At 42.3% G+C, this 552336-nt stretch overlaps 3 protein-coding genes and 1 non-coding gene across 5 annotated transcripts; 2 read left to right on the plus strand and 2 right to left on the minus strand.

The window, feature by feature from the left end:
* Positions 1-21562: 21562 nt before the first annotated feature.
* On the plus strand, positions 21563-345901 carry LOC121282394 (cadherin EGF LAG seven-pass G-type receptor 2-like). The gene is made up of 35 exons (XM_041196114.1): positions 21563-25208; positions 118927-119565; positions 173664-173886; positions 202097-202212; positions 208236-208324; positions 240610-240767; positions 242598-242761; positions 243279-243404; positions 264726-264892; positions 277664-277849; positions 281253-281366; positions 282591-282765; positions 285435-285576; positions 286390-286510; positions 292807-292990; positions 294098-294199; positions 296801-296895; positions 298442-298651; positions 300319-300502; positions 302671-302814; positions 309686-309866; positions 310019-310186; positions 315854-315980; positions 318297-318497; positions 321261-321435; positions 324636-324748; positions 325383-325462; positions 328350-328476; positions 331351-331473; positions 334243-334373; positions 336128-336228; positions 339027-339197; positions 340301-340537; positions 342423-342672; positions 344332-345901. Exons 1-35 carry the CDS (start codon positions 21569-21571, stop codon positions 344354-344356), a joined length of 9189 nt encoding a protein of 3062 aa, XP_041052048.1. The 5' UTR covers positions 21563-21568; the 3' UTR covers positions 344357-345901.
* Positions 345902-350300: 4399 nt separating this feature from the next.
* LOC121282395 (G2 and S phase-expressed protein 1-like) lies at positions 350301-371393 on the minus strand. The gene is made up of 9 exons (XM_041196115.1): positions 371230-371393; positions 367819-368066; positions 364793-364858; positions 359541-359598; positions 358333-358933; positions 357832-357991; positions 357155-357496; positions 356732-356825; positions 350301-352735 (listed from the first exon to the last, which is right to left on the minus strand). Exons 1-9 carry the CDS (start codon positions 371391-371393, stop codon positions 352732-352734), a joined length of 1737 nt encoding a protein of 578 aa, XP_041052049.1. The 3' UTR covers positions 350301-352731.
* Positions 371394-372557: 1164 nt separating this feature from the next.
* ppil1 (peptidylprolyl isomerase (cyclophilin)-like 1) lies at positions 372558-382581 on the plus strand. Of its 2 annotated transcripts, none has more exons than XM_041194896.1 (4): positions 372558-372731; positions 373713-373867; positions 375888-375956; positions 379570-382581. In XM_041194896.1, the coding sequence occupies exons 1-4, from the start codon at positions 372676-372678 to the stop codon at positions 379794-379796; spliced, it is 507 nt and encodes a 168-aa protein (XP_041050830.1). In that variant the 5' UTR covers positions 372558-372675; the 3' UTR covers positions 379797-382581. The 2 variants fall into 2 exon arrangements, with proteins under 2 accessions (XP_041050830.1, XP_041050831.1); XM_041194897.1 differs by lacking the exon at positions 372558-372731 and adding an exon at positions 373233-373312.
* Positions 382582-530791: 148210 nt separating this feature from the next.
* Positions 530792-530943, minus strand: LOC121282695. Its single transcript, XR_005944113.1, has one exon. It is a non-coding gene; the product is annotated as a U12 minor spliceosomal RNA (small nuclear RNA).
* Positions 530944-552336: the final 21393 nt, after the last annotated feature.

Below are 552336 nucleotides of genomic sequence, written 5' to 3' on the forward strand. Positions count from 1 at the left end.
TCCTGAAAAATACAGCTTTCTGGGCCTCAATAAAGACAAGATTGAATTCATTAGATTTTTTTTTATTCCTTCATGGGATGTGAGCATGACCAGCATTTGGTGTCATCCCTAATTGCTGTTGAGAAGGTGCTGGTGAGCCTCCTTCTTGAACCACTGCAGTTCATCTGGCATAGGCACACCTACAGTGCTGTTAGGAAGGGAGTGGAGGTTTTTGATCCATTGACAGTGAAAGAATGATGATATCGTTCCAAGCCAGGATGGAGCATGGCCTGGAGAGGAACTTGCAGGTGGTGCTGTTGAAGGAACCTTGATGAGTTGCTGCAGTGTTTCTTATCTTGTATAGTATAAAGTGCTGCCACTGTTTATTTAAGTTGGTGAATGAGATGCTGATCAATGTGCTGGTTTATCCTGGATGGTATAAAGCTTCTTGAGTGTTGTTGGAACCACACTAACCCACTTAAGTGGAGAGTATTCCATCATATTCTTAACTAGTGTCTTATACATGGCGGATAGGCTTTGGGGAGTCAGGAGGTGAGTTACTTGCTCCAGTCTCCACAGCCGCTGATCTGCTCTTGTGGCCACAGTATTTATATAGCTGGAGCATTTCAGTTTCTTGTCAATGGTAAGCCCCCCCAGAATGTTGATGGTGGGGTACATGGTGATGGTAATGCTATTGAATGTAAGGTGGAGATGGTTCTTGTTGAAGATGGTCATAGCCTGGCACTTGTATGGCACAAATATTACTTGTCATTTATCAGCCCAAAGCCTAAACACTGCCCAGGTATTGCTGCATTTGGACACAGACTGTTTCGGCACCTGAGGCTGCAAATGGCACTGAACACTGCAATCATAAGCAAGCATCCCCACTTCTGAGCTTAAATTGGAGAGAATGTCATTGATGAAGCAGCTGAAGATGATTGAGCCTCGGGCATTACCCTCAGGAACTCATGCAATGATGTCCTGGAACCAAAATAAATGGCCTCCAACAACCATAACCACCATCTTTTGTGCTAGGTATGACTCCAGTCAGAGAAATCACTCTCACCTCAACTCAACTTCATAACCTGCTCATTCTAATCTGGCTTATTCTCACTCTCCAGGCTGACTGGTGAGGGATGGCCTGGACTAATGGACCAATTACCTTTAACAGAAAATTGGGAAGGAAACATAAGTTATAGTTTTTAGGGGTCTATCAAACTAAAGGCAAGGGTTAAGGATTTTATTTCATCTTTTGTAAACCTATTGAATGAGCTTGCTCTGATGTGGCTAAGAAGATTTGTTTGGGGTTTCATTAATATTTTTTAAAAGTAAGACTCTCTTCAAAGGAAATTATCTTGTGAGATCAGTTGAGTATTGATCTCTTCACCCTACTCATTCAACTCCATGTTGCAACTAAACATTTGTGCTTGTTACAAGTTTCTAATTTTTTAAAATTCAGGTAATGTATAAACTCACTGTCTCCCAAAATTCACCCCTCACAACTATAACCTGCAACTCATGAACAATGCCATGACATCTGCTCATACTCTGCAACAGGTTACTGAGGAGAAGTATATAATCTATATTGGAAATAACTAAGCAATAAACCTTTGGTATAGAGGTGTGAAATCTAAATTGGCACACGTAATAATGTACACAAATTTAATCGAGCAAAATTGTACTTTCAGTTAACACTTGTCACAACCTAAGCATGCTATCATAATCTCAAACTAGTTCCTGTTTCTAAAATATAACAAGACAAAACTCACCAGCTGTTATGGCAGGTGAAGGTAAATTTCAACTTCAGCAGGGGTGTAAAATGGGCCATAGCAAATTGGATGACCTTTACGCACCCCACCTAATTTTCCTTTCAAGTCAATGGAAAGGCAGACCAGGCTGGGAATACAAGTGTACATTTTCCACCCCTGTCAAAGTTGAATTTCACTCCCATCGTATTTATAATTCCAATCACAAAATTCAAAACAAAATCATTGTAACTGATTAATCAATGTACAGTAAATAACAGAATTTGGGAACATGTTCAAGGTGAAAATACATTTGCAAATTTCAAATGATTATAAATTGCTAAAGCTTTAAACTTGCAGTTTTTGAAGCCACTTAAACCAAAGGTGTTGATATTATTAAGGCTGACAGTGCGAGGTAGATGAATTAGCGCACACAGTTGGAATAACAAGATTGCTGAAGCATGTTAATGATGGTGTCACTACTCGTAGTAATTCTGTTTCCTTGAACTGACGGTTCAACCTTTTCTCCAGTGATGTGGTCAGTCATCGTTTGGACAAAAATAATGCAACCATCACTTCCTACAAAGGCACAAGCACTGAACCAGAAAGACCTACATCCTAAAATAGGTTAAAATGATCCACAAGCTTCAGCAGCAAGGGCTAAACAACCCTTATAACATTCCTATCTTCTGTTGGTACTCTTCACTAACTGTAGCTTTTATTTAATATAAAGGTATGTAATTGATGTAATTCAATGTGTGTTCTCTATAAGTGAAGATATACTGGAACTAAAATTTTAAAAATATGTTTCTTTAAAATTGAAAATAGAGCAATTAACAGTTATTTTAAAGGATAATAGTGGTGAGGCTCTTTTGATAGTGGAACAAAAACCCAGCATCAAGGTTGTAAACTAGAAGATGCTCTGTTGTATTTGCTTTGATTACCGATTTTCATTGAAACTAATTTCTGAAAAATCACTTGCTTTGGCAGATTCCATATGAAGCATTTTAACACAAATATATAATTTGATTTAATGGAGGGTACTATTGGATGGTTTGTAAAGCCAGGATTTTCAGCCCCTGATATGTAGCAATTTGTGAAAGTGAGGTTTAGCTGCATTGGAGGGTAGACTTAGGGGCATCCTTGGGTTTTGACAGCATTCAGGTCGTATGGACTTGACAACATTAGGTTGACAGTAGGAGGAGCTGTAAGTAATCGTCACACAACTGGTAATTCAGAATCACAGAATTTTAACAGCACAAAAGGAGGCCATTCGGCCCATTGTGTCTGCACCGGCTCTCCAAATGAGCATTACGACCTAGTGCCATTGCCTTGCCTTTTCCCCATACCCCTGCACATTGTTTCTATTCAAATAATCATCTAATGCCCTCTTGAATGCCTCGATTGATCCTGCTTCCACCACACTTCCAGGCAGTGCATTCCAAACCCGAACCACTCGCTGTGTGAAAAAGTTGTTCCTCATGTCACATTTGCTTCTTTTCCAATCACTTTAAATCCATGCCCTCTCGTTCTTGAACATTTTGCTTACAAGTGGGAAAAGCTTCTCCCTATCTACTCTGATCTGTAACTTTCCATGAGATCTCTGCAAATGTTAAATTTGATATTTTGCAGTTGGTTTTGATAATGAATACCTCTGCCTCACACATCTTGGTAATACTAATACTCTTTTGAGCAGCCATTAAAACAAATGAATTCATTAACTAATGATCAGCCCCTTAAAGGGCACTATAACTAAAAAATAAACTCTTCAACAGAAACTTAACAAATTAAATGAAAATGTCATTTCCAGGGCTAATGATCTTGCAGTGCCTACTGACCACGAAAGACCTCAGGTGTACCGGCGGTCAACTGCATGCTCCCTCTCCAAGGACACCCAGGTGCAAATGTAGCTGCGGAAGAGGGGCAGACAGTTGGCACTAATATTTATATGTTCTATCAATGCAACACAGGTAATGAGTAGAGGCTCTCTATTTGCTCTCAAAACTCGTTTTGTGTTTTTTTAAAATAATTCAAATTAAGATGATGAAAGACACTATTTGTACTTGAATTTAATGCATTTTTTGAAATTTCTAGAGAATAATTCAAGTACCAACTAAAACTACAATGGACATGTTATCAATAGTCTGGTTCTCTATCCTATCTAGGAAGATAGTTTATAACATGTTGTTAAACACATGGATTTTTTTTGGATAGAATGGTGAAGAATCTGAAATGTTGCATGGCAACTGACTACAGATGATTCTAATTTGAAATATATTCAAAGTTTTTATTAAAACAATGAGAAATCCTGTAAGAAAATTACTTAGAAACTGCAACAAAAGGATTTGTTGATGGCAGCTGAAAAATACTATGAAACTAATACTGTGTGAAATACGAGCCGATTGGGTACAAGAGGCTTCTGTAGAGGGTAGGGGAGCAATTTGGCAGGAGAATCAGTTTAGCTATCTCTTTGCAGCTGATAATAAAACAGGATGACAGCCAGTAATTGATCACCTAAAAGACTGGAAATATTCAGCATGTCTGCCAGCATCTGAGGAGAAACAAACAAGAGTTAACAACCCATGTCTGTGATCTTTCATCAGAAATTTATTTCAGATTTGCAGCACCTGCAGTATTTTGCTTTTGTATCCCTGAAAGGCTGTCTCATTTGAGAACATTGGGTAGAGACATAAAAAGGAGTTAGGCACATATCAAAAACAGAATTACCTGGAAAAACTCAGCAGGTCTGGCAGCATCGGCAGAGAAGAAAAGAGTTGACGTTTTGAGTCCTCATGACCCTTCCACAGAACTGAGTGAATATAAGGAGAGGGGTGAAATATAAGCTGGTTTAAGGTGGGGGGGGGGAGGTGGTGGGAGGGGAGAGAAGTTGGGGGGGTGGTGTGGTTGTAGGGACAAGCAAGCAGTGATAGGAGCAGATAATCAAAAGATTTCACAGACAAAAGAACAAAAGAACACAGAGGTGTTGAAGGTAGTGATATTGTCTAAACGAATGTGCTAATTAAGAATGGATGGTAGGGCACTCAAGGTACAGCTCTAGTGGGGGTAGGGTGGAAAGACTAGCGGGGCATAAAAGATTTAAAAATAATGGAAATAAGTGGGAAAAGAGAAATCTATATAAATTATTGGAAAAAACAAAAGGAAGGGGGAAGAAACAGAAAGGGGTTGGGGATGGAGGAGGGAGTTCAAGATCTAAAGTTGTTGAATTCAATATTCAGTCCGGAAGGCTGTAAAGTGCCTAACTGGAAGATGAGGTGCTATTCCTCCAGTTTGCGTTGGGCTTCACTGGAACAATGCAGCAAGCCAAGGACAGACATGTGGGCAAGAGAGCAGGGTGGAGAGTTAAAATGGCAAGCGACAGGGAGGTTTGGGTCATTCTTGCGGACAGACCGCAGGTGTTCTGCAAAGCAGTCGCCCAGTTTACGTTTGGTCTCTCCAATGTAGAGGAGACCTCATTGGGAGCAACGAATGCAGTAGACTAAGTTGGGGGAAATGCAAGTGAAATGCTGCTTCACTTGAAAGGAGTGTTTGGGCCCTTGGACGGTGAGAAGAGAGGAAGTGAAGGGGCAGGTGTTGCACCTTTTGCTTGGGCATGGGGAGGTGCCATAGGTGGGGGTTGAGGAGTAGGGGGTGATGGAGGAATGGACCAGGGTGTCCCAGAGGGAACGATCCCTACGGAATGCCACTGGGGGTTGAAGGGAAAATGTGTTTGGTGGTGGCATTGTGCTGGAGTTGGCGGAAATGGCGGAGGATGATCCTTTGAATGCGGAGGCTGGTGGGGTGATAAGTGAGGACAAAGGGGACCCTATCATGTTTCTGGGAGGGAGGAGAAGGCGTGAGGGCGGATGCGCGGGAGATGAGCCAGACACGGCTGAGGGCCCTGTCAAATACCGTGGGTGGAAAACCTTGGTTAAGGAAGAAGGAGGACGTGTCAGAGGAACTGTTTTTGAAGGTAGCATTATCAGAACAGATGCAACGGAGGCAAAGGAACTGAGAGAATGGGATGGCACGTATATATGTTAAACAGCGTGAACTGATATGACATCTGCATAGTACAAATTATTTAGCAGCAACATTGGAGTACAAATTATTCTACAGACTCTTCCTGGCTGTCCCAAGAACTGAATCTACCCACAAAATCTCATGGCTTAGTAAAACATCTATATTTCACTGCTTTCACGTCTCTGTGCTATTTGATAAGCTAGAGTAGATGGCATGGGAATTTTGCATGATAACTACCAATGTTGCAGAAAGAATATTCTATGACATAGGATAGGCTTTCCTGTCAATTTCTGTCCCCATGTGGATTTGCTTTCCTGCAAAAGAAATGATCATATCTCTAAGAACGGAAATGCTAACTCTCCTCCATAGAGGGCAGCCAAGTTCGAAGAATTAAATTCAATTTCAAACCAGTGGAAATTTAATCCTGCACACAACTAGGTATGATCCGATAGCCAGATAGAGGAATGCACATTTTTCTTTATTTGTTTCTATGATGGTAAATGTTAATTAAAAGCAAGTTTCATTTTCCAGCTGCAGTGCACCCCAGTTCTCCCAAATAACTTTGTGCCAGTTTGTCCTGCACTCTCCTTTATCAATCCATCCGATAATGAGCCAGTCACAATAGAGACGTTTCAGGAGATGGGAATTGTGTTCTTAGAAGATGAGAACATGTTTGTGTGTCATATTGCACAGACTATAATGCCTCATTTGTTTTTCCCAGGGAGGTGCCTCGATGGCTGATACTATACAGTTTGCTTTATCGAATTGAGACCGTGTTTCCGAAAATGATCCATCCACACAGGTAAACTTTGTAGATGACAATAGCACCTTGATAACATTTTACTTCAAGGAAATGAAAGGAAAAAGTCACTGTAAATGCTTGGAATTAACACACAAACTGTTGGTAGTACACTGCAGCATCAACAGCATGTGCAAAAGAAAAAAAAATACCTGAAAAAACTCAGCAGGTCTGACAGCATCTGCGGAGAGGGATACAGTTGATGTTTCGAGTCCATATACTGTATCCCTCTCTGCAGATGCTGTCAGACCTGCTGGGTTTTTCCAGGTATTTTTGATTTTGTTCTAGATTTCCAGCACCTGCAGTATTTTGCTTTTATCTTAATGTGTAAAAGAAAAGCTGGATTACCAGTTGAGCTTTAGGCCCTTTGTTAGAACAAACTTATCAGCATTCTCAGTGGTGTATGCATGTTTTAAGAATGGTGTACAATTGACAACTACAAAATACTGGAAAAGACATTGGGCAGCATATGTAGAGAGAAAACATAAGAACATAAGAAATGGGAGCTAGAATAGCAGGGATGTAGTGCTAAATTTTGAGGTGCGGGAGGTCTCACAAAATGTATTGGCTATATCATTTCTAAATCGAATATTACTTTGTTTTCCTACATATTAATCAAATGTCAGTAAAACTATGTTTTTGAAGTGAAAAATGTTAGTGCCGATAGGTATTTGATTTCAAACCATGTGGTATTTTGAATCATTAGTCTTTAGCATAGCTAGAATTTTATTATGCAACAGATTAATTATTTAATTCAAGCCTATTAAAAATGTGAATTACAGAAAGCTTTACATATTTATGACTGGGGGATGGTATATAGAGGGACCACTGATTTTCTTGATTTATATTAGTAACCTAGGCCTGGGTGTACAGGGCACATTTCAAAATTTGAAGATGCAAGACTTGGAAGTATTGTGAACTGTGAGGAGGATTGTGATAGACTTCAAGAGGATATAGACAGGCTGTTGAAATGGGCAGAAATGGGCAGATGAAATTTAATGTAGAGAAGTGTGAAATGACACATTTAGGTCAGGAGAATGAGGAGAGGTGACATAAAATAAAGGGTACAATTCTAAAAGAAGCGCAGGAGCAGAGGGATCTGGGCATATATGTGCATAAATCATTGAACATGGCAGGGCAGATCGAGAAAGCAGTAAGTAAATTATGAGCATAGAGTACAAAAGCAACTGAGTATGAACCTTCATAAAACACCCCAACAGAAAGATGTGAAGGTTTTAGAAGGGGTGCAGAGAAGATTTATGAGAATGGTTCTGAGGATGAGGAACTTCAGTTGTGTGGGTAGATTGACAAAGCTGGGGCTGTTCTCCTTGGGGAAGAGTAAGTTGAGAGGAGATTTGTTAGACATGTTCAAAATCATGGAGGGTGGGGGGGTGCAGTCTGGATAGAGTAAATGGAGGTAACTGTTCCCATTGGCAGAAGGTCAAAAACCCTAAGATGATGAACAAAAAAACCAGAGGCAACATGAGAAAAAACCTTTTTATGCAACAAGTGGTTTGGATCTGAAATGCCCTGCCTAAGTATGTAGTGGAGACAGATTCAATTGCAGTTTTCAATAGGGAACTGGGTAATTATCTGAAGAGATAAGATTTTACCGGGCTTCAGGGAAAAGGTGGATGAGTGGGTTTAGCTGAGTTGCTGTTGCAAAGAACTAACACAGAGACAATGTACTGAATGGTCCTTTGCTGTGACCATTCTATGATTATTGCTGGAAAAAGAGACATGTCGAAGCTTTTCATCTTGAACTCATCTGGACACTTCGCAAGGATGCCAATATATACTGTATACCATATCAAACAGCATGTCTCAGCCACTGTTCACAACGGGCAAGGCACAGACTGTACCCAACCAGCCCGTGCTTGCAAAACTGAAAATACAGTGTCCAATGTTAGGTGTGATTCAACGATTGGACAACATTTGCTAAATAATCCTCAGTGTGCTAATAATTACACTGAAAACCAATTTAAGATTGTCAGTTGGGCTTTCAGTGTGGCACATTTTTGTGTACTGGAAGCTACATATATTAATACACAAGGCCCTGTTCTTTGCAGACGGAAAGAACATGTACACACATTGTGCCTGTTTAAACTAAACAAAATAAGTAACAGCCATTTCCTGATTCATTTCTCAGGGCAATGCCTTGACCAATCAGGTATTCTTGCTAAGTGTCCTGATGAGTGCAAGACGAAAAGCTTTGACATGTCTTTTTTCAGCAATGCTCAAGTTCTGTACTACCAAATATTCTAGAATAGATGCATTCAACGAAGTTGATAAACAGATGAGGAAGAAAGAAACTGAAGGTTACCCTGATAGTGTGATCAAAAGGGTGGGAGGAAGCTTGTGTGAAACATAAACACCAACATAGATGAGGTGGCCCAAATGGCCTGTTTCTGTGCTGTAAATTCCATGTAAAGCTGCCAGCAAGGAATACAAACACTATACTGCATTTCACATCCTCAGGCCATTACAGCCAAGGTTCAGTCAGCAAACACAGCAGAGTGTTTGGGAATATTGATGCTGCTTTAGATCCCAGGAACCTTGAGGTTCAAAGACCCTAAAATGCTTGTTTATGAGAAAGCTGTGTGCAGTGAGTTATAAGGTCTGTATTTTTTTTACAGTCAGGAGGGTTACAACTATTGCTGCTGCGCATTGACTCAGAGACATTCAGCAGCAGCAGTGTGAGGCCCGGGGCCCTGGGCCTGGCCTTCCCTCTTCCGTCTCTTCCCCTCCCCAAGCTCAAGATTCACAGTCACACTGCAAGCTCCAGGTATTCTGGCCAACTCTTACTATCTGACCTGAATTCAAACTCCAGGAACTCATGGCCATACATGCCCTTGTGTCCCACATAATACCGCGGGTATAATTCACTTGACATAGTCCCCGGCCAGCCACCTCTGTATCACAGGTCATGCAGCCCCACGTGGTTGCGAAAGGATTTCCCTCCAGCTCTGATTGTTGCCATCAATGAGCCAAATCCCCCTGCATGTGTTACTCATGGAAACCAGTAGCTTCAATATTGGAAGCAGTGAGGATTAAAATCAACATCAATACAGATTGAAAATCCAATCATACAATTAAAGGAATGGATTACACTGAGAATCCCCCCAACCTCCTCCTCCACCCAACCCCCTCCAACCTCCTCCCCACCCCTTCCCCCAACCTCCCCAACACCTCCAAACCCCACTCCAACCTCCCAACCACCCGTCTCACCACTCATACCCTCCCAATCTTCGATGTAAAATTTGTCAATGTGAAATCCCCAATCTATTTCCTGCATTTAAAACACCAGTGACTTTACTCTAAAGAACTTAATTGGCTGTTGAGTACCTTGGGACATCCAGAGATAGTAAACGGTGCTAATGAAAACCCACTTTTTTATATAGAGAGAGGCAACCTCTGGTATGGCCATAAAAACAAGGGAGGGAGAGGCTTGCTGCAGACCAGCCTCAGCTGGACTCAGTCACAGTCGTGAAATGTTTGAAAACACGGAGATCAGTTCGATCTAACACAACAGGCCAGTTTTAACATTTCTTACCATGGGTGACGGAGAAGAAACTCTGAAAGGAGAAAGGGATGAGTTTACAAAATGGTGACAGAAAGAGTGAGTGAGGAAGAGTCTGCCCCAGAAAAGCAGCCTTTAAACAGAAGGTGCCAGAACGGCACTCTGATATGCTCTGGCAGCATTACACCCTTAAGGAAAAGGCCATTTGGCCTTTCCAGTCTTCTTGCCATTCAATAAGGGTAGGGCTGAACTTTGACTTCAACTCCACCATCCTGCATTATCCCCATATCCCTTAATGTAGTAGAAGGATCTGGTACCTAAACGGTTAACATAAGACTGAGTACAGTACTGCCCATACGGTGATGTAAGAAGGTACATGACCTAGAGCGAGATCCCATCTAGAGACGATGAGCAATGTCTAAGGACCTAGTATGGAGTCCTCTCCATACCTACTGTAAATATGTCCATAGTTCAGTATTGTTAATAAAGACTTCCTTGTAACTTATACAATACTGCTTCATAGTGTTCACGCAGAATCCTTCAAGCGTGGCAACAACAGAATATATCATGGTAACATCAAACCCTTCACTTAATTTCCTTAATACCCATAAGTCTATTAACTCCTACCTTGAATACGCTCATTGACTGAGCATCTACAGCTCTCTGGGGTACAGCATTCCACAGATTTGCCAAAGCAAGGTAGGTTAATGTTTTAGGTCAATGATGGTGACATCTGTGTCTGCAGATCCACTGAGTGTTTCCAGTTTCTAATGCTAGTTCAGGTTTCCAGCATCAGTGTAGGAAATGGTAGTTTTAAGAATCCTAGAATCAGCATGCATAGGATAGTGAACACCCGGCAGAAAGCTGGTTCCTCTTTTCCTCTCAGTCTTTGGGAAAAAAATGCTTGTTAGCAGCCAGGAACAGGGATAAATATCTGAATACATGCAGTATACAAAATAAGGTAAATGAGCTTGTGGCATAGATTGAAATTGGCAGGTATGATGTGGTGGGTATCACAGAGACATGGCTGCAAGGGGATCAGGACTGGGGCTAAATTAAAGAAATGGCGGAGGAACTGAATAGGTACTTTGTGTCAGTCTTTACGGTGGAAAACACGAGTAACATCCCCAAAGTTCAAGAGAGTCGGGAGGCAGAGGTGAGTAACGTGGCCATTACCAAGGAGAAGGTGCTAGGAAAACTGAAAGGTCTGAAAGTGGATAAATCACCTGGACCAGATGGATTACACCCCAGAGTTCTGAAGGAGATAGCTAAAGAGATAATGGAGGCGTTAGTGTTGATCTTTCAGGAATCACTGGAGTCAGGGAGGGTCCCAGAGGACTGGAAAATTGCTAATGTAACCCCCCCTGTTTAAGAAGGGAGTGAGGCAAAAGACGGGAAATTACAGGCTGATTAGCCTGACCTCGGTCGTTGGTAAGATTTTAGAGTCCATTATTAAGGATGAGATTTCAGAATACTTGCAAGTCAGCATGGTTTCATCAAGGGGAGGTCATGCCTGACAAATCTGTTAGAATTCTTTGAGGAGGTAACGAGTAGGTTAGACAAAGGAGAGCCAATGGATGTTATCTACATGGACTTCCAGAAGGCCTTTGACAAGGTGCCGAACAGGAGGTTGCTCAGTAAGATCAGAGCCCGTGGTGTTAGAGGCAAGGTACTAGCATGGATAGAAGATTGGCTGTCTGGCAGGAGGCAGAGAGTGGGGATAAGGGGGTCCTTCTCAGGATGGCGGCCGGTGACTAGTGGAATTCTGCAGGGGTCAGTGTTGGAGCCACAAGTTTTCACTTTATACATTAATGATCTATATGGAGGAACTGAGGGCATTCTGGCTAAGTTTGCAGATGATACAAAGATAGGTGGAGGGAAAGGTAGTATTGAGGAGGCGGGGAGGCTGCAGAAGGATTTGGACAGGTTAGGAGAATGGGCAAAGAAGTGGCAGATGGAATACAATGTGGGGAAGTGTGAGGTACTTTGGTAGGAAGAATAGAGGCATGGACTATTTTCTAAATGGGGAGAGAATTCAGAAATCTGGAGTGCAAAGGGACTTGGGAGTCCTAGTCCAGGATTCTCTTAAGGTTAACTTGCAGGTTGAGTCAGTAGTTAGGAAGGCAAATGCAATGTTGGCATTTATTTCAACAGGACTAGAATATAAAAGCAGGGATGTGCTGCTGAGGCTTTATAAGGCTCTGGTCAGACCACATTTAGAATATTGTGAGCAATTTTGGGCCCCGTATCTCAGGAAGGATGTGCTGGCCCTGGAGAGGATCCAGAGGAGGTTCATGAGAACGATCCCAGGAATGAAAGGCTTAACATATAAGGAACGTTTGAGGACTCTGGGTCTATAATCGATGGAGTTTAGAAGGATGAGGTGGGATCTGATTGGAACTTACAGAATACTGAAAGGCCTGGAAAGAGTGGACATGGGGAAGCTGTTTCCATTAGCAGGAGAGACTAAGACCCGAGGGCACAGCCTCAGAGTAAAGGGAATACCTTTTAGAACAGAGATGAGGAGTAACTTCTCAGGTCCAACCCTAATATTGTCATCAAACCTGCTGACAAGGGTGGTGCTGTTGTTGTCTGGCGCACTGACCTCCACCTCGCAGAGGCTGAGCTTCAACTCGCAGACACTTCCTCCTACCTCTCCCTGGACCATACCCCACCACTGAACATCAAGCCATTGTTTCCAGGACTGTCACTGACCTCAACTCCTCTGGAGATCTTCCTTCCACAGCTTCCAACCTGATAGTCGCCCAACCTCGGACGGCCCGCTTCTACCTCCTACCCAAAATCCACAAACAGGACTGTCCCGGCAGACCGATCGTGTCGGCCTGTTCCTGCCTCACGGAACTCATTTCTCGCTATCTTGACTCCCTTCTTTCTCCCCTTGCCCAGTACCTTCCCACCTACATCCGTGATTCCTCTGACACCTTACGTCACATCAACAATTTCCAGTTCCCTGGCCCCAACCGCTTCCTCTTCACCATGGACGTCCAATCCCTCTACACCTCCATCCTCCACCAGGATGGTCTGAGGGCTCTCTGCTTCTTCCTCAAACAGAGGCCCGAACAATCCCCATCCATCACTACTCTCCTCTGTCTGGCTGAACTTGTTCTCACACTGAACAATTTCTCCTTCAACTCCTCTCACTTCCTCCAAATAAAAGGTGTGGCTATGGGTACCCGCATGGGCCCCAGCTATGCCTGTCTCTTTATGGGGTATGTGGAACATTCCTTGTTCCAGTCCTACTCTGGCCCCCTCCCACAACTCTTTCTCCGGTACATCGATGATTACTTCGCTGCTGCTTCATGCTCTCATCGGAACCTGGAAAAATTTATTAATTTTGCTTCCAATCTCCACCCCTCCATCATGTTCACATGGTCCATCTCTGACACTTCCCTTCCCTTCCATGACCTCTCTGTCTCAATTTCTGGTGATAGACTGTCCACCAATATCCATTACAAGCCTACCAACTCCCACAGCTACCTCGACTACAGCTCCTCACACCCCGCTTCATGTAAGGACTCCATCCCATTCTCTCAGTTCCTTTGCCTCCGTCACATCTGTTCTGATAATGCTACTTTCAAAAACAGTTCCTCTGACATGTCCTCCTTCTTCCTTAACAGAGGTTTTCCACCCACGGTGGTTGACAGCGCCCTCAACCATGTCTGGCCCATCTCCCGCACATCCACTTTCACGCCTTCTCCTCCCTCCCAGAAACATGATAGGGTCCCACTTGTCCTCACTTAATACCCCACCAGCCTTCGCATTTAAAGGATCATCCTCTGCCATTTTTGCCAACTCCAGCATGGTGCCACCACCAAACACATCTTTCCTTCACCTCCCCCCCCTGCGGCATTCCGTAGGGATCATTCCCTCCATGACACCCTAGTCTACTCCTCCATCACCCCCTACTCCTCCTCCCACGGCACTTCCCCATGCAAATGCAGAAGATGTAACACCTGCCCCTTCACTTCCTCTCTCCTCACCGTCCAAGGGCCCAAACACTCCTTTCAAGTGAAGCAGCATTTCACTTGCATTTCCCTCAACTTAGTCTACTGCATTCGTTGCTCCCAATGCGGTTTCCTCTACATTGGAGAGACCAAATGCAGACTGGGTGACCGCTTTGCAGAACACCTTCAGTTTGTCCGCAAGCGTGACCCAGACCTCCCTGTCGTTTGCCATTTCAACACTCCTCCCTGCTCTCTTGCCCACATGTGTGTGAAGCTCAACGCAAACTGGAGGAATAGCACCTCATCTTCCAACTAGGCACTTTACAGCCTTCTGGACTGAATATTGAGTTCAACAATTTTAGAACTTGAACTCCCTCCTCCATCCCCACCCCCTTCCCGTTTCTTCCCCCTCCATTTTGTTTTTTCCAATAATTTATATAGATTTTTCTTTTCCCACCTATTTCCATTATTTTTAAATGTATTTCCACCATTGTTTATTTCTACCTTTTCGTATTCCCCCACCCCCACTAGAGCTATCTATACCTTATCTGTTCTGTCTTATACTCTTAATTAGCACATTCCTTTAGACAATATCACCACCTTCAACACCTCTTTGTTCTTTTGTCTGTAACAGCTTTTGGTTATATCCTCCTATCACTGACTGCTTGTCCCAACCACCACCCCCACACACAGCCTCCCCCACCATCCGCCCCCCCCCCCCCCCCCCCCCCCCCCCCCCCCCGCCCCAGCCCCCTTAAACCAGCTTATATTTCACCCCTTTCCTAATTTTACTTAGTTTTGTTGAAGGGTCACGAGGACTCAAAACATCAACTGTGCTCTCCTCCGTTGATGCTGCCAGACCTGCTGAGTTTTTCCAGGTATTCCTGTTTCTGTTTGTGATGAGGAGAAACTTCTTTAGTGGAGTGGTGAATCTATGGAATTCGTTGCCACAGAAGGCTGTGGAGGCCAAGTCATTGAGTGTATTTAAGATGGAGATAGATAGGTTCTTGATTGGTAAGGGGATCAAAGGTTACAGGGAGAAGGCAGGAGAATGGGGTTGAGAAACGTATCAGCCATGATTGAATGGTGGAGCAGACTCGATGGGCCGAATGGCCTAATTTCTGCTCCTAGGTCTTATGGTCTAAACAAAGATAATAGCTGAGAAAAATGGTGCTCCCAGGGCTTTCATGTCAAGTTCTCCTGGGAATTAAGGCCTCCATATAGACATTCCTGAGTTGATATAAGTGTCTGGGAGGATTTAACCACTGGCACCCAGCAAGAGATTGGAGGAGAGACAATCATTGTTTTCCTTTTAAGATACTTTAAGTAGTTACTTGGCTGCATAACTGAATACAGTGGTCAATGGCTTTTTTTCAGGATCTCTCTCTCTCTGAACGAGTCCTGTCTGTATCTCTGAAGATGTCTAAAAAGCAGTTTGAATTTTCTGCTAAGAATTTTCTGCTATATCTTTAGCAGGGAGCCAAGATGGCCACCGTATCATGCGACATCACATCAGTGTCACAAATAAGGGATTTTGGTGATTTAATTAACAGTCTGAAGTCTTCTCTCACCTGTGTTTTTTTAGGTGGCCAAAGCCTTTAGATTGACAAGGAAAATTTGCATTTTTATGATGAAAACCACAGGGAGTCAATATCAGAAAAGATATCTTTGTCCTTTTTGAGAGGGAAGATGATTTAATCCACAAAACTATCTGGTAGCTCTGAGGATCCATCTTAAGTTTCAGACTGGTTTACTTTTTAAAAATGTGGCCTTTAAAAAAATGTCTTTCAAGATTTATTATGCAATCATGCATATGTATCATGACACTTGGCTTAATGGTACTGCTTTTGTTTCTGAGTCTGAAGATTTTAGGTTCAAGTTCTACATAGCCTAGGATGACATTTCAGCATAGAACTGAGGGAAGGCTGCAGTGTCAAACATGCTATTTTTTGAATGAGACATCAAACTAAGGCTCCATTTGGCCTCTTAGGAGAGTGTAAGAGACCACTATTTGAAGAGGAACAGAAGAATTCTTTTGGTGTTCTGGCCATCATTTATCTTTTAATTTATCACCAATAGTGATTATCTGGTATATTGTGCCACCTTGCTCTGTGCAGATCAGTAGGTGTGTTTCTCTGGATTACAAAATGTATTTCATTGGTTAAAAGTGCTTTTAGACAACCAATGATTGTAACTTACATCAATGAAAGATCTTTCCTTCTCTACTCTCATTTAGGTTTCTTATAAATTGAAATTAATTGAGTTCTACATCCTGGCTGGAGAGCTCTGAAGATAGGACACTTACTGAAGAATATGTTTCAACTACTGTCATTTATTTGCACTGGAGTGGTTACAGGCTTGAAAAATTGAAGAACATGAATTATTCAGGAATGTGTATTGCATTTTGTAAGAGTTTGCTCACTGAACCTGATAAATATAGACTTGTATATCCTGTCTGCAGAATTACTAAATGTTGGTTCAGCAGTAGAATTGTGCATTACATATATATTCAATTTTTTCCCTTCTTTTACTCACTGCTTTTGGACAACAGGTAGTTGTAGCCCTAATGGTCTTTATTAATGAATGAGCATGAATAGCAAATTAGTTTTAAGAGCCAAGCTTGACCTTGCCCCTATTTGAATTGCGCACACAGATAACTGGCTGATAACTATGGCTGATTTCTCCCTCCTTTGCTCTGGACTAGTGAATTGTAATGCCATCCAAATACAGCACTGCAATTGAATTGGACTTTCCACTCCATATGGGTCATATCACAGCATCTTTACAGTGCAGAAAGAGGCCATTCAGCCCATCATGTTGGCACTGGCTCACCAAATGAGCATTTCACCTTGTGCCATTCTCTTGCCTTCTCCTTTAACCCTGCACATTATTTGAAAATAAACAAACGTCTAATTCCCTCTTGAATGCCTCAATTGAACCTGTCTCCCCCACATTCTCAGGCAGTGCATTATAAACCCTAACCGCTCCGCTGTGTGAAAAAGTTTTCTTCTCAAATTGCTTTTGCCTCCTTTACCAATTACCTTAAAACCGTGTCCTCTGGCTCACAATCCTTCCACTAATGGGAACATAGCTACTCAGTCCAGGTCCCTCATGATTTTGAAAACCTCTACCAAATTTCCTCCCAGCCGCCTTTTCTCAAGGAAATCTGCATGCGTCTTTACCAATTCTTCTGAGGACCCTAAAAGAAATATTCAAACTCCTTTCAATTTATTTTACGATTAGCAAACTTTCCCCCCTCCCATATTTCTTCCCTTCTCTCTTGAAGATTCTGATTCTAGCTAGAGCAGGATCTCATGAGTTCCAAAAATTCTCTGGTCATCCGTTCTCAGCTGATGTCGAAGGGTCATGAGGACTCGAAACGTCAACTCTTTTCTTCTCCGCCGATGCTGCCAGACCTGCTGAGTTTTTCCAGGTAATTCTGTTTTTGTTTTGTCACTTTACAGAGTTTGAATCTGATTGATGTCCCTCATGCTGTTTCAGCGTACAGCATGAAGTGCTCGACGTAACATGTATTCCCAGTGAATGGAAAAAGTTGTAGCTCAATTGGCTAAGAAGTAGAGTATTGAATGTTAAAAAAATGCTAAATAACCGAACTTGCTGTTTATGCTCATTCATTCATGCAACCAGGTGGTGTCGCTATGTTTATCTAACGTGACCAGCCAATTTGTGAATTCATGAGCAAGGCACTTGGCAAACTGTCGAAGTAATGCAATTTGTACTGGATATATCACTGTAACAACAATAAGTACAAATCGGGAACACTGTAAATCTCGATTTGAGAGCGAATGCATGAATCTCTACACCCTCTGTTAATCGTGATTTTTGGCTGTTTAAGCCATTATTGTAGATGAACGCCAGAGCGACATTATTTGAGCGTGCAATTAGGCTCTTGTTCCCAGTTCCAATCAAACAGTGGTGCCGGGCAGCCAAATAAAGTCTCGGGGACGGGACAGGTCTGTTTATACGCTTGGTTCCGGGGCATCTGTATTGAAAGGGCCCGCCGGATGATCAAGGAGTACATAGAAGGATGTGCAGACTTAAAGATCCCTTAAGTCGGTTTTCCGACAGATTTTCCTTCCACTGGGTCGAGGAGGGGCAGCGATGTGATTTGCTATTTTTGCACGGAAGCAAAAATCACGAGCCAGTGTAACGTCACCTTAAAACAGGGGCTAAAACTGCGTAGGGGTCATTGTCAATTCATTAAGTCTGGACTTAATGATACCCCAGAACCCCAGGAAAACAGACTGTTGATCTCAGTTCCAAGAGGAGTGGGAAACAGCATATTGCTAGTGCGCTTCTGTCTTGTACAGCATTGAGATAAATCCAAGCTGTATTCTTGGTAATAAGACGTGACAATTTAAGTGACCGTGTGGGACTGCATGTTTTCATATTTCGAGTTTTCTGTGTAGATTGATCACACAACGGTAATTGAAAACTGAAGAACTCCCATTGTGCGTGTAAGACTTATAATGATGGTAACATTTGGCTGTATTTAACATTTACCCCGTCAACAGCATCACATAACTCGCCTGCATTATATATTCAACAGCTTGAACGTGTTCCTTGGCATTTTAGTATTAACATGTAAGGCTATTCCTAATTGATTCCCGAGGTATTGTAATCAAAATATTGAGCCAAACAGATAATACACGGAATACAGTTCTGTCCATTTACACGCTTGGGCAATTGATTGCTAGCGAATTTGACCACCTTGCCACCCAGACCTTAAATGAAATCATCTGCTGTATTTGTGCCACCAATATCACATCCTTAGCTGCTGCGAAATCGACTGGAATCGCTTTTTTTTTTTAAATTGAAATCGGATTGAAGGGGTGGTTGTGAATAAGCAATATCTGTCTCACAAACTCCCATATGTCAGGAATGTTGGGCAACACGCAGATAAATGAAAGCCAAGTAGGAAGTACAGTAACCTGCGCGGATCATCGTGCCGTTCAATCTATCGGTGATATTCATATACATTGCGTAGTTTAGTCTGAGAGAACTCCACTTTCAATCTTCAACTGCGAAAATCAACGGACAGTCAGCTTAGTGTGCGAGGAGCTTCTTCTGCTGTCGGTCTTGCAAATAAACGCACGGGTGAACAATTCCAAACTGTTCTGGAATAGACACAGGAGCCATGTAGATACACAAACTATACACTACAAGAAGAATAAAGCTGGTTCCGTATAATAAACAGAACAAATGGGTATTTGAAAGAAACTGCCCTCCTTTACGGTTAACTGCTCCCATATTCAGCTAGTTCAGAGCTAGTTTGTGATGTGAAAGTGGCGCCTGTTTAAACGGACAGAAACTCAGATTGGGAACATGACACGCGATTAACAGCCAGGTGGGCCACTAGTCAATTCGGGTACTGGACACAGTTTGAAGTGAACGCAAGCATTGGCATACACTGCACAGCTAGTTAAGTGGATGACTGAAGATTTAATAAGATATATTGCACGGGTTTTTTTGTAGTTGGGTAATCGAACAATAACATACTAAAACACATTTTAATGTGATAGATTTCAAGTTAGGAGGGCTCCTTGAGATCTGGCGCGAACATTTTGTTATTCTTTCACGGGATGTGGGCATCGCTGGCTAGACCAGCATTTATTGCCCATCCCTAGTTGCCCTTGAGAAGGTGGTGGTGAGCTGCCTTCTTGAACCGCTGCAGTCTCTGTGGTGTCGGTGCACCCACAGTGCTGTTAGGGAGGGAGTGACAGGATTTTGACCCAGTGACGGTGAAGGAACACCGATATATTTCCAAGTCAGGATGGTATATATATTATGAGCACTGCAAAGCATGAGGAGTTTCTGCTGCTAGGGCTTGGGTTGCAATATAAAACGTGGCAATATTTAAATACATCGAAACTGTTTGGGGGACGGGGTGTTGGCGCGTTGTATGATTTTCTAGGTTGTGAGGGGCAGCGGATAAAGAGCTGTGCCACAGGATTACTTCACGAAATCTGGAGCTGAGACCCACCCATATCTCAACTCCAGTTTCATTCATTACTCTTACCAAAATAGTCTTGCTCGTAACTCTAACCAGCTTAGACTGAGACTCCCACAAGGAGCTGGTCACTCATTGTGTCCACTGCTGGACAAATGCAAGGGGACAGGATCCACCAGTGACCTCTTGTCACACGCTGCTTGGTTGTTTTACAACTACCTGTTTCGCCAGCTTTATCTCAGGTCTCCTCATTTTCTTTTCCTTGGTTTCTAACCACATGTTTCCGGCAGATGGTGCTGGCCTTTTGCAGGTGCCGACTTGTACAACAGGAGCCCCGTCTCTGTAAATCGTTACCCTCCTATCTGTAGGAAGCACAAGCGAGGACCGGTCACAAAACGCGGCCAATCTGTCACTGCGGATTTGAAACAAAGGAGGTCACACCTTCGGCTCCCGGTCTCACAATGGCATCAGTTCACAACAACTAGTCAGAGCTACAGGGCGAAATAAATCTTGGACCGCAGTTCGGCAGCTTGTTGTGTCTACTGGTTTTTGTCCAGCGAAAATCGTATTCCAGTACACCGTTTAAAATGTCTCAAACATTCCGACTTAATAATAAGTACAAAGAGAAAAGAGCTGAGCGTCAATTTAGCTCACAGATTCCACCAGCTCGTGATGTTTTCCACTTTGTCACACTGTTGAATTGGACACAAGAGATTCGTATCGAATTCACTGTTTTTAACAATTAGAAATTGCCGAGAAAGTTCACAATACCTAAACAAATAATATTTTCCTTTTTTTAAAAAAAAAACAACTCTTCCCAAGGGCAATACAATCCAACAGATTACAAAATAAACCGTTTTAAATTCACTCCGACTGAGCCAGCATTCTGGGAAGCATCGGATTTAATATTAACACCGCGCTGGGGAAGAGGGGCACATCTGTTTAGCTGATCCGTTCCTCTGTCCGGACTCTATTGTCGAGGAATCAAAGTGTGTTACCCTCCTTTTGCATAGCTGTAAAAATGCATTTAAAAAGTTTTCGGAACAACCTGTTCATGAGCGAACCCAGCCCCAGTTTCCAACTCTACACATCGATCTCCGTTGTTTGAATGGAGGTGACGTGCTGCAGTTAGTGTTGGCGAGCAACATAACCCAAGACTCGGGACGAAGACTTACAATAAACCGCGCCAACTTCCTGTAAAAATGCATTATATTTGCATTCTCCTGCCGGGGCCCTCCTAGCGGGTCCTAACCAGACCAGAGTACAACATTTAGGAAGGGCATTGCCCTTTTAAGCCCTTGTTCTGTCCTCTCTTCCCCCGGCTTGAATTCGCCTTGTGTGAGCAGGTTTATGCTAATTGAAACCCCCGGCAGGGCGCAGACGGAGCCATTTTGTGCTATCGTTTCACACAAACGGGGCCGAGGGAGTGTAGCTGTTGGGGATGGGGATGAGTTCCGTGTGACAATGTGCCGGCCCACAGAGTTTCCAGAAGGGCAGAATGGGCAAACGCGGCGGCTAAAATAAGGCGAGAGAGGACGAGGAGGGAAGTTTGATGGAGCAGCGGCGGAGATGGGGCAGCATTACACTGAGCCAAGAATGGAAGTGACTGTACTGAACTGGACTCTGGTGACCTGCTTACTGTTTAACACCCCTTTGTTAGAGTGCCTCAGTGTCCACCTCTCTGAACATTCAAAGCCAGGGACTTTAGTGCTGGATCTGGCTGCAGATGAGACCTGTGCGATCCAGTGGATCTCTGCGCCGTGGTTCATCAGGAGATATTTGGACATTGACTGGGTTGCGGGGACAGTCCGGATCTCCCAGCGCCTGCACTGCAGACACTTGCCCAACAACCCATTCAGCATTCACCTGAGCAGACAGTGCCCCGGAGCCGGCCAGCTCGGACCCCATCCCAGCTCCATCCAGCGCCTGGATGTCCACGTTCACGGCCACAACTGCTTCACCAAGTACCGGCGGAAGGCAGGGCGCAGCGGCAGCAGCGGCGGCGGCGGCGGCGGGGGGGATTTGGAGGTTGTGAGCGGCGTGCGGGGCGTCCGGGAGCCCACTTCGGTCTGCATCCCGGCCCGGGAACCGCTGCTCGCCGTTGGCCAGCTCCTGGGCGCTTCCCGGCGGAGCTGCGAGCCGCGGGGCTGTCAGGTGCTGGCCACAAGCCGCTTCGCCCTCTCCCGGGACGGGCAGCTGTTTAGCCCGGACAGGGTGTGCCTGGAGCAGCCCGCTTACATCCCGGTGCAGCTCCGGTGTCGCGGCTGCTCACCTTTCGAAGCCCGAGGCGGAAGGGGACAAGGCGACACCTTGGATGATTTCAGGATTAATTTACAATTGGCCCTGGGCTCTTTAAGGGAAAGTGGTTTCAAAGAGTTATCACCGGGTGGCGAGGGAGCCGGGAATAAAAGGCGGAAGAAGAGAAACGTGAACACTGGTCCTCAGTTCCAACCCCCCATTTACCAAGTGTCAGTGCCAGAGAACAAGCCGCCGGGGACCAGGGTGATCTCGGTTAAGGCAGTGGACCCCGATGAGGGGGAGGCGGGCAGGGTGGAGTACTCCATGGACGCTCTGTTCGACAGCAGGTCCAACAGCCTGTTTGTCATCGAGCCAGACACCGGGGTTGTGAGCACCGCCGAGAGCCTGGACCGGGAGACCAAGGACACCCATGTGTTCAGGGTGACCGCCCTCGATCACGGTCTCCCCAGGCGCTCCGCCATGGCCACCCTCACAGTCACTGTCAGTGACACCAACGACCACGACCCGCTGTTCGAGCAGCAGGAGTACAAGGAGAGTGTGAGGGAGAACTTGGAGATTGGCTACGAGGTCCTGACCGTGAGGGCAACCGATGGGGATGCCCCGCCTAATGCCAACATCTTGTACCAGATTCTCAACAATGAAGGGGAGAACGCGGTTTTCGAGATTGACCATAGGTCTGGAGTGTTGAGGACCAGAGGGCCAGTAGACAGGGAGACTGTGGAGTCCTATCAGTTATTTGTGGAGGCTAACGATCAAGGGAGAAATCCTGGTCCGCGTAGCTCCACTGCTACTGTGCACATAACGGTGGAGGATGACAACGATAATACCCCTCAGTTTAGTGAGAAACGGTACGTAATCCAAATTCTGGAAGACATTACCCCCAATACGCAGGTTCTGCAGGTCACAGCTTCTGATAGAGACAAGGGCAACAATGCCTTGGTTCATTACAGCATCATGAGTGGCAATACCCGTGGGCAGTTCTACATAGATGCCCAAAGTGGGAGCATTGACGTTGTGAGCCATTTGGACTACGAGATGAACAAAGAGTACACACTAAGAATCAGGGCACAGGATGGTGGAAGACCCCCATTGTCAAACATCACTGGGTTAGTGACAGTACAAGTGGTTGATGTGAATGACAATGCACCCATATTTGTCAGCACTCCTTTTCAGTCAACAGTCCTGGAGAATGTGCCAATAGGCTATTCAATTATTCATGTACAGGCAATAGACGCTGATTCAGGGAACAATTCCCGTTTGGAATACAGGTTAATAAATACACCTGCAGATTTCCCCTTCTCCATCAACAACAACACTGGCTGGATTGTGGTTGGTTCAGAATTAGATAGGGAGGCGACAGATTTTTACAATTTTGCTGTTGAAGCAAGGGATCAGGGATCACCTCCAATGTCATCCTCTGCTAGCGTCAGCATCACTGTACTAGATGTGAATGATAATAATCCTGAATTTAGCCAGAAATTATATCAGATAAGACTGAATGAAGATGCAGCTGTTGGCTCCAGTGTGGTAACTGTATCTGCAATAGACAGGGATGTCAACAGTGTCGTTACATATCAGATTTCCAGTGGTAATACGCGAAACCGCTTTTCAATAACTAGCCAAAGTGGAGGTGGTCTGATAACCTTGGCCTTGCCATTGGATTACAAACTGGAGAGACAGTACATCTTAACTGTAACAGCCAGTGATGGGACACGATTTGACACTGTTCAGGTGTTAATTAATGTTACAGATGCAAATACACACAGACCAGTATTTCAGAGTTCCCATTATACAGTTAATATCAATGAAGACAAACCTGTTGGTACAACAGTAGTGATCATAAGTGCAACTGATGAAGACACTGGTGAAAATGCTAGAATTACTTATTTCATGGAAGATAGCATACCTCAGTTTAAAATTGAACCAGACTCGGGTGCGGTTACGACACTAATGGAGCTTGACTATGAAGACCAAGTATCGTACACTTTGGCAATTACTGCAAAAGACAATGGAATTCCTCAAAAGTCTGACACCACATATCTTGAAATTCTAGTGAACGACGTAAACGACAATGCACCTCAATTCCTAAGAGACCATTATCAAGGGTCAGTTTATGAAGATGTCCCTACGTTTACAAGTGTACTTCAGATATCCGCCACTGACCGTGATTCAGGATTGAATGGTAGAGTGTTTTACACTTTCCAAGGCGGGGATGATGGAGATGGGGACTTCATCATTGAGACCACATCTGGTATAGTTAGAACCTTGCGCAGGCTCGATAGAGAGAATGTTCAGATGTACATCCTGAAGGCTTTTGCAGTGGATAAAGGTATTCCTGCAATGAGGACTCCAATAGATGTCCAAGTTGCAGTATTGGATGTTAATGACAACCCTCCAGTTTTTGAAAAGGATGAATTTGATATCTTTGTGGATGAAAACAGTCCAATAGGATTAGTGGTGGCCCGTATCACTGCCACAGACCCAGATGAAGGTACAAATGCACAAATCATGTATCAAATTGTGGAGGGGAATATTCCTGAAGTTTTTCAGCTGGATATTTTTTCTGGAGAGTTGACAGCTCTGATGGATTTGGATTACGAAGCTAAATCTGAATATGTCATTGTAGTTCAAGCTACATCAGCACCTCTTGTCAGCAGAGCAACAGTTCATATCCGTCTATTGGATAAAAACGACAATTTCCCAGTGCTGAAAAATTTTAAGATCATTTTCAACAATTATGTCACAAATAAATCTAGCAGTTTTCCTACTGGGGTAATTGGCAGAATTCCAGCTCACGACCCAGATATCTCTGATACTCTTCATTACAGCTTTGACCATGGAAATGAATTAAATCTAGTCATTCTCAATCAAACCACAGGGGAATTAAGTTTGAGTCATGCTCTGGACAACAACAGGCCACTTGAAGCGACCATGAGAGTTTCTGTGTCAGGTAAGGTGACTCGTAGTTTTTCTTTGCTTAACCTGGGTCAGGACTGTAATACAAATGTTTGCAAACTCCCATTACAAACAGCGAGTGAAAGAGTGTCAGAAAACAAACATTTTGATCCTGTGTTTGATACCTTCTTGCATTCCTATTGTTTTCAATCGGATTAAAAACAAGTAAAACCTGCATTGTGGCGAAAGTGCTCCAAATTTCAAAATGCAATTTCAATGTGTTAAAAAAATTGCATGTTTCTAAAACACCATGCCAAATCAGAGAGCTGAACAACCTTGTTTTCAAAGTTTCTCTTTTTGTTGAGGCTATTTTGGGAACCATGCAGAATACAGAATATGGTTTACATGGTACCCTCATCTTAAATCATTGTTCGACACACAACAGGTTTTTCCAACAGGTTTTATTTCTTTTAACGTGGTTTGGCTTACATTTTGCATTCTGCCGACAGCAGTCATTGTCTGGAAGTCTGTACAATTCCATTTTTTGTTGTTGTTATCGATGTGATTTGTTAAGTAATTGAAATCTGAGTCGTTCTGATCAGAACTGAAGTCTAGTTTTAACTTTGTAGTTATGGTGAGAAAGGCGAGAAAGGAATACTATATAACAGATATGTTTTTACACTATTTGTTCCATACTGTGCAGTAATCCTCGATTTAAATGAAACCAAACATTGGAGTGGAGCTGGATTTGATGCTGCTTGGATAAAATGATCCCATTGCTGTTGATGCAAATTAGTGGAAACTTGTTTGTAGGGATCAAAAGATTAAAAAGACTACTTTGGACAAGATCTTAGGGAGATCATTAAAATAGACTTTACTGATTGTATTTGGTGGACCAAGAGAAGAACAATATTGTGATAAAGTACAGGATGTAAATTTTTGAACTGTTGAATATTATTAAAATAATACATTGCAGTTTAGACATTAGAACATAGATTCACTAATATCTCGATATATTTGTGATTTTAACTAACAGTACATATAATATGTAATGAATACAATTTGTCATATTTTAGCACTTTACCCTTATCATTCATTCACCAAAAATACTGCAACTTTATTTATTTCTGTCTAATAATACTCTCTTGTTACTCATGCTTCTGCCTCTTGCATGTGGAGTGCTGTCAGTTGGATCTTGGTGAAAGTATTTGTGTCTATGTGTGAACTTTTCTTCGTAATACCACCTGAGCTTTACTTTTTAAAAAAATCATACAACTGTAGGATTTGTTCTTCTAAACTGGGGTTGTTATGGAGATTATCTTTTGGAGTGTGTGATGCTCTGGTGAATTACATCATTACAGGTCAATCACTGGTAGTACTGTGAGGTGATGAACTCTGAATATCACGCAAGATGTGTACTGGTGAAATTGTAAACTATATTGGTAGTTACACATATTAAGTGAGCTGAGTGACAAGATTGTACAGACACTGTCATGCCAAAGACATACTTTCAGATTACTTTTAGATGGACAATTATCAATTGTTATTTCAAATGGTTTTGTTTTTCTTAAAAAATGAAACTATCTCAAGCATGAGACTGATGCTTGCTTTTGGTAGAGAAACTTAAAATGATAAATTTAAAATCCATTCATTAATTTATCTCTCATACTCAGAAGCTTATGTGCTTCTGTTGGAATTCTATTGTTCTCTGATAACTAATGGATTATTACACACATTAAAGCCTTTCCTCTGAAATGGAGGGTAATTATATAAATGCGACATTTTTTGTTATAAGAAGATATTGTGTTGCACTTTCTCCTGATCAAAACAAGTAATTGTGAATTCTGTAGATGTAACCTGTATATCCAAATTATTGCAAAGAGTGAAAAAGGAAAGCACAATTTGACATTATAATACACAATATCTCAATTCACTGCTGCATTTCTGTAAGTTCAATGCTGTGTAGATAATCCCCTTGAAGTTTGTAGTTGAAGTCTGTGATGATTGCGTTCTGATGGGTTTGTGTTTCCAAGCAGGGATCTTGAATGTCTAGCAATCATTGATGATCATTCACTAAGGTATTATAACCAGTTGTTTCATCCTGTATTGGCACTTAGTGTCACTGAACACACAATAGAAATAATGCACTGTGACTTCATCCTTAATGATTGACAGTCCCACTTATTTACATGATTAAACAGATGGTGAGCATCCAATAAAACTTTGCATATGCTGCAATTAATTTCATTCTGTTTTGAGGCTACAATACTTGATTTTTTCCCCCTCAAAAATCTGAGCAAACGCAGCTTCAAAAAATAAAATAACGCCACAATTCTGAATTTCTCCATTCAGATTATTGTAATGAATGTTTCCACTGCCTTCGCTGACAGAAGGTCTTTGTCCTCCAGTGTTTTTTAAGCTTGTTAACAGAGGCAACAGGAGTAACACTTCTAAAGTCTTTACATTTGTAGATAAGCCAACATGGAACACATTTCTTGAGAAGGGAATATTTGATACCAATTTAATGCACTGCATGGAAAATTGTCCCAAAAAACATTCTTGCTGCTGTATTCTTTGATGATTAGCAGATTATGTTTATAAGTAGAGCTGTCTATGATCCACTGCTAATTATGATAAGCAGATTTATATAATAAACATTTCTAGGTCAGAAAAGAATCTCGGCAGTGAGCAATACCAGCCATGTATATTGCTAGACTCTTATCAGATACCAGTTGACCATCCACAAGTGAGAATATATCTGAGCATTTAGTAACATAGAGTGGAATCATCCCAGATTTGCACGAAGTGTGGTAGAGGGCGGGGACGTTTTAGCTGCTGGCCGCAATGGCGGTTTTTCATGTTATATCATCCCAAACCTGCTGCATGACTTATGTGTTCCCAGGAAACACGCTGTTTCCATGGGGGGTGGGCTCTCATTCACCTGCCACGCCATCACCTCGCTGCTTCAGCACACCAAGCACCATGTTTAAAGTCCAGCCACGCGCACATCTCAGTGCTTCCAGCCCACAACTGCTGCAGGGATGATGCCCACAAAAGACAAAAAGACTGCAGGCCCCAGGTTTAGCCACGCGTCATTGGAACACCTTTTGGATCCCGTGGAGGCCCACCGCAATGTTCTCTACTCCCCTGCTCTGGCCGCAGGGTGGGCAGTGGCGTGACCAACGAGGTTTGGGATGCAGTGGCAGCAGTGGTCAGCGCCAATGCCCTTCAAAAGAGGGCTACCACCCGGTGCCCCAAGAAGATGAATGATCTCTGTTTCGCTAGGGTAAGTCACTCTTCTCTCACACTCACAAACCCATCACACATTCACAGGGATCTCACTCACTGCCAGCTCAAGGGACATCATCATTCATTCTCTCACACACACCTCATTGTCCTCATCCCATTAATGGGTCCACTCACCACCCACACATGCCAGGCATACTTATAATCTGGCCTGGCAGCCATCCTGCTTACACTCTCTCCATCTCTATTCACGTAGGACGGGCTGGCACAAAACAAGAGGGAGAGGCTGCAGACTGGTGGAGGATTGCCAGAAATCACAGTCCCCACGGAGTTTGAAAATGGAGCCATCCAGTTGGCTGGCGATGACCAGGACCGTTCCTGTACTGACAGTGAGGTCAGCGCTACTCTACCAAGTGAGGGTCCTGCAATGCAACATCCATCAGACAACCATGCTGTGAGTGATGTGTCCTCTTTCACAGGCCACGGCCATGCACTAATTATCTCCTTTTGCTTCCGCAGGCACATCTGGGAAACAGTCAACAGAGTCCATGACCCAGGGACTCCGTTCAAGTCCCAAAGAAACCTCTGCAGAGGAATCTGAAGGCACCCTCCTTGAAGTCTCATCACAGTGCTCACCCACACCCTTCACCAGCACCTGCCATAATGCAGAGACACACACCTCGGTGGGACCTAGCTTTGGAATAGCCTCGGGATCACAATCAGGTGAGCACATCGCACTGTCTGATCCACCTCAGGCAGCGCAAGTGACTTCCCAGGTGTCTGGCACTCAGACGACAGCTGGACACTAGAAATTCACTGAGCCTGGGTCAGATGATGAGCCTCTGGACTTGGTCATGTCACAGTTGCTGGAGCTGCAAAGGCAAGCTCAGGGACATCAGGAAGGGATGTCCGCTGCACTCCTCAGATTGCAAGGCACGATGGAGGAGTCTGTCCGCCTTCAGGCTGAGGTGTTAGTGCCAGTATGCCAACGCACCGTGGTCAGCACTGGTAGGGTGGCGGCCGTCATGGAGACCTTGGTCCACGACGTCGTTCCTGCACTGCTGTGCAGTCTGAACTCCCATCACTGGTGCCATAGTTGGCCTCCAACATTGTGTATGCGAGAGGGGCGCGGGGCAGCTCAGACTCACTCCAACTACCCCCTCTCCTCGAGGAGTCAGCCTGGGGCCCTTGGGCACCCAAAGGGAGGAGGATCAGCAGTTGTGACCCCCGGGGCTATCCTTCCAGGTGACTCTAGTGTGTCCAGCCCATCCAAATCCCCTCTTCCTGTGACACCAACAGCTCCAGCTCCACAGACTGAGGACCCTGAAAGCAGACCGGGACCCAGTAGGTCTTGGCCCTCCAGAGGCTGCCCGCCAAGGTAATCACAGACAGGACGTAGAGTCAGCAGGCTATATCCACTGTTGACGTTCAGGGAGCACTAAGACATAGTGGCAAGGTTAGGAAAGTTAAGAAGATGTAAGTCTTTTGAGTCGAAGCAATTAAACTAAATTAACAAAATCAGGGAAAAAGTAAAAGCAGCCCCTTATAGGGAAACTGCAAAAACAAAAGACAAAATGCAAAGGAAACTTACCAACATCAAATCGACGGTGCTGGTGGACACCGCATGCTCTCTCTAGGGACACATAACCGTGGAAGAAGGGCAGACATTCAGGTTGGACGATCCCCTCGATCGCCCGCTGCCTGGACCTGTTCATAGCCAACTTGGCCAGGCCCAGGAGCAGGCTCATGAGGAGATCCTTCTCCCTCCAGGACCCCCTCCTCACCGGGTGCCTATAGATCAGGAGCATGGGACTGAAGTGCAAACAAAACAACAGTGAAAGGTTTTTCAAGAAACTAAAAAGGTGAAGAAGATGTAGTTGTACAGTCTTTGCACTGGTGTTAATCACTTGTACATACTGTTCACTATTGTCAATAAACTCCCAAGAATGTCTCCATGCATATGTCTCCTTGTTCTAATGAACAATGTTTGTGTCTCTCAGATGTGAAACTTTTCTGCACAAGTTAAAGGTAGGTGTCTCAGTCCAGGGCCCCTTCCCTGTACTTTGTGCAGCCTTCAGACTAAAGTGATGGTCCAGCCTCACATTCCCTGGACACATTACTGATGCCTGCACCTCGATGGTGCACGTCATTGCTGCCAGAATGTAGTGGGCAGGTGCCACAAAGTTCTGTCATTCTTTCTGTCTGTGTGCTCTCAGCACCTTTAAGGTGAGTTTGGCCCCCATCTCTTCAGCCAGCGTCTGTGACAGTGGTGCTGTGCTCCTGAAGAGGTCAGGTGTTGAAAGCAGACAAAGAATCAGATGCTTTTAAAGTTTCATGGCTGCATCTCTACATGACCCTGAATACAGAGTGCAAGCGAGCTGCCGTCAGACAGACAGGAGTCAGATATTCTCAGAAGCTATGTGATGATCCATGGAGTGTCCTCACTGCATGTCATCATCATCCTCCTGCAATCGAGCCACTATTAGTGCCTCCACTGTGTCTCAATGACAGGAGCGTTACCACAGAGGTTATGCACGCTGCCATAAGCCAGGCTGGAGTCAAGCATTCACAGATGCAGTGAGGATTTATGGGGTTCCCGCACTTCATGTCGTCATCATCCTCCATAAATCTAGCAGCTATGAGGTCCTCCTGAACGCACCTGCCTCGCCTGGCCCATGCAAAGGCCTTATCCCTGCCATCGCTGCCGTTGAGGACCTCCTCATCCTCGTCCCTGTCCGCGTCCTCCTCATCTGAGGAGACCTCCAGCTCCTCCATCTCCTCTTCAGCTAGCTCGTCTCCTCGTTGCAGCACCAGGTTGTAAGGGGCACAGCAGACGATGATGATGTGTGACACCCTCTGTGGACTATATTGCAGGGCTCCACCAGACCAGTGCAAAACTGGAACCTCAGCATCCCAGTGGCCTGCTCTACCAAGTTGCGAGTTGCAGCATGAACTTCTTTGTACCTTTGCTCTGCTGCAGTGCATTTGATTGCACCCTGCACTAGTGGGAAACCTGAGATCTGGGCAAATCCAATAGCTCTTGAACCCTGGCTCTCCTGGTCCCAGGTGAAATGCACAAAGTTGTGTGCCCTTGTGAAGATGGCATCCTGACCTCATGGATGCATTTGTGAGTGGAGGCTTGTGATATCCCACAGAAGTCACCTGTGGAGCCCTGAAAGGAGCCACTGGCATAGAAATTGAGCAAAACTGTCACTTTCATGGCCACTGGCAGTGGATACCCTCCATGTCCCCGTGGCACCAAATCCTGCAGCAGTTGGCAGATGTGACCGACCAGTTCCCTACACATGTGCAGTCTTTGGTGACACTGGCTTTCAGTCATCTGCAGGAATGAAAGGTGGCGTCTATGGACCTTGGGATTCGTTAAGCACTGTCCAGCGACGGCTGTGGCTCTTCGGCGGTGTGTGCGGGAGCTCCAGCTGCCTCTTCTTCCTGAGGATGCTGCTCCTCCCTCTGTACAGCCAGGTGACTCAGTCACTCTCTCCTTCATCGTCTTTACTCCCTGTACGCCACTAGGCATATGGCTAAGTCACCAGGCTCCATAATCCTGATGTACTTCTCCTGCAGGAAGAAAGAGAGAAACAGTGGGTTAGCATGGGTGTACTAAGAACCTGTCTGGTTCAGTCTGAAGGCCTCTTAATGCATCCTGGAGAGTGCTGCCACCACTTAGATGGCCAGAGATTAGTGCATTGCATGGCTTCCCGAAACCCCAACTTCCTCTGCCTCTCTCCACCTGACCAATTGGTGGCAGCTTTGCTGATTGTACTGTGCTCTCAGCTCAGGCTTAGGCATTCTCCTAACCTGCACTGCGAGGCTGCACTGTTAGCTTGAGCCATTGGGGAGACTGGCCCAAACCGGGATGTTGACATTGCAAGAGGCTGTGAGCACCTCCATAGCCAGCTTTAGCAGGGAGATTGTACAATATGCGCAGTTGTCCAACTGTTCTGCAGTCCACTAAAACACTCATCACTTTACAGTCTGTGCCCAAGGGGTGAAAAGCTCTGGAGCATTTAGTGGCACCTTGATGCCTCTGTGTTGCTTGAGTGGGCAGATAAGCTACAAGCCCGACACCAATCATATCAATGGCTGTGCCTGAACTGTCTGAGTTGCAGAGGAATGGTCACTTTATACAGGGTGTCCCTAAAGCGTGGCCAGTTTCCTCATCCACCCTACCCCAACCCTGAATGCTTGTGTGCTACATTCAACCGCAGGGCTGCCCTTGCTTCCCCCCACCCCTCCAAGTCACCTCAACTGCAGGGCTGCCCTTCTCACCCCCACCCCTCAGTGTGCCTCAACCGCAGGGCTGTCCATGCGCCCCCTGCCTATCACCTCAACTACAGGGCTGCCCCTGCTCTCCGTTCCTGCCACCTCAACTGCAGGGTTGCCCTTGCCCCCTTCCCACCCCAAGTCACCTCAACTGCAGGGTTGCCCTTGCCCCCTTCCCACCCCAAATCACCTCAACCGCAGGGTTGTCCTTGCCCCCTTCCCACTCCAGGTCACCTCAACCGCAGGGCTGCCCTTGCCCCCTTCCGACCCCAAGTCACCTCAATGGCAGGGCTGCCCTTGCAACCCCCCAACGCGCCTTAATTGCAGGGCTGCCCTTGCAACCCCCCAACGCGCCTTAACTGCAGGGCTGCCCTTGCAACCCCCCAACGTGCCTTAACTGCAGGGCTGCCCTTTCAACCCCCCAACGCGCCTTAACTGCAGGGCTGCCCTTGCACCCCCCCATCCCACAAGTCACCTCAGCCGCAGGGCTGCCCTTACCCCCCACCCCACCCCCAACATGCCTCAAGCTTGAGGTACAAAAGGAAACCCTGGTGAGTGCTGCCCAACGTTACTGTGCACTCACCTCCGAATTCCCCTCAAAATACAGCCCGCCAAGCGCATGCCTTTTATATGTTTTGTGAAATGCGTCAGTATGCTTTCCTGCTGATGTGGGCGGAGAATCCAGCGGGGTGGTGGGAGGAGAGATTCCAGCAGGCAGGCATGATAATAATATGCAGATGTATTAAAATGAGGTTCCCGACGTCCAATGGCGGGAAATGCGGCGTGGCTGACTGAGCGGACGATTGCAAATTGGTTCCATGCCATCGTGAAGCCGATCGCGCCATATTGTCTGCTCATGCCACCGAACATGCCCGACACTGGCGGGCATGGAAAATGCTGGCTGTAGTTTTTTTTAAAAAAGAGTGAAGAATTGGTTCCTTGTCAGAACTTTTAATTGCAAAAATAGATCTTATGGATAAATGTGATATACATTACAATTGAATCTTAGCAGTCATACAGCCAGATCATGTCATTGATTTGTTATGCAATGCAGTCAACAAGAAGATATTTATCTATATCTTAAAACTGTGATGTCACTGCTTGCTTCTTTTCAACTTTTATCATTATAAAGTCCTATGTCCACAATTATAAGGGATGGTGTAGGTGTAAGCTTGTCACACTGTAATTGTCCCTTCCTGCCAGTTTGGGTGATGTATCCTGACCCAGTTCAGCCTTGCTCCCCCTAACCTCTTTTTACCTGTACTTAGTTTTGATTCCTTAGTATGTATCAGTTGTCTTCTGTCCAAAACTGCATCATGCAGATGTGAAGGATATCCAGGCATATATGGCTTTTCCCACTGGATTTAACATCTAGGTTTAACATTATCTATCAGACAAATGGGTCAGTGTCAATGTATAATTATCAGAAAAAAGCACAATTACATTGTAGTTGATTATTTCAATGGACTTTCATTGCAAAGTCAGTAGAGTACAACATAATTATTTCTACATGAAAAATCCTTCTGAATAATTCAATTCTAAGTTCATAGTAATATACAAACAGCTTTTCATTTAAGCAACAACATAAAGTACCAAATATCCCAATTCCAATCAGTGGAAAACATGGGGAGCTAGGCTTCGTAAGGAAGTTGGTGCCTGACTTAATTCACTTACTATTTTCTGTGTATCGCAAAATAGCCTGCAAAAGGTCCATTGGGACCTAGCTAAATATTTTAACCAAATGTATAGTGTGCAATTTTATTTTAAACTAGAAATACTCCAGGTAAAACATACCTTCTGGTTTTATCAAGAGAGGATTCTTAGAAATATAGGGAACTACTAGAAGTGCAGGAAAAAATTTATGTTTTATTTCCAGGCACAAAACATATCCTTTTTGGAAATGTTTTATACAATTAGGACTGAAATGAATTATTGAACTAATATTTCACAGCAAAAATATAATTTGAAAAATTTTGCTGAAGAATGGCTTGAAGAATAGAACCAGAAAGCTTAATGACTTAAACTTGGGTTTCCCCTCCCAAATGCTTGTTGTTGCTTTCTGTCACATTATTGGGTGGAACACTTTTTGTAATGATGGAGCACATCTTTTTATGGAGAAGAAAACTGCTGCCTGGGTCAGTGACACCTTAGTACCCTGGCTGTTGGCATTGACAAAGGCATCAGGAATCTGAAGGACAAATAAGGAGAGCAACAAATGAAAATGGAAGAAAGTTGAAACAACGTATGCATGACATGTTAAACAATCTTTGGCTCCACAGTGTATAAATGATAACTGTTGTTGTGTCATATTTCTCCACCGTTTTTCAAGAAGGAGTTTGAACTTTAAATTAATGGGTGATTTATTTCTATTCAGAGTATTTTGTAACTCTTTATCTATTACGCTTAACTACTTTTCTCCAAAGTTTTTGATCTGAGCATGATAGTTTATTTTGGTCTAAAGGCACACTTATTACTTAATGTTAAGTGGTGGGTGGGGGAGGAGGGGCGGGGGGGGGGCAGCAGAATGTCCATGTAGGCCCTTTTTTAATTTTGACTAACAATACTGTTGAATTTCAAGTGTGCCTTAACACTATTTTAGATTATAATGCATATTACTTGTTGATTCTCTATTGTAATTTAATAGTTTTGATTTTCTGATGCAAGTATTGTTAAGAAATAGTCCCATAATTAGCTGCGAACCTGGGAGATAACAGCTTTATCCAAACTGTGTCTGGTTTTGGCAGCAGCTGTGTGAAGGTCCTTTCGATTGAAAAACAGTTTGCCTCTTACCTCAAGCACCTGCTGGGGGTATCATTGGCACAAAGGGACGCTTGTCTGCTGTCGCTCTTTTTTCATAGGGTAGGCATGCTGATTACAGAGTTGGCAGATGAGTCACTGTAGACAGATCAATGATGCCTTATTTCAGTGCGATTGGCAGTAATTGTCAGTTTTCTCTTTGTGCAAGAGTATGAATGCCATTTTGTAGTCCTCTATTCTGCTGATTACAGCTAACAAGATGAACTCACTTTATCAAGTTGATGATGAAGGTTGAAGTCAGAAGCTGAGTAATGAGCAACTTTCAGTGTCTGCATTCATGTGCAGAAACAGGGAAGTTAGGGAACAGACTTATCAGTTTGTCAAATCCAGATGCATTTTTGTGTTTAGATTAACAAAGCATGTTCCTCATTTTTCAGCTGTTAAATTTCATTTTCAGTGTTCTGTTTGTTTTTCCATTTATCTTATCCTGTTAGGATAAATGGAAGCACAATGGAGAACTGGCCCTGGTGTATTTAACGTGCAAGTGAGCGTATTGGTGGTAAAGGAAACTAAATCTTTTCACACCATTCCTAGTATAATATTGTTCAGAACACCAATATAGGATTACATTACATAGGATATATGGCACAGAAACTGGCTATTTGGCTAACCATTCCATGTCGGTGTTTATACTCCACGTCAGCCTCCCCCCATCTTTCCTTCAGTAAACTACCATCGTGACCATTCATTTCCTTCTCTCTCAAGTGTTTGTCTAGCTTCCCCTTAAATGTCACTTCAAACAATCCGTGTTACTGAGTTCCACATTCTCACCAATCTTTGTTGGAAAAAATTTCAATATGTAGACTAAAGCTAGATCCTGTTCAGTTTCTGAGTTGGTCACAGAAAAGCAAGAATAGGAGGGCGGGTTGCTAACATGGCCTCACAGTTAGTTTCAAGACATTTTTACATTGTTGTGTTTATTTATGGAGAAAGTAACCATTGGTTTCTAATTTTACTTTTCCAACTGTTATCATACAATTGACCTGGTAGATCCAGTGGTAGCTCACGAGAAATGGGATCTCTGCTCCTGCCAGGAATTAAATTTGGCATTTTTATTTGCAAGCACAACCACAGCCATTTGCAATTAGCTTGTTTATAGAGCAGAGACACTTTGAGTGGAAGCCCAGGAACTCAGCATTACAGTTAATGATTGTTTATTTGAGAGTCATTTGTTTAAAATATTTTACTGTTCTAATCCCTTCCCTCAACAAAAATTTGTATTAATGAAGCACCTTTAACATTGTAAAACGTCCAAGAGTGCTTTACAGAAGTTATTACCTAACAAAATTTAGGACCAAACCACATAAGGACATATTAGGACAGGTGACCAGAAGACAGGCTAAAAAGGTACGTTTCAAGGATTTTGGTAAAGGAGGAGAAAGAAACAGAGAGGTTTAGAGAGGAAGTTCCAGAGCTGGGGTTTAGACAACTGAAGACACAGCCAGGAATGATGGAGTGAAGAATATCAGGGTTGTACAGGAGGCCAGAATGGAAGGAGCATAGTAATTCCTGAGGATTGTAGGGGCAGAGGAGTTTATAAAGATCGGGAGAGGTGAGGCCATGGAAACAATTAAAAGCAAGGATGAGAATTTTAAAAATTGAAACTTGATGGACAGGGAGCCACTATAGTTCAGCAAACATAATGTTGTATGGGACTTGGTGTGCGTTATCATACGGGCAGCAGAGTTTTTGATCAGCTCAGGCTTACAAAGATTCAAAGTTAGCACCCAACCAGAAGACCATTGGAATAGTCGAGTCTGGGGGGTAACATCACATGCTATCCTAGTCAGGAAAGTTTCTTGATTTCCTTTAAAACCCCTTTGGTTCCTGTAAGGTGCATGACAGCAGTGACTTTCCTTTGGAATTTTTTCTCTTTACTTATATAGAGAAGTGCTTGGCAGACCCATGGCAGAAAGGCTGATATCAGGAACCTCTGCAAGTGGAGGATGGTAACTTTAAATTGTTGTCCCACTCATTGTTTTACAGATGTCATTTGTCAACTAATACCAATGTGGAGCAAACATATTTTTACTTTATGATAGCAAACTGCAGTGGTGCTGTAACCTGGTATGTTATAGAGAGGTAGAATGTCAATTCTAGCCTGGCATTTTATCCAGTATTAAACTATAAATCTTGGTCACCTTGTGGAAGATAATATAGATTGAAGTTAGGTGTTCCTCCATAGGAATGGAAGGAAATCGGATGTAGTGACCTATTCTGTTCTCACAGTCAATTTCAGATAGTCATTTGCTGAGGTATGGGAGCAGATCACTTAGCTCATTGAGGATTTTGATGTTTTAAGGAGGTTTGAGAAGACATGAATAAAGAAAAGCAAGCAAATGCCCCCTGTTTTCATTGAGTTCAGAAAATGCAAATCATTTCACTGTGAAAATTAAGATCAAGGGAACTAAAGCTAGTTGGGCTTTATAAGAAATATAAGAAGTTGTAGTGCCTAAGCTTTCAAAGCTAGAGTCATAATTTTGAATGGTGAGGAAAGAACAGTTTTGGATGGGGTTGACATAAGAGTGAGCTACAATATAGTTTTGAAGCTGAAATTTCAGACCTGAATGGGGGTGGATAAATTTTCAAAGCTCCAAGGGAAACCCAGATGTATTTCTGGTGCTTGTCAGTAATTGCTTTGTTGTACCAAACTTTGCAATGCAAATGCATCTTAAAAAAAATGATAATTATTAGCATAATGTTGAAGTTAACACAAAATAAAAATAAAAACAGCTGAATTAATAAATATGGCGTTGCCCCAATGGTTTATTTTTTCCCAGCAAAGAGATTTTTCACCAATTACAGAAATCAGATTTAAAAATTATATTTAGTACTTAAAAAGGGCTTGTATTTCATGGTCTCAGGATATCCCAAAGTGCCTTTCAGACAATGAAGTACTTTTAAAGTGTAGTCACTTGTGATATAGGAAGCATTCTTGAGATGTGAAGTGGTGGCAAAGACACAACTTTATTAAATTTATTAATCAAGCATTCGAGTAGTTTTTATTTACAGTATTTAGTTAATAACCAAACTTAAACTCTTAATGCATTTTAATGTAAGTGTGTAAATGGGTAAAATGTTAATAGCGTTTAAAACGTAAAGGCAAATCTATGTTTCGATCATGTTAACTGAAAAAGCACAGGAGAATTGCTCAGTGGGATATAAGCTGCTTTATGTTAATGAGGTCTTGTTCTGGAGATAGGCCAATGTAAATTGTGCAGTTTATCAGACAAGCTTGGCAATAGGCCTGCACAGTACTGGAGATTAGAGAAAGACCCAGGACAATGCCAGCTGTGCCCAGTATGATATGATAAATATGTTCTGTCACTTGGGTCTGGCAGTGTTATAACTAATGGCCCTGGTGACCTTAAAATGTCACCAGGAGACTAATCTGCTTTGACTATTTTTGCTTTTAAATTTTATGCTGGAATGTCTAACTATGGTGATCCTAGGTTCAGTCCCTGCTCTTTGATAAGCCAGCTGATGTCCAGTAGATTGGAATACTGCTCCTATAATTAATTGACTTCTATGCTACTGAGCTAGAGTGAAGCAACATTAGTTGGGTATCTTATTTCTGATCACTCTCCAGTGACTCCTGTTGTGTGAATGTTGGGTTAGGACACCTTAGCTGTAATTCTCACTATGGTTGAATACCTTGGCAGCATTTGTTCTCCAGGTTCATGGGTGCAGAATGGTCATTTTACATGGATAGAGTCAAGAGGAGGGCTTTCCTCCTCACTGCTGCTTGTTTTCTCTGACCCTGAATGTATTTGTAAAAGATTGGGGAAGAAAAAGAGAGAAAATACAAAAATAAAAATGAAGAGGTGGTGGAGGAGCAAAGGAAGTGGTAGGAAAATGCACAAATACTTGGCATTAATAAGTGGGATTTCAAGCTAAGCTGCTGCAGAAGACAGTCCTGCCAGACAAATTTAACACTATGAGGCCACCACTTTAATTTTTTTTAGTATGAGCCATGTATGGGCATAGGACATAAGAGCAAGAGTAGGCCATTCAGCCCTTCAAGGCTGCTCTTGCTCTGGCTGATCTGGTAGTGGTCTCAACTCCACTTTCCTGTCTGCCCCCCCATAACCTTTGACTCTCTTGTCTATCATAAGAACATAAGACATAGGAGCAGCGGTAGGCCATTTAGCCCTTTGAGCCAGCTCCGCCATTCAATGAGATCATGGCTGACCTACTACAACACCATTTCCCTGCACTATCCCCATATCCCTTGATGTTTTTGATATGCAGAAATCTATTCATCTCAGTCTTGAACGACTGAGTCTCCACAGTCATCTGGGGCAGAGAATCCAAAGATTCACCACCCTCTGAGTGAAGAGATTCCTCCTCATCTCAATTCTAAATGGCCTGCCCCTTATTCTGAGACTGTGTCCCCTGGTTCCAGATACACCACCCTGCCCCCCTCTCCCACCTTGCCAGGGGTAACATCCTTCCTGCATCTACCCCGTCACGCCCTATAAGAATTTTGTATGTTTGAATGAGATCACCTTTCATTCTTCTAAACTCCAGAGAATAAAGGACAGGTCCAATTAATATTTCCTCATAGGGCAGTCACTCCATCCCAGAAATTAGTTTGGTGAACCTTTGAATGTCTGTCAAAAATCTGTACCATGTAAATGGTACAAACTTTAAACATTGGACTGGAAATTTTTCTGGTCTTCTGTCTGTCTCCCTATATATCTTCAGTCCAAGACAGAAGTAACACGAGGGAAATAGGGGAACAGAGATCATGTCTCATCTAAGTAGATGAGACATCAGGTAATATAAACATGGTCAATGTGACTTCATGGATTAGTATTAGTTGCCTATGTGGGTCAGAGAAGAAATTTCTAGATTTGTTTTCTCTAATTAGGTTTGTATTTGTTTCTTTTGCCTCTCTTAGGGTATTATATGGATGCTGGTGGATAGAGATTGTTTAATCATGATTTTTTAGGTTCGAAGGACCTAAATAGCCTTTTATGCCAATCAGTTTCATATGTTGATATGTTTCTTTAGTTAGAGTTACCTTAATGCCATGAAAGGGAAAGAACCTCCTTTCACTTCATACAAGGCAAATGACATAGGATGAGGCCAGAGGTGTAGCGTTCCTGCTCCTAAACCTGCAAACTAACCTGATATTACAGCAAGGGTTGTTATACTCAGTGAAGTAAGGTGTACCAGCCCCACAAGGGTTTATGTGGGTCCCATCAGTGTGCTCCATGCCAGACAAATGGCCCAAACCCCAAAGGAATTAAAAAAAATAAAATGCAAACTTTTTTTTTGCCAGATTGCCCCTCTTATTCAGGAGACTACACTCCATTGTCTGTAAAGTGCTTTGAGACTTTTGGTGATCATAAAAGGCACTATATAAATGCAAGCCTTTCTTTTTTTTCTTAGTTGATTGGAAAACAGCCAGAGTTGGGGGATGAGGGTTCTGGGCAACCGTCAAATAAACTTGGGATTTCATGGAAATGAGGCATATGGGCCTGAGAAATGCCATAAAATAGCACTTCAACCTGTCCTGTGCTAATAAGATACCATCCCGCTGACCCTGCAAACTCAGTTGGGCCAGTGCTTGAGAACACAATCAATGTTGCTACTGGAATCTGAGCGATCTTGGTAGTTTCTGAAACAATTCAATACTTTTGGCCCTCAGAATAATATCATACTTCTGAAAAATAACAGAAAATAAATTACTCAGCATGGCTGTATAATGGGTACAAATTGTTGTGTTAGATATGTATTTATTTTCCTGCTTTATCTCCGAATACAGAGTACTGTGAAGATAGTGTGCGATAAAATGCAAAGCTTTTTTTTAAACCCAATCAAATCCTACTTGTAGTTTATATTAATTAAGTATTTGGAAGGGATTAGTTCCAGCTGTGATGTACTGTGCTGATGGATAGAAGTGTTTGTTGGGTGCACAATCGTCAGTGAGTTCCCTCGTTTGGTACCTACCATATGTTTTGACATTAATTGGATTAGCTGTCTTTGAACAGAAGACTGATATAGCTCTTGCCTTTCCTGCCTTTGCCTTGGGACTGGAATTTCTATTGTGTTGAAACTCTGTTTATGCTACTGGTTCATTAAGGAACCTTTTCTTCCATCTCTCCTGAAGGAAGACATTGCTTCATGTTGATGTAGGATTTAATGGATACCTGATGTCACCAGCTATCATAACCATGTGGGTATTCTTGATGTGTGGGCCCAGCGGTGGCACCTTTGGGGCCTGATCCTGTGCACATCTGCACAGTTCAGCAAGAGACACTGGATAGGGATTAGAAAGATGTTTTCCCCCTTTCACCCTTTACAAGAGAGTTGAAGACAGTTGACGTCCTGGTTGAAATCAGCTACTTCAGCAGAGCTCGGGGATGTTTCCCAGAATTCAGATTGCTTTGACTCCATTTCTGATCTGAAAATTAATTGTGTTTGCTTCAGGCTTATTAATTCCTCCAAAAATTGCTGTGCACATGACATGGATATCTTTTTTTCTGCAAATACATCGCTTGTTCAGCATTCTTTCAAAAATGGCTGAACTGTCATTGCAGTGATCCAGTCAGTAACATGTCTGTCTAATGGTGGACAGAGATCAGGGCTTGGATGCTTTGAGCATTGGAAACCAACCCATTGTTATCGGGGCAAGCACTGGAAAAGGCATCATTTTTTACAGTCAGTTTTAGAATAAAATATCCAGCCACTTAAATTGATAAGAAATATTGGCAGTGGGAGGTGTACAAATGGCTGTTTGTTCCTCCTGCATTGCCCTTGTATAATATGAATTTCAGATTAAATCTTTTGATGACGAAGATATTGACCACTTGCACAGAAATATTGATTTGTACTATTTCCTAATGAGTTTATTGATTTTTGGTTGTTATCAGGCAGCTAACATTTAGCCATGAGTTGTGAAGGAATGGAGTGGAAGAATATCCTGTCTGATTTTCTGATAAAATCTGTTGTCCATTCATGTTGTTTTACTGTATTTTTCCTCTTACATGCATCATGATACTTTTATTCTTCCATTCCATTCCTTCACAACTCATGGCTAAATGTTAGCTGCCTGATAACAACCAAAAATCAATAAACTCATTAGGAAATAGTACCAATCAATATTTCTGTGCAAGTGGTCAATGTCTTCGTCGTCAAAAGATTTAATCTGAAATTCATATTATACAAGGGCAATGCAGGAGGAACAAACAGCCATTTGTACACCTCCCACTGCCAATATTTCTTATCAATTTAAATGGCTGGATATTTTATTCTAAAACTGACTGTAAAAAATGATGCCTTTTCCAATGCTTTAGTAAAAATCTAAGAATTGTCCACTTACTCCTGTGGCTTTCTTCCTGTTCACCTCTTCTTTCCTAAAGATGGAGACTTAATGCTGTGTTGTCATTTTTTTGAGTGTGAATATAAGCTTCGAGTATGTTATGGTCTTTCTTCATCTGTGTATCTAGACAATGAATGTCGGTGAACTATGCATTCATGGGGCAACACAGCTATCCTGCTCTCATGCAGCACCCAGTTGTGGCAATGACCAAGAAAGCTTAAATGTATTCCTTTATATTTCTCAAATTAACTAATCTCAGCCAAGGCATTAAAGGCATCACAATTAATCTTCATGTCTCTGGGCTACGGAAGGGAAAAATAACCCAAGGCCCCCCCCCACTCCAGTTGTTCTGCTTTTTAACAATTTGCTGATATGAAAGGAAAATGGATTTTGTGTGAAATTGGACAGTGTTTCTGTGAGTATTTGCAATTTGTTAAAGAAACAGTATACACAAACAACATGGCACCTAGCTGTAAAAAATCACACTTGTTACTGTAGCTTTCCTCTGTGTGATATTAAAATGCCTTGATGAGTAGATTTCCAACTCATGTGTTAATTACTTCTTCTGTGAAACTCAAACCTGACTCAGTTGGTAAGTGACATGCTGGCCAAGAATGTACCAGGTGGCTAGTCTTTGTTGAGCTAGCTGATCTCAGCCATGATGCTGCAATTGAAACTCGCTGCCCAGTTTTACACATGGCTACTTAGGTGAGGTACCAAAGGGATGTTAGCACCTGCAGTTTTATATTCCAACAAGTTTCAGCACGTGTAAGACGGGAAAGGGCAATCTGCCAAGGTCTGATATGGTTTGTGCCTTTCTCACTCAAAAAGCAATGCTCCTTAATGGATATAGTTAAAAGCAGTAACAGCACTGAAAACCTACCGATTAAAAGCGCATCATTTGAAGCAGTGCTGTCAGTTGGCTGGACAGACTACAAATATATGTTCCTGCTCACTTGAAGCTGATGTCAAAACTCTGGTGACTCATGGTACCTCAACTTACCCATTAGACTCCCCCAAGAGCTGAAAAAGCTGATAACATGCAGCAGGTAGTGGTGAGAATAGATGGCTGACTTTCTGAGCTCATACCATTTCTCAGACCAAGTTTCGAGTATGAGCTTACAATATCTACCCTTATATGTTGACCAGCTTTCAATAGAATCATAGAATGATATAGAACAGAAGGCAATCATTGGGCCCAGTGTGCCTGTACTGGCTCTTGTTGTGTGATACAGCTCTTTTTCTGGTATTTGGTTCAGGTTTGCAACAATTACTGTGTTTTGCTTCTATGTAGAATCACAATAGTGTTTGTATTTCCTTTGCTTTGGAGAAAGGAAGATCCAACTATGATATAAATTGTAATTTAATAAACCTCTTTCCCTGAGGGATGAAGGTACACATGATTCATTAATGATTATGATATGACACTTTTTTTTAATGGGCAGACCATTTAAAACCACAGCCATCTGGACAATTTTTTTACTAACAATGCCTTTGCAGTGTTAGTGTACTGTCTGTTAATCTGTTGTTAACATGGCATCAGAAAAGGAAATTATGTAATATTTAGCAATTAAGGTAATCAATCCAATAGCAATTACTGATTAGCTCTTTTACAGTTTTGGAAAACCTTTATGGCACCGTAACAACTATGTAGCACAGACTTGTAATCACTCTGCTGTTATATCTTTGTAAAAATATGGGTACATGGGAGATGAAATTCCTGTCTTTGTGAATTTCAATGCTAAAAGGTAGTTGAGATCGTTAAAATAGTGAGGAGTTTGATTCGCCTTTGGGTTTTTTTGTGAATGTTAAAGGAGACAAGAATTTCACTCCTATGTTTGCTGTTACCTCCCTTTTAAAATGAAAGGTTTTGTTTTCAGTAGATAACAACAACATTTTTAACATAGAAAAATGTCCTAAAGCACTTCACCAATGTGTAAAAATGGACACTGAGCCAAAGAAGACAGTCTTAGGAGGGGTGGTCAAAAGCTTGGTGAAACATTTTTAGGCCTTAAAAGAGGAGAGAGAATTGGGGAGGTGGAGAAATCTAGGGAGCATACAGACTGAATGCAGCCTCTAATGGAGGGGCGAGAGGAAGGAGAGTGAACATTAGGACAGACTAAGAGGAATTTGCAGCTCTCGGGGTTGATGGTTGGACTGGAAGAGGTTACAGGGATAGTTTAGGGTGAGACCATGAAATTATTTGAACCCAAAGAAGAGAACATTAACTAGAGGCATTGATAGTCTGAGAGGCAATGTAATTCAGCAAGGTGAAGGGTGATGCATGAGCAGTAAGGTGTAGAATTGGCCATGGGCTGTGGCGATTTGAGTAGGAGTTTGTGGAGAATGGGATGGTTTGAGGTAAGTGTGTGGGCAGGTCATGCTGTGACGGTGGAAGTAGATAGTCTGTGTGATGGAGAGGATAGAGGATTGGAGGCAGACTGAGTCTTAATACAACCCCCAGATTTTGAATAGTCTGGTTCAGCTTGAAACAGTGGCCGGGGAGGGGTACAGTCTTTGGCAGGGGATAGAGCAGGTGCCAAAGAAGCTTGGCTTCAGTTTTCTCCAAGTTTAATGAGAGGAAATTGCAGCTCATCCAATATAAGCTACCTGACAATACACGCAGCAAAGAGAAGGGGGGAGGTGGTGGCAAGGAACATCTAGGTATGGAGGTTGACCTCATTAATGATTTTGGATGTTGTCACCAAGAAGCTGCATTTAGATTGGGGGCGGGGTTTGCAAGGTTAGATCATCATGTGACTCCAAAGGTAGTGTATGGGGAGTGGAAATGAAGCCATTGCTGGAGATAATCTAGCCATAATTTGATTGATGAGACTGGAACCAAACAAAGGCAATCCCACTACGCTGAACATGAATGGAGAGGATGGTGTGATTGATCTTGTTCAAATCTGGGGAGAGATCAAAGAGGACTTGGTGGGATAGTACCCCACGTAGTCAAAGAGAATATTACTTTTGAAAGCTTTTCTATAAGCACTTTTGCACAATATCCTTCTCCTGAAGTGCCTCTTGCTATGTAGAAATTTACAGCAGGGGATGTAGGTTTCTGGCTATGATTTCACACTGGAGCCACATTCCCAAATCAAGAAATCCAATTAGATCTGTGTCGGACTGTCTCCTACTTAAGTATATTTGCTATGGCAGCTTTTCAGAGTGACATTTGAGAGCATTGGGTTTATCCAACCTCTTAGCTGTTGCTATTTAGCAGAAAATGTATTTTTAAAATTACCCTTTTCCATAACATTTTCCTTGATTCTTTTTCTTAACCATAAAATGAGGGTGGAAATGAAGCCATTAAATTAATTACAAATTGTGTACAATTTGGTTTGAACCTCCATGTAAACAGTCAGGAAGTTTCCCTTGAGCTCAGTAATGCGAAAGAGAAATAAATATTCCTCCCCTTTCTAAATTATATGCAAATTCATACCATTATACAAAGAATGGACTAAAATCAGTTTTAAAAACAGGATGGGACTAATGGGCGCATGACAGTACTAACCGTAAAGTGTAATACTGCATATTTTCATTGCTAGAATTTGTAAAAAATATTCAAAGGATTAAGTTTTAAGGGATGCAAATGGGAACTTGTATGCGAGCAGGCATCTAGACACTGAAAAGATGCGATGAAAATAACAAAGACAGGAGTTTCAACATTTATGTAATACTTTTAGAAAGGATTGATCTTAATTTGTAGTAGGAATAAAAATTAGGTGCAGTATTCATATGAAGCTGTGGATTTTTTTCCCCCATTCAGATGGGGTGAAAGGTGAGTAGTGATGGTAACGTCAGTGTCTCTGTCCAGAAATTTCATTTTGTTCCACTGCTTTTGCACCACAGCTTAACACTGAATAATTACCACACCATGGCTTTTGTCCTGCATATTTGAATGATAAAAGGCTGGCGGAGTTGGGTCAGCGGGAGAGAGAAGATGCTTGTCCAGAGATCAGGGCTGGAAACAAAGTGAGCCAGTGTGGTTTTCAGCTGGGCGGTTGTTAATTGTGGTTTGACCGAATGTTGAATTTTAGAATGAAGGGAATCCATTTACACTCCTCTCCAGTGTCTGGATGAATATTGGTTTTGGCAGAACTTGAGTATGAATCTGTGTTCCTAACAGCTTCGGAAAGCCATCCCATTTAAAGTGGTTTTATATTTCATGAGTGCTGCTGACAGCAGACATGCTACTGGGTGCAATTCTTGGTGTAAATGAGCCAATCTATCTGGAACTTGTGTCCTTCCAAAAAAATGTGAGTCTATTCATGCTTTAACACAGAAATCAAGGGGGCATCTGTGCTGCTGATTCTAGCAATGCAGCATACTGCAACCCGACTATAATTCTGCCACATTCGCTGGGACTGACATCCAGCAAGACCCTTTTTACTGGATGCTGTTCAACTCAGCTGAGCTTCGAAACCTACGTTGTCTCCGTTACCAGGACTACCTATTTCTACCTACCCAACAACACCTGCCTCTCCCCGCTACCTTAACCCAACTTCTGCTGATACTAGTGACTATTTCACCTTCAGACTCTATTTACTCCAATGCTGTTCCGCCTGGACTCCTATACTTTACCCCCCATATCCAAAATTCTGATGGCCCTATCCTATTCCCTTTTAAATGCTATTCATTCATCTGTCATCACTGTTCTTATTGGCCTACATTGGTCCCCCAGTGCCACAAGTTTAAGATGCTTAGCTTGTGATTAAATCTCTCCATATTTCCATCTTGCCTATCTCTATCACCTCTTCTACATTTCAACACTCAAACCCCGTCACCAAACTCTAGGGCTAATTTTAGCGTTCATGCTATAAAACAGGTGGTACTGGATGGATTGCCAATTATGCTGCTCTGCCCAATTTTCCTTTCCATTACTTCAATTGCAAGGGAAATTGGTGAGGTATGAAATTGATGGCCCAGCCAGTATCACCTGTTTTACACTATCCTCAAAATCTAAAACTACTCCCTTTGTTTCTCTGACTTCAGATTGTGCATTCATCCCTCCCATCATATGGCTTTCAGCCAGAAAGGCCTATGCTCTGGAATCCTCTCCCTAAGTCTTCTCTTTAATACTCCCTCAAAACCTACTTCTTTGACCCAAGCTTTTGGTGCCCCTCCTAATCTCAGAATCACAGAATTGTTACAGTGCAGCCCATCGTGCATTTTAACTTAGTGCCAATCTTCTGCCTTTTCCCTGTAACCATGCACATTGTTTTTATTTAAATAATCCTCCAATGCCCCCTTGATTGCCTCAATCGAACCTGCCTTCCCCACACTTCCAGGCAGTGTATTCCAAACCCTCACTACTTGCTGTGTAAAAAATTTCTTTCTCATTTCGCATTTGCTTCTTTTGCAAAACAATTTAAAACTGTGCCCTCTGGTTCTTGATCCGTTTACGAGTGGGAACATTTTCTCCCTATCTACTTTTGCCCTGGCATCCATTTTTCTTCACATCTCTGTAAAGCACCTTGCAATGTTGTTCCACATTAAAGTTGCAGGATAAATTATTACTTGCACAGCAGGTTGCAACCCAATGTAAGACCCAGGCTTCGGGAACTGTGTCACTCAATGCACTGACACCAATATAAAGGAAAGTTAATAATTTGGCTTAAGGTCAAATTTCATAATGTAAATATGGGGAAATGGTCTCCAGAATTTCTACTTACTTAACCAGCTTCATTGCATAGTAGGGCTAAGCAACGCTTGAGTTTGATACCTTATGTGAAAGGGTCTAAGGTGGTATATGAAGGTTTTTTTTGCAAGAGACACCTTCCTTTGGAAAGAAGACTTACCTTTAAAATAGTGCCTTTCATGACTTGAAGACACCCAAAGTGTTTTTGTCAGCCAATGAAATATTTTTGAAGTTTAGTCCCTGTTGTAATATAGGAACCATGGCAGCCGAATTGGTCACAATGTTCCATAAATAGCAAAAGAATGATGACCCAGATATTAAAGATTTAGTGACAATGGTTGAGGGATAAATATGGGGACATCTTGTAAAACTGTTAAAATAAACTAATAATCTGGGGCAGTGGTTGGCACCTCCTTGTCCAAAAGCTATTCGTCTTCCTTGTGAGTTGCAAATTAGAACAGTCAGCAGCTTCTCTACACTGCAGACCTGTGGGAGCAGCCTGTCACCAAAAATATGGCCTAGTATTATGAGGTTAATTATCTTCTGGACTTTTATATTTGCTTATCAGCTTTTTAAAAAAAATGCCCAAAATACTTGCTTAGGCACATCTCAAATTGATGTGTCCAGCATCTGTTCTGTTTATCTGGTAACACACAGCCTTCTCCTCTGTTCTACAGAAGTTTTGTACTCAGAACTAAACTGGGAAGATCAGGATGGCTTGGTGCTGGTGGTGGGGGTGCTGGAGGGACAGGGTGGGGGTTAAGAATCTTTTATCCGTTTCCTCTTTCACTCTCTTGTAGGAAAACAATTAGTAGCTCTTGGTAAGTTTGTGGTTACTAATTTTCATTGTCGGTTTCACAGAGAGATAACAGTATGAATCGTGCATCTGTGTTAAATTAGTTTTCAGGGTTTCAAACATAGAGCTTGCAATTAGGAATTTTTAAAAATTTGTTCATGGGATGTGGGCAGTCCTGGTAAGGTCAGCGTTTATTGGCCATCCCTAATTGCCCTTGACAATGTAATGCTGAGCCACCTCCTTGAACTGCTGCAATCTGTGTAGTGAAGGCACTCCCACATATTTACATATTTACATATTCCCCATATTTACATTATGAAATTTGACCTTAATGCTGTTGGGTAGGAAGTTCCAGGATTTTGGCCCAGTGACAATGAAGGAATGGTGATATATTTCCAAGTTAGGATAGTATATGACTTGGAGGCGTTGGTGTTCCCATGTGCCTGCTGCCCTTGTCCTACTATGCAGTAGAGGTTGCGGGTTTGGAAGGTTGAAATCATGGCCCTCAGTTTAAATTAGCAATCCATTGACTGGCTGAACAGTGTATCAAATGTGCCACAGACTGTGTTGTGTGGAAGTAGGACACCCCAAGCACATAGATTCTGATCTTAGGCATTTTGGAGAGAGATCCTGCTTTGTCAGGTGTTTACACTACACAACCTAGCCGTTTGCTACACAACATTGTTGTGGCTTGAGACTGGATCAGTTGGCCAGCTTCTCAGCTCAGATATATTACTTGGGGATATTTATAACATACTTAAATTAATGATGGCAGATTTTGGCAGTAACGGAATTGCAAAGTGAGACTCCTGCAGACAGGCAGAGGAATAAAATAAACTGTTTTCAAGCTGTATTTTACTTCAGGCACCTTCCCTAGGCCTTTAGAAATAGTATGGGCACCAGTTTGATGGTCGGTTTTTCCATTTTAAAAAATCTCTGTCCATGACTATAGTTCCTACAGCATTGAGAGTATAAGCTGGTGTGGAAAAGCTACTTTGTGAATATCTAACAGCTACTATGATCTAGTGGTAAAGGCCACGTGTAGTATAGTATAAAGACGAATAGATTAGTAGGTCCAAAGTTTTGCGCTCAATCTGAGGCAAATATTAGGTCTTAGCTCGGGCAGCAGCTGAGGCTCTATGATGGATTTCAGTGCCCCTGAGCTATAGAAAGGAAAAAAATGGCCAGAATTCTTGTCCTACATCATTATGTGTGACTTCTACTGAAAAGTGCAAGTGTACAGACATTCATAAGAGTGGTGTTTGGCTTTGTGCTAAAACCTTTCTATATAAAATAGCCTGATAAAACTCCTTGTCTCAGCTAACAAATGGACAACTATTTGGGTAAAATACTTCAGCAAAAGCATTGCGGAATGGGATGGGGGATAGGGGGGAGAGTTTAGGGGTGGGGACAAAAGTAAAATTGACACAATTGTTCTGATCTGGAATGTCCCAACGTAAAAGTAGTGAAAGCAGATTCAGTAACAACTTTCAAAAGTGAATTGGATGTACATTTTTTAAAAAAAAGGTAAGATTCGCAGAGTAGGGGATTGGACTAATTGGATAGCTCTTTTTAAAATGAGCACAGGCACAATGGTTTCCTTCTGTGGGGTATGATTCTATGATCCCCATAAAAAAGGAGCTAGGTAGAATACCATAAATATCTACCAGTGGCTTTTATTTGTTAGCTGGGCATTCATTAATTGGTTTCCAAATTTGTTATCAATCGTCTCTTGTGGCATTCACAAAAAAGAGAAATAAAAGTTGTGTTTTTAAGACTTGAGTTTGTTTTACTGATCCTTGCTGTGACAGCTAATTTTCTCAGTACAGTAGCTGGAGGAGGCAACAATACGTAGTGGTGATGGTCTTGGTCACCCAACAGAGAGGAATAAAGCGATTCTTCCCCAGAGGAGGCCTTTTATTGAGGGAAGCTTTCTGAATCTAATTTGTGCAATTGTCAGTTTTGCTGCTCTGTCATGACACCTCAAAGCAATTATTCAAAGTCTGTGAGTGAATAGGTCATTGATATGCAGCAGCTTTTGAAATCAAAATGTGAAAGAATCACATGTGAAAGAATGAGGGTCCGTGGCCCGGGATTCACCCGCTCTGCTTTTCTTTGTTCTTGAAAGGTCTTAAGACGTTTACATTTGTGTGGGTCAGGCTTGATTTGTCCAAAAAATGGGCAAGCATCTGCTTTGAAAAGCAAATATGAATTGTAATTTATAAACTGTTTTCAATCGTTTAAGCATTGCATCAAAATGTTGAAGGGAGAAAATCCATTTTGTAGTAACAAAACTGAAATTGAAGTTTAAACAGGAGATCTCAGGCACTTTGAATCTGTGTTCTGGCCATAGGATCTTTTATAATATAAAATCTGTACAGTGGGAATACCTTATAACCCTTCAAGTACTTTGTCTCATTGGTCTTTTCTGATATTTAGGCTTTGTTTTAAATAAATCAACTTTTAGCAGTTTTGTGGCATTCCTGAAAGGTGCTTTTAAACTGCATTTGTTATAATAGTACTTTCCATGAGATAGCTCCTGTTATTTCCACTACTAAGGCTGGTCCTTATCTCAGAGGAAACTTGTAGACCCACTAAAAATACTTGTGGAAATTTTGCTGGATCCATAACCTGTCATCTTGTCACGTGACCCAAACACAGTCAGTGTCATCAGGTGGTTGGAGAGCATACCTGTCTGATTTCACTTACATTTCATTATAGTTCATGGGCAAAAAAAAAGGAGCAAAGTTCCTTTCCAGGCCTATCAATGGCCCTAGTGCATCCAGCAAGTTTACTTTCAGTTTGGTGCTAGCTGCGTGAGCCTTGTGTCTCAGGTGCCAGTTACAATAATATCACGCTAAACCCAAAGTAAATGCAGCTTATGCTGCCAGACGGCAATGGCAGACTGGAACACAGAAGAATGAATTTAAAACTCTTTTTATTTGATAAAAATGCAGCCAAGAGTGGTTCCTTGCCATCCCCCACTGGTTGTATCAGCAAATATAAATGCGCTGACTTACTCCAGTGGCAGCAGAGACCCATTTCTTTGTCTGTTTAAGGCCCCTCTGGATTTATTGGCTCTGCATCTGCCTGATATCTGATGGAGAGCAGCGCCAGGTGGGGATGTGAATGGGAGAGTTGTGTTACAAAGCTGATATAGTGCTGTTCTCCTGAAATCAGTACTGCAAAGTGTTGTTTCCTTTTAGTTGACTAGATGGAATGAAATTTGCTCTTATTAAGGCCAGCAGTAGAATCCTTTTTTTTACGTTGTCAGCAGCAACTACTCCCTATGAGGCATAGTATGGATTAGCTGCCAGCTAGAGGTTTACAAGTTTACACATAATCCTCTATCATTACTACAACCCTCCCCTAACTCTGGATAACTGATTCTTAATTTACAAAATCACTTCACAGGTGAAAATAACTTATACTTTATTGTAGCATATTGTCACACCCCTTGCACAGGATATGTCAAAGCACCTTGCAGACAATGAATTTGGTTTGAAGTCCAGCCCTTATTGTTGTGGAGGGAAACACAGCAACCAATTTGCAAACAGCAAGGTCCCATAGACAGCTAACCAGCTATATGATCAGTTAATTTGTTTTTGGCATCTTCATTGAAGGAAGATTGTTGCTGTTCTTAAGATAGTGCTCTGGGACCTTTTACAGCCACCTAAACAATGTTTTGCTTTAAGACTTATCTGAAGGGTAGCACTTCTTGACAGATCAACATTCTTTTGGAAATGTCCATTAGACATTGGGCCAGAAGCTATTGTAAAGGTAATGGTGAAGCTAGTTGTTCAGGTATGATACATTTTAATTAATGCTATACAACTCTTACAAGTGTGGATTCCCACACCCTCAGCATTTAATTTGGAGATTCTTCTGAAAAAATTACATTAACTTTTTAAGAACGTTTTCTTTCTGCCTCTTTTATCTCTCTTAATCTAATCCTTGTCACTCTTTTTTATTTCAATTTTTGTGCCCAATTTTGCATTGAACTCGTTATTCTAACTTGCAATTTTTGGTTCAGACTCTGCACATTAACAATGAACAATTCTTTAATCTGATTGGTTAAGGAGATACACAGTCACTTGCCTTGTTTACACATGGCTGTCCTGTAGAGGTCACGGTGCAGTTTTGATGGCTCAATTGCAGAAACTTGCCAAGCAAGAGCTCATGGAAATTAAATGAACAGTGGGTGTTGTTCATTTGCTGGTTACAGTAAATTTTAGCTCACTATGTTAGAGTCCTTGTCTGGAGTTTGAACTCGCCTTTCTGACTCAGGTGCGAATGCTGCCAAGTGAGTCGAGTAGCAATTTCTGGTACTCATGGCCATGAGAAACTGGGTTCAGACCATCCAATTTCACTTTGTTTTAAATGTCTCTAGCCTGTTTGGGGAGGCTATTTGTAGCCATTCCTCGTAGGGAAGATGATAGCATTGTGAACCTGCACCTTTCTGCAGATTCTCATGAAGTTTTTAGTTAAATAGTAATTGAATTTTTATGTGTATTCATCACTCTATCATGTCACCCCATCTTTTTATAAAAGCCAAACACTAAACCCCAGTGACGATGCCAAGTACCTGGAGAATACTCTTCCTTCGTTCTGTAACATTACTGAAATTCTAATCATGATGAGTGTGTTAACATTTCTCTGAACCTTAATACTGTTGAAGAATCGCATTGGAATGCTCTTATTGTTATAGTTTAGAGTTGTGGAATGAAATCACAAAATGTTGTTTCAGTCAATTTTTATTAATAAAAGTCTAAACTAAAGATTGCTCAAATCCCTGTGGGATTCATATACCCTAATCTGCTGTGGTTGTTCTCGTGACATCTGCCCATCTTCTCTACTGACTACTAATCTAGGGAACCCCCTTCCTCAACCTTGTTGCCTCTCTTTCCTGTAAATGATGTTCCTCATAGCCTACCCCTACATCTGCTCTAATATGTGACTTGGTGTCAAATTTTGGAACGTTTGGCCATGGGACGTTTTAGTACATTACATTAACGACATTTAAAATGCTACATAAATGCAAGCTGTTGTTATTTAATCATCTTTATACAATGAGATTTGTCCTGGTCATGGACTTTTACAGTGTTCCTATAAATTACTTAAAAGAAGCAAAATTAGTTTGAATTTTAGAGTATGCTTGTCAGCTGATTGCATTCTCTCTAGAATTTCAGTGATGCATTATTTGAAATAAGGACTGGTTTATCTCCCTGTAGCAGGGAATGTAGAATTTGAAAACAAAAACACCCCAAATAATTATATTCATCCTGCTCAGTGTAGCAATACAGTCTTCCCACCGCTGATTCAATTCCATTAGACACAAGTTATTCAATAAAATAAAGATTTGTATTTATATGGTGCTGGTACTTCATGTAGAATTAACTATTTTCAAATGCAAGCGATGTTGTGCAAGCAAATATGCAGCCGGTTTTGGAACAGCAAAAGCTACAAGACGAGAAGAAATGCAATAAGCTATTTATTAATTTGTTTTTGGTGGTGTTAGTTGAGAGGAAGATGTCGGCCAGCATATAGGAGAACGCTTTTCTTTAAATAGTGCCACAGGATCTTTAACGTGCCCCTTATAGGGCAGAGGGGCTTTGTTTCCATGTCTCTTGCAGAGCACAGCACCTCCAACAGCACAATGTGCCATCAGTAGTACTGGAGTGTAGCCAAGATTACATGTTCAAGCTTTGGAATGGAGCTTGAATCCATGTGTGACTGTCCTCAGAATTTCAATTTATTAAATTTCCTGGTTGATTTTAGTTTTAAATGTTCCTTGCAGTTTGGTTGCTTGTAGGCCATTATATTCTTTACATCCCAAATCTATGTGGGAAGTTGACCTTTCACCTTTGCTGTGATCCAATTATCTTTGTTATGGATATATTGAACTGCACAATTGATGATGTTTTACTTGGCATTCTGTGAATGCTCTCTCTTCCCTTTAGTTTTCTTTTACAAACACAAGCACAGGCTGTTTAAATGATCCGGCTCACTATTAACTGTCTTCACTTCAGTATTTGAATTTGGTCGTAGGTTTCTGTGCGCTATTTGCAGTTAAATACATGTAACTTCAGTGTAGATCTGCCTGACGTGTCTGAGTGTTGTAACTTTAGACAGTTCCCACATAATACACCAGTTGGTGAACTCATTTTATATGCATTCAAGCTCTGTATTCAGAAGGAAACACAAAGGCATGTGCTTGTTGTAAGGTTGAACCAGCAGAACCAGAATATAAAGGCATTGGAGTGTTCAGCTGCTGACCTTTTTCCCCCTTCTTCCATTTTCCTCCAATTTTCTCCACTCCACAACTCTTCTCTTAAAGACATTGATACTTTGTGGGACTATGGTGCTTTGGGCCAGACATAAGTCCACACATTTATTTTGTTGTTAGATTTCAAGATTCTGGATATTTTTTCAACAGTCAATTTTGCTCTACTGGTACACCAGAATTTGTTACCAAATCTTTCCCTGTTTCGTAACTTCCAGAAAGGGATCTCTTCACTTTGCAACAACAGTAGTTCTTATGCACACAACATAAGCAAACGTAAAACCTCTTTATTTTCATTTATAAATTATAGCTGCTTGCCAAAAAACTGACCAAGGATTGGATCGGATCTCATCTTAAGCATTAGTCTGAGTGACCTTTCCAGTTCCCTGCCGTCAGTTCCCTGATCATGATAAATATTCAAGCAAAAGCATTTGAAACAAATCAACAGAAATAGACAAAGGATGTTAAAGCTGACTTTTGTTCTTTCTCGTAATATTCATTTTAATAGTGATCCTGATGTGAAGCTTTTTTTATATAATGTTTTTCTCAATTGATTTATTGAAGGGCGACATGCTTCCACACTCTGTTTTTTTTTAAGGTGACATAGTACATGAAAGCAGCGGATATAAAACTTCCGACAGCCTTTTTGAATGATGTATGTAAAAAGGAGGCGTGCAATTGTGAAATGATTTGCTCGTGGATCCAGTGGTGGGCACAGTTTTTGTGTCGCACCAATTTCTCGGTTTTGAATCAAAGGTTGATCTCCTCTGTGCACTTGTTGCTGAGTAGGGGAGTCAAGGTGGCTTGAGCTGATGGACCGGAAACCATGGCTGGAAACCAGGAAAGCACCTTCAAACCAAGAATGCATCTTCATCACTGTGAAGAGTCCAGAGGGGCATTGTAAAGAAAGTCATGCGTTTTGAATGGGTGGGTTTTGAACGGGAGGGTTTTGAATGGCTTGCAGTGACATTTCTTTGGGTCTGAAAAAGTATTACATTGAACTAGAAGATGAGCCTTAATACCTCAAGTTAATCAAACATATAAGCTTGTGGAATGGAATGTCATTGTTGTTGTTGTTGTGGTTATTATTGGTGTTGTCTTGGTCTGGGAGGATCTGCATGTGCTGAAGACTGGCAGGGTCATGTCTGATGAGACCAAGGCTGAAAGCTCCCAGCCTGGCATCACTCAGGGTGATTTCTGTATTCAGGTTGCCATGACTGTGCGCTAAGCATGTATGAGGCTCCTCTTTAAAGGTGGAGAAATAGGGCTTTTTATTTATTTCACAACCTTCTCCAAAAGCTAATTTTAACCTTTCATTTTGTGATTCTGTCAAAGTGCTTCAGAGTGTTAATTGTGGGAAGGGTCGAATTATCCAGGGAGGAATTTTGCTGTTATTTTGTACACCCTGCTTAGCCTTTACTGCTTGATCTCCTGTGATGCTGTTCACTGACAGATCACTAACAACCCTCAATGCTGGCCCCACCATCTGCATGGATCTCTCTCCAGTCCCTGGCAATCACCCCCAAACCACCAAACCTCACTTGCCTTGAACCTTCCCTCCCTCCCATGATCTCTATCCTGAGGAAACCTACCATGCTGTGGGTTGCAGTCTTTGGCCTCTTAATGAAGGTCTCGCAGGGTGTGGTGGGGGGAGGCCATGGATCAGTCCTTGAAAGTTTTAAGGAAGTTGTGTGCCTCCTTTTCTGAGACTGTGGTTGTGGGTTGGGTGGGGGTGTGGTGGGTGAGGGAGAGGGAGACAGTGAGGGGTGGGTGAGACTGAGTGTTGAGGGGGGAAGAGATGGTGCGGGGAAAGGGGAGAGAGTCTTTTATTTTTAACTCACGTCAGTTGAATTTCTCTGTTTTGGGAATCTGGCAGGTAAAAGGAGGTGAGAAAGGTTGGATATACAAGGTTAGTGCCTTGACTGCATTGCTTATGTACCTGGAGGAGCTGGAGTGTTTGATTCCAAGAAGCTGATATCCCCAGGGATCCATTTGACTTGACAATTCAATGATCTCTGAAAACTCCCCCCACCACCAGTCACTCCCACTATCTCTCACCCAAACCTCAGTGAGCTCTGATACCACCCACAATCTGTCCTATCCCAACCTCTGCAATCTCCGATCCCCTACATCTCACCCTTGTGCCCACCAATTCATAACCAGCCCTGACTCCATTCTAACACCCCTCATGAACACCTTCTCGCACTCCTATTGCCTCACTCTCTTGCTTTCACTCATGCGCAGTTTCTCTCTCTCTTTCACTCACACACACTCTCTCTCTCACACTCTCTCTCACACTCTCTCTCTCTCACTCACTCTCTCTCTCTCTCTCTCTCTCTCTCTTTCACTGCCCCCCCCTCCCCCAGCATAGCTCTCTCTCTTCCCTCCTCCCCATCCCCCCCCCGGTGTCTCTCTCTCCCCATCCCCAGATGTCTCTCTCTTTTCCTCCCCACCCAACCTCTCCCTCTCTTTCCCCCCTCCCTCCCCAACCTCCCCAGCTCTCCCCCACCAACTTCCCCAGCGCTTCCCCCCACCCTCAACCGCTCCCTCTTTCACTCTCTTGCTCTCTATCTCCCTCTGTCCCACTGCAGTGTCTGTCTGCCCCCCGCCATCTCTCTTTCATCCCCACCCTTGCATCTCTATCTCTCTCTAAAGAAAATCAAAAAGAAATGCTTGTATTTAAATAGTGCTTTTCACAGCCCTGAGATGTTCTAAAACATTTTACAGCCAGTGAAGTATTTTTGAAATGTCGTCACTGTTGGAATGTAGGAAATGCGGCAGGGAATTTATGTACAGAAATCCCTCACAGACAGGAATATTATAATGACCAGATAATTTGCTTTTTGTGATGTTGATTGAGGGATAAATACTGGCCAGTATACCGGGAATAACTTGCTGCTCTTTCTCAAAATCGTGCCACAGGTTCTTTTTATACCATCTGAGAGTGTAGACAACTCCGCACTCCCTCAGTACTACACTGGATTGTCAACTGAGATTTTTGTGCTCATATCCTGGAGTGGGACTTGAACCCATAGCTTTCTGGCTCCAAGATGGGAGTGCTACCAAGTGAGCCACAGTTGACATGGCAGGGAATAGCAAGTAGCAGTGAATTATAAGTAGAATTTCTATTTTTCATACTCCAGGCTGCCCCAGTTTTTATTGTGGGATTGATGCCTCTTTGCCTAAGACTCAGAATAATTTAGTAGGATTGATGAGTTAGGCTAGGAAAACAGATGAGATTGAGGATGGCTGAGTGTGGCAGGCCATATAGTACTGGGGACTCCTGCCAGGAGGGAACTAGTTGGCAGCGTGCAACACTGTCTACTGCTTTCAAGTAGGAGCAAGTCGCACATCCAGGAACGAAAATGTGAGACCAAGAGTGAGTGGGAAAGCTTGTTACAAATCAGAAATGCAGGAAAATGTCTTTCCGGACTGGTTTGCTGATAACATCATGCCATTGGCAGGGGCAGAATCAGTAGGAGCTGTATAATTGCATGGTTTGTGTTACACAAACAACAAAAAATGTGTAGGAGGGAGACCGGACCTTTGATCCTCTGATTCAGATTGACTGCTTTTCTATGGAATTCTATGACTAATTTTTTGAAAGGTGTGTGGAGGATCCAATTCCATGATTCTTTGAGACTGCACTTGGTGTATTGTATACAGTTTTGGCCTCCTTATCTAAGGAAGGATATAGTTGCCATAGAAGGAATGCAACAAAGGCTCACCATATTGATTCCTGGGGTGCTGGGATAGTCCTCTGAGGAGAGATTGAGGAGGCTGGGCGTATATTCTCTAGAGTTATATATTCTCTGAGACGTGATCTCATTGAAACATATAAAATTCTTACAGGGCTTGACAGGATAGATGCAGGAAGGATGTTTCCCTTGGCTGGGGGCATCTGGAACCTGGGGACATATTCTCGGATATGAGGTAGGCAATTTAGGACTGTGATGTGAAATTTCTTCACTTGGAGGCTGGTGAATCTTTAGAATTCTGGAGCCATGAGGGCTGTGGAGGCTCAGCCACCGAGTATATTCAAGACAGAGATTGATTGGATTTCTAGTTATTAAAGATATCAAGGGATATGGGAATAGTGTAGGAAAATGCCATTGGGGCAGAAGATCAGCCATGATCTAGACAAATGTCAGAGCAGGCTCAAGGGGCCAAATGGCCTTCTGCACCTTTTCCTTATGTTCCCATCCATTTGATGTGGAAATAAGGAAGCTGCCTGAATAATTAGTCAGAATGTATTTTTAAACAGACCTTTATTCATTCCTTTCAGCCCCCATATTTTCTTCCAATCCTTTTTTCAGAGTGTTGACACTCCAGGGGTGCCAAAAGCCCCTACTTAAGTGACCATTCCTGGCGTGTGAATCAGAAGCTATTTGACTGTGGGTAAGATGGAACTGGAACATGATCATATCCTTGTCCAGATTCTATATGACAATACTTTCTAGTAGGGATCACCAAGTAGTGATTAAGAGTGAGAGCCATGGCTAATTTATTTTGTTGTCCCTTGACAGTTCAGGAATTGGCATCTTCAGATCAGCTGACTTGGCCCAAACAAGGAACCAAAGCTCTGATTCAAAGGTCATAACATAAGAAATCGGAGCAGGAGACTGCCGTATGGTCCTTTAATTCTACCCCTCCATTCAAGAAAATCAAGGCTGATCTTCAGCCTCAACTCCACTTTCCTGGTGAATCGTTGTATCCCTTGATTCCATTACAGTCCAAAAAATCTATCTATCTCAGTCTTGAGTATATGCAAAAACTGAGCATCCACAATGCTGTGGGTAGAGAATTCCAAAGGTTCACAACCTTCTGAGTGAAGAAATGATCATCCCCTTAACCTAAGACAATGTCCCCAGTTCTAGACTCTCCAGCTAGGGGGAAACAGCTTCTCTGCGTCTACCCTGTCAAACCCTCTCATAATATTCCTTCAGAACAAGATCAGTAGCACATTGGCAGGGCTCTTAGCCATTGGGGGAACTGAAGAGAATTTTTTAAATGAGAAATTTTGATAGATCATGTTGGCAGTTATGACCAATGACACTGAAAAATTAATATTATTTCCACATATGTTTCTGGATGTTCTGTACAAAATACTGAATTTCTGGAGATAAAGATATTTCTCAAATATGAAACTTTGTTGTTCATTACATTGCATCAGGCTCTAAAGTTTATATTTGACCATCTTCCTTAAGAGATGAGGCCACGTGTTTAAGACAATCTAATTTGTTTATAATTTTTCCTTATGACGGCTTCATGGCTGCCAGGTGCCTCAGGTTCTCTTACGGTTCTTCATGTTCAAGCTCGGACAGTGAATGTTGGCAGGCTATTTGACTTTGGGTAGGGCAGGAAGGGTGATCGGGTTGTGAGGTGAATCACACAGCTAGTCAAATCTGCTCTGAGTGCTGTTTAGGCATGTACACTTCGAGCACGACTTTCTCAATTCCAACCAGGAAAGGCAACACCAGTTGATTCATTTTTTCCTCGCCCAACTTTGGGGTGTTGAACCAATTGTAGTGCCCATTACTACCATCCTAGTAGCGATAACCTAACAGCATGGACAATGTAAACTCCTTGGCCATCTGAACTAAATCTGAGCATGTCAGATTAGCTGACCATTGTGAAATAGGAGGTGTAAGTCTTTAGTTTAGAGGTAGGGGCCTGGATTTTCATCCTCAAGGTGGGGCGGGGGAGTCAGGAAAATTCCTGGCTCAGCCCACCTGCCTTGGGGAAAGAGTGCCCACAAAGGGAGATCTTCATTGCTTGGCGGTGGGGGTGGGGGGGAGTGTGTGCAGGCTAGAGTCAGGCCAACTGAACCAGAAAAAAGCTTTGAGGTAGCCACAGGGGCTGCGGGGTGCAGAAGCAACTTGTTTAAAAATCCCGCCTTGGTGCTGTGGGACTTTGTTCCAGTTGAAATAAAAACAGGCCTTCGAGCCCTCACCCTTCACACCCACCACATCCCAGACACTTCCTATGCCCCATCCACACCGTCTTATGCCTATCCCCCATGGCACTTCCATGCCCATTCACCCATTCTACACTACACTATATAGAATCAATGAACCCTACAGTGACAATAAGATGTGTAAAAAAGCTTTTAAAAAGCAGTTATTCATTGATAACTTTCACTTTCTTAAAAACCTTCCTACTATAGAGTGATAAAATTGTTAATCATTAAGACCCTTTAAAGTTTCAATATCAGAAACTGCAAGCACTTGAAAACTCTTTACCTTGTGTAAATGAAAATTGTGAAATTGACAGCATAGATCAGAGAGCCAGAGCTGTCAAGCAAGCAGTGTTTTCTCTGGGGCTAAGGTGTTTTAATACTGTAATGGATGTTTGGGCTTTCAGCCAAAGGGTGATCTAATTGAAGTGTTAAAACTGTCAAAAGGATTCAGTAGAGCAGATAGAGAGAAATTTCTTTCCCTGGGGATTCAAGAACAAGGGGACATTGGTTTAACTTTAATTTCAAGATATCCAGGAGTGAAATTGGGAAAGAATTTTTCACACAAAAAGGTAGTAGAGAAAGATGCTGGGACAATTGGAGCTTTCAAGACTGAGATAGGTCGGATTTTGCTCTGTAAGAGTATCCAGCAATATGGAGCTGAGGTACAAATTTTCTAATTGAAAGGGAGAGCTGGTTTTGAGGCCTGAATGGCTTATTGCTGTTTCATTTGCTCCCCTGTTCTGATGTCAGAGTAGGTGGACTGGTTAATTCATCATCGACCATAAACTGATCCAACCAAAACAAGTTGCCAATAATGGATATTGAAAAATGTAAAATTGATTTTTTTTCTTTTAACATGATAGAAATTTCATAATTTAATACTTGCAGCAGAAATTAATAAATTAACTCACTGGGCTAAATTTGTATCTTCACCACCTGAGTAGTAATCTGGTGGAGCGGAATTCCTGCCCATTGTAGAACCTATTTAATTTTTCTAAAGGGTGATTCATTATTTCCTGAACAGATATGTTAGCAGCTTTACCTATGTCTAAACTTGTTAGTGCAGGCTCCTTTGCTTCTATCACACCCAAGGGATGATTTTTCGACTTGCACTTGTAGCAGAGAGGCTTGCCTTCCAGGCACATATATTGGAAATTTTGGCACGCGTTGCATGTATTTTTCTAATTGGCCAGAAAACCTTGCACAGGACATGCCCAAACTTCCATTGTGTTCCTCTATTAGCTATGTATCCCTGTCAGAAGTGTAAAGTCAGAAAATTCCCACTAGGACTAGCTTCAATTCTCCACAACTTAACCGCATGTTCAGTAAATCTTGAGAGAGCCTTGATAATTCTTTACCATCCAAGTTGTGTGGTCAGCGTTTGAAGTTAATTCAAGTGTTCTGTGGAAATGAAAGAAAGAATTCAGTGGAATGCAACACTGAACTGTGATAGTCATTGTAGAAAGCAGTGATATAGAATTAGCATCATAAGTTGGTGGTGAGGCATCAAACATAATCAGTTGTGGGTTTAGGACGGATGGACGGGTTCCTGATGCTGCCAGCCCAATCAGAGGCCCAACAGTTCTAAAAGCTCAGCAGCCCAAATAGGAGGGATGAGCGCCGCTGAAGCAGGTTGTGAGGGCACCTCAAAATGGAGGCATCCTCGGAGGCATAAATTTAAAGTAAAAACTCAGAGGGATCAAGCAGCTGGCCCCTCAGAATGCAAGGCATTGTTTGGGTTGCTGGTGGCTTCTTCGTATCGTGGAGGCGTGATGTTGGCCAATCATGGCTGGTCAGCTTGGGGGAGCTGCTCTTGCTCCTCTGCTGACAAGCAGTACTGGAAAAGAACATACCTACTGCATCCTGCAGTTCACACCTCCCTCCAGTTGCCATGTTTCCAAAACCATGGAAAACCCATCCCGCAGTCATTGAATTGAAAAGGCTACTGAAATCTGAGAGCCACAACCTTGTTAACATATTTAAATGACTTGTTTGCCTCTTGAAAGCCAGTTATGTGCTCCCTACTCCTAGTCGATCATGGTTGAATCAGTAGTAGAATCATTTTTGGTGGGTTGGGGTCAAAGTTCAGATTTTATGGAATTTAACGCATACTCCTGCTCATCCTGAGGAATTGAAGATCCCCCCACCCCCCCCATTGGGTATCAGTTTTTTTTCCTAGTTGCTTGGTAATACAGAACTTGATTATTGCTGAAAAAAAGAGTCCAAGGTTTTTGTTGACCACTCATCAGGACAGATTTGCAAGAATACCAAACCTCAAAGAGAACAACAATTTATACTGCAAGAGAAGAGGGTGCTAATTGGTTGGCAAGTGGACTCTGATTGGTAGAGGTGTTGCCAGGGAACAGTAACAGTAACTGCCAACCTTTTGTTTAAATTACAACCAGGCAAGTCTGGTTGGTCAAGGCATTGCCACAGGGAATGAACTAGGGAATGGCTGTCCCCCAAACTTTTGTTTAGTCGAAAAGGCGCAATGTGTGGACATGTTCTTTCTGTCTGCAAAGGACAGGGCCCTGTGTGTGAATATATTTAACTTCTTGCACACGTAACTGTGAGCCCGACTGATCATCTTAACTTGGTTGTTAGTGTGATTCTTAGCACAATTGAGATTGTTTAGTAAGTTTTTTTCCAATCACGGAATTACATCTAATATGGACCCTATGTTCTGAGTTTTGCAAGAACGGTCAGTACTTTTCCTGTTGTGAACAGCTGAAGGGACGTACTGTTTGATATGACCCACCAGTTGTTGGGACGTATGGCACTGCAATTCATATACCATATTATTCATTTGTGTGGTAGGCTGAATATCTTTTTGGCTTGACAGCAGCACCCTGTAAGTGGAGAATACTACATAGTAGCATAGTAGCAGCATGAAATGGCTAGCTTCACCTGTTGATCAAATTTTTGAGACACCTTACCCTTCCAGTGTAATCTGAGATGGACTGGGCACTTTTCTGGACCAAAAATGGTGGCCTGAGGCCCATTTATGTGTTTGTGAGATATGCAGTGAGCAATTATCTGATCGGGATAGCCATTATCCCGCAGGAGAGCTTTGATGCATCAAACGTGCAAGCTGGCCAAATGGCTTGGGCCCTATTTATGAGGTTTGCTGAGAAGTACCTGTTAATACTAAATGTATGCACACTCTCTGCCCTCACACTGATGTAAAAGCATTTGATGATAACATGGCACTCAAGCCTGCCAAAAGCCATTTACATTATTATTTCGATTATACTTGGAAATGTACCCTTCTTTAAACTTAAGCTCAAAAGGCCATAAGGCACTTTTGGATTGACTGAATGCTGCAATCACATTAACTATTTAATTATATTCATGTTCTTAACCTGAACTAACCTGTGTACATAGCGTTTCATTTCTAATGTCTAGCACTGATAACTCACACTTCCACTCAAATGCCTTTTTTTTAATAAGGGCACAATAATTTATTCCAACTATCTGCTGAATTTGGTATTATTCTTTGTGCTGAGGGGCATCTATCAGTGTGTAGGATGGTCCATGATGATAAAGTAGCTCAATCAATAATGTATACCACAGTAATCTTAGTGTAGCTACAAAAGGTACAGTGTGTGACATGCACTGAAAACTCACAATTACTTTCATGCCACTCATATATCTACATAATGGTCCCCTGAGGAAAAGGGAAGATTTTATTTTGTATGACTGATGCTGCTGATACATAGTCTATAATGGTTGCTGACAGATCTGCTTAACTTGCAAAGTGTATGTATTTCTTTACCCTCAAGCGAGTGCAAAGTGCACTTTCTCTAAAACTCACATATTGAAAGTTCTAACAAGGGAATATGGAAATAAGCTGGACTGGCTGTGTAGCATTGGTGGTGTAGAAAGCTGTAGATAAAGCTTCATGCTTTTCCATGCAGCGAGTGCTCTCTTTTCACCTAGGCTGTCAGAGAGAACTGCTGAGTGGAGGTTTAAGAGCATCTCACAAATAGAGGTATGTGTGAGAAAATCAAATCTCTCTTGTGACTTGTGCACATCTCCTCTCCTGTATGGTTACAGACATAGGACTGATGTGTACTAAGGGAGGGAAGAATAACTTAAAAAGCAAACTGGGCAATAATTATTAAATTGAAAAAAAATAGAATTTTTTTTGAATTTATATATTCAAGAAAAGTGAATGATGGGCCTACTCCTCCTATTTCTTTTCATCTTATGTTTCCATTCCTGATCATCGCGTCCTCTACTGTCCCTGCTGGAAAGAGCATGTATTGGATTTTAATGGAAGTGATGACTTAATGTTTCGCAATATTGTGATTTCTCTGTTCTGTTATATTAGCCCCACATTTTTGCATTGCATGTATGCTGTGACCTTTGGTAGAAAGGTACTATTAATGGCCTGCCATTGGCACATAACCCAAAAGGAGTACCATTTCTTCAACATTGCTCTAAGTGCAATTTCTTTTGCTCCTGAAGAGCTCCAGAAAGTCCTTTTCACTTCATTTACATGCTATCTGTAGAATTTCCCAATGATCATGAGCTTTTTCTTAACTTAGCAGCAGTAGTTACAATCATTAATCCGTCAATGTAAACATTATCACACACTTTACCAACTTTGAATACCTAAATTTCAGTCTGCAGTCACAGGAAGAGAATAAAAACAAAATGAAATCAGATGCATATATATTATTAAAATAGCAGTACTGTGGATTAATTCCTGTTAGTCCTGATTATTACCCCTTCTGCAAAAGTTGCAGACTCATGCCGGGACGGAGTTCCATGGGCACAAATGGCTCATTGGCACATTCAACCAAATGGCCACATGACATGTGCGAGCTAACACAGCGAACTTCAGATGGTTTTTCGGTAATGCAGAACTTCACAACTGAACCTGATTGAGTTCTCAGTGAACCTCCAATGGATTTACTCGATGGTGATCAACAAGCATGAAACCTGTGTCAACTGGTACTTTCTTACTGCATTTCCAGCTGAGATTAGCCATATTGGCTGAGATGAGGCAATAAACCCAGGCTCTGTTTAATCTGTGTGGCTCAGCAACACTTAGAGAATATTTCCATTGCTTGCTGTTAATAGTAAAATTGTAAATGTGGCATCTAGAAAATACCCTTACTATCTTTGCTTTAAATAGTGAACAGTGGAAATCTTCCCCTTCCTGGATGCATCGACAGAGGCTTGTCGTTGATAATAATGTTCAAAATGCCTGATCTGACTATTCCCATGGAATTGTTACCAGCTGCCAATTTTTTTCCTTTTCCAATTTTTTTTTGTGCCTTCCTTCTCTGCCAAAGTCCCTGTAGAATTCTAGCAGCTAATCACTGGCAGTATTGGGATGCTGAGCTGTGTAGTGTGTAGGAACTCCCAGACCCTCATCAACAAGTTCCTGGTTAGCTTTCTCTTTGAAAGTGAGGTGGAGGTGGGGTGGAGGGGGTGGGGAGGTTCTTGGAGATTTTGCTCCCTTCCCAAGTGCTGAGTGAAAGCTAGGATGACTCTGTGGAATGCTTTGTTTAGTGAGTGTTGTCATGACGATCCAGGGCCTTGCTGCAAAAATGTTGCCCAGAGAGCTTACTTGTGACCGGGCTTTGTTCTAGCTGCATTGATCGGCTGGTTTGCATATGCAGTGCTGTGGCTTTCATCTCAAATTGGTTTTTCGTTTTGTTTCACGCATTCACGAAAAAAAAGTTTGTGCTATTTGTGCGAAATATAAGTGGAGGCTAATTTACGATGATGTAAATATGATGAATGCTTATGAAGTGTTGGAAAATTGATTTTTATTGCAAGGGCTGTCTCAGCTTTGTGAAAAAAAAGAAGGAATAAGTTGACGAGACACTAAGAAGCAAGGTTACTGTTGGCCAAGTTTCAGAATTAGCCAAATTGTGCTTCGTGCTTAGTCAGAGACCATGAAGCTTTCTAGAGAAATTGAGCAGCAACAGTGTTATGCAGTTTAACCTTTCAAGGAATTTAAACGAGATATCCTGCTTTACAGCTTCTGTGAATTCAGCTGAAGTGCTGCATCAGCATGATTAAAGAAGAAAAGCGTATTATTTTCCATTATTATTATGGACCATGGAAAAGCTCGTAATTCATTGTTTTTCTTACTTTTTCCTTTTCCAGTTATTCTTTGTTGTCCGTTTTCCCCAGGTTGAGACTACAGTTTGTGACCCGCCCCCAGATCTGTGAACACTAGGATGAAAATTGGACTCATCCTTGAGCAAGTGGACAATTTGCTCCCTTACAGTGTCATCCAGGTGGTGGAATTAAAAGGTTTCCCCATGTTCTTTGTTTTGTTTTCCTGAATAGTGGGATTTAAACTTGATGTATCACCTGTAATCCAAATGCAAATCTTCAAGGCTACATTTACACCGCCACCTTAGCACTGGTGTGGTGATTTACAAAGGTCACCTGATCATTGAGTGAAGTACAAACTTCAGATCAGACCCTGACTCTAGATCCACACTACCATTTCTTAAAGTGAAACTGCTGCAAATGAACAATAAATAGCATGTGTCAAATACCTGACTGTCATTATCTGAACAGGCCATAGCATCTCTAAGCCAACCTGCATAGTTCATTTAGATTTGAAAATTACAAATGTAACTTCAATTTAAGAAAGGTGAAAGAGAGAGAAAAACCAGGAAATAATATACCTGTTCATAAAACATCCCTTGTGGGGAGGTTACAGGAATCTGTAATTTAGGAAGGGATGACTGAGCACTTCAGGACATTTGAGCTGAAGAGTGTCATCGTGGATTTGTAAAAGGTAAGTCATGCCCAATGAACCCAACTGAATTTTTTGAAGGAGTATCTAAAATAATAGGCAGGGGAATGTCTATGGATGTAGTTCGTATGGACTTCCAGAAGGCATTCGATAAGGTTCCACAGAAGAGATTGAGAGCTAAAATTAAAGGTCGAGCAATTGAAGGCAAAATATCGACCTGGGACAGATTGTGGGACTCACTGAGGCCCAAATGGAGGTGGACATGGGCTGGAAATACCATTGCCAGCCGGTGTGCTTCTTTACTGAACCCATTGCCCGCGCTGGCCATTTTAGAGGAAGTGGCTTTGGGGCCACAAAGCAGGCAGCCAGTTAGATTCATTAAGAGCTGGGCTTCCAGCTCCCTGATATGTCGGGGGACAGTTTAACTGCCTGGAGTCAGACACCAGGCCAGCACTCCAGGCTGGTCTGCAGTTCCTTCCTGCCTGCTAGGGTGTGGGTGTAGCCAAGGGCCACCCTGTGGAGAGAGCCCTATCCACCCCCACCTCCTTACCAACAGTGGTGGCTGCTTGTTTTTCCTACATTTTATTTGAACTTTTAAAAACATTCGTGAGAAGGCACCATCGTGTTGAAATGTCCTTCCAGTTGGTTATGCTTTACTGCAACCTGCTGCTCTCGAGCTAGAAGGCTTTTAGTTGGCCCTCTAGCTTTTGAGAACCCACCCTTAATTGGACAGGGAATCTGTCTCCATGCTAATTAAGGGGGTGTCCGGTCAAAATCCCAAAGAGCGACTGTGTTTTTCCAGGGCGGGGGGTGGTGGGGCGCAGGTTTAGAATCTGGAAACAGTCCGGACTCCCATTCCCAAACCTGGAATTGAACATTCAGTGCCTGGTTATGAGATTGGCTATACAACAGAAGTCAGGGAATAGAGTAATGGGTGTTGAATTGGAACTAAGTAGCTAGTGGTGTCCTCTAAGGATCTTTGCTAAGTCTCAACTGTTCACTATATTCATTAATGACTTAAGTAACACATTAGAGGACCATGTATCGAACTTTGCTGTTGTACAAGGATTGGCAATGTAGAATGTACCATAGAGGAGAGCAAAACATTATGAAGAGACATTGGTAGTGGAATGAGTGGGCAAAACTGTGACAGATGGATTTCTTTGTTTGGACCGAAAGATGATGGATCGGAGTATTTTTTAAGTGGTGTAAAGCTGAGAGTAGTCCAAAGAGATTTAAGGGTCCGTATAAACAGATCAATGTAGTGGTCAGGCTGATTGACTGATGTTGCACATACCGTGCTGGTAGTTCAGAGATTCCAAAGGCATTAAAATCACTGTTGCAGTTGCCTTCACAGCCATTGGTAGAGCTGTCCTTGTGGTTGATATTATCTGGAGATCAACTTGTACATGCGACATAACTCAGCTATTTCCATATGTTTGCATAAATTTTGTGAGCTTAATGAAGGTTTCATATAGCTCAAGCAAGAATATTTTTGCACAGCCTTTAGGCTGTGCTGGAACATCCTACTAATTTGACAGCCATCAGGCTAAATGGATTCCTTCCTCCTGCTTACATATTTCATGCCAAGAAGCCAGCTGGAAAATTGTTCATTGTGTTTTCCCCCTCTCACTCATCAGCACATTTATTTTAAAAATCTTGATTCTTACCAATCATGTTTGTGCCTGCTTCTGTCTAAAGTTCCCTGTATTCACGCTTCCAATAAAGCCACTAGATGCTAGCGCACTTACTAAGTTTAAGTCTGACATTGATAGATTATTGTCTGCCAAAGCATTAAGAGATATGGAGCCAAGGTGGGGGATGGAGTTAGGGTATTGATCAGTCATGATCTCATTGAGTGGAAGAACAGGCTTGAGGGGTTGACTGACCTTCACCTGTTTCTATTTTCCTCTGTCAGCTATCCAAGGTTATCTAAACTGGATTAACACTGATAAACCTGTACCAGAATTGATGCAGTGAGTTTTGGAAACCATTTTGAATGTGTCTTGGTATAGTAGCCGTTTGGTACAGTGGATGTAAATATTAACCTTGGTCAGCTCCATAAAGATGTTAAAGCTCATGCCACATTGACCAGATATGAGTGAATTCAGTTCTGCTGCTTTTCTTAAGGCTAATGGCCATTTTCAGCGCACAGGTCATCATCCCCATCGTCAGGCAAAGCTGATAACAGTTGTCAACTGTTACAGTGAGAATCCCTATATGGTGAAACACAGCTAACTGAGCTTCCATTCTTTACCAGTTTAGTAGTTTGATTCTTATTTCTGTATTCCTGGCAATTGAACTGCTTCAAATTTCAATATTAGCTTTTTTTTAAAATTCATTTTGTGGGATGTGGGCATCACTGGCTAGGCCAGCATTGCCCATCCCTAATTACCCTTGAGAAGGTGGTGGTGAGCTGCCGCCTTGAACCGCTGCAGTTCATGTGGTGTAGGTACATCCACAATGCTGTTAGGAAGGGAGTGCCAGGATTTTGACCCAGCGACAGTGAAGGAATGGCGATATATTTCCAATTCAGGATGGTGAGTGACTTGGAGGGGAACATCCGGTGGTGGTGTTCCCATCTAACTGATGCCCTTGTCCTTCTAGATGGTATTGGTCATGGGTTTTGAAGGTGATGTCAAAGGAGCCTTGGTGAATTTCTGCAGTGTATCTTGTAGATGGTACACACTGCTGCCACTGTGCGCTGGTGGTGGAGTAAATGAATGTTTGTGGATGTGAAGCCAATCAAGCGGGTTGCTTTGTCCTGGATGGTGTTAAGCTTCTTGAGTGTTGCTGGAGCTGCACTCATTCAGGCAAGTGGAGAGTATTCCATCACATTCCTGACTTTTGCCTTGTAGATGGTGGACAGGCTTTGGGGAACCAGCAAGTGAGTTACCTGTCGCAGGATTCCTAGCCTCTGACCTGCCCTTGTAGCCACAGTATTTATATGGCTAGTCCAGTTCAGTTTCTCGTCCATGCTAACCACCAGGATGTTGATAGTGGGGGATTCAGCTATGCTAATGCTATTGAATGTCAAGGGGCAATGGTTAGATTCTCTCTTGTTGGAGATGGTCATTGCCTGGCACTTGTGTGGCACGAATGTTACTTGCCACATGTCAGCCCAAGCCTGGATATTGTCCAGGTCTTGCTGCATTTGGACATGGACTGCTTCAGTATCTGAGGAGTCGCCACTGGTGTTGAACATTGTGCAGTCATCAGCGAACATCCCCACTTCTGATGAAGCAGCTGAAGATGGTTGGACTAAGGACACTACCCTGAGGAACTCCTGCAGTGATGTCCTGGAACTGAGATGATTCGCCTCCAACAACCACAACCATCTTCCTTTGTGCTAGGTATGACTCCAACCAGCAGAGAGATTTCCCCTGATTCCAGTTTTGCTAGGGCTTCTTGATGTCTCACACAGTCAAATGTTGCCTTAATGTCAAGAGCAAGCACTCTCACCTCACCTCTGGTGTTCAGCTCTTTTGTCCATGCTTGAACTAAGGTTGTAACAAGGTCAGGAGCTGAGTGGCCCTGTTGGAAATCAAACTGAGCATCATTGAGCAGGTTATTGCTAAGCAAGTGCTGCTTGGTAGCACTGTTGATGACTCCTTCCATCACTTTACTGATGATCGAGAGTAGGCTGATGGGATGGTAATTGGCCAGTTTGGATTTGTCCTGCTTTTTGTGTACAGGAAAAACCTGAGAATTTTTCCACATTGTTGGGTAAGTGCCAGTATTAAACTGTACTCGAGCAGCTTGGCTAGGGGCACAGCAAGTTCTGGAGCACAAGTCTTCAGTACTTTTGCCAGAATATTGTCAGGGCCCATAACCTCGTGGAGTGAATCGAATTAGCTGAAGGCTGGCATCCGTGATGCTGCCACCATAAGGATGGAAGAACATTTATTTTTAAAAACTAGCGCTGCCCAATCTTGAAGAGCAACAGCAAGTCCATTATGGAGGAATGCACTATATTTATTGTGATTGGGAAAGGAATGCCAAGGCTATTGGCCACGAGGGCACAGGCTCAGGAAGGATCATGATGAGCAGCTGAAATGAGTTGCCTGAAAGAGTGGCTGATGTCAGGAACTTGACTCTTTAAAGATCCTTGGGTGGGGAATTTGGCAGAGTTTAAATTCTGGAAAAATGAGATCAAATGGCTGAAGGGCCTTCATCAGCTAGACTAATGTTCTGCTGAGAATAGTCTGGAACGAGAAAATACTATTTGACCCATCGAAGCTCAATCTTCTGTATTCTGACTCCTCCTGTGGTGCTCAGTGAGCCATGAAGTTCCACCTAATAATGCACAAAATGTACTTTCCCCTAATTTCTGTTTGTTTCCTGCCCCAACTTTCTTGGCATATTTTGAAGTAATATGCTGCATTCAACTTATCTATACATTTAACATTTTAAATATTTTGATTAATTACCCCACTAATTTCCTTCTTTCTAGCCTGTACAGCTTAAACTTCTCTAATTTTTTCCTGTTGCTCATTTGATATACACTTGAAATCAGTCATTCTTTCCCCTTATTCTGGATTCTGTTGAATGCAAATGTGGGGCGGAATTTTGCCGTTGGTGAGCAGGGGGCGGGGCCCGTTCACTGACGCATAAAATGACGTGGGATGATGTCGGGTAGAACCCCCAATGTCATCCCGCTCCATTTAAAGTTTCAAGAAGGTGGGGGCGCAGCGAAATCAGCTGCGGGCCCGCCGACCTGTCAATGGCCAATTGAGGCCATTGACAGGATCATTTAACCAATTGAAAGTCCAGCCCGTCCAACCTTAAGGTTGGCGGAGCAGGCAGGAGCTCAGGTGGCAAATAGAGAAAACATGAAACCTCATCCAGCGGCGGAATGAGGTTTCATGCAGGGTTTTAAACATTTTAATAAAGTTATTCTGTAAATTATGAACATGTCCCAACTCATGTGATGAGGGGGACATGTAAGGGATTTGTTTTCTTCTATTTTTAATATTTTTCAAAGTCCAGGCGATCTCCCTGAGGCTGCACTTAGCCTCAGGGAGATGTTCGTTCTTCATGCACATGTGCGATAGAGCACACTCTCGCTTTTAGGGAATCCCCCCGCCTGCACAGGAAGTGCATAGTGCTTCCCGCCGGACATCACGCTGGGTGGGCTTTAATTGGCCCGCCCACGTTAAATGGCTGTGCAGCTCACTTAGTTGGCAGGAATCGGCTCTGCGCCTGCCGGTGATTGGGTCAGGCCCGCCCGCCTGACAGGCAGAAAATTCTGCCTGTGATATATGTTTGTGTGACATGGTAGTCAAAACTGAATGCACATGTTCCAAGCAGTGCGTTTTAAAGTCTTATTTCCTCTGCAGTTATATTTCATTGTTCTAGCTTAATATCCCAGCTATCTATTGGGTAGAATTTTCTGCCTATCAGGTGGCTGGTGTGGGTGCAGGTGGGCGTGGACCCGAATGGCGCCCCCCGATTGAGTTCACGGCGCCATTTTACGTAGGCGGGCCAGTTAAGACTCGCCCAGCGTGACGCACACCTGGGAGCGCAGTGTGCTCCCTGTGCGGTCGGGGTGGGCGTTGCCTGAGTCAGGAGTGCGCTCTTTCGCGTACGCATTAGTTTTAAGTCCAAAAAGCGTAATAAAGTGGCGATAAAATTTTTATGACATGTCCCCTCATGTGAAACTGTCACATGAGCTGGGACATGTGCATCAATTATAATAAAAATTTTTCTGAAAATTTTAAATCATTCATGAAACCTCAAACCGTCCGTGGATGAGGTTCCATGAAAAATGCAAAGGCCGCCTGGGATCTTCGCCTGCCCGTCAACCTTAACAATGGACGGGCAACTCAGCTGATTGCCTTAATTGGTTTCTAACAGGCCTTTGACAGTTTGGCGGGTGCGCAGCCGAGTCGGCTGTGTGCCCGCCGAACTGAAAATCTAAATGATGCGCGGTGATGTCGGGACGCACGCCCGGTGTCACCCCGCGTCATTTTATGCCTTGGCGATCGGGCCATGCCCCTGCTCACTGAGCCAAAGATTCTGCCCATTGTCTTTTATAATAATTCTTGAATCAAGCAAGGCTTTGTTATTGGTATCTCTTGGTTTAAACTATTTGGGTGTTACGACAGCCTATAAATGTATTCATATTATGCATTCAGAGTTACTTGGCTAAATTTTGTATGAGAGTCTAAACCATTTAAATGAATGTTCATAATGTCTACATTCAATATTATGTTCTCTCCAATTTTTCCCTCCCCTCCTCTCAGCTTCTGAAGCTTCATGTCTCATAAATCACTTCCATGTACACCCACTCAGTTAGCTCTATATTTCATAGATAATTACATTTCAGTGGAGTTATTTTTCTAATAGGTAAATGTAATATCTCATTACCAATGTTTTTTGTTAGCTGCGTGTGCACAGCCATGCAGCAACCCAGAAGATAATGTGCAGGCTGCTCACAAGCCTTGTAGGATACTGGTCAATTTTAGCTCTTGTGTTAACAGGTGGGTTTTGAATGGATTAAAATCAGGCCCAGTACTATGTGTGCATGGCTGTGCAAAAATGTTTACAATTACCATGCATGGAAATGAGCAGGTCACAATGAATAACAACAAAAAATTACAGGGCATGTTGCTCATTGCTGATTGTTCAGCGTAAACTGTGTAGATTTGATAAACATACAACCAATATTGTTTTTTTTAAAAGGAATATCTTTTCCTCTAGCTTAGATGAAGATTATTTTACTAGATGCATTCTAAGTGAATGACAGTTTAGGAAATATATTTTCAAAATTTTATAGACCAAGGTGGACCCCAGCATGTTAACTGAGGAGACGTATTGCTATCTTGCAAACAGGAATTCAAGTTCAACCTGTCAGGTGTCCTGACTTGAAAGACCTGCTCAGGTAACTTATCCAACATTTGTGCATTTTAACCACTGCCATTCATGTAATCGGGCACCTGCATCTTTCTGTCTATTGTATATTGACCTTGGCACTGAGAGACAGAGGCTCAGATTTTTGACATGGTGGAGCAGTGAAAATAGTGGAAATGTCTGAAAATTGGAAGTCCTGCAATGAATCCAAGCACAGCACTTCCCAATTTTGTAGAGGGTGGTGTTGGAGGCAGGGTGCATTTTGCACATACGTGGTTTACAGAAGCAGCTGGCCATTTAAATCATCTGCTGCTTCCAAGTGGGATTTTGGTAGGGCCAAGAGTGTGAAGCCCGGTGTGTGATAATTAGACCAAGTAAGAAGAGGTCGGAACTTCGTTTGGAAAGCGAGGGTACTCCCTTTGGAGAGGTAAGGTACCCCTTTGGATATGGTTGCAGGTCACCTTTTGGGAGATGTCAGGTTCCCTTTTGAGAGATGGCAGGCTCCTTTTTGAGAGAAGTCAGGTGCCCTTTGGGGTAGGTCAGATGACCTTTGGAAGTGTTAACAGACATAAATATGTGCAAAAAGTGCACTAAATTATTACTGTCAAGCCCATTACAACTGTCAACAGACCTGTCAAAATCAACTGTCAAAACTGTCCAAGCTGTCAAGCTATTTAAAAGTTCAACCTTTTAAATCTTTGAAAAATGTGTCTGGAATGCTTGAAAAGAAAGATTGCTTGCTATTTCACTCTGAAATAAGTTTGAGGGTTTACATTACTGTGTTTAGTGCTAATTTCACAACCATCCATATTACTGTAGGGTGCCTGGTATTTCACAATTTGATTGATAGCTGCAAGTGCTTATAGACGCTTTGATGTGGGACTATGAATTTCAATACTTGTTATAAGGGATTGTACACTTGAATGGAATGTTTGAAATTGAATGTTTGTTGTTATAAGGCTTTATTTAGTTAAAGAAATTTAAATGGGTTTTTTTGAATGAGAATTTTTTTTCAGTTTTACCTCATCTCTGCATGGGTCCTGAGGTCAGCCCACGGTGGATACAAGGTGAGTTGGAATGTAGGCGTGAGGACAAAGAATGATGGGTGCAGGGGCATGAGTTGGCGTGGAGGGTATATGGGTGATGGGGATAGGTGTAAGGGGTAGGCTGACATAGGGGCTATAAAGGGCAATGGGGGTGTGTACAGGGCCATATGTTGGCATAGGGGCTATAAAGGGCAATGGTGGGTATAGGGTATGAAGTACCATAGGTTGGCATGGATGGGGCATGGGAAGTATGTGAGGAGGTGTGAGGGCTGGAGGGATGTTTTATGTTTTAATCTTTATTTTTGGGCACAGTGCTGGAGTCCTGAGGCAGGTCTTTCACCCAGCTTGCCTCTACAGTTGGCATCCTCCTCACTTCTTCCCAAGTCACCTGTCCCGACCCCTACTCTAGCCTGCCACCGCCCCCCTCAGAACAAAAATCTGACATCCGGGTAGTCGTTTATCAAGGTTGAGCCAGGAATTCTCCTGACTCTGTGCACTCAAATTGGGAGTGAAAACCTGTGCCAAAGTTAAACTTCAGTACAAATTGTTCTTCACAATGGTTATCCATTCAAACAAGAAAGGAATAGTTGAAACATTCAGCAGGTCTGACAGCATCTGTGGAAAGACAGAGTTAATGTTTTGAGTCTGTTTGACTCTTCTTCAGAGCTAAAGGGCCAGAGGTGGTGGCTGGGGGTGGGAGCAGGGAATGTGGTCCCAATTACTGTCCTAAGGAAATTTTCAATGGGTCTGTTTGTTCCCAAAGATAATTTTCAGTTTTTTCCAGTGAGCCTGAACAGTCAGGTGCACATCAGTGAACAGCAGTCGCTTCACCTCAGAGCCTAAATAAGTTTCTCTGCAGTTGTCCTTGAAACAATTCTGTGCGGTCAACTATCGCTGGCACAAGTGCTGGTCCTTACCTTGTCATGCAAGGCTGCTGCCTACCTTTCTCCACTTGCATGGCATTCCCAGAAGCTGCCTGCTCTAGTCTGCAAGACAGTGGCAGTCCCCAACATGGCTGCCACCTGTCTTTGCTGCTGGCTCCAAGCCAGGACCTTCTGCCTCCTGGAGGCACTTGGCGCCTCTAATTGGGTGCTGAGCTTGCCCCCTGGCCCATGAGTCCATTTGCATTTAAAAATCACATCGCGAGAGTGTGTAGCTCAGGCTCGGTGCCAGGTGTCGGGTTCCTGACCCCGCATTGAAAATCCAGCCCTTAATTTCTGAGGGGTCCAGCTGGAGGTTTTGAAAATATGAGCTATTAATCAGCACTTTAGACAGGCTGATTCCAGAAGAAATATTAAATCAAAGTTGAGTGTGGCCTGGACTATGGATTCTAGGGCTTTGTTGAGCTCTCTGTGGATAAGTCCAAGCCATTGCTAGACAACGTCACTTTGCAACAAATAAGTCAGATGTAGTGGCAAGCAAATTTTTATTAAAATAAAAGCGCACAGAGGAGGAAGCACATTCAGGCAAGGTGAATAGTGCTTGGCCTACCAACCAATTTGAAAATGTAGAACTGAGTTTGCGCAGCAGGAATCATTAAATAAAAGCTAAAATACTTTCTATCTGGAAGCACTCAAATGTGTAATTGTATAACTTGCGAAAAGTAGAAGTCATTATCAATCATTAATGATTGGCGAAAAGGTGCATCTTCAGCCATATGAGCTAGGCTTCTACTTTGTAAAGTGGTTTATTGCATAGAATTTACAGAAACATGTCATTCAGCCCAACTAGTGCATGCCGATGTTTATGCTGCTCTCAAGCCTCTTTCCACCTTTCTTTATCCAGATCTATCATTGTAACCCTCTATCCCCTTCGCCGTCATATGCTTGTCTAGCTTCCTCATAAATGCAGATATACTTTTTGCTTCAACCACAACCTGTGATAGCGAGTTCCTCATTTGCACCGCTCTTTGGGCAAAGAAGTTTCTTCTGAATTCCCTCTTGGATTTCTTGGTGACCATCAAAATGATGGCCTCTAGTTGTGCTCATTCTCACAGTGGAAACAGTGGCTGGAATTTTATGAACTCTTTGGGGATGGGCTGGGAGATAGGAAGACTGGGAAAATGGTGTGGGAAGGTGGTGGGGAAGGTGCTTGAAGTATTCCTGCTGCCATGACATTTTGTCAGATTGGCTGCCTGCTGAGATCCCACTTGAGCTAATTAAGTGGCCAAATTAAGGGCCACTTCCCACCTCTGCAGGAACCTTTCCTGTGCCTGGGGATTCGCCGTCACATGGGAGATCACCCCGTGAAATTTAGCAGCCTTCCAACAGGCTCTGGGGGAGGGCCTCCTTTTTAGGCCCTCTATGGTCCATGAAGGCCCCCCCCCCGGTGGCAATATGTGCCACTGCATCATTGGTGCCACTGGTATTTAATGCCCACCAAATTCACCTACCCCATAACTTGGGCCTGCCTACCTGGCTCTGGAATACCTCAATCCCACTTACTCCTTCTTGAGGGCACTGCTGAAGCTGTTGTGTGTCGGCTGTCTGATTGGGCCAACAGCTCTTGGGGGCAGTCCACTTCCTTTATTTGGGCAGTGACTCTGGTGATGACAGTGTAATTGACCGCCGCTGGGAATATGCCTCCCTGTGTCTAGCCATTGCCTAGCACAAAGGAAGATGGTTGTGGTTGTTGGAGGTCGACCATCTCAGTTCCAGGACATCACTGCAGGAGTTGCTCAGGTTAGGGTCCTAGGCCCGACCATCATCAGCTGCTTCATCAATGCCCTTCCCCCCCATCATAAGGTCAGAATTGGGGATGTTCGCAGATGATTGCACAATGTTTGGCACCATTCGTGACTCCTCAGATAATGAAGCAATCCATGTCCAAATGTAGCAAGGCCTGGACAATATCCAGGCTTGGGCTGACAAGTGGCAAGTAATATTCATGCCACAGAAGTACAAGGCAATGATCATCTCCAACAAGAGTGAATCTAACCATTATTGCCCCATAACATTCAATGGCATTACCATCACTGAATCCTCCACTATCAACATCCTTGGGGGTTATCGTTGACCAGAAACAGAACTGGACTAGCCACAAGAGCAGGTCAGAGGCTAGGAACCTGTGGCAAGTAGCTCACCTCCTGACTCCCCAAAGCCTGTCCACCATCTACAGGGCACAAGTCAAGAGTGTGAGGGAATACTAGTCACTTGCCTGATGAGTGCAGCTCCAACAACACTCCAAGCTTGACACCATCCAGGACAAAGCAAACCGCTTGATTGGAGCCCCATCCACAAACATTCACTTGCTCCACCACTGACGTACAGTGGCAGCAGTGTGTGTCTTCTACAATATGTACTGTAGGAACTCACCAAGGCTCCTTAGACAGCACCTTCCAGACACACGACTGCTACCATCTAGAAGGACAAGGGCAGCAGACACATGGGAACACCACTACCTGGAAGTTCCCCTCCAAGTCACTCACCATCCTGACTTGGAAATATACCACCGTTTCTTCAATGTTGCTGGGTCAAAATCCTGGAACTCCCTCCCTAACAGCACTGTGGGTGTACCTATACCACATGGACTGCAGGGATTCAAGAAGGCAGCTCACCACCACCTTCTCAAGGGCAGTTAGGGATCGGCATAAATGCTGGCCTAGCCAATGATGTCCACATCCCATGAATCAATAAAAAAAAACCAGGAGTGGAGTGGCAATGTGTCACTGCACAGATTTTACAGCCAAAGTCTAGTTGGTTTGCTATTTTTCATGGCCTTTGTAACTTGTGGTGCAATTTTCAGTGACTGGTTTATTTGTGCTTTGTTCCACTTACCTTCCTTGACTTGCACCTTGCAAATGTTATTCCCTATTCTTCCTACCAAAACCGACAATCTCATGTTTATCTGTGTTGAACTTCATTTGCCAATTATTTAGCATTAAGTTAAGTGTCATTAAGCAGAATTGCAGTGCCAAAGTGACAAACCTTTTAACTAATTTCCACAGTCAATGGCTTGTGTGAAGTGTTGTAGAATATTATTGAGGCTTTAGCTATTGAATATTTCTGTAATTACTTTGATGACCTGAGCTTTTAACTTGAAAGTGGAATTGAAAATATCTCTTCAACAACAGTGGCATTAACAACTCTTTCTCGAGTGCAGAACACCCTCTCCAGATGATAAGACAGAATGCATGAAATATTGGAACTACAAGATCAAATGTGCTATCATATCTAGATTGACTGAAAAACAAACCCATAAAGGCTCATCAGGGAAGGAACTACAAAAGCAAAATACTCATTGCAAATGTATTCATTTCATCCAATTTATCTTGTCTGGATCATTTTTCAGCATCCAAATGAATCATTGTAGTTCCTTAAAAGTTCTCCATTTAAAAAAAAATTAGGTTAGCACCTGCAACCTATCAGATGCCATTTGCTTCTTAAGTTCAAAAATCTAGGTGAAAAAATGAATTACTCCTGAATGAGACACTGTGCGATCAAAGGTGTTTGACAACTGATTTTTCAATGTTAACACAATTTAAGTTGAAACCCATCTTGGCTCTAGAATGTAATTGTATCATTCATAAGTGGTAGCTTTGAAAGCAAAATAACTATGTTCTAGCTGTTGGCAGCCCACGGCAAATGAGACAGTGGGGGTGACATTCAACTTTAGTGGAGGTGCAAGACAGGTGATAGAGAATCCTCCCCTCCGTTATACACCTGTCATTGCCATACTTGACCATCCAAGGCGTAAAGCATTGTCTCACGAGACAGAAGGCTGCCAAAGAATGAACTTGATTGTAGGGAAACTTTAATGGCAAGTGTAACTAAATTACCATCTATTTTGTGCCCTTCTGATGTTGGATTTCACCCACCCCGCACCTCTAACTCGCACATGGTACTTAGATTCCACAGATTATAAATGACCCACATTATCCTGGCTCTGCATAAACATCTCGATAACATCTTGTCAAATCCTTTCATCATTCTTCCCGAATGTCATCTTTTTCCCCTGATAGAAACAATTTGAGCTTTGTGAACTTCTCCCCTAACCACCTTGCCTAATCCCTCTTACCCTTCTTTGAACTTTTCCTCATGTTGCTAGGTTTTGCCAAGGCCACATGAGGTTCATTGATCCCTGCATATTATCCAAGCCTCTGTTTCCCTTTAAGTAAGCAGCAGTGCAGAATTCCTTATATCTACAAAAACTTGGCACAGATCTACGTACAAAACAATTTCTGAAGTCTAATTAGATCATTTCCTGACCAATTAAAGGCTTTTGAAATTCCATTCATTCTGAAGTTAAAAAAGCTAATGTCCACTTCAGCTCCCTCTTTTTCTGGCAGTCCAAGAAGTGATGAGGACATTTGCCACAGAGTGCAGCCCGTGGCAAAAACCTGTGCGTGGAGTCTTTTAACATGGGGAGGCTATTATGCTGTAGTTACCACATGGTTATGGCTGACCAGGAGATTCTCTCACTCCTACCACCTGCTATAGGCCTATTGGAAAGATTAGCAGTTTGAAAATGAACCTGTTTGACTATATCATGAACATAGCTTCATGGCCATCAAGTCCTGGAGTGGGAGTTGAACCAGGAACTTCTAGGCTCAGAGGCAGGGGCACTACCCACTGCACCACAAGACCTCCACATCCCTCCTCTAAAGGGAGTAAAACAATTGGATATTTCTGGTTATTTAGTTGCAGAGTGCACCAAACAGCAGACCTTCCACATCTGAATATATACTATATTATTCATATTGATCACCTATGCTCCACAGCTGTGAACTGAAGATTAAAGATTGTTAATTGATCAATGTGGAGAAAAATCTTGTCTGTCCAGCAAAAACTTAGTCAGTTGGCAAAGATTTTTCTTTGTTTTAGATTTCATTCAACTAGTTGCTTAATTGTAACCATTCACTAGAAATGTAATCCTTTCACAAACTCCTGCTAGTTGAAGATAGTACTCTGGGTACACCCTTACAAATTGGTTTGAAGTCAGGTCCACGTCTGTGTGTATGTATATCTTAATGCAGGTACATGTCATTCCAATGGCATCCTTTTCAGATGTATGTCCAATCTTAGAGAGGTAATGATAAGGTTAGTGACCAAGTGAACTACAGTGTTTTCAGTTCATGGGAAAGCCAAATCTTGTAAAGTACCCTTTCAATGGGAACATAGGAAACGAAGAACAGATTTAGGCTATCCATACTCTCAAGTCTGTTCTGCCATTCAAGTAGATCATGGATGATCTGGACCAAAAAGTCCATCTTGATTTCATTGCTAAATGATTTTGTTCCTGTAGTTTACAGTACAGATGGTGTCCCCCAACTATCTTTCTTGGTCCCCTATAATTTCTCAATTAAATGCTGCAACATCATCCAAAAACACAATGTTAGATTCTACATGTACACTGACAACACCCAGCTCTACCTAACCACCAGCTCTTTCAATCCCGCCACTGATTCTAATTTATCATACCGCTTGTCTGATGTCTAATAATATACAAGGAGAAATTGCCTCCAATTAAATATTAGGAAGACCTGAAACAATGTTCTTTGGCCTCTACCACAAATTCCATTCCCTAGGCAGTGACCGCACACCTGCTCAACAACAGAATGACCTACACTCACTTATGTAACATCACCGGTCTCCACCCCGGGTCAGTTTATTTGCTGCTGAACCCTTCACTTATGCCTTTGTTACCTCTGGACTCCAATAATCACCTGACTAACTGCCCATTTTGCACTTACTATAAGCTGGAGCTCATTCAAAAGTCTGCTACCTCACAATAAGTCCCATTCGCCCATCAAACATCTGCTCGTTAACTTACATTGGTTCCTGGTTTGGCAACATCTCCGTCTTAAAATTTTCTTCCTTGTTTTCAAATACTGCCATGGTCTAGCCCCTCACTATCTCTGTAATCCCCCCCCCCCCCAAATCCGTAACCCAGCAAAATCTCTATGCTTCCCTAACTCTGGCCTTTCGCGCATCCCCAATTTTAATTGCTCAACTATTGATGCAATGACTTCAGATGTAAAGGCCCTGAGCACTGGAATTCCTTCCCTGACCCTCTCTTCCTTTCTTCCTTTCTTTCCTCTTTTACGATGCTCCTTATAACCCATCTCTTTGATGAAGCTTTTGGTCACTTGTCCTATTTCCTTAGGTGGCTCAGTGTCAAATTTTGTTACTATTTTACTATGTTAAAGATTCAAGTTGTTGTTGCTGTTGTAGAATATCCTCCGGCTTGGTGTTCAGAGAATGCCATATTTACATAACCTTAGTGGCATTTGCCTTAGTTCTTATAATGGAAACTTGACACTTAACAGTCTTCATGTTTGATAGAGAAATTCTAGTCCATAACTTTTAAATGAGCATCATCCTTTATATCAGAATAAGATTATTAGGTTTTATTAGATACATGTCCCAGCAGATTGGAAGTGATGTTCCCTTAATAAGACAATTATGTCGTGTTTTCTTCAGTGAAAGTTTGGAGGGCAGATAAAGCATAGTGGCATCCAGTAGTCTATATTCTGCATGGACCTTTTCGTTGCTGCAATTGAAAACTGATTAAGCCTGGAACTTGCTGTTGGCGATATTAATAGATGAATGCTGTATATGTTCATGACATTCCAGTGCTGAGCATTTTAACATGGGCTCACATCTCAATGAAGAAATGGACAGAGGAGACATTTGTCTACCAATGTCAATAACAGTAGTTTGTATCTCTTATTCTCTTGCTTATGTTTTTAAAAACCCTTCTCCATACTGAATTTTAGAAAGTTTCTGCTCATGCTGGTATTATTTTGTGTTTAAAACCTGTAAAAATGATTGGTTGCAAATTGTCTCATGTTAATTATTAGTTGAAGATGTAAAATGTTACAGAATCCTCAAACTGAAAAGAAACTGTAAGGCTTTTCAAGTCGATTGAATTTATTTTTGTTGTGTTACCCGGTCTGGATTTATATGTATGCTGCTTTCTTTAGTTTGTTCAATGCTCTTTTACCAATGCCTAATCTTCTAAAGGTGATGGATCCTGCTAGGAGACAGTTGCACTCATTTTGGCAGCATTAGACAGTTGGATGTTTTTCCACTAGCTAAGATGGTGATTGTTGGTAGATGTTTCAATTTTGAAAATGAGCCCAATCTTGTTCTCGGCTGATAGCCATCCAAGAACATTTTTATAAGGATTCACTGATAATGGTCCGATAATTGGAGGAAAGCAGAATAGGAACCCTGGCTGAATGTCATAAGAACACATTAAGTGTTTATCCACTGAAAACACCAATTAATTTTTAAGCTTAAATAGGCTCCAACTGTAGCAGTGAAGAGGCCTATACAGAATACAGATAATCACTGTCTTTGCCCTCTGATAGTCCAGTGAAACAAATGGCACGATTGTTTTATGAGATTAGTATTGCTTACAGTCTACTGGACAGGCATTTAAGAATAACTAATAACCTTATTCTGATACACATTATGATGCTCATTCAAAATTCATAGCATATGATTTCTTTTCAAACCAAGTTATTAAAATGTCTTCTTGTAATAAAAACAGACGCAACTATAACTAAAACTTGTACAAGCTGTTGTCCTAGCTGAGATCAGCTAACGTAGTCTGGGGTTGCAAAAGCAAAATGCTGCAGACACTGGAAATCTGAAATGAAAAAAAACAGTAAACATTGGAAATACTCAGCAGCTCTGGCATCATCTGTGGAGAGAAAAACAGAGTTAACATTTCAGGTTTGTGACCTTTCTGATGAAAGTCACAAACCTGAAATGTTAACTCTGTTTTTCCCTCCACAGATGATGCCAGAGCTGCTGTGTATTTCCAGTATTTTTGTTTTTGCTATAGCCTGGGGTTGAACTCGGGACCTTCTATGGTTTGGTAGTGCTTTCAGCCACAAAGCCGCTGGAGGACTCGGGTATGCTGCTTTCACTTTGAGTTCAAACTAAGTGTAAATGGATGATACACAATGAACCTCGTTAAGAATTCCTTGAGCCTCAAGTGGCAGCAGATTTGCATTCATACACTACAGCATTGTGTTTAGCTTTGAAATTGAATTCTACCTCTGCATGTTTCTGCCACATAAACAGGAGAAATTTGATGAGATTACGTTACTCAACGTGAATCTTTTTGATGTCAAATTTCTGTGTAATGTGGACTTGAATATCGACAGCTGTTTGCCTGCTAACAATTTTGCCTTCACTACATTTGCTCCAAATTTCGAAAACCAGTCAATTTAACAAGGCCCAGGGACCTGCCCTGTGACTGTTTTGAGTGCACTTATTCCTTTGTGAAAGGTAGTGAGTTAGTGAAGGGAAGATTGACCAGGACACTTACATTGTGCAGTAATAGCATAGTTAGACAATCTCACACTTCCAGCAGAGAGTAGTGTTCATACTGAGCAAATGGCAGGTACATTACCCATAATGTATTCACTTTACTTGGTGGAAAATCATGGAATGTGTGACTGTGATGTACTGCTTTGAAGTAGAGAATTTGCCCCTTCATGAACAGGGGAGTTTCTATCTTTTTGTGTTTCTGAGAAGTTCTAATATTGAGATGAATATGTTTTACATTTTGTTATTTCAATCATGCTCCTTACTGGGATTGTAGTTCCAATCTGATAGTGCTGCATTGCCTCCCAGGAATGACCTGATTGTTATTTTCTTCCCCGAAAGCCAAGGGTGCTTCAGTCGATTTTAGCAATCCCATCCATTTCTCTATTTACCATAAACTTGCTTTACACCAATCAGAAATTGGCACCTTTTGCTATATTGGAATCTCCTCTGGTTGCAAAGATCCTATTTGAAATGATTTGGGACAGTCTTAAACCAATTTCTTGAAGTATGGAGACGCAGAGGCAAAAGGGGAGCAGGTGTGGGAAATTGGAAAAAATGTCAGCCTGCATGGTGCAGTAGATACTGTTCTTCCAAAGGGGTGGGGGCAGTGTTCAGTTGAAGGAGTTTTACTCTGCTTGATACAAACACGAGTTGCCTGAAGTAGGAAGAGACACATTTGCTGACATAAACATTCATAATCTTGGTGAGCCTGCAAAAATAAAAATGAGTTTGGATATATAAATTTCCTGTGTGGCCTACATGTAATGCGAATCAACTAAACAGCAGACAAGAAGTATGACTTTGGGTGTGGACTAAGTTGGTTGAGGGTTCCCCTGATTTCATTGTATGGAGCTGTATAAATGTAACCTCCACTTGAGTAAAATTAATTAATCTCAACAGGAATGATACTGGGAATATACAGTTGGTTAGACAGGGCAGGAATCAGTAGTTTTTGATGCAGCATTGTGTGATACGGAGCCACACAACCCAGCAAGGCCCCAGGCTTGATTTTTCTATTGTATGTAGTCATCTGATCTAAATCAAGATAATCGCACCATTAATTATTTTGGGATTTATAAGTTAACGGCCATTCCCAGTTGAGAAAGTAGGTACACCAGACTAGGGAGGAACATGTCCGATCCTTATGATGATCAGTAGCTTGATGAGTAAATGCTGTGCACACAGATCAGGAAAGGCTTTGGTTTGATCTGTATTGAATTAGATTATTTCAGCTGGTGCAATGATAGAAGTGATAACGTTATGTTAACACTCCCAGGCTAAGAGCATAATTAACTATGGTGCCACTCCTGCTTGCTGTCAAATGACCTTTGTTGGAAGTACATGTGTAGATGTATTGTGAGGACAGGATTGACATGGCTGTCATGGCCATCACAAGCTGTTGAATAGCATCCTGACACTCACTAACCTGCATATGAAGAACAGCCACTAGGGAAAGGTAGTTGAAGCTCCGGAACCACAGCACAGAGTGTACCGCTGGCTGAGAAAAACGTTTCAGCATGTACATTCATGAGTAATGAAACATTGTCAGGCTGCCAGCTGGTTCATCAGTTTAAAATAAACAATTTTTTCCCCTGAAAAATATACAGGTCTCTAATTTTCACAAAGACCCAAGGATTTCTTTTTATACCATGGTATGAGTGACGCTTTCCTTTTTTAATCACATTGTATATGGTTGCTGGCCTTTCATGATCATGTTTTTGTATTGGTTCCAGCAAATCACATGGTTGTAGCCACTCCAGGAACAATGAACTGGGTGAGCAAAGGTCACCATCCAAGGTAGTGGCTTTAAATCTTCTAGCTGTAAATGATAGAGGATGATTAATGGCTTAATAGATTGCACTCCAAGTTGGTTCTTTACAAAAGTTTGACCCAGTGTGCCCGTGACCAGTTAAAATGAATAGACAATGATTGTATTTTGTTGTTTAACCCTTAGCCTATTGAATAAACAGAAACTTCAGAATATTTGTACTGCATATGCAGGGATAGACCTCACAAATATTCAACTTGGCAACAGGACTGTGACAATCCAATTCTCCGACTAGACAATTTAGATTTAAAGAGAAACCAAATATTCAGAACCAAGGATAAGTTTTGTTTATTTGATATCCAAGAGAAGGGTCACTGACAGGTTAAACTATTACAGAGGACATGGATTTAGAAGTTAATCAATGATCTGATATTAAGTCAGCAATACTAACCTTGGTATTTCATGCAGCTAAGAAGCCAAGTGGGAGAATGTTATTTTTGTTTTGTTATTGAAGGATTTGACATTCGCTTTTACCTTGTTACTGCCACCTCCCTCTTGCTTTGTTATGTAAAATCATAGAATATAGTACAATCTGGACAGGATATTGTTCAGTGGATGCTAGGATTCCTGATCATTGCAAAGTGCCTTTGGAGATTAAGGTTGTGAAAGGTGCTATATAAATGCAAGTTCTTTTTTGCAGTATGCCTTAAGGTAGTCCAATTGAAATTCTTTGGGGATATCATGACCATTCGAAAAGATCTTTCTCCAGTTTGTGTTAGGGCTGAAGCCAGTAGACAGTTCTATAACACACAAGTGAATTCCAAATCTGGTTGAGCAGCATAGAGTCATCTATGGAATGTAATTTATTGCTGGATTAATCAGATTAGGGGAACTGAATTAGAAGAATCATGACAAATGAGGATTAGATTGCTTCAAGACACTTCACTTTAAGCCATAGTTACACTATGTGCACTCAGTTATTACAAAATCTAAGATGTTTTTTAACTCACTCAGTCTCTTTGCGGTATGAATCTATTTTACCTTTAGATCGTCAGACTGCATTTTTAATTTTGACTTGCCTAAGTTTCTTGTGCAGTACTTCGAGATTTCAAAAATATGTTTAACCTGTCATAGTGACCCACAGAGTCCTGATTGAATAAAGACACAGTGTTGTTCTGTGTTTCTGCCTTTATCACTGATGTTTGATTCAAAGTATTAATGGTGGTGAGTGTGGGAATTCACTGTATGTTATGTATAATATTTATTAGCCTGTTAAATTTGAATATACTTTACTTGGGTGAGGAAACATTGATAGTTATTAGTGCTATATTTGACATTTGGAACTGGCTGATATTTGATAACTATAAATTGTGGCTTGCAAGCCTGAAATCCCCAGCACCATACCATTAATATGATATGTGTTGCTGAGGTGATTTGGATTGTGGGTGAAGGCCCTATTCTCACAAAGTTTTGACCCTTCTGAGACTGTTAATTAGAAGTGGCCATCATAACATGCACAAGACAGGAAGAGTAGAAATGGTTTCTACCCACAGAAATTTGATTTAATTTTTATGACAATTGGAAATACATTACCTGCTTTTTTGGTCATTGTATGGGGGAATACTGCTATAAGTCAGTGAAGCAAATTGAAAGAAGCTGTTGCGTAAAAAGTGATAATTTCAAGAAAACTAAGACTACTGTTAAAGTTTGGAATTATTGTACTATAGCCAATTTAGCTGTCTCTGTGAATATAGGATGTGTTACAATGCTATACCATGCTGTGGTTATTAGAGTAAAACACTGGGGGGAAGCATTCCATAAATGTAGAAATAGAGTAAAGCCATAAAACTCTTAGGATAGGCATTTTTGTTGCTTAGGTTTGAGAATTTGGATGGTCCATGCGAAAATATGAATTTGGAGCAGGAGTAGGCCATTCGGCCCCTCGAGCCTACTCCGCCATTTAGTCAGATCATGGCTGATCTGATTGTGGCTTCATCTCCATATTCCGTCTACCCCCCGATAACCTTTGACTCCCCTGTTAGTCAAGAATCTATCTACCTCTGTCTTAAAACTATTCAAAAGCCCTGCCTCCACGGCTGTCCTTGGGAAGAGAGTTCCAAAGATTCATGATCCTCTGAGGGAAATAAATTCTTCCTATCTCTGTCTTATATAGGAGACCCCTTATTTTTAAACTTCCTGGTTCTAGTCTCTCCCACAAGGGGAAACATCCGTTCAGCATCCACCCTGTTAAATTCCATCAGGATCTTATATGTTTGAATAAGATCACCTCTGAATCTTCTAAACTCCAATGGATAAAGGCCCAGAATATCCAACTTTTCCTCATAAGATTACCACCCCCATCCCAGGAATCAGTCAAGTGAACCTTCTCTAAACTACTTCTAATTAATTTATATCATTTCTTAAATAAAGAGACATACACAGATACACATTACTCTAGATGTGGTCTCACAAATGCCCTGTACAACTGTAGCAAAACATCCCTACTTTTATATTTCACTCTCCTTGCAATAAATAACAACATTCCATTAGCCATCCTAATCACTTACTGTACCTGCATATGAACTTCTCTTGCTTCATGTACCAGGACCCCCAGACCCCTCTGTACTTCAGAGTTCTGCACCCACTCTCAATTTAAATAATATACTGTTTTTCTATTCTTCCTGCCAAAGTGGACAAGTGCACATTTTGCCACATTATACTCCAAATTTTTGCCCACTTACTTAACTTAGCTATGTCCCTCTGCAGACTCCTTACGTCCTCTTCACAACTTACTTTCCTACCTATCTTTGTGTTATCAGCAAATTTAGCAACCATACATTTGGTCCCTTTATCTAAGTCATTCATATAAATTGTAAATAGTTGAGGCCCTGGCATTGATCCCTGTGGCATTTCACTTGCCACATTTTGCCAATCCAAAAAGTACCTATTTATCCCTATTCTACTTCCTGTTAGCTAACCAATCCTCTATCCATGCTAATATGTTATCCCCTGCACCATGACCTCTTATTTTGCCTAGTAACCTTTGATGTGGCACTTTGTCAAATGCCTTCTGGAAATCTAAGTAAAGCACATCCACAGGTTCCCCTTCATCGATGTTGCTTGGTACTTCCTCAAAGAACTCATTTAAAGCAGAACCCCTTTCACAAAACCAAGTTGATTCTTCTTGATTGCATTAAGATTTTCTAAGTGCCCCATTATAACCTCCTTAATAATAGATTCCAGCAATTTCCCTATGACAGATGTGAAGCTAACTGGCTTGTAGTTTCTTGTTTTCTGACCTGTTCCTTTCTTGAAGAAAGGAGTAACATTTGCTATTTTCCAATCTGTTGAAACTTTTCCAGAATCTAAGGAACTATGGAAAATTAAAACCACTGCATCTACTATCTCAGCAGCCACGCCTTTTAAGACTTATCCATCAGTCTCTGGGGATTTGGTTAGCTTTTAGTTCTAATAATTTTCTCAATGCCCTTTCCCTGATGATTGCAATTGTTTGAAATTCCTCCTCCTCCCTTCCCCCCGCCACCCCTCTTCACCACCTAATTCACAAATGTTATTTTTATTCTCTACTGCGAAGACAGGCACAAAATATCTGTTCAATTCATCTGCCATTTCCTTATTTTCCATTATTAATTCCCCAGACTCATTCTCGAGAGGACCAACACTCATTCAACTTACTCTTTTCCTTCATAAGCACCTGTTACTATCTGTTTTTATATTTCTAGCTAGCTTCCTCTCTTGCTTTAATTTCTCCTTATTAATCTTTTAGCCATTCTTTGCTGATCTTTATATTTTGTCCAATCTTCTGATCTGGCACACTCTTTTTGTGGAATTATATACTTTCTCGTTCAATTTGCTACTGTCCTTAAATTCTTTAGTTAGCCATGAATGGTGTGTCCTTCCCTTAGAGTCCTTCTTTCTCACCAGAATGTATCTTTTCTGAGTATTCTGAAATATCTCAAATGTCTGCCAGTGCATCTCTACTGACCTATCCTGTAACTGATTTCGTAGTTCACTTTCACCAGCTCTGTCTTTATACTCTCTTAATTGCACTTATTTAAGCTCAAGACACTAGTCTTAGATCCACTCCTCTCTCCTTCAAACTGAATTTGAAATTCAATCATATTATGATCACTGCTACCTAGGGGCACCTTCACTATGAGGTTATTAATTAATCCTGTCTCATTGCACATTACCAGATCTAGCATAGCCTGCTCTCTGGTTGGTGCTAAAATGTGCTGCTCTAAGAAACTTTTCCTTAGAGTGTTCAATGAAAATACTCTATGAACTCATCATCCAGGCTACTATGTGCAGATTAAAATCACCCATGATTATCACTTGTACCTTTCTCATAAGCCTCCATTATTTCTTCCTGTATACCCCATCCAAATATTATGTTGTTCCCCGCTTGGGAAATGCATGAAGGGAAATGAATGAATAGAATAGAACAGATGCTTCTATTCAACCTCAAAAAGTGAGGTTAAATAACCAACAGGGAAATAACATGATAGCTTGACTTCCACAAATTGGGAAAGCAATATTTGAAATGTCCACAGAGGCCTTACCACTCAACCCCATCTGACAAGAGATAGAGTTCACTTGGAGCATTAGGTCATGGTGCCTTGGTTATATAGGCCCAACAAGCTGCTGTGTGAGCTGATATATCATATGGATGTTAGTCTGCTAGAAAAAAATGATGCACAGATTTACCAGGTTTTACCTTTGATACAAGGGGTAAATGTTCACTATCACTTCTGGGTAGTGTTCTGGAGAAATGATTCATTTGCCTGTGTATAAACAGCCTGATTTCAATCCCACTCTTGGAATTTCTTTTAACTGTAACTCCTTTTTTTGCGAAATTGGGCATTTCTATAACTTGTTTCCATCAACTTATGTTGTCCGTGCGATAAGATGCTCGGAATCTTACAGCCCTGTCCTGGTGGGGACAGGGCTGTAAAATGCGATGAGCCATTCTAAACTCCATTGACGTCGGCGGGAAGGTAAAATCCAGCTGGCATAAAATTCTGCCTGATGTATTTGACTGGGGTTTCAAAAGGTTAATTGGACACACAACCTTTTCTTTCAATCCAAATACTTTAAAATACAAAACTTAAAGTACTTTCTGGTCATCTTACCATGAGGCATTACAAAACGTGAAAGATACTCAATTCAGCAGAGAGGCTACATGTTCAGCATGTCTGCTTTAAACAGGATTGTGATGAGCTCCATTTCACTTAGTGCTGGACGAAATCAGATAAGTAATTAATTCTCAAAATTACAGGGAATTACAAAGGAAAGTAATTAATTTTCAGCCTGCAGAGCATGTAAAATGCCATCTACATATCCTGTGTAATCTTCTGTGCCTCTAATTGGCTTGTAAACATACTCCAGTGCATTTTATTTTGCACTGTCATCTGTACATGAATAAATATTATATTTATGAAATTGATATGGGAGTGCAGTGGGAGGAGCAGTCATTGTAATGTTAAGTGTCCTATTTGTATGCTGATGCCAGGATTGCCATTGTGGGGACACAATCAAGAGACAGAAAAGATGAGACCAAGAAATACCAAAGTTAGGTGTTGCTGTTCATTGGGATTGGCTGAACGTGTTTCATAACCAACTCCATTTAATTAACCATACTGTTGAAGCACTTCAGATAACTACAAAAGAAATGAAACTTGTGTAAACGACAGCTAAATCTTTAGCACTTACGGTTGATATATATTACCCTGTCATTAGCCCCTGCTGAAATTAGCCTTAAATCCCTGACCCCTTTAATCACTTAATCCTGTCTCGCCTGTTTTTAAAATTACTGCAAAACAACCCTCTTCACTACACAATCTTTAAAAGTCCTGCATTTTATCAGTCTGCTTCTAATTTTCACCAGCCTCTTTTTAAGACTGTGTTTTTAAATGGGGTGAAACTATTGTAAGGGGAGTTTTACACAATAGTTAATTGTGGTTTATTGGAATGGGAATAGGGAGGAAGGCTTCATTTTTTTGGTCACTTGTTAGCTTGGTTAATTTTGTCTTTCAATGAGTTTTCCTTACAACTTCCACATTTTGCTTCTTCTGTGGTAACAACTCTCATGTGAGGTACTGTTCCCCATGACTTTGCCCAAGTGTTAATTTTTAGTGTGTGTTCCTGGGTAATGAATGTAGTAGATGGTTTAATTAGTGTCCTATGATGAATCTATTCCTGCCATCTTTCATCAGGGATCACATACGGACTCGAAACGTTAACTGTGTTCCTCTCCGCAGATGCTGTCAAACCTGCTGAGTTTTTCCAGGTATTTTTGTTTTTGTTTTGGATTTCCAGCATCCGCAGTTTTTTGCTTTTATCACAGGATGAGGATCTTGACTATGATTCAGGACAATATTAACTCTTTCCACCCAACCCCCATCTCCCACCCTGGAGATACTGAGGCCGATAGCAGCAGCCATCTATATATCTATAACTATATTTCATCTGCTCTTTTTATTTCGCCATTTAACATTATATCCCATTCAATGTTTAACTTGCTGATGTATGTATCCCTACTCTAGCCGGGATCTTCCAGTCCTGCTGAAAGTCAGTGGACTTTTGGCTGGCCCACCATCGCGGGGCCGAAAACTCCCGGCCCATGTGTTCAAATTCATTTTCAGCTTCAGACACTCAGCAGGTCGAACGTATTTGAATCTGAAATATCATGTCTTTAACCAAGGTTTGTCTGAAGGACTAAAATCATAGTACTTTCAAACATAGTATTCTTGAGTAAAGAAATCGATATTTAAGCTGTTGATATGTTTGCACAGCTCATGCCGGATTTTATTCTTTGGGATTTCAAAGAAAGGAATTTTCATTAAAGTCATGTGTTAATTTAGTTTTCATTAAAGTGGGTCTGAGCTAACTCCATACCTTTATAACACTTGATGGCTTTTCGGTTGATTATTGAAGCCTAGTATTCAAAAAGTCAACTACTTGAATCTGTGCATTAATGTTTACTGCTGCAAGTGCTGCTCCCTTCTTTTTGTTTGAGCTAATCAAGTAAAGACAGGAGAGAATAGAACAAATCACCAAGGGCGAGGGGAGGAAAGTCAATGTGTGCTGTTCTAAGTTCTGAGTATTTGTGAGTTAATGGCATATGTTTTTGACTGTGTCTCTGAGAAGTACTGTGGGATGTTTTTTCTATCCTGAAGATACTATTTAACTTGCTGTTTTTTATCAAATGCTGATGGAGGGTTCCTGGTAGTCAATGACATCTTAAAGGTAAAGGTCACAATATTTGAAGATCCAATAGTATTACAGACCCATGATTGTCTTCTACTGCTGGAGCAAACAATTTTAGAGTGGTGCCACCAAGGGCACTGGGCCAGAGCAGCCTGCTTTACAATGTGTAAATGTCCAAACATAAATGTTGCACTGCATTAGCTTAGCATCTGTTCCCATGCCCATGACTCTAATTTTTTTAATTTAGAGGAATTGTTCATCGTATCATTTCCCTTTCTTCTCCTGTAGGCCTGTTTGAGGCCATTTTGGAAAATGCATGAGCAGAAGACGAAGCCCCCACTTTCCAAATTTCCATGAATAAACCTACAGCACAACGGAGGCAGAAGATATCATAAATGCACAGAGAGAGTTTCTCATGACCTCTCATAACTAATATATGATGGAAAAGCGCTTTAAACTTAACAGTGAATCTGAATGCATACCTTAAGGATTTAAAACAATTGAAAACTTAATTACAAGCTTACTCCTATTATTTTAAATCAATTATCCATTTTGAAATGTTAATAGTGTTTGTCAAAAATGTTTCATGGCATTATTTAATGTTATAGCGCAGAGGGATGCCATTTCATCCATTATGTCAATGCCAGTTCTTTGAAAGAGTTGTCCATTTAGTTCCTTCCCTTAGATAAAAACAAAAAAAACTGCGGATGCTGGAAATCCAAAACAAAAACAGAATTACCTGGAAAAACTCAGCAGGTCTGGCAGCATCGGCGGAGAAGAAAAGAGTTGACGTTTCGAGTCCTCATGACCCTTCGACAGAACTTGCGTTCGAGTCGAACGCAAGTTCTGTCGAAGGGTCATGAGGACTCGAAACGTCAACTCTTTTCTTCTCCGCCGATGCTGCCAGACCTGCTGAGTTTTTCCAGGTAATTCTGTTTTTGTTTTAGTTCCTTCCCTTGCCCTTTCACCATAGCCCCGCATGTTTTTTTCCATTCAAGTATTTATCCAATTCCCTTTTGAAAGTTATTACTTGCTTCCACCACCCTATACCGCAGTGCATTCCAGATAAGTCACTGTGTTAAATAACACTCCTCATCTCACTTCTGGTTCTTTTGTCAATTACCTTTTTACCTGTGTCCTCTGGTTATCGACCTTTCTGCCACTGGAAAGAATTTCTCCTCATATACTCAGTTAAAATTCTTCATGATCTTGTACACCTCTCTTAACATTCCCCTTAAACTTCTCTGCTCTAAGGGAAAGACTTCAGCTTCTCTAATTTCTCCATGGGCAGGATTTCCGAGTCATCGGGCGGCCGGGCCTGGGTGCGCCGCCCACGATGGGCCTCTGACTGCAATTTCACGCTGGCTGGACAGTCAACAGCCAGTCAACGTGAAAGGCTCGCTGAAACGCTCAGCGCTGCCGGGGTGGGGGACGGGAGGAAGGCGAGCGCTGAAGTCAGCACAGAGAGCTGCCTCAGGGAGCTGAAGAATTTTGAAATCAAAATAAAGATTTTGAAAATCTGGAAAAAAATGTCCCCACATAAGACTCAGTCACATGAATGTGAACAGAATAAAAATTATGTCAAAACATTTTTTTAAAATTAATGTCAGAAAACTCATCCCACCCGTGGATCAGGTGTCCTCAAAAATGTAAAGGCCATCTGGCCAATTAGCTCGCCTGCCAACCGTAAGGCAGTGAAAAATCTCCCTCAATTAATACTTTAATGGCCTTCGTGGGCCTCTTAATTGTCGGCGGGTGCTGCCGACTCTCACATGTGCCCGCCGACTGAAATATCGTGTGAGTGCGCAATGATGCTCACCCAACGTCATTGTATGCTATTTGACGCCCAGTCGGGCTGGGCACATGCCCGCCAGCGGGAAGTAAAATTCTGCCCATGTAACTGAAGCCCTGCATCTTCGGTACTGTTCTAGTAAATCTCTGCACTCTCTTCAATATCCTTCCTAAGGTGTGGTTCCCAGGACTGAACACACCCCCCTAGCTGAGGCTGAACCAGTGATCTATGAAGGTTTAGCGTAACTTCCTTACTTTTATACTCTATGCCTCTGTTTATAAAGCCACAAATCCCCTATGCATTATTGAAATGCTTTCTCAACCTACCCTGCCACCTACAAAGACATGTACATATACACTCTCAGATCTTTCTGTTCCAGCCCTCCTTTAAAGTTGTACCATTTAGTTTACATTGACTTGCCTTATTGAAACCATATGAAAGTTAACAGTGCCGAAAGAGGCCATTCAGCCCGTCATGCCTGCGCCAGCCATAAAAAGCGGTGAAAAGAAACTAGCTGTTCATTTTTAATCCCACTTTCCACCACCTGGTCCGTAGCCTTGCAGGTTACAACACTTGAGGTGCAGATCCAGGTATGTTTTAAATAAGTTGCGTGTTTTGGCCTCAACCACCAATTTAGGCAGTGAATTCCAGACACCCACCCCCCTCTGGGTGAAAAAGTTTTTCTTCATGTGCCCTCTAATCCTTATTTCAATCACCTTAAAACTATGCCCCCTGATAACTGGCCCCTCAGCTAGGAGCAACAGGTCTTTCCTGTCTACCCTCTCTATGCCCCTCATAGTTTTATACACCTCAATTAGGTTACCCCTCAGCCTCCTCTAGCCTAAGGAAAACAACCCTGTCCTATCTAATCTTTCCTCATAGCTGCAGTTTTCTAGCCCTGGCAACATTCTTGTAAATCTCCCCTGTATTTCCCCAGAGCCATTATGCCCACCCTGTAATGTGGTGACAAGAACTGTACACAAAATTCCAGTTATGGTCTAACCAGAGTTTTCTACAGTTCCATCATTACATCCCTGCTTTTGTATTCGACACCTTGTCCAATAAAATAAAGCATTCCACGTGCTTTCTTCACCACCTTATCTACCTGTCCTGCCACCTTCAGGGACCTGTGAACATGCAGTCCAAGGTCTCTCACTTGCTCAATCCCTCTCAATAACCTCCCATTTATTGAATATTCCCTTGCTTTGTTTGCCCTCCCCAAATGCATTACTTCATGCTTTTATTCTTCCTATCAAAATGTGTCACTGCATACTTCACTGCATTAAAGTGCGTTAGCCATGTCTTTTCCCGTTTCAGCAGTCTGTCTATATCCCCTGAATTCTGTTACTATCCTCCTCACTGTTAGCAACATTTCCAGTTTAATGTCATCTGTAAATTTTGGAATCATGCTTTGCATGTGCACGTTCATAATATAGCAATAACTGGTGGCCACCATTGTATACTTCCCTCCAGTGTGAAAAACAACTATTCATCATGAATTTCTATCTTCTGTCTCTTAGCTAATTTTGTATCTGTGTTGCTCCTCCTTCTTTGATCCCAGGGATTTTAATTTTGCTAACAAGTCTATTATGTGGTATTTTATCAAATGTCTTTTTGAAACCATACTGGTGCGTAGCTTATAGCTTTAACCTGATTCTGTGCCTTCTGGCATTATCAGCTGCTTTGTGCTGTTTGCCAATGATACAGTGCCAGGGATGTTACACATCTGCTGGGGCCAAGGATGTCACTCATCTGACATGTCTTCTAAGGAGAAAAGGGGGTGAAGTAAGGTGAAGTAAGCTGTTGGACTATTTTGAAGGCTTGTAATGTTCTTATTCTGCCAAAGGACAGGAGCTGGTATAGAATGGTTCTTGTCTTTTTTATAATTTCGTCTACGGTGCTGAGATAAACTTGTTTTGCTAACTTTCAGATTTATGTTTCTGTTCCTTTAACCTGTTGAGAACCACAAAATCAAGCTGAGACATATCTCAATGAGCAAAGTGTAAAATTTCTCCATAAAATTCAGCCTGCCATCCACTTCTGTGATTTGCAAATTTTTGTATTTGGAGTGTAAAAATTGTGTTGGAGTGTTTTTGGTTCTTAATACATTTTACTGGTTACCGTTAGGTTCTACACATTTTGCGAGTTTGCCTTGTATCGGAAAATTGATTTTAAGATTTTCATCCTCAACTTGAAATCCCTCCACGTTCTCCAACCGACACTCTCACCCCCAGCCTCCACAATCTTTTCCAGTTTTACGTATTAGTAGGCAACTCCCAGGCTCCTAACAATGGCCTGCCTCTTGATTTATGGTCCAACAGCACCAAATACTCTTGCCTCACCCTGGGGACCTTCTTCCTCAACATCCTGATTATTTCACTTTGATTCCCGCCCTCAAAATCTTCAAGATCCTCCTCTTTGACTCTACTTTTGCCTCTTTCTGACTTACATCTCTTTTCTTCTCACCTGCTAATACCCAGTGAGTTTTATGTATGGTATGGTGTGCATGGTATTGAGCTATGAATAGTGCATCTTGCAAGTAATGGCCTATGGATGGCCAGAGTTCCTGCTCCTGATTGTTGTTGTTCAGTGATCCTTGCTGGAAACTGTGCATGTGAACATCACCCAAATACATGACTGGGCTGAGAGGAGGATTCAGACATGGTGCCTGCTCCTGATCCTTATCCAATAAGAATAATCTCTTGCTAGAAAGTTTGTATTTGTGTAGACCAGCCTAATCAGGCTCAGTTGAAATATTCCCCTTCATCAAATAGTCTATCACTCTCTATCTAGGTTCTATATATAAGAAATGGTCGCTTGGGGTGAGGTGCAAGAGGATGATTGATGCATGTGGAAATGTTGAGCCAGCACCTTAAGGAAGGTAGGGAAGAAAACTGGAAGAAAGAAATTGATTACACTTTATATATGTGAATTATTCTACAATTTACCATGTCTACATATAAAGGTCCCCATGAACTGAGTTACACCTGCAGCCTCTCCTGCTTATGTCACTCCTAAGGTCACTTCTGTAACATGCTCTTGATTATATTTCTCTACATGGAAGCATTTTCATCTGTTTTTTGTCCTCCTGTAGCTCCTGTGCACTACGTACTGCACTGCCGGCCTACCTTGTACCACATACCTGTGTTAAATTGATCCATTGAATAAGGAATGTGACTTACGAAATGCGCACAAATATTTTTTAGCAGAACCATGATTGTGGCCAAAAAAAACTGTGCTCATGAAACTGCACTTGAATAGCAGGACAACTAAAGGGAGCTGGCCTTTGTTCATTCAGTTGTACGTTTTCTCCTTCTCTGACATTTATTCCTTCTCTGACTGTCAAGCATGCTGCTTTTCTGTTTTTGACTGCATAAAGAAAACGAACTACCTTTTTTCAAGCTCTTGACTAGGCTGTATTTTATGCTGTCTTTCAAATGCAAATGATGTCGCTGGGAGATCATTTGTTCCCATGTTCAGTCCCTCTGAAGGCTGTAAAACAATACAAGCTACGCTGTGATAATTCATTCGGGACTACGCTTTGATCAGAGTTTATTCCTACATTTTATGAAGACCATTAGTTGTATATATTATTATTATAAGCTTCTTGTTTATAGTTCTAAAGATTCAGTGATACTGATCAATAAAAACGGGATAAAAAGGACGGAGGAACTTAAAACAATCATGATCACTAGAGAAAAAAGTACCAGGAAAACTAATGGGACAAATGCTGATAAGCCCCCTGGGTTGAGAATTCGGCAGGAGGGACACCAATCTGTTTCATGCCGACGTGAAATCATAGCAGGATCATTCTATGTGTATCTGTCATGGCAGATCGCGAATCCCGCTAGAGGCTGGCGTGAACCTGTATCAATTTCTCGCTGGCAACGCAAGACATTAAGACCAATTGTAATACTGTGCATGCCACCCTGACTGAGATTAGTTCATTAAAATCTTCCAATTTTTGAGACCGTTTTTAACTGATTTGCATGTACCCAGACATTCTTGATCATTTTGGTCCAAATCTTCCGAGGAGTGGCAATGCGTTAATCCGCTCTTACCTATCTCCGCTATGCTGGAGTTCTGCATTTTTTGGCCGGGACTTTCCAATCTGGCTTCTCCAGAAATGCAGAGTGTTAGTCCCTCAAAGAGCTTCATCATAGCACTAGGGCATCGGGGGAAGTCAGGCCACACCCCCTTTTTACAGCACTAGCTGCTATATTCTGTAAATAGAGTTTAAATGTCCCAAAACATTTACGGAGTGAAGATAAGTGGGTGCGGGGTAGGGTGGGTAAGGTAAGGGTGTAGGTTAGCATGTGGGTAGGGTGGAAGGTTAGCAGGTGGGTAGGGTGATAGGTGGGTGAAGTGGTGGGATTGCAGTTAAGGTAGTAGTTGGGTAGGGTGGCAGGTGGGTAGGGTGACAGGGTAGGAGGTGGGCAGGATGGCAGGTGGATGAGGTGGCAGGTGGGTAAAATGGTAGGTGGGTAGGGTGACAGGGTGGAAGCTACGTAGAGTGATAGTTGGGTAGGGTGGCAAATGGATAAGATGGCAGATGGGTAGGGTGGTATGGGTGAGGTGAAACATTGGTGATTGGGTAGGTGCATCGGGGAAGTGGGATAGTGGGGGCAGTCAGGTGGTGGGGTTAATCAGGTTGGGTCGGCAGGGGGGTTAGTTGGGGGACCATGGGGGCAGTTGTGGTGGGGTTGGGTCTAAGGATGTCAGGGAGTCTGCGGGTAATCGAGGTTCAGTGGGGTAGTCAGGCGTTGAGGACGAGTCAGTTCAGGTTCGGGGCTGGTCAGCTCGGTTTGAGAATGTCGGGGGATCGGGGAAAAGTCAGATGGTGGGGTCAGGTTCGGTCGGGGAGGAGTCAGGGATAAGTGGGGTGTTAGGGGGTGGTTGAGGGAGTCAGGGGGTTGGTGGGAATTCAGTTTCTGTGAGCTAGTCAGGTCAGGTCAGGGGTATAATTGGGGGTTTGAGGGGGAGAGTTGGGGGTGTCAGTGTGTGAGATTTGGGTGGAGGGGGTGGTCAGTTCTGTAGCTACCCAGGAGTTAGGCTATGATTTTTCTGTTTAATGTTCCCTGGGCAATTATTTAGGTAAGTAAGTTGGAACCGTCCAAAGTGTCAGGCTCTAGCACAGAGTTGGAGACTTTCTCGGAGGGTCCCAGGGAGCAGGGGAATTGCCCAATGAAGTTCATACTTCCTAAGAAATTCTCACAGAGTCAGTGCAATGGGACTTCCGAGGGGTTCCAAGACATATCTTGGGTGGCACATTTGGTCTCCGATTATCAGGAGACCGGAAGATCTGAGCCCATATTTTGCTTCCCTTTCCATTCATGTGAATCAAAGCCTGATTTTGTTAGCAGTGAGTGACAAAACTAAGTTTGAAATCCTTTTGAATGTTCTTGTAGCTCTTTCAAAACGTGAGCACTTAGCTGTAATGATACTAACTTTTCCAATTCTAGTTGATGTAAAGTTAACATTACTGATTAAATCTACAGAATCTTAATAAATTTGTTCCCCAGTTCTCTGGCTTTTGTTTTCCATGAACAAGTGATAACTAAGTGTGTCTGTTCCACATTGTGCTCCTCCTGAAACAGCTGCTATCCTCTAACTAAAATAAAGAATGTATTTAGTTTCACCCTAGGGCAAGATCTTATCCCTAAATGAATTAGGAAGTACAAACTGTATGGTGAAACCATGATTCAATGATTAATATGAGCCAGCTTTTTTTTGTTACTATGTACTCAACATTAATTCTTTCATGATGAGATTGTACCTTCCTTCTGAGTTCAGAATGGGCCTGAAATCGGCCAAATGCAGCCAAAATCTGAGGCAGAATGCAGCATATTGGGGTTATTTTACACTTTTGAATTGGTGCTTGTTTAACCCAATGCACCTCAGCACTTGAATTCATGCTGGTATTGTTTCACATGGATAACCCTATGTTACAACCGCAGCTGATTTTATTTGCTGAGCCAAATCTTACTGATCATAACTTGTTTTCAAAATACAATAAAAGGGAAACTACTGATCCTGAAGCATAGAATCTCAGTAACACTTTGGGATTTTTATAATTAAAAGATTTATTAACAAGAAGAAAAAAAACTTAAACACACAAGATTAAAATTACACAGTTGAAACAGTCTTACAAAACATTCCCCAAAAAACCCACTTGGTCAGAACACACAAGTAAACTACTTGGCAACAGCTCCATTTATAGATTTTTTAATCATAAAAATCCAGTAATATTACCCAAGGCAAAAACTGCTGCTACTTTAATAAAGTATACCACTTGACTTCTCACTCACTTCCACTCTGCTGAGGAATTCCAAAGAAAGTTCAGAAACAAACTGCTTTCTGAAAACAAAACTTCTTGGGCTTGAAACTGGGTGGCTGTTTTAAATTCACAATTTTTCTCAGCATGGAGTTGGTCTCAGGACATCTCCCTCACACAGCCACCACAACTCAACTAAACATCTTTCCTTAAACATCTTGTTTTCTCTTTTAAACCAGACTCAATTGTCCCCAGCATCAGCATCTCCTTGAACTCAACTTTTCCAAAATATCATGTCTTCCTATTACCTCCACTTTTGGGTCAAATAAAACTTAATAACCTCCCCTTGTTTGCTTATGAAACTGTTGAAATTGTAAAAGTCCCTTAAACTCCCTTTGAAATTTAACATCTGAAAAGTCAAGTCCTTGCCTATCACCAGATGCAAATTTTAAAACCCAACTTATTTACTTGTACATTCAACTTCACTATAGCCTCTCATTACAAATGCATGCATCTATCACCTTTAGCTTTCATCTCTCAGTTCCCACAGACAAGCTGTTTCTATGAATTTTCCCTCACTTTCATTAATTATGGACACACACACATGCACACACACACACACAGCCGTTTTCACAAAATACCACCATATTCCCAAAAATATTAAAATAATAACATCTATCTTCACACCTATAATATGACAAATCCTCCTAAAATGCCCAGTGTACTCTTTTAATTTACCAACATAAGGTTTGCTCTTGGAGTGACAAAAGAAAGAATGACAACTTCAGGGCTCCTCTGGTTCCTCAGCTAGTAAAAGTTCTATGTAACTGAATCATTCAGATCAGAAGGTTCTTGTTTTGATTCCCATTCTTACTGAATTATTTGCGGTCAGCTGTGTGACCGTCATGGTGCCAAAATTGAACTTGCTGCTCTAAAACTAAGAATGAGGAAATTTGTCATTGCTGACTGCTTCTCTGCTGTTAATGCTCTCCTACCCATATCTACTCCATCATCAAGACAGCCTATTTCCACATACCTACCATTGCTATTCTCCGCCCCAGCTTCAGCTCACTTTCTTCAGACACCGTTATCCATGCCTTTGTCACTCCAGACTTGACCATCCCAACGCTTTCCTGGCCTTCCACTTTCTCACTTCTGAGCTCATCCGAAATTCTGCTGCCCTTGTCTTAACTCCCATCAAGCCCTGTTCACCCACTATTCATGTGCACACTAACCAACATTGATTGGTGGACGGGCAACACCTTGATTCAAAAATTCTATTTCTTGAGCTCAAATTTCCCCTTGGCTTTGCCCCTCCCTATCTCTGTAGCCTCATTCTGCCCCACAATCCTCTTAGATGTTAGTGTTCCTCTGATTCTGGTTTCTTGTGCATCCCTGATTTCCTTTGCCCCATCAGTTGGTTGCCATGCCTTCAGTTGCCTGGGCTTTAAGCGCAAGAATTCCCTCTCAAAATCTTTCTGCCCCTCCAGCTCTGTCTCCCCCTTTAAGATTCTCTCACCTGCCCTAATATTTTTTTATGTGGCCAGATGTCAAATTTTACCTCATTATGCTCCTGTAAAGTGCATTGGGATGCCTTGCTATGTTAAAAGCACTATATAAATGCACATTTTTGTTGTTGGAAGCAAATCCCTGTGGAGGTCAGGTGAGGATGTGTGACGTAATCCCTTTGCATAGTTGTGTAACTTGCCATGCCCCTTGAGATTACACATGAAGATTGAGCATTTGGGCAAATTACCAGATAGAGATTGCTGGCCATTGGACCATATACTAAATATTGTAAGCCAATATCTTCAGTGAAATAGAGAAAACACAGATTTCAATTATGAAACTTCCCCTCTGAGAGCATCAATTGTAACTGTGGCAGATGTCCTTGATTATACAAATTTCACATACTAAGATCAAATTACAAAACTAGAACTATTTGTGGCATAACTGTAACTTTAATTGATTTACAAAATAAATATGAAATTGATGCATATAGGCAAGAATCCTTTTGTGTTTGTGCTAGAGTGAAGGAAGCAATATAATAACGGGCTTCACCAACCTTAATCACATGTTAGGAGCAAATTTCCCAGTGGATACACTTTCATTCTGAAGTTGGGTTTTTGCTCGAATAGTAAATGATTGTAATATTTTCTACAAACCTCACCTTTGATCTTCCACTTTCCAGATTTGACGACCGTCATCCTAAAACGCTCAAGGCTTTCTGGACCTGTCAGTCACAGGGCCAAACCAGCGGTGCAATTTTGCTGCATCCTGTCCTGAATCCTGGAGCTGTCAAAAGTCAAATTGTATTTTCAAATGCCATGGTATAGGAACTGATCCCCTTAATGTATAATTACACTGGCTCAGATTTTGCTGTCAAGATAACATTGAAGCTAATGGCGCTCATTGTGATTTTTGTGCAAATGGTGTAGCTACTTCAGGACAACAGGCAGATGCATGGTTAAACTCAAAAACGCAAGCATTGTTGTTTGAATTCTGCTGCCCCACTATTGGCTTTGCGAAAACGCCATCTTGCTGACTGTCCCACCATTGAAATGTATTGAGTTTATGTTGTGAAGCTGCACCGTAGCGACAAATTAAATTCACCACAGAAAGTTACGTCATATCATTTCAAGCCTTAATGCCCTCTTTGTAACATGATTATAACCAAATCAATCCCTCTGGCACTGAAAATTAAATATTACAAGTGTGGAGTCCCATTCTTTCAGGTTTAATTGTTGGAAATTCTAAAAATGTAAAATTAATTTTCATTTCTCTTTTTTCCTCTTAATCCATTTATCCCCCCTTTTCTTTATGCTCTTTCTGTACCCAATTTGATATTGAACTTTCCCACTCCAACTGACATTTCTCAAACCTTGCATTCTTTGGAAGGGATTTTATGGAGGTGATGGGGGCCTTGGTTGCTAGCTAGAGAGGCAATGAGACATCCATGCTGCCTCTTTTGGGGAAGGCCTGCTGAAATATGAGCCAATCAGGCAATTAACAAGCCTTCCATGGGATCAAGGGCCCTGAGAGCTGCTGACTAATCAGAGGCTTGCAGCTTTTTTGCTCAGCAGCAGCACAAGTGAGGTGGTGGCTGCTGCTAGAACAACATCCACTGGAGGCCCAGGATCGCGGAGCAATCTAGGCCAGAGGTAAATGATGGTGGGAGGGGTTTCGCAGGCTGGGAGTTGTGGGTGAAGCGGGTATATGGGGTTCAGCAGCAAGAGCAAGGGGTGGCTTTCACCAGGCTCCCCCTTCCCAATACCGGGTACCTCGATCTGGCATCTAGTGCCTTTGAATGGGAACCCACGCACCCAGTCAATCCCAGGAGATCATGAGCAATCAGCACAGGTATGTTGTCGTACTCCCCACATGGTGAGCCCTGTGCCAGCATCTGGGTTAATACCAACTGTCATGGGTTGTGGCCTTAAGGGGGGGATGATGGCATGGTGGTAATGTCACCGAGCTAGTAATCCAGTGGCCTAGGCTAAAGCTGTAGAGACAGGGGTTCAAATCCCACCATGACACCTGGTGGAATTTGATTTCAACTAATAAACCTGTAATTATAAAGCTAATTGTCACAAAAATCTATCAGGTTCACTAATGTCCTTTAGGGAAGGAAATCTGTTATCCTTACCTGGTCTGGCCTACATGTGATTCCCGACCAACAGCAACGTGGTTGACTCTTAACTGCCCCTCTGAAATGGCCTTGCAAGCCACTCAGTTCAAGGGCAATTAGGGATGGGCAACAAATGCTGCACTTGCCAGCAATGCCCACATCCCATATAAGAATGAAAAAAAACCTAAAGACCTCAATTGGCGGAGGGGTAGGAAGGCCAGCCATGGGCCTTCCTGCCACGCATTTAATTGGGGTGGATGCAGGAAGGTGGCACGTTCCCCACTTGCCAACCCCCCAACTGATTAAATGTCCCCCGCCATCAAACTCGTCATGGGGGTGGGGTGGGGGGGGGGGCATAAAATCTTGCACTTTATTTCACATTCCTTCGGTCTGCTTGGTTATGGAGGCACATGGGCTGCTCTTTCAGGTCCAAATACTCTTTTTCCCTTATGACCTTACCAGCTCAGACTTTCAACGAGATGCCATTTGAAAGATCAAAAAAACTAAATGGGCAGGTTTAACTAGTGGCAGACACCATCAGATACCTGCTACAACAAAATTTGATCCATTGCTCGGGATTACTTGTGCTACAAATGTTATTTAGCTGTGAAGTTTGAACTTCCACTGCCCTGACTAAGAATGTAGCAAAATTGGGTTCTACGGTTAAAAATTAATTCATATTTAAAAGGACTTTTATGTAAAAATGTACTTAATTAAAAATAATTTGTGTTTTGTCTGTGCAATTTGTGACATTTGGTTTTAAAAGGATTCTCCTTTTGGGAGCTCATAGGCACTAAAAGTAGATTAAAATCCACTTGGCCTGTTTGAGTAAGTAAAATCATTGTATTACTTAATTGAACTATCAAGTAATTCAGTGGTGCCTAAAGAAGAGAATGTGAAGAAGATTAAATTGTATTGTAAAACGGAGCATTTTTACACTCAGTTCTTTAGTAAGAAAGTGAAGTTAAGACGGTGTGAAATTGTGAAATGATGCTTTCTCACAACTCCAGCATTATCTGCAAAGCAAAAGAGCACTAAGGTAGCAAATATTGTTTATTTCCTGAAGGCTCCGTCCAGAAATGTGGACGGAAAAGTTAGGTGTGTATTGATAAATTAAAATAGTAGCGTGCATTTATATCTTTGTGCTGATGGTTTGGTGACGAAGGTGTTGGTGGAGACGAACACTAGTTAGGATGTTTAGGGAAGAGGGGAGAGGGAAAGCCAAAAGGCATAGTTTGAAAAAGTCAATTTTAAGATGGGGATAATGTCTGTTTGTGTGACTCCCTCACCTTGCAAGTATTTGGGTGATGAGAGCCACAGTGACAAATTGGGAGTTTGTTTAAGATCAGTCAGTTGCAACTCTTCGTGCAAGCGTGCCTGTTGACACTTACCATGTTCTGTAATCTTCCTTTGCCTTGTTTCTGTCCTGCACTTTGGAGGTCTGCTTTGATTTTTTTGGGATGTTTGTTGATCCTTACTTGAAAAAACATGTTATTCTAGTGTTTACTGACATTTTTCTCTCAGCAACAGTAATTAGCAACTCCATCCTGTATTTAACAAATTCAGCTTGAGGGCTGTGTTCCTTCAGTTAAGAGATGTTCTTATAGTATCAATTCAATTATTTTATTTCTCCCTTAACTCCCAAGCATTTGTCTTCAGTAAAATTGAAAATCAATCATTAAATGCTAGAAATCTGTAATAAAAAAACAGTACAGCTATTACATTGACATGTTGATCCATCAGCAACATTTGACATTAGGTTAATATTTTATATTGATATCCATCATGAGAACTCTTCTTCAACATAAGCTTTATCAATAAAACAACGTACTTGGATCTTCATGGCCAGATAATTGTCATACACCTCAAGTGATCAATTAAGAATTAGGCTATGATAAATAAACTAACACATCTTTGTTGAGTATTTAATAACTTGTACTACTATTTTCGGATGATTCCAGAATAATTTGGGAAATATACAGAATGGATAAATTAACAAAAGCATCCCTTTTTGAAACAAACGTGTAAATCTGAATCTGTTTTGAATTATACTTGTATTTTAAGTCCTCTGAATTCCGCTTTGCTGTGGATGTAGAATTTCGCATTGATGGGAATCATAAATAACCATTAGTAATATAGGACATAATTAAATGAAATAACTATGACAAGATGGCATAATACACATTGAACTTTAACACACTGTGCTGAAAAGTGGTAGGTTTCAGGGCTGCACCCCCCCCCCCCCCCACCATTAGGGAAAATAGGAGCAGGAATAGGCCATTCAGCCCATTGAGCATGCCCCACCATTCAATACAATCATGGCTGATCATCCACTTCAATGCCTTTTTCCCACATTATCCCATATCCTTTTATGTAATTGGTATTTAGAAAGCTGTCAATCTCTACTTTAAACATACTTATGACTGAGCTTTCACAGCCCTCTGGGGTATAGAATTCCAAAGATTCACATCCCTTCTGAGTTAAAAAAAAAATTCCCACATCTTGATCCTAATTGGTTTCCCCCATATTTTTAAATTGTGTCCCCTGGTTCTAGGTTCCCCAGCCAGGGGAAACATCTTACCTGCATCTACCCAGTCTATCACTTTAAGTATTTTGCAGGTTTCAATGACATCACCTCTCATTTTTCAAAAATCTAGAGAATACAGGCCCGGTTTCCCCAATCTCTCTCCATAGGACAGCCCTGCCGTCCCAGGAACAAGTCTGAGGAACTTTCATTGCAGTCTCCCTATGGCAATAATATCCTTCCTAAGGTAAGGGGACCAAAACTTCTGCACAACACACATTCATTCCCATCTAGCCTGGGGTCATCTGCAAACTTGGAAATATTAAATTGGGCTCCACATTCAAATCATTGATATATATTGTGAACAGCTGGAACCCAAGTACTGATCCTTGCAGTACCCTATTAGTCACAGCTTGCCAATACGAGAATAACCCATTTATTCCTACTCTGTTTTCTGCCTGTTAGCCAATCCTTAATCCATGCCAGTATATTACCTCCTATCCCACGTGCTTTAATTTTGCTAACCAACCTCCTATGGGAGACTTTATCAAAAGCTTTCTGAAAATCCAAGTATACCACGTCCACTGACTCCCCTTTATCAACTCTGTTCATAACATCCTCAAAAAAACTCCAACAGGTTCATCAAACTTGATTTCCCATTCATGCTCTATGTTGACTATGCCCAATCAGATCATTATTACCCAAGTGTCCATTTATCACATCCTGACTCTAGCGTTTTCCCTGCTACTGATGTAAGGCTAACAGGTTTGTAGTTCCCCGTTTTTCTCTCTGCCTCCCTTAAATAGTGCAATGACATTTCCTACTTTCCAATCTGCCGGAACCATTCCAGTATCTATAGAATTTTGGAAGATGATCACCAATGCATACACTATCTCCATATATCTCATCCTCTTTCAACACTCTGGGATGCAGAATATCAGGCCTTGGGGACTTATCAACCTTCATTTCCATTAATTTCTCCAATACAACGTTCTTGCTAATAATTTCCTTCAATTCCTCATTCTCCTTAGTCCCTTTGATATCTGGGAATTCTGTGAAATTTCTTGTATCTTCCTTGAAGACCGACACAAAGTAATCATTTAGCTTTTCTGCCATTTCTCTGTTCCCCATTATCAATTCTCCTGACTGCCTGTAATGGACCCAAATTTGTCTTAGCCAAACTTTTCCTTTTTATTTACCTATAGAAGCTTTCACAGTCCATTTTTGTTTTTGCTAGTTTACATTCATATTCTATTCTCTCTTTCTTTATCAGTTTCTTGGTCCTCCTTTGCTGTATTCTAAAATCTTCCCAATCCTCAGGTTTACTATTATTTCTGACAAATCTATAGGCCTTTTCTTTTAATCTTATACAATCCTTAACTTCCTTTCTTAGCCATGGTTGACTGACTTTCTTTGGGTTTTTGTGCCTTGAGGGAATGTATGGTTGATGTAAACTATATAATATGTACTATCATACCTTTTAATGTATTTTCCCAATACACCTCAGCCAATTTGCTCCTCATACCTTCATAATTTTCATTGTTCAAATTTAAAAAAAAAATCACAGTATGTGGGCTTCGCTGGCTGGGCCAGCATTTATTGCCCATCCCTCTTTTCCCATGAGAAGGTGGTGGTGAGCTGCCTTCTCGAACAGCTGCAGTCCATGTTGTGTAGGTACGCCCACTGTGCTGTTAGGGAGGGAATTCCAGGATTTTGACCCAGTGACAGTGAAGGAACGGCGATATATTTCCAAGTCAGGATGGTGAGTGACTGGGAGGGGAACTTCCAGGTGGTGGTGTTCCCATCTATCTTCAGCACTTGCCTTTCTAAATGGTAGTGGTCATGGGTTTGGAAGGTACTGTCTAAGGAGCCTTGGTGAATTCCTGCAGTGCATCTTGTAGATGGTACACACCGCTGCCACTGTGCGCCAGTGGTGGAGGGATTGAATGTTTGTGGATTTCATGCCAGTCAAGCCGCCTGCTTTGTCCTGAATGATGTCAAGCTTCTTGAGTGTTGTGGGAACTGCACTCGTCCAGGCAAGTGGAGAGTATTCCATCACACTCCTGACTTGTGCCTTGTAGATGGTGGACAGGCTTTGGGGAGTAAGGAGGTGAGTTATTCATCACAGAATTCCTAGCCTTTGACCTGCTCTTGGAGCCACAGTACTTATACGGCTAGTCCAGTTTAGTTTCTGGTCAATAGTAACCCCCAGGACGTTGATAGTGAGGGATTCAATGATGGTAATGCCATTGAACATCAAGGGGCAATAGTTAGATTCTCTCTTGTTGGAGATGGTCATTGCCTGACACTTGTGTGGCGCGAATGTTACTTGCCACTTGTCAGCCCAAGCCTGGATATTGTCCAGATCTTGCTGCATTTGGACATGGACTGCTTCAGTATCTGAGGAGTTGCAAATGGTGCTGAACATTGTGCAATCATCAGCAAAGATCCCCATTTTTGACCTTTTGATGGAAGAAAGGTCATTGATGAAGCAGCTGAAGTTGGTTGGGCCGAGGACATTACTCTGAGGAGCTTCTGCAGTGATGCCCTGGAGCTGAGATGACTGACCTCCAATAGCCACAACCGTTTTCCTTTGTGCTGGTATGACTCCAACCAGTGGAGAGTTTTCCCCCGATTCCCATTGACTCCAGTTTTGCTACGGCTCCTTGATGCCCCACTTGGTCAAATGTGACCTTGATGTCAAGGGCGGTCACTCTCACCTCAACTCGGGAGTTCAGCTCTTTTGTCCATGTTTGAACCAGGGATGTAATGAGGTCAGGAGCTGAGTGGTCTTGGTGAACCCAAATCAGGCATCAGTGTGCAGGTTATTGCTAAGCAAGTGCCATTTGATAGCACTGTTGATGACCCCTTCCATTACTTTACTGATGATGGAGAGTAGACTGATGGGGCGTTAATTGGCAGGGTTGGATTTGTCCTGCTTTTTGTGTACAGGACATACCTGGGCAATTTTCCACATAGCCGGGTAGATGCCAGTGTTGTAATGCCTTGGCTTCAGATTGAGCTACCTCACTTTCAAACATAATGTAAAATTCCATTATATTATGGTCACTCATCCCTAAAGGTTCTTTTACAACATGATTATTAATTAGCTCTTCTTTGTCACATAATATTAGATCTAAAATAGCCTGTTCTCTATTTGGTTCCTCAACATACTGCTCTAGAAAACCACCCCTTACAATCCAGAAATTCATCCTCCACAGCATTAGTGCTCACTAGGTTCACCTAGACTATATGCAAATTGAAGTCACCCATGATTACTCCATTATCCTTACTACGTGCTTCTCTAATCTCCTGATTTAATACCATGACCCATATTACCACTACTGCTTGGTGGCCTATAAACAACTACCAGTGTTTGCTGCCCCTTGCCAATTCTTTGCTCCACCCAAACAGATTCCACATTTTGTTCTTCTGATCTGAGATCCTTGCTTACTAATATACTGATCTCATCCCTTATTATCAGTGCAATGCCGCCTCCTTTTCCTTTCTGCCTGTTCTTCCTAAATGTCAAATACTCTTGAATATTCAGTCCCCAGTCTTGGTCAGCCTGCAGCCATGTTTCCAGACTAGCAATTAGATCATTCTCATAATGGAAATTATTTCTCTATAACTGCAATGTTAATAAATCAAGGAATAAGCACAGGAAAATGAATTGATTACAATTCTGGGTACACACCCTCTGAATTGTTTTATCATTTTCAACACCTTGATCAAATTGTCTCTCATTCTTCTATACTTAAGCGAATAAAAGCAATGTTCATGCAAGCTGCCCTTATAATTTAACTCTCCAGGACCCAATCATTCTGCTGAGTCTGCACTGTGCCCGCTCAAGACCAATATGTCCTTCCAGATGTTTGGTGCACAGAATTGAATGCACACTTCCTGATGGGGTCTGGCCAACACTCCATATAGCTGAAAAATAACTTCCTCCTCTTTATAATCCAGACCCCTTGAAATAAAAGCCCATGTTCTGCTAGATTTGTGATTGTTTGTTTCACTTGCCTACTAATTTTAAGTGATTGTGTGCTTGGACTCCCAAATCTCATGGCTTCTCTAGTGTACTTAGATTTTCAGCATGTTAAATAGTCTAATTTATCCCTCTTCGAGCCACACTGAACTCCATCTGCCATAGCTTCAACCAGTCACACATTCTCACAGGCCAGTAGAGGCTACTGGGTAGCAACCAATAAGATTCCGAGCTACTTCCTTCCTCATATGGTTATTCCCCATTGACCATTTTGTCATGGCCATGGATCCTATTCTCATATTACTTATGAACATATTGAACTTTTAAGTAAAACGTGTTTTTTTTTAAAAAGGACATACAAGCAAAAGCTGGCTGAGACTGTAAGGTAACCACTTGCTGGAACTTTCCTATGTAGATTACTTGACCAAGTAATTAAGAGAGAAATGAAGGCCCCACCTAAAAGGTGTGACATGCCTACTTCAGACAGAGGCACTTCAAAGGAAAGGATACAATGCAAACTGAACTGCAATCTTCTAGGGTTGTGGAGATAATGGAAAATGATTACCACCTCAGCCGAAACCAGCACCTGTTGAATTATATTCCAGACTGTGAACATGAACTGAGTTGAAAAGAAAACAGATCTGGGTGAAATACATGCTTGTTTTTTCCTTCCAGGAATACATAAGGAAAGGGGTTTAAAATGCCAACTACAACCCTAATTGTGTGTGCTAGTCTGGTGTTCTGTTCTGATGTGTGTGTGCTTTGAAGGTCACAGCTGAAGAACACCAACTGGGCATCCCTGCGCTTGCAGGTTTGAAAAAATGTTGTCTCTCTTGACTGCTGGAAGCAAGTCACAAGTCAACAAAGCCACAGTTGAAAAGGAAACGATACAACTCTTTTCAGCTAGCCTGCAGAACCAAGAATCTCCAAACCAACTGCTCAACTGCCAAAGTCAATCGGAATCACCCAAACTTAACAAGCGCAACATTTCACCATCTACTCTTCATGGACAAGCCAAAGGATTGATTTGTATATCTTTTTAACTTTTAGTTTTGGACTCAATTTCTCATTTCTAATCTGTGTATTTGTAATCTGTGTGTATGTGTGTTGCATTTTTATTATTTTTTCTCGCATTTAGTAGCTAATAAACTCACTCTTTCTTTGACTCAAGCCTGGTTAAATTAGCTCCTTTTAAAACATAAATACATTTGGACTGGGCAAAGGTATCCAAAGGGGAAGGGATCCTTTTTAAATTAACCTCGTTGCTACCAACCGAGGGTATTGAATAAAGAAAGGGAGCCAGTTCATCCCGTCTCACCCAGGAGCATAACAATTTGGGATACTTCGCCCAGGACAATAACAAATTGGGGAAACCTTGTCCGGGGACAGGTCATAACAATTTGTAGTGCCCACGTCAGTCCCCAGGGATTAAATTCGACTTTTGTTTTTTACTCGAGAAATTGCACAAATGCAGTTGACATGATTCACATTTTCAAATTATAGCAATTACGCTATTTCGGTTGTCAAACAATTGTCTAACACTACTGCCTGTTGGTTTTGTTTTCTTTAATTGAGCTTCTGTTTCTGTATAATAAGATGTGAAAGCAAAGCATGGTTTAATTACTCTTCACACAGTGTATCAAAATCCAAGAGTTTACTAGCAGTTTCTGAAAACTTTTCTGAAACTACCCACTCGTAACAATGCCGACCAAAATAGTTGTCTTGTCTGCCCTCTCGGGTTGACGTTAAAGATCTCATGACATTATGAAGAACAAGGGAGTTCTCCATTTATTTGATTGCTGTTTTTGGGACCTTGCTGTGTGCAAATTGGTTGCCACTTTTTTTATATTCGTTCATGGGATGCGGGCATCAATGTCTAGGCTAACATTTATTACCCATCCCTAATTGCCCATTTTTTAAAGAGTCATATGTAGACCAGACCAGATAAGGACAGCAGATTTCCTTCCCTAAAGGACATTAGGGAACCAGAAGTTTTTATGACAATCATCAATGGTTTCATAGTCATCATCGGACTTTTAATTCCAGATGTTTTAATTGAATTCAAATTCCACCACATTCTGTGGTAGGATTTGAACCGGGACCCCCAGAGCCTTACCCTGGGTCTCTGGATTACCAGTCCAGTGACAATACCACTATGCCACCCTAGTCTCCACATTACAATAATAACTATACTTCCAAAGTAATTAATTGACTGTAAAACCCTTTAGGATGACCTGAGATCAAAAAAGGTGCAATGTAAATGTAAGTTCTTTCTTTTATGGCTTTTGTTTGTGAATGGCATTTATGTTAGGCCTTCTAGCTTCACTTGTGTATCATATGCCTGGAAACATCTCAACTGTAATCACTAATGTGAGAGACATCTAGCTATTCCATACACAATTTACCATCCACTAGCCCACCTACAAAATTGCCAAATTCATTTCAGACGTATGCTGGAAGGAATGAGAGAAGGTTAGTGTGACACTTTATAGACATGTCCTTGGTCCAAGAATATTCTCTCATTGAGAAAGGAGTTAAGGCGATCATAGAACTTTTGGTTGAACGCAAGTCAACTTCACCTTGAAGCTGGGGCTTCTTGAGGAAATCCCATTGGACTGCAGTGTAGGAAGCCTGGTTGATCTCTGCAAATCATTCAGTCCAGTCTTTTGGCATCAGGCTTCTTTCTACCTCAGCTTGGTGATTATCATGGTGGGGATGTTGCTCTTTCTTTGCACTGCAGAGCGATGTCCTAATTTGTTTAGATGTAGTTTTCCTTTGGTAGAAGCACATATTGTCTGTTTTGTGCTTCTTTTGCACAGGCTTTCCATTCATTTTGTTCCTCCAGTTACAGTGAAGATCTACCCTGAATCCCTCCCCCACCTCAAAAAGTTCCATTTTTTTCCTCCTGGTTTCAGTTGCCTCTCCTTTTTCTTGTGATGATGGGATTCTGCTCTCCTCATTTTGTTTGGTGGTTGTTCTATTTTTCTTTCCGATCTTTCTTTTTGTCTCCTGTATCTTTTCCTTTACTTGCTGTGCTCTGCAATACTCTTTATTTCTCCAGCGTTCTTCAGGGATTCCAGGGATATCTTGATCGACCTTTTAAATGTTTACAACATGGCTGCAATTCTTAAAAGTTTTGATAACTTCCCTGCTTGGATTTGTGAGGTTGTTTACCTTTTGTGCGTGCTTATGTTTTGTTGTGATTGTATTCCTGGAAAACTTTAATAAATAAATTGTTTTTGAAAACCTTTTCCAATGATCATTTCCTCTTTTCAGCTGGAGTCAAGTCTCCATTTTCTTTCATGGACTTGTCATTTTACTGTGAGGTTATTGGACTTTCAGTTTTCAAAACACCGTGTTCTGTTCTCCCCAGAAAAAATCCTTTAGGGGAATGCTGATGACGCATTCATTATGTGCTTCTGCTGCCAGGCAGAATTTGTCACAATACACAATTTGCAATCGAAACTAAGAATCCCAGCAGAGATGGTCCTTTACCAGGACTGATTCCTGCCCTTGACATATCTTTGAGGAATTGGATGACAATCTGCTGACAGCCTGCTGACATCCATAATTATTTGCTGACTCTTCAATAGTAAAGTAGGTGTAACCAGAGAGTTGAGTTCCAGAGAGTCGCCAGTGATGTTGAACTGGGAATTTGCAGAGCTGGCACAGCGAGTGGCAGATTTATTTCTTGTTTTTAAGGTTTTCTTCACTGTTAATGTTTTCAAAGTCTCTGGAAGTGATATTTCACCTCCGAGCAAATAAAATTCGAATATGTCCTCATTTTTCACATACTCTGATACATTCTGAAGCTAGTTAATTGCCAAGCCTAGTAAGGTTTATAAAACTGACTTTTATCTTGAAGATGAAAAAAGATAAAGAGTTTGAATACAATACACAAGGACCAGGCTAAACTTGCAACAGCGTTAGCAATCCTTGTTGTGTAAGGCATTGAGTATTTCAACTGTGCCAGAGCAACATTGGAAATTTTTTTTTATATGACAGTGTTGTTAACCACAATTACGGCATTTATTTCCATATTAGTACACTTTCCAAATATTTGATTGGAAGGATTGCTTGACAGAAAATTTCATTAATGTACTCTCAGTTTTGTTTTGAAAATGATTATATCCTGATGTTGGATGCCACTTCATGTTTGTGATCCTGGTTAACCAGAATATCTATTAGTGAATTTGCATAGATCTCACGATAGGAGAGTTTTGCCTCATTGGACAATCACATGAGGCTAATATGGTGCTTAGTAGAGAACAAAGCCAGGAATTTGTGGTCAGCAAGAAGTGATGGCACTAGTCATTGACTTCAAAGTAAAGCTGTCCACAAAGATCGAGCGATCTCAGTGGTATGGACTTCCCTTTTCCTGAAGTCAGTTTGTATCTGGCACCAAATCAAGGGATCTCCAGGCATCCAGGGACAGTGATGTCATTAAGCAGGGTAAGCAACCAGTCATGTTGAAGGATTCTCACAGACAGCAAACCAAGGAGTAAAACCACAAAATCCCTTCACTTTTAATTTTAGTTTTTAGAGATGTTGAAATAATTGATCAGGATATACACATGCGATCGAGGTAGAAGCTAAATCTTCATAAATAAACTTTAAAAAAGAGATATGCTGCAAAGTTTTTTGTCTTGCACTCATCAGGACAAATGCCAAATTTTAAGGGGAGCAATTTATACTGTGTGAGAAAAGGGTGTTGATTGGCTGGCAAGTCAGCTCTGGTTGAGATGTTGCCATGGAGAATGCACGAGAGAGCTATTGTCCACTATACTTCTGTTTAATTCAAAAAAGGCACAATATCTAGACAAATGCAACTGCAATCAATCAGCACACTTTTCTCATGCAGCATAAATTGCTCCCCTTGAAATTTGGCATTCTTGCATCTGTCTTGATAAGCGCAAGATTTGAAAGCCTTGACAGTTTGCTTTTTTTTGCAGCAGTACTCAAATTTTGGACTGCAAAGGTGACTAAACTTTAAAAAAAATTATATTAAAAATGAGTGGCATTTCTTACAATGGAGACATTTGCTTTCAGCAAATATAAAATTACTCTTTCAGGGCCAGCGAGGTTGTGTAACTGTAATTCTGAACTTAGTATGTCATTAAAAACTAGTGGCACCTCAATCAGCAAGATGCAACTTTTTTCCAAAGTTTTTACAGTGAAACGAAAAGCATAAGAGTGGAACGGTCAGACAGGTTTCTTTCCCACAGGTCAAGGCTTTGAGCTCAGTTATATTGCAGCCCAATTGAAATCAGGTAGCTCAGCACAAACCAGGGATCTATTGCAAGACCTCTGCTTTGTGGATACGGATACCATGCTGATCAAGTGCATTTATCAACCATCATAAAACTAAGCAGCTGATGCTCAAATGAATTAATATTATTTTAGAATTTACATTCTAAAATGTTCATTCAGTTCTGCTTTCTTAGGATACAGTGTAAAATAAAGCATCCTCTGTTGGTCAGAGAGTAATAGAGAAGCTTTCATAACTTCCTTATGCCAATTAATTTTTGAGTTATGTGCCATTTCACACTTCTGTCTGAATAATAGGTAAATCACATGCAATACCTATATCTATGGCAAGACAATGTTAAGAGATTCATTGTAATTAAGATTTTTCTTATTTTTGTGACTTGAGAATCAAATGCTGAGGTATGTCCAAAAATATGTTGGTACTTCTATGACTATGAAAAAAGTAGCAGAAGAAGAATAGATTGCAGACCAATATGTGGATCTAAATTGGAATTGGTCTGTACTAAATAAAGTGTACAGGTGAATGTAAAAGTAATGTTATTGCACATGAAAACAATGATTACTTAATCATTTTGTTTTCTAAATCCTGGCCTTTCGTGAAAATGTCCGGGGTATTATTCAGGGGTTCATTTCAGGGGCAAAACTATTTCTAATCATTTTTTATGAAGTTGAGATAATTGACACAAAATAGTATGTTTTGGCAATCTATATTGGTATTTAGGCCATAGACTTCAACAAAATTAAATATCTAAGTAAGTTGTAAGTTAGCTTGAGATGGTTATGAATATTTAATACATCCTACCCAGTTCTTGTCGTCTTCACTTTCAAAGGATGGCTAAAAGCACTTATTTCAATTGAATTTATGCTTCCTTTAAAAAGGGGGGCTAAGAGGAATTTGATATAAAAGGGCTAAGTGTTTATACAATGGTGTAATATAGACATTTATGAGCTATATTGTTCAGAGGATTATAAGGGCTTGTATATTATAGCAGGTGCCCTATCTAATATGGCTTTTTGTCCTTTTTTTCAGATGGCATTCACAGTGTTACAGCCCAGTGTACGCTGCAGGTCACTATTGTCACTGATGAAATGTTGAGCAACAGCATTACCTTACGTCTGGAGAACATGTCCCAAGAGAAGTTTCTCTCTCCGCTCCTATCTTTGTTTGTTGAAGGAGTGGCCACCGTATTATCGGCAATGAAAGAGGACATTGTGATATTCAACATACAAAATGACACAGACGTAAGGGCCACTATCCTTAATGTCAGTCTGTCTGTCTTGTTACCTGGTGGAGCCCAAAATCAATTTTTCTCTTCTGAGGACTTACAGGAGCAGATTTACCTCAACCGCACTCTTCTGACAGCCATCTCCACACAAAGGGTGCTCCCATTTGATGACAACATTTGCCTCCGGGAACCTTGTGAGAATTACATGAAGTGTGTGTCTGTGTTGAAGTTTGATAGCTCCGCCCCGTTCATCACCTCGGATACAATTTTGTTTCGTCCCATCCATCCGATAAATGGTTTGAGGTGTAGGTGCCCAGCAGGGTTTACTGGAGACTACTGTGAAACAGAAATTGACCTCTGTTACTCAAACCCCTGTGGAAACAATGGGATTTGTCGAAGTAGAGAAGGAGGATATACCTGTGAGTGCAATGAAGACTACACAGGTAAGCTTGGATCAGCCAGGTTACTGGAACATGTGAAAACAAATTCTGTTTGAATGGAAATCAGTTTGCTTCATGTGAAATCTTCACAACTTTTAAAAAATTTATTCTCGGCATGTGAGCATCAATGACAGGAGGTCTTGAGGTGCAGTGGTAGCGCCCCTACCTCTGAGCCAGAAGCTCTGGGTTCAAGTCCTGTTTCAGGACTTGATGGCAGGGAAGGTTCGTTTATAACATGACCATCAGGCCGATTATCCTTCCAAGTCCTTCCAATAGCCTAGATGGCAGGCAGTAAGAGAACGAGAGTTTCTTGGTCAGCCATATTGCAGGAGACACTGACAACCCAATGCAGTACTTTGCCAAGCATAATCATAGACCAATCCAATGGAAGTCCATGGTCAACAACACCCTTTTAGGTACCTGAAGGATGAGGAGGTTAGCATCAATGGTAAGGCCAGCATTTATTGCCCTTTCCTAATTGTCCTTGAGAAGGTGGTGATGAGCCTCCTTGTTGGAACTGCTGTCATCTGTGTAGTTCAGGTGCTTCCACAGTTCTGTTAGGTTAGGAGTTCCAGGATTTTGACCCAGTGACGGTGAAGCATCGATGATATATTTCCAAGACAGGATGGTGTGTGACTTGGAGGGAAACTTGCAGGCAATGGAGTCCACATTTGCATGCCCCTGTCCTTCTAGGTGGTTTTGGTAGGTGAAGAAGCTGCTGAAGAAGCCTTGGTAAATGGTGACAATGTTTGAAATGTAGGTCCCTTTAAGAATAAACCAGGACAAGCTTCAGAGTGAATTGAGAGCAGGTTACTCTCATTGAAGCCTGTACTTAAGAATTGGGATTTTCCCCCAGAAGTTAGTTAGCTTCTGGAAAGGGAGAGGATCCAGAAGGGTGGAGTGGAAATTGGTATTTGTTCTGAATTATAGTTTAACAATAAAACTGTCGTGATTCACAAAATATCGTCTGCTGCCTGATTCGGTAAATAGATATCCACCTATTAAACAAATTGTTGCATTGTATCTTGCAGCTGTGTTGTGCCAGTAGTGGAAGTTATGATGCCTTTGCTATAACGTAACAAATTCACTGATGGAGTTAGTTGTCATTTACCTGCCAGTATTTATTTCTGTTCAGTACAATTTTAACTATAACATTTTAGGTCACATCATGTTTAATCTAAAGTCGTTAAGTACCCACTTTGCTGATATCTGTCCAATGCGATAATAACATGCGAATGCAATAGCTGAGTAAAAAAGAAATACAGAAAATGATAGGTCACAGACCTGAAACATTGGCCAGAATTTTTCCGTCGGCGATTTGGGGGCGGGGCCCGGTTGCCAAGGGGAAAATGACGCGGGATGACGTCAGGAGGAAGGGTCTTTAACAATCTTAGTTAGCCTGTCAATGGCCTTAATTGGCCATTGACAGGTTGGCAGGTGGACAGCTGATTTCGCTGTGTGCCCGCCTTCCTGAAAACTTAAATTCCTGTCGGGCAGGTCGCTGGGTGGGCCTTAATTGGCCTGCCCACTCAAAATGGCGGCGGGCCCCGTTTCGGCAGTGAAGTTCGGCTGCCCGCCCACCAAGGGCAAAATTCTGCCCATTAACTCTGTTTCTTTCCCAGATGCTGCCAGACCTGCTGAGTATCTCCAGCACTTTTTGTTTTTATTTCATATTTCCAGCATCTGCAGTATTTTGCTTTTAAAACTGAATGAGAACTTACTAGCTTAAAATCAAGTCTTTACTCTTAATAGTTAACACTAAAGTATTTGTTTGCATGACAACCTCTTTTTTTAAAAAAAAAATCATTATGTTGGCTCATTACCCATTAGCTGCCATTGGATATCTTGAGCATAATTAGAAGAGGTTCTTGCAGCACAATATTTAATTTGCTAAGGCAGTTCTACGTTTTTCCTTTTACCAATACTTATTCTAAAAACAAAAAAAAACTAAAGAGGTTTGATAGGAGAAATTTTTTTTTCCCTAACACTACTTTACTCTTCTCACTAGGTTAACACAGATTATTCTTGAAGTACAAAAACTGTAAGAGAATCAAAGGATATGGGATAGATCAGTAAAGAGGAGTTGATGCAGCCGATCAGCCATGGTTTTATTGAGTTTTGGAACAGGCTTGGGGGCTGTATGGCCTACTGCTGTTCCGATATCTTCTGTTTCTTAAAGCTATTAGTATGCTCTGTACAGATGAAAGAGGTTTTTAAATCATCTTTTACAATAAATTTGCCAAACGTATAATTCCATCGCAAACAATCAGCCAAATAGACTTCAGGAAAATATTAAAGAAGTCTGGCTTGTGTTTGTGCTTTCCTGTCTTTCCTATTAATATTCCTCCCCTTATCTCATCCCAAAGATAATGATTCCTTACTGGGTTACTGGTCTGCAGATACTGGTTGCCATCCAATACCTCATCTGAGTGGTCATTCTTCATCGGGAACTTAGAGAGTAGGTTTTGATAGACTATTTCAATTTTGGGGACATTGTGGCCTCACGTAACACCTATAGCTTCCAGCAAAGGTCTTTGATCAGGAATGAAGCCCTTCCTGACCTAATTTTGTTCCTCTCCCTGGCTCTGAAGCCAGTTGCAGAACCCCTACTGCCACCTAGGCTCAGGCAAGTTAACTCCACACACAACTTAGGAATTTTCTGGTCTGTAATGCTCAGCCTCAAACAACCGAAGCCTTATGAAAACTCATACGCATTACATTCAGTGCAAGTGGATCAACTTAAGCTCTGTAATGCAAAGCAACTCAACCTCCGAATCAGCACAGAAGAGGGTGTCCAATGAGGAAGCCAGCATTTGTGATTAAACATTCAAAACTTTCCCCCTTATAAATGTTAAATATTGGTGGTATATTGTCTTATTACAAGGATTGTTTCATCTTTTGGCCATGATTGGTGGGACAACCGTAAGATTCCTACGAATGTGGTGATCCAGCTTTATTTAGTCTTCAATCCATTGTTCAAAACTGCAATAATAGAATGCAAATTGAGGCAACAGGGATACCATGTGAGGAGACAGAGAATTCTCTCTGCAGTTTTTCAGAGTAATTTTCCTCCACCGTTTTTCTTCCATTTACATGTCTGGTTGTTACAAGTGATGAACCTGCAGTCTGATTCAACGATATTGGACCCAGGGCCCATAAAATTAAAATAACTTGTGTATTGGATACACTGATCTTGCAAATACACCTGACATGCATTTCTCCTATTTTTAGGAGTGCGGACTAAAGAACACTTGGGTGGGGTGAGGTGAGGCTAATTGCAAACTTACAAACTGGTTTATTTTGTATGTAAAATGAATGAACAGAAGAAAGTTTTCACAGCAGGACTTGACTCTTTTCTATTGCTCCTCGTTGCATCCAAGTTACGATAACGTTGTTCTTTAAGATGGGCCCACCTTGTATTGCAAGGCAGAATGGCTGAACTAACTTATGAAAGTGAGACACTTTGACATCTCTGGAATGTGCAAAAGATCCCTCCATTGTCTCAAAACTGACGCAAATAACCATTTTAATCAATTTCTCATCCAAGAGCCAAACATATTTCTTAGCCAAACTGGCTTTCAGTGACTCCAGGCTTATCGCTAATTGGTTAGAAATGTCTGGTGGAACTTTGAGAAACTACCCTTTGAAACCTGAACATGATTTTATGTGAGAAACATTGTATATTTTAAACATAAAACACATCCGGGCTGAATAGATAAAATCTTGAAGCATTAGAGTGCTGATTGATACTCGGATATATTACAGTTTTTATGTTAAAAATTCCACTCAATTTCTTGCTGGAAAGTTACCCGAGGCAAACCGCCATTTACTAAACAAACCTGACAAATATAATGGAATGGGTAGCTGTCAATTCAGCTAATTTTTAAGAGAAACTCCAGTTTACTGATCACTGTTTATAATTCAGAAGATTGGATTGTATGGCCAGCAGTGCAGTCATGGCACTTACCATGGACAGCTTCCAAGGTTATGATGTCATCTTGTTTGATTTCAGGTTTTGATTTTAAATTTAATTTTTAATTTAACCTAACTTAAATTTAAAACTTAATAATTTGCAATAATGGCCTCAAAAAGTTTCTTGTCATGTTTAAAGTTATGTGAACTCTGTAAGCTGCAAGCAGAAGCTTGTTTTAATTCTCTGAGTATGTCAGTGAGAAAATTGAGAAACTTGATATTTAGGTATTTTAGCTTGCTTAACATGTGACAATACATATAATTCAACATTCCATTGTGCAGGACAAGAAACCTAAAACAAAATGAAAAATACTACAGATTCTGAAAGCCTGAAATAAAAATCAAAAATGTTGGAAATACATGCAAGTCAGGCAGCATCTGCAGTTGGAGCAAAATAGGGGTAAAAGCAGAATGAAGGGTCATAAACCAGAAATGTTAACATGGTCTTCCTCCCTCCCATCTGCTGACTGAGCTGGCTGAGTGTTTACAAGAATTAAAAATATATATTAATATTTTTAATTTGCATATATCATCCATATAATAAGATACAAGCTTAGTTATTTCCATGCAGCATTGTTTTAATGAGTAGGTAACCTACTTAAGTTTAGAATAGGTTACTGTCAAAGCTAAAACTACACTAAGCATAAATTTGAGGCCACAGTAAATTTATTTCTATGGCAAATCTAACCACCTTTTACTTATGATGTGTCCACTCAGTCCTTCAGCAGTTATCAATATTCTTGGTCTCACGGGCATAATTTTAACCTTGGGGGATGGTGTCAACTCACCTAAATTTCCTTTCCAATGAAGTCAATGGAAGTAATTAGTTACAGTGAATGATATAACATAGAAGATGGACATTCGGTCCATTGCATCTGCTGTGCTGGCTCTTAGAATGAGGCCTTCAATTAGCCCAGGTCATCAACAAATATCAAAAAGATCAATGGTCCCAACACCACCATCACCACCACTGCACCTCCCAGGCACACCCTTCCTCCCCTTCCCTAGCCAGTGGTGGCGTTGAACACTTCCTCAAATCTGCAAAACAATCATTTTCTGATTTTTGTCTCTTAGCAATTTTATACGCAGACTGTCAGCGCCCCTTTAGTTCCAAAGGCTACAATTTTGCTAACAAGCCTATTTCCACAACATCAAACACAGTGCCCTCATCAACCTTCTCCATTACTTCATCAAAAGAACTCAGTGAAGTTAGTCAAACACAATTAGCAAATTGGTGCTGGCTTTCATTTATTAACCCCTATTTTTCCAGTAGCAATTTTGCCACCTGTAGCTCCCAGCGTTCTTCCTTTTAACCATTCCTGGCTTTCTTTACTTTTTTAATGCTACCATGGTAAGTGCTCCTCTGAAATTTCCTCTTCCTGATCCTCCTAATTCGACCTTCCTGTTTTTGCTCCTGACAAGTCCACTGCATTGAGACAAACATTCACTGTAACTCATCCTTTGCCAGACTTTCAAATCCCAATCACTGTAGGATTCCTTTATTTTTCTTCCTCCATCCCAACTCTTAAAACATAAGTTTGGCATCATGTAATTACTGTTTCCTACATACCTCATCTTGTGTTATTTTTCTCAACTTGGCAGCGTTCTAACTAAAACACTCACCATGACCTTTCATGTTGGTTTCTTAAGTTTAAAAAGAAGCCAGCTGTGTTTGGTTGTGAGCAGTGTTACAATGTTTGTGTGATGTTGCACTCTATTTTAACCCAGCTCATTTATGAAGACTTAGCACAGTATCCAAGAAGTCAGTAACAGCAGCAAGCCTATACGTAATAATTCTCTAATATGATAGCAAATAGTGGCATGCTTCCAGAACAAGACCTGAGGATACAAACTCTTAAACACCTGCGGATAATTTGTCTCTAACTTCTAAAAATTTAGAAATAAACGAGGGATTGGTACAGTGTATAGTGGGGCAGCGTATAATAATTGTCAAGGGAGAGTGAAGTCCTGTAAGTGAAGGAAGAATAGAAATATATGTGTGTTAATATAGAATATATAAAGGTGTCAGCTTTGGAATATTGTTATCAAATAATTATTTTTACCTTTTACAACTTGTGCTGCATGCTGGTTCTTGTGATCAAATTACACGAACAAGACTTGGAACCATGATCAGATTACAACTCTCAGCACAGAAGCATAGAAACATAGAAAATAGGAGCAGGAGTAGGTCATTTGGCTCTTTGAACCTGCTTCGCCATTCGTTATAATTATGGCTGATCATCCAGCTAAGTAGCCTGCTTCCGCTTTCTCCCCATATCCATTGATCCCTTTCGCCCCAAGAGCTATATCTAACTCCTTCTTGAAAACATACAATGTTATGTCCTCAACTACTTTCTGTGGTAGTGAATTTCACAGGCTCACTATTCTCTGGGTGAAGGAATTTCTCCTCATCTCAGTCCTAAATTAGTCTACCCCGTATCCTCAGACTGTGACCCCCTGGTCCTGGACTCCCCCACCATCGGGAACATCCTTCCTGCAACTACCCAGTGTAGTCCTGTTAGAATTTTATAGGTTTCAATGAGACCCCCCCCTCATTCTTCTGAACTCCAGTGAATATAATCCTAACCAACTCAATCTCTCCTCATATGTCTGTCCCACAATCCCACAAATCAGTCTGGTAAACCTTCGCTGCACTCCATCTATAGCAAGAACATCCTTCCTCAGATAAGGAGACCAGAACTGCACATAATATTCCAGGTGTGGTCTCACCAAGGCCTTGTATAATTGCAGCAAGACATCCCTACTCCTGTACTCGAATCCTCTGGCTATGTAGGCCAACATTCCCTTTGCCTTCTTTACCACCTGCTGCACCTGCATACTTACCTACAGCGACTGGTGTACAAGGACACCCAGGTCTCATTGCACATTCCCCTCTCTCAATTTATAGCCATTCAGATAATAATCTGCCTTCCTGCTTTTGCTACCGAAGTGGATAACCTCACATTTATCACATTGTACTGCATCTGCCATGCATTTGCCCATTCACTCAGCTTGTCCAAATCATACTGAACCATCTCTGCATCCTCCTCACAGCTCACCCTTTCACCCAGCTTTGTGTCATCTGCAAATTTGGAGATATTACATTTAATTCCCTCAACTAAATCATTAATATATATTGCAAATGGCTGGGATCCCAGCACCGATCCCTGTGGTACCCTATCAGTCACTGCCTGCCATTTGGAAAAAGACCCGTTTATTCCTACTCTTTGTTTCCTGTCTGCCAACCAGTTTTCTATCCATCTCAATACACTACCCCCAATCCCATGCGCTTTAATTTTACACACTAATCTCTTATGTGGGACTTTGTCGAAAGCCTTCTGAAAGTCCAAATAAACCACATCCACTGGCTCCCCCTCATCAACTCGACAAGCTACATCCTCAAAAAATTCCAGTAGATTTGTCAAGCACGATTTCCCTTTCATAAACCCATGCTGACTCTGTCCGATTTTGGCATTGTTTTTCAAGTGCTCAGCTATTAAATATTTTATAATGGACTCTAGAATTTTCCCCACTACTGGTGTCAGGCTGACTGGTCTATAATTCCCTGTTTTCTCTCTAGTCCCTTTTTAAATAATGGGGTTACGTTAGATACCCTCCAATCTATAGGAACTGTTCCAGAATCTATAGAATCTCGGAAGATGACCACCAATGCATCCACTGTTTCTAGGGCCACTTTCTTAAGTACTCTGGAATGTAGATTATTATCATGCATTGCTGATCTTCCAACCAGCTGAAGAAGAAGATAAGGTCAGTTTAATAATTTCTTGTTTCCATGGTAAGAGACGTCAGACTCCAGTTAACAGCAGTGTTTATGTTTTTTCAAGAATAGGTGATGTTGAAAGACTTTGGGCATAGTTCAGAAGGTCTTATGAAGATATTTGTAGGCTTGGGTAGTTCAACAGTAAGTATTTATTAATTACAAGAAAGTATATACATAGGTATAGTAAAGGTCCAAACTCTGAGCTGTCTCTATGCTTGCTACTACACGTGGCTCTGTCTAACACTACACCCACCTTTCGGTGTGGGTCATGTGTTCTCTTACATCGGTATCTAGGGGGTACTGTACTCAGTCCCATGTTAACCCTGTATGTGCCAGACCGTTATACTGCAGATGATGAGGCAAATTGTTTACATTTTAAACTTTATACATCTAAATAGTTCTAATATAGGTATTAGACACTTTTTAAAAAAATCAAATTTCATGATTGCCCCAATAACATACTAGTTTTGCGTTTGAACCATCCGCACATAGCAATGCCACTTTTATGCCCACAATTTTAGTGGACTTGTTTACAGAATGTGCACTGAAATACAGAATCACTTCCTCCCCTATTTTCTCATTGCTCCATTCTGCTGATTGCACTCACTCATCGCAGCATTGTAAAGACCTATAGCACAGAAGGAGGCCATTCAGCCCATTGTATCTGTACTGGCTTTTTGAAAGACCATTGAGTTTATTTCCACACCCCTGGTTTTTGTCCGTTACTCCCTCAGTTCCTCGACGTTAAGTACCTGTCCAGCTCATGCTGATATGTGGTTCCAGTTACGCTAGCTGTTCACTGGTATGTAACTGAAATAAGAAATTCTTTGTGTATAGCCATCGATAGTGATTGCCAGCATCGTATTCAATGGTGGGGGGAGGGGGCGATCACCAAGGGACTTGACCCTTCCTGTCACCTGACATCGACACATGTGCATTTCTAATATAGCGATCAGGAATTAGAAACCTCCTTTACATTTCCCCCTTCCTGATTCAGGATCAGTGAGATCATTTGTTGTGTGCCTATCCCGATCAGTTGAGATTTGATATCATAGCATAAAATCAGGGATTTATTTGGTCTGTGTATTCAACCGTGCACCCTACTGGGACTCTAAACAAAGAAAATTATATTACTGCTAAGCGTATAGGATCCCTAATAGAAGTCTGACTTTCTGGGGGCCAGGCACCTCAGAGTTGACTCATGGATCATTCTGAAGTCTTGTCTCTTCTGTCTTCGATGGTTCCACTTAGGATATGATGAAACGGGACAGGGAAAGTCATCATTCCGAGTAATAAAGGAGACCTGATTGATTCCCTGAAGCTGACAATGGTGATTTCTTTTAAAAAAGACTCCATAGATAAAGATAAGGGATCTTCTGGTGCAATGGGTAGCATTCCTGCCTCTGAGATTTCAGGTCAACCATGTGATGGAAAGAAATTGGATGGGACTTGGGAGGCAGGACAGCAGAAGCCACTCCTGCTTCTGTGAACCTCTCAAAATTAGGTATAGCACTTGCCTTATCCCCTTGTTCCTACAGACCAGGTCTCACTGAGTGGTCTGGCTGCCGACTCACCTGACACTTAAGATTCCATCGGGGTCCTAATGACATCATTAATGAGGCTGCTGCCTGCGTCAGGCAGGCGTCTTGGCCGCCCATACAAAATGGGTCCACACTGGCAGCAGGTGGAGCGCAGGAATTGAGCAAAAATGGGGCAGTAAGTTTTTGGAAATTATTTTAACTGTGTAGCCACAGCAGGGTGGATTTTAAATCACCCCCACTCTCATTGCGAGTGCAGAATTTTGGTGTTTTTATGCATAAAATGGTTAGCAATTTCTCTTCAAAATAAATCTAGTGAGCATACACTTCTAGGTAGGATACGGGAAAGAATGCAATGGGCAGCTTTAGCCTAATATGATAATGTAGCGTTTCTCTTCATAGACCTTATCTTTTTTGTTTCCCCTGGTGCCATTGTTTTGTGATAATTGTGACATTAATGAATGATGGCTCCAGGAAAAGATAATCTGTCTGGCAGTAGCTATTAATCATTGTCAGAATAAGGAGTTATTGAGTGGTATAGTGCTTGAAACCAATGAGGCGATTGTGGATTTGAGGCTGGTGACTGCCTACTACTCACACATGTTTACTACAGTCTTGATGGATCTACTATCTGAAGTAACATAGTCTTCAGTGTTGATGATAGAATACTGTACCCTCCTGTAATATTATGCTACCTGTGATACGAAGTGTGAGGGGGGAGGGAATAGAAATCCTTTCTTGGCTTTATTGAAATCAGAAATGTCACAATCATGTGGTATTTGCCATACAGCAAAACAAGACAAACAGTTCAAAAATTGTTACGTAGGTAACAGTGGGAGAAATGCTAAATTGTATTTTCAGGAGATTTTCTTGTTCTGTTACACCAAGGACAGAGTTGTTTCTGCCGGGAGCTCATAATGGGAGATTTTACACACGCCCCCATTCCCCTAGCCTGTGGGAAGAATTTTCCCCCGTTGGGGGGTAAGTGCAAGAGTGGGCGTGGGTGGGTGCGCCTCTGATTGGCGCCCCCGATTGGGCGCACGCTGCCATTTTACGTGGGCCGGCCAATTAAGGCCCGCCTAACGTGGCATCTACCAGGAACCGCTATGCACTCCCTGTGCGGTGAGGGGATGGGGGTGGATTTCCCTGAGCCGAGAGTGCGCTTTTCCACGCGTGCGCACAAAATAGAGCACTCATCTCCCTGAGGCTAAGTGCTGCCTCAGGGCGATCGGCGCCTAATTTAAAAATGGTGAAGGGGCAAAAATAAATTTCCCTGACATGTCCCTCATGTGACACTATCACATGAGTTGGGACATGTCTATCACTTTAAAGCATACATTTATTAAAATTTAAAAAACCCTCACGAAACCCCATCCCACCCATGGATGAGGTTTCATGCTTTTTCTGAAGCCCGCCAGGGCTCCCGGCCTGCCCTCCAACCTTAAGCTTGGACGAGCAGGTCCATTAATTATCTCAATTACTTTTTAAATGGCATTAATAGACCGTTGACAGGTCGGGGGGCACACAGCTGATTCAGCTGCGCCCCCACCAACTTGAAAATTGAAATGACGCGGGGTGACGTCAGGAAATACTCCCGACATCATCCCACATCATTTTATGTGTCGGCGAATGGGCCCTGCCCCCCACTCGCCAATCTAAAGGTCCTGGCCTTTGATCTTCCATCCATTCGGACAAAAATCATGAGTCAGGTATGCTTAATTTCTTGATGTGTTGATTCGGTGACAAGGAATGTTAACTTACTTCAGGGAAGGTTACTTTAGTCTCCTCGCTTTCTCTCAATTGCAGGCACTACCTTGCATTGGGTTTTGATTCCATGGCTACCTGCCTTCTAAGACATTGCCTATACAGTGATTCTTATGTCCAGCAATGAATCCTGGCAGACATTTTGGCCCCAGAGGCGTTATAGCCAAGCAAGATCTCGGTCTTGCCTAATGTATGCATTGATTCATTTACACTGAACTATGGAAAGAGACCATTCTGTCCAAACAGTTCTTGTTAGTGCTGATGCACTACACAAGCAAATAGTTCTAGGTGCATTCACCCAACTTGTTTCTATACACTTCAAACCCTTTCCCTTCATCTACTTATACAATATAATCTGGAATCCTGGATAAGGCCCCAATTTTAACTCTGGGGGGGAGTGACTTCACCCAATCATGGGTCTCAGTAACCTGCTGCCAGTTCGCTTCCTGCTTGAACAGGAAGGGGTTGTTGCCATGTGGAAAACTGGGAAACGCACAGGTGCACGCTTACATGCAGGTAGGCGTGGGGAAGGGGTCTTGTGTGATAAAAGTGGGGAATGGGGGACATATTGCTCAGGGGCATCCTAAACTTCTCTTGTAGGACTCAGAACATTCCTGTTCTTGCTGGCCTCACAAGGAAAGATTAAAAAATACCTGCCTTATCTTCTGACCCCAGATCATCCTCTTTACCTAATGGGAAAGTAGCGGTGGCCTCTTCTTTCTGAAGAATAATAAAATGGCAATCAATGACATCATTGGTTCCCTATGTGCATATATCAAGAAGGACCATTGTTTCTGCTAAGCTACGCAGCCAGGGGCTGTATAGCAGCCTGCAGGGCACCGCACAGGTCTTGTTCCATGTTAAATACTGTGTGGCCTTGCAACAAAACTTAAAAAGTACCGCACATTGATAAAACTGGCTACATACAGCAACAAAATTTTACATTGGTGAGGACCCCACCAGCTTTGGACAGGTGGCACAGCCACCATTTCAGAAGCTTGTGCCAAAATCATGGATAATAGGATCTTATTTGTTGGAGAGAGAGTAAATAATATGAATGATTTTTAATGTCCAGCCACCCAGCTTCCAATGTGTAGATACGGTTTAAATCACCTTCACGGTTCTGCTTTATCCAAACTCTTGCAGCTCACTGGATAGCACTCAGGATTGGATACTTTGAACTTTGCCCCAGGTCACTAAGGTTAACTAAGGCAATTGATTTCCTACTTTTGCTAAGGTCAAATGATTAGTTAACTCAGCACAGACCAGGCATCAAACCTAATATCTTCTGGCATGTATTGGTTAATTTTACACTAGACAGTGCCTTTCTGAATTAGATTAATGAGAAAGCATGGAAGACCACTTTAAATAAAAATATGTTGACACTTTATTTTTTGATGTGAATGCATTTGTTTCCTAAGAAGGCACAAGAATTTTTATGGAAAGAAAAGACAGTTAGCCCCAACCCGTTCATCTTTTTTGATGTTTATTAACCCTGCCAGCTCACATGCTCTTCATACCCTGACATATCTTCCTCTCTGGAAAAACAGCAAGTTATTTGTTGAAGCCATTTACAATGCTTGGTTCAAGTGGCTTTCCTTGCTTATTTATCCCTCAACTTTATTAGTCAGAGTGGGGAAAAAAGTTCCACCTGACTTCACTACTTATTCTTTATTTTGTAATTCTTAAACTCTTTTTGCCAGTATTTAAATTGTCACTAAACTGGATAGTTTGTCTAGATCTGCTTCCATACTAATTCCTTTCGTTTGCTTGAAAACGACAAATAGATCGCTTAGAAAATGCTCCGAGTGAACCAGCCCAACTTGGTGAACCATTTCTAAAAATCTAAATTCCGGAAATCCAGAGCCAGCTATTGGCATTGTCCTATCAATTTATTTTGTCCAAAAATAGACTTTATTTGTAAAATTCGTAAATGTACGTTCCAAAATATTTCAAATTGAATATTACAGAAAGTGCAATAGAATTCAACTTTTCTCCATATAGCATGTTCCACTCTGAGATGTCTCAATACAATTGCAATACTCTTGATATTTACAATATACATTCCATGCCAGGAATTGGGAGGTTCGACATTTTCAATCCCTCATCTACTATAGCTGAAAGGCCTCAGGCGGTAACCCTTCCCCGTTGTGTCTCTGCACTGCCCCAAGCTTTAGTGTGCCTCTCAGCACATAGTCCTGGACCTTGGAATGTGCCAGTCTGCAACACTCAGTCGTGCACAACTCTTTGCCCTGGAAGACGAGCAAGTTTGCAGCAGACCAAAGAACGGCTTTCACCGAGTTGATGGTCCTCCAGCTGCTGTTGTTGTTTATCTCGCTATATGCACCTGGAAACAGCCGCAAAGCACCAAGTCCTGCGTCGGAATGAACCTCAAAAAAAATCCAAGCACCTCTCTCCAGACATTATTTGCAAAGGAACATTCCAGAAGGAGAAGGACGATGGTGTGTCTCAAGAAAATTGTAAAGATTTTTTTTTGTTATTGTTGAATAAATTGGTGTGAAATATTTTAACTTCCCTTCTCCTCGATCTGTGTATCTGTCACAGTTACCATTATTGCCTCTTGTCATCATTCTGTTTCCTGTATCAGAGATTAGGATAGACAGGGCTATAGAATTCCCTGCAGTTGGAAATGATGTTCAATTATAGACTGATAGTCTGTGGAGTGCAACTTATCTGCTTCTTTATTCTACCACCCCCCCCCCCCCCACACAATTCTCCACTTTTGAGGTGGATAATTCTGCCACAGTTAAGTGCTTTTGTTTTGTTGCTTGGCTAGAAACTATTCGCACTTAACTGAGAGCTACAGGAGTTCAATGACTATTTCAGCTTGAATTCACACTTGACAGCCTAATCTTTGGGAATCCAGTACTCTGCTTCCAAATGTTGCTGTGAAGGTTTAATTTTTAAAAGGTTTTCAATCCAGCTACTGTACTGTGAAGAAATATTAAGGTTGTTGAAATGTGACCTTGGGTTTAGTGCAGGTCATGCTTGCTGACAATAGTTGTTCATCTGTGGGAACGCTGGTTTCCCCAAACAAAGACATTTTTTGCTATGAAATCTGTACATTTTGCACTGGCTGGCATGCTGACCTCGTTAAACATTGCTAGCTGCGACTGCCAAAATCATCAGGTTGGAAAATAATGCAAAGCCCTGGGAAAGTCTTGAGGAAAACCGTAGGAACTTCACAAGTGTAGTTGGTTGCTTTAACAAAGGATACTTCTTTTTCTGCAACATTTGTTCCAGTGAAGCTAATTGAAGGAGGCTCACGTAAGCAAATCAAATATCTAATCCATTAGACAAGTGATGGACAGTTTATCAACCAACCACTGTGGAACTGAAACATTTAATCACTATTGGAGATATATTATTCTCAATGTTTACAGTATGTACAACACACTTTTATACTGTGATGTATACCATTAGTGTTGTTTTTCCTATGTGCGATCTGCAATAATGTTTACTATTAAGATTTTAAAAATCTAGTGATTGTTTTCAGTATTAATTTCCTTTTTTTGATATTTTTATCATTTTCTCTTCCTTCCTGAAGATTTCGACTAGGTTATAGTGCCACATATGCCAATCGCACATTAATACCTTGCCCAAGTTACAGAGCAGTCTTGATGGTGAGTGTTGGCAGGTCATTCCACTGTTGGGGAATTCTGTCCTTAGCCAATGCCCACACTTCCAACCAGGCTTGCTGGATGAAAAGGCCATTATCATTTTTCCCAATGGGATCAGTGAACTCATCACTGACTGGAGATTGAACCTGGCTCAGCTACTAAATAAGCTCAAAGGGAATAGGGAGTATCTGAATGTGTTTACCTTCTTGACCTGTTTGTCATCACAATGATGAGACATAAACACAAACTTCCATTGTGTTCTGTCACTTTCGCATGTTGGTAATACATTGTGATGAGAGTGATACTTGGCTCTCCCAAAACCAATTGATGAATATTCCTATCCTATTACAATGCTTGACATTCAGCCATTTATTATTTCAACCAGTGGGGAGATTGTGTGCATTTTAGTGATCTGACTCGTTCAGTGCAAAATGACAGTTTTACAAAACAGGATGCTGCAGGAACTGAGCTTATCAGTAAAGTGTCTCTGAAAAAATGACACTCCCCCTTTAAACTTAGCTTTCTGAAATTTTGCTTGTGATGGATTGATGTTTGTGCAGGTTTTGCATCTCTGAAGTGTTCCAATTTGACACCTCATTTAAATTATAATCTAAATTAATTAGAAAATAAATAATTGTTAAGCAGTCTGGCATCCCCAGATTAACTGCTGTTGCACATTAAAACATAAACAGATGGCATAGCTTCAAGCCATCTTGTTTGCTTCTCAATGTGACAGTTCACACAAAGTGTATCATCTGTGGTATATGAATCAGTCTTTTACCTTGGTCAAGTAGGTGAGTTTTGGCATTTTGAGCTCTGGCAAATTCACCCAAAAGTTTGCATATTAAGAAGTCTTGAGGTGCTGTGAGTTGAAGGGACACATGCATTGGATGGACATGACTACAAACTGCAGGTTACTGTGTGTGTCAGTAACTCACTGTAAATTGCACAGCTATTACTGTAAACGTGAATTTAACAAGGTGATCAGTTGTGCATTACATCTTGAATTGTGTACTCTAACGAAGTAAGGGCATCCTGTAGGTGCAGCTGTAAGTTTGTTCGAAGTTTTGGCACGGGCAAACAGTAAATGTGGGACAGGTGGATAAGCAGCATGGTAACCTGAAATTTTACGTGTCTTCCTGCTGCACAGAATGACTTTGCCAGATCCCTAGAAGTCCATCATTTTTCCCCAGATATGTTCCACGTGTCCTGAAGGTACTGGAGATGATGTTGAGCCAGGTTGGATTCTACTAGCAAGCATCACGTTACAGGGCACAGCAATTCTCCAGGAAGGAGCCTGGGGTGCCAAACAGATTCAGATTACAGCATTGCCACCCACCCATCCATCAAATCAGTTTTGTTCGTTGATGTTGGCTTTTTCCTTTGTTTCACATTGCCAATCACTTCTTCCATCCCTCATACAGCCTTTAGAATGGCTACTAACAATTTGTCATCATTTCTGAGCCTTTAAAGATTTTTTGAATTCCCAGACGTAGCCACTTCATTCCAAGTTGTGTTCTCTTTGATTTATAAGTGTAGTTTTTTAAGGGTTGTAAGCTCCCCATCCTAGCCACACCCTGTCATGCTCCCTTAGCAATGCACCGGTGGTGCAGGAAGCTATTAATTTAAACGATATGCATAAGCTGGACATGTGACATTCAGTGAGCCCAGCTCTGTCTGTCAGCATGTTCTGTGACCAACATGTGGCTGGTGACATTTGTCAATCCAATGCTGTCATTGCAAGGGACTCGATGGAACAATGTCTGATGTTTTGTTGAACTATGGACAAGTGTGAAGCAGCTTTCTTTAGAAAAAAGTCTCTCTGCACTTCTACTCTCCCCTTCTTGTAAAGGTGATGATTTATGTTTAGTTCCACAGACATTATTGTCCTGTGTTCTATCATCGAAAGGCCATTCCTATTGTGTGCAAGACTATAATTGTTGATGGTCTAACTGAGTATTGTAGGGTGGTATCCCATCTTTTTATTGAGATATATATTTATTATAGAGTATATAATGTCTTCCAACAGTGCTACGTAAATGCAATTTAAAAAGTTTTTTTTTGTACTTACCTTCCCAGCATAGGTTTTAAACCCAACCGCCTTGTGCCAACTGTTGACCTGGGCTTACAAGCCCACCGACTCCCACAGCTACCTCAACTACGGCTCTTCACACACTGCTTCCTGTAAAGACTCCATCCCATTCTCTCAGTTCCTTCGCCTCCATCGCATCTGTTCTGGTGATGCCACCTTCCAAAACTACACTTCTGACATGTCTTCCTTCTTCCTTAACTGAGCGTTCCCTCCTCACTGTAATTGACAGGCCCCTCAACCATGTCTGACCCATCTCCCGCACCTCTACCCTTACCCCTTCCCCTCCCTCTCAGAACCATGATAGGGTCCCCCTTGTCCTCACCATTTTCCACATTCAGAGGATAACTCTCCGCCATTTCCTTCAACTCCAGCATGATGTCACCACCAAGCATATCTTCCCCCCACCTTCCCAGTCAGCATTCTGTAGGGACTATCCTCTTTGTGACACTCTAGTCTACTCCTCCATTGCCCAGCACCTCATCCCTTCCTATGACACCTTCCCATGCAATCGCAGAAGGTGCAACACCTGCCTTTTTACCTTCTTCTTCCTCACCGTCCAAGGGCCCAAACACTCCTTTCATCACTCGCTTCATTTGCACCTCCTTCAATTTAGTCTACTGCATTCACTGTTCCCAATGCGGTCTCCTCTACATTGTGGAGACCAAACTCAGATTGGGAGACTGCTTTACAGAACACTTTCACTCAGTCCGCCGGCATGACCCTGACCTCCCTGTCGCTTGCCATTTCAACACACCATCCTGCTCTCATGACCACATGTCGATCCTTAGCCTGCTGCAATGTTCCAGTGAAGCCCAATGCAAATTGGAGGAACAGCACCTCCTCTTCCGATTAGGTACTTTACAGGCTTCCAGCCTTGACGTTGAATTTAACAACTTCAGACAATGAACTCTCTCTTGTATCATTATCCCCTTTTTAATCATGTAACAAAATGTTTATTATTTTTTAATCATTTTCATTTTTTTATCCTTTTTCCCCCAACCACCTCTCCCCACCCCACCCAGCACCCCTGCGGGCCATCTGTCACTTGTTTCTATGTTGTTCTTTCACAGAGTGCTGACCATTGTTCTGTTATTAACACGGTCTGCTACCTTACCTTTATGCCACTATAAGCACCTTCTTTAGTCTTCACCACTACCATTGACATCCCTTGTGTCTGTGACATCTTTGTCAATTTCTCATTAGCCCTCATCTATCACCTTCCATCTTGCTCTACCCGCTCTACGCACCACTACCACCCCCCCCCCCCCCCCCGCCCCCGAGTATAAAATCCATTACATTTCTATTTCTCTTTAGCTCTGAAGAAGAGTCATATGGACTTGAAACATTAACTCTGTTTCTCACTCTACAGATGCTGCCAGACCTGCTGAGTTTTTCTAGCATTTTCTGTTTTTATTTCAGCATCGACTAAGTTGGGACCATAATTCAGTTCGAAACTGGGCAATGTACTGACCAATCTACCCTTGTAAATAGTTTCTTACTTTTTTGCTAAAAGTATTGCTGGCTTGCAAGTAAGGAATTGTTGGCATTTACATCTTCTTAAACATGTTGTGCCTTGATCACTCAATCCCAGCAACTCATGCAAAATGTGTTACCTTTGAAAAGCTGAAACCATATAAATACCACAAACACATCAGGTGGGATCTGTCCCTGCAATAGACATGTAAAAGATACCATCGTTTGAAGAGGAGTCGGGGCCTAAGGCAAGCAAGATCTTCAAAGGGTTCAAAAAGATACAGTAAGTGAGAAGTGTGGTGTGGACTGGGAATCATTGAAGCACACCGGCAGATTGGTGACAGGTTTTAGTGAGACTCGCAATCTGAGGAAAATAACCTATCCTTGGGTTGTGGAGCTAATAGACAGGTTCCCTTTTTGGGTTTGTCATGTACAGGATTACTTTTCCAGGCACTGATCCAGAAGGCAGAAGGGAAAATTGCAAATGGAAATTAAGTTACCTCCCTTTCATTTATGTTAAAAAGTGTCGTGTTTGGACAGTTATTGCCTTAAAATTGACTGTTCACTGTTCATTCTGGATGTATTTAAGGCATAATCCACATTTAGTCCTTTAAAAACTGTTTGGGTGCCAGGCTTTGGTGAAGCGCTTGTGTGCTGGCACTGGGCGTTGAGTCTGGAACTGATAAATGTTTTTATGTGTACATATTGCCCCCATACAACAAGCACCTTCACTATTAAAGTATAATGCCATCAAGAAAACTAACTCTCATAGTCTGCTATGTATTTTAGGATATTGGAATTGCAGCTACTTTTAATGTGTTTCAAAGTGATCCACAGATCAAGTAATTTGTTTTATTCAAAAATGTGTAAGTGTGGTCACTGTTGTAATGCAGAAAACACAGCAGCAATTTGCTAACTTCCATAAACAGCAACGTGATAATGACCAGATAATCTGCCTTTGTGATGTTGGCTGAGGAAAAAATGCGCTTGAGTTTTATTTTGGATTAAAATAATTCAGGTTCCATTTATGACCTTACCAACATAATAGTGACTGCACTTCAAAAAGTGGTGCAATAAATGTGAAGTAGATGCTGAGACACTCTATAAATGCATATACTTGAGTTATTTAATTATTATTTATTTTAAAATGAAACAAACTGAACGCTTCACTGAAAACAGTAATTTTTAAACTTTGCATTGAAGCTTGGAAAGAATCCCTTAATGAAATGTTTTAAAATTAACCGTTGCACCTTCAGTGCCATTCAGAATATGTTTCTCCAAATGAAATGTTAAAAAAAAACAAGAATGTTAATAAAAACAAAAATACCTGGAAAACTCAGCAGGTCTGGCAGCATCTATGGAGAGGAGCACAGTTAACGTTTTGAGTCCAAATGACCCTTCAACAGAACTAACTAAAAATAGAGGAGAGGTGAAATATAAGCTGGTTTAGGGGGAGGGTGGTGTGGTGTTGGGGTTGGGACAAGAAGAGCTGGATAGAGGGCCAGTGATAGGTGGAGATAACCAAAAGATGTCACAGACAAAAGGACAAAGAGGTGTTGAAGGTGGTGATATTAGAATGCTAATATCTCATTTCTCACCTAGGTGATTGAGATCTATAATTTCCTCCTTGTTCTACGCATTCATTTTAGTCTTGGGTGCAGTATACATTCTGTAGCTGCTGACATGTGTCCTGTTTTGGAAACTTGAATTAAATACACACAGTAGGATGATTCCATTCTGCATCTTGTGAAATAGAGACATCGAGTCGCATTTTTGCAGAGTTGGGCCTACTCCGGAGACCTTTTTAAAAAATGGCAGGTGGGATCCGGATGCAGAAGTACTTTCCCCACTTCTGACAGATTCCATTTTTTTTGGCAGGGCAAAGCGAATAGGTGTGAATCATACAGATGGGAAACCTAAATTTGACAGGGCATTCGTAATTAGTGCTGAGTTCAAACAGATCTCATTTTTGCTGTTCTAAGGGCCTTAATCCGCAGGGCGGAAATTTATACAAATTTATGGAGTAGATATAAATGCTCTTGAAGGGTGGCTAAGGTTTGTTAGGTGTCATAATTGAAATTATTTAAATCCTCAGCCCTATATGAATGAAAAAACTGAAGCTGTCAGTTTGAGTTTAAAAACAACAGCTGTTGGACTTTTAATTGACAGGCCATCTGGTGTAGATTATTGTTCCTGCAGTTTCAATATAATTCATTGTTGACATTTATTAAGGGCTAATATTACAGCTGAGGTCATTATGAAAATTTGGCTGAGTTCCAAAATCTACAAAAGCAATTATCTCAGCAGAGGGTGCTGAGTTCGTATTTTGATCAACAGTTTAAAGAGGCTATTAAAGGATTAGCTGTCTTAGATGTGGTTACTGAGTGGAAGTTTATTTTTATGACAGATTAAATACTTGGCAGGATTTAAAATCTCTGAATAGGTTTTATGAATGAGAGTGTTCTTCTATATCAAGTGTGTATGAATGAGAGCTCTATTAGATTGTTAGAAGCTTACTTTTTTCATCTCCATATGCTCCTGAGTCTGCCAATAGTGGATACTGTGTGTGTGACCATGAAAGTGACGTGGGGATATGAGATGGCATGGAGGAGTCATGAGGAGTGGGTGGGGCAGGTGAGAGGGGGATGAAGGTTGGAGGGCCTAATAGTTTCAAAAACAACTAGAACAAAGTTCCAGAAAACCGGGGCTGGGCTTTTAACCAGCCTGTCTCAGCTCTCTCCTGCCCCCGTGGCCACCTACTGTCTGCTTCTGAGGTCAGCGGACCGGACTCTATTTCGCACCCCTTCTCCCTGGAGCAAACGTTGGGTGTAAGGGGGCCCTTTAAACTGAAGTTGGTCTGCCGAGTCGGGAAATTTCCCAATTGAGCTATCCACCTTGGTAGGGAAAATTTGGCCCAACATTTGTATTCTATGTAAATACAGAGTTAGAAACTTAATATCTTGGGAGAAATGCCAGTGCTTGTTTAATGATGGCTGAACGTTTGTTTGGGATAACATTTCTGTACTTTTAATTCACCTGATTTGTTTTTGCTTGTCTTTTGTTTGGCTCATTCCTGATTTCTAAGCATAAAACACTATTTATAATATGAAAGGCCTTCCAACTCCACTTCGATGTTCAAATTAAAGATTAAAAGATTGATATATAATTAATACTTTTATTTAAATCATAGTAATAGGGCAGAGCAAATGTGGATATAGGAACAAGGATTAAACACATTCTCCAGCCACTGTCATTTTGTTTGAGGCCTGAGTGGTGAAACTATCTTTAATATCAGCTTGACTTCTGACAGTGTACCCTCCCTTTCAGCACCATTGTTAGCCATTGGATCATTATCTTAATTATCTACTTCCATTACACAGTAATTGCTACCTTTGGCAGGAAGGTAGGCTATACACATTATCTAACAGGTATCATCTGGATGAGTTAGCCTTGCATACTTAGGCTCTTATAAAGTGCTGACAACACTGGCGTCTGGAGACCTGGGAAATAATGAAAATCGAGTCTGCAATTTTACATAGGGTTAAACTTGAATAAACAAACGCCTTTTCTTATGACATACTTGAAATGATTTGAGAAATAAAAGCTGTAGTACAGTATTTTTTATTTGAACTTCATCTAGCCATTTCTTAGCTGTAAACATCACAGATAAAAAAGCAATATCAGAAGAGTGGAGTTATGCATTCATTTGTTATTGCTTTCGGTCTGTTTGTTTATTTCACTCACCTTTGCTCCTGTCTCAGTTTATCTGCTGCTGAAACCCTCATCCATGATTTTGTTACCCACATACTTGACTATTCCAAGGCACTTCATGCTGCCTTTCAGCATGCCCACAATCTGCCTTTCATAAACCTGAAGTCACCCAACCCTCTGCCCATGCCTTAACTTGCACCAGCTCCTGTTTATCCATCACCCCTGTGCTTGTTGACCCACATTAGTTTGCAGTTAAGCAACACCTCAATGTTAAAATTCTCATCCTTGTTTTCAAATCTCTTCATGACCTCACCATTCCCAATTTCTGTAATCTCCTCTAGTTTCACAGTTCTTCAGGATATCTGCACTCCTCTAATTCTGGCCTCTTGAGCATCCCTGATTTAAATCACTTTGCCATTAATGATTGTACCTTTGGTTTCCTAGGCCCAAAATTCCAGAATACCCTTCCTTCACCCGTCTACCTCTCTTTCCTCCTTTAACACATGAACTAACCTCATTGACCGCACATTTGGCCATCTGACCTAACATTTTCTGTTGTGGTTTGTTGCTGTATTTTATCTTATAATGTTCTGGTGAATGTTTTATGATGTTAAAGATGCTGCATAAATATAATTTTTTTTACATACTCTCCATCCTAGGTTTTCCAATGTCAATTCCACAGCTGCTACTCTTTAAATCATCTGTGTTCCATATGAATTCTTGTGTTTTAATTTAGTTTCAAAATAAAATCAGCCCAAAACTATCATTGCATAGCGTACATTGTAAAACTTTCTGATAATCAGCCATTGAATATCAATCGATAATTCTGCAGTAATTGTGTCACAATCTTGCAATGTGCATGGCAGTGCATAATCAACTACATGAAGGTTGGATATTGATGTGTACAATGATAGCTGAAAAAAGATAATAAAACTAACCCTTGAGATTCAAACTTAATAAACCACCCCATGCATTTTGAGCTGTATTAATACAAAATACTAAAAAATAATTAAAACAATTTCCAGGCTGTAATCTCATCTCAGGATTCAGATAACTGACTAATTTTACCCAGTTTTTTTTGCCTCCCTCTCTTAGGTCATTGCATTATTTACTAGATAAAAATAAAATACTGCGGATGCTGGAAATCTGGAACAAAAACAGAAAATACTGCAAAAACTCAGCAGGCCTAACAGGATCTGTGGAGAGAAAAAAAAAGTTAACATTTTGAGTCCGTATGACTCTTTTCCAGAGCTAGAGAGAAGTGAAGATGGGACCTTTATTTTTCTTTAGCTCTGAAGAAGAGTCGTTAGGACTTGAAACATTAACTCTATTTTTCTTTTCTCCCCACAGATGCTGTTAGACCTGCTGAGTTTTTGCAGCATTTTCTGTTTTTGTTCCAGATTTCCAGCATCCGCAGTATTTTGCTTTTTTCTTAGTGTTCACTAAATTAGTCCCTGAGGTGAGGAGAGGCTGAATAAATTTGGTCTATATTCTCTGGAGTTTAGAAGGATGAGAGGTGATCTCATTGAAACATACAAGATTCTGAAGGGGCTTTATAGTGGAGAAACCAAAATGTTGTTTCCCTTACTGGAGAATCTAGAACATGGGAGCACAGTCTCAGGATAAAGGACCAATCTTTTAGGACTTGAGATGAGGAGAAATTTCTTCTCTCAAATTGTGCATCTTTGGAACTCTCTACCCCAAGAGGGTTGTGGATAATCATTGAATATATTTATGGCTGAGACAGACAGATTTTTGGTCTCTCAGGGAATCAGAGGAGTGGGCAGGAAAGTGGAGCTGAAGCTGTAGATCAGCCATGATCATATTGAATGATGGAGCAGGCTTGACGAGCCATATGGTCTCTCCTGCTTCTATTATGTTATTTACTCCATGTACACTACCACATTACCCTCATCAACTCTATTACCTAATCAGAAAACTCAATCAAATTAGTTAAACACGATTTACTCTTAACAAATACATGCTGGCTTTATTTAATAAAGCCACCTTTGTCCAATTTTGTCCCGGATTATTGTTTCCAAAAGCTTACCACCACCGAAGTTAAACTGACTGTCCTTGCTGGGTTTATCCTTACTCTCTTTTTGAGCAAGGGTGTAACCTTTCATGATTGGAGTACAAGCAGCTGTTTTTAAAATCCAGTATCTCAGTTTATGGAGCCAGTTTAGCAGGTGTAAAGTGGTTTTGTTTTCACTCAATGCTAAACCTATGTGTGGAAATCTGGGGGGGGGGGGCGTCAGGAAATATACTGACTTTGCGATAAAGCGGGTTGAGATTGCTTACTCCTGGCAATCTCTCCTTTTCACCCCAGTGAGGCCTTACCCTGGATTAAGGTTGCATTTGCACAATAATGGCAGCTCTTTACACCAATATTAAACACTGTGTGATTATACAATCAAGCATTGTGATGACTTCAGTCTTTGACAGACATTGGCTTGACCCCAGCAAAGAGATCAGAAACCTAGATTACTCTTTATAGGACAATGTGGTAACACTCAGTATGAAATTTAGGGTGGGCTGTAAAAGAGAGGCAATAAGCAGATTACTCACTTTGTAGATATAATTCAATTTTAACCCTCTAATTTTGTCTCCTTTCTTCTCTGAACTCATTCTATGGCACAATTTCTTTGGAATCAGATGTCCTTGACTCAAGATCTTTGTGTGGGCACAACCAATTAGTGTGAGCATGCTAATAGTTCATGACTGATATCACAGCTACACTGGTCCCCAGGTACACACTTTCCAGCACTGGATTGCAATTTGAAACCAAGATTGTGGCTGAGTTTTTATTCCTCACTTTCTAGCCCAGCAGCACTGAATGCAATTTTGGCGTCGCAGCTACTGAAACAAGTAGGTCAACATGGACACCGGAATAGACCCTGGGAACATCTGATTTACATGCTTCTATACTGCACCAGGCATAAGAAGGCAGGGGGAGGAAGAGAGGCTGGGGAGTTCTTTCTTAATCTGATTGATTGCTAATTCTGAAGCCTGGAATAAAGCATTACCACATTACTGCTCCTTATATTATGAATAACGGAGATTGAGTGGTGATAAGGCAGTAATCTGATTAAAAGATTGAAATGACATCATATACTGTTCATAACTGTTTTCTAAATTAGATTAATGCCTGGAAAAATCTCTTTTTTTAATTTAAATGTAATTCGGCTTCTTTCCCTGACCTTTCCTCTCAAAATAATGTTAAATGGAGGTTTTAACTACCTGTGTTGGTGGACATTAAAGATCATATAGTATTTTCCGTGGTTGATCTTAAAAACGAATTAACTAGTCATTAATCTCCTTGCCATTTGTGGGAGTTTGCTGATAAATAGAATAATTCACTAAAGGCAGTGGTGGATCTCCAGTATTGTGGTCAAGAAGTATTTTGTTCATATGTGTATAACCAAACTCTATATTCTCATGAATACCAGTAATTGGGGCTAGAAGTCTAAGCAGTTTCTTCCATCCCTAACCTATGAACACTGAGGTCAATTGTTCTGCCTCACCTTGACTCTGATTTCTAACTCAGTGCAGATCAGAGATTAAACCCAGTTATTTCCAAGTCTGCTTGGGTCAGTATTACAGCAGGCAGTGGTACAACCCATTGGACTAAGGGTAGTGGTGGTGGGGTTTTTTAACCATTACAAATTTTCATTTGGTAATACAGAACTTGAATATTGCTGAGAAAAGAGACATGTCTAAGCTTTTCATTTTGCACTCATCAGGACACTTTCAAAAATACCAATATAAGAGGGAAAACAGCAATTTATACTGTAAGTGAAGAGAGTGCTGATTGGTTGGCAAGTGGCGTTGCCATGGAGAATGCACCACTGATGGTGACTGACAGTTAACTGCTCGGCATTGTTCGAAATTTAAACCAAACGGCTCGACCCTGATTAGTCCAGGCATTGCCCTGAGGAAGGAGTCAGTGAATGGCTGTCACTTATTTTGTTTAGCTGAAACAGGTGCAATGTGTGTACATGTTCATTCTGTCTGCAAAGAACAGGGCCCTGTGTATTAATATATGTTGCTTCCAGTACATGCAAATGCGCCACATTGCGAACCCTACTGACAATCTTAAATTGATTATTTAGCAAATGTCCGATCGCAGAATCACATCTAATGTTGGACACACTGTTTTGAGTTTTGCAAGCACAGGCTGTTTGGGTACGGCCTGGACCCTGCCTGTTGTGAACAGACTTCGGGACACGTGGTCCACGTACTGAGCATCACAATGTCACTGAAATTCATATACCACATTACTAATTTATGTGATATGCAGAAAGTCTTTTTGGCTTGATAGCAGCATTATGTTAGTGGTGAATACCACTTTTGTTGCTACTGCATAGTAGCAGCGTGAAACAGTTAGCTTCAGCTGTTGCTCAAATTTTTGTGCTAGTTTGCCCTTCTAGGGTAATCTGAGGCAGACTGGGCACTTTTCAGGGCTGAAAGTGATGGCCTTAGGCCCGTTCATGAGTTTGTGTGATATGCAATGCAAAATGCGTAGGGATTCTTACAGTTCCACGTGCTATTAGATTGGTCTTATTGGCAACCTTATAAATAGGGCCCAAGCCATTTGCTCCCCATGCAAGCTTGATGCTGAAATAGGGCACATCAAAGGCTTCCTGCAAGATAATGGCTACTCTGATCAGATCATTTTGCGCTGTATATGCAGAAAGCAACGGAAAAGCTTATTTTGCAACGAAACAGCTAAACGATTTGCCAAGGGACCCTATATTAAATGCAGCTCTGAGTAACTTGATGTAGACAATATGATTATGAGACTAGCCTTCAGTTTGTTTTATGATCCCTTCATCTTCTTGTTGCCAAACAGCCTGAGTCAGCAGAGGGACTGGAAATGAATTCTTCCATTTCATTGTGCTGTCTCTGCCTTAATTGTAGGGAAGGCTAATTCCTATTGAGGGCAAGAGGTGAAAAGTGATGATATTGAATTATGGTCATTACTATTCTAACAAGATTTACTCTTATTTTTAAAAAAGGAGTGCTTTCAATATGAGTCAGATAGATCTTAAAGTATTTTCTTCAAAGTACAGCCTCCTTGTCTAAGTGTGAAATGAATCATGGTTGTGAACTCCAATTGTGCCCTTTGTGACATGTTTTCCATTTCTTCGATGAAGAAGGTATCGCTGGGACCTGGTTCCCATAGTAACAGGTGCTGGTTGCTGAATGATGTGGCCAATGAGAGACTCACAGTAGTAATGCTGCTTTTAAAAATACACCCAAGGGAGGTCTAAGCTGAAGCTTGAATTTTATTAAAGGATTTCTATTCGACAGATGTTGGTCATTTAACATTGTGAATTTCCAGTTTAGAGACTGCCTTGAATTGGGACACCTCAATGCTATTGTATTCCAGGATGACCTTAACCCTGAACTCTTTGAAATGAAAGACAATTACACCCTGCAAATTAAAAAAAAGATTTTTTTAAGTCATTAAATAAAATATTACATATTCAACAAAACTGGTGGAGGTACAGGGAAGACTTTAGAAGAAATCTGACAATAGTTTCTGGTTGCGCATGGTCATTCTTAATTGCTGGGTGTGAAAAGGGGCAAATAACTGAGGAGCAAAGAAAGAAAGAACTTCATATAACACCTTTCATATCCTCAGGATGTGCCGAAATTTGTTGTAATATAGGAAAATGCAACAATCAATGTGCACAAAACAAGGTGCAACAAACAACAGTGAGATAAATGACTAGATAAACTATTTCTAGACATGGTTCAGGGATAACTGTTAGCCAGGACATCCTAGGAACTCCCCTTCTCTTCGAATAATGCCTATTATTTGCGTCCAAGTGCAAGGGCAGATGGAACCTTAGTTTAATGGCTCTGTAACTCCTATATTATAGACCCGATCTACAAGGATATCCTTAGGAGTCATACTAGATAAAGCATGTTATACATATGCAAAGTCTGTTTTATACAAGGCAGATTTTTACACCCCTGTTGTGGTGGGGGCAGGCCCATAAAATGCTGTGAGCCGTTCAAAGATCCATTGACCTGGGCAGGACCAGAAAATCCCACCAGCAGGAGGGGCTGTATAATTCCTCCCATTGTTTTTCTATTAGTGAACGTTCTATAAATAATGCACATTTTTATTTGAGCTCATATTAGATTTCCATAGCCTTGGCCATTCGTATCTCTGTACTTCCTCCATCGCTTGAACCTTTATTAACTCTCACTAGCTCGGTCTCTGTTTTCTTATGCAGCCCTTTCCCTTTGCTTCACCGTTCCTCATAATACTTCTTTCTTTGGTTTACATCTTACTATTTTCTTTATGCAACTGTGGAGCACCTTAGGACATTACCTACATTAAATACATAAATGCAAATTGTTACTGAAATGGTAATCAGTGAATCCTATCTTACATTTATCTTAACACCCAATTATGTAATATATTGGCCGGGATTTTCTGTGCCTGCTGGTGTTGGGTGTGCTCAGTGGTGTGAGCGGACAATATGGTACAGTTGGTTTCATGACAGCGTGAAACCAGTTTGCGATTGTCTGCCCAGCCGCCAGGCTGCGTTTCCCGCAGTCGGACGTCAGGAACCTCATTGTAATACATCTGCTTGTTATTATTAAGCCAGCCCGCTGGAATCACAACCCCCCCCCCCATGTCGGTGTGAAAACATGCCAACGTGTTTCACAACAGCACAAAAGTGACGTGCACCTGGCGGGCTGCACTTCGCTTGGGACTTCAAGGTTTGTTTGCCTACCTTGCTTCGGTCAACACACGCAGTCATCAGCACCAGGCTTCACAGGCAGCACCACGTCACTTTTAGGGGGGTAAATGGCATGTCTCTACCTACCTATGTGGGTGGCTTTTTAATGGCTGCAGGGCGAAGGCTTGCTTGGCAATGGGGGAGAAGTGTTCTCAGGCAAGGGAGGAGGCTGCAGGACGAGGGCTGTACTGGGGAATGAGGGTAACCCAGGGTATGTGTGGGCACATGTTGACCTGTGCAAGTGGCCTCAAGATGGTGAGGGCTGAGGAAGCAGAGTCCAGAGGAGACAAGCCCAGATGGATACGTGAGGGTATGTGTGTGAGAATGGGTGGTGATGTCCCCTGATCCGGCAGTGAATGAGATGCTGGTGAATGTGTGATGGGCTTGCGTGTGTGAGCTTAGAGTGGTGAAATGGTTGCCATACTCTAGCTGCATGGACAAGATCATTCATCCTCTATTTGCATTGGATGACCAACCTCTTCTGTGCAACATTGGCAATGATCACCATTGCCATTGCTTCTCAAGCCTGGTTGGTCATGCTGCTGCCCATCCTATGGCCAGAGAGGGGGTAGAAGACATCACGGCAGGCCTCCATGGTGCCCAAAAGGCATTCCAAACCTGGGGCTGCAGTCTTTTTGCCTTTCATAGACATCTTCCCTGAAGCAGACCTGGGCTGGAAGCACTGAGATGTGTGCACGTGCCTGGATTTTAAATGTGGGCGCCTGGCATGATGAAGTGATGGGGTGATGGTGTGGCGGGTGAATGAGAGACCACCCGCCATCGAAATGGTGTGTTTGCCAGGAATGCATAACTAATGTGACACGTTTGGGATAATACGATGTGAAAACCCGCTATTGCGGCCTGGGGGTAAAACGTTTTATCCGCCTGCTACCGTGCTTAGTGCAAATCTGGGACAATTCCACCCATTGACCAGGATTTTCCCCTCGGCGATTTGGGGGCGGGGCCCGCTCGCCGAGGGGAAAATGACGTGGGATGACGTCGGGAGGAATCCCTGATGTCATCCTGGGCCATTTAAATCTTAAGGAAGGCGGGCAGACAGCAAAATCAGCTGTCCTCCCGCCGACCTGTCAATGGCCAATTAAGGCCATTGCCAGGCTCATTAAGGTAGTTAAACACCCTGGCCGGCCAACCTTAAGGCTGGCGGGCGGGCCAGGAGCCCCAGCGGCCTGTAGATTATTAATGAAACTTCATCCACTGGCGGGATGAAGTTTCATTACTGTTTTGTAAAAATGTAATAACTTTTATGAGTTTGTTATCAACATGTCCCATCTCGTGTGACATTGTCACATGAGGGGGACATGTTAATAATTTTAAAATGTCTCTATTTTTTGACTTACCTTTCACGATACTCCTTGCGACAGGACTTTGCGAAAGAGCACGCTTTGACAGCTGGGGACCCCCCCCCCCCCCCCCCCCCCCCCCCCCCCCCCCCCCACCCCCCACTGCACAGGAAGAGTGTAGCGCTTCCTGTCCAGCAGGCCGCTGGGCGGGCCTTAATTGGCCCGCCGACTCAAAATGGCGGCGGGCCCTGTTTCGGCGGCGGGGTTCAGCTGCCTGCCCACCCGCCCACCCACCAAGTGCAAAATTCTGCCCATTGTTTCTCTATGCAGCTAGCACTAATGGTATCTGAGTTATTCAAGAAAATATTTTCGATAATTACTTTACCCTTGCAAACCATATGTCAATATGCAAATTATGTGCAGTTAGATTTATTCTGGAATATAATTTGTCTTTTAACATAATGATCATCAAAGTTTCAATAAGATGAGACACATTTGAATTTTTGGAAAGCCTGATGTATAATTAATACTAATTAAAGATGGATCCATAATGTTGAGCTTCTTTCAAAAGCCATTTATAATAAAGTTCTGATTAGCTTCTGAGATTTTTTTCTGAATTCATTACATCAATGCAATGTTGGGGCAGAAAGGTTACTGAGTCTGGGACTGTAGAGGAGCCTAATTAATACACAAGAGTGATAGTTTGTTGGTTGTATCTCTGGAAATATTAATTCAGTTTCTCATACGTTCATACTCTGTACTCCAACAAGCCAGCACCCTTGTTATTAACATTCATTGCTTCAACAAAAATATTCAAAATTGGACAGGAAAAAATGTTCATTAAAATGCTTTAACTATTTCTAAACTAAAGCTGATGTAAAAATGTTAGTTTGCTATTTACAGAATACACAGTGCAACCATGCTCACTCATTTAGAATTTCAATATGTTGTAACCTGTGGTCAATGTGCATGTCCTTGAGCTGTATGCTGCATTACAGAAGGCATATTAGTTTATCTGCATATGGAAAACATTACCCTAGCTGTGTCTGTTGTACTACTTATAACTGTCTGCTCTGCTGAAGGTGTTGACTCTTGCTCAGTTGTGGTTTTACGTGTATTTCACGCACATGATTGTTCTTATTGTGTGAGAATGTATCGTGAGTGTTGCCAGACTGTTTGCCTATGAAAACATTGCAGCTGCACCCAATGTTGTTCCCACCTGATATCCACAATTTGCGTGATCCAGTTCAGTCAACGGATAATAAGAAAGAATGGAAGCCATGGCTGATTTTCGTCATGCTAGGACAGAACTGTTCAGTTCTCCCAAGATACAGTATATTAAGATATTTGTGTTGGGACTGACAGAGCAACAATATGGATTTACACCAATGATTCCTCTGTACATTAAGTTTGCGGCCTGAACTATGCTTTTGTGTGGAGATACTGAATAGATTCCAGCAATTTTCCCACATTTTCCCTTGGCCACTCTTGCATACTTTTGCTGGCCACTCTCATTTGTTACAGTGTCCCTGGGCTAAAAACGGGAAAAATCTGATTACTGTTTAATGATCCCTTACTGGAAAGTGTACATTTGCGGACATCGGGTGAGGACAACTTCGGGCTCAGTTGTGGTCGCTCCTGGATGTGGAGAGCTGTCAGCATGATGCAGAATCTTCAATAAGGGAGAAGGCAATTGGAGGTAGTGGTGATCTACAGGACCCGTAACCATTTTTAGTTATGAAGCTCTGCTATAATTATGCAAGGCTGTACACTTCCTACAGCAAACCTATTCATAATGCCCTGTTCGATAGCCAGAGTCCTGCTGCAAAAGTTTCCTTTAATAGTTCTCAGCTAATAAAAGAACCAAGAACAATGATAGTTCTTCGGATGTTGCAGTAAGGGGCTACCATCATACTGTACATGGTGCAAAAGTGTTGATTAGAGTAATTTAGCCTTGTCAAAACACAATGTCAAAAGGCTATTGTTTCCATGTTTATTATCTGCCAATGTTGATGCAAGCCAGGGCAAGTGAGGCTCAGAAGAAAGGAAACTGAAATCCTATTTGAGAGCTAGACCTTTCTAAAATATTGACAGAGAAGTATAGAGCATTTTGTAAGACCACTGTTTTGTGCAAACACCCCACAACTCAACAGCTGCTCTGTAGCAAAAACTGATGATTTTTGATTGCTTTAAACTTGTGCATTTAAAAACAGAGGGGACACAGTCAGACAGTGACAGGTGGAAAATAAATCACCAGACCTACTGTACCGGTCTTGATTTTGGACTTTAGCTTATATTGGGCAGAGCAATCATCATTTCCACAGCATGTTTGCAAGAGGCCTGAAAAAAATGTAATGCTCAAGCCACATTTAAATTGAATTTGCCAGCTGCCTGTGCAGTTTGAGTACCAATTGGCAGGTCCCCATTCTGGGTTGGAATCCAGTAGTCCAGCTACAGAACATGAGTCTGTAGCACCATATTTAAAGGGAGGGCAAGATTAATTGGAGGAGAAAGGAAAAGAATCATGAAAAGGTAAAGGATTGTCAGCAAGGAACAGGGACAGTAATTATGCTTCCCATGATGCCCAAAAGGTGCCATTTAGACTGCTTTTTCATCTTGCCAGATCTGTGTCCAGTGAGCTTTCTAAGGAGCATCAGTGCTATCCATTTCCTGCTCTGTAGAATGGGTGGGTCCAGCACTTAGTGGGTTCTCCACTGTCCTCTGCCAAAATGCCATTAGGATCCTAATTATGTCATAGGACCCATATTTACATGGAATAATGAGACCTGCCGAGTAACAGCAGGACTGCTGTCCGCCTAACCTGAGGCACATTTGAGAGCTGCAATAAGCAGGCCTCGGGTGAGGAGTCAACACCAAGTCAGTCAATCCTTGCAATCATCATCTTACTACCACTTAATTCCCACTAAAAATGGGGCAATAGAGAGACCAAAATCAGGGCCTTGTGTCTTGGGAGAAATGAGGATTGGATGGACCACCAGCTGTTAGTTGAGAGGGACCATTAGGGCATAGGTTTTCACTTGGGAAAATTCAGAGTAAGATGGATCATGGACCAGAATGGAGTATTTCTTGGTACATCCCTTGATTCTCATGCTGACCATTGTGAATTGAGCTGTTCAGGGCAAGGAATACAATGTATCAGCTTATATATTTCCAAGGTTCTTTCAAGCTTAAGTCTGTCTGATGAGGAGGAATACTTCTGTAACTATTGCTGGAAAAGTATGGTTGATTTTTGTGCCTCTAGAGTGCTAATTGTATAATGCCTGCCACCTTATACTACAAAGTTTCTAGCATTGTCTCAAGCAATAATCGATATTTTTGATTTTCATACACTGATAAACCCTGCATAGATATTCCATTTCACTGGTCTCCCACCTGGCTGCTTAGCTCAGTTGGCTGGTTGGCTAGCATGTGCTTCAGAATAATGCCAACAACATGGGTTAGATTCCTATTCTGGCTGAGGTAGACTTGGGACCTGCCTTTTCACCCTGCCCCTGAGAGTGGAAAGCAATGACAAACCACTACTGACAAAAACTGCCAAGAAAATGGCTCAGAATGAAGCATCATCAGACAATGAGCCAAGGACCTGCCTTTGGGTAAAGCAAAGACATGACATGAGACTCCACCCACCCATGACTTAGATGCCAAAGAAAATATGTAACTGAAACATATAGACTGGGATATTCCCTTCCTTGTTTTTAAGTCACAATTGCATTTTTGACAAGCTTTTACAACCCAAGCTGCACATTACCGAATGAGTACTTCCTGATTTATTGCATTTTCTCTCAAACTTCTTCAACGTTGGCAATCAATGTCTAAGACCATTGACCTTGCCCCTTTATCTTAGTTCTTCAAAAATAAATGCAAAAGTTGCACATTTTGAGAGTTTGTTTATGGCTCCTGTTTTCCTTCATCTTTTATATAAAAAAAATGGAATCATAATTTACAAAAATCTGTAAGGGCAATATTGAAAGTTGTCAATAAGTAAATCTCAGTTCCTTGATACGAAGTGGGAGGTGTAATGCCATTAACCCCTTGTGAATTCTCTTTATATAATCTACAGAATGGAATTTCCATTTTACCACTGAACCTGGACAACTTCAGAAGCAGTGCTATATTATACACTTCGATGCAGCAAACAGGCACAATTGATCATTTATACAGTATCATGAATAGTATTGATAAACTTAAGGGAAAACTACACAAGAGTACGAGGAGATAGGGAACATAGAGTTAGGAAAGATGGGAAGAGGCTTGTGGAGCATAAGCAACATGGACTGGTTGGGCTAAATGGCATGTGTCTGTGCTGCATATTTTAAGTAATTCTATTTGAAAAGCTGCAGGAATGAAGCAATGTTAACAATTGTGATGTGGATTTGCAGCATACTGTTGTGCTTCATCTAGGCGTTTTCTTTTGGTGTTCACTATCTGTTCATGTTTCTTCTCTTGTCCCTCTTCAGATTTTTTTTTAAAAAGTGTATTGCAAATTTGAGACACAGAAAAGGCAGTCAGGCAGAATACGTATCATCAGAGTGCAGTGCAGGATAGGATGTGAGCCATCATCTTGGGAATGTAGCATGGCATAATCTTGGAAGAAATGCAACACGGGGGATGGACTTGAGCTGTTGAGCAAGGACAACCTGATACTTGAGAAAAATAATCTTCCAACATAAGTTGTTTCTTGGGGCAAGCAGAGTGAGGTCATGCATGAGCCAGACGGCATTATTTCCCTAAATCCTGGGGAGATGCATTCAAACTGGTGCCAGCAGCCTTCCTGTACTTTGTTCAAGTAGCTGTTCTTCTCTTTGAAGGCAGGTTAGATAAAGTGCAGTAAAAGATGCTGGAGGCATCAGAACCAAACCTAATCTTGTCCTCACCCGGCCTCCACACTTTGCTGCAGGCATCACTGAATATCAATAGGGAATGTGTCTCCTGACTTTTTGTTCCCTCTACCTCCATATCTCATGGATACAGAGGCCATTTATGGTATTTTTACCCACCGAACTAAAATCAGCTAATTCAACATGTACCGATATGAAAGGATTGAAGGTGGATTTGAATTAGCATGTGGCTGTTTTCAACGACTCAATTTTCACTTTCTTTTTTTAAAGTTGTTCTTCGACATGTAAAGGCAAAATACTGCGGATGCTAGAAATCTGAAGCAAAAAGAGAAAATGCTGGAAAAAACTCAGCAGGTCTAACAGCACCTGTGGAGAGAAAGACAGAGTTAATGTTTTGAGTCCGTATAACTCTTCTTCAGAGCTCTTCAGTGTCATACGGACTTGAAACGTTAACTCTACATAGATGCTGTTAGACTTGCTGAGTTTTTATTTTGGAAAATATACTTTATTCATAAAATATTTGGAAGAACATTACAAAACAATCGCCATCACAAAAAGTGCAATTAGATTCAACTTATACACATGGATCACGAGGTGCTTCAATACAATCAGTGAATATGACAGTCATTTCAATATGGTCATTACAGACAGTCAGACAACTCCAATACCATTGCACTAGCAACATTCATCATATTGCACTCTGAGGTGCTTCAATACAATTATAGTACAATTAGTATTCAATGCATACATTCAATGGGAGCCGTACAGCCTGAGGGATCTATACAGTTCCCAGCCTCTTGGTGCACTGTGGCAGAAAGGTCTTAGACAGCGACCTTTCCCCGTTGTGCCTTTGCAGCGGCTGCCCCAAGCTTTAGTACGTCCCTCAGCACGTAGTCCTGGACCTTGGAATGTGTCGGTCTGCAACACTTGGTCGGGGACAACTCTTTGCACTGGAAGACAACAAGTTTCAGCAGACCAAAGAGCGTCTTTCACTGAATTGATGATCCTCCAGCTGCAGTTGATGTTTGTCTCAGGTGTGTGTCCCTGGGAACAGCCTGTAGAGTACAGAGTCCTGTGTCACAGAGCTGCTCGGGATGAACGTTGACAGAAACCACTGCATCTCTCTCCAGACTTTCTTTGCAAAGGCATAATCCACAAGGAGGTGAACAATGATCTTGAGCCCACCACAGCTACCTCGAGGGCAACGTGCAGAGGGAGTAAAGATCTGACAGGGAGGGCCTTTCTCACCGCCAGCCAAGCTACATCTTGGTGCTTGTTGGAAAGTCCTGGCAATGAGGCATTCTGCCAAATGACTTTGACAGTCTGCTCGGGGAACCATCCCACAGGGTCCACCCTCTCTTCCTGCAGGGCCTCTAAGATGTTACGTGCTAACCACTGTCTGATGGACTTGTGGTCAAAGGTGTTTGTCTACATAAATTTTTCTACGAGGGACAGGTGCTCCAATTGCTTGGAGCATTCCATGGCAGCGTGGCCAGACCCATTCTTTGCAACACGGGGGACAGGTAGAACCTCAGCACATAGTGACTCTTGGTGTTTGCGTACCGAAGGTCTATGCGCAGCTGCACACAAAGGTGGCCATCAGGATGAGGGCGATGTTGGGAACATTTTTTCCCCCTTTATCTAGAGGCTTGTACATCGCGTCCCTGCGGACACAATCCATTTTCGAACTCCAGGTAAAGCGAAAGGTAGCTCGGGTGATCGCTATTGCACAGGAGTGTGGAATGGGCCAGGCCTGCGCCATGTACAGCAACAGCGAGAGCATCTCACACCTGATGTCCAGGTTCTTACCTGCAATGGAGAGGGAGCGTCGGTCCCACATGTCCAGTTTTCTTTCCACCATAGCCACTCGCTCCTTCCAGTTTCCAGCGCATACACTGGTCCCTCTGAACCATATTCCCAGCACCTTCAGGCCATCAGCCCTGACGGTGAAGGGGTCAGAGGATCAGTCAGCCCAGTGCCCAAAGAACATGGTCTCGCTCTTCCCATGATTTACCTCGGCTCCCGAGGCCAGTTCGAACTGGTTGCAGATGTGGATCAGTCTGCGCACCGACAGCGATCCGAGCAGAACTCGGCAACATCATCCATGTACAGGGAGGCTTTGACCTGAGTGGTCTCCTCTACATTGGAGAGACCAAACGCAAACTGGGCGACCGCTTTGCAGAACACCTGCGGTCTGTCCACAAGAATGACCCAAACCTCCCTGTCGCTTGCCATTTTAACACTCCACCCTGCTCTCTTGCCCACATGTCTGTCCTTGGCTTGCTGCATTGTTCCAGTGAAGCCCAACGCAAACTGGAGGAACAACACCTCATCTTCCGACTAGGCACTTTACAGCCTTCCGGACTGAATATTGAATTCAACAACTTTAGGTATTGAGCTCCCTCCTCCATCCCCACCCCCTTCCTGTTTCTTCCCCCTTCCTTTTGTTTTTTCCAATAAATTATATAGATTTTTCTTTTCCCATCTATTTCCATTATTTTTAAATATTTTTAAATCTTTTATGCTCCCCCCACCCCCACTAGAGCTGTACCTTGAGTGCCCTACCATCCATTCTTAATTAGCACATTCGTTTAGATAATATCACCAACTTTAACACCTATGTGTTCTTTTGTTCTGTTGTCTGTGACATCTTTTGATGATCTGCTTCTATTATTGCTTGCTTGTCCCTACAACCACACCACCCCTCCACTTTTCACACACGCGCGCGCACACGCACACACACACACACACACACACACACACACACACACACACACACACACACACACACACACACACACACACACACACACACACACACACACACACACACACACACCCCTTAAACCAGCTTATATTTCACCCCTTTCTTGGATTCACTCAGTTCGGTCGAAGGGTCATGAGGACTTGAAACGTCAACTCTTTTCTTCTCCGCCGATGCTGCCAGACCTGCTGAGTTTTTCCAGGTAATTCTGTTTTTGTTCTGGATTTCCAGCATCCGCAGTTTTTTTGTTTTTATATTTGTTGTTATTATTTTGACCTGAGTGCCTCCACTGTCTGGGATCGTCACTCCTCTTATGCTCGTTCCTTCTGGATGGACTCAGCAAAGGGTTTTATGCAACACACAAACAGGAAAGGGGAGAGAGGGCAGCCCTGCCTGACTCCAGATTTAATTGGAAAGCTTTCTGATTCCCTCCCATTGATTGAGACTGCACTACTGATGTTTGTGTAGAGCAGTTGGAACCAGATGCGGATTCCCTCCCCAAACCCCATTTTGAAGAGTACATCCACCATCTAGGTGTGCGATATTCCGTCAAAGGCTGATGGGGCAGGTGCCCACACCCCTGTCCTGCACATAGGCAATCGTATCCCTGAGTAGACCTGCTGAATTTTCCCAGCATTTTCTGTTTTTGCTATCTATGCCTTAGAATTTCATTCTCCAAACTTATTCACTTCTCCACCAGTCTCTCCTAATTTAAGATGCTATTTAAAGCCTTTGACCATGCCCTAGGATCATGTGCCCTACTTCCTCTTGTTTGGCCTGGTGTCAATTTTGTCTGATTATGTTCCTCTGAAGCTCCTTGGGCCATTTTACTATGTTAAAGGTGCACTATAAGTGAAAGTTGTTAATATTGTTAGCCGCTTTCTACTGAGCATTTGCATTTGATTTGAAATTGTTTAAAAAAATCCTTGCTTTCACCAAAGACCGGTTATTAATTGTAGGTGCGCAATAAGCACACAATCTACAACAACAATAACAAAAACGTGCATTTATAGAGCACTTTTAATGTAAAGAAGGGCCCCAAGGAGTGCCACATTTGGAAATGGGCAGGAAAACTGATGCTTAGCTAAGGAGAGAAGGGGGAGGGGAGAGCCAAGGGCTTGGTGAAAGGGTACGTTTAAGAGGCCTTTTAAAAGAGGTGAGGAAAGCAAAGTGTTCAGGAAGGGAGTTCAAGAGTGGACCCAATGCAGTAGATGCTTCTGCCATCGGTGAGTTGAAGGGAGAAGAGATGCACAAAAGGGTGAGAGCCAGAGAACTGAAAGATGCTGGGGTGTGTAACATAAGACTGGAGGAGGTTGGAGAGATAGGGTGGAAGAATTTGAATATGAAGTTGAGAATTTTATATTAAATCTGTTGGGAATCAGGAAACTAATGATGAAGCGAGTGAGGTTTGGGTAGAATGGACAAGCGGAACTTCGTGTGCAATATATGGGCAAATGCGCACTTTGACTCATAGATGTTTACATCACAGAAGGAGGCCATTCAGCCCATCATGTTCACTGGTCAACTAAGATCTGATTGCACTAATCCAATTTTCCAGCGAATGGCCCATAGCCCTGGAGGCTATGGCATTGCAAGTAAATATCTAAATACTTCTTAAATTTATGAGAGTTTCTGACTCAACCACGTTTTCAGGCACTGAGTTCCAGGCTCCCACCACCCTCTGGGTGAAAAAATTTGTCCTCCACTCTCCTCCTAACATTCTACCTCTTAACTTAAATCTATGCCCCCTGGTTATTGACCCCTCTATTAATGGAAAAAGTGCCTCCCTGTCCACCCTATCTACACCCCTCATAATCTTATACACCTCAATCAGGCCTCCTCTCACCCTTTGCTGCACCAAAGAAAACAACCCCAGCCTATCCAATCTTTCCTCATAGCTCAGACCCTCCAGCCCAGGCAGCATCCTGGTAAATCTCCTCTGCACCCGGTCCTGTGCAACCACATCCTTTCTATAATGTGATGACCAGAACTGCACCCAGTACTCCAGTAGTGGCCTACCAAGTGTTTTATACAGTTCCAGCATAGCCTGCCTGCTCTTGTATTCTATGCCTCGGCTAATAAAAAACACAAATTCTTCCAGAATGTTAAACGATGGGCTGAATGGCCTCCTCTGCACCATACCTTTTCTATGGTTCTGTGTTATTAGTCCTTGAAGATGAACCATTTTCCATGATTAAGGCATTTATGACAACAGAAACCAGTTGAGTTATTTAAGCACAATGTCAATTGACTTAGTATTGTACATCCTATTAGAGTTTTAAAATATGTGTTATTGTGACAAGTTTGTAACATATAACATTCATGCCACATAAGTGCCAGGCAATGACCATCTCCAACACAAGAGAATCGAACCATCACCCCTTGATGTTCAATGGCATTGCCACTGCTGAACCCCCACTATCAACATCCTGGGGGGGTTACCATTGACCAAAAACTGAACTGGACCAGCCTTACAAACACTGGCTACAAGAGCAGGTCAAAGGCTGGGGATCATGTAGCAAGTAACTCACCTCTTAACTACTCTAAGCCTGTCCACCATCTACATGGCGCAAGTTAGGAGTGTGATGGAATACTCCCCACTTGCCTGGATGAGTGCAGCTCCAACAACACTCAAGAAGCTTGACACCATCCAGGACAAAGCAGCCCACTTTATCGGCACCCCATTCACCACCTTCAACGTACACTCCCTCCACCACCGATGCACACAAGTGTGGCAGCGGTGTGTACTATCTACAAGATACACTGCAGGAACTAACCAAGGTTCCTTTGACAGCACCTTTCAGACCCATGACCTCTACCACTTGAGGTAGGAAGGACAAGGGCAGCAGATGCACGGGAACACCCACTACCTGCAAATTCCCCTCCAGGCCACACACTATCTGACTTAGAACTGTTTTGCTGTTCATTCACTGTGACTGGGTCAAAATCCTGGAGCTTCCTCCTTAACAGCACTGTAAGTGTACCCACACTACATGGATTGCAGAGGTTCAAGAAGCCAGCTCACTAACATCTTCTCAAGAGCAATTAGGAATGGGCAATAAATGCTGGGCCAGCCAGCAAAGCCCAGGTCCTGTGAAAGAATAACAAAAAATCCGAGTACGTAATTGTTAAAGTACATGTTAAAACTTAAAATAACAGCAATGATTTATTGGCTTTGTGCTGATGTGTGATGTTTTTGGACAAATCTGATGGAATAATTTAACCATTACTGTTTACATCACTAATGACTCACAAGCTGTAGGCTTATTGTGTGACTGTTGAGATTAGGACAGACTGCTTGAATGGACTTAATTGTACAGTAGCAGTTGATTAACTCTAGTCATTAAAGGAATGTTTTTTACACCCATTGTTAAGCTTTGATGGTGGCCAGAAGCAGCCATCATAAACACCAGAAACCATTATTACTCAGGCTTTAGTAACCTGTGATGCCTTACAGCTACACTTTGGAAAGCTGGCATTAGTTTCATTAGATGTGTACAGGAGCCTTTCATATACCACACATATTACAGACGACAGGAAAAAAGGGAATCCAGTTTAAACTGTAGTTGAAACTTCATTTTAAAGAAATAAGCATAAATATGCTCACTGAACAAAGAAATTGCATGGCGAGAACACAGCATGCTGACAGGATTGATAAGAATATATAATTAAAGCCCTTAGGCAAGAACAAGTTAGTTTGAATTTATAATTACAATGAAATTAGAAAAAGTAAATGAGAAATTCATTCAGGACATGGCCAGAATTTAGGGAATGCTCACCAGGGAATATTTGAAATAAATGATTTTGGTTTGTGGACAGTCATGATTGGAGTAATTCTTAGCACACTGTTTGCAACGGGCAGGGTACAGACCATACCCAACCAGCCTGTGCTTGCAAGACACAAAACACAGTGTCCAACATTAGATGTGATTCAGTGATTGGACAACATTTGCCAAATAATCCTTAGTGTGCTAAGAATTACACTGACAGCCAATTTAAGATTGTTAGTCAGGCTCACAATTTGCGTGTACTGGAAGCTACACATATAAATACACAGGATCCTGTTCGTTCCAGACAGAAAGAACATATACATACTTGGCTCCTGTTTCAGCTAAATAAAATAAGCAACAGCCTTTCACTGGCTCATTCCTCAGGGCAATGCCTTGACCAATCAGGGTCAAGCTGCCTGGTTTAAATTTCAGTGCTTGGCAGTTAACTCAGTCACCTTCAGTGCTGCATTCTCCATGCCAACCAATCAGCACTCTCTTCGCATACAGTATAAATTGTTATTTTCCCCTTATATTAGTATTCTTGCGAAGTATCCTGATGAGTGCAAGATGAAAAGCTTAGACATGTCTCTTTTCTTAGGCATTTAAAAAAATTCATTCAGGGGATGTGGGCTTCGCTGGCTGGGCCAGCATTTATTGCCCATCCCTAGTTGCCCTTCAGAAGGTGGTGGTGAGCTGCCTTCTTGAACTGTTGCAGGTTATGTGGCTAGGTACACCCACAGTGATGTTAGGAAGGGAGTTCCAGGATTTTGATCCAGCAACAGCGAAGGAACGGTGATATATTTCCAAGTCAGGATGGTGAGTGACTTTGAAGGGAACTTCCAGATAGTGGTGTTCCCATCTATCTGCTGCCCTTGTCCTTCTAGATGGTTATGGGTTTGGAAGGTGCAATCTAAGGAGCCTTGGTGAATTCCTGCAGTGCATCTTGTAGATGGTACACACTGCTGATACTATGCGTGGAGGGAGTGAATGTTTGTGGATATGGTACCAATCAAGCAGGCTGTTTTGTCCTGGATGGTGTCAAGCTTCTTGAGTGTTGTGGGAGCTGCACTCATCCAGGCAAGTGGAGAGCATTCCATCAGACCCCTGACTTGTACCTTGTAGATAGTGGACAGGCTTTGGGGAGTCAGGTGGTGAGTTACTCATCACAGGACTCCTAGCCTCTGATCTGCTCTTATAGTCACAGTATTTATGTGGCTAGTCCAGTTCAGTTTCTGGTCAATGGTAACCCCCAGGATGTTGATAGTGGGGGATTCAGTGATGGTAATGCCATTGAACATCAAGAGGTGATGGTTGGATTCTCTCTTATTGGAAATGATCATTGCCTGACACTTGTGAGGTGTGAATGTTACTTGGCACTTGTCAGCCCAAACCTGGATATTGTCCAAGTCTTGCTGTGTTTGGACATGGACTGCTTCAGTATCTGAGGAGTCACGACTGGCGCTGAACATTGTGCAATCATCAATGAACAGCCCCCCATCTGACCTTATGACGGAAGGAAGGTCATTGATGAAGCAGCTGAAGATGGCTGGGCCGAGGACACGACCCTGAGGAACTCCTGCTGTGAAGTCCTGGATTTGAGATAACTGACCTCCAACAACCACAACCATCTTCCGTTGTGCTAGATATGACTCCAACCAGTGGAGAGTTTTCCCCTGATCCCCATCTACTCCAGTTTTACTAGGGCTCCTTGATGCCACACTTGGTCAAATGCAGCCTTCATGTCAAGGGCAGTGACTCTCACCTCACCTCGGGAAGTTCAGATCTTTTGTCCATGTTTGAACCGGGGCTCTAATGAGGCCAGAAGCTGAGTGGTCCTGGTGGAACCCCAAACTGGGCAACAGTGAGCAGGTTATTGCTAAGCAAGTGCCGCTTGATAACATTGTTGATAACCCCTTTCCATTACTGATGATGGAGAGTCGACTGATGGGGCAGTAAATGGCAGGGTCAGATTTGTCCAGCTTTTTGTGTACAGGGCATACCTGAGCAATTGTCCACATAGCCAGGTAGATGCCAGTATTGTAGCTGTACTGGAACAGCCTGGCTAGGGACATGGCAAGTTCTGGAGCACAAGTCTTCAGTGCCATTGCCAGAATATTGTCAGGACCATAGCCTTTGCACTATCCAGTGCCTTCAGCTGTTCCTTGATATCACATGGAGTGAATCGAATTGGCTGAAGACTGGCACCTATGATGCTGGGGACCTCCGGAGGAGGCCAAGGTGGATCATCCGCTCGGCAGTTCTGGCTGAAGATTGAGCAAATGCTTCAGCCTTATCTTTTTAACTGATGTGCTGGGCTCCCCCATCATTGAGGATGGGGATATTTGTACAGTCTCCTCCTCCAGTGAGTTGTTTAATTGTCCATCACCATTCTCAACTGTATGTGGCAGGACTGCAGATCTTAGACCTGATCCTTTGGTTGTGGAATTGCTTAGCTCTCTCTATTACTTGCTGCTTATGCTGTTTAGCATGCAAGTAGTCCTCTTCACCAGGCTGACACCTCATTTTTAGATATGCCTGTTGCTGCTCCTGGCATGCCCTCCTTCACTCTTCATTGAATCAGAATTGACCCACTGGCTTGGTGGTAATGGTAGAGTGGGGGATATGCCGGGCCATGAACTTACAGGTTGTGTTCAAGTACAATTCTGCTGCTGCTGATGGCCCACAGCGTCTCATGGATGCCCAGTCTTGAGTTGCTAGATGTGTTTGAAATCTATTCCATTTAGCATGGTGGTAGTACCACACAAGATGATGGAGGGTATCTTCAATGTGAAGGGGGGGACTTAGTCTCCATGACGACTGTGCGGTGGTCACTCTTACTGATACTGTCATGGACAGATGCATCTGCAGCAGGCCGATTGGTGAGGAAGAGGTCAAGTATGTTTTTCCCTCTTGTTGGTTCCTTCACCACCCGCTGCAGACCTAGTCTAGCAGCTATATTCTTTAGGACTCGGCCAGTTCAGTCAGTAGTGGTGCTACTGAGCCATCACGTTGAAGTCCCCCACCTAGAGTATGTCCTGTGCCCTTGCCACCTCAGTGCTTCCTCCAAGTGATGTTCAACATGGAGAAACACTGATTCATCAGCTGAGGGCGGGAGGTACGTAGTAATCAGCAGGAGGTTTCCTTGCCCATGTTTGGTCTGATGACACGAGGCTTCAGGGGGTCCGGAGTCGATGTTGTGGACTCCCAGGGCAACTCCTTCCCAACTGTACGCCACTGTGCTGCCACTTCTGCTGGGTCTGTCCTGCTGGTGGGACAGGGTATACCCAGGGATAGTGATGATGGTGTCTGGGACATTATCTGTAAGATATGATTCCGTTAGGATGTCAGTGTCAGGCTGTTGCTTGACTAGTCTGTGAGACAACTCTCCCAATTTTGGCACCAGCCTCAGATGTTAGTAAGCAGGACTTTGCAGGGTCGACAGGGCTGAGTTTGCCGTTTCTGGTGCCCAGGCCGATGCTGTGTGGTCCGCCTTGTTTCATTCCTTTTTGGGTCTTCGTAGCGTTAGATACAACTGAGTAGCTTGCTAGGCTATTTCAGAGGACATTTAAGAGTTAATCACATTGCTGTTGGCCAGACCAGGTAAGGACGGCAGATTTTCTTCCCTAAAGGGCATGGGTTTTTACAGCAATCGACAATGGTTTCATCATTAGAATTTTAATTCAGGTTGTTCTTGATTTCAAATTCCACCATCTGCCATGGCGGGATTCAAACCTGGGTCCCCAGAGCATTACCCTGGGTCTCTGGATTACTCCTCCAACGACAATACCACGAAGCCATCGCCTCCCCTCACCTCCCCTCAAGCTGTTAGGTTGTTTGGTTTTTTTAAAAAGAAAGAAAAACTTGCATTAATATAGTGCCTTTAATGTTCTCAGGACGTCGCAAAGTGCTTTACTACCAATGAAGTACTTTTGAACTTCAGACACTGCTGTAATATAGGAAACGTGACAGCCAAGTTGCACACAGCAAGCTCCCACCAACAGCAACATGAAAATGACCAGCTAATCTGTTTTATGATCATGTTGATCGAGGGATAAAATATTGGCCAAGACATGAAGTATAACTGTCCTGCTCTTCTTCAAAATAGTGCCAGAGGCCTCAGTTTAAAGCTTCATCTGATGGACTGCACCTTCCACACATTCAATACTGCATTGAAGGGTCAGCTTTGATTTTAGTGCTCATCTCTCCGGATTGGGACATGAGCCTAAAACATTCTGATGAGGCGAGGGTTCTACCAACTGAGACACAGCTGATGCTAAAGATTAAGTTAGTTTTATTTTAAATTAAATCTTTATGTACGTCTATGCACAGTGATCTTATAAGAATACTTTTTGAGAAAAATTGGCGTCATCATTGAACACCTACAGTACTTTTGTTTTGCACTTAGTGATAACATATCTGTTATGTTCCTTCTGTCGGGTTGCTTTGCTGAGCGAACATGGTTGCACGCCTATCTACTGGTGAGTGAGTTGGTAAACAATATACTGCAGACACAGGGACCAAGGATGAAGCACGTGCTGTTTATTAACACAAGTAACAGAGCATTAACTCGTGTGCTTCTCAGACCAGACCCTATTGTAAACTACTGATTAATATTATAGCCTGCGCTACACAGCAACTGGGTAATGCAATCACGTGGTCAATCTGCACACATTCTTTTAAAGGCATATTGCATCTCAGATTACCACAATATCCTTTGTGCCAGAACTAGAACATATTCTTCCTGTTAGGTCCTCAAACGATAAGCTGTCAAAATAAAATTTGTCCATTATCATTTGTGAAAAAACTCATATAAAATGAAAAGTCTCCTGATGGCCCAGTGGGTAAAGACACAAAACACAGGGCAACAACCAATGTAACAGTTTGCTACACATGAATTGGGTTTGGTGGTGATGCACTCCACAGTTGAATATCCAGTCGCCACTAAAATGTTAACGCTCACAAGTGAAGGAAGTCCACTTGGACAAGGTCGTGAGTATCCACAGATACACTTAGAGCAAGGCTCCTGCCAATTCATCACCTTTGGGCTGGAGGGGGGTAAAAGATTATCAATTTGAAAAAAATAAAATGGCATTTTATTTCTGCAGATTTCAAAAATGTTAATGTTTATGTGATTTCTGTATACTGTTTCCTGTACAACTGTTACAAGGTGTGCTTTTGAGAAATTTATACTTAAGGTGTACAACCTTTTGGTAGTGCAACCTGTACCACCACCATTCCAGACATGAAATATTGAATGTTAGGTGTATGACCCATTTTCAGACCTCCCTGTCAATCTATTATCATCCTTCAATAGACTCAGGAACTTGCCATGTCTGTCTGTGTAAATATGAAACCTGACCTGGATCTAGGCCCTTGGAAGGACTCCTACTGCAGTAGATACAACAGAGGGAGACTGTCTGTGAAATATTGCACCTGAGACCTTTGTTGCTCTATGTTCTTTGATGTGATTTATTCAACAGTTACGAGTTCCTTCCTCTGTGGCTTGGAAGTTATGGGAGGGGTGGAGAATTATGGGGTGCGGAATAGCTTTGATGATAAATACTAAAGCTTGTTTGAATTATTGTTCAGTTGCTAGTAATGTGCATATTGAAAAAGGGCTTGAACCAGGGGTTTTGAGTTTTTAAACAGCTATGCTTACTTTGGTTAGTCACGCCTGCTGCCAGACAATACAGAAGCTCCTGGTGATTTATTGGAATATTTTCTGTCCACAATTGCAATGTCACTTGAACCTAGAATTATACAGGAATATAAGGAATTGTTTGGACATTTGCCCAGATTTCTCTTACATTATACCCGAGGAGTGCTTTCATGTACAAGTCAGCTTGTGGGAATTGCTTCTGGTATCCCAGAGAATGTCCTAAGGGACCAACTCTAATTTCCCAAATGTATAAAACAAATGAAGCCCAGTCTTGAACTTAAATGTTATTTATCAAGAGTGTGCCAGTTGCTTAAATCAAAGGAATTAGAAGCACTCTTTAGTTCTCCTACCATGTAAATGCAATTATTACCTCAGCTAAGTATTTTTAATCATCATTTTAGTAATCAGTAACCCATTCTATGTTTTGTTAGAAAGGAGTTCATTAAGCATATAACGTCTACTCCTTTTAATTTGAAGTAGCTTAAATCAAATTATCTATTAATTCATCTTGAAATTGTTCAAAAATAGAAGCGTGCCATGCTGTTTTATTAAAATTGCTTCACGTTGACTCTCAATTTTTTTAATCAAGGAAATGTAACCCAGTGTTTTTTACTTGGTTAGTTTAGTTTAAAAGTACCACATCAAAACATCCTCATCACTAGCAAGACATCTAAATTATATACCCCGGCTTGTGTCATAGGGTTATTAGCCATGCAGCTTGGAGGAAAATTCCTCATTGAAGAGCTCCCTTAGAAGGTTCTCAGAAATAAAACGTTCATGTAAGCAAGTCTCTATTGGAATTGTACTGGTCCTAATTCATTTTCTGTGCCACGAAATCTATTCTCCAATGAATTTCACTTTCTGCCAATTTTACCCTCTCCGCCGTTGGGCCTGATGTTTGTATTGAGTTATAGTGCAGAACGGCCGATAACGTTTTGGTGGAGCATTTACATTCCGCCACATTTTCTTTTCCTTCCCAAGACGTAGTCCTCTTCACACACGCATCCCACCCCCCAACCATTTATTCCTTGTTGCAGTAAAATTCTCCAGGGAGTGCTCTTGCCACCATCCCATCCAGTTGACGTCCATGTGTAAGGCCCAGCTAGCTATTTAGCTGTAATAGGCCTCATAATCAAATCCAAACCAATCTTTACTCAATATTCAAATATTAGTAGCTCTGGGATGGAGCTGTGGGGCACATGATGGAGTCTCTGCATTGTAACCAGAAGAGGCAACCCTCGTAATGTTCCCCTGTTTACCCAGGTTAGTCTAATGTACTGCAACCCTAGTTAGAATCAACTATTGCAGCACAGAATACTGGGTTACATTTAGGCCTTCCAGCTCATTTCATTTCAGCTATTTACTGTGTAATCAAAATGGATGATGGAAGAGCTAGTAAACATATCGAATCATTACTAATAATGGCTTTAATTATTAGTGTTGCTTCACACTGAGAATCTTGTGGAAAATAAAGCTGCCATCACGCCGTCCGAAGTGTTTGCTAAGATTCAAATTATCTGTCCGAAGAAAGATAACTATTTGTTATTGGCCAAGATTGACATGGGGCAAGTGCCAATATACTACCCCTGTGAATTCTAAAAGACATATATCCACAGACGTGGAAGGCCATGGCAAAACCTACTGCTGTGAAGCTTTCAGTGTACCACGGTTCACTAATTCCATGTGCAGGATCTGTAGTCCTGGAGTGCAAGTACATTCAATCCTCCTGGGTGTTACAGATGTTCCACATTGTGGAAACTAAAGGCCCAGCGATTGCAGGTCATCTGGCATGTCATGACCTCACACTAGTCACAATCAGTGGAATCAGTCAGATATCATAAGATACACCAACCTCAGACACTACTCCTGTCACCTCAGTTCATGACCAAACTTTGAAATATCCAGAATGTTTAGACAAAATTGGCAGTTTCAAGGGAGCTGAAACATTACAGTTGCAGGAAGGTGCAAGTCCATCAGTTGATCCACCATGTAAGTGCAGCATCCACTTATAAGACAAATTGAAGATCAAATTAGATAAAAATGGAGAAAGATGGAATCGTTAGAAGAGTACAAGAGCACACAGATTGGTGCAGTCCAATCACGTGTAATAAAGAATGATGAATCATTGATTGTATGCCTCAATCCATGATGTTTAAATGCAACTTTGAAAAGTTGTCCTTACAAAATACCCAAAATCAGAGATTTGCATATGCAAAATTCTTTTCGAAGTTAATGACAAGTATGGTTAGTAGTCAGGATACCTGTTATGGTCGTTTGGTATTACAGAACTTGAGTATTGTTGAAAAAAAAAGACATCTTGTCAAAGCTTTTCATCTTGCACTCATCAGAATAGATTTGCAAGAATACCAATTATAAAGAGAACAACAATTTATACTGTATGAGAAGAGAGTGCTGATTGGTTGGCAAGTGAATTCTGGCTCGTAGAGGCTGTGCCATGAAGGACTAACAGGATGCTGCTGTCACGCCAGAAAAACATTCTGCTTATTGCACAAATGAGTAATGTGGTCCATAAACGTGCTGGTATCTTGTCAGGTATGTAGGCTGTATATCTCAGCGATAGTGGATCATATCAAACAGCACGTTTCTTTGGTTATTTGCAACAAAGTATCGACTGTACCCAACCAGCCCGTACTTGCAAAACGCAAAACATGGAATAACAGCTAATGTTGGATACTGTGATTAGGCGGCACTTGCTTAACAATCCTAATAGTACAAGAATTACACTGACAACCAATTTAAGGTCATCAGCCGACGTTTTTGTTGAAGCTTTTCATCTTGCACTCATCAGGACAATTCACAAGAAAATTCCAATGTCAGGAGAAACAATATATTTTACTGTATGAGAAGAGTGTGCTGATAAGTTGGCAAGTGGACTGTGGTTGTTAGAGGCATTGCCATGGAGAATGCACCGTTGATGTTAGCTGACAGTTACCTGCCAAGCATTGTTTGAAATTTAAACCAGGCAGCTTGACTCTGACCGATCAAGGCATTACCCTGAGGAGTGAGTCAACTAATGGCTGTCACTTATTTTGTTTAGCTGAAACAGGCATAGTATGTGTGCATGTTCTTTCTGTCTGCAAACAACTGGGCCTTGTGTATTAATATATGTGGCTTCCAGTACACATAAATGCACTACACTATGAGCCCAACTGGCGATCTTAAATTGGTTGTCAGCGTAATTCTTAGCACACTGAGGATTATTTACCAAATGTTGTCCAATTGCGGAATCACATCTAATGTTGGGCACTGTGTTTTGAGTTTTATAGCACGGGCTGGTTGTGTATGGTCTGTACCTTGCCCATTGCAAAATGTGGAAAGGACATGCTGTTTGATACAATCCGCCAATCTTTGGGACATTCAGCCTACATAACTAGCATCACACTAGCACTGAAATTCATATACAACATTACTCATTTGTGTGATAGGCAGAACGTCTTTTTGGCTTGACCGCAGCATCTCTTTAGTGACGAATACCACTTGTGTTGCTACTGTATAGCTTCACCTGTTGCTCAAATTTTTGAGATACTTTGCCCTTCCAGGGTAATCTGAGCTAGACTGGGCACTTCTCAGGGCCGAAAATGATGGCCTTGGGCCCGTCCATGAGTTTGTGCAATATATGGTGTGAAATGATCTGATCAGGGTAGCCATTATCCCACAGAATATGTTTGATACATCCTACTTCAGCATCAAGCTTGTATGGTGAGCAGATGGCTTGGGACCTATTTACGAGGTTGCTGATAAGGCAAATCTTATAGCATGTGGAACTGTAAAAGTCTCGATGCGTTTGTTGAACAGTGAATGTAGACTTACAGTAGACTGGCTGATTTCTCAACTAGTATGTCAAGGAAAAGGAAGTTCATTTGACTGCTCCATTTCAAAGGTGAATTTGAATGCAGGATGGAGCCCATTAAGACATGCAAGGAAATTATTACATGCAGCTGCAGACTTAAATATAGCAAACGTATCATCCACATATTGGAAATATGCAAGGGGTAGGAGGTTAGGTGTCATTCCATCAAAGACGTGTTTCTCGTGGAACCCAACAAAGATGTTTGCGAGAGCTGGGACTAGAGGGGATCCCATAGCAACACCATCTATTTGGGCATACTTTAAAACTGAACTCAATTGTATGAGTTGCTGAGTTCATAAGCTCGATGAATACTGATTCACGCAACGGTGACGGGTTTAGATCACCACATTATAGTGCTGCAGCGCAAATATCTATGGCTTCCTTAAGCGGAAAATTGGTGAATAGGTGAACAATGTCAAATGAGCACATGGACACAGCATTACTATCGATATGCAAGCATGGTATGGTCCTCACAAATGTGAAGGAATCCGTCACCATGTATTTGGAAAACTTGCTGAAAACTGGTTGTAACAATTCACCCAACCATTTGGCCAGTTCATGCTGTGCGGAACCGGTCATAGATGAAATAGGGCATAAAGGGACATCACTTTTGTGCACCCTGGGCAGCCCATACGTATGCGGATGCAGCGAGCCGTGAGGATGAACCCTGTCATATACATCTCGTGGCAGCTCATTGCTCTTACAAAAGTCCAGCAAACGTCTGTGTTTTTTAGTTTATTTTCGAGCAAGGCTGTCCAGTCATGTTGAGCAGCAGATCCAATAGATATGAATTTTGACCTGTCATTCAGAATGGTGTTTTGCTGATATAGTCATTCCTGTTAAGGATGACTGTTCCCGTACCTTTGTCAGGCTTACTGATGTGTATGCCTGGGTTAGCCTTAAGGCCTGGCAATGCAGTAGGATTTTCGCGTTGCGTGAGAAAATCAGAGTGGTCATTCAGAATCCTGCAATATGCGTGTGCCAGATCAGCACTCTCTTCTCATACAGTATAAATATGTTGCTTACCCGGCATTGGTATTACTTGTGAATTGTCCTGATGAGTGCAAGGTGAAAAGCTTCAATGAAAAATGTCTTTTTTCTCAGCGATACTCAAGTTCTGTACTACCAAACAACTATTTGAGATTATCAGTTGGGCTCACAGTATGACTCACTAATGCGGGATGAACCTATATATATTAACACACAGGACCCTGTCCTTTGCAGACAGAAGGAGCATATCCACACAGTGTGCCTTTTTTCAACTAAACAAAAGCTTGGGGGAACAGCCATTCCCTGGCTCATTCCCCATGGCAATGCCTTGACCAATCGGAGTTGCCCTGTCTGCTTTGAATTTAACCAAACACTTGTTCCCTGGTGCATTCTCCATGGCAATGCCTCTACCAGTCAGAGTCCACTTACCAACCAATCAGCACTCTTTTCTCATGCAGTGTACATTGTTGTTCCCTTTGAAATTTGGTACTCATGCAAATCTGTCCCGCTGAGTGCAAGATGAAAAGATTCAACACCATCACCTGGAAAAACTCAGCAGATCTGGCAGCATCGGCGGAGAAGAAAAGAGTTGATGTTTTGAGTCCTCATGACCCTTCAACAGAACTAGGTGAATCCCAGGAAGGGTTGAAATATAAGTTGGTTTAAGGTGGTGGGGTGGGGTGGTGTGGGGAGGGGGGGGGGGGTGCGGGTTGGGTGGGGGGGAGAGAAGTGGACGGGGGTGGTGTGGTTGTAGGCAAAAGCAGTGATAGAAGCAGATCGTCAAAAGATGTCACAGACGGCAGAACAAAAGAACACTTGGGGTCGAAGTTGGTGATATTATCTAAACAAATGTGCTAATTAAGAATGGATGGTAGGGCACTCAAAGTATAGCTCTAGTGGGGGTGGGGGAAGCATAAAAGATTTAAAAATATTTTTAAATAATGGAAATAGGAGGCAAAAAGAAAAAAAAATCTATATAATTTATTGGAAAAAAACAAAAGGAAGAGGGAAGAAACAGAAGGGGGTTGGGGATGGAGGAGGGAGGTCAAGACCTAAAGTTGTTGAATTCAATATTCAGTCTGGAAGGCTGTAAAGTGCCTAGTCGGAAGATGAGGTGTTGTTCCTCCAGTTTGCGTTGGGCTTCACTGGAACAATGCAGCAAGCCAAGGACAGACATGTGGGCAAGAGAGCAGGGTGGAGTGTTGAAATGGCAAGCGACGGGGAGGTTTGGGTCATTCTTGCGGACAGACCGCAGGTGTTCTGCAAAGCGGTCGCCCAGTTTACGTTTGGTCTCTCCAATGTAGAGGAGACCGCATTGGGAGCAACGAATGCAGTAGACTAAGTTGGGGGAAATGCAAGTGAAATGTTGCTTCACTTGAAAGGAGTGTTTGGGCCCTTGGACGGTGAGGAGAGAGGAAGTGAAGGGGCAGGTGGCACATCTTTTGCGTGGGCATGGGGTGGTGCCATAGGAGGGAGTTGGGGAGTAGGGGGTGATGGAGGAGTGGACCAGGGTGTCCTGGAGGACTTCTCTCCCCCCACCCAACCACCACCACCACCACCACCCTTCCTGGGATTCACCTAGTTCTGTAGAAGGGTCATGAGGACTCGAAACGTCAACTCTTTTCTTCTCCGCCGATGCTGCCAGACCTGCTGAGTTTTTCCAGGTAATTCTGATTTTGTTTTGGATTTCCAGCATCCGCAGTTTTTTGTTTTTAGCTTCAACACCATGTCTCTTTTTTCAGCCTTACTCACGTTTCTATATTCTGGTTTGGAAAGGGTACTGTCAAAAGGATGTTAAAAGCTCAGGAAGATTTATAAGTTTTATAACAGTTATGCTGCTTTAACATCAAGCATTTCTTACCCACGTTGGATAATACTAGCAATGAGCTGTTAATTACTATTACTCTGCAATTTAAGTATTTAAAACCAGTACAGGCAGCTGGGGAAAACAGAGTTAAACATTTCAGGTCTGTGACCTGTCATGAAAGCTTTTATCTATGCTTTTCTCTCCATGGATGCTGCCAGACCTGCATTTCCAGAATATTTCCAGCATTTTTTTGTTTTGATTTCAGATTTCCAGCACTTGCCATATTTTGCTTTTGTTTAAAACCAGGTCTCTGTGCTGAACACTAATGTAATATCTCTGTTCCTCAGGTAACCACTGTGAAGTGAATTCCAGATCAGGCCGATGTTCTCCTGGAATTTGTCGGAATGGTGGAACATGTGTTAACCTGCTGGTCGGAGGTTTCAAGTGCGACTGCCTTCCAGGAGAATATGAGAAGCCATATTGCGAGATGACCACTCGGAGCTTCCCTCCACAGTCATTCATAACCTTCAAAGGTTTGCGGCAACGCTTTCACTTCAGCATCTCACTCACGTAAGTAAAGTCTTGCTAGTTACTGTGTCTTGCTTCACCCAATGACTATTCCCTGGTAGCTCAATTGGTGCGTGCATGGTTGAATGTGAAAGTTTGCCATACTGACCAGAATGGTCATAGAGTCAAACCCAATTGTATGTTGAATTGGGTGATGTCAGTTTGGCCATCAGAATTAGTCTGGGCACCACAGATTGAGGACAGTAGGCAAACTCCTAATCACCATCCAGTTCAACAACAGTCTAGTAAATAATAGTTAGCAATACCAATCTGTAGCTTGTCAGATTTATAATAATGTAGCCTAAGGCCCAATATTGCATGTGTCTCAGGCCTATTCATTCAGGCACAGGGATGGCTCTCTATGCACCAATATTTTGGATAGGCCTTTTATGTCTAGGTCAAGATTGGTGACTTGGGCAACTATTGGTTGCATGTTAGCTTCAACCTGTTGTCAGGAGAGGAGAGGACAAAGTAGTGCAAGTTATAAACACTATCAATGGCATTAGCTGAAAAGGAAGTAGATTCTGCAGGAGAATACTCTTGCGTTCATTAAAGAGCAGCAATTGCATGAATGTAAGACAAATATTTAACTCATAGCTGAAATGGGAATTTACAGACAGGCATAACATACTTATCTAGCCTCCAAACAGCACTTCTTAATTTATTTGTTTTTAAACAAGGATAGTTACAAGGATTTCTAGAACTGCTAATGTTATTTTCCAAGAAATTGGCTAATTGGTTTTGGCCTGTTCGATAGTTGATAATCTGTAACACATTTGATTTTTATCTTACCCATTTTGAAATCTCTGACTCCATGTGGGACATTGTAGAATTTATGTGAGTGTTGATAACAATTCCATATCCCAGGAAAGTGATGAGTCACTGCAGTGGTAATAAGATAACTAATGAGTATCTCAGAGGTACCACACAAGGCAGAATCAGCAATTTTTACTCATTAGAAATGACAGTCATTTTTTTTGGTTTAATAATACGATCGAATTTGATAAATACCACTTGTGAAAATAAGCAGCGTTTAAGTGGGTTTGCGATCTGCATTATTCCTGCTGTTCATAAGTCCAAACCCTCCAAACCTACGACCTCTATCACTTAGAAGAACAAGGGCATCAAATGCATGGGGACATCACAACCTCCACGTTCTCCCCCAAGTCACACACCATCTTGACTTGGAACTATGTTGCCGTTCGTTCCTTCATTGTCACTGGGGCAAAATCCTGGACCTCCCTCCCGAACAGCACTGTGGGTGTACCTACACCATATGGACTGCAGTGGTTCAAGGACGCAGCTCACCACCACCTTCTCGAGGGTGATTAGGGATAGCAATTAGGGATGGGGAATAAATGCTGGCCTAGCCAGCAATGCCCCACGAAAAATTGTCACACTTAGTGGATCCTCATCATTGACAGGTCTATGAGATCTGAAGGAGGAGGTATCGAGAAAGAAAAATACCAGGTGAGTTGAATATTAAACACATTTCATTTTGTCTCAAGTATTTCGCAGTGTTTCATATTCTAGTCAACAATGAAAGCTCATATTGAGAACCCATCTTGTTTTGTAATGGAAAAAATGAAACATATGATACAGTGAGCCACTTGGTAGTATAGAACTTGAATATTGTTGAAAAGAGAGACATGTGCCAAAGTTTTTCATGTTGCACTCATCAGGGCAAACGCAAAAATGCCAAAGTACAAACGATCATAGCAATACATACTACAGGAGGAAAGGGTGCTGATTGGTTGGCAAGTCGACTCTGATTGGCTGAGGCATTGCCATGGAGAAAGCAATGGGGAACAATAGGTACCCTATGCTCCCGGGTGATTCAAAAAATGCACAATACTTGAACATGTTCCTTGCATTCGTCCTGATGAATGTAAGAGGAAAAGCTTCAACAACGTCTCTTTTTTTTAAGCGTACATTCTACAAGTCTAGATTTTTTTAAAAATTCATTCATGGGATGTGGACATCGCTGGCTAGGTCAGCATTCATTGTCCATCCCTAATTGCCCTTGTTCATAGGGCATTTAAAAGTCAACCACATTGCTAGACCAGACCAGATGGTATATGTAAGGACATTAGTGAACCAGATAGATTTTCACAAAAATTGACAATGGTTCCTTGGTCATCATTAGACTTTTCATTCCAAATTTTTATCGAATTCCAATTCCACCATCTGCTGTGGCAGGATTTGAACCCAGAGCATTACCGTTGGATTACTAGTCCACTGACAATACCATTATGTCATTGCCTCCTCATAAGAAAGAATTACCTTGTTGCTCAGTTGGATGTTGTATTTTTTTTTGAAAGGGTTCTCTTAAGGTATGGTCTTTTGTCAGGACTGTCAATGATCTTTTCTCACATGAGAATGTTCAGTTACCATTTCTGAGGTGCCAATTCACTCTCGAAATATAAATCTGGCTAAAAATGACAAAATGTCACATGGACCGCAGGAGAAAGTCAATAAAATTATTATATTCTTTTCTCCAGTTCCTCATTCTCTTTTCCCTGTTTTTCTTTGCTCTCTGTTTTCCTTTTCAATGTTTAATTTTTCTGTATTATTCTTGCTGTTTTTACAGTCCACTTAGCTGTTGGATTCGTAAAGTTATTTCACTACCTGAAGAACAGGGGGAAAACAAGAGAGCAATGCATTCAAAGGCAATAGAGAAGGCCTTTTAGTGAAGCTTTAAACATATAGCTTAAATCGGTTGCTATTGCTTTGGATGTTGGAGCAGTTGTGACTCCAAAGTGACCTCTTTATTTGCTGTGAGAAGAAACAAGGAAAAAAAATCAGAAAATACAAGCGCAGCGCATAGACATGAGAGATTGCAACTTTTAAGTTGAAGGTAACAATTTTCCGTGAGGACCTTGTTGACCATAGAAGGATTGATAGATGTATTATGGAATGGAATCGGAATCGTTATTGTGATTAGATTGGGGGAGGGCTAATTTCGGTGGGGTGAGAACAATCCTGTCCCTAGTAAATTGGAATCAAAGATTAAAACAGAGATAAAAAACAAACTCAAGTTCTGTCAAAGGGTCATGAGGACTCGAAACGTCAACTCTTTTCTTCTCCGCCGATGCTGCCAGACCTGCTGAGTTTTTCCAGGTAATTCTGTTTTTGTTTTGGAATCAAAGATTGGCAGGCCAAATGGTAACAAAGCAATAGGCTGTCTTTACAGAGGAAATAATTCAGGTACGGTCAAAATACACTCCCATGGAGGGAAAAGGTAGGGCAAGCAAAGTCAGAGATCCCTGGATGTAAGAGAGATAAGGAGGAAGATGAAGCTGATAAAAGGAGCACTTGACAGATGTCAGGTTGATAATACAAGGGAGAACCAGGGCGTAAGGATAAACCCAGTCAGCACAAGCCAATGACTTTAACCTTAAGATGTGGAAAAGCTTTTAGAAAATCCGGGACAAGTGCAGATTAATTAGGGAAAGCCAGCACTGTGTTTAACTAATTTTCTTGCATTTTTTGATTAGGTAATAGAGGTGTTTGATCAGTGTAATACACTTGGTGTGGTGAACATAGACTTCCAAAAAGCTTTTGATCAAGTGCCACATAATAGACTTGCCAGCATTGTTGAAGCTGATGAAATAAAAGGGAAAGTGGCAACATGGATATGAAGGTGGCTGAGTGACTGAGAGCAGAGAGTAGTGTGAATTTCTGTTTTTCAGACTGGAGGAAAGTATACAGTGGGGTTCAGCAGGGGTTGGTGCTATGATTATTGCTTTTCTTGATGCAAGTTAATGACTGAGACATGAGTGTGCATGGCATTTGAAGATGACAAAAACTTGGAAGCGTTATAAACTGTGGAGAAGATAGTGATCAAGGACAAACTGGTGGCATGGGTGGACATGAGGTAGATGAAACAGCGACCTGTAGACATGTAGAGGCTGCCAGCTTAATGGTGACCTTTCTGCAGCATTTTTGACGGGGCGCTATTAGAGCTGGAGGCTCCATCCTATAAAGAGGGACCACTGGCAGTAAAAGCCGCACCTGCAGCTAATGCTGCCAATCGGAGGGGCCTGTCTGCTTGATTCCTCTAAAAACGTTATTAATTGTCACCCCTCTGAAGGTATCTCTATTTTGAGACACCCTTATGTTTTCCTACCTGCTTTGGCAGCATCCAGCTCTCTCGCTGGGGCTGCTGAGTTTCTATAACTGTGGTTAGAAGCCTGTGATTGGGCCAGCAGCACTGGGATCCTGCCTGCAGTCCTTAGTTGGATGGTGAGCTTGGAGGTGGTCAATTAGGAGATCGCCTCTGGGGAAAATATCTCCTCTAGCCTGGTTCCCAGCAAGTGTGGGCTCGGGACCCCGAAGCCAGGGTCTCAAAGCCCATGGCAAAATCTTGCCCCTCGTCCATTTTTGGTTGCCACACTTTAAGAACAATGTGAAGGTTTTACAGATGGTGCAGGAAAATTACGAAAATCATTCCAGGGATGAGGCACTTCAGTTTTGTGGATGGAGAAGCTGGGATTGTTTTCCTTAGAGTAGGGAAGATTAAGAAGAGATTTGATAAAATGCTCCCCATCTAAATGAGGATTGCAGACAGGCTTCTGATGCTGCTGGCCCTATTACAGGGCTCTAACCACTGCTAGAACGTCAGCAGCCCCGCCGAAAAGCAGGTAGGAAAACGTGAGTGTGCCTCAAAATAGAGACCCTCTCAGAGGGGTCTAGATGGAGTAAAAAAAGAGAAACTGTTTCCACTGGTAGAAGGCTTGAGAACAAGAGGCCACTCATTTAAGGTGATTGACAAAAGAATCAATGGCGACATGATGGAAAACCTAATTACATAGTGATTGGTTGGGATCTGGACTACATTGCTTGAGTGTGTGGTGGAGGCAGATACTGTGTGGGGTGGGGGTGGGGTTTGGCATGGTCTTTCAAAAGGGAATTGGATAAGCACCTGAAAAGAAAAAGATGTGCAGCGGGAGGATAAGGGCAGGTCAGTGGGACTAGTTGAGTTGCTCTTGCACAGACATTACAAGCCAAATGGCCCCCTCCTGCGCTGTTACTGTTATGATTCTAGTGTTTGAAGGTGTTTTGTTTGGTGGCGGGTTTTTGGAGCTGTGGTGTTTTGGTGTTATGGTGTTTGTTTGTTGCTAGTATTGTAAGCCTGAAGGCCCTAACAGCCGCTTTTGTAATGATTTTATTATGCTTTGTGTCATTGATGTTTGTGTGCAATTTACCTGCTGGGTGGTTTGAGTGCCTTGTAATTATTCTGAACTTTGAATTGCTACACAGCATTGTTTGTAAACTGTCTGAATTTGAGTTTGCAAACTCTTCTTGCTTGTGCTCCACATTGTTGGAGATTACTCAAATCAAATCCTCATCTTTGGGGTGTAATCTCCTTCATTTTAGAAGTCTGTCAGGATAATGCCAACATGGGAGAATAAAATCTGAAGTAATATGTAATTAAATTGGTTTTATTTCCTCTGCCTTTCATTTTGAGTTCTGCAATTGTTTTCTCTTATAGTGGGTAATATTATACAGTGTTGATTAGCTGGTGCTACAGTACAAGTGGTATGAAGAGTGCTGCAGCCTATCTTTAGGTTGCTGACTCTGGCCGAACATATTCTGGGAGATGTCAGTGGGCGTGACGAGTGGGTTCTATGGGTGACATCTCCGGGGAGCATGCAAGAGAAATTGTTTCTTGGTGAATTTAAGGTCTAATGCAACCATGAATCATTTTCCTCCTCATTGATATTTTTAATTCATTATTTTTTAATTGTGAATTTAAAGATTAAAAAGTTAGGATGCTTCCTGGTAGATGTTTGCTCTGCCTATTGTATTTTTTTCCCAAATGCAAGACCGTGTTGTGTCCTCCTGCGACAGGCTGGTGGGTTTTTCGCAGGAGACAGATCCCTGTGCCATTTGGTCAGCAGTAACTCCTCAGCCCACTCTTTGATCTTCCTAGTGCAAATCAAAGATCATCAACAGAGGACTTCTCCTCTGCCAGACTACTTGGAACCTGCAGGGTCACTTGGAACAATGCACACTTACCTGGCCTTTTGCCTGGAAAAATGAAACAAATCAGTTGCCAGCGGTTTCCTGACAACAATAGACTCCAGGTTTGAGATGGACTTGTGGCCTTAGTAGGAGCAGGGGATATCAACTGCTGCAGACTGCTGAACTCTATCGCCGATCATGGGCTCTAGGCTAGATACCCCACAGCGGGAGGAGCACATTGTTTGCCCCGTGAAGTGTCTCTATAGGAACCTGGTTCCACTGGGATCTCACTTCTGATTGGGTGGCACTATGCTGGATGTGATGTCACTGCATGGCAATATCTCATGATGATGGGAGTTGTAATTTCATGCCCTTTTTGGTGGTTCCTGATGTTGAATTATGTGACTAATTTGCTTGCAATGTTGTTTTAACATCTCCCGGAATGCTTTCTTTGGCCACAGGGAGATTGATGCCGATTCTTTTAGACTCCTGGCCATTCTGGGAGGGTTGGCAACCTTAGCCTATTTAGGACTGAAGTATGGTAGGTGGACAATTGTAAACGCTACAGTCATTGTTTAAACACACTCAGCGGAATCTTCTGCTCTCTCTGGTGGCGAGCTTGGAGGCAGGAAAGGCATTTAATTAGGCAGCATGGTGGCATACCGGAACCCTGCCACCTTTCCACCTCCACCAGAATTAATTTCTGGGTGGGAAGGCCCACCGTCGACCTTCCCGCCCCTCCAGCCAAGGTCCTTAGGTGGCCAATTAATGACCACTTAAAGGCCTTATCCCACCGCCTCTGGTATTAACCCAGCTGCAGACGGGCCTGTTGCCATACAGTATACGCAGCATCTAAAATCATGTGGCCAGCTTGTATCCTCTTGTGTGGGGGGGGGCGCGGCGCGGCAGGCGGGGTGGTGGCAGGAGGGTGGTCCCTCGATCAAAGGCACTCAGTGTCTGATTGAAGAACTGGACATCAGCAAGTGGGCTGTGCTGAGAGTCACTCCCATTACCTTACTGCCGACCCCCCTACACCCATCGCTCTGCAAAACCCCCCACCTTACTTACCTGCAGCCTGGGTCGCTCTGCGATTCTGGGGCTCCAATGCCTGTCCTCCTGGCAGCATCCTCAGCCACCCCTGTGTCGTTGCTGAGCACAAGAGCAGCCAGCTCTGATTGGCTGGCAGCTCTCGGAAGGTGAGACTTCCACCCCCGGGCCTTGATTCCAGGGGCAGGCCTGCCGCTGGCTTTGCCACTGCCTGACTGGCACGTGGTTTGGCGGGCCTTCCTGAAAAGAGGCTAGTGTGGGTCTCTCGCTGGCTCTCTAGCCAGCAGCATAACCCCCAACACCAACAGGATTCTGCCCATTATCTCATGATCTGCTGAGTAATTTAGGGAGTGACAAACAGTGCTAGGCTTCCAAATACATCCTACAGGTAGGTCATTAATATTCAGTTCTCACGTAGCATATAAAACACAGGCTGAATGTAAAATATACAGAGGACAAATTAAAGAAGTAAGAGGGGTAAAGAGACAGTATGGGAATAAATTGATGGCTAATATAAATTGAATCCAAAGGTTTTGCATAAGCGTATTAACAGTAAAAGGGATATCAGAGGTGTGGGGAGGCTGATTCTACACAAAATGGAGATCTGTTGGTCAGGGCAGAGGTACTAAATGAGTAATGTGCATCAGTGTTTACCAAGGAAAATGATTTTGCCAAAGCTATGGTAAACGAGGAGGTTGCTGGGATACTGGATGAGATAAAGATAGATTAAGAAGAGGACTTAGAAAGGCTGGTAGTACCTAAAGTGGACAAATTGTCTCATCCTGATGGAATTGCATCTGAAGATACCGAGGAAAGTAATGGTGGAAATTGAGGGGGACACTGTCCATAATCTTCCAATCTCCCTTAGATAGAAGGGTGCCAATTGAACTGGAGAGTTGTAAATATTACAGCCTTGGTCAAAAATGGAGCGAAGAATAAATCTGACAAATACAGGTCAGTCAGTTTAACATTGATGGTGAGAAAGCTTTTAGAAGCAATAACTTGGAAGAAAATTAATAGCCACTTGGACATTCATAGACTAATAAAGAAGAGCCAGCACAGATTTGTTAAGAGAAAATCATGTTTGGCTAACTTGATTTGAGTTTTTTTTGTAATAACATAAAGGATGGATGAGGACAAAGCAGTTGATGTGTATATGGACTTTCAAAAGGTATTTGATAAAGTACTACATATTAGATTTGTTAGCAAAATTGAAGCCCATTGGATAAAAGGACAATAACAGCATAGATACAAAATTGGCTTAACATACAGAGTTCTAGTAAATGGCTGTTTTCTGATCTGGAGGGAGATATATAGTGGCATTCCCCTGCTGCCTTTGGTATATGTTAATATCTTGGACTTGGGGACACAGGGCACAATTCAAAATTTTTAGATCGCATAAAACCAGGAAATGTAGTAACCACTGAGGAGGATAATAGTGGGCTTGAAGGGAGCATAGAAAGGCAAAGGGGTGCCCTGAAATATGTGAGACAATATATTCTGGTTGGAAGAATGAGAAGGGACAATGCTAAATGGTACAAGTTTAAAGCCGGTGCAAGAACAGTGAGACCTGGGGGTTGTTCATGCGCAAATCTTTGCAAGTGACAGGACAGGTTAATAATGCAATTAATAAACCATATGGGTACCCGGGCTTTATGAGTGAAGGCATAAACAAAAGCCGGGAAGCTATCCTAAACATATAAAAAAAACACTAGTTTGGCCCCATCTAGAATAATGTGTCCAATTCTGGCCACCACAATTTAGGAAGAATGTAATGACTTTGTAGACGGTACAGAAGAGATTTGATAAAATAGTTCCAGGGCTGAGGGATTATGTGGATAGACTGGAGAATCTGGGGTTACTCTTCTTAGAGCAGAGAAGCCTAAGATGAGGTTTGATAGAGGTAATTAATATCGTAAATGATTCAGGTAGAGTAAATAGAGAGAAATTGTTTCCAATAGTTGAAGCATAATTGACAAGAGGCATCATGAGGATTTCTTATTTACAGTGAGTGGTTAGGATTTGGAATGGACTGCCTACTAGGATGGTGGACACAGATTCAATAGCAGTCTTCAAAAGGAAATTGGATAAATATCCAATAATTGGAGAAAATATTGAAAGGCTTTGAAGAAAGAGCGGGGAATGGGACTAACTGAATTGCTCTTCAAAAGAGCAGGCACATACTTGATGGGAAAAATGGCCTCCTTCTGTGCTTTACTATTCTATGATTCCATATATAATGGGCAAAATCTTCCAGCCTCTGGATCATTGAAGACTGCATGTGTGACTGATGATGTGCGTCGGGGCCCTGTGGGGTGCCTTGACATGCAGCCTTCTGTGGGAATTGCCTGGTAAGTTTAAACTTCCAATAGGCAATTTTCCTGCACCTTGGGACTCTTTGCGAATGCCTCTGACTCTGAGCTAGATGTAGAGACTTGGGGCAGTTCTGCAGTCTGTACCTCAATAGTTATCCAGGAAATGTTTGACAGATTAAAACCTAGTCTAACACGTGGGTAACCACACAATTGACCCCCAACCCCCTGACCCTCTGGTAACACACACACACACACCCCCGCCTCAACCAACTGACTACCTGGCTATCTCCTGGCCACCCAACTACCATTCCCCATCCCAGTAGGCAGTCCATTCCAAATCCTAACCACTCACTGTAAATAAAATAAAAATCCTCATGCTGCCTCTTGTTCTTTTGTCAATTATGCTTCAACAATTGGAAACAATTTCTCTTTGTTAACTCTACCTGAATCATTTATGATATTAATTACCTCTATCAAAGCTCATCTCAGGTTTCTCTGCTTGAAGAAGCGCAACCCCAGATTCTCAGTCTATCCACATAATTCCTCAGCCCTGGAACTATTTTATCAAATCTCTTCTCAGGTCTCCCAGCTGACCTGACTATCCCCTAACCCCACTGACTTCCCCGATCCAACCCAACTACTCCTGTGACCCATCCGTACTATTCCTGACCTGACTACACCATGACCCAACCCAATTCGACTATATTCCTGACTGACTAACCCCTGCCCTCCTCGTCTACCCTACCTACCTCACCCATGTGTCACCTCACCCACTTAACTTACCCATCCACTCACCCATCCATTCACCCACCCACTAACGTTCATTAAAAGACAGGACTTTTAAACACTTACTTGAATACGGCAGCAAGTGCTATAAAAAGTGGTGTGTCCTATCTTCCCCCAACTCTACTCTGCTCCTGTGGAGTTCCCCAAGGGATGCTGAGCTACTCATTCCTTTGGAAGTCGAGCTAGGAAGGTCCTGATACAAATCAGCGTCGAGTTGGGGGAGTTTACAAGCGAAGCGGCAAACTGACAATCATTGCCGCTGCTTGGAAGACCTGGGCCATTATGATACTGTTTGGCATGTGATGCATGTCACTTTTACATGGCAAACTAAACTAAAATATATATGTATTGTAAAATCACAATGTATGCAAATTAAATTAAAGACAATATATACCAAATTGATCATGAAGATGGCACATTTAGTATAAGGGTATTTCCATTTTTTTTCCCAGAAATAAATAGCACCTTTTTAATAAGTGGCAATGTTGCCAATTACTCCAATTGACACCTTGTTCTGCTTATGCTAGTTTTAATGAATTGTTGAGGAGTAGAAGGGCTGGTGTCACAAGAAACATGATTGATGCCTTGTGTTCTGAGCAAAGGCTCTGTAATTTGTGATGGGAAACATGTTTGAAGCGTAGTTTTGTGGGTTGAGTATAACTATAACTCTCAGATATTTAATTCTAAGAGATTAACATTAATTGCTGCAAGGCTGTTTTGAAAGTATCCCTTAAGGGTACTCCATTATTGGAACAGCATAATGGATTTTATGTGAACTCTTGCATAGTCTATTCATCATTCAATAGAAAATGGTACTATCTGCATATACACAAGAGCTTTAATAAAAAAAAGGGCTTTATTTGTACATTTTGTGTATTAAGAATATTTACATTGATGCCATTCAGTCGTTTCTTTTGCCTTGCTGGACAATGTACATATATATAGCAATGTCTGGAAGGCTAAATAAAATTTATAGACTTGTTAAAGCTGAGCATATTGGGGATGGCTCCAGTATACTGATAATCAAGAGTTCCCTGAACCTTGATGTATCCAGATAACTAAATCTTAAATAAAGACAGAAAATACTGGAAACACAAAGCAGGTCTAGCAGTGTCTGTGGAGAGAGAAACTGAGTTAATGTTTCAGGTCATGACCTTTCATCAGAATATACCATATTGTTCACCAGGCTGAGGAGTCCACTATAGTTGTAAGGAGTAAGAGAGAATTTGCAATATATTAAAAGGTAGAGGTTAGGTTACACCAACTCTGTAGGTTGTATGAGATAGGAAGACAGAGGGAAATGAGGATAAATTGAAGTCACAAAACAAAGCATTTTTTCAGGGTTCTTGTAAAAATTCGACAACAGCCAAATTCTAGAGTTTATGGATGAAAAAGGTATGGTTCAATATGTACACTTTTAGTAAATGAGCACACTCATCAACTGTTAATATTGGGTCTGAAAAGCTGACTGCTGAACATCAGTAATGAAACACTGCTATTATTTACCATGCTATTTACTTAAGTGTGCCTCGTGCAATTATTCATTGTGGTGCTTCAAATCTGGAGCTAACAGGGAGCTTTACAGATCCTGCTGAACCATTATTCAAATTTTGAAAATAAAACACACTTGAATTGCTGTTCATTTCGAGGACCACATTTTCTGACTTTTCTGAGTTGTTGGTATTTTGTAGTCTAGTCGCACACTCAGCCATGATTTTTTTTAGACTTTATCAAGTCGTAGGTGAAAGGACAGTGTGCTAATTCTGTGCACCATCCAAGTCCCTCAGCTATTTATTTTTTCCCTAAAAGTAAATGTGGATGAAGTGTCATAGAAACAGGAGTAGATTATTTAGCCCCTTAAGCTTGCCACACCACTAGTTTAGATCATGGCTAATCTGTACCTCAATTCCATTTACCTACCTTACTCCATATTCCAAATACCTTACCTAATAAAAATCTATAAATCATAGTCTTGAAAATTTCTATCGGCACAGCATCCAAAGTCTTCTGAGATAGATAGAAAAAGTGTTTCCTTATTTCCTTCCTAAATGGCCTAACTCTAAAGTTATTTTCGCCTGTTTTGGATTCCCTGTCAGAGTTTCTCGCTATCTTTTCTATAGAACTCCTTTTATAATTTTACAGACCTCACTTTGATTAACACTCAACCATCTAAACTTGAGTAAATTCAGGTCAATGTCATGTAACCTGTCCTCATAATTTACCCTTCTAAGCCCTGGTTTCATTATGGTAAGCCTGTGTGGCACTCCTTCCAAGACCAATATATCCTTACTGAGTTTTGAGCCCAAAACTGAATGCAATAATCCAGATGCAGTCTAAGACTCTGTACAACTGAAGCATCACTTCCTTATTTTTATATTCCAACTCCCTTGTGATAAATGCCAATGATTCTTTTAGCTTTATTTGATTACTTTTTGGAGCTATGCACCAGGTTGTAGTGATTTGTGTACATGGACAGCTAAATTCCTTGCTCCTCCACAGCTTCTAATCTCTCACATCGCCTCAATGTAAGTAGTTGCTTTCTTTCTGGGTTGCTATTACAGTAAAGTCCAACAGGGTAGAAAATTCTGTTGGTGATAATGTCACAACAATGCTTAATATGCTGATCATAAATTTATTTTACCGCTGTTTTATTAGAGCAGTTAACCCATTCAAAATGCATCTATCAAAATAGCAAAAAGAGCAACTGATATGAGGATGTTGAATGCTTGTTTGTCACATTATTATTTCTGTGTGTTTCATTGGTGTAATTTACTGCCATGTATTTATAAAACATAAAAAAAGTCTGAATCATCAATCAGAATTCATGTCACTTACAATGCCCAAGAGCAGAATTGTATTTTCAAAAGTACTACAGATGCTCGAAATTTGAAGGAAAAACACAAAGTGCTGAAAATACTCAGCAGGTCAGGCAGTATATGTGGAGAGACAAAACGAGTTAACATTTCAGATCATTGGCCTTTCATCAGAATCAGTAGAAATGTATTAAATGGATGTAATCATTATTTTGTGATAGAATCATCATTTCACACTTTTGAATGAAATGGGTTTGCTTCAGTTCTGTTACTCAACATTGCATTTAACAAAAACAGCACCAATTCAAACAACACAAATTAACTTTTGACCGGAATTTTAAGGCCCTGTCATGGCAGGGACAGGGCCATAAAATGCAGCAAGCAATTCTAAACTCCATTGACTTCGGCAGGACCGTAAAATCCCCACCATGACAGGGCCGTAAAATTCCAGCCAAAATTTAATTTGCATTGGACAATTGGCGGATATTCCAACAGGATCATGGTGGTGGCAGTTTAAGGGACTGCTTAGGTGTCTCCAGGCTTCAAATTAGAGTATGGCAAACCATGAGGAATAATGAGGAGATTGCAAGAAAACACGAACATGTTAGCGGTGTATGCAGACAAGTGGTATATACAGTTCAATTCAGATGTATTGTGGTAGTTTTAAGAAAAAAGAATTGGATGGGAGAAATGTCACAGTGAAAAGAAGTAAACCTTGATTGATAAGAGTACAGAAACAGAAAGATATAGGGATGCAGATACATTGATCTTTAAAGCTAGAAGTAGAGATAGAAAATGTCATAAAAAGACAGTTGGGATACCAGATATATCTTAAAGTCAGTGTTAGGGCAGAAGGGTGGCCAGGACTGATAATTTAGGAATCAACTGATGAATTACTTATTTAAACTTAAAACCAGAGGCAACCCTGTCATTGCTACACTTTGATTGAGAGAAGCAGTGTATTGAAGGACAACTGCTATGTAACAAATGATGAGGGCACCAAATAAGTCATTCATCTGCTTTTCATTTTACCCCATGATTATAGTCAAGCCCAAGAGGGATATAGGAAACAGTAACAAGTGTTAGTTGAAAATATGGCCAGGGTAAATCTGATCTCCACCAACAGTGGGATTAATACAATACAAGAATAACCGAAATGTAGCATTTATCAGCAACAAGTGAGTCAACAGCAGTTCATTTTGCCCTGAAAGAGAGGCACAAGGGGACCAGGGAGTAAATGGGGTGATTTCACACATCCATTAGGGGCAGGGTAGGGGGCTGCATTCACAAGGAGCATGCATTAGAAAATCAAGACTATAGTGTTGTGGCCTTAATTCTAATAGCTTCTCCCTAGGAGTATGAGATCACAGAGTCATTGGAACATAATTGATGTTTACCTGGGCCATAACTCAACAGGAGACATAAAAATAGATGTGACATTATTCAGTATGAGTTTTTATTTGCTTTTCTCTAGTTGCATAATAATATTGACACCATGCTCTTATTTCTTCTGATAGTCCTATCTCCACCTCCTTCAGTTTAGACAAGGCAGGCGCTGCAATAAATTCTTCCTTCAACCCTTCATTTCACTTGTACTTTACTTATGCAGTGGCACAGATTCAGAGATTAACAACAAAGCTGCAGGTCTGATCAGTTCCTCACAATGTAAACACTTGATTCGACAGAGGAGAGGAAGAACTCTTCTGGGAAGGATTATCAGCTCTCAACACCAGGCAAACACTGTTGCTGACTAGCTGTCAGGTGGTGTGACTGGAGCTTTTTGTTGTCAGTAGATATCCCAGGTGAACATCAAACAGAATTATTATAAATAAATGTGTCTTTCCTGCACATCCATGACTAAAATTTTACTTACTTCCTTGTTTTGTTGTTTGGAATCTAGCCAGTGACTTTAACTTATATTTGTAGTTACAAATTGCTGAATCAAACACAAAATGGCATTATCCAAAGAAAATGAAAAGGCAAGCCTGACAGAAATAATTTTAGTTATATTTGTGGTATAAGGATCTGGCACATATAGGGTTAATGTGGGACTGAGTACAGTACCGCCCACACTGTGATGTAAGAGGGCACATGATTCACACCCCCGTTCAGTTTTGTGTTGGACAGATCTGTGTGGACCAGCAAGCATGGAGACAGCTCCTAGCTTGTTACCTTTACTGTATATTTGTAGATATTCCAAGGATCAATAAAGACTTAGTTAACCTACACGTGACTATGAAGACTTCTTCAGACCTACTGAACTGTAACCTAGGACAGAATTTCCCCCGCGTTGGGGGGGAAGTTCAGGAGCGGGCATATGCAGGTGTGCCTCCATTTTATGTGGGCAGGCCAATTAAGGCCCGCTCAGCGTGACATCCTCTAGGAAGCTCTATACGCTCCCTGTGCAGGTGGGAGGGGGAATCCCTAAGCCAAGAGTGAGTTCTTTCGTGCATGTGCGCGAAAGAGTGCACTCATCTCCCTAAGGCTAAGTGCTGCCTCAGGGAGATCAGTACCAAATTCAAAAATGTTAAATATAAAAAAATAAAATTTCCCTCACATGTCCCTCACAGACACTGTCACATGAGTTGGGACATGTCCATCACTTTTAATTAAACTTTTATAAAATTTTTAAAAACTTACATGAAACCTCATCCCACCCCTGGACCTTGAGGTTGGACGGGCAAGTCCTTTAACAAGTTCAATTACTTTTTAAATGGCCTCAATTGGCTGTTGACAGGTCAGTGGGCGCACAGCTGCACCCCTGCCGACCTGAAAATTGAAATGACGCGGGGTGACATCGGGAGTTCCGCCCTACGTCATCCTGCGTCATTTTATGCGTCGGCGAGCAGGCCCCTGCACCCCCCCCCCCACCCCCCACTCTCAATATCTTGCCCCTACGCCCCACAACAATATTTACCAGTAAATTCTCTCATTTTTTCAATGCATAACTGTGGTGAAGTACAATGCGTCAAGTGGATTGTGAGGGGAAAGAATTGGGAGAATGTAGTCTGACCCAGGGCAGAGTCTACCCTTCCAAGCCTGATGTTGCAATGCAAATTTGCACCATGTATACTCAAAATTCTTGCACGGGGTAATGATTCAGTTTTTCCAATTTACATCAAAATTAGCTGATCTTGAAGCAATGTCACTTATTAATTTGTGCATCCTTGTGAGGACATTTAGAAACATAGAAACTAGGAGCAGGAGTAGGCCATTTGGCCCTTTGAGCCTGCCCCGCCATTCACTATGATCATGGCTGATCATCTAACCCAATAGCCTGCTCCCACTTTCTCCCCATACCTTTTGATCTTTTTCACCCCAAGAGTTGTATCCAATTCCTTCTTGAAAACACATAATGTTTTGGTCTCAACTACTTTCTGTGGTAACGAAGTCCACAGGCAATTTCCAAGATGTTTTTTAAAAATGTAGAAAATAAGGAAAAAAATAATTAGTTCTCGTCTGTGTGTATTATTGCTGTTCATATTATGGCCTTAGGCCATTTGGAGTCCCCCCCGCCTCTTCCTTTGTGGTCCTCACTTAACTAACAGCTCTGGGTGCCATTCATAGCCTGCCCTGTTGTGAGGTGTTTGCGGAGCTGGGATTTAGCACCATCCTCTCTTCTTCTCTTGCCCAGCACCAAAAGAAACACGACTTTCAGGGGTAACAGCGATTTGCTTTTACATCTTTCAATTTAGCGTAGCATATTTACTTCTCATATCGTGGTCTCCTCTAAATCGGAGAGATCAACTGCAGGTTGATTGTGTGATTATTTTGGAGAACCCCTCCATTCGGTTAGCAAGTGTGACCCTGAGCTTGTGGTCACTTACCATATTATTTCTCTGTTCCACTCCCACTCTGACTTCTTTGTCCTCAGCCTAATGCACTGTTCCAATGAAGCTCAGTGGAAGCTCCGGGGACAGCGTCTTGCCTTTCAATTTGGCATTTAACAGCCTTCGGGACTCAACACTAAGTTGAACAATTTCAGATTGCAATTAGTGCCCCCATTGTTTTCGGATAGCAGGTACTGGCAATGGTTCTGCTGTTGGCATTTATTGCTCCATAGGACTCATCTTTTGTTTCTATTATTGCCCCATTACCACTCTGCCTTGCACCATCATCCCCTCTTGTCATTCAATCACTCCTGTCTTCCGCTCTACCAGAGGCTTCCCTTTTATTCTTCCTCCCCTCCTCTTTTCCCTGCCCCTATCCTTGCTTAAAACCTGTTACATCACTGAATTTTCCCAGTTCTGATGAAATGTCATCAATCTGAAACCTTAATTGGTTTCTCTCTCCACAATGCTGCCAGATCTGCGGACTATTTCCAGCATGCTATTCCTTGTTTCACAGAGTCAGCATCCATTGTATTTTGCTTTTGTAGGGACAGTTATCCCAATTTTCATACAGCAAGTAATATGGCACCGTTAAAATGGAATGATTCGTCCTAAAAAAGGCTTTTCCATGCTCTTCCTATGGAAAAATGTCATTTTTCAATAACACACTGGCATAATCAAAATCAAGATCTCACTGAGTGAATAATCACAAGCCTGCTGCAGTATGTGACCTCGAGCAAGACATTGATTAGAATTATGGCCTTTGACAAAAAGTTAGAGAGTAATACTAGTTTATGTTGTACTCTGTTCTAATGATTTATCTTCATTAAAGCTGTATTGGGCCCTAATATAATATACTGCCTCTCTTAATATTACTTGCCCTTTTAATGTTTTTTCCTGCAGATCACTGTACCCACTGTGCTGTAGGAATAGAACATTAGTAGCTTGACTGTGACAGCAGCCTGGTGACATGCAAGAGTATCATAATCATTTGAAAAACAGATGCGTGGAAGAATTACAGGAGATTGATTTTTATTATAGATGTGGCAGTTTTAATAAAAAAAATGGCAGGGAGAAAGTCACAAATGAATTCAGATGAGAACTAGAGGAAAAGTATGGGAGGATAGTTACAGTTTTTGATAAGGGAATGTTAAGGGAGTGATGACTGCTGACAGCATTTGAGAGAGGCCAAGGCTTGTAGCAGCATCTGGGGATTTGAAGATTCCTCTCCTGTTTTTACACTTTTTTTTCCCATTTTAATATGATTCATCACTTGAGTATGGCTGATTTGACTAAGCAATCTTTACTGCATGAAAGGATACACCCCAGGCTCAAGATGTGAGTAAAGACAAATGTCAAAAATGTATAGAGTTCCAACATTTACACAATTAAAGGCTCATTTATTCCACCACCTGCTCATCCCTGCCTTCTCTTGAAGGTACTTGTTCCTACTGGCAAATAGTCCATGGGCAATGATAACCCTCTGTCACCTGATTGATGTGGTAATTCTTAAAATATGCGTTCTTGACATGTTAGTGTCACCAAGCTAATCAGATTAGAGATGCATTGCAGTTTAGACCAAGCTGCCCCCATCTAATGTCCATATACATTCCAACATGGATCATTGGAGAATCAGGTGTGAGAACTTCAGCTGATATTCTTTTCTGGTGAAACATAGGAACATAGGAGGAGGAGTAGACCATTCAGCCCTTCGAGCTGCTCCACCATTCAACTAGATCATGGTTGATCATCTACCTCAAAGCCATTTTCCCATGCTATCCCCATACTGAGACTACACGATTCTTTCTTCTCTCCTGAATAAAATCAGCTCGTTGAGCATAGACAGTCACATGACTTGTAATCGTGATCAAATGTGTAATCTGGGTAATTAAATATTCATTTAACAGGAATGAACTGAAGTTGATATAAGTCGAAAATAGTTTGTGTCTTTTCCATTTCTGTGGGCAAGAAAATATTTACCTAACTGACTGCAGGGAACCCTCCTATAGCAACCATTTTCAATAGAGTGTAATGTGTCTTATTAATTTCAACCAATATCAGTCTTGATGACATAAATGATTCAATCAGTTAATGGGCAGTGTTACCAAGGGACCTTTATACACTTCAGTCAATCAATTAATTCAATCAGTTCAATTTTTATTGTACATTCGAAAATTCATTGCGAGTACTTCTCTTGTTCACTAAAAATCTCACACAACTGAAAGACAATTACTTCATAAAAATTTGAAGAAAGTGAAAAAAAACGATGAGCAATGTAAATCTCCGTATTGCCATGGTGCAGTGCCAACTTGCAAATTATCTTTGACATGGAAGTGGAGGTGGTCATTGGACAGTACAAGAACTTTCTATCTGGCAACAAGCAGAGGCTGACGAGGTAACAGACTTCAGAGGAATGAGGTCAAGGTCTTCAGGGTCAGGTATTTTGTCTAGATAATAGCCGTCTTTCAGGAGCTGACAGTTGAAATGTTTTTTTTAAAGTGCTTGCGATGACTTAACTGTAGTAGATGCTATCTTGAGTATTGATTAAAAAAGTACATTTTGTCGAAGCTTTTCATCTTTCACTCATCAAAACAATTTCAAAAATACCAATGTTGGGGAAGCAACAGCTTTATACCGTAAGAGAGGAGAGTGCTGATTGGTTGGCAAGTGGCCTCTGATTGGTAGAGACATGCCATGGAGAATGCACCAGCTAATGGTGATGGATGGTTAACCACCAAGTATTGTTTGAAATTTAAACCAGGCAGCATGACTCTGATTGGTCAGGCATTGCCCTGAGGAATGAACCAGTGAATGGTTGTCATTACTTTGTTCAGCTGAAACTGGAGCAAAGTGGATATATGCTCTCTCTGTCTGCAAAGGACAGGGCCCCTATGCATTAATATATGTAGCCTCCTCTGTTTGCGACAGGCAAGGTACAGACCAGACCCAACCAGCCAGTACTTGCAAAATGCAAAACATGGTGCCCAACATTAGATGTGATTCTGCAATTGGATAACATTTGCTCAATAATCCTCAGTGTGCTAAAATTATGCTGACAACCAATTTAAGATTGTCAATTAGGCTCACAGTGTGGCACTCTTGTGTATACTGGAAGCTACATATATTAATACACAGAGCCCTGTTCTTTGCAGACAGAAGGAACATGTACATACATTGTGCCTGTTTCATCTGAACAAAATAAGTGACAACCATTCACTGGTTCATTCTTCAGGGCAATGCTTTGACCAATCAGAGTCAATAAATTTCAAACAATGCTTGGCAGTTAACTGTCAGTTACTATTTACTAGTGCATTCTCCATGGCAATGCCTCTACCAATCAGGGTCCACTTGCTAACTAATCAGCACTTTCTTCCCATACAGTATAAATATGTTATTTCCTCTGACATTGGTATTCTCGCAGTAGTCCTGATGAGTGCAAGATGAAAAGCTTCAACAAATTGTCTCTTTTTAGCAATACTCAAGTTCTGTACTACCAAATGAGTGGAGGCTATCTTGTTGGTGTTCCCCATGAAGATTAATTTCCTGATCTGAGACTCCCTGACCAGCCTCCCATCTGGGTTGGACAGCAGAGGGAAGGTGTCGGCGCTGAGCCTGGGTCCTCCACCTCTGCCCAGGGATGGGGCCTTCAGGCAGCCATGGAGCCACTGCTTCTCACAAGTGGTGGGTGCCTGCTTCCTCTCTTTGAGGCCCAGCCGCTCCTCCAATGGCCCAGCTGCTCCTCAGCCCCATGGCAGTGGGGTGAACTCTCCAAGCTGCCTGGGCTTGAGTCTCTGCTCATCTCCATCAGCTGTTGCAGCCTGGCCTGACCTGCCAAGAGGTGGGGCTATAGGGGACGGGGTGGTCTTCCACTAGAATCGTTATCAAGTGACACCCACCACATAGCACTTACTGCAATCATGCAACTTGTCCCTGAGGCCTAGAAACTTAAATTAATTTAGCCAAATCTTGAACTTGACCAATTTTAAAAATATAGTTAAAAGGCAAAGCTTCAAATTGGATAAACAAAAAAAAAGAGGAAAAAATAATAACTGATGTGGCCATATTCAAGAAAATGAACTGTGTTGAGGAGAGCCATAAAGGCAGAACTGGGATTTGAAATCAAAAAGCTTCAAAGAAGAAATTATGCATTTTAACGAGTTTATGTGGAATTATGTTGAAAACTTTGGATCATTGGTATCAGGAACTTCAATCCCCCTGCAGTTTCCTCCAGCCCTACAACTCTCCAAGATCTCTGTGCTCTTCCAATTCTGCCCTATTTTGTGTCCTCAATTTTCATCATTCCACCATTGCTGGCAGGGCCTTCAGATGCCTGGGCCCTAAGCTTTAGAATTTTCTCTCTAAACCTCTCTGTCTTTCTACTTCTCTCTCTCCTACCCTTTAGTACATTCCTTAAAACCTTCCTCTTTGACCAAGCTTTTGGTTACCTGCCCTAATACCCCTTTATATGGCTTGGTATCAAATTCTGTTTGGTAACACTCCTATGAAAAGTCTTGGAGCATTTTGCTAGGTTAAATGTGCCTTTATAAATGTACGTTCTTGTTGCAAATTTAGAACTCATCATTACTGTTTCATGTCAATTACCTTGATACAAAGGTTTAAATATGCCATTAAGTTCTGGTTCTTTATCAAATTTCATGACTACTCATTATTTAACTGATAGGCGTCTTTGAAGTAATTTCACTCATATATGGGATTTAATTCATCAAAAGCTTTGCAGAGCAGAAAACCTGATCAATTACACAAAGCATGGAAGATGGCACTGAAATCCAATATAATTTAATGCTGTCACAGGGCAATTGGCTTAAATCAAAAGCTGGCATTTGTCCATATAACAAATCTCTAAAGTGCCCAGCTAATGCCAGCAAACTTAAGCTCATATGATTCATGCTTTACTTGAAGATTAATTCAACGTGTAATTTCCTCTCTGCAATTAAAGATATTGGTAGGATTTTCAGGTCGGCGGGCGGACCTGAGAGCGGCCTGGAAAGGGTCGGCCACCCGCGATCGGCCCCCGACCACGATTTCAGACTGGCTGGCCGATTAACGGCCAGCCGACGTGAAAGGCGTGCTGAGTAGCTCGGCGCTGACAGAGTGGGTGTGGGAAGAGCCAGAGTGCAAAAGTCTGCTTTGTGCACGGGGGGAGTACGCGCTGATAGCTCCCTGGAGACAGAGAACTGCCTATGGGAGCTGAACAACTTTAAAATCAAAAAGAAAGAGTTTTAAAATCTGAAAAAAAAAGTCTGATTTGGGACTCACTCATAATAACATGAACAGGAGAAAAATTCTGCCCAAAAATTTATATTTTTTAAAATTTAATTGTGGAAGACCTGAGGCTGCCTGGCCGATTTGCTTGCCCGCTAACCATAATAAGGTTGTACAGGCAGCGAAAAATAGCTCTTAATTAATGGATTAATTGCCTTACTAGGCCTCTTAATTGTCAGCGGGCACACTGCTAACTCTTGCGCGTGCCGCTGACCAAAATATCGCACGAGCGCGCAATGACGTTGGGTTGCTTGCCCAAGGTCACTGCACGCTACTTAATGCCCAATCAGTTGGGCACGCATCTGCCCGTGGGGCGTAAAGTCCTGCCCATTCAATTTAATTAATTAATTTTGATATTTTTTAGTTTTAACTTTGTATTAGATTTTTAAGAGTTTAGATTTAGTTTCCTATCTTGTAAAGCCATTTTACCTATTAACCTGGTTAATTGACACAGCTGTGCGCATGCTGGGAGCACTGGATATCAGCGGAAGAATGAGATGACCCTACCTGGCTATTAATCCATTTTATTGAGTTTTGTTGCTGCTGCGTTCTACTCTTTTCCAACCCCCACCCCCCGCTCCCCTTTTCAGGGCTGAGTAGCCTTTACCTCCTGTCTAGAGTGCAGGATGAGACCATACACTTGGGCGAACCTCTGCAATCAGCCTCAGATTGTATTGTATTTCCCTGGATTGCTTTGTAGGAGATTGCATACCGCTCTTGCAGATAGATATGTGACATGTTGTTATTTAACCATAAGATTGTCATGGAGGGAGAGGCATCCATTAAACTGGAAGGATGCAGCTTCTTACAGCTAGTAATGAGAGTTGTACTGGTGATTCTGTCATGTGGGGTCCTCAGTCGCAAACACAGCTGCAATATTATATTTTAATCTACTGAACGACTAACTTGTTACCAGTCAATCTAACTCATCTGAGATGTTGATAGTTTTCTTATGGTGGCTGTGATGTATATTTTGATGTGTGTTCACAAAATACAGCCTCTTGAGGGTCCTGAATTTTAGATACACCAGCATTGATGGCAGTACCTTCAGTCGCCTAGGCGCTAAACTCCGGGAATTCCCTCTCTAAACATCTCCGAATCTCTCTCTTCCTACCTTTAAGACGGTCCTTAAGATCTACCTCAAACAAAAACAAAAATACCTGGAAAAACTCATCAGGAGAGGAATACATCTGCTTAAAATCTACCTCTTTGATCAAGCTATTGGCCATCTCCCTGATTATGTGGTCAGGTGTCTGAATTTGCTTTTAATGTCCTAGTGAAATACCTTAAGGATATTCTGTTATGTTAAAGGTTCTATATAAATAAATAAAACTTTTTGTTATTACTTCCAACATTTTTAGCTGCTGCATTTTTTCTCAGTTCATCAGGGAAAGGGCAGGAATGGTGACTTTTAGAAACTACTTTTAATTTCATGCCCCCTTTTCTTTGCTTGAAGGAGGTCAGCAGCTAGCTACTCCCAAGCTTCTGGCAGTGTCAGTATGAAAATGCTCCAAACTGATGCAGTGACTACTCTGTCTTAATCTCCTTCATAACTTTGTAACTTTTTTTTCCCTAGAAACATCAAAGGAGTTTATTTTTAACACAGGTAATTATCTTTGTCCATATTTGGTTACAAATACCGAGTAAAGTTTCTTGATGAATGGCAATGCCCTTTTAACCAGTTGCCTGCATTTTGGATGTGAAAGCCTGCCAGTAAATCAAAGTAGGTGGCTATGGAAAATCAGAAGTGAAGACCCAACATGTTGCGTTAGTCATAAGAGAACGTACAAACAAGGATTGTGTGCATATTAATGCACACTAATTCTTAGTTAAGTGACATTTTGCTTAAATAATAGCACAAATAATAACTAAAACACTGCTTGTGATATATGTGGATGAAAACTCCGCCAATGTATCTTGTGCAAGTCACAGAATGCTGCCCTTCACTTAATAGTTTAAGAGTGACATTGTTTTAATATTAACTGATCTCAGCCAGGGTCGTGGTCGGAGTGGAATAATTCACCTCTCAACCTCTGGGTTATGGGGAGGGAAGTCAGCCCAGGGGACCCTCTTCTGATCGCAGGCTGTGATGTGGGCTGGAGATGCAAGTTTGTGAATGAGTACAGGTTTTGTCGTGATGCCTTCTGGGGTGGAATCACCTACCTGCGTGCACTAATGGTGGCAAAGTGGGGAAAGAAATTTATCCCAGCAAAGGAGCGGAGAGTGGAGAGAAGAGAAGTGGGCAATAAAGGCCAGGATTTTCTGGTCCTGCCTATTGTGGACAGGATCGAAAATTTGGCGGACCGGCAAAAAGTCCATTGACATTCAGCGGGAATTTGGGCAGGGCTGGAAAATCCTGGCCCAAGTTTCTTATCTAGCAGTTAACACATTAGGTTGACTCTTTTGAGTGATTACTCTGGGTATGGACCTTTACTTGATGGGAGCTAATAGGCTGAATTTTACGTTCCGCGGGTGGGCGTAAAATTGTGCGAGAAGATGTCGGGTAAGCTCCTGACGTCATTGCGCACTTGCGCGATATTTCACTCGGTGGGCTCGCCCAAAAGTTGGAAGGGCACCTGCCAACAATCAAGAGGGCAATTAAGCCCATTAACGGCACAATTGTCTCCAATTTTTCGTGGCCCACCCAACCTTATGGTTGGCGGACAGGCACATTGGCGAGGCGGCCTTTGCATTTTTCAACAAACTCTCGCCCAAGGGCGGGGTGAAACTTCCGTTATGAAATAAAATAAAAAATAAATATCTGTGGGCAGCCTTTTTATCAGCTGTGTTTTCAGGTGATTGATTGTGTTGCGTGGACACTTTCTTGCAGCTTTTTAAACCTTTATTTTAGCGTTTTCAGGTCTGCAGCTCCCTTCCGGGAGCTTTCTCGCCGCGCTCACCCCACGCCCATGGAAACGTCATCACCCGCCCTCTTCACGACCTCACCCCAGCAGCGCTGAGCTTTTCAGTGTGTGTTTCACGCTGCCTGGCTGTTAATTGGCTCACGGTCGGGCCTGTTTCCCAAACCACTCCCGGGCCTGGGGATCGCATGCGCCTGCCCGCCCAAGGTAAAATTCAGACCTATACAGTAATCGCCATGATTTTCCGCCCATAAAGGAACAAAAAAGTAATGGGGATTATGTCTGTGATTTCTTGATAGGTGCATTTGGACAATCAGCCGTTTTGATTCACGTGTTGTTTTGGCCGTGCTAAATAAGCCCTGAATGAATCCGTTACAAGGTCTTGCATGTGACTTTGTTGCAACGTAGCCTGGATTCTACCTGAGCTTGGCACAGTTTGTTTTAAGGCAGATTTATTTGCTTTTACATGTGATCCAGGCTCCAAATGGTGCCAGACTTTGGAGTGAGATTGAAGTTTAGTGGCTTGTAGCTGGCTTTGATGGGCTGCAGTAGTGCGGTTACCTGGGCTTTAGAATAGTCCAAAACTGCCAAATTGAGGCTAATTTTTATGGCCTCATTTTAAAATGTTCACAAATACTGTATCCTGTAAAACTGACACAGATTAAGTTCATGGCAGAATTTGGAATGGAGCAAACATATTTTGTGATGGTCAAGAGGTGGCGTTAGAGAATAGAACACCTACAATCTCCCCAGTTTTGGACGTCTGCATCATTAAGTTCTGCAGGGGTTTTCCCAATCGCCCAGTGTAACTTCAGTGGGGAATCAATAGAAACCCCCAAAGATAAGACATAAATGGAAGTTCTGTTGTCTCTTTAGTGTTTCCATTAATCTCATACCAGAGTTACAACAATTAGGAGAATCTCAGTTTCTTTTCTTCAACCTGAAATGTTAACTCTGTTTCTCTCCACAGAAGCTACTCCTATTTCCAGCATTTCTTGTTTTTATTTCAGATTTCCAGCATCTGCAGCATTTTACTTTTGTAAGAGTGTGAAGGAACACTGGAATCTCAAGCCATCCTTCTTGACCTCAACAATGCTGGTTCAGATGCCCCATTTGAAATTTAACCTATATCTATCAGCCCTACTGTCCTGTGAATTTAACCCCTTGAGAACTAGTAATGTGATCTGAAATCCTGAAACCTATATCTGTGCTAAGTTTGCTGGCTTCGGCCAAGGCAGTTCACAATCACAGAATTGTTACAGCACTCAAGGAGGCTTAACCCTGCGCCACCTTCCTTTTCAGATAATAATCCAATTCCCTCTTCAATGCCTCAGTTGAAGCTGCCTCCACCACAGTCTCAGGCAGTGCATTCCAGATTTTAACCAGTCACTGCATGAAACCCGCTGCTCAACCTTCTCTTGTTGGACTACTGCAATTGCCTCAGAAACACACACATCTCTCTCTCTCTCTCTCTCTCATATGGTTCGATGATACAAGAAACACGCATGGTTGTGTTGGCTTCCATCATTTAACATACGCTAATGTTCTAGGTTCAGAGATGAATAATTAGCACTTTGCTATCAACATTCATGCCAAAAGAGATTCATCACCTTCTGAATTAGCAAGTGGGAGCAGATTGGAGGGAGGTGGGTGAAGTAACTACTTCAGCTTCTACAAATGATGAAAAGTATTGCTGTGGCTAAAATAAGGCACTTCAAGATTTAACCAGAACAAAGTCAGGAAATAGTGAACCTCTTATCAGCAGCAAAGGTTTGGAAAATCTTTCAGAGTTTTGGAAATGACAAAAACACAAATTAAGCTCCAATTATGTGCTGTCACTCATACGTGGGGCAGGGGGAGATGGTATCTGCACTGCTGGTGGATATTTTAGAAAGTAGCTATCACTAAAAATGGGAAGAGATCTGTGCCTCACGCATTTAGTAAGGTTGATTCACTCAATATTTGAGCCTAAAATATTTGTACAATGTTTAAAATGTACGCCAACTTTCTTAATAAATGAAATTTAAAAATTCTCACTTTTCTGTGTCTTTAACTGAGATGCATTTTATAAGAATTCTGAAGTATAAGAAGCTGTCTTTCCCGTATTACTCATGCTCAAGACAATTAACCATGAATTTTCCAATTCAAACCACGAAATCTCTGATTCATTTCATGGTAGCATTCATACAATGATAGGGTTCCCCTTGTCCTCATTTTCCACCCCAGCATCCTATGTATTTAATGAATCATCTTCACCTCCAGCGTGGCTCCACCACCCAACACAAATTCCCTTCCCTACCCCTTTCAGCCTTCCGAAGGGATCCTTCCCTCCATCGCATCCTTGTCCACTCCTCAGTCACACCCAGCATTCTCTACCTTACCCATAGCATCTTTCTGCATAAGCTCAGTAGATGCAACACCTGTCCTTTTACACCCTCTCTCCCCACAGGGCCCAAATACTCCTTCCAGGTGAACCAGCAATTTTTGTGTACTTCTTTCAAACTAGAATACCGTACCGGCTGCTCACAATGTGGTCTGCTGTACCCTGGAAAAACCAAACACAGATTGAGTAACTGCTTTGTGGAACACCTCCATTCTGTCCGCAGTTGTTACCAGGTTGTCTGTCATTTTAATTCTCCACCTTCCTCTCATCCTGGCCTTTCTGTTCTTGGTCTCCTGCAAGGTTCCACTGAAGCTCAACGTAAGCTTGAGGAACAGCACATCATTTTTCAATTAGGCACTTTACAGCCTTCTGCATTGAGTTCAATTATGTCAGACCATGCCTCCTGCTCCCATTTTGTTTCCTTTTATCTTTACAGGTTTCGGTGTAAACTCATTTTTCTCTTGTTTTCACTTTTGAATGGAAACGCCTGACTAAATAGAGCGTTATTAAAAAGAACCTGCTGGATTTGCCATCTACAGCCATGTTAGATTATACCATGGCGTATATGTTTGTTCAACTGCCCATTCATTTAATGGAAGGCCAATTCCTCTTTAATATCATATACTTTTTATAACTTTTTTTACATTATTTCACAGAAATGAATAAACAAAGTAACTCCTTATAAAAATTGGCTCACCCTGAATTAATAATTAAAGGTTCCACTTAATCATCAGGGGATGCACCATCTACATCACGACAGTGGTAGGCAGTGTAATAAAGGTTACACCAAACAGAGCCTATTTGGATACAGTATACAGTGCAGTAAAATTCTAAGCCAAACTCAATGAATGAGAAATCTAACATTGTGATACCTGGAGGAGCATTCTGCTTTGTACTTTCTTTGGAATAAAATGTCTTTGTTTTGCAGGTTTGCTACCAAGGAGAAGAACGGCTTGCTGTTGTATAATGGACGTTTTAATGAAAAGCATGACTTCATTGCCTTGGAGATTATTAATGAACAGATTCAGTTAACATTCTCTGCAGGTAATATATTGTTAAAAGTCTTGGCTTGTCTCAGGACTGGTGGCTTTGTGATTTGATTGAACAGCTGTTGAAGAGTTTTTCCTTATAGAAAAGATCACAAAGGTTTCTTTCAAATGATGCATAATTCTAATTGTAAATCTGTGCCTTCGCTTGCTACTTAATGGGTGAGACAATGCCTTTTATTGATGGATTTTTAGCCTTGACCACTTTCCCCAATGTTCATTGATATTACTTCCCTCTTTAATAACACATATTTTGCACCAGATTTTCCAATCTATACCCCTCTGCCTACAAAATGTTGTCTACATCTAAGGTATCATCCTTGTTAAGGAACTTCTATGGTTTTATATGCAGACTTCTCCTTGGCCATGACTAATGTGGATTCTTGGTTGATCCAGCATAAGAAGGTGCAAGAAGGGAAAAACCAACCAATTTATCTTATTTATTTGTGAGCAGAGAGGGCTGAATGAAACTTGTCCTGTAAGAGAGCCCTTAACTTGATTCAGTTGAGACTCACTTGACGTTCTAACGCCCTGGTATAAATATTTAACTTGTATATTAACTGGCATCCATGTATATTACAGAATTGTTGTTAGCTGCAATTTATGCTGTTTCTATCTCTGCTGAGCCTGCCATTTTATACTGAGCAAATTCAATAGCAGTGTAAAGCGGAGCATTTGTAAGATTTATGCCCTGCAGTCAGATACATGCCATGAGCAGAACTGCACATTTTGTGAATCCGATGCTTATGCAAAATGTGCCAAATCACAATTCTAAACCTGGCTGAAAGTGTACTTGATGGCAGTGTAAGATGTATACAGTTCAACAGTGCTGAAAATGGGCGCAGTTGGTAAAAATATATGAGCAATTAATTCATTTGCACGACATTATTCTGTCAGCATTCCTAATGCAAGCATTAACCCATTTGTTTTGTTCAGATGAGCATGTTGGGAGTTTGTCTACTAATACTGCCATTAGTAAGCTCTAGGTTTATAGGATAGAGGCTGTACAGTGCATGAACCCTGTATGAATCCATCCCGTGTTTTACATCCTGCTGTGAGATTACAGACTCTTGTAGCAGTTTATCCTATTTGAATTGCTGTTCCTCTTGGCTGATCATGGAATGGCAGTGCCAGTGACTATGGCGAAATCTGTGGTTTAGACAATCGTGCATTCCTGCTGAAAGAAAATACACTGCGCAATCAGCACTGATAGAGAAAGTTTTTAAAAAGAGAAAAAAATTGGAGAAATAAAACCTAACTACATAAATCTAGTGCATATTGAGGCATTTTCTTTGAAACTCTATGTATCTGAGTCTAGTCAATGTTCTGGACATAATAAGTAACCTGCTGATGATCCTGATATTCCAGTGCCCAGTGTAATGCACCCTGGTCATATAGACTTTAGAAAGAAACAAACATTCTATGGCATTTATGGGATAACATAAGCGTCAAGTGGGAAAAATATATTCACATTTATTATAAATGACTGAAAACGTAGGGCGGAGTTTTCCCAGAATTGCACGGCCAGACAGGAGTCAGCCATTCTCAGAGGCTATGTGAAGATCTAAGGAGTGTCCTCAGTTGCAGAGGCATGTCATCATCAATCTCCTGCAATCGAGTGACTATTAGGGCCTCCACTGCATCTCCATAACAGGAACATTCTCACAGAAGGTATTGGCCAGACTGGAGTCAAATGTTCACAACTGTGATGTGAGAATCTACGGGGACACCTCACTGCATGTCGTCATCATCCTCCACAAATCTGGCAGCTGTAAGAGCCTCCCGAGCGCATCTGCTCACCTAACCAGTGTGAGAGCCTAATCCCCATCATCGTCACCACCGAGGACCTCCTCATCCTCATCCCCATCAGCATCATCCTCATCGACAGAGATGTGCAGTTCCTCCATCTCCTCCTCAGCCAGCTCCTCCCCCCATTGCAGCGCCAGGTTGTAAAGGGTGCAGCAGACGATGACAATGTGTGACACCCTCTGTGACTGTATTACAGGGCTGCACCAGACCAGTCCAGGCACCGGAACCTCATCTTCAGCACCCCGATGGTCTGCTCCACCAAGTTGCAAGCTGCTGCATGAGCCTCATTATAGGGTCGCTCTGCTGCAGTCTGAGGATACCACATGAGCGTCATCAGGCAAGGCCTCTGTGGGTAGCCCTTGTCCCCAATGAGCCAACCCTGTAGCCTCTGTGGACCCTGGAAGACTGCAGGGATCTGCGAGTGACTCAGGATGTAGGAGTCGTGCACGCTCCCTGGAAACTGTGCACACACCCGCAGGATGCATTTCTGGTGGTCGCATACCAGCTGCACATTCAGTGAGTGGAAGCCCTTGCAGTTGATGAAGTCCACTGAGTGTAGCGATGGAGACCTGAGCGCCACATGAATGCAGTCAATCGCACCCTGCACCTGTGGGAATCCCGAGATCAGGGTGAATCCAATGGCCTTTGCATCCTGACTGTCCCGGTCCTGGACGAAATGCACAAAGTTGGGTGCTATGGAGAAGATGGCATCCATGACCTCATGGATGCATTTGTGGGTGGTGGATTGTGAAATCCCACAGAGGAGCCCTGAAAGGAGCCACTGGCATAGAAATTGAGTACCATGGTCACTTTCACAGCCATTGGCAGTGGCTGCCTTCCATGTTCCCTTGGTGCCAAATCCTGCAGTAATTGGCTGATGTGAACCACCAGATCCCTAGACATGCGCAGTTGTCGGTGACACTGGTTCTCAGTCATCAGCAGGAATGGCAGGCAGCGTCTATAGACCCTGGGTGTCATTAGGCACCGACCAGCCATGGCTCACTGTCACTCCTGGGCAGCGTGTGTGGGAGCCCCTGCTGCCCCTTCTTCCTGAGGTTGCTGCTCCTGCCTTTGCGTGGCCAGGAGCCTCAGCTGCTCTCTCCTCTGTCTTCTACAGTCTTTGTAGGCCACCAGACATACAGCTAGGTCACCAGGCTCCATGGTCCTCCTGCAGCATGAAAGAGAGACAGATGCGGATATCATGGCTGTACTTAGCACCTTTCCTGGCCCTGTGTGACTGCCCCTTAATGCTTCCTGGAGAGTGCTGGTTACCCCTCGGATAGCCAGAGATGAGCACACTGAATGGCTGCCCTGTCAACCTGCGACATGGGGGACACTAGTCCAAACCAGGAAGCTGAGATTGCAAGGGGCTGTGATCGCCTCCAGCAGTGACTGCTACATGGCCAGCATTGGTGAGGAGATTGTACAACGTGTGCAGTCCAATTGCTCCACGGTCCGATAAAGTGGTGTCAGACTTGAAGTCTGTGCTGGGGTGTCAGGGAGGCTGGGTGGAGGTAAGGTATGGAGTGCTTGGTGGCCCTCTGGTGCCTCCACCATGCTTGCATGTGTGGGCAGACTCGGACCCTGACCTCAATTATGTCGCTGCGCCTGATGTATCTCAGTTGCAGAGGCATGGTCACTTTATACAGGTGTCCCTAAAGCTTGGCCATTTCCATATGCTTACCCTGCCCCCCACCTCGATTGCCTGTGCGCAGGATGCAGCGCCAAGGCACACTTGACGCCCCCCCCCCCCCCCCCCCCCCCTCCACCCCCCAACCCCCGCAGCAGTCACCCCCAATGCTGGCCAGCACTAGCCCCCAGACACCATTTCCCCCCCCCCATCTCAGCAGTGGCCCCTGGGGCCAGGCATCAGTTGTCCTGGCGCCCATGTGGCCTGTAAACAGGTGAGTTGTGGAGAACGCTGCTGTTCTCGCACCTCAGTTCCCCCAAATTGAAGGCTGCCAAGTGTATGCTGTGCTGTTGTGAAAGTCAGCGTGCTTTCCCACCGATGTGGACGGATGCTACAGCAGGGGTTCCAAGAGCCTGGCAGGATGGCCTTTTAATTATAAGCTAATGTATTACGATTAACTCCCTGCCGACTGATGGCGGGAAACGAGGCCTGATGTTGGCAAGCAGAGCAGACGATCGCAACCTGCCTTCATGCCATCGTGAAACAGGCCGTGCCATATGTTCTGCACACGCCACCTATCACACCCACCGCCAGCGGGCTCAGAAAATTCCGCCCATAATATTCTTGCTCTCTACTGATTTTGATTGAGCAGCAAAGTATGTTGGTGATATACATCAGTCAGGTTGAACTAGCTGTGACTCTTCTGCTCTAGTTTGATTACAATGAGTGAATTTATACAACTGAATCCGTCAGAAAGATATACTAAAAGCAGAAAAGGCTGGAAACGTTCTGTAGGTCAGCAAGCATCTGTGGAGAGAGAAATAGAGTTAATGTCCTGATTTTCACCCTCAAGGTAGGTAATGGTGGTTGAGAGAATTCGCAGCTTGGCCTGTCTGCCTTGGGAGAAAGTGCCTGCAAAGGCGGGATTTTCATTGTGGGGAGACGGGATTTGGGGGAGCAGGTGCAGGCTGGACTCGGGCCAAAGTTCAAGAGGCAAATAGATTTCTGGGCTCTTGGCTGAGCCTTATTATGTGTTCTTGGCTGCGAGCCCAGACACCCATTAGAGCACTAAAACACTTGAGCCCCAGAGAAAACTTTGCTTGATTGACACCTCTGACTCTCTAATCTTTGCTGTCAATTTCACAATGTTTACTTATACTGGATCTGGATGATTGCCACTTTTATTGGGCTGTAGTAAAATGGAATTTATTTTGAATGACTTTTTTTACATAACCCGACTGTCACTATTGGATTCATTGTTCTATATTGTGTATAGTGGGTAAATGGGCATGCAAGTGCTTGACATACAGCACGAGGAGCCACTGCATTTGTTTGGCGTGGCATACTTAGTATGGGGGAATGCAGGGATATAAAGGATGTGTTAGGTCATACCTTGTTATGGGGGACTTGAGGGGCCATGGCAGGTGGGTGGAGGGCCTTACTTTGGCATGAGGGGCTACAGGGATTGTTTGGGGGGCATACATTGGCATGGCAGGGCATGAGGAGGACCTTTTAAAAGGTCCCCTCATGCACACAATGGTTCATGACATCTCTGAGGTGCTGTGAACCATGACTCTTTGAAAAGCTGGCCAGATTCCATGAAAATTGCGGAGGGCTAGAACTATCCCTGCAATGGTGCTGGCCAGGTCAGGAGTGTAGGGTGTGGGCTTGTGACCCGAATCAGCTTGCACTCTTAAAAGGCCCAATTGAAAATTGGAAACCCCAGGATAGGGGTCAGGAATCCCAGAATCGTGCCCCTGCTAACATTGTTCCCAAGTCATCCCGACTCAGTGAGAATTCAGGCCAGCATCTCAGATTGATGACCTTCCATCAGAACTCATTAATTCTGTTGCTGTCCCCACAGATGCGGCCTGACCTGCTGAGTATTTTCCAGCATTTTGCTTCAGATTTCCAGCATCTGCAGTACTTTGCTTTTGTTTGCCCATGCCCATGCTTTAGTGACTAACAGTGTCTCCTAGCATTTTACTCACCTTCAGAGCAGAAGGTCAGATGCTCAATCTTCAGTTGGTTAGCTAATCTCTGTTAAAGCAACAATAGGTATTACAGTTGACTTCAGGCTCCTCTCTATCTACTAGAAAGCAAACACAGGGTAATGTTGTTGGATTAATAAACTGGAGAAACAAATAAGATCTTGAAAACACATATTGGAAGCCTCCGTTGTGACTTAGCATGCCTGGGCTGGATGAAAGCAAATAAATTGGACAGGGATTTTACTCCATGGTATCTGCCCAATGTACATATGCGTGGATGCTGACTGAGGGTTGAATGAGGCTCAGCTCTAATCAATATTGTGATTAAATGGGCTGCTAATAGTCACACCTATGGAACCAAAAACCTGTAAGAAAAACAGAAGAAGTGATTTGAGGGGAAAAAAATCAGGGGGAGTTTTTACCACATAAAATATCAAAGCAGAAATTCTAAAGATAACTAATGCAACAAGTGAGATCAGCTATGATCTCACTGAGTGGCACAACAGGTTCGAGAGACTGAATGAATGGTCTATTCTTTTTCACATGACCATGAAGCAGCTCATTAAATTTATCACTCTTGTTTCAAAACAGGCGAGTCAACAACTATGGTAACCCCCTTCATCCCGGGAGGTGTGAGTGATGGACAGTGGCACACCGTCCAGTTGCAGTATTACAACAAGGTAAGGAAACAATTGTTCAGCTACAGAACATTAAGATTGCAGTGTCTGTGATTCATTACATTCTGGAGTAAGGTTCAGTAAAACAATTTCAGCGCAGATTTGCAACATCATTATAAGTTGTTCTTATCCATTGCATTGTGAGTCAAAGTATTACCCAGTCTTTCACTGCTTCATAACCTTGTACTACAGGGAAAACACTGTTGGGCTTAAGCTACTTTTATATTTGCTTTAGTGGGACACAGAAGCCATCAGCTCCTGATGCGTAAGGTCCTCAGAAGGACACTCAACAGATAAACTAGGGCAGCCAGGAAAACTCAATAAAAACAGTCACTGGGCTTAGCAAATCTGGCAAATTTACTTTGTAGCTGGACTGCCTATTTGAGGTCTGCACATGTTAAGCATTGGTAACCCAGAATTATTTCAACCTCATCTGTAACTATTTTGTTATAGTCATTCTAAAATTTCCTTGGTATGAATATTCCTCTTGATTGATGGGTGGAGGTGCTTTTTCATCTGCTGATGATTTGCTTCTGTCATGAGTATTAGTGTATCCTACCAACTGTGGTTGTAATTCCTTCAGTGATATTATATTTCTTTGTATTAGTGTTGTATTGAAGATACTTGGTGAAGTATTATGCTTTATAAGTTTTCCCTTGTTGTATTCATAATTGGAATTAATTTTAAATATTTTTTCACATTCTATTATGAGTCAAAATGTGATATTTCTCTTCACTTCTGTTATGTTGAGTATATTTGGCAGGGCTGCACTATTGATTTCCTGTGGTGTGTGTGGCCTGGTATTTGATTAGCAGTTACTTGCTTCTCTTTTGATACTGCGTGCTTTATTAAATACTTCATGAGAGAAGTATATATCTATTTATTGTTTTTCTTTTCTCAAATTGTCTCTTTTGTCCTGAATATCAAGAGTTGAAAGCTCTCATGCACAGTGAGTATTGGCTACTGAACTGAATTGGTTGGGTGTAACTTCTGGTATGATTTTCCACTGAATGAACTGCATTATTAACTGATTTCAAAGATCTGCAGGAGACCATCACCAGAGTTCTCCTTTCCTTGATAATTGCATTCTTTGGTTTCAGAATATGGCTTTATTGGTTATGGTTCAAGAGACTGCATATATCACTGTGGATTTTCACATCCCTTTAAATTACTTCCTAAATGATAATGAATCAAGCCTTCGAGTACGCATTTCATGTGGCTCCTTATTGCTGGCGGTTTTGATTCTTTATGGCCCAGAATTTGCAGTCACAGTGATGGTGAGACTGTCAGTATGGGCTGTCATTACCCTGTGAAGCTGCTGGTGTACATACTTGCACAGTTAAACGAGGAAATTCAGGAGTTGCTGTCAGTAATATCCTCGGGCAGGATTTTATGCATTGGTTAGCGGGGGCGGGGCCCATTCGCCGACTCATAAAATGACGCACGCTGACGTTGGGGGGGAACTTCTGACGTCACCGCGTCCCATTTAAATTTTCAGGGAGGTGGGGACGCAGCAAAATCAGCTGCACACCTGCCGACCTGTCAATGGCCAATTGAGGCCATTGACAGAGTCAATTAAGTAATTAAAGGACCTGCCCATCCATCCTTAAGGTTGGCGGGCAGGCCAGGATCCCCAGCGGGAATTAGAAAAAACATGAAACCTCACCCATGAGCAGGATGAGGTTTCAGGTAGGTTTTAAAAAATTTCAATAAAGGTTTTGTAAAAATTATGGACATGTCCCAACTTATGTGACATTGTCACATGAGGGAACATGTTAGGGAAATTTTATTTTTCTGTTTTTAGGTTTTTAACAATTTGAGCCGATCTCCCTGAGGCAGCACTTAGCCTCAGGGAGATGAGTGTGCTCTTCCGTATGCATGCGTGAAAGAGCGCGCTCTCAATTTTGGGATTTCCCCCCAGCCCACACAGGGAGTGCACAGCACTTCTGTGCAGATGTCACGCTGGGTGGGCTTTAACTGGACCACCGACGTAAAATGGCGTCATGCCTCCGATTGGGGGCGCCGATCGATAGCGTGCCTGTGCGCGTGTGCCCTTCAACATCCCTCCCAACGGGGGGAAAATCCAGGCCCTGGTCCTGTACAAGCTGTGCTGTTGAAGTCCTTGCAAATAGAAATTAATTAGAAATCACTGAAATTATGTGAACTTCCACTTTTAATCTTATTATTCCCGTCATGACCCTTTGTTGTGGGATATTTCAGTCACCACATGGAGTACAGAGAGAGTAGAGTTAGGCTGGTTTATTCAACATATGTTGAAGACACTGTCTGAGAGCCAATGATCCACAGATAAAAGTGATAACAGACAATTTCTCTGGTAAAAGGCACACGTATCCGTGCTTGTTATCACATACTTAGTTACATATAACAATCTTTCATCCTGTGCTTTTTATCACTTACTGATCATTATCTTACATATAATTTCTGTGCTTGTCATCACCTATTTATCAGCCAAGTTATAGAACCACCTGCTACATCGATGTCCAACACACTGTTTTCCTCTAAACCAGTAAATTACATCAGCAGCTTTTTGTCCCCCTAGGTTTCAGTAAGTCGGTTCCACCTTGCTTGCCATCCTGGCTTCTCCAGAAATACTTTAACCATTACCTGGCTGCCTACCTTGGGTATTTCCAGGAATCTCTTGTCAGCAGCCACCTTATTCAGATCTTCTATGCCTTGTTGTTCCCTTATGTCCTGCCTAAGGGTTCGCAGCTGTTGACAAACTAACTTCAAGTCTCTCCTAACCCTATATTTAGTGGGTCCTATAGCGTCATTATCTGTCAGTGTTCCCTCAGGTACCACGCAGCTTTCCCCATCATAAGCTCGTGTGAAGTGATACCCTTTAACCGGTTGGATGTCGCTCTGATTCGCATCAGTATGGTGGGTAGTATGTCTATCTATCCCTTTCCACTCCCAGCTATTGCTTTGCTTATGGCTATCTTAAGGGTCCAGTTCATTCGCTCACACCATCCGCAAGATTTAGGGATGGTAGGGTATGTGAAATTTCTGATTGACTCCAACAGCCGGCACGCCCCTTTCATGGCCTTGCCGATAAAATGCGTTCCCTGACTGCTATCTATTTGTAAGGGTACTCCCCATCTTGGCATTACTTCCTCTGCTAGGATCCTCAAGACAGTATTGGCAGTGCAGTCCCTTGACACGAATGCCTCTACCCATTGTGTGAGTTGGTCCATTGCAACTAAACACAATAGGTTTTTCCTCAACTGCTTGGTCAGGGTTCCATAAAATCAGTTTGGTTAATTTCCCATGGACCCTTGGGATGCTCCTGATATCCCATCTTTACCTTGATGAATTTCCCTGGATTATGTTGCATACATGTTAAGCATTTTTGGTAATACTTTGTGACGTCCCAACCCAGTCCCCGCTGCCACCAGTCTTGTCGCAGTAACTCGGTGGAAATGTTTCTACCCTGGTGGGCTGTCCTATGGTAGAGTTCTAGTAAACCCTCGAAATACTCGAGTGCCACTGCCCATCCTTCTTTCCAATATATCCTGTTGGGTCCCTTTGTTGCCCCTTTACCTTCCCACATTTTCTTCTCTCCTTTTTTGGTGGTCTCACAGATGTACGCTGGATTGGTTTCCTCCTCCCCCTCCTGTCGGGCTGCGCTTTTAGGCATTTCTGCATCGGCTGCTTGCCTAGCTGTCTGGTCTGCCCACGTGTTTCCCTGCTGTACCTGGGGCGGTGATTTTCTAGTGGGCTTTAACTCCTACTACCACTACCTCGGGTAGCCCTGCTGCCTCTGCGAGCTTCCTAACTATCTCTGCGAGCTTCCTAACTATCTCCACGTGTTGTATGTGGCCTCCCCCTGAGGTAATAAACTCACGCCTGTTCCAGACGATTATGTAATCGTGCACTACTCCAAATTCATTTATCTGTGTAAATGCTTATCCGCTTTCCTTTCCCTAACCTTTAGTGCTTCTGTTAACTCTACAACCCTTCTGTGACCTGAGCTGAGTCCGTGGGTCTCAGGGCTCCTCGAGCTATTGTGTTGCCCAGGGAGCTAACCACTAACCCCGATCCAAGCCTCACCACCTACATGTTTCCGTGCACCATCTACAAGGCACTCCTCATCAGGGTCACTCATGGTTGTGTCTTTTACTCAGCTAATCTCCTCTTCCTGTAAATGATCCTCACAGTTGTGGGGTTCACCTTCTCCCAGCATGCCATAGATGGGGTTAACTTTGGTGTCCCTTACTATCTGCACTGATTTGTCTTTCGGCATTAATACTGCTTCCCAGGTGGCTCAGCAGCTGTCGGATATTGCCTGTGTTTAGCAGCTCGACCAAAGTATATCTAGTGTGTAGTACAATCAACCCGGTCATCACCACGGGCTCACATACTTTGACTGCCCAGGCAACACAGTCAAGGGCAACCATGTAGCTTTCCAGACCTGCGGCCACTGCCAACTGCTTGGTGGCATAGTATGCGATTGCACTCTTCCGATCACCATGGTCATGCATTATCACCACACGAAATACTGCCCATCATGATCACAGTATAGGTAGAATGGCTTCATGTCTGGAAGTCCCAGTGCGGGTGCCTGAATGAGGGCTGCTTTCATTTTTCGGTATGCCTGATCCTTGTCAGGTCTCAAACTGTTGGCTCTAGATCCTGGAAAGGTCCCAAGATGGCTGCATATTCACGTATGAAATTTCTACAGTGGTTAAAGACCTGGACCTTTCTGTCATTTTGTGCGGCATGGCAAGGCTGCGTGCCTGTCTTCTGATAGGGCCCTATGTCCCTGACTGATGGTATAACCAAAGTACTATATCTCCGTCTTGGATATCTGGGCTTTTTTTGGGCTCCGCGGCGCCTTCCCTCACTACTGGAAGCAATTAGCACGTCGTCTACATACTGTAGTATGCGGCTGTTGTATTGTGTTAGGTCCATCATCTCCAAAGTGTTGTTCATTACCCGGTGAAGAGTTCCTGGGCTGTTGTGGAACCCCTGCAGTAATTGTGTGCAGGTGTACTGTCTATTATCTACTGTAAATGCAAGCTTATCCTGTACTTCCTCAGTGAGGGGAATTGCCCAAAAACCATTTGATATGTCGAATACTGTGAATATCCTGTGTTCTGGTCTCAATCCGCTGAAAACCATTGTGGGACTAGCAACAATTGAGTGTTGGCGTGGGATAACTTTATTCAATGGTAAGGCAGTACATTATCTTGGGCTTCAGGACAGGTCATATGGATGAGTTTATGGTTGAGGTAGTTTCCGCCACATTTAACTAATTCTTGTATCATATCCTTGACTACCTCTAAGGCAGCCGATTTGTTAGGATATTGCCTGTGTAACTTATGGACATGGCCATTTATCGCCACAAGTTTTATGTTCACCCTACCGCAGTCATGTTTGTGGGTCGCCCAAGCTCCAGGTATCTGGGTGCTTATGAGTCCACATATCCCCTCCTATGTCCAGCTCCTTTCTAATATTTTCCCATTACTGATACTAATCAGGCGCACCACACTTGCATGCTGACCATGCCTGTAATCTTGGCAGCCCACTGCGGTGGCCAGAATGCCTGCTTGTGCCCTGGATCCACCAAGGCTGCTATTTCCCCAAGTATATCCATTCCCAATATGGTTCCCTCTGGATTAGGACAGACCCAAAAGTAAACCGGCATTGCTAAGTGTCGTATTTGTAATATCTGCATTTCACTGCATAGCGTGCGTAAAATTCGTCCCCCCATGCCTGCTATATGTATTGTGTGTTGGGTAGTGGGTAATGACTGATCTGTATTGGATGCTGAAGCCCCTGTATCCATCAATGTTCTACACCACCAGCCCACTAACAATGTGAGTATCCTAGGGTCCTTAGATCTCTCCTTTAACATCTTTAAGAACACCCTATCACCCGTAGTGTGGTTGGGTATTCCTGAGAATCCTTCATAGGTAATGAATGCATATTCCATTAGGGTCTCTCCTGTCTTTTGTGTGATTCCTGTGATAGCCCCTAATTACCCTGGCCAGCCCCTCAAACTTGTGTGACAACATTCTTAAATCCGGTATATCTTTGGGCTGCATTTTGGTCTCGGTGATCCGCCCATGTCCCATCTCTCATGCCTTGTGGCAAATTAACCCAGGCCGTTTATGGGCATTTAACCCCAAACAGTATGCGGATATCTCTACAGTGCATACTATGAACTTCAATCATCTCCTCAATATTTTTTCAGAACTCGGCATTACTTTGGTTTGGTTTAAGGTTTCCCAGGTCTTTTAGCAAATTGTGCTTTTCCCCAGATGTAAAGGGTTTATATACTTCCGTTACTCTCTGGCCACCATTCTTTGATCAACAGACAATGGACTAGCGGTTTGACTTCAGACCTGGCAAGGATGGATATAAGGTTGGGGCACTTGGAGTTTTTGTTCTTACACTGTCATAACTGGGTGGGTCGTCCTCACAGTCATCTGATCAGTCGTCTCTATGTCCGTATTCTAGGACTTCTTTGTTCAAACCTCCCCAGCTTACATGGTTCGCCTGTCCAAATAACATCTTCTGCGGACATGTCTGCAGTTTAGTTCCTTGGGCTTGTGACGTTTCCTTCTCTTTCTCAAATCATTTCCTGTTTGCGTCTGCTGCATTACAAGCATCCATATAACTTTGGCACATTATTACTCTAGCTTTCTCCTCTTTACCTTTCTTTTGTTGGGACCACCACTCATGGTGCTTATCTGGGGCCCACTTGGGGTTCCAACCATTCTTTTCGTCTTATCCTCAGTTTTCTTATGTTTGTCTATAAAATACTTGATAGGTCCCCACTGTGAGTCATTCTCAGGCATGACTGATGTTATCTTACAAGGACTACACTCCTCGATAGAAAACGGTCTCCCCTGTTTCCCCTTTGCACTTCTGGGACTGGACCCCTGGCAAAATTCTGGGACTATACCCCTGACAAAATTCTGGGACTATACTCCCTCTCTGGCTGGTTTAAAGCTTAGGTGCACCCTTCACCAGTAACTCTTTTCTCACTGGTACTCCCAGTTCAGACATCCTGGGTCGGTCTTACTCCCGCCTTGGTTACAGAAAAGATAGTATTTCTACTTACCCAGTCTATAGCCGTGGGAGCGCTGCCTGTCGTCAGTATCCTGCTGACTACGCCAGTTGTTTTGGGACATTTCAGTCACCACAGAGTCTGGAGGGGGTAGAGTTAGGCTGATTTATTCGACATATGCTGGGGACATTGACCTGAGAGTCATTGATCCACAGATACAAGTGATCACAGGCAACTTATCGAGTAAAAGACATATATATCTGTGCTTCTTATCACTCATTAATTTACATATAACAATCTTTCATCCTGTGCTTGTTATCACATATTTATCATTATTCATTAAGTCATAGAACTGCCTGACACATCAGTGTCCAACACTTTATTTTCCTCTAAACCAGTAAACGTCAGCACATATTGTTTTCAGTAGATCGCGTTTTAATCCTTTCCTTCCTCCACCAACCCTTTAAGAAGTTACATCATGTTGACTGAGGTATGACCATGTTTTTAACTACATGTTAAGTCATAATTACTGCTGAACAATCTGTCCGACCTTGAGAAGTTAATTTTGTGCTTGTGGAATGTCACATCTCTCCATTCCTTGATAAGACCTTTCATCGATTTTAAAAATAATAAAATGATTTGTTTTAAAATTTTATGATATTTTAGTTTCAACCTTAATCTCACGCATATGTCTCACTCTTTATTTTGCTTTCTGCAAAATCGTAAAAAGTGAATGGTAAAATCTGCTTGTCATTGTTTGGTTTACCATTTGTGAGAATTCTTCAGAGTGATTGGCTGCTTAGCCAGCTTGATGACATTGCTGTTGCTGGAAACCAGGGACCCTGTATAGCTGGCGCCAAAATGAAATTAGCATCAAGAAAGGTGAAATCCACACTACACAGATTGCTAGATCTTTGTGTGCAGCTTTCTTCGAGGTCAGCAGTGAGTTATTCGTCGCTGACAATGAAAACTGGGCCTATGAGTAAAGGGAATGGAGAGAGGAGTATTAGTTTGTGTTGTTTGATTGTTATTTACTATTTTCAGGAGCTTGCTCTTTTCACTGATATTTGTAAAAAAAAGAATGGTGCCTGTATAAAGAGGCTTTCACCCACATTAACTCATTAACATCAGCAACCAAAGAAAATAAACTCCAACATGTCTGTAAAATAGCCATTGTTTCTCCTCCTTTTATATGAGCTGTGTACCTTGGGCATGCTTTCCTAATTTGCTGAAGGAAATCTTGCTGCTGGTCTTTCTGATTATTATATGTGTGCCTTGAGCAGACCAAGCCATCAGCGGACAGATAGTGCCTGTCAGCTAGAAATTTCCTTCACAGCCTGCAGCAGGAATACAATAACACAACGGGGGTCCAATTTAAAAAGTTCCTTAAGGATTTTGCATTTTGAATTTTGCTGAAATCAGTGAAGCTCTGAAACATCTGAAGTAATTGAGAAATGAACGTGGGAGGCTGCAAAATTTTGTGCTCATACATATGAGCGTGTGTAGTTCTGATACATGTATACATGTTCATGCACATGCAAATACTCTCACATATACAAATATACACATACATATACATATGCACATTCATACCCCAACACATACATAGACTCAATTATTTACATTTTTTTTACCGAATTTGTTCCTGTTTTTTAATTATGTGATCAATTTTCATAATAATTTTCATCATTTAACAGTGGCAGTTTTGCCAGAAGACTTTCCTGTTATTGTGTCTGGGCCTAGCATATTGGAAACTGGGCAGGGAGGATGCTACAGGTTCTGTGAGGAGCATACTGCATAACTCTCACCACAGGATTTGCCTCCAGGCACTGTGTCCATCCAAATGTAAAAAGAGGGAAATATGCCCCTTGATAGTGTCTGGGTAATGAATACTGATATTTCAAAGAAAAATATGGAACAATTTTCAGAAATTGGAAACATTCTGTCTTCATTGATAGAATGCAGTCAGACCCCTCAAGAGGATTACAGGCTACACAATTGCATGCTTCACTGCGCCTGATATCGAAAGCTTATCTAAGCGGGAACTATTTGACTTTGAACATCTTTCCATTTGGCATATGATTTCTGGGAGACTGTACAGCAGAAAGCAGCACCACAAACAAGGAAAAGTATTCATTTGGAAACGCTCTGAATCCCAATGAAAGTGATGCGGAGTGACGCCTTGTCTGCCTAATAAAGCCATGTGTGGGAGTAGGCTAGCTCGCAGAAGTTGAAGTTTGATAAAAACGGACATCTGACAATGTTTATAATATTAGTTGACAGCTGTGAGTGCAGCATTGGCACAGCTAATGGCATTCTTCATTCAATGCATGATTGTTAACAGTGCTATCCTCTCAGACTTGCTATAATTAAGCCTGCTTGAACTACAAGACCTTCTTAATTATGTGCTGGCTGTAAAAATATGTTGTTTTTCCAATTGACAGGAAAGTTGTTTAGAAGTAACTCATAATATTCCATTCTGACAATGCCCACGTAGAATTTGATTGAGTGAATACTGCAGGTAATATTCTTAATAATTCAATTCATAAGCTGATCCCAATTAATTTAAATCTTTTGTATTAAAATTGCCTCTAAAAGGGTTTATATTTTTTTGCACTGGTGACTGCTTCATATTATCAGGAATGGCTCTGTCATTTGATTTCCTGTGAGCTTTTTGACATAATTGATGTCACCCTGCAACACTTTTGCATGTCATGAGATTGCCAAGTGTTTAGTCCCTGTATCCCCCGTCCTTTTAAAAAAGTAACTCCCAGGATGTGGCTGTCAATGGCAAGTCCAACATTTATTGCCCGTCACGAGTTGCCCTTAGAAATTGGTAGCAATATTCTGTCTGATTTTTTTTTGGAATGTGGGATGATTTGGTTAAGTGTGCAGCCATGCATGTGTGAAAATTTAAAGGGGCCAACTTGTTTGAGGCCTACGTGAGGACTTTTGGGTTGCCGTGTTGCCATGCAGCTTAGAGGAAACATTGGTTAGTGGTGAGAGGCCTTCTTGACCTGCTGCAGCCTTTGTTTGCACTGGTTTTGATCCAACTTAGTGACTTGTTAGGCTACCTCAGAGGGAAGCTAAGAATCAACCATGTTTGTGTGGCACAGAATGGATAAGGGAAGCAAGTCACCTTCCTCCATTCGCGACTCCTCAGATATTGAAGCAGCCCATGTCCAATGCAGAAAGACCTAGACAATATCCAGGCTTGGGCTGACAAGTGGCAAATAACATTTGCACCAACTAAGTGCCAGGCAATGACCATCTCCAACAAGAGAGAACCTATCCATCGACACTTGGCATTCAATGGCATTACCATCCCCAAATCCCCTGTTATCAACATCCTGGAGGATACATTGACCAGAAACTGAACTGGACTAACTATATAAATACTGTGGCTACAAGAGCAAGTCAGGGGCTCAGAATCCTGTGGCAAGTAACTCACCTCCTGACTCCCCAAAGCCTATCCACCATCTACAAGGCACAGGTCAGGAGTGTGATGGAATATTCTCCCCTTGCCTGGATGAGTGCAGCTCCAACAACACTCAAGAAGCTTGAAACCACCCAGGACAAAGCAGCCCACTTGATTGGCACCCCATCTACAAACATTCACTCGCTCCATCACTGACGCACAGTGGGAGCAGTGTATATCATCGACAAGATGCGCTGCAGGAACTCACCAAGGCTCCTTAGACAGCATACTCTAAACCCACAACCGCCACCACCTAGAAGGATAAGGGCAGCAGACACATGGGAACATCACCGCCTGGAAGTTCCCTTCCAAGCCACTCACCATCCTGACATGGAAATATATCGCCGTTCCTTCACTGTCGCTGGGTCAAAATCCTGGAACTCCCTCCCGAACAGCACTGTGGGCGTACCTATGCCAAATGGGACTGCAGTGGTTCAAGAGGGGAGCTCACCACCACCTACTCAAGGGCAGTTAAGGATGGGCAATAAATGCTAGCATAGCCAATGACACCCATATCCCATGAATGAATTTAAAAAAGGGCATTGTTGAACCAGTTGGCTTTTTTAGCCTATAATCCAACAGCTTCGTTAACTTTTACAGATACCAGCTTATTTTTTTCCAGATTTTTTAAAAACTACATTCAAATTTTCAAACTGCCAGGGGGCATTTGAACTTGTATTCTCTGAATTATTAGTCCAGGTTTTTGAACTACTCATCCAATAACATAATCTCTACACGACATGCAAGTTTAAAGCTCACCCATTGCAGCAAAAATGAGGCCTGGAGTATTTTAACTCTTGGATCTCAATTAAATGCCAATAGCTGACTTTCCATCTGTTTGGGGCAGGGGGAAGTCACATCACTTCTGCCTTTCCTGGCCTCACAGGAAAGAAATTTAAAAATGTGAACTTCCCTTTGAAACCAGTCTTCCTCCCCACCTACTCAAGTGCTATCAGTCTGTTGGGAAGCTCACTTCCATTTCTTGCTCAGGCCTACTCATGAAAATTGCAGGCGAATCTAGTCGCATCATCAGAACTCAACATGCTTGGCTAAAGAAAGGACCCCGCTGGCTTTAATTGGGTGCCCTTGCTGCCTGAGTTGAAAATCTTTCCACATCAACCTCTGGCAGCTCTAGGGTGCTTCAGTGGCCTGAGTGATTTTAACTGACCACACACCTGGCTCCCATTTAATGGATAGCATTAAAATAACATCCTAAGCTATACTTTATCGACCTGCTACCATCTCATCTTCCATCTCTGTAAAAGAAATCTTGAGTGTAATCAAAATATTCCAATCTTATCTGCAGTAACTTGAAACTAAAAAAAAAAATAATGGATGGGAAGTCATGGTGAATGCAAGCCTAAGTCTGATGATGTGAAACTCATTGTTTAATATACAAAGTCCTAAAATTAATCCACATTAAAACGGGAACAAGGTACAATTACTTCACTTATGAATCTCACGTTACTGTTCAGTTTTTGAGTCTAATGAGACCATCATATTTTGATCGACAAGGGAGTCAAGAGTTTTGAGAAACAGGTAGGAAAGTGAAGTTAAGGCCACAATCAAATCAACCATGATCTTATTGAATGGCAGAGCATACTCGAGGAGCTAAATGGCCAACTCCTCCTATTTCTTATAATCTTATGATTTTCACATGCTCTCACCTCTGTCTGCTTTAACATAAGACTTGCATCATCCCATTAATCTCGCTTTATCATATTACAGTGCCCAGAAATAATTATTGCAATAGGATCTGTAAGAAATGATTCCATCCAATACCTTAAAGGTTAAACTTCAATAAACAATCAAAAACCTTTTGTAACTTATGTCATATTTTGATTATAGCTTTATTTGGAACGAAGTTTGTTCCTTATGACATTCCATGAGCACAAAATTCCAGGCTAACACTCCAGTGCAGTACTGCGGGATTACTACACAGTTGGAGGTGCCATCTTTCAGCCTAAATGGGTGGATGCAAAAGCTCCCCTGTTCCTATGTTCTTCACATGTCGCAATTTTGTAGAAGAGCAGGGGATATCTTCCCACTGTCCAAGCCAATATTTATTCCTCAATCAGCATCACAAAAATAGACGGGCAGATTTTCACTCCCGAAACAGGTAGCTTGAGTTGGGAAGTTTTCCGGCTCAGCGGAACCACCTCAGGAGAAAGTGTCCTGACTAGAGTGATTTTTTGCCCTGAGGGTGCGGATGTGGAATGGAGATTTGTCCACTGCCCTCGGACAAAGATCTGGGATGGCAACAGAGGCTGTTGAGTGCTGAGGCAGGCTAAAAGGTCAGCCTCCATTCTCTGGGCCTTCACCCTGGCTGTTTTGTTAAATACTAGGCCCCCTCGCCCTTACCCCTCATGCTGCTTCACCTCCCCCACCCGCTCTCCTTGCCCCCCCATGCCAGCTCATGGGCCCCACCCACCACCCTTTGCGCTTACATTCTCCTTGCAAGCCCACCCAGTATTCACAATAGGCAGACCTCTGGAGCCATGCTGAGATGAAATAAAATAAAGTTCTGAATATCTGTTGCTGAGTTCACATTTTTAAAAAAGTAGTCCCATTCATGAAAGCCCATTCAATACATTTAAGTTTCTGTAAGTACTTAATCCCTTATAAAACAAACATTTGTATTCATAAGCTCACATCAAAGACAGCTAATCTTTTAATAACTTCTTTGGGCTGTCATAAAAATTGTGAACTTACAAACCTGGCACCCATTGTGATAATGATAGGTTGTGAAAAGCAGTCAAGCATTAATAATGCTATAATGATAGCATTTAGGATTATGTCAACAAACAGCAATTTAAACAGCTAGAACAGATTTTTTTTAGTTCTTTCAGAGACAGGCAATCAGTTTTTTCTTATTTTTTCATAGGGCTAGTCATTTAAATACCTAGGAATTTTGACAGTTCTACATAGCTTAACTGCGCTTCAGGAGCACTTATAGTTCCAACATAAAGTTGTGGGATACCCACTGCAGGTTGAGGCCATTCTTGGAGTGAAGATTGGGTCTGCTTGTCCTGTGCACTGAGTTCAAATGACCATGCTGATTTATAATTCACACCTGTGCACTTCAAGCTCCGTCCACTTTCCCCTCGCAGTGAAAATGGGATCTACTGGGAATGGGGGCAAGACTTCTGAATCTGGGTCTTGTCTGCCATTTTGAAAGGTCCACGGAGTCCTCATGAATCAACGAAAATCCAATCCAGATTATCATTACCACATTGCTGCTTGTGGGAGCTTGCTGAGCCTAAGTTGGCTCCCATGTTGCCTGCACTACAACAGCACAATTCAGAAGTACTTCATTGGCTGTAAAGTGCTTTGAGACATCCAGTGGTCATGAAACGTGCACTATAAATGCAAATCTTCTTTTCTTTACTTGCCTATCAGTGCACACTGCATCTTCTTTCACCGTTTCTAAAACTGAGGTGTCCTAAATATGTGTCCAAAGATATGGCCTAGGTGATTACATCTTTAATGAAAATATCTCTGTTACAGTCATGTCACAGATATTGTGTTATGACAGGATTTATAAAATCAGTTCTCTTCACCTGCTGACTTTTGTAACTTGTATTTTATCAGAAACTGTTGCTCTTTTTTGGAGCAGTCTAGTTAGTTTTGAAGTTAGTAAATGAGCTGTTGGTGCCGAGCTTTCCCTTTTTCATTTCCTGGGCATGCATGGTTATGCGAATTTGGACCCTTTTGCATGCTGCTGAAGGATTGTATTCCTTTTTTGCTATTATGCTGGGACACATGGTGGAGGATTTCATGTTTACAGGCCTGGAACAGGAACTTCTTTGCAATATCATAGAAAATTATTGTCTTCAGCAGTCCCTATGCATTTGCATTTGCTCAAGAGTATGAACTTGGAATTTTGAAAGTGAGCTGATCACACATACTAGCTGTTTAACATCTTTCGTTCTTTGAATTTAAATGAAATGGTTCCCAGAAATCCCAGTGCAAGCCATCACAAGTTTGAACCCTGACCATGACTGGTAGTCAAATATATCTGCTCCTTCTGCTGGTCGTGTTTCACTAGTTCTCGAGAGGGAGGCTGAACTTAGAACAGAATACTCCTGACCTAAGGGTGAAACCTACTCGGTGCAGTTTTGTCCCCTGTAGTACACCTGTTTTCCACGTGACATCAGAAACCCACAATGTACTTTTCTGGAGGAGAAGGGTGGGACCAGGACACTGCTTAAAAGGGCTCAATAAGAGACAGAAGTGGAGAAAATAGGAACAAGTGGCCTCGTATCTTTTTCATACTATAGCATCTTTTTAAAAAAGGATGATTAATTAGAGTGTTGTGGGTTTTTATTGCTGAGGTGGGCTGTCTGACTTTGTGGGTCACATAGGAGCATAACATAGAGCCATGGGGACCAGGTATAAGATATATTTTACCAATTCTGTGCTGCCAAAACTTGGCTTGCCTGCAAGACATAATGGAAATTTGAGCACTAATATGCTTGATTTTCAGACATTTGCTGTGTGGAAGATTGTGTGCAGCGATGTCTGAATTTCTCATAGGAGCTGAGAAGCTAGAAACACAAAGTTGAAAAATGATCCCTGCACATTCCCAATAATTTGCATGTACTCAAGTTTCTGATACTAGAATGCCTTGGAGTTTGGATATAGTTTATCTATTTATGAGGCAACAGGGATCAAGAACAGGTCATTACAAAATTCACAAACTCAAGGCAGGACAGCTGAACGGCTAGGCATTACAAATACAAAGGGAACTGTGTTGCCTGGTATCACTGGCCACATGTGGAATTGCACACAATCTTGACAGTCATGGCTTCTTTAAATCACTAACTGCACCTTGAACAATTCTCACTCCCTGCATTTCCTAATCCATACCTCTTGGCCCCAGCTCACCTCAAATTCTTGATTAGCATCTTGATTTTACCACCGTCACTCTAACCTCTGGACTTAAAACCCACAGTGTTCTGGATTCCATCTTCCTTCACCTTATCCTCCTTATTGACATCTCTCTAGGCAGCAGATACTGGCACACAATATGGTAACACGCATACAGTGTGCATAGGCTGCTTTCTCCTTAAATGAATAATCCTTTCAGTTTAGAGTTGGATCAAGAGTAAAAGATCACTTAAAAATAATTTGTATTCAGCTGAGGTGTGTGCGTGTACATGTGTCCTTTTGAGAATTATCTTAATATCTTGAGAGCTGAGTGTAAACTTGGGCTGATATTTTCCTTTTTCAATTTCAGTTTTTTAATGTTCACGAATGCTAGAGTTCTCCTGAGTAAAAAAAAAGGTTAATACAGGGAGAAGGGTAACCCACAAGCACACACAACAAAATACAGTTTATATTTGAAAACCACGAAGGACACTAGTAGCTACTCAATATGTATAGACTTAAAAATGATGAACTTGGCAGTTAAAGACCTTCTTAAAATTCTCTCCAAAGAAACTCATTTTAATTTAATATAAAAGCAAAATACTGCGGATACTGGAAACCTGAAACAAAAACAGAGAACGCTGGAAAAACTCAGCAGACCGGGCAGCATCTGTGGAGAGAGAAACAGAGTTAACGTTTCAGAGCTCTGAAGAAGGGTCATATGGGCTTGAAACCTTAACTCTGCTTCTCTCATTTTAATTCATTGTTTTCCAAAAGGGAGTGGCATTTTGCATTGATGAAGACAAGCAGGCCAATAATGAGCACTGGCACTGTGGCAGCAACAATGCTGCAGTTTGGGTTTTGTATTCACTTGTGGCCCAATTAATTTAACTCTTGCTGCTGATGTATGTAACACCCAAAGAGTGTTAACCACACGCTATACTACAAGGTCACCACCTTTACATAATATTGCAGTGCCCTTGGCACACAGTGCTTGAAGCAAAGCAACACATTTTGTGGCTCCAGCAGCTCCTTGTGTTGAAGCTGCGTTGTTAAATGAGGGGTGAAAATGGCTGCAGCAAGAACTTGGCTACAAACTGCACCACTCCAGGATAAAGCTGTGGTATTCCTGGTGCAGGATGTGCTGGAGTGAAGGATTGTCTTTTCTGGGACAGAGGGGACAGCTTCCCCTGTAGATTAACATGAAAGCTGCCTGGGTGGATTTAACTGAAAGAATGAGTGTTCTCTCAACCGTGACCAGACTCCCAGGCCAGATAACATCTCAGGACATTAAGTGTGATTATACTTATGGTCATTTCTACAATGTTCATAGAATTTTACAATATAAAAAGAGACCATCTTGCTCAATCTGGTTGTGCGGGTGCTCTCAAGAGGAGGCGGCTATGCGCCCGTCGAACTGTCAAAGACCTGTTAAGGCCATATTATAAAACAAATTGAAGTAATTATCAACGCTGCCCGTCCAAGCTTAAGGTTGGCGGGCAGACGAAGAGCCCAAGCGGCCTTCGCATTTTTCAGGAAACCTCATCCACGGAGGGATGAGGTTTCCTGAAAGTTTTATTAAATAAATAATTTTTTTTTTTCACAGTTCATAAACATGTCCCAGCTCATGTGACACTGTCACATGAGGGGACATGTCTAAATAATTTGAATCTTTCTTTATTTAAAACTTTCCATATGAACTTAATCTCCCTGAGGCAGCTCCGTGCCTCAGGAAGATTTCTGTGCTCTTTGGCACGCATGTGGAAAGAGCGCAGGCCCCAACTCTCCCTCCTCCCCCCATCTGCACACGTAGCTCTGAGCGCTACCGGCTGTGCGTTGCGCTGGGCGGGCCTTAATTGGCCTGCCCACATAAAACAATCCCTCCTCACCTCCCCTCTGGTTCTTGCCAATAATCTTAAATCTGTCCACCCTTGGAAATAGATCCTCCCATCTGCTCTATCAAAACGCCTCATAATTTTGATCACTACTATTAAATCTCTCTGAACTTCCCCTGTTAGCTTCCCTAGCCTCCACACATAACTGATGTTCCTCATCCAAAGTACCATTCTAACAAATCTTCTTTGCACCTTCAGCAAAGCCTTAATAGCCACCCTAAATCAAGGTGTGCAGAATTGGACAAAATACTCCAGCTGTGATGTAACCAGTGATAAAGGTTGTCTCGCAGTACATCTTAATGGCCTACACTCTGTAGTCTGTGCCACTTACCTCAAAGAAAGCTACCCACAAAGAGTTTGTGATCTCTGTTGGATGGATTTACCTTTCCCAGTGCTAATTTTACTCTGACACCAGGAGGGTCTCCAACACCCAGCAACAGTGACTTCATCAAACAGGCTAAGCAGCCAATCACATTGAAGAATTTTCACAAACAGCAAACCAGGAAGTAAAATGTACTGATTCCCTTCACTTTTAATCATTTTGCAGAGAGCAAAATAAAGATTGGAATATATGCATGGGACTAATTTATGAACTGAAATACTATAAACAAGCTTAAAAAAAAATTAAAAGTTTGAATTTTTTTATAATAGAGAAACCTGACAATTCACAAATATAAAATTAGCTTTTCAGGGCCAGAGAGGTTGTTCAACAATAGTTATAGACTTATGCTGCTAAAAATCCTCAGTCAACAAGGTGTAACTTTTTCAAGAGTCTTTGCAGTGAGACTAATTACGTAAAAATGGAAGCTCACATCAAATCAAGTTATTTCAAAAGATTTCCATCTACCTGGTTTTCACAAGCTCTTATATAAAAACAAAACACTGCGGATGCTGGATATATGAAATAAAAACAGAAAGTACTGAAAAAAAACTCAGCCGGTCTGGTAGCATCTGTGGAGGGAGGAACAGAGTTAACATTTTGAGTCCAATACGACTCTTCTTCAGAACAGATCCTTCTTACTGTAGGCGAGAGCAGGGAATTGCTGACAGCAGCTTCTGGATCTCAACATTTAACTGCGCAAATGCCAAAAGTTGTTGTCAGTTTCAGATCTAATGATGGTCAACGCTAATACTTTCACTGTTACTGCAGCCACAGAATCTGGACCATTAGCCTGTCACTGTAAACTTGCAGGAGTATGATACATTCAGAAGGCACAACAGCTTGGTAGTTAATGGGGTGGGGGGGCGGCGAAGCATCACAACTGAGTCCCACAACCACTTTCCAATAGGAATCATCCTGTGACATCATGCATGCAAAAGTGCATGTTGCCACAGCAACCCAGACTCCCTGTAACACCACCAGCACTGCATACTTTTCCATGCATCAATGTCATAAGGTGTCTTTGAAGACAGATTATTATGGTGACAGGCAAAATAGAAAATATATGGAAACAAACTCTGTCACGGTGGGGTTAGCAACACTGTTATGACATAATTACAAAATGCAAAATCATTGAATAGAAAAGACAAAGTTTGCAGGAACAGAAAAATGGAAGGTAAGAATGATTGTACTGGAGATGCAAAAATAGAATTGTAAGAAAATAAAGTGAGGGGTCAAGAAAAAAAATGACTAGTAAGTAAGATAGTAAAACAGGTAGAAATTAAAGAGAAAGTATAGAAGAACATAAACAGGTATGGAGGGAGAGGCAGGAATGGAATAAGGCAAAATAAACTGATTAAGAGAAAGGCGCATTTTAAATGTATATAATTACTGTTTTCTTTGTAAAGAGGCAAAGTGCAAAATCTTTTGACATTGAGCTTTCTCATGCAGACTACTAACCAAAATACTATAGACAGCATTTGATTAAGTGTTATGCACTTATCTGAATTCATGTCTTCTACATGACACAGTAGACAAAGTTAAATGTGGGTTTATAATAAGTGCTCTGTGATTGCTCACATAAACAATGATAAAAGGTGCAATCTTTATCACCTGAAGGGAATTTTTGAACCGGGGGTTGGCAGGGGAAGGTGGCATGGAAAACATGAAGGTATTCCTCTTCAAGTTTTCCAGCATTATTATGTCATTTAAACTTTGAAAGACCCTTATGAAGCAATTTTTAAAAGACACTTCGTTTTAATCTAAGATTAGAATCAAAGTCCTGTCATTATTTTTTGTTGGCTGACAGGTAAAGAGCTGTCTCTGTCTGAATTACAGTCCAAGACATGATATGATGTTTGATTAAGCTTGTACTGGCCTGCCTGCAATGCATCATTTTCATTACAGAAAGTGTGCTCATAAGATTAGAGACAAGTTATTTTCAATGTGCTGAAAGGCTTTGAATTTAACAGCCAAAAATTGCAAATTGACAAGCAACTTTTCAAGACAGTCAGTCGAAAGACAGAGCGCTGGGGGGAATAGATTGCTTACGTCTTATTAACTCTTGATGTAGGGGATCAAAGAAGAAGGTTTTTATCCTAAATACCCGTAGCTTATTTATTCAAAAACAAAATTTGTATTTTGCCAGCTGAAAATCTGGAGCTTGCATCTCTGAAGATTCAATGGATAGAATTATGTTTTGTGATTCTGACCTGTACAAACAGGGAAGATCTCAGCTTTAGAAGCATTGAAAAACTCGCAGCTAGAAAAGACCATAACCAGGTTTTTCAGCTTCTATACTTCCCAGCCCATGAGTTTCTGCCCATTTAAAATGAACGGGTAGATAATTGCTGACCAGCAAAAGCAGAACTGGAAAATCCCAGCCCGCAAGTCCAGATATTTTTGAACGATTCATTTGCTTTGGTGGCTGTTGGAATCATAGAACATCCAATGATTCAGCTGGCAAATGTCAAAGGTGGAACTGATCTAGACCAAGAAACTCCCAGGTTCATTTCATGGACAGTATTAATTGATTGCAGCCAGGGTGTTGAGATGGATGCTGCAATTTACCTCTGTCTGACCGACGAGAAAAATGTCAGCCGGGGTTTATTGCACCTGATTGCTAGCCAATGATTCCTACAGGAAAGTGGTTGTGGGACTCAGCTTTGATGTCCCCTCACACTCAAACAGCTTGTTGACGTTGGCTGCCTAGATTTATACAGGAAGAACGATCACTTGGATGAGGCACATTAAGGATGACTGGCATGAGGAAATAATACCTCTGCATCTGTCGGTGTATCAGGCAGGGGAGGACCTACAGGACAAACAGGAGACTGGCCGGGATTTTCCGGCCCCATCGGGGACGGGACCCTCCGCGGGTGAGGTGGTGCCCTGGCCAGACGTCCATTGACTTGCAGCGGGACTCGAAGATCGCGGTGGCGGGTGGGTGCAGAAAATCCTGCCCACTGTTTAAGTACTGACACAGCAGCTCCTGGCATGAAAGTTGCACGGTTGATTTAAGAATGAACAATGTTAGTGGTGCCATTCCAGTCACAATCTTGCAGAGGGCTGACGAGCTAGTCACATTACTCTCATTTCAGAGGGTGGGAGTCAGTTTAGAATCAGCCCGCCTTCCTGGAGTCTGAATGGCCTGAACCATGATGAGTCCAAGTGGAAAAAGATAGATATATTCTGCAGCCTGTCAAATAGCATCAGGGTGTTATCTGACTAGTGCCATGAAACTATAACTCAGAGTCAATTAGTTTCCATCAGGCTGGAAGGTGAAATATTAAAAAAGGCGGTTCAGTACAACATTGAGGCTTCCAACTATGAAGATTTGAGTTTTTTTTTTGTTTTGGCCTTTACATGACCCCCATATTAGTGATGAGGGTTATCGCACAACAAGTGATCACATAAGGAGCAGTCACTGGAGGAGTTCTTACTAAACATTTTTATCCATTTTGCACAAGGGCTTTATTAAATTATATCAAAAATTACATCTCAAAATCCTGCACCGTAATGTAGCAGTTTTGAAAATGTTAACAGCCTTTGATTTTCCCCAATATTTCACCAAGGGATCTGCTGCACTGTGTGCTCCAGTGCAACATCACCCAACCTGACAGCATAGAGTTAGCAATCCCCCCAAGATTTGGATAGTACCTTAGCCATTTATTTACAGCTTTTTAGAAAGCAGTCATAAATAATACTTTAAAAACTCGTATGTTGGCCCGCATTTAAAGCACCATTTTTGAAGGCTTTCAATGTTAACCAAGGGAACATTGTGGAGATTGAATCTTATTCTTTTAAGACTGAAAATCTTGATAGCTCAAAATACATTGCTAGTATGTGATCAGAGAAAGTGATGGAAAACATGTTGTGGAGAAAGTTAAAGAATTCCATCACAATCAGTAGATTTAGTAAGGCAGAGTTGGCAAACATTAAGTGTTCCAATAAAAGGGCCTGAACGTATGCCAACAATGATGAGACAAAAAGGTGAAAATCACGTGAATTGATGAAGCCATGGCAACACAGTGGAGTCCAGTATCTCATCCTTGCACAGCTGGATAGGTCGCAGCTGGCTGCCAATCTCCTTTATTTCCCCCCCTTCCTTTTCTTGCCCACAGTTCCTCCGAATAAGTAACAATTGTCCCCTACACATTTCTCTCATGTGACAGAAGCTCATTACCCAGTGCTGATGCCACAATAACGCACTGTCATTGCTATTCTGTGCACAATTGATGCATGAAAGAAGGTTTTCACTCCGTTGCTCTGAGGACTAAATGAAAACAGCAGTCATTTACAATGACAACAGATGGGGCATCCCCCCAAGGCCTCTGTCAACTTGACAAGAACTGTCAACAGGCCCGGGTATCCCACAATTCCAATGATCAGATTAATTAAATCTGTGAAACATTAATATCCTGGTTTAATCCTGAAAGACCCTTTATGGCTTGTAGAATGACTTTCAGAATCAATCCTGATCTTCTAAAACTTGATCTGATATAAAAGTTATGTTTTTTTTTTAAATAAAGATATCTATATGTACAGCTGCTAGAAAATTTCTTGTCAATTGATGTTTAGTACTGATCTGATTGAAAAGATCGGTATCTTTTCTGGGATACTGAGTAAATGGCCTCTTTACATGGAATAATCTTTATTTCAACGATAGCAGTCTCCCCGACGATTGATTAAAATTTAACATGTGAAACTTGTATCAAATTATTTGTGTGGTGAAGGATTTGCTGGAATGACCTTCACTATGAGGTTTTCAGCATCATTGGCCTAGCTTTCATTGCTATCTGCTACAATAAGCAATTTTATAATCAATTAACTTAAAAGCATTACATGCTTGATTTCTTTAAAAATTGTATTTACTTACTGAAACTTTAATGCTTTATTATCCCTCTGAAGTCTGGACTAAAAGTCTTCCTGCCACCATGTCAATTTGCCAACGGCAGGAAGGTTGGCAGATTGACTGCCCCTGCCCCGCTGGGAGTCCAATTGAGCGACTGAAATCTGACATCCTCCTGGTAGTCTCCAGGGGGATGGGATCCTCATTTATGGGCACTCTGTGGCTCATGGAGGACCAACCCCGTGACAATGGCCACCTTTGCGCCAGCCTACTTGCCCTCCCTGCACCACTTGACGGGGCCTTCCTGCCCGGCCTCAGATTCTGCCAAGCCATTGAGGCACCCACTTCCTCCAGCTGCAGCCTCAGTAATAGCCACTGTTGGCTGTCACAGTGCTGAGCAGCCAGCTCTCTGATTGAGGGCAGGCCACCCTTAATTGGATGGTGGCCCTGGCGCCGGCCACTTAATTGGTTTACACTGGCAGTGTGCCTCCTGGGGTCCTGCTGCCTGCTGAAGCGGGGTCACCTCCCACCTTTGGCTCCGATGGGCAAGAATCCTGCAGCTTCCATAAAATCCAGCCACATGTACTTACCTACCGTTTAAAGTTAATTTTATTTGCTCCTTTTGTTTCTCCTACTAGTCATTGCTAGATTTGAATTTCATGGTGGCCCCAAATCATCACAATTTTCATGCATAGATGGGCTAGGATGGAGATGGTGTGTGTTAGTCTATTCGCCTGTGGAAGCCCTAGAATTGTTCATGCACATCTCCTCACCAGACACCTGACAACAGGACACACTGTTGAAGTCATAGAAGGAATTAGCTGTGATTAGTTCCCGAAACTGGCAGTACCAACGAGATTAATAGAGACCTACATGAAGCTACCAGCTACTGAACCATTCGGAATTACTTGGTATCAGTTTGACATTCCTGGAAGTTTTGGTTCACAAGTATTTTGTACTATTTTAGTTCAGTATTTACATTTCATAGCTTCGTTTATAATACAAATGTTGTGAAGGCTGACAATTGCCAACTAGACCAAGGTTTTAACGTATGAGCACATATTTTGCATGCTCCTAAGCAGTATGTTGTGTAATGCGATATTAAACTTTAACCATAATGTCGTACTTGTGGATACAATGATCAAGGAAACTGCATTAGTCAGTAAATCTGATTCAGACAAATCCAAGCTGACATTTACTCAGTGAACTCAAACCACCTGATTTGAAATGGTCACATTTCTGAGTGAAACTCAACGGCGTAAATTGAAAATTGCCTTATCTCCTAATAGTTGGTCTGTATGGAGTCAAAAATGCCTCAGAAATGTAGAATTCAAGACCTTAATTTGGGCTGGAATTTTCTAGCCCCTCACATCTGCAGGATCTTCTGGTGCCAATGTGAACGGAGATTTCAATGACTTGCCGGCCCTGCTGTGGTGGGTGGAGACTGGAGGGTTGGGGGGTGGTGGGAGGTGTGATGGTGGGAGGTGTGGTGGATGGAGACTGGAGGGTGGGGGGGATGCCAGGTGGAGGCTGGAGGGGGAGTGGATGGGCTGCAAAATTCCAGCCTTGATTTCACTCCACTTGTCATGTCTGTGTAGCACATAAATTCCCTTGTGACGAAAGCTCTTGCATTGCTCTTTTGGAAACATTCAAAAGGGAACTGGACAAGTTCCTGGAGGAAATGGAAATCACTGTTCATAAAAGGTAGATGGATGCTGGGTGATCTAATTTGAGAACATGGCCCATCTCCTGAAAATTACCAGAATAAAAAAACAGTAAAAACTGGGGAAAAAAGAGTACTGGTCTGAACTGTTTTTTACCTTCTGGGTGTTCTTGGTCACCTTTAGGGTTCAGAAAGGATCTTGATAGATGTCATTTTTCTCTGAATCAGTCTAGCATTTAAAAAATATTTTTATTTGCCCTTTGAGGAGGTTACATGGCTCCTGATGGTTAAGTTGCACTGAGGATCTAATTGCAGCACAGCTGACTGGGAGCGACTCAATGGACAGGAGAGTTTTTTCTGTCCATCCTTTTTGTATGTTGGAAGTAGTTCATGAGCAGAAATGAATACCGTAGCACACTGACTGCCATGAAAGACTCAATTCCATATTTTTCCTGAGCAATTTTACTTCCTTCCCACATGTGAATGAATGCTTCAGTTTCTTGCTGTGGCACAGTTCTGCAGACACCAATTACCTCTGATATCTTTCCCGTTTGCTTGTTCATGAGTGCGTTTTGACAGTGAATATTGGAAGTCTATTTGACCGCAAATAGGTATCACAGCTGAGCCCAATTCTGTCCTCGTCAGATGCTTATACATGATAGCAGAGGCTGCTAGATAGCAATCATGAGTTGCAATCGTTTTTCCTCATTGTAACCCAGGTTACAAAGTGCCCCTAATGCTGCCTCATATGAGACCAGTTTATTTGAGATTGGACTGGGCAACATAGCTATTCATTAAATGAACTAATGTAGCCAATGGAGAAATGTAGTACTTGAGCTTGAAACACTGGAAAGCACAGTGGATGTTTGAAAATAAGATCTTTAATTTTCTCAGTTTTTGGAGAGAGTGTGAGTGCGTGTGTGTGTGACTAAGGAAGTATTAGTGCATTTAAAATCTCTCCCTTCCCCCTTAGACTTAATTTCTTTGGGTGTTTTCAGTGCAGATAATAAAATGAAAACTTTCTCGGATTATCATTTCCATTCAACTGGTCTTTGTTAAGACTGAAAAACATTTGGTTTTGTTGGTTGCCGTTGGAGGCTGCTAGAGCTGGTGAAAGGATGATCTGATAGTTGAAGAATGCTTTTGTCTGTAGGGGGCCTGGGTAGTGTTGCATGGGGCTGCTAGAGGAAAAAGAAGGACTGGGACAAACAAAGGAGTCTAGAAATGTCTAGGCCTGCAGACTTGGAACTGCTTAAATCCTTCCAGGCTCACGTTGGTAACCCTTGTTCGCTGAAGCTCAGCAGCATGTTTCTTGTTATTGTTAGATGTTTAAAGAGGCACTCTTCGTGATTAAATCTTTGGCAAACGTTTTTATGTTTGTTTACAAGCAAATCATAGACTGCTGTAAATTACATCATCTGCACGTGAATTATTATAGCAGGTCTTCTGCCCCTTCTCTTTCTCTAAAGGAATAAAGGACTTATCAAACACCTTCTTTCATGACGGTAATCATCCTTTAAAAAGCTACACCTGTAAAACTGAAATCCTGCCACCCTTCAAAAAACCTTCCCCATCCCCCATTATGTAATAATGCAACATGGTCATAAACTGGATGTGGTTTCAAAATGTTCTTCAAGGTGTCTTTAGATTGCCCAGTTATTGCCTTAACACAGTAATACTTCTGTGCATCACTTTCTTTGTACATTTAAGCTGAAAGCCTGGCGTTCTGGGGTCCGCTGTGAAATACGGATTTCCAGATGCTATATTAGTGGAAATGTCTCCCTGCATTTGTTTCACTGAACCTAGCTGATGAAACCCAATGGGACATTGGAAGTGCAGCCAAAGTAAGGAAATCCAGTCAGCTGAACTCCCATATTATAAAGGCATTGTTAAGCAACAGCACGGTGTTGGGGCTGAAGCACAGTGTGTGATTGAGTAGGGGTTTGTCTCCGTGATTATGCACGTGTTAAGCTCCTTGACTGTGCTGCAGAGTAAGGTAGAGGTATTTCAGGGTTCTTCTTTCCTATGGGGAGGAAAACTATGTTAGATAAGTCACCTCAAACTTCTATTGTCTATCTCCTGGTGTGTGGCATTGAAAGAGCACTGGAGTTGAGGTCAGAGAACTGCAATACATGTAAGCGAAAGAATGAATTGTGCAAATCTGATAAGACTTATATTCCCAGTTAACCGAATGTACTGTGCATTGTTATACTTAACAAATTGCTTAGATCCAAAAAGATAAAAATATAGAGAGTTATTGGTCCAGTGTTACACATGGCTGATCACACTGTAAGAAAGTAAGAAAGCATTAGACTTATAATCCAGAGTCTTTAGGCAAAACAGCATTTATAAAGTAAACATTTCAGGATGCCAAATCTCCACCAAAAATGAAAGGACTGGGTATCCTTTCAGCTTGAGTTATTCGTTCTTTGAAAAGAGACAGACATTAGTTTCACCACAGTAACAAAAGAGATGCACACATTAATTTTATCAACGTCCCCACAGGTAATTTCTTTGTTGACATAATTCATATAGTTATATTTTGTATTTTTAGGTGGATTTATTGCATCGTTTGGCCAACTTATTTTTATAAAGGCATTAACCTTTGAAGAAATAACCCGTAGTTCTGTACATGTATCAATTTATAAACATTTTGGGAAAGCTAAGAAGATCATTGGGTAGATGCTGTGCAGACATTGCAAGCCGCAAAGTGAATTCTGTGTAACAAGTGCTAACTGACATTTTATAGTAATTTAAGGCACAGCACTGAACCTGTACTAATAGTCTCAGCTGTACTGGAAAACACTGTTGACTTCTGTCATTTTCACGGTATTTAACCAATTTAATCTGCACTGGACTAGAAATGGGATACACATTTACAAATTCTATTAATGGTGTGTATCCGGATAGTCTTCTGCAACATAAAAAGCATATTTTTTGTTACCTGCTCTGTGGATTATTTAGAAAAAAAATGTGCAAAGGAATAACCAAGGTTATATCAAACCCTTTGCTTAATGTGTATGAAAAGGGGTTACAATACCTTGAAGTAATGCATAGGTGGATAGTTCAATGTTGCCATGTGCACTTACCTAACATGTTGTAGTAAATTAAACAATATTAATAGCAAAATAATGATTTAGGCCTGAATTTGCAGTCCCCTACCAGCAGGTTTGCAGGTGGATGAGAGGGCCTTCCCAGCGCCCTTTACTTGGGCCAGCAAGGCCGAGGACTGCCCGCATGCCCTAGCCCAAATTGAGGCCCTCTAAGTGCCCAATTATTTCTCCACCAGCCCTCAATTTTGAGACTGGTAGAAGGAGTTCTGGGTCAGGGTGGAAGCCCTGCAGATCGCACTGCTTGAGCCTCGGGCAGGAAAGGGGCAGGCGCCTCCCTCAAGGGTCCCCTTTCTACTTTGAGCGACACCTACCCAATATCTGCCCCTCCCCAGTAGGTGCCCATTTCCCGCTCACCCCCAGCGTCTACATCAAGCCCCACTCTCCACGGACCTTACCAATCAGAATCTTTACAGTGGGGAAGGAGGCCATTCAGCCCATCAGGTCTGCACTAGCTCTCTAAAAGAGCATTCTACCCAGTCCAACTTTCCTGCCTTATCCTTGTAACCTTGCACATTCTTCTTTTCAGGTAGCAATCCAATTCTCCTTTGAATACCATGATTGAATCTGCATCCACCAGCCTTCCAGGAAACTCATTCCAAACTCCAACCACCCTCTGGATGAAAAAAATTTTTCCTCACATCTCTATTACTCCTTTTGCCAATTACTTTGAATCTGTGCACTCTAGTTCTTGATGCTTCCTTGAGCGGGAGCAGTTTCTCACTATTTACTCTGTCCATACCCCTCAGGATCTTGAACACGTCTATCAAGTCTCCTGTTAGCCTTTTCTCCAAGGAAAACAGTCCAAACCTCTCAAACCTATCCTCATACCTATAGTTCTTTATCCCTGGAATCATTCTTGTGAACCTCCTCTGTATTCTCTCCAATGCCTTTACATCTTTGCTCAAGTATGGTGCCCAGAACTGGACACAGTACTTCAGATGAGGCCTAAATAATGTCTTTCACAAATTCAACATGACCTCTTTACTCTTGTACTCAATGCCCCTGTTAATAAAGCCTAAGATACTAGATGCTTCATTAACTGCTCTCTCAACATGCTCTGTCATCTTCAGTGACTTATGTAAATATACACCAAGATCCCTCTGTTCCTGCACCTCCTTTAGAGTTTCTTCCTTTATTTTATACTGTCTCTCCATATCCTTCCTGCCAAAATAAATCACCTCACACTTCTCTGCATTGAACTTCATCTGCCACTTGCCTGCCCAATCTACCAACATGTCTAAGGCCTTTTGAATTTCACGACTATCCTCTGCAGTTGACAATGTTTCCAATCTTTGTATCATCTGCAAATTTTGAAATCATGCCCAGAACACCACAGTCTAGGTCATTAATACACATCAGAAAGAGCCAGGGTCCCAACATTGACCCCCTGGGAACTCCACTACAAACCTTCCTCCAATCTCGAAAACAACTATTTATCCCTCTATTTCCTATCTCTCAGCCAATTTCTTATCCAAGTGTTTACTTTCCTTTTTATTCCATGAGCTAGAATTTTGCTCACAAGTCTATTGCATGGCACTGTATTAAATGCCTTTTGAGAACCCATATACATCACATCAACAGCATTGTCATTATCAGCCTTCTCTATTACCTCTTCAAAAAACTCCAACGAGTTAATTAAACATGATTTTCCTTTAATTAACACTCCTTTGAGCGTTAAATGGCTGCGGGGTTGATCAGCGGGAACGTGTTCCCTATCGACTCTTTGGGTGGCAGGGTGAGAAATGCTGCCATCCAAAAAATCCTACCCCAAATAACACAGTGCATTGACGTTTTGGTCCATTGTGATAAAAGGTGGTATGACATAGGTTTGTACGAATGATTTCCCATGTGATGAGTTGCTAATACCTGGGTATCGAGAAAAGGAAAAAATTGAGCAAAAGCTGAATTATGCCACTGTTGTTTATATCCTAGGAATCAGCTGTAGAGTACGGTTAGCAAGAGTTTTAAATGGGCAGCCCATCTTCCCAATGGTCTGTCATACATGGTCAAGCTTAGGTGAGCAGGAAAACAAAACTAAAAAAATACATGTCATACAAGATAAAATTCATTTCATTACATTCAATATATATGTTGGGAAAGGTAGCATGATATTTTAGGCATGAATTAGTTGATGGATGATAAAATCGCTAAATTTATAAGTTTCTGTTGTTAGAGTGCTTGGGATGGCCTGAAGCAGAATTCAAAGTCTAAAGTGGTTTTTATACTTATTTTATGAAATTCCAATTTGAAGTAAATTCCACAAATGTCACATATCTGTTAGTGTAACAAAGTTTGAGCTCTGTGGTTGTTTGGATAAATAAGCATTGTTTCCTACTCAAGTTTAAAATCCTTATGTTTATTTTCAAATCATGGCCTTGTCCCTCCTTGTTTCTATAACCTTCTCCAGCCCTATAACCATCCAAGATCTCTGCGGTACTTCAATTCTGACATCTTGCACAATGTTGATTTTCATCACTATTTTCATGGCAGTTGTGCCTCTAGCTGCCTCGCGACTAAGTTCTGGAATTCCTGCCCTTAACTTCTTCATCTCTTTACTACTTTCTCCTTTTAAGATGCTCCTTAAAACCTACCTTCTTCGATCAGATTTTTGGTTACCTGTTCTAATATCTCATTATGTACCTCAGTGTCAACATTTGTTTGAAAACACTTCTGTGAAATACTTTGATAACATTTGACTACTTTAAAGGTGCCAAATTAATATCAGGTGTTGTTGTTGATGTATACCAATTACTTGCACTCACTTTTTCTCTTATAGCTGTGAGGTTTACATCAACCCACTGTGGAGTAGGAACTGACGTCTTCCACTACCCTAGCCAAGTGCAGCACAGAGCACAGCCAGGCCCCATTCACACAAACACAATAAATGATACAAATGTTGGCTTCCTGTCTCATGAAATGAGCCAAATGAACTGCACAGAGATATGCAGAAAGCAAAGGAAATGTTGAGAGAATACAGTATGAAATAGAAAGATTGAGAGAAGAGAGACAGAAAATAGAAGTTTCAATATTTCCACTAGCTCCAGTCCCCAGCACCTGTTAAAAGGTTTATTCAAAACAGGCAGTACAATTATAATGGTTACAGTGATACCATTATAAGAGATTCACTTTTAATCATATGGAGTTAGGGCAGAGCTCCCACTTCAGCATTATCTCTTAGCCCTTGTCTGATGAAAGTCATTACTGGAAGACTGCAGGACCAGCAGGAAGGGATGGAACTCTTGAGGCCAGGAATGAGGCCTAGAGCTATGAAGACAGGCACGGCAGGTTCTTGGCTAAGGAAATGAATGGGAAACTGTCATGGCAATTGTCTGCAACAAAATTACTTTGTTTTTATGGCTGAACAAATCAGAAAAGAAAAGATGGAAATAATAATAGTCGGTTGGCAGTACAGAACTTGAACATTACTGAAAAGAGAGACATGTTGCCAAATGTTTTCATCTTCACTCATCAGGACAAATGCAAGAATGCCAAATTTCAAATGATCACAACAGTGTATACTACAGGAGAAAAGGGTGCTGATTGGTTGGCAAGCTGACGCTGACTGGTCAAGGCATTGCCATGGAGAAAGCAATGGGATCTATAGGCTCCCAAGCTCCTCGGTAATTCGAAAAAGGCACAAGGCTTTAACATATTCCTTTTGTTTGCAGAGAACAGGTCCTTTAAATTTAAGATAATCAGTCGAACTCAAAACGTGGCTCCTTCATGCTTGCTAGAAGCAACATACATTCATACACAGCACCCGTTGTCTGCAAACAAAAGGAATATGTTCGAGCCTTGCACCTTTTTTGAATTACCAAGGAGCTTGGGGAGCCTATAGTTCCCTGTTACTTTCTCCATGGCAACTCCTCAACTAGCAAGAACTTGCCAACCATAAAGCACCCTTTTCTCCTATAGTGTAAATTGTTGTGACCATTTGAAATTTGGCATTCCTGCATTTGTCCTGATGAGTGCAAGACTAAAAGCTTCAACAATGAGTCCTGCTTTTCGGCAATATTCTATAACTATTTTGCTGGCTCTGGATTGATCCCTGATTCTGGGACCAGACTCATCAAAGAGACACTAGATTCTTCCACACATTTCTGAAATAATCCTTTCCTATATTCTACAACACAAAGCCTTTCATATACGTTTCTCCTGTTTGTTTTTTTTTATAACTTCCTCCTTATTACATTAGCAGGATTATTTCGTGTTCGCTTGCATAAATGATATCCCTTACATATTGTTCCACACATCTTTGAATCTTCTGTTGCAAGTTAAATCTGTTGGGACAAGTTAAGATGTATGTTAAAACCCAAAAACTCTTTGATTTTTTGACAATTAGCTGGTTTTCTGTACTGAGATGGTTTTCTCTTGTGGTGTTACAAGTCCATTAACTCAGCTGAGATCACCAAACACGTTTCACTTGAGAGTTTAAGTGTCTGTTTCATTGGATAGTTACGAGCCAGATTCAGAGTCCTGTCTTAGAAAGTGAAGCTGGTGTCTTAGACCGATGTTTAAGAACAGGATTATTCTTTTAATTTTCATTAATTAATTGCATGCAATTGGTGCACTACATTATGGGAAGACATTTCAGTCATAGCAAAAGTTGAATGTGACATGGCACCCTTCTCCTTGTTTCTGGGATCTATCCAAGCATACTTTGTAAAGCAGAGTTTTATTTGGCTAACTTATTTTTAAATTATGTTGAAGTAACCATTAAATATTAAGAGCTCCATCAATTTTGTGCACTAAAATACTAAATTACAGGACATGTTTCTGCATTTCTCTTCTCTACGGGCCAGATTTTGCTGATGCGCAGCTTCTTGGAGGCAATGGACATAAATTTTTACAAAACTAATGGCAGTGGAGTGCCAAATGGCCAGCAACTTGTAGCAATTCGCAATTCACATAATATCTCATCCTTGTCATACATTTCTCACCAACTTGCACCTTAATCATGACATGCAAAATCTACTACAAAGTATATTTGTTTTTTCTCTCTACAGCCAGTTATTGGGAAGTCAGGTGTTCCTCAAGGACCTTCTGAGCAAAAGGTTGCTGTGGTTACTGTTGATGACTGTGATACTTCTGTTGCATTGCGCTTTGGCAGCTTCATTGGGAATTATTCCTGTTCAGCTCAAGGTACTCAGTCTGGATCAAAAAAGTAAGTTTTTTTTTAAATAAAAGAAATTAACTCATGAGAATTATTCCTTTAGTATTATAGATGACTAGTTTTTTTTTAAGCTACTTTTTCTACCCCAATGGCTCAGTGAGTGCAGTGAACTGTAGAGAAAGTTCCCACCTTAGTCAAAAGCAACAGCTACATGCACTTCTATAGCACCTTACCTAGGAAAATATCCTAAAAGACTTCACAGAGGTGTAAGAAAAACAGACACAGATCCAAAGCAGGGAGATTTAAGAGGGGTGACCAAAAGCTTGATTTAAGAAATGTGCTTTGAAGTGTCTGAAAGGAGGGAAGGGAGCTGGAGAAGAAGGAGGATTAAGCAAGTGGGCTTTAGGTAACTAAAATCATAGCTTCTAATGGTGAGACAAAGAAATGGGGTTCACAGGAGGCCAGAGGCACAGAAACTTGCAGAGAATAAACACATTGCTCGCTGTAGCTCTAAGCTTGACTGACTGGAAGGTCCAAAGATTGAATTAGCACTGAGGAAAAACATAAAGAGAAAAGAAACATAAAGCCTGATATTTACAACTTGTGTTGTTTTGATGCTAGTGATAACCACCATCAGCATTAATATAAAATATATTGGTAAATCCAAGCTCAAGTCTTCATAGTCAAGCAATTACTAGTGTGCTCCAGACTATCCTTAAGCAATGCTATGGAATTTCCACCATTGTACAATGTGAAACTTGTCGACTGTATGGTTATGTGTATTTTGACATCTACCAGATGAAATCATCAGTAAATATGACTAACTGCCAGTTGTTTTCTTTAATTCTATCTTTGCCACAAAGTAAGGGGGGGGGGGTGCCAAAAATATATCATCCTGCCACACTTCTTCAGACTCATTGCATCATTTTTAATTTCATTCCACTCAATACTGCACTTGGATCACAATTAAATTGGAGTTATTTCTAATCCCAGCATGTTCTACTAAATTAACCACCCGCATGTATCTCAGGTACTTGGAGTATGTGTTTGTTTTGGCTATGTTCACTTGGAGGCCACATCAAGTGTATTTTTTTCTGTTAATGTGACTGGAGTAAAGAAATCAACGCAAAGGAGAATGATTACATGAATCCTGCAAATATTTTATTGCTTTTTTTTTTGTCCCGTTCCCTTCTGCCCTTTCCAAAGATTGGGGGGGGGGTGGGCACTGCCAGTTAAGTTACTGCATCAGTTTGTGTTGGCTGTGCCTGTCAGGAAGCAATTTGATTGGAGTGAATTACAGCCAAATCCACTCAGTGATAGCCACACATTCACACTTTCCAACAGGGGTCACTGAACATCAGCTCTAATTATCCATTGCAATTTTTATTCGCTAAAACTGCATGTATGTCAAGTGTGCATAATGTTTCCTTTGTTAATTGCATTTCATCTCTTTCATGCATAAAATCAGACAACGTTGCTTTATTTTTATTCATGCAGCCTGAATGTTAATGTAAGACCAAATTTGGGGACTCAACACCCAAATTCCGTTATGTCCATTAATCAAGGTTCTACTATAATGTTATGTTTATGGTATGTGATGCCAATTTACATTTGACATTTGCTTCTAATGTAGAATGTGCTCATGTTAAATGAAGACATAAGGGGCCTGTAATGCAAACAATCAGGTTTTCTTTCTGCATTTTGGGACAAAACAATTTCATTAGCACTAATTATTCCTTCAGTCAAAAGTTTGTCTCGCTTTGTTATGTATGGCTTTGCCCACATGTGATAATCTATGAGTTATAACATTCAGCCTATGCATGAATGACCTTGTATCAAGAGAAATAAAGGCTGCTGCTTTCCTCTTGTCTTGTTTCTCAGGTCCCTGGATTTGACAGGTCCTTTGCTTCTTGGTGGAGTTCCAAACCTGCCTGAGGACTTTCCTCTTCAGAACCATGAATTTATGGGATGCATGAAAAACTTGTTTATAGATAACCAGCAAATTGATATGGCTGATTTCATAGCAAATAATGGCACAGTATCAGGTAAGTTAGAGAAACCAATAATGTGTAACACGTTGGTGTTCTCAATGCACTGACCCTTGTACTGATTCTGCCATGAGGGATAAAGCCGCAATCGGAGAAGAAAAGATAAGGGGCGGCATCTCTCTCTGGTCAAGCTAAGAATAATATTGGCAGAGCCCAGGACCAGTGTTCCATCCTTGCTTCCATATAACAAGGAGAAGGTAAAAGATGGGGAAAAATATATTGAAAGACAAAAATAATAATGCCTTGTAATAAAGTAAAATGGAAATGTATATGTTACAGCACACAAACACTAAGACAATTCCAATTATTTTAGTGGTTTACTTTTAAAAATATAAATCGTCCTGAGGAAGGAGAAATTATCTTCCTTCATTTCTGGAATGAAAAGGATTACCATTTGCCCTGCCCTTGAAGAACTAACTTAATTCTCAGTTCTGAAATTAAGGAGTGGCTGACACTGTATTTTACAATACATGTGTCTGTAATATGGGATGTACATCATTTTTTTCTTCTGTAGGGTGCTCTGCAAAGTGGAATTTCTGTGATTCAAATACATGCAAGAATGGAGGGACTTGTGTGAACAGATGGGAGACCTTCAGTTGTGAGTGTCCCTTGGGCTTTGGAGGCAAGAACTGTGAGCAAGGTATGGACAAACATGCATAACCCAGCCAGCATATTTATCAAAATTCTCATTTCAGTTAAAAAAAAATTACCTGAACTTTTTTATTTGTTGGCAGTAGTCCCATTTAGCAGCCTTTCTCTGAGTGTAGGGTTTGATCTTGCTTCCTGCTGAACAGATTCTGACTTCTCTCTTGACATTCAAGTCAAAATATATCACCATACTCTCAACATTATCTAATATGGGTTCTTTTGGGCAGGAATAAGAGGATGGGAGGAGAACTGAATCATTCAGTTGAGGTATAAAAACAGGCAGAGATAGTGAAAGCTAGATTGCGAGAAAATGCAGGAAATTTGTTTCTGGTAGTTTTCAAAAGGAAATTGTTAAAAGGAATTAAATGACCAACATGAAAGAGCTACAAACTTTTGCGACTTTCATTATATAGGCCTGGATTTTCACCATGACTGAGAGCCTCTCCGCCGTGGCTAAAATGGCAAAAGTGCCTGAAAATCCTAAATCCCACCCCCAACCATGGCACTTTCTATTTTCGTGGGAAGGGGGTTGTTTGCGTTTCACGCACACGTGGTTCATGGAGGCAGCTGGCCATTTATATCATCAGCTGCCTCCACTGAAATCATATATTTGTATCCCAGGAGTGTGAAACTTGAAGCATGTGGAGTAAACCTGATAAGAGCAGGTCTGAACTTTGTGCATTTGTTTGGATACCCCTTTGGAAAGGTAAGGTACCCCTGTGGAATTAGCTTTAAACTTGTCTTCACTGCCCCAGAATTAGCACAAAATCAATTCCAACTGTCTTCGCTTAACCCAAGGGAGTAGGAGGGTGGGGCTGCTGGTCTCACAGAACAATATTTTTTTGCCTGTATTAGGGTCTGGTACATGCAGGGTTAATGTGAAACTGAGTTCAGTACTGCCCACACAGTGATGTAAGATGGCACATGACAGAGCAGGAACCTCCTACTCCCTTGGGTTAAGGGAAGACATTGGAATTGATTTTGTGCTAATTCCGGGGCAGTGAAGACAAGTTTAAAGCTAATTCTACAGGGGTACCTTACCTCTCCAAAGGGGTATCGAAACAGAAATGTGCAAGGACCTAGGATGGAGACGCCATACCTCTACTTTCTACTGTATATCTGTAGATAGTTATGAGTTGTTAATAAAGACTTGCTGTTAATATACTCAAGACTACAAAGCCTACTTCATGGTATCCAAAGCAGGACTCTTCACTGGTGGTGACCCCTGCACCCAGGTGCAAGGAAGAACTTTGTGCTAGAGAAGGGCACATTGCACTTTATGCAAAGAAACATAGAAGATGGGCATTACCCTCACACATAGAGGCCATAGAGACTAGTCACTGTGAGCAACTGGTGGCCAGAGTGAGGGCCGAAGGTCAGGAAGGAGAGGCTGCTGTCTGCACACCATAAAGAAGGAGAAGGAGAGGGAAGACAAGCAGGTATTACCTTGAAGGAAGGGCGTACGGAACTAAGACATCTTACCTCAATATGATGGAGAATCACTGCCGAAGGCAACTGAGGTTAAGCCATGAGGTGGTGACAGACGTATGTCAGATGGTCCAACGTCAACTGGAACCACAATCTGTTGTCTCCCATGCCCTGCCTGTGGCTCTGAAGTTAATTATTGCTCTCAACTTCTGTGCCTCAGGCTCTTTCCAGGGTTCATCAGAAGACCTGTCTGGTATAACCCAGTCAGCAGCACACAGCTGCATTAAGGCAGTAACTAGTACTTGTATGGGGTTCACATTAATTTCCTTACACTTTTAGTGTCTTAGATGCAGAGAGCCAGGATCTTTGCCCAATTAACAGGCTTCCCTCAGGTGCAGGGTATTATTGATTGCATCATATTGCATAAAGGCCCGAACTCAGCATGTGGACATCTTTGTCAATCACAAGTCCTTCCACTGAATCCATGTCCAGGTGGTTTGTGACCACAACAAGGTCTTGCTTCATGTATGCACAGTGTTGCCTGGCAGCTGCCATGACTCCTTCATACCAAGGAGTTCATAATTCCCTCAGCTATTTCAGCCGCCAATGCAGATCCGTGGTTGTCTTCTAAGGGACAAGGGCTATCCTTATAGCCTTAAGAACTTGGCTGATGACGCCCTTTAGGAACCCTCAAGCTGAGGCAGAGCGCAGCTACAACAGCAGCCATGTCGCCTGCAGGAGTACCATTGAGTAGGCCATTGGTATTTTAAAGATGTGCTTCAGGTGCCCTGAGCTCTCAGGTGGAGTTCTGCAAATATGCCCCAGCAAGGCTATCCAGAATAGTAGTGGTGCGCTGCATACTGCACAACATTGTGCAGTAAAGGGACCAAGAAATTTATGACTGCGAGGCCATGGGCAGAACTCCAACTTCTGAGGAGGAGAAAAATGATGATGAGTTGGAAGCCCATGTACATTCCAAAACAGAAAAGGATAAGGAGGCCACCAATAGCAGAGCAGCTAAGAGGCACAGTTATGTAGCCATGACAGGACTGGACAGGAGGGGATCCTTGTGCAAAATAGATTATCATTCAATCCTCTAATATTAATATTGCCATCAGCCAGTCCCTGGTGATATACTCACACCTAAAGAACCTTGTAAATTGACTCCACAATTACTCAATGGACTGCGCATCCCCCACAAGGGAGTGGGATGACAAGTTCAGGAAATCAGGATGTGGAACTGGTTTGGGTAGAGATGAGAAATGGTAAAGGCAAGAAGTCACTTGTGGAAGTTGTGCACAGACCCCCTAACAGTAACCATATGGTGGGGTGGAGCATAAGGGAAGAAATAAATAGAGCTTGTCAGAAAGGCATGGCGATAATCATGGGAGATTTTAGTTTACATATAGGGAAGAATTTTCCCCCCGCCAGGGGATAAGTGCAGGAGTGGGTGCAGGTGGGTGTGCCTCCAATCGGCACCCCAATATGGGCATGCCGCCATTTTACATGGGCGGGCCAATTAAGGCCCGCACAGCATGACATCCACCGGGAAACACTATGCACTCCCTGTGCGGGTTGTGGGGGGAGGGGGGTGATCCCTCAGCCACGAGTGTGCTCTTTCGCACATGCACACGAAAGAGTGCACTCACCTGCCTGAGGCTAAGTGCTGCCTCAGGGAGATTGATGCCAAATTTAAGAATGGTGAAGGTACAAAAATAAAATCTCCCTGACATGTCCCCTCATGTGACACTGTCGCATGAGTTGGGACATGTCTGTCACTTTAAAGCATACATTTATTAAAATTTTAAAAACCTCATCCCGCCCATGGATGAGGTTGGACGGGCAGGTCCATTAATTATCTCAATTACTTTTTAAATGGCCTCAATAGGACGTTGACAGGTCAGTGGGTGCACAGCTCATTCAGCTGCGCCCCCGCCGACCTGAAAATTGAAATGATGCGGGGTGACATCCGGAGTTCCGCCCCTGCTTGCCGACCTAAAGATCCTGGCCTTAGACTGGAAAAGTCAGATGGACAAAGATAGCCTAGATGTTTTTTACCTTGAATGTTTTTGGGATAAACAGCATGTTCTGGTGCCAACCAGAGAACAGGCTATATTAGACCCAGTATTATGCAATGAGATGGGAGTAATTAATGATCTCATAGTGAAGGCGCCCCTAAGTAGCAGGGACCATAATGTGATTGAATTTTACATTCAGTTTGAGGGAGAGAGGAGTGGGTCTGAGACTATATTTTAAAACTTAAATAAAGGCAATTATGAGGGCATGAAAGTTGAGCTGGCTAAAGTGAATTGGCAAGTTAGGTTAAGGGATAGGTCAATAGAGATGCAATGGCTAATATCTAAGGGGATATTTCAGAATGCACAGAATAGATACATTCCAATGAGTAAGAATAAGTCCAAGGGACGGTCACACCATCGTGGTTAATTAGAACAGTTAAATATAGTGTCAAAGTTAAAGAAAAAGCATATAATTGTGCAAAGCCAGGTGGCATGGTAGATGGTTGGACAGAATATAAGGAACAGCAAAGGATGACTAAAAAACTAATAAGGAGGGAAAAATTAGAGTACAAGAGAAAGCTAGCCAGAAATATAAAAACCGATGGTAAGAGTAGCAGAGGTGGATAGATTTTTGGTAAGAAGGGGGTGGTAGGTCACCGGGGATAGGTGGAATGCAGATTTAAAGTTACTATCAGATCAGCCATGAACTTATTAAATAGTGGAGCGGGCTCGAGGGGCTGAATGGCCTACTCTTGTTCCATGTTCATATGTATGTTCGAATTAACATAAATGAGTTTGACTCAGTCATTTGACTGCAACCATTCATATGACCGCAACCCTCACCATCATAACAATGGGCCTTATCATATTGCAAACACACATGGTAATAAACACACATAGTAACCTGGCCCACTCACATGAACACCAGTGCCTGTAAATGAGGAGCCCATGCTGCCAACTTGTCCATAATCAAACCAGTCCCACATTGCTGAGAGTTACATGATTTAAAACTTACAATCTTATAAGCATTTATTGGGTTTTATGTTGTAATATACATGCAGATAAGGCATCTTGTGCATGATGAGGCTACAACTGTCCAACAACAATTCTTCAAAATAACTTACGTACAATCCATTCTAGCCATCTGAAGTCCACACCACATGCAATATTTCTGGCTTCCATACACCTCTGCTTACTGCATGAAGTACATCCCGGGACATCTAGAATGCAAATGCAGCCGAAGTAGTGGGTACAGCAGATGACCAATATCACCTGGACGATACTTGGCCTACTGAGCTGTGAAGCCTACACCTAGGCCAATGTGTAACACTGCAGTGCGGATGAAGGCCTTGCACCCAGCACTCATGCTTGAGATGCACCTGCTGCCCATCATCTCCTTGTGGAATCTGATCATTGAGCCTCCCTTAAAGTCAAGCTTGGATGGGCAATGAAAGATACCAGGAGCTTCTCAGCATTTGAGCTTTTGACTCCTGGATTCTTATATAATGCAGCAGAGAAGGAAGAAGCCCTCCAAAGTATCACAAATCAGGTGGCAACCTTGCTCCTGTTGATGGCACATCAAGATGGACCTCAGCATGCTGTCCTCATTATTACTAGTAAGAACCACCTTCATAATTTTACCATTCTTTTTGAGCTCTCTTGTGTACAAACACACCAAGTCATGTACAAATGTAAGTAAATATATTTGAGAAGTGCTCAAATGTAATATATACATGTGAAACATGTAACCACAGTGAACCCATTAGTGCTCTTGGCGAGACAACACCCTTTGCTTTCGCAAACACCTGCGAAGTGCCTCCCATGTTGCCTCGGGAGGGGGTGGATGCAGGCTACTCACTTCTTGGCCTATACGGCAATGAGGAGCATGGTGGCCTGCCTCAATGTGTGGGCACCCATTCAGACTGCGGGCTCAGCATCTCTGCATGGGCAGCTATGGTCACTGGCGCTTTGATCAGATGAGGGCTCTGGTGAAGGGACTGCAGAGGTGGAGGAAGATGAGGTTGCAGAGAAGCTTTGGGTATCTTCATCCTCCTCAGTGTCCTGCACAGCCTGGGTTGGCCTTCAGATGGGATGGATGGGGCTGGCTGCTGGTGTGCAGCAGTTGTCCATTCCATCAACCGCTGGACCAACAGTGCGACTGTCCTGTTAAGGGTACGCAGCTCCTTCTCAAGGGTACGTGGATGTCAGTGCTCATACTCTGAGCAGACTGATCCAGGCCAATGAAAGAGGCTTGCACCCTTTCCCAGCTGTAACACTGTGCTTGCATCCAAGTGCTGCTGCCTGTATCTCTACGTGAGATTGGCCAATCCCTCATGGTCGGAACTCATGCAGCTGAGCCCTCGGGACAATATGGAGCTCATGACAGCGATGGACTGCTCCATTCTCAGTCCAAGAGCTCCCCCTGCATCAGGGAACTCCACCAGATGTCCATACATCTGCTCCTGATTGGGGAAATACTCAAAGCCTCAAAAGTTGACTCTCGAGGCGCCATGCTGCTGCTCGCTGGAGCATCATCGTGACTTTCCTCCCTCCTCCGAAGGGAACTGGATGTCTCTGACTTCAACACCCCCTCCTGCACTCTGGTGCTGTGCCCTTCATCCTGTGCCACCGGCTCTACACGTGCCACACACCCTTCCGATGTGCTAGAATCAGAGTTGGCAGTTTGTCGGCCAGAATGATGTGACCTTGGATTTCTCTTCCACCTCTTTATGCCGATGGATGATCTGGCCTGGGACGGGGAGTGGGTGGTGAACTAGCAGAGCTGGGACCTGTATGAAACAAAAGAGGAGTTATTTAGGTATGGCCCTTCTCATAATGAAAGCTTGCTTTGATGCTTTTAAGCATGCTCATGCTACCCATATGATGCAACCCCATCCTTGCACTCCCTCTCTTGCCAGCATCCCACTGTGCTCAGTGAAGTCACAGCATGACCTCCACCACTACCACCATGTGCCAAGGTGGTGGGAGGGAGGGTGTTGGTGGACTGGACTTCTAATCTAGTCCACCGCAACCCTGGACCGAAAATCAGAAACTCGGCCAGCCATCTATAAAGGTTGGGTTTGCGGAATCAAGTATTCTCCCAACTCTGTGCACCTGACTTGCGGGCAAAAGTCCAGGCTGTAATGTGGTGTTAAAATAGTGCGTACAGCTTTTCAAAGCATTTATTAAGGTGCTGCTTTGTTAATAAAATTAAGCTATGAAAAGAAATGTGGCAGTATGAGAGCAAATTGGTTTAAGGACAAAAAAAATCAAAGAAAACTGGCTGATGGATATTTCTTGGACTGGAGAGATACAAAGTGTGGCCTCACAGTGGTCAGTATATCTTTACTGAGGTTCAGTGCCCTGGCTGAACTCAGTGCTCCATTATTTATTTAAAGGCTAACATTTCGTTAGGTGACGTTGGCCTGGTGGGCTCCTTGTGTTTTGTAAAATTCTGCGATTCTACCTAAGGGTTTCACTATATTTTTGTTGTTATAAAATGGAAGATATTTATTTCCTAAGGATTGTTTATTTTGGGTAGACCTAGTTGACTACTCTCTGTAGATACTGTTCGTTTGTTTATGAAAATGAAAATTAAAGTTCAATGTTGTGCGAATCACAAGTAATATATTTGAATTTCTCCTAACCCTCAGACTACCAGCTGCAACTGAACCAGTGCAGTTCTCGTTTAAGCAGCAGAGCAAGGGTTAACACACACAAAATTAAAAGTATTGTAATCCATAGCGTAACAACAGGTTTCCAAGAGTTCTAAAAGTTCACAAATTGTATTCACGTGCATGCACACACACCAGTTGGGCGCAGAGTGAATGGTGCTAAGCAGTTCTCTAAAACCCTGTCGAAGGATCCAGTTACAATGCACCTGCCTCTTGCATGATGGAGTCTGTCTTACTTTAAAAACAACCCTTCAAAGAAAGCAAAATAAAACCTTGTTTTATCAGGAGAGAATGTTCAGAATGAGTCTCTGGATTGTTTTAGCACATACCTTTTACTTCAGATGGTAAGCAAGGCATACTATTACTGATAAAGACCTCAGTTTTGCCACTACTGACTCCATCAGCTTTTGCACCCTTGTAAATGACATCATTGTCATATTTCTCCTTTTCTGTAAACTTGCATAATACTTTGACAACATTTTATATGGATGTTTTCAATACTGAGCAGTCTACCAAATGGTCCAGAATTCTTTGAAAATAGAAGTAATGACAGTTTTGAAATAATAGACTGGCTAAATGCATCAAATTTGTGAGTGTAAATACAATGCATTTTAATTACAATATTTAACTCTTGGGCATTTCAATCTCAGGATGTTATTTGTCTTTTGCTGAGTTAGCTGATCTCAGTTGCAGCAGTAATGGGGCACAGTAATTGGCCTCAGTGCCCCCGGTTAAGAAACTGTTCCAGATAGCTACCTATCCACTAGTCCTTTTCGGAGAGTGTAACACGAGCTGGCAACAAGTGATGAGATTGGGCTTGATTGTGACGCTTCTCATGATTGAATAACCTGCAAATTCTCACTGTGTATGCATAAAGGACTGGGTGTGAACCAGCTTCTTTCAAAGTGAAGGAGAGAAAATTAAAGCAATAAGTCCTTCATGGACAATAATGAGTACCTAGGAATGATTCCAAAGCAGCATTCCACTTGAGTTCAAATAACATCATAACCCAGGAAACAAAAACTTGATCACTTTTATAACTAACATCAAACTTCTGCCTTTAACTACTCCAGAATCTATTATCTAGAATGTAAATTTTCAGCTTCTATTGCTGTAGATGGTGTGATCTTGATCACTGACGTATGACAATGTGAAAGATGAATGTGATGTCTATTCACTAGTAAACTACTAGGATGCTATCCAGCATAGAGGGTTTCTTACTAAAGGAGGTTCTGGGCAAAGCACAACATGGCCTATAAATTACACAGTGTAGCGCCTGTTTTTCAAGCACTATCTGGCATACCAGGTCCCCAATGTGGAAGGTAGGAAACGTACACATATTTGTGGCCAGAAGTGCTGAAATTAAAAAAGGGCAAAATAAGGGGGTCCAGGACTGACACCTGGAAGAGGGGCTAGGCTCTGCCTAAGCAACTAAAGGATCTAACACCTGTTTGAGAACTTAACCACAAAATTGGTTTGCCCTCAGGCTGGCTGTGTTCAGTAAAGCCAAATCTTGGAACATAGGACACAGGAACATAAGTTTTAGGAGCAGAAGCAGGCCTTTCGGCCCTTTGAGCCTGCTCTGCCCTTTGATAAGATCATGGCTGATCTGGTTATGGTCTCCGCATTTCTGTCTGCCTCCCATAACCCTTGACTCCCTTGTCTATCAAAAATCTAACTAACTCAATCTTGAATAAATTGAATGACCCAGCCTCCACTGCTTGCTGGGGAAGGGAATTCCGTAGATTAATGACCCCCGGAGAGAGAAAGATTTCTCTTCATCGCTGGCCTAAAAGGGAGACCTCTTATTCTTAAATTGTGTCCCCTCGTCTCCCCCTTAAAAGGAAACATCCTCCTGGTATCCACTCTATTGAGTCCCCTCAGGATCTTATATGTTTCAATATGATCACCTCTCATTCTTCTAAACTCCAGTGAGTTTTGGCCCAACCTGTTCAACCTTTCTTTATAAGATAAGCCCCTCATCCCAAGAATGAGTCAAATGAACATTTTCATAACTACTTCTAATGTAATTATATCCTTTTTCAAATAAGGAGACTAAAACTGTGCACAGTACTCCAGATGTGCTCTCACCAAGACCCTGGACAGGCCTTGTACATCTATTACTTACAAGATATGTTTTTGAAAAAATTCTCACTTCAATGTAGAGGTGGGAGGAGCAGGAGTGCTCCTAACCCCACATTTAAAGAACACAGACAACCAGTGTCCCCTCGCCCCTCTGGCATCTGATCCCCACTGATGTCCAATCCCCCTTAGCTTTTGATCACTTCACTCTTGGGCTCCCATTGCCCTTCCCCAGCCACAGAGTGTAAGTCTGAGGCCATCGTGCGGAAGCTTTATTGTGCTCTGATCATGCTGGACCTGAATTACTGTAACAAAAACAGAAAATGCTGGAAAAACTCAGCAGGCCTAGCAGCATCTGTGGAGAGAGAAACAGAGTTAACGTTTCGAGTCTGTATGATCCTTCTTCAGACCTGGATTATTGTGTTCAGTTTTGATTGTTGAGACACAATGGAAACATCCAAGCTCTGAAGGAGTGCAGAAAGGCCATGAGGTATCCAATGTCAGGATACTGAGTTATGAAGAAAGCTTAGTTAAATTGTTCAGCTTTGAAAGGAAACAGAAGCAAGGAGAGCATCTGGAGATGCATAAAATACCAAGGGAGATAGAAAAGTTAGTCCTGAACAATATTTCAAGTTAAATTACAGTTGCAGAATAAAGAATTAAACTGTGACAAAAGACAAGCTGAAGAGAATTTGGGTTGTACACATTTTTTTGTTTCAGTGAGAAAGCCTTGATTTTGGATCAGAGGCAGTAGGAATACATTCATGCTAAAGTGCCATGAAAAAAATCTGTGGCCACTTAGAATTTGGTCACTCTCATCTGTGGCAGCCATTAACATAATGTACTGTGTATGACTAATTTGAACAGCCGCTAACATGTAGCAGAGAAATATAGAAAGTCTGCCTTGTGTAGCAGAAAAATCAGGAAGGAAAGATGGGGTGGGGAAGAGCACAAGGGAAATGAAGGCTGGAGGGGCACAGCAAGAATTCAGCAATGCCATGTATTGGATTATTTGGGCTCAGCTCCATCTCTGATTAATAGAATAATTTATTTCTCCTTATGGTCACTAAGGAGGCAAAAATTAAGTTCAAGCGTTCTTAAGCCATGTTTCCCTGAAGTATTCACAATGTCTGCAAGACACGAAATTCTTTTGCAAACGAGCAGTACATCTTGAAGCCAAGATGTTGCTGAGTGAAAATATCAAACTGCTATCAGATAATTTTCTGAGATTAATGATGAAGCACTTTTAGTTGTCCAGTGGAGGGTTGGCTAATAGGCTAATGGAGGAAGTATTTGATATTTGATAAACCTGATTTTGGAGTGCTTCCTGCTGACAAAGTGCTAGGAACAATGACGTTTTTAATTTCTCCGGTACTGTCATTTTGATGGTTGCTATGCAGCCATAGCAAGTTGGTGATAGCATCAGCCCAATTCAGGAGTTGTTCTCGTGCACACACAGCTTCAATTGTATGCTAAGTGCATTCAGTACAAGGTCAGGTTTCCCCATTAAGGCCCTGATCTTTCCTATTAATAAGGTATGAGAACCCCACATCAGCATCTAAAAACATTAAAAAGAAGCAAACGGAGAAAGAAAGAACCTGCATTCATATAATGCCTTTTAAGACATCCCAAAGGTTTTGACAGCAAATGAATTACAGCTAATGAGAGCAAAGAAAAAAATCCATCTTTATTGAGACTACAAGCTTCATGCTTGTAGTCATTCAGTACCTCACCCAAGTTGACCACCCATCAAGGTTAAGCCTTGATGGTGAGTATGAGCAACTTATTTTACTTTGGGAAATAGCACAGCTAAGTTTAATCCTCTCATTAACTGATGTCCATGTACTTATACTTTCAGCTAACTTTTTTCCTGCCCCTGCTCCTCAAGTCCTGGGGGCGGTGAGGCTAAATTTAGCCCCCCACAGCCACCCAAACTGATGCAAATCAAACCTCCTTGTTATCTGGGTGGTTCCAAACTACACCACGTGGTGTATTTATCCACTGGGAAATATGGTTATTCTTAACACCAGAGAGCTGGGAAGTGCAGCATTAATTATCAGGAAGTGTGTTTTTTATCCAGAACACGATGATAAAACTCCAGAATCATTCAGCTGTCAATAAATACTGGCTCAGATGAAGCTCTATTAATTAAGCTGTTGAGCTCACCAAATTCACTTTTGCAAGAATTGGGGAAAGGAAAAGTTTTCTGATATTTAATGTTTCCTTTTCAGCAGCTGCTTCCATCCCATTCTAATTTTACAAAGCTGTTTGGTTTGATTCCACAAGCTGACCTATTGTATACTCAGGTCAAATGATTTGCCATTAATTGTAAGACAATAGCAGGCACTATGGAGATTCCCTGGAGGCGGCCACAAGTATAAGGAGTTAATGATTTACATCTGTGTTTGGGTTTTGTGTGTTGATATTGAGAAGTTTAGCTGTCCAGTTTCCTCTGCTGCAGCTGTTTGCTTTGAGATGTGGTGCTGCTGGTCGAGAGAGTAACACATCATTCTGAACAGCTTATACAGGGCCCGCAGTAGGAATCACATTCATTCTTTAGACAAGAGGACAGCCAGGTTAAAATATGTACTTACGGCCATTTATTCTGTGGGAAAAATCAAAGCAGTTGAAGATTGGATGCTGATTGTCAAGCTAATCTGAAGTGAGCAGTAAATGAGAAAAAAAAAATTCTGTATTGAACGTGGGTGTTGAAAAATCGTATTAACTAATCACTGTAAATGTGATACCTGTGGTCACCCTTTGAAACCTATAATGTGAAGAATTGGCTCAGGGAGAAGATAAGGCTCCCTCAATGATTTGGAAGGCTAATTTAATGGGTAATTGAGCCAAACAAACTAAAGAGAGCCCAGCTTGGATCCCAGTCTGCACTGAGTTAGCTAACGTCTGCTGGGGAAAGAGGGGGAGCTGCATTAGAGGTTCAGTGATGTGCTCACTTAATGTCTGGAATTGTCAATGGAATTAAAAGTGTGCGTGATTATTGACAAACTAATCTGAAATGTTTGTGTGAAATAACATTAATAGGGGAAAGGTTGCACTTAATAACTGTACTAAGTATTGATGAAGATTCCAGGGGCTAGATTTTATGGCCCCCTGCAGCCATGTTTTTGGCAGTGGGGGGCACGTATAACATATTGGTTGGCTAGCCTGCCACCTTACCACCCAACCCCAATCTGCTCCCCATAATTGGGGAGTTGGGGCTGCTGGGGGAGGATTGGGTAAGGCTTCCATGAGCTTGCCCGCTCTAACGTCTATTGCAGATCCTACATGGCCAATTATTGCTCACTTAAGGCCCTCAATTTGCCTCCGCTGCCATAATATGCTGGGCAGTGGCAGGCAGATGAGTGTGAGCGAGAGTCTTTTTAACAAAGCTGGTGAAAAGTCGGGAAAGAAGGAGAGGCACATCATTGAGGGGGTGCCGTGTGCACATTGAGGGCAACCCCCAACCCTTCTCCCAATATGTTACTCCCCCGCTCCCCCCCTTTTTGCGCCCCCCAACTTGGCTTTCAAAATCTACCTGCCCCACTCTCCTCACACTTCTCAATCCCTCCAAACCCCAAAAGCCTGGGACTTATCTGGATCTTGTGTTGATACTCCGTCTCCATTGGCCTCCTTGCAGTCCCAGCAGTGCCCACAACAGAGTTGTGGTTTTACCTAGATTGCTCGTGTTGCTGGCCAATCAGATTGGCCAACAGTTCTCGAGGGCGGAACTTCCTCCCACTGAAGGGCAGAAGTGCCACTCGAGCTCATTAAGGCTGCCTGGAGTGTGCTATTGCTTATTTAAAGTTGGTCGGTTTAGAAGCAACTTTTCTCCTTAGACCGGGGGTGGTGGGGGTAGCAGTATACCCTCTCATAAAATTCAGCCTCAGATCATTATTATTCAGGGTTTTCTGTTTAGCATTGTCACCTGACTGATTTTTGACTTTTTATTGTTATCTAATTTTGTTGTATCTTATCTAGTTTTTACCTCTTACTTGTCTAAGCTATTAGGCATATGAAATAAGAGCTGAAGTAGGTCATTCAGCCCCTTGAGCCTGCTCCGCCATTCAATAAGATCATGGCTGATGGGAACATGGAATTTGAAACACAAACAGAACAAGCCCAGTCTATCTCACCTTTCCTCATAAGATAACCCACTAATTTCAGGCAGCAATCTAGTAAACCATCTCTGAACCGCTTCCAATGCATTTACATCCTTCCTTAAATAAGGAGGCTAAAACTGCACACGGTATTCGAGATGTGGTCTCACTAATGCCCTGTATAACTGAAGCATAACATCTTTGCTTTATGTTCAGTTCTTCTCATAGTAGAGGATAGCATTCCATTAGCTTTCTTAATTATTTGCTGTACCTGCATACTAACTATTTGTGACTCATGCACTAGGACACCTAAATCCCTCAGCACCTTGAATTCTGCAGCTGCTCTAGTGACACACTGCTTTTTATTCTTCCTGCCAAAGTGAACAACTTCACATTTTCCCACATTACACTCCATCCACCAGATTTTTACCCTGTCACTCAACCTATCTATATACATCTGCAAACTCCTTATATCCTCTTCACAACGTACTTTCCTACCTATCTTTGTGTCATCTGCAAATTTAGCTCCCATGCCTTCATTCCCTTCATCTAAGTCATTGATATAAATTGTAAAAAGTTGTGGCCCCAGCACAGACCCCTGCGGGTCCCCACTAGTCACATCCTGCCAATCCGCCAAAGACCCATTTATGCATACTCTGTTTTCTGCCAGTCAGCCAATCTTCTATCCAGGCTAATATGTTACCCCTACACCATGAGCTTTTATTTTCCACAATAACCTTTGATGTGGCATCTTACCAAATGCTTTCTGGAAATCCAAATACAGTGCATCTCCAGGCTCCCCTTTATCCACAGCACATGCTACTCCTTCAAAGAATTCTAATAAATTGGTTAAACATGATTTCCCTTTCACAAAACCACGCTGACTCTTCCCGATTACCTTGAATTTCACTAAGTGCCAGCTATGACCTCCTTAGTGATCAATTCTAACACCTTCCCCACAATAGATGTCAAGCTAACAGGCCTATAGTTTGCTATTTTCTGCATCCCCCTCTTCTTGAATAAAGGGGTTATATTTGCTACTTTCCAGTCTGATGGAACCTTTCCAGAATCTAGGGAATTTTGAAAAATTAGCATCAATGCATCTGCTAACTCATTAGCCACCTCTTTTAAGACCCTAGGATGAAATCCATCAAGACCCGAAGACTTGTCAGCCCGCAGCCCCTGCTATTCTGTGACTCTCATTTCCCATATCATTATTATTATTATTATTCTCTCCTGCCTTGAATCTGCCCCTTGATTTGCTACATCTACCTAAGCTTGACACCTCACCCCCCACTTTGTTTAGTTTAAAACCCCTTCTGCTTCCCTAGTTACCTGATTCACAAGAATACTTGTCCCAGCACGCTGAACTGTCCCAGTGGTACAGCTCCCACTTTCCCCAGTACTGGTGCCAGTGCCCCACGAACAGGAACTCACTACTCCCACACCAGTCTTTGAGCCAAGCATTCAGCTCCCTAATCTTATTTGTCCAATGCCAATTTGCTTGTGGCTCAGGTAATAATCCAGGGATGATTACCTTTGAGGTTCTGCCTCTTAATTTGGTACCAAGTTCCTCATACTGACTATTCAGAATCTCTTTCCTTGTCCTACCTATGTCTTTGGTACCTACATGGACCACTATGACTGGATCCTTCCCACTGCAAGTTCCTGTCCAGCCCTGAGCAAATGTCCCGAACCCTGGCACCGGGCAGTTAACACAGCCTTCTGGACTCTCACTATTTGCTGCAGAGAACAGTGTTAATCCCCCTCGCTATACTGTCCCCTACTACCACTAAATTCCTGTTTGCTTCCCCTGACTCGAACGGCTTCCTGTACCATGGCTAGCCTGCTCATCCACCTTGCAGTCATTGCTTTCGTCCACACAGGTTGTGAGCACTTCAAACCTGTTTGACAATTGTCTGAGGCTCCTCCACTATTGTCTGCTTGGTCCCTTTATCTGCCTCACTCAAGGTTACATCCTCCTGTCCCTCATTGCTGACCAAAGTAGATGACCCTATTCTAAGACCATCTGCTAAACAAAGTGTCTGGCTTTTCTCTCCCCCCACCTTATGTTGCGCAGTGTCTGCAGTTCGGCTTTCAGATCAATAATCCTGATCTGGAATTTCTCTTCCTGCATACACTTTCTGCAGACGTGTTTGCCATGGATCACTTTGGTGTCCAAAAGTTCCCACACTCCACAGCTGCAACATAATCCCTGTCCTGCCATTGCTACTTATGTTATTTAGTTAACTTAATTTAATTACTCACTTAATTAACTTAGAATAATTCCTTTGTATACTGGACCTCTTCCCCCCCCTCCCGTGCATTGAATTCCCAATGAACCTAATTCGCTATTCACTCGGTCTCCATATCACTCTGGCGTCGTCACCTGTCTCCTTGTGCGCCCCTTACTGAATAGTCAGCCCTTCCCCGACTCTTCTTGGAATTGATGTCTTGAATGTACAAGTCATTTTGTTCAGAGTTATAATTTTTTTTTAGAATAGTTCATGCTCTATGGATCAATGTGATTAATTTTAACCTTGCCCACTCACCAGAAACAAAGCGGATGGGCAATTAAGCCAAATAAGTTAGTTACCCATTCAGAACTGATCAAAGGACAAGAATTACTTCCTACCCGGCTGAAACTCACCCCGTTGTTGAGCCAACTTAGACAGTAATTGGCAATGCCCAGGGAGATGAACAGTCCTTGACCAGACAGGAAGAATGTAAATGAGTTTGTAAAGAAAGCATTTTTAAAAATAATTAACAGAAATCTTATTGTTTAAAATATTAAACAAGACTCATGTATAAATTAAAATAAATTGCAATCAGGGGTCCATTTTAAAAAAAATCTTTGTTGTCTTGTATACCACAAGATCAGTATGCAAATTTACTTTGGTTTAAGAGAAAATTAATTTGCACACTCTGGATGATGAGGCCATAGATAGCCATGAAGGCTAGGGTTAAACTGAGCCAGCATAAATCCCTTTGAATACGAACATATGGAACTTTCTGAATGGATCATGCATTGGGGAATGGCTCACAACAAAACCAGTATAACAGAGCATTAGACAGAAACAGATTTATTTGAACCATATGGTGACAGATGCTACAGTGTGAAAGATTGATTAAATCTGCATAGTTTGCACATATTCTGGGAAAGTTCAGCAACACTGTCTTCTATTTTACTGAAGTAATTTATAAAACAGATACATAAGTCTGGGCATGAGACAGGTACAGAGATGCATCTCCCAGCCCAACAAGGAAATTTTCAGCCATTCCTGCCCTCCTGCCCTGAACTCATAGGATGCTTCCTCCCCCTACAGTTGGAAATTGTCCAGGCTGACCCTGCCAAGGCTTGAACCAGTCCCCGGGTTCAACAAGGGGACCAAGACAAGATTAATCTTTAAGAATCTTCCTCTTTAGGATTCCAAGCTGCTTGCTAAACCCAGACCCCAGTGGTAGGGTTCACATGCTCCCTTGTTTGAGGTTACTATGCCTCTTAGCATCAGCCTGGACTGAAACTCTCTGTTTAGGGAATTTTCTCTCTTTTCATGTCATTTGCAGTGTAAGGGAAAATGGAAATTCTGTACCTTACAAAGCAACAAGGTGACAGTCAGAAAGAATGGAGATGCAATTTAACAGGTTCTCCCATTTTCTTAGTGGTTTTATCAGTTTCTCAACTAAGGTATAGTAGAACTCCCATGAAATTTTGAGGTTTATATCTATCCAAAACAGAAAATTTGATTTTATTTTTTAAAGTATGCATAACAATGTTAACAACATTCAGCAGCACATATGATGAATTCCAATGTTCATTAAGTGCCATATAAAGCAATATATTTACAATTCTATACTTTTGACTACCCATTTTTTAATAATCACGTGCAAAAGTACTTAGATTCGATTTGTTTCTCTTAGTGGTCGCAGCATTTTGAGCTTTAAAACTGTAAGTTGGAGATAGATTGAGAATAGTTTTTTGATAAAATTTGTGTAGAACAATGAAGTTATGCTCCAAGTGACACTATGAATAAGAATTCTGGCTGTTGTCCATTTTCTCCACCTGTGATGACACTGGAATGGAAATTTAAGTTGGCTGTGAGGAAAAATTTGACATAAAATATTGGTTTCCAGACAGCCTCCAACCATCAGTCTTAAACCCTGGACTCTGGAATCAAATGAGTATTGAAAGACGCCAACAAGCATTTGCAATACTTGGCTCCCCAATTCACAAATAAAATGAGCATCATGACTTGTACATATAGGAATTATTAGATGAAAAAAGACCAAGGTGCATCTGTTTTGCCTTCCTCCATCTTGGTAGTCATATGATACAACTGTAATTAAGTTGTTGACTAATGCTAGTAATTAATCTCCTATTAATTAATCTACAGTGTACCCAGACATGAGGCAAGGAAAGCCCCCAGTCAAGGAAAACTTTGTGAGCCATAGGTCAAAGCTATCTGTCCCTAGCAAGCATGCTGCACTTACTTTATGCAATGTCACAATATTTTCTGTCACTGTATTATCTTCAGTAAGGCTTCTTTCAGTGGACTTCCTGTTGCAGTAAACTTATAATAGCCTTACTGAGTGCATAGAGTATAGCCAAGTATGCTAAGTACTCATTCTATGTTGCTGCATCTTCAATAAATCTAACATTAAGTCAAACATCAATTTGGCAAATTGAAATGCTAGTGTGACACAATTAGACTACTCTACCAATTCCCCAGTGATGGTGCTGAAATGTAAGCTAACTTAATATATGTTTATTACAGTGACAAAGGGCAGTCTTTCTTAATATATAAATGCAAAGTGACATTCATTGGGCAATCTAATTTAAGGATTGCCCTCACGTGAAAGCCCAAAGCCCCATCAATGTTTTATCTGGCACATGCTTTAATTTTGCATTGGAGGGTTTCTTGTAATAGGGTCAAAGGTGAATGAGTGAATTATTTTCGTTTCAGCTTCAGGGCCAAGAGTTATATTTGTAAACTCAAAGATAAAATGATGCAGTTCACTACACAAGCATTCCCAGGGGCAGAAATTTTTTACTTGGCGGGTGGGAGCACGCCTGACCCGCTCGAGCGTGAAATGACGCAGGTTGACGTCGGCCGAGTGTGCCAACGTCAGTGCACAATAGCTCGGTCGGCAGGCGCGTGCCGGAGTCTGCAGCATGCCCACCGACAATTAAAAGGCCTGTTAAGGCCATTAAATAATTAATTAATTTAAATTTTTTTGCTGCCCGTCCAACCTAACTATTGGCAGGCGAGAAGGCCAAGCGGCCTTTGCATTTCTTTGGAAACCTCACCCACAGGCGGGATAAGTTTTCTAAAAGCAAATAATAATAAAATAAAAGTTTTAAAATTTAATTAATGACATGTTCCTGCTCATGTGACAGGGTCACTTGAGGGGACGTGTTTTATTACATTTTTATTTTCTTTTTTAAAAACGCTTCATCTCCCTGAGGCAGCTCACTCCTGCGCATGTGTGAAGCTTGTGCTCGGCCACCTCGCCCTCCTCTCCCCCCCCGCCCCCCCCCCCCCAGGCAGCACTGAGCGCTGCCGCTCCCGTTTCACTCTGAGTGGGCCTTCATTGGTCCACCAGAGTGAAATGTGGTCCAGTCCCAATCACAGGCGGCAGTCGGCTTCCCAACCACATCCCGCCGAGCCCGCCCACCAAGGGAAAAATCCTGCCCCAGGATCTCAGCACCTCAGACCCAACTTCTACCATATTGTTAGACAGAAGAAGCACACGCTGTCCTGTAAAAACTGTAAGGGATTATATAGAAAAAACACTTCACCACCTATGATTGAGTTTCTTTCCTGGCTTCTCTTTCTCCTGCACTCCTTTCTGTACAACACACTAATAAAACTAACTAAAACGCTGCAGGAAAACATAAGCCTGTGTACATACACAATTGCCTGGAGCAATATCAGGAAATGGAAACTTGGGATGTGCACAGAGGGAATGCTGTTCTGTTGTACTTTGTCGCCTTATTTAAAAAAGATGAGTGCATCAAAGTAAGTGAAGCAAATTCGAGTATAAACAAATGAATTCAATTCATTTTGCACCTGGAAGACAGCACAAAAAAAAAGTGAAGTGATGCATTTTGGAAGGAAGAATGAGAGGAGGCAATAAAAACTTTTAAAGTGGGTAAAGAAACAGAAATCTTTGAAGGTGGCAGGTCAGGTTGAGGAGGAGGACATTGTTTACGTGGTGAGATATTATGATCAGGTGTGTATGACCTGAAAGGATTGTGGAGCCAGATTCAATAGTAACTTTTCGAAGGAAATTGGATAAATACTTGAAGGAGTAAAAATTGCAGGGCTATGGGGAAACAGCAGGGGAGTGGGTCTAATTGGATAACATTTTCACAGCACCAAAGTGGCAAGATGGTTAGAATGGTCTCCTTTCTGTGCTGTAAGATTCTATACCTTCTGAAACTTGCACACATCTTTCTTTCTCTGATTGTCTTTTTTTTAGTTTTTAACAATTTGTATACCGACCAAGGAGAGAAAAGGCAGAGCTGCGTCTTGGAATGTCTTCTTATGTTCCACTCAGGCTCAATATTAGGCTACGTAAGGATCAGGCTGGATGTACAGTGATCTTCCTCTGCTGGAGCTCAGTCAATGAAGCATCTCAATCCCAATTTTAGAATGCCTCTCAAAATCATTAAAATACCATATTCATTCCCTACAGTAGGTAACCTTAAAGTTTCATTTGGTGCTGAAACTTGAGCAGTTTTGCATTGCAAAATATTCATTTGCAGCCAAGTGTTTTCAGACTTCCCAAGCTCATTTCACTAAGATTAGACACTTACATGCCTTTGGCTTTGGTTATCATTTTGTAAGCAGTAAATGAACCAAGCAGACCCCTGCTGCACAAAAAGATACAGTTCTCTACTCTAATTGCTCCATTTTTGATATTAGGCAATACAGATTGAGAATGATTCAGCTTTCAGTGCATGCCTCTGCTTGAATTATGTCCCAGCCAAGTGAAGCAAAAGTCAGCCAGGGTTTCTTTTCCTGCTAGTCATCCAGCAGCCTCCCCTGGAATTGCTTTTGTATGGACATCAGGAGAGTATAATTATTGGCTGCAGTACCCTCCCTGTAGAATTGCCTGACAATGATACTCTTGCCACATGAAAAATAGTCAGTGGGATGAGGTTCATCAAGAAGGCAACACTTTCAGAAGAATGGGAAGAGAGGCCCTTGTCTGAAAAAAAAAAGGAGGCGGAATGTATTTCTTTACTTCTAGGTCACTTGACATAATTCAGGTATGCTTTCTGACAGAGATGTGAGAGTTCAAACTGGACTTAATGTTCTCCATGAGTGCCAACAGTGTTGTGGTTCAAGAAGGATGGATTGCAGGGTTGTCAGTTTTGGCCATTTCCCCCTATGATAGAATATGTCTTTCACCAGGGGCTTTCTATGCATGAAATAAACTCATTGCGCCTAATTTCTAACTGATTTATCGCTTCTGTTCTTTTATTTATTCAACCTTCGTACGCAGTATCATGAATCTTGGGCCTTCACCTTGGTTTGTTAATTCAAACAAAATAAGTAGTAGACAACTGTCATAGATGAGCTCAGCAGCCACACACCAGTTTGAGATAACAGACTTGTGTTAAGCTAAAATAAAAACAAAAAAATGCTGGAAATACTCAGCATGTCTGATAGTATCTGTGGAAAGAGCAACAAAGTTAACAACACTTAAGGTCAATGACTTATCGTCAGACTGTTAAGCCAAAGTGGATGTAGGCAAGTTAATATGCATTGACTGTCAGGCCTCTTACATTTTCCCCAATTTCAAAGTATATCTTCTGAAAGGTTGGAAGAATTTGCAGCACATGTTGCTCTATGAAGAAGCTCTTATAATTTGTGGATGGTTTATTTAGGTTGCTAGTTATTAATAGTACTGTGGATTGAAATGTAACTTTACAGTTTGTTTAATATTTCATGTAAACTTCCCAGAAGATTATAGCAGTGAACTGATTTTTTTTTTTTTGGCCCAGTAATGGCCAGTCCCCAGCGGTTCCTGGGCAACAGCCTTGTTTCATGGAGTAATCTTGACAGCACAATCACTTTGCCCTGGTACATTGGGCTGATGTTCCGTACACGGCAGGCAACTGGCATCTTTATCCAGGCAGACGCCGCTCAATTCTCAACAGTCAGCGTTCAGGTTGGTAATTTCTGACATTGCTACCTATTTTTAAAAATTTAACAGATTATTTGTGTGGAGATGTATATATTTTTCCTGTGTTAACCTGGAAGAAACCTCAAAGACTAGGGACTTAGGTGGGACAATACTTCAGACCTTTTGAAAATGCCTCGAGTTATTTTTTAATGATTAAGTCAGCAATCAGGAGGAATGCTAGCGTGTTAAAAATGAAAACAATGATAAAAGAGTGCAAATGTTTCAAGAAAATATTTGTACAGTGGACAGTCCATATTGTATTTGTCTGTCTAACTCTTAGACTGCAGCAGGCCAAAGGAAATTGCTTTTGCAAATTTTCAAATCATACTGTAGTACTGAAACAAGCATTAATATTGCATAATGTCAGGAGCAGTTTCATTAATATAATATTAACCATAGAGTAAGCATTAACACAACACAATTTTAATTCAAAGTAAGCCCCTTTCCATTACTGAACTATATAATCCGTGCTGACAATCCAGTGCCGCACTGAGGGAATTTTGAACTGTCTAAAAGTGGTGTTCTTCAGATCAAGGATTAGATCAAAGTCCTTTCTGCCCTCTTAGGTGGTTCCAAAAGAGCCCATTTTACTATTTGAAGGAGAATTGGGGATTTTAAACCCTCCTACCACAGTCCAACCTCTTGGCCAATATCTAGCCCTCTGTCATCAGCAGAAAAATAGTTTAAGTAGTCATTCATCTCATTGCTGTTTGAGGGACCTTTCTAGGTGCAAAGTGCTGCTGCATTCCCTACATTACAACAGACACTGCACTTGGGAAAAAAAATTAATTAGCTGGGAAGTGGTTTGGAATGTCATGGGGCTATGAAAGATATATAAATGCAAGTTGTTTCATTCTTATAAATAACATCGACATTCATTATGTACTCTAGAAGGATCAAGCCTGTTACTGACAGTTATGGAACGCAACAAAATTCCATTGTAGTAAATAATATGTTACCACATGGAGAAATGACTATTATAATGATTCAAATATTGTACAGATGTGAAGCTGAATTATTTTATTGTGCTGTTTATAAAATCATGCTAAGTTAATGTGCAAGATTTTATTCAAAAATGTTTGTGTAAAATTGAATTTGGTAAATGTAGTTGCTAGCATGTGAGCTTATTACACTTTGGTACATTTGAATGTAGTCATTACTAGAACAAAAAGTTGACAGATGTGTATTCCAGGTTGTAGGGAAGAGGAAGTTTGTGCATTGTACTGAGGACTAAATCATTAGACTGAGGATGTATGTGTAAACCTCAAAACTCCACTTATCATTTACAGAATTGGATAGTTTAAAAATTATTTGTTTCAAATATGTACTGAATATATACTTTGTGATATGCTGCGACAAAGAAATTAGACTAAAAGTGCAACAGGACACGGGACTGTTATAAGTGAAATAGCAGGAATACCAAACATTTGATCATTTTTAATTGTAAGGGCAAAATAACACGAAGTAGGTAAAAGTGCTGTTCGGAATATGCTTCTTCCAAATTTTTATTTTTGACTTTATTTTGCATACTTTCTGCCATTTTGAACCTTACCATCATTCTGGCTTTTAAAATCAAAAGCAGTTCCTTCTAGACAAATTAGAAATACTTTTATCCTCCTTATCAAGTCATTGTAGGAACTTTGCTGCAACTTTATAGGGTATGTTTCCTTTCATTGGGAATCTATCCCCAGATAACTTGTGATCTGAAACCTCTTATAATGCATAGCCACAACAATCACAGTCTCAAGCATATCCACTGGTCAAAATTTTGTATCACATTTGTTCTTATAGACAGCCAGGCATATTGTTTTAACGGCTTTGATACATTTGTTTTAAAGTAGCTTCAGGAAAGATAAGGATTAGTTTGGGTAAAGGGGCACACACAAAAAATTAACCTATCCTTCCATCATTTAGATGCTGATTAATCTGCTGTACACTAAAATACTTTTAATAGTTAAAAACACCAGAAGCTAGAAAATACTGTAATGACAATTAATGCATGTTTATCAGATTCATTTGGAGTTCATCTATTATTTTAATGGAGATATTATAAGCCGTCTAAAATAAGCAGGTTAATCCCTAAATAAATAATTGACATGAAGAATGTCATAAGAATACATAGTTTATCTCTTTTTTATTGCCAACAGTCATTTCTGGCCATTATTGCAGCTTTATGCCAGACAACAGTTTTATTTTCTTACGCTGGAAGCATTTTTTTGAAAGAGGCAAGAAAATATGGTTGATGGGAAAAAGCACAGGGAGCTGCATTTTGTGCTCTCAGGTGGATGTGATTGTCTCTGATTGAGGTTTGCAGTCACTTACACGTTTGGCGATTATTATTGCCACTCCTCACACGGATGTCCGTCATTTTAATAGGGACAGTGGGGCCTCTGTCTCCACTTACTGCACAGAGATAGCCACCATACTGTGAAAGCTCTCTAAACTAGAGAACATCACCCAGGTGCCATACTCATCCACAAGGAGGCCAAGAGTCTACATCATGCATCAGTGCAGCAAAACCCCAATCTTTTTTCAAATTAAGTGTAACACCTTGCACTCCAGCCCCTCTCACTTTATTTCTAAACACTGGCATTTAAAAAATGCAGGAATATTCCAATATAAAACAAGTAAACGTATCCATTCCTAGGAACATCCTGCATGCCTTACAAGAAACGCTGAGCCAGTCTTGAGGGAAATTTACCTTCACAATAGTTTGCCAGCTGAGACACGGGTTGAATGCTGGAGGTTTGTTTTAGCTTTTGAAGATGTGGAAAATGGAAGGTAGTGAGTTGGCTGCCTATTAAACACCCTACCCAAAGTAAACGAAAAGGAAAATCAGGCAGGGGATATAACTGATAGCCAATCCATTCCTGCCTATTTACTGCTACCACAAAAATCACAGAATCACAGTGCAGAAGAGGCCCTGCGGCCCATCGAGTCTGCACCGACACGTGAGAAACACCTGACCCACCTACCTAATCCCATTTACCAGCACCTGGCCCATAGCCTTGAATGTTACGATGCGCCAAGTGCTCCTCCAGGTACTTTTTAAAGAATGTGAGGCAACCCGCCTCCACCATCCTTCCAGGCAGCGCATTCCAGACCATCACCACCCTCTGGGTAAAAAAGTTTTTCCTCACATCCCCCCTAAACCTCCTGCCCCTCATCTTGAACTTATGTCCCCTCATGACTGACCCTTCAAGTAAGGAGAACAGCTGCTCCCTATCCACCCTGTCCATGCCCCTCATAATCTTGAACAAATAATTGAATTGGCCAATCTGTACCCACCTGTTGTGGATAAAATCTGAATAAAACCAGCTGTAAGTATGAATCTCAGAAACGTTCAGCTCATCTTAAAACTACAACTGATTTAATGTAAATTCGCTCTTAAAACTGCTCTGATTAGTTAACACTGACAGCCGTTAATTCCAATGAAGAAATTGACATGTGGGTTGAAAATGTCAGTTCAAATGACAGACAACAGCACATATAACTTTGTGGGGGAAGAGCAGGCTACTGATGAATTTGCTGCACTTATTTAAATTACGTTGTTAGTTGGAAACTGAAGAATATGATATATAAATTCTCAGGATATGTTCAACATTTGAATTTCCCCTGTTGCTCATCCAAATCGGATATGATATGATGACAGCTAAGTGCTGTTTTAGCAGAAGAGCTCACTAAAAAGATTAGGAACATGAAATGAAAAATGAACTGTTCTTTTAATGGAGCCACCTGTCTGGAGACCATTTGATGATGATGTATTGGCAATTTTACTGCTTAAATGTGTAGGCTGATATCAGTTTTATTCATCATATAAAAAATATACTTTTTCTAAATGAGAAGTGCCAGGATTGCCACTTTGGAACCATGCCAATTTGGGGAGTTATAGCTGCCAATTCTGCCCTGACTCAGCCTGAGGAACCTAACACAGTTTTCCTGATGTGTGTGAGAAACACTGATGGAAGCAGTAGGCCATTCAGTTCAAATCTTCATAGAAGTTAACGACCTGAGCAAATTAAGCTTGTGCCACATTCCACATACTTGGTGTCAGCTGTTGGTAGCACTCTCATCTCTGAGTCAAAAGGTTGTAGGTTCAAGCCCCACTCAAAATCTGAGAAGAAAATCTGGTTTATGCTGCAGTGTGGTAATCAGGGAGTGCTATATATGGACATGCTGTCTATGACACTATTTCAAAGAAGAGCAGGGAAGTTACTCCCAGTGTCCTGGTCAACATTTATCCCTCAATCAATATCATAAAATGGATTTTCTGAACTTTATCCATTTTTGTTGGTGAGACCTTGCTATGTGTTTACTGGCTGCTTTATTTTCTACATTGCAACAGTGACTACGCTTCAAAAAGCATAAAACACTTTTGCTGACTGCAAAGAGATTTGGAATCATTAAAGGCACCATATGAGTGCCCGTCTTTCTTTTACTTCAAAATAAATCCATTTAAACAATTTGAAACAGACATTCGGAACGAGGAATAGGCTTAAGTTTTAAATAATAAAAACATACATGGAACATGACAGTTCTATCACTGCAAAAATGCAAGGCTTCTTATAGATACGTGGGATAAATAATATGATGGCAGCCAACTGACCACGAGAAGCCCAGCCCAGCACAGAGGCCTCAGATACTCAACATGCCTGAATGTGGTAAAAGACTTTGATTTGAAATAGGGCAATTGCCTCATAATTAGGTTTGATTATCAGAAGGTACTGTAGAATCATTGTGAGGTTGCCTTTAAATTTATATGAAGAATGGAAAAGCACTGGGACCAAATGAAATAACCAAAGAGATTATTGAAGGAACAGGAAAGCTAGGAATTGAAAAACTGACTTTTTTCACCAACAAGATCGACAACACTGGTATTATCTGTTAAGATCTAACTAGTTCTGTTTTTATCGCTTTGCCAAAGGAACCTGGTGCAGTAAAATGCAAAATGCCTCAACCAATCAGCCTAATGAGTCCTGCACTCATCCTCAGAATCCTAATGGCCAGCGATAGAGAGAAAATTAAATCAGAGATTTCAGACACTCACTGTGGCTTTGTAGCAGATAAAGGAACAAAAAAATGCAATCTATCTTTTAAAAACAAATTAAGTACATCTGCCCTTGTCCTTCTTGTAATGGATACACCTTCTCCACCTCCAATTCCACATCCTTGGTGCCGCACATTGTCCCACACAAAGTTCTGGCACAAAATAGGATTCTAGCTGCCCTCTACTGGTCAGTGATGCCATGATGCATCCCTGGTTCTTGGAGCACATAGTGAATGTTGCAGCTGTACATGAACTTGGGTTATCATGCTGTTTGATGTGCAGGCATGGAGAGCTTAAGACTCATGTTACACATGACCCTTAACTGCCTGAAAGAGGAGACTTTTTAATGTCTTGTTTGACTTAAATCTTGCTCTTAAACACTAGGGAGTAGGCTATGAGGAATAAATAGAATACGAACCATCTCTGATTTGTAATGACACTTGTCTGACATCCAATATTGGATGAGCAGAAATTTTCTCCAGTTAAGTATTGGGAAGACCAGAGCGAAGGGGGACAAAATTGGACAGCCTCTAAAAATGGATGCAAAAATCGCAGTGTGTGATTTTGACGTGTACATGCAGTGTGATGCAGGCAGCATGGCAACATTGAGCTGCCTGCTCATTAATGATTGCTGCATGCAGCCAGCCCTAGCTGTCCTGTTCATTGGCTGCATGCATCAGCAAGGTGGCCCAATAGCATTACTTGTGAGTGTTACTTGAAGTTAGCCTGGACCTCTTAAAGAGAGAGTGCATTGTGGCTGCTGGAGGTGCTGAGATCCTTTGGAATAATGCTGAGCAACTATAGCTGACCATGGGAGAGCATGTGGTACTGTGTTAAAAGCCTTGGTGGAGGTGGAAAGGATGGGAGACCCTGCAACTAGAATGGGTTGGGGTGGGGGCAAGAGGGCCCTCCAGACACACGATGAAAAGGGGACAGATAGTCATAGAAGTAAATGACAGGCGTTTAGCCCCGAGGTCTTGGATTCTGTGCATTAATAATTTTAATGACCTCAAACAAGTGGTCAAGGTCAATGAATGAATCTTCAAGTGTCACATCCAACACCACTCGCCTCAGCCACTGGTTAACTCACCACACTCTGATCACTTCCCTATCAACAATCTCTACCAATCAGAACTCACACCTAACATTCATTTGCTTCACTTCACCATCAGGTACTTAGCAATGTTGCAAGCCTAACACCCACATCTCCTGAACACACTGCCATCTATTCAATCATGACATTAACCCAAATTGGATCACATTCACTGACACACTTCTCTATCTCTCTCTGCTACAGCCATTGGGTTAGCATTTCATAGGAGCACCAGAACAGGCAAAGGCACATGGAAGACAGGCTATAAGGAAATATGTAAGGGTGATTAGTTTTTTGTGCAACGTAGCGTGACTTCATTGATAAATTTGGTTTGTAATGTGTATTTTTGTTGGTTCTTATCTGTGTGATCAAGAGAATGGTGTGATGGTCCGTAACAGAGGGAAGATCAGTTGTGAGCTGTTGGCAGAATTGGGGTTCCAGTTATTAGTATCGCAGTCAGATTAGTTCTTCATGTGCAGTCAAGGCAGAAAGTGGCTGCCTAGTGATGTGACCTCCCTTACTCTTGCTCCTCTTCTTTGTTCTCCTTTTCCTCCTCCTTATGATGCTGCTCCTCAGCTTTTCATCTGACAGGTAGTGGCAAGGGCTGTTCCCTCACTATGGCAAAGTTGTGCGGCATGCAGCAGACCACCACAGATCTCAGGACACTCTCAGCTGAATACTGCAGGGCTCCTCCAAAGCCATCCAGGTAGCGGAACTGTTGCTTCAGGGCATCACTGGCCTGTTCTTTAAAATTTCTTGTCGCTGTTCTCCTTCATCTGGTTTATAATGGGAAACATTTGGATCTACAGCATCTACGAGCCAGATTATATTGGTTCTCATCATATGCATGCTGAGTATGCGTGTGTGCATTCCAAATCAGAGGGCAGAATTTTGCCCTTGGCGGGGATGCTTGGCAGGGGCGGTCGGGAAGCTGACCACTGCACCGCGATGTCACACTAGAGGGCCAATTAAGGCCCACGCAGCGTGAAACATGAGCAGCAGCACTGAGCACTACCGATGGGATGGGGGTGGGGTGGAGGGAGCTAGCCGGCCCAGCGCGAACTTTGCTTATGCACGCAAGTAAGCACTGCATAATCTCCCTGAGGCACGGAGCTGCCTCAGGGAGATGAAGAGATATTGTTACAAAAAAATTAAAATGTAATTAAACCTGTCTCTCATGTGACTGTCACATGAGCAGGGACATGCTATTAATGAAAAATTAAAGTTTTTATTTTATTTTCATTTGCTTTTGAAAACCTCATCTTGCCCGTGGAGCCAAAAAAATGCAAAGGCTGCTTGGCCTTTATGCCTGCCCGCCAAACATTAAGTTGGACGGGCAGCGAAAAATTTACTTTGATTGATCACTTAATGGCCTTAATGCCGTGCTCGTCGGCCGAACTGACACACGACTGCGCATTGACATCGGCATGCTCGGACGTCATCGCACATCATTTCGCACACGAGCGGGTCAGGCGCGTGCCCGCCCATCGATCGAAAATTTCTGCCCAGTGTGATGAGCCATGTGGTCAGCAGATAGCTCTTTTCATCCAGTAACCACCATCTAGATTGGAGTGATGCCTGAAATACAGTTGAAACACTGACTGCCACAGAGTGAACACTTCATGACTGTTACCAGGATACTGGACATTGGTCTGCATGATGGCAGCAGTGGACAGATTTCAATGATGACCTCCTTAGTGAATGACAAATGTCTAGAGAATACAGGCCCAAGCTCCTCAATCTCTCCTCCTAGGACAATCCCGCTATCTCAGGAATCAGTCTGGTGAATCTCCATTGCATTCATTGCACTATGGCAAGTATATCCTTCCTTGGGTAAGGAGACCAAAGCTGTACCTCAGATGCATCCTTACCAGGGCTGTATACAATTGCAGTAAGACATCTTTACTCCTGTACTCAAATCCTCTTACAATAAAGGCCAACATACCACATGCCTTCCAATTGCTTGCTGCATCTGCATGTTAGCTTTCAGTGACTAATGAACAAGGACACCCAGACCCCTTTGGACATCAACATTTCCCAATCTCTCACCATTAAATAAATACTCTGCATTTTTATATTCCTACCAAAATGGATAACTTCACATTTTTCCACATTATATTCCAGCTGCCTTGTTCTTGCCCACTCACCTCTCCTCTCTAAATCCTCTTGAAGCCCCCTTGCATCCTCCTCACAACTCAAATTCCCGCCTAGTTTTGTGTCATCAGCAAATATAGATTATGATTAGCTGGGGCCCAAGCACTGATCCTTGTGGTACCCCACTAGTCACAGTCTGCCAGCCTGAGAATAACCCATTATTTGTTTTCTGTCTGTTAACCAATTCTCAATCTATGCCAGTATATTATCCACAATCCCAGGTGTGCTAATTTTGTTTGCTAACCTTTTGTGTGGGACCTTATCGAAAGCTTTCTGAAAATCCAAATACACCATATTCACTGGTTCTGCCTTACCTATTCTGTTAACTACAACCTTGAAAACTCCTTTCATAAACCCATGTTGATTCTGCCCAATCCTACTATTATTTTCCAAGTTTCCAGTTATCACATCCTCTATAATAGATTCCAGCATTTTCCCTGCTATTGATATCAGGCTAACAGGTCTGTAGTTCCCTGTTTTCTCTTTCCAGGCTTTCTTAAGTAGTGGGGTTACATTTGCTACCTTCCAAATTCGTGGGAACCCATTCCAGAATTTATGGAGTTTTGGAAAATGATCACCGATGCATCCACTACCTTTACACTCACCTCTTTCAACACTCTGTGATGTAGATCATCAGATTCAAAGGATTTATCAACTTATAGTCCCATTAGTTTCTCTAGTACTCCATTTTTTACTAATTCTATTTTCTTTCACTCCCCCATTCTCTCCAGCCCCTTAGTTCCTCCGTGAAGGTAGATCCAAAATATTTGATCAGTTACTCTGCCATTTCCCTATTCCCCATTATAAATTCTCCTGTCTCTGCCTGTAACGGGTCCACATTAGTCTTTGCTAATCTCCACTTTACATACTTATAGAAGTTTTTACAGTCTGTCTTTATGTTTCTCGCTAGTTTACTTTCATATTCTGTTTTCCCTTTCTTTATCAGTTTCTTGGTCCTCCTTTGCTAAATTCTGAAATGCTCCCAATCCTCAGGCTTACTACATTTTTGGTAACTTTATAAGCCTCTTTCTATGATACAATACAATCTTTAATTTTGCTTGTGTCCACTTTTCCTGTTGGTTTTTATGCCCCAAAGAAGATATATTTGTTTTTAACTACGTATTAATTCTTTAAATGCTTGTCACTGCCTATCTACCATCATACCTTTTAATGTAGTTTCCCAATCTACCACAGCCAACTTGCCCCACATAGCTTCATAGTTTCCTTTCTTTAGATTTAAGATCACTTTCAGATTTACTGTAAAATTTATCTTATTATGGTCACTCTTCCCTAGAGGCTCTTTTACAACAAGTTCGTTAATAAGTGCTCTTTCATTGCATAATACTGTATCTAAAATAGCCCATTCCCCAGTTAGTTCCTCAACATACTGTCTCATATACCAGAAATTTATCCCCTACAGCATTAGTGCTAATTAGGTTTGCCCAGTCTATGTGTTGATTGAAGTACCCCAAGATTAATGAATTACCCTTGTTGTATGTACCTTTAATTTCCTGATTTTTACTGGGCCCTACATTGCTAATACTGTTTGGTGACCTATGAACAACTCCCACCAATGCTTGCTACCCTTTGCTGTTTCTTAGCTCTACCCAAACTGATTCTACATCTTGATCTTCCAATCCAAGGCCCTCTCTCACTAATGTATTGATCTAATCCTTTATTAACCTCCTTATCCTTTTTGCTTTTCCTTCCTAAATATTGAATACCCTTGAATTTCAGTTCCCAGTCTTAGTCACCTTGCAGCTACATCTTCGTAATGGCAATTAGATCATAATCATTCACTTCTATTAGTGCCATTAATTTGACCACCTTGTTAGACATGCTGCATGCATTCAGAGAGAGTGCCTTCAGTTTTTCCTTTTAAACATTTTTTCGATTTTTGACCCTATTGATGCCTGCTTTTGTTCCACTGCCTTCTAATTTTGCTTATTACTTTTCTTCCTGCCATCACCAGCTTTGCTTGTCTCCTATATGAATTCGCTGTCAGGTTCCCATCCCCTTGCCAAGCTAGTTTAAACCCTCCCCAACAGTACTAGCAAATATCCCTATGAGAATATTGGTCTCAGTCCTTTTAAGGTTTAACCCATCCTCCTTGTACAAGTCCCACCTACCCCAGAGCTGGTTCCAATGCCTCAGAAATCTAAAGCCCTTTCTCCAGGCATGCATTCATTTGCACTATCTCCTTATTTCTGTACTCACTAGCATGTGGCACTGGGAGTAACCTTGAGATTACAGCCTTTGAAGTCTTACTATTTAATCTCGTTCCTAGCTCTCTCAAATCTGCTTTCAGGAACTCATTTCTTTTTCTACCTATGTCTATGGTATCAATGTGGATCACAACCTCTGGCTGTTCACCCTCTCCCCATAAAAATGTCCTGCAGCTGCTCAGTGCCTTGATCCTAGTACCAAGGAGGCAACATATCATTTTGCAGTCATGTCTATGGCTGCAGAAATACCTGTCTATCCTCCTAACTATTGAATCCCCTATCACTATTGCGCTTCCACTTGTCTTCCTCCCCTCCTGTGCAGCTGAGCCAGCCATGGTGCCATGGTCTTGACTTTGGTTGCACTCCCCTGAGAAACCATCGGTCACACCAGTGTTCAAAATGGAAAACCAGTTACTCAGCAAAATGAACTCAGGGAACTCCTGCACTTTCTGCCTGGTCCTCTTGAACTGTCTGGTGGTCACCCATTCCCTCTCTGCCTGTACTCTCTTAACCTGCAGTTTAACCACCTCCCTGAACAGGCTATCCACTTAGTTCTCAACCTCACAATGCGCCACAGTGACTCCAGCTGTTGCTCGAGTTCCAAAACCCTGGAGCTCAAGTTTCTGCAGCTGGTGACACTTCCTGCACGTGAGGCCACTTAGCCATGGGGAGCCTCCACGATTTCTCGCGTTACAGGGATGTGCATTCCACATGGCCGAGCTGCCCTGCCCTGCCATGCCTTAACTTACAGACTATTTATTGTAAACTGGAGACTAAAAGTAGAATATCTCACTAGCTACTCACCAATCAACTCCTTCCCCTGTGCCAACATCACTTTTTAATTCCTGACAAGACGTTTTGAACTCTGCCTGCTCTCCACCCCTGCAGGTGTTTTTTATGCTCTGCCCAGCTCTCACTCCTTCCTGCCATTCTCCAAGATAAGATAAATAGGAAATACTCACCAGTCAATTGCCCACTTGTTTCCCTGTAATGTCACACCTTGATTTTTTTTTTTCTTTTAGAACACAGGTTCTGACTGGCTCCTGGTTACAGGACAGTGCCGCTGCTCTCACTGTTTCCCAAAGTGCAAGTTTTGCTCTCTCTGCCTTATTTTAAGCTCCACTGTTTCGCTCTTTCTCTATTGAAATAACTATGCCAAGCACCAAAAACATCTACAATTATAGGAACTGCCAGAAGAAATAAACCAGCAACCAACCTGCAAGTTGATGATGATTCCTTAACATTACACTGGTGGTGGGCAGGGGTGCTGTTTGTGCAGGGGCTCTTCATACTGCTTAACATATGTTGAGCTGTTCAAGATTAAGGGCAGGCATCGGCCAGAGTGTGAAGATCCAAAATGGCAACACTGGCATCAGATCAGTAGCCAGATGGTATCTGGCGAGCTTTATACCAGAAGTGTCCAGGCTGCTGCAAATGCCATTTTGGGAACGTAAGCTTACTTGTCGCATCCAATAAATGAGTGTCATTGAGACTAATTTCACCCCCATCTTTTCCTGCCTCTACTACAAACTCTAATCCCAATCCACTGACTCAATCTCTTAACCTGGCCATTGTCTGATGCTGAACCAGACCATTCACAGCCTTGCTGTCATATTTAACTCTCAGCTGAGTTTCCCACCCTATATCCTTTCTGCTTCCAGGAATTCCCACATTCACTTCCATAATATTGTCCATCTCTACTTCTGCTACTTCAGCCACTGTTGAAACCCTCATCCATTCCTTTGTTACCTCTAGGCTCTCCTAGCCACATTCCCAACTTGCACCCTCCATAAACTTGAGCTCATCCAAAACCATATCTTAAATTGCACCAAGTCCCATTCATCCATCACCTCTGTACTTGCTAACTTACATTGGCTCCCAGTTTGGCAAAGCCTCAATTTAAAATAATTTTATCCTTGTTTTTAAATCCCTCCATGGCCTCACCCCTCTAATTCTGTCCTCTGGCGCTGGCTAGGCCTTAAGTTCTGAAATTTCCTCCTTAAATCCTTCTGCCTCTCTATCTTTATTTTCCTCCTTTATGACACTCCTTAGAACCTGCTTCTTGCTTGTCCTAATATTTTCTTACATGACTTGGTGTTGAATGATTTTTGATAAGTTGGCAGTGCACTGCCTTGGGATGTTTTACTTTGTTAAAGGCACTATATAAAGACAAGGTTGTTGTTTAGTGCTTTTTTTTGGTTTCAATATGTTTAACAGTGATATCACCATCTTTGCAGCTCAGTGAGGGAAATGTGGTGCTAAGTGTGTATCGCTCGAGCAGTCGGGTCACCGTACTGACAATGGACCAAATAAAAGTGAATGATGGTGATTGGCACCACTTGCAACTAGAACTTAAAAGTTCCAAAGATGGGATGGAAACAAAATACACAGCTCTCGTGTCTATAGACTATGGACATCACCAGGTAATGACTATCACTACGAAAAGATGTTTTACACTTTTAATTTACTATTTTTAGACAGAAGAAAGGAAAATTTGAATTGGTTTATGATAAAAGTTGTCTGTAAATATTTTTCTTTGAAACCTGTATATTGAGGAGCCTGCTCATGACTGTGAGTAAATGTAATGAGGAATTTTGCTACTGTTTTTGTCTTTCAATTGTTGAGGAAGTATGTGTGTGCAAAACAGACCCTGAGTAAGAAGATGACCTTCACTCAGATAGCTTCCACGATGAATGATCAAATGACACTTGAGTGTCCAGGCTCACCCATGAAGAGTCAACAATTGAGTGAAGTGTAGGGGTGCCAACATTTATTAAAATTTACCCCAGAATGAGTCACTGCCTTCAAGAGAGGAGGGCAAGAACAAAAGCAGACAGAATTGAGGCAGCATAATCATTATACAATCCCCAAAACACTAACTAATTTGCATACAAAGCATATCATTTGCTAAAGCATCTTAAGAATGCCAATCCCCTACAATGCTAGGATCAGTGCACTGCTTCCGTTTTGCATTGAACATTCAAATCATGTCTCTATACATAACCATTTTTTTCTTTTCACTTCTTCACCTGGCCTAGTCTGTTTCTCCATCAACCCCTTCTACCACCTGTACTGACATTACTTGTTCTCTGCTAGTAATATTTTTGGCTTTTTGTTTAAGTTGTGATGTAGCAGATGATGTGTGCCAAGTGGACCAATTCCACAAGGTCACGTTATTGCAATGGTTTCACAATTTGTATTTATTATGAGAAGCAATGAGTCCACTAAAACCTTTAGAGATTTTAAAAATTAAATTAAAATATTTATTAACACAATAAAAGATTTCAAGCACATACGTAAGACTACAATTACTTAATATTATAACAACTCCTAAAATTCCTAATTAATCTCACTCCCAGTTATACACCCCCTTTAAGAAAACAGTCCAAAATAGATTTTAGATATTAAAATATATAGCAAGTTAACACTACACCCACTTGACAGTAGAATTCAAATGGTTTTCTCTAACTTTGGTTACTGGACACAACAGACTTATGCCCAAATGGCTGGAGGCTTCTTCAAGGCTGTTTCATACGCTCCTCTTAAATCTTACATGGTCCTCCAACATAGCCTTTCATTCTCCTTTATGTGCATTTCTCTCTCTTTAATACGTAAAATCCATTATTCCATATGTCTTTGAAACTGTACCTTTCCCATAATAGAAAAACTTTCATGTTGCCAATATTGTCAGTAACCTTTGGGAAAAATAAACACACTCCTTAGCCTTGCTTATTTGGCGAGTTGTAAACAGACTAACATTCCTTCACTTATCTAAAAATACAAATTCCCTTCATACCTTACATGCTAAGACAGCATCTATGTTTACTCATTAGCATTTCAAGTACATTTCTACACTTAGCTTCTTTTGATAATTTCAAGCTTGCAGTCTACCTGATCCCAAATGTAATTAAATCACACAGACAGAACCATCTACACTCACATGCATAAACCTACTTTACAACAAGCCAGATAAATATTATGAAAATGATTATATTTTCATAACAAAGTCTGATGCCATAGCCATTGTCATCATCACTGCTTGTATGTCTGTTGCAAAGATTCAACTTCAACTCTTAACAATTCCTCAGCCTGAAAGATGGGTAAAAATTATTTCCTTGTTAACTTAAAAAGGTCCCTCCTTCAACTGTCTGAATATAAAGAGGGGACTTCATTTTTTAAATCCATCAGGCCTGGGAATTTTAACGAGCTGATGTTGAAAGCCAAAGTTACCCGAAAGAGCACATGAAGAAGGATGGACCAAGTAAAAGGAACTTATAGGCCCCGCTCAATCCATAAGCTTCATCTTGGATATCTTTACCATACACCATTTAGCCCACCCCTCACCCACACATACACATTTTTTACTTCACCTCTGCCACTTGAAAGGCTTCATCAAGATGGGTTTCTATGCATGTATAGAACTTCTTTGATTGAATGCAGTTGAGAGTTTTGTTGTACAACAGTTGACTTTGAATAGGGGAGAAGCTGGATTTGATTTGAAGTAGAAAAATTAGCAGGATTCAGAAATAACCTTTGAAACTCAGGGATCATTGTGACCATTCCTTGCTTGCCCTCCTGTTATTCTAACACATCAACAAATGGTGAGAAACAGTCTCATTTAAACAGCTCCTGTCAGTGTCTTTTGGTCAACAATTACTGTGCAAGTCAAAAGCATGGATTACTTCTGACTGATTGATATCTTGTCACTTAAGTAGGCACTTTACTGAGTTATAAGTCACAAAATACTTCAATGAAAAATTAATGCTGAGTTGGAAAATGCTGTGCATTATTAGAAAAGATGATTATTAGCAGAGATAAACATATAAAGACGGTAAGTCCTTGAAAATCTAGATTTTGGGAATCAGCTTTTGCACTCGTTGTTGAGCAATGAAAGCATATGGAGGAATCAGTTTATTGTCAGGAACTCAGGATGTATGCCCATAACTAAAACATGAGAAGCTCAAACACATCATCCTTCCCTCCTCCTGGAATCTGTAGAATCAGGTCCATGTCTCCATCACTATTCCAATGCCATGTAAACAATGTGCGTAATCTAACAACTCCCCATCAGAAACATTTCTAAACTTCAACATAAAAGGAACTCCACATTTGCTGTTGTTCCTAAGCCCTGTCACTGACAGAGAATGGAAGTTTCCGATTGACTGAAAATTCCTTTTTGTGTTGAGGAATATTTTGGGACTTTTCTTTGAATTAGTGAATTTTGTGCTCATCAAAGGCCAGAGCTGAATAATAAAACATGTGTCCTGTCTCAGCGTCCAGTGCTTAGAAATCAGGCATGGCATAGTTAAAACTCCCCCTAGGCTCTGCCAACTTCAGAAGAGTATCTGTAACTTCAAAGTTCTGAGTTGGTTGTTAGTTTATTTACGTGTTTTTCATTTTATATGCCAGCCATGCCTGTGACACCTCTGAGTGACACTGCAATTGAATGCACAGTCAGTCTTATGTCTACTCAGGGCCAGATTGATAGAGCTCCATTTCATATTGCATAATGTCCTAACAGTCATCAGAGGAAAATGTTGCCAGCTTTTAGAAAGTGTATCCTGATGTGAGCTAACACAAATCAGGACAAATTCCTAATCATCTGGTGAGATCCATTGAGCAGCTTAGTACTAGCTTAGCTGCAGATTTTGTGAATCAGCCTTTTGTTTTAAGGAGAACCATACTACACATCTATTTTCAGTGACAACTTGTAATAGAAGATCATGTATAGCTATCAACCAATACATTTGTCAGTTTCTCTTTATTTTTAAATTGTAGTTCTTGTGACAATTTGCCCATTGATTTCTGACTCCGTCTACTTCACAGACAATGGTGGAAATTGGTAATGAACTGCATGGGCTGAATCTGAAAACAATCAGTGTTGGTGGAATCTCAGGGAATGACGGCAGTGTTCTTCATGGGTTCCGAGGATGCATACAGGTACAACAAAGGGCAGGATATATACTATATATATATACACTAAACACTATACTGCTAATATTATTGATGGTTTTCAATGTCACAAGCTTGTGGGTGTTTGTTTCCTCCACTACCCTTGTGGATAAACAAATGTTTAGTGCTACTACACTCACATTCAGTATTAGAAATGTTCAATAAGTTTCTCTTCCCACAACATATCAGGGAATGACTGTACCATGTGGTGTAGAAGCATAAGAACCAAGAAGATCTTGGATTCAATCCTGCTCAATGTTGAGTTTGCTGAGGTTAGCCATGGTGGCAATTGACCAACGTTGTCCTCAGCGACCTTGGGTGTAGGAGGTGAAAAATTATCAAGGGTTCTTGACATTGTTGCTCTCCTGTAAATCCTTACTGGAGGTCAATATTTTGCAAGGAAAATCAGGCTTCTTTATGTTGGCCCTGTGGTTGAATAACAGACTGACATTCACTATTGAGGCTCAGAGTTTGTAAATTCACAGCAGGGAGTCGAGCCCAAAGGGAGCACAGGTCTGAGACCAGTCTGCAGCACTGTGGTTGTACCTACACCACATGGACTGCAGCGGTTAAAGAAGGCAGCTCACCAGCACTTCTCAAGGGCAATTAGGGATGGGCAATAAATGTTGGCCTAGCCAGCAATGTCCACATGAATTTTTAAAAAAGCCTAGAGCACTGATTTTACACTGAAATTGTGGGATCAGTGAAATTACCCTCGAGGTTCTCTGGCCACCATCAGTATTACATGACAGTTGTTTCATGTCAGGTACACAGGTGTACATTTGTCTGAGAGTTGCTCCTCATGTTTAGTGAGCTGGAATACTGTGATTCTGTAACCTATCGCAACCAAGTGACTATTGCCCAGTTGACAGTTGGAGAGTTTGACTATCTGTCGGAAATAAAGCCGGGTTCTCTGGCTGTGAGATCAATATCCCACTCCTGGTGCTCCCACACTGATGTAAATTCCTGCAGAATTGTCTGACTATAAAGCTAGAGAGTTCTTTTTAGCAGCTGGTTTTAGTTATTAAAATTATGGTTCACAGCTGCTACTGAAAGGAAACTCAACTGACATTTTAATTTGATTGCAAGTGTAGAAATTTGAAAAAATGTCATCACAGTACTTTTATGCAGCGAATGATCTTAAACAGATACAGATGCAAACAATTTTGATGTTTCCGCTAGCCACTGTAAAATTAACAACTCCTTCCTCAGGGGGTGCGAATTGGTGAGACACCATCCACAGCAGTGGCATTGAATGTAAACCATGCTGAGAAGGTGAATGTGGAGAGAGGCTGCAGCATTCCTGATCCCTGTGACTCCAGCCCGTGCCCTACAAACAGCTACTGCAGCGATGACTGGGATAGCTACTCCTGCAGCTGTGACCCAGGTAAAGATTTACACCATTTTAGTAATGGGGTCAGCCAGAAGCTCAGCGTTTTATAGCCTGTGTGATTCTTTTTAGGTCTTAAAACACCAAGGCAGGCTCAAGGGATTCAATAGAGTGATTTTCTAGGTATCACATCCCAAAGATCATCCACTGTAATCTCTAGATTTGTTACCATAAAAAGTGTTAAACATATGGGTATCATTATGCTGTCACATTACTATTCAGAATAATGTATAAAGTGATAGATACTCATTCAAATTAGCCAGTATTGAATTTCAGTCAATGACTAACTTTTAGTTGAGCGATGTTCTGTGGAAATCCAAGTGTCCAGTGTAGTTGATGTTGGTGCATGCTTACTGGCAACCTGCATAAATTTCAAGGTATAGAGTTGTATTCTGTTACCTACTTTAATGATTTAACTAGTAGTAAGTATTATGAATGTTAGGGACTCCCTTCATGATTTCCCATATATTACTTTTCTCTGCCAAAATAGCAGTTAAAATAATTGCATTTGATTAGTTTGCTCTATGAGATCAACCTGAGTGTCTTTCTGGTTTGTTTTAAAGCAAAAATCCAAATGGGACTGAGTTAGGTTGAGTTAGCTACTTGGGTTGACATGCGTAGTTAGAACAATGCCTAAACTAAACTGTGAAATGCTATAAAGATAACATGTGCCCATAAGAAGCTGTTTGCATGATGTTGGATTAGATAATGCCTTCAATACTATGGGGATTCTTCAAGGGGATAACCAGAGGTTGAGGCTGTTTTGGTAAATGTAATTTACTTGAACTTTCAAAGAACAGCTGGCACAGTTCCTCATGAGGCTATGCTTGAAGACTAAGGGTCATGAAATAGATCATAAATTTATTTCTAATGATGAATGTAACAGACCAAGAAAAGCTGTGATGTGAGACCTGAAATACTGCACACACATAGTGGAGAGAAACGTTTGATTAACAAAAGTAAAACATTAACTTTGAACTTGTAACTGTAATTAAGATAAAACTAGAAGCTTGAAAGCTCCATTGGCATTGCTTGTCCATGACCACTTATAATGTGGCTTCAAGACAACTGCATACACCGACTGCCCTTGATTGATATTTCTATATAGCGTCCTATCTTACCATTTAGGTTAAACCAGGCCCTGGAAAAAGTAAAAAAAGATTTGTAAGATGCTGGAATTTCCTCGTGCAATTTCTCCCTATTTAGGCCTGATCTATGGATAAAGTAGATCTATGTGAGCATTTTGATATTTTGCATTGAATATAATTTTTTGAATTCTTGTGAAATTTCTGGTGTGAAATGCTTCATTTTGAGTATCCATTCCTTTGCTGTTCAACATTGGATATATTGGTGTTTAAAGAGAAACATCTGCACCATGAGTTGTACGACCATCTCTAGTACCTTGACTGAATTGAATATCATTGAAATCACTTATGTTTATTGTCTGACTATCCATTCAGTTAACATTACTATCAGTCAAGCAATAGCGTAGCAGACTGACAGTCTACCACCCCTTTATATTCTAATCTTTTTTCAGTACTGTGCATTAGAATCTGTATAAATAATATCAGAACTATGAAGTTATACCTGTCAGAAAAGGATGGACAGGCTTGGATCTTTTTTTGTGGGGGGGGCGGGGGGGGGGCGGGTGACTTAATTGAAGTCCTTAAAATGATGAAAGATTTTGATGGGGTACACACCGAGAATGGAATCTTGTTGGGCTGTAAAGCCGGCAAGAGACCAGCGCTGCCTCTTTTCACGTCAGTGGCAGCGGTGAGGCCAGCAGTGGGCCTTGCCCTGGAATCAAGACCCCAGGGATGGAAGGCTCTTGAGAGCTAATCAAAGGCCAGAAGCCCTTGTGCTCAGCAGTGCCACTGGAGAGGTCATGGCTGCTGCTGAAGGGCAGAGACCAGAGTCTCAGAATGGCAGAGCGACCCAGGCAACAAGTAAATAATGTGCTGGGGGGGCTTTGGTGGGGTGGGGGTCATGGGGAGAGGGATGCATGGAGGGGTGGCAGCAAATGCCCCCACCCCTGCCTTCCCAATGTCCAGTCCCTCAATCGGGAGGCGACACACTGGCTGCATAGGTGTCATGCACGCTGCATGGTGACAGATACGCTTGCAGCTGGATTAATATTTAGTAGCGGCAGGATGAGGCCCTTAAGTAGTCATTAATTGGCAATTTAAAGCCTTTAATTGGCAGTGGGATGGGAAGTCAACCAAGGGCCTTTCCACCCCAGACTTAATTCTGGAGGAGGCAGGAAGGCGGTCAGATTCCAGTACGTTATCATCCCACTGATGCCCTTCCCGCCTCTAGGCGTGCCACCAGCGAGAGCACAAGATTCCGACTGGAGAATTGGGGAAGAACAAAACTAGAGGTTATGAATATAAGATAGATCAAGAAATCAAAGCAGGAATTACCGAAAGAGTGGTGAGAATGTAGCACTGTCTATCACAGGGAGTGATTGAGATGAATAATATCGATACATTTAAGAGAAAGCTAGAGAAGCAAAAAGGGAGAAGGGATTGGAGAGTTATGCTGATATAAAAGAGGAAGGATGGGAGGAAGGTCAAGTGTCGTACAAATGCTGGCATGGACTGGTTGGGCTGAATGACCATTTTCTATGTAATTCTAAGTAGTCACGGGAAATCTTCAATTGTTTCTAGGTTACTATGGTGCGGAATGTAAGGATGTGTGCTCCCTAAATCCCTGTGAACATCTGTCTGTATGTACCCGCAAACCCAGTTCTTCACATGGCTACACTTGTGACTGCTCAGTGAATTATTTTGGACAGTACTGTGAGACCAGGTAAGTAGTGTCTGAGCTAAGCCATTGTCAAAGCCGGACAATTAAGACCTAGGTGTTTGCTAAAACTGTTGTTTTTTTTTGAGGAATTATACTAATCAATATTTAAAATTTATGGATTCTAACAAACCTTTTAAGCTGGTGTGTAGACACACGATAAACTATCACAATGATATTAGAATACTTTTAGAGTCTATATTGTCATTAGAAGTTTCTGGAAAAAGTTGAAGGGTCCAGAAGTATTTTCCAACAGCCTGTTTAGTAAAAAATGGCAACAATATCATTGATACACCACCCTAAGTTTATTTCATTATATCTTTTATCTCCCATTTTTGTTATTTTAGGCCCCTCTATATCACACTCCCAGATATCCACATCCAACCATTCAGTAACACAAGAAAGGGAGCAGATCAACTCTCTCTGGCTCTTACATGTTTGTCTCAACCCGGCTCATATGTGAGGGAACCATTCTATAGTCTTCCTTTCACTGATGATTCAGTGGAGATCAAAGACACAGCTTAACAGAGCAAACATAGTAACACTTTCAGACAGGAGAAGACCTTCAGCCCATCTAGCCCACCTATCCACAGCTTTTCCTCAATCCCAGGGGGTTGTTTAATGGATGAAAACCTTTGTAACTTTCTGTTGTGTGGTATACACCTGAACTACTCTGGTGGTTAAAAGAAAATATCATTTTTCCACAACCATTAATGGGATTATTTACAAACATATGTCATTAATAAGGTATCAGTATTTTTTTTCAAATAATAACAGTCTGAATATTTCACTTCACCAGTTTGTATTTTCCACATGTAGGATTGATCAGCCTTGTCCCAAAGGATGGTGGGGGCATCCTATCTGTGGGCCCTGTAACTGTGATACAAGCAATGGATTTGATGCAGACTGTAACAAGACCTCAGGAGAATGCAGGTGCAAGGTAAAGAATAAGATCTAAGCGGTTAAAGTCTGACAGCTTAATATTAATGAGATAACTTCACACAACTAGTTGCTGTATGCTAAATTTCCCCCATTACGTATAGCACAGGGTTTGTGTTCAATAATAATTACCTTAAATGAAAATAACTATGAGTTGGATATAACTCAAGCTTTTAAAATTTAAAGTAAACTTTTCAACTTCCTATTGGTATCCAGACCAAATATTTACCCAATATTGAGCTGTATATTTGAAATTGACTTCTTATTTTTGGGTAAGTATTGTCCTGTGCTTGCCAATCCAATGGGTCTGGAAATATGAGACTCATGATGGTGATGTGTTTGATCCACAGTATGCAAATCTAATGGTGACATTTGGAGAAGTAAAGGAGAAAGAAATTGCACTGTTGGTTAGGCCACACATAGACTAGGTTTTTTCTGAATCCAGCAGGCCTGCTACCCATGGCAACCAATTTTAAATAGGGGACCTCAAGCAGGCCTTAAGCCCCTTATTTGCACATGCAAAGGCCACCACTTCCGACAATACAGCAATCTCTCAGCAGTGTGCAGCTTAATTTATGTACTCAGGTCCCAGTGCGGGGTTTGAAACCATGACCTTCTGACTCAAAGTTAAGAGCCAGAGCTGTCACTTAAGATTCAGATATTCTGAAGATAAAATGGCAAAGGTGGAACTGCTTTTTAGTCTCTTGGAGCAGATTCCTCTGAACTAGGAAATATTGGGATTTTGATTTGCTTGCCTGATCATTACAAACCTGCATGTCAGTATGGTTTATACAGTAGACTTTTATGACAGGTGTTTAAAAATGTAGAATCAGAGCTGTTGGTTCATTATATTTAAAGCACTTTACACAATGAGGATTATAAGATGGATCAGACTGAGCATTAAGGTTTGCAAATTGTGCGCTCAAATAGTTCACAAAACTGAATCACAATCCCTTTAGGCACAGCTTGGGAATAGGGATGTTTGAAGTTTAACATCAGAAATTGTATTCTAGATGTATTGTTTGGCTGTTGGGTTTGCATTGCAGCATCAGGCCACTGATTCTTCTTGGAAAGCTTAGCAGAGGTGTCAAGATCGGTCCAAAAATGGAGACGTATTGTAAGACCAACACAGATTAGAAGACCTCTCAACAGTGTTTGTCAACAGTCTGTTGAAAAAGAACAATTGAAATGAGAGGAACCAATGCATATTTTAAAATTCTAATGAAAAACTCTTCCAGTCGCTTCATTATTTTTCATCTTCATTTTAGACCACTTATTAGATCCTCAGGAAATGTAATTAAATGCACATCACCAATAACAATAATTATGTAGAGCTTTGACAAATCACTGAAGAAAACATGCCTTTTTTTTAATTTAAAGTGCTTTGTTACCTTGAGGGTATGCACCATGAATGGTAAATATTTATCCCTAAATCACTGCAAAGCTTCATAATGTATTGCATTTGAAACTATTCATTTTCTAATTATTTCCACCTTCAGAGTTACTTTGAGCAATTGTATCTGTCCTCAAGCAGCTGGGTAGTAATTTGGGATGGTTAACTTCAAGAGTTGGGAAACACTTAGTTTTTCTTGGGGCAGAATTTTACACCTCGCAGTCGGGCGTGTGCCTGACCCGAATGGATGTGAAATAGCACGAGACAACGCGGGGTGAGCATCCCGACTCCATCCTGCATGCGAGCAATCTTGGCGCACACGGGTATCGGAGCCATGCCCACCTAAAATTAAAAGGCCACTTAAGGCCATTACAGAGGCAATTGTTCGCGATTTTATGTTGCCCATATGATTTCGCACTCATTGAACGAACAAAATGGGCAGGCAAGCAGCCCACTTTAACGTGGGTGGATTAAAAAGCCAGCAGCATTGGCATTGTGAGTAGTGAGGAGTTTAGGAGATATTTTGCTGTTGGTTGCTTATTTGAGCTTGACAGATTCATCTCTGTTCTGAGCTTCATTCTTAGCATTTGTAAGTTTCGTTCCAGGACTCATTGGTGTCTCCAAGGCCCCTGGAGGATTTTGACCGTGTGGACCCTTCCAGGTATCAGACAGCCTTCTGTTACCCTGGTAATGGGGATTGTGGTCTCTGCTGGTGGCACCTCCTCCTATGAGGAGGAAGAGAGGGGCAGAAGGGAGAGGAGGCCAGGTGTCCCAAGGCAGCTACCAAGGGAGGGACCTGTGGGAGGAGAGGCACAGGCACAAGAGGCACAGGGCCAGCAGGTAGTCCAAGGCAGAAAGGGCCGCAAAAGGCTCCACTATCCTGCTGCCAGGGTTCACAGGCAGCGATGCAGCTACCTGAATATGTCCGAGGTGCAATGCCGAAGGAAGCTCCGTCTCTCCACGGAGACTGCGACCTCAATTTGTCAGATGTTTGGGCCTGTGCCGAGGCTATTCAGTGCTCTGGCCCGACTGGATGGATTGCTGCTGGGTGACGAGGGCTATCCCCTGAAAGAGTGGCTCATGACACCTCTCTGCCAACCAAGAGCAGAGGCAAAGCAATGTTATAACAGGAGTCATGCCCCCTCAAGGGCAGTGATAGAGAGGACCATAGGGCCTGAACATTTCAGTCATCAGGCGCATGTGATCAGTGGGCCCAGTAGTGGCCAGGAAATGGACTCCCAACCGCGATTTCACGCTGGCTGGCCAATTAACAACCAGCGAGTGTGAAACGTGCACTGAGAAGCTCAGCACTGCCGGGATGGGTGTGGGAAGAGGGTGGGCGACGATGTCACTGGCAGCATGGGTCAGCTCTGTGGGAGAGCCCCCTGAAGGCAGACAGCTGCCTCAGGGAGCTGCAGACCTGAAAATAATGAAATGAAGCTGTAAAAATCTGCAAAGAAATGTCCATGCATCACAATCAAGCACCTAAAAGCATACCTCATAAAAATTATGTCCCCAGATATTCATATTTATTTTATTTCCTAACGGAAATTTCATCCCGCTCTTGGATGAGGTTTCATGATAAATGTAAAGGCTGCCGGGCCGATTCGCCCGCTCACCATGTTGAACAGGCCATGAAATATTGCGCCTTTAATGGGCTTGATTGCCCACTTAATTGTTGGCAGGCACGCTTCTGATTTTTGTGTGTGTCCACTGAGTGAAATATCGCGTAAATCTGCAATGACATCGGGACGCTTGACCGACATCATCGCGCGCTATTTTACGCCCGGTTGGGTCGGGTGCACACCCACCCATGGGACATAAAATTCTGCCCTAGGTCTTCTGATGATGCGCTTCCGATGCCAGGCCCGTTCAGGGGGTGCCCTACAATACCCTTCAGAGCGGGTGTCACTGATCGTGGCTGCATGCTGCCCGCTCCACAATCTGGCATTGGCAAGGGGGGATCCCCTGGGGGAAGAGGATCTTGACGCAGCTCCACAGGCCACAAAGGATGAATCCAGTGGTGAGTCAGAAGAGGAGCACAGTGAGGAGAACGCTGAGAACATGGAGGCAGAGGTCTGGATCCTTCAGGGAGGCAGGGACACCAGGAACGCCTTGATCCAATTTTCCTGCAGCTAGGCTGCCAAAAACCTGATTCCACCTCATGCCAGGGCTGCCGCCTCCATCCCGGATGTCTGAAATGATTCTTTCATTTGGACCCAAAGTCCACTCAGTGCCTGTGCAATAAAATTTAAAGCCACTCACGTCCAGCATTACGCACTGATGTGCCTTGCACCAAAAAAAAGGTGAAACATAACGCAGGCCATTAAGACAAAAGCAAAATTTTTGAAACTCTCATCAAATGAACAGAATTATATATGGTGTTAATGGCCATACCAGTAAACATATTAATAAAACATAGCAGAACAAAATATCACCCATGAACAGTCCCTCTGCTGCTCATGGTGCCTTAAACTTAAGTTTGCAAGTGCTATGTCTTGTTGCTACCACCCCTCCCCACTCCCCCCACTCGCTTGCACCAACATTGAAGGTGGCCTGCTGACTCTGCTGTCCTGTTTACCTTGATGACCTTGCTGGTCATTCTCTGGCCAGTGGAGTCTGTGCTGCCCCACCTGTGAGGGAGCGGCTAGTGCCACAGCTGGCATCTCCCCAGTCATCGCAGTCTCATCAGATTTTATGGTCATTGGCAGAGGGGCGCAGGAGCTGCTGCCATCATCCAGAGCGCCCTGAGAGGAACCCGCGTAGACGACAAGCAGCTCCTGCACAACGTGAGGTTGCTCTGGATCACTACTCGCCATTGATGGATGGGCACCTAGCTGGGATATTGGATGCCTCATCCATCTCCCACAATGTCACTGACCACCTGAGGTCATTGCCTGTGTGAGGGCTTGCAGGTCTGAGCGCAACCCCAGGAACCCCTCCTTCTGTCCCTGGGGCTGCCTCTCCATGAGACTCGCCACTCTCTCAATGGAGGAGGCAGTGCACTTAGCCATGAGGGTCAACACATTACTCATGATTCGCATGGACTCCTCCACAACAGAGACCATGGCATGCAGCCCCTCATGGATCTCCGCCAGGTCCTCCTGCACATTTCACTGGACACCCAGCATCTACCGCCTAATAATGACTCCAGCGGCTCATCACGTGCCTTCAATTCAGCATTGTCTTGGTCTCCAGCAGTCTTCCGACTGCCGATGCCCTGGGCACTCTCTACCTCCACCTCAAGCGAGTATGAAGTGCCCTCACCGCTGTGCGTCGACATTTTAGCCAACGATGTAATGCCCAGGTGCTGGTATCTGTGCTTGTGCCTGGTTCAGAGAGCGGGTGTGATGCAGGTGTATCTAAAACCCGGTGGTCCCCTGGCGTCAAGGGTGGCTCTTCGGGGACCTGCATTCAAGTGCATACTGGTTAATCTAAGGGAGAACAGTGACATATCATTAGTTTAAGTCATCACACTGTCACTGTGCATGCCAGGCACCCTGGTGAGACAATGGAGATCTACATCATGGTGCCATCATCTTTCAATGCTCAATGGGGACTCCCATTAATGATGAGACTACACAAGAATGTTTGCACAAACCAACACTCTCATCTCTGTGCACTGCATTCTTACCTTCATCAGAGACCCCTGCCTCTCCAGGACTGGCTGACCAGGGTGGGTGGTAGCTCTCCAGTTCCAATGCAACTGTTTCATACCTCGTCTTGATTAAGAGGTTTAGGGGGCCTCCGTCTCTCCTTGACATCTCAATGGTGTCATTGCTCCTCTTCTCCTGAAAGGACAGAGGAGCATTGATTAGTCCACTCTCTACCTGCAATGCCATTGCAGCCTGGCCAACCCCACCTGAGGAACACCTTGCAGGGCATATCTGAGTCGTGGCAACGAGCCACAAGGTACTCAGGCCGAGCAGCCAGGGCTCACCCCCTTGACCAGCTCCGGCCTCATTGACAGTTGGCACTCAGACTCTAATACTCCTGAGCTCCAAGGGGGATGGCCAGCCCTTAACACTTCTCTACGCTGGTCCACGCCAACACGGTACTCGTCCTTGCTGAGAGCAGCAGGTCGCTGAACCTTTTGCGGCTCTGCACCCATGTGCACCCCACAACATCATGGCTGCTGACCTCGGCTGCCACTTCCTCCCAAGCTTTTTTTGGTCTGGTGCGGTAGCCTCCTCCTGCCATCCCTCAGAACGAGGATGTCCCACCTGACATCGACCTCCTCCATAAAGACCGTGAGGCACTCGTCTGAGAAACGGGGGGTGGGGAGGAGGGGCTGAACACCCACCTGACCTGCCTTCCCACCTGACATTTACTGCTGCTGGTGAGACTATTGTTCAAGACTCTAAAGATTCTCTCCTGGCAGATTTCAGGGAGCTGCCTTCGCCAGTTTTAAGGTGCCTGCTGAGTCACCGTTGAGCCCAGCGCCCAACAGACCCCCGCCCCTGCCCAGCCCTTCCTGACCATTCAGAAGACGGGTTTCACGCTGGGCAGACCTTAATTGGCCACCTGGCGTGAAATCACGTTTGGAGGCTGACCGCAGTAGTGGGTCTTTTCCCGTCCCCTCCCAGGCCCACCGATCACACGCACCCAACGAGGGAAAGATTCAGGCCTTGGTGTCAGTGTGACTGTTTGCAGATTGTGGCTTTTTTAAGAGTACCCGTTGAATACATTTTCTCCATTGTCTGTCTAGTGAAAAGAAGATAATAAATATATACATATTTAATATATATTTAAATCTGTTATATATATATATACATACTAAAACATTCCAGTGTTATCAACAAAATTTGACACCAAACCACGAGAAATACAGGAACTAAATCTGTGCCTCTATTTTGCAGTGTTGGCTACATAATTATAAGGTAATAATTGATAATTTGATTTAGGAAAATCATTACTGGCCACCAGGAAGCAATGCCTGCTACCCATGTGACTGTTACTCAATTGGTTCGCTTGCTCGCTCATGTGATATGGAAACAGGACAGTGCCAATGTAAGCCTGGTGTGATTGGACGACAGTGCGACCACTGTGACAATCCTTTTGCAGAAGTCTTCACAAATGGATGTGAAGGTGAGTTCATGTGGAAGTAGATTTTGGCCTGGGACGGACTTAAGAACAGTAAAGATTTATATTTAAAAATGAGGATTGAATTGGGCAACCATTAATCTTCATTAGTATTCAGTGCTGGTAAAAATATAGCTAAAAGAGCACTGGACAGTCTGCATTCTGGTATTTCCCTTGGCACAATGAATTATGACCGTATGTTACAAAATGTGAGAAATACCCCACGTTTGAGTCATATATAATTCTGACAAGGTCTGTTCTTCACTTCCCGGGCTTTTGTGCTTTGTATTATGATACCTTGCTGCAGAACCACAGTACTTACTACTACCTTTGTGAAACTAAAACAGAAAAGTACTATTTTTAGTTTATTGTTTAATGAGTTGGATCCAATGAGATACTGGCACTGATTTCATGGTGAGCAGCAAACAGATGGTGCCAGTATTTCCCCAAAGACTTTCTGAGGGGCTTTATAAACTCAAGCTTATGGCGATTTGAAAGCTATTTCAGCACAGACCCTCCACGGAGATCCACAACCTGTGTGTGGGACTAGCTACTGTGCATCTCCTAACCCAATCAAATTGAAGAATTTTTAATGAACATCACAGCGTCTGAAACAGGAAGCATATGAAGTCAATTAAAGAGAAAGAATGGGTTAAAAGGAAAATAAATTTTTTTAAAAAGACAATAAGAAAAAGTCTTTAAAATATTTTTTTTATTTTCTTAGATCTCCACTAATAATTAAGATCTGAAGGAATGTAACTCCACACTTGTAAACATTATTTTAAGTGACAGAGAAGCAGTTTGGAAGCAACTAAGATATGCCATATAGTTAAAAATTTATTTAGATGGGAATAGACAAGTAACAACCTTTTCTGGTTTGTTTAGTGGGTATCTATCACATAATTACCCCAATGTTATGCAATTCCATGTATTTCAATGTTGAGTGAATAAGTTTGACTTGTATGGAGAAACTTTGATGCAGTTTGATACTAGCCTATATCCAGCAGTTTTTATGGGAATAACTAATTGATGTAATAGAGAAGTGATTCATTTTTGATTTTCCCACAGCTTTAACAGTATCCTGCATTTTTAATCTGTTTATTTTCCCTTCAGTGATTTATGACAGTTGCCCACGAGCCATGGAGGCAGAGATCTGGTGGCCTAGAACTAAGTTTGGACTCCCTGCTGCAGTGCCTTGTCCCAAAGGGTCAATGGGTAATGTTATTATTACACTTCAAAATATTTCCTTGTTAATCACCTGGAACAGTTTAATCTGATTCAGTTGTTGAAACACGTTATAAAGATGTAGACAAATGCCACCAGAGTTGAGGAATGGCTTTCATTTAAACTGTTGGGAAGTGCTGAGTTTCTAGGCTTTTTTATTGTGTCTCCTTGAGTTGGCTGTTTAAATAAATGAAGAAAGAAAGATCTCTATGAAATTGAGAAGAAAACCTATAACCTAACTCACTGAGTGTGAGACATTGAAGGTGAATCACGGGGGAAATGTTTCATTTCTTCTTCCACTCCCACTCCATTGTTGTAACTTGGACAGGAAGCCCTGTTTGTATGGGCAAACAAGAGTCTTTTTGTCAGACTAGCAGCAAAAGCCATGGCAGTGGTGCAGGAGAAACCTTTGTTACAATATAGACTGATAACCTGTAAAGAAAGGAATCCCCAAACAACCTCAATGGAAGGGACTGAGGGACAAGATTTTACTTTTTAAAACTGTTGCTGTAACAATTGAACCAAAAATCAACATAAAATATGCATACGTTAACAGAGAAATGGTATTTCAATAGAAAGGAAGAACGGAATCTTCCATTATCAGTGAGGGTCTTGCCTTCTAGCTGGAGAGCCAGCGAGAGACCCACATTGCCTCTTCTTTGGAAGGCCCACAGGATCTTATGCCAATCAGGCTGAACCGGGGGCACCAGCGGCACGGAGGAGGCTACAGCTGCTGTCAGAACAGCACCCCCTGGAGTCCCAGGGCCCAGGAGAGAGGTAAGTAAGGGGGTGGAGTTTTCTTGGGGTGGGAGTTGCGGGGAGAGGGGGACAGTGGGGTCAGAGGCAAGAGCGGGGTAGTGGCTGTCAGTAGCTGCCCACCTGCCTCATGTCCATGCCCTTGATCATGCACAAATGAGTGCAGATGGAGGGATTTTACCCCCAACAGCTGACATGCAATCCACATAATTTAATCAGTCATGCACGCCCCATGTTTTTGCAGGCCTGTCCGAAGATGAGAGAATTGCAGCAAAAATGGGAAAAGGCCATCGTGTGTTTGTTCATTGGCTACTTAAGGGTCTCAAATGGAGACAGGGTAGGAAGGTTGATCATGGGCCTGCCCATTCAGAACTTACTTACTGAGGCGGGAGGGCTTCGAGCATTGGTCCAGACACAAACCCACCAAATTTTCCGGCCCTTTCGCCGCCTCTTCAGAAATCTCTCGGCAGGATGCCCATGTGCAATCTCAAAGCCCTTTAAAGTCTGCCTTCTGTATATAGGAGATCTCTCTCTTCCCATCCACTGGATTAGGCCCACTTTCACCAACAGATCTATTTCAGCTGAGTTCCCCAGGTATGATGATCACCAATGAGGCATGTTGCTGCTGAACCACCTGAACTGTACTCACAGCAGTCTCAATGGCACAGATGCCCAGCGACTCTTTCATCTGATCCCTTTAATAAACCCCATTAACCAGTCTGGTCAGCTCTGGCAAAACTGATGCAGTAACAGTAAAATTTTCCAATTCACGATCTCTGCTCTAATCCTGTCTTCAACTTTCTGCCCTCCTTAACTGTATTACACACACAGCTCCTTGTAAATGTGCCTTCTCTGTTCTCCCACTGCTGGAGATCTGGTAGAGAAGTGCATGGTGCCCCTGAACTGAGTCTCATAACCTATTTCCATGGCTCTAAATAAGCTTGCTTATTTTAATCTTGATTCAGAAAACAATAAATGAGATCTGCTTATCTTGTATTGAGCTAGATAATTTGGTTAGCTGCACAGTTTTCTACCTCTACATTTGTGGATACCTGTGTGAATATTATAGCAAAGGTGTGTATCTTATGTCAGTGCCTATTTGTTTGTCTAGGAAGAATCATCATTAAAATCTAAAGGAGAATGTATCTGTTGGTTGGACACTACTTATCTTGCATTTTCTTAATGAACAGATGTCTGCCTCACATAGTACCGTGGAAACATATGCCTTCCATCTAGGCAGGCAGATATCTCATCCAAAAGGGAAGTGCAATAAACAATGGCTTCCTCCAGCACTGCATAAACTACCAATGTATCTACACAACAAATAAAGCTATGGTTTGGAAAGTTTTATAAAAAAATCAGCCTAGACGATGTGATCAAGTTTGAAGTGGAGCTTGAACCCCTGACTTTCTGATTAAGGCAAGAGTATTGCCAAATTAACCAAGTGGAGTCAGAGCCTAAACTTAATATCTTCAAATGTGAGATTGATAAATTTATTGTTGGTACAAACCCTTTCATTGGCAGCTTTGAGTGTTATGTGTTCCATGACTCTGCTGTCTTTCACTGAAATGGATGTAGAAACATCTAGAATCATCTAACTTGGGCGAATAAAAATACAAACTGTATCCAGCTAAGCTTGGGTAGAGCCATAAAGCTGATCTTGTATCCGACTCTATCCAGTTAGTAAAATGTCATTGAAGTGATTTAAACTTTCCAATCGGTTACGTGTTTGAACTGTTGCACACAATGGTTTTGGTGGCAGCTGACATACACCTATCTCTGCATCAAGGACTGTACTTGGCAAACACTGAGATACTGTATCATTTTCTTCTACAGGAACAGGAATCCGACACTGTGATGAACATAGGGGCTGGCTCCCTCCTGATCTCTTTAATTGTACCACCAATACCTTCGCAGAGCTGAAAACCTTTGTAAGTTTCAGTAAGAGAAATTGGTTTAAAAGGTTGAGATGAACAAGATGCTGAGATTTTGCAGTTCCTTCCAATGGACGCAACTCTTGAACAGTTTTCATGATTCCATGTATGTGATATAGGCCTTTCTTGCAGTAATACTCTGCAGACTTTTTATCTTCTCATGCTGCAGCAGAGGAAGTCCTGAAACTATAGGCCAGAACTTTCAGCTCGGCATGCAGGAGCATGCCCGAAATGCCAGAGCGTGAAATAGTGCGCAATGATGTCAGGTGAGCACCCTGACGTCATTGCGCACTCGCCCGATATTTCGGTCGGCGGACGTGCGCGAGAGTCGGCCCTTCAGGCCCTTAAGCAGCTCATTAAGATGTTTCCTTTGCTGCCCATCCAACTTTACAGTTGGCAGGCGGGCGAATAGGCCAGGCGGCCTTTGCATTTTATCTGAAACCTCATCCACGGGCGGGATGAGGTTTCCAGCAATGAATAAAAAAATCAGTAAGACCTTTTCAAACTCATTTTTAACATGTCCCTCTTCATGTGACTGAGTCACATGTGGGGACATGTTTATATTAATTGTAGATTCTTCATTTATCATTTTAAAAATCTTCAGCTCCCTGAGGCAGCTCTGTGGCTTCGGGGAGCTTCCAATGAGCGCCCCCGCAACGTATGCACAAACTTCAGCGTTTGCGACCCTCCCAACCCCACTCCGGCAGCGCTGAGGTTCCCAGCGCATGTTTCACGCTGGCTGGCCGTTAATTGGTCAGCCAGCGTGAAATCCCGGTTGGAGCCTGATCGTGGGTGGCGGACCGTTTCACAGTGGCTCCCGGGCCCCCCTGTCGCACCAGCCCGATGAGGGGAAAATCCTGCCCATGGTTTCATTATTATATGAAAAGCCCTAAAGCTAGTTATCAGCCTAGCTCCGTGCTCATATATTCTGTGCCTTTAAATGTTAGGTCATGTGCCTGCAGTCATAATTTGACAGGTAATCATTTGTCTTTTGTGAGGTATAAAATGAGGGGCAATTTTAAAATTATTACTGGTGATCTGATTATGTTACATAATTACTTAACATAGCTAGACTCAATCTAACACACAACCATCTATAATTAACGCTTTGACCCTGTTGAACAAGAGAAGGAAAGAGAAAACATGAGATGTTACGGTGATCAGATTAGAAACTTTATATTCACAATAACTGGAATATTTATATTCAATATTCATTTCCCAGAAGTAAAATACTTTAATATACCTTTTTCCTTGTTGATGTTTAGATTTGTTTCTGGAACTCTAGGTGATAAGAGAACAATTCAATATTCTGGACATGACTACAATTGTTGAATGCTTCTGATTTCCTTGTACCTCCCTCTTTCTGTTGACAGTCATAGTTAAACCCGAGTGCCAATCTCATCAAATAATGACTTTGGAAAGATTTCATTTTGGACCTCCCTTTAAACAAAACTGGATCTCTGAATTTTGGTAACATAAACAAATGTAATATCATGATTGTTGAGGACTTTTGTCATTTTCTCAGGCTATGTCTTTTGTACAGGCTGATAAATTGAAACGAAATGAAACGTTGCTGGATATGGGAAAATCCAAGAAAATTGCCCTAATGTTGCGGAATGCCACTCAGCACACGGATGAATATTTTGGCAGTGATGTAAAGATAGCGTACCATGTGACCTCAAAAATCTTAGAATTTGAGAACACGCAGCAGGGCTTTGACTTAGCTGCAACCCAGGATGTCCAGTTCACAGAGGTAAAAGAGTTCAGAATGCCTAGAGATTACTAATGCAGTTCACAGAATGTTGAACCACTCACCACAGCGCGTGCAGTCACTTCTCATCATCAAGTGTTGAGGGCTACTCAGTGTCTGATCTGCTGGGACACCTCATAGTGTGGGGTTCCCAAGCAACCAGAGTCCATAAAGGCTATGCAAGTGTTAAATCTTGTTAAGGCCCAAATTATACCTAAACTAGGGGCAAGCATCATAACTTTGTAGCCCCTGGGTAGTGCTGTGGACATTTGGCCATTTTTAGCGAGTGTTTCAAGGGCGGCATTTCAGTGGATGGGATCCATTATTTCAGTGCCCATCTCCTCCGTAGAAGATATTTTCATTGCAGTTCTCCAACCCATTGGCCTCTATTACCAATGAATGCAGTAAGCATTTTGCATCAGCCATTTCAAAACAAAAGATCAGACATTGTTTTAACGGCAGCCATCAATTCTTGAACTGATGCTAGCACCTAATCACCCAAACCCATGATCTCAGTGCTCTCTAAGCATATATTTTGTAAATATTTAAATTAGCTGATCTTGCCAGTAATGGGCAGGATCATCTTGAGGTCCCATAGTTATCAAGGTTAACAGTGTACACTTCCAGTCTTCATTTTATACTTCCCATTGTCAATTATCATAGATCTATCTATTTCTGTTTTTGTGTATCATGAAAACTTACGCAAGTAATAATTTTTGTTTGTTGGATGTACTTTTAGTAATAACTTCATACATAAAATTTGGAGCCATTTATTTGCATTTGCTTTGGAAAGTGCTTATATAATTTCAAGGTGGTTTGAAAACTGAAATTTCTTTCACTCTATTTTGAAAGTATTGCTGTACCATAAGTGTAATATTTAAACATAAAGTGATGAAGCAAAAAATTGCAGACCCCATCGAGTCATCAGACTGGAACTTCAGTGAGTCTAGAGTTTTTTCATCCACTATCCTACCAAGAAGACTATTCTGAGTGTTAATCATTCCTTGCATGATTGTTCCTGACGTTTTTACTATGCTGACCTTTCACTAGTTTAGTTTGTTACTCCCCTGCTTTATATAATCCTTTGAGCAAGAGAGGCACCATGTATCTACGGCTTTTCCTATGCTGCTGTATGGCCAAAAGCAAGGGAATGGTCTGGAATGATTCATCCTCTGATTTTATTTTATGGCCCTCACAACTGTGTTAGGGGGCCCTTGAGATAGCAGGACCCGTGAAGACCTTTAGAGCAGTAAATTTACATACCTTAATGGAGATTCCACCACGCTTCTGGCAAAGTAACGCTGGGGGAGCTGAAACAACGCTATGGGATTTCCCAGGCTAGATCTTTCAATGTTCTGCAGCATAATAACAAAGTGCACTGTTGCACTATAAAAACCAGGATCTTAAGAGAATATTTGCTTCATTTCAATTTCCTAAATGGAGGAAGGCCTTTGAGCATTAAAAGGGAATCACCTTGTGCTGAAGTTTGATTGATTACCTATAGGGATTAAGAAATTATGCATAACTCCCATCAACTGATTCAGTAGATGGATGCAGCCCTCAATGATGTTGATCAGATGTGCTCCTTGGATGGACTCAAAGATCTCTTGCTTATTTGAACTTAATGAACTAATTAATAAATTGCTTGTTTTGTTTTGCTACATTTTTAGAACCTTATCAAAGTTGGAAGTGCTATTCTTGACGTAAGTAACAAAAAGCACTGGGACATGATCCAGCAAACAGATGGAGGGACTGCACACCTGCTAAGACACTATGAGGATTATGCAAATGCTCTGGCACAAAACATGAGAAAAACCTACCTCAGCCCCTTCACCATCGTTACACCTAATATTGGTGAGCAGTACAGAAGATGGAACATAGGCAGGCTTGAGCCTGTAATATGTCATGTCTTCTAGAATGTATTAATTAAATTTTTTTATTCTGAGAGGTTTTCAAACTTTATCAGTTTGACTATGCATCTTTTCATCAGCACCTTTTCCCTAATAGGGGCTCCTCAGCATAGTGGTATGTTTAACACTTTAAATACTGAATTTCAGAAATTCTTAGTTTTTACAATATACCACAGCTCTTGAATCCAAAAGTCATTAGAAGCTAAATTCAGAGCTTTCTGACTAGAGATTTAAGTTTGAGCAGCAAACCACTTTTATACAGTATTTTCATTTCAAATGAAATGGAAGCATCATTTCACTCATCCAGAGTTGAGGTTATGGCAATTGTATTTCTGAACTTTTCAGTATGAGGCTTTCCAGTTTCCATCCAGTTTTCACTTGAGATGAAGGACAATTAATGGTAATATGGCCTGAAACTTTACATGTAGCCACGTAGGCAAAAACCTTAAGACACATGTCCCAAATAGTCAGTAGATGCAATAACATAACAACATGCTTACATTTTCTTTTGGTGCACAAATTTCTAGTTAATTATTTGAGCATAAGTTGCAATTAAGAAAGGAAGACTACAGATTTTGTGATGTGCAAGTTTTTTACTCCTGTTGGCCCAATCGATGAAGGAACAAACCAGTGTCAATCTTTATTTGGTATAGATTTTCTCACAGAGTAAATTATTACAGGGATATACCTCCTTGCTTGACTCACAGCCTGTGTCAGTAAATGTCTCTTTATACGTGCTCAAGGCCAGAACCTTACCTGTGTCAGGCAGGCTGAGTGGAAGTAGGCGGGCGTGGAGCTGATCACCGCCTGTGATCGGCTGTGTGCTGCCATTTTAATTGGGCAGGCCAGTTAAGACCCGCTCAGTGCTACCTGTACGAGCAGGGGGAGGAGGGAAAGTCGGGGCCCTGTCTCGGGGAGATTAAGTACATAATAAAAGTTTATAAACAATAAAGTTAAAAATTATTTAGACTTGTCCCCTCATGTGACAGTGTCACATGAGCTGGGTCATATTTATGAATTGTGCAAAAATTAATAATTTTATAAAACCTTCAGGGAACTCATCCTGCCCGTGGATGATGTTTCCTGAAAAAGCGAAGGCCGCTTGGGTTCTTCGCCTGCCCCCCAACCCTATGGTTGGATGGGCAGCACTGTTAATTATCTAAATTACTCCCCTAATGGTCTTAATAGGCCTTTGACAGTTTGGCGGGCGCGCAGCTGCCTCCGGCACGCACCTGCCGAACGAAAGACCTAAATGACGTACGATGATGTCGGGGTGCGTGCCCGGTGTCATCTCGTGTCATTTTGCATGTTGGCGTGTCACCCCCACATGCTGACAGCAATATTCAGGCCCAAGTAACCATTCAATCAGTGCCCTTTACCTGTATATACTTAACCTTAGTTGCTACAATTAACACAAGGGAGATTCAAATTAGAGTCTCGTCCAGATGACCTTGTTTCAGTAATTTAAGGGTCAATCACATTACAGTTTTAGTGTTGGCATAAAGGAAGTTTAGATTTTATTCTGCAGGGGTGTTACACTCGGAGGAACTGCTTGTCAAGATAGGATTACAGCATTGTTTCGTTTTGAGTTGACCTCTTGCCCTGCTCATAAATACGTCAATGGAGATTCACTGAAGAAGAGCATTAATGGCAATTGTAGAGAGTGATGTTGATGTGCTTCTGATCTGGGGATACAGCATAAAAGTAGTTGCTAATATTAAGAATAAAAATAATGAGTTGGGTCATAACTATTGGGTGGCTGACTGCAGAGCGTGCTGGCCAACTGCTCGATAGCGCTGATGGGATTCTGGGCCTTATAAACAAAGCTCAGTGAGCTACAGGCAGAAAGCCGTTGCCCCCCTCCTCCCACTCCACAACCATCCCATGCAGCTTGCAGCGTGTGGGCTGGCATGATATCAGGCAGCCAACTGGCATAAGAAAGTTGGTAAGCCATTACTGTTTAGGCCACTTCTGCCCAGTTTAACCCAGCAGCCCAAGCTAAAATCTAACCCAGTGTGTGAGCATAAGGCTTTAGAGCTCTCGGTTCTTTACGCCAGCTTTTACATTTGGGGCAGATCATCAAAGACTAACTAAAGTCATTTTTTTCCCCAGTTATTTCAGTAGATCGTCTTCACAAAATGAACTTCTCAGGAGTGAAACTTCCACGGTATGACATTATCCGAGGAGAAAAACCTGAAGACTTGGAGACCATTGCAATCCTTCCAGAATCAATCTTCACACCTGCAGAAATTAAAGGTAAGAACATTTTCTTTTCAGAAGCAGGATATTCAAGTGTAATAATTTGTGAAGCACCTTACAGTGATTCTGGGGCTTGGCCTAAATAGCCAAGTGGTTATGGTACTGGGTTTAGAACCCCAAGATCAAGAGTTCAAATCTCACATTGGCAAACTATGAAACAATGTAACTTCATCTGAATAGGAACAGATGGAAACGTGTTTGTACTCGAAAGAGTTACAGTGATTCTGATTTCACTTCCTCTGCCATCTATCTGTCCCTGCTGCACAATGGGAAGGGTAACTAAATTTGTTCGTAATGTTTTTAAGCATTAGTGTGACCAATAAAATGATTTATGTTTTAAACAAACTGCAAAAGAATTCTCTCTCCCCTCACCCATCAAACACTACTGCTGCTAAAATAGGTAAACATCTTTATCAAGTAAGCTAGCATCTCATTTGCCCAAGTAATGACAGTGATTATATCTCAAAAGTTATTAATAGGCTATAGAGCACTTTGGGTGTCCCGAGGAGGACACAAAAGTGCTGCATTATGATAAATTATTTTTTCTAAGAAAAAATTATCCCATTTTCACCTGCCTGACATCAGATAAATTTAATGGGAGTGAGTTTTTTCAGAGTTTACCAGCTCCACACATTAGAATTCATCTCCTAATGACTTTCATTTGTGCACCACAAAATTAATGTTTGCAGGGCGATAATTATTTGCATAATAATGACATAGTATTATGCCAAGAGTGCCCAACTGCTTCCTACATAATAAAAAGACCTAAAGCATGTTAAAATTTGATCTAAGTTGACATGGCCTTGTAGTTTACATTGATGTTCACATGTGCTTTGTTCCCCTGGGATTTTGATTGCTTTGTGAATGATTTTCAGCACCATCTGTGTCAACATGAGTTTTGTCCACATGTCTAATTTATAAATAAGGCAACACTTCATTTGATGAGTAACAAAGTATCACTGAGGAAATGCTGGTCATAAAGTATGCTGCTGAAATAAGATAATGACATCAATTATTTTTGTATGTGAGTGCCATATTTTTGGTATATGTAACAGTTACTAAGCCATTAATGAATGATTAATGACACAGGTTTCTGGACAAAAGTGCAGAAAGCAATGTTGTTTAAAAAATGTTGTTGTCTAGCCATTGGTGTAGCTATTGGCAACACTGTTTAGGCACATGCATTGATTTTAGCAAAAAAAAACCCGCTATGCATCAAATAGGTAAAAATACTACATGTATGTATTCACGTGACAAATATTTCATTAAAAGAATGATGAAAGGAAGATGTGCATTCATATAGTGCCTTTCATGACCACAAAGTACAGCCAATTTTTGAAGTGTCGTCACAGTTGTAATGTATGAAATGAGGCTGCCAATTTGTGCACGGTGAACTCTCATAAACAACAGTGTGATAATGACCAAGTACTCTGTTTTAATGATTGAGGGATAAATATTGCCCAGGGCACCGGGGATAACTACTCTGCTCTATGTCAAAATATGTCCACTTGAGAGAGCAGATGGGGACTCGTTTTAACATCTCATTCAAAAATAGCACCTCTGACAAATGAGGCATCCCTTAGTACAGTAGCACAATAGAGTATCAGCCTTGATTTTGTGCTAAAGTCCTGAAGTGGGACTTGTCCCAAAACTCTCTGACTCACAGGTGAGAGTGCAACCAGCTGAGCTACAGCTGACACTTTGTGAAACTTTGCTGCCTTTCTTGTTTCACAGGATTTGGAATTCAGCCATGTATTAATCAGACACAGCACATCTGAGTGCAGCTTCTAAGTCTTTGATCAATAGTTGCAAACTGTACTTTGACTTCACCAGAATGATCACTGAGAATGTTGACTTGCACAACGTGACATGGTAAACCCACCCTTGTTCTCCATTTAGCATGGGCTTGGGTGCCACTTTTTCTTTTTCCATGCCTTTGCTCCTTATTGGTTGGGCTTGCTTTCTTCTGTTGGCCTGTGTCAGTTGTTCTGATTGGTCCAGCTAACCACGATGATGGCTTCTCTCTCAATACAATGTTGGTAGTGTTTCCATGGTGCTGAGATCAAGTATTTTCATCTGGGAGATACACTGTTTTAGCAGATAATCAATAAACAAGGAAGTAAAGCATGCACAGTGATCTGAAGCACTTATTCAGCCTTTTTGTTTTACCATTTGCCAGCAAAACTGGCCACAGCACCAGAGTACAGAGTGCCATTCAAGTAGGGGGAGAAAAGAGAAATGTAGTAATAATACAGGATAGCATGATTAGGGGGATAGATACTGTTCTCTGCAGCAAAGACAGAGAGTCCCGAAGACTGTGTTGTGTACCTGGTGCCAAGGTTAAGGACATCTCTTCTGGGCTGGAGAGGAACTTGGAGTGGCAGAAGAAGGATCCAGTTGTCGTGGTCCATATAGGTACCAATGACATAGGTAGGACTAGGAAAGAGGTTCTGCAGAGGGACTATGAGCAGCTCAGGGCTGAATTAAAAAGCAGAAGCACAAAGGTAATAATCTCCGGATTACTACCTTAGCCACATGCAAATTGGTGTAGGGTAAATAAGAATGGAGAAGTAAATGCGTGGCTCAAAGATTGGTGTGGGAGAAATGGGTTCCAATTCATGGGAAACTGGCACCAGTGCTGGGGAAGGAGAGAGCTGTTCCATTGGGACGTGCTTCATTTGAACCATGCTGGAACCAGTGTCCTGGTGAATCATATAACTACGGTTGATAGGACTTTAAAATAATTAGTGGGGGGGGGGGGTAGGGTTCAATTGAAGGGAAGTTTAAAAAATTAAAAAGAAATGAGAGAGCAGAGGCGCAGGGTAGTGAAGAGATGAACAATAAAGTGTGACAGGAAGGGGCAGAAAATATAAGCAGAATAGTGCAGCAGAAATTAGAACCAGAATGAGCAATAATGGTAAAAAGTCAAAGCTTCAGGCGTTTTGTCTGAATGCAGGCAGCATTTGTAACAAGAAAGATGAGTTGACAGCACAAATAGAAATAAATGGATATGACTTGATAGCTATTACAGAGACACAGCTGCAGGGTGACCAAAACTGGGAACCCATTATTCAGGGTTATTCGACATTCCAGAAAAATAGGCAAAAAGGAAAAGGTGGTGGGGTAGCTTTGTTAATAAAGGAAGGTATCAGTGTGGTGGTGAGTAGTGATATAGGTGCAATAGATCATGATATGGAATCAGTTTGGGTGGAAATAAGGAATAGCAAGGGGAAGAAGTCACGGATGGGAGTTATCTATAGGTCCCCGAAGAGTTGCCTCACTGAAAGACAAAGTATAAATCAGAAAATAACGGAGGCATGTAAGAAGGGCACTATAATTGTCATGGGTGATTTTAATCTGCATATTGACTGGGTAGGGATAACATGGAAGGCGAATTTGTGGATTGCATCTGGGATTGTTTCTTCGAGCAATATGTTGCAGAACCTACCCAGGAACAGGCTATTTTAGATCTAGTATTGTGTAATGAGGTGGGATTAATAAGAGATATCGTAGTTAAGGATCCTTTTAGGGGGTAGCGATCACAACATGGTAGCATTTCAAATTTCGTTTGCGGGCGAGCAACTCAGATCTCAAAACAGTGTCCTCAACTTAAGTAAGGGCAGTTACAGAGGTATGAAGAAAGAGTTGTCTAAAGCAGGCTGAGAAAATAGGCCAAGGGGAAGGGTCAGTGGGTGAGCAGTGGCAGACATTTAAGCAGATATTTCATAATGCTCAGCAAAAATTTATCCCGGTCAAAAAGAAGGGCTCGATGAGAAGGATGAACCACTGTGGTTAACAAAGGTGGTCAAGGAGAGTATCCAATCAAAAACGAAGGCATACAAAGTAGCAAAAATTAGTGGTAGGCCAGAGGTTTAGGAACTTTTTAGGAACCAGCAGTAGATGACTAAAAAGCTAATAGAGAGAAAATTGATTATGAAAGTAAATTGGCAAGAAATATAAAAACAAACGGCAAGAGTTTCTACACGTATATAAAAAGGAGAGTGGTAAAGTGAGTGTAAGATCCTTGGAGGATGCGACTGGAGAATTGATAACAGGGAACAAGGAAATGGCGGATAACTTACACCAATATTTTATATCGGTCTTCACAGTGAAGGACACTAAAAACATCCCAATGATGTCAGATAAGCAAGAAGCTAATGGGAAGAAAAATCTTGTAACAGTCTATATCAAGAGGGACAAAGTACTTGACAAACTAACGGGACTAAAGGCAGACAAGTCACCAGGACCTGATGGCCTGCATCCAAGGGTTTTGAAGGAAGTGGCTACAGAGATAGTGGAGGCATTAGCCGAAATGTTCTAGAACTCATTGGATTTCAAGAGGGTCCCAGAGGATTGGAAAATCACTAATGTGATGCCCCTGTTCAAGAAGGAGGGAGACAAAAGGCAGGAAGCTATAGGCCAGTCAGCCGAACATCTGTCATTGGGAAAATGCTAGAAACCATTATTAAGGAAGAAAATAGAAAAGCTCAATGCAATCAAACAGATTGGTTTTATGAAAGGGAAATCATGCTTGATAAATTTGCTAGATTTCTTTGGGGATATAACAAGCAGAGATAATAAAGGGGAACTAATAAAGTGTAATTTGGATGTCCAGAAGGCATTCGATAAGGTGCACAAGATAGGAGCTCAAGGTATTGGGGTAATGTATTGTTATGGATTGAGGATTGGTCAACACACAGAAGACAGAGAGTTGGGATTAATGGATCTTTTTCAGGTTGGAAAGATGTAACTAGTGGAGTGCCACAAGGATCTATCCTAGGGCCTCAATTATTTACTAACTATATTAATGACTTGGAGGAGGGGGCAGAGTGTAATGCAAATTTGCTGATGATACAAAAATAGGTGGGAGGGAATGTTTTGATGAAGACATAAGGAATCTGCAACGGGATATAGGTAAGTTGTGAGTGGGCAAAAACTTGGCAGATGGAGTTTAATGTAGGAAAGTGTGAGGTCATGCACTTTGGTAGGAAGAATCAAAAGGCAGACTATTATTTAAATGGAGAGAGATTCCAAGAAAGTGCAGCACAGGGGATCTGTGTGTTCTTGTGCATGAAACATAAAGTTAGCATGCAGGTGCAGCAAGTAAATAAGAAGTCAAATGGAATTTTAGCCTGTATTGCTAGCGGTTTGGAGTTAAAAATAGGGAAGTCTTGTTACAACTGTACAGATATTGGTGAAGCCGCACCTGGAGTACTGTGTACAGTTTTGGTCCCCATATTTAAGAAAGGATATACTGGCATTGGAGGCAGTTCAAAAGCGATTCACTAGGCTGATTCCTGGGATGAAGGGGTTGACTTACTAAGAATGGCTAAACAGGTTCAGCCTTTATTTATTAGAGCTTAGAAGAATGAGGGGTGACCTTATTGAAATGTACAAGATTCTGAGAGGGTTTGACAGAGTAATTGTTGAGAAGATGTTTCCACTAGTGGGAGCATCTCGAACTAGAGGACATAGTTACAGGATAAGGGGACACTCACTTAAAACTGAAATGGGAAGAAGTTTCTTCTCTCAGAGGGTAATGAATGGATTGTAGTCTCTACGCCAGAGAGTTGTGGAGGCTAGATCACAAAGTATTCAAAGAGAAGATAGATAGATTTTTGAAATATCGGGGAGTTGAGGGCTATGAGGAGCTGGCACGAAAGAGGAGTTGAGGCCCGAGGCATATCAGCCATGACCTTATTGAATGGCGGGGCAGGCTTGAGGGGCCGAATGGCCTACTCCTGCTCCTATTTCTTATGTTCTAAAAGCACAAAACTGTTAAAGTACATACACATACTGCGTGTTGATATGGGCATTGAGATCAGGGTGAGAATTTTACTGGTCCACATGAGACAGGAACAAGGTAAGGTGTGGGGCCAGTAAAATCACAGGAAGCCATGGCAGATTGGCTCCTCAACCATGTCCCACCTTTAGGGAATTTTACCAGCTACAAGCAAAGGTCCTATTGAGGGCCATTTTACCAGGCCATCAACATTTTGCAGATTGACCTCCCCCTCGTGAGGGGAGGTCACCAGCTGAATGAAGGTGGACTCTCAGCAGCAGCCTGGGGTGGGAGTGGGTGCGGGGAGTTGGGGTGGGTTTGCTATTTTAATCAAAGAAGGGCTGCGGGTATGGATGGCAACTCCTGTGACCCTAGTGATTTCCAAGGAGGGATTTCCTCTCCGTCAGCAGTTTTATGTTTCTTAAAATTTTCTGTGGCCTCTGATTGGGCCGGCAGTTTTTGGAACAGGCAGCGGGTTCTAAACAGGACAGCAACCCTAGTGGCAGCTTACTCATGAACTGCTGTCCATAAAATTAATGGGGATGTCCCACCGGCCACCTGTGCATGTTGCCGATGCGCATTTCCGGCCAGTGTTGGGACCTTGTCGGCTTTGGCAAAATCCCCACGTGCCGAACCATGATGCCCAGCACTCATTTTACTTACTAAAAGTGCAATTAGCCACATCTGGACTCCCATGTATTTGGACAACACTGGTGTAAAGTTGTAACTCAGTGGGAGAACTGCAGTTTAAAAAAACAACTGACCTCATCAAATAGTGACAGCAAATTGAAATGAGATAGACCTGCGTTCATGCAGCCTACTCACAAAATACAGCTTGGCTCCTCTCTGATGTGTGTTAAATGGAGTAGACCGCACGTCCACTTTCTGACCCATAAAAAAGAGGCATTGTCCTCAACGCAATCTGTTTGATTGAGTGCCAATATTGACTTTTGGCACCAATTAACAAAGCAAATTGGAAAATCCAGCAGTCTGGAGTTCAGATTATATGCTTCAACCAGTATTTCTTAACTGGAATTTTTGGTTAGTTGTAGCAGTTTTAAGGAAATGTAAATTTGTTTTATTCAGTTTCTTTACCAGAAAACCCTAAAGCCCCAGCCTCCTCATCTGAAGATGAAAGCACAGCTCTGAACCGAAAACGAAGACAGTCTGATTCAATTGAGCAGGACGCCATCGCTAGTATAATTATCTATTGGACACTGGGAGAGCTTTTACCAGAACAGTATGACCCTGACAAAAGAAGTCTGAGGTAAACCCTAATGAGAAAAACATAAGTGTGCAGCATGCTTGTCCCAGCCCTTAAACCGCAAGTTAGTAAAAGCACAGTAGCAAAGGCAGAAATAAAATTAATTTGTTAATTAAGTTTCTGAATTGTAAGTATCTGATTTCTCTCTCTCTCAGGGTTCCTAAGCGACCTGTCATTAACAGCCCCATTGTAAGTATTGCTGTTCATGACAACGATGAGTTACTGCAGCACCAGCTGGAAAAACCAATCAGGGTGCAGTACAGGCTTTTTGAAACTGAAGAGCGATCCAAGCCAATTTGTGTCTTCTGGAACCATTCCATCCCGTAAGACCTCTCGCTCATTATTTCTAGACCTGAATACCTGGGGGAAAGGACTGTATCGTGTCTGATATGCCCACATATAGCACATATAGATATGAGGTAGTTGAATGAACGTTCTGGTATCTGGTAGCAACACTAGTGGTCAGCCTGGCCTTTTGTCAGGATGATTGGTCTTTCCCAATACCAGAGGCAAATTGATTTTCTTTTAAATCTTGTGTCAAGGTAACTTTCTAATTTCCAAGCTCTAATCTTGCACCACAAAAGAAGACAGTGAAGTATTTCAGTGTAATTAAATATATCTTTTCTGACTCTCTTTGATTTTTAAAAAAGTTCCTTTCTTCCAAGGATCAGATCAAAGATGGAATTTCCTATTTTAAACCCCGAGGATGTTGCATTCTGTGAATGAACTAGAATTTGGAACACACACAGAAGAAATGGAAAGGGGCAGCCTGACCCACAGTGTTGCTGAATAGGCATTTATAAATTTATATTTCTATGGAAAGCTGACAGACCAGCTTGAGTTTACTTGTAAAGTGCTTAACATTTGTTTAACCATCAGTTTGAGCCTTTATTCACTCCCTGCCTTCCTGAAGACTGTAGTTGATACTTGTAGCTCCATGGGCTCCAGCAACTCTTTGTTACCTCTTCCAAGTTATTACTCTTTTACATATGTGCTGAGAAACTATTTGCCAGTGTTTGGTACCACAACTGTGCCTGAAATGGCCCTCAATGGCTGTCAAGAGTGTAATCTATGGCCCTGTCACAGTGCAGGAGGTTTAAGACCTATTGTGAGTACAACCAAGTTCAAGTATCTCAGGACAGATGAGGGATTGAATCAAGGAATGTCCTGATTTCACAGAATCATAGAATGGTTATGACACAAAAGGGGGCCATTTGGCCCATCATGTCTGTGTTGGCTCTCTGAAGGAACAATTCACCTCATGCTACTCCTTTGCCTTTTCATTGTAGCCCTGCAACTTTTTTCCTTTTCAGATAATGATCCAATTCCCTGTTGAAAGCTTTAATTATCCTGCCTCTACCACACTCTCAGGCAGTGCATTGCAGATCCTAACCACTCTCTGCTGGAGGAAGTTCTTCCTCATTTCTCCATTGCTTCTTTTGCAAGTTATGTTAGATCTGTGTCCTCCAGGTTCTCGATCCTTCCACCAGTGGGAACAGTTTCTCCCTCTCTACTCTGCCCAGGCTCCTCATGATTTTGAATATCTTCATCAAATCTCTTCTTAACTTTCTCTCCTCCAAGGAGAACAGTCCCAACTTCTCCAATCTATCTGTGTAACTGAAGTTCCCCATCCCTATAACTATTCTCAAGAATCATTTCTGCACCCACTCTAATGCCTTCATATCCTTCCTGAAATATGATGCCTAGTACTGGATGCAATACTCCAGTCGAGGCCGAACCATTGTTTTATCAAGTTTAATATAGCTTCCTTGCTTTTTACTCTATGCCTCCATTGATAAAACCCAGTAAACTTGAAGCGCTTTCTCAACCTGCCTTGCCACCCTCAATAATTTTTGCACATATACACCCAGGTCTCTCTGCTCCTGCAAGCCATTTAGAACTGTACCCTTTAGTGTATATTGTCAGCATTCTTCCTACCAAAATGAATAACTTCACACTTGGCTGCATTAAATTTCATCTGCTACCTGTCCGCTTATTCCACCAACCTGTCTGTCTTTTTGAGGTTCTTAATTATCCTCCTTTTGGTTGACAATACTTCCAAGTTTTGTATCACCCACAAATTTTGAAACTTTGCCCTGTACATCAAGTTCTAGGTCATTAATATCATTTAGGAAGAGTAAGAATCCTGACACAGATCCCTGGGGAACTGCCCTATAAACCTTCCTCCTGAAAAGAAAAAGCTTGCAACACTATGAGGAAAACAATCGTTCTCCGCCCCCCACTCTTTGTTTCCTGTCAGTCAGCCAATTTCGTATCCATGTTGCTACTGTCCCTTTTATTCTATGCGCTCTGGTGTGGCATTTATATAATAACGTTTTGGAAGTCCATACAGAGCACATCAACAACTTTACCTTCATCAACCCCCCTCTGTTACCTCATCAGAAAATCCAAGAAACTTAGTTAAATATGATTTGCCCTTAACACATTCCCACTGGCTTTCCTTAATTAACCCACATTTGCTCAAATGACTATTAATTTTGTTCTGAATTGTTGACCAGAATCTTCCATTCTGGACTCTAAGTTTGATGGTGGGTGCAGAAGTGGGAGTGATTTCTGCTGGGGAGAGTGGTGGGGGCGTGGAGGGTGGGGTGGGGGGGAGGGGGTGCGAGATGGCTGACCATGTATTGTTCAGCTCATTACATATGCATCCATGAGGAGCTCACTGGTTCTCACAGTGGGGGCTGGCAAGAAGTCGCCGTCCCCACCGTTACCTCATGGGGTCAAAGTTCCAGAAGCCATATTTAAAGGGCACCTAGGAAGCCTGTGCTATCCCTTCCATCTTTGCCCAGCCACTACTCCACCCTTCCTCGCAAACTTTTCCTTGGTCATCCTCCACACAACTTGCACTGCCATCATCTGGTCTCAGGTATATGCTGGCATTTACAGGTTCTCCCCAAAGAGGACAATACAATGATAACTCACCATTAATCATGTTAGAAGTCAGCCTCACCAGGTGCATGCCACTTATGTGCAGCAATAAAAGTGAACGTACTAACGTCTCACAGGCGGGGAACTTAATTTGGAGGGGAGCTTAATTCCGGCAAAGTGGCTTTTTAATGAGCATGCAAGCCAACACCCCGAAACTGTTCATTAGAAGCTCCACCCACCCTTAACCCACCTTTAAAGCCCCAAAGACGTCATTCATAAAGTTTATCCCACCATTGGAAATTGATTTTTGGCCTCATGCCAAATTAAGTTCCCCCACCCATCAAGCTTCCCACTTTTGGCAGGACTGGAAGGCTCCGCCTATTGTTTCTAGAAGCTTCTCCACCATAAAAGTTAAATTGACTGGTCTGTATTGCAGAATTATATTTGCACCCTTTTTTGAACAAGGGGTAACATTTGCAAGTCTTGAGGCCTCTGGTATCACGCCTGAGTCTAAGGAAAACTTGAAGACTATAGCAAGGGCCTCCCCAGTCTCCATTCTCACTTCCCTCAGTATCCTTGGATGCATCTCTTCATCTCATTTCAAACCCTTCAAGGGCCTGAACTACCTCCTGTTTCACCGTAACACGGGCAGCATTTTCTTCCCAAGGTAAAGACAAATGCAAATATTTAATACCTCTGCCATGCCCCCTGCCTTCATCATAAATCCCCTTCTTGATCCATAATCAGCCCCACTCTTTCTCTTACCACTTTGTTTTACTATTTATATGCTTATAGAAGACTTTGGGATTCCCTTTTATATTAGCTGCCAGTCTCTTCTTATACTCTCTCTTTGCTTCTCTTTTTGCTTTTTCAGTTCCCCGCTGAACTTTTTACATTCAACATGGTTCTCAGTTGTATTATTCATCTGACATTAGTCATAAGCCACTTTTTCAGCTTCATCTTAATTTCTTTCTGTTTCATCATCCAGAGAGCTCTGGGTTTGTTTGCCCGACCTTTCCCCTTCTTGGGAATATACCATGGCTGTACTTGAACCATCTCTTCTTTAAAACCAGCCCATTATTCAGTTGCGGTTTTGTCTGCTAACCTTTGATTCTAACTTATATGTGCCAGATCCATTCTTACCCCATTGAAGTTGGCTTTCCCCCAGTTAATTATTCTTACTGTAGATTGCTCCTTGTCCTTTTCCATAACCAACTTTATGATACAATGATTACTACCCCTTAAATGTTCCCCTATTACATTTGATCAACTTGGCCCACCACATTGCCCAGAATCAGGTCAAGCAATGCCTCTAGCCTTGTTTGATTGAAAACATATTGTCGTAGCATATGCTGCTGAACACGTTGTAGAACTCTTGCACCTCTCTGCCCTTTACAGTTCTACTATTCCAGTCTATATTTGGGTAATTAAAGTCCCCCATTATAACTACTCTACGATCCTTGCACCGCTCTGGAATTTCCATTTTTCCTCTTCATCTTTACCACTAGATGGTGGCCTGTAGTCTACACTGAGCAATGTTATCTCACCTTTTTTGTTTCTTAACTATAGCCAAATAGATTGTGTCCTTGACTCCTCTGGGACACCCTCTCTCTCCAACAATGCAATGTTCTCCTTAATTAATACTGCCACTCTCCTGCTTTTCTTCCTTTCCTATCTTTCCTGGACACCTTGTATCCAGGAGTCTTTAACACCCAGTCCTGCCCTAGTTTGAGCCAAGTCTCTGTTATCACCACAACATCATATTTCCACATGGCTATCTTCGTCTGCAGCTCACCAATCTTTTTTGCCACACTTCGCGCATTTACATACATACATTGTAACCCTAATTTAGACTTTACTACTTTCCCTATTACTTTGAACATACCTAATACCTTACTATTTCCTACTGTAGTAGTATCTGTTTCTCCCAGTAATTTTTGTACCTTGGTATCCCTCTCTGCTATTGCCTTCTGGTTCCCACATCCCTGCCAAGTTAGCTTAAATCCTTCCAATACCACTAGCAAATTTTTCCACAAGGAAATTGGTCCCAGCTCTGTTTAGGTGCAAACCATCCAGTCTGTACATGTCCCTCCTCTCCCAAAACTGATTCCAATGTCCCAAGAATCTGAAGTCCTCCCTCCTGCACAATCTTTCCAGCCATGCATTCATCTGTTTTATCCTCCCATTTCTGTACTCACTTGTGTGTAATACTGGGAGTAATCTCAAGATTACAACATTTGAGGTCCTGCTTAATAATTTCTTAACTAGATCCCTAAATTCTACTGCAGGACCACATTCTTCTTTCTACCCATATCATGGGTACTGATATGGATCACGACTGCTGGCAGTTCACCCTCCCCCCTCAGGGTGCCCTGCAGGTGTTCAGCAACACCTTTGACCTTGATACCAGGGAGGCAACTTACCATCCTGGATTCATGTTTGCAGCCGCAGGAGCACCCATCTGTTCCCCTAACTATTGAATCACCTGTCACTGTAGCTTTTCCAGTCTTCTTTATGCCCTCAACAGCTCAGACAGCCGTAGTACCATCGATTTGGCTCTGGCTGCACACCCCAGATGAACTAGCATTTTCTTCAATATTCAGAGCTGCATGGATTTTGTGTGCCTTATTTCCAATATAATATACTAATATCTGGGTGGTGATTATTTGCATTTATCATGTGTTAAGAGACTGCATTGGGAATATAAATAGCCAGTGCTAAAACATTTTTAAAAACCATTGAATGTGTGAATATGTTTTTCTCTTCCCATCCAATATCCTTCCAATTTTCTCTTTACCTTGCTGCCCTTAAGGCCAGCCTTACACTGAAATGAATAACCCTCCAGGATCTCACTGAAATGACCATATGCCAGCCCTGATAGTGATTGGTGACAAGTTAGTTTATCAACAGGAGATATCTCTGCCAAGCTTGATTCCGCTGTTTTCTGGGACCCACACAGGGGCGCCTGGATAGCAGTCAAGAGATACCTGCATTAGTAAAGGACATTGTTTAATGCTGCCTTGAACTTGATCTAGAAATGTATTGTGTGACGCTTATTTTTAAATGCTCCTTTTCTCACTCTCTGACCTGAACTGGTGCAGTGTTGGTGGAACAGGAGGCTGGTCATCCAAAGGATGTGAATTAGTCTTCAGGAACGAGACCCACATCAGCTGCCAGTGTAATCATATGACGAGCTTTGCTGTTCTCATGGACATTTCCAGACGAGAGGTAACTCACAGTCTCTTTGGAGAGAAATATCACTTTTTACTTGTGATCACAGTACAGGTGTAGTACATGCTCATTTTGAGCATGTTCAAATAGTTAGTAGTCTGAGATACGCAACACCTTTGCAATGTAACAGATCCCATTGTATTATTCTTAACAAAGCATTCTGTTTCTCATAAGAAGATTGGATGCTTATATATATAACATGAGTATTTAAAACTAAAGTTGGTTGTACCCGTCCTCCTGCTACTTTTTGTTGGAGTTGCTTTGTGGAGCTGTCCCTTCCTTCCTGCCAGTCAGACTCTACAGTCAGTCTATTCTGCCTGTGACTGTCATTGAGATTTTGATTTGGATGAGTGTGTACAACACCAGCCCCCTCAGCCACTCACCTTGAAATGGTGGCTCTAATATGGTAGGATTTTGTTCCTTTGACAAACTGCAGTGAAGCGCCAAAGTCAATAGTTCAGATGCCCCTAAGGTTAAAAATAGTGAAAGAGAAAACAGAATGAATAAGGAAATAATTAAGTGGCATTTGAACTTGAGTTTTCAAAGCCGGAAACATTTAAGGAGAAGGAAAGAAAGATAGAATTTACATTTATATAGCACCTTTGACAACCTCACAGCTAATGAACCCCTTCTGAAATGTAGCCATCGTTGTATTGAAGAGAAACGCAGCAGCCATTTTGTATGTTCCCACAAACAGCAATGCAATGAATGACCAGGTCATCTATTTTAGTGATTTAGTTTGAGGGACAAACATTAGCCAGAACACCAGGAGAACTGCTCTGAACATCAAATAATGCCACAAGATCATTTATATCCACCTGAGTGGGGAGATGGGACCTCGGTTTTACATTTCCTGCAAAAGGCATGTAGACTGCACCCCCACCCCCCCCCATCACCAGTGTCGCACTGAAGTGTCAGCCTACATTATGGGCAGGATTTTGAGTTCGGCGGGTGGGCGCAGTGGACAGGCCTGGGAGCGGCCGGGAAACGGGCCGCTGCTCACGATCGTCTCCCAACCGCAACTTCACGCTGGCTGACCAATTAACGGCCAGTCAGTGTGAAAGGTGCGCTGAAATGCTCAGTGCTGCTGGGGTCGGGGGGGCCAGGAGGAGGGCGAGCACTGAGGTCAGCACGGACGCAGGGGAGCGCGGAATGAAAGCTCCCTGAAAGCAGTGGGCTGCCTCAGGGAGCTGAAGAATTCAAAAGCTATGAATAAAGATTTTGAAATGCCAGAACAAATGTCCACGCATCAGAATCAGTCACCTGAACGTCTGGCTGATGAAAATTCTGTCCAAGCGTTTTTAAAAAAATTAACATCGGAAACCTCATCCTGCCCTTGGATGAGGTTTCCTCAAAAAGGCAAAGGCCACCTGGCTGATTCACCTGCTCGCCAACCGTAACTTTGGACAGGCAACGAAAAATCGCCTTTGATTACTCTGTTAATGGCCTTAATAGGCCTCTTAATTGTCGGCAGGCACACTGCTGACTCTCGCATATCGCACAAGTACGTGATGACATCAGGACGCTTGCCCGACGTCATCGTGTGCTATTTCACGCCCGAGTGGGTCGCGTGCGTGCCCACCTGCACACCGAGCAAAAAAAAATTCTACCTTTTGTGCTGAGGTCTCTGGAGTGGGGCTTGACCCAACAACCATGTGATTCGACCGCCAGTGTTGCCATTGAAGCATGGCGAGGAGTTCCACAAGTTTGAGATCCTACATAAGAAAGATATAGAGTCGGTGTGTCGAGCCAGACAGGCCAAGCTTCAGAAGTTTACAAAGCCTGCAGATTACTGGATTGTTAAGTATGTTGGTCATCGGGTGGGATGATTGAGTGACATCTGGCATTTTTCTAATTGATAGACTTTGGTAGGAGAATTTTTTGGCAGAAATCGTGATGAACAACATTAACTGTGCCTGTTTATTGTCTTACTATTTTGTATATCAAGTACACAATGAATATCTGTTGAAAGATGTTTATAATCAACTCCTGAAGTGTACATAACTTCAGTGCAGCTTTGTGAGCAATCAAATCATGAGATATATAATGTATTGCATGGATCTTTAGAATGTTTGTACGCGTGCTTGACTGATGCATTCAAAGCATTTGTTGTGGTGCAAATCATATCATATCAGTATGATGTGAAATAAACAAGAGCAAGAACAATATTGTAAAATCTTCTTACAGGGAGGGATTACAAATATTTAACTTCATAAATAACTAATAAGCCTCCAGTAGCAGTGAGTATGGCGTATGTAACTATTGTATTATTGCACTACACTTAAAATCTTATTTCTGCAATTCTTTCCTCAGAATGGTGAAATTCTACCTCTGAAGCTGGTCACATACTCCACTGTGGCTGTCTCACTGGGTGCTTTGCTGCTGTCCTTCTTGATCCTCCTATTTCTGAGGACCCTTCGTTCAAACCAGCACAGCATCAGTAAAAACATGGTCGTGGCGCTCTTTTTCTCTGAGCTCATCTTCATCCTTGGCATTAACCAAGCAGATAATCCAGTAAGTGGTATATTATGTGAGACAGTCTCGTGTCTGGTGTAGGAGTCTTTTGACCAACACCCTTGGTCACCTCCTTACATCAGTGAATGACATGGAATAAAGTCAGTGGCAGTCTGTAATGTAAGTTAATGTGGATAAATCAACAATTTTTGCACTTCATCATACCAAACTGTATAACAGCTTTACTGTCGATAGACCTCACAGTCAGGGTGACTGCACATTGCATGTGTCAGACCATGCCAGTGCAACCGCCTTGATTTAGTGCATATGCAATGATTTGTTCTTCCTCAGATCTTGGTGTTAGCTCTAACTGCACTTATGTAAGAGTTATCACTGCTCACTCTCCTGAGAAAATGAGAATGTAGTTGGCCTATGCTTTTAAAAAAAAATTGTTCTTGAGATATGGACAAGGCTGTATAATTGCCCATCTCTAGTTGCTCTGAGGAAGTGCTTCTATGGATCTTTTTCTGTGCTATACCTGACCTGGGATTGTTGAAGCTGAAGTTTTAGCAATATGGTTGTATGATTAAGCTACTATTATGTCATGTTTAAATTCTCATTATTTAAATCTAAATTTAATGACAGTAATAAAGCTTATGTAAGCAATGTTCAAACTATAACCTTTGGTTCATTTTAAGAGAATGAAGTAAATGAGGTTTATTGTCTAGCTTTAATAATTACTGTTATCTTTTAAATTGCGGTTTTGTGCTCAAAATATGAAAATATTGTATAAACTATGCAATGGCGCCATCTGGTGGTATGGCTAATGAATTACAGTAATAGAAAGTTACAGAATTGGGGGAAAAAGCAATTGGCCACAGAGCTTTTGCTGAAAATTTCTAACTACCTTTTCACATTTTACAAACTTTAAGTCATTCTATGCATAAAGGCAATAAATTTGATTACTTGTTTCATAAACTGACATAAGAAAAGAGAGGCCCATCAAGCCTGGTCCATCAAGTTAACAAAACTTACAAAAGTCTGGGAAATCCCTGTAGGACCTCGTAAGCCAAACAAGCTCCATGACTCCTCACAGACAGAACTATATAGCACCTGATCCCCTAGAACTGAAATATCTTAGAAATTTGCTACAACCCCTTTTAAAGGATCCTAGTGAGGATATGCAAATAGTGGTCTTGGTAGGATAGTGGACGAAAAAACACTAGACTCACTGAAGTTCCAGTTTGGTGACTCGATGGGGTCTGCAATTTTTTGCTTCATCACTTTATTTTTAAATATTACAGTTATGGTACATCAATACTTTCAAAATAGAGTAAAACAAGGTTTCAGTTTTCAAACCACCTTGAAATTATATTAGCACTTTTCAAAGCAAATGCAAATAAGTGACTCCAAACTTTAAGTATGAACTTATTACTAAAAGTACATCTAACTAACAAAAGTTATTATTTGCATAAGTTTTCATGATACACAAAAACAGAAATAGGTAGACCCATGAAAATTGACAAAGGGAAGTGACTCTCTTTGAAAAGAAATGCCTAACACAGCTCTTTCCCAATGGACTTTTCAATACTGCATTGCTAGTCCTATGATCTTTATTCGTTTCAAATAATCTATCTAACTAGCCTTAAGTCCAATTCATTAATCATTAAAAGCTTCAATCTTTTCGCCTTTAAGCCTGTGTCTCTTCAAAGTAAATAACTTTTTGAATCTATGTGGATACTGAGAACACTAGACAAGTCAAAGACAAGAAAAGGCCATTTGGCCCGTCAAAGCACATCCCTCTAGTATCCTCATCCTCCCAGCCTAGCTGTACTTTGAAGGCCTTTAACAATACTGTTTCTCAGTTGTTAATGTTCTACTTTCCAAGCAGAAAGCTGTTGGTGCCATGTGTAGCTTCTTTCTAAAGTTCAAGTGGTAATTGTTTTGTTTTCTTTCCGTGAGACAATCCCTTTATAGCCATAGTGATCTTCTGTCACCTCAACTCAAAAGCTCTTTTCCCAAATCTGAGTCTAGTAACAAATGTTGGTGAGTCATTTGATCCTGGTCTCACCGAATGTCTGTACTTGTATTTACAGCAAGAGCTGCTGAATAAAAGTTAGGTATTTTTTCACCTCCCTGGTGGACACCGAGGGCAATTGTAGCATCTGCACTATCATTGCTGAGATTAGCTTAGTATACGTGGAGAAATATACTGGGGCCTTCCTAATCTATACAACTCAGCATTCACCATTACCCACAAGCTCACACACAAAGTCCTTTTGGACATTGAACATCTTAAGGCACTTATTTCAAAAACTCCATATTAGGAGCCTGGCTAATAACTCCTCCTGAATCATTCCACTGATCATTAGTTTTATTCAGTATTATAAACTATGTTGGTTCATTGAAATATCTAGATTAATATGCGACTAACAACATTTTTGAAAGGTAGCATTGAAAATTCCATCTAGTTCAGTCAATAGAGTATGAGTTGTGGTCTTGGGCCCCATATTCTGCAGTTTGCATTTACCAGAGAGTGTTAAGATGGGGGAATAGTTGAAGCAAATAGCATAGATGCATTTAGAGAGGTGTGTTCAGAACGTGGGGGAAAAAGAGGCTGTTGATAAGGTTCCATGAAGTAGGGTGAGAAGAGGCTTATATGGGGCAGAAAGACTGGCATAGGCCGCTTGGGCCAAATGCCCTGTTTCTGTGCTATTAGTTTCATGTAACTTCAGGGCACAGACCTGCACCCACTTGTACTTATACACAATAACCAATATCTAAATGATGCATTGCAATTGTCCTTTCTCTTGTCATCCACAGTTTGTCTGCACTGTGATTGCCATTCTGCTTCATTTCTTCTACATGTGCACTTTTGCCTGGATGTTCTTGGAAGGGCTTCATATTTACCGCATGTTAACCGAGGTCCGTGACATCAACTATGGCCCCATGAGGTTCTACTACATGGTTGGCTGGGGTGTCCCCGCCTTTATCACAGGTACTTGTTCTTTGCAATAGTTTGGAAATATTAACTTAGTTCTCTTTTTTGAGCTAGATAAGCTGCACCTACGATATTGACACCCACTTTCTAAGTAATGCTCATCTTCAGTAGTAGTGCAAAACTCCTAAACATTTGTGACTAAGAAGAAATCAGCTGAGTATATGATTCATCTCCTATTGTACAAAAACTCCACTTATATCTTAGCATATTCCGTGCTCCCTCTAGTTTCTGATGTGGGATGCAACACAAGCATAGAACACGAGGTTCAGTGCAGACTTGATGGGCCCAAGGGCCTCTTCTGCACGGTGTGATTCTGAGCCAATTGGTCTGCAGAGAGGATTGGAATCATAAGATGGTAACAATACAGAAGGCGGCTATTTGGCCCACCATGTCTGTGACTTCTATCTGTAAGAGCTACACTGCTGGGCCCACTTCTGCCTTTCCTATTCCCCGTAGCTCTGCAAATTTTTCTCTTCAGACAATCACCTTTATTAAAGCCACAATTTAATCTGTCTCCACCACAGTCTCAGGCTGTGCGTGAAAAAAAGATTTTTCCTCATGTTACCATTTCTTCTTTTGCTAATCACCTCAAATCAGTGCCCTCTGGTTCTCACCACCACCAATAGAAACAGTTTCTCCCTATCTGCAGTCCAGATCCTTCATGATTTTGAACACCTCTGTCAAATCGTCTTCAGCCTTTTCTTCTCTCAAGACAACAGTGTCTTAGCTTTGCCCATCTATCCTTGTGACTGAAGACTCTCATCCCTGGAACCATTCTTGTAATTTTTTTCAGTACCCTCTCTAAGGCCTTTCACAGCAATCTTTATATCATTTTCATTTGCTGCAAGTGTTTTATAGTCAGAACATTTATGTTGTTTGATCTTTTTTAGTATTTAGTCAGCGAAGCCCACATCCCATGAATGAATAAAAAAATTCCTTGAGCCATTGGAATGTTGAAATGGAATAATTTAAAAGGGACTTTGAAATTAAAGCAGATGAAGTTGATTGGCTCACATACCCAAACTGCTTCTAATTATCAAATCAGCATGTAGCCAAAGAAAATTTAAATTTATGTTAACTCTTGTCCTTCATCCATTTCAATATAATTGTAGTGCATAGGACTCTTGACATACCATCATCTGAGAGGTGGGGCCTGTTCCCAAATTTCTGCCAAACAGCTGATTAGGTGCAGGGTTACAAATGAGAGTGATTGGCATTTTAATTTTGGCTACACTGAAGGAGATGCAATGTGTGGAATCCAGAAAAGCAAAATCTGTTGTATTGACCTAGATGATGCTAAGGACATGCAACAGTCCTGAGTAAATTTTGAAGACCAATAGGGTGTATTCTCAAGTTTGCAGATCAAAGACTCCCCCTGGAAACCTTGGTCCATACACTGGATTTATGGTTGTATAACTTATTGAAACACCTATGTGATATCCACCCTGCCTCCATTCCAGTTATATTTCTGAAGTTGCACAACGAACTTGGCTTTTCACTCCTGAGGTGTGTGTGCAGAGTCAGGAAATTTTCCAGCTTGCCAGACCCACCCCAAATTGCAGGATCTTCTTTCCAGAGTGTGGGTGCGAGCTGGAGTCGTGCATGCTGCCCTGGAAACAGGACACAGAGGCTACCGAGTGCCAAGGTGGGCTGGTTAAAAGGCTTGCCTTGGTTCTCTGGGACTTTGTCCCATGTGTTTTTAAATGTTAGTCTCTCTAGTCCTCACCCCTGACACCTCCTCACGCCCCAATCAAACTCCATGCCCCATCCATGCCAACTCATGCCAAACCATACCCCTCCACCTACCTCCAATGGCCCCACATACCCTCCATGCCAACACATGTCCCTCCACCAACCCCCGGTGGACCCTTATAACCCCAAGGCCAAATCATAATTTCCCACTCATCCCCATGGCCCATTATAGCCCCATGCCAACTCCTACCAACCCATGCCCATGACCCACCTTCCTTTGACCTTACACACTCCATGCCAACTCACCTGGTATCTGATACTCACCAGTATCCATCAGAGGCAGAACCCAGGAGCCATGTTGAGATGAAATAAAATAGTTTTAAATATCTATTGCAAACTTCAAATACACAAAAACACTCTCTTTGATAGAAGCCAATTCAGTACCTTATTTCCTCAAGTAATTAATTCCTTATAAAAGTTAACATTTGTAATCATAACTCCAGATCAAAGACATCTAATCCCTTAATAACCTCTCGGATCTGTCAATCAAACTATGAACTTACAGCCCCCCACCCCCACTTTGATAATGATAGTGCTATAATAATGCTATAATAATAGCCCTTAGGGGCTATGCCAACGAACAGCTGCAGAAACCGTGAGCACCTTCTATTTTCAACTCGGTGACACAGGCAGGCTGATTTTTAATGCAAAATTTAGAGGGCACGGGATTTAACTAACTTTGTAGCTTGACACTTCCACAGGCCGTATTAGCCTTTTATGAGTATTTACATCTGCTCAAAAAAAACATAAGTCACGCGCTGCGGGATAAGGCCCTTGCTCCAGTGAAAATGGAGTCTGTTTGAACTCAGCGCTGAGCTCAAATGGCCCTGCTGAGTTCAGGCTTCCCCCATGTGTGAGTCACATCCTGCCCCCATTCCCCTACCAGCAAAAATAGACTCTGTCTGAAATGGGGGCTAGACTTCCTGAACCTGGGTCCCAGTGCCATTTTGGATAAGCCATGGAGTCTCCATGACTATGTGAAAATCTAGGCCTAAGTGAATCTAATAGGAAGAGTCCGTGTGTATTTCTCTGGCATTTTGCAGCGCCATCCTGTGTCACTCACTAACTTCAATAATGGCACACTAGAATCTCATTATGCAGTTGCAACTTATTTTTTTATTTCCCTTAAGTCATCATTAATGGTAAAGACTGAGAAATTTCAGAAGCCCTGCCCTATTTGCAGAAGTGTGATGGGACAAAAAATGCAAGTTGTGACTCCCAAAGTAGCATCATAGCAGAGGAGGGACAGGCAAGAAATGCCCATCTCTGAGTATTGGAATTTATCGGGAAAGGGTGAAAATACCGTCGAAATGGGTTCTACGGCACTTTGTCTTTTCCCACCTCCCTCCTTTCTGAGCCTCAAAATGCTCCAACAATTTATTTCCTTAAGCTTTTAACTGGTTTATTCTAAACGTTGTTTCTTTGGATTATGACATCTTTTGCAGGGTTAGCTGTTGGCCTTGATCCTGAGGGTTATGGTAATCCTGATTTCTGTTGGCTGTCCATCTATGACACCTTGATATGGAGTTTTGCAGGGCCCATATCTGCAGCAGTTTCTGTAAGTTTGCAAATTTGTTCTTAAGTAACTAAGCCTACAACAAAAGGAAATCCATAATATGGTACCATCATTAGCTGTGGACAATGAATGCCTCTCAATATATTTTAAAACACCTCACTGGACATTACAACGCTGGCTACCGATATTTTCAGTAGACTTTAGAAATAGTTTTTGCAGCTGATGTAAAAATAGTGGCAGTAATGTTCATGATCTATCATATAATCAGATAATTTTACAGATTGAAAGCAGGCCGCTTGTTCCATCAGTCAGAAGTAATGATTTTGTCCACATGAGCCATCTAGAGTAGTCACACTCTCCCCCTTACTCTTCATAGCTTTCAACAGCCCCTTTTCAAGCACCTTTGTTTGAAAATAATTTATAGAATATTACAGCATGCGGGCAGAATACTAGTGTAAGGAGTTACCCTTATCAGGTAAAAATAAAGAGTTGAGACATAGGCCCCATTTTGTTTTAAGCTTCTTCCATGTTGTGCAAGGCCCACCAAGTCCTGTTCAGCCATCACTGGTTCATTGACCTACATTGGCTCCCCATCTGGCAAAGCCTCGATTTTAAAATTCTTATCCTGGATTTCAAATCACTTTACATTGTTGACAGTGTATTTTCTGCCTTGCAGATGAATGTTTTCCTCTATATTCTGTCCGCCAAAGCTTCTTGCCGACCAAGACACCAAGGTTTTGAGAAGAAGGGAACTGTGTAAGTGCTCTTTGATTAAACCTTTGACAAAGTAATAATGGACTAATTTTTTAAAATTTGATTTTTATTCTAACTGATCTTAAAAAAAATTAGAGCAGGAACAGAATATCGAAAGTAGTAAAAGACAAAAATAATTGTTTACATTAGAAACTTGTGCTGAAATAGATTAGACGAAAAAATGACTGATGTACAACAGCCTTTATGATCTTATTTCAAATTCTTAACTATTTAACTTAACCCATGAGGGGTCGAGTGGTACTTTAAGTTTTTAATGTCCGTAGGTTGGATTTTAAGGCCACCCCGCTGAGTGTGTTTTCAACAGAGGGGACACATAGGGCAGAACTTTTCTCTTGTCAGGCGGGCACACGCCCGACAAGAACGAGAGTAAAATACTGCGCGATGATGTCGGGCGAGCGTCCCAACGTCATTGCACACTCTCGCGATATTTCGTTCGGTGGGCACCTGCCAGAGGCGGCAGCGTACCCGCTGACAATTAAGAGGCCTATTAAGGCCCTTAATCAATTAATTATAGCTGATATTTTGCTGCCTGTCCAACCATTCAGTTGGCAGATGGGCGAAAAGGCCAAGCGGCCTTTGGGTTTTTTGTCAAACCTCATCCACGGGCGGGATGAGGTTTCCGACAGGAATTAAAAATAAAAGTAAAATGTTGAAATCTCATTTAAAACATGTCCCTGCTCATGTGCTCAGTCACATTGTGTGTGCGTGTGTATGTGTGGGGGGGGGGGGCGCATGTTTTTTTAACATTTTTAAAGTCTTTATTTATGTTTTTAAAAACCTTCAGCTCCCTGTGTCAGCTCTGTGCCTTTAGGGAGCTTTCAGTACACACACCCGCGCACATGCGCAAACCTCCGTGCTCGCCCTCCTCCTGCCCCCAACCCGGCGGCGCTCAGCGTTGCAGCGCGTGATTCACGCCAGTTGTCCGTTGTTTGGCCAGCTGGCGTGAAGTCACGTCAAGGCCCGATCGCGGGTGGTGGTCGGTTTTGTGACTGCTCCAGGGCCCGCCCGTTCGATGAGGTAAAAAATCCTGCCCATAAGATATACCGGGCGCCCAGTCCACCTCCTCCTCGCCCACCCCTGACCCGTTTCCCCTAATACGGGGATGAATAAGGCCTATTGAAGCCCTTAGCTGCCCAATTTATCTGCAATTGTGGGCATCAATCTGCCTCCACTGCCATAACACCCTGGGCAGTTTCCAGTGGGCTGGAGTACAAAGGCCGCTTTTGAAAGGGCTCCTTTGGAAAGGCAAGATCAAAGGAAGGGACACTTCTGCAAAGAAGCCCCCATTCATTCCTCCCCGCATGCCCTCCCCCCACCCCCCACCCCCTCTTCCAGGCTCTGCCATCCCTCTTTGCCCTAAAACCCCAGGACTTACCTCTCTCTGGCGGCTATTGCTCCTCCTGCATCTCCTCACATACCCAACAGTTTCACTGCTGAGCTTTGGCGCTGTCAGGACTGCTTGACCTGCCGGCCAATCAGATTGGCCAGCAGCTTTCGAGAATGGGTCTTCCTATCCACTGAGGGGCAGAAGTCAGGCCTTGAGAGGCTATCAACAACATCCCCCACCCTTGCCAAACCCAACCCCAACGTGTTATTGCTGCACAGCAGGCTTTTTAAAGGTAGGTCCGTTTGGAGCCAACCTTCCTTCTAGGGGGGGTGAGCAGTAAGCCCCTGCCCCTGCCCCTCCCCTCCCATAAAATCGAGCTCCACGTGTGGGCTTACTTTGTTCAGAGGTGGCACTTGCAGCTTTCAAGCTTTTAGGTATAAAAACTGTTCTCAGGTGGCACACAAAATAGGCAATATCACATCAGCTGTGCATTTTACATAGCGCCTGATATTCTGTCTCATTGCTCCACTGTTTCCACAAATCTGATACCAAAGTTGCTGTGGAACATTAGAACCTATAGGAATATTTTCTCAAATGTGCTTTATCAGTATATGATTTTAAAATTCTCATCCTTGTTTGTAAATCCCTCCATAACTGGTGCTCCTCCCTATCTTTGTAAATCCTTGCTGTCCCACAATCCTCTGAAATATCTGCGCTCCTCTAATTTTGGCCTCTTTAGTACCCTCGATTTGTAATTTCTCCACCATTGACAGTAAGGCTTCGGTTTCCTTATTCGATAGAGTTTAGAAGGATGAGGGGGGGATCTGATTGAAACTTACAGAATACTGAAAGGCCTGGAAAGAGTGGACGTAGGGAAGCTGTTTCCATTAGTAGGAGAGACTAGGACCCGAGGGCTCGGCCTCAGAGTAAAGGGAAGTCCTTTTAGAATGGAGATGAGGAGAAACTTCTTTAGCCAGAGAGTGGTGAATCTATGGAATTCATTGCCACAGAAGGCTGTGGAGGCCACGTCATTGAGTATATTTAAGAGCGAGATAGATAGGTTCTTGATTGGTAAGGGGATCAAAGGTTACAGGGAGAAGGTGGGAGAATGGGGTTGAGAAACTTATCAGCCACGATTGAATGGCGAAGCAGACCTGATGGGCCGAATGGCCTAATTTCTGCTCCTATGTCTTATGTCTTATAGCCTAAATTCTGGAATTCCCTCCCTAACCTTCTCCACCTCTCTACTTCATTGTCCTCCTTTATGATACTCCTTAAAACCTACCTCTTTGACCAAGTGTTTAGTCATCTGATTTAACATCTCATTACATGGCTCAATGTCATATTTTGTTTTAAAATGCAGCATTTTGGGAGGTTATTGTTACATTAAAGGTGCTATATAAATAAAAGTTGTTATATATTTTATTGTATATGTTATATGTTATTGGGGTACTGCATTTGTTCCCGAGAATAACATTTATAAGGCAGATGCACTGTTGGTGTCCCGTGTCAATAGAATGATTGTAATTTTTGTTTTACTAGATCTGGATTGCGTACTGCATTTCTGGTGCTGCTGCTTGTCAGCACCACTTGGCTTTTGGCCTTGCTGGCTGTGAACAGTGACAGCATTATTTTCCACTACCTCTTCGCTGGTTTTAATTGTCTTCAGGTAAAGTCCTCATTCTTTCATCCTTAACCCAGGCCTGTAGTAATGGTCTTGAAATCCAGATTGTGTTTTGTTTTCCTCCTACATTGGACGTTTTCTTGATTTTGGCTGTTAATCAGCCCTAGTCAGTCCCTTCGATGGTCTTAGCCAACCATACCTGTTTGCAAGCAGACATATTTTGGAACATAGAACAAGAATAGACCATTTAGTCCCTCCAATTTGTTCCATCATTCAATGAGATTATAACTGATCTATAACCTAACTCCATACACCTGCCTTTGCCCCATATCCCTTAATACCTTTGGCTAGCAAATATCTATCAATCTCAGTTTTAAAATTAACAATTGATCTAGAATCAGTTGCCGTTTGCAGAAGTGAAGTCCAGACTTTTGCCTCCCGTTGTGTGAAGAAGTGTTTCTTAATTTCTTTCCTAAAAGATCTGGCTCTGATTTTTAGACTATGCCCCCTCACCCTAGATTTTCCAACTAGATGAAATAGTTTCTCCTAAACTACCCTATCTGTTCCCCTTAATATTGAAAAAAAAAATCAATCAAATCATTCTTTAAATTCCAACTTGCAGGAAATACCACACTGGTTTGTATAATCTCTCCTTGTAACTTAACCCTTGGAGTCCAGGTGTCCATCCACTAAACCTATTCTGCACTCATCCAAGACCGATTTATGCTTCCAGAGGTCGGATGCCTGGAATTTCTCTCAGTACTCTACGTGGCTAACCAGGTCTTTGTATAACTAAGGCATGACTTCTATCTCCTTGTGTGCTATTCCTCCAGATATAAAGGCCAGCAATCCACTGGTCTTTTTGATTATTTTCTGTACCAGTTCGTAACACTTTAATAATCTGTGTACCTGAACCCCCAAAGCTCTTTGGACATACACTTTTTCTAGTAATTCACTATTTGGAAAGCACCCTGCTCTATTCTTTCAAAGTTCACAGTGGATGACTTTACATTTGCCTACATTGAAATCCATTTGCCACTGTTTTCACAGTAATTTTACTTTACCATCTGCACTGTTTACAATACTGCCTATCTTTGTATCATTGGCAAATTTGGATAATGTGGCTTTCTATCTCATCACCTAGGTCATTAATGAGTATACTGAATAGTTGTGGCCCCAGCACAGGTTCTTGTGGGACACTACTAGTCACATCTTGCCAATTAGAATACCTGTACATTATCTCTAGTCTGTCTCCTTCCACTTCACCAATTTCCTAACCAGGTCAATAATTTGTCTTCAATTCCATTAGCTTCAGCTTTTGCTAACAGTCTCTTATGAGGGACTTTATCAAATGCCTTCTGGAAATCCATGTAAGTAACATGCATAGACATTCCTTGTCCACTACTTTAGTCAACCTCTTCAAAAATGTCAATCAAGTTCATCAGTCTTGAACTACTCTTTACAAATCCATGCCGGATCTCTCTGATCAGCTGAAAATTTTCAAGGCATTTAGCAATTTACCGACAACAGATGTTAAGCTATCTAGTCCCTAATTCCCTGGTTTTCCTCTCACCTTTCTTAAATAGAGGGATGTCATGCAACAGTTTCCAATCTAAAGGAACAATTTTGAAATGAGTAAACCATGTTATAGTTATATGTATAACTATATGTATTACATATGTCATATGTAATATTCTGACCTACTTCCTTTAAATCCTGGGGTGAAAACCACCTGGTCCTGTGGATTTGTCGCTCTTTAGTACCATTTAGTTCTCTATTACAGTTAGAAAGATAATGTTAATTTTGTTGAATCCCTGATTCAGAAATAGCTTCCTTGGGATGTCTGATCTCTTCCCCTACTTTAAATGTTGATGCAAAGTGATTAATCAGCATATCTGCCATTTCCTTATTATCATTGACAACATTGATAACAAACAATCTATGTGGAGCTGGATTCAAGCAAGTTAAGAATTGGAAGTTTACATTAACATATCTTACTTAGTGTTCTGAATTTAGAGCCTAGTTGTCATCACAGTCAAGGTTAGCAAAGCTCCACATGTATCCTTAAATTATATATACCTGTATACATGTATGCATAATGAACATTATTGAAGCAGAAAGATCATGGAAAGCAATGTTTTTACTATTTTTAACATGTTCTGCTAGTGCTCCACGTACCTATTTTGTTCATGGTATCTTTTATGATATATACTTTTAATAGTATTCTTAAAATTATTCTTGTATTAGTTAATTGTAAAAAAGGGAGATTCATACTTTCATCCGTATATTGAGCATAGAGTTATATGCCGCATCATCTTAACCTGACCAGGACAAGCATTTCACACACTGTGTCTTGGGTACTGTTTCACTGTGCTACAGTGAGGACAAGCAGCTGAATCAGTCACAGGTGGGAAGCTCTAATAATTTGACTGGAGAATTTTAGGTGGGTACAGAGGCAGATTTTCAGCTGCTTCTGTAAAGTCATAGTTCCCCCACAGCTAGTTTAACCTGTTAACAAATTTTGTTGGCTTCTTTTATTGCATCTGTGTATGTGTACTTTATTTTGAACACCATCAAATTAAGTATTTTGTTTCTTCTAAACTCTACTACAGTTGCTACTAAAGTTTATGTCCAAAAGTATATTTGTTGTTTACTGAGCCATGTTACTGAGGAGTGATGCTGAAAGTGTAAGTTAATGTTCTATGAACTTTGAGCAATTGTAAATAGCTCTAATTCATTTTTCATTCATGAAAATAGGTTTGACAGAAACTAAAGGAGTAAACTAGTTGTATAACTAGTGTCAATAAGGGCAAAGGGTGGTAATTTGCCAGAATAATTGAGTTTGCTATAAAAAAAACTGTAGTGTTTTATTGTGGAAACCAGCTTGTTGGTTTGTACTAATACCTTTCTCGCTTATAGGGTCCATTCATCTTCATCTTCCGCTGCATCCTTAACGAGGAAGTAAGAAAAGCCTTTAAGTATGCTTTCAGTAAGAAGCACACAGATGATATTGTGGGCACAACGAAATCAACACTGGCATCAGTTAGTAGCTCTCTTTTCTTCTTCTTTGCGTATTCAATCCCTACTACCAGCTGAAAATAGTCCAATGGAACCATAATCTAATAATATTTTATTTCCCCACAAATAGTGTTCTTCCCAGAATTGTATGTTGCAAATGTGACCTTTATAAGATTGTTATGTTTTGGACTGGCTCTTTAATTTAGAGTAAAATGGAGGAATGAAGGGGTTCATATGACTTGTTCTGAATTGTACTCAACAACAAACTTGGGTGGCTTAGTAATTAAAGGTTAAAGGTGGGCCCAGGTTGTTTTACTGGGGAAAAGGTGCAAGATGTTCACACCTGCAAACAATGGCAAGAACATCTGTGTTGACTATGGTAGATTATTAGTCTCCAAATGATAGGGAGATGTTAAGAATTTTAGGTTTTGTAAACAGTTATACTTTAAACTGTCTATTTAATTCCAAGATAGAATGGAGTTGGAGGTCTGGAGGATAGCTAATTACGATTTCTACCTAGATACAAGGTCCATGTGATTCATATCACCATGGAGATGGGAGGAGTCCATAGCAAGCCATTGTAGTATCTGCTTACAGGATTTTCTAAGATATTGCTGAACCTGACAGAGACAGGTCAGTTTCAAGAATCTGAAAGAGCAGAGATTCAGAGGCATCCAGTCCTGCACCTGAAGCAGAGAAAATATCTTTACTATTCACCACAGAGAAGGTGGGTGGGAGCTCGTGCTCAGATTGAAAATATCAAGCCTGTGCAGATTTAAATGAGACTGGAAGATTTGCTAGGCTAGCTTTGGCTAGAGGGAAGAATCCCCTCATCGTGAAAGTCCTGAGATTGGAAGTTACCCAGCTGGAAAAGGAAAAAGGAAGCAGGCTTTTAGGCGTGGAAAATAACTTTGGATCGGTTCCAGGAGAATAAGTATCTACTTAAAGGACAGTTAAAGTATACCATGGGGGGGGATTTTTGATTATTTTAAAAGTTAATTGGAGGAAACTTTCCTGTAGTCTAGAATTTAAGTTTCCTACAAAAATAGTGTTTGGTTGATGATTTTAGTTTGTTCGTTACAGTAAAAGTCTGAAAGCTTGAAATCTTGTTGTGTGATCCTTCCAGTCAGTCACTGGAAATTCGGATATCTTTTTACAAGTTATTGGTCTCTACAGGAATTGTAACATATTATAACATTATTATGTTGATAATGAATAAAAGGCTGTAACAAGTTTAATGGGTTCTAGTGACCCCCTAGGTGGTAGAATGAAATTTTAATAGTTTGTGCAGTTGTTGATAACCTGAGGGAGCACTGAAGACTCAAAAACACATCCATCAAATTTTCATCTTTTTAAGATATAAGAGTTTAACACATTTTTCACATTGAAATTTCTGTTGAAATTTGTATACTGCTAAATCATGTTTTTTTTCTGTTACTTTTGCCATTTAATATCAAAGAGGCTGTAAATGATGTGACATTCTCTTAGGTATTTTTACCTTTTCTGAAAATCACAAACTTTGGAGGCTAATGGACCATGCTTGTACATTGACTATTCTCTATATAAAAGGTTGGCCTGATTCTTCCAGCCTCCGGATCATTGGAGATCGGACGTATGACTGAGATGCACATTGGGACCCTGTGGAAGTCCTGATGCACTGACCTATGTGGGAATTGCTCGGGAAGTTTCAACTTCCGATGGGCAATTCCCCTGTTCCCCAGGATGCTCTGCAAATGTCTCCAACTCTGAGTTAGAGTCAGAGACTTGGGGCTATCCTGATGTATTTGCCTGGATATTTACCAGGAAAAGTTAGATAGATTAAAACCTAGCCTAACTCCTGGTTAACTATAGAACTGACCACCTCCCCACCATCACTAACCCCCTCACTATCCCCCCCAATCCAACTACCACCTCATCCCACTGCCACCCCACCTCCCTGCCACCCTACCCACCTCACCCAACTGCTGCCCTATCCACCTGCCACCTCATCTATTTATCCCCATTTAATCACCTCACCTACTCTACGCACCCACCTACCCGCTTATCTACCCACCCTACCCATTCACTCATTCATCCATTTACTAGCATTTAAACTGGACCTTTAAACTTATCATACAGCAGCTAGTGCCGTAAAAAGGGGGATGAACTGTCTTCCCACTGACTCTACTCTGCTGAGATAGAGTTCTTTGAGGGATGCTGCACTCTGCATTTCTGGGAAAACCAGACTCGGATGGTCCCGGGAGAAAGGCGGAGCAGCGTCGAGTTGGGGGAATGTTCGAGTGGAGCAGTAATCCAACGATGATTGTCGCTTCTTGGAAGATCAATGCCATTATGTTTTTGATTTTTTTAAAGAAGAAAATACTTCATTTGAACAATGATTTTATTTAATAGTTAAACGTTCAATCTTTAAAAGTGTGACACTATGCACTGTTTTAGTAGGATGGATTCATATGGGGAAATAATGTGGTATGAATAAATCTTATGAAAACATTACTGGAGGTGAAAATATATCATGATGGAGCACGGACTGCAAAGATATTCAAGCAAGGAATAGAAACATATCTTAACAATTTCTGTCTAAACATCTGGAATACACAATAGCTGTGTTTGTTGGCTTTGAAAAGTTGATCGAAATGACATTTTCTTTTAACAGAACAAAGACTCAGTAGTGGAAAAGACAAAGATATGGTTCTCCATAAGTGAGATGCTCTTCTCAATATTTTCACTGTTGCATGAAATAGTTGATTTGAAGAAACAAAATAATCTTAATTGCTTCATGCCTTTTGTTTCAAGCAGTCATTATGTAATAACACATACATTGACGGTCGTGTGTATCGCTCAGCCTTTGGAGATTCGACTGGGTCAGTAAGCAGTGCTTCAAGGTCAGGGAAAAGCCACAACAGCTACATTGCATTTGTTCTCAGGTAATATGACCTGCTAGGAGCACTCTGACTAATTTAGTCACTAATGATATAGCCATTTGAAAGACTGTTCTGACATGACATTTTGTTTTCATTTCTAAAATGTGTTCCCAGTCATGCCTGAATTCCCATTGACACAATTCACCTTGTTTTCCAACGGACATTTAAATAGCTTTTAATTTCAAAATAGTTTTGAAATCCTGTAGTTTGTGAGAAAAGATGGCAACCAAAGCCTTACCTCGAATGTGTTGGCAGACAGGTATTTTAAAACCAAGGTAAAAGCAATGTTATGGTTTGGGCTCAAACAGGTCAAGAAGAACAAAGAGGGACAGTTGTCACTGTCATAGTAACATATGATATCATTGTAACTTGGATAAGGCCGGCTCAGTATTGTAGCAGGAAACATGAGATATTCAAACATGGAGTTCCGGAAAAGACGGGCAAGGATTTGGGCGGTGAAAGCATGTTCAAAGACTTTGGAGAGCAAAGGGGAGGTTGCTTGCAATGAAGGAGAGGCAAAGCTGGGTGTTTTGAGGAGGGAATTGATGACAGTAGATTTTCACCAAAATAATATTCTTTTGAAGGGAAGTGATACCTATTCAACAATTAATAGAATAATAGCTAGGCCCATGTTGCTCCCACAGAGCCTGCTACTCCCTTATACCTAGACTTTGGTGCACAGGGCACAATTTCAAAATTTGCAGTTGATACGAAACTTGGAAGCATTGTGAACTATAAGGAGGACAGTGCAGAACTTCAAAGGCACATAGACAAGTCGGTGGAATGGGTGGACAAGTGGCAGATGAAATTCAATCCAGAGAAGAGTGAAGTGATTCATTTTGGTAGAAACAAAGTGGAGAGGCAATATAAAATAAAGGGCGCAATTCTAAAGTGGGTGCAGGAGCACAGGTACCTGGGTGTATATGTGCTCAAGTCATTGAAGATGGCAGGACAGGCTGAGAACATGATTAATAAAGTTATTCTAGGCATCTAAGCGGTATGTTAAACCTATATAAAATACTGATTTGGCCTCAGCTGGAGTATTGCACCCGGGAATTGCCAGTTCTGGGCACCACACTTCAGGAAAGATGTGAAGTCATTAGAGAGAGCATGGAAAAGATTCACAAGAATGGTTTCAGGGATGAGGAACTTCAATTGCATAGACTGGAGAAGTTGGGACTATTTTCCTTGGAGAAGAGAGGGTTGAGAGAAGATTCGATAGAGGTATTCAAAATCAAGAGGAGTTTGGACAGAGTAGATAGGGAAAAGCTGTTCCCACTGGTGGAAGGATCAAGAACAAGAGGTCACAGATTGGAGGTAATTGGCAAAAGAAGCAATGGAGATATGAGGAGAAACTTTCTCATGCAGTGAGTGGTTAAGATCTGGAATGCGCTGCCTGAGAATGTGGTGGAGGTAGGTTCAAACGAAGCATTCAAGTGAGAATTGGACTGTTACCTGAAAAGGATGAATGTGGAGAAGGCAGGGGAATGGCATTAGGGGCATTGGTCATTTGGAGACCTGGCACAGACAGTAGGCAGAATGGTCTCCTCTGCTATAACAATTCTGTGATTCTTATTCCTGAGTGAATATCAAAGTAAAGTTTGTCATACAAACATGCCATTCATATCAGGATGGATGGAAGCTTTGTTCAATTCTGCAATCTTGCCTATATTTCATCGTTGAATTCGTGACCCTAAATGTATGTGCATGTATTAGCATCACTGGCTCCACTGTTGACGAAAAATTATTCTCTTTAGGGAAGAAGCTGCTTTGAATAACAGTACCTCGAGTCAAGCCCATGTTGCCCTCACTGACCATGCCACTTCCTTATTCCATGAGATTAAGGCAAACCCAGATGGTAAGAAGGCATACAGTGGTATTGTGCATCCTTCACTCATCAATTCAATTGCATTATCTTACATCTCAGATCAAAAGCCTCTTGAAGATGTGCAAGCCCAAAGTTAATCATTTAATAACAGTTTCTCAGCCACATTTAATTAAAATGGATCAAAGCATTAAACCACTTAAAACCCAGTTATAGTAAATATCAACTATCATGGCCTGGCCATTCTTTAGAAATCAGTTATTCTTTGAATTGCTGTAAAATAGGTCCTTTGTGGTACTGGATCCCAGAGCATTTTTTTCAAAGTCTCTGATAATGTTAGGGGAAAGGTCATGTTATAAGTCATGCAAGTTATTTTATTGTTTAGCACGAGGAATTGTGCTATGGTACCTCAATGCTGATATGGCTGTAAATTTTGACAGCAATTTGCCTTGAAAAGCTGATGGAAGAGAATTATTTAAGGGTGTAAAAGAGATTAGCATCCTTCCTGATTCTGGATAGTTAATAAAGGATAGAATTGCTTAAAATATCTTTATTAACTGAGAAGTGGCCTTCAAGGAATCTTTGGCTTGCATTCCACTATTAGGATCAGTGCAAAGGATGTACTAGTAAATTCTAACACCCTGAGGAAATTAGTGGATATATATTCCGGTGGGATTCTCCTGTTGAATAATAATATGAAAATTAGGAGCAGGAGTAGACCACTCGGCCCCTCGAGACTGCTCCATCACTCAATAAGATCATGACTGATCTGAATGTAATCTCAAGCCCACATTCCTGCGTACCCCGATAACCTTTCACCCCCATGTTCATCAAGAATCTATCTAGCTGTGCCTTAAAGATATTCAAAGACTCTGCTTCCACTGCCTTTTGTGGAAGAGTTCCAAAGACTCACGACTAGCTGAGAGAAAAAATGAATGACCCCTTATTTTTAAACAGTGACCCCGAGTTCTAGATTCTTCCACAAGAAGAAACAACCTCTCCATATCCACTCTGTCAAGATCCCTCAGGATCTTAAAGGTTTCAATTAAGTCACCTCTTACCCTTCTAAATTCCAGTGGATACAAGCCTAACTAGTCCCACCTTTCATCATAAGATAACTTACCCATTCCTGATACTGGTCTAGTTAATCTTCTCTGAACTGCCTCTAACACTTCTACATCTTTCTTTAAATAAGGAGACCAGTATTGTACACAATACTGTAGATGTGGTTTCACCAGTGCCCTGTACAACTGAAGCATAACCTCCCTACTTTTGTAATCAATTCCCTTCACAAGTGATAATATTCTATTAGCTTTCCTAATGAATATATTTGGCTAAATTCTCCCGTAATCATTAATGTTACTAATGAAGATGTCCATTTACTGAGCAATGTACCTTAGTCGACTATGCTGTATGTGGCTGATTAGGTACTGTTTGTGAGCAGATATTATGGGGAGGATTTTCCCCTCGTCTAGTGGGTGTGGCGGGTGGGCCTGGGAGCGGCCGCGCAACAGTCCGCTGCTCGTGATAGGGCTCCGACCACGGTTTCACACTGGCTGGACAATTAACGGCCAGCCAGTGTGAAACGCGCGCTGATAATCTCAGTGCTGCCTGGGTGCGGGCAGGAGGACCGCGAGCCCTGAAACGTGTGCATGCACGGGGGTGCGCTCAGTGAAAGCTCCCTGAAGGCACAGAACCACCTCAGGGAGCTGAAGATTTTAAATATGAGAAACAAAAATTTTAAAAAGCAGGAAAACATGTCCCCAAATGTGGCTCAGTCACATGAACAGGGACGTGTGAAATATAAGTTAAAAATATATTTTTTTAGTCACTATTCGAAACCTCATCCCGCCCATGGACGAGGTTTCATTATAAAAGCAAAGGCCACCTGGCCTATTCGCCAACTGGACAGTTGGACGGGCAGTAAAAAATTCAATTTAGTTAATTGATTTAAGGGCCTGAATTCATCACGCACTATTTCACTCCCATTCAGGGTATGCGCCCGTCCGTGGGACGAAAACCTCTGCCCTATGTGATATAACTGATATATCAGAAAGTTGAATACAATGACACGCGCCCATGAGAATTGGTGGAATGTATGGAATACTCTTCACTCATGCTGTCAGTGAAATGGAACTTCAAATCAGTACATGTTTTACATAAAATTTCTGTTATCACATTGCCTACAACCAGTAGCAAGTATTGATTGAGACACAGAAATCTCCGTTCATAACATTTAAGGGCTGAATCTTCAGCTCGGTGAGCGGGCGTGGGGCCCGCTCGCTGAGGCGTAAAATTATGCGAGGTGACGTTGGGTGTGCCAATGTCACCGCGCATCATTTAGATTTTCAGTTCGGCAGGTGCGCACCAGAGTCTGCTGCATGCGCGCCGAACTGTCAAAGGCCTGTTAAGGCCATTAGTGAACTAATTAACACTATTGATAAAGCTGCCTGGCCAATCTTAAGGGAAGTGGTTTCATGAAAGGTTTATAAATTAAATAAATTTTTCATCAAAGTTCATCGACATGTCCCATTTCATGTGACACTGTCACATGAGGGGACATGTCTTAAATTTTTATTCCTTTATTAAAATTTTTAGAACTTAAAACTTATCTCCCTGAGGCACCTCTGTGCCTCGGAGATTTCTGCGCACTTTCGCACGCATGTGGGTCTGCGCCAGCCCGTGCTTACCCCCGTACAACCCCCCTAACGGGGGGAAAGTTCTCTCCTAAGAGATTGTTATAATTCTGTAGTACAGCCCTCCCCTTAAGCGTGATCCTTGAATTTGCTCCAGAACAAATGACAGCCAATACATTGTTTATTCCTTTACAGAACACGATTCAGACTCCGACAGTGATTTGTCTCTGGAAGATGACCAAAGTGGATCTTATGCCTCCACTCATTCTTCAGATAGTGAAGAAGATGATTATCAAGGAGAGCCAGGTTGGGAGAAAATTATATCCCCAAATAATGAAAAACATCCTAACCACAGTACTCCAAAAGGTATCTATAAAGCTACTCAGATTTCTTTATTACATCTATGTTGGTACATGATACCAGCACTAAACCCAGTGAATTTAAGTAGAGTCAAGAATCAGCTATGAAAATCTTATGAGTATTGCCCTATGTGTGTCATTTTATGCTTCTATTCATGACTTAGTTTTGTTAACTGTACAGAAATTAAGTTATTAATAAGTGTAAACATTGACTGTTGTCTTATCTCAGAGCTTGACTAGTTTCTTAAGACTAGTTTAATGTATTAAAATCACACCTTGATATATTATTTTTAATAACATTTGCTTTAACATTATTGATGAGGATTTTATTGCGTTTTTAAGGGTGGTGTTAATAGGGGGAGGCGGTGGAATAATGGTATTGTCACTGGACTAGTAATCCAGAGACCCAGGGTAATGCTCTGGGGACGCGGGTTTGAATTCCACCAGGGCAGATGGTGAAATCTGAATTCAATAAAAACCTGGAATTAAAAGTCCGATGATGACCATTGCTGATTATTATAAAAACCCATGTGGTTCACGAGTGTCCTTTAGGGAAGGAAATCTGCTCTCCTTACCTGGTCTGGCCGACATGTGACTCCAGACCACAGCTTTGTGGCTGACTCTTAAATGCCCTCTGAACACGGGCAATTTAGGATGGGCAACGAACGCTGGCCTAGCCAGTGATGCCCCAATCCCCTGAATGAATAGATGAAAAAAAACTGTTAGTAGGTCCTTATATACAAAGGATGTGACCTCAGTCATGGTATTTATACCAATAGTGCACCAGTTTATCAATGGATTACTTTTGTTGATACAAACTGATCCATGGAACTGGGTTTCACATTGCTCCTGTCAATCTGAAGTCCAACTCTGATTGAAAAATGATGAAAATACCAATTAAGTTACAAAGCCCAACTACTCCAACATAGAAACACTTTAATCAATGTAAACATTTGGAAATGTTCTGTGAAATGTCCAGAAATGAATGAGCAACCTTGTGTCATTACTCTCTTCATGGCAACTGCATGTATTTAGGTGTATGCCCAGATCTGTAGAGAAAAAGCAGCAGTCTGTCATTTTTTTAAAAACAAATTTCGATTGATTTTCTAGTGGACAACATAACTGCGCACGTGAAACCTTATTGGCCAGGGGAGTTTATGACAACAGCAAGTGAGAGTGAAAGCCATGGTGGGTCAGAGAATTTGAAAGTCGAAACTGTGGCAAACATTGAACTTCACCGAGAAAAACTTAACCATTTGGATGAAAAACCAAAGGAGAATGGAGACAGTCTGTACAAAGAAAATACATTAACATCATTTCCTAACCCTAATGCACAGCCTCAGAAAGGTAATTGTTGTTCGAAATCAAATCTTCCTGTCCCACCCGTGCAAGATTTGGTTATTCAACATTTTTTTCCAATCAAGAGAGCTAGGTTTGTTTATGGAGCTATTGACCCATTTTTTGTGGATGGTGGTGAAGGAATGGTGCCTGTTGTTCACTACAGAATTTTAAGCAAAGACTTGCTAACGTCAGATGCCTAATCCAGTGCCGCTTCCTCCTCATGGCAAATTTGAGTAGGGCAAACAACAACAAGGCACTTCAAACAATCAGATTGAAGAATCCTCACTGAGATACACAGAGTGTAAACTAGGATGTATAAACCAGGAAGTAGAGATTAGATTTAAATCACGTATGCCGGGATTTTCTGGTTGTGCCAGCGGCGGGCATCATCACAGGCAGGACAGGAAAATTTGGAGAGCAGCCAAAAGTCAATTGCATTTTTGCCACTCTCCAAATTTTCTCATCCCACCAACGATGATGCCCGCCACTGGCGGGACCAGATAATCCTGCCAGTACAGAAAGTACAATAAAAGAGAGGAAATGAAAAATAGAATTGAGAAAGATCAAAGATAAAAGATAAAAAAAAAATTTTTAAAACCTCTGATGAAATTCTTAAGAAATGGGACTCCACATTCGTAAATATGTAATTTTCAGGGCCAGAGACATTAATTATCAGTGGTTATAACTGATCACACCATTAAAAATTCCCGATACCTGAATGCACCAGTCCTAACTTTTTGCTTAGTGGCTAAGTACAGCCAGTTCGCACCCTTACATGTATTTCAATACTAAGTTTATTGGCAAGGTACAGTTCTCGTAGAACCTGCAGAGGAGCAAGGTAACTTGGACTGTAAGTTTCAAATTTCCTTGTTTAACTGCTCAAGTGCATACCCCAAAATTGTTGCCTGACTTGCTCCATAATAACAATGAACACTGTTAGCCTCATCATTATCCTCAACACAAAATCTGGGCCAATAATTTATGGGACAGTACCTTTTGCTCTTGGTTTTCTCTGTCCCATTCAATAACCAGCTGATAAGGGAACTCTGTCTCATCTGAATGACTGTCTGATCTCTCCAGTGTCCTCCACCAATACATTGAAGTTGCTCTCCAAGGTAGGACAAAGTAGGGATCAGCAGTTTGCCCTGTGGAAAATCACAGCTGTGTTTGCCACCCTACAGGTCTGCCACAGCATATTTGAATACCAACATGCTGCGTAACTTTACTATATATGAATGTTATTCTTTTGATGTTTAAAAGCCCTTCAATTTCCAATAATGAGACTGAAAATGTAACCAATAAAGATACATTTATTTGCCCTTATGAGCAATTTTCTCTTAATCCTTAGGAAAAATTTATATTGTATTGTTATTTGTGATGATTGCTTTATTTGTTCTTGTTCATAGACTTTTCTCACAGAAGTTCATTTGCTGATCCATTGTAACTCAAAGAAATGTCCTATTGTCCAGAAACATGGTCGCATTTTATTCTTTTATGTTGAGGATAATGATGAGGCTAATGATGGGATGTGGGTGTTGCTGGCAAGACCAGCATTTGTTGCCCATCCTTATTCCCTTTGGTTATCATATTCTGTTATTGTCTTTTGCAGTATGATGGACAAATTAGGGCCAAACTGAAGGGCAGTCCTTACTTCTGACATACATTTTGGCTGTGACCTTTAACAATGCTTTTAATCTGTCTTGGGTGGGATGAGTGACAATATTACAATTCACACTGACATTTTGTGTTCTCAGTTCCAAAAATGGTTCATCATTAATCTGCCATGTTTTGGTCACTTGTATTATACAAGTATATGTGGTAATGCATGAAGAATAGAATGTTGCTTTCAATAAGTTGTGAAATGTTTTCATCTTCCTTTTGAAATTTACAGGAATTCTGAAAAATAAAGCATTACCACTATTCTCAGAGAAGAACAGCATCAATCGAATTCATAATGAACTTTCCAATCATAAACCTGCCACTGTCTCCTCACGAGCATCTTCAGTGGGATCCAGTGAAGGAAGTCGGTCAGGAGGTGTAACAAAACTGAGGCAAACAACAGGGGAGCAGATGAATGGAGTAATGCCCATACCCATGAGCATTAAAACGGGCACAGTGGATGAAGATTCATCAGGCTCCGAGTGAGTATCTCTTTTATATGTCCCTCAAAGCTATCTAACAAAGATACAGCACAGAAGGCAATTTGACCAAATCGCTGAAGTAAAAAAATCATTACACATTACTTAAACCTTAATGTGGAAGTAATTACTTTAATTTGTACAGTTTCTACTAGAGCTGGGATCCAGCTGTTGTTATCCAAATGTTTTATCAATATTTCTGACCTAAAGGAGCATAATGGTATAAAATATTTAAAACCCAGGGACAATTACATCAGCAATTTATATTGCAAGCAAATACTAGTCTTAAAATGACTGTTTTAGAAGAGGCCTGTTGAATATAAATGAGTGAAATACCTCTGTGATAATACCAGAGTCAAGAATTTCAACCAAGCATTTATAAACATTATTCCACTGTGTAATTTCAGGAACAATTTTTGGAAAACATTCTCTTTATATAGTTCTCACCTGGAATCATCTTCTGACTTTATATAATTCAGCTTATTCTCAATGGCTTTATATATATAAATAATATATTTTAGTAATGGTACAGGTCAAGAGTTCAAAGGTTGCAAAGGGATGAAGATACGATTACCTTATTTTGACAATGAAAGCTCTTTAGTGACATCTTGCACTAGATGCCCATTACTATGAAATTATGTTTTTGATGTCACAATGTTTGGCATGTTATGAAGATCCAGTTAGTGTCTTATTAGTTAACTTCTCAATGGCACAACATGTGCATAAAAATTAAGGTTATTGAACACAAAGTATCTGCAGAAACCATGAGGTAGATTTTCAACTTGCCACCAGGGCATTAAACTAGGGCTGTTCCCCTTGGAAAAGCAAAGATTAAGAGGAGATTTAATAGAACTTTTCAAAGTCATGGGGTGTCTGGACAGAGTGAATAGGGACAAACTATCCCCTTTGGCAGAACGGGAGGGTACTGATTTAAGGTGATTGGCAAAAGAAACGACGATGACATGAGGAAAACCTTATTACACAGCGCATGGTTGGGATCTGGAATGCTCTGCCTGAGAGTGCAGTGGAGGAAGATTCAATTGAGCCTTCAAAGATGATTATCTGAAGCTCAAAAATTTGCAGGGCTATGGGACTAGGTGAATTGCTCTTCCAGAGAGCTAACATAGATACAATAAGCCAAATAGTTTGTTTCTGTGCAGTAACCATCCCATGATTCTATAAGCATTTTGGGATTTGCTTGATTTATCTTTGTGGAGCAGAACAAAATTTGGCATAATCTATCCTCAGTAAAGCCCTTGATAACGCAGAAGCCGCAGAGCCTGGCAAAGAAACAGATTCTTCTCAGTCAAAGCTTTCTGTACTTATTGCTCATTATCGTTTTTTTGAAAAAAAAGTGTTGTTTTCAACCTTGAATTTGACAAAAATACTTAAAATATGCTGTGATATAAATTGAAATTAATATATACATCTCTTATTCATGAATTATAAACTAATTTCTATTCCTTTTCTCTCCTCATCAAACTTGCAGATTTCTATTTTTTAATTTTCTCCATTAAAACATTTACACAGTTAATTTGAAACAATATCTCACTGTCAGCCACATACTTCCAACTATAAAATGCACAGTTGATTTCCATCACGCTATTTTCAGCATATAATCATGGTCATGCATTTTTTTCCTTTTGTCCTTTTCATACTCAGTAGCAGTGATGAGACCTCGATATGACTTCTCATGTCAACATAGGACACGATGGATTGCTAAAGCTGCAACGATGTCACTTTGCTTACTTCAGGCAGCTCTGGTAACTTATTGTGCCTTGTCCCAAGGTACAACACTGCACATAAGTGAACTCTCTAATGTGGAAAGGAAAGAAACTGCCATCATCAAAGTGTGTGTCTGGAAGAAGTGACTTGTTACTGTCAGTGCCAAATCATGCTGAGACGCTGTTCTGTTTGCACACAGTGCTGTGGACAAAGTGGGTGCTTGGAGACTAAATTACACAATAAGCAAAACGCACCCAGACATACTTTTTAGCAGTGAGGACAGAACATAGAGCAAATAACATTCAAAGAAGCAAATTAGAGCTTCAGAATTTCATGTTCTCAAACAATGTGCAGAAGAATGGAAGACTTAAAGCTTCAGGGAATTTATTGTAACTACTGTTTATATGATGATTCATGATATGGTTCATAATTATAGCCCTGTGTCCAAAACTCCCCTAGACAATCTCGATCACAAGCTTATTTGATTCTTTGACTGTCCCAGTTTTAGGTTATAAGAGATATACATTATAGGAATCATATCAATTGCCTTACACTAAGGTACAGAATCTGTAACTATGGCCACCTTAAGTTTAAACCTACAGGGTTTTTTTGATGTGTAAAGAAAAACATTTAATTATGTTAAAATTAAGCAAAAGTTTGGCTGCACTCTAGACATGGCTTTTTTGTTTTATCAATCAAATGTTCAATACAGTAGTAATTGATCAAGTATATTTTTACACACACACAATTATTTCAGTACTATTAGGAATTGATGCATGGAGGAGTAAAAACATTACTTGGCCTGCTTTATTTGTTAATGATAGACCTTTATTTACAATCCAAGAATCCAGTTAGGCATTTTTTTAAATGGGTGTTTGGTATTTTTTTTAATGTTACTGAGTTTGTCTTTCGGAAACTACATTTGTCACAGGTTGCGCTCCTCACCATGAGCAGAGCTGAATGCTGCACCTAGAGAAATACAAGCCGGTAAACTTGAACCACATTCACCAAATGTGGGGGAAAGAAAAATGCCTTTAGCCACATGGCCTTCATGCTCCAGCTCTAGTGGAGTTGTCCTCAGACCAATGCCTCCTTAAACATTTTTTTTTTACAAGACAGTTGTTTGTAGATATTTTGATATAATTTGTAAGTTGTCTTGAGAGAAAATGTGTGCTGTACATGCTTTTCTGTTTAAAGTTGGTTAACATAGTCCTTAAAAGAAAAGTGAGTAGGAAATCCAGGATGTTTTATTTAAAGAATGCTGCTCATTTTTTTTCTGTTAATATGATGTTTGTCCATATTGTATAGATTCAATGTTTTGACTGAAAGCAAAGGCTTCCATTATTTTATCTGAAGAAAATTTGGTAATGATTTTTCCATTATTGTCATCACCACAAAAGACCAGAAACTAAATGCTTTCTAACAGTGAATTGTACAGTGAATTCCTTAATGTATATACTGTAGGTTTTTAAATAAATGTAGTTGAAACAGATACAGTGACCTGAAATTGACAGCTGTAAGACAGATTATTTTGCCCAGAATGTTTTCTTCCTTGATTTAGGAAAATGTTAATATTCTAGTACTATTTCTGAGTTGTTAGCTCATTTCATTTTTGGTATTTTTCCAATATGTTCTTAATCATTGTTTTAGAACAGAATGCGTTGCTATTAGATGTACAATTACTAATATTCATTGACAAGCAATCACATCTGCTGTTTTCCTGCAGCTTTAATAGGGAAATAAATATCAGCTCCTCTGCCTCTTAATAAGCACCATGCACCTAATCGCCATGAAATGAGAATCTGGGCAGCACTCTCAGGAGCATAAGAAAGCATAGAACTAGGAAACATCCCTCAGTTCATTTGCTCAGTCCAAAAATATAATTCCTTCATGGAAAGTTACAGGCCAGAAACGACCTAGTGTTCTCAAAATTATGCTCCACAATGCCTGAATATTTTACACTCTTTGTGTAATTCTATTGCGTCCATTCTGATTGGGGGGTGGGGGGGGGGGAGCGCCGGCGGTGGTTAAACTATTATAATAAGCAAGTTGACAACTCTTACTGAGATAGTGGTAAAAACATACTAAACAGTTGAATACAATTATTATAGCTTAATTTCAATTGCATCATTTTGGAAGTGTCTCTACATTAAATATCCCCACCAATGTTTAAACTTACTAGAAGTTGATAAACAAACCACACCCAAAGACTAAGAGGCACCAGCACTAGCCATTGTTTTAATGACATTGAGTATATGAAACAATGTAGCAGAACATTACTTCCATTGAAATTCAACCCATATCAACAACCAGTTCTGCTTTAAGTAATAATGGATATGTATAGTTTTGAAAACTAAAGGGTGGGATCAAAGATCATGTTGATGCGTCTATAGCTACTTCCTGGCATGGAAGGATCGTCCTGTGAGGAAATATTAAATAGAGTGGGCCTTTATTCTCTGGAGTTTAGAAGAATGAGAGGTGATCTCACTCAAACATAAAAAATTCTTAAAGGGTTTGACAGGCTAGATGCAGGAAAGATATTTCCCTTGGCTGGGGGAGCTGGGGGCTAGAACCAGGGGACAGAGTCTCAAAATAAGGGACAGGCTATTTAGGACTGAGAGGAGCAATGTCTTCACTCAGAGGGTGGTGAATCTTTGGAATACTCTGCCCTTAGAGGGCTGTGGGGTCAGTATGTTCAACCTGAGGTCGATAGATTTCAACATATTAAAAACATCAAGGGAAATGGGGCAGTGCAGGAAAACGGTGTTGAAGTGAAAGATCAGCCATGATCTCATTGAATGACAGAGCAGGCTCGAAAGGCTGAATGGCCTACTCCTCCTATTTCTTATGTTCCATGATTCACAGTTTGGAGAGGTGGCCCAATAAAGTTAGCAAGCAAATGGAAATTTAACTCATATTTATGACAGATATCCACACATGTGCCATTTTGAGCATATTTTTGAAGAAATTAGAGTTTCTATATTGCTGCAGAATTATTAATTTATTCTAGGATACTGTAAAAAGAAAATTCAGCAACCATAGATTATTCTTTCTATTGCAAAGGAATAAAATATGATAGTAATTTATCAATCTTGCATCACTTTTGAAGACCTCTGATAAATCAGAGGAACACAAAATGGTGTAGGTCAAAGTTTTCTTAAGTTTTAACTGCTTCAATAATCCTGATGCTTCCAGCTGATTTAAAGCTGCTCCAAACACTGGTGGTTAATCTTCAGCAATACACTAGGCATAGTTCCTAATAATTTGGTTGCAGGCAATGGTTGTTTGAAATTATTTCCTTTTCTCACACTTGCTGAGGAAATCTCCTTAGCTTCAACCATGAAGGTAAATTTTGAAGTAATAAGCTCTAGCCACTTACTGCCATGTTTTGAAAGCTGGGCTCAAATATTGCTACAAGTGTGCTATTTGGGATCAGATTTTTTTTTGCATTTTCCCCCTCAATGTTTTGTTAAATATTTTGTTGATTATATCCAGTCATGTGTTTGAACCTATAATGGCACTTTTGAATTCATGAATTATATAACCAAAATAGCCAGATTTCACATTTAAACTGAAACAAAATAAGAAATAGTGTAAAGTGAAAATATTTTTAAAGAAATTGATTGAGATGGATAGACTTTGAGTTTTTTTTTAAGATTCTTTCACGGGATATGGGTGTTGCTGGCTAAGTGTCCATCCCTAATTGTCCTTGAGAAGTTGGTGGTGAGCCACCTTCTTGAACGCTGCAGTCCATGTGGTGTAGGTACATTCAGTGCTGTGAGGAAGGGAGTTCCAGGACTTTGACTCAGCCACAGTGAAGGAGCAGTGGCTTGGAGGGGAGCTTACAGGTGATGGTGTGCTTCTGGGTAGGAAAGGTCAGGGGTTTGGAAATGCTTTTGTAGGAGCATAGGTGAGTTGCTATAGTGCATCTTGTAGATGGTACACACTGCTGCCACAGCGTGTCAGTGGTGGAGGGAGTGAATGTTTAAGGTGGTGAATGGGATGCCAATCAAGTGGGCTGCTTTGTCCTAGATGGTATTAAGCTTCTTGAGTATTGTTGGAGCTGCACTCATCCAGGAAATTAGATAGTATTCCATCATACTCCTGACTTGTGCCTTGTACATGGTGGACAGACTTTTGGGGTTGGGTGGGGCGGGGGTGCATGGGTGGTGGCCGTCGTCAGGATGAGAGTTACTTTTGGCAGAATTCCCAGCCTCTGACCTGCTGTTGTAGCCACATTATTTATATGGCTAGTCCAGTATGTTGATTGTGGAGGATTTAATTTGAAATTTGAAATTGAATCAAACTAAGGAAGCAAAAATCTCTATCAGATTGCAGGACAAATCCAATTAATTTTCAAATATAGATAGTTTCCTGAAGCAAATTATTCCCAATCTGTGTAAATAACTGCATTTACAGATAGATGTGTGCTAATTCTTGTTTGTTTTAATGTTAGTGATTATTTAGTACATGCTTTGGTTGCAGCAATCCATGAATGAAGGTTTTTCTAGATCTTGGACTTGGACCAATAGAGGTAAGTTTGAATGTAGCACAATACCTAAACATTAATATTCACTTCAACCATTATAAGTTGTTATGATTATAAATTGTTGTGCTGGAAGAGGGATAACCAAATCTAGTTAGTTTAAGGATGCATACAACAATTGTTTTACAAGATGCTTTAATGTTTTATTCATGGAAAATTTCTTGTTGAGGTAAAAGCGGGAGTTTATATAGTGATGTATATATTGTTGTGTTTATAAATGAATAAACAAAAATATTTTGACAATTTCTATTATCAAGATGGAACTCACTTAAAATGTGCAATTCCTGAACTGCAAATACATTGGGAATATTTGTAAATTATTGGGCATTTGATGCAGGCAAGTTGCTGGAATTTTATAATGTATAATTTTACGACTGCACTTCAATTTTTTTTGAGTCTACAATAACATTTAGGGGAGGTGGTGGTGCAGTGGTATTGTTGCTGGACTAGTAATCCAGAGAAATGCTCTGGGGACCTGGGTTCGAATCCCACAGATGGTGAAATTTGAATTCAGTAAAAAAAATGATAACCATTGTCCTTTAGGAAAGGAAATCTGCCGTCCTTACCTGGTCTGGCCTATATGTGACTCCAGAACCACAGCAATGTGGTTGACTCTTAAATGCCCTCTGAAGTGGCCTAGCAAGCCATGTGTCAAACTGTGAAAAAGTCTCAAAGGAATGAAACTGGACGGACCAACTGGCATCGACTAGGCACTGGAAACTACAATGGCAAACTCAGCCCCGTCAACCCTGCAAAGTGCTCCTGGGGGCTTGTGCCAACATTGGGAGAGCTGTCTCACAGATTCGTCATCCTCACAGAATCATACCTTACAGACAATACCACCCTCGACACACAGAAGCAGCAGTGTGTACCATCTACAAGATGCGCTGCAGAAACTCACTAAGGCTCCTTAGACAGCACCTTCCAAACCCACGAGCACTACCATCTAGAAGGACAAGGGCAGCAGATGCATGGGAACACTACTACCTGGAAGTTCCCTTCCAAGCCACTCACCATCCTGACTTGGGGGGGTCACGAAAGTTCATTTTTTACTGCGAGCCCTGGAGCATCTTCAGGTCTCTATTTTGACAAGGATACCAGCAGGATATACAGTATTCATGTCATGTGTTCATGCTTTATAGTTTTTGCCTCATGTTCACAATTATTCCATTGGAAACTGCTCGTCAATGAAGGAGAAACTAGCCAATTTTCCACACCAGTTGTAGCCCACAACTGTCCTGAAGACATAATCAGGTCACTCTGCATACACAATGTGGTAATTTTCATTTGTCTGTGTTGGGAGACACATGGCACTTTGACCTTATAAATAGAAGCTACAAATGAAAGACACACACAACAATTTGCTATAAGATGCATTTACTGAAGCTTTTTTTAAACAAAAGATGTGTAATGAATAATTTTTATTATGCAATGAACTACAATGTGTTTCTTAATACTAAAATAGAAATAAAAAGTTTAATAGAACTGTATCAAAACTTTACAAGGACCATTCTCACACTTATATTTTTGTATCATATGGAAGTATCTTATGTTTTCAGAATATAGCAGGACTCATTTTCTTATTTTAGTGTGTGTTCAGGAGATAATCAAGACACTTAATTAGGGCAGAAAGAGTCAACCATTTGGCCAAACTAGGAGAGAGGAGTAGCTTCTGTTCCCTGATGAACATTAGTGAACTAGTTGAGTTCTATAACCATCCAATAGCATTCAGTTTGTTTTGTTTGTTACAAGTCCACAAGTTTCAAAATTTGAATTCAATTTTCAACATCATGTGATTTTCTAATCCAGTGTCAAAAGAAATAGGAGTAGGCTGTATGGATCATCGAATGTGCTCCGCCATTCAAATGATCATAGCTGGTCTAGGCCTTCAGCTCCACTTTCCCCATCTGCTCCTCATACCTCTCGATTCCCTTAAAGACTAAAAATCTGTCTATCCCAGCCTTAAAAAGTATTTAAAGATGGAACATCCTCAGCCTTCAAGGTTGCAGAATTCCAAAGAAGCACAACTCCTGAAGTGAAGTAATTTCTCCTCATTTCAGTCCTAAATGATCAGCCCCTTATCCTGAGACTATGTGCACGTGTTTTAGGTTCCCTGACTAGCAGAAACAGCTTCTTAGCACCTACCCTATCAAGCCACTTCAGAATCTTTTATATTTCAATGAGATTGCCTCATTCTTTTAAACTCCAAAGAACATAGGCCCAACAGGTTTCACATCATTGGACAATCCCTCATCCCAGGGACCAATTTAGTGAACCTTTGCTGTATTTCCACCAATGCAATATATCCTTCCTTAAAAACGAAGACCAAAACCCTGTGGAATTGTAGCAAGACTTTTTATTCCTGTAATCCAAACCCCTTGCAATGAAGGGCAACATGCCATTGCCTTCTTAATTGCTTGCTGTACCTGCATGCTTTCTGCATTCCTTGTAGGAGCAAATCCAAGTCTCTGAACATGAACCTTTACATGTTTCATATCTTTTAAAAAAATACTCTGCATTTCTATTCTTACGACCAAAGTGAATAACTTCACACTTCTCTAAATTATACTTCAACTGCCATCTGTTATCCACATGTCTATAATCTCTTTGCAGTCTGTGTCCTCCCCAGTTTACCTTTTCACCTAGATTTGTATCAGCAAATTTACATTACTCTGTCTCTTTATCTAAGTCATTAATATAGTTTGTATACAGCTGAAGCCCAAGCCCTCATCCCTGTAGCATTACACTTGTCACAGGCTACTGACTTGAAAATGCCCCATTTATGCCTCCTCTACGCTTTCTGTCCATTAGCCCATCCTCTATCCATACTTATATATTACCCGCCCCCCCATGAACCCTTATCTTTGCCTTTTGTGTGGCATCTTATCAAATGTCTTTTGAAAATCCAAGTTTACTACATCTACAGATCCCCCTTTACCTACCCTACTAGTTATATCTGCAAAAAAAAAACTAATAAAATTTGTTAAACAGGATTCCCCTTCTGTAAAACCACGTTGCCTTGCTCTAATCACACTATATTTTTCTAATTGAATTGTTAAGACGTCCCCAAAAAGATTCTAGCATTTTCCCAACAACTGATATGCCTGTTTTGTCTCTTCCTCCTTTTGAAAAAGCAGTATAACATTTGCCAACTTCCAATCTGATGGGACCAATAGATACCCAAATCTAAGAAATTTTGGAAAAATCATAGTTCGCTGCAGAAATAGTGGATGCACTCTTTTAGAGCCCTAGGCTGTAGGCCATCAGGTCCCATGGATTTGTTGAATTTTAATCCCTTATGAAGAGGTAGAAACCCCCTACGTGCACTACAGTCTCAGACTTTACAAGCACGTTTCCTCTGGCCTCCAGATGGTCCCACTACTATTTTTGTGACATTGAAGTTGCAGCCGAGACAAAAACTTATAAAAGTTGGAACTTTAAGATGCATTTTCAGAAATCAGAAATTTGAGATATCCAAACAAATAATCAAGGCTAATGTCACTTTTCTTGATTTCATCTGAGGTTACGTAACATGGAGTAACTTTTCAGTGGAACATCAGGGAGCTTTGAAACTTAGATGAAATTTCAAGGGTTCTAGAACTATTTTAAATTTACCACCTTGTCAACTAGTGTTCAGTCTTTTCCACATACAAATATCCTCCCATATGAGAAATACCACAATATTCCACAGTAAAGTTTTAATAAATGCTGATATACACAGGTTTATTAGAAACTCAAGAAAAGTCATCCCTCAGATTCGGTATTCATTGAACCCTGAAAAGAAAAGGCGATCATCTGAAAAAGAAAGCAAGACTGAGTTTAGAAATTACATAGAGACAAAGCTACACACAGATTATATTTAAAAGGGGTAATATCCTATTTCATAGAATATAAAAACAGCAATACTGCATATATCTGCAGAATGTTTAGCATATATGCACTAGAGGAAGCAGGAAAGTGCCTAATATAAGCTACATACCTTTATGAAGAACATTATGTTGTTTCAATCCTTTGTCGTTTATGCCATTTTTACCATGCTTAGGATACATAATACACAGCACGAGGGACAAGCGAACCTTTTTATATTGGATTGTTTAAAGGGTAGTAGCTTAAAACAATCCCAATCTCTTCTTTCTGGTAAAATGCTATCTATACTTAATGTTTTCTATTTAAAATGTCACCTTAATTGTTTTAATGAATTTCATCCTTCTATGATTGAATGTCATTTCAACACAGAAACTTAAAATAGTTTTAGTAACTTCCGAGACCAGTTTTATTTTGTAGATTATAGTTCCTCCCGTGGGCAGCAATTAGACTACACCAGGACATGTTACAAATGGAACATTAAATGTAAAACATGTTTTATGTTTCTATTTACTAATAGCTCTGAACCAATTACTTGGACAAATTTAAACATCCCACTAACACCAGTACAAAGCACAGCTTCTGTTCTGGCAGAGAGTACTGGATTATACAAGTTTCATTTTTTGTAAATTTTGCGCATGCAATCATATCACTTCATATTTCTAAAATGTGTTTGAAAATTCATTGGTAAAATGATGGTACAATATAGAGAAGAACTTGCCTTTATACAGCACCTTTCATGCCACATGTAAGGAAATTAGACAGCCAAGTTGTACAGAACGAGGCCCCACAGACCACAGTACGGCACTGAAGTATCAGCTTAATCTAAGTCCTGAAGTCTCTGGAGCAGAACTTGAACCAACGACTTTGACTCAGATGAGAGTACCATCACTGAACCAAAGCTGACACCCAAATCATTCAGTACATTACCATGCACATTAAGTTAGGATCCACTGTTAAGAAATGAAAGATAATTCCAAATATTGTGGTATTACACAAGTAAGTGGCAAGTTTGAGTGAAACAATACTTATTACACGAAATGCTAGATTGAACACATTAGTACAGAAGACGACAATTTGATGGATATGATAATTCTATTGCAAACACAAGACCAAATATCAATGGTAAGTTATGTACTGTGAAAATGTACTTCAATAAAATTTGTACAACTTCAAACTTAAAAACATCAAAAATGGGGACCTGTATGTAGATTTAGGCTAGAATGATAGAATGAAAATCTCCCCAGCCCACACCTAGTTCCTAGTGGGTATGCAAGGCTGTCCCTAATTTTCAGAAGCTGAAAGAGGATAACAGAAAAATTGTCACGCTGAACAGGGGGGGCTTTGCTGATGTACCAAAGGTAAACTAACCCTCCTTTACTTCCCCACTTGTATGTAGCCTTTGACAAGGTAATTATTGCATCTTCCAACACCTCTTCACTGTTGTCTAGCTGGATGGAACAGCACTCACCCAAATTCATTGTTAATCTATTCAACCATAGCCAAAGAATCACCTGCAATGGCTTCCTTTCCCACTCCTGCACCATTACCTCTGGTGCTCACCAAACAGCTATAATTTGGCCTCTCGTATTGTCCCAAAACACAATGCCCATTTCTACATGTACACCACTGATGCACAGCTCTACCTTACTACCACCACCCAACTGTCTCAAATGTGTCATCAATTGTCCAACATCAAATACTGGATGAGCAAAGATTTCCTCCAACTAAATACTGGAAAGACGAAAGACATTGTCTTCAGTCTCTGCCACAGACCCCATCCCCTTGCCACCAATTCCGCCTCCCTGGCCACAATCTAAGGCAGAACCAGAGTGTCATAACCTCAGTTTCACCTTTGACCCCAGGCCTATGCTTCCAAACACCCATCTTCACCTTCACTAAGACCACCTATTTCCACTTCCATAACTTTGTCCGATTCCAGCTTATCTGCTGCTGAAAACATTATCCATGCCTTTGTTACCTCTGGACTTGACTATTTTAAACACATTCCTGGTTGGTGCCCCATGTTCTACTCAACATAAACTTGAAGGCAACCAAAATTCTGCTGCCCATGTCCTAATTTGTACCATGTCCCATTCATCCATCACCCCTTTGCTCAATGGCCTATATTGATTCCTAGACAAGCAACACCTTAAATTTTAAAATTCTCATCCTCATTTTCACATCTCCCTTCCTCTGTGCCCTGGCTCCTCCCTTTCTCTACAATCTCTTCCAGCCCTATAACCCTCGGAGATATCTATACTCATCCAATTTTGGCCTGTTGTCCATCTCAGATTTTAATTGCTCCACCATTAGTAGTTTGTCTTCAGCTGCCCAGGCTATAAACTCTCAAATTCCCTCCCAAATCCTCTTGTTTTTCTTCCCCCCTTTAAATCTTCTAGTCATTTCCCCAAATATCTCCTTATGTGGCTTGGAGTTATATCTTGTTTCATAATACCAATGAAGTTCTTTGGGACATTTTATTATTTAAAAAAGGTGCTATAAAAGTTGTTATTGTTGATGGTCTATGCAATAAGTGAAAAGTAATTTGCTTAAGTGAGGTGATACTTTAAAAATTATTCCTAGTCACTGCTGTTAGTTTAACTTACTAAAAATAAGCGAGCAGCACTGATTGTCAGAATAAAACTGTTGAAATCTGGAACTCAAATTTACACGTTCATTAAGTGTAGCATAATATCACTCACCAGTAGTGGCTGTCTACCAGGAATATGATTGTACTGTTCGGATTTTTAACCTGGCTGTCACTTAAAGGTCAATGCTTAAGTACTCCCTATAGAAATCCAGATAAATTTTAGGTGCTTGCTAATTTTAATCAATTTCAGGTTCCAGGATAAAATGCCTACCACTAATAATTTTTACCTTTAACAAGTGTGATGATACATGCTAGACTCATGTAGTTCATACTTGTTTAAAACTTTGATTTTCTACATTGAAGGTTGCAGTTACTATGGAAAAAAGGCAAATGAAAGGGTTTGGAATATAATTTTTAAGTGCTCTCACAAATGTACACATCTCAAAGTTTGCACTTTACCAAAAATAAAGCAAATAGCATTGTTCATGTTTTCCTCAATATCAGATATGATCAGTAATTCATTGCATGAAACTTGACTCTGCATCCTATCATTTCGTACCTCAATAAAAACTAGAGCGACAACTACAGCTTTTCCTTTTTTAAAGAAGTACCCAGTGAGTAACAACTTATTCCAACTGCTTAAATATTACAAACATGTTCTAGAGTACTTTAACAGGAAATTATTTCCTTTGTAATCAATTTTGTCTTGAAAATTATAGAAAACCAATGAGGACACTTTACTTCTTTACTACTGAATTTGTAAGAATTATGTAGTCAATAGAAGTAATTGTTTTGAATGAATCAACTGAAATAGTGGATTGCATACAGGAATAAGGCACATTTACAAGTTTGCCTTCCCAATAGCATAGCAGTGAACAGTTAAATCATCAGCTTGGTTCAACTGGTTGTATTCTCACCTATAAATCAAAAGGTTGTGGATTCAAACCTCGCACCAGTATTCACACAATAAGTAGTCAAGATTGAAGCAGCTGGATGATTAGAGGTGCCATCCTTCAGATGAGACGATAAACTGAAACTCTAAATCAACTTTTATGTAAATGTTAAGGTTCATTGGATTATTTACACAAAATTATGAAGTTCATGATGCCCTTGTCAATATTCATCTCTGAAACGCTACCAAAATAGATTAACCAGTCCTTTGTTTCATTGCTTTCTGTGGGTATCTTGCTGTGTTTAAATTGGTCTTCTGTGCATGCATACAGAACAGCAACGATTTTAAAGCAATTTATATTAAGCAAATCAATTTAAGATGTTTCTCAGACATAGTTCTATAAAATTAATTGTACTTTATTAAGCTATCGAGGAAACATTACCTTTTTACATTACTTGAAGTCACTTTCTTGGGCTGAGGCCTATTTTGGATTGCTGAAGCACTTACACTGGAATTCAGATGCTTAGTTGAAGTAACTAAAAGAAACAGAAAAGCAATCAACAATAAGATATTGTAAAATGACTAGCACAAGTACAGACAGCAACAGAAACAACAGTATTTTCTCTTCTCAGAGTTCATGATGCTCATTGTGCCGTAGCATATACACTGTTTTAGCATTTATTTTAATACACCATTTTCACCTAAAAGTTCATCCAGAAGTTGAGGAAATCCTTTACAACAATAGCTTACAATTTCTGCCTCACTATATATTGCAACATACTATGCCACTAGATAAACTTACCCAATTCAATGTTGAAATTGTTTTGTGAGGAAATTGTAGAAATTGCTCAAAAATAAAAATTACCTGTAGTTTTGAGTTGCCTTTCTGATCCATTTCCTTTAAGCACAGCTGAACTGGCCTTTTCACTTTTGCTACCTGTGCGAATAGATGAGACAGATCCAGGTCTCAAACGATTTCCAGGAGTAATCAGCTTGCTTGGTGGTTGTATTCGACTGCTGATCTCTGTGCTGGTAGCTCTGTTAGCACTTGGAAGTGGCTTCATGTTTGTGTCAGCGGAGAGTTTAAAAGAGATTGATGAACTAGGCAATTTGCTCTCTGATATCATTGGTGCTTTTTCTTTACCTTGTTTGTTGTGAAGCACAGTTCTCTTTCCAGGGGGATTTACCGAGTTGTTTAATGATGTACCTTTTACAAAAATAAAAGCCATTACATTTTCCTCCTTCCTCCATTTGCCTGGGTGCAAATCACACATCAGACATTTACAATTTAATTCAGTATTAAAGCCTTTTTTGTTACCATACAAGACAAGTTACTGCAAAATCAAGACAACCAGAAACAACCAATATACAAATGGCAGCAATGAATGAAATTACACTAGCTTGACTGAATAGTGTAAACACTTTTTTGGGGTGTGCTTAAACACTAAAATGTTGATATGAATAATTAACTATTTCTCAAGCACAATAACATAGGGTTAATCGCTTTTTCTGTACATATAACGTACCGCTTCATGTACCTACTTTTGGTTTGCTTTAGATTCCCTGTTGAGGACAAGGGTGCAAGCAGCGAATCCTTTTTAGGATACTGGTAGGGTTTGGATGGAGATATTGAATGCATGTTTCCTTTCCTGTTAAAACCAGATGGAAGTTTCAAACCAGATGGTCTGGAAAGCACTGACTGCTACAAACAAAAGAGAAAAATAATTTAAGTGTGTTTATGAATACAGAGGGGAAAGAAGTGGGAACATTTGCTTAGTTTTCCAGCAGTGAATTGATATTGTGGTTAAATGACTAAGACAGCAGGAACGAGTGCTATTAGAACATTTAGTTGGTAGTAGCTAGCTTGCTATTATGGGAAATTAATTCAAGTGCAAACTATTTTCCTGTTGCAAGGCACAGCATGATTTAGTTAAAAGATTTAGCAATATTAGTGGTTATTACTTTAGCAATTCTACCATTATTAAGTGCATAAATAGTATTTCTATATCTAATTTAAGCTCAAAACTAAGTGAAATATAGCACCTTCTTAACAGCAGCTTGCTTGCTTTCTGTAGATAGGTTACCTTCCTTTGTTTGTATTGGTTTGTCAGTGATTATTCGTTCAGACTCACTGGTCAACTCTGTTCTGCAGTTGGCTGTTTGAGGTTCATTAGGATGTGCTTGTCCACTGTTAGTGATTGGACTGTTTTCATTTATAACCTGAAGATTCACAGAAGGAAGAAGTGCTTTATTTGGGCTATCCAACACAAAAAACGTATCTCTTCTTGGACTTCGAGGGCTTTTTTTACATGTTCTTTCATCTTGTAGAAGTCTGCTTTTGGCCTTGGATTCTTTTTCCAATTTTAATCGGTCACTGCCACTTTTGCCCTCTCTCCCCTGTATTTTTGCATTTTCCTTTTCCTTCAAAGCACATTTTTCAAATTGATTTGCCAGACGATTTGCTTCCTTCACTATTTCTACCAGTTTTTCTGCACTTAGGGGACTCCACTTCAGCACACTTTCATTTGTTTTCTGGTTTCCATTATTACTGTTCACATCGATTCCCATAGCAACACACCTCTCAGAGTGTCTGACTGGGCCAATGAAGACTTCTTCAGGGTCATTTTCAAGCAATGATTCTTGGCTGTACAAGCAGAAAAATTTGAACTGAATACAAGTTAAAACAGGATAATTTACTTGCTCAATAATTGAAGAATTGTCCAACCCCATGATCTAAAAACCCTATGATCCTTTAAGGGGAAAAATACATTTGAAAGAAGGTGAGCTTACAACAGGAATAACAGAATAAAAAGAAAAATATGCAAGTGTTAGAAATCTCAAACAAAAACAAGTTACAACAAATCAGGCAGCATCTGAAAGGAGAAGACATGTTAATGTTTCAGGTCCGCAATGGCAAAGAAAGGATACCTGAAACATTAACTATAGTCAGTTCTTCATGAAAGGAAAGGAAAGTAGGAGAACACAGAAAACATAAGCACACCTTCCACAGCACTGCTCAGTGCCAGAAGAGTATAGTAGGGCAAGTGTGGCACTTACAGAAAATGCAAGCTATGTAGGCAAAACTTGCAACTCCAAACTAAAAAATCTTGACCTTCTGATTTGATTTGGTTTAGATAATGGCAATTAGAACATGGTCCAAAAACTTATTCCTGAAGTACTATAAATATACTTGAAAACCACAAACAATTTCTTGCCCCTTTAACAACACTTCTTGACAAAGCCCATCTTACCTTTCAGTTGGGAAATTAATTCCAAAATCAAACGTTTCTTCAGTTATAAAGTTAACATCTAGCAGGAAAAGAAAATGTTTAATTTTGTTTTGAATTACTTCACAAATATTACAATATTTTAAAACATTGGAGTTTTAGGATTTACATAACAGTTTACACTTTCAAAGTAATTCACTGCATGAAGCATTTTGACATTTCATTACGAAAATACACTAAACAACTTATTGCATCAAACTCAAAGAACAAGTGTGCAAGCGAGCTTACATTTATAAGTCTTTGACATCCTTAAGGCAGTTTGCAAACCAAGGTTTAAAATGACGTTGTTCATGTTATGTAGGTAATCAACATATCCAGTAGTACAGAGCAAGGTTCCAAAGAAACCAAAGAAATGAATAGACCAGATAAATCAGTTATTTGTGGTGAGAGGTGAAGAGAGGAATAAGCGCACCAGTAATTCCCTGCATTTCCAATGATGTCATGACATAGATTTCTCAATGTCCAAATAAACAGGCACACTGGTGCTCAGTTTAATGTCTCATTGAAAGACACCACCAATTCAGTGCTCCATTAGTTCTGCACTAAAGTAGTAGCCTGTATTACATAATTAAATCACGTGGGACTTAATCCACAATCTTCTGCCTCAGAAGGTGAAATTACAAACAGCTAAGCTAAATTCACACTCAAAACAGGAAGCAGAAGATAACCCAGTTTTGTTTATTCATTCTTAGGATATGGGTGTTGCTGACAAGACCAGTATTCATTACCCATTCTCAGTTGCCCTTAGGAAGGTGATGAAAGGTCACCTTTTTGAACTGCTGCAGTCCACATGGTGAAGATAATCCAAGAACACTGCTAGGTAGGCAATCCATAGATTCTTCAGTGCATTTTGAATAATTATATAGACAGCGTCAGGGTTTAAAATTGCTTACATGCCCTCAAGGTTACAGAAACTCCAGAGTTCTTCACTATTGCTACTGTGTGCAATTGCTTATCTATGGAATTCCCTACCACAGAAGGCTGTGGAGGCATGTACTTAAGGAGGAAATAGATTTCTGAACTCTAAAGGCATCAAGGGGAATGGGGAGAGCACAGGAGTACAGCTTTGAGATAGAGGAACAGCCATTATCATATTGAATGGCAGAGCAGGCTCCAAAGACATAATGACCCACTCCTCCTATTTTCTATGTTATCCCCTGGTACTCATAAACCCAAAGAATGTAAATGGAGCCAATCATCGTTACCAGGAGCTGAGGCTAGTACAATAATACAAATGCAAAATGGCCAATTTAATTCCATACTTGATTAGTATCATGAGCATACAAAACTTACAAATAATAAATGGTATTGGACGCTTAAAAAACTAAGCATGTAGCAGGTTACATTAATAGTATTACTGTACTGTAGCAACTTTCCTTGAGTTTACACCCTTATTTGTTCCCCCCACTCCCCCAGTCATCAACTTATATAAAATGACCACAATTCATATTGCACTCAAATGCATGATATTATAACAATGGATGCCGAGATAAAGAAAGAGAAATTAGGAGATCGCAAAGGGGTGGGATTTAATAAGGGCCAAAAAAGAAAGTGGAAAGGCAAAGCAGTTTCAGAAGGGTATTCCAGAAAGCAGAGCTTGGATTGCTGCCAATGGTGGTGTGAAAATGATGGCAGAATACACAAAAGACCAGAGTCATAAGAAGAATTTGGTGAGCTGGAGGAGGTTACGTAGGTAGATTGGGGTGACATTAAGGGGACTTAAACAGAAGGAGGGAAATTTTAAATTTGAGGTGGGGGTGGGTGGGTGGGGTGAGGCACGGAAACCAAGGGCCACTGTAGATCAGCAAGTGTACAGTGTTGTGAATATCTGGAGGTATAACTTCTAGTTTTAGGAATTAATGTTAAATGCAAGATAAATGAAAACATCTATTTGAGAAACTGAAACAATCCTGAAGTAAGTGCAATTCAAACAGACCCGGGGTAATTACAGTTTAAAGGGTAAGAAGGGAGAAAACTTGATCAATGGATGATCCATCTTCGAGCTTTTGGTAGGGACAGATCTACAGTTATTTTAATAAGGAACTTGAATTATTCATGTAGTTCCCAGGTCAAAGCAGCTAGAAGCAGCTCTGTTAGCAAGGACGGTCCTTGGTGGACCAAGGGAATCTGGAGAGAGGGCCAGTACCTCTATTAGAGCTATAAATTATTCACGTGTATCCCAGAATCAAAAAGGGGTTTTGAAGGAAAAAGACAATTGGTTTACATTTCCGTTTGAAGACAACTGGTTCACATTTCTGTTTGGAACATCCCATGTATGCTGTGTCTCCACAGAGATGGGATGTGCATTTGCTCACAGAAACAGTTCAGCTCTGGTCTTGTGTAGTTTACAGTTCATTTGAGTCAAGGGAACAAAAGAAATAACTGTTAAAGAAGCCTGCACCTTAAGCAAAGAAAATACTAATTTTATCATTCACTGTGCAAAATGCAGGTGGGCGCTCTTGCTCAGTTTGGAGAGACAATTCATGAGGGGAAAAATTTCCTGAGCTTGGAACTAGAGGAAGAAATCTACAGTAACCCTCAATGAAATTTAGTCAATTTTCATACAAATTAGGAACAGTAGGCCATTTGGCCCCTTGAGCCTCTTCCATCATTTGATAAAATCATGGCTGATCCAAACATGGCCTCAATTAACATTCATATCTAACTCCTATACCCTTTGATTCCCTTGTCAATCAAGAATTTATCTAACCAAGCCTTAAAAATATTCAATGACTCTGCCTCCACTGCTCTCTGGGGAAGAGAATTCCACAGACCAACAACACTGAGAAAAGAAAATCTCCTCACCTCCATCTTAAATGGGCAACTCCATCTTTTTAAACTGTTCTAATTCCCCGGTTCTCTCCCACAAAGGGAAAACACCCTCTCAGCATCCAGCCTGTTAATTCCTCTCAGAATTTGTATGTTTCAATAAATTCACCTCTCATTCTTCTCAATTCCAATGGATCCAGGCCCAACCTTTCCACATCCCACAATCAGTCAAATGAACCTTCTCTGAACTGCTTCTAATGCTATTATATCTTTTCTTAAGCAAGGAGACCAAAGCTGTACTGCAGATGTGGTTTCATCAATGTTCTATGGAATTTTAGAAAATCTTCCCTACTTTTATATTCGATTCCCCTTGAAATAAAGAACAACATTCCATTTGTCTTCCCAATCACTTGCTGTACCTGCATACTAACTTTGTGAGATTCATGAACCCAGATCCCTCTGTACTGCAGAGTTTTATGATCTTTTTTCATTTAAATAATATACTGCTTTTCTATTATTCCTGCCAAGGTGGACAAGTTCACATTTTCCCACATTATACTCCATCTGTCAATTATTTTGCCCACTTACTTAACCTATATAAATCCTTTTGTAGACTATGTTCTCCTCACAATTTACTTTCCTATTTATCTTTGTCTCATCAGCAAATTTAGCAACCATACATTCGGGCTCTTGAAGAAGTTCTTTGGGGTTCAAGCTGGAAGCAACCAAGCTGATCTGTAAGCTCCAATTTCAGAAGGCAGAGGAAAAGAATTTGTCAAGAAGCTATGGCCCAAGGGAATAGAACTATTAGAAACCAGGGGTGTTTCTAATTTTCCAATAAAGTCATGGCACAAGAATTATGAGGGAAGTTCAGGTTAGGATAGAAAAGTCCTAAACCTTACAAGGCAGCTGTGAGAAGGTTTGACCCAAGAAAGTGGGTAACCATCAAGAACGTGCTAAGTGGCCAAGACTTTCTGTTGGGGGCTGCAGCAGGGCCGGCGGGTGGGGGGAGGTGGGGCAGTGAGGGCTAGTGAAAAAGGGAAGGTTCAGTTGAGTGTTTTAGATGTAAAATATAAGTAATTACCTAAGACTGTTTATTTCGTAGTGATAAAAACAAAAAACTGTGGATGCTGGAAATCCAAAACAAAAACAGAATTACCTGGAAAAACTCAGCAGGTCTAGCAGCATCAGCGGAGAAGAAAAGAGTTGACGTTTCGAGTCCTCATGACCCTTCAACAGAACTGAGTGAATCTAAGGAGAGGGGTAAAATATAAGCTGGTTTAAGATGGTGGGGTGGGGGGAGAGAGAGAGAGGGAGAGAGAAGTGGGGGGGGGGGTGGTGTGGATGTAAGGATAAGCAAGCAGTGAAAGGAGCAGATAATCAAAAGATGTCACAGACAAAATAACAAAGAGGTGTTGAAGGTGGTGATATTATCTAAACGAATGTGCTAATTAAGAATGGATGGTAGGGCACTCAAGGTACAGCTCTAGTGGGGGTGGGGTGGAAAGGCTACCGCATTCCGGACCGAATATTGATCAACAACTTTAGATCTTGAACTCCCTCTTCCATCCCCACCCCCTTTCTGTTTCTTCTCCCTTCCTTTTGTTTTTTCCAATAATTTATATAGATTTTTCTTTTCCCACCTATTTCCATTATTTTTAAATCTTTTATGTCCTGCCAGCCTTTCCACCCCACCCCCACTAGAGCTGTACCTTGAATGCCCTACCATCCATTCTTAATTAGCACATTCGTTTAGATAATATCACCACCTTCAACGCCTGTGTTCTTTTGTCTGTGACATCTTTTGATTATCTGCTCCTATCACTGCTTGCTTGTCCCTACAACCACACCAGCACACCCCCCCCCCCCCCACCCCCACCTTAAACCAGCTTATATTTCACCCCTCTCCTTAGATTCACTCAGTCCTGTTGAAGGGTCATGAGGACTCGAAATGTCAACTCTTTCCTTCTCCGCCGATGCTGCCAGACCTGCTGAATTTTTCCAGGTAATTCTGTTTTTGTTTTATTTCATGGTGTTTGCTTTCCTTAATTCTTATATAGTAAAATCAATTATGGAATCCAGTGGCTTCATTTTGTTTGAATTTCTCTTTAATCGTTAAAGATCTCTATAGAGATTGTAACAACAGGCAGTAAATTCTTGGATGAGCTGAAGTTTAATTGGGATGGAGGATAGAAAGTCGGACAGGAGAGTATTAGATTAGTTGAAATAATGAAGTGAGAAAGGAAGTAAGAAACTAAGAAAGGTGAATGCTTTATTGCCAGATGAGAGAAGGCATGGATGGAAGTGCTGTTATGGAGATGGAAATAAAGTGATTTTTGTAATGGATAATAAACAAATTGGAAACTCAGCTCAGAATTGAAGAGGATGCTGCAATCACAAATGTCTGGTTCAACCCAAGACAGCAAACATGCAAATATTACAATTACCATCATCAGTTGGCAGATCCATCCTTGTCTTCAGTGAGTTTCCAGTTAGCTCAATGAATGCTTTAGCTGAAAAATAAAGAAATCTGTAGGCTAATGCAAGTAAAGTCAAAGTTTAATACTGACTGACTTTAAAAAAAAATACCTTTCACGCCACTTATCCCATGTAAAACTATTTTCATATATTTGTTTTCCAAAAATATGTCATGTGAAAATTAAGTATTTCACAAAAGTAAAAAGATAAAGGTACCATACAGATAAGATTTTTTTTTTAGTTCATTCTATTTGGTGTACCACTCAACCCTACTATTTCATACTAGTTAGGACAGTGCACTCACCAAATCAACTATTCCAAACCAATTCAATTTCAAGGCTGCTGTCTTACTCCCACTTCTGAATCGTGACTAATCAGATCTAACTCCATGGTACAAGAATGGCAGTTTCACACCTTAGTTCATTTTCAAACCATAGTTTAACTAGTTTAAGAGTTCAGGTATCTAGTGGGAATGAATGCATCAGGACAGATTAAAAAGTAGTTCACTGGATGCTCTGCAAGATCTTAAATTTTCATTATCATTTCAAGAACAGAGCTTTGATTGATACATGCATAAACAAAAGTTCCATAAAATGTATAAGGTTAAAGACTCAGAATTGGTTTCAGTAACTTTGAAAAATTCTCAATGCACTGCAAGATAATATATCTTAGATCAAAGCAAACCCTGCATTATCAGACAAATTAGTTTCATATCATAATCTGTGCAAATTACCCCCAAATTATCCCATGATCAGAAATTCATTCACCGGTTATCAAAGACTGGGGCACTTCTAAGCAGCAGCCTCTCCTTTAATAGCATAGTTCAAAAAGAATCTTTGGAGTGATGTAGAGAAGGACCAGCAGTTACTACTTTTAAATTTGCAGCCACCATTCACAGGTTTCACCAATACTAAATGCCGGTAATTCAGAAAGCACTTGGATTATAACTCCTGGATAATGATATGGAGCCACGAAAGCTGTTGAGGTTTTCACATTGTAGAAGTTTTCTAGATAGCCCACTGTAAACCATAAAAATGGAAAATACTGCAGATGCCAAAAATCTAAAACATAAACAGGCAATATTAAAATAGGAACACTCAGCATCAGCAGTGAGGAAAACATGGTTAACCATTTACAACCATTAATCATTTCAAATCACAAAAGGGAAATTTGCAAGTGCCAAAATTTAAAGCATAAACAGGAAATTCTAGGAATACTCAGCATCAGCAGAAAGAGGAAGACAGTTCAAGGGCCTTAAGTTAAAGTCCACCCGTTTCTCCACAGCATGCTTGCAACATCTTATGGGTTTTCTTTCTTTTTGTGGGGTGGGGGTGGAGAAAGAAAGATGGGGTTCCATTTCAGGCCCATTGTATCCATGGTTTCAGGAAAATGATGAGCCATATAACCAGAGTGTGTCTGTAAGTTGGCTGCCCAGGAGACACAGGGACTCAATGCAGCTTCAGTTAGGTTTACAATGGGTCATTATCCTCTGGGTACAGATTAAGAACAATAGTGAGATCCTGGAAAATGGGGACCATTTTCCATATCTTGGGCGTCTCCTCTTGATAAAGGCAGACACAGATTAAGGAATTCATCAGCACCTCCAGTGTGTGAGCTCAGCGTTCAGCCAACTGAGAAAGAGTAAAAATACTGCAGATGCTGGAAATCTGAAATAAAATAAATGCTGGGAAAACTCAGCAGGTCTGGCAGCATCGTGGAGAGAAACAGAGCTAACGTTTCGAGTTTGTATAACTCCTTCTGAGCTCTGAACAAAAGTCATACGGACTTGAAACATTAACACTGTTTCTCTCTCTCTCACAGGTGCTGGCAGACCTGCTGAGTTTTTCTAGCATGTTCTGTTGCTACTTAGGAAGTATTTGAGGACCAGGATCTTAAACTCAAGAATAAGGTTATGGTTTACTGGGCAATGACCGCCCCCCCCACTCCTACGTGCTACTTGTGCGACCTACAGAAGGCATCTCAAAGCACTGGAGAAGTGCAACCAGCCATGCCTTCACAAGATCCTCCAAATCTGGTGGCAAAAAAAGGTGGTACCACAGCAGCATCCTCTCCCATGCCAAGATGTCTAGCATCAGGACACTAAATGCTTAAAACCAGCTCTGCTGAGCAGGACACGTCATTCGACTGCCTCACACCAGAATCCTGAAGCAACTTGTTGGGAAAACTCATTAGGTCTGACAGCATCTGTGCAGAAAGAAACAGCGTTAATGCTTTGAGTCTGCAGGACTCTTCTTCAGAGCTCTGAAGAAGCCATACGGACTCAAAATGTTAACTGTTTCTCTCTCCATAGACACTGTCAGACCTGCTGAGTTTTTCCAGCATTTTCTGCTTTTATTTCAGGTTTCTGGCATCCACATTATCTTGCTTTTATTACTCCTGAAACAACTGTTCTACACGTAGCTCAATCACAGCAGCAGACTCCCAGAAGAACAGCAGAAACGCTTTAGGGATGTCCTTAAAGCATCCCGGAAGAGAATGAGCATGCCCACCGGCTCACGGGAGACCCTGGCCCGTGAGCAAACAACATGGAAAAGACTCACCTGGGAGGGCACGGAGAGGGGCTTGGTCGGGAACGTGTGGAGGCGGAGAGGGCAACCGACCTACGCACTCCGTCCAGCACCACCTGAACACTGCACGGCAGCGCCTGAGGACTGCGCACTGGGTTTATCAGCCATCTCAGAACCCATCAAACCAGAGCAGAAGCAAGTCATCCTCCATCCCCAGGGGCTGCTCAAAGAAGAGGGAGATCCTCTGGGGGCAGTGCCCCATTGAACAGATAAAGGCGAGTGGCGGTGATGAACTGAAGTTCCCTCCAGGACAAGGCTCAGCCCAATGGCCAGATTCACCACTCCCCTTAACTCAACCAGCAGCTGCTTCACCTCACACTCAGGTCCTCCCCCACCCCAAAGTGTAAAGTACAATCGATATAAATTCACAATAGACATTACCCCCAGATGGCAACAAGCTCCCTCACCAGCTTCTTCAGACGCTTTATATTCATTCACAACCTGATCTTCTCCTCCCCTCTCGCCGAGAGCCAACCTTGTTGACTTTCCACCACCCGCAGGGAAAGGGGCGGGGCCACATTCAAACCGAACCCACGTGATCCGAAACCGCTCCTCGGGTTGGTCGGGGTGTCCAACGTTAACGGAAGTTTTTGACCGCGGTAAGATTCGATTCACGTCTTTCTTACAAACAACTACAATGTCGACGCACCGTAAACTAAAATCGACGGTTAAAGTTTTTTTTTCCCTTCCACTTTTCCGTTGTTTTCTCGCCGCGAGCCGTCAAGAAATAAATGTCCTCACTTTTCATTGGTTGACTGGGCAAGCCGTCGTGCGACGATTGGTTGAAGGCCACGTCAGTCAATTAAACGGGCGGTTGGCGAACGTTTGAAACTTTCCTGCGCGTGCGCAGTGACGTTTGCAGCTCCTCGAGGGAGACAGACCATTGGGCGGCTCCGCCCCCCCCAAGGGGACCAATCAGAAATCTAGCCCAACCCACTTGCTGTGTAAATAGACGCAGCCCACGTGGGAGCGATGGGATGTGGGTGTTTTGTTCCCAATGAGCAAGTTCGAGGCGAGCAGTTGTATAAAAGCAACGGCAATGTGGCACTCTGCAGAGTGGTTCATTTGTACTTCGATCAACTGATCGTTTTTATTTATGTTTGCGATTCTTTTCAGAACCAGTTTGGCCCTTGTTGAAAACAAGTTGTGACCAAAGAACATCATTTTGTGGAAAAAAATCGCAATTGGAAATTAGAGATTTGCATTTATATAGTGCCTGCCATGTCCACCAGACTTCTCCAAGCACTTTGTAGCCAATGAAGTACTTTTTTGAAGTGTAACCACTCTCGTAACGTAGGAAACAGGCAGCCAGTATGCAAGTGCCACAAACAGCAATGTGACCAGATAATCTATTTTGCAACGTTGATTGAGGCATAAATGTTGGCCAGGACACTGGGGATAATTCCTTTGCTCTTCTTCAAAATCATACCATGGGATCTCTGAATCACAGAAGCTTTACAGTGTAGAAGGAGGCCATTTGCCCCATTGAGTCTGCACTGGCTCTCTGAAAGAGGATTCTACCGAGTCCCACTCCCCTGCCTTCTACCTGTAACCCTGCACATTACATCTTTTACATCCACCCTAGCAGACAGGTGGGACCTTGGTTTAACATCTTATCCAACAGACAGCACCTACTGTAGTGCAATGCTTTCTTGAGATTTCAGCTTGGATGGAGTTGAAAAAGCATCATTTTTTTGTGATACTGAAATGCTAATGCTTGTCCTCAGGTGAACTGTTGGTCTGGGATTATAGAATCATAAAACAATACAGCACAGATGGAGGTCATTCAGCCCATTGGGTTGGCACTTTTTTTTAAAGAGCAATCCATGTGGTCACACTCCACTCCTCTTTCTCCACATCCCTGCAATATTTTCTCCCTCAAGTATTTTGATTCTTTAATGTGTGATATTGCAGTATATATTTTTCTTTTACATATATATATAAAGATAAATTGAAAGTATAATTTTTCATAACATATTCCATCTGTAACGCCAAATCTTATGTTAATTTCTCTGCATTTCACCTGTATGAGTATGTGTGTTTGTGTGCCTGTGCGCACAACTGTAATGAGTACATGCTGATGAGCTTTCTGTGGACACTGATGATAGCTTAGTAATTTAAATAGTTTCACACTTTTATCCCAAATTTCAATTCATTTTTAAAGAGTGAATTCTATTCGTAATGTAGGCTTTCATGCTCTCATTACAAAAAGGATATAGAAAAACTGCAGAGGATAGAAAAAAGATTTACAAAGATGGTACCAGAGCTGTAAGTTTATAACAATCAGGAAAGATTGACCAGGTTAAGGGTCTTTTGTCTAGAGCAGACAAGCTCTAGGGGTAACCTGATAGAGGTTGTTAAAATCATAAACTCATTCGATGGAGTTGACATGAAGAATAGTTCCACTTGTGGAGGAGTCCACAATTAAGGGTCATAAATATAAGTAATAATTCCTATCTAAATATTACAATCTATCCAGAAAGAAAGTGAAGACAAAAATACAGCACTTCTTGATCAGAGAACTCGTCTACACTAATGATCCTGCGCTGGTCACTCACCACTGAAACTCAGCTACATAGACTCAGATTGTCTCTCTCATGCCTATAACTCTTCTCCCTGGCTGTAAGGAACAAGAAAACTGATCATAGGGCAGCGACATCTCATATTAAATAACACCCCACTGGCAGTGGTTAGCAAATTCTGCTACCTTGGGTCCACAGTGCCAAACAATCTGTCTCTTGAGGTAGAACTCAATGCCTGCATTGGGAAAGCAGCTGACTCACAAAACACACATGGAATAATGCTGACTCTTAGGACCAGGATGGTGGTTTATGTGATTTCAGCACTTTGATATATGGCTATGAAACATGGACAACTTACAGCAATGAAGAAATGAAGCTCAACAACTTACATCTTCACTGTTTACGATGCATTCTGAGCATCTCATGAAAGGACAAAATTATGAATGCAGCAGTCCTCTGAAAGGCAAAGCTCCAAGCATGTTGGCATTCATCAAGTAGAGGTGACTTGCTGGCTCAGGCAAGTTCACAGGATGGAAGATGGTCACATATCCAAGGACTTCCTTGACAGAGGAAAATGGCAACATCTTATGCGGGCCATGTGCACCACCATGATGATCACTGGCTATAAATGGGTTGACAACAAATGCCAACACTGAAAACAATGTACCTGATACCAACTTGCTAGGTGGCACTCATGGCAGAACCTGACTGTCACTGATTCGTCCCTATAACCATCAGCAAAAGTGCATCATATAAAGCTACCCCAGCCCCAACAGATTTGATTTGCTGCGTATGTCCATCATCTTACTTAGATGGAACGATGGTGGAGACAATGGAATAATTTCTCTGGGGGATTCAGGAGAAACTTTATCCACAGAGTGGTTAGAATGTGGAATTTGTGATCACATGGCATTGTTGAGGGGAATAATATAAATTTATTTAAGGAGTAGATAGATAAGTACATGAAGGAGTAAGCAATAAAGGTTATGCTGGAAGTGTCAGAGGAAGCTGGTGTGTGAGGAGGTTTGTGTGGAACATAAATACCAGCATGGACCAGTAGGGCCAAATGGCCTGTTTCTGTGCTGTAAATGCTACATCAAATTGCCTTGTGCAAAACAAATAAGGCACTGCTCCAATTAAAGGACTTTCTATTGTTCTCATTACCTGCCATAGCCAAATTTGAGGACCTTTCAGGATTTTCTGCCCCCATTGAACTGCTTGCATAGAAGGTCAGTGTGAATATAAGTATGGCATCCAGGTCCACAGCAAGAAAATCTTCAATGCTTAAATGCTTACCTTTCAGTTCTGGGATCAGTGATACATGGATTTGGATTTTCGCTTACTATGTTAAAGGTTCTATACGGATGCAAGTTGTTGTTGCACTCAGAAATTTCTACAATAGTAATCAAAAGATTTGTTTTGTTAATTATGTCTTTTGAATCCTTTTCTTTTTGTCTCATGTGTGGCAGTCATGTTTATGTTTTTGTTCCGTTGTTGGCAGCTCCAGAAAACATGCAGAAAAACCTCTGGGAAAACTGATGGAGGGAGGAATGTGTTGACATTCCTGTCTGGTGTAATTGTTTTTCTAATTTTTCTAGCCCCCCCAGCTCCAAGCACCTGGGAAAATTCTCCCCATCTTCTCCATGTCTTCTCCAGATGGCATCCTTGATTATTCAAGGGTTGCTGAACCATGGCTTATGTTGTAATTTTGTTACGGGGCAAGGTGAGAAGGCAAGCCCCAAGTCTACCTCAGCTAGAACAGGGATCAGACTCCATGTTGTTGGCGTTATTCTGAACCAAACAGCTATCCAACTGACCTAACCGCACCCCACTATATCCACCCTTCCCAACTAGGTCACCCCTCAGCCCAGGGTGACCAACAGTCCCTTATCTTACAGGATTGCCCTCTAGTTGAGGCCACTGCTGTCCCATGTCCTAAGCCGAATGCTATGGGGACGCTGTTTCTCCTGCAATTTGGTCCTGTAAGTCTCATTTGTGCACTGTACCCATTTGCCCCCTATTCGTGCACCCTCACAGCACTGGAAGCAACAACCTCTCCCCACAATCTGACAGGACCACCCCCCGCCCCATACCACAGTGTCCCTTAATTCTCTCAGCGAAAGTTGGTCACCCTGCGTCAGCCTTTCTCTTTTCAGCTGAAATGAGTCTCTGATAGTTATAACCCCTCAGTTCTCTGTAGAACCTAAGCATGCTTAGGCATTGAATAGACATTCAGATAAAGGCAAAATACTGCGGATGCTGGAAATTTGAAACAGAAACAAAAAAATGCTGGAAAAACTCAGCACGTCTGACAGCCTCGGTGGAGAGAAAGACAGAGTTAACGTTTCGAGTCCCGGGCTCTGAAGAAGAGTCATACGGACTCAAAATGTTATCTCCGCCTTTCTCTGCACCGATGCTGTCAGACCTGCTGCGTTTCTCCAGCATTTTTTGGTTATTGGATAGACAGTGTTGCGGTTCCTAGAGTCCATTCCAATGTTTAATGCATGGTATAACGGGCGAAAATTGCAGTTAGTGAAAACAAAAATGAAGAAGATGCGTTTGTGCTCTTGACTCCGCAGGTCGGTCCTGTGTTCTGTGGGGGTTAATCTGCCAGCCGAGGAGTATTTGCGGTGACACAGAGGGCGGTCGGTGAGAGTTTGCCTGGAGCAGCGAGTCGGAGTCTTTGTGCGAGTGCGAGGGGCGGGGGGGTTCCCCGGGAGCGCGAGCGGGAGAACGCTGACAATGTCGGGGATTCCTCCGGACACTTGGCAACCCCAGAATGTTACACTGGAAACCACGTAAGCCCGGGACAGTGTATGGGGGCGGGAGTGACGAGACTGGGAGCTGCTGGGCTAAGACACACCACCAGGAAAGGGGCATGGCCTCTTCATCCAGGCAGCCTCACATCACCATGTGATTGCAATGCAGAGGTTTTTTTTTGGTGGGGGGGGGGGGGGTGACTGCAGAATTGTTTTACTCTTGTTTTAAAAAAGAAACACAAGCTTGGCAATCTCAATTGTTTGTGGAGGATTTAAAAAAAAATTGGCCATGATTTTTCTTTTTGAGTATTCAAGACACCTCACTGTGTTTCGAAAAACCATATTGAGCGCAAGAGCTGAAACATTTGGTGAGGGAGAGAACATTTTTCATTTGCTCCATGTAGTTATTTAGTCCACGACGAAATATGAAAGACTTTAAAGCTTAGCAGAACACGTTCTCTTATTCATTCATTCATTTTTATTCATTACTTGCAAATTTCAGAACTCTTCCAGGTCAGAGGCATCAGTCAGGGAACTTCCTGTTCTTGACTTAATGCAAAGTTACATCAATGTGAACCCACTGCCTGGGAGTGAAATGAAAAGTGCCCAACACAATGCAGGTCTCGTTTTGCCCCGCGTACATTTTAATTCAAGAAGAGAAACACTTAATTCTGCTTTGCAAATGAATTTCTGTTATGATAAAGAAGTTTTTAATGCAGTGCTGAAGAAGGGTCATGGAGGCGCAAAACGTTAACTCTGTTTCTCTCTCCACAGAAACTGTCAAACCTGCTGAGTTTTTCCAGCATTTTCTGTTTTTATTTCAGATTTCCAGCATCCGCAACATTTTGCTTTTTTTTAATGTAGTGGATTGATTTTAACAAAATGAATTGATTTTACATAAAGCAGTTTGGGAGCTTATGATCATGAAAGACAAAAGTCTCTGGTTGAATTCAGTTAGAATTAAATTAATAATCTGTCCCTGTGGCTGCTTGTTAACACAACTTCTTTAAATTTTAACAGCATGGGAAACTTATTACTGGAGTTATATTGGAAGCATGCACCGAAAACGTGCAGGAACTTTGCTGAGTTGACTCGGAGGGGTTATTACAATGGTACAAAGTTCCATAGAGTCATCAGTGGCTTTGTGATTCAAGGCGGAGATCCAACTGGAACAGGTAAAAATGGGGAAATCCAGAAGGACGGTGCAAGCTTTTATTTTTTGGTGTTGAGCTAAGCAAGATCTTGGCATTTGTGCTGAGGAACAAAGCATGATTCCCCTTTCAAGTTTGCTGCTTTCTGTTTCTCACTCCGGCAATTCTTTTGATTTGTTTGAGGGAGATTCCCAGTTGGTGCCAGGTTGGCATTGCTTTGTGCTCTGCACCGGGCCCACCAAGATCCCAACGCCATTTTGGATGGGATTTTTCAAAATTAATCCCTCCACCTGCTGCTGGATTCAAATCAGTTCCAACAGCTGAATGAGCAGTCAAATGTTTTTCTTCTGCACATTTTCTCTTTAAGTGACTGTACCGTGTTCCCCAAGAGCAGGCCATGGTACGTTTCCTCTTGCTCCCATTCCCAATGCACCAAAGTACTCCTGTGCGTATTTTCTATATGCCACCTCATTGAAGCGCTTGTCTGAGTGCTCTGCAGCAGAACTCAAGTGCAACATTGCGCATTGGGTAACTAACTACACCAGCACTATCCTTTCTCCCTGACTGGCTGCAGCTAACTCATGTCCGATGACTCACCATGTAGTGATCTTGCGCCTATGCTACCTTCTAAACTTCGCTCAGTACTGGTACCTGAGCTGGTGGCTGCAAGTGTTTGTTATTCCTCCATCTGTTCTCCCTCTAGGCATTCAGCCTCGGGCACTGCTGGCTGGCCAGATGGCAGTTCTTGGGTCTCGAAAAGCCTAAATGCGCAAGGGGAGGGTTGGGATGAAGGAAGCATGGGGAAAGCAAGAGGTGCCCGGTTACACCATCTGCAGCTTATACATCAGATTGTGGGATGAGAGTGAAGTGGGATTGGGAAGGAACTTGCCGTCATCCACAATAGTTTCAGCTGACCACGGCCGCTCAAGTTATTCCCAGGGCTGGCTCCGCCACATGCAGATGTAAGGCACACCCCGGGAGCTGGCATTTCTGCAACCCAATTACCCCATGCCCGGTTTCTGGACTATCATTTACTGCCAAAGCCTTTTAAAATCATCTTTTGATAACAAGAAGAGCCGAGTTAAACAGTATCCTTTATGCCTTTGCACAAATCACCTCAAAAAAATTAAATACCAGAAAAGTGGAAAGCACTATGTATTTGTTCTTGAATACAAAACTTACTGGTAGCTAATTAACGGAAATTTTATTTTTGTTTCAGACTGTGTGCTAACCTATTGTATTACCCAGCCTCCCTGTTCGGGCACTAAAACACTGTTTGTTCAAATGGGCAGAACAGTCTGGCTTTAATTGATGTTCCAGCCAGTGGAATTGCCAACATTGTGTTTCCACCATAAATAACTGAATATGAGCGGCACTCTTGCTGTCTTCTTTAGGTCACCATTTTCAGCCTGAATGAGCTGAGTAAGTGGTTGCTGTGTGTTCACATCTGTCTAAAGTCTGATCCTGTTTAATAAGCTGCACAAAGGCCAGTAACAATTCTGAGGGTTTCACTATTGATTTGAGGGAGATAGAACCAACAGTTTGAGGGTTGCAGAGCAAGTCGAATACAAATCATGTTTTTTTAAAGATCTGTGGAAAGATGGTGATAAAAGTGAAATGAATAAATTTGTTCATGGAAAGGGGAGGAAAAACGGGTTAATTTTGAAATGGCTTTTTTTGTGTACGTATGTGATAACTATAGTACCAGTATTACAGCTTACAATGCAGTAAAGGATGGTATACCATCAGGTTCTACATTTGGAGCTCTCAGCAATATATTATAATTTTTAATCACAGCTAATAAACCTTTCCATTTCAGAATGGCTGTGGATAAATCAAAGGGTAATTCCAACTATGTGTGGAGAGGAAGTGTGATGGTTGCTCATTATCCAAACTCAAACCTCTTTTAAATTGATATTTATATTTGTGTAACAATTAAGAGGTGATGATTTTTGTCTTGACGTCCACCTTTTTAGAAATTGAAAAGCGTGACAGTCCTAAAATGTTTCAAATAACTCTGAACTCTTACTGTTTGCTTGTACAGGTAGAGGGGGGTCATCTATTTATGGAAAACATTTTGAAGATGAATTACACAAAGATTTAAAATTCACAGGTAAAGCCCCTGCATATTTTGAGTGTTTAGCAAAGATTTTGTTTTTGTTTAGCAAACCTTACAGTAAGAGAAATATTACTAGGTTTTCCGACTATTTGTAAATATCCACTGTAAAGTTAATACATAACTATATATCAGACATTTTGTGTGATGTTAGATCTAGGGTTTGGACTAAAATGATAATAGGGGTCTCATGATGTTTTCAGATTCCTTTCTGTTGGTGCCACCGTAAAGGGCACAATGCTGTTTACAAACTTGTCTTATGTTGTTGTTCTCCTCAAATGTTTTTTGGAATTTACCAAATTGTGATTAAAAGCAAAAAAGGTATTTGGAAGGAAGAGTGTTGTTGTGTGAGACTTGAAATAATTTCTGTTGCTTGTTAATTTGTTTCCATTTAACTTCAATTATGGCCTGTTTACAAAAGCATAATGGTTGAAATCTATTCATTTAGAATCACTAATAATCCCATGATAATTAATGTATATTAACAGTTTATCTATTTAAATGTTATTATAAAGTTAAATACAGTGTAAATACCAACTACCCGAAAGGAGCTAATGGATAATTGAACAATGTAAATTTAGTGCCAGTTATCTGGAGTTGCACAATATTTTAAAAATTATTTGTTCATGGGATGTGGACGTCGCTGGCTAGGCCAGCATTTATTACCCATTCCTAGTTACCCTTGTTCAGAGGGCATTTAAGAGTCAACCACATTGCTGTGGGCCTGGAGTCACGTGTAGGCCAGACCAGGTAAGATTTTCTTCTCTAAAGGACATTAATGAACCAAATAGGTTTTTATGACAACTGACAATGGTTTCACGGTCATCATTAGACTCTTAATTCCAAATTTTTATTGAAACCGAATTCCACCATCTGGCGTGGCGGGATTCAAACCCTGGGTCTCTGGAATACTAGTCCAGCGACAATACCACTACTCCACCCGCCTGCCCTTTTGTGTTGAGAAATGTTCTTATATAGTATAGCTACTATTTTAAACTTTTATGTTTTAGAATCACTAAATTCCTGCTATTTTGCTTAGATGAATTTTAGACAATAATATTGAATTGATTGATTTTATATCTTTGGAAAAGGTTACTATCATGTTCTGACTTTTCCCATGTCTGACATCTCAAATTCAAAGGGAAGCCACCAGTCAAATACAATCCAAACCAATCGCAAAACCTGCATGTATTTGACAATTGGGCATTTGATTCCTCTTAAGCCTTTTACCAAGGCAGCAACAACATAACTTTAGCTAGACTCCCTTTAAACAATGCGATTTTAATTGACAACTACCAAAATAATGGTCCAGATTTTGTGGTCAGTGGCAAACGAATGGCATCAACATTGATTACACTTGCACTTACCCATTGACTTCTTGTGCCCTTTCTCAATGGAACCTGCTGTTATTAGAAATCCATTTCAGTACAGAACCCTCTACAAGGGAACTGGGGCCTAAATGGACATGCCAAGCAATTGTGCCTCAATAATAATCAGGTTGGAGAATTCCTAGTCAGAACCAGGAAGTGCAAGTTAGAATATTAAATTCAAAGCCAAGCCATGTACAGAAAGCATAATAAAGAGGGAAAGAAAGATACGTTTGTGATAGAGCAAGATGGATAAGAGAGAATGAAAAGTAAAAAAAAATGTACCTTTTAAAATCTCCAACAATAATTCAAATCTATTGAAATGAGAACCCACACTTATTACATTTAATTGTTAGTGGTAGTTTGACAGTAATTGAAACTTAACAAACAATTAAGACTTTACTTGCACTGGAAAGCATAAGCCAAATATTTTCTGCCAAATTTGGTGATTGCTGGTACCTTCACCATTACTTTCCCACAAAATCCTGAGTCATTGTTCATTATCAAATGAAAATTTATAAAATTTACAAGAATTCCCCACCATAACTTCGGAGGATTGGTGGAAACTCTGGAAGAGCAACAGAAGTGCCTATTTCTGCCAATTTTCCGAAGTTTCCCTCAGTTACAATGAGATATCAGAAGAACCATGTGAAACCTCTATCCTTTTTTGTTTTTCCAGATTGTAATGCAATGTAAATACAATTATTGAGTTGTGAAATAAGTTACCAAGTATGGCCATTACATGAAGTAGGTTCAAAAACGATTAGATATGGTTCTTGAAGGATTGAGGGATATGGGAAGGCTTTTCTATTAGCTGATCTCTAAAAGACAAATTTATTGGCTCAATGGTCCTTCCTTGCTCTAGAAAACTCTTTTGAGTTATTCTGATAATTTGAATGGTTACTAGTAGAAAAACATTCTCATCGTTGATACAGAATGAGCAATATTTGGTACATTTGACTGCAGAGAAGTTAAAATTTAGAAATCAGCTGGCATTTGCCCATAATGAATCTCCCCTGCCAGTGCTGACTTTTTTTTCCTACTGTAAATATCTACTCTGAACCAAAGCTTTAGTCTTTAATGCTATCATTACCACTCCCTTTGTCTTGTGTTCCACGACATGTTTGTCATTAGCCCTCTCCAGCCCGCTAACCTCTCCATGACCTTCTATTTTGCTCCACCTGCCCTTCCCTGCCCTTTTTCAACAGCATAAAACTCATCACATTTCTACCTTTCTCTAGTTCCAAAGAAGAGTCATATTAGGCTCGAAATGTTAACCCTGTTTCTGTCTCCACAGATGCTGCCAGACCTGTTAAGCTTTTTCAGTGTTTTGTTTTTACCTCAATAGAATACCATCTGCTAAAGGCTATAAAAAAATGTTGCTGTCATTTATTGAGGTGATTCAGAAACCTGAAGTTCCAAAACATTGAGTGGACTAGATTTTACCACAATGTCAGGACCAAATTGGGGGTTGCTACCCACATTTGCCAGCAACGAGACCAGCTCAGCCATATTCTGGGACGCAGCCTCCTAATTGGTCCCCTTCGCTCCCTATTAAGGAATGGGGGTGGAAGGGGAGCTCCTGATGCTGAAGGCCTGACAGAAGGCAAGCAGCTCTGCAGCCGTGGCAGCCCCAGCTGGGAGAGATGGGTGTTGCTGAGACAGGTTTTGGGGCCGAGAAGGCATGGATCAAAATCAGAAAATTAAGAAGGTGTAGCCGTTAGGCCTGTCGGAATTGAGTGGAAACCTCAGCCTCCAGCTCCTTGGCTTGAGCTAGTGGCTTTTGTACGTGGTGGTGGGGCGGGGGGGGGTGGTGTGTGTGTGTGTGTGTGGGTGGTGGTGGATGGGCTGCCAAAATGCCAGGGAGACCACATGATTGCATCTAATTGAGACCTTAACAATCTCAATTGTCTACAATGGAGTGGGCAGCCGATCTATTCCCAGTCTACTCCAGGAAAATTCCCCGATGCAGGAATGTGTCCCGATGCAGCTCCGTGTTACTCCATCTTGGCTTGATCAGACTTTGTTTAGTTTAACTTTTGACTGAACGGTGCAAAAACACTTGTGAATTTATATCAAGCATATGGATGACAGCCACTTTGTTAAAAACAAACAAGTAGTGAAAACAATTATTTCTATTTAATAAAATGTATCATGCATAACCGTAAACTTAAAAATTAACTGTCTACACAGCAAATTTGATGCTAACCAATTTTACTATAATCTACCTTTTCCCTTCACAGGTGCAGGGATCCTTGCCATGGCGAATGCAGGCCCAGATACGAATGGCAGCCAGTTCTTTATAACTTTGGGACCCACACCACTGCTGGATGGAAAGCACACAATCTTTGGCCGTGTGTGCCATGGGTTGTCAGTAGTTAAGCGTATTGAACTGGTGGAAACTAATCGTGATGACCGACCTACAGATGATGTCATCATTTTGAAAGCCACAGTAAATGTAGCGCATTAAGACTCTAGAGGTATAATGATGCTACTCACAGAATGGTTACGGTGCGGAAGGAGGCCATTTGGCCCACCGTGTCTGCACCAGCTCTCCAAATGAGCAATTCATTCAGTAGCACTCCCCTGCCTTCTCCCTGTAGTCCTGCACATTCTTCCTTTTCAGATAACAGTCCGGTTCCCATTTGAATGGTTCCGTTGAACCTGCCTCCACCACACTGTCAAACAGTACATTCCAAACCCTAACCACTCGCTGCGTAAAAAAGTTTCTCCTCATATCAGTTTTGCTTCTTCTACCAGATGCTTTAAATCTGTGCCCTCTCATTCTCTATCCTTTCAAAAGTGGGAATAGTTTCCCCCTGTCTACCCTGTCCAGACCCTCATGGTTTTGAATGCCTCTACTCAATGATAAGGAATAATTCCTGGGTAGTGGTGTTTTGTCTTAAGTAACCTCCCTGCATAAAAATGTTGTGTATTTTTAATAGCGGGATCATTCATAAACCTTTGCAGCAGCACACGTGACTTCACCAAGACATTTGAATTCATTCCCTTGCCAGTGATAATCCAAGCCATTTCCTATTGGTGCCTTGTGGTACATATTTGCCTGCATCACGTAGAATAATACATGAAAATGCAATATTAACCACAAATTTCACAATACAATTTGTGCAATTTTTATTGCAAAGGGAACAAAAATGACACATGGAAGAGATACAGATTCCTGAGAGTGGTGTGATCTTGGTCTTCCCATAGTGGATCTAACCCAAAATCAAATACATCAGCTTGCCACAGATACTGGAACCCTTTACCCTTTTCCCTGCAAGAACATAATTGAGAATGGAAGATCATTTTCTCAAACTAAAATTGAAATGTACTGTATACACAGCACTATATATGTCTATCTTGTTCCAATATATGTGTCTTTTGGAAGAGATTTGTGCATATTTTGTTATCAATACACTTGGCAACTGAGTGAGAAAGGAAGTTTCTGCTTAAGTGATATGTTTAATTTCCTAATTTGGAGAAATTGTTCTTGTGCTTGTTTAATATGGGGATATAATGATGGCTGGTGTAGCAAATAAAACTCAGCTTACAATGGTGTAGTAGGGACTTGTCCTGAGGCTTAAGATATATTCTGGTAGCAGAGTACAGGAAGCTTTACTTTGCATTTGTTGTCTTCTCTACTTGACTTTATCATGCTGACTCTAAAAATGAAAACAAATAGCAGATTTTGATAATTAAATAGGGAGGAATTGGAAAAAACTCAAAACCATATGGCGTCTGCAGTGCACCCATTTTACTAACTGGACTGCCAGGTTTCCTCTTGGCATGTCATCAGCCAGTCTGAGTCTTCCCAGCCTTTTCCTACACCATCCCAGTGCGCAAGCTTTTCAAGCCCTATCCTAACGTCCCTAGCTTGGCCTTAGCAGCAGGCTTCCTTCCTCTCCTGGTGTCAACACCTGTTCTCAATTGGACTGTTGTCAGAAGCAGGGACTGCTGGTGACTTTTCCTCATATTGCTAACCTGGTTGACAGCAGCTAACTCAACATTGACTAGATATTGAACACAGGATGGTTGGCTCAGGTACACAGTGCTTTTACCAATTGACCATTGTGGGAGCTGATTTAACCAATTACAAAAATACAACGTAAAGAATATAGGGAGTGAAATCCCATCTTCTCGATTTTTTTTGTTAAATTGAAGGAAATATCTCATTTCCCACAGTTCTTTCTTCTCACCAAATGTATATGCCAATAGTGTAGCTATTAACAACAAAACATACAGAAGCAAAATACTGTGGATGCTGGAAATCTGAAATTAAAACAGAAAATGCTGGAAATACTCAGCAGGTCTGGCAGCAAGAGATTGAGCTAATGTTTCAGATCTGTCATCAGAACTCTGGCTTAATATTTACCAGCTAACAAAATCCACTCTTTTTGTTACCACAACAGTATAATTGAAAAAAGGGTAAGTTTCTCTTTCCCTTCGCTAGAATAAATTGGGGCAGTTTGCGGCTTTGGCCTAGGTTTTCTGATTGGAAACACTTTCCTGCCAGATGAGACTTCTACCCAGTACAGAGATACCTAGACAACTTAGTGGTCTCAGGTCAGTTGTGTGCTGAAGACAGGGAGTCCATTCTTCATTGGCGAGTTGTGCTAAACAGGCTAGGAACTTTTAAAGGCAGGCTTTGGAAGAAGATGGTCTTTGAGCCACCAAAAAACATTAGAAAATATTTCCCCCTAATTCTGTCTGTTGTTCCTGAAGCCTGTGCACAGCAGGGCTCTGAAAGTATTTGCACAGGCCTCTAGTGAATAAGCCTCTTGAGGCTTCATCAACCTTTGAATGTTTAAGTGTCAGGACAGAACCCACAGCTTTGGCATTTTCACAGTCAAAGAGGGTAAGTGGAGGAAACTACAGTGGATGTCATACTTCCTCATTGTAATCTGTTTAGTATGTGGGAGGGAACTAGAAAGCAAAGAACTTTGTCAAAAAACATTCACCTTATTCTTTAAAAGCATATAGTGTAGCTATTTCTGAATTCAGTGGCTAAGACTCTGCAATGATCTCAAACATAGTTTCAGTAATAACTATAGAATCTAATTGTTTGATTTTGTACTTGTACATCCTGTTTACATCAGTGTGAAAATACTTTCAATGATCTGTCAACTAACAAGCCCAAAAGCTTTGCCTTTTTAGTCATTGTACTCCTCATGAATGGTCTTGTTTTCTATTTGCAGTTTCATATGTACTTCATTTTTTCCATTTACCAGTATTAAACACACACTCCTCATCTACCTCATTACTTATCTCTGAGCCCTGTAGAATGATATATCTCTTAAAACATCTTTCTCCTTCAGCTTGATATGATGAGAAGATCGAAGTTCTATGTATCTTTGGCAAGATAGTTGATTATGTTCAGTAAGATCCCAGATGTGAACTCAGTTTGAAACTTGTCCTGCTTACTTACTTGAACCTACAGATTTCCTACCTTCCTTCAAAAATATGACTTACCGCCACTTCTGCAGTAAAATTCTGGATGCCCATTGCTTTCACATGAAAATATTTATCCAGCACTTTTACTACATAAAGTTGAGTTCCAACAGGTCATATTTCTTAATGCAGTTGAACTCTGCTGCACACTTAATTGTTGGTCTAATTTTTGTACCAACTTAAATTTGGGAGTTTAATACCTGGGTGCATACTCTTAACTCTGATTTAGTGTGCTGCAAAAGAGCTCAGCCTCCAGCCCATTCTCTTCCATGTTTGGGGAAGGTGCAAGCTTCTCACAGAAGGAGAGGCTGGGAGTGAAGCCACAGTTATATTTTTACCAATCTGCTAAGTTGAAAACTGTTCACAGAATAAATGATTTTTCTGTAGCTGGCAGCAATAATGATGTTGAATTTGAAGGAGAATCGTGACATTTTAGAATGAACGTGCAAGGCACGTACCTCAAGACAAATCTGTTCTACTAATTACCATTTGTGCAATGTCTAGCCAATGTAATGTTCCCTCTGAGGCTGTTAAATGTTTGCAGCACTGAAAACCGTTCAGTCTCATGTCTGTTGTGTTAAAGGGAATGAGCCTGAGGGAAAACAGTGCCAGAGATGCATAGATAAAAGTGGCTGTGGGGTACTCGGAGCGAGTGAGCCTGAGGGAAAGAATAAGAGCACTGGGAAAGCAACAAAAAAAAACAAGGAGCGGCATCACAGGGCAGCAGGTAGGTGATCAGAGAACTCCGAGGTGAACACGTGGCTGTAGGAGTTTGGGGAGAGAGGCAGGAAGCGAGGGAGGGCGCTGACTGGTGTGTTTTATAGGCCTTTAGGTTATTTCTGTTAAGCTTAGATAGTTTAATAAGTGGAGGCATGGTACAGATCCTCAGTCCTATGGAATGCATATACTGGGATGTGGGAATTCCTGGATGTTTCTTGTGTCCTGGGCAGCCACATGCCCAGGAAGTATGGTCAGCTGGGGCAGCTTGAACTCTGGGTTTCAGAGCTTGAGTGGCAGCGGGCGTCATTGTGGTGCATCTACGCAGCTGAGAGCTATACAAATAGCACATTCCTGGTTGTCACCCAGCAGTTAAGTGTGCGGGTAGAGAGGGAGTGGGTGACTGCCAGGCAGTTAAGAACAACCAGACAGGTACTGGAGGAGTAAAAGCAGAAAATGCTGGAAAAACTCAGCAGGTCTCAGTATCTGTAGACAGAAACAGTTAACATCTCAAGTCTTCAGGGTAATGGAGGATTCCTGAATGTAGCACACTCTCCATTCAGTCTGAATACTGATGAGGATGATGATTCCTCTGGGGAACGCAGCCACAGCTTGGTCCCTGGCATCATGGCTGGCTCAACTGTGCAAGGGGGCAGGAGGAATGGAAAAACAATAGTGACAGGAAAAGCAACAGGCATTTTGCAGCTGCAGAAATGAATGCAGGATGGCATGCTGGCCTCTGTGGTGCTAGGGTCAGGGATGTCACTGAATGGCTGCAGAGCACCATGAAGGGCGGGGGAGAAGATCAGCCAAGCAGATGCGGCCCATATTGGTACCAACAAAGAAAGATGGATAAATCCATAGGCAGATTTTAGGGGGCTACAAAAGAAACTAGCAAGCAGGATCAGAAAGTTAGTAATCTCCAGATTTCCCTGCTGTACCACACAATTATGAGTATAGCAGGATTGTGATGATGAACGCTTGGCTCGATAGATGGTGCAGGACAGAGGGCTTCAGTTTCCTGTGATATTGAGACTGGATCTGAGGGAGATGGGATCTATACAGGTCAGACAGTTTGCCCTTGGGCCAATATCCTTGTGGAACAGTTTGCTAGTGCTTTTGGGGAAGGTTTAAACTAATTTGACAGAGATGGGAACCAGGAGGTAATATTCGAGAGGAAAAATATTAGAGATGAAGAATTGTGAGAGACAGCACTATGTAAGAAATAGAAAGATATTGGGTGGGATTAGGGTAAGAGAGACTACAATAAGGCCTAAATTGAGAAAACTGTGGATAGATGTGAACTCACGAGGTGTGGTAAATAAGGTTAATGAGTTGCAGGCACAGATAGCCATGTGGGAATATGATGTAAAAATAAGTAATTGGGAAGGGCAAATTTCAATGGGCGAGAACTGATCTGGCCTAGGTAAATTGGAATCAAGAACTGTCAGGCAAAACGTTAATTGAGTAATGGGTACAGTGAAGTTTAATTTCCACAAAGGGAAAGGTAGAACAAACAAATCCAAAGTCCCCTGGATAACAAAAGATAGGGAGTAAGATGAAGCAGAAAAAGGGTGCATGTGATAGATGTCAGCCTGATAACATAAGCGAGAACCAGGCTAAATATAGAAAACGGAAAAATAGAGCAGCAAAGAGAGTATGAAAAAAGACTGGCAGCCAACATAAAAGAGAATCCATAAGTTTTCTGTAGATAAATAATTGTAAAAGACTTGTAAACAAGGAGTAGGACAGATTAAGGACCAAAAAGGATATTTACATATGAGGCAGAGGGCATGTCTGAGATACTAAATGAGTACTTTGCACCTGAGCTGTAGTGAAAGAGGAAATAGTTGAGACACTGGATGGGCTAAACTTTGATAAATAATATTAGAAAGGCTAGCTGAACTTAAAATTGATAAGTCACCAGGACTGAATGGGATGCATCCGAGAATACTGAGGGGAGGGAGGGTGGAAATTGTGGAAGGACTGGCCATAATCTTCCAATCCTCCTTAGATAGAGGGGAGGTTCCTTGAGAACTGGAGAATTGCAATGTTTTGAACCATTGTTCAAAGAGGGGCCTAAGGGTAAGCATTCAACTACATGGCAGTCAATTTAACCTTGGAAAGCTTTTAGGAATGCTAATCCAGGACAAAATTAACAGCCACTTGGTAAAATGTGGATTATTAAGGAAAGCTAGCTTAGCTTTTCTAAGGGAAAATAGTGTTTAACTGACATGACTGAGGTTTTGTTGAGGTAACAAAGAGGATTGATCATGGTAATGCAATTGATGTAGTGTACATAGACTTCTAAAATGTGTTTAACAAAGTGCCACATAACAGGCTTGTCAGCAAAGTTGAAGCCCATGGAATACAAGGAAAAGCGGCAGCATAGATAGGCTGTTGGCTGAGTGACAGGAAACAGACTGGTGAACGGTTGTTTTTGTCCCGGGCGATCGTATATAGTGAGGTTACCCAGGGTTTGGTATCAGGATCATTGCTTTTATTGATTAATTGGGCATGCAGGGCAAAATTTGTAGTTAACACAACACTTGGAAGTTTTGTGAAGTGTGAGGAGGCCAGTGATAGACTTCAAGAGGATATAATCAGGCTTGTGGAATGGACAAACTCATGGAAGATTAAATTTAATACAGAGAAGAGTGAAGTGATACTTTTTGGTATGACGAATGATGAAAGGTAATATAAAATAAAAGATAAAATTATAAAAGAGGTGTAGTGGAAGAGGAACCTTGGGGTACATGTGCACAAACCATTGAAGGTGGCAGGGCAGGTTGAGAAAGTGGCTAATAAAGCATATAGGATTCAGTGCTTTATAAATAGAGGCATAGAGCACCAAAGCCAGGTAGTTATGCGGAACCTTTATAAAACACTGACACACACTTTAGGCAAGGGTGCAGAAAAGATTTATGAGAATGGTTCAGGGATGAGAGTCTTCAGTTACTAGGATAGATTGGAGAAACTGGGTGATTTCTTCAGAGAAGGTTGGGGGAGATTTGATAGTGGTGTTCAAAATCATGAGGAGTCTGTTCAGAGTAAATAGGGAAAAACTGTTACTACTGGTGGAAGGACTAAGAACCAAAGTCACCGATTTAAGCTGATTGGCAAAAGAACCAGAGGTGACATGAGAAAAATGTTTTTATGCGACGAGTAGTTAGAATCTGGAATGCACTCCTTGAGAGTGAGGTGGAAGCAGATTCATTCATGGCTTTCAAAAGGGATTTGGATAATTATCTAAAAAGCAGGGAAAAGGTGGACTAATGGGACTAGCTGTGTAGCTCTCACAGAGAGGGGACGTGGGCACGATAGGGAATGGCCTCCTGCTGTGATTCTATGATTTTTTAGCAGTACAACCAGAATCCCACTTCTCTGCTCTCCCCATAGTTTTGTATTTTTCTCTGCTTCAAATATTTATCTAGTTTTCTCTTAAACGTTTCAATGGTCTCTGCCTTAAGCATTTCCTGTGGCAAACCATCCCAAGTTCCAAAAAGCTGCAAAAAGACATTTCTTCGGACCTCTTTCCAAACCCTTGTTATAACAATTTTGAACTAATGACCCTTAGAACTGATTCCCCAACTGGAGAAGCCAGATTTCCCTATTTATCTTTATCGAAAACCTTCCTCAAATTGCTCCTCAAACCTTCCTTGGAATTAATCTGGTGAATCTTCATTATTGTTGCCTGTGGCTGTAATATCTTTTAACTGGCCAGGCCAATGTTAGCCAACTTCTTGTTTATAAAGTGTTGTTATCCTTTTTATGGCTTTTATCTATCTGCACTGACACATTCAGTAAATTGTGTACAGAGAATTGCAACGTAAATGCCTCCTACATAAACCTTACTAGTAAAGGGTTCCTGTTAAGTGACATGTAACTACGAGGTGAAATAAATTGGTGTGGTGTTTTAATTCGGAAAGTGATTTAGACTTGAGGTTTCTTTCTGGAAACAGTTGAATTAAAAGGCTCTGAAATTCCTCTAGTGTTCTGATGTCCCACCAGGCCTTCAGAGAGAGACCTCCAAAACCTCTCAGGAAAACCGGAAAGATCCAGCTGCGACAGAAGTTCGATGTTTCTGTAAGTTTTCCAGTCCATTCTCAGTGGCAGAACCTCTGTACACTCTGTAGAAGGCAAACAATAGGAAGGAGACAGCCAGGTGCAGAGAGTTCCCTGTGTTGGAGTTCCAGATCCTTAGGCACATTGAGGGTTCACATCGATGAAGACTGACACTTCGATTCAGTTGAGGAACACTGGTCTCTCCAAGAGCGGATGCAGGCCTCATGAATAGGGCCAAAAACATGGAAGCAGCATGGACTCATGAAAATTTCATGGCAAAAAATAAGCAGGGGTTAATCCCCTTCCTCACAGGGCACAAGGGGAACGTGGCTGAGATGGTCGTGCAAACCTGCCCCGTGTAATTGGCGAATGGAATTTCTGGCTGCATCAGTATGTAGGTCCCACTGATAAACCAGCAATGGGCACTTGCACCCATATGCCACATGCTAATGAGGTGCCTGCCTACTGCCATCTCAATCTCGGGTTCCAATTTCATAGCATTCAATGCATTTTTCCATTAGCCTCCAGGGAGTAAAATAGCCAACTTAAAAGTTTGGCTTTCTTTTTCCATTTTTGAAAACTATTTGACTAACCATAGGTATTATTTTGTTTAATCCTTTCTTAGCTGGCTACATATCAAATATTGATGTGATAGGAGATGCGGCCTGACTTGCCAAGTATTTACAGCATTTTTTTAATTTTTGTTTCAGATTTTGAGCATTTGCAGTATTTTGCTTTTGTATAAAAATAATTGTGTTCGTCTTCGAAACCAAGAAGTAATTTTCCAATTTTTGCATTTGCAGTGGGGAGCCCTGATTAGTCAGAGTGCCTATCAGACGGTTGGACACACACTGTGGAAAACCATTGATTTAACTGTAATGAAGTAGCAAATTTCTCAAATATTATATCGTGATAATATAAAAACAATTATTGTTTGAAGCGTAGACTTGTTAATCTATTGAAATTTAAATGGATTAGGGTCTTTGCTAAACTAGTGTGGGAACTTCTGAGGAACTCATTAAATATTTGTACAGCATTATCCCATGGTGTACTTTCAAGAATGAGGCATTTTATTAAGCTCATTTGACCACTTAAAGAATTAATGGGAACACAGAAAAAATATCTTGGAACCGAGGGGAAATATAAGATAAAAAGATAGTTAAAATAATAGCTACCCACCTATTGTAATACAAATGTTGGATTAATCATACATCTCAACCAACAGGTTGGATTAATTAAAATTTGCCTGCAAGCAAAATATTCCCTTTTATCCACCACAGTGATCCTTTCTGTCCTGGAAGGCTTTTTGCATTCAGATAATATCACCACTGGAGGGCAGTATTCAACTACATAACATGGCATTGTCTGATAATTTAAGTTACCAATACTGTAATTTATTGAATGGAAGGCAGTATTGAGATATTTGGCAACTGGCGCTAGAAGTGGAACCAGAATGAAACTATTCAACCTTCTTTTGCAGATTTTATTTTTCCTCATTGAATATCCTCTATATTTTAGTGTATATTAATCTGCTTATATAAATGCACATGTTTCCCAATGGTTGAGAAGTTTAAGACACCATGGACAATGCTGTACCAAAAAAAGCAAGATTTAATTCTCAGTCTGGCCAAGCCTGATCTCTGAGGGTATCACTAAGACACTTTATTGATTTCAACAGTTCACAGCTGGAGTGGAAGGAAGTAACTAATTTTAGTTGCTCCTCAGTGACTTCTGCTAAAAAAAAATACATGTGTGGATGTTATCTGAGGACAGTACTGGGCTCCGCCGTGATATCTTCCATAGTTAAATAAGCTTCTAGCACTCTAATGTAGATTATCAATCAGGCCTCCAACTGGGCCATGCGTCATTAGCACTTGTTTCATGAGTAACTCCCAAGAGCACATTGGAGCTGCAGTTGAGAGCTCACTGGAAGGGGCCAGAGGCTTTCAGTAATTTTAACGTATGTTTCAACCTTTACAAATGCTGAAAAGTCTTAAAAATAGCTACGTCAAAACATAGTGGATAGCCTAAGAAAAATGGAAGCGGGAAGCTGAGTCTTTGACTAAGGATGGAGCATTCAAACCCCCTGGCAAAGTAGAGATGCTACTCTTGCTACTATCTCCCAATGTATCAGTACTTGCCCTTGGGCTTCCCTTTGGAGCTACCCTCTGTCACTGCCTCCTGTGCCTAGTCCATTGTGGCAATTAGGTGAACATTCTGAAATCAAACCAGCGCCACAGCCTTCTGAGTAGCTAAGTGGTGTCAGCGAACAAAATAGAATGAACATTAACTTCAAAATACCACATTAAACCTGGTTTTGGTCCTTCTAAGCCCCACCCCAGGCAGCATTGGATGCATATTTTATTGAGCTGGCTTTCTGACTCTGTGCTGCAATCTCTGGGGAAAAGAAAATGTGCAGAGATTAGAATCACATTTAAATGCTTGCAATAGGAAATCAGCAAGAACTTCACTTCAAGCTCCAACCAGAAAGTTAAGCAGCCTAGGAGGTTAGCTGAACAATTACCCTCCCTATTTTTCATCCACTTATCAGATATAACTGATTGGAAATACCCTTCATGGTCTTGCCTCACAACATGAAAAGAAGTAATGCCTCCAGTGGAGAAAAATGAGGTACAGTGCAATTTTCTTAGCTGAATCCAATTCACAGTGTGACCATTAGCATAATATTGATTTTGATGCCTTATTTGTATTCATTGATTTTTCTCAAGGCTGGGGGAGGTTTGCACAAGCCTAGGTTGACTTTGTACCAGAGCATAGAAGTTTGCACTACTAAGCTGCCAACAAAAGTATGCTTAGTAACAGAGACTTTTGACTATCAAAGGCAAGGATAGGAAAAGACAAAATCATTACGTAACTGATGATTTAATTCGACAAACCTGCCTTGAAATATCTATCAATAAGTAATGGTTTATTATTTATTCTTTCTTTGTCTGTCTCAGAAAGGTCCCAGCTGATTGGGAAACTGCAAATGTAACATCATTATTCAAGAAAAGAGGGAGAAAGCGGGAAACGGTAGGCCAGTTAGTCTAACATCTGTCATTGGGAAAATGCTATAAGCCATTATTAAGGAAGTAGTAATAGTATATTTAGAATATCATAATGCAATCAGGTAGCAAGAACATGATTTGGCGAAAGTGAAATTGTGTTTGACAAATTCATTAGAATTCTTTGAAAATGCTAAAAGTAGGGTGGATAATGGGGAACCAGTAGATTATTTTGGATTTCCAAACAGCATTTGATAAAGGTACCACATAAAGGGTACTGCAGAAGATAAGAGCTCATGGTGTTGGAGGTGCTATTTTAGCATGGATAGGGGATTGGTAACTAACAAGGAGCAGAGAGTTGGGATAAGTGGGTCATTTTCAGACTGGCAAACTGTGGTGGAGTGCTGCAGGGATCAGTGCTGGGGCCTCAGCTATTTATGGAGTATATTAATGACTTGGATGAAGGCACCAACTGCTTTGTAGCCAAATCTGCTTACAAAGATGGACAGGAAAGCAAGTTGTGAGGATAGTACAAAGAGTCTGAAAAGAAATCTAGAGAGGTTGAATGTGTGAGCAAAATTTTGGCTGATGGAGTATAATGTAGGAAAATATGAGGTTGCCCACTTTGGCAGGAGAAATAAAAAATCAGAATATTATTTAAATTGAGAAAGACTGCAGAATGCTGGAGTGCAAAGGGCTTTGGGTGACCTTCTGCATGTATCACAAAAGTTAGCATGCAGAAACAGCAGGTAATTAGGAAGGCAAATGTAATGGTGGCCCTTATTGTAAGGGGGATGAAGTATAAAAGTAGGTAAGTACTGCTGTAACAGTACAGGGCATTGCTGAGACCACACCTGGATTACAGTGTGCAGTTTTGGCCTCCTTACTTAAGGAGGTATATACTTGTCATTTGGAAAGGTTCAGTAGACTGATTCCTAGGATGAATGGATTGTCTTATGAGGAAAGAGGAACTTGCCGTGGGAGGGGGAGAATCCAGTGGCCATGGTCCATGTAAGTACCAACAACATAGGCGGGATGAGGAAGGAGGCTCTGCATAGTCAGTAGGATGAGCTAGGCACCAAATTAAGAAGCAGAACCTCAAAGGTCATAATTTCTGGATTATTATCAGAGCCACGTGCAAATTGATATAGGACAAATAAGATTAGAGAAACGAATGCATAGTTTAAAGACTGATATGGGAGAATTGGGTTCTGATTTGTGGGGTGCTGGCACCAGTATTAGGGAAACTGGGATCTGTACCATTGGGATGATCTATATCTGAAACATGCTGGGGCTGATGCTCTCGTGAACCGCCTAACTAGGGAAGTAGAAAGGGTTGTAAACCAAATAGTGGGATCAAATTTGGGAAGACTTGGTCAACCAAAGACAAGAGAGACAGGTATTAATATAGGAAATGATAGACTGTGACAGCAAGGGACAGAGTACAATTCTAAGAATAAATCAGCAGATAAGACTACGAAAATAATAAAAGGACAAAACTAAAGGCTCTATCTAAACGCAGGTAGCATTCGAAACAAAACAGATGAACCAATAGCACAAATTGAAATAAATCTGATAGCTATTACAGAGACATGGCTACAGGATTACATAAATTGGGACCTGAATATTGAAGGGTACATGACATTTAGGAAGGACAGGAAGTTAGGTAAAGGTGGAGGGGTGGCTCTGTTAATTAATGATAGTATTAGCACATTAGAGATGGATGACCTAAGTTCAGGAAACCAAGACTTAGAAGCGGTTTGGGTTGAGATGAGGAATGATAATGGCAAGAAGTCACTTGTGGGAGTGGTGTGTAGCCCTCCTAATTGTAATTACAAGGTAGGACAGAGTATAAAAGAAGAGATAATGGGAGCTTGCCAGAAAGATACAGCAATAATCATGGGGGATTTTAATCTACACATAAATTGGAAAAATCAGATGGATGAAGATAGCATAGATGACGAGTTCATCAAATATTTTCAGGATAGTTTCTTAGAACAGCACATTTTGGAGCCAACCAGACAGGCTATACTAAACCTGGTATTGAGCAACGAGGTAGGATTAATTGATAACCTCCCAGTGAAGGCACCATTAAGTAGCAGCGATCATAATATGATTGAATTTTACATTCATTTTGAAGGAGAAACAAGTGCATTCAAAACAAGTATTTTAAACTTAATTAAGAGCAATTATGAGGGCATGAAAGCAAAGCTAGCTGAAGTGAACTGGCAAATGAGGTTAAGGGATACGTCAATAGAAGTTCAGTGGCACACATTTAAAGGGATAATTCAGAATATACAGGATAGGTACATTCCAATGAGAAAGAAAACTTCCAAAGGGAGAATCCACCATCCACGGATAACTAAAAAAGTTAAAGACAGTATCAAACTTAAAGAAAAAAGCATATAATTACACAAAGACAGATGGGTGGTCAGAAGACTGGAAAGAATATAAAGAACGTCAAAGAATGACAAAAAAATTAATAAGGAGGGAAAAATGAGAGTGCGAGCAAAAGCTGGCTGGTAATATAAAGACGGATAGTAAGAGTTTCTATAGATATTTAAATAAGAAAAGAGTTAATAAGGTGAGCGTTGGTCCTATAGAGAGTGCATCTGGGGAATTGATAATAGAAAGCAGGGAGATGGCAGATGAATTAAACAGATATTTTGCTTTGGTCTTCACTATAAATGACACAAGTAACATCCCGGAAGTGGATGTAAATCAGGAAATGGAGGGGAGGAAGGAACTCAATAAAATTACAGTCATCAGGGAAGTGGTATTGAGCAAATTGTTGGGGCTGTGGGCTGACAAATCCCTAAGTCCAGATGGACTTCATCCTAAGGTCTTGAAAGAAATGGCTGGTGAGATAGTTGATGCATTGGTTTTAATTTTCTAAAATTCCCTAGATTCAGGGGAGGTTCCATTAGATTGGAAAATAGCAAATGTAACTCCTTTATTCAAAAAAAAAGAAAGCAGGAAACTATAGGTCAGTTAGCTTACCATTTGTCATAGGGAAAATGTTGGAAGCTATTATTAAAGATGTTATAGCAGGGCACTTAGAAAAATTCATGGCAATCAGGCAGTCGACTTGGTTTTGTAAAAGGGAAATCATGTTGAACCAATTTATTGGATTTCTTTGAACAAGTCACATGTGCTGTGGATAAAGGGGAACCGGTGGATGTGCTGTACTTAGATCTCCAGGAGGCATTTGATAAAGGACCACATCAAAGGTTATCGCAGAAAATAAAAACTCATAGTGTAGGGGGTAGCATATTGGCATGGATAAAAGATTGGCTAGCTAATAGGAAGCAGAAAGTAGGTATAAATGGGTCTTTTTCTGGTTGGCAGGATGTGACAAGTGGTGTACCACAGGGATCAGTGCTGGGGCCTCAACATTTTACAACTTACATAAATGACTTGGATGAAGGGACTGAAGGAATGGTTGCTAAATTTGCTGACAACACAAAGATAGGAAGGTAAACGAACGAGGACGTAAGGAGGCTACAAAGTGACATAGGTTAAGATAGGGCAAAGATCTGGCAAATGGAGTATAATGTGGGCAAATGTGAAATTGTTCATTTTGGTAGGAAGAATAAAAAAGCTTATTATCTTAATGGTGAGAGATTGTAGAGCTCTGAGATTCAGAGGGATCTGGGTGTCCTAATGCAAGAATCACAAAAGGTTAGTATGCAGGTACAGCAGGTAATTAGGAAAACTAATGGAATATTATCATTTACTGTGAGGGGAATTGATGACAAAAGTAGGTTATACTTCACAACAAAAACAAAAATACCTAGAAAAACTCAGCAGGTCTGACAGCATCTGCAAAGAGGAACACAGTTAACGTTTCGAGTCCAAATGACTCTTCATCAGAAGTAAGGAAAAATAGAAAAGAGGTAAAATATAAGCTGGTTTAAGCGGGGGTTGGGACAGGTAGAGCTGGATAGAGGGCCAGTGATAGGTGGAGATTGCCAAAAGATGTCATAGACAAAAGGACAAAGAGGTGTTGACAGTGGTGATATTTGCTAAGATAGGTGCTAATGGTGACATTAAGGTTAGAAAGCAGGATGAGCAAGGTACACATAGCCCTAGCGGGGATGGGGTAGGGGGAAGGGATCGAAATAGGCTAAAAGATAGAGATAAAACAATGGATGGAAATACATTTAAAAATAATGAAAATAGGTGGGGAAAGAAAAATATATATAAATTATTGGAAAAAGGGGGATCAGAAAGTGGGTGGGGATGGAGGATGGAGTTCATGATCTAAAGTTGTTGACCTTGATATTCAGTCCGGAAGGCTGTTAAGTGCCTAGTCGGAAGATGAGGTGCTGTTCCTCCAGTTTGTGTTGAGCTTCACTGGAACATTGCAGCAGGCCAAGGATGGACATGTGGGCATGAGAGCAGGGTGGGGTGTTGAAATGGCAAGCGGCAGGGAGTTCTGGGTCATGCTTGCGGACAGACCGAAGGTGTTCCGCAAAGCGGTCACCCAGAACACCTTTGGTCTGTCCGCAAGCATGACCCAGACTTCTCTGTTGCTTGCCATTTCAACACTCCATCCTGCTCTCACGCTCACATCTCCGTCCTTGCCTGCTGCAATGTTCCAGTGAAGCTCAACGCAAACTGGAGGAACAGCACCTCATCTTCCGACTAGGCACTTTACAGCCTTCTGGACTGAATATTGAGTCCAACAACTTTAGATCATGAACTCTCTCCTCCATCCCACCCCCTTTCCGATCCACCTTTTTCCGATAATTTATAAATGTTTTTCTTTTCCCACAGTTTGATACTGTCTTTAATTTTTCCATTATTTTTAAATGTATTTCCATCCATTATTTTATCTCTATCTTTTAAGCTATTTTAATCCCTTCCCCCTACCCCACCCCCACTAGGGCTATCTGTACCTTGCTCATCCTGCTTTCTACCCTTAATGTCACCATTAGCACATATCTTAGCTCAAATCACCACTGTCAACACCTCTTTGTCCTTTTGTCTATGACATCTTTTGGCAATCTCCACCTATCACTGGCCCTCTATCCAGCTCTACCTGTCCCACTCCCCCTTAATCCAGTTTATATTTTACCTCTTTTCTATTTTTCCTTAGTTCTGATGAAGAGTCATTCGGACTTGAAACATTAACTGTATTCCTCTCCGCAGAAGCTGTCAGTCCTGCTGAGTTTTTCCAGCATCCGCAATTTTTTGGTTTTATCTTAAAGGTTATACTTCAGTTGTATAGGGCATTGGTGAGACCATATCTGAAGTATTGTGTACAGTGCTGGTCTCCTTATTTAAAGAAAGATGTAAATGCATTAGAAGCAGTTCAGAGAAGGTTTACTAGACTAATGCCAGGAATGGGCAGGTTGTCTTATGAGGAAAGACTGGGCAGGTTAGGCTTGTATCCATGGAATTTAGAAGAGTAAGAGGCGACTTAAATGAAACCTTTGAGATCCTGAGTGGTCTTGACAGGGTGGATGTGGAGAGGATGTTTCCTCTTGTGGAATAATCTAGGTTTATGAGTCACTGTTTAAGAATAAGGGGTCACTCATTTAAGACAGAGATGAGGAAAATTTTTTTCTCTCAGAACGTTGCGAGTCTTTTGGAACTCTCTTCCTCAAAAGGTGGTGGAAGCAGAGTCTTTTAATATTTTTAAGGCAGAGCTAGATTCTTGATTACTAATGGGGTGAAAGGTTATCAGGGGTAGGCAGGAATGTGGGGTTGAGGTTACATTTAGATCAGCCATGATCTTATTGAATGGCACAGCAGGGTCGAGGAGCCGAATGGCCTACTCCTGTTCCTAATTTGTATGTCCTTATGAAAGGTTAAGCAGGTTGGGCCTATCCTCTTTGAAGTTTAGAAGAATATGATATTTTTCTTTAAGTTTGATACTGTCTTTAATTTTTTTAGTTAACCACAGATGGTGGGTCCTCCCCTTGGAATTTTTCTTTCTCATTGGAATGTATCTATGATCATTTGAAACATATAAGATCCTGAGGGGGCTTGATGGTTCCTCTCTTGGGGGGAATCTAGAACTAAGGGGCACAGTTTAAAAAAATAAGGAATCTTCTATTTAAGATAAAGATGAGGAGGAATTTCTTCTCTGAGGGTTGCTAGTCTTTGGAGTTCTCTTCCACAAAAAGCAGAGGAGTTTGGGTTATTGAAAGTTTTCAAGGCAGAGTTAGACAGATTTTTAATCTACAAGGGAGAAAGGCAGGAAAGTGGCATTTAAGCCACAATCAGATCAGCTAGGATCTTATTGAGTGGTGAAGCAGACTTGATGGGCCAAATGGCCTACTCCTGCTCTTATTTCTTATGAAATTGTGATCTTATCTCAGATGGCTGAATGTTTACATTGGAGGCAGGAAACAGGAGCCGGAAAAACGGCACAGACACACACTTCCAATCATATTCAGGGCAGTGGATGAGCTCTTGGAGTGAGAAGGCCATTAGAGGCCTTCCAGCTTGGATAGAGCAGCAATCTGCAATGGATGGAATGTAACTGAGTGGGCACTTAAAATGGAGGCACCCTCTCACCAACTTTTTTAAAAGCTTAAATAAAAACTAGAAACAGCAGCTAGACCACTACTGAGGGGGGTGGGGGATGTCTCCACAGGGTGGTCTGTACTTCCTCTCACACCCAGGCAGGGAACAAGGGACTCTAGGCCTTCTTGAAGCACTGGTTTCCAGGCATGTTGCGGGTACCTGCCCCAAGGCAGTTAAACTGATCCTTGTGTGTCAGGGGACCGAAGGCTGACTGCAAAATCCCAGTCAATCTCCTTTCAGTGTACTTAGTGAGCCTAATTGACTACCTACCTCATAGAGATGGATAGCCCTGCTGGCTTCAAACCCACCTTCTCCAAAATGGCCGCCAGCAGGAAAAACAGTGAGGAACTGGCATGCTGACCTTTGCCAGTATTTTTGGCCCTGTCCAACTCTGTGCCCAAACTCAGAGGTTCCTCAGTTTAGCACTGAGTATCTGACACTTCAAATGTAAGTATTAAGACTACAGCTAAAACTTGCAAAAAATAGTCCCCACAGTATAGCTCCATTTTTGATTTTCTGTTGCAAATAATATGAAAATCAATAAGGCGAATTTTCTTTAAGAGTTATTGAAGCCAACTCAAAATTGACTCATTTTTCAAACTGCAATTGAAAACCTGCTTCACAAGTTGCGCGCACACACAGGGCAGAGGCTTGAGGTCATAGGGTGGGCGCAGTGCGCGGACCCAGGAGCAGCCGGGAAGTGGGCCGCTGCCCGCGATTTCACATGAGCTGACCAATTAATGGCCAGCCGGCGTGAAAGGCGCGCTGAAAGGCTCAGCGCTGCCGGGGTGGGGGTAGGAGGAGGGCAAGCGCTGAAGCCTGCGTGGGTGTGGGGGGAGCGCGGAATGAAAGCTCCCTGAAGGCAGAGAGCTGCCTCGGGGAACTGAAGAATTTTAAACCATGAAACAAAGATTTGGAAATGCAGGACAAAATGTTCACACATCAGACTCCTTCACATGATCATATAGACTATAAAAATTCTGTCAAAACATTTTTACTTTTTAAAATTAATATTAATAATGCCTGTGGATGAAGTTTGCTCAAAAATCCAAAGGCTGCCTGGCCGATTCATCCGCCCGCCAATCGTAACGTTGGACAGGCAGTGAAAAATCCCAGTTAATTAATATATTAATGGCCTTAATAGGCCTCTTAATTGTTGGCAGTCACTCTGCCAACTCTCGCGCATGCCTGCTGGCCAAAGCATTGCACGAGCGCACAATGATGTCAGGACGCTCACCCGATGTCAATCGTGCGCGATTTTACACCCCATTGGGTCGGGCGCATACCCGTCTGTAGGACGTAAAACTCTACCCACAAAGTATTAAATGAATGTTAACTTTGCCTAACACTGCATTGTGTCAAATTATTTAACATCAAATGATTCAAGCAGCCAGTTGATCTTATATCGATCATTATAGTTCACAGTTTATATTAACAATTTAGACTTTGGAATCAAAAATACAATTTCTAAATTTGCAGGAGATGCCAAATTTTGATGGATAGTCAATACTGAGGAGGAGTGCAACAAATTGCAAGAAGACATCAATAAACTTTCAGAATGGGCAGATAGTTGGCAAATGAATTTCAACGTAGATAAGTGTGACATATATTTTGGGAAGAAAAATACGGAGGCCTCAAATCACTTGGAAAATACGAATCTCAACAAGGCAGAAGAGCCGCGGGATCAGTGAGTACAAATACACAAATCACGAAAAGTAACCACATAGCTAGGCCCTAACAAAAGCAAACAAAGTACTACAGTTTATTTCCAAAGGAATGGAATTGAAAAGTAGAGAAGTCATGTTAAACTTGTATCGAACTTGATTAGTCCACAGGGTATTGCGTACAGCTCTGGCCAGCATATTATGAGAAGAGAGGGTGCAAAAAGATTTGCAAGAATGATTCCAGAACTGCCATTATGCCCATTATGAAAGGATGAACAAGCTGGGTATCTTTTCTATTCAAAGGAGAAGGTTGAGGAATGGTCTAATAGAGGCCTTTTTAAATTATGAAAGGTGTTGATAGAGTAGACTGAGACTGTGTGTTGGATTTCACCAGACCTTGAAGGATGGGCTCTGTGGGGGAGGGGAAATGGCAAAGGATGGTAGGACTGCCCATCGCCTTCCCACCAGCTGCCAATTTACCAGTGCTGCAAAAGGTGGAGGATAATGCTCCTACCCAGAGTCCAATTGAGCCACTTAAGTGGCCAATAAAGGGCATCTTCCCACTGACACTGACATTTTACCAGTGGCGGGTAAGATTGTTCCACATGGAGAGATGGCCTGGTGGCCTCCCAGGATTCTCGATGGGGGGTGGGATACTCTTATTTGGGCACTCTTTGTCCCATGGAGGAGTTCCCCAGCAGCAATGGCCATCCCTGTGGCAACATCCCTCCCCTCCCCTCCCTCACCGACCCCTGCCCCCTTAGGGGGCACTGCCTGACTGGCCCCAGCTCCTCCAGAGTCCATTTAGCTGGTTGTGATCTTGGCATGCTTACGTGGTGTCCTATTTTTCCAGGTACAGTCCCGACAGTGGCCACTGTTCCAGGTGGTACTGCTGAGACCACATAACTGCCAGCTTTCCGATTGCCTGGCAAATCCTGGGTGCAGGTGACTCTCATTTAAATGGCCAGCGGCCTTAATGGCAACTAATTAGTTGCCTGACCTTTGAAAATTGTTGCCAGGGGTCCCACTAACAGACAAGGTGGGATTGCCCTGGCTTTTTGACCTATCACCAGGACCCTCATCACAATGATAAAATTCAGCCCAATATTTCCACTTGTGGGAAAGAGCAAAACTGGAGGTCATAATTGTAAGGTCATCACCAAGAAATCGAATAAGAAAGTGAGAAGAAATAGCGTTATACCATAGTGTGGCAAAATGCACATCCATGTCTGCTGTTTCCCCAGAAAATGATTCTTTTACATCGTTCATGTTTTTTTTTAATGTGGGTAGGATAGAAAGGACCAAACTGAGGTGCGTGTTGCTAGAGGAATGGAGGGGCAATCAGGGGCTTAGTCAATTCACATAGCTTTCTTGCACCTACCTGAGATCAGCTCAAGAAAGTCGCTGACTGAAGTTGGTATGAGAAACAATTGTTCTGGATAGAATTAATAGACACATGGAAAAATTTGGATTGATTGAGAAAAGTCAGCATGGATTTGTTAAAGGAAAATCATGTCTAATTAATTTGCTGGAGTTTTTTGAAGAGGTAACAGAGATGGTTGATGAGGGCAAGGCCATTGATGTGGTGTATATGGACTTCCAAAAGACATTCGATACTGTGTTACACAACAAACTTGTTAGGAAAGTTAGAGGCCATGGAATAAAAGGGACGGTTGCAACATGGATACAAAATTGGCTGAGGGATAGGAAACAGAGGGTAATGGTTAATGGGTATTTTTCGGGCTGGAAGAAGGTTTGTAGCAGAGTTCCCCAGGGGTCAGCTTTGGGACCCTTGCTCTTCCTGATATATATAAATGATCTAGATCTTGGTGTGCAGGGGACAATTTCAAAGTTTGCGGATGACATAAAACTTGGGAGAATTGTAAACTGTGAGGAGGACAGTGTAGAACTTCAAAAGGACATTGACACATTGGTAGAGTGGGCAGATAGGTGGCAGATGAAGTTCAATATGGAGAAGTGTGAAGTGATACACTTTGGTACAAAGAACATGGAGAGACAGTATAAAATAAAGGGTGCTATTCTAAAGGGTGTGCAGGGGCAGAGAGACCAGGGCGTATATGTACATAAGTCATTAAAGGTGGCATGACAGATAAAGAGAGCTGTTTCTAAAGCATACAATATTCTAGGCTTCATTAATAGGGGCATAGAGTACAAGAACAGGGAGGTTATGCTGAACTTATATAAGACACTGGTAAGACCTCAGGTGGAGTACTGTGTACAGTTCTGGGCGCCACACTATAGGAAGGATGTGAACACATTGGATAGAGTGCAGAAGAGGTTTATGAGAATGGTTCCAGGGATGAGACACTTCAGTTATGAGGAAAGATTGGAGAAGTTGGGACTGTTTTCCTTGGAGAGGAGAAGGCTGAGAGCAGACTTGAAAGAAGTTTTCAAAATCATGAGGGGTCTAGACAGAGTAGATAGGGAGAAACTTTTCCCGCTCATAAACGAATCGGGAACCAGAGGGCACAGTTTTAAAGTGTTTTGCAAAAGAAGCAAATGCAAGGTGAGGAGAAACTTTCCCACACAGCGAGCAGTTAGGGTTTGGAATGTACTAACTGGAAGTGTGGTGGAGGCAGGTTCAACTGAGGCATTCAAGAGGGCATTGGATGATTATCTAAATAGAAACAATGTGCAGGGTTACGGGACAAAGGCAGGAGATTGGTATTAAGTTAAAATGCTCAGAGAGCCGGTGCAGACACAATGGGCCGAATGGCCTCCTTCTACACTGTAACAATTCTGTGATTCTGTATTGCCAATCTTTGGAATCAGGAAATAGTATACAGAACAGTCATAAAAGAAATTTGCAATTATATCACAGATTTTCTATTCCACTCCTTTTTACTTGTTTAAAAACTCTAACATCATCCTGTTCTGATGAAAGATCATTGAGCTGCAATATTAACTCTGTTTCTTTCTGCATAGATACAGCATGACCGGCTGAGTTTTCCCAGCATTTTCTGTTTTTAGTTCTGATTTCCAGCATCTGTTGTATTCGCTTGTTTGGCAGTTATATAGCTGAGTAAAATGTCTCGAGGCACTTTGCAGGAGAGTGATCAGACAAAACAAAATTCCACAGTGCTGTTTTTCAGTGTCTTTACAATTAGCAGCAATGCATCAACAGCACCAATCCTTGATGTTGACAACTGAAATTAACTAAATTGGGCAATTCTGCCAATATTCATTTACATGCAATCACTGAAAACAGTGCTGATTCGCTATCAGTGTTGAGTACGAGTTTTAATTTAACAGAGGTGCAATCATAACACTTCCTTTCATTACCATGCTTCCATCGGAGGCAAACCTGCAAATAGCATTTACCCATAATCTATTTCGCATTCATGATATCAAAATCCTATCTCTCTAAGACTATAAGGGACAGACAAGAAATGAGTTTGAGTATCATCAATCAACTTGCATAAGCTTACAGAATAAAACTTTCCTCATATTGGAAGTACAGTTGACGGTGTTGCTGGGGATACTTTACACCTTTTTTTAATTAGCTGTATGGATGCAAGCATCACTGGGATGGACAGCATTAATTGTCCATGCGGTGATGGTGATGGACGGCATTCTTGCATTGCTGCAGTTCATGTGATGTAGCTACGCACACAGTGCTTTTATAAAGGGAGTTCCAAGATTTTGACCCAGCAACAGTGAAAGTTTGGCAATATAGTTCCAAGTCAGGATGTTGTATGACTTGGAGAAGAACTTGTGGGCGTTGCTGACTAGTCCAACATTTACTGCCCATCTCTAAATGCCCTTGAGAAGCTGGTGCTAAGTTGCCTTTTTGAACCACTGCAGTCCATATTGTGTCGGTACACCCACAATGCTGTTAGCAAGGGAGTTCTAGGATTTTGACCCAACCACAATGAAGGAACAGCGATATAGATCCAAGTCAACATGGTTTGTGGCTTTGAGGGGAACTTTGAGGTGGAGGTGTTCCCAGGCATCCGCTGTCCTTGTCCTCCTAGGTGATAGAGGTTGAGGGTTTGGAAGGTGCTGACGAAGGAGCCTTGGTCCTTGTTGTTGTTGCAGTGCATCTTGTAGATGGTAAATACTGCTGCCACTGTGCGTCAGTAATAGAGGGAGTGTGTGTTCAGGGTGGTGAAATAGATGCCAATCAAGTGGGCTGCCTTGTCTTGGATGATGTTGAGTTTTTTGAGTATTGTTGGAGCTGTACTCATCAGGCAAGTGGAGAGTACTCCATCACACTCCTGACTTGTGCCCTGTAGGTGGTAGGCAGGCTTTGGAGAGTCAGGAGGTGAGTTACTCACTACAGAATTCCCAGCCTCTGACCTGTTCTTGTAGCCACAATATTTGTATGGCTAGTCCAGTTCAGTTTCTGGTCAATGGTAACCCCCAGGATGTTGATAGTGGGAAGACAGCAATGGAAATGCCATTGAATGTCAAAGATAGATGATTAGATTCTCTGTTGTTGGAGGTGGTCATTGCCTGGCACTTATGAAATGCGACTGGCCACTTATCCGCCCAAAAACGTATGTTGTCCAGGTCTTGCTGGATTTGGACAAGGCCTGCTTCAGTATCTGAAGAGTAGTCGTTTGGTAGTACAGAACTTGAGTATTGCTGAAAAAAGAGACTTTTTTTTCTAAGCTTTTCATCCTGCATGCATCAGGACAATTCGCAAGAATACCAAATGTAAAGGGAACAACAAATTATACTATATGAGAAGAGGGTGTTGATTGGTTGGCAAGCAGACTCTGATTGGTAGAGGAGTTGCCATGGAGAACACACCAGTTGAAGATGACTGAAGTCAACTGCCAAGCATTTTTGAAATTTAAACCAGGTTCATTTTCCATGCCAATGCCTCTACCAATCAGAGACCATTTGTCAACCAATCAGCAGCCTCTTCGCATATAGTTTGAAGTATTGTTTCCCTTACATTTGGTATTCTTGCGAAGTGTCCTGATGAGTGCAAGACAAAAAGCTTTGACAAAAAATGTCTCTCTTTTCAGCAATACCTGAGGAGTTGTGAATCATACTGAACACTGTGCAATCATCAGCAAACATCCTCACTCCTGACCTTATGATGGAGGGAAGGTCATTAATGAAGCAACTGGAGATGGTTGGACCTAATACACTATCCTGAGGAACTCTCACAGCGACATCCTAGGACTGAAATGATTGACCTCCAATCATCTTTCCTTTTGCAAGGTATGACTCCAACCAATTGAGAGTTTTCCCCTTAATTCCCATTGATTCCAGTTTCACTAGGGTTCCTTGATGCCTTACTTGGTCAAATGCAGCGTTGATGTCATGGACAGATTCTCTCATCTCATGCCTTGAGTTCACCTCTTTTTTCCATGTAGTATTGCTGGAATGTTGTCAAGCCCCATAACCTACGCAGTGTTCAATGCCTTCAGCCGTTTCTTGATTATCACATGGAGTGAATCGAATTTGGCTGAATTCTGGCATCTGTGATGTGGGAACCTCAGGAGGATGCAGAAATGGATTATCCACTTGGCAATTCCGGCTGCAGATGGTTGAAAATGCTTCAGCCTTGTTTATGCACTGTCTGCTGCCCTTGTCCTTCCAGATGGTAGACATTGTGGGTTTGGAAGATGTTGTCAAAGGAGCTTTGGTGAGTTGCAGTGCATCCTTGTAGATAGTACACTGCTGCCACTGTACGTCAGTGGTGGAGGGAGTAAATGTTTAAGGAGATGGATGGGGTGTCAATCAAGTGGGCTGATTTGTCCTGCATTGTGTTGGGCTTCTTGAGTGTTGTTGGAGCTGGCAAGTGGACTGTATTTCATCACACTCCTGATTTGTGCCTTGTAGGTGGAGCATGTGCTTTGGGGAGTCAGGAGGTGAGTTACTCACTGCAGCAACTGACCTGCTCCTTGTAGCCACAGTATTTATGTGGCTGGTTCAGTTCAGTTTTTGGTCAATGGTAACCCCTGGAATTGCCAACACCTTTAGCACATACCCAATTTTTATTACCATTGAATTCAACTAATTGAATATCGAGTGGGTTGTACAGTGGGTAGGAAATCTTCTCTGTCAGTTTACCACCGATAGGGGAAGATGAAAATTTCTCTCATTCAGAGGCCAAAGCTCTCTAATATGAGAAATAAACCTACCTCACCTATGTGTAATGATCTGTTTTTTGCTGTGTTAGAGCAGTTTGCAAGCTTTACTCTGCATCTAACCTATCCTCAATAGGCCTGGAAAGTAGAGCAAAATTTACACAAAGCCAATCTAATAAAGCAAGCTGACATCTGCAATAAAAATTATTTTGTCCTATATTGAATGTTTCATAAGTACTATAGTGATGGAGCTTGAATTTGTGTTATTAGTGCAGCTTCTTTTCTTTCACAAGTAGAAGGTTATCATTAGAATTATTGATATTCTTGTTCCTAAACAATTTCGAGTTTACTTTGACCTTTCAAACAAATATCAAATAATTCCATTACTGAAATCTGCATGCCTTTGGTGCAAAACAAGGAAAATTTATGCCTAACAGAAGGAGCAGTGAGCAGACAGTTGAAATGTAGTGTGTTCAAAGAAAATAATATAAAAGAGAATATTGTCTGAGGAAATATAGCTTGCATGCTTTAAGATGCTTAGAGCCTCAGAGAGCCGCTGACCTACTTAATGCCTTTTTTTTTATTTGTGCTCTTTTAAATCAGGCAGTGATTCTGTTCTGGGTAAATTTGTACCTCCTTTTCACTTTACCCATACGTTTTGCTGTTAACCTTTCCACAACATAAGAGGAGTCCTTCAGGTTTACACTCTAATCTTCCATCTTTGTGCAATCAGTAAGATGTTGCACTTGAACGAAACGGGATACAAGTTGAATCTTTGACGATGACCAGATAAATAGAAACAAATTCAGCCGTAGAATTCTAGTGATAAAAGAGGAAAACAAAGCAAACAAAAACAACATTGAAAACCTGAAATAAAGCCTGAGCATGCCAAGCAATATCTAAAGGGGAAATAAAAGTTCAAATGAACTGAGAAATTTGTCCAGACACTGCTCATTGTTTGGACACTAAATGGTCACCTAAGCTTCTAATGTAGTGGACAGGAAGCATATGCTTATTACAAGCCAACATACTCCACCTACCATTCTGCTGTGGCAAAAAAAAATTGGTGCCCAGGCCTGAAGCAGCTTTTAGGTTTTTTGCATATTCAAATAGTAGACTTAACACTCCCAATAGAAACCATGATGCCACTGCTGGCCTCTGCTCACCCAGTCATTGCTGTTAACCTGCCAATCCTGACCTCCTCTCTCCCAATTGTCTTTCCAATTCCCATCACGTTACCACCCCCTAAAGCCTCCTGATTGCCACTTCCTTGGTCATCACCCCATCTTTCCAATCCCCTTTAAGGACTTAACTAAAGGCCACTGTTGGTGTTGCAGTGCCCAATCTTTGAATCCTCTTTTCCGGTGAGTTGCCGAAGGGTGCTATTAGGTTTCAAGAATTCACCAGCTCAATGATAACAAGTCCCAAGGCCCAATATTACAAGGGCCTAACCATTTTTCCCTTCTGTCCTGCTTGGCATTTCCAACTGTATCAGGTTTTGTTTCACAGAATTCTAATGTACTCTTTCTGCCATTCAATAGAAAAACATCCCAAGTTGCTTCAGCGAGGCTGAGGCAAGGAAGGTGAGATTAGGAGGAAGGGTGACCAAAATCCAGTATTGTATTTTGTCAAAGAGGTAAGATTTAGGAAAGTTATAAAGGAGAAGGAATTGGAGAGGTAAAGGATTTTGAGGAGAAATTCCAGGAAATACAAATCATAATTCATAGAATTTTATTAATGAATTTGTTACGTAATATTAAAATTAATCTAAAATAGCAATCTTGGCCTCCTCCTGAGACCCCCAGAATCATTGATGTCAGTCTTCAGCCAATTCGATCCACCCTCCTTGGATATCAAGAAATGCTGAAGGCAGTGGATATAGCAAAGGTTATGGGCCCTGATAATATCCCGGCAGTGGTACTGAAGACATGTGCTCCAGAACTACCTGCTCCTAGCCAAGCTGTTCCAGTACAAGTACAACACTGGCATCTACTTGACAATATGGAAAATTGCCCACGTATGTCCTGTCCACAAAAAGCAGGACAAATCCAATCCGGCCAATTACCACTCCATCAGTCTACTCTCAATCGTCAGCAAAGAGCTGGAAGGTATTGTCAACAATGCTATTAAGTAGCACTTATACAGCAATAACCTACTCACCAACACTCAGTTTGTATTCTGCCATGACCACTCAGCTCCTGTCCTCATTATAGTCTTGCTCCAAAAATGGGAAAAAGAGTTACATGCAAGAGGTGAGGTGAGAATGACTGCCCTTGAAATCATGGCAGCTTTTGACCGTGTGTCATCAAGCAGCCCTAGCAAAGCTGGAATCAAAGGGAGAACTTCCCACTGGTTGGAGTCATACCTAGCATAAAGGAAGATGGTTGTGATTGTTGGAGGTCAACATCTCAGCCCCAGGACATCACTGCAGGAGTTCCTCAGAGTAGTGTCCTCAGCCCAACCAACTTCAGCTGCTACATCAATGATCTTCCTTCTGTCATAAGGTCAGAAGTAGGGATACTCAGCAGGTCTGACAGCATCTGCAGAGAGGGATACAGTTAACGTTTTGAGTCCAAATGACTCTTCATCAGAACTAAGGAAAAATAGAAAAGATGTGAAATATAAGCTGGTTGAAGGGGAGGGTGGGACAGGCAGAGCTGGATAGAGGGCCAGTGATAGGTGGAGATTGCCAAAAGATGTCATAGATAAAAGGAAAAAGAGATGTTGACGGTGGTGATATTAGCCAAGAAATGTGCTAATGGGGCAGGACAAGCAAGGGACAGATAGCCCTAGTGGAGGTGGGTGGGGGGGGGGGGGATTTGAAATAGGCTACAAGATAGAGATAAAACAATGGATGGAAATACATTTAAAAATAATGGAAATAGGTGGGAAAAGAAAAAAATAGATAACTTATTGGAAAAAGGGGGATCGGGAAAGGGGTGGGGATGGAGGACAGAGTTCATGATCTAAAGTTGTTGAACTCAATATTCAGTCCAGAAGGCTGTAAAGTGCCTAGTCGGAAGATGAGGTGCTGTTCCTCCAGTTTGCGTTGAGCTTCACTGGAACATTGCAGCAAGCCAAGGACAGACATGTGGGCATGAGAGCAGGGTGGAGTGTTAAAATGGCAAGCCACAGAGAGGTCTGGGTCATGCTTGCTATTCGGCAATCTCCACCTATCACTGGCCCTCTATCCAGCTCTGCCTGTCCCACCCTCCCCTGCTTTCCACCCTTGATGTCATGTATTAGCAGATTTCTTAGCTAATATTACCACCGTCAACATCTCTTTGTCCTTTTGTCTATGTCATCTTTTGGCAATCTCCACCTATCACTGGCCCTCTATCCAGCTCTACCTGTCCCACCCTCCCCTGCTTTCCACCCTTAATGTCATGTATTAGCAGATTTCTTAGCTAATATTACCACCGTCAACATCTCTTTGTCCTTTTGTCTATGTCATCTTTTGGCAATCTCCACCTATCACTGGCCCTCTATCCAGCTCTACCTGTCCCAACCCCCTTAAACCAGCTTATATTTCACCTCTTTTCTATTTTTCCTTAGTTCTGATGAAGAGTCATTTGGACTCAAAACTTTAACTGTATCCCTCTCTGCAGATGCTGTCAGATCTGCTGAGTTGTTCCAGGTATTTTTGTTTTTGTTCTAGATTTCCAGCGTCCACAGTATTTTGCTTTTATCAGAAGTGGGGATGTTCGCTGTTGACTGCATAGTATTCAGTACCATTAGCAACTTCTCAGATACTAAAGCAGTCCTTGCCAATATGCAGCAAGACCTGGACAACATTCATGCTTGGGTTGATAAGAGGCAAGTAACATTTATGCTATACAAGGGCCAGGCAACAACCATCACCAACAAGAGAGTATTTAGCCATCTCCCCATAACATTCAATGGCATTACCATCACTGAATCTCTCACAAAAATCAACATTCAGGGGGCTACCATTGACCAAAATCTTAACTGGAGCAGCCATCTAAATACGGTGGCTGCAAGGGCAGATCAGAGGCTGGGAATTCTTCGGTGAGTAACTCACCTCCTGGCTGCCCAAAGCCTGTCCACCATCTACAAGGCACAAGTCAGGAGTATGATGGAATACTCTCCAATTGCCTGGATAAGTGCAGCTCCAACAACATTCAAGAAGCTCAACACCATCCAGGACAAAGCAGCCCATTTAATTGGCACCCCATCCACCACATTATATATCCACTCCCTCCACCATCAATATACAGTGACAGCAGGGTGTACCATCTACAAGATGCACTGCAGCAGCTCACCAATGCTCCTCAACAGCACCTTCACAACCTCCAAATTCTACCGCCTCTAAGGACAAGGGCAGGAGGTGCATGGGAACACCATCCCCTATAAGTTCCCCTCCAAGCCATACACTATCCTGACTTGCAACTATACGTCATTCCTTCACTGTTGCTGGATCAAAATCCTAGAACTCCCTTCCAAATAGCACCGTGGGTGTACCTCCACCAGATGGACTGCAGCCTTTCGAGAGGCAGCTCTTAAGTTTATTCTCAATTACGAAAAAGTAAAAATGCTGGCTCTGCCCACAATGCTCACATTCCATGGAAGAATTAACCAAAGCAGAGTAATGCATAGTAATTAACCATGCTGCAACCATATAATTTTCTCATTGTGTGTTTGTATATTGTGTTGTATATCAAAATAATAGTTCAGTAATATTTTCCATATTGAGTAGATTATGCCCATTGGAGTTGTCTAGATCTCCATATTAAAGGGAGGTAAACAATATCTTGCTGCTAGGGCAGCTAATTATTGCTGTAAGTGATTTGTTTTATTCTGGATCCTGGAAACGGGCTAAAGTATATTTTACCTATTAGTAAAAAGATGTTACTCTTCATCCAAAATCAGGATTGGAAAGCAGTACAGCTTTCAATCTTTGCAAGATTGTCCAATTTACTTCAGACTATGACAAAATAAAAATCAAGAAAGTAAGTGAAAGCTCAGTTATAGAAAAATATTGACCCTAAGCACAATCTTTTGAGGAATTGCATAGCTCCAGATCTAGGATTAAACTTTCCTTCAAATAACTTCCCCACTGCAGGAATGCCTAACAATAATGACCAGAGTACTAATTTTACAACTCACTTTCCCAGTGCCCAGTCTTGTCTATCACAGTGTCAGTGATGCATGTCTAAATTCCTGTTTTGAGCTCCTCAAGGGACAAGCTCTGTATCAGGAACACAAATTTGTATAATTATCCTTCAGAAGTACTAGGTTCAATTCCTCAGCATGTGCACTGGTCAGCTGAGGCTTTATAATTGACCCCTGTTTACGTGTGGTATTTGGGTGAGACAGGATAAGGCTTGGAAATTATGTTTTCAAAGGTTCGTTAGGCAGCTATTATGAGATAATGGCAAAGGACTTTAATCACAGGCTAAATTTAAGGACACAGATTTACCACTTAATTATAAAAATGTTTCAAAATTAGGCTATCATTGATACACAGTATTAAGTTTCTTTTGTCCTTTAACGCTGGTGCTCATTGATTACAATGTTGTGGCTATAAATTGGCACAGTTTGTAGAAGGAACCTTCAATTTGTAATCTAGCACAGTAAAGTCCCACCTTTCGCAGCTTCCTAGTTGGTATTTTTATTTACCTGCGCTTTGTATTCTATACACTGCATCGCTCACCGCGTGAGCAATGTTCACTTATCCACATTTGAAATGTCCTAGTCTCTGCACTAGTTCTTTGACAGGTACACCTTTTGAGCACAGCTTGAGTATGGGATCAGTTAATTTACTATGGGAGAGTAGGAATTGACTGAATATTAGGTGGTATGTCTTTTCTCAGAGAGTAGTAACACTCTGGAATACTATACAGGCTAGTGTGATACATGCTGACACACCAAATACCATCAGAGGGAACTGAGCTAGTTCCTGTCGAGGACAGAAATCACATAAAACAGAATGTTTTTATAAACCTTTGTTATCTTTGGTTCATGTGACCACTTTGACCTGAGTGGAGAGATTGGAGAGGAATTTTCCAGAATATAATTTGCCCCTTGTTGGCCCTGGGTTTTGCCCTTTTTCACTGACTGTGATTCTGCATGCCTGCCGAACTGTCAAAGGCCTGTTAAGACCATTAATGAGCTAATTAAACTAATTCTCAATGCTGCCCGTCCAACCTTAAGGTTGGCGGGCAGGCGAAGAGCCCAAGCGGCCTTCACATTTTTCATGAAGCCTCATCCACGGGATGAGGTTTCATGAAGGTTTTATTAAATTAGTAAATAAATTTTGCTCATTTCATAAACATGTCCCAGTTCATGTGAAACTGTCAATGAGGGGACACGTGAAAATGATTTTTAACTTTATTTTAAACTTTCAATTTGAACTTAATCTCCCTGAAGCAATTCCGTGCCTCAGGGAGATTTCTGCACTCTTTCGTGCGCTTCCCCTACCTGCACTGGTAGCACTGAGTACTACCGGCCGCATATCACGCTGGGCGGGCCAATTAAGGCCTGCCCTATAAAATGGCGGTGTGCTGCCAATCACAGACAGCAATTGGCTCCGCGCCTGCTCCCGACCGGCCCACTCAACAGGCAAAAGATTCTGCCCATGGAGCATACACAGCAGGTCTAATAGCTTCAGTGAAGAGAAACACAAATCATTGTAGAGTACTGTAACTGCCCAAACCAAAGCTGCCCTCGCATGGTTGGGACCTATCCAATTGAGTCCCAATCAAAAGCATGTTCCTCCTTCGCGATCTCGCCATTTGCAAGGTTTTGCGGGAACATAGCCCCCTCCAACAGCAGGACTTTACCGTACCTAAACACTACCAGTTACTTTTACAGCTTTCATTGCAATATTTCATCTTAATAATCTGCAAGCAAGTTATTATTGGTATCTTGCTTTTCTTTATCTTTGTTTCATCTCAGAGCAATACACATTCAGTTATTTCAAACGTGTGTTCCTTTCACCATTTTACTATTTGCAGTTTTGCTTTTCTTGGACTTATACTGAGAGAGAGAGGTCTTGTAGTGCAGTGGTAGCGTCCCTACCTCTGGGTCAGAAGCTCCAATTCAGGACTTGGTGGCCACCGAAGGTGAGTTCATAACATGGCCAAACAGGTTGATTATTAGCCTGTCGATCCTTCCAATATGCCTGATGGCAGGCAATAAAAGCAGGAGCGTTTCCTGGTCAGCCAAACTGCAAAAGGCAATGGCAAACCACTGCAGTTGATCATGGCCCAATCCAATGGAAGTCCACGGTTGCCAACACCAGCCTAGGGCATGGTACCTGAGGAAGGAGGAGTAACAGGTATGTGGAGAGACTGGAGAAGCAGGGATTGTTCTCCTTAGAGCAGAGAAGGTTAAGGAGACATTTAATAGAGGTATTCAAAATCATGAGAGGGGTTTTGTTAGGGTAAATAAAACTGTTTCCAGTGCCAGGGGACTCAATAATGGGATGACACAGATTGGAGAGAATTGGCAAAAGAACCAGAGGACGAGATGAGGAGACTTATTTTTAAGCAGTGAGTTGTGGTGTGGAATGCGCTGCCTGAAAGGGCAGGGGAAGCAGACTCAATAGTAGCTATCAAAAGGGAACTGGATAAATATGTGAAAAGGAAAAATTTCAGGGCTGTGGGGAAAGAGAATGGGGAGTGGCTAGTTCTTTCAAAGAGTTAACACAGACACAATGGGCCACCTGGCCTCCTCCTGTGCTGTATAATTCTATAATTTCATGATAACTGAAAGGAGAGAATTAAGGACTAGAGTCATTCTGACATCTGGATGAGGAACAGCTAGTCATTTAAAAATAATTTATCCATTTCTAATTGATCTAGTCAACATACACTATGTTATAAAATCAAATCAGATGGTGTACTTGGCTGACACAATGGGCAGAATTGTCCCAGGTTTGCACAAAGTGCAGTCGTGGGTGTGAAAAAAGTCATTTTACCAGCTGGCCACAATAGCAGGTTTCCATGCAGTATCAGCCCCTTCCTGCCTCATAAATGATGCAGTCACAGCAAACATACTGGATTGCTGACGGCAGGCCTCCGGTTGGACCACCACGCCATTAGCTCACTGCTTTCTCTCACCGGGCACCATATTTAAAATGCAGCCGCATGCACACTTCTCAATGCTTGCATTCCGGGACTGCTTCGCTGAAAATATGGCTCCAAAAGCCAGGAAGATTGCCATCCCCCAGTTTAGTGGCACAGCCCTGGGATGCCTTTTGTACACCGTGCAGGTCCGTGGTGAAATCCTGTACCCCTGCTCTGGCCACAGGAGGTCTATCAGTCTCACGACTCTGGCTATGGGTGCGGAGGCAGAGGTGGTCAGTGCCAATGCTGCACACAAGAAGTCAACCATTCAGTGCAGGAAACAGATGAATGATCTCATCCGTGCCCCAAGGCCATCTCATCAATCTCAACTCACCCACTCACAATCCCATCACACATTCACTGACATCACACTCACTGCTAGCTCAAGGGACATCACCAGTCACTCTCCCACAAACAAACCCCCATCTCCATCTGGCCTCATTTCCTCTGGAGACTGCCTCCTCATCCCATCCAAGGCTCCACTCAGCACACGTGCAAAGCTACCTTCCTTCTCATTTGGCCTGGCACGTGCCTTGCTCACACTCTCTTCACCTTTCTTAATGCAGGACAAGATTGCACACAATCGCCGGGAGAGGTCCCAGACCAGGGGTGGAGTGTCGGGCATCAAGGTCCTCACTCCATTCGAGAGAAGAGCTTTGGAGCTGCCAGAGAGGACGTTGACCATTCCTGTGGTGATGGTGAGGTCAGAGGTGAATACCCACCTGAGGATCCTGCACCACATCATCCCTCACTCAACAGTACTCTGAGTCCACTGTTCTGTGTTCAAAGCGGCTGCCAAGCACTAATAATCTCCACTTTCTCTCCTAGGCACACCTGACACATCACCCTCAGGCAACCTTGACCCCGACTAGGCTTCGAGAGCACCTCGGATGAGGACCCTGAGGGCAGCATCATTGACGATCCATCACGGTGCTCACACACACCCTCCGCCAGTGCTGCGATACGCACCTCAGTTTGACCTAAGTGTAGAGCAGCCTCAGGATCACAATTTGGGGAGCACACCACACAATCTGTTCCACAGTAGGTGGAGGCAGGGATACCCGAGGTTGCTGGCACTCAGAGGACTGCTGGAAGCAAGGAACCTGCCGAGTCCAGGTCAGATGATGAGCCCCTGGACTCGGTCCTCAATCAGTTGGTGGAGCCGCAAAGACAGTCATGGGAATATCAGGAAGGGATGTCTGCTGCACTCCTCAGATTGCAAGGGACGGTGAAGCAGTCTGTCCTCCTTCAGTCTGAGGTGATAGCGCGGCATGCCAATGCATCAAGGTCGACACTGGCAGGATGATGGCTGCCAAGGAGACCTTGGTCCTTGGACCTTGGTCCAGGCACTGCTATGTGAGCTGAACTCCATTACTGATGCCATAGTTGGTCTCCAACAGTGTCAACGCGAGAGGGGTGCAGGGCAGCCCAATCTCACTGCAGCTTCCCCTTTTCCTCAAGGAGTCAGCCAGGGGCCATTGGGCCCCAATAGGGAAGAGGACCAGCACCTCGACACCTCGGGGCCATCCACCCAGGTGACTCTGGGAATGTCTGGTCGATCCAAATCCCCTCTTCCTGTGAGCCCTATAGTTCCAGCTCCACAGGCTGAGGAGGGTGCAATTGGCCAAGAGCACGATACCCAAAGCAGGCTGGAGCCCTCCAGGTCTCAGCCCTCTAGAAAATGGCCACCAAGGTCATCACAGATAGGGAGTAGCAATCAGCACGCTGCCTCCACCTCCCGTGTAGATGCTGGGGGAGTACCAATAGATAGCGGCAGGGTTAGGAAGGTTAAGAAGGTGTAGTTGCACAGCCTGAGCATGGGTGTTAATCACTTGTACATAATGTTCACTATTGTAAAGAAACTCCCGAGAATGTCTCCCTGCCTATGGTTCCTTGTTCTGATGAGTAATGTTTGTATAACTCAGATGTGAAACCTTTGTTCCCGCACAAGATAAAAGCAGGGCCTCTTCCCTGTGCAGTGTGTAACCTTCAGAGTAAAGTGAAGGCCCGGCTTCACACTCACTGGACACATTAGTGATGCCTGCATTTCAATGGTGCTTGTCATTGCTGCCAGAATGTTGTGGACAGGTTTCACAGAGTCCGGCATTCTCTCCGTGTGCGCTCAACACCTTTGAGGTGGGGCTGGCCTCCCCCCATCTCTTCAGCATCTTAACTGGTGATGCTATGTTCCTTAAAGGGACAGGTGCTGAAAACTGTCAAAGTTTCACGGCTACGTCTCGATGACATGAACCTGATCACAGAGCGTAAGCAAGCTGCCGTCAGCCAGACAGGAGTCAGACATTCACAGGGGCAATGTCCTCACTGCTTGTCATCATCATCCTCCTGCAGTTGAGTGACTATTAGGGCCTCTGCTGCATCTCCATGATATGAGCCTGTGCACTGAGGGTATGTGCTCTGTCATCAGTCACACAGGAGTCAAACGTTCACAGATGCAAGGTCAGGATATCCAGACTGTCCTCACTGCATTTCGTCACCATCCTCCACGAATCTTGCTGCTATGAGAGCCTCCCAGAACGTGCCTGCCTCATCTGGCAAGTGCAATGCCCTCTTGCCGGGATCCTTGCCTTTGAGGAGCTTATCATCATCATCCTCCTCTTCGATGTTCTCCTCATTAAACGAGACATGCAGCTCTTCCATCTCCTCCTCAGCAAGGTTCTCCGTCCGTTGCAGTGCCAGCTTGTGTAACTTGCAGCAAGCTACAATGATGCACGACACCCTTGGTAGGCTGTTTTTGCAGTGGTCCACCAGACCTGTAGAGGCACTGGATCCTCATTTTCAAGACGCCTATTGTTTGCTCCACCAAAGTCTGGGTCGCAGCATGAGCCTTGTTATATCATCGCTCTGCTGCAGTCTGAGGCCGCCATATGGGCATCATCAGCCATGTCCTCTGTGGGTAGCCCTTAACCCCAGGAGCCAACCCTGCAGCCTCTGTGACCCCTGGAAGATGTCAGGGATTTGAGACCAGGGAGTTGTGGATGCTCCCTGGGAATCATGTGCAGACCTGTAGGATGTGTTTATGGTGATCGTAACCAGCTGAATATTCAGCGAGTGGAGGCCCTGGCAGTGGATGTAGTTGACTGCTTGTTGCCATGGAGATCTAAGCGCCACGTGAGTGCAGTCAATGGCACCCTGTATCTGTGGAAAACCAGAGATCTGGGCAAATCCCAGCGCTCGTGCACCCTGGCTTTCCTGATCCTGGTTGAAAAGCCCTGTGCTCCGCAACGTCCTGGATACACTTGTGCGTGGAGGCTTGTGAGATCCCTCACAGGTCACCTCTGGAGCCCTGGAAGGAACCACTGGCGTAAAAATTGAACGCGGTGGTCACTTGCCCGGCCACTGGCAGGGAATGCCCTCCATGTACCCGTGGCGTCAAATCTTGCAGCAGCTGGCATATGTGACCGACCAGTTCCCTAGACATGCGCAGTCTTCGGTGACACTGGTTCTCAGCCATCTGCAGGAATGACAAGCGCTGTCTATAGACCCTGGGTCTAGCAAAGTGCCTAGGAGTGGCACCTCGCTGTGGATCTTCAGCTGCATGCGCAGTAGGCCCTGTCCCCCATTCATCTTGAGGGAGGTATTCGTCCTTTTGCCTAGCCCGGCACCTTCGCTGCTCTCTTCTTCATCTTCTCTGCTCCCTGTAAGCCATGAGGCATACTGCTAAATCACCAGACTCCCTGATCCTGTTCTCCTCCTGCAGGATGAGAGAGGCGAGTGGGTTAGAAAAGTGTCCTAAGAACCTCTCTTGGTTAAGTCTGAAGGCCCCTTCATACATGCCGGAGAGTGCTGGCCACCATTTGGATGGCCAGTGTGTAGTTCGCTCATTGGCTGTCCAAAAGCCCACCCACCTCCACCTCATTCCACTTGATTGATTGGCAGCAGCTTCGGCCAGTGGACTTCATGCTGTGCTCTCAGCTCAGGTGCAGGAATTCTCCTGACCTACACTGCAAGGCTGCGCTGTTAGCTTGAACCATAATGGATACTGGTCCAAACCTTAGTAATGACATTGAAAGGAGCTGCAAGCGCCTTCACCAGTGACTGCACCATGACCGCCCAGTCGGCCAATTGCTCTGCTGGCCCCTAATTTGCAGTCTGCACCCGAGGAGTGAAAAGTTCTGGAACATTTGATGGCACATTCATGCTTTTGCGTTGCTTGAGTGGGCAGAAAAGCTTCAGAGGCCCGACTCCAAGCATGTCAATGGACCAGCTGCTGGACAGTCTCAGCTGCAGTTGATTGTTCATTTTTGACAGGCTTTTCCAAGTCCGTGGCCTCTTCCTTCAGCCCACCACCCCTCACTCCCCCAGCATGTGCTTGAGTATTTCCTTCAGTCTGTCTGTGCTGCCTTGCCCCCACCCCCCCTCCACCCCTCCCTCACCAGTCTGACCCACACTGAAACCCTTGCCCTGGCACTGCACTGAAAGCGAGGCAGGAGAAAACAACTTGCCTGTGCCCCCGGCGAATGCACAGTGCCTCTTCCTTGATGTCCTATGGGTGATGCTCATGAGTGCTGCGCAAGGTTGTGCGCACTCACCTCTGAGTTCCCATTGAAGTTCGGGTCACCAGGTGTACGTCTTTCAAAGGCTGTCATGAAGCACGCTGTTTTGAAGTCACGCCGATGTAGATGGTAAATTTGATGTGGGGGGGATGATTCTGATGAGCAGGGCTTATAATGAGATGCTAAAATATTGAAATCAGATTGCCAACGTGCAGCGACTGGAAACACGGCCAGCCATTGACGGGCAGAGCGGACGATTGCAAACTGGTTTCACAACAATGTGAAAGTGACTTTTAGCCTTCTCACCACATTGTTTCCCCCCTGCCCACCATGACACCTTCCGCCAATGAGATCAGACGATTCCACCCAATGTTTTACAAAACGCTCTCATTTCACCACCAACCACCGAGGAATGATCTCATGGTGATTTAAACCCCGTGGTATTTTGACTGCAGGATAAACCTGCCCAAAATTGAGGACTGATTGATACTAATCTGGTAACCTTAGCCTGAGAGGCCTTAAGGGTTAAAATCTATTTTTAGAACGATGAAATGGATAAGGAAGTAAAAAGAATAACATACATGTTTAACAATAATAATCCAGCTAATTGCCCTGTATGACAGCTTGAGACCAACTGCACTTCACAGCTTTTTAATTGATGCACAGCAGTTATTTCTGCAATCTGCTCTGAAGTCTTAAACTATCTCAACAAAACTATGGTAGATTTGTATCTGGTTGATTTGACAATTCACCTGAAAGCTTGTATTCCAAAATAAAAATGTGTGTTTTAATAGCTGTAGTTTTTTTTCTGCAACACAACTTGGTCATATACATATAAAACAGAAAAGGTTGGAAATACTCAGTGGGTCTGACAGCATCTGTTGAGAGAGAAACAGAGTTAATGTTTCAGGTTGATGACTTATGTTTTACCATGGGGTCACTTTGCTTGCGAACCGGTTGCATGCTGATCTGTTGGCAGGTGAGTCGATTACAATATACTGCAGACGCAGAGGCCAATATGAAATGAAGCACATACTACTTATGTACACAAACAACAGACCACTAACATGATATGTGCTTCTCCAACCAGATCTGACCCTAGACTAACATTAATATGGTAGCCCGCGCTACACAGCTATTGGGTCTTACAGTCATGTGGTCAATCTGCTCACATTCTCTTAAAGGTGTGTTACACTTCAGATTACCCCAATGACCTTTCATCCAGTGTTGTACTTGAACCTCCTAACATCTTCTTTGTGTCAGAGTCTATTTCTGTCTGCTTACGTCTCTATTTAATGCGTTGGGATGTTTTTTCTATGTTAAAGGCACTATACAAATGCAATTTCTTCTTGTTGTCACTATAGATCAGAAGTGCAAGAGCATAATGTCTAGCTTTCCTGCCTTTTCAGTAGGGGAAACTATGTTTATAGCACCTAATATATGTAGCATTTTCGTGAGCTGCCCTAATAGCAGACATAATTAAAGTAAAATAACTACAATGTTCCTTGCGTCATAATGATGCTGCACAATACTGTCACTGAATGGAAGAAGTAAAAAGCTGTTCCTTTTCCCAGAAACTTAATAACATAAAAAGTGATGACAAAACTCCTTGACTTTTCTAAAGAAATTACATCTCAAGTATTTCGTAGAATGGTTCATGACATGATGTACCTAGATCTCCAGAAAACCTTTGGCAACATTCTAAAAGATGCTGCCTAAGCTTAAAATACTGAGAGCTGAAGATAAAATCTGGTAATGGAGCATGAAATTGGATGAAGGAAAGGAAGCAATATGTACACACACATACATGCACAAGCACAGACGTACGCTACATGGTAGCAGAAGTATTTATAAACATTCAAAAATGAAAGTCCAGATCGGTGATCCGGTCGGTGGCTTTGGAAGTGGAGTGCTGTAGACTCGAGATACCATCAGCAAATAACGGAAGCAGTCACACATTTTCAGTGTTGTCCATAGTTCAGGACTGGTCACATTGTGAATTGTCCCTCATCTTCCACAGGTATAAGAAAGGATTGTATCTGTCACATGGTATTCTGAAATGATTCAATAAGGCTGATTGTTTCTGTGGTAGTTTGAAGCCTGGGAGTTCAATTGTGAGGTTGGCAGTCAGGTATTTTCTTGAGACAATAAGGTTGTCCCAGAGTTATTCCCAGTATGCCTTGGGATTAAACAAGGACACTTTTAGAACTTTAGAATGATCCCAAACAGACTTGCATGATTTCAGGCAAGACTTTGTCAGATTCTGGAGAATCTCATGAATTGTTGAATTCACACTGGCCATAGTTTGACTGAAACTATGAGCTATACTCTGTCTCGTTTGACTTCCCACTATACACCCAGATTGCTGCAGCTCCCTTTTCTCCTGGCATCTAGAGCAGTATCCCCATCGTCTCTGCCCGAACTAGCCAAGGCCTGCTGGCTTCCTGTGCTAGAAGTGATCATGCTCACATTTCGCTCCTTCCACAGACTCTCCCCCTGATTTACTTTAACCCTATATTGCACGCACACGCTCCACTTCCCTTATCCCGACCTACCTCTTGCTCTTACTCACTACATCAACCATTGAATGCCTACCCTGTTAAAACTCCTTAATCAACATTTCTGCCTTGCTGCATTCCTAACTAGCTTCAAAAACTGCGCGCTCCTCTTTCTCCCTCCTGCTGGCCGCCACCATCCACCATCCTGTCAAGTGTTTAGAGCCGATTCTGAATACATCGCGAGTGCTGCAGAAATGTATGTTATTTCTTATGTGCAAATGTATGCCTCCCATAGGAACCTCATAATCAGAATGCACAATAGCTTCAAAGCTATGTATGTGTGTTAACTTTTAAGAAAACCCATAGGAGTTGATTTTCTTTAGCGTGTCGACAAAACTAGCGAAAACTGCTGATGCAAGTAAAATGAACTCTCTTAACTGCATAAATTACCATTTGATTCTAATATGCCAAGTAAGGCCTTTCTTAAACCTGCATTATTTATCAGACTGGAGAAAATGTCTTGATAATTTTTCAACACCTTGTTTATTCCTCATCTGAATAACTGTGAAAATGGTTTTATATTGTAAACTGAGTTCAGAGATGTTTTGCCATGTCATAATTTAGAGACCTTCACTTCACTTAATACATCACATCACTTTGTTTTGTGATATTATCATTTTCAGGATGAGGTTATGTTTACAGTTTAATAAACAATTACACCATCATATTCATTTCACCACATCCATATGAGCCGCTGTGTGGAATTGTTTGTTTCTGCCTGTGTTGGGTGTGTTCACCGGTGTGAGCAGACAATATGGCAAGAAGGGCTGCCCTGCAGCTGAGGTGACTTGGGTGGGGGAGCGCGCAAGCACGTGTGGTGTGTGTTAGAGTGGGGGGAGGGGGTTGCGGTGGGCGAGAGAAGTGGCCACGCGTTAGGGAAACCCTGTATAAAATGACCATTCCTCCACAGCTGAGACAGTTCAGGTGCAGCCATATTGATATGATTAGAGTCAAGCCGTTAGCTTCTCTGCGCACTCAAGCAATGCAGAAGCATCAAAGTGCCACCAAGTGTTCTAGAGCTTTTCACCTCTCGGGCACAGACTGCAAACTAATGAGTGTTTTAGTGGACTGCAGAATAGTTGGATGACTAGAAATGTTGTACAAACTTCTTGCTAAAGCTGGCCATGCAGCAGTCACTGGTGGAGGCGCTCACAGCCACCAATGCTTACGGAGTCCTTCTGTGTGGCAGTGGCACCCTCCTCAGTCTATGGAGCTGGAGCTGCTCAGGTCACAGGAACAGGGGATTCGGATGTGCCAGACGCTCCCGGACTCACCTGGGTGGATGGCCCTGGGGGGTTGCTCCTGCTGATCCTCCTCCCTATGGGTGCCCAAGTGCCCCGGCTGACTCCCTGAGGAGAAGGGGTAGCTGGAGTGAGATTGAGCTGCCCGCACCTCTCTGTATGCCCGCATACACACTGTTGGACGCATCAGTGATGGAGTTGAGCCCATGCAGCAGTGCAGGAGCGATGTCCTGGACCAAGGTGTCCATCGCAGCTGCCATCTTACCAGTATTGACCTTGGTGCATTGACATGCTGGTGCTATCACTTCAGCCTGAAGGCAGACGGACTCCTCCATCATGCCTTGCAATCTGAGGAGTGCAGTGGACATCCCTTCCTGATGTTCCCGAGCTTGTCTTTGCAGCTCCAGCAACAGTGACATGACTGAGTCCAGAGGCTCGTCATCTGACTTGGACTCAGCAAATTTCTGCCCTCTAGCAGTCCACCGAGTGCCGGAAACCTGGGAAGTCCGTGCCGCTGCCTGATGCAGATCAGACAGTGCAATGTGCTTACCAGACTGTGATCCCGAGGCTACTGTAAAGCTCGGTCGCACCAAGGTGTGTGTCTCTGTGCTGGTGGAGGGTGTGGGTTAACTCTTTGACGGGACATCAAGGAGGGTGCTTCCAGACTCCTCTTAAGAGGTTTCTTCAAGGCTTTATTGGAGGCCCTGGGTTGTGGACTCCATCGGCTGTTTCCCAGATGTGCCTGCAGAAGCAAGGGGAGATAATTTGTGCATGGCAGTGGTCTGTGAAACAGGACACATCACTCGCGACATGGTTATCTGATGGATGTTGCACTGCCAGATCCTCAGTTCGTACAGCACCGCTGACCTCACCATCAGCACAGGAACGGTCCAGATCCTCGCCGGTCAGCTGGATGGCTCTTTTTCAAAGTCTGTGAGGATCTTGATTTCGGGCATTCCTCCACCAGTCTGCAGCCTCTTCTTTTTGTTGTGTCCCAGCTTGTCCTGTTTGAATAGAGTGGAGAGAGCATAAACAGGACGCCTGCCAGGCCAGATGATAAGTATGCCTGGCATGTGTAGCTGATGAATGGTCCCATAGATGAGGTGAGGGCAATGAAGTTGTGTGTGAGATAGTGAATGGTGATGTCCCTTGATCCAGCTGTGACTGAGGGCCCTGTGGATGTGTGATGGGTTTGTGAGTGTGTGAGTTGAGAGTGATGAGAAGAGTGACTCACCCTGGTGGAACGGAGGGGATCATTCATCCTCATGCAGCACTGGGTGGTTGTCTTCTCTTGAAGGGCATTGGCGCTGACCACCACGGCCACCGCCTCCCAAGCCAGATTAGTGAGGTTGCTGCCCATCCTGCGGCCAGAGCAGGACTAGAGGACTTCACAACGAGCCCCCACTGTGTCCAAAAGGTGCTTGAGGGACACGTCATTGAACCTGGGGGCTGCAGCCTGTATGCCTTTCAGGGCCATGTCTTTTTTTGCAGCAGTTGTGGGCTGGATGCACTGAGAAGTGTGTGCGTGGCTGGACTTTAAATATGGTGCCCAGCGTGCTGAAGCAACGAGGTAATGCCATGGTGGGTGAATGAGAGCCCGCTCGCCATGGAAACGGCATGCTTCCTGGGAATGCATAATTAATGTGGTGGGTTTGGGACGGTATGGCATGAAAACCCACCATTGCGGCCGGTGGTAAAACGTTAGTGCAAATCTGGGAGAATTCCATCTATCTTTGTCAAGGAAACAACATATTCATCTCATATTAAGTTTTCTCTAGTCTAAACTGTGCTAGCTTCTCTCCACTAAGACAGCAATGTACCTACAACACTCAAGAGTTTGCAGCCTAGGAAGGGGAACAACATGGTCCTTGCTCTTTAACTTTTCACTTCATCAATTGCAACATTTTGTAATACTGTTAGCCAAGAAAGATCGGTGATGACTCCAAGGGAATACATTACTTTATGCAGTACGTTTCACATCATCCAGAGTTCCTGATGTGCTTCAAGGCCAATTCATTTGCCACTAATATATTATATAATAACAGTTGCTTTGTAGGTAAATATGACAACCCCTGCAGACAATGTAGTCAATTTTCAACCATGTTGAATTTCAAACGTGTATTCTTTATGACTAGAAATAACATGTGAGGGGTTAAACTCCCACAGGCATATAGGGTATGTCTTTTAAAGGAAAAAGCCATTAGCTCAGAGATCAGGCAGGCTGACTGTGGTAGGTCAAACTATTACAGAAATTACAATGGCCCCCAAGTTCCTATGGTGTTCAGCTAGACTCCCACCATAACCCTCTCAAGATACCAGTGACAGCCACTGAACAATGTCAGGGATCTCGTTATGGTTGTAGCCTGCAGAGTTTTGGGGCTAATTGGAAGCCTAAGGTACTTATTGTACTGTGTGATGGCAGAACTCACATGTAGTAAGCATCATGTAGCATTGTCAAATTTTGACTACATTTATTATTGATAGAAGATTCTATGTTGCATCTGACAGATGGCACCACTAACAATAGTGCTCCCTCAGTAATTTAATTAACTGCCAACATAGATTTTGAATCAACTTTGTAGTGGGTTGAATCCACAATCTTCTGACACAGGAAGTAATGGTGCTCTAAGCCAAGCTGGCACACTCTATATATTGTTAAAGTAATAATGACAATTCCAACAAAATGCTGCTTTAGATGATTGCTTTCTGCTAGCATTGTAATCATTGGCATCAATATCTGTTTCTGTAAAGGAGTAGTAGTTCAGCATTTTCTTGCTATCTTTTAACATCCTGCTTAGAATAGGGTTTTAGATTGTTCAGAAACAAAAATATTAGGCTTTTAAAAGTTTACAAGCAGCCTCATATTCAAAATGCCAGTTTTTCATGGGTTTGTAGTGGTATCATCACTAATATCAATTTTACAGCTCTATGCTAGATATTTTGTACTAAAACAATAAATACGATAAGATTCCACAATTTTCTATGGGTATAATTTATTGAAAGCGTAAATGAGAATGAGAGATTATTATGCATGCACTATGAGAGTGTGGCAACCTTACTAACTGCAATGATTTGACGGACCGGACAGGTTTCAATAAGAAACAGTTAAACTTCATTACAAAGAGTTTTTCAGATGCTACATGCTTAAATAGGATCCTCAACAGAAAGCCCCGCCCCCCAGATTACCCACAACTAGGGCTAATTGGGTGGAGCCTCCAAGAACAATCACGTGACCCCTGATAGATTGTAGGAGAGGCTATACCTTCAGTTACTACCTTTCCTCCCCCTTTTATTTTTTACAGTTTCTAATTACAGAGGACATTTGAATATCCAACAACATATGCATATATACAATTTCATGGGATTAAAGATTAAATCTCTGATGTGCTTTCCTTTTTCGGTTAGAGCGGCGTAGCTCTACCACATGAGGTTCTTCCACAGGATCGACATGATCAGGAACTGCAGCACAAGATGCATCATTAGAAAGTGGCAGTTTAGGGCTAGGCAACTCTACAGCGACATCCGGCATGTCTATTCTAGGTCATTCTCTCACCTCAGAGATTGATGTTTTGACGTTAATCGCAGGCAAAATAGTTGGTGGTTGGAATATCTTTTTGTCCCGAAGAAGGTCCACGTGTTTTAGAACAATTCGGTCTTCCACTTCCACCTGGAAGGATAAGGAACCAGTTTCTGAAACAATGGTTCCAGGAACCCAACAAGCTGCACTTCTGAAATTCTGCACAAATACTGTGTCTTCTCCATGAATCTGTGAGCTTTGTTATGAATATTGTGATTCACTTTTCGATTACTCTGTTTCCTCCCTACCTTCCTCTCTAAGTTTGGAAACACCAAACTTAACTTTGTATGTGGATGGTGTTTCATCAATAATTGAGAGGGTGTTGAACCCATAGTTGAATGTGCTGTTGTACAATAACTGAGAAGAAAGTGGGAAAGTGAGTTTCTAGAGAACCTTCTGATAACCTCATCATTCCAGATTTGAAAGTTTGCACAGCTCTCTCAGCTAAACCATTTGATGAGGGATGATATGGGGCTGTTTTAATATGTCTGATTCCATTTAAACTCATGAATCTCTGAAACTCTGTACTGATAAAGACTGCACTGTTATCAGAAACAATTTCCAGTAGGCTATGTATGCTAAAACAATGATGCAGCTTTTCGATAGTTGCGCTTGATGTTGGTGATCTGACTTCATACATATCCATAATTTTAGAATGCGCATCTACGATCAATAAAAACATGGTACCTAAGAATGGTCCTACATAATCAATATGTAGTCTAACCTAGGGTCAACCAGGCCACTCCCACAAATGTAGTGGAGCTAAAACAGGCAACTTCTGTTGTTGCTGACAATGGAGACAGTGCTTGACCATGCTTTCAATGTCACTGTCAATGCCTGGCCACCAGACATAGCTTCGTGCATGCATTTTCATCTTTGAAGTGCGCACTGTGAAGCTCTGTCAAGAGTGATTCTCTTCCTTGTGAAGGGACAACAACTCTTGATCCCCACAACAAAATTCCATCTTGACAACTTAACTGTTTTTCGGACAAGGTCTCTGACTTTCGACAAAATTGGATCTCTGTTCATCTAACTTCTAATTTGCTTCACACACACAGGCGAAGAATTCAAGAAATTCAGTACTAGCACAACTTCTTGTGGCACTGGAGCATGTACGATGCTATCTGGTAACGGGGAATGACTGAGTGCATCCGTATTTGCAACATGTAAGCCAGGACGGTACATAAAGGTACGTTAATACGCAGGTAATATTAAAGCCCAATGTTATATTCTTGCCAATGCTATTAGCAGAATGGCTTTATCCTCACTGAATAAACTCATTAATGGTTTATGGTTCAATACAATGTGAAATGTTAGCTGTGCAGATACTGATCGAATTTCTTCACTCCAAATATCAGGTAACCCTTCCTTTTCTAGCTAGGAATAACCCTTCTCGGCTTTGGAGAGGGTTCTCGAGGCATAGCCAAGTGGCCTTTCGAATCTGATTTCTGTCTTTTCTTTTTCTGTTTGCCGCAGAGTTTTGCCTTGTCTTTCATTTTGATTTCAGTCGGCCAAATTTTTTTCTGGTGAAATCTTGGTTCAGCTTGGTAGTTGAGCTACTGATGGCTTCATTATCCACTCGCATCTTGGAAAGTTCCACGACTTTTCCTTCTAATATCTCCTTTGTTTCATTCAGCTGATTCTTCAGCTCTTCAGTCTCTTTCTTGTAACTCTTGCCTTCACCCTGGAATATTGAACATTGTTGAGTCTTCTCTGCCAACTGTTTCTTCAGTTTGTTCAGAGTGGCACTAAATTCATTTTGTTTCCCTTCATGATTTTCCAGAGGAACCAACTCTGATCTGAGGGATCCTTGCATCATGTGAAGGTCTTCCAATTCTCCTAACTTATCCCGAAATACACTGTCATATTTTCTTATCAGTTCAGGAACTCCTCCTGTTCTCAAGTGAAATATTTCAGACCAGTCAAGCATAATTTTTGTCACCAGTCTCGGCCCAGAAGACTAGGTCCTTCTCCTGTCACTATTATCACTGGAAGCTGATCTGCCTGTTGCCTATAAAACACTGGTACTGTGGCGATGCCCTTTAGCTGTATAGATTCTCCAGTGTATGCCTTCAATTTAGCGGTTGTCTGCTCCAGATTCAGTGGCTGGGTACCTTCATTTAGATAGTTAAATGTGTGCTCTCCCAACACTGTGGTTGAGGCTCCTGTATCTACCTCCATTATTAGTGGCTTCCCATTAACTTGGATTGTGACAGTGATAGCTTTGGTTTTTATAGTGGTGACATTATACAGGGAATAGATGTTGGTACCAGCAGCTTCAGGTTCTGCTGTATTTCTCAATTCAATCATGTTGGTTTGCTGCTTTATGGGCTGTTTCGAATTTGCCCTGAATTGCCGTACCACATGACATTTCTTATGGCAGTAATGGCATTCTGTCTCCTTGAATTTGCAGGTGTCCAGCCCTTGCTCATCCCCACTTCAATAACAAGGCAACCTTGGAGTTGCTGCTGAAGTGTTACTACTAGGCCTTTTTATGTTTCTAACAGCAGACATTGCCTCTTGTTTCGATGCTGTGTCTCTGGTTTTCCCACCATGCCCGGTGGTAGGTTCCCATCCCACATGAAAAGCAGCGGCATGTTGTATGTGTTGCAAAGCCTGTGAGTCTCTCGCAGCACTTTCCATGGCGAGTGCTATTTCCACTTAAATCATTCCTTACTTTAGCTCAGACTTGAAAAAACAAACTTACCATATCTTTACCTTATTTCCTTACACCTTTTTACAACTTGCATATACTCTCTTTGAACTAGAACAACTCAATTCAAAGCTGGCAGCATCGGTGGAGAAGAAAAGAGTTGACGTTTCGAGTCCTCATGACCCTTCCACAGAACTGAGTGAATATAAGGAGAGAGGTGAAATATAAGCTGATTTAAGGTTGGGAGGGTGGAGGGGGTGCAGGTGGAGAGAAGTGGAGGGGGGTGTGGTGTGGTTGTAGGGACAAGCAAGCAGTGATAGGAGCAGATAATCAAAAGATGTCACAGACAGAAGAACAGAAGAACACAGAGGTGTTGAAGGTGGTGATATTATCTAAACAAATGTGCTAATTAAAAATGGATGGGAGGGCACTCAAGGTACAGCTCTAGTGGGGGTGGGGTGGAAAGACTAGCAGGGCATATAAGATTTAAAAATAATGGAAATAGTTGGGAAAAGAAAAATCTATATAAATTATTGGAAAAAACAAAAGGAAGGGGGAAGAAACAGAAAGGGGGTGGGGATGGAGGAGGGAGTTCAAGATCTTAAGTTGTTGAATTCAATATTCAGTCCGGAAGGCTGTAAAGTGCCTAGTCGGAAGATGAGGTGCTGTTCCTACAGTTTGCGTTGGGCTTCACTGGAACAATGCAGCAAGCCAAGGACAGACATGTGGGCTGTTAAAATGGCAAGCGACAGGGAGGTTTGGGTTATTCTTGCGGACAGACCGCAGGTGTTCTGCAAAGCGGTCGCCCATTGGTCTCTCCAATGTAGAGGAGACCACATTGGGAGCAACGAATGCAGTAGACTAAGTTGGGGGAAATGCAAGTGAAATGCTGCTTCACTTGAAAGGAGTGTTTGGGCCCTTGGACGATGAGGAGAGAGGAAGTGAAGGGGCAAGTGTTGCATCTTTTGCGTGGGCATGGGGAGGTGCCAGAGGTGGGGGTTGAGGAGTAGGGGGTGATGGAGGAGTGGACCAGGGTGTCCCGGAGGGAATGATCCCTATGGAATGCCGCCGGGGGGGTGAAGGGAAGATGTGTTTGGTGGTGGCATCATGCTGGAGTTGGCAGAAATGGTGGAGGATGATCCTTAGAATGCAGAGGCTGGTGGGGTGATAAGTGAGGACAAGGGGGACCCTATCATGTTTCTGGGAGGGAGGAGAAGGCGTGAGGGCGGATGCGCGGGAGATGGGCCGGACACGGTTGAGGGCCCTGTCAACGACCGTGGGTGGAAAACCTCGGTTAAGGAAGAAGGAGGACATGTCAGAGGAACTGTTTTTGAAGGTAGCACATTCAGAACAGATGCAACGGAGGCTAAGGAACTGAGAGAATGGGATGGAGTCCTTACAGGAAGCGGGGTGTGAGGATCTGTAGTCGAGGTAGCTGTGGGAGTCGGTAAGCTTGTAATGGATATTGGTGGACAGTCTATCACCTGAGATTGAGACAGAGAGGTCAAGGAAGGGAAGGGAAGTGTCAGAGATCACCACCCACCTAGGACCCTCCACCCCTGCCTGTCCCTCCGTCTCCACCCCATCTTCCCATCCCAGCCACAGCCGATATTCACTATACCCCCTGACCTTCCCCTCTCCGACGCTGAACATTCAGTGCTCAGCAAAGGACTTAGTTTCATACCCTTATGCCCTCATCTCAATGAATTTTGGGCTCGGCACGATGCTGAACTCTTCTTCCGCCATCTTCGTCTCCGTGCTCACTTCTTTGGGCAGGAGTCCTCTCCCCGTTCATTGGATCCTTTTACCCAACTCCAATATTCTCCATCCACTTGGACCCCTCCCTCTGGATTCTTACCTTCTCTTGATCTTTTCATTGAGAACTGTCGGCGTGACATTAGTCGTCTCAATTTCTCTGCTCCTCTCACCCATTCTAATCTGCCTCTCTCTGAACTTACTGCACTCCATTCTCTCAGGTCCAACCCCAATATTGTCATCAAACCCGCTGACAAGGGTGGTGCTGTTGTTGTCTGGCGCACTGACCTCTACCTCGCGGAGGCTGAGCATCAACTCGCAGACACTTTCTCCCTGGACCATGACCCCACCACTGAACATCAAGCCATTGTTTCCAGAATTGTCACTGACCTTATCTCCTCTGGAGATCTTCCTCCCACAGCTTCCAACCTTATAGTCGCCCAACCTCAGACAACCCGCTTCTACCTCCTACCCAAAATCCACAAACAGAACTGTCCTGGTAGACAGATCGTGTCAGCCTGCTCCTGCCCCATGGAACTCATTTCTCGTTATCTTGACTCCCGTCTCTCTCCCCTTGTTCAGTCCCTTCCCACTTACATCCGTGATTCCTCTGACACCTTACGTCACATCAACAATTTCCAGTTCCCTGGCCCCAACCGCTTCCTCTTCACCATGGACAACCAATCCCTCTACACCTCCATCCCCCACCAGGATGGTCTGAGGGCCCTTAGCTTCTTCCTTGAACAGAGGCCCGAACAATCCCCATCCACCACTACTCTTCTCCGTCTGGCTGAACTTGTTCTCACACTGAACAATTTCTCCTTTAACTCCTCTCATGTCATCCAAATAAAAGGTGTGGCTATGGGTACCTGCATGGGCCCCAGCTATGCCTGTCTCTTTATGGGGTATGTGGAACATTCCCTGTTCCAGTCCTACTCCGGCCCCCTTCCACAACTCCTTCTCTGGTACATCGATGATTACTTCGGTGCTGCTTCATGCTCTTGTCGGGACTTGGAAAAATTAATTAATTTTGCTTCGAATCTCCACCCCTCCATGATTTTCACATGGTGCATCTCTGACACTTCCCTTCCCTTCCTTGACCTCTCTGTCTCAATCTCTGGTGATAAACTGTCCACCAATATCTATTACAAGCCTACCGACTCCCACAGCTACCTCGACTACAGCTCCTCACATCCCGCTTCCTATACGGACTCCATCCCATTCTCTCAGTTCCTTTGCCTCCCTCGCATCGGATCTGATGATGCTACCTTCAAAAACAGTTCCTCTGACACGTGCTCCTTTTTCCTTAACCGAGGTTTTCCACCCATGGTTGTTGACAGGGCCCTCAACCGTGTCCGGCCCATCTCCCGCGCATCCGCCCTCACGCCTTCTCCTCCCTCCCAGAAACATGATTGGGTCCCCTTTGTCCTCACTTATCACCCCACCAGCCTCCGCATTCAAAGGATCATCCTCCGCCATTTCTGCCAACTCCAGCATGATGCCACCACCAAACACATCTCCCCTTCACCCCCCCCCCGGTGGCATTCCGTGGAGATTGTTCCCTCCGGGACACCCTATTCCACTCCTCCATCACCCCCTACTCCTCAACCCCAACCTCTGGCACCTCCCCATGCCCACGCAAAAGATGCAACACCTGCCCCTTCACTTCCTCTCTCTTCACCATCCAAGGGCCCAAACACTCCTTCCAAGTGAAGCAGCATTTCACTTGCATTTCCCCCAACTTAGTCTACTGCATTCGTTGCTCCCAATGTGGTCTCCTCTACATTGGAGAGAACAAACGTAAACTGGGCGACCGCTTTGCAGAACACCTGCGGTTTATCCGCAAGAATAACCCAAACCTCCCTGTCACTTGCCATTTTAACACTCCACCCTGCTCTCTTGCCCACATGTCTGTCCTTGGCTTGCTGCATTGTTCCAGTGAAGCTCAACGCAAACTGGAGGAACAGCACCTCATATTCCGACTCGGCACTTTACAGCCTTCCGGACTGAATATTGAATTCAACAACTTTAGATCTTGAACTCCCTCCTCCATCCCCACCCACTTTCTGTTTCTTCCCCCCTTTCTTTTGTTTTTTTTCCAATAACTTATATAGATTTTTCTTTTCCCACCTATTTCCATTATTTTTAAATCTTTTATGCCCTGCTAGTCTTTCCACCCCACCCCCACTAGAGCTGTACCTTGAGTGCCCTACCATCCATTCTTAATTAGCACACTCGTTTAGATAATATCACCACCTTCAACACCTCTGTGTTCTTTTGTTCTTTTGTCTGTGACATCGTTTGATTATCTGCTCCTATCAATGCTTGCTTGTCCCTACAACCCCACCACCACCCCCACTTCTCACCCCCCCCCCCACCTTAAACCAGCTTATATTTCACCCCTCTCCTTATATTCACTCAGTTCTGTGGAAGGGTCATGAGGACTCGAAACGTCAACTCTTTTCTTCTCCGCCGATGTTGCCAAACCTGCTGATATTTTCCAGGTAATTTTGTTTTTGTTTTGGATTTTCAGCATCCGCAGTTTTTTGTTTTTATCAATTCAAAGCTATCCCTGTTATGGCTTTATGTAAAACTCTGATTGAAGTTCCTCTTCGTTCATTAACATATCAAAACCACTTCTCACTGTTGACTTTAGACCCTTGCTGTCACTCTAGCTCTTAATCCAATTACAGCCTGACTTCCAGTACATAAGAAAATAAATCTAGGGTTATTACAATTTCTTGTTTTCTTGACACTTCAAATCGATGTCAGCCCCTGCGAGTAAACAGCACTGAATGGCGTCGTCATGAATTCCACAAACTAATCGGTTCCGCAGCATATCACTTAGTGTGTCTCCAAAATCACAGCGTTCTGTTAACTGCCTCGATACATAGGTTGCGATAGATTCTCCTGGGGCCTTAACTCTGGAATTAAACTTAAAATGCTGCATTATTACAGATGGCCTCAGCTGGAAATGGATTTTCATGCCGTCCACTAATTCATTAAAGGCCTTAGATTTGGACATGTTTGGGGCCATCTGACCACAGATGAGATTGTATAAATTACTACCACATATACTTAAAAGGATTGCTTTCTGCTTTGTCTCCATGATAAATTTGTTTGCTACAAAATAAAAACAAAGGGGCTCTACATAGTGGCTTCAGTCTTCCATAGTCGCATTGTAAGGATTGATTCTGCTGAAGAGTGGCATGACTAGTGAGTAGTATTTTCTTTTTTCTTAAGATTTGATGCATTCAAGTTAACAAGGCAAGGTGCAGCGTCGAAGCGATTTTACCCTTGTCACCAAGTGTAATGACTTGATGAACCAGACAGGTTTCAACAAGAAGCAGATAAATATTATTACAGATGTCACATGCTTGAACAAGATCCTAAATAGGAAGCCCTGTACCCCGGGTTACCCGCACTTAGTGCTCATTGTCCTGATAGACAGCAGGAGAGGCTATACCTTCAGTTACTACACTAAGTTTTTTTAAAAAAAATTTCACTCTGTATGTGGAAGATTCTGAAATAAATCATAGACACACTGGTTGCATGCTGTTGTGTACTTACCTTCCACCCAGCATTATTTCTCTGACAAATATGTGCTGCTTTCACTGTGGGGCAAGAATTGAGTAGAGTACCTCAGGAATCAGAGCTTGGGCTTAATTTAGATTCAGAAAACCAATGCATATTGACCCATTTTGTAAAGAATACAAACTTGTGTTGGGTGGGAGAGGTGTGCATGTGTGTGTGTGTGTGCATTTGTGTCTGTGTGTGTGCATGTGTGTCTGTGTGGTGGCAAATGAATTTGATGAGGTGGTCCAATATCTCTGAAAAGTCCAAAATTAAACTTGTAAATGTAATATTGAATTTGTTAATGTTTTGTTGAAGTTAGACTTTCAGCCTTTTTAGGTAATTATGTTTATTTATAACTGGCTGCTTAGAATTTACTTGGATGTTCATCAACATCCATGTGGTTCTGTACAAATAAGATACTCTGACCTTTGCATAAATTATTTATTTTTAATCTGAATCCTGACTTTGCAAATCAGGAGGCATATAAATTTTGAGAGAGATAAACTATTACCAGATACATATGGATCAGTTTTGGCTATTTGATTTGTGGTCCTATATAAATGCGTAAATAGCTTACTAAATTAACTGACAATATAGAATATCTACCTTTTTCTTCAGTTTGCCATTTCATGTTTAATAAATAGAAGTACATAGGAATTACAGCACAGAAACAGTCCTTTCAGCTCAACAAGGCTTTGAAAGCTACTAGTTCCAATCACATTTACCCAGCCTGTTCCCATAGCTTTTTCCTTCATCCACCTGTCCAACCTAATTTTCAATGTTGATGATAACAGAAGTCTTTCCAGTTCTCTAGTTTAAATCTCTTGCATTTATTTTTGTGTCTATGACACTTGTTCTTGACCCCTTAGAGACTAGAAAGTCTTTTTTATCTATTTTGTTCAATTCTTTTGTAATTTTAAACAATTCTATTGTCCCATAATCTGCATTGTTCTAATTGAAAACAAATATGATTGTTCAGGTTCTTCTTTGTATTTGCATTTTTTCATACCACACCTAGTGAATCAGTATTGTACGCTCTCTAATGCCTCAATATCATTTCTATACTGTCGAGCCTATTTCTGTGCATCATAATCTAACTGAGGTTTTGAGGTTTTGCATAAGCTTTATCATTACCTCTTGGCTTCTATGTTCCATATCTCCTGAGATGAAGCTAATTTTCCATTAGTTTTTTTCAGCCTTAATAACCTGAGGTGCTGACTTTAATGTCCTGTGAGCCTGTACTCAAAAAATCCCTCTGCTTGTTGACAGCACCAATCCACTTTAATTCAAAGTATAATTACTACTGTAATTTGTTTCAGCAAAATTCAGCACTTCACACACACTGAATTCCACCTGCTAATTTGTAGACCATTTCTCCATCTTATCAATATTTCTTTGCAGCTTCCTTTGTCTTCTAAAGAATTAACCGTGAGGAGAATCTATGAGTTCTGCAGGGATGGGTTTGGAGGTACAGCTGAGAGAGAAATAGGAATGGTCCATGTCCAATGGATTCCCTTCTCTGAGTGATCTTGCTTGGGTTGGGAGTTCATACTGATAACCTCTACCCTCCCCGGAGTGCTACTAATAACAATTAGGAGGCTAATTAGGGATATGAGAAGGATTCACTGGTTCTACCGGTCAAAGCAGCCCCCTGCTAAATGCTGAGCTTGGCTGCTCAGTGAGGCAGCCTCCTGATACCAGGGTGGATGGTCAACAGAGCCAGATGCTCCATGCCCAATGACAGGGTAGGGGGCAGGAAAGGCAGCACCCGCCACCCAACACTGGTAGTGTTTCCCCTCCACTCTGAGTTGCTTACCTCAACCTTTTTAAATTTGATGCAAGCACCCAAGAACATCTCCATGTTGAGGCGCCCTTGCGCTCTCCTTGCCGCTTGAACAAAGCCAAACTCTTTAGGTTGAACTTCCCACCCAGCTAAGCTGCAGGCACTCTTTTGGGTCTTTAGTCTCAGGAACCCACCTGTCATTCTTACTTGGCCAGGGCTCCCAAAGGCAACCTCTTAATTGGCCACCTCCAGGAAGATCACGCCGGTGGGTGAGACTTGCAGATCATCGTGCCAAGACCGGCATTCATCCCTGGTGGAAGAATATTTTCAAAGGTGGTAAGATTCCATCCTACATCTCATACTTAGGTACAGCTGCAAATTTGATACCTCTCCCTCTGTGCCCTTATCCAAGTCATTGAAATACACAGTGAACTCAAATGGCACCAAAAATGTAGCTTGTGGGATACCACTACCCCTTCCAATCACTTTGAATGACTGTCCTTAACTTTTATTCTCTCATTATTTCCTTCTAACTCTTATTCTCTATTTATTCCCTTCTAACTAATTATTAATATGATTTACTAAACTCTAGCTAATCTCATCCTCCTTAATCTTTTCTAGTAATCTCTTATGTGGCACCTTGTTAAAAGAGTGCTTAAATTCCACATGGTTTACATTCACATTTACAATTAGATTGATTTTTTAAAAATTGGAAGTATCTGGCTTGATGAAGAATGACAAACAGCTCAGTGCTTTGTAGCTGTATGATGTCAACACAATGCCATTGATAGCAGTAATTTTTAGATTATCACTAGTGGGAGCCCCAGCACTTACGGCAATGCTGCAATTGAAATCAACTGCCTCCAGTGACATGGAGAGACCCTGCTCCAGAAGTGGTTTCTCCCTGTCGCACTGGAGGCAAAGGGCTGTTGTGATAAACATGAACAGTCTCCACAGATCACCATAGATCATCAAAGTGGTGTTCTAGCTGAAGGCAGGCTCCTGTTCAGCTTTTACACCTTGGAGGGATATTCCTCCGACATTAAAGATGCTTTTCTGGAATGCCATTTTAATTCCATCACTGTAGACCCCTATCAAATGAACTGGCTTCCATCATTTACACACTAAGTCTTGCATCCTTACCCTGGCAGTGACCCACAGACCAGCAAAACAGTCCAGCCTGATGCTAGCCCTTTTCCTAGTCTGGAGTCCTGAGGCCACTTGAAGCACTGTAGTGCCGTGCTGTTGATTTACTATGACCAGAAAACAGCACAGATTCTAAAATGAAGCTGGCACCTTGCTGGCTTGTAAGTCTTAGTACCAAAGCTGGCAGTACATTTGTGTCTAGGCTGTCATGGAACTATAGACTCATATTTCAAAGGAAGTGTCTGTGAAGGATTATATAATTTCACCATTATCCTAGAGCAAAATATCAGGCTGCCGTCCAAGTAACAGCAGTCCTGGTTACTGCCAATGAGAATATCATTCCTATATTCAAGTTCCCTATATGTAATTTCAGTATAAATATTCAAATAATGCATCAAAGTGATGTTACCATTTCTTACCAAGGTTGTTTTCTATCATTAACATGAAAGGAGAAATTACGCTAAAGACACTATGTTCCAAAAAAATGAAATAGACAACAGAGTCATCCTTTTCAAAGTGTAGTTGGAAGCCAGAGAAGTGCTTGGATTTTCTGATATTATTACTCAGTGATTGCTTTATTTGGAAGGATTGGGTAATGATTAGGAAGCTTCATTCTAATTTCCACAGGGTGCAAGTCACAAGGCACAGCACAAATTCACAGACGCAGCACTAGCATCTGCCCAGTTATGCAAAAATTGCCCAGGTATGTCCTTCAACAAAAAGCATGACAAATCCAACCCAACTAATTACCACCCCATCAGCCTATTCTCAATCATTAGCAAAGCGAAGGAGGGTGTCATTGACAGTGTTATCAAGCCGCACTTACTAATTAATAACCGATTCCCATTGGCCCTAGCAAATCTGAAGTCAGTGGGAAACAGGGGGAAAACTCTCCGATGGTTGGAGTAATACACAAAGGAAGCATCACGAATCACTGGGGATATTGTGCTGCAATATCAAGCCCCACTGCTCCCTGAGCCGTGACAAATGTGAAAAGTTTGATCAACCCACCTAATTGTTTAATTTAGGTTAACAGAATACAAGCACCAGGTTTGTAAACTTAATAAGTAAATAACTGTTAATTGAACAAGTTGTCTTTAACCAGTGGCAAAAGAAAGAAATATGCTGATTTCTAACTCTATAACCTAAACTCTACTCCTTCTTAAATCCCTATACACACACATACAAGACATACAAAAACATAGATTGCTAAAACAGTTCAATAGCACTAATTCCAGAATGCAGGATTTGATGGGTTGATTTTGATTGATATCTTCCAAATTCCTTTCAGTTCTTTGTTGATGACATGAGGTGGTCTTCCAGCACTTTCAGTCTTTAGTTCACTGGCTGGGCACTCGCTTTTCAATGTCGAGAACAGTGATTTTCCCCTTTTCCTCTTGACAGGAGTTTTCAGAGAGAGAGAGTAGGTTATGGAGATATGAGGAGAAAAAAAGCCAGCTAGCTATTATTGTATCTTATGGAATCTTACACACACAGGAGTCAGAGGTTTTAGGTATTTTTTCTTTCAGGCTAGGAGCTATTCTGCTGCACTGCTCTCACACAAATCTTGATCACCTGGTCATGAGCCAATTAAGATGTTGTTGCCACGTCGTTCCCCATTAGACCAGACTCTTCCTCAGTACCATCTTGTCTTTCATGGCACACTCTGTTCCAGAACAGCAACATTGTATATATCGCTCACAATGTTCCAGTAGACATGTCCTTCAAACTGCAGCTATTGTAATTTTAATCCACAATCCAACAGAAATCAAAAGATATGTTCTTTACAGAAGATGGTTGTGGTTGTTGGAGGTCAATCATTTCAGTTCCAGGACATCACTGCAGGAGTTCCTCAGGGTAGTGTCCCAGCCCAACCATCTTCAGCTTCTTTATCAATGACCTTCCTTCCGGCATAAGGTCAAATGTGGGGATGTTCGCTGATGATAACACAATGTTCAGCACCATTCACAACTCCTCAGATACTGAAGCAGTCCATGTCCAAATGCAGCAAGATCTGGGCAATATCCAGGCTTGGGCTGACAAGTGGCAAATAACACTTACACCAAACAAGTGTCAGGCAATGACCATCTCCAGCAAGAGAGAACTTAACCATTGCCCCTTGACATTTAATATTACCATTACCTCAGGGAGTTGTTTTTTTAAATTCATTCATGGGATGTGGGCTTCGCTGGCTGGGCCAGCATTTATTGCCCATCCCTAAATGCCCTTGAGAAGATGGTGATGAGCTGCTTTCTTGAACCTCTGCAGTCTATGTAAGTCCATGTTGTGGAGACTAGACCACTAAAGGTACTTAAAGAGGACATAGATAGATTTTTGAAATATTGGGGAGTTGAGAGCTATGAGAAGCTGGCACGAAAGAGGAGTTGAGGCCAAGGGCAGATCAGCCATGAACTTATTGAATGGCGGAGCAGGCTTGAGGGGCCAAATGGCTTACTCCTGCTCCTATTTCTTATGTTCTTACTGCTGAATCCCCCACTATCAACATCCTGGTGGTTACCATTGACCAGAAACTGAACTGGACTAGCCATATAAATACAATGGCTACAAGAGCAGGTCAGAGACTAGGAATCCTGCGGCCAGTAACTCACCTCCTGACTCCCCAAAGCCTGTCCACCAACTACAATGCACAAGTCAGGAGTGTGATGGAATACTCATTTGCCTGGATGAATGCAGCTCCAACGACACTCAAGAGGCTCAACATTATCTAGGACAAAGCAGCCCACTTGATTGGCAGCCCATCCACAAACATTCACTCCCTTCATCACCAATGCACAGTGCCAGCATTGTTACCATCTACAAGATGCAATGCAGGAACTCACTGAGGCTCCTGAGGCAATACCTTCCAAACCCACCACCGTTACCATCTAGAAGGACAAAGGCAGCAGACACATGGGAACACCACCATCTGGAAATTTGCCTCCAAGCTACACACCACACTGACTTGGAAATATATTGCCATTCCTTCACTGTTGCTGGGTTAAAATCCTGGAATTCCCTCCCTAACAGCAGTGTGGATGTACCCACATCACATGGACTGCAGCGGTTCAAGAAAGCAGCTCACCGCCCATCTTTTCAAGGCCAATGAGGGATGGGCAACAAATGCTGGCCTAGCCAGTGACACCCACGTCCAATGAATGAATGAAAAAAAATACACCTGATCACTGATATTCAGTTTGGGTTCTACTAGGTCTACTCAGCTCCACACTTTCATTATAGACTTGCTCCAAACATGTACAAAAGAGCTGAATTCCACAGGTGAGAGCAGAGTGACTTTATTTGATATATGATAACATTAGGCTGAGTGTGGCAACAAGAAGCCTTAACAAAATCGAAGTCAATGGGAATCGCTGAGTGGAGGGAGGGGGGCTCACCATTGCTTGGAGTCATAACTGACACAAAAGAAGATGGTTATGATTGTTTGGAGTTCAATCATCTCAGCCCCAGAACATCATTGTAGGAGCTCCTTCGGTTAGTGTCCTAGCCCCAACCATCTTCAGCTGTTTCACCAATGACCTTTCCTCCAACATAAGGTCAGAAGTCGAGATGTTTGCTGATGGTTGCACAGTGTTCAGTACCATTCTCAATTCTTCAGATACTGAAGTAGTCTATACCCGCATGGAGCAAACCTGGACAGCATTCAGACTTGAATTGGTAAGAGGCAAGTAACATTTGCGCCACACAAATACAAGGCAATGATCATCTTCAACTAGAGAAAATCTAATGTTGTGATCCCTTTGGAGACCAATTGCCTAAAAGAACCAAACTTACCAAATGATCCCAATGGAAACAAACAATGGATAAGATTTCACTTTTACTTTAACAATCAAACATAATCAACATAAATTAAACATGAGTAAACTGGAAAATTGTATACAATGGCAACTATAAATTGCGTGGTAACTAGCCAATACAACAAAAAGAGGTCTAACAGACTTACTGACAGCCCCATAGCAGAAATAGCACCATGTTCAGCCATAAAGTCCTTTACAACTCTGTCTTCCTCAGGGAGAGTTCTACTCTTTCCTTCATGTAGGCTTTGGTCATCAAGTTGCCTTCATCAGCAGCTTTACTCTATCTGAGTTCCACAGATATGGTCATCACCAAACAGGCACACTTCTGCAAAATCTTTTTAGTTTGGTCCATGATAGTCTTCAGGTTCTAGTCTTTTCAGCTGTCCCACATAGCTTTTCACAGCCAGTCTACTTTGACCTCCTCCTGAAATCTCTGAGAGCTTTGTGTATTTATTTTCCTAACCAGTTTCTGTTTCCTTAGCAACTGAGTTCACAGTCTGATTTCCCAGACATCTGATGTCACAGCCAGGAATCCACAGTTACAATCCCCTTTCTCAGAAACTTGAAGTTTTGATTCCTCTCACATTTAGTGACTGTCTCAAAAATAAAGGTTTTGAAACCAAAGTTCACACAGAAAGCAGCTCACAAGCACTTCTCCCTCTTACCTCCCCCTCACCCCAACCTTGGTTTATCAAATTGATGTCATTACAATTACCATCTCCTCTGAACATTCAATGCCATTACTGTCACTGAATCCCCCACCATCAACATTCTAGGGGTCACCATTGACCAGAAACAGGACCAGGCATATAAATACTGTGGCTACAAGAGCAGGTCAGAGGCTGGATATCTTGTGGTGAATAATACATCTTTGACTTCCCAAAGCCTGTTGACCATGTACATGACACAAGTGAGGTGTGAGATGGAATAATTCCCCATTTGTCTGGATTAGTGCAGCTCCAAAACATTCAAGAAGTTCAATGCCATCCGGGACAAAGCAGACAAAATTTTAAAATCAGAACCCAATCCATCACCTTAAACAACAACATATATTTATAAATCACCTTAATGTAATAAAATTTCCCAAAGCATTATAAAACATATTATTATGCTGAACCACATAAGGAGATAATAAGTTAGATGTCCAATAGCTTGTTCAAAGAGGTAGGTTTCAAGAGTGTCTTAAAGAAGGAAAGCAAGGAACAGAGGTGAGAAATGTAGGGAGGGTATTCCAGAGTTTAGGGCCTAAGCAGTTGATAGCGTGGCCACCAATGGTGGAGTAATTAAAATCAGGGATGTTCAAGAGGTCAGAATTAGAGGAGTGCAGATATCTTGAAGAGTTGCAGGGCTGGAGGGAACTACAGAGATTGTGAGGGGTGAAACCATGGAAGGATTTTAAACAAGGATGATAATTTTAAAATCAAGATATTGCTTGAACAGGAACCAATTTGGCTCAGCAAACACAGGGGTGATAAGAGATCAGGACTTGCTATGTCTTCAGACATGGGCAGAATCGTGGATGACCTCAAGTTTTGGAGGAGAGAATGTGGGAGACCAGCCAGGAGTGCATTTGAATAACCAAGACTAAAGGTCAAGAAAGCATGAATGAGGGTTTCAGCAGCGGTAAAGCAATGTTATGGAGGTGGAAATAGGTGGTTTTAGTGATGGCAGAATATCTGGTTGGAAGCTCATCTCTGAGTCAAATGAGACACCAAGATTGTGAACAGACTGGTTTAATCTCAGACTGTTGCCAGGAAGAGGGATGGAGTTGATCGCTAGGGACTGGAGTTTGGAGCAGGGACCAAAATCAATGGCTTCAGTCTTGCCAATATCGAATAGGAAGAAATTTCTGCTCATCCAGCACTGGATGTCAGATAAGTAGTCTGATAATTTAGTAATAGTTGAGAGAGGTGGCAGTGAGGCCAAACTGAATGTCATCAGTGTTCGTGTGAAAACTAATGGTGTGCTTTCTGATGATGTACCAAGTGCAGCATGTTGTTGAGAAGTAGGAGGGGACTGAGAAAAGATCCTCAGGGGTCACCAGAAGACTCATGTGGATGCAGGAAGAGAAGCAATTGCAAATGATATTCTAGCTACAGTTAGATAAGGATGGAACCAGATGAGAGGAGTCCCACCCAGCTGGGTGACAGTGATGATGTATTGGAGGAGGATGGTGTAGTCAAACCTGTCAAAGACTGCAGAAAGGTCGAGACGGATGAGGAGGGAAAGTTTATCTTTGTCACAGTCACATAGGAAGTCATTTGCGTCTTTGATAAGAGCTGTTTCGGTATAATGACTGGAACAGAAACCTGATTGGAGGGATTTAAACATGGAATTCCTGGCAAGCTAGCAATGTATTTGGGTGGTGATATCATGTTCAAGGACTTTGGCGAGAAAGAGAAGCTGGAGATAGGACGATAGTTTGCAAGGATGGTGAGCTCAAGTGTTAGTTTTTTGAGGAAAGGCATGATGGCAGCAGAGTTAAAAGAGAGAGGGACAATACATTTACACCCTCCACCCCTGATATAAGGTGATAGCAGGGTGTACCATTGACAATATGCACTGCAGCAACTCACCAAGTGTTCTTTGACAGCACATTCCAAGCCTGTGACATCTACAACTTAGAAGATCAAAGATAGAAAATGCTTGGGGACACCACCACCTACAAGTTCCCCTGCCTGTCACACATCATCCTGGCTCCTATGTCACCTCTCCTTCACTGTTGCTGAGCAAAAATCCTGGAACTCCCTCCCTAAAAGCACTGTGACTCAAGAAGGCACTGTGGCTCAAAGTGGCTCATGAAGGCAGCTCACTACCACCTTCCCACAAGCAATTGGGATGGGCAATAAATACTGGTCTTCTCAGTGATGCTCACATCCTACAAATGAACAAAACAAATTGAACAATTTTGCTCCAGGAGTCTGTCAAAAAATGCTGGGAATATAAAGCAGGCCCATGGATATAAAAAATATAGATAGGTCAGAATTAGAGGAGCGCAGATATCTCAGAGGGTTACAGGGCTGGAGGGGATTATGGAGTTAAAAAAAAGTATGTTTTGTCCACAGAATTTAAAACAGCTCTGACAAAAGGTCTAAACCTTCCTTTCTCTTTTCCAATTCTAATGGAACTTGTGTGCATGTTTACCGCTTTTATTAAATCTTCAAAGTTTTAACATTTGCAATGTTTTATTTCTAGGTTGGAGTCCAACCTGTGGAGAGATTTCCCCTGAATCCCATTGACCTTTTTTGCTAGGGGTCCTTGATGCCACTCTCAGTCAGATGCTGCCCTGATGTCAAACATAGTCACTCTCACCTCGCCTGTGGAATTCAGCATTTTATCATCTTTGGACCAAAGCTGTAATGAAGCCTGAGAAAAGTCATGATTTGTTTACCTCTCTTATTATTGAATTCAGTTTCAAGTATTATGTTCACAGTTATTTGTTTCATTTGTTGCTCCTATAGTGGCACAATAACAGAGAAGAGACACTTGCTGTTGGATTATGTCTTCAATCATACCTCCAGCCCTTTTAACTTTACCTCAACTTTCTACTATAGAGAAAATTGTATTGTGCAACAATGGTGAGGAACAGAAATAGTTGACCTATCAATATGCAGTTTGACCTGCCCTTCAGCTTGCTCAAATTGTTGTACACTGAGGAAAATTCACTGCAAATAGAATCCTCCATTGCTACTTTATTGATGCTGCACCCTGCTGAAGGGAGACTAATGAGTTGTAGTGCTTGGACAGGACTTTCTCTTTACAATAAGCACATCAGCTGAGACAGATTTCTTGAAAGACATAGTGTGAGCAAAACATTTACGAAGCACTTGATTGGGTTTAATTTTTAACCAAATGCAAGATCTCTGTATAGTGAAGCTTCATTTGAGAATCAGAACTGGTGACATTGAACATCAATAACGTCCCATGGATATCCTCAGTCAACGATGACAAGTATTGACACATCTTGAAAAGATGTTATTGACATTTGCTCACTGCTGCTGTTTGAATTGATGGCACTTTCTTTTATTAATTCATGGGATGTGGGGATTTCTGGAGAGGCCAAAATTTATTGTCCATCCCTGATTGCCAATGCGAATGTAGCGGTGAGCCACCTTCTTGAACCACTGCAGTCCTTGTGGTATTGCTACATCCACAATGCTGTTAGGGAGGAAGTTTCAGATTTTGACTCAGTCTCAATGAAGAAATAGTGATATATTTCCAAGTCAGGATAGTGTGTGACTTGGCGGGGAACATGAGAGTGGTGGTGTTCCCATGTGTCTTGTTCTTCTATGTGGTAGAGATCAAAGGTTTGGAAGGCTGTTCTGATGTAATGAGTAAATGTGTTATCTTCTCCAGAGCTGCACATAGTAGGTTCTGTTTCAGTAACTAGCTGCACATTGTGCTGTTTTGTCTGTCTATACTGTTGTGGATGTGCACCTGGGCTACAAATTTTTATTAGATGTTTTTCTGGATATCTATGGTTGGATGATTAACAGCACTGGGAGAAGTGGTTTTATTTCCTTCACACATGATGTTCTTTGCCCTTTGTTGGTCAGTCAACAGAGTGGGGATAATTTCCGTGATTCCTCTGACACCTTACGTCACATCAACAATTTCCAGTTCCCTAGCCCCAACCGCTTCCTCTTCACCATGGACGTCAAATACCTCTACACCTCCATCCCCCACCAGGATGGTCTGAGGGCCCTTAGCTTCTTCCTTGAACAGAGACCCGAACAATCCCCATCCACCACTACTCTCCTCCGTCTGGCTGAACTTGTTCTCACACTGAACAATTTCTCCTTCAACTCCTCTCACTTCTTCTAAATAAAAGGTGTGGCTATAGGTACCTGCATGGGCCCCAGCTATGCCTGTTTCTTTATGGGGTATGTGGAACATTCCTTGTTCCAGTCCTACTCCGGCCCCCTCCCACAACTCTTTCTCCGGTACATCGATGATTACTTCAGTGCTGCTTCATGCTCTCGTCGGGACCTGGAAAAATTAATTAATTTTGCTTCGAATCTCCACCCCTCCATCATTTTCACATGGTCCATCTCTGACACTTCCCTTCCCTTCCTTGACCTCTCTGTCTCAATCTCTGGTGATAGACTGTCCACCAATATCCATTACAAGCCTACCGACTCCCACAGCTACCTCGACTACAGCTCCTCACACCCCGCTTCCTGTAAGGACTCCATCCCATTCTCTCAGTTCCTTAGCCTCCGTTGCATCTGTTCTGATGATGCTACCTTCAAAAACAGTTCCTCTGACATGTCCTCCTTCTTCCTTAACCGAGGTTTTCCACCCACGGTTGTTGACAGGGCCCTCAACCGTGTCCGGCCCATTTCCCATGCATCCGCCTTCACGCCTTCTCCTCCCTCCCAGAAACATGATAGGGTCCCCCTTGTCCTCACTTATCAACTTATCACCCCACCAGCCTCCGCATTCAAAGGATCATCCACCATTTCCTCAAACTCTAGCATGATGCCACCACCAAAGACATCTTACATTCACCCACTACCACCCCCCCACCCCCAACACCCTCCCCCCCGCCCCCACCCCCCCACCCCCCCCCCCCGGCAGCATTCCGTAGGGATCGTTCCCTTCGGGACACCCTGGTCCACTCCTCCATCGCCCCCTACTCCTCAACCCCCACCTATGGCACCTCCCCATGCCCACGCAAAAGATGCAACATCTGCCTCTTCACTTCCTCTCTCCTCACCATCCAAGGGCCCAAACACTCCTTTCAAGTGAAGCAGCATTTCACTTGCATTTCCCCCAACTTAGTCAACTGCATTCGTTGCTCCCAATGTGGTCTCCTCTACTTGGAGAGACCAAACATAAACTGGGCGACCACTTTGCAGAACACCTGCAGTCTGTCCACAAGAAAGACCCAAACCTCCCTGTCGCTTGCCATTTTAACACTCCACCCTGCTCTCTTGTCTGTCCTTGGCTTGCTGCATTGTTCCAGTGAACAAACTGGAGGAACAGCACCTCATCTTTCAACTAGGCACCTTACAGCCTTCCGGACTGAATATTGAATTTAACAACTTTAGATCTTGAACTCCCTCCTCCATCCCCACCCCTTTTCCGTTTCTTCCCCCTCCCTTTTGTTTTTTTCCAATAATTTATATAGATTTTTCTTTTCCCACCTATTTCTATTATTTTTAAATCTATATCTTTTATGCCCTGCTAGTCTTTCCACCCCACCCCCACTAGAGTTGTACCTTGAGTGTCCTGCCATCCATTCTTAATTAGCACATTCGTTTAGATACTATCACCACCTTCAACACCTCTTTGTTCTTCTGTCTGTGACAGCTTTTGATTATTTGCTCCTATCACTGCTTGCTTGTCCGTACAACCACACCACCACCCCCCCCACTTCTCTCCACCACCATCCCCCCGACTTAAACCAGCTTATATTTCACCCCTCTCCTAATATTCACTCAGTTCTATTGAAGGGTCATGAGGACTCGAAACGTCAACTCTTTTCTTCTCTGCCGATGCTGCCAGACCTGCTGAGTTTTTCCAGGTAATTCTGTTTTTGTGTTGGGGATAATTTCTACCGCAAGCTCATCCATAGTTTACTCTTTCTCCAGGGCTCGGCTGTACAACATTTTAGATGAACATCCTTATATAATTTGTGCTATGATTTAATCAGTTACAGCGAAATTACATGTTACTGCTTACCGCTGTATGCAAACAGGACCTACTGATTCATTCTTTAGTTCTTTAATCTGAGTTGTTTAAAAAGTTGCTTAAAATCTGACTGATCCTTATCTTGTGTGTGAGGGCTTTCTCAGGCCTGTTATGGTCTGCACAATTCCCAATAAGACAATGTATTGAATGTATCTCCCAAATATTCTTTCTTCTGGTCCAAAACTGTACTCTCACATAATGTTATGGCATATTCAAACTTTTCCATCAAGTCTTTCACCTTCAAAGGCCTGATGTAAGGTTGCTGTGTATATTGAATGAAAGCAAATCAGCCAAAGTTGAAACCATTTCACCAGCAGAGCTATACTGTTACTCAAATGGATATAGATACATAGGATACACCAGGTCTAAGTTTATCAATGGATTCCAGATATACACAGAGCAAATACTGAGCAGTGCATGATTAATTTACAGGATTAAATTAATCATATTTATACCTCCTGAACTCAACTTTAATTCCTCCTAAATTGTATATAAACCTTCAAATAATACTCTTGAACTATCTTCATGACCAAAATATCTCGTTTGTCTTTATTAACACTATTTATTTTCAGGAATAGTCTTTAGGGATAATTATCCAACCGAGCACCTTGTCCACTGTAACCACATATCAGAAATTCGGTTGTGTGCCATGCAAGATTTTACAAACTGTTACACTTTCTGAATATGCAGCACTAAATTTATTCAAGTCAATGCTACCTTCTCAGGAAGCTGTGAGGAGACCTTCATTTTCACAGAGTCATAGAATGATTATAACATTGACCTATTATGTCCATGCCGGCTTTCTGCAAGAGCAACTCAGCTAGTCTACTCTCTGACTTTTCTCCATAGCCCTGCAATGATTTTATCTTCAGGTGTTTATTGAATTCCCTTTTGAAAGCCATGATTGAATCTTTCAGGCGGTACATTCCAGATCCTAACCACTCAATATGTAAAAAAAGTTTGCCTCATGTCACGCTTGGTTCTTTTGCCAATCATCTTAAACCTGTGTCATCTGGTTCTCAACTCATCCTTTATCTACTGTGACTAGACCCCTCATAATTTAAAATACCTCTATCAAAGCTTCTCTCAACCTTCTCTTCAGGAATGAGAATAATCCCAGCTTCTCCAATCTATCCACGTGACTGAAGTCCTTTATCCCTGAAACCATTCTTATAAATCTTTTCTGCACTCTGTCTAATGCCTTCACATCCTTCCTAAAGTGCCGTGTTATGAAATGGATACAGTACTGCAGTTGAGGCTAAACCAGGCTTTAATGTAGGTTCATCATATTTTCCTTGCTGTTTGAACTGTATGCCCCTATTTATAAGGCCCAGTATGCCTTTTTAACCACTTTTGCAATCCTCCCTGCCACCTTCAATGATTTGTGCAAATATACCCAAGTCTCTCTATTCTTGCATCCCTTTAGAATGATACCCTTTAGTTTAAATTGCCTCTCCTTGTTCTTCCTACCAAAATGCACCTTGTACGTCCCTGCATTGAATTTCATCTGTCACGTGTCCGCTCAACTGCAGTAATGTATTCACTTCATAATACGGCATTCCACCAGCTTGTCTATGTTCTCTTGAAGTCTTTCACTATCCTCCTCACAGTTCACTATACTTCCAAATTGCGTGTCATCTGCAAATTTTGAAGTTGTGACCTGTACACCCAAGTCTAAGTCATTAACAGATACCAAGAAGAACATCAGGCCAAATATTGACCCCTGGGTACCACCACCTTCCTGAAACCTGAAAAACAACTGTTCACCACTGTTTGCTTAGACTCAGCCAACTTTGCTACCAATGTCCCTGTTATTCCATGGGCTTCAACTTTGCAGCTGATCCAATTTATGCACTTAATCAAGCGCCTTTTGGAAGTCCATGGATAGCACATAGCCATATTATCTTCATTAACCCTCTCTGTTACCTCAAACAATTTAATTAAAACTGATTTTACTTTAACAAATCCATTAATTAATCCACAATTGTCCTAGTGACTGTTAATTTTATTCTGGATTACCATTTCTAAAAGCTTCCAACCACCAAGGTCGAAGTAACTGGCCTGAAATTGCTGGGTTTATCCTTACATTGTATTGAACATGGCAATTCTCCAGTTCTCTGGCATCACTCCTGCATCTAAGGAGGATTGGAAGATTCTAGTCAGTACCTCCACAATTTCCAGTGTTACTTCCCTCAGCATCCTTGGGTGCATCTTCTCCAGTCCTCATGTCTTATCAATTACAGCCAGCCTTTCTAATACCTCCAGTTAACTCTGTTACTTCCTCTTTCACTATGACATCAGCAGCATATTCTTCCTTGGTAAGAGCAGAGGCAAAGTACATATTTATTACCTCCGCCACGTTGTCTGCCTCCTGTGTAAACCTCCATTTTGGCCCCTAATTGACCTCCCTCCTAATCGTACTACTCTTTTATCTTTTATAGGCCAATATAAGTCTTTTGGATTCCTTTCTATGCTAGATGGGAGTCTCTTTTCATAATCTCTCTATGTGCTCTTATTTCCTTTTTCACTTGTGCTCTGAATGTTCTATATTGAGCCAGGTTCTGATTTATGTTATCAACTTGACATCTGCCATATGCAACTTTTTCTGATTCATGGCCTGAATTTTACCTTTGGCAGGCACGCACAATCGGCAGGCCCAGGAGCAGCTGGGAAATGGACTGCTTACCGCAGTCGGCCCCTGGCCGCAATTTCACGCTGGCTGGCCAATTAATGGTTAGCTAGTGTGAAACATGCGCTGAAAAGCTCAATGCTGCTGGGGTGGGGGCAGGAAGAGATCGAGTGCTGACATCACCGCAGGCGTGGGTGAGCGCTGCGAGAGAGCTCCCTGAAGGCAGAGAGCTGCCTCAGGGAGCTGCAGACCTTGAAATGATTAAATAAAGGTTTATAAAGCCGCAAAAAAGGGCCATGCGTCATAATCAAAACTTTAAAATATACCTGATAAAAATGTTGGCCACAGATATTTATTATAACTTTATTTCATAATGGAGATTTCATCCAGCCCTTGGATGAGATTCGATGAAAAATGTAAAGGCCACCTGGCCGATTTGCCTGTCCGCCAACCGTAAGGTTGGATGGGCCGCAAGAAATCGGAGACAATTGAGCCATTAATGGGCTTAATTGCCCTTTTAATGGTCAGCGGGCGTGCTTCTGACTTTTGCACGTGCCTGCACGAATGAGCGATGATGCCATCTTGCGCGATTTTACGCCCGACCAGGTCAGGCACGCACCCGCCTACAGGATGTAAAATTCTGGCCCATCTTACTCTTCTATCTCCTTCTTCATCCAGGGAAATCTGGTTGCCCTACCTTTCTGCCTTGTGGGAATATGCTTTGACTGTGACCGAACAATCTCATCTTTAAAGACTGCCCATTGCTCAATTACAGACTTGCCTGCTAATCTTTCATTGCAATTTGCCATTCCAATCTGTTCTCACCCCACCAAGATTGGTCCTTCTCCAATTAAGTATTCTTACTTTAGATTACTTCTTATGTTTTTCCATAGCTAACCTAAATCTTATGCTACTATCATCACTGTTTTCCTAAGTGTTCCCCTACTTGATCTATTTGACTAACCTAATTCCCCAGAACTAACTCTAGTAAGGCCTCCTTCCTCATTAGACTGGAAACATATTGATCAAGAAAATTCTTCTGAACAGTTTGGAAGCTCCACCTCTTCTCTGCCCTTTACATTACTCCTATCCCAGTCTATACTTAAAACTACTCTATAGCTTTTGCAGCTCTTTGTAATTTCTCTGCAAATTTGCTTTTCTATATATTTCCCACAAGCGGTAGCCTATATTCCTAGCAATGGCATCTTTATTGTTTCTTAACTCTAAGCAAATGGATTCTGTTCTTGACCCCTCCAGAACATCCTTTCTCCAGCACTGTAATTAACACTGCCACCCTTCCTCCTTTCTTTCCTTAATCTTGTACCCTGGAATGTTTAGTACCCAGTCCTCCTAATTTTTGAGCCAGATCTCCATTATCTCCACAACATCACATACCCATGTGGTTACCTGCCACTTGCAACTCACCAACTTTATGCACCACACTTCATGTGTTTACATACATGCAGTGTAAACCTAATTTAGACCTTACTGCATTACCTCTTACTCTCACCCCACCTTAAACCATACTATCTATATCTAGTGCTCTCACTCCCAATCCTTTGTGCACCTTGTTACTGTTTTCTAATGCTATATTCTGGTTCCCGTCCCTCTGCCAAATTAGTTAAACCTTCCCCAACAGCACTAGCAAACCACCCCTTGAAGACATTGGTCCCAGTTCTGTTGAGGTGTAACCCATCTGGTCTCACTGCTCCCTAGAACCGGCCCTGATGTCCCAAGAATCTAAAGCCCTTGATCCTGTAGCATTTTTCCAGTCACACATTCATCTGCTCTATCATCCTATTTATTTCCTCGCTTGTGGCACTGGGAACAATCCAGAGATTACCAGATACTCGCCAATCAGCTCCTTCTGTTGTGCTGATGTCACTTTATTTAATAGGTGGGTTAATGTAAATATTTTTATTTAATTCTTATTATCTAATGAAAAATTAGGCATCCTTTAATACTTCTATCCCTCTTTATTTAATTTCAACTTCATCCCCCGATCTGATTAAGCAAACAGTGTAATTATGATTAATTATACAATCTACAATTATAACATACAATACGTTAAAGTTTATTTATTTTATCATATTGGCTTATCTTTAGTTTTTATACTAACCAATTGATTTAGCTTACTTTATAGGCTGATTAAATGAAATGTTTAATTGTAGACTTTCCCCCTTGTGCCTCCTTGTGTGGTGATGTTACTCTGCATTTCTTTTCCTCCCAACTTTCACAGACTCACTGTCAGTTTCCCTCTTCATACCGCACCACTGTCAGCCTCAGTCTTTATCCTGCTGCCCTCTGTGACCACTTTGCTCTCAACTTTGGTCTTTGTATCACTCCATTCTGCCCTCTGGCAGTCTATGGCCCCACCAATATTTGAGTCAGGAAGACAACTTCAGAGAGTGCACTTAAAACCAACCTCTGAAGCTTCATGATGCCTCTGCATTTATCCCAATACACCAGCTGAGCATAGGTATAATGAGATGCAGATATTTAACAGTGTAGTGATCGAGTACACTACTGGCATTTTGAAGTAGTAGTTTTGCTCTATCTGTCTATTTCTAAACTAACTTGTGGCACTAGGAGCAATCCAGAGATTATTTGCTACTCAGCAATTAGCTTCTTCTATTGTGCTAATATCACTTTATTTAATAGGTAGGTTAACTTAAATGTTTTATTTAACAAATTATCTAATGAAAAATTAGGAATCCTTAAATGTTACTTTCTCTCTTTATTTAATTTCAACTTTCTCATCTTGATCTGATTAAGTAAACAGTGTAATTATATGATTAGTTATACGGTATACAACTATAAATTATAATTGATCTGAAAGTCATTTCAATATAGCCTGGTTAATGGTTCAAAGATAAAATGCAGCAGGCTTCACAACTTTGCCTCAAGGAAGACCCAGCAAAGGAAACCATGCAGCAGCAAGGGGAGGAAGACACAATGCAGCAGCATGGGGAGGGAGACACAATGCAGCAGCAAGGGGAGGAAGACACAATGCAGCAGCAAAGGGAGGGAGACACAATGCAGCAGCAAGGGGAGGGAGGCACAATGCAGCAGCAAGGGGAGGAAGACACAATGCAGCAGCAAGGGGAGGGAGACACAATGCAGCAGCAAGGGGAGGAAGACACCATGCAGCAGCAAGGGGAGGAAGACACTATACAGCAGCAAGGGGAGGGAGACACAATGCAGCAGCAAGGGGAGGGAGACACAGTGCAGCAGCAAGGGGAGGAAGACACAATACAGCAGCAAGGGGAGGGAGACACAATGCAGCAGCAAGGGGAGGAAGACACAATGCAGCAGCAAGGGGAGGAAGACACAATGCAGCAACAAAGGGAGGGAGACACAATGCAGCAGCAAGGGGAGGAAGACACCATGCAGCAGCAAGGGGAGGAAGACACAATACAGCAGCAAGGGGAGGGAGACACAATGCAGCAGCAAGGGGAGGGAGACACAGTGCAGCAGCAAGGGGAGGAAGACACAATACAGCAGCAAGGGGAGGGAGACACAATGCAGCAGCAAGGGAGGGAGACACAATGCAGCAGCAAGGGGAGGAAGACACAGTGCAGCAGCAAGGGGAGAGAGACACAATGCAGCAGCAAGGGGAGGAAGACACAATGCAGCAGCAAGGGGAGGAAGACACAGTGCAGCAGCAAGGGGAGGAAGACACAATGCAGCAGCAAGGGGAGGGAGACACAATGCAGCAGCAAGGGGAGGGAGACACCATGTAGCAGCAAGAGGACCAGCATGAACAGCAGGAGAAGCTGAAAGAGACTGCATATTAAACTGTGAAATCCATTTAACAAGATATTTTATAGGAGACTGCGTCCTAATTTTAAAAATTGGCCATTGCATTAACAACATTGTTTGTACTTTGCACATGCCCACCACTAAATCAGTTTTCACCTACAGTATCTTAACTCTCCCACTGAACTCCCTAAACTACTTATGTATTTTTATTATTGTTTCATGGTATGTCAGCATTTCTGGCAAGACCAGCATTTTTTGCTCATCCCTCATTGCCCTTGAGAAGGTGGTCAGCCACTTTTTTGAACCGTTGAAGTCTATCTGGTGTAGGTACAGTGCTGTTAGGGAGGGAGTTCCAGAATTTAAACCCAGCATCAATGAAGGTACAGCGATATAGATTCCAGTCAGGATGGTGTGTGCCTTGGAGAGGAAACTGAGGTGGTGGTATTCCCATGTGTCTGTTGCCCTTGTCCTTTTAGGTGGTAGAGGTTGAGGATTTTGAAGGTGCTAGCTGTCAAAGGAGGTGATGCAATGCATCTTGTATGTGGTACACAGCTACCCCTGTGCATCAGTGGTGAAGGGTGTGAATGGTTAAAGTGGTGGATAGAGTGCCATGCTGTTTCTCATGGATGGTGTCGAGTTTCTTGAGTGTTGTTGGAACCGCACACATTCAGGGACAATGTTTCATCATCCTTCTGACTTGTGCCTTGTAGATGGTGGACAGGCTTTGGGGAGTCAGAATTCCTAGCCTCTGACCTGCTTTTGTAGTCACAATATTTAAATGACTGATGCAGTTAACTTGCTGGTCAATGGTAACCCCAGGATGCTGATAGAGGGAGGTTCAGCAATGGTAATACCATTGAATGTCAAGGGGAAATGGTTAGATTCTCTCCTGTTGGAGATGGTCATTGCCTGGCACTTGTGTGGCATGAATGTTACTTGCCACTTATCAGCCCACTCTGAATATTGCCCAGGTCCTGCTGCATATGGACACTTACTGCATCAGTGTATAATGTTATATTCCTGATCGCTAGTTGGTGAAGAAATAATCCAAAGCTAGTCTTTACTTCGAAAAGATTTATTCACAGAGTGAAACCTTACAGGTATATATCTCCTGACTCCATTTAAATCTCATGCTAGTAAATGTCTCTTTCTATTTGTTTAAGTAAGCAACCAATCAATGCCCCCCACCTGTATGGACTTAACTTTGATTGATACGATTAACATCTAAGGAGTCACGAATGATGCTGAACATTATGCAATCATCAGTGAACATCCCCACTTCTGACTTTATGATGGAAGGAAAAAAGCAGCTGAAGATGGTTGGGCCTAGGACACTACCCTGAGGAACTCTTGCAATAAAGTTCAAGGACTAAGATGACTGAACTCCAACAACCACAACCATCTTCCTTTTTGCTAGGTATGACTTCAATCAATGGAGAGATTTCCCCATTATTTCCACTGACTTCAAGTTTGCTGGGGCTCCTTGATTCACACTCTGTTAAATGCTGCCTTACCTCATCTCACCTGTTGAGTTTAGTGCTTTTGTCCATGTTTGGACCCAGGTTGTAATGAGGTCAGGATCCAAAAAGCTATGGCAGAACACAAAATGAGCATTGGTGAGAAAGTTATTGCTGTGTAAGTGCCACTTGATAGCACTGTCAACAATACCTTCCATCCCTTTGCTGATGATCAAGAGGAGGCTGATGGGGTGGTAATTTGTCAGGTTGGATCTGTCCTGATTTTTGTGGAAAGACAAATCTGGGCAATTTTCCAAATTAACTGGTAGATGCCAGTGTTGTAGCTGTACTGGAACAGCTTGGCTGGTGGCACAGCTCATTCCCGAGCACAAGAATTCAGTACTAGTTGGAATCATACCTAGCACAAAGGAAGATAGTTGTGGTTATTGGAGGTCAATCACCTCAGTCTCAGGACATCCTTGCAGGAATTCCTCAGGGTAGTGTCCTCAGCCCAACCATCTTCAGGTCTCTCATCAATGAACTTCCCTCCATTGTAACGTCAGAAGTGGGGATGTTTGTGGATGACGACTCAATGTTCAGCACCATTCGCTACTCATCAGATACTGAAGCAGCCTTTGTCTAAATTCTAAGGGACTTGGACAATATTCAGGCTTGAACTGATAAGTGGCAAGTAACATTTATGCCACACAAGTGTCAGGAATGACCATCTCCAACAAGACAGAATCTAACCATCTCCTCTTGACATTCAATCGCATTACCATTGCTGAATCCCCCATTATCAACATCTTGGGGGTTAGCATTGAACAGAAACTGAACTGGACCAGCCATATACATACTGTGACTACAAGAGCAAGTCAGAGGCTGGGAATTCTGAAGAGACTAACTCACCTCCTGACTCCCCAAAGCCTGTCCACCATCTATAAGGCATACACCAGGAGTGTGATTGTATACTCTCCACTTGCCTTATGAGTGCAACTCCAACAACACTCAAGAAGCTCAACACCATGCAGGACAAAGCAGCCCCCTTGATTGGTACCCAATCCACCACCTTCAATATTTCACTTCCTCCACCACGATGTACCGTAGCAGCAGTGTGTACCATCTACAAGATGCACTGCAGCAACTCACCAAGGCTCCTTCGACACCAGCTTCCAAACCTGTGACCTCTATCACCTAGAAGGACAAGGGCAGCAGATGAATGGAAACACCTGCAAGTTCCCCTTCAAGTCACACGCTGTCCTGACTTGGAACTATATCATCACCCTTCCTTCACTGTCGCTGGATCAAAATCCTGTTATTCCCTTCTTAACAGCACTGTGGGTGTTCCTACAACACATGGACTGGAGTGGTTCAATACCACCACCTTCTCAAAGGCAATTAGGAATGAACAATAGATGCTGGCCTCACCAGTGATCTCCACATAACATGAATAAAGAAAATAAAAGCACTACTACCTGGTTGCTGTCGGGGTCATAGCCTTTGCTATATTCAGTGCCTTCAGCCATTTCTTGATATCATGTGATGTGAACTGAATTGGCCAAAGACTGGCATCTGTAGTGATGGGGTCCTCAGGACAGCCCAAGATTAATCATCCACTCGGCACTTCTGGCTGAAGATTGTCGCAAATGCTTCAGCAGTGGCTTTTGCACTGATGTGTTGTACTAACCCACCATTGAGGTTGGAATATTTGAGGAGCTTCCTTCTTCAGTTAATGGTCCACTGCCATTCACGAATATGTGGCAGAGCTTGATCTGATCCATTGATTGTGGGATCGCTTAGCTCAGTCAATAGCATGCTGCTTCCACTGTTTAGTAAGTATGTAGTCCTCTGTCTAGTTTCAACATTGGTACTTAATTTTTAGGTCGCCTTGGTGCTGCCCCATGCATACTCTCCTGTATTCTTCTTTGGTCAGGGGCCAGAAAATCCCGTCCATTGGACCAGCGTTGATTCCCTGGCCTATTGGCAACGGTAGAGTGAGGATATGCCAAGCCGTGAGGTTACAATTCTGCAACTGCTGATGGTCCACAGAGCCTCATGGAAGCCAAGTTTCATCTGCTCGATCTATTATGAATCTATCCCATTTAGCACGATGATGGTGCCACATGGTGCTGAGGCATAAAACAAACAAAGAAAAGATGAGAGAAACTAACCAAAGGGTAAAAGTATGAGAGAAAAACTGATGGCTCATTAATTTAATAGAATGTTACTTTTGCCCGTATTTTCACAGAGACAGACAAAATGGTGCTGGAATCCTGAAGCTGGAAGTGCCACCTCCGTCCCCTGAGCCCAACATTTTTCCCAGGGGGGTGCTGGTGTTGGGACTGATAGGGGCGGGACATATTGCATACATCCGTTGTTCACTGAGGCAGCGGCACGTTTAAAGTGTAGCTGTCTTCACTCGGAAACAATTTTTGTTACTGATGTTTCTGAAAATGACTTGTGGGATTTACAAATTTGAGGACAAGGTCTAAACCTATCAGAGTTCATTGGAGAGGGCCGGTCCCTTCTGGAGAGGTTGGGTACCTTTTTGGGATTGTTAAGAGTAGATATGAATGTTTGTAAAAGTTGGATAAGGTCTGTGAAACTGTCAAGCTTTCAAGTCATTTAAGTCCCCTGCTCTTTATCATTTTTAAAAAATACAGCCTGCTGTATCTCTCCGTTGAAAAAACATCAGTGCTTGCAATTTCAATGGCAGTTTGTTGACATGAGCCTGAGTACTATCATTACTGTATTAGTAGTACTTGACTGCTTCCACACCTATCATTATCACAAGAGGGGGTTTTAAAGTTTACAGTTTGATTGGCAGCTCCAAAAGTTTATACAGCGGTCTTTGTCAGGCTATGAATACAAATGTTTGTTTTATAGGGATTAAGTACTTGAAAGAATTTAAATTATTTTTATATGCGTTCATGGGATGTGGGCATCACTGGCTAGGCAAGCATTTATTACATTTAAATGCTTTGAATGGACTTTAATCAACGAGAGTGTTTGTTGTTAATGTAATTAAGATTGTAATAGATACTTAGAACTTTATTTTATTTTATCTCAGCATGGGTCCTGAGGTCTGCCTATTGTGGAGACTGGGTGAGTTGACATAAAGGAAATAAGGGCAAGGGATGGTGGGTATGGGTTGACATGAGTTGGCACTAAGTTGGCACGGGACTATAAAGGGTGATGGTAGTGGGTAGCGGGGCTTAGGTTGGCTTGGAAGGTATTAGGGGCATGGCAGTGGGTAGAGAGGCATAGGTTGGCATTGAGTGTATGGAGAGCCATGGGGGTGGTGGGTGGGACCATGAAGTGGCATGGATGGGGTATGGGTGGGTGGGTGAAGGGATGCAAGGGATGAGGGCTAGAGGGCCTTACTGTTTTAATATAAAAGGGGCAAAGTCCCAAATAACTGAGACGGACTTCTTAACCAACCTGCCTCAGCACCCTGCTGCCTCTGCAATGTCTCCAGGGGCGGCAGGCCCGACTCCAGTTAGCACCCACTACCCCAAATCTCTAGAACGAAAATCCAGCCACTTGGGGAAGTTTCCTGAGTTAAGTTTGTGGAGTCCCAACTCTGCGCACCCAACTTAGAAGGAAAAGTTTGGGCCTTTGAATCTATCTTGTAGTCTTCTATTGCAGAATCATGTAGAACAAATTCAGCCTAAACCGATCACACATTGTTCTGTAAGACTAAACAGATATAGCAAAAGGGAAATATATTGACAAATATTGGAAATATGCAAAACAAACATTGCAACAAATACATAGCACCCTGTCAGCATGCATAAAGATAAAAACAAGTTAATAATTTGGGTGAGTATCCCTTTCTGGTGAAGTTCTGATGAAGGGTACACTCCCACCACATTAACTTATCCTTTCTTTTGACAGATGCTGGCTGACCTGCTGCATATTTACATAATTTTCAACTAATTTTAAGCAACTAGAGGTTATTTCATCGTAAATATGTTTAATAAAAAGTTAGAATAGGCAATTACACAGCTTGAAACCCTGAGCAATTACATCCTTTTGTACAACAGTAAAATATTGCAGACGCTAGAAATCTGACATGAAAGCAGAAAATTCTGAAAATGCTCAGCAGGTCTGGAGGCACCTATGGTGAGGGAAACTGGGTTAATGATCTTTCATACCAGACTGGCTGAGATGATACCCTCGTATCTGTCATGCCTGACTGCTCAAGTTTCTATTGATTTCTCTTTGACAAGATTGAACAGTCTTCACCAAACTTGTGTGAGCACGTTTTTGCATACGAGCAAGATTAGAGGGTAATAGCACCAAACTTGCACTCACAGGATCAAAGCTACTCTCAGACAGATACAAATCAGAGAATCAGCACTTTGGTGTCATAGATCTGCTTCTGACCTGGTCTTTCTTAGGGCACAGCTGCCTGCTGAGAAGTCAGATTGCTAGATTTACTCTTCTGAGGCAAGGGAAAATGGTAGAAACATCCATTAAACTTAACACATTGAAGTAAACACATAGAGAACTATTCCCTTAGTCAACATGAATGCAACACTTATGCTTTTGTATTATCGTATAGATTGAGATTCATTATTGTGTAATCATTTTTTTAAAGGAGGCATAAAGTCCTTGTATTCTTGTGAAAATCACCCCAATTATAAGAGCCCCTTATCCTACTGGTTTAAGTATTAATATAAGGTGCCGATCTATTAAAGCACCTATTCAATTAAACTTTTATAGTAGTCCCTTAAGTGGTCAAATTGTTAACTGTGTTTAGAATTTGAAAATTGATATGATCTTGGTCAAGACCAGTAATTTATTTTTAAGAACAAATCCAATATCGCAGTTATTTACTGAAAGAATGAAGCCACAAGATTCCATGGTACAGTGCAAAAGAATCTTTACTATGTAAGAGTCGAACAAAGCAAACACTAAATACTATCTTGGGTAACCACCCATCCTCTAAAGCCCAAAATCAACATAAATTAAACATGAATTAACAGGCAAATTGCAGTCAATTGTAAACAAAAAATGCACATTAAATGACAGATACAAATAAGACCGATCTTACGAATTGCTTCAGCAATCCATTCAGCACACATGCCATCAATCACAGTCAATAAGTCCTTCAAAACACTGTCTTCCTCACAAAGAATTTCAGCTCCTCATCTTCTAGGATTTAGCCTGATTCCCAGCCAACAGCAGTGCGCAACCAATCCGAGTTCCATGTACACAGTTTCCATCAAAAATGGCACTCATCTGCAGAACCTCTTCAACTCTGCTTACAGCAGTCTGGATGGCATCGATCCACCAATGCTATCTTAAAGTAACTGTATACTTGTTTATTCTCAAGTTTCTGGATCTAGCCTCTGCCTTACAAACATACAAATTAGGAGGAGTCAGCCATTCAACCTATTGAGCCTGCTCCGCCATTCAATAAGATCACGGCCGATTTGATTGTTGCCTCAATGCCACTATCCTGCCTACCCCGATGCTCTTTGACTCCTTTCTAGTCAAGAATCTAGTTACCCCCTTTAAAAATATTCAATGACTTTGTCTCTCCCTCTCTCTGGAGAAGAGAGTTCCACAGAAGAGAGTTCCTCTGAGAGAGAAAATATCTCCTCATTTCCATCCTAAATGGGAGACCCCTTGTTTTTAAACGGTATCTCTAATTTTTGGTCTCTCCACAAGGGAAACATCCTTTCAGAATCCACTCTGTCAAGCCCCCTCAGGATCGTATATGTTTCAATGAAATCGCCATTCCAATGGATACAGGCCCAACCTGTCCAACCTTTCCTCATAAGGTAACCCCCCTCATTTCAGGAATCAGTTGTGTGAATCTTCGCTGAACTGCTTCTAATGTAATTGTGTTATTTCTTAAATAAGGAAAACAAAACTGTACAAAGTACTCCTGATGTGGTCTTACCAATGCCCTGTATGACTGTAGCAAAACATCTCTACTTTTGTATTTAATTCTCCTTGCAATAAACAGCACCATTCCATTTGCCTTCCCACTTGCTGTACCTTCATACTAACTTTTTGTGATTCATATGCCAGGGCACCCAGATCCCTCTGTATCCTGTACCTCAGAGTTCTGCAAACCCTCTACATTTATATAATATGTTGCTTTTTATATTTTTCCTGCCAAGTAGACAAGTTCACATTTTCCCACATTTTACTCCATCGGCCAAATGTTTGCCCACTCATTTAACCTATCTGTACCCCTTTGCAGGCCCCTTATATCCTCTGCACAACTTACTTTCCTACATATCTTTGTGTCATCAGCAAAGTTACATATATATATGTATATAACTACACATTTGATCCCTTCATCTAAATCATTGATATAGATTGTACGTAGTGAAGGCCCCAGCACTGATTCCTGTGGCACTCCACTATTTACAATTTGCCAATCTGAAAATTACCCATTTATGCCTGCTCTCTGTTTCCTGTTAGCTAACTAACTTCTATCCATGCCAATATGTTACCCCCTACACTATGAGCTCTTATTTTGCCCAGTAACCTTTGATGTGGCACCTCGTCAAATGCTTTCTGGAAATCTAAGTACACCACACGCACAGATTCCCCTTTATTCACGTTGCTTGTTACTTCCTCAAAGAACTCTAATAAATTAGTTAAATATGATTTGCCTTTCACAAAACTATGTTGACTCTGCCTAATTAAGATTTTCTAAGTGCTAAGCTTTAACCGCCTTAATAATAGATTCTAACATTTTCCCTATGATAGATGTTAAGCTAACTGGTCTGTAGTTTCCTGATTTCTGTTTTCTTCCTTTCTTGAATGGAAGAGTTTCATTCATTACTTTCTAATCTGAATGGACCTTTCCAGAAACTAGGGAATTTTGGAAAATCAAAACCAATACATCTTCTATCTCAACAACCACTTCTTTTAAGACCCTAGGATGAAGTCCTTCAAGATCTGGGGACTCGTCAGCTTTTAGTTCTAATCATTTTCTCAGTGCTCTTTCCCTGGTGATTCAAATTGTTTTAAGTTCCTCCCTCTCTTTCACCTCTTGATTCACAATTATTACAGCGAAGACAGGTGCAAAGTATCTATTCAATTCATCTTCCATTTCCTTATTTTCCATTAGTAATTCCCCTGACTCACTGTCTAGAGGACCAACGCTTACCTGAGTTACCCTTTTCCTTTTTAAATGCCTATAGAAACTCTTACTTTCTTTTTATATTTCTAGCTAGCTTTATCTTATACTCTAAGTTCTCTTTCCTTATTATTCTTTTAGTAATTATTTGCTTTTTAAAAATATATTCTATCCAATCTTCTGACCTGCTCCTAATCTTCATGGAACTTTACTTTCAATTTGATACTATCTTTAATATCTTTAGTCAACCACACTGATGCATCCTTCCTTGGACTCTATCTTTCTCACTGGAATGTATTTCTGCTGAGTGTTATGAAATATCTCATTAAATCTCTGCCATTGAATCTCTACTGACCCATCCCTGAATCTAATATCCCAATGCACTTTACCCAGTTCTGTCTTCATACCCTCATGATTGCCCTTATTTAATTTTAAAACACTAGTTTTAGACCCAATCTTCTCTCCCTCAAACTGAATTTAAATTCAATCATGTTATGATCATGTTATTTATGGGGAGGCAATGGTGTAGTGGTATTGTTGCTGGACTAGTAATCCAGAGACCCAGGGTAATGCTCTGGGGACCCACGTTTGAATCCCGCCACAGCACATAGTGGAATTTAATTTCAATAAGAATCAGGAATTAAAAGTCTAATGACAACCATGGTTGATTGTTGTAAAATCCCATCTGGTTCATTAATGTTCTTTAGGGAAGAAAATCTGCCATCCATACATGTGACTCCAGGCCCACAGCAATGTGGCTGGCTCTTAAATGCCCTCTGAACAAGGAATATTAGGAATGGGCAATAAACGATAGCCTAGCCAGTGACGCCCACATCCATTGAATAATAATTTTTTTTTAAATCGCTGCTACCTAGGGATGCCTTTGCTATGAGGTCATTAATTAATCCTGTTTCTTCGTACATTATCGGATTTAGAATAGCCTGATCTCGGTCGGCTGTATAATGTGCTGCTCTAAGTAAGTGTCCTGAAAACAATCTCTAAACTCATGTTCCAGGCTATCCTTGCCAATCTGATTAATCCAATCTATATGTAGATTAAAATCACCCATGATTATCACTGTACCTTTGTCACAAGCCCTCATTATTTCTTCCTGTATACCACATCCTGCAGTGTGGTTACTTTTAGGGGGCTTATAAATCACTCCTACAAGGGACGTGCTACTTTTACAATTTCTTACCTCTACCCAAATTGATTCTGTATCTTGATCTTCAGAACTAACGTCACCCCTAATGCCACCCTTAATTAGCAGAGCTACCCCTTAATCTTTTCCTGGCTTTCTTTCCTTCCAAAATGTCATGTATCCTTGAATATTCAGGTCTCAGTCGTTGTCATCTTGTAGCCATGTCTGTGTAATGGGTTTCATATTTATTTATATTTGAGCTCTCCATTCACCTGTTTTGTTACAAATGCAATGTGCTTTTAGATACAGAGCTTTTAGTACTGTCCTTGTACTATTTTCACAACCTCTAGTCTTATCTGTTGGCTCACTCTTAAGTCCGCATGCTCTGTCACTTCCTGCTACGATCTGATTATTTCTTTTGCTACCTTGCTCTCATCTTGTCTTTTCTCTTTAATTTATCACATCTTCCCTACTTAACCCCTCACCCCCACTATTTAGTTTGAAGCCCTCTCTGCTGCCCTAGCTAAATAACTCACCAGAACACTAATCACAGCACAGTTCAGGTGAATTCCATCTCAATGGTACAGCTCCCAATTTCCTCAGTACTTATTGTGTTTTTATAATGATATAAAATCTTGGGCTTATTTACTGTACATGACACAAGGCACTCATAAGGGATTTGGTAAACACACTGTGGATTCATTTATTAAGACTAGGCACATGAGAACAATTATTCATAGATACAAAGCTTGAAGGCATCAGAGGTTTTACCATGTTTTATCCGCCGGCTGCGATGGCCCAAACCCGCCACATTATTTATGTACACCCGGGAAACACGCCATTTCCATGGTGGGCAGGGTCTCATTCGCCCAGCTTGCCATCACCCCGCCATGCATCACACAGGTGCCATATTTAAAGTTCAGCCACAAGCACACATCTCAGTGCTTCCAGACCACCACCGATTCATGGGAGACATGGCCCTGAAAGTGAAGAAGGCTGCAGCCCGAAGTTCAGCGACGGGTACCTCGAGCACCTTTTGGATGCCATGGAGACCTGCCAGGATGTCCTCTATCCCCGTTCTGGCCGCAGGATGGGCAGCACCAGCACTAACCCAGCTTGGGAGGCGATGGTCAGTGCCAACACCCTTCAAAAGAGGACAGCCACCCAGTGCTGCAAGAGGATGAATGGTCTCCTCTGTTCAGCCAGGTTAAGTCACTCTCAACCCAACACTCACAAACCTATCACACATCCACAGGGCCCTCACTCACTGTCCCTTCAAGGGACATCGCCATTCAATCTCTCACACACACCTTCATTGTCCTCATCCCATCCATGGGACCATGCAACTCCCACACAGGCCGGGCATACTAATCATCTGGCCTGGCAGGCATCCTGCTTACACTTTCTCCATCCCTATTCATGCAGGAAAAGTTGGCACACAACAAAATGGAGAGGTTGCAGACCGGTAGCGGAATGCCTGAAATAAAGGTCCTCACGGATTTTGAAAATAGAGCCATCCAGCTGGCCAGCAAGGATCCAGACCATTCCTGTGCTGACGGTGAGGTCGGCGGTACTCTACCAAGTGAGGGTCCAGCAGTGTAACATCCATCAGACAGCCATGCTGTGAGTGATGTATTCTGTTTCACAGGCCACTGATATATACTAATTATCTTCCCTTGCTTTTGCAGGCACATCTCCAAACAGCCTACGGAGTCCATGACCCAGGTCCTCCAACCAAGCCCCGAAGAAACCTCTGAAAAGGAATCTGGAGGTACCCTCCCTGAAGTACCGCCACAGCGCTCACCCACACCCTCCACCAGCGCTGAGACACACACCTCGGTGGGACGTAGCTTTAGAATAGCACCAGGATCATTATCTGGTGAGCATTGCACTATCCAATCCACGGCAGGTGGAGGCAGGGACTTTCCAGATGTCCGGCACTCGAAGGACTGCTGGAGGCCAGAACTTTGCTGACTCGGAGTCAGACGACAAGCCTCTGGACTTGGTAATGTCACAGTTACTGGAGCTGCAAATGCAAGCTAGGGAACATCAGGAAGGGATGTCTGCTGCACTCCTCAGATTGCAAGGCACAACGGAGGAGTCCGTCTGCCTTTAGTCCGAGGTGATTGCACGGCATGCCAACACACCGAGGTCAACACTGGTAGGATGGCGGCCGCCATGGAGTCTTTGGTACAGGACTTCACTCCTGCACTGCTGATTCAGCTCAACTCCAATGCTAATGCCATAGTTGGCCTCTAACAGTGTGTACGTGAGAGGGGTGCCCCGCAGCTCGATCTCCATGGCTGGTCTGCTCTTAATCCCAACCCCCCAATGCCCCTCAAGCTTGAAGTCCTACAGGCGACCCTGGCAAGCACTGCACAACGTTACTGTGTACTCACCTCTGAGTTCTCCTCAAATTGCAGGTCGCCTTTTATGTGCTCTTATGAAACACGTTGGCATGCTTTCCCACCGACGTGGACGGACGATCCAGCAAGGGCGGTTGGGGGTGGGATGGTGGTCGGAATAGTCCTGGTGGGCCGGCCTGATAATGAGATGCTGATGTATTACAATTAGGTTCCCGACAAACGATGGCGAGAAATGTGGCCTGCCATCGGCGGGCTGAGCGGACAATCGCAAACTGGTTTCACATTGTCCACTCATGCCACCGATCACGCCTGACGCCGGCCAGCATCGAAAATTCCGCAGTTTCAGTTTTACTTTTCTCAGACACTGGGAGCGTCAGTTTCCTTCCTCAGTTTCCCTTTTCAATTAGGGTCTGTCTCAAAAAAGAAAAGCTTTGAAATCATGGATCCCATCACAATATTGAAACCTACTTAACTGAAAATAGTTATTTCTAACTGAAAATATCTATTAAACTGGCAGCGCGCTTAATTAGTAAGCCATTAACTTGAATGTTCTTTTAGGTTTTGTGAGTTTTTCTGTTCAATTATACATGGTCTGCTCACCAGTACTTGAAATATTTTTCATTTGCAATTTTGAACAGGAGATGGAGAGTGATCAGCTCTTAATAGCAAACTGAGAACTGATCTGTACAAACAGAACAATTGACTTTTATCCAGGAGAATTGTGTACGATGACAGCTCTATTGCATCAAATTGGGCTCTTGCTTAAAAGGAAGCAGTAACAACGACAACATGAAATAAAGAGCCACATAAGCCAAATTGAACAGGTTACCTGACATGAAAGTCAGATCCCAATTGTCAAGAACATAAAAACAATATAAAAAATGCATTAACAAAGTACTTCTCAGATATAAAGTTAATAGAGCTCAAATAATAGCTTCAGCGATTGGAGTTTAAACAAACAACACATTTTTGTGAATCTGCACCCTCTTGAATTAAAGGTCTATATTTAAAGCAGGATAGCTATATCTTAGCTTCAGTACCCACTATTTAGATTAGGATGCAGAAGCATGATTCAGGTTTCTCAACATCTCAGATGGACATATCAGCATTGACCTGCTCTGATTGCTTTGTATTATAAGAAATTAAGTATTTTGTTTGCGTGGGATAATGCAGTGAAAATGCAAACATTTGTACATTTAGATGAGTGACTGGTCCAATAGAAGCTGTGGACATTTATGCATGTAAACAGAATACGCACCAATGTGTATTTAAACAGAAAATGCAACATTTAGATAATGGCAGAACATTGGAATTCCAAAAATTATTGATTTACCGTTATGTGTAGTCAGTTGTTCACCAGTTAAGTAGTTTTTAATGTTTCAACATATTAAGGTAAATGATATATACAACCTATTTACTATTTTAAAATAATAATATGAATGAACTCTGTAATAAGTGTACCTTTGGTTTTAAAAATAGTGCATAGTGACAGTAATCACAATCTCACAATATTAAGCAAATCTGCAACTTGGCTAAATACACTGACTTTATTTTGTAATTTTATCCTTGCCTCTTTTGAAGGCAATCATTCATTCTGGGGGGCGAACCAACCATGTGTGGCATGCCCAAAGAATTGTTCTCAGATAGTAAGTTAACTATATGCTTGTTTTTGTGGGAGGAGTCTCTCCCAGGACTCATAATGACAATCAACATCCACACATGAGCACTTTGCAGCAAGAGTTGCTACATAATGATAAGGAGATTGGATGATTTCCTTCAGTCCCTAACCAGGGATGTGAGACCACAAAAAAAATCCACTCTATCACCAAGCAAACCAGATGAAGAGGATGATGATGATGACGGCACATTGGCACATACAAATTACTATAATTTGTAGTGGGTCTGAGCAGTTGATGCAGTCAACCAAAGGAACCCCACTAATTGACAGTATTGCATATATAGGTGAGGTAGGCAAAAGAGCTTATGGGACTGCCAATTAAACCATTTCTCAAACTGCCCATTGGTAAGAAATGTGCCAATGGATCCTCTCAAAATCTGGTGGTGTGTGGAAAGTGTCAGATCCTTTTTGGGTCCAGGTCCAGACACAGATGCATAACATATTTTAATTAATGACATACAGCAATAAAATGTTGCTTAACTGAAAAAGCTATCAGCCTTATCCAGATAATCAGCAATGTCCCAGTGGTTGTATGCATGAAGGGCAGAATTTTCCCATCCTGCCCATAGTGGGTTTTGTGGCAGGCGAGAGCGGAGAATACAGCGGCAGGCAAAAAGTCAGAAATCTGCCAGTGTGAAAGCAGCTTGCAATACTCCTGATGGTGGGTTTATGGCGGGTTGGTTATCCCACCCTTGAACGCCATTCGCATTCATTAACATCTCATGAATACTCATTAAACAGCTGCTCACCGGAATCTTGCCCCGCCTTCCAATCTTGCTTCACACCAGCGGGAAATTATGTCAGCCTCAAATCAATTTGAAAACGGGTGGTGTGCACAAGTGGGACCTCAGTTCATTGTAACTTCAGGGTGAGTGCAACATACATGGCCTACCTGCCATAGCCCTGCGCTGGTCTTGTTGCCACGAGCGCCACGCTGCTGGGTCTGTAGGGCTGGTCTGCTCCTGCTCTTTGCCTACATTGTCCCAAGGAACACCACTGTGTGGTGGTACTCATGCAGGCTCCACTTTCAGGAATTAGCATTTCAACCGGAGGTGGGCTGTGAGGTGAAGGTGGGGTTGATGAACACAAGGTGGGCAATGGAGAAGGAAGACTGTGGAATGACAGTGAGGGGGAAGGGTGAACATGGGGCAACAGGGAGGGAGGGCTGTGGAATGGAAGTTGGGAGAAGGGAGAACACAAGGGGGGCAATGGGGAGGGAGGCTGTGGAATGGCAGTGAGGGAGAAAGGCGAACACAAGGCAGCCTTTTCTGGGGACGCCCTCTAACTTCTTGTTGCCGCAGGAGTGAACAGGAATCTGTTTAGAAAGAAAGAAGGAGGACCTCCTTGCGATGAAAACCACTGAAAGCCAATGGCTTCATTAGCACTGTTAAAGAGCTACTCAGAAGTCAGTGGCTTCACATCACAGTCTCTGCGACAGGAACTTTTTGGCACAGAGATGGGGCCGTAAAATGGGTTGAGCCATTCTAAACGCTGTTGACTTTGGCGGAAACGTAAATTCTCGCTACCATAAAATTCTACCCTGCATCTCAAGTGTAACACATAGGAATTTAGAATTTGGGAATGCAGGCAATAATGAAGGAGGCACAGCTGTATCATAATGACATTCCATCAATGAAGGCCTGTCACGTGTTCATCAGATTTGACACTCCTAATGGGCCAAAGGGAATCCACTCATTGACCATTTTGTGGCGGTTCGAGGTCAATCATCTCAGTTCCAGGACATCACCGCAGGAGTTCCTCAGGTTAGTGTCCTCCGGCCCAACCATCTTCAGCTGCATCATCCATCATAAGGTCAGAAGTGGGGATGTTTGCTGATGATTGCGCAATGTTCAGCACCATTCGCAACTCCTCAGATACTGAAGCAGTCCATGTGCAAATGCAGCAAGAACTGGTAATATCCAGCCTTGGGCTGGCAAGTGGCAAGTAACATTTGCACCACACATTGTCAGGCAATGAACATCTCCAACAAGAGAGAACCTAACCATTGTCCCTTGACATTCAACGGCATTACCATTGCTGAATCCCCCACTATCAACATCCTGGGGGGTACCATTGACAAGAAACTGAACTGGACTAGCCATATAAATACTGTAGTTACAAAAGCAGGTCAGAGGCTAGGGATCCTGTGGTGAGTAACTCATCTCCTGACTCCCCAAAGTCTGTCCGCCATTCACAAGTCAGGAGTGTGATGAAATACTCTCCACTTGCCTGGATGAGTGCAGCTCCCACAAAACTCAAGAAGCTTGACACCATCTCGGACAAAACAGCCTGCTTGATTGGTACCCCATCCACAAACATTCACTCCCTCCACCACTGACGCACAGTGGCAGCAGTGTGTACCATCTGCAAGATGCACTACAGAAACTCACCAAGGCTCCTCAGGCAGCACCTTCCAAACCCCAACCACTACCATCTAGAAGGACAAGAGCAGCAGATGCATGGGAACAGCACCACCTAGAAGTTCCCCTCCAAACCACTCACCATCCTGACTTGGAAATATATCGCTGTTCCTTCACTGTCATTGGGTCAATTCTTGGAACTCATTCCCTTGCAGCACTATGGGTTTACCTACAGCATGTGGATTGCAGCGATTCAAGAAGGTAGCTCACCACCACCTTTTCAAGATCAGTTATCGATGGGCAATAAATACTGGCTGAGCCAGCAACACCCACATCTCATAAATGAATAAAAAATGAGACTGATCAGCAATATGCCACATCAGAGATTGGCACAGAGGTAGGTTGGGTCACTCATCTCAATTAAACTTTAGCATCCTACACGGGGCTCAGAATGTTACATATCTGTGATACCATCTTGATCACCTTGATGTGTGTGCTAGTGTCTTAGGGACAAGGTGGTATCAGCCACCATGCTAGTAGGGCAGGAAAAACTATGGACTCTTACAGTTTCCACATGTTTCACCTTCTGCACTGCACTTTCTTGCCCCTTGAATCATTAATGTCTTTAATGCTTCCTCTCAGAGAGAATAAAAAAACAGATGTGGATCCAGTGGTCAATGCTACCTTTGTCAGGGTCCTAGTGCAATGGAAGAGGTGAAGGAGAGAGAGGCGACTCCACATGCAGCTCCATTAGGAGGTACATTGCCAAGCGGAGCCAGAGCCGGAGCATGAACAGAAGGGTTAGGAGGAGAGACCCAGACAATGAGGGTGATTCGCCAGACCTACAATTTATCACAGAAGAGTCTCCTATTTACAAATGAGTGAGAGGCAATGTCATGCACGTCTGCGCTTGTCCTGAGCTCTGGTACATCACATATGCCACGTTCTTTGTGGAGACCTGATGCCACATGGTGTTGGAGGGTACCCCTGCCAGTGGCTTTGAAGGTGACCGCCGCATTCAATTTCTTTGCCTCTGGTTTTTTCTAAGGATCAACTGGTGACCTATGCGGCATCTCTTGATGCACACACATCGATGCATAAAAGACGTCACAGATGGCCTTTACAGGAAGGCCCATCATTATGTCAGGTTTGCTCTGGATGAAGACAGACAGGCTGCAAAATTCACCAGCTTTGCCACCATCTCAGGCTTCCCAAGAGCACAGGGTGCAATAGACTGCATCCATGTGGCTAAACAGGCTCCATGGCAGCAACCCCTAATGTCAGGTTTGCTCTGGATGAAGATAGCCAGGCTGTGAGATTCACCAGCTTCACTGCCATCTCAGGCTTCCCAAGAGTGCAGGGTGCAATAGACTGCACCCATGTGGCTATAGGGGCTCCATGACAGCAGGCCCTAATGTTTATAACCCACAAGGGCTATCATTCCATCAATGTATAACTGGTGTGTGATCACCAGAAGCACATACAGCACGTTTATGCACGGTACCCTGGGAGTTGCCATGACTCCTACATCCTGAGTCACTCCCAGGTGCCTAAGATTTTCGAGGGGACATTATATCTGCAGGGATGGCTGCTTGTGATAAGGGGTACCCACTGAAACACTGGCTGATGACACCAGTGCATCGCCCTCAGAGTCATTACAAGGAGCGGTACAACACTGCTCACAGTTCCACACACTTCCTTATAGAGCAAACCACTGAGCTTCTGAAGATGCGCTTCACATGCTTGGACCACTCAGGTGGCTCACTACAATACACTCCCGATGGGTTTCCCACATTATCACAGTGTGTTGCTCCCTTCACAATCTGGCAGTGCAAAGAGGTGAACCCCTGCCAGAGGGTAAACTGAAGGAGGATGAGACCTCATTGGAGGATGAAGACCCGGAGGCCCAGGAACCTCACAAGGCTGCTGAAAGTCAGTATGAGAGCAATCTAACCATGAAGGAAAGCAGACATGGGAGACGTGCCCTTGATACATTCATTGCTGCCAGGTTCCAGGAAGAGTAAAGTTAAATAAGGGAGTATGGCCACATCTCTACTAGCCCTCAATTCCATTTTCTTTCAACTCAGGGGATGTCCACCCACTTGCAGCAAGAACGAGTCCTGCATTCACACTTGCCTCATGAATCACCAGGCCATGATCTCTGCTTTTGGCCGTGAGGCCCTGTAAGTGAGCTCACTCTGGGAACTGAGAGTCCACTTAGGATCAAGAGCGACGCAAGTAAAGACTTGACACGTTCGCTGCCATCTAATGATGCAAACACTGCTGTGGCTGAGATGTGGACATGCCTAGGGATCTCCTCCTCCCATACGTGTCTTTTCTTCTGCTACTACCATTGAGGAGACACAAATGCTGCTAGGATATCAATGCTGATGAGCTGTCCTCACTCAATGGCATTCCTTGAGGAAGAAGGGTTAGAAACCCATACATCACACACTTCCAATAAAGATTTAAATACATCTCCCTGACATCACACAAGGGGTGTGGATACTAGTTCAACTGAGGTTGACATCACAGGAATTTGAATCTCACAGTGCGACACCATCACTGAGTGGGAGGAAGGCTAAACCTCAAAATAAGAGGATTCCAAAGAACAAATCACAATGCCTTCAGTTGCCCAAAACATTCACAAAACCATCAAACGTATTCACAATTTCTTTATATGTATAGCACACCCATGACCTAAAAGAATGACATTAATTTTTCTTAACTTTATAACTCTACCGCTACACCTGGATGCAGCCCTGACATCCGTAGCAGAGATGGAGGCAGCCTGCTGACTGCTATGCCCTGATGTCTGTGATGACCTTAGTGGGCGTCCCCTGGTGGGCCGTGGCCTGGAGGGTGCCGGCCTGATAAGGGTCACCTGCTCAGGGGCAGGGGTGCCCTCGGCAGCCTGAGAAGCTGGAGTGGATGGGATCACAGGCAAAAGGGGCTGAGAGAGGCTGTACACTCTTGGAGTGTCCTGAGAGGAGGCCCCTGGGGTGTCGGGCTGACACATCCTGCCTGTGAGTGCCCGAGGGTCCCACCCTGACTCCTGCAGGAAATGGTGCGCCTGGAGGGAGGTTAAGGTGCCTCGTCTCCATGTCGCCTACATCCTGATGTTGCCCACTAGGGTATGTGTATGTGGCCATGAAGTGCATGAAGCTCAAATCTGGCAAGATCTGCTGGACCAAGGTCTCCATGATGGTCACCAGCCTTGAAGCGCTCGCATGTTGGAGCCATGACATCAGACAAAATGTGGATGGACTCCCCCAGTGTTCGCTCTAGTCTGCTGAATGACTGTCGAATCTCTGCCTTATATTCCACCACCTGTCGTTGCATCTCGGGCATTGAGTTGGCAGTTGCTTCCAGAGGCTTATCACCTGACTTGCACTGAGCGGGTGTCTGGTCTGCAGCAGCCCTTTGAGTGCTGGAGACCTGGGCTGTCCCTGCCTCCCACTGCTGCGGGGGCGTGTCACTGAAGTGTTCCACAGAAAGTGAGCCCAAGCCTAACCTACAGCTGTCCCCCACCAATGAGTGTGCCTCTGAGCTGGTGCAGGACGTGTGTGAGTGCTGTGACAGTTCATCTAGAGCTTCATCTTCGGACGTGGTCTGGGGGCTCGCACTGGTGCTCGACTGGTTTGGGGGTCTCCATCTGCTGGTGTCTAGAAAATAGAAAATAGGGTTTCAGTTAATGAGCATGAGCTATATAAGATTGCACGTGACTCATTTTGAACGTCAGGGTTTGAAGAATTGTTGGAGCTGTAATCTGTACTAGGTTGGTGAGAGAGGACGATCTCCCCTTCCCCACAGGAACGATCCCTGTCCTCCGCAGCCAGCTGGGCTGCAGTCTCCTCAAACTCACTGAGGGCAATGATGCAATGATATTGGACGTCTCTGCCCCAGTCTGTGATCTCTCGTGCCTGCTGTGTGCCAGCTTGGCCTGTATGAAGAAGAAAGAAAGACATATGATGAGAAGGGCTGGAGGAGAGATTGGGTGAGATGCATGTCCCCTGTGTGTGGTGAGCCCTCCCCAGAAAGACCAGAGGATGGAGTGTGAGCAACATGATGGATGGGGGATGGTGGTGATGTGAAAGTCTTGGTGAGAGAATGAGTGTTGATATGTGTCCCCGGCTAATGGTTGTGTGAGATCCCTGAAGAGAGTAGCCGTTTGAGTGCATGATGCCATGATGAGAGTTTGATATTGGAGGGAGTTAAAACTTGACTTACCCCGCTGGAGCAGATGAGATCATTCATCCTCTTCCTGCACTGGATAGCATTTCGAACGCGATTGCCCGCTGCGCTGACCTGCTCTGCGACAGCCTTCCCGGCCAGAGAGGTGAGGTTGTTGTGCTTCCTGCAGCCATCCCTGGGATACAAAACTTGCCTGTGCACCTGCACTCCTCTGATCAAGGCCTGGAGGGCCTAGTGGGTGAGGCGGGTTGCTGCCTTCTTATTGAGGCTCTCGGCCTTCTTCTTCTGGCTGCAAGCCATCTCTGCGTGTGTCCACAAGACAGTTGGGCTGGAGAGAGTGAGATCATGTGTTGGACTGGCCTTTAAATATGTCGCCCAGACCTTTGACCCTGCCAGCTGACAGTGGGTGAATGCATCACCTCCCACCCTGCCAGACGATTTGGCCTGATACTCGCCTGTGCATAATTAATGGCCCTCCATGTGCAGAATTGGGTGCGAGTTCCCGTCATTCAAACTAGCGGGATGGGCGCAATCGAAATTTCCTGCCACCCGCTCTTAGTCTCATAAATAGAAAATTCGGCCTTAAATTTTAAAAGGTATATCCTACCATTTTCCATGACAATTGTAAACTGAAGAATGATCAAGCTAAGCTCCACGTAGATGGAAACGTTAACTTTACTGTGAGGGAACATCCCTTTCCACTTGTGTAAATTGGTTGAAAAGGAACTGATAGTTCCTGATATAACTGATGAAATTGAAAGCCCAACATCCTGGGTCTCACTTAGTTGCTGTGCTACTGAAGTTGCAGCAATCTGGCAACATCAGACTTTGTGTTAAAACATGTCTATCTAATCAATCATGTTGGGCTATTCGGAATGGAGCTTTATTAAGAGTTTAGTTATGGGTTGGTCTGCAGAGATACAAATGCTGATATTTTGGCATTTAATCTAGGAGATACTCTAAGAAGTCCGTTAGTCGACCTGCCTTTGATTTTCCATTACAGCAATTTTTTGGGGAACATCTCCCAAATGGGAACCCGGTTTTGTGCAGCTACAATGTGGCAAGATCAGATTTCCTATGACTCTTTAGCCCACGTTAGTCTGTTAATTTATTACATCAACAGGCTTCAAAAAGCAGATGGAATTTGTGTTATCCAAATATTCAATGACAAGGTAGGTATTATTGCTACTTTATAATACAAATGTATCTTTATTTGCCTCTTCAACAAATCTGAAAGTAACTGTTAGCAGATCACATATGCTACTGTCCTACATCCTGCTTAAATTGAACTTTTCTTTGCTACTGAATTGATATTGAGTTTTAGAGTGTTCTGTTGTAATTTCAAGGTTTGATAGACAGACATTATTGAGCTTTGAATTGGCCTCAAACTTACATTCTAGCATTTGTGGCACATTTATGACAGGTACATTAAGGAAAATCAGTCAGATCAATGGAATTGAAATTTCTTACCAGATAGTGTGTTTTGTGTGTGATAGGCATGCTTGTCAATAAAAAATCAGTATATAAAAAGTTGCATTGTAACTACATATATTGTAAGATTCCAATGTCAACAGTATCCTATATATGGTTGCTTGGTAGGACAAAACTTGAGTGCTGCTGAGAAAAGAGAGCTTTTTGTTTTGCACTCATCAGGGCAGATGCAAGAATGCCAAATTTCAAAAGAAGCAACAATTTACACTACATGAGAAAAGGCTGCTGATTGGTTGGCAAGCTGACGCTGATTAATTGAGGCTTTGTCATGGAGAATGCACCAGGCAACTATTAGCCCCCAATGCTTTGGTTTAATTGAAAAAATGCACAATGCCTGAACATGTTCTTATTTTACTGCAGATGACATGTTCCTGTCTATGAATATATGTAGCTTCTAGCAAGCGTAAGTGAGCCACTGTGCAAGCAAGACTGATAATACTAAATTGATTGTTAGTGTAATTCTTAGCACACTTGGGATTGTTCAGCAATACAAGCGGTATTTTCTACTGATAGAATGCTGCTGTCAAGTCTAAAAGACATTCTGCCTAGCTCATAAATGAGTAAAGTGATATAAGAATTTCAGTGCCAGTGTGATGCCAGGCCAGCAGGCTGCACGTCCCACTGACTGGTGGATCATATCAAGCAGCAGGTCCCTTTGGCTGTTCGCAATGGGCAGAGTACTGATGTACTCAACCAGCCCATGCTTGCATAACTCAGAGCATAATATCTAACATTAGATGTAATTCCGCAATTGCATAGCACATTCAGCACAGCTTCGACAGAATGCCTCTCTTTTCAGCAATATCTTTTACCTAAATTCTAGAACCATGCCTTTGGTCCAAGGGTGACAAACTCTGTGTCTACAGCTATATTGAAGGTTTCTCAGAACCAAATTATCAACAATTTGATATTAAAAATTCCATATTAATTTTAGAAATCTATAGGATTGCATTCCCCTTTTAAAAATTCAATTCATGGACATGAAAAAATCTTCAAAGTATTTTACAGACTTTACTTTAAATATTTCCTTTTTTTTCTTTTTGTTTCCTCATGTTCCCAATTTTAAGGCCTTGTAAACAATGTTAATGGGAATACCCCATCTTTAGATATTTAGACTTTTGAAAAGTACATATGATCATTTTTAGAGCAAGTTACTGCTTACTTGGAAATTTAAAGTTGAATTCTCTGCCTTTCTTCCTTGAAGGTTCCCCTTAGACTATGGAACCTTCTTACCCTGAATTGAGGTAAGCAAATTATCCAATGCTCTATTTACACTTTCACTAGGAAGCACATCTTAGTACCCCAGGAGAGATATTCTTTCTCATTTTCTCTTCCCCTATAGTCCACCCTCTGTGCTTACTTACTGCTGGGCTGGAGTTTGGAACTGGATAGGGCAATGGCCAAACCTATAATAGATATCAATTCATACGCATATAGGAATTAAGAGCCCCTCAAGCCTGCTCCACCATTCAATAAGATTATGGCTGATCTGATTTTAACCTCATATTACCACCTATCCTTTAATATATAGAAAAAGCATATAACTGCGCAAAGATGAGTGGTAGGTCAGATGATTGGTCAGAATATAACGTACAGCAGAGAATGACTAAAAAGTTAATTAGGAGAAAGAAATTAGAGTATGAGAGGAAGCTAGCTAGAAATGTAAAAACAGATAGCAAGAGTTTCTACAGATATACAACAGGAAAAGAGTAGGTAAATTGAGTGTTGGTCCTCTAGAAAGTGAAAATGGGGAGATAATAGTAGATAATAAGGAAATGGTGAATGAAATTAACAAATATTTTGCTTCTGTCTTCACTATAGAGAATACAAAAATATTCCAGTAATTGCTGTAAATCGGGAGGTGGAGGAGAGAGAGGAACTTGGTGAAATTACAGGGAAGCAGTACTGAGCAAATTGATGGAACTGCGGGCTGAGAAGTCTCGGGGTCCTGACGGATTTCATCCTATGGTCTTAAAAGAGGAGGTTAATGAGGTTGTAGATGCGTTGCTGTTAATTTTCCAAAAGTCGCTAGATTCTGGAAAGGTTCCATCAGGCTGGAAAGTAGCAAATATAACCCCTCTATTCAAGAAGGGAGGGGGGCAGAAAACAGGAAATTATAGGCCAGTTAGCGTGAATTCTGTCGTGGGGAAGGTGTTAGAGTCCACCATTAAAGAGGTTATAGCTGGGCACTTAGAAAAGCTCAGGTAATTGAGAAGAGTCAGCATGGTGTTATGAAAGGGAAATCATGGTTAACCAATTTATTAGAGTTCTTTGAAGGAGTAATATGTGCGATGGACAGAGGGGAGCCTGTGGATGTACTGTATTTGGATTTCCAGAAAGCATTTGGTAAGATGCCACATCAAAGGCTATTGTGGAAAATAAAAGCTCATAGTGTAGGGTGTAACATATTAGCCTGGATAAAAGGTTGGCTGGCTGGCAGTAAACAGAGAGTATACATAAGTGAGTCTTTTTCTGATTGACAGGATGTGATGAGTAAAGTCCTGTAGGAGTCTGTGCTGGGGCCTCAACTTTTTACAATTTACATCAATGACTTAAATGAGGGGAGCGAAGGCATGGTGGTTAAATTTGCAGGTGACACAAAAATAGATAGGAAAGTATGTTGTGGAGAAGACATAAGGAGTCTGCAGATGGATATAGATAAGTTGAATGAGTGGGCAAAAATCTGGTAGATGAAGTATAATGCGGGAAAATGTGAAGTTGTTCACTCTAGTAGGAAGAGTAAAAAACAGAGTATTACATAAACAGAGAATGACTGCAGAAGTCCAAGCTGCAGAGGGATTTAGGTGTTCTCATGCATGAGTCACAAAACGTTAGTGTGCATGTTAAGCATGTATTCAAGAAAGCTAATGGAATGCTATCTTTTATTACGAGAGGGATTGAACATAAAAGTAAGAATGTTATGCTTCAGTTGTACAGGGCATTAGTGAGACTGCACCTCGAATACTGTGTGCAGTTTTGGTCTCCTTATTTAAGAAAGGATGTAAATGCATTGGAGGCAGTTCAGAGGAGATTTACTAGATTGATACTTGATTGAACGGATTGTCTTAAGAGGAAAAGCTGGACAGGCTGGACTTGTTTTCACTGGAGTTTCGAAGTGTGAGGTGTGACTTGATTGAAGTATATAAGATCCTGAATAGTCTCGACAAAGTGGACGTGGAAAGATGTTTCCTCTTGCGGGTGAGTCCAGAATTAGGGGGTATTGTTTTAAAATTAGGGGTCACCCTTATACGCCAGAGATAAGGATTTTTTTTTCTCTCAGAGGATTGTGCGTTTGGAATTCTCTGCCTCAGAAGGTGGTGGAAGTGGGGTCACTGAATACTTTTAAGGCAGATGTAGACAGATTCTTGTTAGGTAAGTGAGTCAAAGGTAATCGAGGGTAGATGGGAATGTAGAATTCAAGACACAAATAGATCAGCCATAATCTTATTGAATGGCAGGGAAGTCTTGAGGGGCTGAATGGCCTACTTTTGCTCTTATTTTGTATGTTTGTATGTACCCCTGATAACCTGTCACCCTCTTGCTATCAATAATCTATCTACCTCTACTCAAGGACTCTGCCTCAACCTCTTTTTGAAAAAGAGAATTCCAAAGTCTCATAATCTTCTAAGAGAAAATTTTTTCCTTATCTCTGTCCTAAATGGACGACCCCTTAATTTGAAACAGTGACCTGAGTTCTAGATTCTTCCACAAGAGGAAATATCCTTTCCATATTTGCCCTGTCAAGTCCCCAGGATCTTATATGTTTCAATCAAGTCGCCTCTTACTCTTCTAACTTCCAACGGATATAAGCTTAGCCTGTCCAGCCTTTCCACATAAGAGAATGTGCCCATTCCAGTTATTAATCTAGTAAACCTTCTCTGAACTGCTTCTAATACACCCATGTCTTTCCTTAAATAAAGATACAAATACTTTACAAGTACTCCAGATGTGGTCTCTCCAATACCCTGTATAACTGAAGCATAACATCCCTACTCTTGTGTTCAATTCTCCTTGCAATAAACAATAAGATTTAGTAGCTTTGCTAATTACTTGCTGCAACTGCATACTAACTTTCTGCGATTCATGCGCTAGGAAACCCAGACCCCTCTGCTTCTCAGAGCTCTGCAATCTTTCATCATTTAGATAATATGCCTCTTTTTAATCTGTCCTGCCAAAACGGACAACTCACATTTTCCTACATTGTACTCCATTTTTCAGATCTTTCCCTACTCTCTCAACGTCCTTTTGTAGCCTCCTTATGTCCTCTTCACAACTTACTTTCCTGCCTACCTTTGTGTCATTAGCAAATTTAGCAAGCACACCATCCAAACCATTTATATAAATTGTAAAGAGTTCAGGCCCCAGCACTGATCCCTGTGGCACACCACTCACCACATCCTGCTGACCAGAAAATGAGCCATTTATGCCTCCTGTCTGTTTCCTGTTAGCTAGCCAATCTTTTATCCATGCCAATATGTTACCTCTACACCATGAGCTTTTATTTTCCGCAAGCACCTTTGATGAGGCACCTTATCAAATACCCTCTGAAAATCTAAGTATAGCACATCCAACAGTTCCTCTTTATCCACTGCACCTGTTACTTCTTCAAAGAACTTCAATAAATTGGTTAAACATGATTTCCCTTTTACAAAGCCATGTTCACTCTGTCTGATTACTTTGAATTTACCTGAGTGCCCTGTTATAACAGCTTTAATAATAGCTTCTAATATCTTCCTTATGACAGATGTTAAGCTATCTGGCCTATAGTTTCCTGCTTTCTGTCTCCCTCCCTTTTTATATAAAGAATTAATTAACTTACAGTAATTCCTGTTACTGTTTCAATCTACTGTGCTTATTAAATGCTAGTACCACTGACAACTAAAATTACTTATTTATTGACTACACAGGTGTTTTAGGTGTTTACTTTAATCATTTTATTTTAATTTTAAAGTTTTAGTTCTGTTTTATTTATAGATCTACCTTAACTCCTGCGTCCTAAGCAAGCTTTTAACACACTGTCCCTAACTCTACGCACTTATCAGCCAATCAACTTACTATCAACTTATAAAAGTACAGTGTCTATACTATTTTAAACCCGAGGAACAAAATAAACCTTAATCATTTACTAGATACTCACCAGCTACTCAAACAGCTAGCTTCTTCTCCAACCAATCAAATTGCTTCTTTGCTGTGATGTCACCATTTGTTTTCTCACACTGCTTTTAATCTCCCAACTGCCTCTCGCACTGTTTTCAACCTCCTATCTACCTCTCCACTCATGCTATTTTCAACCTCCAGCATGCCTCTCCTTTGGTACTGTTTTCAGATTCCTGATTGCATCTCCTCTCACGCTGTTTTCAATCTCCCAACTGCCTCCCCACTCCCTGTTTTCAATCTCCTGACTGCCTCTCCACTCCCTGTTTTCAATCTCCTGACTGCCTCTCCACTCCCTGTTTTCAATCTCCTGACTGCCTCTCCTCTCGTGTTATTTTCAATCTCCTGACTGCCTTTTCACTTGCGCTGTTTTCAAATTCCCAATTACCTCTTCACTCGTGCTGTTTTCAGACTCCCAACTGCCTCTCCAGTTGCGCTGCTTTCAGACTCCTGACTACCTGTCCTCTCCTGCTGTTTTCAATCTCTCGACTGCCTCTCCACTCCGTTTTCAATCTCCCGGATGCCTCTCCACCCGTGCTGTTTTCAGACTCCAGACTGACTCTCCACTCGCGCTGCTTTTAGATTCCTGACTGCCTCTCCACTTGCGCTGTTTTCAATCTCTGGAGTGACTTGGGCCTTTCCACTTCCTCTATGTGGCATTGGTGCTATGTATACACTCAATCTTGATACCTAATTTTGAAACTCTCCCTTTTTCTTTACAACAGATCCGGATTATAAAATAATCCCCATGTAACAAAATGTTAAAACCAGAATTAACATATTCAACATTCTTTAATTCTTCACTCAGATCACCGGGCACCATTATTGATTTGTCTCCTTCTTTTAAATTCCTTGCTTATTGTTCGAGTTCTAGTTTAGATTACCAATTATGAAATCATACAAGGAAGTTCTTCCCCTGCAGAATCTGACAAAAAGTCATTTATCCTTCAATTGTTCATCAGATTTAGACACACAACAGATCCTGAAGTCCTGCCTGAGTTCATTATTTCATCAGTAAAACATCAAACCTCAAAAGTGTTTGGATGTATCAGTACCAAACCTGAGGTGGTGGGGCTGGGGATTATACATAAACCTCACTTTACATGTTTTTGATGTAATTGGAGGTTAATAAACAAACTTTTTGTACTTCTTGCCAACACAACCATTTATCTCACTGACCAGTAATAATATTTTGACAGATATGCTATGGATTTTTTCTTACTTAGAGAAAAATAACCTTAAAAACAGATTTTCCTGCACAAGAAAATTATTTTTGTCAAACTCCTGCCACTCTTAATGTACTCCAGATCATCTCCCATTCACAGATTCCTTTCTTACTGACCATCTATTCCCTACCAATGTCATTTAATTAAAATGAAGTTAATTTATTAAAATAACACATATCCACAGATTTATTTTGAAATACCAAACTTATCATCGGCTCAGAATCATTCGGCAGAGAAGGTGCCATTTGGTCCATTGTGTCTGTACTGCAACTCCTCTGTTCTTGCTCCATCGTCCTACAAATTTGATGATTAGTATGGATGATGTAACAGTGATAGGTATTGGGGAATAGTGAGTAGCAATAAGCACAGAGATTTTCCATTGTAGTGTGAATGAAACAGCCCCACTGAAATCGGCAGCAGTATAGATAAATGCTGAGCCCTAATTACAGCTCAGGATCCAAGCTTAAGATCAGTAATTAGTTGAGAGGTTAGCTTGCCTTGGAAAAAAAAATTGCATTTTCTATAAAATGAAAGGGATATGGAAATTGATTCAGTTCAATTCATTATAGCCATGAGCAGTTATTGTGAATAGTAGAAAGATTTGGAGAAAGTTAAACACTGCATTCTCTACAATCAGTATTAGTTTGATAAAAATCAGAGACTCCACTGATCCCACTGCAGCCCAGCTGCTCTGAGAAATGACAGGATTAATATGTACGACTAGCAAGAAACTTTTACTCTAAGCAGCTTATGTTGGTTAGCATAGTAACTTTGCTGGCATACTAACAACGGTTTTAGACCTCCTGTATACTTGCATTTGCTGGTAAGACAGTCTAAAGCTCAAAATTCTTTGTTTAGTTTCAAGCTCAACATGTCCATAGGTCACAGCTCTTGTACCTCATTAAATCACTGATCAGCCAGCTTCTCTTCCCGACTCCCATGTTAGCTGACTTTGTAAATGGTTTCTACTCTCAGATATTATTCCTTTCCTTTTCAAAACTGCTGTCATTAACCTCCTCCACAACAAAACCGCCATTAATCACTCTACCCCATTTCTTTTCCAATGTCCTCAGACATGTTGCCGCCTCCTAAAACTGCACCCACCTTTCCTTCAGATCTGTTTGAATCTATCCAATGTGACCTCTGCCCCTGCCATAATATCGAGACAGTCCCCAGTCTCTGCTGCCTGTATCACATCCTTCACCACATCCCACTCACCCATTTCTCCTGCCCTTGCTACTTAATTGGCTCAAAGTTGCTCGATGCTTTGAACTTAAATCTCTTGCATTTGCATCTTTACACAGTTTCATCCCTGCTTTGTCCTGTAACCACCTATTGCCTTACAGCCCACCACGTCCCTCTCATTTTAATCTACTATGCATCTCCATCCTTCTCCACCAACGACAGCTCTGCCCTCAGCCATATTTTTTTCCTCCTTAAAGACCCCCGGAAACCCACCTTTTAGACCAAGCTGGTGTTTACTCCATGCTTCCACCTCCCCCCTCCACTGTCTGCCACCCCCCCATTATGATTGGATTGTAGCTCTGTGGATACAGTTTTCCTACATTAAAAGGTGCTATATAAATATAAATAGCTGCAGAATTTTCTATATTTCCATACAATTCGAATATCATTTCTCCTTATGGTTGACGAAATTTTCCCATTCAGACCATAGGACAGATTCTTGAACTATCAGGTGGAAACAAACATGGCTTTTACTGTCCCGTTCAGCATGATTTTATACAATTTATTAAGATTATCCTGGCAGGCAACATTTTATCATGCAAGAGTTGTGCCTGCACACGTGAAAATTTCAATCGTGTAGGAATAGTATAGCAGGCAATAAAAACCGAAAATACTGGAAATGATCAGCAGGTCTGACAGCATCTGTGGTGTGACGAGCAGTGTTGATGAGCTGGAATTAATGGAGCCCCTGGAGCAGGCTACTTGGTGGCAGGTCCACGTAATCCTAGGAGATTGTGAGATTGTGAGAAAACCGATTGAGGTATCCAGCATGGGGAAGGAGGGTACCCGCTAAGAGCCCTCTGCCCTTGCATCTGACCCCCCACCAACCTCCACCCTGTAACCTCCATCTCGCCCTCACTCATCTGTGGCATGGGTCCCTCGTTGACGCTAGGCTTCTGGTGGATGCATGACTGGCACCGCTCCCTGTACACTGGCAAAGAATGGAGAGCTGCCAGCAGCTCTCGGGGAGTGGGATTTCCGCCGCTGGGGTCCTAAATCCTGGGGAAGGCCCGACGCTGCTCACATAGTGCCTGGCAGATGTTTAATTTGGTCGGGCTTCCTCTACTGAAGCTATAAGGGTCTCCAGCCGATTCTCCAACCCGTGGGCGGGACACACATTGGGAACACTATCCAGCCTTAAGTTTCAGGTCAGTGACCTTTTTGTGGTAGTCCTGATGAAAGGTCACAGACCTGAAACATTAACTCTGCTTTCCTCGCCACTGATGCTGCCTGAGCTGCTGAGTATTTTCAGCATTTTCTGTTTTTATTTCAGATTTCCAACATGCACAGCATATTGCTTTAGTGTAGCAGGCAAGTTGCATTAAATTACATTACAGTAAGTTGGCAGCAGTGTCCATAATTTTAAACATGGCACTCATCACTGTAATCTCTGCTGCTTATTCTGCCCACGCATTTGACTTCATTTGACACCAAAGGCAATTCACAGTTTGTGGAGTTGACATAATTAGTGCATAAAAGTAGCATGGATTCATATTTAAATTTGCATAAATCAGATTTTTTTTTGAACACTGAATGAACTTTTGTGTTCATCTCCTCATCATCTCTCAGTGATACACCTCCATAAATATAATTTATTTTTATTTGGGCAGGTATAATTTTGCAATGCTGTGTCACCAGACATGCTGTAGCTGAAAATATCAGTTCTAAAAAATAGTTCATTCAGATTTTCTTCCATTGTTAAAAAGGTTCAGGTTGGCAAATGTTTAGACGAAATGCTCTGAAATGGCCTTGTGATGAAAAAAAGCTGCAGAACTTATTAATACTGAGCACAGAATTCAACAAATTTAGAATGATCATTAGAGATTAGATACATTGAACTATGGCCACTGATTGTCAGTATAAACAGGGGACCATGTGCACCCATATTGAAAACACATGCTTATTATCACTGTTCAGGGCGGAAACTTTGGAAGGGAAGTGACAGGGGATCATTGTATATGTAAATCATTCTGATAGGTGCTGTTTTCACTAATAAACAATGCCTCAAAGATGACCCGGTTATGCTTAAAACGTACTTCAGATGTTTTCCTCATGGACTCCATTATCAGGGGTAACCTGACCTGACTCCAGTCACTGTCAGATGCCAACTCACTGAAACCATGCTGTCAGCCAGAACTATTGAGAGATCTGCTGCAAGACCAGCTATAGTGACAGCACACGGTGTGTTGGAAGAAGCGTGTTCTTTTGAATACAGTGGGCCATGGAAAAACGCATGCCAGCAGGATCAGCTGGCACTAAAATGTCTGAATATGCAGTTGATATAACAATATTTTAGTCTGAGTGCTTGTATAGAGGATTGGTCAGTTCAGATCATGACTGAGAGCTATCAGAGAAATCACTATCAATTTTAGCAAAGGGCAGAGTTTTGGATCTCAGTGACATGTTCCCAAACCCCCAAACCAGTCCCCTCCCCTGTTTTTTTTGACTGAAGACTATAGGACCAAGGAGGCAGAATAATTTATTTATGAATGGCCTTGTGCATTGATTTATATGGTAAGACTGTGTCTGTTACAAATTGTGTATCAGAATGTCCATAGTTGTATGAGAATGCATAATGCGTGAATGTAGTTATATGGTTTTCAATAGTTTAGTGACCCAGGTTCCTTGGTGCTCACAATTTTCTTCTTACTCGTTTACAGGATGTGGCTGTCATTGACAAGGCTAGAATTTATGCCCATTCCTAATTGCCCTGAAGAAGGTCATGGTGAATTTCCTTCATAAATGCAACTGAGTGGCTTGCTAGGCTATTTCAGAAGGCAGTTAAGAGTCAACCACATTTCAGTGGTCTGGCATTACATAGGCCGGACCAGGCAAGGACAGCAGATTTCCTTCCCTAAAGGACTTTAGTAAAATCGGATGGGTTTTTAACAACATCCATTAATGGTCATTATTACTGCTGCTAGTTTTTAATTCCAGATTTATTTAATTAATATAATTTAAATACCTCAGCTGCTGTGGTGGGATTTGAACTTTTGTCTCCCAATAAATCGAGGCCTCTGGATTATAAACCCAGCAGCATAACCATCATGCTGCCATTTCTCCAAATCTTCATTTAGTGGAGCTTGGAACTTTTCTATCAGGGATGTAATGGTCTGTCACTGACACAGGAAATAAGATTTTAAAAATTAAAATACAGATCAATAATGTATGTATAAACATACCAAACAGCCCTATGTATTCTTCCATAACTACTCTGCAATAAGTTATAAATACTTTGCTCCTCTTTTCTATATTTCTATGGACAGAGTATTCAGTTCAGCGGGTGGGCGTGGTCAGTGGGCCCGGGTCCACCAATCAAGGCCCAGCCAGCATGAAATGTGGCTCCCCACTGGTCAGGAAGAGTGGGGCGGGGCAGAGGCCTGTCAGCTGCCAGGTCCAATGGCGATCCGTCGGCCTGTTTAAGAACGGCACAGGCAGCCCCTTGAAGGCTGCCATGGAAGAACGTCTCTTCTGTCCCTCGTGACCTAATGTGATAGAGTCAAGTGCAGCTGGAGACGCCAGGCGGGAGAGCAGGTCGGGTGGGCACTCAGCCCCCCCACCGCTTTGCAGATGAGTGCCTCACGGTCCTCCTGGAGGAGGTGGCTGCCAGAAGGCACACCCTTGTCCCCAGAGATGGGAGGAGGCGGCCACCGCGCCTCACAGAGAGGGCATGGAGGTGGTTGCAGTGCAGGTTAGCAGCCGTGACGTGGTGTGACGCACGTGGGTGCAGAACCAAAAGAGGTTCAATGACCTGTTGTGCTCAGGAAGGGTGAGTACTGTATTGGCATGGGTCAGTGTGCAGAAGTGTTAAGGTGTGGCTGTGCCCCTGCGGACCTCATGGGTGTTAGAGTCTGAGTGCCAATTGTCAGTGACGCCGGGGCTGGCCAAGGGGGTGCACCCTGGCTGCTTGACCAGGCTGCAATGGTGCTGCAGGTAGAGAGTGGACTAATCAATGCTACTCTGTCCTTTCAGGAGAAGAGGAGCTATAACCAATCAGAGAAGTCATATACAGGTGGAGGCCCCACCCAACCTGCTGCTGGCACCAGATTCATGCAGGACGCCCTAGAGCTAGAGAGCTGGCACACTCCACGTGCAACTGGGCGTGGAGAGGCTGGGGTGCCAGACGAAGGTAAGATTGCAGTACATAGAGGTGAGAGTTTCAGATTGGGCAACCATTCTAGTGCAGGCTCTTCATTGATGGGAGCCTCAAACTTGGTGTCCCTATTGATCATTGAAAGATACTGGCACCATGATGCAGATCTCCATTATCTCACCAGGGTGTCTGGCATGCAGAGTGACAGTGAGATGACTTAAACATGTCATTGTTCTCCCTTAGGTTCACCGGCATGTGCTCACTCTCTGGACCTTGAAGGGCCACCCCTGATGCCAGATGACCACCAGGCTTTATTTGCACCTGTATCACAACCGCTCTCTGAACCAGGCACCAACACAGATACCAGCACCTCGTTGGGCATTAGATCGGTGGCTAGAACGTTGGTGTACATTGGTGAGGGCACTTCATGCTTTCTTGAGGAGCAGGCGGATGCAGAGAGTGCCCAGGGTGCCAGCAGTCGGAGGATTGCGGGGCACTAGGACGATGTTGATTTGAAGGCAGATGATGAACCTCTGGAGTCGTCCATTAGGCGGCAGATGCTGGATATCCAGCAGGATATGCGGGAGGATCCAGTGGAGATCCATGAGGGGCTGCGTGCCACGATCTCCATTGTGGAGGAGTCCATGCGGAGCATGAGCACTGCGTTGAACCTCTTGGCCGAGCGCACTGCCTCCTTCATTGTGACTCTCATGGAGAGATTGCTCCAGGAACAGAATCTGGGGTTCCTAGGGTTGCACTTGGACCTGCAAGCCCTCACACAAGCAATGACCTCAGGTGGTCAGTGCCAGTGTGGGAGATGGTTTGGGCACCCAGTATCCCAGCTAGGTGTCCATACATCAATGGTGAGCAGGGAGGTCCAGAGCGAGCTCACGTTGGTGCACGAGCTGCTCATCATCTCTGCGGGACCCACTCAAGGCGCTCTGGATGATGGCAGCAGCTCCTTCCCCACTCTGCCAGTGACCGTGACATTGGATGAGGTTGTGATGACTGGGGAGATGCCAGCCATGGCACTGGCCATTCCCTCCCAGGTTCCACTGGCCAGAGGACGAAGACCAAGATCGTCCAAACTACAAGGCAGCAGAGTCAGCCGGCTGTCTCCAATGCTGGTGCCAGCGAAGTGGGGGGCACCAAGCTATAGCACTTGCAAACATAAGTTAAAAGGACCATGAGCACCAGAGGGACAGTTCACAGTTGATTTTCAGTCCATTTATGTTTGGTTTATATGTCTGTTGGTGTGGACATCAACATCAGTAATGGTAATGTCATTATACATTCAATGTGACAATAACATTAAATTTGCTTTTGTTCTGATAGCTTGAGTACGCTTCCCCTTTTTTCCTCTGGTGCAGGGTACACCAGCATGTAATGTTGGACATGAGTGGCTCAATGCTTTATTGCACAGCCACTGAGTGGACTTTGGATTCAAATGAAAGGGTCATTTCAGACAACTGGGATGGAGGCAGCAGCCCTGGCATGAGGTGGAAGCAGATCTTTGGTAGCCTAGCTGAAGGAGCATTGGGCCAAGGCATCCCTGCCTCCCCGAGGTTACCGAGATCTGCCTTCACACCCTCAGTATTCTCATCACCGTGCTCCTCTTCTGACACACTAGTGGATTCACTGGCCTGTGCAGCTGTGTCAAGAGCCTCTTCCTCCAGTGGGCCCCTCCTTGCCAGCGTCAGATCGTGGAGAGCGCAGCATGCAACCACAATCAGTGACACCCGCTCTGGGGTGTATTGTAGTGTACCTCCTGAATGGTCCAGGCATCGGAAGCGCATCTTCAGAAGAACTATGCTCCTCTCTATCACTGGCTTGTGGAGGCATGCCTCTTATTGTAACGCTGCTCTGCCTCTGTTCTTGGGTGGCAGAGCGGCGTCATAAGCCACCTCTTCAACTGATAGCCCTTGTCATCCAGCAGCCATCCATCCAGTCGAAGTGAAGCACTGAAGAGCCTTGGCACCTAGGAGTTTCTCAGGTTGTAAGCGTCATGGGAGCTGCCAGGGTACCTTGCACAATGTTCATCCTGTGATCACACATTCTCTGCACGTTCATGGAGTGGAATCCCTTCCTGTTGATGAAGGCACCTGGCTCACTCGCTGGTGCCTTGGTAGTTGTTTACAGTCGATGGCACCGTGGACATGGGGGAGCCCAGCAATCGCTGCAGGGCCTCTGACTCGCTCAGCCTGGCTGGCCTTGTCCGGACAGTAAAGAATAAAGGTCAGTACCCACCTGAACAGAGCTTCTGTCATTAGCCTGACACAATGGTGGCCACTGACCCCTGGAATGAGCTGGAGGCATAGAATTTGAGGGCCACTGTGACCTTCAGAGCCGCTTGCACTGCATGCCCACCCACACAGTCGGAGATGATCTCAGGCCCAATCATCTGACAAATGGAGGTCACTGTGTCCCTTGAGAGGCAGAGCCTCCTTCAGCATTGCACCTCAGACGTTTTGAGGTAGCTGCATCGCTGCCTGTAAACACTGGCTGAAAGATAGCCCCTTCAGCCTTGGACTTCCTGCTTCCCCTGCGCCCCTTGTGCCTGCATCTCTGCTCTCGGGTTCTTCTCTTGGAAGCTGCACTCGGACAGCTGGCCTCCTCTCCCTCCTCAGAGGAGGTCCAACCAGCGGAGACCACAATCCCATAACCAGAGTAATGGAAAGCTGTCTGATACCTGGAAGGATCCACATCCCTTGGAGGCCTTGGAGACACCAAAAAGTCCTGAAATGAAGCCTGGAAATGTTAACAATGAAGCCCCGATAGAGATGAAGCTGACAAGTAATGAGAAGCAGCCAGCAGCAAACTATCTCCAAAACTCCTCACTCCTGACACTGGCAATGCTGCAGACCCTTTTTATCCCGCCCTTGGATGAGGTTGGGCAAATCGTCGGCTGCCCGCCTGCCCATTTTGCCCGTGTGACGAGCGCGGAATCGCACAGGCAACGTAAGATCTAGCTCAGTTGCCTTTTTAATGGTCTTAACAGGCCCTCGCAATTGATGGCAGGCGTGGCTCCAACTCCTGCGTGTGCCCACCAACCGAAGTATTGCGCAATGACGTCGGGACACTCTCCTGACGTCATCACTCGCTATTTTACGCTCGAGCAGGTCGGGTGCATGCCTACCCGCTCAGCAAGAAATTCTGCCCTATGTTTCGAGAACTGCATAGTGACATAAGTATATCATTGAAAGTCTGGCATACCCATAGATCTCCATTTTGGATGGCACTTCTGTCAACATTTGCAATTGTAACCAGTCACTTAAAGATTTACACTGGCAAATTCCAAAGTAAATCATTTGAACTCAACATTGCTGGTCTCCAACCAGTTATAACGCATTGGAAAGTCCCTCCCCCACTCCTGGCTCTTCGGAAAGAATTCTCCCATACCCCTGCTGGGGGGATCAATCAGAGGCGGGGGAGGGGGTAGAATTCAGTGGAAGGTCCAAAAATCGGTTTCATGCGGGCGTGAAATGACAGCAAGATCTTCCTTTGTTGCCCGCCATGGCAGATCCCGCTGGGGACTGGCACAAAACCAATTTGCATCCCGCTAGGGTCCTGTTCAGCTCGCAGACATCTGAGGGGAAGGTGCTGATGGAGACCTACCACTGCCAGACCCTGGAGGAACACGTGCGTTGCATGGCGGGTGGAGCCCCATCCACATGGCTCCTTGGCGAAGCAGCTTTTGGAAGGTGAGAAGTATCCATGCAGCAACTTCAACTGAGGCAGGGGACTTTAGCATTGACCCCAGCACTTTTTTTAATTCATTCACTGAGCCAGCATTTATTGCCCATCCTTAGTTTCCCTTGAGAAGGGAAGGTGACCTGCCTTCTTGAACCATTGCAGTCCATGTAGTGTAGGTACGCCCAAAGTGCTGTTAGGAAGGGAGTTGCAGGATTTTGACCCAGCGACAGTGAAGGAACAGTGACATATTTCCAAGTCAGGATGGTGGGTGACTCGGAGGGGAACCTCCAGGTGGTGGTGTTCCCATCTATTTGCTGCCCTGTCCCCCTAGATGGTAGCGATCGTGGGTTTGGAAGGTGCTGCCTAAGGAGCCTTGATGAATTCCTGCAATGCATCTTGTAGATGGTACACACTGCTGCTACTGTGTTTCGGTGGTGGAGGGAGTGAATGTTTGTGGATGTGGTGCCAATCAAACAGGCTTCTTTGTCCTGGATGGTGTCAAGCTTCCGGAGGTTTTGGAAGCTGCACTCGTCCAGACGTGGGGAGTATTCCTTCATACTCCTTACTTGTGCCTTGTAGATGGTGGACATGCTTTGGGGAATCAGGAGGTGAGTTGTTCATCGCATGATTCCTAGCCTCTGACCTGCTCTTGTAGCCACAATATTTATATGGCTAGTCGTTTCTGGTCAATGGTAACGCCAGGATGTTGATAGTGGGGGATTCAGTGATGGTAATGCCATTGAATGTCAAGGGGCAAAGGTTAGATTCTTTCTTGTTGGAGATGGTCATTGCCCGGCACTTGTGTGGCACGAATGTTACTTGCCACTTCTCAGCCCACCCTGGATATTGTCCAGGTCTTGCTCCATTTGGACTTGGATTGTTTCAGTAACTGAGGAGTCACAAATGGTGCTGAACATTGTGCAATCATCAGTAAACATCCCAAATTCTGACCTTATGATGGAAGGAAGGTCATTGATGAAGTAGCTGAAGTGGTTGGGCTGAGGACACTACCCTGAGGAATTCCTGCAGTGAGGTCCTGGAGCAGAGATGATTGACCTCCAACAACCGCAACCAACTTCCTTTGTGCTAGCTATGACTCCAACCAGTGGAGAGTTTTCCCCCTGATTCCCATTGACTCCAGTTTTGCTTGGGCTCCTTGATGCCACACTCGGTCAAATGTGGCCTTGTTCTCAAGGGCAGTTACTCTCACCTCACCTCAGAGTTCAGCTCTTTTGTCCATGTTTGACTCAAGGCTGTAATGAGGTCAGGAGCTGAGTGGTCCTGGCAGAACCCAAATTGGGCATCAGTGAGCAGGTTATTGCTAAACAAATGCCACTTGATAGCACTATTGATGACCCCTTCCATTACTTTACTGATGATCGAGAGTGGACTGGTGGGGTGGTAATTGGCTGAGTTGGATTTCTCTTGCTTTTTGTGTACAGGACATACCTGGGCAATTTTCCACAATGCCGGGTAGATGCCAGTGTTGTAGCTGTACTGGAACAGCTTGGCTCGGGCCACGGCAAGTTCTGGAGCACAAGTCTTCAGTATTACTGCCAGAATATTTTCAGGCCCATAACCTTTGCAGCCATTTCTTGATATCATGTGGAGTGAATTGAATTGGATGAAGACTGGCATCTGTGATGCTGGGGACCTCTGGAGGAGGTGAAGAGAGATCATTCACTCAACACTTCTGGCTGAAGATTGTAGCAAACACTTCAGCCTTATCTTTTGCACTGATGTGCTGGGCTCTCCCATCATTGAAGATGGGGATATTTGTAGAGCCTCCTCCTCCAGTGAGTTGTTTAATTGTCCACCACCATTCACGGATGGATGTGGCAAGACTGCAGAGCTTGGATCTGATCTGTTGGTTGTGGGATCACTTAGCTCATTCTATCACTTGCTGCTTATACTGTTTGGCACGCAAGTAGTCCTGTGCTGTAGCTTCACCAGATTGACACCTGATTTTTAGGTATGCCTGATGCTGCTCCTGGCATGCCCTCCTGCACTCTTCGTTGAACCAGGGTTGATCCCCTGGCTTGATGGTAATTAGTAGACTGGGGGATACGCCAGGCTATGAGGTTACAAATTGTGTTCGAGTACAATTCTGCTGATGTTGATGGCCCACAATGACTCATGATTGGCCAGTCTTGAGTTGCTAGATCTGTTTGAAATCTATCCCATTTAGCAGGGTGGTAGTGCTACACAACACAATGGAGGGTATCCTCAATGTGAATGCGGGACTTCATTTCCACAACAACTGTGCGGTGGTCACTACTACGACTACTGTGATTGACAGATGCATCTGCAGCAGGCAGGTTGGTGAGGATGAGGTCAAGTATATTTTTCCCTCTTGATGGTTCCCTCACCACCTGCCACAGACCCAATCTAGCAGCTATGTTCTTTAGGACCTCCAACTCAGTCAGTAGTGGTGCTACCGAGTCACTCCTGGTGATGGACATTGAAGTCCCCCACCCAGAGTACCTTCTGCATCCTTGCCACCCTTAGTGGTGTTCAACATGGAGGAGCACTGAGGGAGGGCCGATTGTGGTAATCAGCAGGAGGTTTTCTTGCCCATGTTTAACCTGATGCCATGAGACTTCATGGGGTCCGGAGTTGGTGTTGATAACTCCCAGGACAATTCCCTTCTGACTGTATACCACTGTGCCCCCACCTCTGCTGGGTCTGTCCTGCTGGTGGGACAGGACATATCCAAGGATGGCGATGATGGTATCTGGGACATTACCAGTAAGATATGATTCCGTGAGAATGACTATGTCAGCCTGTTGCTTGATTAGTCTGTGAGACAGCTCTCCCAATTTTGGTATTAGCACCTAGATGTTAGTAAGGAGGACTTTGCAGGGTTGACAGGGCTGAGTTTGCTATTGTCGTTTCCAGTGCCTAGGTCAATACCGGGTGGGTCCGTTCAGTTTCATTCCTTTTTTGGGACTTTGGAGCAGTTTGATACAACTGAGAGGCTTGCTAGGCTTTTTCAGACGGCCTTTTAAGAGTCAATCACATTATTGTGGTTCATATAGGCCATACAGGTAAGGACAGCAGGTTTCCTTCCCTAAAGGACATTAGTGAACCAGATGGGTTTTTACAATAATCAACAACAGTTTCATGGTCATGATTAGACTTTTAATTCCAGATTTTTATTGAATTCAAGTTCTACCATGGCGGGAATCAAACCTGGGTCCCCAGAGCATTACCCTGGATTTCTGGATTATTAGTCCAGCGACAATACCACTACACCATCGCCCCCCCCCCCGCAAGCATTCTTCCAGGGATGATGCCATGGGGAAGTACAGATGGGTGGCAAAGGGGCTGGTGGGGGTGTATGTCTAGGTCTGAAGGGGCCAGTGTCCAGGTGTACGTGCCCATAGCGAGGGGTTGGTGGAGTCAATAGCTGACACCTAGGGAGTGAGCTAAAAGTGGGCAACCTAGGACGGGATGGTTAGGGTAACAGGGGGCACAGGGAACTGATAGGGTGAGGATCCGATGGTATCGGTAGAAGGGGCGGTGAGCGTTGTTGGTGAGGACATGGAGGATCACTCAGACACAGGGGGTGGGATGGAGGAGGTTGGGAGGTCAATGTGGATAGGGCTGGGATTCTCCAGGAGAAAGGGAACGTGCGCTTTCACCTGGACATTCCGGAAGGCCAAGGGTTCAGGCTGGAATGTGATGGTGGGGAGATCAAAGGTTATGCCAGGGGTTCGATAGTTCTGGGGGAAAGGACATGGGTGACTGGGGGAGAAAGAATGGTGGGGGAGCTCAGAGACAATGTTATGACAACCATGGTAGTCAAACTGAAACTGAGAGGAGCCTCATGTTGGACAGGCGCATGTGCTGCACGGGAGCACAGAGATGCAGGTCAGCTCAGATGGACAACAGAAAGAAAACTCTAGAAGGCAGGTTTAAAAATGCTCGGATCCAGTGAGATCAGTGTGATGGATGAAGGTTCTGTGTGCATGGGAGAGTGCCCTGCCACAGACACTTCTCCCTCCAGGATCACTGATGGTCTGGCTGCATGCAGCTAAACTGTCAGAATGGGGGAGGCCTGGCGAAGCCTATATAATGACGCTGAAAGAATACAGTGGACATTATGCAGTAAATGTAAATACATTTACAGGGTATTCAGTGACAACATTGTGTTCTGTGCAACCACTTGTGATCAAAATTTCTTGACTTTTTGTGGTCTACCACTTCTAGGTGCTGCCCTGACATCCGCAGGAGGGGTGGAGACAGCCTGTGAAGTTGTTTGCCCTGTTGCGTTTGACGACTTCGGCAGTCATCCTCTGGAGAGCTGAGGCCTGGAGGGCCCTGGCTTCCTTTGGCTGTCCTGTGGGCCAACTGCTCCCTCTGTGGTGACAGAGGATGAGGTTGAAGAGCTCATAGGCAAAGGGGATTTGGAGGAAGCAGGGACAACCTCTGAGATTCCTGAGTGGATGATCCAGGAGTGTCCAGCTGCCGCTCCTCCTCCCTTCAGGTGCTCGAAGGCCCTGGTTGATTCCATGAGGGGAAGGAGCACCTGGAAGGAAGTCCGATTGCCCCATTCCCCTCTCACTTTGCCACTGCAGGAACTCTCCCATGGTTACCGCAATGGAGTGCAGGCCTTCATTTATCTCCGGCAGAAACTGGGCATTCTGCTGGATCAGGGTCTCTATAGCGTCCACCATCTTCCCCATGAAGACCTTCATGCACACACATGTGGGGCCCACTTCATCAGAGAGCAGGCGGAGAGAATCCTCCTTTGCGTGTCACTCCATTGAGGGCTCCCAACAGCATGCATGATGTTGCTCAGCCTCTTGTTGACTCTCCATGATGAGCTGGAAGGCCGATTCCTGAGGCTTGTCATCTGACTCGGACCTTATAGATGTCTCTTCCCCAGCAGGCCCCCGAGTGCCAGAAAACTGTCTCCTCCTGCTGCAGACATGTGTCCCTGCAGTGACCTTCTTAAATTAACAGTAATACCCACCGAGCTGTGTGTTCCTGAGCTGGTGGAGGGTGCAAGTGACAGCTGTGATGCCTCTACAGGCGGGAGCTCTCCCCTTCTGCTCCCTCCTGGCTCATCTCTGGGCTGTGGCTAGGACTGAGGTCTGATAGGGAGTCGTCCTCCTCCTCCTCGGGCCTTGGTCTCTTCCTGGAGGCACCTATAAGTAAGAGAAGAGAGTGCAAGTGACACCATCAACCTGGAGGCACATTCGTCCCTCAGGTTTGCATTGAATGGATGAATCCTTACCAGGTGGACACCCAATTCCGAGCTCCCCATTGTTAATGGCTCGGTCCCACTCCTCTCCTGCGAGCTCCGATGCTCTCTGCTCGAACTCTGTTAGACACCTGAGAAATCGGCCCCCACTCCTATCCTCTCATGCTCTCTTCGGGTGTGTTGGATCTTTTCCTGCTCAAAGAGAACAGCATGTTTGAGAGGAGTTGCATATTGCATGGATTGGAGCAATGGAAATTGACTCATTTATCATACCTCCCCTTGTAAGATAGCCCACTTTTGGGGCAGGTCATCACTGGTGCGAATTGGACAGAAGGGCTGTGGACCAGCTCCCTCCAGGGCGCTGAGCACATCCACATGCAAGGGGAAGGCTCAGACAAACATGTGGCTTGCAGAGGTAAACAAAAACAGAAATACCTGGAAAAACCCAGCAGGTCTGGCAGCATCGGCGGAGAAGAACAAAGTTGACGTTTCGAGTCCTCATGACCCTTCAACAGAACTAAGTAAAAATAGGAGAGGGGTAAAATATAAGCTGGTTTAAGGTGGGGGGTGGGGGGAGAAGTGGGCTGGGGGGTGTTGGTTGTAGGGACAAGCAAGCAGTGATAGGAGCAGATAACCAAAAGATGTCACAGACAAAAGACCAAAGAGGTGTTGAAGGTGGTGATATTGTCTAAAATAATGTGCTAATTAAGAATGGATAGCAGGACACGCAAGGTACATATAGCTCTAGTGGGGGTGGGGTGAAATAAGACTAAAAGGGCATAAAAGATATAGATTTAAAAATAATGGAAATAGGTGGGAAAAGAAAAATTTATATAAATTATTGGAAAAAACAAAAGGGAGGGGGAAGAAACGGAAAAGGGGTGGGGATGGTGGAGGGAGTTCAAGATCTAAAGTTGTTGAATTCACTATTCAGTCCAGAAGGCTGTAAAGTGCCTAGTCAGAAGATGAGGTGCTGTTCCTCCAGTTTGCGTTGGACCTCACTGGAACAATGCAGCAAACCAAAGACAGACATGTGGGCAAGAGAGCAGGGTGGAGTGATAAAATGGCAAGCGACAGGGAGGTTTGGGTCATTCTTGCGGACAGACTGAAGGTGTTCTGCAAAGCGGTCGCCCAGTCTGCGTTTGGTCTCTCCAATGTAGAGGAGACCACATTGGGAGCAACGAATGCAGTAGACTAAGTTAGGGGAAATGCAAGTGAAATGCTGCTTCACTTGAAAGGAGTGTTTGGGCCCTTGGACGGTGAGGAGAGAGGAAGTGAAGGGGCAGGTGTTGCATATTTTACGTATGCATGGGGAGGTGCCGTAGGTGGGTGTTGAGGAGTAGGGCATGATGGAGGACTGGACCAGGGTGTCCAAGAGGGAACAATCCCTACGGAATGCCGCCGGGGGGGCGGTGAAGGGAAGATGTGTTTGGTGGTGGCATCGTGCTGGAGTTGGCGGAAATGCGGAGGATGATCCTTTGAATCACCCCACCAGCCTCTGCATTCAAAGGATCATCCTCCGCCATTTCCGCCAACTCCAGCATGGTGCCACCACCAAACACATCTTACCTTCACCCCCCTGGCAGCATTCTGTAGGGATCTTTCCCTCCAGGACACCCTGGTTCACTCCTCCATCACCCCCTATTCCTCAACCCCAACCTATGGCACCTCCCCATGCCCACGCAAAAGATGCAACACCTGCCCCTTCACTTCCTTTCTCCTCACCGTCCAAGGGCCCAAAAACTCTTTTCAAGTGAAGCACCATTTCACTTGCATTTCCCCCATCTTAGTCTACCGCATTCGTTGCTCTCAATGCGGTCTCCTCTACATTGGAGAGACCAAACGCAGACTGGGCGACCGCTTTGCAGAACACCTTCAGTCTGTCCGCAAGAACGACCCAAACCTCCCTGTCGCTTGCCATTTTAACACTCCACCTGCTCTCTTGCCCACATGTCTGTCCTTGCCTTGCTGCATTGTTCCAGTGAAACTCAACGCAAATGGGAGGAACAGCACTTCATCTTCCGACTAGGCACTTTACAGCCTTCCGGACTGAATATTGAGTTCAACAACTTTAGGTCTTGAACTCCCTCCTCCATCCCCACCGATTTTCCGTTTCTTCCCCCTCCCTTTTGTTTTTTCCAATAATTTATACAGATTTTTCTTTTCCCACCTATTTCCATTATTTTTAAATCTATACCTTTTATGCCCTTTTAGTCTTATTTCACCCCACCCCCACTAGAGCTATCTGTACCTTGCGTATCCTGCTGTCCATTCTTAATTAGCACATTCTTTTAGATAATATCACCACCTTCAACACCTCTTTGGTCTTTTGTCTGTGACGTCTTTTGGTTATCTGCTCCTATCACTGCTTGTCCCTACAACCAACACCCCCCCCTTCTTCTGCCCCCACCCTTTCCAGGTATTTCTGTATTTGTTTTGGATTTCCAGCATCCACAGTTTTTTGTTTTTATCTATGGTTTGCAGAGGTTGCTGGTTCCCTCTGTGCCTAAGCCGGTCCCCCCCCTTTCCCAACCCCCCACCCCCCCTTCAATATCTGCTAAAGGGTGAAGGAGGCACAGCGGGCACTCCACCTCAATGTGGATGTACTGAAGTCGGGCTTTGGGGCAGGACATGCCGTTGCCACTAGGATCCTGACATTTTGGAGCCTTTCTGGTTTATGTGACCATCTGATGAGGCTTACCCTGGCGGAGCGAATAAGGTCGTTCATTCTCTTCTGGCACTGTGTTGCCAACCTCTTGTGCACTCCCTGGGCACTGATGGCATTGACCACCAGTGCCAATGCAGCGCTGGTATCCTTGTTTGTCCTCCTCCTCCCATCAGTTGGGTACAGCACGTCCCTGCGCACCCCAAAATGGTCCAGGAGGACGTGCAGGGAGGCGTCACCAAATTTCGGCACTGGGCTGGTGGATGACCTCTGCTTTTTGTTTGACAGTAAATGTCTAGGCGCTTTTTAAATATGGCGCCTGTATATGACGGTGGAGCATGCGCCATCAAGCCCAGCCCACCACAGAAGATGGCGCGAAACCCCCGGATGTGTAATTAATTACATCGGGGCCGGAAGATACTGCAGGGGTTTCCCAAAGGCCTCTGCAGCGTGAAACACTCCGCATCCCCGCCCCCACCATGCTACTTAGTTGCAGATGGGGGAATTGTGCCCCTAGTCTTCTGCTATTTGCCCTCCTCTGCCTATGCTCCATTTCTTCACCCATTCCTATATCTTTGCCCCCAGCTATATTATATATTATATATTGTATATGTACATGATATATACACACACAAATAGCTATTGTATAGCTATATACATATATATGTTTATCTTGCTCTTTCTCTTCCATACCAATCTTTCACAAATACATCTTAGTCCATTAAAAGTACAATATCCCACAATAACTCATTTCCATCCCACTATTTATTTTCACCTGTCCTGTTCTCAAGCTTCATTTCTCCCTGTCACGCCCAACTTCATTACTTTTTTGGTCAGCAAGAAGATAAAAAGACGGCACAGTATAAAAGAATACACCAGGGAGCACAGCTACAGAACAAATGAAAAAATACAGATGAAATCAAATCATCGCACAAACAGAGAATTTATTGCTGAGCATTACATTGAGGCCAAGAAACAATACATCCCACTAGGAAATCAAACATAACTTGAGGGATAAATAAATCAACATTTCATCGTGACCCAGATATCACATTCAGATATGCATACACAGTCACAAAAAATTAAATCAAAGAAAAAAAATCAACAGCATAGAAACAAATATACTTGAACTATAAACTATACGAGTTAATACACAAACATCTTTCCAGCAAGAATCCTGAACGCAGAACTAAGCCAGAAAATACACAGACCCCACAATCATGAGATACAGACCTCACAATACATCTGCTTCAGGGTGAAAGCCACACAATGTAAAGTAGAGATAAGATCTTTTCCCGGGTTTGCGCCTGTTGCACTAGTTCATCTGTCCACAGAAAATCATGTAGGTCAAAGCACAAAGGAACCTATCTTATTTTTCCACCATTTGTTTAAACAGACTGAAAATCACTCCTATATTCATAGAATAGGGCGGACAAAAACCCACGGACTCAGCATGACCATTCTCCAAGCTACTGATACGAAATAATTATCTCAATACAATTTTTATCTCAGTTGTCCCATGGGCCATAACTTGGTAATGAATCCTGTACAATGCTGCAAACAATTTTAGCTAATCCATTTTTACCACTCTCAGGGGGCAAATTTTGCCATTTCTTCCAGCGATATCAATGCCACCAGTGGCAATTATAAACAGCCGGTGTCAGATGTACAAACTGAGTGTACAATCCACTCCCACAGGCTAGCAGTAGGGTCTTAATATGATTGTATGAACATTTAGCAGCTAAAATAAAAGAACCAAGCTGTCCTCAAACAATTGTATTTTTTTCCTACCTTGTTATTAGTGCTGTGAAGTGTTTGTAAGATGGGCAGACCCCGCTGTATCAGCATATGACTGCCCCATGGAACTTGTACAAGCATTTTGTTGTAATGCGTACTCTGCTGCCCTCTCTGTTGGGGAAGTGTAAATAAAGTTAGTTCTCTAATGGCTGCTTACAGTGAATCCACATACTGAGTTTCACTCAGTGCAATACACAACATTAACCTTTTGGACTTTTGTAAAAGAGTCATCCTGATTTACAACCATAGGAATTTACAGCAAAGGAAGAGGCCATTCAGCTCATCCTGTCTATGCTGGAGATATCCAAAGCTAATCCCACAGGCCAGTGTTGCGTTTTTCTGTTTATCGTAAATGTACCAATCATTTGACAAGGATTGGTAAAACAATACTGAGTTCTTTATTTGAAGATAGGATTAGGTAACTGGATGGCGATGTAGACGTATCTGAGCTGTAGGACTGCTGTTTTTTTCTGTCTACAGAGCCATGGGATTATACATAACATCCTGTCTCATGGTGGATCGTGATGGACAGTTTAAGGTACGGACCCTTTAGGTACATATACATTACATCACAGCAGCCAGTTCTTTTCACATAAACCTGTATTTTCATCTGTCTTGAATATAAAAAGCAGGCAGTTCCATAACTGGCACTACAGGGCAGATTTTTGATGCAGATGAGAGAGCTTTACACTTCTGTGCCATGCACTTGATGTAAACAGGATAAATGTTTAAAACTGAAAAGAAAACAAGAAATAGGAGGAGTAGACCATATGACCTGTTAAGCCTGCTCTGCCATTCAGTACGATCATGGCTGATCTTTGGCTTCACTCCACTTTCCCACCCGCTCTCCATACTCCTTGTTTCCCTGAAGATACCAAAAATCTATCTATCCCAGCCTTGAATATATTCAACAATTCAGCATCCATATCCCTCTGTGCTAGTGAATTCCAAAGATTCACAACTGTTTGAGTGAAGTAACTTCTCCTTAAACCAGCTTATATTTCAGCTCTTTCCTGGACTCGAACTCAAGTTCTGTCGAAGGGTCATGAGGACTCGAAACGTCAACTCTTTTCTTCTCCGCCGATGCTGCCAGACCTGCTGAGTTTTTCCAGGTAATTCTGTTTTTGTTTTGGATTTCCAGCATCCGCAGTTTTTTTGTTTTTTTCTCCTCATCTCAGTCCTAAATGATTGTGCCTCCATGTGTTAGATTCCCGGACCAGTGGAAACAATCCCTCAGCTTCAACCCTAGCAAGCCCCTTCGGAAGGTTTCATTTTTCAACACCAATAGCCCTCACCTGAGGAGCACAGCATTTTGTAAGGAAAACTTAGAAGAAAAGAGTCACTTTCTGGGACAGCGTTGTAGAGTAAAGGATCAGCATCAGAAGCATACATGATGCTGATGTAATAATGATGTCAGATCACATAACTGAGAAGTAAGGGAGATCTGGACAGAGGAGAATCTCCAACCTCCTGTAGAGGCCCAAATGTGTAAATAATTGCTGTAAATAAAGAGTAATGGTTTTGAGAAACTACAGACTCGAGCAGCATACTTTGGGAGAATAGACAATCCCCAAAACCCCCACCACACAACGAAACAAGCATTACTGCAAAACAAAGTAGTTGTGTGCTTTGACCACTTGGGATGAATGACCTGCTTCTGTGCTGTAAATTCAGCATAATTGTGGAAAGATAGTTGGTCATTGTATCTGTATTATAGCTCCAAAATTCCACAGATTTACATCAGTGATTCTAGAGTTGTATCCTTCAATTCTCTACAGAGCTGTGTCTGTCAAAATTCCACATGTCAGCTCATTTGCATATCCATTGGGGATATTTCCAGCTTTTGCTGTGGGAGATGGCAAAGTTGAGACTCGAAAGCAGTCCAAGAATAATCACTGCACACATATACGGTTGTTGCAGCACACTTATGAAGCAGCACAAGCTGCTCTGTCTCCTTAATTCCAGACAGGTTCAGCTCACATTCTTAGCTACACTCTTAGTTTTCCCAGGGTTCTACCACAACAATGGTTGGGAAGGGAAGGAAGGGCAGACAAAGAGCAAGATGATCATAATAGTGATGATGAGGATGAGAGAAGCAATTTCTACTTCACTGACTATCAGGATGTGGAAGAAGGAGAGGAAGACACTGTCAAATCCACCCATGAGTTCTTGGACCAAATTCCTTCCTATGTTTCTCCATCATCCTCTCTGGCACCTTTTCACTCCAATATACATGTTTGTTAATGGTTCTACTATCGTTACCCAAATGCAAGGTAAACCTATTCCCTTGAATTTATTGGTAGCCTAGAACCTCAATTGAAAGGAATTTCAAATCATTAAAGGAACATAGTCTGCCTGATCAAGTATAGATGGATCCTGAAATAACAGTTCCTTTCTCCCATGAGTTTCCAGCCTAGAAAAGTTATCTTAGGATAGAATATACATAGAAGTTTATCATAGCAGAATAAACCCTTGTTAAGTTTCCCAATATCAGCTCATAGAATTCTAGAATATTGTTATTATATTCTGCTTGTGGGGAAATAGATGTGAGACCACAGCTCTTTTATACTTGTTTAATAAATGTTTATTGTTAAGATCAATTATGGATTTCATTATAGTTAATGAAGATTGTGTAATGGCATAGATGGTAACTAAAGCTATATCATGCTAATAATGTTTAAGATGACATACAAAATTTAAATCTACTGTAATAAACAGTTTTGGATATACAAACAAATATTAATTAAAGATAATTATACTTCCAATCCAGTACAATTTCTTAATATTTTGAAGTGCCTTTGTCTCAAAAAAGTAGGGAATTCTGGAAAAGGCCAGAATTCAACCTATGTCTAAAGATGGCTGACTAAAGTGTTCCCTAACTATGGTGTGTATTTTAAAGACAATTCAGCAGAGACCTAAAAAGGCTTCCATTGTGTGCTGTCCCTCAGAAAAACAAGTTAGAAAAAACAAGTTCTTATCAAATTTAAGGGCCTTGAGGAGTGTCTAAAAAAATACAGGTGCTTGGCATGCTTCCAACTGCAAGATAACTCAAGGACTTGTTATGAATTTCTACACTTGGCCTCTTGGCGATGGTTCAAATGTTGCAGCAGTGTTTTTAATTTTTTATGTTGAACAATATTCGTCAATTGTTTGCCTATTTATCTAATTGACATTTAAATTGCCTATCTAATACGTTAATTCTGTTACAATTTCAGGTCATTTCCATGTGGGGAAACCAGTTAATGTTTGTAAGAATGTAGAACTGGGTGATCACAGATGAAGACGAGTGGAGAGGGGGCGAGGATGTGCTGCTTTCCCAGCAGAGGCTGAGCAGAAGGTGACCTATGGCCTTGGATTTGTGGCATTCAAATTTTATGAGTGCTCTTTATGGTTGTAAATAGAAGTGTACTCAAACAAACCTACATGTAGACTTAGAAATAAATCTCTGAAGATGTGCAGCAAATGGTATCTGTGTCCCTAGAGTCTGCAGCCAAAGCAGAGAAGCTTTTTTTCAGAAGAGGCCAGTTTGTGCCTCCATCTTCATGGAAACACAGACTGTTTTAGGTGGCAGTTGGAGATAGAATAGGCAATTCTCTGTGTAACAGCATCTAGACCCTGCTGGCCAAGATGTAGGTTCTTCTCTCTCTGTTTTCAGACTTTGATAGTTGCCAATATGCCAGCCACTGCAGTGATAATTTGGGGCACATATCCAGAGCCCACTAAAATAATGACAGCTGGAACAGACCTGCCTCAGGCTGCCATCTCTCAGGGCAGCAGCACATGTCAAGCCTCTGGCCTTCCTCCTCTGCACTGTGCCAGGAGAATGTAGGCGGTGACACTAAGCTGCCTGTGCACAAGTTCCAGGCAAACAGTTGGCAGTGCTCCTTCCCAGGTGCAATCTGGTATGAGGAGAGGGCCAACCTCAGTTTCATGAACTTTCTATAGCACAGGAACAGCCAACCACTTCTCATGGTAGCAGCCATCAGATGGTGTCAAGAAAAAGCCTTAGTATAGGAGAAAGAAAGGCAGGTGTAGTCACTCTGAATCGGTACAGTGCCAGGAAGCATAAGTGGGCTTCTCTTCGCTTTGAAGTGTGTTATATCTAGATCCCCTGTAGCTGTATGAAATGATCTAGCATCATAAAAATTATCATTAACTAACTAGGTGGCAGAACTCCCCAATGCCTCTAGATAATATGCACTATGCACGTTTCCTCTCAAAAGTCTTCATTGTTCCTTTATTTCCCAAATGATTTTTTTGAGGGGTGAAATAATAAGTGGTGTGTCATATCCTCCTTAAATGTTACCTTACTTTCCTTTTTCCTTCATGGTCTCCTGCTATTTCCTCCAGGATAACTGCATATAAAGTTATGCCCGTAGTTAATGACATATTTGTCATGAGAAGCACGACCTGTGGGTAGGTTTGGCTTCCAAATATCCCAGTTGTCTTACATACCAACAGGCAGACAAAGCAAGTCCAAGGCAGTCTTGGCCTAGTCTAGGGGAAAAAAGAGTACTCCAAAAACTCTTTCCCACTTGCTACAATTGCTACTGAAACTTGCTGCAATCTTCAGGCTGAAAATCCCTTTACAGTTATCTCTCTCAGCTGATCCTGGCAACAGCCGCATTGTTAGTTTCTTATTTTAAACTTATTCCTAGTACATTGTGAGTGTAATGCCAAGACATTCAGGGCTGCAGTATCACTGACTCTCATGAGCCAAATCCTGAGGGGTACAGCATTAGTTAGACCTTTTCCCACATCCTTCAACTTGAATATAACTTCTGGCATAACTTGCTAGAAGTGAGAGCTAATACAGCATTGCAAGCTAGGGAAATGTGGCATCTACGACCTTAATGAACAATGGTAGCAATAGCGTAGCTATTGACTGAGATTTAAGGTTTGAGAAAGAAACAGAAGAATGACAAAGAAGGAGAATGAATTAGAGTTGATTAATTAGACTCAAATTAGGGACAGGAAGAAAAATAAAGAGAGGCAAAGGAAGTTCGGATAAAGAGAGGGAATAAAACACAAATAAAAAATTAAGAAAAATGGAAAAATAATGTAAAATTTTAAATGTTTTAAATCACTTATAAGAATTTGCTATATGCAGGAGGGGGACTGATTCATTTACGTTGTTCCCTTTCTAGTGACAGAGAGATTGATTGACAATTATCACATCCGTATGCTGTTAATTATGAGTGCCAAAGTTCTGTGGCAAGTTTAATGAATAACTTATGTGCAAATCTAATAACAGGGAGGCTAAGGCAGGCAGGCCATTAGTGCGAAGCAAACAGAGGACAATGTAAACCATCTAGCAAGTTCTGAAGATTTACAACTAACACCGTATCTCACCTTTTCCTGGACTGGCTGGCTGATTTGGGGAAATAATAACATCATGTGCCATGACTTACCATTAATTTTCCACCAAGATTTGGCCCCTGATAATATATGATGGTTAGAATCCTGGGAATGGAGATGGGAAGATATTTTTTCTCTCAGAGGGTTGTGAAGCTTTGGAACTCTCCGCTCCAAAGAGCGGTGGAGGCAGGGGTAAATACGTTCTTGACTAACAAGGGAGTCAAAGGTTCAAAGGTTATTGGAGGTAGGTGGAATCTGGAATTGAGGCCACAATCAGATCAGACACGATCTTATTGAATGGTGGAGCAGGCTCGAGGGGCTGAATGGCCTACTTCTGCTCTGAATTTGTATATTCATATGTAACTTGATGCATGGATCATGGGAAGGGCAAAATGAATATGGAAATTTGTTAGCCACTTTTAGGAAGGAAAACAGTCAAAAATCGACATATATGCCAATTTGTTATCCTGATTTTGCACAAGTGGAAGTAGTGTGGAATTTTGGACCTAAGGATTCTGTGTACTATATACGCAGTTCTCATTAAATCATGATTAGAAATAAATTCACATCTTGCTGTGAAAATAAATTGCGCGGGGAAGACAGGTGAAACAAATTATGCAAAACTATAAACTATAAAGGTTCTATGTGCATTAATTATTTTCCTATTTAATTACTGATTGAATTCTTTTCAATAGCCAATAGCTGGCTGTGAGAATGTTGTTTGCTAATTTAATTTTCTTTTTAGCCCAACAAGCAATCTAAATATCTACTCAACAAAATGATTTATCTATGTGAAAAACAGACCACTACACTACAAAATGGTCTGATGTTTAGTGCATAAAATTACCTTCAAATTTTTAAATAACGCTATGATCACAGCCGAGTGCAGCAAGTCACATTGGCCAGTGGGAACGGAAGCTGGATAAATGGTGCATTTATTTATGACAAAGAACTATTGGTACACAGTATGCACTACAAGACTTTAACATCGAAGACAGTGGTGAAAAGTTTCACCTCAGCTTAACATGAAGAAATTTCACAAAACTAAAGAAAAATTGAGTTTCCCCAGCTCAAAATCACACGTTGATGTTCGCACAACTGTATTGATAGCGTTACAATGCAGCCATAGAAACCCAGAATCATAAAATGGTTGCAGCCCAGGAGGACATTCAGCCCATTGTGTCCGGACCAGCTCTCTGCAAGAGCAAGTCACCTAGTCCCACTCCCCTGCCTTTTCCCCTTAGCCCTATAATTTTTGCTCCTCATTTAATTATCCAATGCACTTTTGAAAGCCACAATTGAATCTGCCTCCACCAAACTGTCAGGCAGTGCATTCCACGTCTTAATCAGTTGCTGCATAAAAAGTTTTTTCCTCATGTCACCGTTGCTTCCTTTGCCAATCACCTTAAATCAGGTTTTCTTTGATTTTTGGCCCTTCCACCAATGGGAACAGTTTCTCCCTATCCACTCTGTCTGGACCCCTCATGGTTTTGAACAGTCATGTAATTGTGTACATTTTTCTCCCTCATTAACTGGACTGATCTGCATTGCCAATCATGATACTGATGTAAGTGCCTTTCAGAAATTTGGGTGTGCACTGCCTATTAATGATAATGGTCACAAAAGCACATGCAGCGTTTACCTGGATTTCTCATAAATACTGCCAGCAGCTGAAGCTCCCTATCAACAGAGCAGGCTTTAGAAATGATCCCTGTGGCATCTTCTCTGCTCAAAAGATTGGCAACCAATTCATAAATTTTAAGCCTGAATTTTTCAGGCGGTGAGCGGGCTCGATGGAGCGGGTGGGGACGGTCGCAGAGCCAATCACCACCCACAAGCGGCTCTGCCCTGCCATTTTACGCACGCGGGCCAATTAAGGTCCACCCAGCATAAGACGTGAGCGTAAGGGGGAGGAGAGCGAGTCGGGCCAGTGTTCTTTTGGCATGCACGCGAAAGAGCACTTCAATCTCCCTGAGGCATTGAATCACTATTATAAGTAATGAATAAAAGGTTTAAAAAAATTTTTAAACATGTCCCCTTATGTGACTGTGTCACATGAGATGAGATGAGATGCATTTATGAAAATTTAAAAATTTAATTAATAATAGCTTTAGGAAACCTCATCCCGCTCGTGGATGAGGCTTCCTAAAAAAACGCAAAAGCTGCTTGGCCTTAATGCCTGCCCACCAAACGTTAGGTTGGACGAGCAGCATTAACAATGACCTTAATCAGTTCCTAAATGGCCTTAATAGGCCGTTTACATATTGGCGGGCGCACAGCAGATTCCGGCATGTGCCCACCGAATGAAACATTGTGAGACGGGATGATGACTTTGGGACCCACACACGATGTCATCGCGGGTCATTTTACAGGGTTGGTGTGTCAGGACTGCCCCACCCCCGCACGCCGAATGGAAAATCCTGCCCTTAGTCTTTGCACTATGACCTGTTGCAGCCCCTGATGTTATGCCTTAATTGTAAATTCATTCCAGCACTGCCACTAGACCTTAGCATAATGTAATTATTCCAGCACATTATCGAGTCTCATTCAACTTTGTCTGCCATTTGATCTGCTACTGCTGATGGCCCACAGTGCCTCAATTGATGCCCAGTCTTGAGTTGCTAGATCTGTTCGAAATCTATCCCTATCTCTCTCCAACAAGAGAGAATCCAATCATCGCCCCTTGATGATCAATGGCATTACCATCACTGAATCCCCTACTATCAAAACCCTGGGGGTTGCCATTGACCAGAAACTGAACTGGACTAGCCTTATAAATACTGTGGCTACAACAGCAGATCAGAGGCTAGGAATTGTGAGATGAGCAACTCATCTCCTGACTCCCCAAAGCCTGTCCACCATCTAAAAGGCACAAGTCAGGAGTGTGATGGAATACTCCTCACTTGCCTGGATGAATGCAGCTCCCACAACACTCAAGAAACTTGACACCATCCAGGACAAAGCAACCCACTTGATTGGCACCGCATCCACAAACATTCACTCCCTCCACCACCAATGAACAGTAGCAGCAGTGTGTACCATCTACAAGATGTACTGCAGGAATTCACCAAGGCCCCTTTGACAGCATCTTCCAAACCCACAACAATTACCATATAGAAGGACAAGGGCAGCAGATAGATGGGAACACCACCACCTGGAAGTTCCCCTCCAAGTCGCTCACCATCCTGACTTGGAAATATATCGTCATTCCTTCACTGTCGCTGGCTCAAAATCCTGGAACTCCCTTCCTAACAGCACTGTGGGTGTACCTACACTACATGGACTGGAGGGGTTCAAGAAGGCAGCTCACCACCACCTTCTCAAGGGAAAATAGGGATGGACAATAAATACTGGCCCAGTCAGCGGAGCCCACATTCCGCGAATGAATTAAAAGAAAAACAACTTTCTAGACAGTTAAAGTCTCAACAAGCTTCTTTGTGACTCCTGAACAACATGACCTCAACTTCACTTGACTTACGCTAATTCAAGGCTTTCTAATTAGTACTCTACTTGGACTTTCTGCAAGACAACCTTCTAAATGAAGCTCTAATCAAATATCACCTTGCATATAGCAAACACAAATAAGATACTATTTTGTAGCTGTATGATTTACTATTTTGGGGAAATATGTGGACTTAACTTGAAGCTATGTAAGGTGCTGATGACTGAAAAGAAAAAAGAAAGACGCTTTATCTTGCACCTTTCATGACCACCGAGTGTTCCAAAGCCAATGGGAGTACTTTTGAAGTATAGTTTTATTGCAACGCAAGAAATGTGACAGCTAATATTGGCCAAACATTGAGGATAACCCCCCAGCTCCTCTTTGTAATAGAGCAACAGGATCTCTTTTGTCCACCTGTGAGGGCAGACAGGGTCTCAGTTTAACATCTCATCCAAAAGGTGGTATCTCTGACAATGTAGTACTCCCTCAATACTGCACTGGATTAACAGCCTAGATTGTTTTGCTCAGAGCAGAAGTGGGACTTGAACCCATACCTGTTGATTCAGAATGTGCCACCAACTGACCCATGGCTGACACATAATTGCATGCCATTTTTTGTTGGTTTTTGTACAACCGAAAATAGTTGTCATTGTCACAGTGCCTGTAAAAAATGGCTGTTATCCTTATTAGTGCATCTTGGATATCTTTCTGACAATGTTTAATGCTAAATTCTTCTGTCTCATTTTAAAAAAAAATTCATTCGTGGGATGTGTGCTTCACTGGGTAGGCTAGCATTTATTGCCCATCACTAATTGCCCTTCTTCAAAGGGCATTTAAGAGTCAATTGCTGTGGTTCTGGAGTCACATGTAGGCCAGATTTCCTTCCCTAAAGGACATTAATGAGCCAGATGGGTTTTTACAACAATCGGCAATGGTTATCATCAGACTTTTAATTATTTTAATTATTGAATTCAAATTTTACCAGCTGCCGTGGTGGGATTCAAGCCTAGGTCCCCACAGTCTCGGAGTACCCTGTGTCTCAGAAATACTAGTCCAGTGACAATCCACTATGCCACCGCCTCTCCCTAATGGGAGGTGCAAACACTCCAGAAACAGAATATGATCATTCTCATGGAAAACTAATAATAATTCATACAATATTAATAGAGAATGGTTAGGGATGCAAAGAAATGAAATTACTGAGTAATACCTGCAGGGAGACAGATATAAAGTTGCACCCATATAGACTTTTACATTCTTGAGTGTTATATCATGCCATACTTGGGTGTTAAATACAATAACATTGAATGTTTAATCATGCTTAGCTAAGCCGTTAACTCTGTGAAATGAGAACTCTCTGACACTGATTCATTACGATTGAGTGTGCCTCTCCTGTTCTACTGAAACCTAGAAAGAATGATTTTGAACACAAAGAACTGGCACATAGATAGGAGTTTTAATATTTTGGTCCAACGGGCCTAGTAGCTTGAATGCCACAGTGTGCATGCAACGTCACTGGTAGGTTCCCCGCCTGGTAGTCAATCTGATTGTCAAGCTCGGCCTCAGGACGAGTTGTGTCTCAGCCCTAGTGGGAAGAGGCTGTTCATAACCGAGGTTGGGTGTTGGGGGCGGTGCAATCCTTGGACAGCTGTAGGTGGGATGCAGGGATTGGAAGCAGGGAAGGGAGCTGTCAGAGGCCTAGTGATCAGAGGCCTCAGGTGGAATGGGTAAGGAAGATCAGAGGTATCAGGATTCGGGGAGGTCAGAGACAGAGTGGTTTAGTGGAGATCGTAAGGGTGGGGGAGAGAGTCCAATCATGTTGTGCCGGGGGTTGGTAATTGGATTGACAATTAACTTCTGGATCTAACAGTCCTCGTCTCCTTTGGCCAGGAAACCCAGGTTTGATCTGGAAAAGGTGGATAAATATAAGGTCTGCAACTTCATTGTAACACTTAACCTTCCAAACTGCCTCTTGAGACTGATTGGGCGCTTGCCACCGCCCACACCACCCCAACCCCCAACACCTCCTTGGGAGACTGTCTGGGATTCAGGTCTTTAACACATTAACTTCCCACCAGAGTCAAACCCACCCATCCTGTAACCTGCCTGACAATTCCCTTTGCAGTCAACCACATTTGAACATGTGATGCAGGATTAGACACTTAGGGCAGAATTTAATTTATGCCCCCCCACCCCCCACCCCCATTAGCAAGCTGGGAGATGGGTGGGGCGTTGTTGTTTAATCAGGCAGGAAGGCACAGGGTGGTGAGCCTGTCACCTTCCAGACTCCCCCTGGATTAGCTCAGGAGTGGAGAGATCAATTAATGTTCAATCTAATCAGAAGTCTGGCAGCACTTGGAATCGGGTCTTCACCCTTAAAGGGACGGAAGACCCGACAGCAGGCAGCTAATTGCCTGACCGCAAATGAGTTCTGCCAGGGCTTCCGAAAATGGCCATGGCAGGATTGTCCCCGGTTTTCCACCCGATGAACAGGGCCATTTTCGCAGCCAGGAAATTTAGCCATTAACAGTGTCCAAGATCAGTAGTCAACAGAAGTCAAATTCAATTTATAAAAAGATTTTGACAACACTACAAGGGAGGTTTTGCCACATTTATATGCAAAGATGTCTGGAGCTAGAAATTAAGCTAAAATATATGAAAGGCAAATTGAAAGATTCATGCTGGGGCACAATTAACACATGATGAATTATAAATGTGTCAGGACATCTGATGTGGTGATATGGAAACAGGACTTTTTTAAGCGGGCAGAATTTTAAGTCCCACAGGCAGGCATGTGCCTGACCTGATTGGGCGTAAAATTTCGCCCAATGACATCAGGCTAGCGTCCCGACATCATCGCGTACTTGCGTGATATTTCGCTTGGCAACCCCATGCGGGTGCTGGATCAGCGCCCGCCATTAATTAAACAGCCATTTAAAGTCCTTAATAGTCCAATTCTATTTACAAACCTAATCCCAGGGCAGGATAAAAAGGGTCAGCAGCATTGCCAACGTGAGTAGTGAGGAGTTTTGGAGATAGTTTGCTGCTGGTTACTTATTGGTACTTGGCAGCCTCATATCTGTTCAGGGCTTCATTCTTAGCTTTTCTAGGCTTCATTGCAGAACTCCATGGACTCTCCCAGGCCCCCAGAGGATTCATACCGCATGGACCCTTCCAAGTATCAGGCAGCCTTCCCTTATCTTGCTAATGGGGACTGTGGTCTCCGCTGGAGGCACCTCCTCTGAGGAGGAAGAGAAGAGCGGAAGGGAGAGGAGGCCAGGTGTCCCTATGCAGCTTCCGGGGAGGGACACCTAGGAGGAGAGGTGCAGGCACAAGGGGCACAGGGCCAGCAGGTAATCCAAGGCGAAAGGAGCCGCAGAAGATGCCACTATCCTGCTGCCAGGATTTACAGGCGATGATGCAGCTACCTCACCATGTCTGAGGTGAAATGCCGAAGGGGGCTCCACCTCTCAAGGATTGAGCTCCATTTGCCAGATGATTGTGCCTGAGATCAGCTCCAACTGTGTGGGTGGACACTCCATGCCAGTGGTGCTGAAGATCACAGTAGCCCTCAATGTCTATGCCTCTGGCCTCAGGGGTCAGCGGGGGATCTGTGTGGAATCTCCCAATCAGTTGTCCACAGTTGCATCAAGCTGGTGACAGAAGCTCTGTTCAGGTGGACACTGACCTTTATTCTTTACTGTCCGGACAAGGCCAGCCAGGCTGAGCGAGCCAGATGCTCTGCAGCGATTGCTGGGTTCCCCCATGTCCAGGGTGCCATCGACTGCATACATATGGCCATCAGGTCATCCAGGTGCCTAAATCAACAGGAAGGGATTCCACTCCATGAATGTGCAGATGGTGTGTGACCACAGAATGCAGTTTCTGCAAGTCTGTGCAACCCTGGCAGTTCCTATGATGATTCCATCCCCAGACACTCCCAGGTACTGAGGCTGTTCAGTGCTCCAGCCCAACTGGATGGATGGCTGTTGGGTGACAAGGGCTGTACATTGAAGAGGTGGCTCATGACACCTATCTGCCACCCAAGAACAGAAACAGAGCAGCGTTACAATATGAGTCATGCCTCCACAAGGGCGGTGATAGAGAGGACCATAGGTCTTCTGAAGATGCGCTTCCGATGCCTCGACCGTTCAGGGGGTGCACTACAATACCCCCCAGAGTGGGTGTCACTGATAGTGGTCGCATGCTGCGCTCTCCACAATCTGGAACTGGCAAGGAGGGCCCACTGGAGGAAGAAGATCTTGACATAGCTCCACAAGCCACAGATGATGGTTAGTCTGAAGAGGAGCATGGTGAATAGAATGCTGAGGGCGTGGAGCCAGACCTCAGTAACCTGCAGGGAGGCTGGGACACCAGGGATGCCTTCATCCAATGCTCCTTCAGCTAGGCTACCAAAGATCTGCTTCAACTGTGTGCCAGGGTTGTTACCTCCATCCCGGAGGTCTGAAAGGACCCTTTAATTTGAACACAAAGAATATTCAGTGCCTGTGCAATAAAGTTCAGAGCCACCTACATCCAGCATTACATGCTGACGTTCCCCACATCAATGAAATAAAAAGGTGAAGCATACTCAGGCCATGATGACAAAAACACAATTTATGTCACTCTGACAGTTCAATAACCTTAACAGAAATGTTTCTGGTATTCAACATCAAACCAGCGTACATAAAGTAATCAAAAATGAACATAAATTCACCTGTGACCTGTCTCTCTTGTGCTCATGGTGCCTTTAACTTACGTTTGCAAGTGCTACGTCAAGGTGCTTCCCCCTTGCTGGCAGTGACATTGTTGGCCTTGATGACCTCAGGGATTGTCCTCTAGCCAGTGGAGCCTGTGCTGGCCCCGGCTGGGAGGCAGTGGCCGGTGTCATGGCTGGCATCTCTCCAGTCGCTGCAGCCTTATCAGATATCACAGTCACTGTTGGAGCGGGTAGAGGAGATGCTGCCATCATCCAGAGTGCACTGAGACAAGCCTGCAGAGACGACAGGCAGCTGGTGCGCCAACGTGAGGTCGCCCTGAACCTCCCTGCATACCATTGATAGATGGGCACCTAGCTATGATACTGGGAGCCTCATCCATCTCCCACACTGACACTGACTACCTGAGGTCAGTGCCTGTGTGAGGGCTTGATGGTCCAAGCGCAGTCCCAAGAACCCCTGAATCTGTCCCTGGAGCTGCCTCTCCATGAGAGTCACCACTCTCTCAATAGAGGAGGCAGTGCGCCTGGCCATGACAGTCAACGCTGTGCTCACGCTTTGCATGGTTTCCTCCATCACAGAGACCATGGCACACATACCCTCATGAATCTCTGCCAGATCTTCCTCCACATCTCACTGAACATCCGGCATCTGCTGCCTAATGGACGACTCTAGAGGCTCGTCATCAGCCTTCGACTGAGCATCATCCAGGTCTCCAGCAATCCTCCGACTGCCATCCCCCTGGGCACTTTCTGCCTCTGCCTGCACCTCAAGCAATTGTGAAATGCCCTCACCAACGTGCACCGAGATACTAACCGCTGCTCTAATGCCCAGCAAGGTGCTGGTATCTGCGCTGGTGCCTGCATCAGCAAACGCAGGTGCAAATGGTGCCCGGTGGTCCTGCGGTGTCAGGAGTGGCTCTTCAGCGTCTGGAGAGCGAACGCCTGCTGGTGAACCTAAAATGGACGTGTCATTAGTTAAAGTCATCACACTGGCACCATGCATGCCAGGCACTTCTTGAGTCAATGGAGATTTGCATCATGGTGCCATCGTCTTGCAATGGACAATCAGGACTCCACGTTCGAGGCTCACATCAATGAAGGGATTACACTAGAATGGTTGCACAAACCGATAGTCTCACCTCTTCTGCATTGCACTCTTACCCTCGCCTGGCACCCCCGCCTCTCCACACCCGGTTGCATGTGGGATGTGTTGGCTCTCGAGCTCCGGGGCGTTTTGCTCATATCTCAAGAGGATTAGGAGGCCAGCGGGGCCTCTGCTGGTCCATGACCTTTCTATGTTGCTGTGGGCAACAGAGGAGCATTGATCAGTCCACTCTGTACCTGCAGCGCTATTGAAGACTGGCCATCCCCAGCTGAGGAGTACGTGGTAGGGCACATCCGAGTCATTGCCCTCGAGCCGCAAGGCACTCAGCCCAAGCAGCCAGGGCTCACGGCCAGCTCCAGCATGATTGACAGTTGGCACTTAGACTCTAGCACCCCGAGCTCCATGGTGGTGTGATGGTTGGGGGGGCGTGGGGGGGGGGGGGGGGGGGGGGGGGGGGGGTGTGGCCAGACCTTAGCACATCTGCACACTGACCCACACCAACATGCTGCTCACCCTTCCTGAGCGCAGAAGGTCATTGAACTTCTTCCGGCACGGCACCCAGGAGTGCTGCAACACATCTCAGCTGCTCACCAGTGCTGCCACCTCCTACCATACCCTCTTGGCAAGGTACGCTACCCCCCCTCCTCCCATCCCTGGGGTCAAGGGCGTCCCTCCCTCCTCCTGGAGGACAGTGAGGCACTCATCGGACAAGCCGGGGGCTGAGTGCCACCCGACCTGCTCTTCTGCCTGCCATTTCCAGCTGCACTCGGGTCCATAGTGTCAGTTCAGGGGACATCCTTCATTGCAGCCTTCCAGAGGCTGGGTCTGGGCCGCTTTTAAACCGGCCACCAGGTCACCATTGGACCCGGCGGTTGACAGGCCCCAGCCCTGCCTTTCAGTCCAGTGGTAAGCGGCATTTCTCGCTGGGCGGGCCTTAATTGGCCTACCAGCGTGAAATCGTGGTTGGGGTCTAATAGCGGGTGGCAGTCCGTTTCACTGCCTCCCCCTGCCGGCCTGCCCGCTGCACAACCATAAAATCATGCCCAGTAAGTTGAACCAATGCTCACAGAAATATGGATCAAGAAATCAGGGTTTCTAAATACCTATAGATATCTCTAGGTACCTGTGCTCTCTTAAATATGCCTCTCCACTGAGAATTAAACTGCTTGGTTCTTTATTTGAATACGTTCATTAAAGTTTATACAAATATTTCCAGTAATTCTGCAGTGACATGAGACATGTATTGAATCAGTTGATTAGTTTCAAGCGGATATATTAAAATTTGCTGACAAAGAATGTGTGTTTAAAAATGTGAACTAATCACTTCTTTGCCCCACTCCCCACAGAAAGTTACTTTATTCTAAAAGCAAACATCAACACAAAATGCTTAGCATTTCATTTTCTGCAACAATCTTTTTTGCTCCATTAACTATCCAAATGCCTCTTTGTGTTGTGATCTTGTACTTCTTGTGTGAATTTAACCCAGGCTGAAATCACTGTGCATGCCTCGAGAGGGAATTATAATAAAGACAACGTCTAAGTGCAAGAGACATTTTTAAAGATTTAAATATTTATGACAAATTTGGCTGCAATTGAAGCTTTTTTTATAAAGAGGCAACTTTACCTAGCTTGCTTTGGAGTGTTATTGGCTGTCAGCTCACTTACCCCATCTGCATTGCATGCCTTCCATCTACAATACCTGTTCACAGACTGATTTTTAATCATCCATTCTGTCACACACACCTTGTCTCCAGTCACTTGCTCGCCCACGCAGAAACAGCCTTGGCCTTCTGTTTTTCCACAGGGCTTTGCTTTATTGCTCCTGAGTTAACAAAGCCAATTTCATTTTTTTCCCTCCTGTTTTCCTTTGCTATATATTTTTCTGAATCAACAATGCCTACCGCAAGAAGAAGCTCCTGAAAAGCCCAGGATTTAGCTCTGTTTAGAATTTTTGAGCTATATTGAAATGGAGTCTTCACAAGAATCTCATTAAAATTGTCAGCTTGCTTCTGGGGGTTGCTTCTGTTGATAGGTCCAGCATCCTATTCATTCAACATTATTGTTCAGTGTTGACTAGACCTGTGATTTTACAGGTTGGGTCTCTTATTTGAAGCACCCAGTAAGAGATCTGTGGGAAAAGCATGAGGAGCCCTGAAGTCAGGATTTGGCAGCTTGGCATGGGGAAATATGGTGAACGGCAAGTTACTAATAGGGTACGAAAATAGAAAATGCTGGAAACGCTGAGAGAGTTAATCAACCTGAAACATTAACTCTGTTCCTTTCTCCACTGGTGCTGCTTGACTTGCTGTTTCCAGCATTTTCTGCTTTTATTCAGATTTCCAACATCTAGAGTATTCCATTTTTGTTCTGGTAGGCTGCATGTGAGCACAGTTTCTAAGCTTTGTGGCAGTAAAGTAAGCACTCCTATTGCTTTCTATCAGAGCTGGATGGAAGGCTTGAGCAGGGTTGTGTGAAATTCAGAGCTTATACAGCATTGAAATCAATCTTTCATGGGGGAGGGTTGATGAGCTTTTGGGTCCCCATTTTATTTTTTAAAAAAGATGGAGGAACCTAATTCTGATTTTAATTGCTTGGTTACCATCCCTTGCCTCCAGCTTATACTCCAAAGTTTGCAGAGGGTAGATTTAGAAGTTGCTATGACCAGGTGAGGAGCAGTCGAATGGCTCCCCTCTTTGCCCTTTCCAAGTTTAACTGCAACAGTTTTTTTTGTGTTGAATGGATATAATTGTCATTCAGCGAGTAATTAACTGTTTATGTGCTGTGATCATAAAAGAACCAATAGGACAGGTTTTCTTGAGTTTAACAAAAAAAGAGGATATCTTTATTATACTTAAACCAATCTAAGCAAAGTCAAATAATAAAATATGCATTGACTTTCGCGCACACACACACACACACACACACACACACACACACACAATCTTGAAACTCACACATACACAAATACAGATTACAGGGCGGGGAAGGATAAATTGGTCAAATTAGAGTCCATTAAAAATAAGTAAGAGTATTCAATCTGTAGTTTGGTGATTCAGCTGGCTTAGGCTGAATTTGAAGGTCTTGATGCTTCCAGTTTAAAGATGTAAACAACTGAGTTGGTTGTTCTTCGGGAGATGGTAGTGATGGGTTGGATTCTTTTCAGAAATCTCTGTCTGCAGCAGGGCATCCCTGGATGATCACAGTCAGCAAACAGGGTTTGGAGCTTAACATGTGGGTGGGTTGAAGATTAAAAAAATGAGGCAGGAGGGATTCCACTTAGGTCTTCTCCTTGAGTCAATTTTCTTCAGTTCTGCTGACAAAGCATGTGCTTAAAATATACAAAGGATTGGCTCGTCACATGATCTTCCTTCTCCAACTTGGAAGGAAATAAAAAAAGGACATTGTCTGCGTATTTCAAAAGTAACTTGATTAGCTCATGACTGAAAACTAAATTAGCCATTGTCCCATTGTCCAAGTGACTGGTCTTAATGACTCATCTCCAGCAGTTGAAAACCTGGGGTTATTTAAAATTCATTTATGGGATGTGGGCATCGCTGGCTAGGCCAGGATTTATTGTCCATTCCCTAATTTCCCTTGAGAAGGTGGTGGTGGGCTGCCTTCTTTAACTACTGCAGTCTAGGTGGTGTAGGTACACCCACAATATTGTTAGGGAGGGAGTTCCAGGATTTTGATCCAGTGATCAATATATTTCCAAGTCAGGATGGTGAGTAGCTTAAAGGGGAAATTCCAGGTGGTGGTGTTCCTGTGTGCCTGCTGCCCTTGTCCTTCTAGGTGTTAGCTGTCATGGTATGCAGGTGCTGCCTGAGGAGCCTTGGTCAGTTTCTGCAGTGTATCTTGTTGACAGTACACGCTGCTGCCACTGTTTGTCACTGCTGGAGGGAGTGAAGGTTTGTGGAAGTGGTGCCAATCAGTGGGCTGCTTTGATGATGTCAAGCTTCTTGAATGTTGTTGGAGCTGCACTCATCCAGACAAATGGTGAATATTCCATCACACTCCTAACTTGTGCCTTGTTGATGGTGGACAGGTTTGGAGAGTAAGGAGGGGAGTTACTTGCTGCAGGATTCCTAGCTTCTGACCTGCTCTTGTAGCCGCAGTATTTATATGGCTAGTCCAGTTCAGTTTCTTGTCAATAATAACCCATCCAGGATGCTGATAGTGGGGGATTCAACACTGGTAATTCCATTGAATATCAAGGGGCGATGGTTAGATTCTCTCTTGTTGCAGATGGTCATTGTCTGGCACTTTTGAGGCACAAATGTTCTTTGCCACTTGTCAGCCTAAACCTGGATATTGACCAGGTCTTGCTGCATTTGAACATGGACTTCTTCAGTATCTAAGGAGTTGTGAATTGTGCTGAACATCGTGCAATCATCAGCGAACATCCCCACATCTGACCTTATGATGGAAGGTCGTTGATGAAGCACCTGAAGGTGGTTGGGCCTAGGACACTACCCTGAGGAACTTCTGCAGTAATGTCCTGGAACTGAGATGATTGACATCCAACAACCATAACCATCTTCCTTTGTGCTAGGTATGACTTCAATCAGCAGAGTTTTCCCCTGATTCGCATTGACTCCAGTTTTGCTAGGTGATTGCTGTAAATGCCTTGCTAATAGACAGGAGATGTGAGTCCTTCACATTCCCTGAAGTCATTGTCTTTGATGGGCTTTGCAGACAGGCTGACTCCACTCCAATGAAGTAGAATGTGGAATGTAAAGTAATGCAAGTCAGGATTAGCCATCTTTGGGCAGTGAGTTCAAATCACTTTCGTCTCTCTGTTTTTAAAAAGCCTGTTTTTAAATGATCAATTCAGGTTTCTAGTTGGTAGATTAAAATAGTTATTTGGCATAAATAACATATTTATGACACAGTCTGTACCTGTTCCAGACTGCTGGCTTAACCACAAAGTCACCATAACTCACAAATTCTGGATTTTTTGAATTAGTTTTTGCAGGAACGTGCCAGTGCAAACACTATGATTTGCATGAAATTGAATATGCAACAGCAGACATATAATTAAATAGCTGATTAGAATTAAACATCTTGAGCCATTGATAAATCCATTAGTTGATGGACTTAAGAAAGAGAAATGAAGCAAACTTTGAAATATTACTATGCTGGGTGTATAGTTCTAATCTGTTTTACTCTGGTTGGCAAAGCTGTAAGTGTGACAAGCCGAATACGGTTAAATACCCAATCAAGCTCCATATTGGCAGGTAGAACTCTGAAGTCTCTTACTATTAAAATGTTGGAGACTGTGTTTAATATCTTTTGTAGGCTGTTGCTTGCTCTCCATTTGATAATATTCATCACAAGCCTTAGTACACATCATGGTTGGAGTAGTTGACCTTCTCATGTGTAACACAAAAGTCAACCTCTCCTTGGTTCCCTTTGATCTGAAGCAAAACTAAATGTGAAAGAATTAATAGTTTTGATAATGCCTTTGCATATAATCAGGATGTCCAAAAGTGCTATCCAGCCACTGAATTATTTTTGGAGTGCAGACATTTTTGTTATGTTGTTAAATTTGCACACACCAAGCTCCTAATAACAGCAAATCAGTTTTTGGTGCTGTTGATTGCAGGAATCATGGTCAGGACATTCGAAGAATTGTCTGCTCTTTATGAATATCAGCAACGGATCTTTCACAGGTGAAAAATAACTTGGGACAGCATGCCCTAGGTAAACAAAATACCTGTTCATGATCTGGATTTATATGTAGGATTTTGATTGCACGCCCATGTGTGATTTCTGGAGATCCTTATACTGTTGAATTTTCACCTTTTCTCCCCTCACTGGCAATTACCAAAAAGAGTCCTTCCAGGTGAAACAGAGGTACACCTGCACTTCTTTCAATTCAGTAATGTGAAATCATTCATTTTGGAAGGAAGAATATAAAGGAAGCCTATTATCTAAATGGTGAGAGATTGAAGAGCTCTGAGATTCAGAGGGATCTGGGTGTCCTCGTGCATGAAACACAAAAGATTAGTAGGCAGGTACAGCAGTAATTAGGAAAGCTAATAGAATGTTATCATTTATTGTGAGGGGAATTGATTACAAAAGTAGGGAGGTTATGCTTCAGTTGTATAGTGCATTGATGAGACCACATCTGGAGCATTGTGTACAGTACTGTCTCCTTATTAAAAGAAAGATGTGAATGCGTTAGAAGCAGTTCAGAGAAGGTTTACAAGACTAATACTAATAATAGAAATGGGCGGGTTGTCTTATGAGGAAAAGCTGGACAGGTTAGGCTTGTATCTGCTGGAATTTAGACCATAAGACCGTAAGACATAGGACCAGAAATTAGGCCATTTGGCCCATCGAGTCTGCTCCACCATTCAATCATGGCTGATAAGTTTCTCAACCCCATTCTCCTGCCTTCTCCCCATAACCTTTGATCCCCATACCAATTTAGAAGAGTAAGAGGTGACTTAATTGAAACCTTTAAGATCCTGAGGGGTCTTAACAAGGTGGATGTGGAGAGGATGTTTTCTCTTGTGGGAGAATCTAGAACTAGGGGGTCACTGTTTAAAAATAAAGGGTCGCTCATTTAAAACAGAGATTAGAAGAATTTTTTTCTCTCAGAGGTTTGTAAGTCTTTGGAACTGTCTCCCTCAAAAGGCAGCAGAAGCAGAGTCTTCGAATATTTTTAAGGCAGAGCTAGATAGATTCTTGATTAACAAGGCAATGAAAGGTTATCGGGGGTTGGCAAGAAGTGGGGTTGACGTTACATTCAGATCAGTCATGATCTTATGGAATGGTGGAGCAGGCTTGAGAGGCTGAGTGACCTATTCCTGCTCCTAATTCGTATGCTCGTTTATTGTATTTGCCGCTCGGGCTCTCCAAGATGGATGAATATGAACAATTGACTATCCTAATGAGTATTGATTTTCCACAATCTATGGAATGCATTTAATCCAAGGATTAGTTTCAAAACAGTTTAATCAGATCCTTATTGAGAGATTTAAAAAGCCAAATATCTATGCTGTGGCCCAACATTTCCGTAATCTGAAATTCAAGGTACAACTCTCAAACTTAGTAGTGTTGCTCAGATGATCACATCACATTGTTATTATTTATAATCACTTAAAATTGAGCTATTGACACACTCGGAAATTCTCAGTAGGAAACAATCAAGGCATCACCTCTTCAGAAAACACACCTTAAGTATCACTACACTGCCGGACATTTGTGCAGCTGTTCCAACAACATTACCAGAAACAGAGATAAAAACAAAAAACTGCGGATGCTGGAAATCCAAAACAAAAACAGAATTACCTGGGAAAACTCAGCAGGTCTGGCAGCATCAGCGGAGAAGAAAAGAGTTGACGTTTCGAGTCCTCATGACCCTCGAAACGTCAACTCTTTTCTTCTCCGCCGATGCTGCCAGACCTTCTGAGTTTCTCCAGGTAATTCTGTTTTTGTACCAGAAACAGACCTGGTGATCTCACCATCCACAACTTTTTGAAGTTACTTTTCTTGTGCTTTGTATCACAGGAAAGTATTCTTTGTGTTCATTTATTTCAGACTGTAATTGCAAGCACTCATTTTCAAGATGTTGTTGCATTACACAATAAATATGCATACTGACACATTACCATTAATGATTAATGGCAGAGCAGGCTTGAGGGGCTAAGTGACCTACTCCTGCTCCTAATTTGAATGCTCGTATATTGTATTTGCCGCTCGGGTTCTCCGAGCTGGTAATTTAATAAATGATAGATAATATCTAATGGAGGATAAAACAAATTTTAAAAATCTTATGTAGTTAGTGAGATGGACTGATACATTAGAGGGGAAGTTTATTTACCACTGATTAGTTAAACACTCCCACAAATAAATGTTTTTTCTTGTCCAACTATGCCATGAGTAGAGGAACTTTGTACTGGTAAGACATCCAAATAGTTCTTTCAGAATTTAAAATAAACCCAGTTACTCTAATTTTTGGAACAATCCAACGGACAGATCATTTCCAGGTCCTGACTCCTTGCTGCATCTGTATCGTTGATACAAAGCTATTTTAATAGGTAATGCCTAACTGGGCTGGAGGCAAGCTTGGTGCCCAGTTAGTGGCACCATACATTACTTGGGCATGGAAAATGACTCAAAGGCAGACAGCAGCAATGAATGTTGCCTAGTAGATTGGAGCAGGCAGGAGAGCAGAGGGTCAGCAGCCTCACTGTGTATACAAATGACCAAATGGTTAATCAAAAGGTACTTGATTGTGTCACTGCTTAAGCATCTCAATTGCAATAACCCTTTTTTTTCAATACTTTAATTAAGCAGCAACACCACATTGTTCCCAATAGGTGTGCACTAGACCATTCCCTCTCTCTGGCTGCTGTGTTGAAAATCACCTCTGACCCTCGGCCATTAGCAAACTCCTCAACACGTTTAAAGGGCAGTTAATTAGAGGCACGCAGGTTGCCGGCTCTACCCAGCCCGCACTTACTGTGGAGTATAGCAGACTGAAAAGCCATCCGGGAGCGGTATTTTCAAAGCGCAGCTGCAGCTGACCTCATCTCCATGGTTGTTCAAATATCCGGCTTGTGGTTAGAAATGCTCCTTAGCTAATCAGTATTCTATTTAGCTAATTTTCCCAAATGAAGTATTTAGATGGTGGCTTCAGTGTATGTCAGATTATCATTTGATATTGGAAGCTGGACTATTTGTTACATTGATATTACAAGCTTGTGGGGACAGACTGCTTGCCTTTTTGCCAAGAGTTTATTTCCTTGAGGTCGTGGCACCAGCTATTATCTATTCTGTACGTGGTTACGTTTAATGTACCACAACCATTATCTGTTTAACACCAATCAATTTGTGTGTCGATCTGTTCAAGCAAACTGTAGGGCAGAAATTTTCACCGAAGTAAATGATTTGTTGATTTGTTCAGGTTATGAAACGCAAAAAAAAACAAACTAAAGCTATTCAGCAATGGAAAATTTACTTACTATCTCCGAGAAGAAGAAAGAAATAGAGTAGATTCCTGGATTCTCAGATTAACCTCTGACTTCCGTTTGATGACTGTTTCTGGAGCGTGACCAAGGCATTTGATAGGTCGGGTACAGAGAAACGGTTTCTTCAGAAGGAATACAGAGCAAGGGTATATAATCTTATAAGTAGAGCTACGCCATTTCGGAGTGCAATCAAAAGCACTTTCTCACACCAAGGGTAGTGGATATTGGGAAGTCTTTCAAAAAGGCCATGGCTGCTGGATCAATTGAATTTTTCAACAGTGATCAGTAGAAGAGTATCAGGGGATAATGGAGCAAAGGAGGGTAAAGATACAGCCCTCCAGCTGAACATTGTTTTGTAAGTGTTTATTCAGTTGGGCTCATGAAGCGGTTCAGAGGCTTGTAAGATTGAACTATAGTGTTTATTGGTAACACATAACTATATGTATAAAGGATAGCCCAAACTTGGCACTAACTTCATGCTGACTTCTACTCAAGTCTTACTATACAACTGTGTCTGCTGTCATTTGTCCCTCTACATCATACATTGGGCAGCACTGAACTGCAGTCCCACATTAACTCTTGCTATGCCAATCACCTTTATACTACACCTCCCCCAAGTCTTTACCCAACTTATTAACTGTACATTCTTTGTTAATATGCTACCGTTCTCCCTCCTCAAGTCTCTGACTTCATAAATTCTGGCGGCTTGACAATTGTTCCAGATCTTGTTCTGGTCACACTAGGGTGAATGATAGGCTCAGTTGCTTTGGGCAAGTTTTGTTGGCTTGGAGTTGAAATTGTAGTATCCTGTGTTCCTGGCACTTGGCTGCTTTCATCTGATTTGCTTTTTGTGCTCCTTTGTTTTGAATTTCACTTTATCAACCATCCAGCTTCTATGGTCAGATACCATTAGCTTATTCCATTCCTTCTAGAGGGAATGTTTACTCTGTTCATTCATAGAGTGGACTCGGGTTTTCTTTTTCCATGGGGTCTCCTTGTTCTTTCTAGAAGTTGATGTCTTTTTAAAAAAATGGAACCTTCATTTCCATTTGTTTCACAATTTTACCCAAACATTTGTTTACTCTGTTATTTTTCAATTCTTTTTCAAACATATTAGTCTTTTCATTCAGCTCAGCCATCACCCTGGTGAGTTCAGTTCTCTTTGTTTCAAAGTGATCTGCAGAATCCTTATAGAAACTTAATAATTTCACCTGGACATTCAGCTCCCTTTGGAATCTTTCTTCAGTGGTCACTGACTGGTCCTTAGACTCTTTCAATTCAATCGTTAGATCATCAATCTCTCCCTTAAAATTTTCCTTATCTGTTTTTAAAGTCTGGCATCACATATTTCATGTTCTTCAGATTGGATTGAGGTTCAAGACTTTCTTCAGTTTTGTCTGTTAATTCCGCACTCAACCAAGTGTTCTGAATCATCAACAATTCGATCAAGCATCAAGCTCACATTCTGTATTTTTAATTCTGATAATCGGTTCTGAGACTCCTCATGCTTGTTTGTGAGAACTTCTACTTTCTCATGCAACTGTTCAACTTTTTCATGATATTTTAGGTTCTTGATTTTCATTTCAGTCATTTCATCTTTCAGCGATTCAACAGCTCTCAGTAGGTTTGAGGCATCCAGCGCTTTTCCTTCTAATTCCTTGATCTTAAGCTTCAGATTTACATTTTCCGACCTTATTTCTGTCTTTTTTTTCTCTGCCTGCAGCACAGCTCTGTCCCTCATTTTGGTTTCAATGTTAGGCATGTCTGTCTCAGTTGAAGCCTTAATTTGTTTCCATTCTGTAATCATGCTACTCTTGGCTTTATTATCCACCTGCAGTTTGGAAAGCTTTATAGTTTTCTCTTCATACAGAGCCAGCTGTCCATTCAGCGCTGCTACTTGTTGCTGCAGTTTGAATAATGTGTCGGCATTTTCAAAAAGTTCTACTTTTTAAGCCTTCTGGCTGCTTCTCAGCCTCCTCTTTCCCCTGCACTAAACTCTTTGGCACATTGGACTGAGAAGGTCTGTCACCATTGTATGGTTTGCTTGGGTTTTGTTTTTTGCCTTTTTGTTACTTAATTGGACGTGTTCTATCCCTCTATTTAAGCTCTGCAATCTCCAACACTGGAAGATCAAAATACTTGCCAAAAGCTTTTAATACCTCACCAAAACTAGTTGAGGATTCATCAATGCCTTGCATTATTATGTGATCAGATATTTCACCAAATTAGTATAAAAACTTATTAACTTGGATATCCACTGATTTCCTACTTAATCCTGATGTATTCCATTAACTTAAAAAAGTCTCTTCTCCATGATGCCCAATTTTGCATCTGCTTTGGCCCTTGCATTAGCCCAAATTGATCTGGTTGCATTGATTTATTATCCGTGGTTGCTTTTAAGCTCAGGGGAGTACAACATTAAATACTATTTCACTTTTAAAGATGATACTGCTGTAATCATTTTTTTTATGCTTCTCGCCTCACTTCTTGGGTTTTGGCGAGCTCCCGCAATAATTATTGACCCGGCCTCAAAGGAATTGATTTCTTGCAGTGAATTTTCCAATCAAAGATTTGGGCCCTTTAGAATGTTTTCAGAATATGTTAGGGTGATTCCCAGTTTTGCTTAAGTTTTTAAAACGTTGGGCAGTGTTTTCTGTGCCCACTGGTGTTGGGTGTGTTTAGTGACTTGAGCGGACAATATGGCGAGAAGCCCAAAAGTCGGTTTCACGACATCGTGAAACAAGTTTGCAATTGTCTGCTCTGTCAGCCAATGGCGGGCTGCGTTTCCTGCCATCAGATGCTGGGATCCTCAATGTAATACACCTGCTTATCATTATTAACCCAGCCCGCCGGAATCACCCCTCACCCTGGATCATCCAAGCACGTTGGTGTGATTGCACGCCAGCGTGTTTCACAACAGCATTTATAATGTGTGCACTTGGTGGACTGCACTTTGAGTGCATGATGGTGTGTGCACAGTAACACTGCGCAGCATTCACCAGAGTCACTTGTTGGACTTCAAGGCTGAGGCACTACATGTTCAGGTGATGGCACAGGCAAATCATTTTTTCCTGGCTGGCTGACAGTGCGGTGCCAGGCAAGGGCTGCAGTGCGGTTGAGGTGAGTTGTGGGGGTGGGTCCAAGGACTGCACTGCGGTTGAAGCAACTTGGGGAGGGTAAGGGCTACACTGCAGTTGAGGCAACTTGGGGCGGGGGGTGGGAGGGGGCGGTGTGTGCAAGGGCTGCACTGTGGTTAAGGTAACTTGGCAGGGGCACAAGGGCTGCACTGCGGTTAAGGTGACTTGGCAGGGGGACAAGGGCTGCACTGTGGTTAAGGTGACTTGGCAGGGGGACAAGGGCTGCACTGTGGTTAAGGTGACTTGGCAGGGGGACAAGGGCTGCACTGTGGTTAAGGTGACTTGGCAGGGGGACAAGGGCTGCACTGCGGTTAAGGTGACTTGGCAGGGGGACAAGGGCTGCACTGTGGTTGATGGTAATGCACAAGCACATGCAGGGTGAGGGAAGTGGCCACGCATTAGGGAAACCTTGTATAAAGTGACCATTCCTCCGCAGCTGAGACAGTTCAGATGCAGCCACATTGACATGCCTGGAGTTGGGTCTCTAGCTTATCTGCCCACTCATGCAATGCAGAGGTATGAAAGTGCAACCAAATGCTCCTGAACTTTTTACCCTTCAGGCACAGACTGCAAACTAATGAGCGTTTTAGTGGACTGCAGAACAGTTGGACGACTGGGCATGTTGTACAATCTCCTTGCTAAAGCTGGCCATGGAGCAGTCACTGGTGGAGGCACTCACTGCTCCTTGCAATGTTATCATCCCAATTTGGACCAGCTTTCCCCATCATTCAAGCTAACAGCACAGCCTTGTAGTGTGGGTTAGGAGTGTGCCTGCACCTGAGCTGAGAGCACAGCTTGCAGTCCAATAGTCGAAGCTGCCACCAGTTGGTCAGGTGGAGTGGAGGGCAGGTGGGTTGAGTCTCGGGCAGCTATGCAGCACACATAACTCTGGCTATCTAAGGGGTGGCCAGTACTCTCCATGATGCATTAAGGTGCCTTCTGACTTAACCAAGAGAGCTTCTTAGGGCACCCAAGCTAACCCACGTGTCTCTCTCTTTCATCCTGAAGGAAGAGTACATCAGGATCATGGAGCCTGGTGACCTAGCTGTATGCCTCGTGGCATACAGAGAGTGGAGACAAAGGAGAAGTGAGAGACTGAGGCGCCTGGCTGGGCAGAGTGAGGAGCAGCACCCTTAGGAAGAAGGGGCGACTGGAGCTGCTGCACATGCCACTGAAGAGCCACAGAGAGCTATCGCTGTTCGGCGCCTCGCTAGACCCAGGGTCTATAGGCATTGCCTTTCATTCCTGCAGATGACTGAGAACTAGTGTGGCCAAAGACTGCACATGTCTAGGTAACTGGTCGGTCACACCTGCCAGCTGCTGCAGGGATTTGGCGGCATGGGAACATGGAGGGAATCCACTGCCTGTGGCAGTGAAAGTGACTGCGGCGTTCAATTTTTACTCCAGTGGTTCCTTTCAGGGCTCTACAGGTGACCTCTGTGGGATATCTCAAGCCACTACCCACAAATGCATCCATGAGGTCACGGCTGCCATCTTCACGAAGGTACAAAACTTTGTGCATTTCACCCGGGACCAGGAAAGTCAGGATGCAAGATCACTGGGACTTGCCCAGATCTCAGATTTCCCACCGGTGCAGGGTGCCATCGACTGCACTTACATGGCACTCAGATCTCCATTGCAACACACGGTCAACTACATCAACCGGGAGGACTTCCGTTTGCTGAATGTTCAGCTGTTTTGCGACCACCATAAATGCATCCTGCAGGTCTGTGCTTGGTTCCTAGGGAGTGTCCATGATTCCCACACTCTCAGCAGGTCTCAGGTCCCTGATGTCTTCTTGGGTCCACAGAAGCTACAGGATGGCTTCTCGGGGACAAGGGCTACCCACAGAGGACGTGGCTAATGACAACCGTGCAGCAACCTCAGACTGTGGCAGAGCGACGGTATAACGAGGCTCATGCTGCAACTCGCAACTTGGTAGAGCAGACCATTGGGATGCTGCAAATGGGATTCCAGTGCCTGGCCTAGTCTGGTGGAACCCTGCAATATATTCCACAGAGGGTGCCATGCATTGTCGTCACTTGGAGGTCTCCTCCGGTGAGGAGGATGTCGACAGTGATGAGAGTGAGGAAGTCCTTGAAGGCGACGATGACGGTGATGAGGTCATTGCACTGGCCAGACGAAGCATGCGTGCTTGGGAGGCCCTCATAGCCACTAGATTTGTGGAGGATGATGTCGACATGCAGTGAGGAGTCACATTATATCTTTGGATATTTGACTCCAGTCTGGCTGATGGCAACACACATATATCCTCTGTGATAAGGCTCCTGTCACAGGGATACCTAATAGTTGCTCAATTCCAGGAGGATGATGATGACATGCAGTGAGGACACTCCATAGATCTTCATATCGCCTCTGTGAATGTCTGATTCCTGTGTGGACAAGGGCAGCTCACTTGCGCTCTGTGATCAGGGTCATATCACGGAGATGCAGCCGTGAAACTTTAAATCTACCTGATCCTTTGTCAGCTTTCAGCATCTGACCCCTTCAGGAGCACAGCGTGAAAAGCTGCCATTGCGGCCACCAAGTAAAACGTCCTATCTCCTGCCTTCTACTGCACTTAATGCTAAACTGGGATGATTTGCCCTTTTTTTCTTTTAAACAGAGCTCAGTTGTCATATGTTATGGGCTGGCCACGGTGACTGATGAAATGGACTACTCTGACTGATTAATTTCCTGAAGTCTTTGAAAGGCCTTAGAACTGAATTTTTGTTCACCCCTGCTGGGTCATTTGACTCTGCAATCGATGAGGATTCACAATGGACCTCCACATGCTCTGGTGGAGTGCTTCTGCTGCACAGTGGATTTTCCTTCTGCACTTCAGCTTTGTTTCTGCTTATCTCCAGCTGCTTCTTCAGTTTAGGTGCACTTCAGTCAAGTCAGGATGCTGTTCCTTTAGTTTTTTAGACTTGGGGGTCCTTCATCAACTGATTCAATTCCGGGTTCGTTCATTAGCTTCCACCCTGTTATAAGGGTTTATTCAGTCAGTCTCACAAAGAGTTTAAGGTTTGAACCGATTGAACAATAGTATGTATTGGTAGCACCCGCCTAGATACATATGTACAAAGTGTAGCTCGAACCTGGAGCTAACTTCATGCTGACTTCTTTTCGAGTCTCACTATACAACTGTCTCCTGTCTACTGTCATGTGTCTCTCTACATCATATTGAGGGCTGCACTTTTCTCCAGTCCCATATTAACCCTTGCTTTATATAACACCCTTATACTACAAAGAGTAACAGGCTTGAAAGACTGACTGGCCGATACTTGTCCCTATCTTCCTGTGAGATTGAGTGAAGCTGCCTTTGAATTTCTGCCTTTCACTCTGCTGACTCTAATTGGACTTCAGTTCCAAGTGAGAGGAAGAATAATTTTATTGACAAAAAGCTGAGGCTTTCTGTCTACCAGATTCCATAACCACCAGAGGCTGGATTTATTCACAACTTCTCTGAAATATGATTTTTGTCTGGCACTACAAATCAGTGAAATTATGCAACTGGATTTAGAACACAATATACACCAAGCAAATGTCAGAATGTCTTTCTTTCCAGTCCAGGTCTAAATAAATTAGATAGCTTACCAGTTAGAACTGCTAGTTAACTCATGATCAAATTCCACTTCCCCCTTTCAGTAACTAGACCTCTGCATACCTTTCTGTCTGCACTTGTAATTCTATTGTTTACATTTTTAAAAATATTTTAATTATCTGCACATGTACATGCATATCAATTGAACTTGATTTATTTTCTTATAGAACTACTGTGCAACATAAAATGGGACAACATCACTCAATCTTCTTGAATGGATTCATTAACAAAATTTAGACTGGATTTTTCACATTAAATTGTTCATTTTCTCAGATTGATTCATGAGTACAATTTGGGGCAGATGCTAACATGCCTGGTTTCTTCTGGTAGTTTTTTTTTGTCCTGGGCCCTGTGATTGATGGGTACATCAGAAACTGTCTAAAGATGAGCTTTTCTTTAGCATTTATCTTCAGGTCTGATAGCTCAGTTAAACCATTTGTTCATTACAAATCAATGTTTTCCTTTCTCCCATTTTGAAACTCTTTCATTTTCTCTGATTGTCCCACAGACAACCTCCTTTCAGCTATTTGGAGAATAGTTTAACCTTTTTTGTATTTGAATTTTGATTTTTTTTTCTCTTTCAGCAATCCTTTACTCCAGTAATAAATACAGTGACTGACAATTCAGTGATTTACTTTGCCCCTTTATCGCCGTAGCTTTTACTGTTTAAGGAGAGAAGTGTGTTGTGTCATCACTGGGACTTTGGTTGAATCCAGTAATGTTTTAGTATATTGGAACAGGTGGCCCATGTTTGATCCCATCTGGTTCAGCTGGAGTGCTGAGTGATATAAAAGCTGCTCGTTGGGACACCAAAAGAAGGCCTTGTGCAGGAACAAGATATGAAGTTGTTTTTTTATTATTCCCTGTCACACATCGCCAGCTTTTTGCTTACAGTAAATCATTTTCATATCTTTGTTTTAGTGATTTTAGGGGACGGGGCCGGTCAGATCAATGCGCCGCGGCATCCCACAAAGTAGGCGGGTCACCTGCAGGGCGAACTTTACCTGCTCAAAAATTCCTCTCGCACGAGGCGGCGAGGACCCGGGCATCACCCGGGACCGTTATTTTCCTTACTCATTAGTTTAAGGGATGATATGAAGTTGTTGGTTCTCAGAGAGTCATGGGGGTTAAATTGATGATATAAAGGTTTAAAAACTCAAAAATGCATCAGAAAAGTTGTCAGTGAAGGCCAGAATTTTACCAACCCTCTGGAGATGAGCTGGGAGCTGGCAATGGCTGTCCTCATGGCACCGATGCCGCCGGTGGATGGTTCACCCCTCCTGTCACCAGAGCCTGCCTGCCTGCAGCCAGCAGGTTAAAATAAATTCTCTCCAGCTTTTTGCTGAGGCACCTTAGCATGGAGGTGCCCTCTCCGTCTCTTTGCTGCCTCAGCAATGGCCACCTCTATCATTGGTGCTTCCTAGGCGGTTGAGCTGCTAGCCGTCTAACTGGCTTAGCAGTTTGGAGAGGCGAGCCACCATCCTTGAGGAGACAGCAATTTAAGTGGTGGCGGCCTCTTAAGTGGCTGCTGTCACTAAGGTTACTTTTCCCCTTGTTTGCTTGGGACCACACTTGATCCTAGTGAAGGACCGACAGTGTGCCTGTAAAATTCTAAGAAGGATAAAAAAAAACAGCAGATGCTGGAAATCCAAAATAAAAACAGAATTACTTGGAAAAACTCAGCAGGTCTGGCAGCATCGGCGGAGAAGAAAAGAATCGACGTTTCGAGTCCTCATGACCCTTCCACAGAACTGAGTGAATATAAGGAGAGGGGTGAAATATAAGCTGGTTTAAGGTGGGGGGTGGGGGGGGAGGTTGGTGTGGTTGTAGGGACAAGCAAGCAGTGATAGGAGCAGATAATCAAAAGATGTCACAGACAAAAGAACAAAAGAACACAGAGGCGTTGAAGGTGGTGATATTATCTAAACGAATGTGCTAATTAAGAATGGATGGTAGGGCACTCAAGGTACAGCTCTAGTGGGGGTGGGGTGGAAAGACTAGCAGGGCATAAAAGATTTAAAAATAATGGAAATAGGTGGGAAAAGAAAAATCTATGTAAATTATTGGAAAAAACAAAAGGAAGGAGGAAGAAACAGAAAGGGGGTGGGGATGGAGGAGGGAGGTCAAGATCTAAAGTTGTTGAATTCAATATTCAGTCCGGAAGGCTGTAAAGTGCCTAGTCGGAAGATGAGGTGCTGTTCCTCCAGTTTGCGTTGGGCTTCAATGGAACAATGCAGCAAGCCAAGGACAGACATGTGAGCAAAAGAGCAGAATGGTGTGTTAAAATGGCAAGCGACAGGGAGGTTTGGGTCATTCTTGCAGACAGACTGCAGGTGTTTTGCAAAGCGGTTGCCCAGTTTATGTTTGGTCTCTCCAATGTAGAGGAGACCGCATTGGGAGCAACGAATGCAGTAGACTAAGTTGGGGGAAATGCAAGTGAAATGCTGCTTCACTTGAAAGGAGTGTTTGGGCCCTTGGACGGTGAGGAGAGAGGAAGTGAAGGGGCAGGTGTTGCATCTTTTGCGTGGGCATGGGGAGGTGCCATAGGTTGGGGTTGAGGAGTAGGGGGTGATGGAGGAGTTGACCAGGGTGTCCCAGAGTGAATGATCCCTATGGAGTACCGCCAGGGGGCCATGGGGGCGGGGGGAGGTGGGTGGGGTGGGGGTGGGTGGTGAAGGGAAGATGTATTTGTTGGTGGCATCATGCTGGAGTTGGCGGAAATGGCGGAGGATGATCCTTTGAATGTGGAGGCTGGTGGGGTGATAAGTGAGGACAAGGGGAACCCTGTCATGTTTCTGGGAGGGAGGAGAAGGCGTGAAGACGGATGTGCGGGAGATGGGCCAGACATGGTTGAGGGCACTGTCAACCACCGTGGGTGGAAAACCTCGGTTAAGGAAGAAGGAGGACATGACAGAGGAGCTGTTTTTGAAGGTAGCATCATCAGAACTGATGCGACGGAGGCGAAGGAACTGAGAGAATGGGATGGAGTCCTTACAGGAAGCGGGGTGTGAGGAGGTGTATTCGAGGTAGTTGTGGGAGTTGGTAGACTTGTAATGGATATTGGTGGACAGTCTATCACCAGAGATTGAGACAGAGAAGTCAAGGAAGGGAAAGGAAGTGTCAAAGATGGACCATGTGAAAATGATGGAGGGGTGGAGACTGGAAGCAAAATTAATAAATTTTTCCAAGTCCCAATGAGAGCATGAAGCAGCACCAAAGTAATCATCGATGTACCGGAGAAAGAGTTGTGGAAGGGGGCCGGAGCAGGACTGGAACAGGGAATGTTCCACACACCCCATAAAGAGACAGGCATAGCTGGGCCCATGCGGGTACCCATAGCCACACCTTTTATCTGGAGGACATGAGAGGAGTTAAAGGAGAAATTGTTCAGTGTGAGAACAAGTTCAGCCAGGCTCTTGTCGGGACTTGGAAAAATTTATTAATTTTGCTTCCAATCTCCACCCCTCCATCATTTTCACATGGTCCATCTTTGACACTTTCCTTCCCTTCAATCTCTGGTGATAGACTGTCCACCAATATCCATTACAAGCTTACCGACACCCACAGCTACCTCGACTATAGCTCCTCACACCGCGCTTCCTGAAAGGACTCCATCCCATTCTCTCAGTTCCTTCACCTCCGTCGCATCTGTTCTGATTATGCTACCTTCAAAAACAGTTCCTCTGACATGTCCTCCTTCTTCCTTAACCGAGGTTTTTAACCCACGGTCGTTGACAGGGCCCTCAACCGTGTCCGGCCCATCTCCCGTGCATCCACCCTCACGCCTTCTCCTCCCTCCCAGAAACATGATAGGGTCCCCCTTGTCCTCACTTATCACCCCACCAGCCTCCGCATTCAAAGGATCATCCTCCGCCAACTCCAGCATGATGCCACCACCAGACACATCTTGCCTTCACCCCCCCGGTGGCATTCCGTAGGGATCGTTCCCTCCGGGACACCCTGGTCCACTCCTCCATCACCCCCTACTCCTCAACCCCCACCTATGGCACCTCCCCATGCCCACGCAAAAATGCAACACCTGCCCCTTCACTTCCTCTCTCCACACCGTCCAAGGGCCCAAACACTCCTTTCAAGTGAAGCAGCATTTCACTTGCATTTTCCCCAACTTAGTCTACTGCATTCGTTGTTCCCAATGCGGTCTCCTCTACATTGGAGAGACCAAACATAAACTGGGCGACCGCTTTGCAGAATACCTGAGGTCTGTCCGCAAGAATGACCCAAACCTCCCTGTCACTTGCCATTTTAACCCTCCACCCTGCTCTCTTGCCCACATGTCTGTCCTTGGCTTGCTGCATTTTTCCAGTGAAGCCCAACACAAACTGGAGGAACAGCACCTCATCTTCCGACTAGGCACTTTACAGCCTTCCGGACTGAATATTGAATTCAACAACTTTAGATCTTGACCTCCCTCCTCCATCCCCACCCGCTTTCTGTTTCTTCCCCCTTCCTTTTTTTTCCAATAATTTATATAGATTTTTCTTTTCCCACCTATTTCCATTATTTTTAAATCTTTTATGCCCTGCTAGTCTTTCCACCCCACCCCAACTAGAGCTGTACCTTGAGTGCCGAACCATCCATTCTTAATTAGCACATTCATTTAGATAATATCACCACCTTCAACATCTCTGTGTTCTTTTGTTCTTTTGTCTGTGACATCTTTTGATTATCTGCTCCTATCACTTCTTGCTTGTCCCTACAACCACACCCCCCCACTCACCTTAAACCAGCTTATATTTCACCCCTCTCCTTATATTCACTCAGTTCTGTGGAAGGGTCATGAGGACTCAAAACATCAACTCTTTTCTTCTCTGCCGATGCTGCCAAACCTGCTGAGTTTATCCAAGTAATTCTGTTTTTGTCTAAGAATAGGGTATCAGTTAAAATGAATGTAAAGGCAAAATAGTAAAATTTGGGAATAGGAGAAGAAAATGACAGCTCCTTGAAGAAAATGTTCGACATTATAAATATATTCCTTTTAAAACTTTAAAGAATTTTTTAATGTATTTTATTGAAATTGCTGCAGTATGAGTAATGCCATTGATGTAACAATGTGGCAGTGTTTCAGTATCAGAGCATGTAAGTTAAAATTTAGCTAATTGACCTGTTCAGGGAACTTGGAATTCCCTATCCCTGCTATAACAAGCTGAAGGTTAATGTTTTTAAGTATTTAATGTATTAATGCTTGTAGCCAGAATATTCTGTACTTGTCAGTTCTTCAGAGTTCAAACCAAATGTATGTCTGAAAATATGTTTCATCTTTAATTGCTGCTGAAGCCACATCATTACAGCAACTCAAAGTATACTTTTTAAATAGTTGAAGAGGTCAGTGTTTGAATACAGGTTATTGTAATAAGACTGATTAATCACAGCCCCTTGGATTGGTGCTAATCTGATTTTTCTGCATGGTTTTTTTTCATAGTGTTCAAAATACACAAACCTAAATCACCAGGCTTTAATGAAAATACAAGGATCAAAGAGAAGTCAATTATCTGTTAAATCTTTGCTGAATTACTTTATTGATTTCCGCAATCTGCATATTTGCGCTCGAAACTTGAACAAAAAGTAATTCTATGAGCTGGGAGCTCAATGATGCAGCAGTGTTAATGAAACTATAATATGTTTTTTAGAGAGCTGAAAATTGATAAAATTATTTTAATCTATTAAAGGTCCCTTATTTCTAAATCACACATCTTAGGTGTTTCATTCATTTTTATCTGATATTAGCTGTGATGCAGGTACAAGTTTTCTATAATTGTGTCATTGTGGTAATGCAGGTTTTACTGTCCTGATCAATGTAAGCGGTCCTTTCTGATTAATCTAACACTTAGTTTTACAAGTAATTTTTAAAAAAAATGCAGAGTATGGCAGAATATTTACTAATATTGTATATAAAGGGGAGGATACAACTTTTAATGTGGGAAAATGCAACCTAAATTTGAATCAAAGGATGGAGATGTGTGCTGTTGCTGATAATATGAGATACTTGATACTTATGCTTCCAAGGAACATGTTCTGTTAAATTGACAATGGTTATGTGGACATGTTCATCTCTTCACCCCTTGTCTCTTGTGCTTGTGTTGTTGCCTTCATCTACTGAGGGAGTAAGATGTGGCATAATTGCAGTAGTGCCCTTGCAGTTTAACTATTCTATTGATTTAGAATGAGAACTTACATGCACTTGAAGTCTAAATAGATTTAACATCCTGCTTACAGATTTGTTGCAATACAAATACATAGATTCTTATGGTTGATGAGCCCCCTACCTCTGAGGGACCAGCTGAAGTATAAGCTTTTGCCATGGGAGCTGGAATTTCTCACAATAATTGTGACTGGCACTGTCTGCCTGTTCTCTTGGATATTGACTACCTGCACCCACAGCAAGAAGAATAAGGGTAAGATTGCTATAGGGTCAAAATTGGACTTTCTTCAGATCAGCAAGATTCTTTCGCAGTTTCTTCAATGTCCTTTTCATTATCAACACAATATTGACACTGTTTCACACTTTGGCCTTGGTTATGGTGTAAGATGATGACAGTAAGAGATGCTGGTGAGTGAGAATTTCTGCCATGAGAAGATAGTGTCACAATATAGTCATTAAAAGACCTCTTGAGAGGACATGCCATTATATCTTCTACTCTGGACAGCAGGTTTAGTAGCCTCAACTGGTTTTATTTCAATTACTACAGCTGCCAATTGGTATTGAATCATGGTGACTGATTTTAGGCATGTATCAGTTACTTGCTGTAGTTTTATTCTCCTCCTAAAAGGTGTATTTTTTGTGTGATGATAAAGCAGGGCTGAAAGTCCGAATACCTGAATATTGTTGCAGTTTTTCTACCAAATAACATGTGCTTCCTAAAGCCTTTCCAGCATCCACAAGACACAAGTCAGGAGTGTGATGGAATACTCTCCACTTGCCTGGATGAGTGCAGCTCCCACAACACTCAAGCTTGACACCCTCCAGGATAAAGCAGCCCTTGATTGGCACAATCCACCACCTTAAGCATTCACTCCCTCCACTACTGCAGTGTGTACTTTCAAAAACTTGTGCTGATACAACTCACTAAGGTTTCTTTGACAGCACCTTCCATACTTACTGCTAGGAGGACACTACCATCTCCAAGTTCCCCTCCAGGCACACAATATCCTGACTTGGAAACATATCGTTGTTCCTTCATGGGTCAAAACCTTTGAACTCCTTACCTAAAACCACTGTGGGAATACTTTCACTACACAGACTGTAGTAGTTCATGAAAGTGGCTCACCACCATCTTCTGAAGTGCATTTAGGGATGGCTAACAAATGCTGGCCTTATAAAAATGCCCACATCCAGTGAATAAATAAAACAAAAATAGCTGGTAGCAGCAGAAAAATCATTTTAATCTTAGTACAATTCTTCTTCTGTGCCAATCTTGTCAAGCACTATACAGATGGGGAACCCTAATTGGAAATTTCGAAGGGCTCAACAGCTGGCATGTGCTTAACTATGAACTGAAAGGACTAACTGAAATTAGAAAATTTGTGACAGAAAATGCCAGTTCCATGACAATGACAATCTCAGAAAATGATAATTCAATTAACTAGCCAGTTTTACAATGTCAATTCAGTGTCCATTAAAATATAGATTACCTTTTTGACTTAAAAATAACTTCTTTAATAAATTACATTTATAAATTGACATTTACTTATGGCTTTTTCATGAGTGAAGGATTGGATACCTCGTTATTTATTTTTATGGAATCAGAGCTAGTGTGGGTGTAATTCTTCGTTCAAGATCCCATCAAAGCCCATGTAAAGTACATTATTTCTGAAAAAGTAGTTTGTCTTGGCTTGGCTAGCAGCAAAGAAAAAAATTCTTATCCCTAATTATAATTAAGGATGAATGTATCCTTTTAAAATCCAAGTATAGTAGGACAACATGTTATACCTACTATCTGTATGCCAGAGACTTCCACCACAGTCATCATTTTTATTGAAGTATCAGCCCACGAGCATCTTTAATATAGCTCAGCTATCACAGCAGGCAAGACCAAACTCTGAATTTTCTGTTTACAAACAGGAAAATGAAGGACACCTGGGGACGAACATTCCATTCAATTCTAATTCTGTGCTGTTTTTAGTAACCTGATTAATGCATTATCAGATAAATGATCTTACAACTTAATTAAAATGTCAAACAGAGAAATGTCAACCTCCCGAGCTTTAACATTCCTTTGAGGAAGTAGAGCTGTAAACCCTTGTTATTGTAACAGTGATAACGGCAGCAAATTAGTGAAGCTAGTGTCCAAGTGAAATGACATTAAATACTGGTATTTTGTTCGTGTCTACCACACTATACTGACTGGCACTTCAGGCTTGGTCCTTGTATGAACATCTGAGTTTTAATCAAACTCAGTGGCTTGCAATCAACTCAATGACCTGGCTCCTATACTGGGTCTAGTACAATATGAATATTTCCCAAACTCCTCTGCATGGAGGGCCTGAAGAAAAATGGCACAACAGCTATCACATTTCATTTGAATTATTCACTCAAGGATGAAATAGAATTTACTTATTGGTGTGTTCATTAAATGAACCAGCCTTGCCGAAGGAAAGGACATTTAGAGTAACATTGTTTATTATCCATTCTTGGTTTATGGGCATCACTAGCAGCATTTATTATCTAGTTCTGTCGAAGGGTCATGAGGACTCGAAATGTCAACTCTTTTCTTCTCCGCCGATGCTGCCAGACCTGCTGAGTTTTTCCAGGTAATTCTGTTTTTGTTTTTTATTATCTGTCCCTTGGAAAGTTGGTGATCAACTTTCTTCTTGAACCACTGCAGTCTGTGTACTGAGGGTATTCCCACAATGCTATTAGTTAGGGAATTGTGGGAATTTAGCCAAGCAAATAAAGAGGAACAGCGTTAGATGTCCAAATCAGGACAGTGTGTTTAATGTTGGTATTAATATGGAAACAGCTAACTTGGAGATTCATTTAAAAATAAAATCAACAAATCAATTCAAAAGAGAAAATCCAGAACAAGAAATGGGGGAATTATGCTGACAGAAAAACTTGAAAGGAAGGAAAAGGCTTGAATCAAGAGGAGAGTGGGAATGGTAGCAAGGGACTGAAATGAGAGTTGACAGATGAAAGTAAAGAAATGGTGATGACAGGGTAAGTGAAAAAGATCTAACTAAAAATTGTGAAGTACAGAAAAGAGAGGCAGACATGAAACATAGGCAAGGGATTAGAACAAGGAAGCTTAGAAAGCAAACTATAGAAGCAAGAAAAGCAAAATTGTGCAGTCAGATTTAAAGAGGGATAATTACAAAGGCAGCTAAGGGAATTTGAATAACATTAGTATATTTACATTATGACTGTAAAACCATTTAATTGTGATAACTAACTTTTCAGTATTAAACAATGTAATGGTAAGGTATTTTAAAAATAATAGGTCTTGTTACATGTAAACTGTGTAATTTATTTCTAATTGTGTTCTTTTTGAAGGTGAAATTATACTTACAATATAATGTAATGTAGGTTAATTGGTAGCAGTTGAAAATAATGTATTGCAATGGAAAATACAGAACCAATATATAGGGAAAAATCTAATTTGAACCAATGACAAACTTATGAAGGGGTTTGACAGGGAGGTTACTGAGTGGTTGTTTCCCTGGCTGGGGAATCTAGAACTTGGATGCACAGGTTCAAGATAAGGAGTCACTCATTTAGGACTGAGATGAGGGGAAATTTCTTCACTAAGAGGGCTGTGAATCTTTGGAATTTTCTGCCCCAGATGATTGCGGATACTCCATTGTTAAATATATGTAGGACTGAGATCGACAGATTTTTGGTGTCTCAGGGAATCAAAGGATATGGGGAGCAGGCAGGAAAGTGGATTTGAGGCAAAAGATTAGCCATGATCATATTGAATGGCAGAACAGGCTCGATGGACAATATGGTCTACTACTGCGCCTGTTACTTGTGTTCTTACTTCAAATTGGCTAATTAGTTCATACTTTTTAATTAACAGCAAACTTCACTGATACCCTAACTCAGGTGCTGAGTTTGGCTTTTCAGATACTGATCCGAAATTGGCCAAATCACTTTTCAGTGTAATGGGAAAAACATTCCTTTTAATCCTTACATTCATGACTATGGCAGTTGGGGTTTAATGTGGGGAAGCGTGAAGTCATCCGTTTTCAATCTAAAAAAGGCAATTGCAATATTTTCTTAATAGTGAGACTGAGCTGTGCAGGAGCAAAAGAATTAAGGTGCCTATCAACACAAATCAATAAAACCCACTGGTTAGGTACAAAAAGCAAGCTAAAGACTCATGGAATGTTGTCTTTATCTTAAGCAGGTTGGAATACAAAAGCAAGGAAATGAGGCTTCAGCTGTACAGACCCTTTGTCAGAACTCATTTGGACTGCTGTTTTCAGTTTTGTGCACTGCACCTCAGGTAGGAAATATTGGCCTTAGAAGGGATACAGTGCTGATTTACCAGAATGATACCAGGGCTGAAAGGATTACTTTATGAGGACAGGTTGCTTTAACTTGATTTGTACATGCTGGAGTTCAGAAGGTCGAGGGGTGATCTAATTAATGTGTTTAAAATGATGAAGGAATTCAATAGGATAAATATAGAAAAAACTGTTTCTTCTGGCAGATGGGTGGGATCTGTTGCCGGAGGTCACCGGTAACGGTTATTGGCTTAGTACAAAGAGGAGAAGAGTCAATTCTCTCTTAACTCTAAATTCGCTTTATTCATGTTGTTAGATTATATACATATAGCATATACATCTGGTTAGATATAAACATGCAGTTTGCACCAGGTTATACAGTCTTATACCCAAACTAGGATCTAAACGCACACCCATTAGGTTCCTCTGACACTCCCTGAGTGGTCACAGAATATAAAAGCTAATACCCGAAAAGGAGAGCTGACGCTGGCCAGGTGTTCCGTTCTCTCTCTCTCTTTCGATGTCATCTCTATGTTGCTGACATAGGTTCTTCCACTTCTGCGATGGTTGGTCTCCGGAGTTCTCGCTGCCTCCACGCCTGAAATTCTCCATTTTTATACTGAATCTTATCTCTTCAAGCTGTGCTGTCTCTCTCCTGTTGGTTTAGGCTTGCTTGCCTAGCTGTGGCATCTTCTCATTGGCTCTGTCCCAAGAACTTAGGTAGCATTACCTCGTTACTTCTTTCCTAAATAAGGACTTGTGTCTTATCACATTCCCTACGTTTTCCAAGAAACTAAGCTATTTCAAACCGGTTCCAGCCAGCTCAGGCCAGTGACTGCACTCAGGTTACTTCAGGTCAAAAGTTGCTTTTGCCTGTGTCAGCAGTTCGGCTGCAGCCCCTGGCCAACAGATCCAGAACAAGGGGTCACGCCTTAAAATTCAGAAGACATGTCACCCCCATTCTTAATGTATGGCTCAAAAATGGAAGTGATTCATCTTCTGTCAGCTCAACTCTTAGGCCGAAACACAAATGGTCAGAGAAAACTGATCTAATTATACAAATTCAATGATAAACCCATTATAAATAGATCCTTAGTTTTGATTCTTGGCTGACATCTCATTTTGGATCTTTTACAATGTAATGTATTCCCACTGGGGAGAAGTTAACTTTGAGGGAACCATAACTTTATGGTTCTGGGAATAAATGGGAAAGCAGCAAAACTAGAACTGGAGAATGTGATGCTACCTGCTAAGGAATTCAGAAGTGACAGAGGCCCAAAGCTTCTAATTAGAGTCAGAACCTGTGTTTGACTCCTATCAGACAGAAAACTACCCACTTACCTGCATACGTTGAAGAGGCTCTGACTTTTGATGGAGGAGACTGCAGAACTCCCTCCGTGCTGGAATCCTACCAGGCAGCAGCAAAGAGAATCTGCATGGAAGTCACACCTCCTTTGTATGGCACTAGCTGCTGAAATCAGGTAAGTGGTTAAAGGTCCCCAAACTTTCAGTGTGTTAGTGAATGGGTGTATGAGTGAGCGAATATGTGAGTGAGTAGGTGTTAAAGTGGATAGGTGGGTAAGGTAAGATGGTAGGGTGGCAAGTGGGTGGGTGGGTGGCAGCTGGATAGTATGGCAGCTGGGTAGGTGGCTAGGGTGAGTGAGTGGATAGGTGGGTTGGGGGATTTTCGGGTCAGGTCGGAAGAGGTTGTCAGGTCGGGGGGCCAGCCAGCCAGGTCTGGTCAGGGGTGTAGTTGTGGGGGAGTCAGGGAGGGAATTGGGGTGGTGGAGGCTAGGTCTGGTCAGGTTGGGGTGGATTCAAGAGGTGAGTCGGGTGAAGAGGGTTAGTCAGGTCAGGTCAGGGGGAGTCAGGGGGTCGGGGGGGGGGGTGGTGGGGGAGAGTTGGGTCAGGAGGTTGTTAGTTGTATAGTTATCCAGGAGTTAGACTAGGATTTTTCTGTCTACCATTTCCTGGGTAACTATCCAGGTAAGTAAGTCAGACTCTAACTCAGAGTTGGAGACATTTTGGAGGGACCGAGGGAGTAGGGGAATTTTCCATTAGAAGTTCAAACTTCCTAGGCAATTCCCACGGAGCCATTGGATTGGGGCTTCTGCAGGGTCCCGAAGTGCATCTCAAGGGGCTTTGATCTGGAGACTGGAAGATCTGAGCCAGTGTTCTGAAGTTAACTGTACAATACTGAAGAGAACTGGTAGAGCTTTGCTGCAGTGAACAAGAACTACAGAGTAGTGACTACCCCATTATTTAACAAGATTACTATTCGATTAATGGCAGAGTGGCATTTAAGCCACTGGTAATTATTATACTTTAAAATGACATTACTGATAAAATGCCTTTTTTTCAAGGGCAAGAAATCTAAATGGAGGGAGAAGATGCATTAGCACCAAACCCCTGGCAGCTGCCGTTAACTCCTGAGGTTAAATAGTGAGTCAACAACACGGCACAAATACCTTACTTTAACTGACAAAGCAACTTTCTCTTCTAATATACTGATATTCAGTGTTTGGTCAACTAGCAAAACTGAATTTATTCCTTTTTGCATAATTTATTCTATGCTTTGGTATTAACCCTTTTTTGTGTTATGCCACATTGAAAGCTACAAGGGCTATACTTTAACACTGACAATCATTTAGTCCTTCAGTAATTCCCATTGAACTCACTGCAGGGTAAAATTGGATGGGGTGTAAAACTGGGTCTGAATTTCATTCGCCTCCGCCAGTGGGTTTTTAGGCAGTGGGGAGTGTGAAATTGAAGGAATGGGATTTCCTCTGGGTTCCGGCCTGCCCTGACCTCACAGCGATTTTACGCTGGGGTGGGCAAGGCCTCAAGTGGGACACCCGCCCTTGCCCCAGTTGAGGCCCTTACGCGCCCACCTATTGGCCATTAAGAGCAATTTCCTGCACAGGCTCATATTTTAGGTGGGCGGGGGGATTTGCCAGGCTTGGGGGAAGCCCGAAAATGAACAGGCTTAGGCCTGGGCAGGAAAGCGGTGGTGGATGGGGGCCTCAGTCAGAAGCCCCCTTGGGTAGTCTGGTGGCTGCTGGACCACCCCAATACTCACTTTCCACCCCCCTGCCCTCCCCGCACTGCCATCCACTGCAACTCCTGTCATTACAGGGACTGGAGAGCTGCCAGCCAATCAGATTGGCCGGCAGCTCTCTAAGGCAGGACTTCCTCCCGAGTGACGGGCGGAAGCCCCACCTGCAGCCAATTGATGCTCATTCGAGCGTGAGGTGGCTGTGGGGCAGTCAGAGTCGGCGGGGATGTGTTATCCGTCATCTCTTCGAATGGCAGGAAGGGAAATCCTGCTATCTGAAATACTCAGGCCCAGGTGTCTGTCCCACTTGAACCCACCCTGTTCTCACTGGGTAGCCTGGATAAAATTTATCCCCCTGTGTTTTCCAAAAAACACATTACACGTTTGTGCTGATAATTCTTTTGTATCTATATTTGGTGTATATGTATAATCTAGCCAATAGAAACTTTGCTAAATATGCAAATTATTAAAATCAATAAAAAATAAACCACTGAAAAGTTATCATTGTGAGGCCTAATGGCTTTTGAATATGATGCACATACTGTTAATCTAAAATCAGTTCTGTTGAAGGGTCATGAGGACTCGAAATGTCAACTCTTTTCTTCTCCACCGATGCTGCCAGACCTGCTGAGTTTTTCCAGGTAATTCTGTTTTTGTTTTGGATTTCCAGCATCCGCAGTTTTTTGTTTTTATCTCTGTTAATGTGAATGTTTAGTGGCATTTCATTACAGTACTTTCACTTTAAGACTGATTTCTTTTTAGTTAGCCTCTTGTCTGACACCCATTGAAGCTTATCACCATAGTTAACAGTTTCTAAAGCAAACTACTGGAAAAATCCACATAAGTAGAGCTTCTGGTCACCCCAACGTGAAGTGCACTCTCTGTCCCTCTGGGGGCTCACTTAGCCCTAGGCACTTCCAGAAAACTTAAGCACCTGCAGACAAGAGCCAAGGCTTCTTCAGACAAGAGTCACGGTCTCTTCCTGTCATTCAGGGCACTGCTGGAATTCAAGTAACTGAACTGTCAGACATCAACATAGAGCAGTGGTAAACTGCCTATTGCTTGCCCAACCAGGGTTGTGCTATCTATTAGTGTAGTGATTTACCAGAGTATCTCGAGCAGAGTTGAAAAAATTCCAATGCTCAGTGGCAGTTTTATTCTTGCAGGTCTCATTGATAAGCTAGGCGGAATGGTCTATCATCAACAATGGTTAATCATCCTAGACTTTGCTGAGTCAGAGACTGAATTACTGAGTCTGCCACAGTAGGTAAACACTGGTAGGTATGACATCTTGCAGCAAACTTAGAACCATAGAAAAGTTACAGCACAGAAGGAGGCCATTCGGCCCATCTTGTCCATGCCAGCCTGAGGACACCCAGGTGCCCTTTCTAATCCCACCTCCTTGCACGCAGCCCATAGCCCTGCAGCTTACAGCACTTAAGGTGCAGATCCAGGTACTTTTTAAAAGAGTTTAGAGTTTCTGCCTCTACCACTAACTTGGGCAGCGAATTCCAGACACCCACTACTCTCTGCATAAAAAAGTTCTTCCTCATGTCCCCCCTACCTTCTGCCACTTATCTCGAATCTATGTCCCCTGGTTCTAGAATTCTCAACCAAGGGAAACAATTTTATCTATCTATTCCCCTCAATATTGTACATCTCAATCAAGTTACCTCTCAGCCCTCTTTGTTCTAAGGAAAATAACTCCAACCTATCCAATCTCTCCTCGTAGCTACACTTTTCTAATCCTGGCAACATTCTTGTAAACCTCCTCTGCAATCTCTCCAGAGCTATTACGTCCTTCCTGTAATGTGGTGACTAGAACTGCACACACTACGCCAGTTATGGCCTCACCAGTGTTTTATACAATTCAACATTATATCCTTACTTTTACATTCTGTACCTCTGCCAATGAAGGAGAGCATTCCATATGCCTTCTTTACAACCTTGTCTACTTGAACTGCTGCCTTCAGGGACCTGTGTACTTGTACGCCAAGATCTCTCACTTCATCTACCCCTCTTAGTATATTCCCATTTATTGTGTAATCCCTGTAGCTGTTTGACCTCCCTAAATGTATGAGCTCACACTTCTCTATGTTAAAATCCATCTACCACTTTACCGCCCACTCTACCAACCCATCTATATTGTTTTGGAGATTATGGCTATCCTCTACATTTTCCATTACTCAGCCAATCTTTGTGTCATCTGCAAATTTCCCAATCATGCCTCCCATGTCCAAATCGTTAATATATAACACAAATAGCAAGGGTCCCAACACCAAGCCCTGTGGAACACCACTTGAGACTACTTTCCATTTGCAAGGGTGTCCATTGACCATTACCCTTTGTTTCCTGTTACAAAGCCAACCTTTTATCCAGTTTGCCAACTTACCCTGAATCCCATGGGCTTTTACTTTCCTGACCAATCTGCCATGTGGGACCTTGTCAAATGCGTTGCTAAAATCCATGTACACAACATCCGCTGCATTACCTACATCAACCCTTCTTGTCACTTCCTCAAAAAGGCAAGACCTTCCTTTAACAAATCCATGCTGACCATCCCTGACTAGTCTATGCCTTTCCACATAACAGTTGATCCTATCTCTCAGGATTGATTCTACTGATTTGCTCACCACCGATGTAAGACTAACTGGCCTATAATTGTTTGGCATTTCCTTTTATCCCTTTTTAAACAATGGAACTACGTTTGCATTTCTCCAGCCCTCTGGTACCTCCCCTGTATCTAGTGAAGATTGGAAAATCATCCTCAGAGCATCTGCTATCTCCTCCCTGACTTCCTTCAGCAGCCTCGGAATCAATCCACCTGGCCCTGGTGACTTATCAACTTTCCAAGGATTTCAACCCTTCGAGTACTTCCTTTCTCTTTATGACTATCCCATCCAATATCTCGCAGTGTTCCTCCTGGACTACTATATCTACATCCTCCCTTTCCTTTGTAAGCACGGAGACAAAATATTTATTTAAAACCCTTCCCACAGCCTCTGCATCTACACACAAGTTTCCACCTTCATTTCTGAAAGGTCCCACTTTTTCCTTAACTAACCTTTTTAGCATTAATGTATTGGTAAAACTTGACCCCAAAGAGCCTCTGTTTCCCACTTTCTGCAGTCATAGAAGGATAGCAACGTTTTATTCATCAAACAAATGATGAGGGTGAGTTTGGTGGATAATAGGCTTTGAGTGCTTTCTGATCAGCATAGTGACAAACATAATACATTACAAAACCTATAAGCATATTGCCACATCCTCCAGACCACAGTATATATAAAAGGGGAGCTTCAACAGCAATTGCTTGCCTCTTTGCAACACAATCAAAGGAAGCACTGAGCCCTGGATATACAAATATATATTCAGGGTCATTTCCAGTTAAAATCTTCCGCAAGAAATGATCCAAAACCCGAGAATTTCCTTATCAGCCAATTGCCAGACATCTGTCTTCAGCATGGTAGATGAACCTATGCAGTATAGCTTGTGATGTTCCAGCCACACTGATGTTATAATTGTACATGTTCAATGCCTAGTGATTAGGCTTGCCCATCATTAGATCCTCACACAAGGAGCTTTGGCAAAGAGATTTTCCCACCAGGTTGTTTCCCCTTTAGTGTTGTAGAACAGTTGATCACTGCAATGGCATCCTTCCATTTTATAAGATGATGGTTTGCAATGTGATGGTCAATGTAATGAAAGTATAATAACTTTCATAATATTTTTCTGATTTATCGTGAAGTAGGTTTATAAGGGTAAGTATAGTTGGGTCTGTGTGTGATTTAATTATACTTGGAGTCAAGTAGACTGCAAGTTTGAAATCATTAAAAGAAGCTAGGAGTTTGACATGTTAATGAGTAAACATGGATGCTGGCTTAGCATGTAAAGTATGGAGGGAATTTGCATTTTTAGATAATTTAAGAGATTTGGATTTCAAAGGGATCTTAGCCTGTTTTACAACTAGCCAGATAGGCAAGGCTAAGGAATGTGTTTCTTTTTCCCAAAGGTTACTGACAATATATTGGCAACATGAAATTTTAATATTATGAGGAAGATACAGTTTCAAAGACATATGGAACAATAGAATTTATATATTAAAAAGGGAGAAACATATATAACGGGGAATGAAAGGTTATGTGTCAGAATTCCATGTAAGATCTAACATGAGCATTTGTGCATAAGTCTGCTATGTAACAAAACTGAAGTTGGGGAAAAGGCATTTGGAATTCCATTGTCAAGTGGGTATTGTGTTAAATTGCTGGTTCTATTTTAAATCTAAACTCTATTCTGGCCTTAAAAGGAGTGTAACTGTATGTCAGGTTAATTAGGAATTTTAGGCATTGCTATAGTATTAAGTAATTGTAGTCTTATGTGTATGCTTGAAGTCTTTTATATTTTGTTAATATTTTAATTTAATTTTTAATATCTCTAAAGATCTTGGTGGACTTATTATTTCTGAATTCAGTGCACACATCTCATAATAAATCTAAATTTCAAAAATGTTGTGATAGTACAACCAGGTTTCCCTTGTGGACTTGGTCTGCCTGGCATACATCATGTGCCAAATCGTAACAGCCAAGTCTGTGCTAAGTATCACCTGGTGTGGCTCAGGAGCCCCACTCTGCCATGGCAGTCTCTGCCACTTTTGCTGCAGAGGAACACAGTAAGCTGAGAACATGCATAATTTGCTGGCCTCTGTTTTCTCTGGGACCTCTTCTCGGCCAGCTGAGCATTTAATTTCTGTTCGCATTTCCAATACCCTTCCAAACAATCAGCCTCCAGAGGTCAGGACTGTCAGCCACTGTCTCCCAGTTGTCCGCCATCTTCATATCCTGCTTGCAGGTGTCCTTGTAGCAGAGGTATGGACACCCAGGAGGTTGTGACCCAGTGGCCAATTCAACATACAGGTCTTTGGTTATAGAGCTATTATCCATCTGATGAAAGTGGCCAAGCCAGGGCAGATGTCGTTGGCTTAGCAATGAGCGTATACTGATAGAATTAGTACTTCCCAAGACCTCTGAATTGGTGACCTTGTCCCTCCAAAAGATGCCAAGAAAATGTCTGAGACACTGAAGGTGGAAATCGATTAGCTTTTTCTCCTGCCTAGCATATGTTGTCCAGGTCTCACCACTGTAGTAGAGTGCACTGAGGATGCAGGCTTGGGAGACTCACAGTTTGGTGTTCTCAATCATGTTTCTGTTGTTCCACACTCTCTTACTCAGCTTGGACAAAACAACTGTAGCTTTTGCAACACATGTTTTGCTTTAAGCATCAAGTGACAGATAGTAGGTGATTGTGTAGCCTTGATATGTGAAGTTATCAACAGCCTCCAGTGTGCATTGTCAATGTTGATAGATGGCCTGGACCATAACATTTGTCTTTCTGATGCTGATGGTGAAACCAAACTCATTAAAAGTATGAGGGAACCTGTCCATTTGCTGCTGCAGGTGTTCCTCAGTATGGAATGTTAGTATGACATTGTCAGCATAGAACAACTCTCTGATGAGGACTTAGCATACCTTTATCTTGAACCTCAAGCAAGCAAGGCTGAACAGCTTTCCATCAGTTCTAGTATGTAAGTAGACACCCTCTATAGATGACCTGAAGGCATATGACAGCAGCAAAGAGACACCGAACACAACCCTGTTTGATCCAACTGTGGTTCACAAAGGGTTCAGATGTTGCCCAGTCATAGCTGTCCTCACCAACCATGTTGCAATGGAAGGAGGAGTTCACATTGAGCAGCTTCAGCAGGCAGCCAATTTTCTCCAGCAGCTTAAATAGGCTGCCTCTGCTCACATGGTCGAAAGCTTTGGTGAGATCAATGAAGGCAATACATAGTGGTCTCCTTTGTTCGGCATTTGTCTTGCAGCTGCCAAACTGAGAAGATCATGTCAATTACAGATCTTTCAGATCTGAAACCACACTGGGATTTGGGATAGATATATTCAGCCAAGGTCTGCAGTGGACCAGAAGTAACCCTCCTATTACATGCAAAAGAGATCTGAATCATTAAGAGGAAGTGTTTGGAAACATACATTAAAGACTGCAAGCTTACCTTGTCTGGAACATTAATTCCAGGAAACTGCTGTGTATAATCCTGGAAAAAAGTTATGGAGACATTAAAAGATATTTTTTTGTCTTTTTCTTTGAACATTTCTCTTTACCAGACATACAAATATTGAAAATGAGGGAAAAAAAGGTTGTTTGGCTGACAGTCAGGCATCATCCGGCTGAATAATGAGTCTTCTCGCTTGCCAATTGGTGTAGGAACACAGTGCATCACAAGGATGGATGTGTTGGCTGATTGAAGGCTGGAATGTGGGGACAAGTCATGTGATGAAAACTCCAGGAATACATTTAATCACAGTTGGCAACCCTATTTCTAAAACAAATGATTTAATTTTGCATAATACACTGGAAAAGTCTATTAACAATGAATAACCTTATATCTATTTTCTATATACTGGAAATCTCAAAAAATATTTGATTTTGACCAATTGTTTTAATTTAACAATACGCACTTACACACATGCCAGCTTTAGGTGTATGAAATTATCACAGAGAAGTCATTTGGAACATTGTTCCAGCCACATTTTGTTTCACCATTTGCAGCATCACGATTAGCATTTTTAGCTGTCCTGATGCTGCACTCTACTACTAAAATTTTTACTGCGTAGCTGAGTTGGTGCCCCGGATCATCCACCAATTATATCTGACATTCAAATCCTATTTAAAAAAGCATGTTAATGACACATACAGCACTATAAATTGGTGAATTTGTCGACCTGCTGTCAAGTTGCAGCACTTTAATGCAGGAGGAATCCAAGATAGGCAGAAAAAGGGAAGAATACAATGACAAGGATCTAGGCATACTCTTTGAAGAGCACTTAATTTGAGATTGCAAAGCTACCCTGTTCTAAAAAAATCAATTCAGTACAGCTAACAGAGAAACAATTGTTAACACGATATGGTGTGGGCGGAGGGTCACTGCTGTCGACACATCTCTGCAGACCTTTCTTAGAAGAGAATATTAAATAGCAACTGGTATTTATATAACTCCTTTAGTGCAGAAATGTCCCCCACAAAGTTCTTCACAGAAACATGAGGAAAACACACTGATGCAAAGGAGAGATGAGGAGGAGTGCCTAAACATTTGGTGAGTTTTAAGGAGGTTTTGTTTTGTAAAAGATGAGAGAATTGCAGAGGTTGAGGGGCTAAGAAAGCGAATACCAGATGGTAGAGAAATGGCCAGCAAGATGGGGTGAAAGGAAAGGAAGAACACACAAGCAACAGGAGGGACAGATAGCTCTAGAGTTAAAAAAGAAAATGCTGCAAATACTCAGCAAGTCAGGCGGTATCTATGAAGAGGAATAAAGTTAACATTTCAGGCTGATGACCCGAGTTCCTCAGTTCTAATGAAAGGTCATCGACCTGAAACATTAACTTTGTTTCTCTCTCCACAGATACTGCCTGGCCTGCTGAATAGCTCTAGCATTTTCTGATTCTATTTCAGATTTCCAGCGTCTGTGGTATTTTGCTTTTGAGATCACTTGGGAGGACTGGAGATGGTTACTGAAATGGAGGGGATGGGGTGATGTTGTGGGGTGGAAGCTATATATGGATTTGAACACAAAAATAGCATCATTTTCAAGTGGGTGGCCACATGGCTTTCAGAGGTTTAAAGATATAAGTATATAAGTGAAAAGTTTGGCAATTGTAATCATTTGTGATTGTTTATTTTTACGGTGTAGGTGATTTAGTAACAGCATTTGCTCTTAAAAGGGTTAAAGGAAGACTATTGGCTTTGCTTCAGAAGGACTGTAGTTCTTAACTAGAAGTGAAGTGTTAAACCCATTAAAATTCCAGACACAGTGGAGGTACTTTTCAACTTAGCTGCCTGGGCTGTAACCTGCCCGCTATGGAACCCACCCGATTTTCCTTCCATTGATTTCAAAAGAATGAGAACCAGGTGGGTTTTGCAACAAGTGGTCAATCTTCCACACCATCATGATGCAGGCACCAAAGCTGCACCACAATGTAGCTCAACGGTCAGGGTCTAACCAGTTTTAATTAATACTGACGCCCATCAATCAATCCAGGAGTGGGAGACAATCAAGATTGTGGCCAGGGTGGGCCCCACAGTTATTTAGTGGAGCTTGAAGCAGCATTCCTATTTCTTTTGACGCCATGAGAAAGGGCATTTTAGGGAGTTTCTGGGTCTTTTTTCCAAGCACCTTCCAGCTGTCCCTCTAAGAACCACTGGCTAGGCAGTTGAAGATTCAGAAATTGTCATTGGAGGTTTGTGCTTATTTCAAAAAAGACCCCAATCAATTTAGCGATGTCCATGCAGATCGGGTGCAGGCCTCACACACAGTGTCTTATAAGTTTTTATTCAGCAGTTGCGAATGATACTTTAACTTCATCAGAGTAATCGCTAAGAATGCTGACTCACACAAAATGTACAAGGCCCATCCTTGTGCTTCATCCAGAAAATGGCTGAGTGTTGCTTGTCCTTTGCCATTCGATGTGCCCAGTTGGAACTGCTCCTTTTTGGTTGGGTTTGCCTGTAGCAGTTATATCTATTGGTTGAGCTGACCATTATATTGCCATCTTTCTACATACCATGTTGCTGATGTTTCCATGGTGGTAAAGTCCAGTGTTGTTACTTGGGTCACACACCACCTTGACAGATAACCAACAAGAGTTGAGGAGGGAATGAACACAGCAATCAAGAATCACTTTCACACTCTTTCTTTCTCCCTACTGTTTTCCAAACAGGTTTGCAGAACAGTTAAAGTACACGCTCTCTCTGTTCATACCAGAGTATTAATATCACGTCCAATTATGGTGTCTATTGCTCAGTTTTTATTTACCAATCAAGATTGCAATTAGCCACATGTGGCTATGTATTGGACAACATTATCTGAGAGTAATGCTTCACCAGAGGATACCACAT

The sequence above is a fragment of the Carcharodon carcharias genome, chromosome 9 (assembly GCF_017639515.1).
Source record: "Carcharodon carcharias isolate sCarCar2 chromosome 9, sCarCar2.pri, whole genome shotgun sequence".
Lineage (NCBI taxonomy): Eukaryota > Metazoa > Chordata > Chondrichthyes > Lamniformes > Lamnidae > Carcharodon > Carcharodon carcharias.

Bases quoted from the DNA above. Each gene is read 5' to 3' on its own strand.
- LOC121282394 (XM_041196114.1), top strand. From the start codon at position 21,569: ATGGGGCAGCATTACACTGAGCCAAGAATGGAAGTGACTGTACTGAAC. The intron at 294,200-296,800 runs GTAATGTTATTA...TTTCTTCTACAG, and splicing joins TTGTCCCAAAGGGTCAATGG to GAACAGGAATCCGACACTGT. The intron at 309,867-310,018 runs GTAAACCCTAAT...TCTCTCTCTCAG, and splicing joins CCTGACAAAAGAAGTCTGAG to GGTTCCTAAGCGACCTGTCA.
- LOC121282395 (XM_041196115.1), bottom strand. From the start codon at position 371,393: ATGAGACAAAAAGAAAAGGATTCAAAAGACATAATTAACAAAACAAAT. The intron at 359,599-364,792 runs GTAATTGTAATA...TTTTCCTGCTAG, and splicing joins GGATCTGCCAACTGATGATG to ATGTTAACTTTATAACTGAA. The intron at 358,934-359,540 runs GTAAGATGGGCT...CTGCTTGTACAG, and splicing joins ATTAATTTCCCAACTGAAAG to CCAAGAATCATTGCTTGAAA.
- ppil1 (XM_041194896.1), top strand. From the start codon at position 372,676: ATGTCGGGGATTCCTCCGGACACTTGGCAACCCCAGAATGTTACACTG. The intron at 373,868-375,887 runs GTAAAAATGGGG...TTGCTTGTACAG, and splicing joins CGGAGATCCAACTGGAACAG to GTAGAGGGGGGTCATCTATT. The intron at 375,957-379,569 runs GTAAAGCCCCTG...TTCCCTTCACAG, and splicing joins CAAAGATTTAAAATTCACAG to GTGCAGGGATCCTTGCCATG.